We start from the raw sequence: 576,716 nt of genomic DNA, 5'->3' as shown, positions 1-576,716 counted from the left end.
CCATTTTTACTTAATACCAAGAATTAATTTGCATGAGTCCGTGTCAAACTTGTATAGTTTTTCAATTATATTTGCGGTTGTGTGTGTGTGTGTGTGTGTGTGTGTGTGTGTGTGTGTGTGTGTGTGTGTGTGTGTGTGTGTGTGTGTGTGTGTGTTGTGTGGGTATTTTGATCAGGGTTATTATTTTCCATCTGCACCTTCACTTACTTTTCAGATTCTTCAGAAAGTTTAAGAAAAAGGCCTGGAGATGGTGCCAGCCCCTGTATATGGGGGGGGGGGGGGGGGGGGGGGGGGAGTCCACAGATGAAAGTTTATTAGGATCTGTAAAAATGCATCCCATATGTGACTGCCTCAAGAATCTGGCATTGGTCTAGAGATCCTTCTTTTCCTGATATGATCAGTTGGGAGAATTATCCTGCTTCATCAAATTCAGAGCACACACGCAGTGTGCACAGGCTGTGAGCTGCACGTGTGTGTTCCAGTATTTCTGAAGAGAAGGGGCAGCAAATTGCATATCCTCATTATTAGATCACCTCTGGAAGATATTACTCATCAAACCAAGTTGCATCCTTCAGTCAGATTTTGGCCTGACTGCTGCAGTGTCTGCTTTGCCAGTCTGAACTATTGCCATAATTACCTGTGGTTGGATGTGAGAAGTCAGAAATACACAAAACATCCTGACAGATGTCCATGCAATGAAGCTACTTGGGTGAGAAAAATATGGGTGCCCGATGTTTGGCTGCTTACAGGCTGCTAATTGTTGAGGTTAAACCATGACTTTACTGTAAGGGCACGCTGAATTATTTCATTTGTTTCGACACTGAGACAAACAGACATTTTCTGCATCTTGAGAAAGTCTCTCTGCAGGAAAAACAGAAATAATCTTATTATGAAACCAAATACAATGGCTTGTTTTGCACATATTTTTTTTAAATAATAATGACCCAGCACAATATCACTCTGGACCGGATAGGGCCACTTGTTTGCCAGGGTGACATGGCACCACCACATGTTCCCAGACCTGACTTTTTTGTGTCCCCATAATATACAAATATTGTGAATATAATGTCTCTATTGTGAACCATTTTCACCTTATTTCAGTCTTTTAAAAAACACCTTCATCCTCATTAATATGCAGGTAAAGACACCAAGTGACTCTAAAATGTAATCATCTGTTCCACAGGCAATACCTTTGGTCTACTGTAAGTATGAATGAATGCGTTTATTCGGCACACAATTCAACAAAAAATAAACTCATAACAGACGAACTTTACAAAGATCCCGTGTGGCCAAAAGGGTGAGGGCAGAAGCAAAGCTTATAAATACCCACCCCTTATACTAAAAAAATAAGAAATATATACACACAAACAAAATTTCATAAATACATGTCTACATAATCACATATACACACAGATATATACACTCAACAAAAATATAAACGCAACACTTTTGGTTTTGCTCCCATTTTGTATGAGATGAACTCAAAGATCTAAAACTTTTTCCACATACACAATATCACCATTTCCCTCAAATATTGTTCACAAACCAGTCTAAATCTGTGATAGTGAGCACTTCTCCTTTGCTGAGATAATCCATCCCACCTCACAGGTGTGCCATATCAAGATGCTGATTAGACACCATGATTAGTGCACAGGTGTGCCTTAGACTGCCCACAATAACAGATTTAGACTGGTTTGTGAACAATATTTGAGGGAAATGGTGATATTGTGTATGTGGAAAAAGTTTTAGATCTTTGAGTTCATCTCATACGAAATGGGAGCAAAACCAAAAGTGTTGCCTTTATATTTTTGTTGAGTGTACATGTATACATACCTACACGTACATACATACATACATACATACGCACACACATGATGACAATACCAAAAAGGAAAAAAAAAAGGTGCAAACTTAGTCAATGAACTCAAATGTACAAAATACAACCAGACAAACACTGGCACACAACACACAAACCCGAAAGTAATAACAAATCAATAGACCTAAGTCTTCAACTATAGAAGCAATTTTGTTATTCTTGTAATGTCTTTTAAAGCCTACTAAAGTACCAAGTACTTTAATATTATCAGGACAGTTGTTCCAGATGTTAACACCTTTGACAGAAACACAATGACTTTTTGCAGTAGTCTTTATCCTTGATTTCTCAAAAAATAAAATTCCTCTCAAATTATAACTGGAGTCCCTCAGTTTAAATAGATCCTGGACATAAAGTGGCAGCAGTTACTTTTTAACTTTATACATAATTTGTATTGTAATGTAATACCAAGTCCCAGAATTTTAGAATATGTAAACAAGTAAACAATGGATTCGTTGGCTTGCAATGTGAATTGTTACAAATAATTCTTACAGCTTTCTTTTGCAACAGAAATATTGGATTAGTATTGGTTTTATATGTATTTCCCTCTACCTCAATACAGTAGGTCATGTATGGAACGAGCAATGAATAAATATAAAATAGTTAAAGTTAAATCTTGTGCTTTATGCAGAATTGCAATGGCTTTTGACATTTTGGACTCAACAAAATGAATATGCGTTTTACAGCTCAGTTTATCATCAATAACAACCAAGAAATTTTGTATCAGTTTCAATTTCAATATCATTTAATAATAAATTTTTAGCAGGAACTCCTGGCCTTGTTTCCAAATATGATACACTTTGTCTTACCAAAGTGGAGCGATAATTAGTTTGAATCAAACCATTGTTTAAACTTCTGTAGTTCCTTCTCCATCATGTCCAAAGTCTGTCCCAAGTGATCCCCACTACAAAACACAGTTGTATCATCAGTAAACAAAATACTACTGACGGACATGGAAACCAAACATATGTCATTACTATACAGAATAAACAACAACAGCCCCAGAACTGAACCCTGGGGCACCCCACAAGTAATTTTCATGAGTTCAGAATTTGTCCCACCAATATGTACACACTGATATCTACTGTATAAATAGCTAACTATCCAATCATATGCCAATCCCCTGATACCCCTGTATCCCCTGTATCACGTGTGTACCATGCATTGCTAATGGGTTATAATCACAACACAAACAGCATGAGGGACATAAAAAGTAATAAAAGTAATGTTTAATTATATTTCTTCAATGAACCCTCTGGGGCCAACGCCGTCATATACGACGGCTGGGACCAAGCTTTACTAAATTATAAATGACTTTTTAATGATATGAGATAGAAACATACTTTTTTTGCTGAAAAGCTAACTCCACAGACTTTTGATCCACCGTCGGCCATCTTTGTACTCCTCATAGAAGCTGTGTAATGACGTGTGGAATGTGAGTGTCCAATTGGAATTGGTTCACCATCACATGGTTTTCTAAAATCAAATTGTAGGGCAGATTTACCACACGTGATAAACCAAAGATCATTTTCAGGAGTGATATCTTTCTAGTTGGCCCGTTTGAATAGCCCCCTACCTCCTCCAATGCGCCCTGCACCATTACGCACAGCGAACGTGAAAGCAGATGGAGAGCCTCGCATGACAATCTCACATGCTCAAACAAAGAGTGTAACTATCAGGATTGCTCCACTAGTTTGCATTTGAATGTTACTGGATTACTCTGTGGCTCTGGCGTAAAGCACTGTTCACCATATCAGTGAGGTGAGGGAGAGGGGCCGCTCCTCAGACTGGAGCATAAACGCATAGACCATTTTGTATATATTGTTCAAAATGTGCATTTGTGTTTATTGTTTGAACTTTTTTGTTGTACAGTCTTTCACACAAGACCTCAAATTACCTTTATAAAGTGTCAAAACAGTTTATTATAGTTTGCTGTGTGTTTTGAATAAATGTGTGTGGAAAATTATTTTCCGCTTTACTTTTTTCTTTGTTATTTGTGATTGTAAACCTTTATTACACTTATAAAATACAACAAAAGCATATATATTGTGAAAGAACAGGTTGTCCTGAAAAAAAGAGCCATAAAACTTGATTGTGAGATGCAGGGAGAGCTGTTAATAGCAATAATAAAACATTTATGCCAGGCAAGTGAACTGTCCAAAAAATGCCCTCGAACCCCAGAGGGTTAATCAAGTAATCAGGTCAGGACATGCTTGCAGCTTTGTGCCACAAAAAGTTAGTTGAGGTGTAGAAAGATAGCAAAAATGATCATTTCACATCTTATATTTCAATGAAAGAGATAAACAATCATTGTCAGGAAAGCTTGAGATGAAAATGACACCATCACTTAAGTTATTTTCATGCTTGTTTGGTCCACATTTACCTTTCTTTGGACAACCATGCTGATTTGAAGTCACACTATGACCTCTGAAAACCTGCACAACAGCCCCAATAAGAAACTAGAGTGCCAAGGGCCCAGTGGGTTACCAGCTCAATTAAGGTCCAAGGCAAAATGGCCATTTTTGGCATAAAAATTGCCGCTATTTCCAAACAAACAAATCTACACAAATAATTTTGGGATGGGAACAATGTTAATGGCAAATATTCTGCACTTGTTAAATTTGAAGAAAGGTTATCTGACAGTTTTTAAGAAAATTGGGTCCACATGCCCAAATTGGCTGTTTTTAGCATAAAAATGGCCACCATTTCCAAACTAACAAATCTATGACTATCATTTCTATGAATATTATTTTTAGATGGGAACAATGCCAATGACTCATATTATGCCCTTGCCAAATTAGAAAAAAACATTATCAGACAGTTTTTGAGAAAGTTGCCTTTAAGTGCTCAAAATGGCTTTTTCAGCATAAAAATGGCCGCCATTTCCAAATGAATGAGTTTACAAATATGATTTTTAGACAGGAACAATGCCAATGACCCATATTATGGCCTTGCCAAATTATAAAGAAAGTTATCAGGCAGTTTTTGAGATATTGCAATAACGGCGGTCGCCGCGTCATGACATAGGGTTAGGGGCCTCTGGGCTGGTAACCCCCCTCCCCCCCCCCAAAAAAACCTGAATCCTAACCTGTGATTTAACCCCTCTGTTTTCTTGGGCTCACAGAATAAATGTCATACAGCTAAAGTCCAGCTCATGCTGTCTTACTAGCAATTTGTAAAAACAAATGCAAATTTGTCAGAAAGTTATAACTTAACTATTTCATAATTCCGCGTTGCATTTTAAAACAGTGATTGCAATTTACAGCTGCTCACTGGAAATCTTCTTTGGAAAGTCTGTTCTCATCATTTTTGATTGAAGAACAACTGCAGTGATTCAGTGTGGCAGAAAGATTTTCACAAGGTTTTCAGTCAGCTTTACAGTCTGCAAATCACAAATATGTCTGCAGGGCTTCATGCTGAATAATGACACTTGCACACTGCGACTGCTGAAGATAAGCGCAAATACGAGAGTCTTTCAGACTCAGAGCTTGTGGACATAAATTTTACTGGCCATAAAGACTGCAGGTTTCCATAAAAAAAAAAATACAACTGTTCATGAACTGAGATCAGCTGTCACTTGAGGAGGAACTCTGGGGAATAATGTTACTGAAACATGTTTTTTTTTTTTATATACTTTGGTTACGCTGTTTCTTTATCATGTGTGGATGACAATTAGGAGTTCAGTGCTTTCTAGTATCTAATAAAATGGTACACCTCTAAGTAACACTGTATACTGTGTGGTAAGTTAAAAACAAGCAGAGATATGTGATACTAATGTGTACCAGAATGAAGGGACTTCAGAAAAACCGTCCTGGCACCTCACCCAATTCCGACCACTTCTAAGAGATAATGATGTGCAAATAGGTTGCAGGCTGCAATTTAGATGGCATTCTATTCTGAATAAATTAAACAAATGTTGAGCAATTTGTTGTCTCCCATTATACTCCCCCATCCTTTACAAATATCCAGATGCTGAAGTTGTGGCTCATGTTGTTGGCTTTTGATTCCACCAGCCCTGCAACTTGTCAGATGTTTTCTAGCTTTTAAATATTCTCTCATAAATACTAAATTAGGACTATTTGACATCCAAGGAAACTGAATATGTAGAAAGCTGACAGTTTACTGTACTGTGGAAAACATACTGAAGGGCAGTTTTTGCAGAAAACCAAGTATATATTTACTGTTACCCTATTTACCAGAGAATAATTCAAAGTTTTTTTAAATCTAGACTCCGTCAGTTTCATGAGTGGGTGCCTGCATTCTGAAGTCAACTCCTCTCACAATTTTAGGAGGAATTTTGTGAAACTTGGAACAAGTTCTTGTTATATGTTAGTAATAGCACAGTTGGTAGAGCGAGCCATCTTATGACCGAATGATCGGCGGTTCGAATTCGGCTCCCAAGAAAAGGCACTTAACCCACCTTGCCTGTGTATGAATGAGGTGGTGGTCAGAGGGGCCGTAGGTGCAGAATGGCAGCCACACTTCCGTCAGTTTTCTTTTGGTGTGTGAGTTGTGAGTACACAGCGGTCAGCTGTTCTACGTAGCCGCACATTACAGCCGTCAAGTTGCACGCTGCACTGGACAGTGATCGCACTCCGGCCACCACAGCTGCACCTGACAACGTTGGATCATGGTGTGTGTGTGGGGGGGAGCACTTGCACACCACATGTAAATGGACTGCATTTATATAGCGCTTTTAATTTTTACAAATAATGCCTCACATTCACCACAATGTGAGGGTGCTGCCATACAAGGTACTCACTACACACCAGGAGCAACTAGGGGCTTAAGGACCTTGCCCAAGAGCAAGGTCCTTGATCCTCTGGTGTCAAGCCCAACGTTTTCACCACTACACCATCACCTCCACCTCCATTTGTTGTGGGGGGCAAGCACACTGTAGCAAGCATTTGTACCAAAGCAGCATTTGCCAGCAGGAGATATTGTGCTCTCAGAGCACTCTTGCTATCGAGGCTGGGAGGTCCTGTGAATTACTTCGGTGTGACTTACACACATCGAATGAATGAACGAATGAATGAACGAGTGAATGACTTGAAATAATCTATCTGAACAAAAGAAAATAATTTATTTTTCAAGCTGCTCACATTTTTTGCTCATTGATGCCATAACAGATCCTGTATGGATACTAATGTTTATAAGGAACAAGTTTTATGCCAGACGTTTGACACATCTCCAGATGTCCAGTAGATGCAGATGTGCTCTTGTATGGGGGACCTTGTTGTTAGGACAGAAGAACACTTCCACTGCCATGATGCAATATATACAAAAACTCATGTATTTAAATTCAATTCAATTCAATTAGTGCCATATTTCCTGATATATGTATTTTTAATGCAAATATAATATGCATATGTTGCGGACATGAATGAGCGAAGCTCGTCAGCATCTCACCATGTCATTTAGGTCCTTCAGTAAAATGGTTCTTGGGAGCATGAGCATGACTAAAACCTTTCAGCTTCTGGAGGGGCTCTGCCCCCCATACTCCCCATCTTTTTAAGCATTTTTCTTTTTTTTTTGCTTTTCAGCTGACCCCCCCCCCCCCCCCCCCCCCCCCATTAAAGCCCTCTTAACCCCCTGCAACTTTAAACATTTTTTAAATGTAGATGTAAATTAATATTCAAAGTTTCCAGCTAGTTGACAGTAGGGCTGTACAATATGGCCAAATAATCATATCTCAATATTATCATATAAATTGTCACGTAAATGTCACTTATATACATGCTGTGCATATTCCTGAGCCGCTTAGGTGGGTGGGGAGAGTTCCCAAGGGATAAAAAAGCTTTTCAACTGACCATCCCTGGTTCTCAAGACCAGGCACCTCAGTGGCTCTACTCTCGCTCTCTTTTTTTTAAAGATATTTCGGTGTACTTTAGTAAACACTAGTAGAGTTCCACCTTAGATTTGGAATGTATAATAGAAGATATACCTTACTGAATTTTCATATCAATATGATTTACAATATGACTATGATTTGACACAAAGTGCAGCAACAGTGAAAATTAAACATTCTTAAACAAAACAGTAATAATACCACACTCATTCTGCACTCATCATAAGGTTAGGATAGTGTGCCCTCCAAAAGTATTGGAACACTTGGAATTTCACGCATTTTAATTTGTTTATGCCATTTTAAATACAAGAAATACAAAAAAAAAAAAAAAAGAATAAACATTTCTAAAATTGTCTGCCTCAAACTCAAACTGAAAGCAAATCTCTAAAACTGGATAAAAACCTGTAAATAATAATCAGTTTTATTACATGAACATTTCCACATCACTGAATATGTCTTGGACTTTATTTACATCAATTATGAAGAAATACAGAAGTTTATTTCACCATCAAATCGAGGCTTTCATCTCAAATGTACTTTCTGTCAAACTGTAGCTGAACTTTCAGGTCTTCTTTTTAAGAAAATCCTCCTCTACACCACTTCATCAGGAAGCTAAATTTATAATTTTAATTAAATTAGATCAAGTTGTAGAAATTTGCTTTCAGTTTGAGTTAAGAAAGATAATTTTAGGGAAAAAAAACGTATTTGAAGTGAAATAAACAAATTAAAATGTGTGAAATATCAAGTGTTCCAATACTTTTGAGGGCAATTGAGAAACACTGAGAAGCAGCATCTTACTTCTTATATATAGTGCAGCAGATAAGAGATTATTTAGAGTGGAATCCTGCAAATGATGATACAAGCATCAAATTTGGCACAAATAATCAATAGACATGAACTATTTAAAAAAAAAACTGATTGGCCACTTGAATTTTCAATAGGCAGCCAGGTAGCGGTCAATTGAAGAATTATGCCTGAATGCCTGATCATAAAGATTCCAAAAAGGTATAGTTTGGACAATCTGTGACTGAATGTTATAGAGTTATGAGGTAAAAGCAGCAAGAATGGTGACAAAGGTCAGTTTCAGTTTGTTCAAGGTCAAAAGATAAAGTTACTCCATTAATTTTGCTCCAGCTGTATTTGTGCTGAATTTGATGTTGGTATCACCATTTGAATGATTGTTTCAGTTATCTGCTGCACTAATAAGCCAACAGAGCATGAACCAGCTGCTGTCTGTTAGCTTAAATGTGTACATAAGGCAACCCGAATTAAAGGAGAAATGCTGCTTTTAACAACCTGGACCTCGTTTCTGATGTAAAAAAAATGGTTGATTAGAAGTCTATAGTTCAAACGAGGTGTTCAGCTCAAATCTGAAGCAAACATTTTTCTTCTACTACTAAGGTGGATTAGAACTTTTTGTGGTACACAGCACTAACTACTGGACAAGAGGAACCTAGCCATCAATGTGACTCACTAATTTCAAAATGCAGGTCTTTCAACCAGACATGTGGTGCCGTGACATGTCAATCATCTGTGTCCAATCAGGTTTCAGGGGAGTCCAGCCATGCCAGGAAGTGTTCAACATTGGACATTTCCTGTTTCACTGTGATAGAGAATTCAGCACTTCCTGTTTGAGTCTGAGCTTGCCACTGAGTTCCCACAAGATTCCATGGGATCTCGTCTGTCAGTCCAGGAAGTGTTTGACATTTGAACATTTCCTGTTTTACTGTGGATTTGAATTTTGGCACTTCCTGTTTAGGACGCCCTGTACCATGAGTGAGCTTTGCGCCGCTGCGCGACGCTTCACAACACTTTGCTCATATTAGTGTTCAGCTAAGAAAAATTAAGGGCCCTATCTTTCACCTGACGCAAAGCATAACTCAAATGTCAATCATGGTTTTGACGTGATGCAGTTGTGGTTTTCATGACCAGTAGACACTTCAGTTCAATTGGGCTCTTTTGTGAGCAGATGGGCGTGTTGGTATTAAAATGAGGTATGGTCAGGTGCAGTGCTGGTGAATTCATACTATTTGACATAAGAAAGTGTTTACACCATAGTCTTAAGCCCGCACAGTAAAATCACCAGTGTTAAATTAACACTGAGAGTGTACATATATACGTAGGAACATACGTATATATGTACACTCTCAGTGTTAATTTAACACTGTCATTGTTAGTTTTTCACTGGCGATTTTACTGTGCAGTGCCTTTTTTGTATTTAACAACCCACCTCATGTAAGCAGACACATGATGCACATATGCTCTGTTTGTACACACAGTGAAAGTGAATTTACAACAATTTTAAGAAAAATGAAAGTTAACACTCATGAAATATACAAAAATTCAATAACTCTGGTTTTGACGGAAGATGTGTCTGCTCACCACCAGCCAGTTCCTGCCACTTCCTCCCTGGATTTCACAAAACGGTCTTCCTCCTTCCCCTTCCATCATTTCACCCATGGTTTACCCGTCACTGTCTTCCTCTTCTTCACCTCCAACACCATCCTACAAGCAAACATCCAATACTGTCTAGCCATCATCTTACAGTTGCCAGTGTCTTACAGATTATATCTCCTTCATAGGAAATAGTCCACCTGTGTGCACCTTCATCCACTTCTACACAACATCCTGTTCCTCTTTTTTTTTTTTCAAAATGCACTACCTAGCCCTTCCACATTCATCTCCTTGACACCACATCTGCCCATCACCTCTGTTCCCTTCACATGCCTCATTTAACTCGGTCCAGACATAATCTTTCTCCTTCATCACACAACCCACATGTGGGGCATATGCACTGATGACATTCATCATTACCTCTTTGGTTTCTAATTTCACACTCATCAACCCTGATCATTATCCCACATCATGACACCATCACTGGCTTGACCTCCAACACACCGTTAATACTTTCTTCCATTAGAATGACCCAACACCATTTCTCCTCCCATCCACGTCATGGAACAACCCTTTGAACTTAGCTGTAATGCTCCTCACTTGACTTCCCCTCCACTTGGTCTCTTGCGCACACAGCCTTTCCATCATATCAGCCAACTCCCTCCTTTACCAGTCATCCAACGTTCAAATTTTTGACTCTTCTGTCAACACTTCTAAAAGGCCCCCTGTCCTGCTGCTCTCCCCTTTGTCATCTTCTTCTTCACCCAAGAGTTGCACAGTTTCTGCTGGCATCCTGCAGCACAACAGTACAAGTGGCAGACATTGTTACCTTGGACATCTACTTATCCAAACTGGTAATTTGACTGGGACTTGCACTACAATAAGAATAGGAGTTGAGAGTTTTGCTCTTGGTCTCATTTTAAAATATACCTGCCATTAAATGATCCACGCAGGCTTTTAAATGTTTCATCTTTCAGTTTTTCTAAGTGGTAAAAAACAGCCAAAGTTGCTACCACTGTTAAGACATTTATATGGTTCCTGGCCCTGCTGGATAATAACTTTTAAACTTTAAAATTTTTGAGTTTTAATTCCACCTGATATCAACTTATTTCTGCAACCAACAACTGTACAAACATTAACCTCGACCTTTATTTATTTGGCAGTCCATGCAGGCTTATGCCCTTGTCCTCCACCCAAGTGGTAGAATTCAAGTATCTTGGGGTCTTGATCATGAGTGGGAGTTAGATGGAGTGAGAGATCAATAGACACATTGAGGCTGCTTCTGAGGTCCCGTGGACACTGCACCGGACTGTCATGATGTAAAAAGAGCTGAGCCAGAAGGCAAAACTCTCAATTTACTAGTTGATTTATGCGCCTGTCCTCACCTATGGTCATGAAATACAAGCGGTGGAAATGTGATTCCTCTATCGGGTATCTAGGCTTCTACTGAAGGACAGGATGAGAAGTTCAAATATCCGGGAAGAACTTGGAGTAAAGCCACTGCTTCTTCACATTGAAAGGAGCCAGCTGAGGTAGTTTGGGCATCTGGTGAGGATGCCCCCTGGTTGTTTCCCTAGGGAGGTCTTCCAGGCATATCCAACTGGGAAGAGACCCCAGGGAAGACCTAGGACATACTGGAAGGATTTGTTGTGTGGGCCGCCAGAAGAGGAGGTACTGCTGGCCCACCACCACAGGGCGCCCTGCCTGAAGTGCGGGCTTCAGGCACGAGAGGGCGCTGCCGCCACGGACACAGCCGGGGGTGACAGCTGTCACTCATTATCTCATGACAGCTGTCACCCATCTACGCTTCATCATACTACTCCATAAAACCCGGACGTCATCTCCACCTCATTGCCGAGATATCATCTACCTGTGAAGGTAATTCTCTGCTAAACTGAAAACACTGACTAATAGTCTGAACTTCTTTGCAGCTGTTTTCCTGTAAGTGTTTCCTTATCTGTGGGATTGGCGTTTGGTGTGATCAGCGACGGCTTTGCTTCACACTCCAACCAGATAAGTGGTTAACAGGAGCTGCACGAGTGTGTGATTAGAAGTGGAGGTGACTTTCCACCTTCTGACTGTTTTTGTTACTGGGTGTGCACACACCCACATCTCACTGTTTGTGCTTCTCACCAGCAGTACCAGATCCGACAGTCGGGGACGGTGATCACCTGGGAATTCGGGGTGGCTCCAGTATTCACCAGGTTCGGTGGCGGCAGAAATCGTGTGGTTCCGGCTCTTCTCAGGACAGACGTCTTCTATCCTCGAGCCTGCCCACACGTCACCTTTGTGTATTGACTGCTATCATATTCTGAGATTGTCTGTATAGTCGTTGTGCACATTCACAACATTAAATTGTTACCTTTTGGCTCATCTATTGACCGTTCATTTGCGCCCCCTGTTGTGGGTCCGTGTCACTACACTTTCCCCAACAGGATATCTCGGCCAATGTCATGGATCCCGAGGGGCGTCAACCATCTGTTGGACAGCCAATGGAAGAGCAGGGTGCACAGGCGTCGGCTGGAGGCGTGATTGGTGAGTTGCAGCATATCCTCACTGCCTTTACCGCTTGGATGGACCTGATGACCGAGCAAAACGTCATCCTTAATCGCAGGATGGAGGCTCTCACCGCGTAGGTGGAAGCGCGCGCTCAGAGCGCTGCTGCAGCTCCTCCTCCTGCCGACCCGGTGCCGAATACAGACATTCCACTGGTCATTCCACGACCCCCCCCCCACCATCCCCTGAAGCATACATAAGCCCCCCAGAGCCGTACGGAGGTTGTGTGGAGACGTGCACGGACTTTCTTATGCAGTGTTCGCTCGTCTTTGCACAACGTCCCGTGATGTACACGTCTGATGCCAGCAAGGTGGCTTACGTGATTAATTTGCTTCGGGGTGAGGCACGCGCTTGGGCTACAGCGCTTTGGGAGCAAGGTTCACGGCTCCTTACCACTTATACTGGGTTTGTGAGGGAGCTCAGGACTGTTTTTGATCACCCTAACAGAGGCGAAACCGCGTCTAGCGTGCTGCTGTCAATGAGACAGGGGCGTCGGAGCGCAGCCGAATATGCAGTCGACTTCTGCATCACGGCTGCGAGGTCCGGCTGGAATATGACTGCGCTCCGCGCCGCCTTCATAAACGAACTGTCGTCATTCCTGAAGGAGCACCTGGTGGCTAAGGAGGAACCGCGGGATTTGGCTGAGCTTATCGATTTGGTTATACGGTTGGACAACCGGTTAGAAGAACGCCGACGGGAGCGAGGCGAAGGGCGTGGTCAGGCACAAGCCGTCCCTCTTCCTCCCGGGTCCGAAAGAGCGCTCCACAGCCACAGCGCTCCATGTGGCTACAGCTCCCCCTGCTGACGGTGCTAGGGACACGAGCAGGGCCGCATTCAGACAGAGGAGGCTGGTCCGTGGGGAGTGCTTTGTCTGTGGCTCGAGTGAGCATCAGCAGAGAGACTGCCCCAAACGGTCAAAACACAAATGCCCGCCCTTAGAGACTGGGCTGAGGGGGGGTCAAAACATTCACGTGGGTCATACACATCTGTCTACACGACTCCCAGTTAAAATCCTGAGCGGGGATTTAACCCTTCAAGCCCCAGCACTGGTGCACACGGGGTCAGAAGGGAATCTGCTGGATAGCAGATGGGCAAGGGAGGTAGGGCTCCCTCTGGTGGCGCTTTCTTCGCCAGTGAAGGTGCGAGCACTAGATGGCACTCTTCTCCCTTTTATCACACACAAGACACTACCTGTAACCCTGGTAGTGTCTGGGAATCACCGGGAGGAGATTTAGTTTTTTGTAACTCCTTCTACCTCCCGTGTGATTTTAGGCTTCCCATGGATGATTAAACACAATCCCCGGATTGATTGGCCGTCTGGGGTTGTGATTCAGTGGAGCGAAACCTGCCACCGGAATTGTTTAGGATCCTCGGTTCCTCCCGGTGTAAATGCTAATGAGGAGGTTAAAGTCCCTCCCAATCTGATGGCGGTGCCGGTTGAGTACCACGACCTTGCTGACGTCTTCAGCAAGGATCTGGCGCTCACCCTTCCCCCGCACCGTCCGTACGATTGTGCCATTGATTTGGTCCCGGGCGCTGAGTACCTGTCCAGCAGGCTGTACAACCTCTCACATCCTGAGCGTGAATCAATGGAGATCCGGGACTCATTAGCTGCCGGGCTGATCCGGAATTCCACCTCCCCGATGGGTGCAGGTTTCTTTTTTGTGGGCAAGAAAGACGGCGGACTCCGTCCATGCATTGATTACAGGGGGCTGAACGACATAACGGTTCGCAATCGATACCCTTTACCCCTGTTGGATTCAGAGTTCACGCCCCTGCATGGAGCCCAAATTTTCACCAAACTGGACCTTAGGAATGCGTATCACCTGGTTCGGATCCGGAAGAGAGACGAATGGAAGACGGCATTTAACACCCCATTAGGTCATTTTGAGTACCTGGTCATGCCGTTCGGCCTCACCAACGCCCCCGCGACGTTCCAAGCTTTGGTAAATGACGTCTTGTGGGACTTCCTGCACCGATTCGTCTTCGTGTATCTGGATGACATACTCATCTTTTCCCCGGATCCTGAGACTCATGTCCAGCATGTACGTCAGGTCCTGCAGCGGTTGTTGGAGAACCGGCTGTTGGTGAAGGGCGAGAAGTGTGAGTTTCACCGCACCTCTTTGTCCTTCCTGGGGTTCATCATCTCCTCCAACTCCGCCCCTGATCCGGCCAAGGTTGCGGCAGTGAGAGATTGGCCCCAACCAACAAGCTGTAGGAAGCTGCAACAGTTCCTCGGCTTTGCAAATATCTACAGGAGGTTCATTAAGGGCTACAGTCAGGTAGTTAGCCCCCTGACAGCCCTGACCTCTCCAAAGTCCCCTTCACCTGGTTGGATCGGTGCGAAGCCGCGTTCAAGGAGTTGAAACGCCGGTTCTCGTCTGCACCAGTTCTGCACGAGTGTGTGATTAGAGGTGGAGGTGACTTTCCACCTTCTGACTGTTTTTGTTACTGGGTGTGCACACACCCACATCTCACTGTTTGTGCTCCTCACCAGCAGTACCAGATCCGACAGTCGGGGACGGTGATCACCTGGGAATTCAGGACTTGGCGGCTCCAGTATTCACCAGGTTCAGTGGCAGTGGAAATCGTGTGGTTCCGGCTCTTCTCAGGACAGACGTCTTCTATCCTCGAGCCTGCCCACACGTCACCTTTGTGTATTGACTGCTATCATATTCTGAGATTGTCTGTATAGTCGTTGTGCACATTCACAACATTAAATTGTTACCTTTTGGCTCATCTATTGACCGTTCATTTGCGCCCCCTGTTGTGGGTCCATGTCACTACACTTTCCCCAACAGGATTATGTTTCCCAGGACTTGGCTGAGTATAGTGAAGTGTGGGATGAGTTGCCTAGTTTGCTGCCGCTGTGACCTGGACCTGGATAAGCAGCAGAAAATGAATGAATAAATTTATTTGTATAAATGCGATCACTACTTTTCCAAACCTGGTTATTACAATTAAGGGTGGTAAATATATAAATAAAACCTCTGTTATGGTTAGGGGTTCTGATGGTCCCGAACCGTTTCAGGGTATGGATCCACACACAGGGAGCAGGACACAGGACTGAGTTAAAAAGGAAAAATATTATTTAATATAACAATAAATGAGAGGTGCTACGATGGGGTTTTGCAGTATGGAGCGTGGCCCGCCTCCTAACAGTGAAAATAAGGAGCTGCAGTTTCCCGAGCAAGGCTTGAAGGAATAAAGACACACAAAGCTGCTTCAGTAACCAGGAAGTACAGAAGAAGACACACAGGGTAAGTGGAATGCACTTAGTAACGCTGAGCACAAATAGTCTGTATTCACAAACGGGTTGAAGCACAGCTCCCATCAAGCAAGATTTGATACAGCTGGGTAGCGTTCTCAATTGTTTGATATCACAGTTCATGCAGTTTATAAACAGAGTTCTTGAATGGTTCTTTTTTGAAGCACAGTCACAATCTGAGGAACCCACAGAGAAGGAGCAGAACTTAACTGGCATTCAGGTCTAGGAGCCGACGAGTTTCTACAGTGACGTGTGGAACCAATAGCCAGTACCAGGGTCCAGGTCCGCACGGAGGCAGTACCGGGTAGTTCTGGAACACGAGGAGAAGACAGATTGTTCTAATGCAGAGACAGGGGGCCAGGCCAGTGTTACCTCAGAATAAGCTGCAGGGCGCTTTGGCATCTGAGCGCACAGCTGGAGATGCGTTCAGGGTCAGAGTGCAGCAATCAGGTAAAACCCTCTGATCTCCGTCTGGAGCATGGGCGAGGCTTGAAGGCTGGCAAGGTAAACAGAAAAGCACAGCACAGAAAATAGACGTGCAAGTCTACAGTAGTATCTCGCCTAGGCTGGCAAGACAAAACCAAGTATCTAGCAATCAATGAACATAAACTCTGGGTTTAAATAGACTTTGGATAACTAGTCATAACCCAAACCTGGTATGCAGTACAGCATAAGGGTGCTATCTAGTGGAGAACAGAATGTATTACCAGAACAGAACAAATGGCGCCATCAAGTTGGGGGAAAGAAAGTCATTACACAAGTCCAGGCGGTGGAAAACCTGACATTACCCCCCCAATGGGAGCCTCCTGGCGCCTTCCCCGGCTTGCCCAGATTACACCAGTAAAAGTCCCCGAGCAGAGCAGGACCAGGATCACTGGAGTGGACAGGCTGAGGTCGGGACCCATGAAATTGACTCCGTAGGGACGGAAGCACGCGGTCTTCAGCTACAGGGACTGAGAGTTCCTCTTCTCGCTCCGGGATTTTGGGGGTCATGGAGGTCATGGGCAGGAACATCCGGGACAGGGCGTGGGGAACACCATATTTATTGCCTGAACGGAAGGTAATGGTGAATCTGAACTGAGCGAAAAACAACTCCCACCTGGCCTGGCGGGGTTGTAAATGTTTCGTTGTTCTGATGAACTCCAGGTCCCTATGGTTACTCGATACCACAAACAGGACTGCAGCTCCCTCCATCCAGTGTCTTCATACTGCAAGCGCATCCTTAACTGCTAACAACTCTTTATTACTCACATCATAATTCCTTTCTGTGGGCATAAGACGATGAGAGAAAAAGACACAAGGATGCATGCGGTTGTCATAAGATGTCTTTTGTGATAGCACTGCATCCACCCATAACTCAGAAGCATCTACTTCCACAAAGAACTGCCTGTCAGGATCTGGCTGTGTGAGTAGGGGCGCGGTGGAAAAGAGATGTTTCAGTGTATGGAAGGAGTGGTCCGTAGCGGGAGGCCAACTGAAGGTGACCTCTGTAGAGGTCAAAGCGGTAAAGAGGGGCTGCGACCTGACTGTACCCATGGATGAATCGCCGGTAAAAATTTGTGAAACCCAAAAACTGTTGGAATTGTTTACAGGTGGACGGAACAGGCCACTCTGAGACAGCAGTTACCGTGGAGGTGACCGGATCACTATGGCTAGGAGCTGCTAAGAACCCGCGTGAGTCATGGGGCTCAGGAGGAGCTAGGAACTGCTCAGGAGGACGGGTTATTGATCTTGGAATGGTCACACCAGGAGGATTCACGGAACTCGGGCACCCGCGGTGACAAACCTTTCTCCAACAATTAACTGCCCCAGACAGCCAGTCAAATTGGGGGTTGTGCTTTAATACCCAGGGGTGCCCAAGAACTAAAGGAAACGTGGACGGAACTACGAAGAACTGGATTAGCTCCCAATGATTACCAGAAATCACCAACGTGACAGGTTCAATCTGAAGTGTGATGGACGGAAGCGGAGTTCCATCTAGAGATGCAATCAGAAGAGGCTCAGAAAGAGGAACTGTGGGGATGCAAGCTTCAGCAACCAATTGCTTAGGAAGTTGCCCTCAGCCCCAGTGTCCACCAGTGCAGGAAAAGAAATGGATGAATCACGGAACACAATTATGGCCAGGATTTGCATTCACTCCGATGACCCACCTGTGACTTTAGCACGTCTCACTCGCAACCCGGACATGATGAGTGAGCCGATTCTACAAGGCCAAACGGGGCAGTTAAGGCAGACGTGGCCCTGAGATCCGCAATAAAGGCAAGCTCCCAAATTCCAGTCTCCATTTTCTCTCCATTAGAGACAATCTAGCCCTGCCGAGTTCCATAGGTGCGTCAGCAGGGGGAGCTGGTGAATCGAAGTGAGAGATCTCAGAAAGCAGCGGAACTGACGGAGTCAGGCAAGAATGGGGAGGCACCTGCACGGAGGCGGACCTCTCCGGCCCACTGCTCTTCTCTCGGCTCCTCTCTTTTAAACATGTATCTACAAGGATTACCAAAGAAATTAATTCATCAAGATCCTCTGGATCATCCCAGACGGCTAATTCATCTCTGAGAGGCCCCTAACAAAAATACTCCTAAGAGCAGCCGAATCCCAGCCCACCTCCACGGTGAGGACACGTAAGTTGACTGCAAACGCAACTGCGCTCCAGCATTCCTAGTGAAGAGATAACAGACGCTGAGCGGCAGTATATACTTTAGTGGGGTGATCAAATATGAGACAGAGAGAATTCAGAGAAATTTTCAAAAACTGGAGATTTGCTGCTCCAGAGAGCAGTGGCCCAGGTGCGTGCGTCAGGTTAGTTACGTAAGCAACGCGGCTGCAGTCAGAGGTATACTGCGAGGGTCGCTGAGAAAGCACTAGCAAACACTACATCAAAAAGGCGACACAAGTTTCAACACAGCCCGAGCATGGTTCTGGATGACAAATCATCGGTCTGGGAGTTTCAGCTACAGCCACAGAGGGAGAAATTGCCTGAACGCGAGGAGGCGGGGCTGACACAGAGGAGGCATTGAAATCAGTGAGTCGAACAATTATCTGTGTGAGTTGATCTGAGAGCTAAGTGATACGGGTGTCTAAGTGTGTGACCTGAGCAGCTAGCTGAGAAAACAGAGAGTCAAAATGATTACCCTGGGCTGAGAGGCTCCGGACCTGAGCATCAATGGAGACTAAGTGTGTGACCTGAGCTGCAAGCTGAGAAATCTGAGTGTCAGAGTGCGTGACCTGAACTGAGAGGTTCTGGACTTCGGTCCCCAAGGCATCTGCAGTCTGTTGGATCTTTACCAGGAATTGTCTTGGATGAATGAGTGCTTGCTGGACAGGGTCTCCCGCTGGGTCCTTGTTATGGCCAGATACGTCTGTTATGGATAGGGGTTCGGATGGTACCGAACCATTTCAGGCTATGGAACCACACGCAGGGAGCAAGACACAGGACTGAGTTCAAAAGGAAAAATATTATTTATTATAACAATAAATGAGAGGTGCTGTGTTGGGGTTCTGCAGTATGGAGAGTGGCCCGCCTCCTAGCGGTGAAAATAAGGAGCTGCAGTTTCCTGAGCCAGGCTTGAAGGAATAAAGGCACACAAAGAGGTCAAGGACCAGGGCCAGGTGGGACGCTGTTTCAGTAACCAAGAAGTACGGAAGAAGACACACAGGGTAAGTGGAATGCACTTAGTAACGCTGAGCACAAATAGCCTCTGTTCATAAATGGGTTGAAGTGCAGCATCAATCAAGCAGGACTTGATACAGCTGGGCAGCATTCTCAATTGTTTGATATTACAGTTCATGCAGTTTATAAACAGAGTTCTTGAATGGTTCTTTTTTGAAGCACAGTCACAATTTGAGGAATGTGAGAACAGAATCCCACAGAGAAGGAGCAGAACTTAACAGAACATGGGGTGTCATCAAGTTGGGGAGAGAAAGTCATTACACAGGTCCAGGCTGGGGAAAACCTGACAACCTCTGTCTGACAAAATACTGTCAACCTTTTGGACCATGTGGGTAGTGATGCTGAATAAAAACTATATGTAATGACAAATGTCTTTAGTGGAGCTGAGGGATACACACTGATGGGGCTTTTCACTCCACCTGTATGAATACATCAAGAATATACAAAGATTTCAGTATGTCCAGAACAGCGCCGCCAGGGTCATGATAAGAGTGGATGAGCACATCACTCCCATCCTCCGTTCACTTCACTGGCTTCCCATTTCTGTGCAGATCATATACAAAATTTCACTGCTTACTTTTCAGTGTTTATACAGTAACGCCCCATCATACCTCAAAGAACTCCTCACTCCTCACTGTCCTCCACCTTCTCTTCGCTCCTCCAACACCCACCTTCTTCTCACTCCTAGGACTTGATCCCGCACCATGGGCGACCGTGCCTTCTTTCACACAGCCCCTCAACTGTGGAATGCCCTGCCTCCTCATTTGAGGGCACCACAGATCGTGGGATCTTTTAAAAAGAGCCTTAAAACTTTTCTTTTTACCAGATGTTTTAATTGATTTTTGAATTTTTGCTTCCCCTATTGTTTTAATGATTGTTTTAATAATCTGCATACTTTTGTTTCTGTTTTTATCAATCTTTCCTTTTAATTGCTGTAGCACTTTGAGATTTATTGTAAATGTAAAGTGCATTATAAATTTAATTTATTATTATTATTTTTTATTTTTTCAAGTAAAAAAAAAAAACAGAATAGCCTAAATCCTTCTTCAGTTTTTGAATTTACACAGCAGACTAATGTTTTCTGTGATGCTTCATCTTTGCAAAGTTTCCAGTGTGCAGTAGCATGCCAGGAGTGAAGAATGCAGAGAGGAGAGCAAAGTTGTCTTTCCTACTTCTCCTTACAGCACCCCCATCTTGCTGCTGGATATGACTGCCATATGGAAGCACTCATAAAGAAAATTAGGTACAAATCAAATGACTTGACAGCACTATTTATAGCCAGAACAGGAAAGATTGTGTATCTGCCAGGCAGTTTTCATCTCGAGGTTATTGCTCAGGTGTCCTTCATGGAAGTTTGGCTCTGTCCTTCAGTAGTATTACACCTCTGACAGATTAATCTTGTTAAAGACCCTCTGTTTTTGCAAAGTATGCAATTTCACATTTTTATGTGACATGTATCTGTTTGCAGCTTTTTGCTGCAGATGGCTGCCTGATGGACTGAGATATAAAAAAGCACCAAAAGCGCTGACAGAAGTGATAAGAGTTATAGATTGTGTACAAATCAAAATCTGCTCCTTCCTATTAAACCAAGTGACACGATACACATTATCAATTTTTCAATGTGTTTGCAATGAGTAAGAATATTTTACAGCAACACAAGTAAAACCCACCCAGGTTTTTAGTAATTTTGTGTTATATGAATAAAACTGTATGGAACATGATTTTAATCCTTATACTGTAAACAGCATTATGTTTGTGGCTCTATATATGTGTCCGCAGTGAAGGCGGCACTCTCGGCATAGCGGATTTCTGTGTGCGGAACCAGTCGCCAAACCCGAAGCACACGCTTCTTATATGATCAGTTATGCCAACAAAACAAATTAATACTTTGTGCGTGTGCGTGTGTGCATGCACATTTTTGTTTTGTTTTTTTTCCACTGGTTTGTTCAGCTAATACAGCTGCCACTTGACAGCACCTCCCTGAAAGCACACCTAATGTTGACAGTTTTTTCTTTTTTGGAGCGTGAGTGATTTCACTGGACATAGAGATGTTCCAATCAGGTTTTTTTTTGTCCGAGATTCTGATCTGAGTCATTTAATATTGAGTATCTGCTGATACCAAGTCTCAATACAATATCTGTATTTTCCGCGATATTACTCGTACACTTGTGCAAAGCAGAATGCAAGCACATTAAAGTCAAATTTTATTTAGTTCTGTCTAGTTATTGATGTATTCATTGGTTGTTTTTTTTTTCACTTGTTTATCTTCCACTGGTTTGTTAGGGGTGGGCGCCAGAGTCTGGTTGGGGAGGGGGGTATTGTTGTTGCTTGTTGACTTTGTATTTAAATTTGAGGCAGTTGCCACTTATATACTCATGTTTGTGAAAGCGTCTTGAGAACTATACAAACCAACACTAACCAAAACATTTAAAAAAGAAAAAAAATGGAGGAGGGCGGTCAACGTGAAGAACAGTGTCTGGCTTTAAGAATCACAGCTAAATCTGATCTTCTTAGATGGTGTCTTTAGAGACATCTTAAATAATCATTACACCTGGAGGTATTGAATTTACAACAAACTACCAGCCACGAAGAGAGAGCACATACTTGTTCCAAGGCCCAGCACTACATTGTTCATCTGGTCTTTTCCAAGTTGAAGTGGAGCAATGGGGCAGCGCAGTTTCGTTTGAACCCCTGTATGATATTGCAGGATTTGACCACTTCCAGTGATAGCCTGCACAAACAAAGCATCACTTCTAACAGAAAATGGTGTACTGTTTGATGTACTGTTTTGTTTTTGGCTGCAATCACAGAAGCAGTTGCGAAAAGTGTGGGGTTTTTTTCCAGTACAAAGTGGAGAAGGGAAGACAAGGCAAATGGGAGAGGCTGTGTCAGTAAGTTTTAATGACATTTAATGTGAATAACGATACTGGGGCTGTCCCCAGAAGTACGTCATATGCTGTTTCATTTAACCCCTTTATCGCCCATGCTCAAACGAGACTACAGCGCCCAATTACAGCCTCAAGTTGTGTTGAATATGATGCCACAAGCTTCGCATACCTATCTTTGGGCGGTTTTGCCCGTTCCTCTTCGTACCACCTCTCAAGCTGCATCAGGTTGGATGGGGAGCGTCGGTGACCAATCATTTTCAGATCTCTCCAGAGATGTTTAATCAGATTCAGGTCTGGATTCCGGCTGGGCCACTCAAGGACATTCACCGAGTTGTCCTGGAACAACTCCTTTGATATCTTGGCTGTGTGCTTAGGATCATTGTCCTGCTGAAAGATGAACTGTCTGAGGTCAAGAGTGCTCTGGAGCAGGTTTTCACTCAGAATGTCTCTGTACATTGCTGCATTCATCTTCACCTCAATCCTGATAAGTGTCCCATTTTCTACCACTAACAAACATCCCCACAGCATGATGCTGCCACCACCATGTTTCACTGTAGGAATGATGCCTGGTTTCCTCCAAACATGACGCCTGGCATTCATGCCAAAGAGTTCAATCTTTGTCTCATCAGACCAGAGAATTTTGTTTCTTATGGTCTGAGAGTCCTTCAGGTGCCTTTTGTCAACCTCCAGATGGGCTGCCATGTGCCTTTCACTAAGGAGTGGTATCTGTCTGTCCACTCTACCATAGATTCCTGATTGGTGGATTGCTGCAGACAGGCTCGGACTGATAATCTGTGATTTTGGGCATTTGTCCGGTGGGCCGCTGCACGTTTAGACATGCATGGGCCGGCCCACCCATATTTATAGAGATTATGGAAATACAGTGTTCTCGAACCGTGTGCTGCTGTCAACATGAGGAAAGTCCGTGATCTGTGAAGCTACAGCATTTAATCGGCGCAGCTGCAGAACCACTTCCTGAATTTGTGTCAAAATAAAAGTTCATTAGTGTTTCATACACGGCACAGTCTTATTCTAGGTTTCAGTTTTGTTTCAGTTTGATCACACAACGGTGACTTACATCGAGCACAATGATTGACATGACCAACAACCAATGACAATTGGAGAAGCATACAGGGTGGCCAATCAGATTGCAGGAAGAGCAGGTTGCCGCTGTGAATGAATTGAGTCCTCAGCGCCTGGACTTCTCTCCGCTCTTTTACTGATTACAAGGTTGGAATCATTTCTTTTATCTTAATTAACTGTGCTTTACTTTTGTTAATCATTAAATGCAACAGCTACGGACTTCAGCTCCTGCTGTGTGAATCCTAGCAGTGGTTACACATTACCTCTCTCTCTCTCTCTCTCTCTCTCTCTCTCTCTCTCTCTCTCTCTCTCTCTCTCACACACACTTTGGAGACACAAAAGCTTTTTTCCCGCTTGTGTGCTTTTGCTTCCGTTTTGTCAGACCGGGCGCCAGAAAAAAAAATATTAAGGAGGCGATGAGTTTATCACAGGGGGCGGGGTCCTCCCCCCCCCAAAAAAAGTGTGCACCGGAGGAGACGTGCGCTCCTGGAAAGCTCGTGTATTTACGCTACACCGTTGTGTAGACTAAGAGTGAAGAGTGATAACAGTATTTTTTTTAATTATTATTTGAACGTATAGACGCTCGGTCAAGTGATCTCCTGCATCCCACACAGAGCCGGTGTTCTGTCGAGATGAGGTGCACCAACTTTCGACACTCTGAGCTGTGACGTACCTTCGCATTGTCCAATAGGAACGACGCGTTGGGCCAAAACACGGAAGACTCATGGCAGAAACCACTGATCTCTACAAAATGGATTGGACCAATGCGATTGGTGCAGAAACCACTGCTCTGTACAAAACATTAACGTGTGACATGACTGCTCATTTAGAGAGCAGTTTTCTGAAGAAAAATCATTGGAAATGTTTTTTTGTTGTTGTTACCTCAAAATTTCTGATTACTGTTAAAAAAAAAAAGTTTAGAACACTTGTATTTAAAATAGCTAAATAAATCAATAAATGGTTCTTTAGAAACCTTTCATCTGTAAATTAAAACCACCTGTTATTTCAGATTAGATAATTTCTTGTTTAACATAAGGAATCTCAGACATTTATTTTTAGACAAAATAACATGGAAACTTGTATTTTTTTTTTTTAAGTCTGGTAGATTATTTATCTTATTTCAACCAGAAAAACAAACACTAAATAAATACAAATGTTTGTTATAAATGCAAAAGGAAATAATTTAACAATGACTGCAGTGTGATTGTAAAGTAGGATTTCTGTGACATAAACCTCATCATAATTTATATATATATATATATAGAGAGAGAGAGAGAGAGAGAGAGAGAGAGAGAGAGAGAGAGAGAGAGAGAGAGAGAGAGAGAGAGAGAGAGAGAGAGAGAGTCATTTAAACTTGTAATTTCATCAAAATATGTAATTGCCTTTAATGTTATCAGGACAGAGTCATTTCTAAAATATGAATTGGAGCACAATAAGTGGAGAGCTTCTACCTGTGCAAATGTCTTTTGACTTTGATTCGTGGACATTTTTAATGATCCGTTCATTTATTGTTAAAATATAAAATGAAACAGCTTTTTTAAAAATAATAAAATAGTTGCTGTTTAAAGAGCCTTTTATTTAGAAGCAGGTGATGTTCTGCTGGATGTTAAATACGTGATATTATTGAATAACTAATATTTTGCTATATTTTCCAGTATTTCTTTTTCTTTTTTCTTTTTTTGATAACTCTAACATCCGAGGGGGTGAGGTTGATGACGTGAGGGGCGTCGCTCCCAAATGCCCACTCGTGGCGCCGGGTCCACGTTTTGTACTATGATCAAGGTGAAATGACAGTGAAAGTGTGTGTTTAGGTGTGTGTTCATGGTGTTTAGGTGTATAGTATTTGTTCATTGGGGGTTCGGTATGGATGGGTGGGTGTGCGTATTTGGGGGTGGATTCGTCCGGCCAATAGTGGGCTGGTCCAGAGGAAAAATGCCAGGGCCGAAATTTGTTCCCAGTCCGGCCCTGGCTGCAGAGATGGTTGTCCTTCTGGAAGGTTCTCTTCTCTCCACAGAGGAATGCTGTAGCTCTGACAGAGTGACCATCAGGTTCTTGGTCACCTCCCAAACTACGGCCTTTCTCCCTCAGTCACTTAGGTTAGACGGCCAGCCAGCTCTAGGAAGGCTACTGATGGATCAGAACCTCTTCCATTTATGGATGATGGAGGCCACTGTGCTCATTGGGCTCGTCAAAGCAGCAGAAATATTTCTGTACCCTTCCCCAGATTTGTGTCTCGAGACAATCCTGTCTCGGAGGTGTACAGACAATTCCTTTGACTTCATGTTTGGTTTGTGCTCTGACATGCACTGTCAGCTGTGGGACCTTATATGTAGACAGGTGTGTGTCTTTCCAAATCATGTCCAATCAACTGAATTTACTCCTAACTATTGATCTGAAGAAACATCTCAAGGATGATCAGTGGAAACAGGATGCACCCGAGTTCAACTTTGAGCTCCATGGCAAAGGCTGTGAATACTTACGTACATGTGATTTCATAGTTCTTTTTTTTAATTTGTAAAAATCTCAAAACTTTTTGTTGCATTGTCATTATGGGGTATTTTGTGTAGAATTGTGAGGGAAAAAATTTAATCCATTTTGGAATAAGGCTGAAACAAAAAAATATGTGTAAAAAGTGCAGTGGTATGAATACAGTTTCTGGATGCACTGTAGGTGGTAAAAACATGCTCAAACAGAAGTCTAGTAAAAGAAATCAGACACTCTCTCCACAAAGAGTAAAGACTTACAAAGTAAAGAGTAAAGACCTAGGTCAACCTTTGACCTTAACAGTATTTTGATTGACCTTTGAGTATTTTGATAAGAATCCTTTACGTCTTCAGTGTTTTGTCTCAGAGATTCAGTTAGACTTGGACAGGAGGTGTCGTGGGAGGGCTGGACCAGACCATTTTGGTGTTTATTTTGGTAGGAAGATAGGAGGCTCAGCAAGGTGCATGCTGTCATCACTCTGACCTACGAACTTGGGCTGCTGGACATCAACCAACCTCCAAAGAAAAGGGCCACAGAAGTCTGTGGGACATTTGGTCAGAGGTCAAAGGACAAGACTGCTGCTAAACATGAGCATTATTACAACAAAAAGACTCAAATCAGTTTTCTTTCATATGCTACACAGCATTTTCAGAACCTGTCTTTTTAGTTAACAGCTAATATTGTAAGATGACACATCTTCTCATACAACACCAACATGTACATGGGTTTTTTCCCCGATGATCAGGGAGACACAGTGCTTCTGGAAGCAGCCAAGGGAATCCAGCAGTCACAACTCAACAGCCAACCCGTGTGCACTCGACATTGATGAAAGTTACCCGTGCGCCATTTAAGTGGCACCCATGCTATATGTATCCAGACATCTGCGCCGTGAGTCAGTGCGATATTCGTCCGACATTCAGGTGACATGCACTAACGTGTCATTAGTACCAATTCACTGAGACGCCAACTGTAATTTGTCACTCATTCGTGTTTTTGGTCACAAATTCAGTTATCCAGCTACTCTCTGACAGTTGCAGCCCAGTGAGATCGAACCCTTCCTGTGTGGCTCTGAGACTGGGATGCTAACCGGTTACCTTCAGCGATGACTAGATGTCTTTAATACTCTGACTTTTTGGAGGATCCTTGGGTAGAGCTGAAATGAGTTTGTGTCAAACGAGTGGCTACTTGGGGCAACTCAGATGAGGTACTACCACTTGTATTATGAGGGTGCATCAGTTTCGATATTTTGGCCATGACATTTCTCTGGGCATGATCCAGCATGTAAGCGCCTCATTGTTGAGGACTCCACCCAACAATTTGATGGAAGAATAAAATTTTCTAAAACCGTTTATCTGATATGGGGTGGGATGTATGGCATGATACGAAAAGATTCACTGTTGAGGCACTTTTGTGAACAACCTTGATGGCTGCCCCGATGTGGAACAATGCTTTGAATCAGTTATAAATTACTTTGACAATCTTCTATTATCATTATTCTAATATTATTGTAGCGGGATGAAAGTCCCGGGTCCCAATTGAAAAGATGTTCCCGCTAGCTTGGCTAACGGGGAGTTCCCCTTTGGCTGACATGGTAGAGGAACGGTCTTTTGGTGCGAGCCGCGTGGGTTCGATCCCCACCGTCGTCCCGGCCACGAAGGTCCTGCTGCTTCAGTCTGGCATCACGAACAGGATGTGGGTCACAGAGTATGCTAACATGCACCTGTGACTTCGGGACGAAGTCAAAAATGGTGGGGAGATGTATAGCGGGATGAAAGTCCCGGGTCCCAATTGAAAAGACGTTCCCGCTAGCTTGGCTAACGGGGAGTTCCCCTTTGGCTGACATGGTAGAGGAACGGTCTTTTGGTGCGAGCCGCGTGGGTTCGATCCCCACTGTCGTCCCGGCCACGAAGGTCCTGCTGCTTCATTATAATAGCCAAGTGGCCTCTGTGTGTGTGTGTGTGTGTGTGTGTGTGTGTGTGTGTGTGTGTGTGTGTGTGTGTGTGTGTGTGTGTGTGTGTGTGTGTGTGTGTGTGTGTTTAGAGAATCTACAGATATTAGCTAGCAACACTGAACAATAGACATTGATATCTACATTCTGGACACACACACTAATCCAGCAGGAGGCGGTAAATCATCTATATATTAAAAGGGTGCCTGGGTGCATGATTTTATTTAGTAAGTTCAATGTAAGTACATAATATAATTGTAAATACATTACAAGAAGGTGAAAACATCTTTTCCACTGTGGTCCATTTAAAATTTTTAAAATACATGGATGAGACAAGAATATGAAAACACTTATCTCCATTGTGGCCCATTTAAAATCAAATGAACTAATAAGAAAATAATAATAATAATAATAATAATAATAATAATAATAATAATAATAATAATAATAATAATAATAATAATAGATAACAATAACAAGAACCTAAACAATTTATAAATACATTAATACCCCTGTCACACATAGCTGGAATCACACAGAGTGGCGGTGGACTTATTAATTGGTGCACATCTGAAAAGTGTCGGATTTCAGTTCCAAAATGTTCTGACAGCCATCTGCGGAAGTTGACACAGTTGGTCAAAATCGGCTGGTGGCCTCGAGTGTGATGCACATGTTCAAAACTCTCCGGGCACCGTCGAGATGGGACATCTATCCGACAGCAGTCCATGTGTAATCTGAGGACTATCTGACCAAAATTTACATATTCTGATGGCATCAAAACAGTATTTGAAACAATATGATTGCAGTTGATTGAGCTCTGAGATCGATCGGTCACAGCAAAGTCTGCTGACATGTTGTGCCATGTTTGTCCACCTCCACTGGACCCCGGACAGGGACAGCGAAGGAAATGTTGTTATGTAATAACATACACAGTGAGGAAAATAAGTATTTGAACACCCTGCGGTTTTGCAAGTTCTCCCACTTAGAAATCATGGAGGGGTCTGAAATGTTCATCTTAGGGGCATGTCCACTGTGAGAGACATAATCTAAAAAGAAAAAAAAAAAAAATCCGGAAATCACAATGTATGATTTTTTAAATAATTTATTTGTATGTTACTGCTACAAATAAGTATTTGAACACCTGCCAGTCAGCAAGAATTCTGGCTCACGCATACCTGTTAATTTTTCGTTAAGAAGCCCTCTTATTCTGCACTCTTTACCTGTATTAATTGCACCTGTTTGAAATTGTAACCTGTATAAAAGACACCTGTTCACGCACTCAGTCAATCACACTCCAACCTGTCCACCATAGCCAAGACCAAAGAACTGTCTAAGGACATCAGGGATCAAACTGTAGACCTGCACAAGGCTGGGATGGACTACAGGACAACAGGCAAGCAGCTTGGTAGAAGCCAACAACTGTTACGATTATTTATTAGAAAGTGGAAGAAACACAAAATGACTGTCAATCTCCCTCAGTCTGGGATTCCATGCAAGATCCTACTTTGTGGGGTAAGGATGATTCTGAGAAAGCTCAGAACTACACAGGAGGACCTGGTCAATGACCTGAAGAGAGCTGGGACCACAGTCACAAAGATTACATTAGTAACACATGATGCTGTCATGGTTTAAAATCCTGCAGGGCAGCAAGGTCCCCCTGCTCAAGCCAGCACATGTCCAAGCCCATTTGAAGTTCACCAGTGACCATCTGGATGATCCAGAGGAGGCATGGGAGAAGGTCATGTGGTCAGATGAGACCAGAATAGAGCTTTTTGGAATCAACTCCACTTACCATGTTTAGAGGATGAGAACAACCCCAAGAAAACATCCCAAGGGGTCATGGGGTCATGTATTGCAAGATTTTGGCAAACAACCTCCTTCCCTCAGTAAGAGCATTGAAGATGGGTCATGGCTGGGTCTTCCAGCATGACAATGACCCCAAACACACAGCCAGGGCAACTAAGGAGGGGCTCCGTAAGAAGCATTTCAAGGTGCTGGAATGGCCTGGCCAGTCTCCAGACCTGAACTCAATAGAAAATCTTTGGAGGGAGCTGAAACTCCAAACCTGAAAGATCTAGAGAAGATCTGTATGGAGGAGTGGACCAAAATCCCTGCTGCAGTGTGTGCAAACCTGGTGAAAACTACAGGAAACGTTTGACCTCTGTAATTGCAAACAAAAGCTACTGTACCAAATATTAACATTTGCAGCACTAACATACAAATAAATTATTAAAAAAATCATACATTGTGATTTCCGGATTTTTTTTTATTTTTTAGATTATGTCTCTCACAGTGGACATGCACCTAAGATGAAAATTTCAGACCCCTCCATGATTTCTAAGTGGGAGAACTTGCAAAATCGCAGGGTGTTCAAATACTTATTTTCCTCACTGTATGTGGCACTATGCATGCATCAGGGGCTTGGCACAGCCCCGCAGTGCAGCTGAACGGGATGTCACTGCTGTAACGCATGTATTATTACTCGTACACCTCCTAAGTCTGTAGCAGGTATGATGTGGAAATGTTTGCCCAGCACATGATGACATAAATAAACATGTAACTCGCCTCTGGTACCCCGTGTTCCACAGCACAGCGCAGACAGCTGGTCAAATCCCTTTCACCGGGCTGCGCTGTGTGCTGGCAACGTCGATCAGCTGACAAATACGTAAGCCATGTCGGGTATGAATAAATTCCATGTGAAGTGCCGTCCCGCACTGATATTCCAAATGTAGTTGTGTTAAGATGCGTATCAAGTAAAATGACAACAAAAAACAGTTAAAAAAAAGAAAGTCCACTGGCTGCATCTGAAAGTTGTGCACATGTGGAAATTTGGCACACTGCCAGCACAGTACAACAACAGTTATGGAGTCCAGCCGGACAAATAAAATCTAGCAGTGCAAGTACATACTGATCAAACACCTAAAGGGATTTTTCACCGGACAAACAGCAGGTGATCACTGACAGCTGTCACCCTTTTTGTGCGTTCTCTGGATGGACAGCTCCTGTGGTCAAGTGCGCACGTGCGCCCCACGTACGCACGCGGAGTGGCTGGTGCAGCGTTTATGGATACAAAAACATGCAGCTGAGCGAACATTTCAGCCACACACTCGCACCCTGATTTGATCACCTGTTCTACACACGCAGGCACACGCGGCTCGTTCAGCCATTGTGAACACACGCACGCGGCTGAGTGGAGACACACTCATCACTCGGATCACCTATTCTACGCACGTACACACGCACACTCCGTCATGTGAGACACACACTGATGAGAGGTGAGCTTAGCGCAGGGAATGTGAGGACAAGCGGCAATTGCGTGGGTGAGCGACAGCTCCAATGTTGGTGCAGTCTGAAAGCAGTCTGTGTCATCTGGCTGAAATATGTTTGGGCTGCATCCTGCAGGTGTGCACGAGGCAGTCCGAATCCAGACCACGGCTGATCACACCTCTTTTCCTCTTGACTACGTCGGATTATGGCAATATTTGCCGCGTCGGAATGGTTCCTCCACATTCTTGCTGTGTTGGACAGGGGCTTAAGACAGTAAATTAACATTTTAAAAAATTACTTAAAAGGAAATAAAAAAGGTTGAGTTCTTCTTCTAAAAACTGTTGAGGTCTAAGATCTAAGGTTCTAAAAACATTCTGAACTCACTCACCAATCACGCATTATAGAAACTTTGCATAATTACTACCCTTGAAAAATGTCAGCTACCTATTTTATAAACACTACCCAATCTAGAGCCCATAGATCTCCACAGGCAACACGCCAGTCTGTTTGACCTGCGGTAGTGGATTCAAAAGATGGTTCTACATCAATAGCATTTTGGCTGGTTACAAAATTGTGTTAATGGTAGTAACAGCAGTAAAAATATACTCAACAAAAATATAAACGCAACACTTTTGGTTTTGCTCCCATTTTGTATGAGATGAACTCAAAGATCTAAAACTTTTTCCACATACACAATATCACCATTTCCCTCAAATATTGTTCACAAACCAGTCTAAATCTGTGATAGTGAGCACTTCTCCTTTGCTGTGATAATCCATCCCACCTCACAGGTGTGCCATACCAAGATGCTGATTAGACACCATGATTAGTGCACAGGTGTGCCTTAGACTGCCCACAATAAAAGGCCACTCTGAAAGGTGCAGTTTTGTTTTATTGGGGGGGATACCAGTCAGTATCCGGTGTGACCACCATTTGCCTCATGCAGTGCAACACATCTCCTTTGCATCATCCGTGAAGAGAACACCTCTCCAGTGTGCCAAACGCCAGCGAATGTGAGCATTTGCCCACTCAAGTCGGTTACGACGACGAACTGGAGTCAGGTCGAGACCCCGATGAGGACGACGAGCATGCAGATGAGCTTCCCTGAGACGGTTTCTGACAGTTTGTGCAGATATTCTTTGGTTATGCAAACCAATTGTTTCAGCAGCTGTCCGAGTGGCTGGTCTCAGACGATCTTGGAGGTGAACGTGCTGGATGTGGAGGTCCTGGGCTGGTGTGGTTACACGTGGTCTGCGGTTGTGAGGCTGGTTGGATGTACTGCCAAATTCTCTGAAACGACTTTGGAGACGGCTTATGGTAGAGAAATGAACATTCAATACACGAGCAACAGCTCTGGTTGACATTCCTGCTGTCAGCATGCCAATTGCACACTCCCTCAAATCTTGCGACATCTGTGAGATTGTGCTGTGTGATAAAACTGCACCTTTCAGAGTGGCCTTTTATTGTGGGCAGTCTAAGGCACACCTGTGCACTAATCATGGTGTCTAATCAGCATCTTGATATGGCACACCTGTGAGGTGGGATGGATTATCTCAGCAAAGGAGAAGTGCTCACTATCACAGATTTAGACTGGTTTGTGAACAATATTTGAGGGAAATGGTGATATTGTGTATGTGGAAAAAGTTTTAGATCTTTGAGTTCATCTCATACAAAATGGGAGCAAAACCAAAAGTGTTGCGTTTATATTTTTGTTGAGTGTAGTAAATTACTATTAGTATGGGTTGGAGTATTAGAGTTGTAGAACACTCATGCTTTCTGGGAGCTGTCATGCTGGTGACAAAGCTGTGTTCATCCTGCTTCAGGGTGACCAAGTGATTCCAATTAGTGCTTTATTTGTTGTATGTAAGGCTGGGGTCATGCAAGTCAAACATACAGAAGCCTAATCAATCAATCAATCAACTTTTTTCTTGTATAGCGCCAAATCACAACAAACAGTTGCCCCAAGGCGCTCCACATTGCAAGGCAAGGCCATACAATATAATCTTCCAAGTGAGGAGAAGGGAACCTTCATTCACTGTGTCCAGAGTTCCTTCAGACTGATTGTCATACACCAAACTGCCAGCTGCAACCTTAGACTTTTTATGGCCACTTTTCTCATTCATTTCCAAACAAACTTCATCTTGAATAACACAAATTACAACACAAGTGAGTGCAAAATAACAAAAAATTCATTGTGAAATTGAGCACACAAGCATTTCTGCAATTTTTAATGTGACAAATTTGCATGGTCGCAATTTGGTGGGGGACATGTTCCCCCCACCTTTTCAACCTGGGGGGACAGAATATGGTATGTCCCCCCCACCTTCTGACATATATGTGTGTACTTGAAACATGCTATGCCAGTCTTATGTGTAAACCATGTCAGTCTTATGTGCAAAACCATGTCATAATAGTATCTTTGTTTCTGCAAGTTTGTATTTTTAACACCATTGACTTCTATAGTGCTCACCCACCTGGAGACCGGCGGGAGCGCTGTGAGAGTCATGTTCTTTGATTTCTCCAGCCCTTTCAACACCATCAGGCTGGCGCTGCTGCGGGGGAAGCTGGAGGACGCAGGTGTGGATGGACACCTTGCTACCTGGACCATCGACTACCTCACTGACCGCCTGCAGTACGTGTGGCTGCGCGGCTGTCAGTCTGAGGTGGTAAGGTGCAGCACCGGGGCCCCCCAGGGCACCATCCTCTCGCCTTTCCTCTTCACCCTCTACACCTCAGACGTCACATACAACACAGACAGCTGCCACCTCCAGAAGTTCTCTGATGACTCCGCCATTGTGGGTCACGTGTCTGAGAGGAACAAGCTGGAGTACCGGTCAGTCATCACAGACTTCGTGGACTGGTGTGAGCGCAACCACTTGTGTCTCAACACCAGTAAGACGAAGGAGATGGTGATCGACTTCAGGAGGAAACCACCACCTCACCCACTGGTGAACATCCAGGAGGAGGACATAAAGACTGTGGGCAGTTTCAAATACCTGGGTATTCACCTCAACAGCAAACTGGACTGGACGCCCTGTACAAAAAAGGTCAGAGACGCCTCCACCTCCTGAGGAGACAGATCCTTTGGAGTGAGTAGGCCTCTGCTTAAGACCTTCTATGACTCTGTTGTAGCCTCAGCTCTCCTCTATGCTGTCGTCTGTTGGGCAGCACAGAGCGGGAGAGAAAGAGACTGAACAAGCTGGTTAGGAAGTCCAGCTCTGTCCTGGCCTGTCCTCTGGAGGAGGTGGCTGAGAGGAGGGTTTTAATCAAGTTCAAATCCATCATGAACAACTCCTCTCACCCTCTGCACCGGACTGTAGTGGAGCTGACCAGCTCATTCAGTGACAGGCTGAGACACACTCAGTGCAAGAAGGAACGATACCGCAGGTCGTTCCTCCCTGCTGCTGTCAGACTGTACAATAACACTGTGAAATAACCACATACAATAATATGTCCACAAATCACGTGCAATATTATTAATATGTTCACAAATCATGTGCAATAACAACTCGTTTACAAATCCCTGCACTAATATCACCTTATCACATCTAATCTCCACTTCACATATTGTAAATAAGATGCCCCTATCTCCTTTTCAATCCCAATCAAGTTTATATATATATATATATATATATATATATATATATATATATATATATATATATATATATATATATATATATATATATATATGCATATGTATATGTGTATGTGTATAGGTGTGTGCGTGCATATGTGTGTGCGTGTATGTGTGTGTATGTATATGTGTATATGCATATATGTGTATATGTATGCATGTGCACATGTACATGCACACCCACGTACATACTTATATATATGTATGTGTGTGTGGGTATGTATGTGTATGTATATATATATATATATATATATATATATATATATATATATATATACATACATATTCTATTTCTACCTCATTTCCTGTCTTGTACTGTTACAAGTATTATTATTATTGCTTATCCTTGCACACGCTGTTTGATGAACATTTTCCTCTACTTGCACCCACCTTGTGTGTTTTTTTAAAAGAGCTGACGTAACATGTGAATTTCTCCTCTGTGAGATCAATAAAGTTTATCTTTATCTTTACCTTTAATTTACCATTATGTGGTTACACCTGAAATTTATCCACTGCATGTACATATATATATGGATTGCTTAGCTGCAAGATTTATGTCCTTGCATGTTTGACATTTCTTTGTTATTTATTTATTATTCTGTTATTGGTAGTATGGCCAAAACAGATGGTCACCGCACTGAGTTTGATCTGCTTGAGGTTTCTTCCTGTCATCATCAGAAATATGCCCAAGGACATTTTTCCTTACGACTGTTACCATTGTGCTTAGTCAGGGGATGGGTGGGTAAGGTTAGAACTTACCTTTGTGCAGCAGGTTGGGGTGACTTACATTGTGATGTGGTGCTGTACAAATGAATTGAATTGAGGAATCAGCATTAACCTTGAATTTGCACAGTCTGTAGCTCCAAATATTTCGTTGGTGATGACATTTCGGGTAAGAAACGTTTTGGATACACACCAGGAAAAAAAATAATAAACCCTGCATTACATATGAAATACAGAACATGAAAGGCAGAAGGGGTAACTTGATTATGAGTATACAGTTTGGCTTGATTTCACTGTTTGGACTGCTGGCTGAGTGTCCACATCAGCTTGTGACTTACTGACCATCAAAGGAGTAATGATTGTAAAACAAGAACTCGTCGAACAAACAACCCCTTTTTATTTCATGATTTACATTCATACACTCAGCTGCTGGTAATTCACTTGCAGCTAATTCCTCGATCAAAATCATGTGTGTGCTCGTAAATGGCTCATTAAAGGAATTCTGCACAATAACCATTTTTCTCCCTCAAGAATGGAGTAGCTTCTGATTCACATTATCCCACATTTAACACTCATATGATAAAAGTTATTTTGTCATGTTAGGACTATTCTGTAATATTAAATTTATTGTTCAGCTCCACGCATACAGTACATATGTACTGCCTCACCAAAACTTTTGTGTCACTGTCACTTGATGGAACAGTTGCTTATGAGGAAAAAAGTGAAGAAAGGAAACAGGGTTTGGCATGCTGACTCAAGACTAAATTTCCCTGGAGCCCTAAATGGTCAGCTATTAAAGTTTAATTGCTTTCTTTGCCTTTTTTTTGGGGGGGGGGGGGGGGGTAAAAAGTGAGAGTAAATTTTCGAGCTACTGTGAAATGAAAGCTGTTGAATCACACTGGAAGTTGATCCGTGTTTACGTCTCACCTGGTACCAAAAGGTAAAGATGCGTATTAATGATATATTTTCAAGAAATGATATATCAAAAGCAAAAGGAAAAAAATATAGGGACATGCTCCAGAGGAAAATTGCGGATGACAACACTTAAAATTTCCAAAGGCAAGCCCAATTTTCTCTTCATCCCATCAAAACAGACCACAAAAACAGAGCGTATCTGAGCTTTGTTTCTCAATTATTTGCATAATACACTTTGATGGGTGGATTCTCCTCTCAATCCCTGCCTCTTTTGTATCTGCAGATTACAAAAGGGCTGTTTCCAGCGCCGTGCAGGCTACCAAGAAGAGACTATCAAAGGGAAGGAATGGACTTTCAAGTCGGGACCCTTCGATTGTGTTACAGATTGGTTCCAGGTGAGGCAGCTTTGGGAAGTTCAGCCTGAGGAAAATTGCTCTTCCATGCAGTGCTTGTGAGAGGCAGAGAGGCTTCACGGTTGGCATGGTGCTCCGGAATTCCAATACTACTCACGTTTGGTGGGATTTCTAAAAGATGAACGCTGGCCCTCAAAATTCTTGTTGTGGTTGATTGTAGTTACATTTAAAGCTGCGCCCTGTATACAGTGACTGGCTCCTCCAAAAAAAGAGAAAAAATAAAACACAACGAATGATTGAATAACACCACAGTTCATAATTATTGCCAAAATACTGTTCAAAGCATCCCTTTGATTCCCTCGTGATTCCGAGAGTTATTTCTAAAAGACATTTTCCAGTTCCACTCTGGTGTTAACGTCACTTGCAAAATGAGAGCTTCGTGTTCTTCACATTCACACGATTATGGCAGGAAGCTATCTCAAGGCCTTCTGGAACAATGTACATCCATATTTCACCATACAGAAAATGTAATGTATATCATTGCATAGCCATATTTAGTAATTATTCTATTTCCCTGCACACAGTCTGCTCTGCTGCCTCTCGCATACCACCCTCACTGGATAAAACATGTTTATTCTGTGGGGACATATGGATTAACCACTGTAACCGCTGAGTAACTCATCATTTTGTAGACAATCAGATGGGTTCTTCAACTTCTCAGAAGGTTGGACAAACTGTGTATTGATCTACAAAGTAGCCTGACAATTTCCTTGCTTTAATTCAGAATATATCACAATCCATCATTATTGCATTTTGCCAGCAGATTCATCTCCTACCTTGACAACTACAGATGAGGCTCCATCCCCCCTGTAACCATCATCACCAGTATCTTCTTCAGGCATACTAATACTCTCCTTGTCTCAGATCCAGGACCGTCTGTCCAGTTAAAGAGTCCTTAGGAAAACTCCAGAGAGATCTGAAAGTGGTTTTCACACACTGAGAAAAAGTTTGTGAATGTCTACTGCACACATTGACTCAGATCTGTCCTGAACCAGCTCACTATGTGGAAAGGATAAGTAGGCAGGGACTGAAACAAGGCATGCACATTCATTCCACACACCATGGCATGATGCAACACTTCCCAAACAGACAAGTGTTGTTAAACCAGCCAAAAATGCCATAATTTAATCAAGAGGAATTTTATCCGATTTTGAAAAAGTTTCAAAGCCTTTGTTTTGACAAAGTACATCAAAATTTGTAACACCAATATTTCAACAGTTACACCTGTCTCGCTGATCAATGTGATTAAGAACATGAGAAAACTGCATCATTTTAATAACTGCATTATCTTACTTCCAGTGGTGATGATGATGAAGAAGAAGAAGAAGAAACTTTATTTATAAAGCACCTTTCACAGATCAAAATTACAAAGTGCTTCAGAAAACGTAAACAAAATAAACAACCATGTTAAAAAGCAGTGTTTAAGAGAGTAATCAACTAAAAGCTGTGGTGGGCACAGTTCAGCTAATCAGCTAACAGCTAATTACTGAAGGTAACTTTTGGTTGGAGGATTAGCTTTTCAGCTAACTTTGAATACTAAATGTAGTTCCATTAACCTCAAGTCTAAGTGAATAAAGTTTAAGAGATTAAAAACAAACAAAAAATAGTTGTAAACACTAAAATCATACGTTTGTTCCTGTTTGAGCTTATACACAATTCAAATACATGAAACTGACATGTGAAGGTCTTGTGAAGGCAACAAGCATCAGAGATGGAGGAACAGGAGGTCAAGTCAGAGTAAATGCATTAAATAGATTACTAGTGCGTTGCCTGTGGAGATCCGCGGGCTCTAAATGGGTTAGTATTTATTAAATACGTAGCTGACATTTTTCAAGGGTGGCAATAAATTATGCAAAGTTTCTATAATGAGTTGGAATAGCTTGTGAGTCCAGAATGTTTTTAGACCCCTAGACCTAGAGTTTTTAAGAGGAAGAACTCAGCACTTTTATTTCCTTTTAATTATGTAATTGTTTAATGTTAATTTACTGTCTTAATGTATTCATAAATTGTTTAGGTTCTTGTTATCATATACACGCTATTATTATTATTATTATTATTATTATATTATCATCATCATCATCATCATCATCAGTATTATCGTTATTATTTATTATGACTGTCATTTGATTTTTAAATGGACCACAATGGAGATAAGTGTTTTCATTTTCTTGTGTCATCCATGTATTTTTAATATATTTACAATTATATTATGTACTTAAATTGAACTTACTAAATACAATCACACACGTATACACTACACAGATGCCACTAACAGATGATTTATCGCCCCTTGCTGGAATGGTGTGAGTCCAGAATTTAATGATCAATGTCCATTGTTCACTGTTGAAGTTTTAAGAGTGGCCATAATAAATATTTAAGAAACTTAAAAGTTTATGAGCATTGTAAACATTGATACGATGGAGTTTGATGCGGAAGAGTTCAGAAAGATAGGATTGGAATGGTTTGATTACCATTTACAGTTGGCGATGAGAGACTTCAAGTCAAGTCACGTTTATTTGAAATGGGACAATGCATGTTAATGAACATAGTTACATGTAAATATGCCAGATTATATCAGGATGCTAATTTCCATCCCTAGTCCCAGTAACATAGAAACAGACTAAGAACACACAGCATACCAAACAAATCAATCATGACAGAAAACAATTAAAACCGAATATACATACAAATATTTACAAATTCAAAGTAGCAACAATTGATCGTTAATAAGCAGCCGACAGGTGGAGGAACCAAAAGAGTTTTATGATGATGGGTGATTGAAGTGCAAAAGTACTGCATTAAAGTGACAAGTGCTACCTGCAAAGTGCTTCAGTGCCTGGTTGAATTGCGTATTACAGTACTGGACTGTACTGCACGTTGCCCAATTAACTCATTTGCATGTGCACAAGTGTAAATATTGCACAGGGTGTCCTACACAAGTTTATTGTGTAAAGACTACTAAAGCATTTATTAACATAAAGTACACAAGGGCATTGTGTACATATAACTGGAAAAAAAGAAAAAAAAAAAAACTTGAGTGGTGCCTCCACAGTTAGGCTACAGATGGTTGCATGTCTGATTTGCCAGTAACCAAACTTTCAACTGTCCTTTGACTTGGGTGTTAACTTTGTGTTAAAGTCAGAACAAGAAGCTGCACTGAAAGAGATCTATCTGGGAAGACACACATTCTGTGTGTTGTCGCTCCAACGAAAGCAGCACGCTGAGCAGTTTCACGAAAGTAGTCTGGTGAGCTCAATCTGTGGGCGCGAGCTATCCCACAATGCTAAAATAGCAGAGATGTCGGTCCAGTGAGAGCGGCACTCTGAGCAGGGTGGGACAACACCTCCCACCTCCTGCATGCCACACTGAAGTCCAGTCAGAGCACCTTCAGCCATAGACTGAGACCACCGAGGTGCACCACAGAACACCCCAGCAGGTCTTTCCTACCTGTAGCAATCCGATTGTACAACCCCTGGAAAAAATTATGGAATCACCGGCCTCGGAGGATGTTCATTCAGTTGTTTAATTTTGTAGAAAAAAAGCAGATCACAGACATGACACAAAACTAAAGTCATTTCAAATGGCAACTTTCTGGCTTTAAGAAACACTATAAGAAATCAAGAAAAAAAATTGTGGCAGTCAGTAACGGTTACTTTTTTAGACCAAGCAGAGGGAAAAAAAATATGGACTCACTCAATTCTGAGGAATAAATTATGTAAATTTTCATCCCCAAAACTAAAAAGGAGTGATCACACCTTGGAGAGCTGTTGCACCAAGTGGACTGACATGAATCAAGGCTCCAACACGAGAGATGTCAATTGCAACAAAGGAGAGGATTATCAAACTCTTAAAAGAGGGTAAATCATCACGCAATGTTGCAAAAGATGTTGGTTGTTCACAGTCAGCTGTGTCTAAACTCTGGACCAAATTCAAACAACATGGGAAGGTTGTTAAAGGCAAACATACTGGTAGACCAAGGAAGACATCAACGCGTCAAGACAGAAAACTTAAAGCAATATGTCTCAAAAATTGAAAATGCACAACAAAACAAATGAGGAACGAATGGGAGGAAACTGGAGTCAACGTCTGTGACCGAACTGTAAGAAACCGCCTAAAGGAAATGGGATTTACATACAGAAAAGCTAAACGAAAGCCATCATTAACACCTAAACAGAAAAAAACAAGGTTACAATGGGCTAAGGAAAAGCAATCGTGGACTGTGGATGACTGGATGAAAGTCATATTCAGTGATGAATCTCGAATCTGCATTGGGCAAGGTGATGATGCTGGAACTTTTGTTTGGTGCCGTTCCAGTGAGATTTATAAAGATGACTGCCTGAAGAGAACATGTAAATTTCCACAGTCATTGATGATATGGGGCTGCATGTCAGGTAAAGGCACTGGGGAGATGGCTGTCATTACATCATCAATAAATGCACAAGTTTACGTTGATATTTTGGACACTTTTCTTATCCCATCAATTGAAAGGATGTTTGGGGATGATTAAATCATTTTTCAAGATGATAATGCATCTTGCCATAGAGCAAAAACTGTGAAAACATTCCTTGCAAAAAGACACATAGGGTCAATGTCATGGCCTGCAAATAGTCCGGATCTTAATCCAATTGAAAATCTTTGGTGGAAGTTGAACAAAATGGTTTCTTATAGCGTTTCTTAAAGCCAGAAAGTTGCCATTTGAAATGACTTTAGTTTTGTGTCATGTCTGTGATCTGCTTTTTTTCTACAAAATTAAACAACTGAATAAACATCCTCCGAGGCCGGTGATTCCATAATTTTTGCCAGGGGTTGTATAATTCCTCCCCCTTCTGCAGGAGAAATACATAACGAGTTATTCAGTGTTATTTGGTTATTCAGGGTTGTGTGTAATGTTGTCAAACATCATGTGCAAATGTCTTCCAGTAATTTTGTATGAATCTGTTGTACTTATTGTGAAGGGAAAAAACATTGTTCACAGTTTACTGTTTCTGAACTCTGGTAAAATAATTTCCTTCAGGATACATAAAGTTGATCTTATCTAAAATACATAAGCATACCAAACCGCAAATGTCAGCTTTCCCCAGTTTCTCTTGGCTATTAATATATAGATAAAAATTCGTTTCTATGTGTATTTTTTATTTCTTAATATTTCTTATTCATTTAATACTTTCTGTACTGTAAATAAACTATATGTTGAATGGAATCTACTGTTTAATTTTATTTGTTCTTTAAAAATTTGTAGTATGCATGCTGATTGTTGTTGGTTTTAACGCGGAAGGTTTCCAGTTCAAACCCCACCCCTGCCACATTTCTCCATGTAATGTGGAGTTGCGTCAGAAAGGGCATTCAGTGCAAAACTTGAGTCAGTTCAGCGTGCAGACCCACCTCTGATCTACTGTGGCGACACGGAGTAAAAACAAGGGAGCAGGCAAAGGGACTTACTTTTTACATCCTGAATGTCATCTGATCTTGGCATGCTAAATCTTGTATTTATGTATTTATGTTTCAACATATTAAAATTTCTGCTCTTTCAGTTGGTTTTTCAAGGCTTCATCACCAAAACAAAGCCCAAACTAAATTCAGAATTAGCAGTTAACGATCACATCAGCTAAATGTTTTAGTGGCGTATCAGTTAGTGCTATCAGTGTTAACTTATCTAAACTATCCTATATGTTAGTTTGGTCCATAATTGGTTCCTGACCTCAGTATGACCAAGTGAAGTAAAACTTTTCAATATTTTCCTGTGGTTTCACAGTTCTCGGTATTCGCCTTCTTTAGTCAAAAAACAAGATCAGCACATCATACATTGGAGTTGCCTGCAAATTAGATTATGTTTTTTTTTTTTTCATTCACAGTAACATGCAAGCTTATTTATATTCCTTGGGCAAAATCATTCCATAAGTATTTGGTGAAAGACAAATTAGAAGGCCAACCTGATGATGTTTAGGGAAAATTCAGTTTTACAGTTACAGAAAAGGTTGTTTTTTCACATTTCTACTAACAACAAAGACATTCCTGTGGATGTCCACACAGATTTAAATTAGTATATCTTCCATCTCGGTCTCACAGATCAAATAATCTGCTATTCCACTGTCATTTGTAAGGACTGTAAAGTCATTTGCCTTCTAATGAAAAGCAAATAGAAGTGACGTTCCTGTGACAGACTTGGTAATCCAAAATTGTGTGTGTGTGTGTGTGTGTGTGTGTGTGTGTGTGTGTGTGTGTGTGTGTGTGTGTGTGTGTGTGTGTGTGTGTGTGTGTGTGTGTGTGTGTGTGTGTGTGTGTGTGTCGGCTCCGTGTTCACACTTCTGGTCCCGTACTGCACCTGGCCCCTCTTTCCAGTCAGCCTTCTTCCTCTAACCTCATTGACTCACCCTTTCCAAAGAAACCGATCCGGCCTGGAGGCCCATGTGCTCATGTCCTGTCGAGGATTTGTTGATTTCTCTAATCACTGTTCCAGCTCTGCTTGTCTTTGTTTGTTTTGTAGAACAAGCAGCAAACACAAGTGCTTAAGATGTCCCTGTGGAACAAAGAGAGAAGACAACTGCTGGAGGACACTGAGCTCTTGATTGCATCTGTAAGGTCACTGTAATTACTCCGTCCCACATGCTTTTGTCCTGAAGTACACTGATGTCAGCTGTGATTAAAGTTTAGATTTTTATGCGAGTGTGAAAACACTGTGTGAAAAATGTTAATTTCTGCTCATTTAGTTTTGTTGACTTCAACTTCATGGACTCAGTGTGCGCAGAAATGAAGTTTCAAAGGTGTTGAATCTGGATGAGAAGGAGAAATCTTCAGAGAATAAAAACCATCAGGAGTAGAAAGTTGTGTATTTATGCTGTTCTTAGTCTTTTCTCTTTGCTGACAGGAGAAACAAGCCCTGCTGGCTATCTGCAGTGCTTGGCCTTATTTCATTGACAGAAGAGTCTGCATTTTCTGAGTCTCTCTCTATTCCTCCTGTGGCAGTTACATTATGTTTAAAAACCAGAACCACAACTCTGTCCCAATTCTCAGGAAACCATTCATGCACCCTCTGACCTCCAAAAATACTTTATGATACGAAGGGGAGGAACACGGCACAGGCCAAGTCATATATATATATATATATATAGATATAGATATATAGATATATATATATATAGATATATAGATATATATAGATAGATAGATAGATAGATAGATAGATAGATAGATAGATAGATAGATGTATTAAAAATTTAAAAACTAAGAAATCACGTGTACATAAGTATTCACAGGCTTTGCTCAATAGAATAGAACAGAAAATCTGTATATTGTCATTGTACAACTGGGCATACAGTGAAATTACAGAGGGCATCTCCTCTCAAGTACAAGAATAGAACACTTCTAGAATAGAATAAATAAAATAAAATAGAATAAGAATTATGTAAATATATGAACCATGTCAGTGAAATAGGTATAAAAAGGTATAAATATTGCACTTGGTGGGATAGTTCTTTGGATTTGGAACCTGCGTGGGTCACACCTGTGCATTCAGGAGTCTGAACGCCCACGGGTAAAAATTGTCTTTGAGGCTATTTGTCCAGCACCTGAGGCTTCTGAAGCTTTTGCCAGAGGTTAAGAGGCAGAAGAAACCCTGGCCTGGACATGACAGAACCGAGCAAATTTTCTGTGCTCTGCTAAGGCCACAGCAAGTGGCAATGTCTTACAGGGCGGGCATGGGGCAGGATGATATTCTGGGGTGCTTTAATCACTTGCTGCAGTGCTCTCCTGTCCCCAGCTGCGCAGCTTGCAAACCACACCATGCTACAGTATGACAAGATGCTTTCCACTATGGTTCAATAGAAGGTTCTCAGCAGGCCAGCCTCCAGATGGTACTTCCTCAGCAGTCTTAAGAAGTGCAGCCGCTGCTGGGCTTTTTTGTTCACTGCCAACGTGTTGGTGGACCATGATAGGTCGTTGGAATGGTGCAGCCCCAAGAACCTGAAGGACCCACTGATCTGAAGTGGGGCATGGTTTCCTCCCTCATTCCTGAGGTCTATGACCATTTCCTTGGTTTTGTTGGTGTCCAACATGTGTTGTTTGTGAAACATCATGCCTCAAGCCTCTGGACCTCCTCGGTGTATGCTGTTTCATCTCCTACTGTGATCAATACATTGTTGATGCACCTTTGGCGGCAATTACAGCCTCAGTTCTTCCTGAATATGATGCCACAAGCTTGGTGCACCTATCTTTGGGCAGTTTTGCCCGTTCCTCTCTGCAGCACCTCTCAAGATCCATGAGGTTGGATGGGGAGCATTAGTGCACAGCCATTTTCAGATCTCTCCAGAGATGTTCAATCAGATTCAGGTCTGGGCTCTGGCTGGGCCACTCAAGGACATTCACAGAGTTGTCCTGAAGCCACTCCTTTGATATCTTAGCTGTGTGCTTAGGGTCATTGTCCTGCTAAAAAATGAACCATCGCCCCAGTTTTAGGTCAAGAGCACTCTGGAGCAGGATTTCATCCAGGATGTCTCTGTACATTACTGCACTCATCTTGCCCTCAATCAAGACTAGTCTCCCAGTTCCCGCTGCTGAAAAACATCCCCACAACATGAGCTGCAACCACTATGCTTCACTGTAGGGATGGTGCCTGGTTTCCTCCAAACATGATGCCTGGCATTCACGCCAAAGAGTTCAATCTTTGTCGCATCAGACCAGAGAACTCTATTTCTCATGGTCTGAGAGTCCTTCAGGTGCCTTTTGACAAACTCCAGGCATGTGCCTTTTACTATGGAGTGGCTTCCGTCTGGCCACTCTGCCATACACGGCTGATTGGTGGATTGCTGCAAAGATGGTTGTCCTACTGGAAGGTTTTCCTCTCTCCACAGGGGAATGGTGGAGCTCTGACAGAATAATCTTTGGGTTCTTGGTCACCTCCCTGATTAAGGCCCCTCTCTCCCAATCACTCAGTTTAGATGGGTGGCCAGCTCTAAGAAGAATCCTGGTGGATCCAAACTTTTTCCATTTATAAATGATGGAGGCCACTATGTTCATTGGGACCTTCAAAGCAGCAGAAATGTTTCTGTACCCTTCCCCAGATTTGTGCTTCGAGACAATCTTGTCTCGGAGGTCTAAAGACAGTTTTTTTGACTTCATGCTTGGTTTGTGCTCTGACATACATTGTCAACTGTGAGACTTTATATGCAGACAGGAGTGTGCCTTTCCAAATCATGTCCAATCAACTGAATTTTCCCCAGGTGGACTCCAATTAAACTGTAGAAACATCTCAGGGATGATCAGTGGAAACAGGATGCACCTGAGCTCAATTTTGAGCTTCATGGCAAAGGCTGTGAATACTTATGTACACGTGATTTCTTAGGGCCCCTTCACACACAATACGATGGAAGCCATCTGGCGCACAAAGGAGGAATCGTATGCCACTTGTGAAAAATCGGTGCCGCCTCGAACACCTCATACAGCAGTCGCCACAACCATTCGGGCATAGCACATGCACTCTATATTCACCTGTCCCTCACGGCGGAAACCTATTCAAACGGCATGCAAGATGAGGTCGCACTGCCATCTGATCGTGTTTGCAGCATTTGCACGGTATGTTGAATACAAGTCAGAGATATCGAGACGTGGCCGAGGAGCTAAACAAAATCATCAGCCATGTCGAACCATGGCCAAATGGTGCGATCAAGGCAGCCTTCACACCTGCGGTCAAATGTTGCCAAATCCCGGACGGCTGGCCATTCAACCCACTCTCGGCTGGTGTCGGCCAAAGTCCAGGTGTCACCCATGAACATCCAACACCACTCGTGGGGCACTTAGAAAAGGCAGGGCTATTCGCACAGCCTGCACGAGAGTAGAGTACAGGTAACCACTTTCGACCTGGCTGTGCGAATGGCCCCACAATTTCTAAGTGCCCCACGAGTGTGCCGTTACCAAGCAACACATGTCATGCAAGGGTGCCCCCCACAATACATGTGGCATGCGAGTGTGTCACGACCCCCCCCACCCCCCCCTGCAACACAAATGGCATGAGGAGTGTTTCCCCACCATGATTCAACATTGTCAGGTGCAGCTGAGGAAGCCAGAGTGCGATCACTATCCAGCGCAGCATGCATCTGGACAGCTGTAATGTCCAGGTGGAACAGCTGATCGTTGTGTACTAGCAACTCAGCTGGAGAACACATGTCGTGCTATGAACAACATGAACAACATTCCAGGCAGTGCACATGTGTGGGTGGGCTCTCATGCTCTCATGACATGCTGATAATTACGTACAGACAAGATCACATGGGGACCAGCTAGCCACATCTGAGCGCGCATGGCACAGTGTGAACTTTGTTATCAGCCAGCTGGCCAGACTAATGAACCTTCCACCATGTAAATTGTAGTCCACATAACAGACAGAAAGAGTGGAAAATAAATAAAACATGGGGAGAGGTGTGAACTCATTCATGTGTGATCGCTTTGCTCATAGCGCTGTGGACACAGGGCGCCTCTCAGCTGATCACCGGCCAGCGACTCACTATCAGCTGGAACTGACAGTGCACACAACTTGTTAAATTAAAACACAGACATCAGACAGATGCAGCACAACTAATAAATACAACAATAAGTACATATATATTTTCATAAGAAATACATAAAAATAAATAATCACAGAACAAAGGAACAGAGAGAGACATTTTTTGTGTGTGCTGTGAGTTCGTTCGGCGAGGTGGGTGTGTCGGCTGCAAGCAGCAGCTGTTGAGACCTATGTCATCGCAAGTCACAGCTGGGGAACGCCTATCATGCCATGTAGAATATAACCTCAACACTCCACCAAGAGGCACGTACATTGGCATGCTGCCCTCATGTGGAAATAAGTTAAAACACATTGTATCACAACGCAGGCAGCGGCGTGTGCATCAGCATGCATATCACTAGCCAGGCTGCCCCATGTGAAAAGATCCATGTGATCATGTGAACACTCAGCTGGCAATCTGACTGTCACGTCCACCACATGAGTTATGGGCCACATGATGTAGTGTCCTATGGCACACCGCTCACTGGACACCTGGAAACGCGGCGCCGGCTGATGTGTCCACGATATGGGTGCACAGCTTCATTTATGTCAGTCCATTAGCTTGTGTACGTCCATGACCATGGGCCATGTACAGAGGAACAGGAGGATGATACTTGTATTGTTTGCTCTTTATATCAGGAATTTAATATTAGAAACTGCTATGTTTTCTTTTTCTTTTTTACAGTGACAACAGATTCGTGACCATTAACATGACTGTTATATTTAAACAGTACATTCATTGTTCCTATAATGTTCTGAATCTGTGCTCTTATATTATTATGGGCTTCCATATTTTGTTGATTTATATACATATGTCCAGCATCTAATTGCTCTGCTGCTGTGGGAGCGCAATGTGGTGTCATTCGTTCCACGTGCTTGCACTGTGTTCGTGCACACGCACGAGCGTACACAAAACTGTCGCCGCGGTATCGTTCACGCATGTCCTACCGTGTCTCCCTCCCGACAGCTGGGGGAATTTTTCATGGTTCCCCAATTCATTTTTTTTCCTCACGGTTTTTGACCAGTTCTTGCTTCTTTCGCCCAACTTCGTGTTATTTGTGAAGGGGCCATTAGTTTTTTATTTAATTTGCAAAAATCTCAAAAAACATTTTTCACATTGTCATTATGGGGTATCGTGTGTAGAATTTTAAGGAAACAAAATGAATTTCATACATTTTGGTATAAGGCTGTAACACAACAAAATATGGACAAAGTGAAGCGCTGTGAATACTTTTGGATCCAAGTAATGATGCATTTATTTTCAGGAAACAGAGTCCAAAATGATAAAGTATCTTAAAGCAACACGAGCAAGAACAACATTTTTAGAATACGATCAGCATGTATGTTGCAGTTTGCACCCGATTGATCTGGTTATTACAAGGCAACATGCTGGCTATATCATTTGTTCCCACTAGAGTTTCAACAATTATCAATTAGCAATGAATTATTAAATTATTTCACAACTTTTTTGATTATTGATTAATCATTAAGAGGCTTTAGTTAAAAGAAAAGTACATAGAGAATTTCCAAATTCTCTTATTTCAGATTCTTAAATGTGAATACGTTCTGGTATATTTTTTCATGACACAAAACTAAAGTCATTTCAAATGGCAACTTTCTGGCTTTAAGAAACACTATAAGAAATCAGGAAAAAAAAAATTGTGGCAGTCAGTAACGGTTACTTTTTTAGACCAAGCAGAGGAAAAAATTATGGAATCACCCTGTAAATTTTCATCCCCCAAATTAACACCTGCATCAAATCAGATCTGCTCATTGACATTGACCCTATGTGTCTTTTTGCAAGGAATGTTTTTGCAGTTTTTGCTCTATGGCAAGATGCATTATCATCTTGAAAAATGATTTCATCATCCCCAAACATCCTTTCAATTGTCCAAAATATCAACATAAGCTTGTGCATTTATTGATGATGTAATGACAGCCATCTCCCCAGTGCCTTTACCTGACATGCAGCCCCATATCATCAATGACTGTGGAAATTTACATGTTCTCTTCAGGCAGTCATCTTTATAAATCTCACTGGAAAGGCACCAAACAAAAGTTCCAGCATCATCACCTTGCCCAATGCAGATTCGAGATTCATCACTGAATATGACTTTCATCCAGTCATCCACAGTCCACAATTGCTTTTCCTTAGCCCATTGTAACCTTGTTTTTTTCTGTTTAGGTGTTAATGATGCCTTTCGTTTAGCTTTTCTGTATGTAAATCCCATTTCCTTTAGGCGGTTTCTTACAGTTTTGTCACAGACGTTGACTCCAGTTTCCTCCCATTCGTTCATCATTTGTTTTGTTGTACATTTTTCGATTTTTGAGACATATTGCTTTAAGTTTTCTGTCTTGACGCTTTGATGTCTTCCTTGGTCTACCAGTATGTTTGCCTTTAACAGCCTACCCATGTTGTTTGTATTTGGTCCAGAGTTTAGACACAGCTGACTGTGAACAACCAACATCTTTTGCAACATTGCGTGATGATTTACTCTCTTTTAAGAGTTTGATAATCCTCTCCTTTGTTTCAATTGACATCTCTCGTGTTGGAGCCATGATTCATGTCAGTCCACTTGGTGCAACAGCTCTCCAAGGTGTGTTCACTCCTTTTTAGATGCAGACTAACGAGCAGATCTGATATGATGCAGGTGTTAGTTTTGGGGATGAAAATTTACAGGGTGATTCCACAATTTTTTCCTCAGAATTGAGTGACTCCATATTTTTTTCCTCTGCTTGGTCTAAAAAAGTAACCGTTACTGACTGCCACAATCTTAAAGCCAGAAAGTTGCCATTTGAAATGACTTTAGTTTTGTGTCATGTCTGTGATCTGCTTTTTTTCTACAAAATTAAACAACTGAATGAACATCCTCTGAGGCCGGTGATTCCATAATTTTTGCCAGGGGTTGTAGTTTCTTTCTTCCTTCACAGCAGTAAACTGAATATGTTTCAGTTTACTGCTGAAACTTATTCAGATGTCTTGTTTGCTTCAAATGTCTCCTTGAAATGTTTTGTTTTGTGGACAAAACAAGGCATTTGAAGGCATCATCTTGGGCTTGAGAAAACATTGATTGACATTTTATGGACCTATTCACTAATTAGTTAATTGATTGATTATTTTCTTGATTAATCTATTAATAAAATAATAGTTGCAGCACTAATTCCTGCTTTTAAATACTGTGTTCTTTAATTTTCTGTGGGAGAAACATATGCAGATCTCATCGAGCTTTCCTTTCTTTCTTTAGAAAGATCACAACCCTCATAATAATAATGATGATAATGATGAATTTTCTTTGCTTTTTGAAGTCACAAGAAGAAATTTTTTCAGTACATCTAACTATCTAACTTTGATGCAGAAAACTGTGTATTTGTGTTTGCTTGAAAGTTTTGTGTGTGTGTGTGTGTGTGTGTGTGTGTGTGTGTGTGTGTGTGTGTGTGTGTGTGTGTGTGTGTGTGTGTGTGTGTGTGTGTGTGTGTGTGTGTAAAGTCAGCTGTTATCAATTTGAAATTAAAGTGCAGATTTAATAATGCACCATCATTTAATAGTTAAAGATGGGAGAGATGCCAAGCTTCATTTTCCATGGTCAGGATTTTATTTTTTTTTTAAGCTGGTGTAATACATGGCTGGTTCACAATGAATGCACAGTCACACCACCACCATTACTGCTTGTTGTGCTGCTTTAACTACATAATGAAGTGTTGTGCCTCAGACGGCGGTTTGTCTATGCATGTCTTTCCCTGTCTCTCTGTACTTGGGCAGGAAACTCTTGACATACTTTAAAAACAAAACAAAACAAAACAAAAAACTACTTTGTTCTCTTTAGAAAATAATAATAAAAAAGTTGTGGTACCTCTATTTTCTTTTGATCCACAAAACTCCTTTTGTGTTCCATTAACAAGAACCTGATTATATGATCTGAAGTTTATTACTGAAACAATAATTTTCCATTGGAATCACAGAGGTATGGGTCATTTTGCAACTATTGATTATTTTGATATGAAAAGGTAAAACATTAAGAAAAATCCCTATTAAATTCTAAAACCTACTTCCTTTTTTCAAATTTGTTTTGGAAATACGCTACAAACTCAAAACTATTATGTTCAAACTGCTTTTTAAGCAATGCTGTGAATCACTAAACTAGTATTTAGTTGTACATAACCACAGTGTTTCATGATTTCTTCACATCTGCGAGGCATGGAGTCAACCAACTTGTGACACCTTTCAGCTGTTATTCCACTCCAAGATTCTTTAACAACATTCCACAATTCATTCATATTTCTTGGTTTTGCTTCATAAACAGCTTTTTTGATGTCACCCCACAAGTTCTCAATAGGATTTAGGTCCGGGGATTGGGCAGGCCACTCCAAAACATTAATTTTGTTGGTTTGGAACCAAGATTTTGCTCGTTTACTAGTGTGCTTGGGTCATTGTCTTGTTGAAACACATGACCTCTTCAAGTATTTAGACATATCCAAACTGAACCATGATACCTGGTATGCAATATACAGGCCCAACACCATAGTAGGATAAACATGGCCATATCATGATGCTTGCACCACCATGCTTCACTGTCTTCACTGTGAACTGTGGCTTGAATTCAGAGTTTGGGGGTCATCTCACAAACTGTCTGTGGCCCTTGGACCAAAAAAGAACAATTTTACTCTCATCAGTCCACAAAGTATTCCTCCATTTCTCTTTCGGTCAGTTGATGTGTTCTTTGGCAAATTGTAACCTCTTCTGCACATGTCTTTTATTTAACAGAGGGACTTTGCGGGGGATTCTTGCAAATAAATTAGCTTCACACAAGCATCTTCTGTCACAGCACTTACAGGTAACTCCAGACTGTCTTTGATCATCCTGGAGCTGATCAATGGGTGAGCCTTTGCCATTCTGGTTATTCTTCTATCCATTTTGATGGTTGTTTTCCGTTTTCTTCCATGCGTCTCTGTTTTTTTTTTTGTCCATTTTAAAGCATTGGAGATCACTGTAGATGAACAGCCTATAATTTTTTACACCTGCGTATAAGTTTTCCCCTCTCCAATCAACTTTTTAATCAAACTACGCTGTTCTTCTGAGCAATGTCTTGAACATCCCATTTTCCTCAGGCTTTCAAAGAGAAATGCATGTTCAACAGGTGCTGGCTTCATCCTTAAATAGGGGACACCTGATTCACACCTGTTTGTTCCACAAAATTGACAAATTCACTGACTGTATGCCACACTACTATTATTGTGAACACCCCCTTTTCTACTTTTTTTTACTAATAGCCCAATTTCATAGCCTTAAGAGTGTGCATATCATGAATGCTTGGTCTTGTTGGATTTGAACTGATGAACTGTGGATGAGTGACAGCTAGTGCTGATGATGAGTGACAGCTGTCACTCCCGGTTGCTCCGATGCCCTCTCGTGCTTGAAGCCCGCACTTCAAGCAGGGCGCCATCTGGTGGTGGTGGGCCAGCAGTACCTCCTCATCAGCGGCCCACACAACAGGACCCCCCCTCAACGGGCGCCTCCTGGTGCACGACCAGGCTTGTCCGGTTGACGGGTGTAGAAGTCGGCCAGGAGGCCGGGGTCCAGGATGAAGCTCCTCTTCACCCAGGAGCGCTTTTCGGGTCCATAACCCTCCCAGTCCACCAGATACTGAAACCCCCGGCCCTTTCGACGGATGTCCAGGAGCCTGCGCACGGTCCAGGCAGGCTCTCCATCTATGATCCGGGCAGGAGGTGGCGCCGGTCCGGGGGTGCAGAGAGTTGATGTGTGGTAGGGTTTGATTCGTGAAACATGGAACACTGGATGAATCCACAGTGAAGCTGGTAGCTTCAGCTTCACTGCGGCCGGACGGAGGACTTTAAGTATGGAAAATGGTCCAATGAACCTGTCCTTTAGTTTTTGGGATTCTACCTGTAGTGGAATGTCCTTCATGGATAGCCAAACCGCCTGCCCGGGCTGATACGTAGGGGCCGGGGCACGCTGGCAGTCTGCATGGGCCTTAGCCCTCGTCCGGGCCTTGAGCAGGGCAGAGCGGGCGGTACGCCACACCCGACGGCACCTCCTTAGATGGGCCTGGACCGAGGGCACCCCAACCTCTCCCTCCACTAGCAGGAACAATGGGGGCTGGTACCCCAAACACACCTCAAACGGGGAGAGGCCGGTAGCCGATGATACCTGGCTATTATGAGCATACTCGATCCAGGCCAGATGGTCACTCCAGGCCGTCGGGTGCACGGACGTCACGCAGCGGAGGGCCTGCTCCAGTTCCTGATTTGTCCTCTCTGCCTGCCTGTTCGTCTGGGGATGGTACCCGGACGAGAGACTTACGGTGGCCCCCAGTTCCCTGCAGAAGCTCCTCCAGACCTGGGAGGAGAACTGAGGACCACGATCCGAGACAATGTCCGATGGAATCCCATGCAGACGCACGACATGGTGGACAAGGAGGTCTGCCGTCTCCTGGGCCGTCGGGAGCTTCGGGAGGGCCACGAAGTGGGCCGCCTTGGAGAACCGGTCCACTATCGTGAGGATGGTGGTCTTGTCCTGGGACGGCGGGAGGCCCGTGATGAAGTCCAGGCCGATATGAGACCAGGGGCAATGAGGCACGGGCAAAGGCTGGAGGAGGCCCTGGGTCTTTTGATGGTCCGCTTTGCCCCTGGCGCAGGTGGTGCAGGCCTGGACGTACTCCCGGACGTCGGCTTCCAGAGACGCCCACCAGAAGTGCTGCTGGACAACTTCCATGGTTCTTCGCACCCCTGGGTGGCAGGAGAGCTTGGAACCGTGACAGAAGTCCAGGACGGCAGCTCTTGCTTCTGGTGGGATGTATAGTCTGTTCTTTGGGCCGGTCCCCGGGTCCGGGTTCTGTGTCAGGGCCTCCCAGACGGTCTTCTCCACATCCCAGGTGAGGGTGGCCACGACAGTGGACTCGGGGATGATGGTTTCGGTTGGGTCTGACAGCTCGGTCCTGACCTCCTCTTCGTGCAGCTGGGACAGGGCGTCAGATTGTTGGTTCTTCGTCCCGGGGCGGTATGTGATCCGAAAGTCAAAACACCCGAAGAACAGTGACCAGCGGGCTTGCCTGGGGTTCAGACGCTTGGCGGTCCGAATGTACTCCAGGTTTCGATGGTCAGTGAAAACCGTGAACGGTACCGAAGCTCCCTCCAACAGGTGTCTCCACTCCTCCAGAGCCTCCTTCACTGCAAGAAGTTCCCAATTGCCGACATCATAATTCCTTTCAGCCGGGGTCAACCTGCGGGAAAAATAGGCACGGCTCCTATCCCTGAGTCAGAGGTGTCCACTTCGACTATAAACTGGCGACTTGGATCGGGCTGCACCAGAACTGGTGCAGTCGAGAATCGGTGTTTCAACTCCCTAAACGCGGCTTTGCACTGATCCGACCAGGCGAAGGGGACTTTTGTGGAGGTCAGGACTGTCAGGGGACTAACCACCTGACTGTAGCCCTTGATGAACCTCCGGTAAAAATTAGCAAAACCGAGGAACTGTTGTAGTTTCCTACGGTTTGTTGGTTGGGGCCAATCTCTCACCGCCGCTACCTTGGCCGGATCAGGGGTGACGGAGTTGGAGGAGATTATGAACCCCAGGAAGGACAAAGAAGTACGGTGGAACTCGCACTTCTCGCCCTTCACAAACAGCTGGTTCTCCAACAACCGCTGCAGGACCTGACGTACATGCGTAACATGAGTCTCAGGATCCGGGGAAAAGATGAGTATATTGTCCAGATATACGAAGACAAACCGATGCAGGAAGTCCCGCAAGACATCGTTTACCAAAGCTTGGAACGTCGCGGGGGCGTTAGTGAGGCCGAACGGCATGACCAGGTACTCAAAGTGACCTAACGGGGTGTTAAATGCCGTCTTCCATTCGTCTCCCTTCTGGATCCGAACCAGGTGGTATGCATTCCTAAGATCCAGTTTTGTGAATATTTGGGCTCCATGCAGGGGCGTGAACACTGAATCTAACAGGGGCAGAGGGTATCGGTTGCGAACCGTGATTTCGTTCAGCCCCCTGTAATCAATGCATGGATGGAGTCCGCCGTCTTTCTTGCCCACAAAAAAGAAACCAGCACCCATCGGGGAGGTGGAATTCCGGATCAGCCCGGCAGCTAATGAGTCCCGGATGTAGGTCTCCATTGATTCTCGCTCAGGACATGAGAGGTTGTACAGCCTGCTGGACGGGTACTCAACGCCCGGGATCAAATCAATGGCACAATTATACGGACGGTGCAGGGGAAGGGTGAGCGCCAGATCTTTGCTGAAAACATCAGCAAGATCGTGGTACTCACTTGGCATCGCCGTCAGATTGGGGGGACTTTAACCTCCTCACTAACTGTCACACCAGGCGGAACCGAGGATCCGAGACATTCCCGGTGGCAGGTTTCGCTCCACTGAGCCACAACCCCAGACGGCCAATCAATCCGGGGATTGTGTTTTATCATCCAAGGATAACCCAATATCACACGGGAGGTAGAAGGTGTTACATAAAACACAATCTCCTCCCTGTGATTACTAGACACCACCAATGTCACTGGCTGTGTCTGGTGTGTGATTAATGGAAGAAGGGTGCCATCTAGTGCCCGTACCTTCAAAGGTGAAGGTAGAGCCACTAGAGGGAGCCCGACTTCCCTTGCCCATCTGCTGTCCAGCAGATTCCCCTCCGACCCCATGTCCACCAGTGCTGGGGCGTGAAGGGTTAGATCCCCACTCAGGATCGTGACTGGGATGCGTGCAGATTTTCGGGGTCTCCCCGCGTGGGTATTGTGACCCACCCTTAGCCCAGTCTCTAAGGACAAGTGCTGCTGTATTGACCGTTTGGGGCATTTTTTCTGTGTGTGCTCGGTTGAGCTGCAGAGAAAACACTCCCCACGGACCAGCCTCCTTTGTCTCTGATCTGATCGCCTTTTGGCCCTGCTCATTTCCATAGCAACGTCAGCAGGGGGAGCTGTCATCACATGGAGTGCCCTGGCTGTGGAGCGTGCGGAAGTCGGCTCCCTTTTGGACCCGGGAGGAAGAGGGATGGCTTGTGCCTGACCACGCCCTTCGTCTCGCTCCCGTCGGTGTTCTGTTAATCGGTTGTCTAACCGTATAACCAGGTCGATAAGCCCATCTAAATTCCGCGGCTCGTCCTTCGCCACCAGGTGCTCCTTAAGGACCAGAGACAGTCCATTTACAAAGGCGGCGCGGAGCGCAACAGCATTCCAGCCGGCTCGCGCTGCCATAATGCGGAAGTCGACTGCATACTTAGCTGCGCTCCGACACCCCTGTCTTATCGACAGCAGCAAGTTCGAAGCAGATTCGCCTCTATGGGGGTGATCAAAAACCTGCTTGAACTCCCTCACAAACCCAGTATACGTCGTTAGGAGCTGTGAATTCTGCTCCCAGAGCGCCGTAGCCCAGGCGCTTGCCTCTCCTCGAAGCAGATTTATTAGGTAAGCCATCCGGCTGGCGTCTGACGCGTACATGACGGGACGCTGTGAAAAGACAAGCGAGCACTGCATTAAGAAGTCCGCGCACGTCTCGACACAGCCTCCGTATGGCTCCGGAGGGCTTATGTAAGCTTCAGGGGATGGTGGGGGGGGTTCGCTGAACGACCAGCGGAATGTCTGTTTCAGGCCTCCGGTCAGCAGGGGGAGGTGCTGCAGCAGCGCCCTGAGCCTGCGCTTCCACCTTGGCGGTGAGAGCCTCCATCCTCCGATTGAGAATCACATTCTGCTCGGTGACTAAGTCCAGCCGAGCAGTGAAAGTGGTTAAGATTTGCTGCAGCTCACCTAACATGCCTCCTGCTGATGCCTGTGCACCTCGCTCTTCCATTGGCTGTTCAAGCGATGGTTGACGCCCCTCGGGATCCATGACGCTGGCCGAGAAATCCTGTTGTGAAGGTGTAGGAACACGGACCCACAACAAGGGGCGTTAAATGAACGGACAATGGATAAGCCAAACAGTAACAATTTAATGTTGTGAAGTGCACAACGGAATACAGACAAACAGTTTTGGTACCACAGACAATTATATGTAGCGTGACGTGTGGGCAGGCTTGAGGATAGGAGACGTCCGTCCCGAACCGAGCCGGATCCCACACGGCCTTCACCGCCAACGGATCTGAAGAACACCGGAGCTGCCAAGTCCTGGATCCCCAGGTGGCCACCGTCTCCAGCTGTCAGACCTGGTACTGCTGGCAGAGAACAGAAACAGTATTGATGAGTGTGAGTTCGCACACTCAGTAATCCCACAGTCTGTGTTCTTTTGGGAGGGAGCACCTCCACCTCCAATCACACACTCGTGCAGCTCCTGTCTAACCACTTATCTGGTTGGAGTGTGAAGCGAAGCCGTCGCTGATCACACCAAACGCCAATCCCAATAAGCCACACCACAGGAAAACAGCTGCAAAGAAGTTCAGACTCTAAGTCAGAGTTAAGTGTAGCAGGGAAATTACCTCTCTAGTGGCTGATTTCTCGGCGGGGAGGTGGAGTTGTAGTCCGGCCTTTATGGTGGTGGTGATGAACTGTGGATGAGTGACAGCTGGTGCTGATGATGAGTGACAGCTGTCACTCCCGGTTGCGCCGATGCCCTCTCGTGCTTGAAGCCCGCACTTCAAGCAGGGTGCCATCTGGTGGTGGTGGGCCAGCAGTACCTCCTCTTCAGCGGCCCACACAACACAGGTACTATTTTTGAAAGGCATTTATGCAGAAGTTAGCCTTTAATGAAAAGCATTCAGTTAGGTTGCATTAATTTTGTAGGGACACAAACTTAGAATGGGGTCAAAGACTAATTGATCTCTAACCATCAGGCTACCTAACAAACATGTCAACCTCCAACACTGAAAAAAGAACCTTAAACTTAAAAAACTTTAAAAAGTGTTGCAGTTGGTAAAACGTGAATGAATTAAGTTGTTTGAACTTAAGTTTGTAAGTTGGAGTTAATCTAGAGTTGATCTAACTTACAAACTTAAGTTCAAACAACTTAATTCATTCAGGTTTATCCAGTTGTAATGCTTTTATGAGTTGGTTCAACTATTCTTTTTTTTCTGTGAACATTTGTGCTCATCTGTGGCATACTGTTGTTTTATTAACCAAAGTGTTAAATTGTGTCATATTGAAGAATAAATATTTGAATATTTTCAACATGTTTACTAGTTTAAAGTAAATATTGTTATTGGTCTGTATTTTTTCTGTTATGTCTGTGGAGATCCTCAGTCTTCCATGTCACATTTTCCAAATTGGCTGATTCAGGGCAAAAGTGATTAAGCTTAAGTGAAATGTCTTCAAGGAGTTAAACAAGTCCAGTTGACCTGACTTGGTATACTTGGTTACTGTTTTATATTTGTTGACTTTTTATGTTTACCCTTGTGAACTGCCTTGGGCCAACATATGTTGTGGTTTGGCACTATACAAATAAATTGAACTGAATTATGCATTCTTTCCAGGAATTACAGAAGAAAATTAGCCTGTTGGTTAACTCTGGCATGTTCATTAATGTTTCAACAAACAAATCTGTTTATTTCTATTTGACAGCCAAACTCATTCACATAAAACAGTTATGCTGCACTCACATGTTGTTTGTAAGGGTCCTGTCTCACTGGACTGTGACAGCATGCAAACGGCAATTGAGAGGGAAAACATATCAAATAAATCATATCAAATATGCTCGACATCACCGCGTCATGGAAAAGAGACTGGTTGAGCATGCGGATGAGCACTGCACTGATCTCAGCGCCGAGGGCAAAAGGATTGTAAAAGCAGGGGTTTGTACCCAGGACATTCACAGGAGGAGAGGACAGTGGATCCAGCAGGGACATCATTCTGCAAATCGTGACTCTGCTGTCCACACTTTCATTTCTGTCCCCCCCTCCCCCCTCCTACGTAGCCAGCTCATATCTGATTTTTATCACATTTGCATTATATTTAGATTTTTTTATAGTCTGAAAAAGCAATAAATAAGTAAATAAATGAATAAATAACACAAACCAAACAAACAAATGAAATGGGATTTTTCCCAATCTGATTCCAGCCACATACAGAGATGGTTTCAATCCCAATTCCTATCGGATTTCTACAGATGCGTCTCAGCCTGACCGCTTGAAAATGTTTTTTGCTTCACTCACAACTTTCAAGGCCTCTCGCAGCCACTGTCACTTTGTTCTGTCCATTTTCATCCTGCTCCAATAAAGTCAATCATTGCTTGCTCAAAAAAAAAAACCCAAAACAAATGTTCGGCATGAGGTGTGTTTACAAGGACATGCTGACAGGTGACAGTGGTGCTTCAGTTAAACAAGCCAGTGGCGAGGATGTGTGTATACACATACATACACATGCACAAACACACACACAGCCATCACCAGACAGTGGCACAGGGTATCCAGCATAAAACTAAAAAACGACCTCGGTAACAGCAGTACCGATATGATCTCGAAGCGACTACACTGTCAGAAACGCAACAAAGCATAGCGTGTTTTCTGCAGCAGACTTTAAGACAGGTTGAAAAGTACATGCTGCTCAGTGTCAGAAATGACTTTAGAAAGGAAAAAGAAAAAGAAAAACAGGAGATTTTTCATAAGTTTTGTGTAGTGGTTCCAAGATCGTAGTGGTTCTGAGATCGCTGGTCCTGGAGTCGCGCAGTTCTGAGGTCTCTAGAAACCCATGCAGATCCACTCCAGATCTGCTGTGGCAACTCCGAGTGAAACAAGCGAGAAGCCGAAGGGTCTTACTTATAAACTCACCTGAGATTGTGATCCAGATCACTCAGAGCTTGTGAGTTTAGCTGCAGCTTATGAACTGCAGAGTGACACTGTCAGAAGTCATGACTGTTTCCACGTGTGTGACTGCATTACTATAGCAACCGGCATGGATAAGAAGCAAATGTGGATTGTGACATGGACACACAGATCAGATTTGATCACTTACTATATGTAATGTGGATAGTCAAACAGGGAGATCAGATTTGATTCAGATATGCAATAAATCAGAACTGGATTGGGAGTTTGAACAAAGCTGTCTGTGCACCTGCTGGTGGACATGTCTGTCCACCAGCAGGTGCACAGACCCTTTATGTGGACCCTTTATGTGGTGTAGAGCACTTTTTTCATGCTATGGAGCAAGTTGTTTTTTTTTCTGAACTATGTCTCCCTCAGCAGAAATGTGTATTTCAACCATTTATGACTGACAGAAAATGATGTGACAGTGTCAGAAGACTACAGTCTCAGTCCTGTGAGGTAAGAACAGACATGAGGCTACAGAAGCACCAAATTTGGACAATAAATGAGGCCCCGGGGAAGACCCAGGACACGCTGGAGGGACTACGTCTCTCGGCTGGCTTGGGAACGCCTTGGGGTTCCCCCAGAGGAGCTGGGGGAGGTGTGTGTGGATCGGGAGGTCTGGGCGGCTTTGCTTGAACTGCTGCCCCCGCGACCCGACTCCGGATAAAGCGCAAGAAAATGGATGGATGAATGCAATAAATGGCACCTGGTGTACTGAGTCTTGATTTCTACTGCAGCATTCAGATTATAGGGTCAGATTTTGATGTAAACAACAAGAAAGCATGGATCCATCCTGCATTACAGTAAAAGGTCCACAGATCTGGAACACCATACCTGCCGAATTGAAATCTCTTACAGATCTGAATGACTTTAAGCACAAAATAAGACAATGGCTTAACCTAAATAAAATCTGCAGACATTAGCCATATTTTATTGTGTTTTCTTGTACTGTTTTATTGCTACTATTATGTGCTGTTTTATGATTGTGTAAGTGTCCTTTTTATGTTCTAGGGACCAGGTATGTGAATTAGCTATTAGCTATATGACCTATGAACATTGCATCGGTTATTGTAACAATGCTTTTTGTTCTGTCCCTATCAAATAAACATATAATAAATTGTATCTACACTTCAGGCTGGTAGTGTAATGGTGCGACAAATACATGATGGCATTATGTCAAAATGGACCAAAATATCTGAGGAATGTTTCTGACATCTTGTTGAATGAATGCTTTGAAAACGTAATAGTTCAGGTAATTCTGAAGGCAACAGGAGTCTGAGTATAAGCAAGGTATACCTAATAAAGTGGCTGTGAACACACCTGCTATAAATAGACACAGAACGCACAAACATCCTACCAGCATGCACACACAAATACAAATGGAGACCTGTTGTGGGACACTAGATGACTACACCCTTTGCAGGTCACTGTGGCACTCATCTGCTGGATGTCACTCTTTGCATGGCAGCATTTGTGTGTCTTATAAAGTCTAAAAACGGTTTCTCTATAGAAATCCCGCATGCTGTGACAGATGCCGGGTGTGTAATGTCAAAAGTCCGCTTTCGCTAAAAAGCTCTTCAGGCTCAATCTAAATCCTAACCCCAGATCATCTGCAGAGCACCTGCCACGTCAGCCGTTCATCACCATCACAACACCCACTGTCTCATCCGCTCCAGACAGGACAGACACAGAACTGGACAAGGTTGTCCACAAAACAGCATGACGGAGTGGGACGGGTGGAGATGACAAACACACAGCTTCCCGTCATTTGAAATAGCAATCAAAGCTGATCTAATTAGGCCGGTCTGCATAATTGAGGTCTTTAGGGAAACATTGACAGGGTCCAGACACTGTTTCTGTGCAAACCTCTCACTAGAAGCACAGGGAATTGTGGGATACAAGGCAGTCATGACAGAGACTTTTTCCAAGGATGTAAACCAGACTTCAACAGCTTGTGTGTCCTGATGTGGCATGAATATGCTGATGAGAAAGAATCATGCATATACGAGGTTCTGTGCACACTGATTTTGAACAGTCGTGCGTTTGTCACTGCCCAGGTCGGCACTTGTTTGTTTAAAGCTGGAAGTTGGTATATGTTGAATGCATGTAACAGCTCTGCTTTAGCCCAGACATTCTGTGGACTGTTTTATACAAACTCTTCTGGTCTGTCAGCCTTTTCATTTATACCGACATTAAACTGAAGCTGGCTCTTTTTAAGTTCACTTCATTGGACCTTTCACGGGTCGTGATCGGGTCTATTTTAGTAAAGTAACAAGTACAACAGGTCCTGCTGAGCGTCTCTGTGTTTCTACACTCAGACAGTCTGGCTCTGTATGGCAAGTCACATCGATTATGACACATATGCTTCTGCCTACAGAAATAATCCAGATTCAATCTGAATCATTTCATAAAAAATCAGTAAACACTGTCTTTTCTTTCTTCAGGATGAGGTCAGTGGAGAAAGGAGAATAAAATACAGAGCACAACCCTTTCTTTGAATGTTAAACAATTTTAGGATGTAAGTTTGACTAAACCTGGAGCCACAGTGACATCCTATCTGTGTACTACTGTCATAAAAAAAAATTCAGTTTCAGTGTGTTAACTTGTTTTCAGAGCAGAAGGTTCCCAATTGAAGGCTATGCTTTCATTGCTATGCTGATGATACTCAGTTATCCATGCCGATAACTTTGGGTAATCTCATCCACATACAATCCTTAGAAGATTGCCTTGCATCAGTGAAAACCTGGATGTCTAGCAATTTCCTGCTTTTAAACTCTGATAAGAATGAAATGATGGTTCTTGGTCCAGTGAGACATCGGCATCGATTTGACCAGCTAACGCTTAGCCTAGGCTCGTGTTTTCATACATCACACTGACAAAGTGAGGAACCTTGGGGTAATTTTTGATCCTATGTTGTCCTTTGACCTCCACAATAGCGATATTACGAGGACTGCTTTCTTCTACCTGCAAAATATAGCATCCCATCCTGGCTATGGCTGATGCTGAGACCCTGATTCATGCGTTTATCTCTTCTAGATTGGACGACTGCAATGTTCTATTTTCTGATTTACTGCAGTCCAGCATTAGTGGTCTCCAATTGGTTCAAAATGCTGCTCAATTCAATTTCACTTTCAATTTTCAATTTGTTTTCATTTATATAGCGTCAAATCACAACAAAGTTGCCTCAAGGAGCTTCACACAAGTAAGGTCTATCCTAACCAACCCCAGAGCAAGCACACAGATGACAATGGTAAGGAAAAACTCCCTCTCAAGAAGAAACCTCAAGCAGACCAGACTCAAAGGGGTGACCCTCTGCTTGGGCCATGCTACTGACACAAATACAAAACAATTCACAAAACAAATATACAGGAAATGTTGCCAGTGCACAGGAGAGGAGGGTCTCCGGAACAGATACCACACCCATCTCTGGAAGGAGCTGCACCTCAAACACAGAGAAAAGAAAAAAAAACAATCAGGCATCAGAAAGACAACAAATACAGTGTAATTTGTCAGCATTAAGCAACAAGAAAAACAGACGAAATACTTAGGTGATCGCCTGCCACTAGCCCTAAGCTTCACTAAGAGACCCAGAATTTAGCTAAAGTTGAAGCCGTGGCCCACTCCGTTTCCTAATAAAAATGAATTAAAATACTAAAAAGCATAGTAACATACTATGCCAGTATGCTAGCCATATGAAAGGGAAAACAAGTGCGTCTTAATTCTGAACTTGAAAGTCTACAGAATCTGATTGTTTTATTGATGCAGGGAGATCATTCCACAGAACAGGGACACAATAAGAGAAAGCTCTGTGACCCGCAGACTGTTTATTCACCCTAGGGACACAAAGTAGTCCTGCACCCTGAGAACGCAAAGCCCAGGCTGGTATGTGGGGTTTAAATAGGTCAGCTAGGTAGGGAGGTGCCAGTCCGTGAACAATTTTATAGGCTAGTAGCAGAACTTTAAAATCTAATATCACAGGGTCAGGAAGCCATTGAAGAGATGCCAAATTGGGTGTAATGTGGTGAAACTTTCTGCTTCATGTCAAAAGTATGGCCGCAGCATTTTGAACCAATTTGAGAGCCCTAATGCTGCCAGACGCCACACACATGGGGCTGTAATTATCACTCAGCCGTGTGTGTGTGTGTGTGTGTGTGTGTGTATAACGCTGCATGGGCCACTAAGCGCGTGTGTGCGCCTGCCACTGCACAGCTTCGCTCCAAAGTTTACTGGCAGTTGGCCATGCTGTCCTTCAGACGTCGCCTTTCCAGGGAACTTTCTTTTTTCTTTTTTGCTTACTTCAGCAGCACAACGCAACTCTGGACAACACGATGGTTGGGCTATCACATGGAATTAATTTTTTTCTTTTGGGTGAGAGGATTCTAACTGCAGGCTGCTGTCCCGGCTTCATGTCCTCGTCTGCGCTGTGAAACACTCCTGGACCGCTGTTAGAGGTAAGATGCATGTTTATTAATGGTGTAATGGCCTGGCACAAGTTCCAAGTTATATCTCCTCCAGAGTTAGAAGGTAAACATTTATTACAACGTAAGATCCGTCCAGCCCCAACAGCAATGACACGTTACTGCACAGCACAGAGAGGCAGCTGTCTGTGTTATGATGGAGACAATAGTTCACAATATTTACATCACCCATGGTAAGGAATGGACAAAAATCTGTACTGTAAGGTCTACTGTGGATATAACAGCCTGTTCAGATTTGCGGCACCATGTGCGCAGCAGTGCACGGCGCTTTCAGTTTGATAGCCGCTGTTCACATTCACTGCACATGATAATAATTCATAATTACGTGGCACTGCAGATCATACTGGTAGGCATACCGTGCCAGATCAATCTTGAGGTTCCCTCATATGCACTCAAATCATTTCAGATCCCGTTTTACCGCCATTGGAATATGTAAATTGAGGTTAGATGGTCCTCAGATAACACATGGACCACTGTCGGATAGGTGTCCCATCTCGATGGCGCCCGGAGAATTATGAACATGTGCATCACACTCAGGGCCACCAGCCAATTTTGACCAACTGTGTGGACTGCCGCAGATGGCTGTCAGAACGTTTTGGAACTGAAATCTGACACCTATCGGATGTGCGTTGATTCATAAGTCCGACCCCACTCTGCGTGATTCCGGCTATGTGTGACGGGGGTATAATAAAATGAATTGAAAGAGTAAAAAGCATAGTAACATACTATGCCAGTATGATAGCCATACAAAACGGAAAATTGGGTTTAAGGCATTTAATTAGGTCAGCTAGGTAGGGAGGTGCCAGTCTGTGAACAATTTTATAGGCTAGTAGCAGAACCTTAAAATCTGATCTCACAGGGACAGGAAGCCAGTAAAGAGATGCCAAAATGTGTGTAATGTGGTCAAACTTACTGCTTCGTGTCAAAAGTCTGACAGTAGCATTTTGAACCAACTGGGGGCAGTCAGCTAGCTATGGTTCGCTATCCCTGCCACTATAGTGGTCATACTTGCCATGTTTGTTATTCCTCTACTCATCATAAACAAAAACTAAACTAAACAAACTAAGGTTACTAGATGGCACACTTAATTTCCCTGATCTACATGTGATTTTACAGCCTTTCGGTGGGGAAAATACATGTTGCCCACTCGTGATCAAACTCCACTGACTGCCCGTCACTGCCCGCATCAAATTCAAATCATTAATGTTTGTCTGCAAAGTGACTACTGGCTCTGCACCCATTCTGTATAAGCTAGTAGGCTACATTTTTGTCCATGTGGGTGTGTTGGTCCAAAAATTGTGAAATGGTAAATGGACTGCATTTATATAGCGTTTTTCCATCTGTATCAGACGCTCAAAGCGCTTTACAATAATGCCTCACATTCACCCCGATGTCAGGGTGCTGCCATACAAGGCGCTCACTACACACCGGGAGCAATAGGGGATTAAAGGCCTTGCCCAAGGGCCCTTAGTGATTTTCCAGTCAGGAATTTGAACCCATGATCTTCTGGACTCAAGCCCAACACCTTAACCACTACCATCAGCTCCCCTGTGTGATCAGATACAGAGCCGGTGCATTCTTATCGTCTGTCCCTATACATTGTTTGATCCTTAGACAAAAATGGGGTCTCACATTCAGCGCTGTCCAGCATTGTGTTTAAAAGTGTAACACTCAGATGCATTTTACACAAGCAAATTCACAAATCACATACACTGTGTTTGCATCTATGTACATAATTCTCACTAGTTACATGCAGGGTTATATTGGTGTGACAGCATATTATGACCACGGTAGGACAAAAATGGAGCAGGAGGAGGAGGGAGAAAAAAACTCCTTCACTTGTGCCTATTTCTTCAATGCCACAGCACTATATACCTGACACACTCTGGTTTAAAGGGAATGACAGGTTCCACTTGATTGGTTGCTTGGACTACAACACACCCATACATAATGAACACAGTACATATAACTTGTTTGTGCACAGCGCCCTGGTTGGCACTGATATTTCCCACGGCTTAAATAGCAGTGTGTATATAGACCTGCCCCAAATGGCTTTGCATCCTACTTATTCATTAATTTGTTTATTTCAAATAGAGATTTGTCATATTACGAGGCTTTGTCTTTGACCACTGAACATTTTACCATCATTGTACCAATTTTTTAGCTGTGCCCAGAGAGTGACCCTAACTATTAGTGACAGATGTTTTGTTTTTTTTCCCAAACTTGATTTCAGAGGTGGGTAAAAGACTAATGACCTCTCTTGTGTTCAGGCTGAGAGTTCCCATGATGCTATATGGAAGACTCTTTGGGAGAGGAGTACTTGGTGTGCTCCAGTTTCATGCAGTTAGATAAGATCAGTGTGTGTGTAGGGTTACGCTCACTGAGCAGACTGGGTTAGTTGCCATCCCACTAAGGCGGCAGCACTCAGGTCTGTACTTCAGGAGCCAACACAATTCACTCAATTCAAGAACAGGAAGTCAAAGGTCATAGTTTATCATTTCTCCACCATCTCAATTACTTGATTCTACACTGTGATTGACAAATAACTCACAATCAAAAAAAATGTACTTGATGTTCCATTTTTCTGTCCATGTGCTATGGACTCAGTATTTATTACATAACATACACAGGCCCCGAGGCCCATCAGTGCCTGTGCTTATTCTGTAGCATGAAGATGGAAGATACTCTACAACTCACACTGCAAGAAACACAAGTCCAGTGCAGGTTACTTCCCTAGCCAAGACTGGTACCATTTACAGCTGAACTGGGACAATGCAGATGAAATGTCTTCTCCAAGGACACAGACATATAGTGTGACTGGGAATCAAACTTAGGTCTACATAAAGACAGCCCAACTCTTACTCCACAAAGCTACTTGCTCTGTGTCTGTCTCTGGCTGAACAAAATAACTCAAAGAGTTTTTATCTAATTTTTACCTAACTTGATGGCATAACTGAGGGTCTGCCAAGGACAAATAGATATAATTTGGAGAAAAATCGGTTGGAAGTTAAAGTCGTAGGCCAAGGTGAAAATTTTGGCCAAATATATATATATATATATATATATTGAATACTTCATGTGGACAAGGAATTGGTCAAAGCTATGCCTGTTGTTACTAGTAAACACTAATATGAATCGATATATCACCTTTCTATTGGCCACATGACCTTGAAACACTAAGAAAGGTGGTTTAGTGGCTTAGTAGTTAGTGATGTTGCCTCACAGCAAGACAGTCCTGGGATTCCCTTCCCACCTGATCCTGTCTGTGTGGAGTTTGCATGTTCTCAATATGGATTAAATATAGTGGAAGAGTTGTGATTGATACTCATGACTAAGTAGCTGAATTTTGTACAAAACTGATTAAATATCATGGGCACACAGAATCATTTATTATGGTATCACTCAATCAAAGAAAAATTTTTTATGAATCCTGGCAAGCGTACCCACAGTGCCCATTCCTGTTATGATATTGTGTTTTATCGGAAAAAGGAGATAAATATAATGAAAGTCATTCGGGTTACAATAAAATTTGGAGTGAGGGGTTCAGATTAATAAAATGAAACAGTGAGAGCCCATCTTGCAGTAAGGGCATGTGTGTGTGTGTGTGTGTGTGTGTGTGTGTGTGTGTGTGTGTGTGTGTGTGTGTGTGTGTGTGTGTGTGTGTGTGTGTGTGTGTGTGGTGGGCGGGGGGGCTTGGAAAATAAATAATGTGTGAGCTATAGATTCCTGGTTGTAAAATAAAACAAAAAAAATGTAAACAAGAGAATGAGAAGCCAAAGGATCTGCCTGCTGGTTTAGGCTACTCTACAAGTTGTCTGAGGCCGTAACTGTTTGTGGGCCTCTGGTGGTTTATCAGCCAATAAATCCTCTGCACAGATGTAATCCAGTCAGATGTGCTGCAGGAGAGAAGAACTGAAGGATGTATGGCTATTAGGCAGCAGCCCACATCAGAGGGAGAAACTGCAGATTCATTCATCCACCACCTCCGTACAGAGAACACAGGGCCCAACAGAAGGGGTGTGAAAAGGTCAACAACTCTGACACCCCAATAATGCTGAAGCTCATACATGTGTTAAAGCTACAGTGTGTCAGATTTAGTTTTTTTTTTTTTAAACAAAAATGGAATATAGCATGAATAGCCATCTGTTCATTAGTGTATGAGGTCTGTTAGAAAATTATCCAACCTTTTTATTTTTTGCAAAAACCATATGGATTTGAATCACGTGTGATTGCATCAGCCAAGCTTGAACCTTCGTGCGCATGCGTGAGTTTTTTCACGCCTGTCGGTTGCGTCATTTGCCTGTGAGCAGGCTTGTGTGAGCAGTGGTCCACCCCTCTTATCGGATTTTTATTGCGAATAAAATGTCTGAACGATTTGAAGCTTTGCTGCATCAAATTTTTCCAGAAACTGTGAGAGAGCTCCAGGTGGACACCATTCGGAAAATTCAGATGGCTTTCAGGGACGATTTTATGGGGATTACACAGATTAAGGAGTGCTCCAGCCGGTTTAAAGACCGCCCACAGCTGCTGAGAGCGTGCTGCGCTCCGAGCGTCGATCGACAGGCTCAAACCCCGCTGAAACAACCAGATCATTTCCAACGTGAAGGCTTTGTTGATCCGGGACATCGTCTGACTTACACAAAAATGGCAGGAGACGTGGACATCAGTACTTTTTCGGCACATTCCTCTGTTACAGGAGTTTTTGTCATGGAAAGAGAAGCAGAGGGATGCGCCACGGAGCCGCTCATGGCACGGACAAAAGCACCTCCATGTTGGTCTCACAGGACAGCTTTGAGATGGCTTTCAGACGGCTTTCGGTGGTTTTTCAGTCGTGTGACTATCCGAGAAATTGTGGATGAGCTGGACATGCCAGAACATGTCCTGTGAGGCTTCATCACAGCGTTGCTTTGCGCCATGTGGCTCCGTCCCGAGGCGAGAATTTCTCCGCTCCTCTTTCCATGACAAAAACTCCTGTAACAGTGGAATGTGCCGTTCATTTCCAAACTGAAGGCTGTGTTGATCCGGGACATCGTCTGACTACCACAGAAATTGCAGAAGACGTGGACATCAGCACTTTTTCGGCACATTGAGACAGACGTGCGGAGAAATTCGCGCGTCGGGACGGAGCCGCATGGCGCAAAGCAATGCCGTGATGAAGCCTCACAGGACATGTTCTGGCATGTCCAGCTCATCCATAATTTCTCAGATAGTCACACGACTGAAAAGCCACCGACAGCCGTCTGAAAGCCATCTCAAAGCTGTCCTGTGAGACCAACATGGAGGTGCTTTTGTCCGCGCCATGAGCGGCTCCATGGCACATCCCTCCGATTCTCTTTCCATGACAAAAACTCCTGTAACAGTGGAATGTGCTGAAAAAGTACTGATGTCCAGGTCTTCTGCCATTTCTGTGTAAGTCAGAAGACGTCCCGGATCAACAAAGCCTTCACTTTGGAAATGATCTGGTTGTTTCAGCCTGTCGATCGGCACTCGGAGTGCGCCGCGCTCTCAGACGCTGTGGCCGGTCTTTAAACCGGCTGGAGCACTCCTTAATCTGTGTAATCCTCATAAAATCGTCCCTGAAAGCCATCTGAATTTTCCGAATGGTGTCCACCTGGAGGTCTCTCACAGTTTCTGGAAAAATTTGATGCAGCAAAGCTCCAAATCGTTCAGACATTTTATTCGCAATAAAAATCCGACGAGAGGGGTGGACCACTGCTCACACAAAGCCTGCTCACGGGCGATTGACGCAACCGACAGGCGTGAAAAAACTCACGCATGCGCACGAAGGTTCAAGCTTGGCTGATGCAATCACACGTGATTCAAATCCATATGGTTTTTGCAAAAAATAAAAAGGTCGGATACTTTTCTAACAGACCTCGTTTACAGGTGCATCTAAAAAAAATTTAAATATCGTAAAACGTCCTGAAAGGCTCTCATGCTTCCAGTTGATTTCCTCAGCAATGGTCAGGAACTTTGGGTAATGAAAAAAAGAATAAGGTCAAGGATACAATGAAATTCCACGGTCTGGTATCTGGGCTTACACTCCTGGATAGGGTGAGAACCTTGAGTATCTGGGAGGGATTCAGAGTAGAGCTGCAGCTTCTTTGCATCAAAAGTAGCCAATTGAGGTGGTTTTGGAGCATCTTGTAAGGATGTCCCCTCGTTGTCTCCCTAGGGAGGTGTTCCAGGCATGTCCAACTTGGGGGAGGCCCCTGGGAAGACCCAGGACACACTGGAGGGATTATATTTTGCAGCCTGTGGCCTCTCTGTGTGGAGTGTGTTTTCCCCATGTCTGCGTGGGTTCCCTCTGGGTGCTCCGGCTTCCTCCCACATCCAAAGACACACAGATTAGGTGAGTTGGAAACTTTATATTGTATGTAGGTGTGCGTGCAGGTGTGAATGTGTATGTTTGTCTATATGTGGCCCTGTGACAGACTGGGGTCCTGTCCAGGGTGTGCCCCGTCTAGCGTCTTATGACTGCTGGGACAGGCTCCAGCCCCCCGCGACCCTTCATTGGGAGTAAGCAGCTGAAGATGAGCGAGTGAGCTGGCTTGGGAACACCTTGAGTACAAGTACAGGACTTGGCTGAGGACAGGGAAGTGTGGGAGGAGCAGTTTAGTCTGCTCCCAGACCCACTGCAACCCAGACCTGGATAAGCAGCAGAAAAATGAATGAATGAATGAATAAAAAAGTTCAATATTTTTTCAGGTATTTCAAAAAGTGAACATTTTACATATTCTAGACTCATTACCTATGAACTAAAATATTTCAAGCAGTTTTATTTTTATTTTATTTCAATAATTATAGCCCCCAGCTCCAAAAAAGAAGAAAATCCGTATATCAAAAAATGAGAATGTTTCTTTTCAAGTGATTATTTCTGCTGCATGAATACCATGAATCTCTCAGTGCGGTTCAATACATACAAACACAATCATGGGGGAATACTGCTGAATTGCCAGCTGTCTAGAAGACACTCATTGACACCATCCACAGGGACGGTAAGCCAAAAAAGGTCATTGCTGATAGGGCTGACTGTTCACAGAGTGCTGTATCAAAGCATACTCATGGACAGTTGACAAAAACAAACAAAAAACTCCATGCTCTCTTTGGTTTGGTTCTTTCCCATGTGTGACATGTGCACCATCTACTGTTTATTCTTTGCAATTATTACAAATGGCTTTTTGACTTTCCCCATGTTGGCTGCTTACTTTGATTACATCACTCAATGGTTGTTCCAACCCCCCCCAAGCTCTACCACACACATTGCCCCCCCCCCCCCACACACACAACAAATAGAACTAACAATAGGTAAAACAGTTGTTTGAAAATGACCAACAATTACCCTTCTGACAGAACATGAGTAGAAATTTGTGAAAACAAACCAAGTGTTCAGATGTAGCTTAGTAACTATTTTTCAAGGAGGAAACTGTAGTTTAAAATGGGAATTTAAAGGAAAGTGCACTTGAAAATGCACAGATTTCCATTCCATGAATAAAATGGAAATGGTTCCTTCAATTCTTGGAAATTTTACACGAGAGTTACCTAAACAGTCAAGTGATTGTTGGCCTCAACTAAAATTTTTGTTATTTTGTAGAGAGGGTTTTGCATCTGAACCCTTCAAATTAACAGAAAAAAAACTAACAACATCACAGTCTTTTTTGACTTGCTGTGCTGTTATCCTCCTGTTTACCCTTTTTTACAGGTTGTGATTGAGAGTTTTGTGACAAAGAAGCGAATACAGATACAAATAGTTTATTTCTCATTGTAACCAGTAGAATGAAAGGTAAGGTGCAAGCCTTTCGGTGCAAATATAAACCTGAGTAAAACCACACACCGACTATAAAGGTCTGGAGAAGAAAAGAAAAATAAACATAAAATTTAATGGAATGAAAGAAGTATGTTCAGAGCCCAAACTAAAAAAGAAAAAGAAAAAAATATAAGAATGTAGTAGCAAAAAAGAGATTGCATATAAAAAGAGAAAAGTATATACAAAACTGTGGATATTGCGCAAAAACAAATATTGCACTCAAGTGTGGCAGTTGACCTGGCTAGTTGGTTCCAGTGGCATTCATAGCTCCAACCTCAGTTGGGTAAAAACTGTTTTTCAATCTATTTGTACTTGTTTTAATGGCCCTGTACCCACTGCCATCATTAAGTATTAATCATGCTAGTATACCAAAATAAATGGCATAATGGGAAAAAAATGAATTAATCTTACATTCTATGAGTGGTGCAAATTTGCTTTGCTGATCAAAACCAGGTTGCATTATAGAACCACATCAGCCACAGGATGATGGTCATGAGAAACTGAGGCAGAAAACACAGTTATCTAGTCAATTCAATTTAATTTCATTCAATTTATTTCATTTATATAGTGCCAATTCACAACAAAGCTGCCTCAAGGCGGTTCACACAAGTAAGATCTAACCCCAGAGCAAGCACACAGGTGACAGTGGTAAGGATAAACTCCCTCTGATGATTTGAGGAAGAAACCTCAAGCAGACCAGACACGCGATTACAGTCTATGAGATTTGTCAGCGTGACCCACCAGAAATTGCAACAGAATTTTTTTTTTTCTTTGCAGTGCATTTTAGAAAGGTCCCCATCACAACATAATGAATTAATTTTTTGAATGAATGAATGAATGTATTAATTTATTCGGCACACAGAATAACAACACAGACAATAACACACTCATATATCAAACAACATATTAAAAATGCATAAATTCAATATGGCTGCCAGAATGTCTGAAAACACCTATTTTAGCTATACCACAAGCATAAGGCCACATATTTTATACTCATTTTAAAATGTAGCAAACTTTATATGAACATTTTAATTGTTAATAAAATCCAATATGCCTTCCCAAATCTTTGGGAATATTTAAGGATTTGCCTTAGTTTACAATACAGAACCCAAATTTAGAGGCAAGTCCTTTCACAAAACTGTATCACTGATCTGTATGCTGATGAAAACGTAAAGTCCTAATCATCACAGGTAAGTCAGAATATCCACAGGTAAGAGTCTTAATCACCACAGGTACTAAGTTGCAATCACGACAGATAAGTCATCATGATCAAGCACAGGATAATGAGCCCATAGCAGCACATACAGGTAATACAAATATAAAATAGAATGGTCTTCTTTATTTCAGAATACACACAACACCATCACCACTGCTGAATACATTGAAACTGGACTTGAAAGCGAAAACATCCAATTCAACCCTGTGAATTACCTGAAAATAATTATGTTAGTCAGTGTGATAATCAACAGATAGGTCTTCTTGATCAACATCTGATGTGTTGGCACACACACCACGACATTCTCCACATGCAGAACAGTCAAGATCTGCCTTGCGACAGGAGCAACAAACCCCCCTAACAAAAGGTAAATGACTGGATTTATACAACCCCTGGCAATAATTATGGAATCACCGGCCTCGGAGGATGTTCATTCAGTTGTTTAATTTTGTAGGAAAAAAGCAGATCACAGACATGACACAAAACTAAAGTCATTTCAAACAACTTTCTGGCTTTAAGAAACACTATAAGAAATCAAGAAAAAAAAAATTGTGGCAGTCAGTAACGGTTACTTTTTTAGACCAAGCAGAGGGAAAAAAATATGGACTCACTCAATTCTGAGGAAAAAATTATGGAATCACACTGTAAATTTTCATCCCCAAAACTAACACCTGCATCAAATCAGATCTGCTTGTTAGTCTGCATCTAAAAAGGAGTGATCACACCTTGGAGAGCTGTTGCACCAAGTGGACTGACATGAATCATGGCTCCAACACGAGAGATGTCAATTGAAACAAAGGAGAGGATTATCAAACTCTTAAAAGAGGGTAAATCATCACGCAATGTTGCAAAAGATGTTGGTTAGACACAGTCAGCTGTGTCTAAACTCTGGACCAAATGCAAACAACATGGGAAGGTTGTTAAAGGCAAACATACTGGTAGACCAAGGAAGACATCAAAGCGTCAAGACAGAAAACTTAAAGCAATATGTCTCAAAAATCAAAAATGCACAACAAAACAAATGAGGAACGAATGGGAGGAAACTGGAGTCAACGTCTGTGACCGAACTGTAAGAAACCGCCTAAAGGAAATTGTATTTACATACAGAAAAGCTAAACAAAAGCCATCATTAACAGCTAAACAGAAAAAAACAAGGTTACAATGGGCTAAGGAAAAGCAATCGTGGACTGTGGATGACTGGATGAAAGTCATATTCAGTGATGAATCTTGAATCTGCATTGGGCAAGGTGATGATGCTGGAACTTTTGTTTGGTGCCATTCCAATGAGATTTACAAAGATGACTGCCTGAAGAGAACATGTAAATTTCCACAGTCATTGATGATATGGGGCTGCATGTCAGGTAAAGGCACTGGGGAGATGGCTGTCATTACATCATCAATGAATGCACAAGTTTACGTTGATATTTTGGACACTTTTCTTATCCCATCAATTGAAAGGATGTTTGGGGATGATGAAATCATTTTTCAAGATGATAATGCATCTTGCCATAGAGCAAAAACTGTGAAAACATTCCTTGCAAAAAGATACATAGGGTCAATGTCAACGAGCAGATCTGATTTGATGCATGTGTTAGTTTTGGGGAATTGAGTGATTCCATATTTTTCCTCTGCTTGGTCTAAAAAAAGTAACCGTTACTGACTGCCACAATCTTTTTTTCTTGATTTCTTATAGTGTTTCTTAAAGCCAGAAAGTTGCCATTTGAAATGACTTTAGTTTTGTGTCATGTCTGTGATCTGCTTTTTTTCTACAAAATTAAACAACTGAATGAACATCCTCCGAGGCCGGTGATTCCATAATTTTTGCCAGGGGTTGTATAGCGCTTTTCCATCCCTTTAATCCTCAATAGGGGATTAAAGACCGTGCCCAAGGGCCCTTAGTGATTTTCCAGTCAGGTGGGGATTTGAACCGAGGATCTTCTGGTCTCAAGCCCAACACCTTAACCACTAGACCATCACCTCCCCTGGAAAGAAAATGGAAAGAAAAAGCTCAATCCGGATGGAACATTTCAGTTTACCCCAGTAAACTGTGTAGTTTCTGATGAAAGATCACTCGAATCAGTTGCAAACACACCTATTCTTGATATAAAAACGTCCCTATCGGTAACTGATGCATGGTTTTCTGTTACTGAAATCTCCATACTGGAGACAACTAGAACTATTACGGTAACAACAAGCTCACTCGCAGACAAAACATCGGCAGTTTCTGTGTTTGCCGATTCTGGACAAAACAGCCTCATTTACGGAGAACAAAGAGGAAATGTCTTGACAATTTTGATGTTTTGATGCTGCATGTTATGAGTGACAGGGATGAATTACGAATGGTTGTTTTAAACATTTTGATATGGCACAGTATTTTAGAAATGAATGACGTAAGAATGAATTTAATATTATACATTTTATGAATTTAGTATTATATATTTTGTAGGTTTGTTTGTGATGTATTTAATAGCCCTATGTGTATCCCCCTGACCCTCAAGGACTACAGATGGAAATTAGCTGTTGCAGCTACAATCTGGTACAAACATCTCTGCTTGATGAGCATAATGTAATTGTATGCTGTCCTTGTACAAATAAATGGAAATGAAATGAAATGAAAAAACATGGCAAGACATGGAGATTCAAACACTGGTGGTGAGGTATTATTGCTTCAATATGGTGCACAAGAATTGCTAAAACTGTGAAAAAAAATGGCAACCTTATGATCATGTCTTCCGTTCTTTGTCCGCCATGTTTTTGTCTGCTTTGGTTTCCGGAAACGAGGCTGTTTTGTCCAGAACAGCTGAACTGTCAGGGAAACTGTCAGTGTTCTGTCTGCAAGTGAGCTTGTTGTTACCGTAATCATTCTAGTCGTCTACAGTACAGAGATTTCAGTAACGGAAAACGGTGCGTCAGTTACTGATAGGGACGTTTTTATTTCAAGAATAGGTGTGTTTGCGACCGAAGCCATCTTTCATCAGAAACTGCACATTTTACAGGGAGAACGGGAAATGTTCCATCCAGATTAAGCTTTTCTTTCCATTTGTTAGGGGGACCTGTCATTGTTGAGCAGCCAGTCTTGCAGGAGCATCTGATGACTTTCAGTAAAGGCTTTGGTGCAACATCTCTGTCTGTCATTATTGGAATTAGGTTTGACCCAGACACATTCCAGCTACAGTCAGTAGGTGGTAGATCAATTCCTTTCCACGCCCGCACTTGATGGTAAACTCTGAAACTATGGTAACGGCCTGTCACTGATGTTGGGGGCAATGACTGAGGCTGAACGCTGGATGTAGTAGAGCCTACTTTCTGACAGAATTTTTGGAGTCGTAATTGGTCCAATGTGTCTGTTTGGGCTTCCACTGTACAGACTTACCAGTTCACTTTCCCCATCAGTAGCAATCTCCTCAGGTGTAACCAGTCTGTTATTGAATGTTTGTGCATGCAGATTAAAGTCAACACTGTTTCTAAATTGTTTTAAAGCAACACCTTTACCTTTGCCAAACACTCTCGAGGTTGTGTCACATCCTAACAAGGCAGGGGCAAAAAGTATATCCTCACAGAGCACTTAGAATCTGTTTTGTGAGCTTTATGTTCCAGCATCGTGGTAACTTGTGTGTACCTACTTTGGCATCAGGCCTGAAATTAATTTCAGAGAAAGGGTCAATTGGTGCATAATGGCAAAGGAGGATTAGCAGATCAGTATCATCACCAACAAGGACTGTAATGGAATTTGATGGTGTTTCAATTGTTGTTCGAACAATAACCACATCAGCATCACCACTGCCATCAGATATTGCATCATTTGACCTCTTTAAACTCTGTTCAATTCTCCTTTTGTTACAATGCCAATGGCGGCATTCAACATGCACTCGTTGGCCAAGTATGGTAGTGATGGTGTTACCATGTGCTTGACATCCATTGACTCCAGGTGTGACCACTTCTCGCCCATCATCCAGGGAACATTCACAAAATACACACTCATCCATCACCTGTGATAATTATCACCAGTGTGCTGGTTCCTATTTTCAATATATATATTCAATAATATTTTCCCATAACTTCATGCTGTGGCTGATCAGCTTTAGGCCTCTGTAGCTACTGCAGCTCTGCACATTACCCTTATTCTTTTCTTTTATTATCCTTATTCTTTTTTTGCATTTACGTAATATCTCTAAAATTAGAAAGGTCTTGTCTCAGAGTGATGCTGAAAAACTAATTCATGCATTTATTTCCTCTAGGCTGGACTATTGTAATTCATTATTATCAGGTTGTCCTAAAAGTTCCCTGAAAAGCCTTCAGTTAATTCAAAATGCTGCAGCTAGAGTACTAACGGGGACTAGAAGGAGAGAGCATATCTCTCCCATATTGTCCTCTCTTCATTGGCTTCCTGTTAATTCTAGAATAGAATTTAAAATTCTTCTTCTTACTTATAAGGTTTTGAATAATCAGGTCCCATCTTATCTTAGGGACCTCATAGTACCATATCACCCCAATAGAGCGCTTCGCTCTCAGACTGCAGGCTTACTTGTAGTTCCTAGGGTTTGTAAGAGTAGAATGGGAGGCAGAGCCTTCAGCTTTCAGGCTCCTCTCCTGTGGAACCAGCTCCCAGTTCGGATCAGGGAGACAGACACCCTCTCTACTTTTAAGATTAGGCTTAAAAGTAGGGCTGATCAGGTGACCCTGAACCATCCCTTAGTTATGCTGCTATAGACTGCTGGGGGGTTCCCATGATGCACTGAGTGTTTCTTTCTCTTTTTGCTCTGTATGCACCACTCTGCATTTAATCATTAGTGATTGATATCTGCTCCCCTCCACAGCATGTCTTTTTCCTGGTTCTCTCCCTCAGCCCCAACCAGTCCCAGCAGAAGACTGCCCCTCCCTGAGCCTGGTTCTGCTGGAGGTTTCTTCCTGTTAAAAGGGAGTTTTTCCTTCCCACTGTCGCCAAGTGCTTGCTCACAGGGGGTTGTTTTGACCGTTGGGGTTTTTACGTAATTATTGTATGGCCTTGCCTTACAATATAAAGCGCCTTGGGGCAACTGTTTGTTGTGATTTGGCGCTATATAAATAAAATTGATTGATTGATTGATTATTCTTGAAAATAGGAACCAGCACACTTTGTCTCCACTCCTCAGGCATCCTCTCACTTTCCAAGATTTTATTAAACAATCTGGTTAGAAACTCTACTGCCATCTCTCCTAGACATTTCCATGCCTGCACTGGAATGTCATCTGGACCAACTGCCTTTCCACTCTTCATCCTCTTCATAGCAGCCCTCACTTCTTCCTTACTAATCTCTTGTACTTCCTGATTTACTCTCACCACATCATCCAGCCTTTTCTCTCGCTCATTTTCTTTATTCATCAGCTCTTCAAACTATTCCCTCCACCTTCTCAGCACACACTCCTCACTTGTCAGCACATTACCATGTGCACCTTTTACCACCCTAACCTGCTGCACATCCTTTCCAGCTCTGTCCCTTTGTCTGGCCAATCGGTACAAGTCCTTTTCTCCTTCCTTACTATTCAACTTCTTGTACAGCTCGCAATATGCCTTTTCCTTTGCTTTTGCCACTTCTCTTTTCACCTTATGCCGCATCTCCCTGTACTCCTGTCTACTTTCTTCATCTCTCCGACTATCCCAAAACTTTTTCGCCAACCTCTTTCTCCTTATGCTTTCCTGTACCTCTTAATTCCACCACCAAGTCTCCTTGTCTTCCTTCCACTGTCCAGATGTCATACCCAGTAATGTCCTAGCTGTCTCCCTCACCACATCTGCAGTACTTTTCCAGTTGTCCAAAACTGCTTCCCCTCCAACCAGTGCTTCTCTCACCTGCTCGCTAAATTTCACACAACAGTCTTCCTCCTTCAGCTTCCACCATCTGATCCTTTGTTGAGCTCTCACTCTCTTCTTCTTCTTTACCTCTAAAGTCATCCTACAAACAACCATCCTATGCTGTCTAACGACACTCTCTCCTGCCACCATCTTACACTCTCTGATTTCTTTTAGCTTGCATCTCCTATAAAGAATGTAGTCCACCTGTGTGCACCTTCCTCCACTCTTATATGTTACCCTGTGCTCCTTCATTTTCTTAAAGTAGGTATTCACCACAGCCATTTCCATCCTTTTTGCAAAATCAACTACCATCTGTCCTTCCCCATTCCTATCCTTGATACCATATCTACCCATTACTTCCTCATCACCTCTGTTCCCTTCACCAACATGCCCATTGAAGTCTGCTCCTATCACCACTCTTTCATGCTTGGGCACACTCTCCACCACCTCATCTAACACACTCCAGAAATCTTCTTTCTCCTTCATCTCACAACCTACCTGTGGGGCATATGCACTGATGATATTCATCATCACCCCTTCAATTTCCAACTTCACACTCATCACCCTGTCAGACACTCGCTTAACCTCCAGCACACTCTTAACATACTCTTCCTTTAAAATGACCCCAACACCATTTCTCTTCCTGTCCTCACCATGGTACAGCAACTTACCCACCGCCGATGCTCCTGCTCTTACTTCCCTTCTACTTGGTCTCTTGCACACACAATATGTCTACCTTTCTCCTCTCCATCATATCAGCCAGCTCTCTCCCTTTACCAGTCATACTACCAACATTCAAAGTCCCCACTCTCATTTCCACCCTTCCAGTTTTCTTCTTCTCCCGCTGTTTGTGGAAATGTTCTCCTCCTCTTTCTCGCCATCTTCGCCCAGCAGTAGCCCAATTTCCACCGGCGCCCTGTTGGGCAACAGCACCGGTGGCAGACGTTGTTAACCCGGGCCGTGACCGATCCGGTATGGAAATTCGATTCTTAGTCTGCATAGTTGGGCTGGCTTGTTTTACGCCGGGTGCCCTTCATGGCGCAACCCTCCTCATTTATCCAGGCTTGGGACCGGCACTCAGAATGTACTGGCTGCACACCCCATGTGGCTGAGTTATTTGTAAGATATTGCCAAACATGTAGTATTTCTTGTAATATACAGATCACATAATCATGATAATACTGTTGTTTTACAGTAATTCAATTTCTTAAAAAAAAAAAATCAAACAATTACACCACAACAAGCAGGCACAAGTAGTGGACATGCATGCAATATGGTCTTCAGAACTTTGGCATTAATTCACAGGTACCAACAAACGCCATTAAAGGTTCAAGATGGCAGAAATGTATATATTATAGCTTTAAGGGCACTCTACAATCTCATTTAGAACTAATTACTTATCAAATTATGATTCAGCATTGTAATTTGACAGCCATGATGGATTTATGTAAATTAGGCATATTTCCCTGAAGGCACATTGGGGTACATTTTTTTTTATATATGTTGTTCAGGAAACCTCTACAAAATGTATTGTATAAAAAAGCTCTGAAAGAATTATAGGTGACTGTGGATGTGAGAGCCTGTTGTTTCCGCCATCCACAGCTTCATGTCGAGGTGGAATAAAGGACTGTCAAACAGGAAAACACATCAAATCTAGGCTGTGGTTTCCCATGTGCCTTCTGGCAAACTGCAGATGAACTTTCGCTTGTTTTTAAGAAAATCCTCCACTATACCACTTCATCGTGAAGGTGTATAACTGGTGATGTAACAGAATAAAGTGTATCAAAAGTCTGACTAAAACGACTTTTCTTCCTCTCCGGTGTCTCTGGCTTTAAGTAGCTTCTTCCTCCAGAGGGCGGAGTTAAGAAACAGGAGTTGGAAGATCAAGAATAGGCTCCGTTCAATCTCAAAACGTTGTTCTACGTTTATAAAGCTGTAGACATATAGATCAGTGGGCTGAATGCAGCTTATGTTACCATTTGGTGCCATCGTCTCTTCTACACACGCTTCGAACTTCCGGTAGCGAATGTGGGCATCCTTCTAGAAAAATACAAGAAACGCAGCTAACGTTACGTCCAACAGAGGAAATCTTTTTGAGACAAAGAGCGTCAAGGTATGTGGAAGTCATGTGACATATTTTAAGATTTATTTAACCATAACAGTCGTCTTCACGTCAGTTTTACTCGATGTGTTTGCATAAAATGAGTAGTCACTTGTTAGCCTTCGGTCCCAAGTTAGTCTCGTGGTTTGTTTCCCTGTCGAATTCAACGCAGCACAATATTTATGTAATTTACATCCACGGTCATTTACTTTTATGTAGTCATTAGCGGTCGTCATTCGACTAACAAACATGTAGCAGCACGCCAAGTTAGCCTGTCAGCTAACAATGCGACTGCTGTTTAAATGGTAGTGGTCTTTAGCTAGCTGGTGAGCGTAGCACCACTAAAACACAGCCTGCTATCGAAACCGAAAAGAGCACTTTAATATAAATGGTTTTCGTCTTTGTGGTTTATTTATCTTTTAACTGCAAGGTAAACTTAATCTAAAATAAGGGCGACATTTTAGTTTGCGTACTTCAGGAAAATACAAAGTCAGTGTCGTCATTATATCATCAACTTACATGTGGCTAATCTATTCACTAACAATTTTTTTTATAAATAAATGCTCCTCAGTGTTGCCAGATTAACCTATAAAACAAGACAGAATGCCTGAGTGGGTTTTGAGAGTCAAACTATTTTTATTTTACATTTAACAGTATATTTAAAATATATTTCACTCACTCATCTTCAGCTGCATACTCCAACCAAGGGTTGTGGGGGGGCTGGACTTTATCCCAGCAGTCATAGAGCGTGAGGTGGGGTACACCCTGGACAGGACACCATACCTGTCGCAGGCCCATATAGAGGGTTTTCAATCACGTGACCGATTTGCTGCAGGAGAGGTGCCGTCTCCATTCTGGATTACAAGGAGGCTGGCGCGTGATAGAAAAATGGAGAGAATGTACGGTTATTACGATGCTTTAAATCCTCGAGATAAAGCTATTTATCGTGATAGACGTGTAGCAGTTGGTTTAGTGGATCCGTATCTTATACCAGATAGTGAATTTAGTTTTGATGTAACGAACTGGCCGACAGTGTCACACTGCGATATTGTGAACTAGGAAGCTGCCGACCAGGTCAGCCTCGCCGGCCTCCTGCAGAGCATCACAGCGGAGCTCTTAAAGCGGAGGTCGTCTTGAAGTCCTGAGCGATTTCTCTCACCAGGCGCTAGAAGGGCAGCTTGCGGATCAGCAGCTCGGTGCTCGAGGACCACAATGTAAATAAGCATCCGTATTGGAAGCGTTCTTGTGTTATCCTCTGCAGTATTTTTATGTATTCTTATATAATTTTATGGCCGAATAAAATAAAATTCTGTTAGCGGCAGATCTCTCTCAGCGCCATGGTGCCGTGAGGCTTCTTCACACCGATGTTGAAGCTTCTGCAATTGTTTGCCAAATGCACGTAGCGTAACACAGCAGCCACCGCGTGGTAATCCAGAATGGGCGCGGGACACAAAATGACGTGACCGATATGTCACATGAAAACCCTCTATATAGACAAACAAACACATTTACACCTGTACGCACACCTATGGACAATTTAAAGTTTCCAGTCGACCTAACCTGCATGTCTTTGGATGTGGAAGGAAGCCGGAACACTCGGAGGGAATCCGTGCAAACACAGGAAGAACATGCGGGCTCCACGCAGAAAGGACACAGGTGGGAATCGATCCCGTGATCTTCTTACTAGGAGGAAACTGCTAACCACTAAGCCTAAATTATGTTTCACTTATCCAAACTCATACATGTAACAAAGGTAAAACAGCAGTATTATAACTAGAGCCCGATCGATATGGATTTTTTGAGGCTGATGCAGATAACGATATTTTGATGGAAAAAAAAATGCTGCTAATCGATAAATCGGCTGATTTGCCGATAGCCAAAAAATCAGCCGACATTATTATTATTATTATTATTTTTTATTTTTTTTTAATGAATAAAATGTTCTTTTTTGACCCTTAACAAATAAAGTATGAGCTAAAAGCTGAAGCTTTGTCCTCATATTGATTAACTTTATAACAGAGAAGAATTTTCAAGTTCAAAAAATGCAATCAACAACATCCTTATGAACTTATTTGTATGCTTTTGTCAGCCGATCAGTGCAGTGTGACGGCGAACTACGGGGGCCGGTGATGAACACATTTAAGCAGGAGTGTAAGCAGGTCTCAGTTGAATGGAGTCAGAGCTCCATCTACTGGATAAACGGTGCAAGGACATTTTACATTGCCAACACAAACATTATTTCAGTAACTGTTCTCTTTATGAGTGATTCTTAGACTACGGGCACTTATTAAAACTAAAACAATGTCGGACTCTGTAGTTTTCTCTGGGCCCCTCCCCAATCGGACCGGGAGTGACATGTTTAGCCGCATGTTCTCCCTGAATTGCTGGCTGAGTGGTGTCCAAAAAATGAGGTGGGCTTCATAGATAATTGGCAAAGCTTCTGGGGAAAACCTGGTCTTGTTAGGAGAGACGGCATCCATCCCACTTTGGATGGAGCAGCTCTCATTTCTAGAAATCTGGCCAATTTTCTTAAATCTTCCAAACCGTGACTATCCAGGGTTGGGACCAGGAAGCAGAGTTGTAGTCTTACACACCTCTCTGCAGCTTCTCTCCCCCTGCCATCCCCTCATTACCCCATCCCCGTAGAGATGGTGCCTGCTCCCAGACCACCAATAACCAGCAAAAATCTATTTAAGCATAAAAATTCAAAAAGAAAAAAATAATATAGCACCTTCAACTGCACCACAGACTAAAACAGTTAAATGTGGTCTATTAAACATTAGTTCTCTCTCTTCTAAGTCCCTGTTAGTAAATGATATAATAATTGATCAACATATTGATTATTCTGCCTTACAGAAACCTGGTTACAGCAGGATGAATATGTTAGTTTAAATGAGTCAACACCCCCGAGTCACACTGCCAGAACGCTCGTAGCACGGGCCGAGGCGGAGGATTAGCAGCAATCTTCCATTCCAGCTTATTAATTAATCAAAAACCCAGACAGAGCTTTAATTCATTTGAAAGCTTGACTCTTAGTCTTGTCCATCCAAATTGGAAGTCCCAAAAACCAGTTTTATTTGTTGTTATCTATCGTCCTGCTGGTCGTTACTGTGAGTTTCTCTGTGAATTTTCAGAACTTTTGTCTGACTTAGTGCTTAGCTCAGATAAGATAATTATAGTGGGCGATTTTAACATCCACACAGATGCTGAGAATGACAGCCTCAACACTGCATTTATTCTATTATTAGACTCAATTGGCTTTGCTCAAAATGTAAATGAGTCCACCCACCACTTTAATCATATCTTAGATCTTGTTCTGACTTATGGTATGGAAATTGAAGACTTAACAGTATTCCCTGAAAACTCCCTTCTGTCTGATCATTTCTTAATAACATTTACATTTACTCTGATGGACTACCCAGCAGTGGGGAATAAGTTTCATTACACTAGAAGTCTTTCAGAAAGCGCTGTAACTAGGTTTAAGGATATGATTCCTTCTTTATGTTCTCTAATGCCATATACCAACACAGTGCAGAGTAGCTACCTAAACTCTGTAAGTAAGATAGAGTATCTCGTCAATAGTTTTACATCTCATTGAAGACAACTTTGGATGCTGTAGCTCCTCTGAAAAAGAGAGCTTTAAGTCAGAAGTGCCTGACTCTGTGGTATAACTCACAAACTCGCAGCTTAAAGCAGATAACCCGTAAGTTGGAGAGGAAATGGCGTCTCACTAATTTAGAAGATCTTCACTTAGCCTGGAAAAAGAGTCTGTTGCTCTATAAAAAAAAAAGCCCTCCGTAAAGCTAGGACATCTTACTACTCATCACTAATTGAAGAATATAAGAACAACCCCAGGTTTCTTTTCAGCACTGTAGCCAGGCTGACAGAGTCAGAGCTCTATTGAGCCGAGTATTCTTTTAACTTTAACTAGTAATGACTTCATGACTTTCTTTGCTAATAAAATTTTAACTATTAGAGAAAAAATTACTCATAACCATCCCAAAGACGTATCGTTATCTTTGGCTGCTTTCAGTGATGCCGGTATTTGGTTAGACTTTTTCTCTCAGATTGTTCTGTCTGAGTTATTTTCATTAGTTACTTCATCCAAACCATCAACATGTCTATTAGACCCCATTCCTGCCAGGCTGCTCAAGGAAGCCCTACCATTATTTAATGCTTCGATCTTAAATATGATCAATCTATCTTTATTAGTTGGCTATGTACCACAGGCTTTTAAGGTGGCAGTAATTAAACCATTACTTAAAAAGCCATCACTTGACCCAGCTATCTTAGCTAATTATAGGCCAATCTCCAACCTTCCTTTTCTCTCAAAAATTCTTGAAAGGGTAGTTGTAAAACAGTTAACTGATCATCTGCAGAGGAATGGTCTATTTGAAGAGTTTCAGTCAGGTTTTAGAATTCATCATAGTACAGAAACAGCATTAGTGAAGGTTACAAATGATCTTCTTATGGCCTCAGACAGTGGACTCATCTCTGTGCTTGTTCTGTTAGACCTCAGTTTATTACAGAGATTAGAGCATGCCATAGGTATTAAAGGCACTGCGCTGGTTTGAATCATATTTATCTAATGGATTACAATTTGTTCATGTAAATGGGGAATCTTCTTCACAGACTAAGGTTAATTATGGAGTTCCACAAGGTTCTGTGCTAGGACCAATTTTATTCACATTATACATGCTTCCCTTAGGCAGTATTATTAGACGGCATTGCTTAAATTTTCATTGTTACGCAGATGATACCCAGCTTTATCTATCCATGAAGCCAGAGGACACACACCAATTAGCTAAACTGCAGGATTGTCTTACAGACATAAGGACATGGATGACCTCTAATTTCCTGCTTTTAAACTCAGATAAAACTGAAGTTATTGTACTTGGCCCCACAAATCTTAGAAACATGGTGTCTAACCAGATCCTTACTCTGGATGGCATTACCCTGACCTCTAGTAATACTGTGAGAAATCTTGGAGTCATTTTTGATCAGGATATGTCATTCAAAGCGCATATTAAACAAATATGTAAGACTGCTTTTTTGCATTTACGCAATATCTCTAAAATTAGAAAGGTCTTGTCTCAGAGTGATGCTGAAAAACTAATTCATGCATTTATTTCCTCTAGGCTGGACTATTGTAATTCATTATTATCAGGTTGTCCTAAAAGTTCCCTGAAAAGCCTTCAGTTAATTCAAAATGCTGCAGCTAGAGTACTGATGGGGACTAGAAGGAGAGAGCATATCTCACCCATATTGGCCTCTCTTCATTGGCTTCCTGTTAATTCTAGAATAGAATTTAAAATTCTTCTTCTTACTTATAAGGTTTTGAATAATCAGGTCCCATCTTATCTTAGGGACCTCATAGTACCATATCACCCCAATAGAGCGCTTCGCTCTCAGACTGCAGGCTTACTTGTAGTTCCTAGGGTTTGTAAGAGTAGAATGGGAGGCAGAGCCTTCAGCTTTCAGGCTCCTCTCCTGTGGAACCAGCTCCCAATTCGGATCAGGGAGACAGACACCCTCTCTACTTTTAAGATTAGGCTTAAAACTTTCCTTTTTGCTAAAGCTTATAGTTAGGGCTGGATCGGGTGACCCTGAACCATCCCTTAGTTATGCTGCTATAGACTTAGACTGCTGGGGGGTTCCCATGATGCACTGAGTGTTTCTTTCTCTTTTTGCTCTGTATGCACCACTCTGCATTTAATCATTAGTGATTGATCTCTGCTCCCCTCCACAGCATGTCTTTTTCCTGGTTCTCTCCCTCAGCCCCAACCAGTCCCAGCAGAAGACTGCCCCTCCCTGAGCCTGGTTCTGCTGGAGGTTTCTTCCTGTTAAAAGGGAGTTTTTCCTTCCCACTGTCGCCAAGTGCTTGCTTACAGGGGGTCGTTTTGACCATTGGGGTTTTTACGTAATTGTTGTATGGCCTTGCCTTACAATGTGAAGCGCCTTGGGGCAACTGTTTGTTGTGATTTGGCGCTGTATAAATAAAATTGATTGATTGATTGATTGATTATTATGTCCTTTGATCATACTGTATGAAAAACAGAAAAAAGGGGAAATTTCACACTTTTATAGTTATCTTTACAATGAAAGTGTGTTAAGAAATTTGTTCTAGTAGTCTATGATGACTTTTTCACCTTTTTTCAGCATCATTATATGCAAATATTTCCGTTTTGTGCTTGTCCCACACCCAGACTTTTGATCTTCAATGATAAAAATGAATGGTAAAGAAACGTTTTTTCTAATGTTTTAAAATATCTCTGAATAAAATATCAGTAAAATAATCAAAACATAATTGGGGTATTCAGTGTCATACAACTGTTGTGATTTTTTTTTTTAAACAAAATATAGTTGTCCCACACTATTGCCGTAATTTCCACCACAACACTGTAATGTCCCTAAACAGTTTGTATGAAAGATTGTTTGGGTAGTTTCTATGGAGATAAACAGTGACATCAGATCACATTTATATAGCGCCAAATCACAACAGTTGCCCCAAGGCGCTTTATATTGTAAGGCAATGGTGTGGTGGAAATTACATTTACAAGGCCAATAGTGCCCGTAGTTAAAGAATCACCCTTATGAGAAATTACCGGTGTTCTATCGGCAAAATTTCGGCCGATAGTGAGTACTTTGAAAAGGGCTTATATCGGCCGATAATATCGGTCGGGCTCTAATTACAACCCCTGGCGATAATTATGGAATCACCGGCCTCGGAGGATGTTCATTCAGTTGTTTAATTTTGTAGAAAAAAAAGCAGATCACAGACATGACACAAAACTAAAGTCATTTCAAATGGCAACTTTCTGGCTTTAAGAAACACTATAAGAAATCAGGAAAAAAAATTGTGGCAGTCAGTAACGGTTACTTTTTTAGACCAAGCAGAGGGAAAAAAATATGGAATCACTCAATTCTGAGGAATAAATTATGGAATCACCCTGTAAATTTTCATCCCCAAAACTAACACCTGCATCAAATCAGATCTGCTCGTTAGTCTGCATCTAAAAAGGAGTGATCACACCTTGGAGAGCTGTTGCACCAAGTGGACTGACGTGAATCATGGCTCCAACACGAGAGATGTCAATTGAAACAAAGGAGATGATTATCAAACTCTGAAAAGAGGGTAAATCATCACGCAAAGTTGCAAAAGATGTTGGTTGTTCACAGTCAGCTGTGTCTAAACTCTGGACCAAATACAAACAACATGGGAAGGTTGTTAAAGGCAAACATACTGGTAGACCAAGGAAGACATCAAAGCGTCAAGACAGAAAACTTAAAGCAATATGTCTCAAAAATCGAAAATGCACAACAAAACAAATGAGGAACGAATGGGAGGAAACTGGAGTCAACGTCTGTGACCCAACTGTAAGAAACCGTCTAAAAGGAAATGGGATTTACATACAGAAAAGCTAAACGAAAGCCATCATTAACACCTAAACAGAAAAAAACAAGGTTACAATGGGCTAAGGAAAAGCAATCGTGGACTGTGGATGACTGGATGAAAGCCATATTCAGTGATGAATCTCGAATCTGCATTGGGCAAGGTGATGATGCTGGAACCTTTGTTTGGTGCCGTTCCAATGAGATTTATAAAGATGACTGCCTGAAGAGAACATGTAAATTTCCACAGTCATTGATGATACGGGCCTGCATGTCAGGTAAAGGCACTGGGGAGATGGCTGTCAATACATCATCAATGAATGCACAAGTTGGAGCCATGATTCATGTCAGTCCACTTGGCGCAACAGCTCTCCAAGGTGTGATCACTCCTTTTTAGATGCAGACTCACGAGCAGATCTGATTTGATGCTGGTGTTAGTTTTGGGGATGAAAATTTACAGGGTGATTCCATAATTTATTCCTCAGAATTGAGTGAGTCCATATTTTTCTCCCTCTGCTTGGTCTGAAAAAAGTAACCGTTACTGACTGCCAGAATTTTTTTTTCCTGATTTCTTATAGTGTTTCTTAAAGCCAGAAAGTTGCCATTTGAAATGACTTTAGTTTTGGGTCATGTCTGTGATCTGCTTTTTTTCTACAAAATTAAACAACTGAATGAACATCCTCCGAGGCTGGTGATTACATAATTATTGCCAGGGGTTGTAAAATGTTAATCCACAGCTTTGACCTGGCCATTTGTGCAGTTTATAGCTGCACATGACGGCATTTTTTAGCAAAACCACAAAGAATAAAGTTGCGTGCGCCTCGTTAAAGATCGGTAGAAAAGACTGTTCTGGAGCAGTACATGCGAGTGGTAATGTGACAGCCGATTTGCTTCAAAAATATTGGCCAATGAGCTGTCCAGTGTTATATACAGATCAGTGGAAGCTGCATCTGACTACCGATGAAGAGATGCAAAAGTCGGAGGACGCTTCAATACGCCACAGGCCTGGCACAAACGCTTCACAGAATACCCCATGGCCACCCAGCACCCGCACCATTGTGGGGGCTGTGTGCCATGATTTTTATGAATAAATCATTTTATTAGTTCCTTGTCAGCTTCATCAGAAAGTGTAGCTGGGACATTTTCCTCAAAAAAACAACAACAAAAAAAAACGCTGTCAGAAACATTTGGAAATGTTATGATTTTAGTGCAACATGTCAATTAAAACAAAGAATATTGGAAATAATGGATGCCTCCATGCAGCACCAAAATCTCAAAGAATGACAGCATGTCTCTGTACGTGAAGAATTTCAAATTCCATTCTGCCGTTTTCTTCATAAAAGCCTCCCTGTTCACTGGCACAGGGGCTGCAGCATCGTTCTTAGCCTCCGATCTGATTGATCTCGCAGCAGACAGTGTAGAATGAGTCGGCTGTGCACTGGCCTCGAGCTCCACGGCGGCTCGATCCTAGTGTGCCCCCTCCACAGACGGACTGGCTATCGCAGCGCCCCGTGTGGGCTGTGGTGCCCATCCAAATGAAACAAAAAATACAGAGATCATCCTCTGGTCATCGGGCTTTGTGTAACGCATGCGTTTTGTCATGGTTTGTGTTGTCTGGATATAAACAGAATAAAAAATATAACGCAGTGCTAAAATGCCCTCGGCTGTATGAGCATTGTGTTCTTTATAATTTGTACTTTTTAATTATGAAGATCCTATTTTCTTACATACAATTTATACATGTTCAATAAAGCCCCTCTATCAATCAGTCGATCATAAGCAATATTTGTATTTTAAGAGTGGAAGTTGTACAAATCAAGGAATATTTGTAGATGGCCCTCTCTGCATTTGCATGTATTAATGAGACAAATTTAACGCCATAGGATGTTAACTTTGAGTTAGTGGAAGTTAGCATGCACGCTAACATCTGCAAAATGTCTTTTACATGACTGCAGAGGTGTTATCAGGTTACAGAAACAGTGTTTTCAGTTTTAGAAGTGTTTATTTCTCGCTAGCTTTTACATAATATATGACAAAGAGGATATATTTACACATAAACAAAATGAAGTTCTGCAGCTAGCTATCAGCCTGTGATGTCACCATGCTAATGTCTGCAAAATGTCATAAGTTCAGAGGTGTTATTAGGTTCCAAAAATGCTGTTTTCAGTTTTAGAAGTGTTTATTTCTCGCTAGCTTTTACATAATATATGAGAAACATATATATAAACACACAAAATGAAGCGATTTTGGAGAGGCCAGCCACTGATGTCACAGTGCAGTTCTACTCTGATGGACTGTTAGGCCCGTCATTCAAAAACAAAACTAAACAGATTGAAACAGAATGTGACTTTTTAATCCTCTGCCTCCCAACTCTTCTGTATTTTGCTGCACGGTGAATTTCTCCATTGTGAGATCAATAAATTCTTATCTTAACCGTCTGATAAGACCGATGATTAAGTTGTGCACGTCATTCATCGCAGAACCTACTGTGGACAAACTGTATCTGCATGAATTACCGACCAATTCCCATTTAAGTCAAAATGGGAGCTTTGCTACTGTCAAGACATGAAGTTTATAAAATGTGTAAAAAAAAAAAATATAATTTTGCCAGGGTGAAGAGGATTAACCTCTTAAAATAGGTCAAGGTTAGCCATCTTTGAACTTGTCCAAGGTCTGTGTCCCAAGAATGTTTCCTGTAAATTTGAAGACACTGGTTTTAATAGGACTGGACGTATGCTGAGCACAGACAGACGGACACAAAGCCTTCGCAAAATTTGATGGCCTTGGGTAATAAAGAGCTCAAATTGTTTATGTGAAATTTGCCCACAAAAATGGGTTTGCATGCATTCAGAGCCCCCTTTTCCATGTTTCTTTACAGTGCACATTCGTTTTGGATTATGTGTACATTTTCCCCCACTGCCGTGCATCTGACGGCATGTTCATGTAACCATCTTACGTGGAACGTTTTAATATACAAGTAGGCACATTACGTTTATGTGGACACGCCATCAGTTTTGTTCTTTTTTCCATGAATTGTATAATCTGAAGTTTGAGCTCTGGTCAAAAGAGGACAAATTGAGTTTTCTGAACAGGACAATAATCATGTGGCTTTTTTCAGTTGTGTGTTTTTTTTTTGTTTTTTTTTTCACTTTCATTTTAGATCTCTGTGGAAATGTGATGTCATCTGTAGCACACCAACTGCACGGGAGACAACAGCATCGCACAGTGGCTGCTGAAGCAGTTACACAGGTGTTTTTGTGTCCCCTCTGGACCGGGTGCATTTTAAGCTGCAGCACTGCTGCCATCCTATGTAGTGGACCCCTTAGGGAGACTTTTTGAGCGGTATGACTTTTTCATTTTGAGCAACGTTAGCTATGATATTTTGGACATATGGGAGCATTTCGCTTGCTGTTAGTGTTAAACTGACATACATGCTGTTTCAAGTGGCTGACATTGTAGTCCATCAGACACAATAAAATATCTGAGCCATTTTTTTGTTCCCCTTATTTGAGCTATCACACTGGCTCATATTCAAAGAACACAATATCCCAAATTTTCTGTTAGTTTTATGAGACAGTCTGTTTTGTTGTGTATATAAGTCTGTGTTTAGCTTAGGGTATCACAGTATTGATAGGTCTGTGGTTCATATTTTTGTGTTTGCATGCCTGAGGACAAAGCAAGGGACAGTACTTAACATGTAACTATGGACATTGTGACAAGCTGACAGCAGGTCTGACCAGAATCCTTTGCATCCTGCAGAACATGTTTAAATTCAGGTGTGGGCCATTCTAGACAAGTGGACAGTTGGGATCCATATTTGACTTGAACACTGTTTGAGATGTTGAACTTCAAGTGCTTGCTCACAGGGGGTCGTTTTGACCGTTGGGGTTTTTCTGTAATTATTGTATGGCTTTTGCCTTACAATATAAAGCGCCTTGGGGCAACTGTTTGTTATGATTTGGCGCTATATAAATAAAATTGATTTGATTTGATTCTCATTTACTGGTAAATTGTGCTGATGGTTTCAGTTTTGTTTTCCCAGGTTTTGTTACAAAGAAGAGCTTGAAATAGCTCTTCCACCTCAATACAGTGGAACGCAAAGAGATTGTACTTGAGTTGCTCAAAAGGTGCAATTAAGGTCTTGTTCAGACAGACGCGAGTTTAGGTGTATCTGCAAAAACTTTGTAGTGTGTCAGTGTTTTGTTCACACACAACCAGTAATTTTGCTACCCGAAAACATTACTTTTAGAAAACTGGTTCTGGAGTGTATCAATCTCAAAACCCCGTCATCATGTTTTTTGTGTGTACCACCGATACGCAGTTTTTGTGAAGCAACGATGTCATAGCCTCACCTCAGTTTTAACCCTGGCTGCAATAGAGGGTTTTTATGTGACGTATCGGTCACGTCATTTTATGTCCCGCGCCCATTCTGGATTATGACGTGGTGGCCGCTGTGATACGCTACGTGCATTTGGCGAACAATTGCAGAAGCGTCAACGTCGGTGTGAAGAAGCCTCACGGCACAGTGGCGCTGAGAGAGATCTGCCGCTACCAGAAATCCACTGCTCCCAGAATTTTATTTTATTTTATTCGGCAATAAAATTATATAAGAATACATAAAATACTGCTGAGGATAACACAAGAATGCTTCCAATACGGATGCTTATTTGCATTATGGTCCTCGAGCACCGAGCTGCTGATCCACAAGCTGCACTTCTAGCGCCTGGTGAGAGAAATCAGTCAGGACTTCAAGATGACCTCCGCTTTCAGAGCTCCACCGTGATGCTCTGCAGGAGGCTGGAGAGGCTGACCTAGTCGGAAGCTTCCTAGTTCACAATATCGCAGTGTGACACTGTCGGCCAGTTCGTTACATCAACACTAAATTGACTATCTGGTATAAGATACGGATCCACTGAACCAACTGCTACACATCTGTCACGATAATTAGCTTTATCTCGAGGATTTAAAGCATCGTAATAACGGACATTCTCTCCATTTTTCTATCACGCGCCAGCCTCCTTGTAATCCAGAATGGAGACGGCACCTATCCTGCAGCAAATTGGTCATGTGATTGAAAACCCTCTATATGTCAACGTAGCAACAACGGCAGATTGCAGGTTTGTGTTCATGGTGCAGAAGCTACTGAGCTCATTGGGGCTACTACAGCAAAATCGTCTGCTACAACGAGCGTCTCCCATCATCTACAGTGAGGAGCAAACTGTCATCTTTTAGTCGACTTATCCAGTGTTACTTGAAGCAAAACTTTGACTTTGTCTTCGGGCCACACCAATGTCTCAGCTTTTGCGCCTGCTTTAGCATTCATGTTTGCAATCAAGCTTTATGCGAATGCTTCATATCATCTGTTTTTTTGTGGGAGCATTAGAGCACCACATACAGGCCTGGCATATATACTGCAGCATTTTCATTTGCTTTCAGTGGTTTTTTGTGTATGTAGATATTTATTGAAATGGTGTCATGTTTACAGAACACTTTTTGAAAATGACAAAAAAAAAAAATTGGGAAAGTTCTGTTTCTGTGTGAACAATGCATAAAACTCAATCATTTTCTTTCAAAAGCAGTGAGCCACTTACTTAGGATCACACACAGACCTGCCTTTATAATGTTCGTAGTAGGGGCTATGGTATAAATATGTGATTTTTTTTTTTCCCTCTTTTTAATAGGGCAGCGCAGTCTCGTTTGAAACCCTGCGTGATATTGCAGTATTTGACCACTTCCGGGGACAGCCTGCCATTCCACGATACAAAGCAGCATTACGTCTAACAGAAAAATAGTGTACTGTTTTGATTTCGTCTGCAATTACGAAGCAGTCGTGAAAAGTGCAGTTTTTTTTGGGGGGGGGGGGGGTTCCCGGTGGATAAGGGAAGACGAGGCAAGTTTTAGCCTACACACTTTGACAGAGTAGCTGTGGTTTCTCGCTTGCACAACCGCCTTGACATGTCTGAGCGCCAGGTCATAAACAAACCGCAACACATTTCCGCTTTCCACCTCATCGTCACTTTTTCTTTACATTTTCACTTTGTTTGCTGTGTAATTTGCCCAAAAACTCGGAGAAAGTGCCGTGTTTGTGATGGGGACATACGAGGGCTGTTCCTGAACGTAGTATTATTGTATTATATGTATCATATTTTAACCCTTTAGTACCCACCCTCAAACGAGACTGCGCTCCCCAATTGCTCAACATGTTTTCTGTTCATAGTCAGCCAATTAACGCTCTGGAGTCGTTTGATGAATGAAGCAGTTGTACCATCTAATCTGAGTTTCTGTTTGAATGTGTGTTGAAAGTGCAGACTTCAACCTATATACCAGTTTTTAAATTTTGGTGATAGACCCAGTAAAACTTGAATAATTTATATTTTTTGCAAGGCTTTCCCTGACTATTCTGATAATGTGTGGAGCGGCTCATCATGCTGTGCTTCGTCGAGCACGAATGGGTCTTCTCTCCCTCTTTCCTCCTCTCTGCCCAGAGCAATTACAAGGGGGGGGACTTCCCCTTTATTATTGGAAATGCATTTCTGTTGTGCTTTTCCATCTAAAACGTATGCTTATCACGCTTTACAATGATGATTTATGGTCACCCATTCCTGCACACATTTACAGTGTCATGTCTTACTGGAGATGTAAGACATCACAGATCAACTTGGGGATAAAAGGCCTTGTCCAACGACTCGTAGTGACTTATTTCATTTATTTTATTTTTTTTTTCCAGGTCTTGCAGGGATTTAAAACAAGGATCTTGTGGTCTCAAGCCCACTGCGTGGCCCTCTACTTAGACCAGAGGTGGGTAGCTTGTTCCAAAAAGGGCCAAGAGGGCGCAGATTTTCTTTACAGCCACTGACTCCACCAGGTGATTTCACTGATTAATGTCACTTTGAGCAGAGAGAATCAGTTAATCAGTGAAATCACCTGGTAGAGTCAGTGGTTGCAAAGAAAACCTGCACCCTCTTGGCCCTTTCTGGAACAAGTTGCCCACCCTTGATGTAGACCAAATGATAAAGGTGCACTTTCTATGTTTATTAGTAAACCTCTTAACCTGTGAGTTGTTCGTGTGCCTGTGTTTATACAGAAAACAAAACTGAGCCTAATGTTGTTATCCTTCTTGGGTGGCATACCATAACCTTTTAAATTAACAGTGGCTTTGTGTAACATGTTTGAATTAACAGATGCCTTCTGCAGCACTTGGCAACAATGCGGTGCAGTCTGCCATTCCAGACATGGGAAGTGGGAGCCAATCTGAGGCCATGAAGCAGATTCTGGGAGTAATTGACAAGAAGGTTCGCAACATGGAAAAGAAAAAGGTGTGTGTAGTTCATTTAGCATGAAGTGTATCTTCATCTTGTCTTATGGTAAACCATGAATGAAAATGAATGAAAACTGTTTATTTCGAACATTTGATACAACAACAATTACAAGATAGATCAGTAAAGACAACAACAAAAAAGTTCCTACTGTGTACCCAACATGTCCGAAAAGGGGTAGGGTGAAGCATCAGCTTATTTATCCCTACCCCTTCTTCCCCACAACCAGTAATACCCTTTGCCACATATACACATAGATTCCTACACACCTAAACCGATATCAATATATATATACTCAACAAAAATATAAACGCAACACTTTTGGTTTTGCTCCCATTTTGTATGAGATGAACTCAAAGATCTAAAACTTTTTCCACGTACACAATATCACCATTTCCCTCAAATATTGTTCACAAACCAGTCTAAATCTGTGATAGTGAGCACTTCTCCTTTGCTGAGATAATCCATCCCACCTCACAAGTGTGCCATATCAAGATGCTGATTAGACACCATGATTAGTGCACAGGTGTGCCTTAGACTGCCCACAATAAAAGGCCACTCTGAAAGGTGCAGTTTTGTTTTACTCGGGGGGAATACCAGTCAGTATCTGGTGTGACCACCATATGCCTCATGCAGTGCAACACATCTCCTTCGCATCATCTGTGAAGAGAACACCTCTCCAACGTGCCAAACGCCAGCGAATGTGAGCATTTGCCCACTCAAGTCGGTTACGACGACGAACTGGAGTCAGGTCGAGACCCCGATGAGGACGACGAGCATGCAGATGAGCTTCCCTGAGACGGTTTCTGACAGTTTGTGCAGAAATTCTTTGGTTATGCAAACCGATTGTTTCAGCAGCTGTCCGAGTGGCTGGTCTCAGACGATCTTGGAGGTGAACATGCTGGATGTGGAGGTCCTGGGCTGGTGTGGTTACACGTGGTCTGCGGTTGTGAAGCTGGTTGGATGTACTGCCAAATTCTCTGAAACGCCTTTGGAGATGGCTTATGGTAGAGAAATGAACATTCAATACACGAGCAACAGCTCTGGTTGACATTCCTGCTGTCAGCATGCCAATTGCACGCTCCCTCAAATCTTGCGACATCTGTGGCATTGTGCTGTGTGATAAAACTGCTCCTTTCAGAGTGGCCTTTTATTGTGGACAGTCTAAGGCACACCTGTGCACTAATCATGGTGTCTAATCAGCATCTTGATATGGCACACCTGTGAGGTGGGATGGATTATCTCAGCAAAGGAGAAGTGCTCACTATCACAGATTTAGACTGGTTTGTGAACAATATTTGAGGGAAATGGTGATATTGTGTATGTGGAAAAAGTTTTAGATCTTTGAGTTCATCTCATACAAAATGGGAGCAAAACCAAAAGTGTTGCGTTTATATTTTTGTTGAGTATATATATACATATATACATACACACATCAACATACATACACATATATATACATATAATATACACATATATATATACACAAACATAAATATACACCTACACATACCTACTTACATACAAAATACTATATATTTACAAGCCGAAGCAAAAAACAAAAACACCCTAACCCTCATTACCCTTCCTCCTCCCTATACCTAGAAAAAACCATATTTTTGTACCGCTGTTTGAACTGGTTCATGCTTGGACATTGCTTGAGCCCCACTCCCAATCTATTCCACATCCTCACCTCACAGACAGAAATACAGAAACCTTTTAATGTTGTTCGTGCCCACTGATGCTTTAAATTAAATTTCCCCCTCAGACTGTAATCCCCTGATCTGTTAAAAAACATATTTTTAATATTTGCTGGAAGTAAATTGTTTATTGCTTTATACACAATTTGTACTGTTTGAAAATGAACCAAGTCTGTGAATTTTAAGAATTTGGATTGTAAAAATAGTGGATTTGTATGATCTCTATAGCCAGTATTATGAATAATTCTTATAGCTCTTTTCTGCATTACTGATAGTGATTGTGTTGTACCTTTATAAGTATTACCCCATACCTCTGCACAGTACTGTAAATATGGTAAAACCAGTGAGCAGTAAAGAATGCGGAGTGAGTTGTGGTCCAGAATATGTTTCGCTTTGTTTAGAACTGAAATGCTTCTTGACAGTTTACTTTGTATATGTTTTATATGAGTCTTCCAGTTTATCTTATCATCTATTATCACCCCCAGAAACTTATTTTCATGTACCCTTTCAATATCTACCCCCTCGACTTGTAACTGAACCTGTATGTCTGTATTACAATAGCCAAATAACATGTATTTTGTTTTACTTAAGTTTAATGATAATTTGTTTCTGTCAAACCATATTTTCAATTTTCCCATTTCTATACTGATCCTCCTCAGTAACTCCTGCAAATCCCCCCCTGAACAAAAAATGCTTGTGTCATCTGCAAATAATACTAATTTTAATATTTTGGAAACATTGACAATATAATTTATATAAATTAGAAACAGTTTTGGACCCAATACTGACCCCTGTGGGACGCCACAAGCATTGTCCAAGCATGATGATGTATATTCCCCCAACTTCACAAACTTTTTTTCTGTTACTTAAGTAGCTTCTCACCCAGTGCAACACCAACCCCCTAATCCCATACTGTTCAAGTTTATTGATTAATATGTCATGATTGATTGTATCAAAAGCCTTTTTAAGGTCTATAAATATTCCAACTGAATGTAATTTGTGGTCTATGGCGTTTGTAATCTCCTCAACTGATTCTATTAATGCAAGTGATGTTGAACTATGTGCTCTGAATCCATATTGACTATCAGTAAGTAATTTATGTTTATTTATGAATTTGTCTAATCTATTATTGAATAACTTTTCTAATAATTTGGAAAATTGTGGAAGCAAAGAAACAGGTCTATAATTTGTGAAGTGGTGTCTATCCCCAGTCTTATACAGCGGCACAACCTTAGCTATTTTCATTTGATTGGGAAATTTACCGGTTTGAAATGATAAGTTACAGATGTATGTTAATAGTTCTACAATCCATTCAATGACCTGTTTTACCACCACCATATCAATTTCATTTAAATCGGTAGATGTTTTATATTTACAATTATTCACAATGTCTATAATTTCTTTTCCATCCACTGCTGTGAGGAACATTGAACAGGGATTTCTTTCTATGAGATTATTATCCCAATCCTCAGGTTGGGAATCGGGATTTTTTTCTGCCAAGCTTGGTCCAATATTTACAAAAAAATTATTAAAACCGTTGACTACCTCATCCTTATTTTCCTTCTTGACATTATTATCAATGAAATACTGAGGGTAACTCTGTTTTTTATTACCATTTTTGATAATGCTATTTAATATATCCCATATTCCTTTAATATTGTTTTTGTTATTATATAATATGTTACTATAATATTCCTTCCTACATACCCGTATAATATTAGTTAATCTATTTTTGTATTTCTTATATCTATTTTCTGCCTCTTTAGTCTTTAGTTTTATGAATTCTCTATACAGTGTATTTTTTTTTTTATTACATGCATTTCGTAACCCTTTCGTCATCCATGGTTGAGCTTGGATTTTTTGTTTTCTGTAGTCTTGTTTAATTGGACAATTTTTATCATATAATGATGTAAATATTTGTAAAAAAGTTTCATATGCACTATCAACATCACTTTCACTATATACCTTTTCCCAGTTTTGCTCCTGTAAATCCTTCTTTAGTGTGTTCATGTTTTCCTCTGTCCGCACTCGCCTGTATTTTATTTTCTCCTCTGGCTGATTCCGCCGATGGTTTCTATTATAAACGATGAAAACTGGTAGATGATCACTAATGTCATTGATTAATAATCCACTCACAGTGTTATTCTCAATATCATTGCTGAACATATTATCAATTAAGGTAGCACTATGGGATGCAATTCTGCTTGGCCTGGTGATTTTTGGATATGAACTCATACTGTACATTATACTGATAAATTCATCTGTTATTTTATGCTTATTTGGATTGAGCAGATCAATATTTAAGTCACCACAAATGAACACAGTTTTTTGATTAGTTTTTGAGAACATTTTTCCCATACAGTCAGTGAATGTTTCAATACAAGATCCTGGTGCTCTATATATACAGCTGACTAATACATTTTTGCTTTTTTCTTCACATATTTCAATAGTTATACATTCTAATAAGTTATCAATCACAGTTGTCATATTGTCTACTATTTTATAATCCATGTTCTTATCCACATACACAGCCACTCCTCCTCCACTCTTATTCTTTCTGTTTACACAATTAAATTCATATCCATCCAGTTCAAAATCCATTCCTTTATCTTCATTGATCCATGTTTCTGATATAGCAATTATGCTAAATATTTTTTTAAACTGACTTAAATATTCTTTAATGTTAAAGTTTGCATATAGACTTCTGCTGTTGAAATGGATTATTGATAATTTGTTGTCCGTTCTAATGATCCAATTAAACTGTTCATCTGTATAATAGCAACAACTGTCATTGATATTTGAGAAGAAATTATTGTCCGGGTCTATATCGTGCTCCAAGTCCAGTACATTGTGGTCTGTGTATTTAAATGTTCTCAGTTCTACTTTTCCATGATCAGCAATCCTTTGAGTTATATCCTTCTTGTCTCCAGATGTAGATGAATAGGTAGTAGATGAATAGGTTCCTCTGGTCTGTGTCATGGTGTTGTGATGTGTTTGTGTCCTCATACCTTATTGGTCATATTTGTCCAGATCCTCGATGTTCCTAATTACCATAACCTTCGCTTGTTCTGGTGTTCCATTCAATTTGATAAATGTTTTGCAGTTGGATGTCCATGTCTGTTGAATTTTTCCCTGCTTTTTTAAGAAACGAGCTTTCCTGGCGATGTCTGCGTTTCTTTTGGTCAGATGTTCATTGATGAATACGTTTGTTCCTTTGAGTTTCCGTCCCTGTTTTAACAATGCCATTTTATGTTTTCTGTTGACAAACCTCATTATAACTGCTCGCTTGTCTCCATCCTCTCTCCTGGGCAGGGGGTGGCACGCTTCAATGTTATTACAGTCCATTTGAATACCTTTAGATTGCAGGAAGTCAGCCACCTGTTGTTCCACTGAGCTGGCCTCCTGCTCGTTGGCCTCCCCTCCGCTGTCTTCTGACACCGCCCGTGCGTAGGATCGAGGTTTAATATGAATTCCTGTAATAATAACGTCGTTCATCCTTGTGTACTGTTCCAACTCCGCATCACGGTTCTCCAGGTACACCAGACGCCGGTCTTTCTCGGCATTCTGGATCCAGAGAGCCTTCACTTCTTCCACCAGCTCCATAATGGATTTCTGCTGCATTTTAACCACAGAGATTTCCTCAGACAAAAAGTCCAGGGACTTCTTGATATCATCTCCCTCCTCCGCCGTCAGTGCCTTCTTCGGACCCATGGTCAGATAACTCCGCGCTGGCGCCTCGGGCCTTGGTAAAGCCGCGCCGGTGGAACTGCGCTGACGCCTCGGGCTTCAGGTGGAGCCGCGCCGGTGGAACTGCGCTGACACCTCGGGAGACAGTCCAGGGTCCGGTACACAGAAAGGCAGGCCGCGTAGTAAAGGTACAGATGAGGGCAAGGCAAAATACGTGGTCAGGAACAGGCTGAGGTCGAAGGCACCAAGGCACAGCGACGCAAAGCTTACGCCGTTGGAACGAATATAGATTTTATTTGGGAAACTGCCACAAAAAAAAAAAAAAATCTAAGCTCCGCTTGAATCGAGCTTCCAACACTCGCTCCTCGCTGCCGTGGTGCGCACCAACCAACCATAATTTGAAAATATTCGTTTTCCTAGGTTTTGAAAATGCCAATACATTTACACTATAAAATTAAGCAAATGAATAAATGTGTCTATTCCCCCTCTGGGTTTTTGAGACATTGGTACACTCCTCATTCTCTTAATTTTTCCCTGCTAAACCTTAAAGAGCATATGTCTGTGAGTAATACTTACCTTTTTACATTAAACTGACCTGTCATGGTCTCCTGAAACAGTTGATAGTTTTTGTTATAAATTAAAAAAGGGAACGATATGTATTTTAATCATAACATAATAAAAAGTAAAACAGACAATATAAAGTTTGTTCAAAAAGGAGTGGGAAGAAGTCTAAACTTATTGAATCCCACCCCTTCCCTGCTTCCTTAAAAGTACTGCGGTTAACAGTCATGATAATCATAATAACAGCAGCAACAGCGATAATAATAATAATAATGCTACAAGGCAATTTTAGAAAAAGACAAAAAACCTGATAAAACCAACTAACAGTGAACATAAATATAGAAATAAGTAATAATGGTTTCCTGTGAACACCTAGCGACTCTCACACATCCACTTCATCCCTGTATCCTGTCAAAACACATTCTTTATATTTTGTTTTAAACTGTTGAATGTTTGGACACTGCTTTAACTCCTCACCCACACCGTTCCACAGTCTCACCCCACATAATGCAATGCAGAATTTTTTTCTTAATTGTATGGATTTTATTCATTTTAAAGTTGTTTTCCTTTCTTAACTAATATCCCTCCTTTCGATCCCTGAGCAATTTCTTTGTTTGTTTTTTTTGTTTGTTTTGTTTTCAGTAAAAGGTTATTTTTTGCATTATACAAGATCTGTGCTGTTTGGAATTTTACTATGTCTGTTACTTTTTATATTTTTGACTTTAAGACTGAGTGAGTATGGTCTTGATAGCCAACGTTATGAATGACCCGTATTGCCCTTTTTTGAAGAATACGCGTAGTTAGTGATTTCATCAAACTCATGTAGTTATTGCCTCAGATCTCTACACAGTAATTAAAATCCGGTAAGACAATGGAACAGTATACAACCCCAATTCCAATGAAATTGGGACATTGTGTGAAATGTAAATAAAAAGAATACAATAATTGCAAATCCTCTTCAACCTATATTCAGTTGAATACACCACAAAGGCAAGATATTTAATGTTCAAACTGATAGACTTTTTTGTTTTTGTGCAAATATTTGCTCATTTTGAAATGGATGCCTGCCACACATTGGGGCAGGGGCAACAAAAGACTGGGGAAAGTTGATGAATGCTCAAAGAATACCTGTTTGGAACATTCCTCTGGTGAACACTTTAATTGGAAACAGGTGAGTGTCATGATTGGGTATTAAAGGAGCATCCCCAAAAGGCTCAGCCATTCACAAGCAGACATGGGGGGAGGATCACCACTTTACAAATAAATTATTAAAAAAAATCATACATTGTGATTTGTGGATTTTTTTTAAGATTATGTCTCTCACAGTGGACATACACCTAAGATGCAAATTTCAGACCCCTCCATGATTTCTAAGTGGGAGAACTTGCAAAATTGCAGGGTGTTCAAATACTTATTTTCCTCACTGTATATGGGAATAAAAAACTAGACTATCATCAATCTTATGGTCATACAGTCATCCAGTCGAACATTTGTCAGAAAAATATTGCACATTCAGAAAATAATCCTCATCTTGCACATGGTAATGATGTATTGCATGTGGTACATTATTTAGCAGCACATTTAGTGATGTAAGGGCTGATGGGGAGAAGCTATTTCTTAGTCTGTCTTTGATTTTATGGATCTGAAGCGTCTGCCCAGAGGCAGACATTCAAACAGTCCATGTCCGGGGTGTGAGGGGTCCCGAAGGATCCTTACAGCACCCTTGAGGCGACAGGAGTTGTGCAGCACTTCAAATGAGACGGCCTCTCACTCTTTCCTCTGTGCAACTAGAGAATCATGCACAGAGACAGTAGGTTAGGATGCTCTCTACTGTGCAGTAGGACACCAGAGGTTTCTCCGAGATGTTGTACTTCCTGAGAACCCTCAGAAAGTAGTCTTCTTTTCTTGGGCCTTCTTCCACAGTGCACAGTCCCCAGATCAGGTCATCGCTTACGTTTACCCCCAGAAATTGGAAGTCAGAAACCCTCTCCACATGGACCCCGGTGATGTATGGTGGTATTGCGTATGAATGGGTTAATGGTAAACATTATTATAAAGGGCTATGAGCAAGTCTTCTTATAAGGAAATGCACTATTGAAGGCAGTTCAGTTAAAGCTCTGTTTGTGTTATCAAAATTTCACTGTCCTTTTTTTAAATTGTCATAGGTAAAGCTGGACGACTATCAGTCAAGGAAGGATAAAGGAGAGCGGCTGAACCAGGATCAGCTGGTATGTGTTATGGGTGTAACTGATCACAAAACTCACTGTTTGGAATGGATCACTGCGATTTATTTGTTTAATCCTCTTTTGGCCACAGTGTAGTTAACTCACTCGATGCCATTGACTCTAAAACGCGTCTTTTCCGATAGTAGCGCCCCGCGCCAAAGATGCGTCATCGAGCCAATTTCTTTTCTTCTCTTTTCTTGTGATATGTTTGTTGTTGACATGGACAGAACCCAGTTTTCTATGGGTCTTGAAAAAACACTCAAATGCTGAAGAAATCCTGGCACTGGGATGTTCTGAACTTTGAAAATGGCTGGTACTCAATGAGTTAAGTGGTTTTTCCGCAGTAACCCAATCTACCATGTCAGTTACAAATAACTGCTAAATACTGAAGTGCCAGGCACAACTTGTTATACTTCATCAGATTGCCTCATGCATCTGCAGCCCGGCAGCAGTGAATACTCGTGATCAGAAGCACCACTTGGCAAGGGGTGGGGGAAGGATATCTTTATTAAACCCCCCAACTCCCTCCCCCTTGCATGATGCACAATTTTTCCTATCGTAGCTACAGAAGCCTGTTATTCCTAGTAGTCAAGGGTATCTAGGTGGCTTTCCTCACTTGTGTCCTTGCATGAGCACTCTCTTTTTGAGAACCGCCTCCTCCAGACAAATCTACTATACAGTACCATAATGTTTGTACTTCTTAAATAGTGATATAAATGAAGTCCAAGGCATATTCACTGACATTGAAATGTTCATGTTCACTTGTCTAAAGACACTTTGCTCTAAAAGCGATTTAGTTATGTTTAAGTGTGTATATACTTATGTATACCATTGTTTTACATTTATATATTTTGTTTATGTAATGTTGTAGAGATTAGTTTTCACTCAGTTTAAAAGACATCATTTTAGAAATTTTAATATAAAGAAGTCTGAATGATTTTCTTATTTATTTTGTGTTATTTCAAAATTAAGATGCATAACAGTCTAATGGTTTACAAATGTTTGACCACTGCTGTAGCTTATGAAGTACTTCTATTATGTATTGCTATAAGACAAAAGTTGCTGTTTATGCAGGTTCTGTGCTGTCATCCAAATCCTTGCTTATTGGCAAACCTACTCATATTTCTTCATTGGGACTTTCTCTTGTGATGCACACATGATCAGAGCTTAATAGGTGTCTGCTCTGATATGCTCAGTCTCTTGATTACTTCATCTTAAAACAAACAAAATGCCAAAGCTTTTCATATTACTGAAAATGATTTAAATGAGTCTTTATATTTGAGAAGCTGTAACTGCTTAATTTCACAGGAGTTTTTTTTTTTTGTTGTGTGTTTGTTTGTTTTTTGTTGTTGTCACTGTGTATGGAAGTGTAGCCAGAGTGTGAAGGACCCAGACTCAAACATTGACTTCCTGTTGTGGACAAATTGAATATTCCGACATAACCACAAAATCAACAAGTATTAAATTAATTCAATACATACTAATTGAAAACTCTCAAAGTTTGTCTCCCACATTGGTTTTTGTTTCTCCCCATCAGCCTTGCTGGTTTCTCGATGCACTGGTTTCCTGTTGACCGCTTTGATTAAATCCAGACTCGTTGGGCTTTATATTGGTCTGTGTAATTTGTCTTTAAGTGGAAATTGTTCATGTATGGATGTATCAGAATTATTTTTTATTTTTTAAGTTGAACTGGGCAGGAGTTTTACACTATATTCCGTTTGAACTTTCCATTTGTGTTGTAGGAGGCCTTGTCCAAGTACCAGGAAATTGTCAACAACCTTGAGTTTGCTCGAGAATTGCAGAAGAGCTTCCTGGCACTGGGCCAAGAAGTAAGTCCTGAGTTATTATAGTTCTATTAAACTACATAGCAATAAAAGCCTCTCACTCACTTGGCAGTGGTAGGTCTTTACTGTGAAACTACTAAAACCATTAATTTAAATGTTATAATACTTTAAGTAATATTATCAAGATTGATTCTCTACCTTTTAAAATAGATTTGAATGTTAATAGAATGTTTTGCCGTGAACATGCACCTGTTGCTCTGTGGGATGGGAGTTAGTTTATACACACACACGTATGTATATATACAGTGCTTAATTTGTAAAGTGGGAGGTCCCGGAGCGCAGAGGATGGGTGGCTCCAGTGCAGAAAAAAAAAAAAAGAAGGGGGGGGGCTTGCGAACAACGCTGTGCGCCACACCGAAAATAAACTAGGCATGTATTGTAGGCCTAGTCACACCAAATCCGGATAGAGTACAAATTCCTCAGTGGTCCCTCGTTTATCACGGGAGTTACGTTCTCCGCGTTCACACCGGGTGCGACGCGAGCGACTGCAGCCACAGGTTGCCATGTAAGGACGCGTTTTGGCGCCAAACCGCGCAGCGCGATGCGAGTGAAGCGATTTTGAGCGTTTTGCGCGTTTGTGGCGCGATATTGCGTCACGTCGTGTTGCCCTCCTCCCCAAGTTTAAAAATCTGAACTTTTTCATCTCGTCGCGCCGCGATGACCAATCAGGGACTGAATATGTAGTGATGTGGAGATGTCTGGAGTTTGACTGAAGATGTGAACATGTCCTGTCTCTGGTAGCAGCCTGTGAGCAGGACTTATGTCTGTTTTGTCCTTTATTTCACAATCATGACAGAGTTTTTGGAGCGAGCAGCAGCCCCACAGCAGCGGGAGCGGAGTTTCTTTTTCTTTTTTCTTTTTTTTTTTTACGTGCGTGCGAGGGAATCATCCATGGAGATTATTTTACTTATTAACTACACAGATGTATAATAAAGCAAATGGTGACTGGTTTCTAAAGACAATCATGACAGTTTTTGGAGCGAGCAGCAGCCCAGCAGCAGCGGGAGCGGAGTTTCTTTTTCTTTTTTACGTGCGTGCGCGAGGGTCCATGGAGATTATTTTACTTATTAACTACACAGATGTATAATAAAGCAAATGGTGACTGGTTTGTAAAGACAATTATGACAGAGTTTTTTTTGGGAAAGAGCGAGGAGCAGCCTCAGCAATCCGCGGAGTTTCCTTCTTTCTCTATCTACGTGCGCGCGAGCGAATCGTCTGTGTGGATAATATTTTATTAATTAACTACAGAGATGTATAATAAAACAAATGGTGACTGGTTTCTAAACACAATTATGACAGAGTTTTTTGGGGGAGGAGCGAGCTGCAGCAAGCAGCAGAGTTTCTTTTTTTATTACTTACATGTGCGCGCATGAACGGGACAGTTGGTCCTAAAACTGGGTCCCGCAGAGGCGGAAGGACCGCTGAAAGCGGCCGTCATCCAGACGCAGCTCCTGCAGCAAATAATGATTCTCTCTGTATTGGGAGCTTTTCACAACAACTCGCTCCGTGTGATCAAGGTCCGTCATGATGACTTGACGCCGAGCGGAATGGAAGCTCCTCCTATTTGATGATGCACCGGGGCGAATTTTCACAGCGAAAGTCCACCCAAGCAGAGCGACACACCGGGCAAAGGAGGCGTGTCCGTTGCCACGTGACCCCCACGAATTTGTAGCGTCTGATCGCGCCCGGTGTGAACGTGGCGGAAATCCGCGAAGTAGCGCTATTTTTTTTTTTTTTACACTTATAGATGTTTTAAGGCTGTAAAACCCCTCACTACACACTACTCACTACTCACTTTTCTCTCTTGTGTAAACACTCTCTTTTTTTCTTCTGTGCGAGAAGATTATAAACAGACACACGCAGAACACAATGCGCGGCTCTCCCTTCGCTCACTGCCTCCGGAGGTACGGATGCGGGACCCGCAAAGAATCCAAGTCCTCTCTCGGTGGCCACGGAGCTCTGCGGGTACGGTCAACATCCGGATCAAAACAGCGAGCGTAGCCTCTGGACCTGTTGCCAGATTTGGTGCAATTCCGCACAGCAGACAGGAGGGCAGCAGTGTGATTGGCAGTGAGAGCAATTGCGGTGATTTTTTTTTAAATTTTTTATATATATATATTTTGTTAGTCAAGAGAGGTTCCGGATCCAGTATAAATAGCTGGCGGAGCCAACGTCAGAGGTTCCGGAGCGCGCTCCGGCTTGCTCCCCCTCAAATTAAGCCCTGTGTGTGTACTGGACTAGTGTCCTGTCTGTTGGTCATCAGACGCCAATGTATTTCACGAGCCGGTATCTAGTAAAGTACTGGATAAGTACCGGGCCTGTATACGACTTAAAAAAAAAAAAAAAAGTAAAATTGTTGCAAAGTTGTTTTGAAATATTACCTCCATATCACATTTTACTACATGTGAGAAAGAATGATAAATAGGACTGATTCACTTAGTGGTTCTGAATGTATAGAAACTCTAAACCTCAACTGCATACATTTCTATCGATCTTCATTTCATGTGTGTCAGTCTTGTTTAAAGCTCTATTATGGGTTAAATTAGTAGTCTGACAAGACAATAGTTTGTCTTGTCAGACTACTAATTTATCCCATTAAAAATTGTGATTCAGGGTTTTTGTCAAAACCAACTTGTACTATGTCTTTGATGGAATATCTCATCACATGCTCTTTGTGTTTAGGTTCAAAAAGCAGTGAAGAAGACTGCAAGACGAGAACAGCTGCAGCGGGAGGAGCTAGAACAACGGCGGCTAAAGACGCTTCTGGAGCTGAGGTTTGCACTGGACCAGTTAGGAGATGACAACATCAGGCAGGACTTGAAACAGCCTGATGCCACTGGTTCTCCCTTACTCACTGATGCTGACCTCACATCCCTTGATGAGTTTTACAAATTGGTGGGGCCTGACAGGAACTACAGTATGAGGTAGGTTCTTCTTCTGATTTTTTTTTTTTTTTTTTCCACAGCTCTAGCTAATTGTTACAAATATATTTCAAAGATGTCTGTAGATCTTCATCACCATCTTTACCACCTGCATGAATTAAGATGGAGAAACAGATGACCAATATGCTACCAAATTGTATATTTACCCTCTTTGTGATTTGCAGGTTTAGTGACCAGTGTGAAGAGGCCTCACTACACTTATGGGACCTTCTGGAGGGGCGAGACAAGGCTGTAGCAGGAACTACATGTAGGTATTTTTTTATGTGATCTCTGGGAAATCATGTGCTAATAATGTAGAAATTCTTGGTTTGTAATATTGATGCCTGCTACAAACTGTGAAACCACTCACTTGTAAAAATATCTGTACTCCAGATAAGTCACTGAAGGACACTCTGGACAAGGTGCTACTTAGTGGTTACTTTGACAGGGCACAAACCCATCAGAATGGCACGTGTGCACAGGAAGAGGAACAGCAGGAGCAGAATGTCATAGCTGAATCTGACTGTGGACAGCAGTCGTCTGAACTTGGTAACAATTTTGTTAATATGATCAGATTTGTGTTGAAGATCATGAATATTCCAGTACAAATCTTGTTTCCCTTGCTTTCTTTTTCAGAAGGAACAGGTGCTGATACCTACACGGAGCCAGTTAAAGTGGAAACTACAGAGGTGATAATGTGTTAACAGTTAGAGATATACGCTATTAAAAACAAGAACGCACACTTGTGCACCAGTGGTCCCCCACCAGAAATTTGTACCATGGAGTTCAATTGGCTAAGTTTTGGCTTGATCACTTAGACACAGTGCATCTGGAAAGTATTCACGGTGCTTCACTTTTTCCACATTTTGTTATTACAAAATGGAGTAAATTTATTTTTCCCCTCAAAATTCTACTCGCAACACCCCAGTTTTCTTTTTTTTTTTCCAAATTTATTAAAAAAAAAAAACTAAGAAATCACATGTATAAAGTATTCACACCCTTTGCTCAATACTTTGTCGATGCATGTTTTGCAGCAATTACAGCCTCAAGTCTTGTTAAATATGATGCTTCAAGCTTGGTGCACCTACAGTAGTGTTCAGAATAATAGTAGTGCTATGTGACTAAAAAGATTAATCCAGGTTTTGAGTATATTTCTTATTTTTACATGGGAAACAAGGTACCAGTAGAGTCACACAAATCCAACAAGACCAAGCATTCATGATATGCACACTCTTAAGGCTATGAAATTGGGCTGTTAGTAAAAAAAAAAAAGTAGAAAAGGGTGTGTTCACAATAATAGTAGCATCTGCTGTTGACGCTACAAACTCAAAACTATTATGTTCAAACTGCTTTTTTTTAGCAATCCTGTGCAAAAACTCAGGTCTGGGAGGAGTTTGGGGAGGCCATGGCGGAGGACTATCGGTCGGCCTCGAAAAAATTCTGGCAAACCGTCCGACACCTCCGGAGGCGGAAGCAACTCTCCACCAACACTGTCTACAGTGCAGGTGGGGAGCTATTGACCCTGACTGGGGATGTTGTTGTGCGGTGGAAGGAATACTTCGAGGATCTCCTCAGTCCCATCATCACGTCTTCCGAGGAGGAAGCAGAGACTGCGGACTCATCCATTACCCAGGCCGAAGTCACCGAGGTGGTCAGAAAGCTCCTCGGTGGCAAGGCTCCTGGGGTGGATGAAATCCGTCCGGAGTACCTTAAGTCTCTGGATGTTGTGGGACTGACCCCCGCCCCCATCTGCATATATAATAATGGTAAATGCCACACTGGCAGAAACATTAATACACATATATGCAATTTATTCTTGCAGGACAGAAGGTATGTAGTGCATGAGTGAATGTGGTGTGCGTGTGTGACCCCCATCTGCCCTTTCCGATTAGCCTACAACATCCTACTCAAAGCCAACTAACAACTTCTATCAGGAGGGACTGACCACCAAAACAACACGAAGATAGACTAAAACAAAAGACAGGTGGTGAAAGCAATAACTGTGAAGTTATGGGACTGACTTGGTTGACACGTCTCTGCAACATCACATGGTGGTTGGGGACAGTGCCTCTGGATTGGTAGATCGGGGTGGTGGTCCCTCTGTTTAAGAAGGGGGACCGGAGGGTGTGTTCCAACTACAGGGGGATCACACTCCTCAGCCTCCCCAATAAGGTCTATTCCAGAGTACTGGAGAGGAGAATTTGACCGATTCAGGAGGAGCAGTGTGGTTTTCATCCTGGTCGTGGCACACTGGACCAGCTCTACACCCTCCATCGAGGGTTCATGGGAGTTCGCCCAACCAGTCCACATGTGTTTTGTGGATCTGGAGAAGGCGTTCGACCGTGTCCCTCGAGGTGCCCTGTGGGGGGGTGCTCCAGGAGTACAGGGTCCGGGGTCCTTTGTTAAGGGCTGTCCGGTCCCTGTACGATCGCAGCAGGAGCTTGGTTCGCATTGCCGGTAGTAAGTCAAGCCTGTTTCCAGTGCACGTCGGCCTCCGCCAGGGCTGCCCTTTGTCACCAGTTCTGTTCATTACAGACAGAATGGACAGAATTTCTAGGCGTAGTCGGTGTAGAGGGGGTCCGGTTTGGGAACCACAGAATCTCGTCTTTGCTGTTTGCGGACGATGTGGTTCTGTTGGCTTCGTCAAATCAGGATCTTCATCGTGCACTGGAGCGGTTTGCAGCTGAGTGTGAAGTGTCCGGGATGAAAATCAGCACCTCCAAATCCGAGGCCATGGTTCTCGACCGGAAAAAGGTGCCTTGCCCTCTTCAGGTCGATGGAGTGTCCTTGCCTCAAATGGAGGAGTTTAAGTATCTCGGGGTGTTGCTCACGAGAGAGAGACGGTTGGAGTGTGAGATCGACAGACGGATCGTGCAGCATCCGCAGTAATGCGGTCGCTGTATCGGACCGTCGTGAAGAGAGAGCTTAGTAGTGGGGCAAAGCTCTCGATTTACTGATCATTCTACGTTCCGACCATCACCTGTGGTCATGAGATTTGGCTCATGACCGAAAGAGCAAGATCGTGAGTACAAGCGGCCAAGATGAGTTTCCTCTGCAGGGTGGCTGGGTGCTCCCTTAGAGATAGGGTGAGGAGCTCAGTCACTCGGGAGGAGCTCGGAGTCGAGCCGCTGCTCCTCCACATTGAAAGGAGCCCGCTGAGGTGGCTCAGGCATCTTTTTCAGATGCCCCTGGACACCTCACTGGAGAGTTGTTCCGGGCACGTCCCATCGGGAGGAGGCCCCGGGGAAGACCCAGGACACGCTGGAGGTACTATGTCTCGCAGCTGGCTTGGGAACAACCTCGGGGTTCCCCCGGAGTTGCTCGGGAAGGTGTGTGTGGATCGGAAGGTCTGGGCGGCTTTGCTTGAGCTGCTGCCCCCACGACCTGACCTCAGATGAAGCGGAAGAAAATGGATGGATGATGGAATATTGGCTGTTCTACTCTTGAAATTTGAAGGCACAATATGTTGTTTTATGGTTTTAAAAAAGCCAGTTGATACTGAACATGTTCAACTATCATGTTCAGTTCCAAACCTGTCCGAGAAGTTAACATGATAACAAGAAAGTGTAATTGCACCCATACTGATGGTGTGTATTTTTAAAACCACCTTTATGACCAGTGGGGGTTTAATTTTTTTTTTTTTTAACAATTGAAAACTCATCAGTTTTGTTGTAGTACATTATCAGTATATGATCTCTTTGTTATAGTTTGTAAACAGACAGTTCCTTCTAGAAACCACGTACAGCAGTGCAGACAAAGACCCAGTGGAGGAGTGGACAGTGGATGCTCAGGTATGCTGTCTGCAGTCTCACCACAATTCTTAATGCCAGCAAGTACTTGTATTTCACTGTAGTACTTCAGATCTAGTGGCGTGTTCATCATGTGTGTCTATGCTGGACAGGTTATGAATTGTCTCCAGCAGCAGTCTCCTACCCAGCTGGCTCCAGAACCAACTGTTACTGGAAACCATGTTACTACTTGTCCTACCAGCGACCCGGTGATCAGAAAGCAAGCTGTGCAAGACCTAATGGCTCAGATGCAGGGGACGTACAACTTTATGCAGGTGAGAAGTTCCAGGATGCAATGTAGGATCTAGTTCATTGCTTGTGTGAACACTCTGCTTTTATAATAGGTGTAGATGTTGCATCTGCGTATATTGTGGTCCAAAGTCTAATAAGAGTGTCTTTTCCTGTCAAACAATCCAGTACTCATCCAGGTGCACGGTTCACAAGACAATCTGATATAAAATAATGGCCGTGTTTGTGTAAGTGCAGTGTGGTAGCTCATGTCATATGCTGATGTGTCATGAGCCACAAATGTCTTAATTGAATTTACATTGACAAAACAATCACAATGACCTATCCCAGTGTAAATGCATCCGGAAAGTATTCTTTTTTTGAAATGGAGTTCAGCTCCGCTGTCATTGCAGCTATAATGTCCTCTCTTTTCTCAAATCTCGTTCCTTTCAATGGCATCTTGAGTTTGGGGAACAGCCAGAAGTCGCAAGGGGTCATATCAGGAGAGTAAGGAGCCTGTTGAACCACCGGAGTCTGGTTTTTCGTCAAAAAAGTCTGAATTAAGTGCGAGGAATGTCGAATATCATTGTATGTCTGTCAATTTATCAAAACAAATGTGACACCAAAGAGGTTATATGTGAGACCCACCTTCATTGTAGTCATTATGAAGCCGGTGGAGTAGCGATTTCTCATTCCTGCTTAGCAAATATTCTGCAGTATCCACAGTTTCAGACCCTGGACTTTGTCTAACCATCCGTTAACTGCATTCAAGGGGTCAGAAATTTGTCTCCAACTATCAACAAGGACTGGTAGTCATTTTCGACAGCAGCTCTCTCTTCCTCCTTTGTCGGCACCAATGGTAGTTTCTGTAATGATGCAGCATACGCAAGGGCAGCCAGCTCTTCTTTCCGTTTCTGTCCACTGCCGTACGCAGTCCTGGTTGTAACAGGCAATCCGTGGAGCTTACAAAAACGCTTTAAGTTGTCAACTTTCCAGCGGTTGAAATGGTCCAAATCATAGCGCTCCTCGCTGCTTTCCGCAGTCTTTGAATGTGGATTGGTAGCCGAAAAATTTAGCGTACCCATAATGCACCGCGTGGTCCAAGATGCACGCTTTGCTTATCGTAAAACGTGATGCAAATTATTGTAGGTCCTCAAGACCCCCCACTAGGTGTGGCAACCCCAGTGTGATGAAAAAAATGTCAGTTTTTTTTTTTTTCTTCCCTTTTTCAAGGGCCACTCGCATCAGGTTTGCACAAAATTATGAATTGAATTGAGAATTCCAAACTAACAACTAACTCACTCATCTTCAACCACTTACATTCAGGGTCACAAGGGCTGGAGTCTATCCCAGCAGTCTTAGGGCCATGAGGCGGGGTACACCCTGGACAGGATGCTAGTCTGTCGCAGGGCCAAACCTTTAGACAAACACATTCACATTCAATTTAAAGTTTCCAATCCACCTTACCTGCATGTCTTTGGATGTGGGAGGAAGCCGGAGCACATGGAGGGAACCCTTGCAAAAACTGTGAGAACATTAAACTCCACACAGAAAGACCACAGGTGGAAATTGATCCCGTGACCTTCTTGCTGTGAGGCAACAGTGCTAACCGCTAAGCCACTGTGCTGCCCTCAATTCCATGAATTTGAATTGAATTGGAATTGAGGTTCCAAACAGGAAGTAGAATTGCAATTCAAATTGAAGGAAGTAGAATTGAAAGTCCATGAAATTCCAATTGATTATTTTTGGAGTATTCCATAATCATACTTTACAGTATATTCTGTACATAACTGTTTTACATATTTCATACAGATAATACTATGAACTTCGTGTACACATTATTTTTTAATTACAGCAAATGTATCTCATCAATGATAAAGAATAAAAGCATCATCTATAAAAAAATATATAATTTCATTTGATGTCTTCTAACTTTCACATTTTGGAAAATGGTGGAAATGTAAATTATTTCCCAGAATGCTTTACTTTATCCAAGTATTCAAAATGGTTGCCAAGCCATTCCAGGACATTTGTTTGAAAACCTCTCTTTTGACAAATTTGATGGTCAGAGCTAGTTGCCAGAAAAAAGCTCCAAAGTTTGTGATAATGGCAACATGGTAAAGGATAATCGACCTAAAAGGCCACCTGTAAAAGATCATTTTGGTAAGCTAATTCCCACAAAGACACCAGGAAACCACAGAACCATCTGCAAGTACTGCAGTACTCCAATCTGTAGCTCCATGAAGGCAACTTCAAATTTCAAACAGCATCTACAAGTGAGTTAAGAGATTTGTTGTTTGACTTTTATTTTGATGGGCATTGGTGTCAGCATTGGGATCATGATTTGAAAACTAATGTATTCAAAATTACTCACTTATCGAAACGTATTGTAACTTATTTCCTTATGCATTAGAACTCTCTCTCTCTCTCTCTCTCAAACGTTCTTTTTCAACCTCAGGATAGCTCTTGAAAGCAAAGCACTCTTGTAGACAGGAGACTGCGCATAGCGCTGTGGTTGAATTTCAACTTTTATTGATTCTGTAACACGTCAGTGTGACAGTCTCAGTTAAAAGCTCTATATACATAAAATTTGATTGAATTTATATTTATTACTCAAACACTTTCCACATTCAAATCACCATTTGGTGACATTGGGTATAATTAAGCAACTGGGAAGACTAAGGCAGACACCCAGACAGCTTCTGCAACAATCGGTTTGCAGAACCAAAGAATTTCTGCACACTGTCAGAAACCATCTCAGGGAAGCTCATCTGCCCGCTCATCATCCTCATCGGAGTCTCGACCTGACTACAGTTCGTCATTGTAACTGATTATAGTGGGCAAATGCCACATTCGGTGGCGTTTGGCTGCTGATCAACTCTATGCGAAGGAGATGTCTTGCACTGCTTGAGGCAAATAGTGGTCACGCCAGATACTGACTGGTTTTCTGACCCACCCCCTCCCCCCAATAAAGCAAAGTTGCACATTTTAGAGTGGCCTTTTATTGTGGCCAGCCTAAGGCATACCTGTGCAATAATTATGCTGTCTAATCTGTCAGGTGGTATGGATTATCTCAGCAAAGGAGAAGTGCTCACTAACACAGATTTGTGAACAATATCTGAGAGAAATAAGTCTTTTGTGTATATAGAAAATGTTTTAGAGCTTTGAGTTCAGCTCATAAATAATGGGAGCAAAAACAAAAGTGTTGCGTTTATATATTTGTTGAGTGTGTTTTAGCTTATGAAAAGCCACTTCTAAAAGGACTTTGACCTTGAAATTTTTTTTCTGAGGTTAAAATTTGTACAATTGGAAACTAGTGTTGGTGGAGATGTGCACTCTACAGGTCAAGTTTTGGAACAAGTGCTGATGCTGCGCCGCATCCACACCACAAAACTGACTAGGGCCCTGGATGGCAACCACCAAGGTAGACAACCAGTCCATTCCTACATCTTCAAAATAACCATCTATCTGCCACAGCCAGGTGAAACATTGAAGTCTCCTTTGCCTTCTCCAACTACTGGGGTTCTCAGTACTTAGGCACCTGCATTTTGGCTCATGCACAGAGAAACACGCCACATGGCCAAAATGTCGAAGCTGATGCACTTTCATAATGCAGGTGACATTCCTCATTTTAGTCTCTAATTGCATCATTTAGAGCAACTGGCCAAAAAAAAGCTATGTGGACACAAAGCTGTCGTCTTTTATGCTGTTGGACTGCTGTCATGGCTAAGTCATGATTTAGACGTAATTGACTTTTATTTTCTTCCCCCAGGATTCCGTACTTGAGTTTGACGGACAAGCTCTGGACCCAGCTATTGTTTCTGCTCAGCCAATGAAGCCAGTGCAGACTGTTGACCTGCAGCAGATGACTTGCACTTCAGGTTAGCAATACTTAATTTGGACTGCAGTTAATGTTTTTGCCCCCTTCCTGATACAGTTGAGGCCATTAATTTAGTTATACACATTTCTAAACAAAGTAAGTTGAATAGAATCTCCATATAAAGTAAGTAAGCCCCTTCGGCTCCCTTGTTTGCACTTGGGGTCACCACAGGAAATCCAAGGTGGATCTGCATGTTGAATTGGCACAAGTTTTATGCTGGATGCCCTTCCACAACTCCACCTTACATGGAGAAATGTGGCACTAATGGAATTTGAACGGGGTACCTTCCACACTGAAACCAAGTGCATTAACCACTTAGCCACCACCCCTGCTCAATCTCCATATAAAGTAATAATAAGGAAAACTAATAAATAATTTTAAAAAATCACAGTTCACTCTTTTTGTTTGTTTGTTTTATTCATGAGCCCATTTTTTTTTTAAATCAATGAAATGCCCCTTTAAACAATATTAATGATGCCAGACTCCGGCTAAAACACCTAAGGTAATTTTTCTTTTTGTTCTAACAAATAATGTTTTGGTAGCTTTGGATGCATTAATATCTAAGGCCCATGAAAATACAATTTTGTGACGTTACTTTTTTTGGAGACCACTGTAAACAAATTTTGACTGTTGCAAACTCTACACAAAACATAGCACACAACACTTTCAAAAGCAAGATTCTTTACTGTACCTTTAGTTCATACATTTCTGTACAATAACCCTGTCAATCTACTGAACACAAACGTTATCACAATTAACAGATATACAGGATGTGCTTATGGTAGGATTTTGGCTGCTCGTTGCAGACTCTGAATCTGTTGTGGACTTGTTTCATGCCATAAGTAACAATACTTTTGTTCTTATTTTACTCTAATTCTTTGTACATAAAGACGTAATTAATATAATAATCCATTAACATGGACATCTTTAGCAAACAAGTGTAACGTTGCAGATTCTACATGATTGTCAAATTTTCTCCTATTGCATTTGTTAGAAGTAATATAGTAGTTGTTTCAATGATAAAGGTAAACAGTTCCATACTGTTTTTATTCATCACTTTAATATTTAGAAAATAATGTAAATTTATAGATATGTCAGTGCTGTGTGGAGTGGTGGCAGAGATGCAGTTTTTCCTCAATGTATGTAATCTGTTGTTTATCAGGGATGTGTTCTGACTCCTACACTGTTCAGTGCTTGTTTGGGCTGGGTTTTGGGTAGACTTGCGGAAACCAGTGACTTTGGTGCTTTTGTTGGTGACCTTGATTTCTCGGACGTTGCTGTGATCTTTGCAGAATCAATGGATACTCTGATTGCAGCACTTGAAATGATGATCCAGGACAATCTCAAACTCAGACACTCCAATCCCTCAATCAAGACCTAAGAGTCAGGCTTTTAATGGCTTCCTGAACTCAGCCATCAGAACTGTGTCTATATGTGATGAAATGGTTGACGTTGTAGAGATACTCACTTATCTCAGTAGGCATTCATGTCCCTGGGTCCTCTGCTTTTGAGATCGAGACACCTGGGATGAGTTTATGGAGTCATAACTTTGTTGGACAGATGTGTTTGGCAGTGCCAATATCTTTACAGAAGAATGCAACTCCAAGTCTTTGGGGGCTTGATGCTACCTGTCTAGCTGTACAGTTGTGAGTTGGATGTTCACCAGTGATCTAAGGTGATGACTGGATCCTTCAGTACAACTTGAATGACTTTGTATCAGCTAAGCGGTTAGAGAGAGACTAAGATGAGGAGTATCATTTGCACTGTGAGGGAACATTAGCTTCGACATTTTGGCCATGTGGCACATCTCTCTGTCTGTGATCCAGCATGCAGGTGCCTGAGTGTTCAAGATCCCAGTAGCTGGAGAAGGCCAAGGTGATGCCCATGTTTCACATGGCTGCGGCAATGGTTATTTTAGAGACATGGGATTGGACTGGTTGTTTTTCTGGGTGGTTGCCATCCAGGATCCGAGGCTGTTCGTGATGTCATGGATGCGGCAAAGCGCAGCACCAGCTTGTGCTCCCAGACTTGGTGCAACTTGACCACCAATCTAGGTAAACATTTGACTCTTTAAAAAAAAAAAAAAAAAAAAAAAAACTAATGCAGTGTGTGTTGAAATTAATAGTCATTATTTTGAGTGCAAAATCTAACGGAAATAAAATGGACACTCAAATTGACTTCAGTTGAATTTATGAACTTGAAATGTGTGGATCTTGGCAAAATTGAGTTTGAATGTTTTTAGCTGTGGGGTGTAATTTAAGGTATCAACTGTATCCTCTCTTCTTACATCTTTGCTTGTCATTGGTGGAGGTGAATTGTGACCTGCAGAACTCTGCATAACCCAGTCTCATTCCTTGTGAAAACATCTGTGAAACCTGCGAGTGAACTCTAGGAGCATGTACTGGTACTGTGCTTTGCCACGTCCTTGACACCACAAAACCACCTTGGGTCCTAGGCGGCGATCACCCGGACAGACAGCCTGTTTCTTAGCATTTCAACATCATTACCTCCATCCATCCATTTTCTATCCCCACTTACTCCAATGCCATCATTGTCTACCATCGCATAACTGAGCGCCCCCCCCCCCCCAACCAAAAAAATATTAAATTCCCATAACTAACTAGGTCAACACAGAACTGTGCATGTGCAACAAAGATGAGAAGGCAGTGACATGTTTCATTCCTCAGCACTTGGAACTGGCACACCGTGACACAGCCGATTTATTTATTTATTTTTCTTCTATCAGTACAGTAGCTGGATTTTAGAAGTTGGTTCATTTAATTTATTATCTTGCAATAACTCGTTACTTGCCCCAGGCACTTTATTGTCCAACTTAGAGGTGCTGAAAGTAGAGCCCTTAGAGTGTAACTTGCAAGGGCTATGAAAAGCAGCTATTAATCTGAGCCTCTGTTATCCTTCAAAACAGAGGAAATTGTTGACACAGAAGGTTGCACTGATGCTTGCAGCAGGATTACAAAGTAAAGACACAGAGGCTCCATTGTGTGAACGGACGATTTTAGGCTCAAAGTCTGTTTGGAAAGATCTCTGCTGAAGTGGCTTGGACGTGGGCAGAATGGAGGCTGGTAGAATCCCAAAGATAGCCTTCAACTTTAAACCAGAAGGCCCACCATGAAGACCTAGGAAGAGGTGTAGGGATAACACCCAGTAAATACTCATAAAATACAGAAGTAGCAGACTTGAGGGTCTTCCTGGACCATGGAGAATGGAGGACAAAATGCTCTCGGCTGACAGGCCAAATGGCCTAACTGGGGAAGATGTAAGAAGAATGAACCCTGTAGTTTCTTCTGGTTTCAGTAGTTATCAGCATACTCTTCAAACTGGTGGCATATGTTATGATAAATATCTGTTGCCCACCCCGAAGTGTCAACAGTACAACAAAAATAGCAGCGATAACTCAGAAAGAAACAGGAAAGTACGATGAGGTTGTTTGGATTAAATCGGGTTATTGTCTTAAGGGGTGTGTGTGTGTGAGTGAGAGAACATCTAGGGTAATAAGTGTTCCATATTTTTCAAATGAGAGAACACGTTATGCTAAAATTTACATTTTTTTTTCTGCATAATGCTTTGATGCAAGCACATTTTTTGACTAATCTGGTCAACATTTAAAAATTTCTTAAGTGGGTATGTTATCCTATCTCATTGGTAAGATAATTGGTTTAGCATTTCTCTCTTTGTATTTTTGCACTCACAGCTCATTCAGAGTCGAGACTTCTTCAGACAAGTGCGGTTTCTGGGCCACTGCAGTCCTCACAAGTAAGTAAAATAGAAGCAGGAAGCATTTGGTCAAACCTGGCTGCTTTAACTGCTTAAGACTGAGGTGAAACATTGGCACAAAAACATGCAAACGTTTTGGTCTTACATGGCAGGTGGCTACCCTACCCACTATTAAAGTCGACCGTATTTCCTTGATTAAAGACCTGGCCTTGAATAAGGGGCTTGCCTCATTTAATGGCCGGATCAAAAAAAGTTTTATCCTGCCTTTAATAAGCACCGGGCCTGATTTATGCTTGTACAACTCCGTAACTCCATGGCCACGCAATGACATAGACTTGGGCGTAACCCTTTTGAATTTCTCCGTTGTGTTGGTGTGTGTCATAATGCAATTTACCACCCGAATAGTAGGGGGACGACGTGGAGAACAGGGCAGGACTTCCTTTCCACCTGCACTGCCACTGTTCCTGGTGTGTTGTGAGTCATTTGAGTGTCTTTGTTGTTTTTAGATGCCCTGTTGTAATGTTGGTCATATTTTCTGACTTTTCTGCCAAACGTTCCTCTATTTGATCCATGATTGAAATGTAATCGGCATGCACACTGCAAAAACTTTTAAAATATGACGGGAGAGAAAGGAGTGAAATCGAAAAGTGACCAATCCATGGGTTAAAGTTCTCCGTCACCACGACAGATTTCTGTCATTTGGAAAATTTAACTACACATATGCGTGCACACGTGGTGTCATGCATGTTTTGGGGCCGAAATATGATACTGTCATTGTCAAAGCAACATCCCATTCTGCGCTAATCAAAGCAGCAGCAATGTCAGCGTGGATGGTGCCGCACTGCGGAGGGGACTGTATGAATTTTCACTCCTCTCCGCACTGTTTCCTGCTTGCCATGAGCCGCAGTCACTGAACTCTACCGCGGTCCTTCTCCTCTCTGTCTTCGTGGGACACATTGGCAGATCTTCCCCAAGTAGAGCAAGGTGTGGCTTTGCTTTGAACCAGTGAAGCAATGCTTTGATCTGCTGCTTCGGTTCTTTGTTTTATTTCGCTTTATCTTAATTTTTCCCCGCTAAAACCCTAAAGACCATGTGTCTGTGAGTAATATTTACCTTTACCTACCTGTTATGATCTTCTGAAACAGTTGGTAGATGTATTTTAGAACTTAAAAACGGGACCGATGCTAACGTGTTAGCATGTCTATGGCGTTTTCAATGTTAAAGTTAGCATTAAGCTGTAAAAGTCGAACGTATTACAAATTGTAATATTTGATTTAGTTTTATTTATATATTAATAATAGCAACAATAACAATAATAGTGATAATAACTGATAATGCTACAATACAATTTTTAGAGAAACAGACAAAAAGAAACAACACAAGATAAATCCATAACAGTGAACATAAATAAATATAGAAATAAATAGCTGTTTGCTGTGAACACCTAGTAACTCTTACACCTCCACTTCATCCCTGTTTTATTTAAATTTAATGACAATTTGTTTTGGTCAAACCACATCTAAGACACATTTGTGTCTTTTCTCATGAAAATATCTTATTAAAGATAACATCTTACACTTTAGTCAGGCCTTTAAAAAACTTTTGTGGACTCTTGCTGTAATATGTTGTCAGTGGTTGAGATAGTTTCTGTAGGCATCTAAAAATGCCTTTTAATAATAACTCCAAGAAATTCAAGAAAACTCACATGTAAGTAAAAAACAAAAAATTAAAAACGAATAATTGAAAAAAATAATCAACCGATTAATTGATTACTAAAATAATCGTTAGTTGCAAGCCCTAGTTTGTTTTACGAGTGAGCATTTTACTGATTAAATGTGAATAAGCCAGTTTTGAGTTTCTCAGTGCGCATGCGTTTTCAAAACGGGTGACAGTGTTACTTTGTGCACAGCAGAACAATGTTGTCAATTGCTTTACACCCTAATTTTGTATTTTATTGACTGTACAACCAGCGACACAGCACCCGTTTGATGCCTTTACCGGAATGGAATCGATCAAAATACTACAGAAGACAAAGAATTTTTACTTGACAGTTTGAAGTGAGTTTTCTTTGTTTCAGAGGGCTTCATACTCATTAAAATTCACCAGAATATACAAATTTTGACTTGCTCTTTTAAAATTTTCCTGGGGGAGATCCCCCAGACCCCCATAATCAATACTGTATTTTTACTTCACAGTTTGAAGTGAGTTTTCTTTATTTCAGAGGGCTTCATACATATTAAAATTCACCAGAATACACAAAATTTGACTTGCTCTTTTAAAACTGTTCTGGGGGAGATCCCCCAGAATCAAGACTACACCCTACCCCCCCCCCACCACCCTTTCATGTACCTTTAAGTTCAAGTTTTGCATTCTTTTTATGCTTTGTCTCTGTTTGTCTCCTTAGAGGCTATTTAGAATAGATTTGTATACTCTATAATGTGTTTATTGTATTTATTGAGGGGAAAAAAAGAGTGTGTGCCCCCACTATGCCACATTTTAGGAAATTGCTGGCATTGATTTTTGCCAGGAAAAAATTTCAGTCAGATGAAAATTTATTGCTTTAACCCATGCCAATCACACTCCTTGTGGTCTCCGTTGTTTTGACTGGGGATATGTGTGAAACAGCACCATATTACAGTGCAGGCAGCAAGCAAAGTTTTCTTAATTGCTGGCCTTGAATAAAGCCCTGCCTCATTTAGGTGCCAAGTCTGAACACAGGTGTAAAAACAAATTAACGCCCAGGCGTTTAATTAAGGAAATACGGTATCTTATATACGAGTATAATAGTGCTTTTTGCAGGAATATCTTTGGTGTGCATGTGAATGTGGTCTCTCTGTACACTGCTGTGGAATGCTGTGGAATTGTTTTCTTTCCCTCCCACTTCCATTCTTAACTGCTCTCCAGGCTTCGATGTCTCTGTCCTCTAAGCAGCCCTCTACCCCATGTTCCTTGTCCTCTGCTTTCCCACCTGTCTCCAAAACCACCCACAGCGGAGGCATCAATGTCAACGCAGCACCATTCCAGTCGGTGCAAGTGGTATGCTTTGTGTCTAATTCAGTAGTGCAACAGTTCGCTTTTGCAAAACCTGGTTGGTGGATGTCATTTTGAGGTTGGAATTAGTACGGGAACTGTCAGTGTCTAAAGTACATAAATAATTAGAGGAATCTGTTTTTTTTTTGTTTTGTTTTTTGTTTTTTTTCCCCCTCCCTTTAGGTATATAACATGAATGTACCTGTACAGTCAGTTTCTGATGGTCATGCTGAGCCTCTGAAGCAGCCCAGTCAATTCTCCAGCGGCTTTGGACAGAGCTTCATCAGCCAAACTGAGAATGCTGTTGACCAGCCTGACATCTCACAGGAAACACTACAGTCAGGTGAGGAGACAGACCGGTGTCGCCAGCTGAACGCCTCCCCCCCCCTTTTTTTCCCCTTTATATAGTGCCAAATCAGTGCAGAGTTGCCTCAAAGCGCTTCACACAGGTAAGGTCTAACCTTACCAACCCCCAGAGCAACATTGGTAAGGAAAAACTCCCTCTGAGGAAGAAACCTCAAGCAGACCAGACTCAAAGGGGTGACCCTCTGCTTGGCCATGCTACAAATATAAATTACAGAACAATTCATAGACTAATATACAGGAATTGCTGTTGGTGCACAGGACAGGAGGGTCGCCAACACAAACACAACTCCCATCTCTGGATGGAGCTGCACCTTAAACAGAGAAAAAACAGAATCAGGCATCAGAAAGACAAAAAAAAACTGTATAATTTGCCAGTATTAATCAACAAGAAAAACAGAGAAATACTAAGGTGATCGTCGGTCACTAGCCCTAAGATTCACTAAAAGACCCAGAATTTAGGTGAAGTTGAGGCCACGGCCCGCTCCAATTACTAATAACATGAATTAAGAGTAAAAAGCGTAAAGCAAAACTGTACCAGTATGCTAGCCATATGAAAGGGAAAATACAACCCCTGGCAAAAATTATGGAATCACCGGCCTCGGAGGATGTTCATTCAGTTGTTTAATTTTGTAAGAAAAAAAGCAGATCACAGACATGACACATAACTAAAGTCATTTCAAATGGCAACTTTCTGGCTTTAAGAAACACTATAAGAAATCAGGAAAACAAAATTGTGGCAGTCAGTAACAGTTACTTTTTTAGACCAAGCAGAGGGAAAAAAATATGGAATCACTCAATTCTGAGGAAAAAATTATGGAATCGTGAAAAACAAAAGAACGCTCCAACACATCACTAGTATTTTGTTGCACCACCTCTTTTCACCACCTGGCTTTTATAACAGCTTGCAGTCTCTGAGGCATGGACTTAATGAGTGACAAACAGTACTCTTCATCAATCTGGCTCCAACTTTCTCTGATTGCTGTTGCCAGATCAGCTTTGCAGGTTGGAGCCTTGTCAAGGTCCATTTTCTTCAACTTCCACCAAAGATTTTCAATTGGATTAAGATCCGGACTATTTGCAGGCCATGACATTGACCCTATGTGTCTTTTTGCAAGGAATGTTTTCACAGTTTTTGCTCTATGGCAAGATGCATTATCATCTTGAAAAATGATTTCATCATCCCCAAACATCCTTTCAATTGATGGGATAAGAAAAGTGTCCAAAATATCAACGTAAACTTGTGCATTTATTGATGATGTAATGACAGCCATCTCCCCAGTGCCTTTACCTGACATGCAGCCCCATATCATCAATGACTGTGGAAATTTACATGTTCTCTTCAGGCAGTCATCTTTATAAATCTCATTGGAACGACATCAAACAAAAGTTCCAGCATCATCACCTTGCCCAATGCAGATTCAAGATTCATCACTGAATATGACTTTCATCCAGTCATCCACAGTCCACGATTGCTTTTCCTTAGCCCATTGTAACCTTGTTTTTTTCTGTTTAGGTGTTAATGATGGATTTCGTTTAGCTTTTCTGTATGTAAATCCCATTTCCTTTAGGCGGTTTCTTACAGTTTGGTCACAGACGTTGACTCCAGTTTCCTTCCATTCATTCCTCATTTGTTGTGCATTTTCGATTTTTGAGACATATTGCTTTAAGTTTTCTGTCTTGACGCTTTGATGTCTTCCTTGGTCTACCAGTATGTTTGCCTTTAACAACCTTCCCATGTTGTTTGTATTTGGTCCAGAGTTTAGACACAGCTGACTGTGAACAACCAACATCTTTTGCAACATTGCATGATGATTTACCCCTTTTTAAGAGTTTGATCATCCTCTCCATCCATCATTTATTCCTCAGAATTGAGTGATTCCATATTTTTTTTTTCCCCTCTGCTTGGTCTAAAAAAGTAACTGTTACTGACTGCCACATTTTTTTTCCTGATTTCTTATAGTGTTTCTTAAAGCCAGAAAGTTTCCATTTGAAATTGCAAGCTTACTTGTAGTTCCTAGGGTTTGTAAGAGTAGAATGGGAGGCAGAGCCTTCAGCTTTCAGGCTCCTCTCCTGTAGAACCAGCTCCCAATTCAGATCAGGGAGACAGACACCCTCTCTACTTTTAAGATTAGGCTTAAAACTTTCCTTTTTGCTTATAGTTAGGGCTGGATCAGGTGACCCTGAACCATCCCTTAGTTATGCTGCTATAGACTTAGACTGCTGGGGGGTTCCCATGATGCACTGAGTGTTTCTTTCTCTTTTTACTCTGTATGCACCACTCTACATTTAATCATTAGTGATTGATCTCTGCTCCCCTCCACAGCATGTCTTTTTCCTGGTTCTCTCCCTCAGCCCCAACCAGTCCCAGCAGAAGACTGCCCCTCCCTGAGCCTGGTTCTGCTGGAGGTTTCTTCCTGTTAAAAGGGAGTTTTTCCTTCCCACTGTCGCCAAGTGCTTGCTCACAGGGGGTCGTTTTGACCGTTGGGGTTTTTACGTAATTATTGTATGGCCTTGCCTTACAATATAAAGCGCCTTGGGGCAACTGTTTATTGTGATTTGGCGCTATATAAATAAAATTGATTGATTGATTGAAATTACTTTAGTTTTATGTCATGTCTGTGATCTGCTTTTTTTCTACAAAATTAAACAACTGAATGAACATCCGCCGAGGCCGGTGATTCCATAATTATTGCCAGGGGTTGTAAGTGCGTCTTAAGTCTGGACTTGAAAGTCTCCACAGAATCTGATTGTTTTATTGACGCAGGGAGATCATTCCACAGAACAGGGGCACGATAAGAGAAAGCTCTGTGACCTGCAGACTTCTTATTGACCCTAGGAACACAAAGTAGGCCTGCACCCTGAGAACATAAAGCTGGGGCCGGTACGTAAGGTTTAATTAGGTCAGCTAGGTAGGGAGGTGCCAGCAGTCCTCCCTGCCTTCACTGTGCATGCGTCTGAGTCTGATTCTCTACACCCAAAACAATCAAAGGGAATAATGCGATTATTAACCATCAGATGGCAAATTAAAACCTCTTAAATTATTCTAAAGAAACAAGGCCGTTTTGGGATCAAGGCCGTTTTGAGAAACGAGGCGATAAGACGCATGTGCAGTGAAGGCAGGGCAGACCGATTTTTTTTTGGGGGGGGGGAGCGTTCAGGCGGTGACACCAGGTGCATTTGTCTGAGTGGATTCAAAACAGAACATAAAACGTGTAGTTTGATGAAGTGGGGGGGAACTGATGGAAATCGAGCTGATCTAAAATCAGCATGATACGAGAAATTGCTGCCTATTCAATCTACAGAAAATTGTTTCAGTTAAAGGGCATGTCACACTCCAATAAACACGCTCTTAAAAAATTATATACCAGATTATGGCTCATTGCTTCTAACTTTTTATCTTGTGCGTGTCTTGATATAGCTGATAAAAATAAAATTAGCCATACAGCGTCTGAAAAATGCACACAGATTCAGAGCTATTTTAGCCATAAAAGTGACATAACCTCAGGTCCTGAGCATTGGCTGTCTGAAGGTCACGCCACCTGTGCTAACTTCATTATTTACTCCAGGACACACAGCCGATTTGGGCTGTTTTTTTTTTTGTTTTGTTTTTTTGTCTCCAAATAAGTAATATGGCTTTAATTTGGCTTTCAAATTAAATTATTGTATTTTGCGATCAACATAAGTACGTTGCGCCGCTTCGTAACCCGCAGTGTATTCAGTAAAAATGCTGATGTTCCAATAAAACTGAATATAATCATTTGAATGAAGCCCAAGACATAGATTCATAAAGAAAACTGGCTGTACAAGTCATGAAAAACCTGGCTGTACATGTTGTTTTTATGTATTCCTAAATAAGAGGTCAGTGGTCCTTTTTATTTAGTTTGTCCAATTACTTATGGCCTTTGGAAAAGAAGGGACTGTATAAAAATGGGAGTAATTCTTAAATGTTTAATGCAATAACTGTGTCATATCCCTTGAATTAAAGCAGAAATCTACTGGCATAGAATAGTTGTGACTTTTGAATGCTTGGTCTTCAAAGTAACGTCCAAACAAGGTCAGCATTCATTTTATTCAATTTTAGGGCATGTGCAATGGTGGGCACAGCTAACCAAAATGTTAGCTTCGATAACAGATAATCAGCTAACTGAAAAGTTATCTTTTATAAAGCTAAACCGACAAACCACCCAAAAATTTATCGGAAGCTACAGCTAACCGATAACTGATAACTTTCAGTATTGTCTCTGGTACCCTTGCAGCTACTAACAAGCTGATTTTGAGTTTTAACACCACGATAGCTTCTGTTAGCATCAAAGGCGACCACTCACAAAGGCGACAGACCCAAACAATGAGTCAGCACTTCTGTCTTTGTGCCTCCTGCCCATTGCTGGAAACTCCTGTTTACTACATAGCTTGTAGAAGCAGTTGAGAGGAACAGCGAAGCTCAACTCTCTACTCAATAACAGCGTTGCCGTGAGGTGGAGGTCTTGGAAAATAAAGCAGTGCTGACAAAATAAAGCAGTGCCTCTACTGGTGGTTGGCTCTCACTGCGGTATTGTATCACTTACTGTTCCGGAGCACAGCGGTGTTTTTCTGTATCTGTTAGCTGTTTAATCTGCGCAGTTAGATTGATCTAGTTATCTAGATTACGATTTGTTTCCCAGTGTAATCTTTACGTGCCTTAACTAAAGCACTCCTTCTGCTGAATCACCTCTAAATTATTTACACATTATTCACTTTGCGTGTTTTTAGGAATCCGCTAGGTTAGCGTAGCTACTAGCTCTTAGCCGATTAACATGGCGGCTTCTCCTGTCTCTCCCGCACTTTTCTGCTCTGGGTGTGAAATGTTTAGTTATTCCTCGGCCTCCTTTAGCAGTAACGGTACTTGTAATAAGTGTAGCTTATTCGTAGCTTTGGAGGCCAGGCTGGGCGAATTGTAGACTCGGCTCCGCACCGTGGAAAATTCTACAGCTAGCCAGGCCCCTGTAGTCGGTGCGGACCAAGGTAGCTTAGCCGCCGTTAGTTTCCCCCTGGCAGATCCCGAGCAGCCGGGAAAGCAGGCCGACTGGGTGACTGTGAGGAGGAAGCGTAGCCCTAAACAGAAGCCCCGTGTACACCGCCAACCCGTTCACATCTCTAACCGTTTTTCCCCACTCGACGACACACCCGCCGAGGATCAAACTCTGGTTATTGGTGACTCTGTTTTGAGAAATGTGAAGTTAGCGACACCAGCAACCATAGTCAATTGTCTTCCGGGGGCCAGAGCAGGCGACATTGAAGGAAATTTGAAACTGCTGGCTAAGGCTAAGCGTAAATTTGTTAAGATTGTAATTCACGTCGGCAGTAATGACACCCGGTTACGCCAATCGGAGGTCACTAAAATTAACATTAAATCGGTGTGTAACTTTGCAAAAACAATGTCGGACTCTGTAGTTTTCTCTGGGCCCCTCCCCAATCGGACCGGGAGTGACATGTTTAGCCGCATGTTCTCCTTGAATTGCTGGCTGTCTGAGTGGTGTCCAAAAAATGAGGTGGGCTTCATAGATAATTGGCAAAGCTTCTGGGGAAAACATGGTCTTGTTAGGAGAGACGGCATGCATCCCACTTTGGATGGAGCAGCTCTCATTTCTAGAAATCTGGCCAATTTTCTTAAATCTTCCAAACCGTGACTATCCAGGGTTGGGACCAGGAAGCAGAGTTGTAGTCTTACACACCTCTCTGCAGCTTCTCTCCCCCTGCCATCCCCTCATTACCCCATCCCCGTAGAGACGGTGCCTGCTCCCAGACCACCAATAGCCAGCAAAAATCTGTTTAAGCATAAAAATTCAAAAAGAAAAAATAATATAGCACCTTCAACTGCACCACAGACTAAAACAGTTAAATGTGGTCTATTAAACATTAGGTCTCTCTCTTCTAAGTCCCTGTTGGTAAATGATATAATTGATCAACATATTGATTTATTCTGCCTAACAGAAACCTGGTTACAGCAGGATGAATATGTTAGTTTAAATGAGTCAACACCCCCGAGTCACACTAACTGTCAGAATGCTCGTAGCACGGGCCGGGGCGGAGGATTAGCAGCAATCTTCCATTCCAGCTTATTAATTAATCAAAAACCCAGACAGAGCTTTAATTCATTTGAAAGCTTGTCTCTTAGTCTTGTCCATCCAAATTGGAAGTCCCAAAAACCAGTTTTATTTGTTATTATCTATCGTCCACCTGGTCGTTACTGTGAGTTTCTCTGTGAATTTTCAGACCTTTTGTCTGATTTAGTGCTTAGCTCAGATAAGATAATTATAGTGGGCGATTTTAACATCCACACAGATGCTGAGAATGACAGCCTCAACACTGCATTTAATCTATTATTAGACTCTATTGGCTTTGCTCAAAAAGTAAATGAGTCCACCCACCACTTTAATCATATCTTAGATCTTGTTCTGACTTATGGTATGGAAATAGAAGACTTAACAGTATTCCCTGAAAACTCCCTTCTGTCTGATCATTTCTTAATAACATTTACATTTACTCTGATGGACTACCCAGCAGTGGGGAATAAGTTTCATTACACTAGAAGTCTTTCAGAAAGCGCTGTAACTAGGTTTAAGGATATGATTCCTTCTTTATGTTCTCTAATGCTATATACCAACACAGTGCAGAGTAGCTACCTAAACTCTGTAAGGGAGATAGAGTATCTCGTCAATAGTTTTACATCCTCATTGAAGACAACTTTGGATGCTGTAGCTCCTCTGAAAAAGAGAGCTTTAAATCAGAAGTGCCTGACTCCGTGGTATAACTCACAAACTCGTAGCTTAAAGCAGATAACCCGTAAGTTGGAGAGGAAATGGCGTCTCACTAATTTAGAAGATCTTCACTTAGCCTGGAAAAAGAGTCTGTTGCTCTATAAAAAAAGCCCTCCGTAAAGCTAGGACATCTTTCTACTCATCACTAATTGAAGAAAATAAGAACAACCCCAGGTTTCTTTTCAGCACTGTAGCCAGGCTGACAAAGAGTCAGAGCTCTATTGAGCTGAGTATTCCATTAACTTTAACTAGTAATGACTTCATGACTTTCTTTGCTAACAAAATTTTAACTATTAGAGAAAAAAATTACTCATAACCATCCCAAAGACGTATCGTTATCTTTGGCTGCTTTCAGTGATGCCGGTATTTGGTTAGACTCTTTCTCTCCGATTGTTCTGTCTGAGTTATTTTCATTAGTTACTTCATCCAAACCATCAACATGTTTATTAGACCCCATTCCTACCAGGCTGCTCAAGGAAGCCCTACCATTATTTAATGCTTCAATCTTAAATATGATCAATCTATCTTTGTTAGTTGGCTATGTACCACAGGCTTTTAAGGTGGCAGTAATTAAACCATTACTTAAAAAGCCATCACTTGACCCAGCTATCTTAGCTAATTATAGGCCAATCTCCAACCTTCCTTTTCTCTCAAAAATTCTTGAAAGGGTAGTTGTAAAACAGCTAACTGATCATCTGCAGAGGAATGGTCTATTTGAAGAGTTTCAGTCAGGTTTTAGAATTCATCATAGTACAGAAACAGCATTAGTGAAGGTTACAAATGATCTTCTTATGGCCTCAGACAGTGGACTCATCTCTGTGCTTGTTCTGTTAGACCTCAGTGCTGCTTTTGATACTGTTGACCATAAAATTTTATTACAGAGATTAGAGCATGCCATAGGTATTAAAGGCACTGCGCTGCGGTGGTTTGAATCATATTTGTCTAATAGATTACAGTTTGTTCATGTAAATGGGGAATCTTCTTCACAGACTAAAGTTAATTATGGAGTTCCACAAGGTTCTGTGCTAGGACCAATTTTATTCACTTTATACATGCTTCCCTTAGGCAGTATTATTAGACGGTATTGCTTAAATTTTCATTGTTACGCAGATGATACCCAGCTTTATCTATCCATGAAGCCAGAGGACACACACCAATTAGCTAAACTGCAGGATTGTCTTACAGACATAAAGACATGGATGACCTCTAATTTCCTGCTTTTAAACTCAGATAAAACTGAAGTTATTGTACTTGGCCCCACAAATCTTAGAAACATGGTGTCTAACCAGATCCTTACTCTGGATGGCATTACCCTGACCTCTAGTAATACTGTGAGAAATCTTGGAGTCATTTTTGATCAGGATATGTCATTCAAAGCGCATATTAAACAAATATGTAGTACTGCTTTTTTGCATTTACGCAATATCTCTAAAATCAGAAAGGTCTTGTCTCAGAGTGATGCTGAAAAACTAATTCATGCATTTATTTCCTCTAGGCTGGACTATTGTAATTCATTATTATCAGGTTGTCATAAAAGTTCCCTAAAAAGCCTTCAGTTAATTCAAAATGCTGCAGCTAGAGTACTGACGGGGACTAGAAGGAGAGAGCATATCTCACCCATATTGGCCTCTCTTCATTGGCTTCCTGTTAATTCTAGAATAGAATTTAAAATTCTTCTTCTTACTTATAAGGTTTTGAATAATCAGGTCCCATCTTATCTTAGGGACCTCGTAGTACCATATCACCCCAATAGAGCGCTTCGCTCTCAGACTGCAGGCTTACTTGTAGTTCCTAGGGTTTGTAAGAGTAGAATGGGAGGCAGAGCCTTCAGCTTTCAGGCTCCTCTCCTGTGGAACCAGCTCCCAATTCAGATCAGGGAGACAGACACCCTCTCTACTTTTAAGATTAGGCTTAAAACTTTCCTTTTGCTAAAGCTTATAGTTAGGGCTGGATCAGGTGACCCTGAACCATCCCTTAGTTATGCTGCTATAGACGTAGACTGCTGGGGGGTTCCCATGATGCACTGTTTCTTTCTCTTTTTGCTCTGTATGCACCACTCTGCATTTAATCATTAGCAATCGATCTCTGCTCCCCTCCACAGCATGTCTTTTTCCCGGTTCTCTCCCTCAGCCCCAACCAGTCCCAGCAGAAGACTGCCCCTCCCTGAGCCTGGTTCTGCTGGAGGTTTCTTCCTGTTAAAAGGGAGTTTTTCCTTCCCACTGTAGCCAAGTGCTTGCTCACAGGGGGTTGTTTTGACCGTTGGGGTTTTACATAATTATTGTATGGCCTTGCCTTACAATATAAAGCGCCTTGGGGCAACTGTTTGTTGTGATTTGGCGCTATATAAAAAAAATTGATTGATTGATTGATTGACTTGTGGTTTGATTTATAAATAAAATTAATACGGATAGAATAACTCCATTAATGTCAATTCTGTCATTTGTACAAAGTTAAAATATAACACATATGTTTTAATGTTGAATAATGCAATAATTCTGAAGTTTTGTAACAGACAGATGCCGAAGGGATTATGGGTAAATGAGCCTCCACTAACACTGATTGGTTGACTCATTCATTCTGTGTAAAAACCAACACAATGTGACGTGGCGTGTGTGTTGGTATTCAAATGTGCTTTTATAAAATATGCCATTTTAATTATATGTAAAAAAAAAAAAAAAGCTATTTGTAAAATCCATAACTAAGTCAAGTAGTGATTTGACAACCGTCTGATGTAACCGGGCTCAAAATGCATAGAACACTGCCATCTACTTGCACCCAAAAGCTCAGACCCTTACCCATAATCCTTTGCATACAGTTTATTTTTTTTATTTTTTATTAGTGCCAGAGAGTTCTGTGGTTTAAACGACAGAATCCATGACAATTGTAAATGAACATTATGCAACCAAAATGTGTGTGTGTGTGTGTGTGTGTGTGTGTGTGTGTGTATATATATATATATATATATATATATATATATATATATATATATATAATATACACACACACACACAACCCCTGGCAATAATTATGTAATCACCGGCCTTGGAGGAAGTTCATTCAGTTGTTTAATTTTGTAGAAAAAAGCAGATCACAGACATGCCACAAAACTAAAGTAATTTCAAATGGCAACTTTCTGGCTTTAAGAAACACTATAAGAAATCAGGAAAAATAATTGTGGCAGTCAGTAACGGTTACTTTTTTAGACCAAGCAGAGGGAAAAAAATATGGACTCACTCAATTCTGAGGAATAAATTATGGAATCACCCTGTAAATTTTCATCCCCAAAACTAACACCTGCATCAAATCAATCTGCTCGTTAGTCTGCATCTAAAAAGGAATGATCACACCTTGGAGAGCTGTTGCACCAAGTGGACTGACATGAATCATGGCTCCAACACGAGAGATGTCAATTGAAACAAAGGAGAGGATTATTAAACTCTTAAAAGAGGGTAAATCATCACGCAATGTTGCAAAAGATGTTGGTTGTTCACAGTCAGCTGTGTCTAAACTCTGGACCAAATACAAACATGGGAAGGTTGTTAAAGGCAAACATACTGGTAGACCAAGGAAGACATCAAAGCGTCAAGACAGAAAACTTAAAGCAATATGTCTCAAAAATCAAAAATGCACAACAAAACAAATGAGGAACGAATGGGAGGAAACTGGAGTCAACGTCTGTGACCGAACTGTAAGAAACCGCCAAAAGGAAATGGGATTTACATACAGAAAAGCTAAACGAAAGCCATCATTAACACCTAAACAGAAAAAAAACAAGGTTACAATGGGCTAAGGAAAAGCAATCGTGGACTGTGGATGACTGGATGAAAGTCATATTCAGTGATGAATCTCGAATCTGCATTGGGCAAGGTGATGATGCTGGAACTTTTGTTTGGTGCCGTTCCAGTGAGATTTATAAAGATGACTGCCTGAAGAGAACATGTAAATTTCCACAGTCATTGATGATATGGGGCTGCATGTCAGGTAAAGGCACTGGGGAGATGGCTCTCATTACATCATCAATAAATGCACAAGTTTACGTTGATATTTTGGACACTTTTCTTATCCCATCAATTGAAAGGATGTTTGGGGATGATGAAATCATTTCTCAAAATGATAATGCATCTTGCCATAGAGCAAAAACTGTGAAAACATTCCTTGCAAAAAGACACATAGGGTCAATGTCATGGCCTGCAAATAGTCCGGGTCTTAATCCAATTGAAAATCTTTCGAAGTTGAAGAAAATGGTCCATGACAAGGCTCCAACCTGCAAAGCTGATCTGGCAACAGCAATCAGAGAAAGTTGGAGCCAGATTGATGAAGAGTACTGTTTGTCACTCATTAAGTCCATGCCTCAGAGACTGCAAGCTGTTATAAAAGCCAGAGGTGGTGCACCAAAATACTAGTGATGTGTTGGAGCATTCTTTTGTTATTATGATTCCATAATTTTTTCCTCAGAATTGAGTGATGCCATATTTTTTTCCCTCTGCTTGGTCTAAAAAAGTAACAGTTACTGACTGCCACAATTTTTTTTCCTGATTTCTTATAGTGTTTCTTAAAGCCAGAAAGTTGCCATTTGAAATGACTTTAGTTTTGTATCATGTCTGTGATCTGCTTTTTTTTTTCTACAAAATTAAACTGAATGAACATCCTCCGAGGCCGATGATTCCATAATTTTTGCCAAGGTTTTTTTTTTTTTTCTGTAGCTGCAGCAAGACGCTGCAACAACTATCATGTGCACAAAGAATTATAATTTATGGGATACTGGCATGAACACTACTGGCCAGTAGATGGCAGTAGAGACCGTAGTGCAAACAGGAAAATATTGGAGAAGCAACCTGAGCTGCTTCTGACATTTAAAACAAACACAATAACAAGTAACGTTTATAAACCAAGAGAATATATTCATGAGAGTTTTAGGCACAATATACAAAGGGCTTAATGCTGTTGTCCGTTTGGAGCCTGATCAGAGCATCTCAAATGCACTTCTCCTGTTGTGACTGTACCGGGATTAGCCATAATGCACCTGCACACAGCATCTCCACACTAAAACCTTCAAAATTAGTGCACTTTAAAACTAAAACATATAGCTGATGTTTTCACTTTGTAAAACTTCAGAAGTGATGTTAATTTAAATAACATGTCCAAAATTAGTTTTGTTAAAATTTTAACCACAAGTTAAAACTGTATGCCTCTGGATGACTTGGGTGATATTGCCAGTGAGTTGGTATGGTGTCAAGAGGAATTATCTTGTGACCAGTTCTTCTCTGACTGCAGAGGATAGAACAGTTTTTCCTGAAACCAGCTCTCCTCTGTTTACAGAGGATAGAGCGGTTTTTCTGCTACAAAACCTTTAAGAGGTAAGCGCTAAAATCCTTGATATCAGACTTAACAAAGGTTTTTAATTGTTAATGCTTTATTCACGTCACTGCAAAAACGTATTAGTGATCTAAAAATTATCGGACCAAAATTTATTGGAAGATAATTGGTCCGATAATGCTTTTCAAAGTTATCTGAAAAGTTAATCCGATACTGAAAACATTAGCTTTGATAATTAGCAGTTAGTGGATTAGTGGAACTGGACCCACCACTGGGCATGTGTTACCACAAAATATGGTAACTAAGTATATCAGATGGTGCAAAATATTCCTTTTTTTCTTATTGGCTCAACTAATAATTTCCAGCACTGTCAAAGTTGGAACAACTTGTACAAACTGAAATTGGCCTTTGTCACCATTTATTTTGGTTTTACCCCATAACTCCATAACATTTGGCCATAGATGGTACAAGCTATGGCTTTTTGGAGTCCTTATGACTATTTGTGATGTACCTTTTAAATATGATTGGTGCATTTATCAATTTTTGAACCTTGTTTAGTCTTTCTTTGATCCCTACCTGGTTATGGCTACTGCCCTGGGATGGCCATCATACATTTTTGTGTAGGCCATGGTGTGCTGAGACTGTATTGTAATTATTGTTTTGCCACTTTAGGTGGTATCATTATGCTGCTTGGCACTTGAAGTAATGACAAGAAAAATAAAATTTCTTCCTAAAAATAATCAAATGCACAGGGCTCGCCTTACTGACAGATACCCTGGTCACTGTGAGCCTGTCTCACCAACTGTTAACTGTAATCTAATTTGAGGCAGTGAATTTATTCTTTGGGAGGTTACTGAAGCCATTGCATTTGCTCCATTTATGGTCAAAATATTCTGGCAATACATTCTTCAGCACTTGTTTGGTTTGTTATTTTGTAAAGGTGAGATGTAAACTCTGCATAAACACATTGCTGACCTCCACATTTACTCACAAACATTATTTCTCTTCAGTTGTTTCTGGGTTCCAGTCCCAAGACCACACCATGCCCTCAGCAGGGGATCGTGAAGACTCGTCAGCAGGTACTGGTTATGGACAGTCTGGCCAGTCCTTTTACAACAGCAGGACGGTGCCCAGGGGTGGGTCCAGGAATGCTCGTGGAATGACAAACGGCTACCGGGGAGCCTCCAGTGGCTTTAGAGGTATGACATGATATAATGATAGGCCGGGTGTGAGAGCATACACTGGTGCTGTATGTCATCGCATCCACAGTATTACAGAACTGTCCTGGGTCCTAGATAGCAACCATCCAGGCAGACATCTTGCCCATCTTAATGCTGACTGTTCTGTTTTTGGAAAATGATTTACGGTCAGGCATGTTTCTGTTAAAACGTGTTTTATGCAAAAAAAATCATCCAGTGAAAATACCTAAAGTGTGATATATTGATTCTGGGTTTTTCCCTCAGGTGGATATAATGGGTACCGCCCTCCTTTCTCAAGCACGGCTGGCAGCGGTTATGCTCAAACCCAATTCAACACATCACGGGATTATTCAAGCACTACCTACCAGAGGGTAAGAAGGTGTTGATCTTTTTTTTTTTCTTTTTTTTTTTTTTTGTTTGTTTTTCCTCCATTTCACTTTATAAATTTATCAAATATCCTATATTCTGTTCACAAGAATGATTGATCTTTTTATTTATTTTACAGCCATTTTCCAATTTGGAGTAATTTTTTCCCTCAAAATTGTACTTGCAACACCCCATAATGACAACATAAAAAGTTTTTTGTTTGTTTTGCAAATTTATTAAAAATAAAAAACTAAGAAATCACATATGCTGTACGTACGTATTCACACCCTTTGCTCAGTACTTTGACGATGCATCTTTGGCAGCAATTACAGCATCATGTCTTCTTGAATATGATCCCACAAGCTTGGGGCACCTATCTTTGGGCAGGTATGCCCATTCCTCTTTGCTTCACCTCTCAAGCTCCATCAGGTTGGATGGGACCGTCGGTGCACAGCTATTTTCATATTGCTACAGAGATGTTCAATTTGATTCAGGTGTGGCCTCTGGCTGGACCACTCAAGGACATTCACAGAGTTGTCCTGAAGCCACTCCTTTGATATCTTGGCTGTGTGTATACTAAAACGTTCTGGGGAGAACCCTGTTTTCCATTTACAGATGAAGTTAAGGGGAGGTGATGGTCTAGTGGTTAAGTGTTGGGCTTGAGACGACAGGATCCTTGGTTCAAATCCCAGCCTGTCCTGAAAATCACTAAGGGCCCTTGGGCAAGGTCCTTTATCCCCTAGTTGCTCCCGGTGTGTAGTGAGTATCTTGTATGGCAACACCCTGAGATTGGGGTAAATGTGAGGCATTATTGTAATCGCTTTGAGCATCCGATGCAGATGGAAAAGTGCTATATAAATGCAGTCCATTTACTGTTTCAAAGCAGCAGAAGTGTTTCTATACCAGGGGTGGGCAATCATGTGCCAAGACAGTGCAGGTTTCTCTTTATACCAATCACCTCAGCAGGTGATTTTATTGATGATCAGGTGTTTATGTTCAGGGGAGACACTCATCAGCAAACCCACCTGCTGAGGTGATTGGTTGCAAAGAAAGCCTGCACTGTCTTGGCCCTCGTTGCCCGTCCCTGTTTTTTACCCTTCCCCAGATTTGTGCCTTGAGACAATCCTGTCTCTGAGGTCTTTAGATGATTCCTTTGACTTCATGCTCGGTTTGTGCTCTGACATGCACTGTCTGCTGTGGGACCTTATATGCAGACAGGTGTGTGCCTTTCCAGATCATGTCCAATCAACTGAATTTACCCCAGGTGGACTCCAATTAAGCTGTAGAAACATCTCCAGGATGATCAGTGAAAACAGGGTGCACCTGAGGTCAACTTTTTGCTCCATGGCAAATGCTGTGCATACTTATGTACATGTGAGTTCTTAGTTTTATTTTTAATAAATTTGCAGAAATCTAAAAAAAACAACTTTATTTCACATTGTCATTCATGGGGAGTTGTGTGGAGAATTTTGAGGGGAAATAATGAATTTCACCCATTTTGGAATAAGACTGTAACATAACAAAATGTGGAAAATGTGAAGCGCTGTGAGTACTTTCCGGACACACTATTTACTAGTACAAAAAACAGATAATTGTGCTGAATCCTTTTCTTTAAGGAGGGCTATCAGCAAGGGTACAAACGGGGAACTGCTCAAGGACCTCGAGGATGTTCTCGAGGGAACGCTCAAACACAGAGACCATAAAAGATCCGATCCTAAGGACCATCAAGTTACGCCACGTTGAACATTCAGGATTTTTTAATGTTTGCCCCAGCTCACTTTTATAACAAAGTTTTATTTGTCAATGGTATTTTTTTTTAACTCCCTGCCTACTTGGTCTGTGTTGTCTCAGTGGTCTTAATGTTTTAAACACACAGTGCTGAACTTCAAGGTATTTAGGTTTATCAGCAAGTCTGTGTTAGAACAGCAAATAGATATTCCTGTAAACTTGAAAAGATTTCTTTAATTTATTTTTTTTGTATTAAATGCAAAAAAAATCTGATGATTATTTTCTTTTCCTGCCCAATGATTTTTCCCACTCTTTATTCAAACCTTTTTTCTTTTTCACATTTTTGGTATTCATGAATTTTTTTTTTTTTTTAAAGATCCACTGTCACATCTTGCACCAGTTCCTCTTTGTACACTGACGATATTGGTTGAGACTGTTTCAATAAAGCTGTGCTCGATTACTAGTTGTACCATTTTTGTAACTTAGCTACATTGTGGATTAAATTGAGATTTTTCAGTAACGCATGCTGATTTTTATCTGTGGCCATGGAGATTTATTCTGTGCAGCTAACAGCCAGGCTTGGCTAATCCTGGTTGTCAGCCATCACCGAAAACGAACAGCATCATGTTTGCGTCTTGTCATATTTGCTTTTAGTCCACATTAAAAGGCTTCATTCCAACTAGATGAATTTAGCTATAAAGAGGCAAAATATTAACTGTAACCCTAAAGGCACAAGCGCTGTATATTTTCGACAAAATGTCATAAGTTTCACAAAATAATTACATATTTTAGTGAGTATGACCGTAAATTCCAGTAAATAAGGCACTTTAATCAACGGCCAGTTTTCCCCATATGCCTATGCACTGTTGGAAATTGGTCCATATTTAAAAAAAAACAAACAAACTGGAATTTGTCTGTCGAGAATGACACCATAGTATATGGTTCTGTGTGTCCTTGGCATGTGACCAATTCTGTCAAACTGAGCCACTTTATTCTTGACTAACCACCTTCCGCCCTATTTAATCCACATTGGCTCCAACCCGAGTGAGTTAAACAGTTTTAACCGGGTTTTGATGTTTCATGATCACCAAAGGTCATGTGACCAATAGGTGATATTTTACTAAATATTGGTGCTAAAGGGTAAACCATTCTTTGAAGTGACTATTTTAAAGATCGCCTTTGTGTGCTGGGCCAAATGTTTGACCTCTGCTTATTTAACTCATTTTTCTCAAAATGGAATAATTTTGTCTTGAACAGACCCGCAACCATTCCACAATGTTTGGTTCACATCAGATGAAAACTGTAAAAGTTATTTTTCACATATGGATGGGCACAAGGACTGAAAACAAAACTCACATGTCCGACTGCACACAGGTGTAAACCACCTCCAGTCAAATTAACACATTTCAGGAATAAATCTTCTGAGTGTTCTTCTCAATGCTGACAGTTACATTGTCTAAATTAAAACAGAAATGAGTGACTACTTTTACATAGCCAATAACTCTCTCATAACCGGAATATTAGCAATAACCCGGTTGGGCACGGCCATGTAAACACCCGCAAAAACCCAAATATGCTCATATTCCGGTTGTTAAAAACCCGAATATGACCCCTGGGTTACTCCATTTGTAACCCAAATATCAGGTCATATAAACGCACATCGGAATATCCCCATAGAAAGGAACATTATTTTGTGTTCTGTACATGTCCTATCCGCAAGGAAGCTTGGTCTTTTGAGTACGGCAACTACTTGTATGCAGTGCGCAACCCACTGGACACCACAGAAGCAGAGGTAAACAAGCATGGGGAAATCCAGACACGGCAGCACAGCACCACACTTTTGGAGTGAGGAGGAAAGCGAGTACTGTACTTAATTAGTATCGTGAAAGACATGAATATGTCTTTTATTGACGGTAGAAAGTACCGAGATAGCAACATTTACAAGAAGGTGGCCGAAAAGTTAGGCGAAGCAGGATTTGCACAAACGCCAGACCAAATCAAGCACCGGTGGAAGATGTGCATCGCTGTTTAGATGGGATATTCTGATACCAATGACCATGTATACAGGAGTAACTGCTTAAGCATGTAAACGGGTTATTCCTAATGATTCAGAAACCGGAATATTGAACGTATCCCCAATATTAACGGCATGTAACCATAGCCAGTGTCTACAGAAGAAATCTAACTGAACTCAAAACCATACAATTGTGCTGATGTTTACCTGGTGGTTTTTTTTTTTTGGCAATTTCTCAGACTGAATAACACAAACCTTTTTTTCACTCATGTTTAGTGGTTATGTGAAACCATTTGTTGTGAAACAACTGTGTTCACCTTTTTAAAATTAGTGACAACAGAAACTAATCAAATGACCCTGATCAAAGGTTTACATACATTCATGCTTGATAACATGCACACAGGTTGACACAAACCAGTTTGAAAGGCTACTAAATACAACCATCCTCACCTGTGATCTGTTTGCTTGTAATCAGTGTGTGTATTTGTCAGTGAGTTTCTGGGCTCCTGACAGACCCCTGTGTCGGAGTCATAGGGAAAACCAACTGTCAGAGGATCTGTGGGAAAAGGTAATTGAACTCTATGAAACAGGAAAGGGGTATAAAAAGATATTGAAGGGACTGAGAATGCCAGTCAGCAATGTTCAAACTAAGAAGTGGAAAATGAGGGATTCTGTTGGAACCAAACCACGGTCAGCTAGACCAACAAAAATGTCAGTGACAACTGCCAGGCAAATTGTTTGGGATGCAAAGAAAAACCCACAAATAACTTCAGCTGAAATACAGGACTCTGAAAAAAGTGGTGTGGCTGTTTGAAGATGCACAATCAGGAGGCACATGAAGAAAAATGGGCTGCATGGTCGGATTGCCAGAAGAAAGCCTTTACTATGCAAACGCCACAAAGTATCCCATTTGCAACACGCCAAACAGCGTAGTGACAAGCCTCAGAATTTCTGGAACAAAGTTATTTGGAGTGATGAGACCAAAATGGAACTTCTTGGCCACAACCATAAATGTTACATTTGGAGATTAGTCAGCAAGACCTATGATGAAAGATACACCATTCCTACTATGAAACATGGAGGTGGATCATTGATGTTTTGGGGATGTGTAAGCTACAGAGGCACAGGACACTTGGTCAAAATTGATGGCAGGATGAATGCAGCATGTTCTCAGTAAATACTAGAGGAAAATTTGCACTTATCAGCCTGGAAGCTGCACACGGGACGTACTTGTACGTTCCACCATGACGACAATCCAAAACACAAGGCCAAGTCGACCTGTCATTGGTTACAGCAGAATAAAATGATGGTTCTGGAGTGGCCATCTCAGTCTTCTGACCTCAGTATCATTGAGCCACTTTGGAGAGATCTCAAATGTGCAGGAATTTACAGAAAGTGGAGGCTGTTTGCCAGTAAGAATCATCCACAACTACCACAAAGGATTCCAAGCTGTCAATGATGTTAAAGGGGGGCAATACATGGTATTAAGAACTGGGGCATGTAAACCAATGATCAGGGTCATTTGGGTAGTTTCTGTTGCCATTATTTTAACAAATGGCTTCACCCAACCACTTACTGTGAGTGAAAAAACAGTTTTTGTGCTATCATTCATATCTGAAAAATGGCCAAAAAAATAAAAATCAAACATTCCTCCTGGGTATGTAAACCTATGAGCAAAACTGTATGTAGACAGGTGTGTGTCTTTCCAAATCATGTCCAGTCAACTGCATTTACCCCAGGTGGACTCCAGTTAAGGTGTAGAAACATTGATCAGTGGAAACAGGACACACCTGCAAAGAGGAATGGGCAAAACTGCCCAAAGATAGGTGTGCCAAGCTTGTGGCATCATATTCAAGAAGACCTGAGGCTGCCAAAGGTGCATCAAAGTATTGAGCAAAAGGTGTGGAATACTTATGTACATGTGATTTCTTAGTTTTTATTTTAATAAATTGGCAAACTTTTTTTTTTATATCTGTAGTCATTATGGGGTGTTGGAGTAGAATTTTGAGGGGGGAAAAAAAATTCATTTCCTCTATTTTGGAATGAGGCTGTAACATAAGATGGGGAAAAAGTGAAGCACTGAATACTTACCAGATACACGGTATAAAGTCATGCAATTTGAGAGGAGAGTCAAATTCCATCACACCAACTTTTTGTCATGGTCCTTCTGATAAAAGGGTGTGTGTGTGTCTAGCAATAGCTTCAAACGCTAATGCAGACATGAAAAATGGTAGAATGAAGGTCTATACTTTCACTGTAAAACGTTTATTAAATTTTACATAAACTCAAACATGTAACTTACACATTTGTGTATAATTTAAATCCTCATCCTTGTGTAGGTGCAACAAGTGGAATCCAGTCCCATGTGTGCAAAATTTGCTTTTAATCTGGTAAGCAACAAACTGCTTATCTGCAGAAGGATGCTCCCAGATCAGCATCTGCAAAACCTTCAGATGCAGGGAAATTACATTTGAAGAGCAAGAGAGAAACACTGCAAAGACTAAGTGCTTGTATGACTCATCAAAAGAAATTTACATGAAAAGTTCATGGGGAGCAGCATTGTGTCTTATTCTTTTCTACAGCTGAGATAACAGGATCTGACTAGATGGAAAAGAGCAAAGCTGCTGGTGACTTCATGAGATGACAGCAGTACAGAAGGAGGAAGTGTTAGTTAACCATGTGCCAATAGTATGGAAGTTTCCACTTATCACCTCAGGAGATAAGGAGCTCATCACTATAAAAACCTCCTGAGACATCACTTCAAACATTCACCGTCTTGGTACAACAACATTTACTTACCACTGGTTTTAGTTAGTTATTTGAATAAAGTGGCAACCGGACATATGGAAAGTCTGCACATACCCTTGATTACAAAAATGTACCGATGAGTAACAAAGGGAAAACCAAACATTCTGCCATGTGTTGGAGACACTGATGACTAAGAAAATGCTATGGCTTTCGCACACACCCAATCCCAACTGCACACCTATGGATTTTGGCCAACTATGTTAGCTGTTACTGCCACCATCAGGAAAATACCAACTAAGAGCATATGAATGTGTTCCAACCCTCCAGTCAAGGCCTAGAGACCTGCTAAATCAGTGCCAAGGCACAATTAAGATGTTCTGGTGGCCTATCACCTTGTTGGCATTTCATTTGTCACCTATGTGTTGATAACCACAAAACTATCCACATCATGTGGTTTTTACTGTCTTTTTGAGCAAAACATCTCAATGTTTTAAGGGTAAAAAAAAAATAATTTAAAAATTACCTCTGGCAATTTCACTTCTTGATTCCATAATATTTCTTAAAAGGGATCTTGCACTGAACTTTGGTGGTGGGGGCTACGCTTGAAATGTTGACAGCACCTTGTTGGTTAAAAAACAAACAAAAAAACCTCATCAAAATATTTTTTTTAAAATATATGACAGCTTTACAGATAGTCTCAAGTTTTTAAACATAATGCACTTCAACACCAGCATTTTTGTTAAAACAAACAAACAAAAAAAAATGACTAAATACTGTGACAGTCTCAATATTTGGGAGCAAACAACTCCTTGAAAAGTTTGCAGATTTTAAGATGCGTGTCCCAGGTTGTAAACAGATTATACAGTATGCATTCCAAAGATAACCGTTTTTATGTCACATTGATATCACTGCAGAGAGAATTCTTCTTGTGCTCTTCACTTGTGGCCTCCCAACGCCCCCCACTGAGTCGCACTGGTTAGAAAGGTCTGCCAAGCACTGCTCCTCTGCAGTGGTCCTGCACAAGTCTTGAAACTAAAGTTCTCACAGGACTGCATTGGACGGTTCCTGGTGGCCCTGTGGGGGTTGGTGGTGGCCTGGTGGTAGTTCCTGGTTTGTGTGGGACACACTTTGTTGAGCTGTGTCTGTATGATGTTGCTTGTGTGGTTCTTGAGCAATTTCTTGAGGAGCATGTGGTGCAGGGTGATGCTGAGCTTCTTGATGTGGATGAACCTGACCATCAACTCCATGTAACGCTTGAATCTCATTCCCTTCAACTGAGGTGGAAGAGACAAGCAGGGTTTTTTTTTCTATTTTCAGTGATCACTGTGTATGAAAGGTTCAAAAGAAAAGCCAAAGCCAATGGCACAATCAAAACTCACCATGAGCCCCGGGAGGTTCTACATTCTCTAGTTTTAGCCGTTCCATATGCTCTACAGCCTGCAACAGAAAACTATGTAAGAAGAAAACTACACCACTTTCAAACAATGTAACATAAATTTTTTTTATTTTGGGAGGGGGTATTTAGAAACCACAAATGCTGTTTGCTGCCATCTGTAAATGGCTGTGCATACATTAACAGTGACCTATTTATTCACAACTGTAATTTGTGCTTCTCAAGAGAAAATACTGTCCTGAACACCAAAACCTTCTGCAATCTTAAAACTGTAATGCTCTCAAAATTGAAATTTGTATACATCAATACTGGGAGTCAAAAGCTCTGCCTGCCAGAAAATCGTGCATTTATGACATTTATAATTGCCTTTAACTGAATTTTGAGTTTCAAGTAGGAAATGTAACAGAAGCCCTGAAATGCTCACATCACCCACTAGATAAGTGACAAAAGCTGTTCAAATGTGTGTCAAATATGTTTATTCATTTGAGAAGTTAACTTTAGGTAAAATTAAGAAGGGCTGACACCCCCCACCCCAATAAATAAAATCAACTTAGAGTACAGTTTTTTCCATTGCCCTTATGGGCAATTTACTTTTTACTTACCACATACAAGATGAGCAGTTTTTCCTTTCAACATTACTTTTAAAAGTCAGGAGCAATTAAATTTACTATTATTATTATTTAAGTGTCACAAAATGACCCAAGACTGTAGTGAACTTGTTGCATATACAAGCAAACAAAAACACTAAATGTTAATCAGTAACCCCGTTTGAAACCGTTCCCAGTACTTTTATTGTGCTCTCTACCTGCTGTAGCTCCATTTTCTGTGCATTCAGCTCCTCCTGCTGCCTCTCCAGCTCCTCTCTCTGCCTCTGAAGGTCAACAGCCTTCTGGTTGAGGTCCTGCTCCTGCTGGGCAAGGTGCTCTTCAAACTCCCTCATCTCCACATCTGTGTAAGCTTGGTTCTGCTCTAGCGTCTGAGGAATATTAAATCCACAGACATCACTTATCTCAGTCTTCCATCATTTAGCAAAGTTACGAGTATCAATCAATCAATTTTATTTATATAGCGCCAAATCACAACAAACAGTTGCCCCAAGGCGCTTTATATTGTAAGGCAAGGCCATACAATAATTATGTAAAACCCCAACGGTCAAAACGACCCCCTGTGAGCAAGCACTTGGCTACAGTGGGAAGGAAAAACTCCCTTTTAACAGGAAGAAACCTCCAGCAGAACCAGGCTCAGGGAGGGGCAGTCTTCTGCTGGGACTGGTTGGGGCTGAGGGAGAGAACCAGGAAAAAGACATGCACCTGTGGAGGGGAGCAGAGATCGATCACTAATGATTAAATGCAGAGTGGTGCATACAGAGCAAAAAGAGAAAGAAACACTCAGTGCATCATGGGAACCCCCCAGCAGTCTAAGTCTATAGCAGCATAACTAAGGGATGGTTCAGGGTCACCTGATCCAGCCCTAACTATAAGCTTTAGCAAAAAGGAAAGTTTAAGCCTAATCTTAAAAGTAGAGAGGGTGTCTGTCTCCCTGATCCGAATTGGGAGCTGGTTCCACAGGAGAGGAGCCTGAAAGCTGAAGGCTCTGCCTCCCATTCTACTCTTACAAACCCTAGGAACTACAAGTAAGCCTGCAGTCTGAGAGCGCAGCGCTCTATTGGGGTGATATGGTACTATGAGGTCCCTAAGATAAGATGGGACCTGATTATTCAAAACCTTATAAGTAAGAAGAATTTTAAATTCTATTCTAGAATTAACAGGAAGCCAATGAAGAGAGGCCAATATGGGTGAGATATGCTCTCTCCTTCTAGTCCACGTTAGTACTCTAGCTGCAGCATTTTGAATTAACTGAAGGCTTTTCAGGGAACTTTTAGGACAACCTGATAATAATGAATTACGATAGTCCAGCCTAGAGGAAATAAATGCATGAATTAGTTTTTCAGCATCACTCTGAGACAAGACCTTTCTAATTTTAGAGATATTGCGTAAATGCAAAAAGGCAGTCCTACATATTTGTTTAATATGCGCATTGAATGATATATCCTGATCAAAAATGACTCCAAGATTTCTCACAGTATTACTAGAGGTCAGGGTAATGCCATCCAGAGTAAGGATCTGGTTAGACACCATGTTTCTAAGATTTGTGGGGCCAAGTACAATAACTTCAGTTTTATCTGAGTGTAAAAGCAGGAAATTAGAGGTCATCCATGTCTTTATGTCTGTAAGACAATCCTGCAGTTTAGCTAATTGGTGTGTGTCCTCTGGCTTCATGGATAGATAAAGCTGGGTATAATCTGCGTAACAATGAAAATTTAAGCAATGCCGTCTAATAATACTGCCTAAGGGAAGCATGTATAAAGTGAATAAAATTGGTCCTAGCACAGAACCGTGTGGAACTCCATAATTAACCTTAGTCTGTGAAGAAGATTCCCCATTTACATGAACAAATTGTAATCTATTAGATAAATATGATTCAAACCACCGCAGCGCAGTGCCTTTAATACCTATGGCATGCTCTAATCTCTGTAATAAAATTTTATGGTCAACAGTATCAAAAGCAGCACTGAGGTCTAACAGAACAAGCACAGAGATGAGTCCACTGTCTGAGGCCATAAGATCATTTGTAACCTTCACTAATGCTGTTTCTGTACTATGATGAATTCTAAAACCTGACTGAGACTCTTCAAATAGACCATTCCTCTGCAGATGATCAGTTAGCTGTTTTACAACTACCCTTTCAAGAATTTTTGAGAGAAAAGGAAGGTTGGAGATTGGCCTATAATTAGCTAAGATAGCTGGGTCAAGTGATGGCTTTTTAAGTAATGGTTTAATTACTGCCACCTTAAAAGCCTGTGGTACATAGCCAACTAATAAAGATAGATTGATCATATTTAAGATCGAAGCATTAAATAATGGTAGGGCTTCCTTGAGCAGCCTGGTAGACATGTTGATGGTTTGGATGAAGTAACTAATGAAAATAACTCAGACAGAACAATCAGAGAGAAAGAGTCTAACCAAATACCGGCATCACTGAAAGCAGCCAAAGATAACGATACGTCTTTGGGATGGTTATGAGTAATTTTTTCTCTAATAGTTAAAATTTTATTAGCAAAGAAAGTCATGAAGTCATTACTATTTAAAGTTAAAGGAATACTCGGCTCAATAGAGCTCTGACTCTTTGTCAGCCTGGCTACAGTGCTGAAAAGAAACCTGGGGTTGTTATTTTCTTCAATTAGTGATGAGTAGTAAGATGTCCTAGCTTTACGGAGGGCTTTTTTATAGAGCAACAGACTCTTTTTCCAGGCTAAGTGAAGATCTTCTAAATTAGTGAGACGCCATTTCCTCTACAACTTACGGGTTATCTGCTTTAAGCTGCAAGTTTGTGAGTTATACCATGGAGCACTTCTGATTTAAAGCTCTCTTTTTCAGAGGAGCTACAGCATCCAAAGTTGTCTTCAATGAGGATGTAAAACTACTGACGAGATACTCTCTCTCACTTACAGAGTTTAGGTAGCTACTCTGCACTGTGTTGGTATATGGCATTAGAGAACATAAAGAAGAAATCATATCCTTAAACCTAGTTACAGCGCTTTCTGAAAGACTTCTAGTGTAATGAAACTTATTCCCCATTGCTGGGTAGTCCATCAGAGTAAATGTAAATGTAATTAAGAAATGATCAGACAGAAGGGAGTTTTCAGGGTTCAATTTCCATACCATAAGTCAGAACAAGATCTAAGATATGATTAAAATGGTGGGTGGACTCATTTACATTTTGAGCAAAGCCAATTGAGTCTAATAATAGATTAAATGCAGTGTTGAGGCTGTCATTCTCAGCATGTGTGTGGATGTTAAAATCGCCCACTATAATTATCTTATCTGAGCTAAGCACTAAGTCAGACAAAAGGTCTGAAAATTCAGAGAAACTCACAGTAACGACCAGGTGGACGATAGATAACAAATAAAACTGGTTTTTGGGACTTCCAATTTGGATGGACAAGACTAAGAGTCAAGCTTTCAAATGAATTAAAGCTCTGTCTGGGTTTTTGATTAATTAATAAGCTGGAATGGAAGATTGCTGCTAATCCTCTGCCTCAGCCCATGCTACGAGCATTCTGGCAGTTAGTGTGACCCGGGGGTGTTGACTCATTTAAACTAACATATTCATCCTGCTGTAACCAGGATTCTGTAAGGCAGAATAGATCAATATGTTGATCAATTATTATATCATTTACTAACAGGGACTTAGAAGAGAGAGACCTAATGTTTAATAGACCACATTTAACTGTTTTAGTCTGTGGTGCAGTTGAAGGTGCTATATTATTTTTTCTTTTTGAATTTTTATGCTTAAATAGATTTTTGCTGGTTATTGGTGGTCTGGGAGCAGGCACCGTCTCTACGGGGATGGCAGGGGGAGAGAAGCTGCAGAGAGGTGTGTAAGACTACAACTCTGCTTCCTGGTCCCAACCCTGGATCGTCACGGTTTGGAGGATTTAAGAAAATTGGCCAGATTTCTAGAAATGAGAGCTGCTCCATCCAAAGTGGGATGGATGCCGTCTCTCCTAACAAGACCAGGTTTTCCCCAGAAGCTTTGCCAATTATCTATGAAGCACACCTAATTTTTTGGACACCACTCAGACAGCCAGCAATTCAAGGAGAACATGCGGCTAAACATGTCACTCCCGGTCCGATTGGGGAGGGGCCCAGAGAAAACTACAGAGTCCGACATTGTTTTTGCAAAGTTACACACCGATTCAATGTTAATTTTAGTGACCTCCGATTGGCGTAACCGGGTGTCATTACTGCCGACGTGAATTACAATCTTACCAAATTTACGCTTAGCCTTAGCCAGCAGTTTCAAATTTCCTTCAATGTCGCCTGCTCTGGCCCCCGGAAGACAATGACTATGGTTGGTGGTGTCGCTAACTTCACATTTCTCAAAACAGAGTCGCCAATAACCAGAGTTTGATCCTCGGCGGGTGTGTCGTCGAGTGGGGAAAAACGGTTAGAAATGTCAACGGGTTGGCGGTGTACACGGGGCTTCTGTTTAGGGCTACACTTCCTCCTCACAGTCACCCAGTCGGCCTGCTTTCCCGGCTGCTCGGGATCTGCCAGAGGGAAACTAACGGCGGCTAAGCTACCTTGGTCCGCACCGACTACAGGGGCCTGGCTAGCTGTAGAATTTTCCAAGGTGCGGAGCCGAGTCTCCAATTCGCCCAGCCTGGACTCCAAAGCTACACTTATTACAAGTACCATTACTGCTAAAGGAGGCCGAGGAATAACTAAACATTTCACACCCAGAGCAGAAAAGTGCAGGAGAGACAGGAGAAGCCGCCATGCTAAACCAGTTAAGAGCTAGTAGCTGCGATAAGCTAGCGGATTCCTAAAAACACACAAAGTGAATAATGTGTAAATAATTTAGAGGTGATTCAGCAGAGGGAGTGCTTTAGTTAAGGCACGTGAAGATTACACTGTGAAACAAATCGTTATCTAGGTAACTAGATCAATCTAACTGCACAGATTAAACAGCTAACAGATACAGCAAAACACCGCTGTGCTCCGGAACAGGAAGTGATACAATACAGTGAGAGCCAACCACCAGTAGATAGGAGAGCCAAATGAGAGGAGTCTGACCTCCCAGCTGTCTGGCTCCAAAAACTCCTTTTTCTTTGTAGCTACCAGAAACTCCTTTAATGAGACCAGTCTGTCTTTGTTGGTGTCCACCTATGAGGAAGACAACATGAAAACATAGCAGCACTGAAAAAAGGAAAAACCTCAGAATCAAAGTGCAGTAGGTAGATATTATCTAACAGTTGAGTGGATCCTTGTCATTTGATTGGTGCTTTGTATGTCACGACATGGATTATTCGTCCCATTTGTGTTGCGTTGCATTTACAGTGCAAATTTGGTTCCATAAGTTTTGTACCATTGCACGCTGTGACCACCGCCCACTAGTGGGGGCAGCATTTAGCTAAACATGGTGGAGTTTGGTTTGCTGACGGATGATGATATGAAGGAGCTAACTGACTAGGGATGGGTATTGATAAGATTTTATCGATATCGATGCCATTATCGATTCTGCTTATCGATCCGATTCCTTATCGATACCTCGTGAACTTTGTACTAAAGGTAGGCTTTACAGGTTTTCTATGTATTTCATTGAGTCTTAAAGTAAATAAATATGAAATTGGTCACTGTACCCTTGATCTCTAGACATAAATAAAAACAAACAAACGGTGTTTCACTTGAAGTTATTAATTCAGACTGGATTATCACTCTAACTTGACTCAGAGAGCTGTGCAACGTTTGGAGCTGTGTGAACAGAACGGAGGACGAAAAAACAAAACTTTCCTTATTCAAATTCATTCCAGTAGTATTCTGCTCTTACTAGGATGCAGCAGTTTTCTAGTTTGGCAGATAGTTCTGGTGGAAATCACTGAAGAAATTAACACACTGAAAATATGGTTTGACCGAAACAAACTTATTAAACTTAAATAAGACAGGGATGAAATGGAGGTGTAAGAGTCACTCGGTGTTCACAGGAAACAGTTATTTATTTCTATATGTATTTATTTATTTATGTATGTTCATTGTTTGTTTTTATATTTTCTGTTGTGTTTCTATTCAGGTTCTTTTTGTCTCTTTCTCTAAAATTGTATATAATAAGCATTAGATTATTAATATATAAGCAAAAATAAATTTAAGAAATATTACAATTCGAAAACAAATGCACCCGAACGTGATGACAGCTGCAAATGCGTAATGCTAACTTTTAACATTGAAAATGCCATAGACATGCTAACGCGTTAGCATCGCTCCCGTTTTTAAGTTATAAAATACATCTATCAACTGTTTCAGAAGACCATAACAGGTCGGTTTAACATAGAAAAGGTAAATAATACTCAGACGTATGCTCTTTAGGGTTTTAGCGGGGGAAAATTAAGCGAAAGAAAGAAAGTATAAACGAAGCAACAGGTCGAAGCATTGCTTCAATCTGCGAACCATGCTTCGATTGGTTCATGGTTCAGAGCAAAGCCGCGCTGCAGAAAAGTTGATCACGGACCCGCTGCAGGGTCTGTAATCAATGTAGAGAAATTATCATTTTTCTGACAAACACCCCCCCAAAACAACGGCCACTCTGAAGGACTGATAACAGAATCGTTAAGCACAAAGCTTATTGATGTCGGTGGATCGAATCATTTCTTAACGATACCCGAAAGGAACAAGTTCTCGATACCCATCCCTATAACTGACGGTGCTATTTCTTCAAACATACACACACTACACTGTAGGCCATCTGGAGGCATGAAGAACTGTTAGGATGAAGAGGATGAATTTAGGACGAAAACCTGGACAAATTTCTGACGCGATTTTTTTGTTGGAGTGAGGAAAGCAGATGACAGCGACCTGTGCACGGCATCACGGACTACAGCGACAATTGTTTTTTGCAAGTTGACCGAGAACAATGTTGGACTCCTATTTTAAGTTTGTGCTGATGTCAAAGCACAAGTGGCGAACACTAAAATGCAAGTCCCTTTTCTGTTGTTTATAAATTAATAAAATATCAAATGACAAGGATCTATTTTAGCTGTTATATAAAACAAATAACTAATGTTTTTTCATTCTTTCAATGGAACAAATATTTCAGGCCATTCAACTCTGCTTCGCCTCGTTGAATGGTACGTTCAACCTTTCACCTCATGAAATATTCGTACTATTGAACTCATTATTTGTATGCTAACAATTTTTTAAACCTGCTGCTACATACAGTGCATCTAGAAAGTCTTCATAATGCTTCACTTTTGTCACATGTTCAGCCTTATTCCAAAATGGAACAAATTAATTTTATCCTCAAAATTCTACTCACAAAACCCCAACACAAAACACAAAAAAAACTAAGAAATCACCTGTACATAAGTATTCACACGCTTTGCTCAATACATTGTTGATGTACTTGTGGCAGTAATTACAGCCTTGAGTATTCTTGAATATGATGCCACAAACTTGGTGCACCTATCTTTGGGCAGCTTTGCCCATTCTTCTTTGCAGCATTCTCAAGCTCCATCAGGTTGGATGGGGAGAGTCAGTGCACAGCCATTTTCAGATCTGTCCAGAGATGTTCAGTCTGATTCAGGGCTGAGCCTTGGCTGCACCACTCAAGGACATTCAGAGAGTTGTCCTGAAGCCACTCCTTTGACATCTTGGCTGTGTGCTTAGGGTCACTGTCCTGCTTAAAGATGAACCATCGCCCCAGTCTGCAGGGATGGTCGCCCTTCTGGAAGATTCTCCTCTCTCCACAGAGGAATGCTGGAGCTGACAGAGTGACCATCAGGTTCTTGGTCACCTCACTGACTAAGGCCCTTCTCCCCAGATCACTCAGTTTAGACGGGCGACCAGCTCTAGGAAGAGTCCTGGTGGGTCTGAACGTCTTCCATTTACAGATGATGGAGGCCACTGTGCTCATTGGGGCCTTCAAAGCAGCAGAAATGTGTCTGTACCCTTCCCCAGATTTGTGTCTTGAGACAATCCTGTCTCTGAGGTCTACACACAATTCCTTTGACTTCATGTTTGGTTTGTGCGCTGACATGCACTGTCAACTGTGGGACCTTATATGTAGACAGGTGTGTGCCTTTCTAAATGAGATGAGATTTATTGTCACTGTCAATTACATGAGTGCAACAACAATGAAATTATTTTAATATTAATTAAATATTATTTTAATATTTTAATTACCTCAGACAAAATACAGCAATTAATCCACAATTATTACTAGTTGAACGTAATAATGGCACACATCAGAATTAAAGACAACACATATACATTTGACATTGTTCATGTGCACTAAACTTGAAGCAGTCTGTCATCCAATTTGAGGCAAAGTGGGTGAAGGCCGCAGCAGGAGGGCCTGCGCCACCCAGCTTGGGGAGTTGAAGGCTGCAGCAGTAAAAACCGCGCTGCCGTTGAGGTGGCAGGGAGGAAACCAGGGTGAGGGGAGTGGAGACACACAAGGGGTAATAGGGATGGAGACATGCGTCGTGTGCAGATGCCGTAGATCCTTCTGGGGTAAGAGCAGGGCATTTGACTTTCAGGAGCCGATAAGGCTGCCATGTTGATGTTAGGCGGAGAGATACAGAATTCCATTTACTTCACTTCTACAGTCCAAATTTATTAAGAATACTCTCCGGTCCTCAGCAGCACATTCCTTTGCAATGCAGCGATATGCTCCAAGATGGTATCCATTTTGCGTTTGAGTTCAAGAGTTAATGCAGTCTGAGATTACACGGCATTGCCCAACTCATTAATCATGATGGACAGATGAGATGATTCTGGTAGCAGCCGTCTTGCTAATATTCCTGTATGTCAGGGCAGTGCACAAACCAATCAGCGCCATACCTCCCACCATAAAAGCGAATAGAAATGAATCCTCAACGTCTTCCACAGAGAGTGGAGCCAAGCATGCCGCGCTCCATTTCTCTGAGGCGTCAAGAGCATAGCCCGCTGGGTAGATTCCATCAGGGCATGCAGGGTCCCCCAGCCCAGATTTCCTTGTCGAAAAAATGGTGTCAATAGCGTTGAGAGAGCAGCGATCAATTCCATGGTTAATCCAAATCTTAATTCGAAGAATTCACAGCCTGGTGAAGCTGAGATTTTGAAGGTCGGAGCAGAGATAGAGAACAGAAAGGAGGAGAGGGGAGGAATGCGACCGTCCTTGCCGGAGTCCCAAGCTGAATGAAATCATGTCTAATCAACTGAAGTTACCCCAGGTGGACTCCAATTAAGCTGTAGAAACATCTCAGGGATGATCAGTGGAAACAGGCTGCACCTGAGCTCAATGTTGAGCTTCATGGCAAAGGCTGTGAATACGTATGTAAATGTGACTTTAGCTTTTTTTTTTTTTTTAAATATAAATTTGGGGAAAAAAAAAAACTCAAAATAACTGTTTTTCCACATTGTCATTATTAAGCTAATTTAACTTTTATTTTACCAGGTTAGTCCCACTGAGATCAAGATCTCTTTTGTAAGGGAGACCTGAGCAATTATATAGGTTACAATTCACCTAAGCTGCATGTTTTTACATGTGGGAGGAAACCGGAGCACCTGGAGGAAACCCACGCAAACACGAGGAGAACATGCAAGCTCCACACAAAGGCCACAGGTGGCAATCCATCCCATGATCTTCTTGCTGTGAGGCAACAGTGCTAACCACTAATCCACTGTGCTGCCATAATAACCCTCTGGAGATGCCGACGATTGAACCTGAGGCTTCATACATGCAAAGCATGCACTCTACCACTGGGCTACATCCCCTTAGGCATTGTGTGTACATAGTCATAGGATATGTTTACAATCTGTCTGAACACAGTGACCACATCACCAGTTCTTACTAATAGACATATGACCTTTTTCTTGAAACTGAAAAAAAAAAGTTTATGCAGTTTGGAGTTGGTCTCATTTCCTGTGGAAAATAAGTGTGTTTGTGTACCTCATTCATAACATGCTCCCTCATACGTAGCCTCTCTTCTTCCATCTCCACCATGTCATCCTCTTCATTAGTTGGATCATAAATTTTTTCCAGCTAAAAAAAATAAATAAAATCAGACAGACAATCAGCTCAAAAACATTCACTAAGTCGTAAACAGCATTAGCAGGTCTCAATATTAAGCTTTGTGTGCCATATTCTCTGTGGTGGCTTCAGCCATCCTGTACGGTGTGGTCTGCTGGAGCAGCAGCGTCACAGAGAGGGACAGGAAAAACTGGATAATCAATCAATCAATCAATTTTATTTATATAGCGCCAAATCACAACAGTTGCCCCAAGGTGCTTTATATTGTAAGGCAAGGCCATACAATAATTATGTTAAAAACCCCAACGGTCAAAACGTCAAGAAAAACGATCATCAGGAAATCCTGCTCTGTCCTGGGCTGTCCTCTGGACTCTGTGCAGGAGGTGGGGGACAGGAGGGTCCTGGCTAAACTTAAATCTATGCTGGACCATGAGTGTCACCCCCTGCAGGACGTTCTGTCTGCTCTGGAGAGCAGTTTCAGTGACAGACTCATCCACCCTTACTGTGTGAGGGAGAGATTCCGCAGATCGTTTCTCCCGGCTGCTGTCAGACTGTACAATGAACAATGCTAGTACTGTGGTAACCATAGCAACCAGGACAATAACCATGTCAATTTATTAGTGCAATAATTTAACTTATGGTGCAAACTTAAGTCACTTTACCTACTATATTTTAACCTGTCCATATTGTAAATATCAGAGTAACTTATCGTACATTTCACGCTGAAGTCACTTTATCTGATCACTTTTACATCCCGACAGTGTATATCATCCCAGCAGTGCAGTACTGAACAATGGTAGCCTTAGCGTTACCTGGCACTCAGTGCTTTTTTTTTAGTTCTTGTTATTTTTTTTAAGAGATACTTAGCTGTTTTATTGCATGCCCTTCTATTCCTACTGTTCTATGCTGCGATGTGACACTGAAATTTCCCCATTGAGGGATGAATAAAGGCTTTTCTTATCTTATTCTACTATTTTTGCGTTGTGCACCCATTGAAAATTTGGAAAAAAGAAGTAAAGATTTTTTATATGGCTCTTCAATTCCAATTAGTGCAGAACTGCAGGAGTAAAGAAAGGACACTCAGTGCAACAGTGATTAAATGTTTCAGTTGTTAAATCTAAACTATAATTCACCAAATGTCCGTCTGATCCTCCATCACACCAGTGATTTTCGTTTTGTGTCATCTATGTAGCCTCTAGAGTAACATGGGGGGGGGGATTCTGTGTTGGCCTCAGGTATATATATAATTAGGTACCATCACCTCAGACAAAAGTATTAGCAGGCTAACTAGCCACAATGCTTCTTCTATGACATTTCATGGTGGTTGCCAGACAGACAACTGCGTTACCGCCACCATCTGGCTGGGAGTGTGAAATGTCCATCTGTTCCTGCATCATACCAAAATGGCTTATCTGATTGCTTCATTCTGTGTTGTCCATCTAGATACTGGGTAACATGGGTGGGAGAGTAATTTTTGCATGCCACTCACACATATTTGGCATTCAGTACTATCATCTCAGACTAAAGCATTAGCATACCAACTAGCCACAATGCTTCTGTGAAGTTTTATCAGGATTGGCAGAGCAACAGCTGCATTACCGCCACCATCTGATTCAGATTCAATTTATTATACCCTTGGGTAAAACTGGTTTACAGTGAGTGCGCAATCTCGTTTGGTAGACACAGCGAAACACAGAACAAGACAAAGCAACGACAGTGCTAAAAAGCTAAAATAACAAAAAAGATGGTCCCAAGATAAAATAAAAGCAAGATGAGTTAAAACATCAATAGATAAAAAGTCTATAAACATGTCATACCAAGCCAAATGATTAAAAACTCAAATAAATAAAAATGTGCTGTTCATAAAAACAAGGTAAAAGAAACTATACAAAAAATAAATATATAAATAAAATTTCTGTTACTTGTTAACAGCACTGATGGCTGCTGGTACAAAACTGTTTTTGTAGCATTTGGTTTTACAAGCTGGTACCCTAAACCTCTGACCTGAAGGGAGCAGCTGAAACTCACTATGAAGAGGGTGGAGTCATCTCAGAATCAAACCAGCTATCCTCTGTACCTGTTTAGTAAAGAGGGATTCTGGCTGAAGCTGAGACTCTCCAATCAGCGTGCTCAACCCTTTCACAATTTGGTTTAAACAATTTTTGTTTTTGAGGTACTCGCTTTCAAACCATGAAACAAGACAGAAGGATAAAACTGATTCTATAAAAGCATGATAAAACAAGGTCAGCATGGTTCTGTCAATGTTAAAAGTGGACAGTTTTCTCAGACAACAAATGCGCTGGTGTCCCTTTTTGTACAGCATCACAGTTTGGCTCAAAGTTCAGTTTGTCATCAATGGCAGTTCCAAGATATTTATATGTGCTGACACACTCCACTGTCTGACCTTTTAAAACTGTTGCCTCTTGACTGTAAGAACAGTTTTTTACGAAAGTTAATCATGTCTTTTGTTTTAGAAATGTTCATCTCAAGAAAATACTTACTTCACCAGTCAAGGAAATCAGTAACAACTGGGCCGTGACTCCTATCATTGTTGTTCAGCAGGCTGACAATAACTGTCTCATCTGCATACCTTAAAACAGTTCTATCCTCTCTGCTGCTACAGCACGTTTGTATAGAGGATGAACAAAAAAGGAGAGAGAGAGAGAACACATCCTTGTGGGGAACCAGTGGAGGATGTAACCTGATCCAAAACGGTTCCGTTCACTCTCACTCTGTGTTCTGTCAGTTAAAAAATTCAAAATCCAGCCCACAGAATTGTTACTTACTTTAAAATGTTCTAAAAGCCTCAAGGCTAACACATGGGGCTGGACTGTGTTAAAAGCAGATGAAAAGTCAATAAATAAAAGTCTTGCATGTGTTCCTTTCCCCTCCAGATGTTTAAAAAGCAAATTCAATAAAGTGACTGTAGCATCTTCTACTCCTCTGTTGGGCCTATAAATGAATTGCATGGGATCAATGTCATGCGCCGCTGTCTTCAAAATTTCCAATCTTACAAGTTTCTCATAACATTTCATTCTAATCAATGTTAGTGCGATTGGTCTGAAATCACTGAGGGTCTTGGGAGAACTGATTTTTGGCACAGGGATAACAACGGCATCCAGACTCTTGATACATGCTGCATCTTTAAAGACTGATTCAAAATATAGCTCACCTCTTTCCCACATGATTTCAGCAAACGGCCACAAATATCAGAACCACAGCTTTTGCTTGGTTTGAGGGAACAGAAGGATTTTTCAACATCCTTCTGGGAAATAAAAAAGTGCTGATTGTCACACACTTTATGACTCACTTCCTGTATTTCCTGGCTAAAATCAAAAGCACCAAAACGTGTATAAAAACAGTTAAGAGCATTTGCAAATTCAAAATTAGAGTGAAAGCCATCAAAAGAGATGATACTACTGGCTTCAGAGTGCTGCAATGGCTTTCATGCTTGACCAAGCAGATCCAAGGTTATTCATCACCATCTTGTTCTCCAGCTTCATTTTATAGACCTGTTTTGCTTTTAAAATTCCAATTTTCACCTCCTTAGTGTCTGAGTGCTGTTCAGAGGCTGATCCATGTTTAAAAAAAAAAAAAAAAAATCAAGTTTCTCGGCCTATATACAAGCCTTAACCAGGGCTGTGAAATGAAAATTGTGAAATCTGAGGAAAATCTGCAAGGGGGGGGGCTGGGGTCTAGGGCTCTGTGGAGCCCCAGAATTAAATTTTTATCTAATGATACTTTTTCAGCATCTCCTGGAAGAACAAATCTCAAAATTAGTGCATATTTAAACTAGAAGCACTCAGAGTGCAAACTTCCGCCAAGGCCATGGGGTCACTGACGCCATAACATCTACACGCCATGGAATCATTGAACCTAAAAAAGTCTAACAATGATGTTTGCTCAAAAAGTTTCATCTGCTGTGACTGGATAGCATGTATCCTTAGCGCTTGGCATCACAGTTTATTGCAACTTGCACCTTTCCCAGAAGCTACTGTCATCTGAGCACTGATATTGATATTGCATGTGCTTAGACAAAAACAAATAGACAAAATTCAGTTTATTATTCAACTAAACTGCAAATATATGAATTTTTTAACATTTATGAAACACTTCTATAAACAAGGACATAGGGTCACTGACCCTAAAGAGATTCCCTCCTTGGCACAGTGATCTATTCAACAATTCAGTGTTACAACCAAAACTATGATACATACACTTTTCTTTCCTTTTTCCTTTATATTTGACATCCTTGACCATAAAAACATACCACTAGAACTTGGAATCACTTTTATGTCTTTATTAGTTCAAAGGTTATTGTATAAAAACGATTTTTCGGTAATGGCGGTTTTCTTCTGGATCTAGCTCCATAACATTTGAAGCTACATCAAATCTGATGACACCTTACTGAATCAGTACAGATTCAGCTACAATTTGGTGTTAGTTGCGCATCTCTAGCTTCATTTGTCACCTCACACTGACATTTTCTATTTTCCCTATATTTTCGCATATTCTGGATCACCAGATCCGGAATCCGGATCCGATCATCACCAAACTTTGTTGTTTGATAGAACATTTGACTATGTTACACCCTAATTTTTTTCAAGCCTTTCTGCCTTGTTTTTGTGGAGTTAGAAACCAGAATGTCAAAATTCCCCCATCCTGCAATGGCAAAGAACCCTTTAAAAAAATTCCTGGATCCGGATCACCACTAAAATTTAATCACTTGTTCCTCTTGTCATTTCCAACCACTCCACAAAATTTCATCAAAATCCGTTCAAAACGTTTTGAGTTATCCTGCTGACAAACAGACAGACAAACAAACAAACAAACTCGACCGAAAACATAACCTCCTTGGTGGAGGTAAAGATCCTACATTCAACCTTTTATTTGACCTGTCGATGATGTTGAAATAACAGAATATGACATGGAAGTAGGACCTGGAATGATTTTCCTTTTAATTGTATACCAAATTATGCATTAACTCAGAACAATTAAACTACATGAAATTCATGAAGACTAAAAAGAATAGAAAAAGCTTAGTAGAATATTTGGAAAATCATGGTAAAATATCAATAACATACCTTATAGTAAAAAGTCACTTATATTCTTGTGTAAATTCATGCAGCCTAAATCCATTCAAAGCCACAATGTCTTTTTTTTTTTTTTTTTTTTTTTTTTTACAATGAAAGAAAGTCTAGATTAGTGAAAAAAAGTCACATAATCTTGTCTAAAATCTTGTTTGAACAGCAGAATGTTTATTTTCCAGGGAGATAAAAATTCTTACCATGTTTCCTGAGAAAACACAGTTCATTTTTCCCGTTGCTGCACAAATCTTATTTTAAAACTTGACAGCTCTAAAAGTTTGGGATGTCCACATGCTAAGTTTAGCTTAAGCGCCACACAGGAGCAACACAGTGTCACCGCAGCAACCAACCAGTCCTGCTTTACGACAACTGTCGTAACAGCTACACTTTGAGTGTTGTGATTTGGCATTATATAAATGAAAATAAATTGAAAATTGAATGATTTACATAAAAAAAAACCCTTCCATGTCCCGGACAGTCTGGGATTGCCCAGTCGCAACAGAGGAACGAAATGAAGTTCAGCACTGAAACTTGCCGATTTGAGGAAAGTGGGTACTGTATTTCCTTAATTAAAAGTCCAGGCTTTTATTTTTTTCAAACCATGCTCAGACCCGGGGCCTAAACGATGCAGGCCATAATTCTAGACCAACGATTATTAACAAAATGCTGCTTGCTGCCTGCACTGTAGTACAGTGTTAAGTTTCACACATATCTCTGGGTGTGATGAACCAAAGACAACTGCTTCAGATCAGAACCCTCTGCCTGGCTGCAAACCCTCTCTGGAGCCTGACGTGCACCTGCTAAATGACAGAGGGACTGTGACTGGTCACTTTTTTGCTTTCACTCCTTCCTCTCCCATCATATTTTAAAAGTTTTTGCGGCACGCATGCCGATTACATTCCGATCATGTATCAAATAGAGGAACAGTTGGCAGACATGTCTGCAAATAAACACTACAAAGACGCTCAAATGACTTGCAATTCATGGAGGGAAATTGCATGTACCATACCACTAGTTTGGAGGTTGATGATTGTACAATGAAGTGGAGCTCATTGAGGGACAAACTGATACATTCAGCCAGGAATGAAACAACATTGTGTACCCAGAAGTTCTGTGGCAGGAGAGTGGAGTGTAGTAGTGGTGATTACTGGTGTGCAATACTGCAAGATTTGGTATTGATCCAATACCAAGTAAATGCAGGGCCACTATTGATAATTTTTAATAATTAAGGTGGATGCATCATCAAATTGCTAAATTTGTGTTTTTGGGCAAAGTTTATAGGTAAACAGATGCTTTATTATCACAATGAAAGTTTTTGTTCAGAAACAATTGAACAGTAACAAAAATTTTTGCCATACGTTGTCATGTCTGGATTTTTAAATATTATCAAACCAAATTACCATTCAAGAACAAATTCTCTTTTTTCCCCAGATAGGGTTCAAAAATTAAAAGACAAAAATTAAATAAAACGTCCTCCCTAATTGCACTTCTTATCTAGATTTTTTTTCTTGAATAAACAAAATGATCAATCCACAATAAAAGTTATAAAACAAGTAGAATTTCAAGTAGACTGCGTGTTCAGGAGATAAAACACAAAAAATAAAAACAAAATGTATCCCCATCAGTGCACTTACTGAAAATAAAGTATCAATCTCATTACACCAGTATCAATCAATATCGATACCAACTTTGGTATTGATATTAACAATATTTGGATCCGGTCACCCACCACCGCTGGTGATACTGAGGCGGAAATAGTTGTGTCAAAATGTATAACCAGTGATTCCATATTGCTTTTAATTCCATTCCAGGATATATGATTTCAGCATTCAAAATCTTCACCTGGCAAGGTTCCCACCCATAGGGCGGGTAGTTTGCTAGTATATATTATGTACAAAAAAGTGTCATCAAAAGTAGACCTCGACTCAAATGTGGCTCCATGGGCTATTCAGACCCCTTGCACCTCTGGCTATGCACCAGTATAGTCTCCGAGCGGGAGGAACACAAACATGTCAAAAACGAAAACCTAATTCATGTGGAAAGCGTTAGATGATTGACTGCATCATCTGTCAGAAACAGGCTTGGTGCATACAGAGCATCTGGAAAATATTCACAGTGCTTCACTTTTTCCACATTTTATGTTACACCCTTATTCCAAAATGGATGAAATTAATTTTTTTCCCCTCAAAATTCTACTCACAACATCCCATAATGACAATGTGAAAAAAGCTCTTTTTGGAGATTTTTGCACATTTATTAAAAAGATACAATAAACCCCTAAGAAATCACACGTACACAAGTATTTACAGCCTTTGCCATGAAGCTAAAAATTGAGCTTGTGTACATCCTGGTTCCATGATCCTCCACAAGATGTTTCTATAGCTTAATTGGAGTCCACCTGGGGTAAATTCAGTTGATTTGGAAAGGCACACACCCGTCTACATATAAGGAATTTTTTGCAGACCTCTGAGACAGAATTGTCTCGAGGCACAAATTTGTGGAAGTGTAAAGAAGCATTTCTGCAGCTTTGAAGGTTCCAATGAGCACAATGGCCTCCATCATCTGTAAATGGAAGAAGTTCAGATCCACCAGGACCCTTCCTAGAGCTGACCGCCCATCTAAACTGAGCAATTGGGGCAGAAGTGCCTTAATCAGGAAGGCGACCAAGAACCCAATGGTCACTCTGTCAGATCTCCAGCATTCCTCTGTGGAGAGAGGAGAACCTTCCAGAAGGACAACCATCTCTCCAGCAATCCACCAATCAGGACTGCATGGTAGAGTGGCCATGCAGGATGGAAGCCACTCCTTAGTAAAAGGCACATGGCAGCCCACCTGAAGTTTGCCAAAAGGCACCTGAAGGACTCTCAGACCATGAGAAACAAAATTCTCTGGTCTGATGAGACAAAGATTGAACTCTTTGGTGTGAATACCAGGCATCAGGATTGGAGGAAACCAGGCACCATCCCTGCAGTGAAGCATGGTGGTGGCAGCATCATGCTGTGGGGATGTTTTTCAGCCGCAGGACCTGGGAGACTAGTCAGGACTGAGGGAAAGATGAATGCAACAATGTACAGAGACATCCTGGATGAAAACCTGCTCCAGAGTGCTCTTGACCTCAGACTGGATTCATCTTTCAGCAGGTCAATGACCCTAACCACGCAGTCAAGATATCAAAGGAGAGGCTTCAGGACAACTCTGTGAATGTCCTTGAGTGGCCCAGACAGAGCCCAAACCTGAACCAGATTGAGCATCTCTGGAGAGATCTGAAAATGGCTGTGCACGGACGCTCCCCAGCCAACCTTTTTTTTCCATTTTAATTTCATTTTTATAGTGCCAAATCACAACAAAGTTGCCTCAAGGTGCTTCACACAAGTTCCCAAAACTGTTCTGGCTAAAGGCCCCTTTCCACATAGTGCGAAGTTTGGTCGAATACGGTGAAACAGTTCGAATTAGCGCACCACGAAACATCATGCTGACGGGCAGGCGTGCACAATCCAGGTGCAAGGGTTCATGCACGTGACTGTGTCTTTCGAGCAGGAACACAGTGCCAGGTGCACCATATCGTGCCAAAGATGTGGAATAAATAAAACAAAAACCAGCTGGTACCTGTGGAACCACTTGTGTCGCTTATGTGGAATAAACACTTCCTGTCAGTTCAGCACACACACCAAAGCCACACTCGTGGGGAATTTAGACAAATTTCACTGCCAGTACGACAGTGATTGTGTGCAGACTGTTGTCGTGCCAAGAATGTGAATGGCCACACATTTTCTAAGTGCCAAATGAGCGGTGTTAGGTGTGTGTCAGCTGGAATTTGGCCAACACCTGCCGCGAGAGGGATCGATGGGTTCGCACAGCGCACACACACTGTCTTTCAGCCGCTGTTGTGCACAAATAGTTGTAGCAACAGGTGTACGAGACGTTGGAGGCAGGGACAATTTTATAGGTTTTGCACACAATTCCTGCTTCATGCGCACTTGACCAAACATCGCACCATGTGTGAAGGGGCCCTAACACACCACATTCCCTCATTTTGTAAAGAAAAGAATAAAGGAAAATTCACATTAAATTTTTCAACCATTTCTGCGTGTGTGTGGTCTGCACCCCCCCCCCCTCCAAAAAAAAAATGGTGGAACCCCTTTTCTTTTCCCACACATCTATAGCTGAAGCAACCTGATGGAGCTCGAGAGGTGCTGCAAAGAGAAACGGGCAAAACTGCCCAAAGACTGGTGCACCACATTTGGGTATCATATTCAAGAAGACTTAGTTGTTGCCAAAGGTGCATCAATATAGTGCTGAGCAAAGGGTGTGAATACATATGTACATGCAAGTTCTTAGTTTTAATTTTAAATAAATTTGCAACCACGCACCCCCCCCCAAAAAAAATTCCAGTGATTACGGAGTGCAGTGAGTACAAAATTTTTTTTTTTTTTTTTTTTTTTTGGAGGGGGGGGGGGGGGGGTGTGACAATTCACTTCCGTTTCGAATAAGGCTGCCAAATAATAAGATGTGGAAAAAGTGAAGCGCTGGGAATACTTTTTGGATGCACTGCATTTGAACCAAACAAAATCATACATGGTTTTTAAAACTTTTACAACGTGGGCATGCTGGCCATTATCACTGTACACCGCACTATGAAACAGAGACTGATGTGCAGTGTTGATGATTTGTAAATAACTCAGGCTTGTTGCCTAATTAAACTAAAACCAGAATCTTAATGTGTTATTAAAACGTGCACTGGCGAGCTCAGCAGGGCGCCGACTGCCTATTAGTTTCAGACACAGTGCATATGAAATGAGGCGAGAGAAAACGAGCACTGTTTTAGTGAATCTGATTAAATTTATCCAACATTAACAATAAGAAAACACCTTTATCAGGCCAATTCAGATGGTCTTTGAGCAAATCGGGGCATTCCTAGATTTAATATACTTTTAGACCACTATGATTTTGTGCTTGTCCAGACAGACAGCTCATACAAAGTGTTAACATGCCTCCAGAAAATTTCTATTTGCTTCAGACAAGGGGACAACTGTTATGTCAAACCCTGATTAGGTACCATGACTTTACCTCCTTTGTGAATAATGCCTCTAGTTCCTGTTCATCAAAGAAGCCATCTCCATTTGCATCTGCAATATGATTGGAGGGGGAGAAGAAGAAAAAAAAGATTAGCAATAAGATGGTTATCTGTAACAAAAACAATTTATATATATATAGCTCAAATGGTCACTGATCTTGTTTACAAAAAGAGGAATTACCATGCAGGCTGAAAAAAGTCTTTGGGTCGAAATCTTCAGGATCTAAGCCATCAGCTTCCTCCCACACTTCCTTCAGTTGGTTCTCACTGCCCTAAGATGTCACAGCAAATTATGTGTTTGACTACAGCTGCATAAATCATGCATCATTTCAAGCTGCATCAGTAAAGTATTGAGCAAAGGGTGTGAATATTTATGTACATGTGATTCTTAATTTTTTATTTTTAATGAATTTGCAAAAATCAAAAACATTTTTTCATGTCGTTATGGGGTGTTGTGAGTAGAACTTTGATATTATATTTTCTTACTCCATTTTGGAATAAGGCTGTAACATAAAATGTGGAAGAAGTAAAGCGCTGTGAATACTTCTCAGATGCACTGTTACTGTGGAAATGAGTATGTGTTTGTTTGTGCCATTAAAAAAAAAAAAAAAAAAAAAAACACCACACACGGTCATTAGACAGCACTCTTTGCTGTTTGAGAAACGCATTATTTGCTTGAAATGAACATGACTGTTAATTGTATTTTATCTGGAACCTGACATGAGGAAAAGCTTAAAATAACGCCATCACAATCGCTCACATAAAAAAAAAAAAAAAAAATGCTTTAAATGGCACCCAGCTGTTTCAAAACGTGCTGAAGGCAACTGACCCGTTAGGAAGTTTATACCGCTCTCATTTATAAAACAAAAAAGGCAGTTTCATGGTGTTTCTCATTTCAACTGTAAAGAAAAGTTGTAGTCGTGAACTGTGATTTTTGTTTCATATATTAAGTCGCAGGATCTGTCAAACCAATAAAAAACACAAAACTGTGGCTTATACTCACGAAAGTACAGTATGCATTACTTTATGGGTTGAAACATCATACATTTTTAAACATTTTCAACTAAAAGAAGTTGGGTGGGGGGAGGAATCACTCCCCGTAAACTTGCGCAAGAGGAGAAATTCAGTACATTATAGTGAGGAAAATAAGTATTTGAACACCCTACAATTTTGCAAGTTCTCCCACTTAGAAATCATGGAGGGATCTGAAATTTTCATCTTAGGTGCATGTCTACTGTGAGACATACCGTATTTTCCGGACTATAAGTCGCACTTTTTTACATGTTTTGGCCGGGGGTGCGACCTATACTCCGGTGCGACTTATAAATGAAAAATATACCGGTAGGATCTCAATTAATTTACTGTAACAAAACAATTTTACGTGACAGAGTCGATCTATGTATTAAAATGGCCACCGGAAAAGGAAATGCAATGCTTCATGGGCACTGTAGTATGACGGCCATCCTATAGTTCACGCTGGTCGCGATAACCAATCAGAGAACAGAACTTTGGATGCGTATTCCTCACCTCACCCACAGCGTGTGAAGCTGACGAACACGGTGCTTGCTGTTATTCCGGCATGGCGAACAGAACAGCTTCAACCCTTGGATATCAATGTGAGCAGAGTGTTTAAGTTGACGCTGAGAGCTGCGTGGGAGCACCGGGTGAGCGACGGTGGAGGATTAGCGTGTGCACTTGGAAGGAGCTGGCGTCGATGATTGTGAAAAGCGTTTGAAGCAGACGAACATGGTGTTTATTCCGGGACGGCTAACAAGACAGCTTCAACCCTTGGATATCAGTGTGAGCAGAGTTGACGCTGAGAGCTGCATGGGAGCACTGAGCGACGGCGGAGGATTAGCGTCTGCACTTGGAAGGAGCTGGATCGACACCGCTGGGCGGTCATGAGCTGCGCAGGTAGGCGCTGCATGGTTCGGCTCGCAATGTGGTCCGCAAAATACAAACATATCCGTAGGTAAAATGCAGCTCACGAGAGGGCACTCGAGGCTTGTGTGACTGTTCCTGCGACTTCTGACTACCATAGAAAAATAAAAATTTTAACGTTACTGATAACATAACAAGACAACGGAGAAGGCCCGAAAAAATGCCACCAAAAAGAAAATCATACTCTGCAGATTACAAGTTGCGACTGGTGAAATATGCATCCGAAAACGGTAGCCGTCACAATATTATCATCTGAACTTTTCATGTTAACATACCTGTATGTCCATGGGACTTATAGTCCAGTGGACCTTATTTATGGTTTATTTTTCTTTATAATGGATAAAGTGGCTGGTGCGACTTATACTCCGGTGCGACTTATTTATGGTTTATTTTTCTTTATAATGGATAAAGTGGCTGGTGCGACTTATACTCCGGTGCGACTTATTTATGGTTTATTTTTCTTTATAATGGATAAAGTGGCTGGTGCGACTTATACTCCGGTGCGACTTATTTATGGTTTATTTTTCTTTATAATGGATAAAGTGGCTGGTGCGACTTATACTCCGGTGCGACTTATTTATGGTTTATTTTTCTTTATAATGGATAAAGTGGCTGGTGCGACTTATACTCCGGTGCGACTTATAGTCCGGAAAATACGGTAATCCAAAAAAAAAAACAAAAACCTGGAAATCACAATGTATGATTTTTTTTTTAAATAATTTATTTGTATGTTACTGCTGCAAATAAGTATTTCAACACCTGTCAATCAGCAGAAATTCTGGCCCGCAAAGACCTGTTAGTCTGCCTCTAAAGAGTCCACCTCCACTCCACTTATTATTCCAAATTAGAAACACCTATTTGAGGTCGTTAGCTGCATAAAGACACCTGTCTACCCCACACAATCAGTAAGACTTCAACTACTAACATGGCTAAGACCAAAGAGCTGTCCAAAGATACCAGAGACAAAACTGTAGACCTCCAAAAGGCTGGAAAGGGCTACGAGGCAACCGCCAAGCAGCTTGTTGAAAAAAGATCAACTGCTGGAGCAATTATTAAAAAATGGAAGAAGCTAAACATGACTGTCAATCTCCCTCGGACTGGGGCTCCATGCAAGATCCCACCTTGTGGCGTATCAATGATCCTAAGAAAGGTGAGGAATCAGCCCAGAACTGCACGGGAGGAGCTGGTCAATGACCTGAAGAGAACTGGCACCACTGTTTCCAAGGTTACTGTGGGTAATACACTAAGATGTCATTGGTTAAAATCATGCCATGGCATGGAAGGTTCCCCAGCTTAAATCAGCGCACGTCCAGGCCCTTCTTAAGTTTGCCCTGGACCATTTGGATGATCCAGAGGAGTCATGGGAGAAAGTTATGTGGTCAGATGAGACCAAAATAGAACTTTTTGGTCTTAATTCCACTCGCTGTTTGGAGGAAGAAAAATGCTGAGTACCATCCCAAAAACACCATCCCTACTGTGAAGCATGGGGGTGGAAGCATCATGCTTTGGGTGTGTTTTTCTGCACATGGGACAGGACGACCGCACTGTATTAAGGAGAGGATGACTGGGGCCATGTATTGCGAGATTTTGGGGAACAACCTCCTTCCCTCAGTTAGAACATTGAAGATGGGTTGTGGATGGGTCTTCCAACATGACAATGATCCAAAGCACACAGCCAGGATAACCAAGGAGTGGCTCCGTAAGAAGCATATCAAGGTTCTGGAGTGGCCTAGCCAGTCTGCAGTGACACGTGCTAATTCAAGGAAAGCGTAGGTACCATATTTCTTGGATTAAAAGATCAGGCATTTTTCAAACTGTGCTGCACCTAATCAAAGCAGGCCTTTATTCAAGACCAACGATTAGTAACAAAATGCTTAACACCATATGGTGTTAAGTTTCACACATATCCCTGGGTGTGACGAACCAAATAACTTTAGATCAGAACCCTCTGTGTGTTTTTGCAGTGCACACGCCAGTTACATTTTGATCATTAAACAAATATGTTTGGCATAGAGTCTGCAAATATGACCAACTTTACAACACAGAGACAGAAAAAGGCTTACACAGAGTTTTTTCTGACTGTGACCTGCAATTCATGAAAGGAAACTACAGAAAGAAATTGACTGTAAAAAGCAGTGAAGCTCATTGAGGGACAAATTAATCCAGAAAAAGCCACCGTTTTGCAATTTGCCCTGCAGCAAATTGCATAGAGACGTGGTGGAGAACTTTAAAAGGGTCACACGCATGTCAACGTCATTGCATGGCCATGGAGTTGCAGAGCTGGAAAAATCCTAAATCAGGCTTTAGGATCTTAAGTTACCACTACGCAGCAGACTTGGGGAAAAAAAAGTAACTCGACCAAATGTAATCTTTTTAATGCACATTTTTTCAGATGAAGTCTTGACCTGGTCATTAAATGAGGCAAGTCCTGATTCAAGGTCAGGCCTTTAATCAAGGAAATATGTAAACCTAATTGGTGCTGGGGATTCCCTGTAGATCGTTCGGCACCTCCAGATTTTGCTCATTTTATACATACAGCAAATTTTGTCCGTTTTATACATATAACGGCTTTTGATTATAACAGACAAAATTCAATGGTCCACCTCAATCCATTATATGCGGGTTTTACTGAATACCAACAGCAGACTTACTGGGTGGTTGACTTTTGGATGATCGGCGTGCTTCTTCTTCATCTCCTCATAGTGCTCCTCTTCTCTCTTCCGTTCTTCCTCATCCAGTGTCTTCAGGTGTTCTCGTCTGTCGTGCTCTTTCATCATTTCATAACGCTTGAATTCCTCATGTCGCTCTTTGTCAAAGTTCTCCAGATCATTAGTGGCCTTGACAAAACAAAATATAAAAGGTTTGCAATAAATGCATCCATGTGACATTAAAATAAACTGGGGGGAAATCTACTTTGCAACGTCATGGCCATTTGATAAATAAGCTAGTTCAAACACGATACATCTGAACACTTTTCTGCAGGCATTCATTTTATCCAGTCATTCTGGCATAAAAATCAATTTATAGAGAAAAACAGCTGACAGACTTTATCAAGTCCCTGAATTAATGTGCGCATAAATTTCATTTCATTATTTAGAAACACTTAAAAAAAAATCCCATGTAAATTAGACACCATAATCATGTATACTGTATCCAGCTCAACTATTTAATTTGAAATTTAAGATTTTACACCAGGTGCCCATCCTCATTTATCTGGGCTTGGGACTGATGCACAATGTACTGGCTGCACACCCCATGTGCTGGCATTTAAAATACATGTATAATCTCATATTTAAAAGGCAACAGTATGCATGTCTATGAAAAACTTTCACATTGTCCAACATAGGCCAACCAAAAGGTATCATGACATTAATTTTATCATTCAGAATACCTTATGTACATTAGTTGACTAATTTAAACAAAAAAAAAAATCTTTTGCATGATATGGATGCCCCCTAGTGGCAATTTCGTGAATCATCTAACACGAGATTTACCGATTTGATGAGACGATCCAGATCATCCACTTCAAAGGTATGTGGGTTCATGTGGTTTAAGTACTCAAACTGTTTCAACAGAGCCTGGTGATCCACTGCTATGTCTTCCCAGGGCAGAGAAATAAAAGAAAACCATACGTAGCATAGGCTATTTAAAAAAATAAATGTTAAATCAATATATTGAAAAAGTCTTAAAAACTGCATGTTAAACACAATTCAATGACAGAGCCTACTGTACCATTTCCTCCTTCGAGGTCTTGCTTGGCTTTAATCAGGGTGCGTAGTCGGCTGACCTCCTGCCTCTTTAACTCATCCAATTTTGTTCTGACATGATGGCTGACAAAGTCCAACTCTTTAGCCAGTTTACCTTGCTGCATGATGATGCAAAGATTAATTCACACTGCAGTTGTACTGACACATGCAATTAATTCTTGAACTAGTCACTGTGACATCTTTGTTGTTTACTTCTTCAATTTACTGTCTTTATCAACAGACAGCGATTGTAAAATAAATTAGTTTAAGCCAGACAGTAAGTGTGTGTATACAGTGACACGATCAAGTACGTATTTGTATCACATTTACACAACACACTGAGTTAAACTATGAAAACAAATGCTTTGATATATCAAGATATTAGCATTTTTATTTGGTATTGGAAGAAAACAGAAATAGTGACCAAGATTAATAAACAGTATTGAAACAAAATCAAATGTATTAATTTTTCCCACATCAGCTTTCCTTTAAGGCAAACAACCAACACAAGTCAGTAATGCTTTAAAAACCCAAATATATACATCTTCTGCCAGCTGTTTTCACTGAAGAAAAAAAAAAAAAAATCTGTTGTGTTCCACCAACCACCACCATTTAAATTAACTTGTCTGACTTGTTTAGCAGCCATTAAGAGCCTTTTCAGGTAGATTATTATCAGAGGGTAATATATGACTGCCTCGCTATTTGCCTGAAATTGCTTTTGGTGGGAAGTCTATGGGTAGATTGAAAAAAAATACTAAAATTCTAAGTCCCTAAACCTAACGGTGTTGTTTTCTAGGACCTCTAGAATAGTCAGTATCTCGAAGGCCTAAAAAAAATTATGTTTTAAAGTTGAAACGTCTGATTGATGAGTTCCAGAAAATTGGGATGCTGCAAAATGCTACTTTTTGCTGAAGTTGCACCTGTTTTTGAGGCATTTCTGGACTGCGTCCTCAACATCCTAAGCTAGTTTATGCATTATTTGAATCTATTCACAGGCCCAATATTATGCCACTTGAAATTAATGTTGGATAAAGAAAAGCGCAAGAGTATAGGTGGCGCTCGGCCAGGCAAATTAGGTGTTTTTGGGGGTTGCAGATCTCCATGCCCCTTCATTAGAGCTGAATGAAATATATTTAAACAGGCAGCCCTGTATGTCAACTAACTGTCATATGAAGATTGTAGTGGGGTTCAGCTATATAAACACTTTTCTGACCATTATTCTACAAGAACACATGCACAGTCATCTTTATGTACGTAGTCATGACTAATTACAGAATTCAATAAGATGTCAATGTTTACAGGCACAGTAGCCATCTTGATCACTGAAGCAAATTTCAAGAAAATAATTTCCAATTATCTGTCACCCCAACTGGGTTCAAGGAAACTGAGGTAGGAATATGGAGCTGTGCAGATGTCTACTGCATTGAGATTATCAGGATGGAAATAAATGCCAGTAGAACAACATGGGCTAAAAAACAATCTTGTTACATGTGTGTCCCACATTAATAAAGCATTTCTATTCAAATTCACATTTGTAAACTTACCACATTATAATGGTCAGAAAAGAGTTAATACAGCTGAATCTCACTATAATCTTTATATGATAGTGAGTAGAAATACAGGGCTGCCTGTTTAAAATTCAAATCTGATGAGGGCGCATGGAGATGTGCAACCCCCAAAAACACTATATTTGACTTTTTGACAGACTTGAGCGCCACCCATACTCTCACACCTTCATTAACCCACATTACTTTCAAGTGACACAGCACTGGGCTTGCTAATGTAATCACACCATACTTAAAATAGCTTGGGATGTTGAGGGAACAGTCCAGAAATGGCTCAAATATGAGTCACTTCAGCAAAACGTAGTCTTTTGCAGCACCCCCTATAGGCGGGGCCATCGACTGCCCACCGAAATTTTCCGGAACTCCTCCCATCACAGATCAACACCAGTAAAAATGAAGCTGGGCAGTCAGAAAACCTAATTTTTTAGGAAGCCCAACTTTGGCCCTCAGGAAATTGACCCTTCTTCCAGAGACCCTAGGAAAAAAACAAAAACAACCACCACCAATTGGTTTAGGGACTTAGAAAAATCCTAAAATTCTATCCACCTTCCGCCAAGAGGCAAATCTGAGATGGTCATATATCATGCACTGCCCGATTCTTAAAAATCCTGCCTCTTAATTAACCAAGCACAGACAAGGAGCTGGCAAAAGTTCTCATCATGCTGATACAAATAACAGATGATGGGGGGGGGGGGGGGGAGAAATACCTTGATGTCTTCCATGTCTGTGTTGTGGAGCTTTTCTCTAAAATGCTGATCTTTCTCGAGAAAATCAATTACTTCTCTGAGGTAGCGATCATAATGGAGTCCAGTGTCCTAAAACATGTATGAAAGGGGGGGGGGGGGGGTCAGCTCTTAAATAGCACACTAAAGTTTAATCCCACAATAATCCATCAGTAACATATTGTTACATTTCATCAAATCATGTTGAGGCCTTTGTAAGTTAATAAAACATTTAGCCACGACATCATATACAAGTACAACTCTGTTGGACCACTAAACGTCTTTACAACCATCCCCAGATTGAAGACAATTTACTTATCCCAAAACATAAAATGTTGTATGCACTTGCATTTCCAGACAGTTTTCATGGGATGGATTTTGCTCATTTAAGACAACTTTCATTACTTTAAAATAGATCACATCTTCCAGTTTTTGGTCAAAGGCTTTTAAAGCTCAAATACTCCTTTTCAACAAGTTTACATCAATCTCAGAAAGACCCAATACATGAAAATATAGTTTCCACTGCCAAACAATTAATTAATGAGTTTTAACTACAGTGCATCCAGCGAGTTTTTATTTTTTATTTTTAATAAATTTGAAAAAAAAAATGTCATTATGGTGTGTTTTGAGTAGAACTTTGAGGGGGAAAAATAATTTTCTCCATTTTGGAATAAGGCTGTAACGTAACAAAATGTTGAAAAAGTGAAGTGCTGTGAATACTTTCTGAAACCACCGTAACTAAATCATCTTATAATGAAAAATGCTCACTGGCAATGCCACACCTTGTAGTGACATCTATATATGCCACATTTGGTGAAAGTAACAGGTGACAGCCAAAACATTTTGAATTTGTAATTCAAAGAAGGCAACAACAACAACAACAAAAGAATAATTTGGTAAGAAGTATAGGGAAAAAGAAAAATGGAAAGAGTGCAGCAAAGGCAAAGCAGTAGAGTAAATCAAACAGAACAAGAGGGAAGGAGGTGTAGAATCAGGCTCTATTTATTAAAATACACACACACACACACACACACTTTATTAGATAACCATGTGCCCACAAACACATATGAGGAGGCTTTAAAATGCAGAAGTACACTCAGCTACTTCATTACAAACACGTGTTCAACTGCTCATGAAAGAAAGAAGAAGAAGAAGAGAAAAAAAAAGATATCTTGCAGAAGCCCAATTCCTTTAGGCATGGACACAAAGTCAAGATGATCAAGCTGTGATCTTTTGTTTAGTGAATATATTTAAACCTCAAGGCTTTGCAAAAAATTAGGTTTGCAAATAACCCTCAGGGTGTAGCCTAGATGGAACTAGTGAAACAGGGTGTGACTGAAGAAGCGAGAGAAGGGTTAAAGAAGGGTTAAAGATGGTAAGACAGTGGTAAGACTAGCAATAATGTATGTGGCTGAGATGAAAACAGGTGCTGAAGGGAGTATAAGAGAAGTTGGATGTGCATTAAAAATACTAAGACTTGTAGCATCACAAAACAAAAAAAAACATAATTGTTAGAATTGGTTAAAGTAGATCATGTCAGAGATCATGCTCTGGTGCACCACAATGTTGCATTCAAAACTTTACAGAACCACCTTGGGACATGATGGTAACCACTCAGGCTGACAACCACCCCATCATCCCTCCTCCCTTTAAAAGTAACCATCTACAGTGAGGAAAATAAGTATTTGAACACCCTGCGATTTTGCAAGTTCTCCCACTTAGAAATCATGGAGGGGTCTGAAATTTTCATCTTAGGTGCATGTCCACTGTGAGAAACATAATCTAAAAAAAAAAATCCAGAAATCACAATGTATGATTTTAAACAATTTATTTGTATGTTACTGCTGCAAATAAGTATTTGAACACCTGTGAAAATCAATGTTAATATTTGGTACAGTAGCCTTTGTTTGCAATTACAGAGGTCAAACGTTTCCTGTAGTTTTTCACCAGGTTTGCACACACTGCTGCAAATAAGTATTTGAACACCTGTGAAAATCAATGTTAATATTTGGTACAGTAGCCTTTGTTTGCAATTACAGAGGTCAAACGTTTCCTGTAGTTTTTCACCAGGTTTGCACACACTGCAGCAGGGATTTTGGTCCACTCCTCCATACAGATCTTCTCTAGATCTTTCAGGTTTGGAGTTTTAGCTCCTTCCAAAGATTTTCTATTGAATTCAGGTCTGGAGACTGGCCAGGCCACTCCAGGACCTTGAAAGGCTTCTTACAGAGCCCCTCCTTAGTTGCCCTGGCTGTGTGTTTGGGGTCACTGTCATGCTGGAAGACCCAGCCATGACCCATCTTCAATGCTCTTACTGAGGGAAGGAGGTTGTTTGCCAAAATCTTGCAATACATGACCCCATCCATCCTCCCTTCAATACGGTACAGTCGTCCTGTCCCCTTTGCAGAAGAGCACCCCCAGAGTATGATGTTTCCACCCCCATGTTTCACCGTTGGGATGGTTTTCTTGGGGTTGTTCTCATCCTCTAAACATGGTAAGTGGAGTTGATTCCAAAAAGTTCTATTCTGGTCTCATCTGACCACATGACCTTCTCCCATGCCTCCTCTGGATCATCCAGATGGTCACTGGTGAGCTTCAAACGGGCCTGGACATGTGCTGGCTTGAGCAGGGGGACCTTGCTGACCTGCAGGATTTTAAACCATGACAGCATCATGTGTTACTAATGTAATCTTTGTGACTGTGGTCCCAGCTCTCTTCAGGTCATTGACCAGGTCCTCCTGTGTAGTTCTGAGCTGTCTCAGAATCATCCTTACCCCACAAAGTGAGATCTTGCATGGAATCCCAGACCGTGGGAGATTGACAGTCATCTTGTGTTTCTTTCACTTTCTAATAAATAATCATAACAGTTGTTGTCTTCTACCAAGCTGCTTGCCTGTTGTCCTGTAGTCCATCCCAGCCTTGTGCAGGTCTACAGTTTTGTCCCTTGTGTCCTTAGACAGCTCTTTGGTCTTGGCTATGGTGGACAGGTTGGAGTGTGATTGAGTGTGTGAACAGGTGTCTTTTATACAGGTAACAAATTCAAACAGGTGCAATTAATACAGGTAAAGAGTGCAGAATAAGAGGGCTTCTTAAAGAAAAATTAACAGGTCTGTGAGAGCCAGAATTCTTGCTGGTTGGTAGGGGGTCAAATACTTATTTGCAGCAGTAACCTACAAATAAATTATTTAAAAAATAAAAAAAATAAATAAAAAAATCATACATTGTGATTTCCGGATTTTTTTTTTTAGATTATGTCTCTCACAGTGGACATGCACCTAAGATGAAAATTTTAGATCCCTCCATGATTTCTAAGTGGGAGAACTTGCAAAATCACAGGGTGTTCAAATACTTATTTTCCTCACTGTATGTTCCATAATTCAGTGAAATGTTTTGGCCTTCTCCATCTGCTGGGGTGGTTCTATACAGTGAAGCACTTGAATGCTGGCTCATGCACGGTGAAAAGAGTCACATGGCTAAAATGTCATAGTTGACATTCCCCACACAATGCAAGTGATTCTCCTCATTCAAGTCTCTCTAAATAACTGTTTAACACAAAAGGCATACCAACAGTACTGATGATTCTCCAAAGACACCTTGCACCAAAAACATAAAGCGGTCACTTTTACATCACTGGTTAGCATCCACATGTGCCTTGCTCCAGTACTTATGGTACCTGTGCATAGGCTGACTATAATACCCACCAATGGAGATCCTGTCAATTATCAGGATGTTCCAGAGAGCAGTCCAGTCAACTGAATGAAACACTTTGTGACAATCTATATACAACCCCAACTGCAATGAAGTTGGGACATTGTCTGAAATGTGAATAAAAACAGACTACAATGATTTGCAAATCCTCTTCAACCTATATTAAATTGAATACCCCACAAAGACAAGATATTTAATGTTCAAACTGATTACTTTTTTGTTTTTGTGCAAATATCTGCTCATTTTGAAATTAATGCCTGCAACACATTTCAAAAAAGCTGGGACAGAGGCAACAAGACTGGGAAAGTTGATGAATGCTCAAAGAACACCCGTTTGGAACATTCCACAGGTGAACAGGTTAATTAGAAACAGGTGAGTGTCATAATTGGGTATAAAAGGAGCATCCCCAAAAGGCTCAGCCATTCACAATCAAAGATGAGGCGAGGATGACCACTTTGTGAACAACTGTGTGAAAAAAATAGCCCAACAGTTTAAGAACAATGTTTCTCAACATTCAATTGCAAGGCCAAAAACCAACATTGAATGCCCGTGACCTTCGATCCCTCAGGCAGCACTGCATTAAAAACCGACATCACTGTGTAAAGGATCTTACTGCATGGGCTCAGGAACAGTGATGCCGGTAACGAGTTACTCTAATCTGACCACTTTTTTCAGTAATCAGTTTAAAGTTACTTCTCCAAGTCACTGTGCGTTACTATTATTTTTGCATTGTGGGTTGATAGCAGCATTAATCTTGGTCCGTTGGCAGGAGGTCGGGGTTCGACTGAACTACCCACTTTAAGCGAGCTGTGAGTTTTTCATTTGTGGTTTTCTGCAGCAGCTACGACTCGTCTTCACCTCTTAAAGCGCGGTGACAACAGCACACCTGCACTGAGCTTTACAAAGACATTTTTATGCTTTTTTTTCTCCTTTATTTAGAATTCTGAGCTGAGCTCAGCTGTTTTTAATCTATGTGCTAAAAACAGCTGATCCTCCGTGACGCGTCAACAACTAACACTATTTTCCACTCAAATGCACCTAAACTCTCTGAGGACCACATGATGTGAAAATGCAATAAAACTTTCTTACCTGTAAATCTGGGCGTGGGGCTGGGATGTGCCCCCCTCCCCCACAACACCCCTAGATTAAAAGGTCCAGTTTTGAAGCTTTTTTTTACTACAACTACTAATACTACTTATAATAATAATAATTTCGACAAGTAAAATGTTTAGAGAGAATTTAAATGTTAGAAAAAATTTAATAGTTACATTTATAAACAATGTAGGTTCGAAATTGCAAGTTTTACTGTTACAGTGCTATCAACAGTTAAATATTTGGTCAAGAAAGAGGTCTTTATTTTACTTTTTATAAAACAAGTATTTATTTTCACTGAAGTCAAGAAAGGGTGACTATAAAGTGAGTTTTGGCAAAACGAGAATTGTTATGTTGAGGTGGCAGAGGGTTGTTGTCGGCAGCTGGGGAAAGTAACTAGTAATCTAACGTAGTTACTTTTACAATTGAGTAATCAGTAAAGTAACTAAGTTACTTTTTCAAGGAGTAATCAGTAACTGGATTACTTTTTCAAAGTAACTGTGGCAACACTGCTCAGGAACACTTCAGAAAACCGTTGTCAGTTAACACAGTTCGTTGCTACACTTACAAGTGCAAGATAAAACTCTACCATGCAAAGAAAAAGCCATACAGCAACAACATCCTGAAATACTGCCAACTTCTCTGGGCCCGAGCTCATTTGAAATGGACAGATCATATGCAAAGTGGAAAAGTGTGCTGTGGTCTGATGAGTCCACATTTCAAATTGTTTTTGGAAATCATGGACGTCATGTCCTCCGGACAAAAGAGGAAAAAGTCCATTCAGACTGTTACCAGCGCAAAGTTCAAAAGCCAGCATCTGTGATGGTATGGGGGTGTGTTAGTGCCCATGGCATGGGCAACATACACATGTGATGGCACCATCAATGCACATCCAGGTTTTGGAGCAACACATGCTGCCATCCAAGAGTCTTTTTCAGAGACATCCCTGCTTAGTTTAGCAAGACAATGACAAGCCACATTCTGCACGTGTTACAACGGCGTGGCTTTGTAGTAAAAGAGTGAGGGTACTAGACTGGGCTGTCTGCAATCCAGACCTGTCACCCACTGAAAATGTGTGGCGCATTATGAAGCGCAAAATACGACAACAGAAACCCCAGACTGTTGAACAACTGAAGTCATACATCAAGCAAGAATGGGAAACAATTCCACCTACAAAGCTTCAACAATTAGTGTCCTCAGTTCCCAAACTCTTACTGAGTGTTGTTAGAAGGAAAAGTGATGAAAGACAGTGGTAAACATACCACTGTCCCAGCTTTTTTGAAACATGTTGCAGGCATCCATTTCAAAATGAGCAAATATTTGCACAAAAACAATAAAGTTTATCAGTTTGAACATTAAATATCTTGTCTTTGTGGTGTATTTAATTGAATATAGGTTGAAGAGGATTTGCAAATCATTGTATTCTGTTTTTATTTACATTTTACACAACGTCCCAAGTTCATTGGAATTGTGGTTGTAGCTTGCAAAGAAGCACTGCTGATCGTAGAAGTAGAGGTATTCAATACCCCTTTCACACAAGACAAATTTGATATGTGTCACCTAAAATAGATTGAACATATGATGAACTTGTTCAGATTAAAGTGTTGGGTGCTCGCACCCAACAGTGTTCTGCTTTCCTCTAATAAAGTTCTAAAAAAAAAAACCAAAAAAAAAAAAAACTTCAGACACAGTGGGACACGCAGTTAAGAGCACCGAGATTCACCTTCGAGCTTTTTAACTACAGAAATTTGAAGATATGCTGCTGCTGGCAACAGAGACACAAAATACCGATAAACAAAGAGAAATGACTTGGATTTAAACAGCACCGCACACACACGTTGACTGTGTTTGGGTCAGATGACCTATCACCTCTCCCACAATGCAGTGCGTCACCTGAAAGTGTGAGATGGCTTATACCAGCACACTTCTTACCTGCATTCCCAAATTGTTAAATGGGAAAAATCTTGAGTCTTCAGTTTCCTATGACTGCAGCATTAGCTTCAAACTTGACAATGCACTTCCTCCTTTACGCCATCTATCTACAGCACCGTACTTTGAAAAACTACGTGCATGAGCTCAGCATGTGACTCCAGGACCTCAAAATACTGGTGGCAAAGCCATGTAATCAAAGGATAATTATCCTCCTGTGTCTTCTTACCACACTAGGTGGAGGTTCTTCAGCTTTTGTCTCCGGCACGGTGATTTTGGTTTTGTCCACGCTGATGGGCACTGGTTCCACACACAGCAGCTGGATCAGCAGCAGCAGCCAACTGGTGACAAGAACACGGCTCCACCACATCTGCACGTGACAACCACAGAGGGCTTCCACGTTTAATAACACAACCAGGGTGTACCTGTGTTGGCAGATAACTTCTATTAAGTACGCGCTAAATTCATTTTATGATTTCCTTATATGGCTCTTCTACAGTACACAGGGTGCTTATTGGGCAGCTGTAACATGAAGCACCAACGTTAGCTTGAGCACTGATGAAGTTAACGACGAAAAACACAACATTAAAACTGCTGTCAGTCATAGCAGGCCAACAACAGCACGGCTATGACACGAACCATTACATTACTAAGCTTCAATAACAGCGGTGCAGACGTGACACGTATATACTCACTTTATTATGACTCCCAAACGTTTCCTCACGTTACTCCTTGACGGCTGGACTTCTTAATCAGCGAGCTAGGAAGCGGTGTCGCTGTCCGTATGTCTTCTTGTGAAATACAGTGGTCAGTTCATCTGTCAATCAAACGAACTAGCAAGTTGCGTTGCATTGAATCGTACGTGGCGAGCACTCTCATTCTGCTGGACTCGGTGACGTAAGGCACATGGGCGGTACCTTCTTCGAAAGCAATGTCTATGGTTAAGGGAACCTGACGCGGAAGTGCAGTACCTTGACTGGCTGCTTGAGGCTGGCTTCAAAACAGAGCACTTTCTCATTTACTCCAAAAATATTGTTGAAATTGTTTTTAAATAACTTTCGACTGACACCGTTTGACTGATTGAGATAGACTGATTGTGGCTGCTTAGACACATTAACTGCTAATAAAACTAAAACACATCGTATTTATGAAGAGAATTGTTTTAGTGTGTTGCTCCGCCCCATTAAAAACATAAGTTCCCTTTTTTTTTAAATTATTTTTTTTGTATTTTTTTCAGACAGAAATACATATAAACACATACAAACAGATACAACGGCAGGGCTTACAAGCAAAATACAAATTAAATAAGAATGGAGTACACAACATAAAAAATAAATAAAATTATAAGAATATATTCAATTTGGAGCACAGTTGCATTGTTTTCAAAGCTTTTCAATTGCAGGAGGTAGATAATGTCTTAATGAAGGACCCTGTTTCTTTTTTGAAAGGAATAAAAAGGGGATTTATTTTTTTTATATCTTGCATTTGTGGATATAAAACTTGACCAGAAATAAAATGAGATTACACAGAAAATAAACATCAGTCAAATCTCTACTATTATCAGTAAAACCAAACAATACATCCTTCAAACAAAGTACAAAGGCTTCATAGACATAGTCCAAAATAAAATGACACACGCCTTGCCATAAACTGTGTGTGCACATGTCAAAAATAAATCGAAGAAAGTCTCTGGGTGCAAAAAAAATACAACATTGATGTATCTTGCCAAAAAAAAAAAAAAAAAAAAAAGCAAGATACATCAACGTCCTTCATGAATTTTGCTAGAAAAGATTTGACAGGATAATAGCGATGAATGATTTTAATTACGATTATTTTAACTACATTAATCAATAGATATCTATTAGGAAGAGGCCATATTTTTTCCCAGCATAAGTCTTGAACTGGTTGAGATTACATATGGGAAAGATATACATTCAGTTTGGGATAAGGTATGGATTTCATTTTATTTTTTTATTTTATTCTTTTACAGGATCCTGGGTGAAAAAAACACACATGTTCCCAATTGGTGTGTCAACTGGATCAAGGAAAAGTGTTGTAAAAGGAGGAAAAGTACAACAATAATTAATAATAATTAACAATAATAGCCCATTCTTTAGGTGTCACAGCGATCTTATAATGGCAGAGGAATTCTTGGTAATTAAACAGTTTTTCTTATTGAAAGGTTGCCTCAGCTGTTCAATACCATTTTTAAACCAATTGTCAAAAAATAAGGACTTATTTTTGTAACAAACATATTGCTCCATATAAAATATCTGTTAGGGGAAAAATTGTGGTATAAATAAGAGACCAGGCCAAAAACATTTGCCAATGAAAATTAGAAACAGTAATTACAATTTTTACAATAAATAATACAATAATTACAATTAATTTGTAATTACAAAGTAGAAGAAACGTCAGACCAACCAAATTAGAAAATATACAATGAGAAGTAATATTCCAAATAGAAGTAGGCTCTTCTAAATAATGCTTAATGCAATTAATCTTGAATGTGTTATTTAGTATATTAAAATCAAGAAAATTGAGGCTACCATTATTATAATCATTCATGACAGCAGGCTTTTTGATGTACTGAGGCTTGTTCTTCCAAACAAAGTTAAAAAAAAAAACTACTTAATCAATCAATCAATCAATTTTTTTATATAGCGCCAAATCACAACAAACAGTTGCCCCAAGGCGCTTTATATTGTAAGGCAAGGCCATACAATAATTATGTAAAACCCCAACGGTCAAAACGACCCCCTGTGAGCAAGCACTTGGCTACAGTGGGAAGGAAAAACTCCCTTTTAACAGGAAGAAACCTCCAGCAGAACCAGGCTCAGGGAGGGGCAGTCTTCTGCTGGGACTGGTTGGGGCTGAGGGAGAGAACCAGGAAAAAGACATGCTGTGGAGGGGAGCAGAGATCGATCACTAATGATTAAATGCAGAGTGGTGCATACAGAGCAAAAAGAGAAAGAAACAGTGCATCATGGGAACCCCCCAGCAGTCTACGTCTATAGCAGCATAACTAAGGGATGGTTCAGGGTCACCTGATCCAGCCCTAACTATAAGCTTTAGCAAAAAGGAAAATTTTAAGCCTAATCTTAAAAGTAGAGAGGGTGTCTGTCTCCCTGATCTGAATTGGGAGCTGGTTCCACAGGAGAGGAGCCTGAAAGCTGAAGGCTCTGCCTCCCATTCTACTCTTACAAACCCTAGGAACTACAAGTAAGCCTGCAGTCTGAGAACGAAGCGCTCTATTGGGGTGATATGGTACTACGAGGTCCCTAAGATAAGATGGGACCTGATTATTCAAAACCTTATAAGTAAGAAGAAGAATTTTAAATTCTATTCTAGAATTAACAGGAAGCCAATGAAGAGAGGCCAATATGGGTGAGATATGCTCTCTCCTTCTAGTCCCCGTCAGTACTCTAGCTGCAGCATTTTGAATTAACTGAAGGCTTTTTAGGGAACTTTTAGGACAACCTGATAATAATGAATTACAATAGCCCAGCCTAGAGGAAATAAATGCATGAATTAGTTTTTCAGCATCACTCTGAGACAAGACCTTTCTGATTTTAGAGATATTGCGTAAATGCAAAAAAGCAGTCCTACATATTTGTTTAATATGCGCTTTGAATGACATATCCTGATCAAAAATGACTCCAAGATTTCTCACAGTATTACTAGAGGTCAGGGTAATGCCATCCAGAGTAAGGATCTGGTTAGACACCATGTTTCTAAGATTTGTGGGGCCAAGTACAATAACTTCAGTTTTATCTGAGTTTAAAAGCAGGAAATTAGAGGTCATCCATGTCTTTATGTCTGTAAGACAATCCTGCAGTTTAGCTAATTGGTGTGTGTCCTCTGGCTTCATGGATAGATAAAGCTGGGTATCATCTGCGTAACAATGAAAATTTAAGCAATACCGTCTAATAATACTGCCTAAGGGAAGCATGTATAAAGTGAATAAAATTGGTCCTAGCACAGAACCTTGTGGAACTCCATAATTAACTTTAGTCTGTGAAGAAGATTCCCCATTTACATGAACAAATTGTAATCTATTAGACAAATATGATTCAAACCACCGCAGCGCAGTGCCTTTAATACCTATGGCATGCTCTAATCTCTGTAATAAAATTTTATGGTCAACAGTATCAAAAGCAGCACTGAGGTCCAACAGAACAAGCACAGAGACGAGTCCACTGTCCGAGGCCATAAGAAGATCATTTGTAACCTTCACTAATGCTGTTTCTGTACTATGATGAATTCTAAAACCTGACTGAAACTCTTCAAATAGACCATTCCTCTGCAGATGATCAGTTAGCTGTTTTACAACTACCCTTTCAAGAATTTTTGAGAGAAAAGGAAGGTTGGAGATTGGCCTATAATTAGCTAAGATAGCTGGGTCAAGTGATGGCTTTTTAAGTAATGGTTTAATTACTGCCACCTTAAAAGCCTGTGGTACATAGCCAACTAACAAAGATAGATTGATCATATTTAAGATCGAAGCATTAAATAATGGTAGGGCTTCCTTGAGCAGCCTGGTAGGAATGGGGTCTAATAAACATGTTGATGGTTTGGATGAAGTAACAGAACAATCGGAGAGAAAGAGTCTAACCAAATACCGGCATCACTGAAAGCAGCCAAAGATAACGATACGTCTTTGGGATGGTTATGAGTAATTTTTTCTCTAATAGTTAAAATTTTGTTAGCAAAGAAAGTCATGAAGTCATTACTAGTTAAAGTTAATGGAATACTCAGCTCAATAGAGCTCTGACTCTTTGTCAGCCTGGCTACAGTGCTGAAAAGAAACCTGGGGTTGTTCTTATTTTCTTCAATTAGTGATGAGTAGAAAGATGTCCTAGCTTTACGGAGGGCTTTTTTATAGAGCAACAGACTCTTTTTCCAGGCTAAGTGAAGATCTTCTAAATTAGTGAGACGCCATTTCCTCTCCAACTTACGGGTTATCTGCTTTAAGCTGCGAGTTTGTGAGTTATACCACGGAGTCAGGCACTTCTGATTTAAAGCTCTCTTTTTCAGAGGAGCTACAGTCTCTTTGCTCATTTTTTTAAATCAACATCTAAGGAAATAGCAGCTTTGGTAAGCCTGTATATGCCTTCTGCCTTAGAGAGTAGTATTCTGCCTTTTAATGATAGGTCTCTTTGAAGCCATGGATTAAGTTTTTGGTGGTTCTTCCTAAAATCGGGCTAAAATTCAAGTTACATCTGTCTTTCTGGTTTTTGTTATCATTATCGCTTGGTAGGTGACTCTTTCCTTTATTGAAATATTACAGATAGATGGCAACAGTTTTTGACTGCCAAAAGTTCACATTTATTCACATTCAATGTAAGTCGTGAAGCATGACAAAACACCTGAATTACATCAGAAGCGACAGAAACCTGAGAGGAATCCTATAAAAAAAACATTGTGTCATCAGCCATTTGGCTGATAATGATTTCCTTATGTGTGACTGAGATGCCTTTTGGACCATTAGCTTTGATGTGACTAGCTAATAAATGGGTGTATAGCAAGAATAAAAAAGGACTAGAACATCCTTGATGTATCCCAAACTTTAACTCAAATCTAGGAAAAGTGCCATTTTTTTAGTTTAATTGAGCTATTCCCATTAGTGTATAATGCTGTAATTGTTCTGCAAAAACAAAACAAAAAGTTGCAGAAACCAAATTTGTTAAGTGTTGCAAATATAAATTCATGTTCAATTTAATCAAAGGCTTTGTAAAAGTCCAGGAAGAGGATGAAATTTTCATTACTATTTATTAACTCTGGATAATCTAATATATCAAGTATGAGTTGAATATTATTGGAAATATGCCCATTCCTCATAAAGCTAGACTGGGTTTCATCTGTGATATACAGTAATCAAAAACATTTTTAAGCGCTTGGCAAATACAATAGCTAAAACCTTGTAATCATTATTCAGTAGTCTAACTGGGTGCCAATTATTAATAAGTAATAGATCTTTCTTAGATTTGGGAATGAGGGTTATTAGGCCCTGTGTTAGAGTAGGAGGCAGATCACCTATGGCAATACTTTCACAAAATACCTCTATAAAAAAGGGACCTAGTTCTTTGGAAAATAATTTACAAATTTCTGACATAAATCCATCCACTCCAGATTTATTATGCTTTAGACTGAGTCAACTGCTTCCTTAAAAGAGATTGGACGATCACAGAATTATTGATCAGCAATGTTGATTGGGTTAGTATCAAGAGTCCATAAATGAGACAGTATTGTCCTCACAGTCGTGAGAAGTATATAAATTTTTATAAACCGTGGAGCAGAAGTTTGCAATCTCCTTAACATCATCACAAGTTGATGAATGGTGTTATTTTTAGATGGGGATTTTTCTAAGCTAAAGAAATACACTCAGTTCTGTTCACCCTCTTCTCGCCATTGCCTCCTGGACCTCACGAAGGCCCCCTTAACTTTGAATTGACAGAGCTCATCTAGTTTGCTCTGATATTCAAAAGTGTTTCTGTTTCTTCAGAGGATAAATTATCAGGACATATGGAAGATAAGGCAGTTTTTTTTTAGAGATCACCTGTTCTTCATATCATTTAACTTTTACAAGATTACTACAGTGCTTCCTGAAAAATTTTCCAACTTTGAATTTCAGGAGTTCCCATTTACTCCATGATGCACACCCAAATGTCCTCATATCACTTAATGTTACAAAGTGGATTTAACCTGTCTGCTTTGCATTTAAAACTGCTTTGAGTCTAAAACTTGTGAAAACAAGTGCTTCATATCTGTCTGGGACAAACATGGGGACACCTGATGGAACATTCCGTTATTGCTTATTAAGCTGACACAAGTTGTCACAAGTTTTGGTATGACACATGCTACTTGAACAAACAACGTGATCACGTCACCCTCTTACCATGTCGATGCATCCATTTGCAGCCAATCACACAGTCCCACCAATACACGACAGGTCAAGACCGCCCACCTGGAGCCAGCCGACTGCAAGAATAAGAACAGCTCAGCCCAAAGATGGTTCTTATGTTGCGGACGGTGCATGTGGCATTCCACTCCTGGAAGACCCCAGCACTGCCTTAGATGACTCTGTTCTGCAGGCATCTCTCAATAAAACATCTGTTTATTTGAACTCCGTCTCCTGTCAGTTATTGAGATAATTCACCATGTAAAACTGCCAGATGGGGTTCAGGCAGGCAGAAAAACGCCAACACACTCCTTCAGCTTGTGCTTCATTCCAGAAGATTTGTATAACTGCTTCATCATGACACAAAACAGAACTATTAAGTTTCCAATATGAATTTTATGGACAGTCAGTATATGAGGAAGTAGAGAAATGTGAATCTGGACAGCCTTGTGATCAGTCAATGGGGTGGAGAGAATACCAGTATTTACACAGTCTTTAAGATTACTTGAAATTAACCAAAATTCTATTCTGGATTGTCTAGACGGACTGTCTTTGACCTTCTTTTATTACACCAAGTAAAATTTCTATCATTAGGACATTTCTGTCTTCAGGGATCTATTAACCCAAATCCTTGCATTAGCATTTTTAAGCTTCCACTGGCAGTACTTTATTGATTGTGTTGTCCCATGTAACATGTCACCACCAATAATTAGATAAGCACTTGGAAATCTGGTCAGCCAGTAATTTATTGTTTTATTCACATTAATAAGCAAATTGTTGTTATCGGACAATGTATTGTATCCATAAATATTAACGATATTTGGGTTGGTGCTATGAGTGTCAAAAACCTGACACATATAGCAACCATTCCTATTACAGTCTGTATGCTGTATATCCCATGTAAACCTATTTTTAAGAGTACAAACTTCAGCAGAACGTTGCGAAGCATGTGAAAACAAAAAGACTCAGTTCCCCATTGGGATCTGCAAAACCGCACATCATCATTGACAGTGTGTGTTTCCTGAGGAAAAAAAAATCAGATTTGCATTGTTTTGCAAATAAAAATAGAACTTTTGCTTGAAATGATCCCTTACGCCGCTGGCATTGAGATAAACTATAGCCAAAGACAAATTGTATTAGAAAGATGAACTTGAAAATATTAACCACACAGTTTATACCCTGAAAAATATATGGTGGAATGAGAGAACAGCATCATCATAACACTAAGCAAAATGTAAAAACAGCTTAGATTTAACAATCAGACTACTGCAGAAAAAAAAAACAAAAAACTGAACAGAAGTCAAAGGCAAAATGAGGTGCAATTGTGATCATTTGTGGTTGCCATGCCCCTAATCTAAACTCAGGCTGGAAGAGGAATCTCTTTTTTCTCAATGAAGGCATGACCACCGACAAAGTAGGTAGCTTTCCCATCCTCGTATGCTTTACTCACATTTGTACTCGCACGCAAAGTTTGGGTACAATGGAATTCTTATGGAGATCTCTTGAGTAGATAAAGGTTTAAGTCCCTTCGGCTGCTCCCTTGTTTTACACTTGGAATTTTTCACTTCACATCAGAGATTAAGCACCGCCGTCACTTCTGAGTAAATTCAAAGGCAATCACAAACCCAACATGAACGAGTCAGAGTTTCTGTCTTTGTGCACTCTGTCCACTGCTGTAAGAAAGTATCATTTATTTTCAACATGGAATAGCACAGACATGTGGCAGAAGATATCAAAAGCAAGGCAGTTTTCACTTATGGTTTGATTTATAAACAAGACTAATTTCGGACAGTTTATCAGCATTAATGACAACTCTATAATTTTTAAAGTGAAACTAATCACACATATCTTTTAGTTTTAAAGTAAACTGCGAACTCTGAAGGTGTAAGCATGAACACACACAATGCCAAAAGACATTATAGGAAAATGAGCCTCCTCTCATCACTGATTGGTTTGTTTATTTGTAAAAACCAACATACAAGTTACTGTAACATGTGTGTTGGTTTTCACAAATAAATGTGTATTTGTAAATATGTCTTTTTTTTCATTTGTCAAAAAAGGCATTTGCAAAACTGGAAATTCTGTTTGTTAAGTTTGATTCTGCACAAAGGGACCGTGTGATCGTTGGTTGCTATTCACACTCCCATCGAAGATGGCAGTGTTCTATGCAGTTTGACTTAATTTTGACGCAAAAGTCATAGAACACTGCCCTCTATTGGTTGGGAGTGTGAATAGCAGGCTTTGATCATTTTTGACATGAATTTTTGAAAATTTGTTCAATGTTAAAGATAGGGATTTTTCCAATTTTCCAAGATTTTCTGACTTTGACCTTTGACCTAGAAAACTGAATCACTTCTTGCCTATCAGGATATGAATCTTCAGTAAAAATTTAATATGAAAAATTGTGAGCTCCAGGCTGTTCACAAACACACAAACAAACAGAGGTGAAAACATAACTGCCTCCAACTTTGTTGGCGGCGGTAATAAGGTTGTAACATAACAATATGTGGAAAAAGTGAAGCGCTGTAAATAGTTTCTGGATGTACTGTAGTATTATCTAATAACTGCAGTAACAGACAAGAAATATCTGCCCATTTTAAATTTTTCACAGAAATACAGCATTTACAGAAATACTGCATTTATAAAAATTTGCAAAAATATTGTATTTATAAAAATGACTAGTTGAAACAATGGTGGTATGTATGAATATTGAAATTCCATGTATTTAATATCTTGTAACATACACTCCTTGGAGCCCAGTTATATAGCTGATTGATGGGGATTTTATGAGTTGTTACCATTTATTGAATTAATCATTGCCTGCTTACATGATATTCAGTGTAATCAAAAGTAGTCTGAGTTAAGTTTCTGCTTCTTGTGAAATTAACTGTATCAACTATCTGTTATCTGTGTGATGTGGGAGTGAAACCAGCCACAAGACTGAAAGAATATGTGTCTTAGCTGACTTGTTAAAGGATTATACATTTATTATTGTCTGAATTATATTCTTTTATACTTCATTTACTCATTCAATCATAATAATTATGTACCAATTCATATATGCTGCATTTAAGCTAAATGACTGCTCAGCCACAGTGATGAACTAAAGGTTGTTTCAGGACTCTGTTGACATCGAAACTTAACAGCTTACTCCCTTCTTTCGGTAAAAGAAACGAGTATGTTTCACAGGAAACCAGAACTCACAAGCAACCGTTCACCCCTCCCTTCCCCAAACGCAATGTACCCTAATGCTACGTTGTATTGTTTATGATTTTTTTCTTTTCTAATAAAAGGGCAAGCGCCGGGGGGGGGGCGGAGAGCAGGGAAAGCAAGGTTGGTCTTAGGTTTGTACGCTCTCTCCGAAGCTTCTCCCCTTTGCGCAAAGCTCACAAAAGAGATCTCTGTCTAATGTTGTCTCTTTTTATGTGATTGTGCTTTGAGAAACTGTGTTTTGCAGGATACGATCTCAGGCACAGTTTAAGTGCCAGGTCCAGTTAGGGCAACGGACCTGACATTTTCCTGGCGCCCAACGTGGGGCGTCGACACATCCTCCCTTCGTAACCAGAAGATGACGCGCCGCAACCCTGTTAGATGGAGGAAAAGACCACCACTTCAAGCGTGGCCGGCGTTTTAGACTGAAGTCGACTTGTGGCTCGGAGGAGGGATTGACGACGCTCTACGAAGCCACTAGAATCACAATTTTGACGTAAGTAAGGAGTCTTTTGTGTGGGATTGTGAACTTTAAGTTAATCACTGCAGTGTAACTAAAATACAGGAAGACCGTTCAACACGTGACCTGTGATTAAAACAGGAAGACCGTTTAATACGTGACCTGTGACTAAAATACAGGAAGACCGTTTAACACGTGACCTGTGACGGGAAGACAGATTTATTCTTGACCCGATGTGATGTTTGCCACAGGAAGACAGTTAACACTTGACCTGGAGGGCAATTCTAAGACTATTATTTACATCAAAGAGAGACTACTGTGACAATGTGTAGGATTGTTTTTTTTCTCCAAATAATTTCACCAATTCTAATTGGACATTTTACAAAGTACTGAAAACCCAAGTTTATCTGAAGGGGTAATGAATGATGAATGAATGGAATGTATGACTGGGAACGATCGTAAGCGAATTCCTGTAACTCCGGTTACAGTGTAGCTTGCGTGACATTCCATACGCACAAAAACTCAACAGCAACCGCAAGGAAGCAGAGGCAAGGTCGACCTGCCCAATCTAAGGATTTGGTAGAAGCTTGGTCGGCACCTCGCGGACGCGCCAGAGTCATCAAAGGGGTCTTGAAATACCACTGATTTAGATGGCCCTAGGCCTAACCCCCTCAGTGGTCTAAAATGGGAAACACACAGGGTACATTAAAACTCGAGGGCGACCCCAAATATATGGAAAGGGTCTCCCCGGGATCCACACAGTACTGTAAAGACTGGAAAAAGAAATATGGTTTCACAAATAAACTTGTGGTGGGAAATGGTCAAAAGGTTGTAAGTGACGTCACACTTCAAGTAGCCACAAAGACAGGAAAGAGTAAGTTAAAAAAGGAGGAAGAATTGAAAGTAGCGAAGAGATGGTTAGATGAGGCATAGAAGAGACAGAAAGCAATCAATGACAGGAAGAGTCAGAAAGGAAAGGACAAGATAATGTATGTAAGACCTGAAGATAATGAGACAGTGACCGGACGACAACAGCCACCATTACAGCCGAGACCACAACCTGGACAACAAATTGTACAACAACCATCACAGCAGAAGTCACAAGTACAACAACAACAATCACAACTTACAGACTCTGGAAGTACACCCTGGAGATTGGATCTACATTAAAGTAATCAAAAGGAAATCCTGGTCCAGCCCAAAGTGGGAAGGGCCATTCCAAGTGTTACTAACAACACCAACTGCAGTTAAAATCGCTGAGAGGTCGAGTTGGATCCACCTAAGTCACGGTAAGCTGGTAAAACTCCTGGACAACCCAGAGGAAAAGGCATCCAGCCCAGAGGAAAAGATCATCTTGGGTGCATCTATCCCACTACAAAGACAAAAACCAAAGGTTGAAGCAGAAGAGTAACCAGCTGTGACCAAGAAGAGGCCTGTCAACTCAGACCAGGATCAGAAGCAGACATACTACAAGCTTGAAATAAGAGCACTGAAGCTGACGTGACCAGACCAGGAGACAGAAGCAGACGAAACTGCATCTTTGAAAACAGGAGACAAGACAATCCTGTTCTAATCCTGTGCACCTGTGTTTAAAAGAAACGTCAAGAACAGGGCACAGGACAGAGTACATGACACATTATCTTAAGTCCACTTGCAACATGCCTTACACACACTGATAATAGTACAGATTTATGCACTACAACTGAAGGGAAATAACAGAAAAAAAAAAAAAAGGTTCCAGATTCCCTCAGTCCCTTGCTGAACTGAACTGAGATTGTGAACTGTCACCTTCAGTCCCTAAGCCCACATAAACTGCACCTTTTGAACTGTCACTAAAGATGACGCCTGTACCAGTCAACATGAAGGAACGAAGAGCTCCTGCTGAGGAGAGAAAGAGTTAGACGACGTAAGGGAGAAATCCGAGAGGTTCATAGCAGAAAGAAATGCTCGTTTTTGTTGTTGTATGATAATGTTGCTTCTGTTAGCAGGGGTAATATATTTACTTCATCATTTCCGGTTACAAGGGACGGCTAGACAAAGCGAAGCGTTCGCAAAAATCAATAAAAGATACATACCTAAACAGATGCTAGCACTACTCGATGAGATAAAAAACGATACCACAGACAATCCATTACAGCAAAACTCTTGGTACAATTATGCAACAATCATAGCTCAATCAGTTAATGAGACAGACTGTTATGTCTGTTCATACATCCCAATATCCAGCACACAACCAACTTTATGGGCACGACCATTTAGTTATGGTGTCACTGACTGTATTGTTCAAGCTATGTACGTAACAATGACTGGTGAGGATCACGTACACTCAACAAAAATATAAATGCAACACTTTTGGTTTTGCTCCCATTTTGTATGAGATGAACTCAAAGATCTAAAACTTTTTCCACATACACAATATCACCATTTCCCTCAAATATTGTTCACAAACCAGTCTAAATCTGTGATAGTGAGCACTTCTCCTTTGCTGAGATAATCCATCCCACCTCACAGGTGTGCCATATCAAGATGCTGATTAGACACCATGATTAGTGCACAGGTGTGCCTTAGACTGCCCACAATAAAAGGCCACTCTGAAAGGTGCAGTTTTGTTTTATTGGGGGGGATACCAGTCAGTATCTGGTGTGACCACCATTTGCCTCATGCAGTACAACACATCTCCTTCGCATAGAGTTGATCAGGTTGTCAATTGTGGCCTGTGGAATGTTGGTCCACTCCTCTTCAATGGCTGTACATGCTGTCGTATACGCTGATCCAGAGCATCCCAAACATGCTCAATGGGTGACATGTCCGGTGAGTATGCCGGCCATGCAAGAACTGGGACATTTTCAGCTTCCAAGAATTGTGTACAGATCCTTGCAACATGGGGCCGTGCATTATCCTGCTGCAACATGAGGTGATGTTCTTGGATGTGGCACAACAATGGGCCTCAGGATCTCGTCACGGTATCTCTGTGCATTCAAAATGCCATCAATAAAATGCACCTGTGTTCTTCATCCGTAACAGACACCTGCCCATACCATAACCCCACCGCCACCATGGGCCACTCGATCCACAACACTGACATCAGAAAACCGCTCACCCACACGACGCCACACACGCGGTCTGCCATCTGCCCTGAACAGTGTGAACCGGGATTCATCTGTGAAGAGAACACCTCTCCAATGTGCCAAACGCCAGCGAATGTGAGCATTTGCCCACTCAAGTCGGTTACGACGACGAACTGGAGTCAGGTCTAGACCCCGATGAGGACGACGAGCATGCAGATGAGCTTCCCTGAGACGGTTTCTGACAGTTTGTGCAGAAATTCTTTGGTTATGCAAACCGATTGTTTCAGCAGCTGTCCGAGTGGCTGGTCTCAGACAATCTTGGAGGTGAACATGCAGGATGTGGAGGTCCTGGGCTGGTGTGGTTACACGTGGTCTGCGGTTGTGAGGCTGGTTGGATGTACTGCCAAACTCTGTGAAACACCTTTGGAGACGGCTTATGGTAGAGAAATGAACATTCAATACACGAGCAACAGCTCTGGTTGACATTCCTGCTGTCAGCATGCCAATTGCATACTCCCTCAAATCTTGCGACATCTGTGGCATTGTGCTGTGTGATAAAACTGCACCTTTCAGAGTGGCCTTTTATTGTGGGCAGTCTAAGGCACACCTGTGCACTAATCATGGTGTCTAATCAGCATCTTGATATGGCACACCTGTGAGGTGGGATGGATTATCTCAGCAAAGGAGAAGTGCTCACTATCACAGATTTAGACTGGTTTGTGAACAATATTTGAGGGAAATGGTGATATTGTGTATGTGGAAAAAGTTTTAGATCTTTGAGTTCATCTCATACAAAATGGGAGCGAAACCAAAAGTGTTGCATTTATATTTTTGTTGACTGTATATATGTCCAAAGCATACAGCGGATGGAATGGATCTCATTGGGGGAAGATTTATGACCCGTGTAGTCAATTAGTAACCTTGACTAGGATTAAGGCATCTGCACTTGTGGCCAAAACTGTTATAATACCCCACGGAATTAAATTTCCAATTTGTTATTATCAGGAAGGGAATGTATCAGTGGGACGGTTGACTGCTAAGAGATGTGTAGAGACTCGCCTAAATGTTGGAGAGTGTATTCAAGTTAACACAACCAAATCTGAACCCCTATATTGTGGAAAGTGGGACAGACCCTCCTGTCCAACAGATCACAATTGCTTCAGGATAGCAAAATTATGGTTACCAGCCCGGAACGGAACATGGCCAGTGGATGATGTGTTCTGGGTTTGTGGTACACACTTGTACCTGAATCTCCCACCGGTATGGGATGGAATTTGCGCCCCTACCCAGGTGTCAGATCACACCTTTGTCATCGCGGCCGAGCCCAAAAGGCCAGAAAGGGTGAGGCGGAACTTAGACGACGTGGAGATTCACCAGGTAAAACACATCTGGCAGAGCGATGATGTGCCCGAGGAGTTTAAGATCTGGAAAGATTGGGAGAGGGGTGGTCTGTCCGTGTTGCCCTGGTTGGGTATTCCAAACTTACAGTTTCGATTAGAAACAGTAAATTATTGATTGGCTGTATTCCTAAACGCGTCTCTCGTAGTCAACAAAGCCCAAAACAAAATGTTGACCGAAATCCGTACGATGGTCCTCCAAAATCGATTAGTGTTAGATTTGTTAACAGCGGCACAAGGCGGAGTATGTGGAATGATAAATGTCACGTGCTGTACATATATATCTGATGAGATAAATTCTGATTCGGCACAACAGGCGATGAGGGTCCTGGAAAAAATGCAAAGTACTATGACCACCGAGTTTCAGGAAACAGCAGCACGATGGAGCCTGTGGGGGTGGTTTACCTCTGGCTCCTGGTGGCAAATATTGCTAAAATTCTTTACACCGGTTGATTTTGTTTGGAGTTTTGATTGTTTTCTCCTGCTGTGCCATACCCTGTATTAAGGCAATGGTTACCAGGCTGGCAACCAAGCTGTTTGTGCAATTACAATTGGCTCACACACCAACCTATACACTTTTGAACCTCGAGGAGCCCCAGGAAGGATGTGATAATGTGGACTAAGGACAAGACACTTATGATGATAATTGAAAGTGTAAAGTAATGAAGTTATGAGTGAAAATGTGTAAACAAGTGCTCATGATGGATGAGTGAAATCATGCTGAATTATTGTCATACACTGTAAATACATTTATTTTTACACTAGCTAACTACAAATAAATGGTAAAAGAGGAGGGAAATGATGGGGATTTTATGAGATGTTACCATGTATTGAATTAATCATTGCCTGCTTACATGATATTCAATGTAATCAAAAGTAGTCTGAGTTAAGTTTCTGCTTCTTGTGAAATTAACTGTATCAACTATCTGTTATCTGTGTGATGTGGGAGTGAAACCAGCCACAAGACTGAAAGAATATGTGTCTTAGCTGACTTGTTAAAGGATTCTACATTTATTATTGTCTGAATTATATTCTTTTATACTTCATTTACTCATTCAATCATAATAATTATGTACCCATTCATATATGCTGCATTTAAGCTAAATGACTGCTCAGCCACAGTGATGAACTAAAGGTTGTTTCAGGACTCTGTTGACATCAAAACTTAACAGCTTACTCCCTTCTTTCGGTAAAAGAAACGAGCATGTTTCACAGGAAACCGGAACTCACAAGCAACCGTTCACCCTTCTCTTCCCCAAACGCAATGTACCCTGATGCTACGTTGTACTGTTTATTTTTTTCTTTTCTAATAAAAGGGCAAGTGCCGGGGGGGGGGGGGAGAGGAGCAGGGAAAGCAAGGTTGGTCTTAGGTTTGTACGCTCTCTCCGAAGCTTCTCCCCTTTGCGCAAAGCTCACAAAAGAGATCTCTGTCTAATGTTCTTTTTATGTGATTGTGCTTTGAGAAACTGTGTTTTGCAGGATACGATCTCAGGCACAGTTTAAGTGCCAGGTCTAGTTAGGGCAACGATCTCAAACATTTCAAGATAGCTACCAGGTCTTCTAGATCTTCCAGCCAAGGTCTCCATGTTCCATGGACCCAGCTTAAACACAAAGGTGATAGAGCTTTTGCGGTTGTTAGTCCTCAGCTGTGGAACCTTTTGCCACCAGACATTAGAAATGACCCCTCAGTCAGTTTTTAAATTCAGGCTCAAAACACATCTTTTTACTCTGACTTTCCCCACATTTTAATTCTGTTACCTTGTTATGTCTGTAATTTATTGTCATCTCTCGATGTCAGTTGAGTTCAGATTGTTGATTTGTAAGTGTACTTTTGGTTATTAATTTCTTACTTAATGGACTATGTACAACCCTTTGGTCAGTGTGAGCTGTGTTTACATGTGCTATACAAATAAATTTTACTTACTCACGTACTCTGGAATGAGGATTCTAAGACATATTGAAATGTTTATGGAAAAGGAAGATTGTGGCCAATCCCTCTCACCCAGGACACAAACTTTTTGTCACCCTTTTTGTCCTGATTGTGTTTTGGGGTCATCTAAGGAACCTAAAAAATTTGGTTTGGTTTGGTTCGGGGGAGTGGGGGGTTGTAAAGGCAGTGGTCGTAGCTCCCCTAGTAATGTGATTAATTATTATACTTTTACTTCTGTTTTGTCAATTGCTTTTTAAATGGACCACAATGGAAATAAGTGTTTTCACTTTCTTATGTCATCCATTTTAATGGTTTACAAAATTATGTACTTATATTGCACTTACTAAATAAAATCACACACTCATGTTTTTAATATATAGTTGTGTAACCCAAGTCCCATGTAGCTATAGTTATCTAGAGTGGGTAGTACAAGGGGACCGGGCCTGAATTCGTTGATGAACTGTTTTATGTTTTATTACCCTTTAATTTACCTCTTTTGAGTTTTACCAAATCTTGATTTCTGAGTTTCCGTAATAAAATTAATAAGGACACCACACAACTGTACTTTAAATGCAATAATCCTTGTACAGGTATTTATTTACAGAATTGAAGAAAAATTAAATATGGTCAAATAAAAAGAATATAAACAATACTGAAAATGTTATAAATAAAAATGTGCAAGATGACATGAGGTTTCTTCTGCTTTCAAGCTTTTCCCTTTAAATAAACAAAACAAAAAATATTTTACATTAAATAAAAATCTTTATGTTTTTGAGCTACATCAAAACAAAAATGAGCTTTTCTTTTACTAAAAAATAAGTATCTTGCAACTTTCTTTAAATAAAATAAGTACCCTTTAACTTTGGTTTGATCCCTGAAAAAAAATAAAATAAAATAAAATATATATATATAAAAAAAACCTCAATAACAAAATCATCTGTGGACCCACACATACACTCAATTTGGACTCCTTAATCAAAAGATTCCGGGCCTGATTTGAAGCTAGGGTGCGATGGGGGCCTAAAACTTTAATGGCCGCTTCACTCTGACATGAGCAGAAACAAAAAGCATATGCAAGTTCAGTGGATTCAATTAGTACTCACAAATCCAAAACAAAGTGATAGGAGGGCTAACAGTCATCAGGGCAATGGCAGTAAGATCTGAGCAGCTAGTACAGTCATTTGCCCAGTTCTGGATCACTTTTTTGAAAGTCCCACTATATGGAGCCATAATGCAACTGAATATCTTTTATTGCGTATTGTTGCATTGGCTATTTGGATGTTATCTAGCTGAAAAAGTCAGGATGGGGTAGCCCTTCTACTTAAAGTGTGAAGCCACATTATGTGTGGTGCAAATATTAGCCGGAAATGGATCACTTTGCCCGGTTCTGGATCACGACACTCTGTCACTTTGGGGACAATCCTGGCATATGGCTGAAGCCCTTCTAATGCAGAATGATACACACTGGACCCGAGAATGTGTTTTGAACACAAAATGATATAAATTATACTTATTAAATGAGAATTTACTTAGTTTCGAAAGACACTGTTATACGTTTTTACGAGCAAAAAATGAAGAGTGGAGGTGAGATTTCTCCCAAATTAAAAAGTAAAAGCCCCCGCATTCATGCCCATTCGTGATGTTGAGATGACCCCCAAAGTACACATGACTCACAAGTACTGACACGAGGCTGCTGCTTCACTGATGTTGTGTGGGCCGCTGAAGAGGAGGTACTGCTGGCCCACCACCACAAGATGGCGCCCTGCTTGAAGTGCGGGCTTCAAGCACGAGAGGGTGTCGGAGCGACCAGGAGTGACAGCTGTCACTCATCATCCGTACCAGCTGTCACTCATCCACTACTCATCACCACCACCATAAAGGCCGGACTGCAACTCCACCTCCCCGCCGAGAAATCAACTACCAATCAGGTAATTTTCTCTGCTGACTTAAAATTCGAGTATTAGTCTGATCTCTTTTTGCAGCCGTTTTCCTGGGACGGATACCCTGTCTGTGGAGTTGGCGTTTGTGTTGTGTGTTGGGGGGGCGTGGCTGGATGTTTTGGTGTTCTTTTCTTTGCTCTCCAGGTGGCATGAGGGCTGATTTGTCTGTGAAGAAGGTGCTGGCTGAAGAGTCTTCACCCTCATCAACATCATGGAAAGCACCTGTGATTGGTGCTCACGTGCAACCTGGACGACTTGCAGCTGAAGCAGATAATTGGATGGCGTTCTGCATTTAAGTCATGTGTGATTTGAGCAGAACTGCCGGGAACTCGACCTTGTGACGTTCGTTTGTGAGACGCTGAGGACCGCGCCTGGGTTTTGACACATCGAGCCCGTGAAGCAGGGAGGGGTGAGGACACATGCTGTCAGCACACACTAAAGGTAATTAAGTGTTTAAGTAATTGTTGATAGTAACTTGGTGTTTTGTTACACAGTATACTGGAATTGTGAAGAGAATTGTGCAGTTTGCTTCTCACTGCTGTGGCGTGAAGGATAAGTGATCCTCCACTTGTTGTGAGAAGCTGCTCATTTGCATAAAGTAAAAAAAGGACACTGACCTGAGTGTGTTGCTGATCGTGTGTTTATTGGAAGATATAGTTGTATCTGTTGACTTACCTCACCTTCTCTTTGCTTCACAGAGAATCAGTTTGTCGTGTCCACCTGGGGGGTGTTTGGCGGTGGTAGGAAGTCCAGCAGCGCCGGCTTTAATCCTTGCGGGCGCTGGAGAGCAAGCCACGAATCACTCCACCAGAGGGACGTTGTTTTTATGTTTTTACACTTTTAAGCACAGGTGAATAATAAATAGTTTCTGTTTGGAACCGCTTTCTGGTTATTTTTAGCGCTGGGTCCTGTCTGACGCAGGTCCGCTCCTCAACCCGCGTCGACACATAACAGTTTGGTGTGGACTGCGACGGCTTCGCCTCACACCCCACCCAGATAAGTGGTTATCTCAGGAGCTGCACGAGTGTGTGATTGGAGGTGGAGGTTCTCCCTCCTTTACTGAATACAGACTGTTGTGTGTGGGCCGCCAGAAGAGGAGGTACTGCTGGCCCACCATCAGAGGGCGCCCTGCCTGAAGTGCGGGCTTCAGGCACGAGAGGGCGCTGCCGCCATGGACACAGCCGGGGGTGACAGCTGTCACTCATTACCTCTTGACAGCTGTCACCCATCTACTCAATGTCCTCTCACTCCATAAAGACCAGACATCATCTCCACCTCGTTGCCGAGATATCATACTTCATTGGAGGCAATATCCTCAGCCATTTGTTTTACAATATATCTGTATATTGTGAGTGTTTGCAGGAGTACCGGTACCTCTGTCAGTGGAGCTGAGTGAGTGCAGGACGGCCCTCTTTTTCCCTGAGGAATTACTGCGGTACTCTGCTACATATTGAGTGAGAGGTGGAGGTGGCATTCCCACCGCTGTTGTTACTGGGTGTACACACACCCACACTTGACTGTCTTTGTTCTTCGCCAGCAGTACCAGATCCGACAGTCGGGGACGGTGATCACCTGGGAATTCGGGACTTGGCGGCTCCAGTATTCACCAGGTTCTGTGGCTGGCGGAAATCGTATGGTTCCGGCTCTTCTCAGGACAGACGTCTTCTATCCTCGAGCCTGCCCACACGTCACCTTTGTAGATTGACTGTAATGATATTCTGAGATTGTCTGTATGTTCGTTGTGCACAATTCACATTAAATTGTTATATTTTGGCTCATCTATTGACCGTTCATTTGCGCCCCGTTGTGGGTCCGTATCACTACACTTTCCCAACAACAGACTGTGGGATTACTGAGGGTGCAACCTCACACTCATCTGGACTGTCTCTGTTCTCTGCCAGCAGTACCGGGTCTGACTGCTGAAGACAGCGGCCACCTTGGGCGCAGGGCTTGGCGGCTCCGGTGTTCTTCAGCTCCGTTGGCGGTGGAAGCTGTGTGGATCTGGCTTTTCTCTCGCCAGGCGTCTTCTATCGTCGAGCCTGCCCACACGTCACCTGGTGTATGATTGACAGTCACTGTATTGTTATTGTCTGTACATCGTTGTGTGATTCACAACATTAAATTGTTACTTTTTGGCTTATCCATTGTCCGTTCATTAACGCCCCCTGTTGTGGGTCCGTGTCACGACACTTTCACAACAACTGATCCACAACCGGCAAATTTTCACGTCAGAGATAAATGCGTGCAGCAATTAAACAGCAAGACATAACACACTGACATTTTCTACCCAAGTCAGTAAGTATTTTCCCACTCTAGAACCAATGACACTCAATGGCTAACTCTAGTGATGTCAGTCTGACACCAAAGCTCCGATCCTTGCTTCAAACTCGAAGTTGCAAAAACTGGCATTAAATACATTTTTGTGTTGCATGTCATTAATGTCCATACAATTCATGTTGTAAAAGAATGTAATTAGAATGAATGTATAAATGTTGCAAAACATAATTTTGCTCTAACAATAATGTTGAAAGATCTCTGAGGGCCCTCCCACCCCTGCACAGTTGTACAATGGTGTAGTCCAGGTGCACAGGCGCCCCCCCCCCCCCCCCCCCCCCATACACACGCAACCCAAACGGGATATCACAGATAGAGGAGGTGTTTAGTAGAGCTGAAACAACTAATCAATTTAATCGATTATCAAAACAGTTGTCAACTAATTTAGTCATCAATTAGTTGTTAGATAACTTTCTTTTACCGCAAATGTTTCGTTTCTTCCATATAAATCAACCGTTTCTGCAGCGCAGCTTTGTTTTGAACCTTGAACCAATCAAAGCAGTGATTCGCAGATCGAAGCTTAGGCTGAAATAAAATATGTCTTTCCTAAAAAATCAAAAGTCCAGATTTCAAAAAAGAAGAGAAAAAAGGACAAGAAAAAAAAACTAAATGAGGGAAAGCAGCTGCTAACCAAATTCTTTGAAACGAGTGGTGAGCTTGAAAGCTAGCTATATTGAGTTGGACCAAATTGCACCATTTTCTAGAAAAATGGTGCAATTTGGTCCCCCAGACCCCCCAACTCAATATTGCTCCCCCAACTTTAAAAAGGGTTCTGACTCCCAGGTGTGATCTAAGGTATACGAGGTCTGTGATAAAACTAACATACCTTTTTATTTTTTTCAAAAACTATATGGATTTGAATCACGTGCGATTACATCAGACAACCTTGAACCCTTGTGCGCATGCGTGAGTTTTTTCACGCCTGTCGGTTACATCATTCGCCTGTGGGCTGGCTTTGAGTGAGGAGTGGTCTACCCCTCCCGTCAGAATCTCTTTGTCTGACAACTTCCTGAGAGACTGGCGCTTTGCTTGATCAAAATTTTTTCAAAAACTGTGAGACACATCGAAGTGGACACCATTCGAGAAATTCAGCTGGTTTTCTGTGAAAATTTTAACGGCTGATGAGAGATTATGGACTGTTGCTGTCGCTTTAAGGACTGCCCACGGAGCGGGACGTCGCAACGCACCCTGAGCCGCCCTCGTCAGCCTGATTCGAGCTGAAAGCTTCCAAATTTAAGCCTCTGTTGACCCAGGACGTCGTGAGAGAACAGAGAACTTTCAGAAGAGGTCGGGATCAGCAGTTTATCCGGACATTCCACTGTTAAAGGAGATTTTATTAATGAAAGACGTGCAGATGGGTCCGCGCGTCGGGACGCAGCCGGCGTGGTGCGGTGGCACAGGAAAAACACCTCCGTGTTGATAACCATTTGTAAAATCCGGGCGGCTTTTGATGGCTTTCAGTTGAGTGAGTATCTGAGAAATTGTTTAACAGCTGGACATGTTCCAACTTGTCCTTAAGGCTTCCAACAGAGATGTTTTTCCTGTGGCGGCGCACGGCGCTGGCTGCGTCCCGATGCGCGGACCTGTCCGCACTTTCTTTCATTACAAAATTTCCTTTAACAGTGGAATGTCTGGATAAACTGCTGATCCCGACCTCTTCTGAAAGTTCTCTGTTCTGTCACGACATCCTGGGTCAACAGAGGCTTACGAGGCCCACGAGGGTTCAAGCTTGTCTGATGTAATCGCACGTGATTCAAATCCATATAGTTTTTGAAAAAAATGAAAAGGTCCGATACTTTTCTAACAGACCTCGTACGTGATGTAGACCTGGTTTGACTACACATTAGAAATTTGGTGTTTGCATTAATAACAAAGAACGGGGGGTCTTCAATATGGCTAGTACCTAGGACCCCAGAATATGGTGCTACGCCCCTGCTCTTAAGTCTATGAAATTGGGCTATTAGTAAAAAAAAGTAGAAAAGGGGGTGTTCACAATAATAGCAGATGCTACTATTATTGTGTTTGATTATTGCTGTTTATGCTACAAACTCAAAACTATTATGTTCAAACTGCTTTTTTAGCAATCCTGTGAATCACTAAAGTAGTATTTAGTTGTATAACCACAGTTTTACATGATTTCTTCACATCTGCGAGGCATTAATTTTGTTGGTTTGGAACCAAGATTTTGCTTGTTTACTAGTGTGCTTGGGGTCATTATCTTGTTGAAACACCCATTTCAAGGGCATGTCCTCTTCAGCATAAGGCAACATGACCTCTTCAAGTATTTTGACATATCCAAACTGATTCATGATACCTGGTATGCGATATATAGGCCCAACACCATAGTAGGAGAAACATGCCCATATCATGATGCTTGCACCACCATGCTTCACTGTCTTCACTGTGAACTGTGGCTTGAATTCAGTGTTTGTGGGTCATCTCACAAACTGTCTGTGGCCCTTGGACCAAAAAAGAACAATTTTACTCTCATCAGTCCACAAAGTATTCCTCCATTTCTCTTTAGGCCAGTTGATGTGTTCTTTGGCAAATTGTAACCTCTTCTGCACATGTCTTTTATTTAACAGAGGGACTTTGCGGGGGATTCTTGCAAATAAATTAGCTTCACACAGGCATCTTCTAACTGTCACAGCAGTTAGAGGTAACTCCAGACTGTCTTTGATCATCCTGGAGCTGATCAATGGGTGAGCCTTTGCCATTCTGGTTATTCTTCTATCAATTTTGATGGTTGTTTTCCGTTGTCTTCCACACGTCTCCGGTTTTTTGTCCATTTTAAAGCACTGGAGATCATTGTAGATGAACAGCCTATAATTTTTTGCACCTGCATATAAGTTTTCCCCTCTCCAATCAATTTTTTAATCAAACTACGCTGTTCTTCTGAACAATGTTTTGAACGTCCCATTTTCCTCAGGCTTTCAAAGAGAAAAGCATGTTCAACAGGTGCTGGCTTCATCCTTAAATAGGGGACAGCTGATTCACACCTGTTTGTTCCACAAAACTGACGAACTCACTGACTGAATGCCACACTACTATTATTGTGAACACCCCCTTTTCTTTTTTTTTTACTAATAGCCCAATTTCATAGCCTTAAGAGTGTGCATATCATGAATGCTTGGTCTTGTTGGATTTGTGAGAATCTACTGAATCTACTGGTACCTTGTTTACCATGTAACAAAAAGAAATATACTCAAAACGTGGATTAATCTTTTTAGCCACATAGCACTACTATTATTCTGAACACTACTGTACTTGCATGTACTACTTTTTGGTAAGGGTTATTACTAAACAAGCAACTTAAAAGGTAGTAATGTAGCAGTTTGTAAGTTAGGTACAGCGGCATAAATATTGTTTAGCCAACAAGAATAAATGTGGGTAAACATTCTGTGGTCATTCCAGTACACCAGAGGATCCTCCTATCTTTGCAAGGGAGGATCAGTTATGTATCTCTGAACTTCAATCAGCATCCGATGGATAATTCCTGTGAGCTCTTGTTTTTTTTCAAAAGCTGGAGAAGTTGTCAGCAAAAAAGAAATCGCCTGAGTCCAAAAACAGTGGAAAAACACTTATTCCTCAATAAAAACCTCTGAATTCCCATCCCCAAATTTCATGACTGTCTTAAGTTACACAAGCACAGCCCACCTTCCCTGCACATACTTTGTTTCCTAAAGCACACCTTCTCTCAATCCCAGATACTAGTCAACATATACTGAATCAGCTGAACATATTTTGACAGTGTTGTCTAGTATTTCACCACTAGACGTCACTGAAATGAAACTTTGAATGAATGAACCCATGTTCAATACAATTGGCAAAGTGGTTCAATACTGCTTTATTGCTTCATTTGAGCATCACTAGCTTACTCGCCTTTGCTACTTAATAGAGATTGTCACTTTCACACTTGCACGAATAAGTGAGTCAGAAAATGCGCGCACACCACGGAGACCGGATGTTTTGATTCCTCTTGCTCACAATGATGGCTGAATCCGGTCGAGCTTGTGGTCGTTTGTAGACTAAACATCAGTCTTTCCATTGGTACCAAGTATTAGCTTATTCGCGCTGATTACGAGAAACGGCAGCGCAAATACTACAGCAGTGATCCGGAACCGGCAATGATCCAGAACTGGGCAAGTGACTGTACCAGGAACCACAGGAACTGACTGGACCACAGGAACCACCAGGAAGAAGAAACACAAAACAGCACCAGAAAACAGCAGAGTCCATCCACTGGGAAGACTGGGAACTGCTCCGAACCTCTCTCTCTCCTCTCCACGTCTCCTTTAAGCATAGTAACTCAGTTGAGCCACGATACCAACACTATTTCTTGATGAAATAACGTGAAATCTGTTTCACCTACGAAGCATTACAATGCTACAGGAACAGTATGGTATCAAGGCACATGTTCATGGTATGCTACGCCAATTAGCAGGCCACTAACTAACACCACACATCAAGAATCATCACTATAACTTCGTTACAGCACAGAATGGATGGCACACGTTTTTACCTTTTAGGCTACAAACAAGTTATTATCAGGACCATGAGTAGTCGACCTTGCAGATAAAACATGAAGAACACTCCGTCACACACTGATTGACTCTTTTCTCTCAGGACCTCAGCACATCTGCTCTACAAAAAAAAAAAAAAGAAAAAAAAAGACAACACTCTGGCTCACGCCACTTGTTCTTCCCCTTTTTAGGGAAAGGCTTGGCTTGGCTGTTAATTTCGTAAAACCCAATAGCAATGCTTAAACAAATTGACTGACATTAAATTGGTAATAGGTTAGATTGCACAGCTGATTAGACAGACTTTTAGATCAAACAAACTCATATTCTCCTAAGTTCTGGATTTTAAAGGACCATTACGCATTTGTACAAATATGTAACCATTACTTAAAAAGCCATCACTTGACCCAGCTATCTTAGCTAATTATAGGCCAATCTCCAACCTTCCTTTTCTCTCAACAATTCTTGAAAGGGTAGTTGTAAAACAGCTAACTGAGCATCTGCAGAGGAATGGTCTATTTGAAGAGTTTCAGTCAGGTTTTAGAATTCATCATAGTACAGAAACAGCATTAGTGAAGGTTACAAATTATCTTCTTATGGCCTCAGACAGTGGACTCATCTCTGTGCTTGTCCTGTTAGACCTCAGTTCTGCTTTTGATACTGTTGACCATCAAATTTTGTTACAGAGATTAGAGCATGCCATAGGTATTAAAGGCACTGCGCTGCGGTGGTTTGAATCATATTTATCTAACAGATTACAATTTGTCATGTAAATGGGGAGTCTTCTTCACAGACTAAGGTTAATTATGGAGTTCCACAAGGTTGTGCTAGGACCAATTTTATTCACTTTATACATGCTTCCCTTTGGCAGTATTATTAGAAAGCATTGCTTAAATTTTCATTGTTACGCAGATGATACCCAGCTTTATCTATCCATGAAGCCAGAGGACACACACCGATTAGTTAAACTGCAGGAATGTCTTACAGAAGTAAAGACATGGATGACCTCTAATTTCCTGCTTTTAAATTCAGATAAAACTGAAGTTATTGTTCTTGGCCCCACAAATCTTGAAACATGGTGTCTAACCAGATCCTTACTCTGGATGGCATTACCCTGACCTCTAGTAGTACTGTGAGAAATCTTGGAGTCATTTTTGATCAGGATATGTCCTTCAATGTGCATATTAAGCAAATATGTAGGACTGCTTTTTTGCATTTGCACAATATCTCTAAAATTAGAAAGGTCTTGTCTCAGAGTGATGCTGAAAAACTAATTCATGCATTTATTTCCTCTAGGCTGGACTATTGTAATTCATTATTATCAGGTTGTCCTAAAAGTTCCCTGAAAAGCCTTCAGTTAATTCAAAATGCTGCAGCTAGAGTACTGACGGGGACTAGAAGGAGAGAGCATATTTCACCCATATTGGCCTCTCTTCATTGGCTTCCTGTTAATTCTAGAATAGAATTTAAAATTCTTCTTCTTACTTATAAGGTTTTGAATAATCAGGTCCCATCTTATCTTAGGGACCTCATAGTACCATATCACCCCAATAGAGCGCTTCGCTCTCAGACTGCAGGCTTACTTGTAGTTCCTAGGGTTTTTAAGAGTAGAATGGGAGGCAGAGCCTTCAGCTTTCAGGCTCCTCTCCTGTGGAACCAGCTCCCAATTCAGATCAGGGAGACAGACACCATCTCTACTTTTAAGATTAGGCTTAAAACTTTCCTTTTTGCTAAAGCTTATAGTTAGGGCTGGATCAGGTGACCCTGAACCATCCCTTAGTTATGCTGCTATAGACTTAACTGCTGGGGGGTTCCCATGATGCACTGAGTGTTTCTCTTTTTTCTCTGTATGCACCACTCTGCATTTAATCATTAGTGATTGATCTCTGCTCTCTTCCACAGCATGTCTTTTTCCTGATTCTCTCCCCTCAGCCCCAACCAGTCCCAGCAGAAGACTGCCCCTCCCTGAGCCTGGTTCTGCTGGAGGTTTCTTCCTGTTAAAAGGGAGTTTTTCCTTCCCACTGTCGCCAAGTGCTTGCTCACAGGGGGTCGTTTTGACCGTTGGGGTTTTTCTGTATTTATTGTATGGCTTTTGCCTTACAATATCAAGTGCCTTGGGGCAACTGTTTGTTGTGATTTGGCGCTATATAAATATAATTGATTTGATTTGATGTAACTTAACTTTTAAACGGTACATATGCTATTTATGCAATTTTATCCAATACACCTTTTAACCAGTTTTATTATTATGAACTTTTGGTGTGCCCTACAACTATTTACATGTTGTGTTACTGATTTTATGCACTGTAGTCTGAGTGATTTAAAACAAGGCTACAGATCACTTACCACCCCCTGCTAGATTGGCGTGTGAGTCCAGAATGTAAATATCAATGTCTATTGTTCAATGTTGTTAGCTAATATATGCAGCGACTCTAAAAATATTAGTCCTGTCTATGTTACTTTTTGGAGCTGTTCATCCTTGATCCAAATTATAGAAGCATACCAAATAGCAAATCTTCATAGGCTGTGCATGATCAAAATTACACGCACGCATGCACAGCGACTGTAAGCAGGTGCTTTTAATTTGACAAATAAAGACTGTGATGGGCATTAAAAGCACTATACATTTCACTGATGGTACCAACATGACACTTAACTCACTCATGGTAACAGTAACATGACACTTAACTAAACTGACTAAACCAATTGAACTACAAAACACAACAAATCAATAACACTGACAACACTGATAAACTAACTTGAGCCACAATAACATTTAAAACCTCAAAACCCCAAACTCCCATGGTGCAGTGCAGCACAACGGCCATTGTTTAGCTATAATCGCTAATTTCTCAAAAAATATTAATCGTATTAACTTTCCGTTTTTGCAGCATTCATCCTTGACCCAAAACACATAAGCATAACAAATGTCAAATGTGAGCTCTCCCTGGTTTCGCTGTGATCAAAGCCATACACACACACTTTTTCTGATTTGGGGTTGTATATACAATACCTGTTATTTTATATGTGAAAACAAAACTGAATTGTTGTAAATGAACTCAACACTTGTGCCATTGTTTCACTACACTATTAGTTTGTGCAGTATGTGTCAGTGTTTGTATTGACCGTGAATGTGCTGGGCCAGTGCCAGGTCAGAATGTGACCTCAAAAGTTTCAACTTGATGTTTACTACGCAGGTGCACTTCTCTGTTTGTTCCCTTTCTTAGTAGTTTCACTGTACTTTTTGTACTTCAAAATCCCTCTAAGGTACAGGATGTTTCTACTCAGGGAAGCAGTGTGTGATTAATGTGTCCATGTCTTTTACCAACACCTCAGACCTACTCACTGGCTCAAGGACATCTTACAGGGGATCTCTTTGTTGTCCAGGTTTGCTGATTAACCTGATCTCAGTGCAATTTGAATTCTTAACTGCTTTATGTAAGAAAAAATTATAGAAAAATATAAAGAAATATAAAAACAAAAAACAAAAACAAAAAAACAAACAAAAACATGGTGACAGTTGTTCCTGTCCATTTTTAAAAAAAAATCTGATTGAGAGACACCTTGGAAGAGCTTATGGAGTCATGAGGTTGCTGGACAGAGGTGTTTAACAATGACAATATCTTTGCAGAATGACTTGAATGCTGATAGTAATTTATGGTCTTTATAGTCCTGGTGCTTCCAGTAACCTAAGGGTTCAACGGGATGTCTTTTGGATTAAGTCTCTTCAGAGGATCCTTGGGTATTACTGGAATGATTTTGTGTCAAGCGAGTCGTTGCTGAGGCGAACTAAGATGAGGAGTATCATTTGTATTGTGAGGGAATGTTATCATCAACATTTTTACTATATGGCATGTTTCTCTGTGCATGATGCAGCACTCAGGTGCCTGAGTGCTGCATATATATATATATATATATATATATATGTCCTCAGCAAGGGGGTTAATTACAACAGAGATGAAGGGTAACCACTTCTCCAGCAGAGGGTGCTGTTTGCAATGAAATTCAGAGACATACATGAAATTATCTGAGCCAATCAAATATGGAAGATAATGGTTTAATTTTTTTAAGTGAATTTGAGACAAGCACAGTTTTTCTGTTGGCCTTTGTTATACACATTCAATCACATTTACATATTACATGTGTCAAACACATTTTTTAACCCAAAGTGACTTGCAAACAATCACCTGCCAAAGCCTTTGATATGCAAAGCAGTGATCTGCCAAACAGAAAATTGGGCTTCAGACTAGCCCAAAAAGTACCAAAAAAGGGTGGGAGTAGATGGGTTGAATCCAACACATCATGATTGGGCAACATGCTCTACCAACCCAGCTGTACTGAAATGATGTTGAAATTAACTTCCTTCTTGTTGCTGTGAAATGGCAATGAGCAGCTTGGACTGACTTTAGAAAAAGCTCTTGCTTGATTCAATTTGTTTATGAAACTAGTTTTGGCAGTTATGGCACAGGTGTTTTATCTTGAATTATGCTTGTGACTAAAATGTCATCTCATGCTGCTGTCAGCATAATAATTCACTAAACATTAAGGCAATTAATCATTATTTTAATGTAGACAGTAAAAGGTCACAGAAATAAAGGTCAGCAATTTTTCATCATCAACTATATGATGATTAATTATCATGAAACTAAAAAAAATAGCTAGGCGTATATTGCACTTAAGCATTACCTGTGTGGTATGTTCTTAATAATAAATGTGCTTTAAGATGCCTGCATGTGAATTTATATACTTTTAACCCAGCTGAGTTTTCTACAACATTTTAACCAGTGTATTTCAGATTTAAATGATTTATTCCGTGAACATCTGCATCATAGATGTCGATCCTGGAGAGAAAAATCTAAAATGAGAAAAAAGAACAAGAGAATGTTTATTAGATTTTTTGTGCTGCACCTTGAGTGATTCAGCGTGAAGACGATCTCTGAGGAGGGGATGATAACATTGAGTCACCTTGCTGCATTGTGATTCTGTGGCAGAGGCAGAAAGCAGCAGCAGCAGCAGAGTCTGTGCTGCAGACCTGCGCTGGACTGCGGATTGACTGTGCATGTGTTGGTGTGGAAATGAGCGTGTGTCTGTGTGTGTCAGGGGGGATAAAAATAAATCTGAAGCAAGGTCACATAACACTGAATGGTTGATGTCAGGTTATGGTGTTTCATTTTGTGGAATTGATGAGGAATGTGGCATTTAGGGTTATGGGGTGTAGTAAAAGTGTCAAACCTGCAGAGACATTGAGCAGTGACATTTATGTCTCTGACGTATTGGCCCATGAGATCAAGAGATGCCTGGGAAGAGCTGATGGAGTCATCATGTCACTGGACAGAGGTATTTGGTGATGCAGATAATCTTTGCAGGAGAACAAAGGTCAAGAAAGTCTTTCGTGTCTTAGTGAAAGTTGGACACAAACTAATCATCTAAGGTGACAATATATTTGGTACCAGCTCTCTTCGGGTGAAACTTGTGTCCTGCTAGAATGACTTTTGCCATAAAAAATGTTGCTTAGGTAGATTCCAATTCTGAGAAAAAAATGTAACATCTGTCCTGTGCACAGTAGTGCATGCAGATGCATTGTTTTTGGTCCTGTGTGTCTACTCATGTGTCAAGACTTTTGGTGCAATTTGGACAAAACATGGTGTATAATCATGTCAGATTGAAAAAAAAAAAAAAAAAACTGGTTAAATGTCAAGGTCAGAGGTCAAGGTCAAAATTTTGGCCCAATGCTTACAGGGGAATATGTTGTGTGGGCCGCTGAAGAGGAGGTACTGCTGGCCCACCACCACCAGATGGCGCCCTGCTTGGAGTGCGGGCTTCAAGCAGAGAGGGCACCGGAGCCAGTGGGAGTGACAGCTGTCACTCATCATCAGCACCAGCTGTCACTCATTCAACTCATCACCATCACCATAAAGGCCGGACTGCAACTCCACCTCCTCGCCGAGAAATCAGCTACCTTGGAGGTAATTTTCCTCTGCTAAACCGAAAACACTGACTAATAGTCTGAACTTCTTTGCAGCCATTTTCCTGTGGGTGTTGCCTTATCTGTGGGATTGGCATTTGGTGTGATCAGCGACGGCTTCGCTTCACACCCCAACCAGATAAGTGGTTAGACAGGAGCTGCACAAGTGTGTGACTGGAGGTGGAGGTGCTCCCTCCCAAAAGAACACAGACTGTGGGATTACTGAGTGTGCGTACTCACACTCACCTGTACTGTTTCTGTTCTCTGCCAGCAGTACCAGGTCTGACAGCTGGAAACGGTGACCACCTGGGGACCCAGGACTTGGCGGCTCCGGTGTTCTTCAGATCCGTTGGCGGTGAGGGCCGTGTGGGATCCGGCTCGGTTCTGGACGGGCGTCTCCTATCCTCAAGCCTGCCCACACGTCACCCAAGGTAACTGACTGTAGTTCCAAACTGGTTGTTGTCTGTATTCCATTGTGCACAATTTACAACATTAAATTGTTAATGTTTGGCTTATCTTTTACGTTCTTTTACGCCCCCTGTTGTGGGTCCGTGTTCCTACACTTTCACAACAGAATATTTATTTTGATGAATTGATACAGCTATTGTTACCATTAAAAAATAAGTATAGTCATATCTAGCATTTATAGTGGCCACATAACCTTTGACTTTGAGTGACCTTGAAAAGGCAAATTCAGAGTGAGAACTGTTTGAAAGCTTGATCAAACATTAAGCTCACGCAATATAACCATATAAGACAGGGGTGGGCATCGAGGGCTGAGACACTGCAGGTTTTCCATGTAACCAATCACCTCAGCAGGTGGGTTGCTGATGAGCTTCTGCTCTGAACATAAACACCTGGTTGTCAATGAAATCACCTGCTGAGACACGTGATCATTAATTAAATCACCTGCTGAGGCGATTGGTTGCACGGAAAACCTGCAGTGTCTCGGCCCTTTATGGCACATGATTGCCCACCCCTGATATAAGACATAACACTGAATCAAAAATCAGTCTCACTCTGAGTGCTCCAGCTAGGCTTTTTACATCCGCCAAGGAGGTAATAAAATCATCTGCGTTTATTAGCAAGATTACATCAAAATTACTGCATGGATTTTGATGACATTTTCACCACAGATACAACGTACATATTAGGCCACGGAAGACTCCATTCAATTTTGGAGGTGATCTGGATTCTCGACCAAGTTTCACTTTTTATAAGCTTTGAAAGATTACGTCAAAACTACTTCATGGATTGTCACCAAATTTGCACCATAGATGCATAATATGTATATGTCACAGACATGAAATTGTGGATGCATTAGGATTTCGGCAATGCATTCGAGATTCAACGCACATTAGTGGAAATACCCTGGATCTGTTTCTCGCACGTGGTACTGCTGTCACAAATATTGACATCATGCCTCTTACATCAGTGGTGTCTGATCACTCACTTAAGTTTACAGTTTCGCTGCCGTGTTTAGTGGAACAACAACCTTATACGAGGGCTGTCAATAAAGTATAGGTCCTTTTTATTTTTTTCAAAAACTATATGGATTTCATTCATGTTTTTACGTCAGACATGCTTGAACCCTCGTGCGCATGCGTGAGTTTTTCCACGCCTGTCGGTGACGTCATTCGCCTGTGAGCACTCCTTGTGGGAGGAGTCGTCCAGCCCCTCGTCGGAATTCCTTTGTCTGAGAAGTTGCTGAGAGACTGAACCTTTGTTTGATCAAAATTTTTTCTAAACCTGTGAGACACATCGAAGTGGACACGGTTCGAAAAATTAAGCTGGTTTTCAGTGAAAATTTTTTTTTTAAATTTTCATTAAAAAAATCTCCTTTAACAGTGGAATATCCGGATAAAATGCTGAAACCGACTTCTTCTGAAACTTCTGTTCTCACGACGTCCTGGATCAATAGAGCCTGAAATGTGGAGGTTTTCAGCTTGAAACAGGCTGACGACAGCGCCTGAGAGCACTGCGCGACGTCTCGCACCGTGGGAAGTCCTTAAAGCGACAGTGTCACCTCAAAATCTCTCATCAGCCGTTAAAATTTTCACTGAAAACCAGCTTAATTTTTCGAACCGTGTCCACTTCGATGTGTCTCACAGGTTTAGAAAAAATTTTGATCAAACAAAGCGCCAGTCTCTCAGCAACTTCTCAGAAAAAGGAATTCCGACGAAGGGCTGGACGACTCCTCCCACAAGGAGTGCTCACAGGCGAATGACGTCACCGACAAGCGTGGAAAAACTCACGCATGCGCACGAGGGTTCAAGCATGTCTGACGTAAAAACATATGAATGAAATCCATATAGTTTTTGAAAAAAATAAAAAGGACCTATACTTTATTGACAGACCTCGTATATCTTTACGGCGATGCATCAACTAAGACTGAACTCGAAGCTAGACTGCCTGATGTCTTAGCTTCACATTTGACAAATACCCAGTCAGTAGACAGACTTGTGGATAGTTTAAACTCAATGCTCAAAACTACACTCGACATGATTGCACCACCTGTGTTAAAACCGCGCTCCCCCAAATCACAGTCACCTTGGTTCAATGATTATCCGCGTGACCTCAAGCATAAAGCAAGTGGTCTAGAACGGAAATGGCGTCGTTCAAAATTAGAAGTATTTCACATTGCGTAGCGTGATGCTATCTCAGACTATAAGCATGCATTATTGGCTACAAAGCGGACTTACTACTCTGATTTGATCAACAAAAACAAGCATAACTCAAAGTTCCTTTTCGACACGAAGGCAACACTTATGCATGGACAACCACCTGTAGTTCGCTCTCCTTTTACAGCACAAGATTTCCTGGATTACTTTGGGAAGAAAATAGAAGACATCAGGTTAAACATATCCCGGCATGCCTTAATCCAGCCACTACATCCTGCTATTGATGTGGGTGCCACTACTGAGGTATTACCTAGATTTACAGAATTTGACAGTATCTCACTAGGCATGCTGACAAAACTCGTAATGTCAACAAAAAGCACAACCTGTTTATCTGATCCTATACCAACAAAACTGTTTAAGGACCTGTGGCCCACTCTTGGGCCGACTGTGCTGGAAATTATTAATCTTTAACTTCTGGATCTGTTCCTAAATGTTTCAAATCTGCAGTGATTAAATCATTACTTAAGAAAGCTAATCTTGACCCTAGTGTATTGACAAACAATCGGCCGATATCAAATCTATCATTTTTCTCAAATTCTGGAAAAAGTGGTGTCACGGCAGCTCGTAGACTATCTTATTGAGAATAATCTCTTTGAGCCACTGCAGTCTGCTTTTAGAAAATATCATTCCACAGAGATGGCTCTCACTAAAGTGGTGAATGATCTTCTGCTTACAATGATGGATTCAGACACCACTATGGTTCTGTTGCTGTTAGATCCCAGTGCTGCATTTGATACAGTGGATCATCATATTCTACTTGATAGGCTGGAAAATCATTTTGGGATTACTGGGAGTGCCCTTGCATGGCTGATGTCATACTTGACCAGTCGTTCTCACTGTGTTTTGTACAGCAACACTACCTCTAACCTTAGTGACATGAAATCTGGGGTTCCACAGGGGTCTGTCTTAGGCCCCCTGCTTTTCTCCCTTTATATAGCACCCCTTGGGCACATATTGCGGCGTTTTGGGATTACCTTTCACTGCTATGCAGATGATACTCAGTTATACATGCCAATAACTGCTGGTAATCTCATTCACATAAAATCCTTAGAAGATTGCCTTGCAGCAGTGACAAGTTGGATGTCTAGAAACTTCCTACTTTTAAACTCTGATAAGACTGAAATGATGGTTCTTGGTCCAGTGAGACATCGGCATAAATTTGACCAGTTAACGCTCAGCCTCGGCTCATGTGTCATACGTCACACTGACAAAGTGAGGAACCTTGGGGTAATTTTTGATCCTTTGTTGTCCTTTGGCCTCCACATTAGAAATATTACTAGGACTGCTTTCTTCCACCTGCGAAATATAGCGAAGATTCGTCCCATCCTGTCTATGGCTGATGCTGAGACCCTGATCCATGCATTTATCTCTTCCAGATTGGACTACTGCAATGTTCTATTTTCTGGTTTACTGCAGTCTAGCATTAGGGGTCTCCAATTGGTTCAAAATGCTGCAGCCAGATTTTTTGACATGAAGCAGAAAGTACGACCACATTACACCCATTTTGGCATCCCTTCACTGGCTTCCTGTCCCAGTGAGATCAGATTTTAAGGTTCTGCTACTACCCTATAAAATTATTCATCGACTGGCATCCTCCTACCTAGCTGACCTAATTAAACCTTACATACCGACCCGGGCTTTACGTTCTCAGGGTGCAGGACTACTTTGTGTCCCTAAGGTGAATAAGAAGTCTGCGGGTCAGAGCTTTCTCTTATCGTGCCCCTGTTCTGTGGAATGATCTCCCTGCGTCAATAAAACAGTCAGATTCTGTGGAGACTTTCAAGTCCAGACTTAAGACGCACTTATTTTCCCTTTCATATGGCTAGCATACTGGTACAGTTTTGTTTTATGCTTTTTACTCTTTTAATTCATTTTATTAGGATTGGAGCGGGCCGTGGCCTCAACTTTACCTAAATTCTGGGTCTTTTAGTGAAGTTTAGGGCTAGTGGCCAGCGATCACCTTAGTATTTCTCTGTTTTTCTTGTTGTTTAATGCTGACAAATTATACAGTATTTCTTGTCTTTCTGATGCCTGATTCTGCTTTTTCTCTGTTTAAGGTGCAGCTCCATCCAGAGATGGGAGTTGTGTTCGTGCTGGCGATCCTCCTGTCCTGTGCGCCAATAGCATTTCTTGTATATTCGTCTGTGAATTGTTCTGTAATTTGTTTTGTAGCATGGCCGAAGTAGAGGGTCACCCCTTTGAGTCTGGTCTGCTTGAGGTTTCTTCCTCAGAGGGAGTTTTTCCTTACCACTGTTGCTCTGGGGGTTGGTAAGGTTAGACCTTACCTGTGTGAAGCGCTTTGAGGCAACTCTGTTGTGATTTGGCGCTATATAAATGAAAATAAATTGAAAATGAACAAGCGAAGCTCTTCAGCATCTCACCATGTCATTGAGGTCCTTCAGACTTTTTTCAGTAAATGCTTCTGGAGAGCATGGCTAAAAATCTTCAGCTTCTGGGGCCCTCCCCCCTCAGACCCCCCAACTATGGTCCTCTTAACCCCCTGCCACTTTAAGCATTTTCTTTATTTGAAATCTCACATGCCTGGAAAAAGTCCTCACTATCTCATTTAGGTCTATCACACTTTATTCTCAGTAAAATATGCTAGGAGCATAATCATGGTAAGTCTTCTGCTTCTGGGGGGCTTCCCACACCAGACACCCTAACTACTGCCATTTTAAGCATTTCCTTTATTTGCATCTTACATGTCTGGAAAAGAGTCCTCAACAGCTAACGTTAGCTTATCTAGCCGGCCTTAGCAACATTCATCGTAGCTTGCAAAATAGTTGGTTCCTTTGTGTTTGATAACAATCTCCTGTGATGTCTTATCCTTCTTATGTCTTCTTACTTATTATATTATATATACCTTTTTCTTGAGCTGCTTTGGTGGGTAGGGAGAGTTCCCATGGAATAAAAAAGCTTTTTAACCTACCATCCCTGGTTCTCAAGACCAGGTACCTAAGTGGCTCTACTCTCCTATTTTACTCTTCCTTTTTAGATATTTAGATATACCTTTGTATACTGGCATAGTTCCACCTTTGATTTTGAATATAAGATATACCTTACTGAATTTTCATGTAATTTAGGTCCTTCAAACTTTTTTGCAGTAAATGCTTCTGAGGAGCAACTGCAGCCCTCTTAACCTCCTGCCACTTTAAGCATTTTGTTTATGTTGATGTAAATTCAGATTGTAAGTTTTCAGCTACTTCACAGTAGAGCTGCACAATATGGCCAAATTACCTGAACTTTCAGTTTTTCTTTTTAAGAAAAACCCCCAGGAAGCTGTATTTTATATTTTTAATTAAATTTATACCAAGTTGTAAAGATTAGCTATCAATTTGAGTTTAATGAAGATAATTTTAGAGATTAGAAAATGGCTGTTTACTCACTAATATAATTAGGAGTCTGTGGATCAGACGATGTGTTCAAATCTGAAACTGGCTCAAACGTTTTTCTTCTTCTACTATGGTGGATTAGAACTTTTTGTGGAACACAGCACCAACTACTGTACAGCATGGACCTAGCAGTCAATATGTCTCACCAATTTCAAAATGGCTCTTTTCAACCAGATGTATGGTGCCGTGACATGTCAATCATCTGGGTGATCCATTCTGGATCAAGTTTCACTTTAAACAGGCTTTGAAGGATTACATCAAAACTACTTCACGGATTCTCAACAAATTTGCACCAGAGAGAGACATTGGGAATTCAGCCTATTGAGATATCCCATAATCCCTTGCACGCCAGAGAGTCACTGTAGTCTAAACAGAGAAACCACATGACAACAATTGCAAATGAACATTATCCTACCAAAATGTAATTTTTTTTATGCTTTTCATCACGTTAATAAGAGACTGCATGCATGAGACCCTGAAAACTTGCTAAAACAAATTTTCCAAAAATTCCGTGTCTGCTGTGTTTAACCTGCGTGGAATTTAATAAATGCAAACTGAATTTCAGACTCTGGAACAAACTGGACAAACAGTGCTGTAAAGGACAATAAGCAGGACGTTAAAGAGCAAACTTTACTTTCCCGCAGAACGATATCAACAGGAAGCGATCGCGGCTCACAGCGATTCCCAATGAAAATAACTGAGGAACAAGCTGAGCTTCTTGCATGTTTACATACAGTGAGGAAAATAAGTATTTGAACACCCTGCGATTTTGCAAGTTCTCCCACTTAGAAATCATGGAGGGGTCTGAAATTTTCATCTTAGGTGCATGTCCACTGTGAGAGACATAATATATATAAAAAAAAAAAAACATCCGGAAATCACAATGTATGATTTTTTTAATAATTCATTTGTATGTTACTGCTGCAAATAAGTATTTGAACACCTGTGAAAATCAATGTTAATATTTGGTACAGTAGCCTTTGTTTGCAATTACAGATGTCAAACGTTTCCTGTAGTTTTTCACCAGGTTTGCACACACTGCAGCAGGGATTTTGGTCCACTCCACCATACAGATCTTCTCCAAATCTTTCAGGTTTGGAGTTTCAGCTCCCTCCAAAGATTTTCTATTGAGTTCAGGTCTTGGAAACTGACCAGGCCACTCCAGGACCTTGACATGCTTCTTACGGAGCCCCTCCTTAGTTGCCCTGGCTGTGTGTTTGGGGTCATTGTCATGCTGGAAGACCCAGCCATGACCCATCTTCAATGCTCTTACTGAGAGGAGCACCCACAGAGTATGATGTTTCCACCCCCATGCTTCACGGTTGGGATGGTTTTCTTGGGGTTGTTCTCAGCCTCTAAACATGGTTGATTCCGAAAAGCTCTACGTATTCTGGTCTCATCTGACCACATGACCTTTTCCCATGCCTCCTCTGGATCATCCAGATGGTCACTGGTGAACTTCAAACGGGCCTGGACATGTGCTGGCTTGAGCAGGGGGACCTTATCGCCCTGCAGGATTTTAAACCATGGCAGCATCATGTTACTAATGTAATCTTTGTGACTGTGGTCCCAGCTCTCTTCTGGTCATTGACCAGGTCCTCCTGTGTGGTTCTGAGCTTTCTCAGAATCATCTTTACCCCACAAAGTGAGATCTTGCATGGAATCCCAGACCGAGGGAGATTGACAATCATCTTGTGTTTCTAACATTTTCTAATAAATAATCATAACAGTTGTCTTCTCACCAAGCTGCTTGCCTGTTGTCCTGTAGTCCATCCCAGCCTTGTGCAGGTCTACAGTTTTGTTCCTGGTGTCCTTAGACAGCTCTTTGGTCTTGGCTATGGTGGACAGGTTGGAGTGTGATTGATTGAGTGTGTGAACAGGTGTCTTTTATACAGGTAACACGTTCAAACAAGTGCAATTAATACAGGTAAGAGTGCAGAATAAGCGGGCTTCTTAAAGAAAAATTAACAGGTCTGTGAGAGCCAGAATTCTTGCTGGTTGGTAGGGGTTCAAATACTTATTTGCAGCAGTAACATACAAATGAATTATTAAAAAAAATCATACATTGTGATTTCCGGATGTTTTTTTAATATATATATTATGTCTCTCACAGTGGACATGCACCAAAGATGAAAATTTCAGACCCCTCCATGATTTCTAAGTGGGAGAACTTGCAAAACCGCAGGGTGTTCAAATATTTATTTTCCTCACTGTAAAACAAACACAATAGCAATGTCTAAAAACCCAGATAATATATTTACAAGAGTTATAGGCACAATATACAAAGAGTTTTATGTTGTGATGTTAATGCTGTTGTCCGTGTGCAGCAGTTAAAGTGCAGCCTGATCAGAGCGTCTCAATGTTACTGACATCTCGCAGTGCGGCGACCTCTTGAAGTTTTGTGAGATTTTGCGGGATTTGAAACCTCAAAAGGGTGAATGGAAGACTCCAATAAATTTTGGAGTTGGAGTCTTCCATACTCAGATCCAGATTGGCAGACGTCAGAAATCTCACATTGATCATGTTTTATTATTATTATAAAAATATTGAATGAATAATAAATGTTTGAGTGCAATGGTAAGAAAATTTTACGAGGTGAAGATGAATAGAACATTTCATCTTTCACCGAATGAAATATTGTTTCTATTGTGCAAATGAAAAAAAAAAAACATTCATTATTTGTTTTATATAACACCTACCTAGAAAAGGGATTTACATTTTGGTGTGTGTCACTGGTCCTTTGAGGTCAAGAGGTTCCAGCAGGTGATTTCACTGATGAACTCATCCCATCTGTTCAAAGTAATCAGTGAAATCATCTGCTGGAGTCAGTGGCTGCAAACAAAACCTGCACCCTCTTGGCCCTTTCTGGAATATTTTGGACACCACTGCCTTACAGCGTACTGGATTTGTTTGTTTTTTTGTGTTAGAAGAATGAGCACTGTCAATAAGCTTGTTCAAAATGTTGTCTGTCACCAAAACAAACCCCCGCCATGTTTGTTTATAAACTAAGCGCTGTTGCCATGTTTTTGCATTAAGGAGGTGTAATGGTACAAAACGTATGGAATCAAAATTGCACAGTAAATGGAACGAAAATTGCAAATGGGATGATTGATTAATACTACGTGTCATACAAACCACCAATCAAATGACAAGGATCTATTTAGGCATTATATAATATTCATTAACAGTTGCTGGTATGATTTCCAAATATTTCAATAACGACATCAGCAAACATGTTTGAAAATGCATACTTCAAACCAAAATGTACCAAAAACATCTCCAGACGGGAGTTACATATTAAATATTTTGAATATGAACAAATGCTTTCTGCGAGGATGCACCCCGTAGAACTCTCCATGTCCACCCCTCAACCCCCCCCCCCCCCCCCCCCCATGCTGACACAACTTTCACTCTGAACACTGCCTGTTCTCAGAGTCTCACTTATATTTATGAGCAGCAAAGGTAAACTGAACATGTTTGTTTGGTCCAGTGCAAGCAGTATTGCAATGTGTCCTGGTCAGGGATGCATTCTGTCCTCAAAGTGTGACTGCAGTAAAAGTGATGCTTGCCTGATGAACCCATACAGATTCCAATACAATTCTGCACAGCCTCATTCACTTACACAGGTGCAGTGTACGAGTATTCCATTCCGTTTTATATCCTAGCAGATATAAAACGGCAGCTTTTAAAATGGTCATATTATACAGCTTTCCAGCTTGGTAATATCCAGTGGTGGGCACAGCTAACCAAAAAGTTAGCTTTGATAACAGTTAATCAGCTAACTGAAAAGTTATCTTTTATGTGAAGCTAAACCGATAAACCACCCAAAAAAATTATCAGAAGCTACAGCTAACCGATAACTGATTTCAGTGTTGTCTCCGGTACACTTGCAACTACTAACAAGCTGATTTTGAGTTTTAACACTACAATCGCTTCTGGTAGCGCCAAAGGCAACCACAAAACCAAACAATGAGTCAGCACTTCTGTCTTTGTGCGCCCTGCCCACTGCTGGAAGTCCCTGTTTACTACATATCTTGCAGCAGTGAAGCAGTTGAGAGGAACTAAGCTCAACTCTACACACACACAAAAAATACGTCATTATTCCATAACAGCATATAGCAGTGTCGCCGTGAGGCAGCGGTCTTGGAAAATAAAGCAGTTTTGACTCATGGTTTTGATTTATAAATCAAATTAATCTGGATAGAATAACTCAATGTCAATTCAAACATTAGCTTCGATAATTAGTGGTTAGCGGGTTAGCGGAACTGTGCCCACCACTGGTAATATCTACTAATATAAGCGACAGGTTGGTCATTGTTGGTGGTGTCCCACAGTAGCCTATGCTCAAGGTTATTCAAATGGAGCAGTATCTCCACCTGGTGGACATTTGCCATTAATGCACGGACAATAGAACTTCACCAAGAGCTCTATTGCAAGTATATCACGAGGTATCTTAAAACAGACTACTGAGCTTGGCAAATCTGGAAGGAGAAACCAGTTAATAGAATTACTACCACTCATCTCATCTTTTGGGATATTAAATGATGCATTCAAAGTACGATGATAAAATTCTGCAAAAAGTAAAGCATATGCAAAATGTGACATCTCTCAGTAACTGGAATGTTTTTCTAGAGATATATAATTGCTTAGGGCCCCTTCACACATACTACAAATCAGGACGAATCAGGGCAGAACACCTCGTATGAGCAAACCACGAAAACATCGAGCTGACGGGCAGGCGTGAACAATCCCGCTGCGACGGTTTTGTGCACGCAACGATGATGTGCACGACTGTGCGCAAAACCGTCACAGCAGGAACACAATGCGAGCAGCTGGAGCATGTGTAACCACATTGCGCAGCTGCTATGAAAAAAAAAAAAAGATTCCACCCACAGGATTCGTACCTACAATTTACAAAAGCTCTTGATTGCCAGCTAGAAACTTTACCACTGCGCAGTGGTGGGCAGAGCTAACCAAAAAGTTAGCTTTGATAACTGCTTTTTAGTTAGCTTTTTTTCAGCTAACTGAAAAGTTAGTGTTAGTTTGGTGGTTTATCAGTTTTAATAATGCTAAACCAATAAACCACTAAAAAATTTAGCAGAAGCTACAGCTAACCGATAACTTTCAGTATTGTCTCCAGTACACTCAGCTACTGACAGGCCGGTTTAGAGTTTAAACACCGGCAATGCTTCTGATTAGAATCATAGACGATCACAAACCCAACACAACCAACGAGGCAGCCCTTCAATCTTTGTGCGCCCTGTACACTGCTGTGAGGAACAGTCATTTCCATTTCCGGTTGCACAAAACAATCGCAGCAGGATCGTTCACGCCTGCCCGTCGGCTCAATGTTTTCGTGGTTCGCTCATACAAGCTGTTCTGCCGTGATTCGCCCTGATTTGTACTTATTTGTACTATGTGTGAAGGGGCCCTAAGCAATGATAGATCTCTAGAAAAACATTCCAGTTACTGAGACATGTCACATTTTGCATATGCTTTGCTTTTTGCAGAATTTCATCACTGTACTTTGAATGCATTATTTAATATCCCAAAAGATGAGTTGAGCCTCAATTTCAATTCAATTTATTCACTTTATATAGCGCCAAACAAAATTCAGAAAACAAAATAAAATGATTTAAAGATTAAAAAGCATAGTAAAAGAGTAAAAAAAAGTACAAAGCATAGTAACGTAATATGCCATCCAGCAGATGCATCTACTGGATGGCAGTGTGAATGACGCCCGGTTATATCAGACTGTTGTTGCTGCCTGGCTGAACCACAACTTAACAAACAGAATTTTCAGTTTTGCAAATGCCTTTTTTTAACAAATGAAAAATGACATTTTATGAATACACGTTGTGTATTGGTTTCTACATATAATGAAATCAACCCATCACTGATTGCAGACTCAGTTTACCCATAATGCAGTTTGGCATCTGTGTGCATTCATGTTTAAAAGTTCAGAATTAGTGAATTATTTTAAAATGAAAAGATGTTACATTTTCACTTTGTACAAATGACAGACTTGACATTAATGTAGTTAAACTATCCAGATTAATTTGGTTTATAAGTCAAAACCATAAGTCAAACCTGCTTTCCTTTTGAGGACTTCGGCCTCACGGCTGGACCGCGGTATGCTGTGGTAGAGTTGTGCTCAGCTTCTCTTAGCTGTCTCACTACTGCAAAATACATGGCAGACAGGAGCCAACAGGGTTTATAAATCTTTTTCACCATTACTAACTATGTAAAAAAACGTTAGCAGTCTAAAAGTTATCAGAACTAAATTTATTGGAAGTTAATTGGTCCGCTGATGGATTTTGAAGTTAGCATTGGCGTTTTATATCTGCTAGAACTATCAGTATAGTGTTTCAGTTTAAAGAGACACCAGACTCAACTGTTAAAGCTTTTTGATTTAAAATCCATGTACAGAGACAGAAAAATGCACAACCACAGATAGGCTTGGGGAAGATTCAGAAGCTGGGGTGGTTGTAGGTAAAGTGCCAATGCAACAGACTGAGCTGTGAGTGAGAGGTTTTTCTTAAGTTTAACACACACACGTGGGGTTGTGAATGGAATACGAGGGCTGTCAATAAAGTATAGGTCCTTTTTTATTTTTTTCAAAAACTATATGGATTTCATTCATATGTTTTTACGTCAGACATGCTTGAACCCTCGTGCGCATGCGTGAGTTTTTCCACGCCTGTCGGTGACGTCATTCGCCTGTGAGCACGCCTTGGGAAGGAGTGGACCCGCCCCCTCGTCGGATTTTCATTGTCTGGAAATGGCGGAATCGCTTCCAAAGCGAATCGGTCGTGACGCCATGACAAAATCTCTTGTTAAAAGTGAAATCTGCCGGAAAATGGCTGATGTCCTGCTCTTGTGATAACCAGAGAAAGAGCACACGACGGTCTCGTATCCACAGAGCCATCCGTTTAGAAATGGTCCGGTGGCTTGTGCCGCGTCGTCGCAGCTCGGAGCACGACACGCCGAGCGTCCTTAAAGGGGTCCTTAAAGCTGTAGTAACAGACCTTATTCTCTGTGAAGCTCGTAAAATTTTCACCGAAAGCCAGATAAATTTTTCGAATGGTTTCCAGGTGCCAGTCTCTAACAGCTTATGGAAAAAGTCCTTTTCATTCCGCCATTTCCAGACAATAAAAATCCGACGAGGGGGCGGGACCACTCCTTCCCAAGGCGTGCTCACAGGCGAATGACGTCACTGACAGGCGTGGAAAAACTCACGCATGCGCACGAGGGTTCAAGCATATCTGACGTAAAAACATATGAATGAAATCCATATAGTTTTAGAAAAAATAAAAAGGACCGTTACTTTATTGACAGACCTCGTACAAGTATGAGCCATTTGTTCCTCTGTAGATGACCCATAGTCACAGACGTACAGTCATAAAATGACATGAATGAGAAGCAGGGCACTCTTATCATGTCCACATCTGCAGAACCTGGTGTGTCCAGCCAGCCCCTTGCGCATGTCCGGCCCGACACACGTCTTGTGAACAGCGCGCTGCAGGACAGACACCGCATCATGTGGAAAAAGAGCTCACGTGGGTGACGTGCTACGCGTTACGTGGCATAGAGACGATCAGCCTGTGGGACACCTGAGGTGCAGTGAAAGCTCAGGTTGGTTTCATAGTGGCCTTCAGCTCATCTGTACAGTTGGGTCTGGTGTCTCTGATCTTCCCCTTAGTAATATCCAATCTATAGTGTCATATCAGGGAAGTAGGTGAGCCAGTCAAGGACAGTAATAGCCAGCAAAGCAGTTACTAGTAACTCCTGGTTCAGAAGTGGCTTGACACTAGGAATGCGACACTTGCAGCCTATACCTGGACACGTCTGTGCGTGGTAGGTCTTGATACACTGACTTCAGCCTCAGTCCACTGCTTGTGAAGCTCCAGCAAGTCCTTGAATCCACTTTGCTTGACAGTCTTCTCAAGGCTGCAGTCATCCCTGTTGCTTGTGCATCTCTTCCACACTTTTCCCTTACTCTCAACTTTGATGAATATGCTTTGATACGGTACTCTGAGAACAGTCAGCCCTTTCAGCAATGAGCATCTGTGGCTTACCATCATTGTGGAGGGTATCAATGAGTGTCTTCTGGACAACTGTCAAGTCTGCAGTCTTCCCCATGATTGTGTTTCTGTGTACTAAACCAGACTGAGAAATTCATGATATTTATACTGCATTAACTGAGTTACTCAGATTGGAAACTAAATATTCAAATATTTTGAGATACTTTTTATATTTTCTGAATTGTGGGCTGTAATGATCAAAATTAAAATGAAATTTAAAAAATGCTTGAAACATTTTAGTTTATATGTAATAAGTCTAGAATATATGTATCATTTTAACTTCATGAAAAGACTAACAAATATTAAACTTTTCACTGTATTATTTTTTTCGTGACGCACCTGTAATAAAAGTGAGTGAGTAGTAAGGATACAATTCAGCTGTACTGCCCACGTATGCAATGAAAATTTCAGTATTGCGACAGACATTTTGTAAACAGTTCCTGATGTACATTTGTACAATCACAGCCTCTTGGATGCCTTTGACATTTTCACGTATATCCGCCATTTTCTTCTCAATGTTCCCTGGAAGTTCTTGTTAGGTTACGAGGCTTCAGCTGCCTCATGGGATAATAATGCTCAACTTCTACTAAATGCATACCGAGTATTCAGATACCCTTGCTTATGATCTACTGTTTTCTGCCTATATACTATACTATATAATAAGCTAGTATAAGTATTCTGATCGTCTCAGCAGTAATCCATTATCACAATTAAGATACGGAAGTGTAGATGCAACACTGATGCAGATGTATCTGTGAGAAATCTACATTACAACATGTGCTTGGAAAAACAGACAGATGAAAAAGAATCATCTGACCATTTTTGTTTACTATCACCGAATACCTGTAAATAAATTGAAATGACAGTTAATGTTAAACACATTAAAGAAAAACCATGACATCATAATGTTCTGCTAAGTGTAAACATCAAAATAGTCAGGTCAATAAAAAGAGACACTATTTTTTTTTTTTTTTTGTATTTGTGCCTCTATATGCCACTACAGTGGAGTTGATTTTCAGAGCCCATAAGTAATTGAATCAAATTGTAAAGATTAATTTAAATACAAATATCATTTTTACAGCCGGTTTTCTTTAGACAAGTCAGGAGTGGATACATGGACATTTCCAAATCAATGAATATGTCTTGGACTTATTTTACATGAGTCATTACCAAATGCAAACAGTGCATTTGTCTGTGTATAACTGATCCGAACAGATTTCAGAAGAGATTAGTACCTGGCTGGGAGACTGCTTGGGAACACCAAGGGCTCAGTTTGTATTTGCAGAACTGGAACTGTGTCAGAAAGGACATCCAGTGTAAAAACTGTGCCAAATCCCAATGCAGATCTACACAGCTCTGCTGTGGCAAACCTGAAAGACAAAGAGTAACATTAGCAAATACTTGATTGGGGTAAATACTAACTCAGCAAGTCACTATAGAATGATGCTTTTTCACAGCGACAGGTGTGAAGAGTGGGATAGCACATGGAAGTGTCTCAGGTCCACTCTTGTTTGTGGAGTTTCTTGATGACTGCCAGCAGTCGTTCACTCTCATATAGAAATATTTGCAGATTACACTAAGATATCCCCTGCCATCCAGGACAAAAAAGATGCAAGCAATCTCCAAGCTGATCTGGACCAACTGGACAAGTAGAACAGGAAATGGCAACTACGCTTCAACACTGGTAAATGCAAAGGTTTACATTTGGGTGCAAGAAAGACAACCTGATTAAAAGACAGTGAAGGACCAACAGTACTACTGGATGAGACATACCTGGAGAAAAACCTAGAAATCCTGATGGGCCCATGCTATCTTTCAGACACAAATTAGAAAAGCAAATAGAACTCTTGGTGTGATACGCAAGACTTATAGCCATTTAGACAGTGACATTATATTGTCTTTATTTTTGCACTAGTGAGACCCAGACTTGGATATGGACAATTAACATCTGTCTCTCTCCAAAACTGTCATTGTTGGTCATGTTGTGCTGCAAGTGGTGCAGAGGACACTCTGGAAAAAAAAAAAGACTGCATCGTAGTGTAACATGAGTTACTTTAGATAGATACCAGTACACTCATAGCTTCTGTTTGTATAATACGAGGTATCTTATAAAACTAACCGGCAGTTTTATAAAAAAAACAAAACTATATGGATTTGAATGACATGCGATTACACCAATCATGCTTGAACCCTCGTGCACATGCGTGAGTTTTTTCACTCGTCGGTGACGTCATTTCCCTGTGGGCAGACTTTGAGTGAGCACTGGTCCAGCCCTCTCAGCTAAATTCCTTTGTTTGAGACGCTGCTCGAGACGGCGCGCGTTGCTTTATCAAACTTTTTCCGGACCTGTGAGGGATATCCGAGTGGACACTATTCGAGAAATTCAGCTGGTTTTCGGTGAAAAGTTTAACGGCTGAGAGATTATGGGGTGTTTCTGTCGCTTTAAGGACTTCCCACGGAGCGGGACGTCGCGCAGCGCTCCCAGGCGACGTCGTCTGGCTGTTTCGAGCTGAAATCATCCTAATTTAAGCCTCTGTTGACCCAGGACGTCGTGAGAGAACAGAGAAGATTAGAAGAGGCCGGCATGAGGAGTTTATGTGGACATTCCACTGTTAAAGGTCATTTTGTAATGAAAGAACATGCGCGCAAATTCGCCGAGTCGTTTCCGTGACGATGCCGCAAATCTGTGTGCGCCGCGACAGGAAAAACACCTCCGTGTTGAAAACCATTTGTAAAATTCAGGCGGCTTTTGATGGCTTTCAACAAGTGAGTAACTGAGAAATTGTTTAACAGCTTGGGCATGTTCCAACTTGCCCATTAAGGTTTCCAACGGAGGTGTTTTTCCTGTCGCGACCCCCCCGCGGTCGGGTGCGGCCCGACATGCGACTCTGCCCGCATGTTCTTTCATTACAAAATGACCTTTAACAGTGGAATGTCCACATAAACTCCTCATGCCGACTTCTTCTGAAACTTCTATGTTCTCTGACGACTTACTGGGTGAACAGAGCCTGAAATGTGGAAGTTTTCAACTTGAAACAGCGAGATGACGTCGCCTCAGAGCGCAAATCGCCATCAGGCACCGTGGGCCGTCCTTAAAGCGACACTACCAGACCAAAATCTCTCATCAGCCGTTTCAATTTTCAACGAAAACCAGATGAATTTATCGAATGGTGTCCACTCAGTTGTGCCTTACAGTTTTGAGAAAATTTTTATCAAATAAAGCAGCAGTCTCTGAGCCATTCCTAAACAATGAATAAATCGACGAGAGGGTGGGCGACTCCTCACTCAAAGCCTGCCCACAGGCGAATGACGTAACCGACAAGCATGAAAAAACTCTCGTATGCCCACAAGGGTTCAAGCATGTCTGATGTAATCACACGTGACTCAAATCCATATGGTTTTTGAAAAAAAAATAAGGTCGGATACTTTTCTAATAGACCTCGTAAAATACCAGATTTATAGCATAGCCTACTAACTATATTTAATTTTACTACTAGTCTACATACTAAATTACCTATACTACATTCTTCTCCTGTGATGTCTTATCCTTCTTATGTCTTATTACTTATTATATTATATATACCTTTTCTTGAGCCACTTGGGTGAGTAGGGAGAGTTCCCATGGAATAAAAAGGCTTTTCAACCTACCATCCCTGGTTCTCAAGACCAGGCACCTAAGTGGCTCTACTCTATTTTACTCTTCCTTTTAGATATTTAGATATACCTTTGTATACTAGCATAGTTCCACCTTAGAACTGGAATATAATATATAAGATATACCTTACTGAATTTTCATGTACATGCCAGGTCACAAAGTTAGATTTACTGTCTGAGCAGAGTCTAGCAATGCTCAAACTACCAAGTTTTCTTTGTTCTATAGACATACCAGAGGCGACCTCTTTAAGATATTCAAGCATATGACATAACAGGCAAATACAGAATAGATGCAAATTACATCAAGAGAGATCTCTCCCACATTTGTACCAGAGGACACAAAGTGACATGGGACAAAGGATGACCCATGAAACAACGAAGGAGAAATTTCCTCCCCGAATGAGCACCAATACTTGTTTGGCGACCACAACATATTGTCACAGCATCCAACCTTAACTATTTCAAGGCCAGACTTGATATATATCTTGGACAATACAAATATGGCTGTCCTCATTACATAACTAATATAGTTAGAAAAGCACATATATTGATTGGCTGAATCTGCTAAGAGGCACAACTGCCTAATTATTTCCAAGCAGAAAGTAAGAAAGTAATACAAACAGTAAGGTACTGAGTGGCTTTGTAAGAAGACTAGTGAAGGAAGTCACAGTACACCACTCTGAAAGAGTTACAGGCTTCTGTGGCTGTGATTGGAGGTCCTGTGCATAGCTACCTTCAGTTAGCTATTGAATGGTTTAAAGCTCCTCACTGGATTTTATTTGTTCTCCTATCATATCATCATCCATCAATCCATCTTCCACCGCTTAATCCAATCAAGGGTCGTGGGGGGCTGGAGCCTATCCCAGCAGTCATAGGGCGTGAGGCGGGGTACACCCAGGACAGGACACCAGTCTGTCACAGGGCCACAAACAAACACAGACACACCCACACGCAGACCCAAGGACAATTTCTAAAGATTCCAATCCACCTAACCCGCATGTCTTTGGATGTGGGAGGAAACCGGAGCACCCGGAGGAAACCCACGCAAACACGGGGAGAACATGCAAACTCCACACAGAAAGGCCACGGGAATTGAACCCACGACCTTCTCGCTGTGAGGCAACAGTGCTAACCACTAACCCACCATGCCGCCCTATCATATCATCATATTTGAGCTTTTTATGATTAGGGACAAAATTAATTCAGTTACTTCAAGGCTGCATGTTCCATAGTTCTTCGCACACAAACTACGTTGGACAAACGTGTGGAAATGTAACACTACAAGAGAAAAAGAAGACACTGATTTGGTTTGGCGGCACGATGGTTAGCACTGTTGCCTCATAGCAAGAAAATCATAGGATCGCTTCCTACCTGGTCCCTTCTGTGTGGAGTTTGCATCTTCTCCCTGTGTTTGCGTGGGTTCCCTTCATGTGCTCTGCCTTTCTCCCACTTGCAAAGAGATGCAGTTTAGGTGAATTGGTGACTGAATTGACTGTAGGCGTGAATGTGTTTTTCTGTCTATATGTGGCCCTGTGATAGACTGGCATCCTGTCCAGGGTGTAATCCCACCTCACACCCTGTGACTACAAGGATAGGCTCCAGCCCCCCGTGACCCTGGACTGCAGCGAGTATAGTGAATGAATGAAATTAATTGGTTTGTCCTCCTTGATACTGTAGATGGCTGAACAGACTGAACACGTCTGCATAAACTAAATGCAGCTGCCTGTGTTTGAACTCCAGAAACGTCCTCCAAATTCCAAACTTCAGTTTGGTGTTTTGTTCAAGGGAAGTGTGGAAGGAACTGCTCACATTAGCATTTTCCCTCATGACACCTGCATTGTACTACTTTTGTCTGCTGCACCACCAGTCACAGCTTCATAGCGAAGTGAAACAGTGATAAAGACTGTTACAGAAAAACAGATCAAATGTAGGCTTGAGTCTCCAAAGTGCTTTCTGGCACCAAGTTGAAATTTCACATCTTTTTAGGAAAAGTCTAAGGTCTTGTTTACACTGCTAGTTTAACTCGGATTTATTGCAAATCTGATTCAAATCAGATCTCACTAATTTAATGTCCACATTATATATAGTAAGTGACCAGATCAGATGTGTGTGTCCACAATGACAGTCTTATCCATACTGATGGTAACAAGCTACGCCCAGAAAAACACGGACAACGGCAAACTGTGCCCATTTCTGTCCGCAATGGTTATGTGGAGCAGCACAAACTTTCTTGTAAATGCAAGGAAGGGACAGAAACTAAACAGACTGCTGAGTTGTGCCAACACGCTCAGCTGTTTTTAACTGTTTTCTTAGACTTTTTTCCAGTTATTCCAACTCCACAGGTAAAGCACCTTACTTCTGTCTCTTTCCAAAGCTAGGTCATTGTTGTAATCCTATTTGAGTGACCGAGATGTTCATGTTGAAATGGATTTGCAAAAATGCGATTTGAATCACCCTTCAAACCTCAGCTGTATATGGTTTGAATATTCTTTGGTAAAAAGGGATGTCATGTGGTTTTTCAGACTGACAAAAAAAAAAACAATCAAGCTATTTTTACGGAAGCACATTGCATTCACTAGATAAAAAAATAGACAACTTATTTTATAATTAAGAGATCTTTTCCCATAATTATGAGATCAGGAAAGGTGTGACATTGACCGCTGCTTCGCTCAGAACTGCACATGCATTTCAAATGCATGAATTTGCATCCATGAAGCATCACATATTGGTTGAACTGCTCCTGCAAAAAGAGTGACATGCAGCACGTTGTTCTGGGCTATTCACCTGAACAATCCCATCAACTTGAGGTGCCTGCACAGTGTTGATATATGTTACATAATACCATCTTCATTTTTAAGAAACATCAGAAATTCCCAGTGTCTCAAACCAAGATGACAATAATAGCAGAGTAACTGCAATAGCACGATCACTGCTCGCTGATTACCCAAGATTTACATGCAACAAGAACTTTTTCTTTTTATTACGAGATACTGATCTTGTGAATCCAGTGAATGCAATGCACTTCTGTTCAATCTGGATATGCTGAAAATCCAATTTTGAGTGGTAATGTGAACAAAGCTTAAAGCTAGAGTGCCAGGAAGCATATTGAAATTGAGACGATTGTTAGAATTTTGATGGGGACCAAAGTAATTTTGTTCGTTATTGTGAATATATAGGATTCGAAAGCCAGGACGCCATAGGGGTGACGTCACAGGTCACGTGGGGGAGGTTTCACTTCTAGCTGCAGCGACAGAAGACTGGCGATCAAACTCACGAGGATTTTGCAGCGCTGCTTTTGGACAGGTGAGTTGCCTGGTGACTGGTGTCTGATGGTGTACAGTTATGGTTATTATCTGAGTCTGTTATTATCTGATTATCTGAGTTATTAAGTGCATCTGCACAAGCGCAGAGGCATTTCTGTCTTGAATTCGTCTGCAGGTTTTGACGTTCGCTGGGGTGAAATACGCTATGGATTTCCCTCAAATTATGTATGTTCCCACAAATTAAAAATTCCCCAAAAATTTTAATGGGTTCTAAATATGATGCAGTTTATATATATTAAACTTCAGACTATATTTTATCTACTGAAGATTGCAGGTGTCCCGTCGAGATGAGGTGAACGTCGAGATGAGGTGCATCTCGCTACTGCACATGCGTACACATGCGCACATCGCTCTACCATGGACTTGAAGACGTCATCCGTCGAGATGAGGTGCCTCGCGCAACTGCACATGGGGAGATGATGCAACTCGCTTGACGTGCAACTGTTTTTTTTGTTTTTTTCCGTCAAAGTTTTTTTTTATTAATTGTATTCAGTGTATTTATAGCCTAGTAAGTAAAACATTTTCTCTATTTTACGTTAGGAGCATAAATGTATGTATATGTATATGTTGCCTGTCGAAATTAGCTAACTCCAGGTTAAAAATACTTAGCGTTTTATAGTGAGTCGATTTTATACATTACTATGTTTGGATGAACAATTTATACATTTACTTGCCCATCAAAATAAGCGAACTTTGTCAAGTAATTTTTTTCAGTACACACATATGCAGTTGCGCGAGGAACCTCATCTCGACGACGCACCTCATCTCGACAGAACACAGGCATTCTAGCTTTAAAAGAGGTTAAATCTGGCGGGGGTGGGGTGGGCTGCACCCCCGACCCCCCCATTCCACCGCCTATGGGAAGTCGGCGCTCCTATCAAACTTGTAAGAAAAAAGTAAAATTCTGTTTTCTGTTTTTTTTTTTCACTTCCAGTTTGTGGAAGTAGAAAGGGGTTTTCTTCCCCTTTAAAGCGCGGTAGGCAGCCGTAGCGGTGCAGTGTGGAGCTGTGGGCTCCGGCGGGCGGACGGAGGGGACACACGGAGGAGCTCACAGAATCATGGCGGCGCCTCTCAGACGGGACACTCTACCTGACCACTGGTCTTACGGAGTTTGTCGGGACGGCAGGGTCTTCTTTATTAAGTCAGTCGTTTGAATGAATCAGCCTTTATATATGCGTATTATTCTGAAGCGTGGTGTTTTTGCGGTTTAGTTACCGTTCAGTAACAGGTGTCTTTCTTTTTGCCAGTGATAAAACTCGCAGCACCACTTGGCTCCATCCGCGCACCGCTGAACCTGTTAACTCCGGACACATGATACGTTCAGGTACGTGTCGTATTGACTGATTTTTGGATGCTGACGGGTGTGACTTTTTTCTTTTTTTTTTTGCTGCAGTGCTCTCTTTCATTCACTGTTTTTTTTTTTTTTTATCCATTTTATAGATTTACCGCGAGGCTGGGAAGAAGGCTTCACGGACGAAGGGGCGAGCTACTTCATTAAGTAAGTGGCTTTCATGTGCTGCATTGTCTCACCGTGGGAAATGTGGGCTCCTTCTTTCATGTGCAGGGAGGCAGACTCACCGCGCACTTCTGGCGCACAACTTATTGCAGTGACCTGCTGCTGCTGCACAGACATTTAATTTTAAAGCAAATATGCCTTTAAAAAAATGCAAATATGTGTATTTAAAGCAGTAGTGGAATGTAGTGCCAAGCAAGGCAAGAGGAAAGCATTGAAATTCCCCCCTCACATTCTGCATGCAAGACCTCTGCTCTCTATTAGAAAGGTGTGCAACCTTGGTATGAATGGCACTGAGAGAGAGAGGGAGTACTGGGGACAGGAAAGGTTGCAGGAGAGGGGTGTGACCCATGGTGACAGAGGCGTTATTGAAGCATAGAGGTCAGCCTAGCCAAAGTCACGGACTAGCTAAAGAGGTCCTGTTATACACTGTTTCACAAGTTAATGTGTGTCAAGGGTGCGTTCGCACCTTTAAGTCTGGTTAAAACGGACACTGGTTTGTTTTCCCTGTTGGTGTGATTCGTTTGGACAGGTGTGAACACACTCGGGTGCGGGACAAAAGAACGGGGCTGAGACGCTTAAGAGTAGGTGGTCTCTAGAGGTGGGCGGATCAATCTTAATATCGATAATATCGATACCAATGCTGGTATTGATATTGAACGATCCTTGTGTAAAAAGATCGATACTCAAGCTTTTTTCTCTCCCGCACGCAGTGACTGTTGCTCACGCAGATTCATCAAAGTCTACTCTCTGTCTGTAAGAGCAGCGCTGCGCTGTGTCACACAACACAGAGCAGCGCACCCTTGTATTGTGGTTTGTCAGCCCTCTACTTCAGGAGATTTTGTTTTAAGTTGTGTTGAGTGATATGTTTTTAAACAAAAATGTTGATTGTGATAATAAAGTATTTTGTTGTCACGCACAATGTTTGGCGAAATTCTATCCTAGGTCTTTTGGATCCTTTGGCTCTATGAAGCTTAAATATGAAAAAGTAACGGTATCGTAAAAATATCAGCGATACTGGGCCTGTATTTACTTGGTATTGAATCAGTACAAAAATTCCCGGTATCGCCCACCGCTAGTGTTCTCTGTCCGGTCCCAAATGAACTCTGCAGCTCTTCATTTGTGGTCAGAAGGCAAACCAAAATAACACAACTATCTGAACAAACCACAACCACATTTTCACCTGGCTGCTGCAGATGGATGGTTACCCCCATGGTGCGGTGGGTGGGGGGGTGATATATGCCTGAGAGGTTGTCATTCATGACCTAAGGCAGTTCTGGGATGTGTGTGTCAGCCCAGTCTCACGTTTTTTTTGTTTTTTTTTTGTGCCCCCGTCATGAAAGCGCCCCATTTTTGTGACATGTTTTTTTTAGTTTGGTATTCATAATCCTTCCCTTCTCCTAACCATAACCATAGCGTTAGTGTTTGCCCTTCCCTAACCCTAACCCCCCTAGCTCCCCCGTCACCCCTCATTTCATGTCCCATCACAAAATGAATTTGTGCCCTGTCATGAAAAATGCCCCATTTTCATGACCCCGTCACAAACCAGTAGATTAATTAGATTAATGTACTTTCTGTAATGCCGACACAAACTACCGTGAGACTGGGTTGGTGCATGGAGAAACTGGGGAGAGCTGACATTTGCTGTTTTGCAGAGGTGTAAAACTCTGGCTTCAGAAAGTAAAAACCCTCCCATGTGTTACTTCTACCTGTGCATCTAAAACAGGTGATCTCAATAATTAGCTCATTCACCTGCCTGAAGACCTGAACTAATTCTAATCAGATGGTTTATTAGGAAGATGGAACAAATATGTGGATGGACTTTTACTTTCTGAAGCTAGAGTTTTACACCTCTGCTGTTTTGATATGTTTATGTATTTTCAGTGGTGTCAAAAGTACACACATTTGTTACTTAAGTAGAAGTATAGATCCTGCGGGTTTAAAAACACTCTGGTAAAAGTTGAAGTATCAACTTGACCTCTTTACTCAAGTAAAAGTGAAAAAGTATGTGCTCGAAAACCTACTTAAAGTATAAAAGTATAAAGTAACCTTTAAAAAAAAAAGAAAAAAAAAAGGTAGATGCCACTATATGAATTGAAAGCTTAATTTAAAAACTGATTCGTTCTACATGTGGCCCAAGACCCAAAACCCAAAATTACACCACCTGCACAAAAATGTTTCAATTCTAGAAGCTCTGAAATGCAATCTGGGACTAGTCCAGACAATAACTGCAGTGTGGCAGCATCCATTTAGTGAAGGAAAAAACAAACAAGCACAACTTTCCTTATTTAAATTCTTCCAGTAGTATTCTGCTCTTACTGGGATGCAGCAGTTTTCTAGTTTGACAGATAGTTCTGGGGAAATCACTGAAGAAATTAACAAATTGAAAATATGGGTTTGACCAAAACAACTGTCATTAAATAAGACAGGGATGAAGTGGGGGTGTAAGAGTCACTAGGTGTTCACAGGAAAAACTTATTTATGTTTGTATGTATTTATGTATGGGTGATTCTTAGACTACGGGCACTTATTATGTCCTTTGATCATACTGTATGAAAAACAGAAAAAAGGGGAAATTTCACACTTTTATAGTTATCTTTACAATGAAAGTGTGTTAAGAAATTTGTTCTAGTAGTCTGTGATGACTTTTTCACCTTTTTTCAGCATCATTATATGCAAATATTGCCGTTTTGTGCTTGTGCCACACCCAGACTTTTGCTCTTCAATGATAAAAATGAATGGTAAAAAACGTTTTTTCTAATGTTTTAAAATATCTCTGAATAAAATATCAGTACAATAATCAAAACATAATTAGGGTATTCAATGTCATACAACTGTTGTGATTTTTTTTTAAACAAAATGTAGTTGTCCCACACTATTGCGGTAATTTCCACCACAACACTGTAATGTCCCTTTAAACAGTTTGTATGAAAGATTGTTTGGGTAGTTTCTATGGAGATAAACAGTGACATCAGAGCACATGTATATAGCGCCAAATCACAACAAACAGTTGCCCCAAGGCGCTTTATATTGTAAGGCAATGGTGTGGTGGAAATTACATTTACAAGGCCAATACTGCCTGTAGTTAAAGAATCGCCCGTATGTTCATTGTTAGTTGCTTTTATATTTTCTGTTGTGTTTCAATTCAGGTTCTTTTTGCCTTTTTCTCTAAAATTGTATATAATAATCATTAGATTATTAATATATAAACAAAAATAAATTTAAGAAATATTACAATTTGAAAACAAATGCACCCAAACGTGATGACAGCTGCAATTGCTTAATGCTAAGTTTTAACATTGATAATGCCATAGACATGCTAACGCGTTAGCGTCGCTCCCGTTTTTAAGTTATAAAATACATCTATCAACTGTTTCAGAAGACCATAACAGGTTGGTTTAACATATAAAAGGTAAATAATACTCACAGAAGTATGCTCTTTAGGGTTTTAGCGGGGGAAGATTAAGCGAAAGAAAGAAAGCGAAGCAACAGGTCGAAGCATTGCTTCAGTCTGCGAACCACTGCTTCGATTGGTTCATGGTTCAAAGCAAAGCCGTGCCGCAGAAAAGTTGATTACAGGCGCACATGACGTGAAATATATATAAACATTAAACTGAAGCCAAGAGTAACGAGGCTGTTTGTTTTAAAATGTAAGGAATAGAAAGTACAGATACTTGTGTGAAAATGTAATGAGTAGAAGTCAGAAGTAGGCAGAAAAATAAGTAATGGAGTAAAGTATAGATACCTAAAAAGTGTACTTAAGTACAGTAACGAAGTATTTGTACTTCGTTACTTGACACCTCTGTGTATTTTGGATCCCCACAGCCAATGCACTAGTATGTTTTGCTATTTAACGTGCAGTACAGATATGCATGAGTGATTTTTTTTTTTTTTTTTTCCTAGATGAACTCAGTTCTTCCAACTGCATATTGTCAGCAGTGGAAGTCATCCTTGCTGAGTGGAAGGATGTTATGTCATGAGGTCACTGGATAGAGGTGTTTGGTAATGCTGATGTTTTTGCATGCAAATGAAGGTCCAAGTCCTTGGCCTAGGCCTTGCTGCTGCCTTTCTTGCTATATGGTTGTGAGACTTGGACCCTAACCAGTGACCTAAGGGCGAATACTGGATGCCTTAGGTAATAGGTGACTTTGAAGAATCCTTGGGTATTGCTGAAATGACTATGGATCAGACAGGCTGATGAGGACTAACACTTGCATTGTGAGGGGGCAGCAGCTCTGACACTTTGGCCATGTGGCTCATTTCCCTGCATGGTCCAGTGCGCAAGTGTCTGAGTGTTGAGAACCCCAGTAGTTGGAAAAGGCCAAGAGGATGTCCACATTTTGCCTGGCTGCGGCAGATAGATGGTTATTTTATTGATGTGGGAATGGACCGGTTGTCTGCCTGGGTGGTTGCCATCCAGGACCCGGGGTGGTTCTGTGGTGTTGTGGATGCAACAAAGTGCAGCACCAGTACATGCTCTCACATTTGACTTGCATATAGTGACATCCAAACCACTATAGGGTGCACACAATTATTTTTGCCTTATTTTGGTGAGATTTATAGTCCGGTTGTGTTGCGATGTAGTGTTCATAAAGGAAACATTAAAAAAAAATCCAATAAGTTTAAATCAAACTGGGCAAACTAAGTACATATCCTTCAACACAATCGCATCCTGTGGATTTTATTTCTCCTCAGGTGGCCCTCAGCAGCCATGGAGAATACTGAGCTGCTGTCAGATACGGTTTCTCGCTTCACATGGCTTTGTAAGCTTCAATATTTCCAAGTTCCACAAGTTCAGCATCTTTTTTGCCATTGTCACATTTGTATTTCTTGATGCTTTCTTTTGTCCAAAAAGTCTATAAGCTGTAAGCTTAGACACCACTAACATCAAGTGGTGCTCCTAACTGCTTCATTGTCACGTGTCCACACCACAGCTGTCTCTCCCTCGCCAAGCCTTCCTGGTCATATTCTTGCAAAATCGGATAAATGTGTGTGGCCTTCTTATAGACACATGTAAAAATAAAACAGAATTGCCAGGCGCTGAGTGAATGAGAGCGAAGCTTCGGCTGCTGGGGGAAAAACAAAACTCCACCGGATATTGACAACACATTGCATTTTGGGTTGATTTTTCCTCCATGCAATTGGAAAAATTCTGCACAGCATGCGAAAAGCCACAAACATGTAAAGCAATGCATCAAGTGATCGATATACAGAGAGCAGATGAAGAGTTTTCACCTGTTTGTAGTACAGTGACATGTTAAAAAAATAAAAAAAAATCTTGTCTTTATCTCCTCGGACTCCTGAAGCTACAGCTATTATGTAAACCCCAGAACATAAAGACAACATCTTGGACCAATAATGGAACCACATGCTGACAAATACAGTCGCAGAAAGTGAAAGTAGAATAGAAGAATCCTAGAAGAAGGTATGAAAGTACACAGCAAAATTACCAGTGTTAAATTAACACAAGAAAGTGTCCATATGTGTCCACTCTTTTCACTATTAAATCAACACTTGTGTTAACAGTGTTAAAGTTTACACTGACAAGAGTGGGCACATATGGACATGTTCCAGTGTTAATTTAACACTGGTGATTTGCTGTGTAATAATAAATTGTGAACTAAACGTAAAGTTCATACAGATACATTTATCCTTACTGTTGAGTCTGATAGTTGATTTTGTTTTTACCTATCAGGCAAAGATAACATACCCGTGTTCAGTTGCTCGAGAGTCTTGCACCAACCTTTGAAGTGTTTTGAGAGTTTCAAGATGCGGAAGTAGCAGTGAAACAAGATTAACCGATTTATGTTGAAATCGCCCCATATTATGTTAATATTACACTGAAATAGAACCCCAGATGCAGGCAGCCAGAACACAGAGGTGAGGGCAAAAACCAAGGTGCTTTAAAATTATAAAGTGACAGTGATATGACAGGGCAATCCCATCCCAATCCAGACTAACAATCCAAAGCATCAAAGACTTGGTGAGAAACTGAACAAGGGAATAACCAAAAATGATTGTCAAAAAACCCAGCGGAGTTTCAAAACACTTACAGACAGGAGCATGAGGTGAGATTGACAGGACGCAAGATGGAAACAATCGACCGGGAAATGACAAATGTACAGGTGCAAACTCAACTAATTAACAACAGGTGTAATATAAGTGAGAACGAAAAAGCCGGGACTTGAGGGAAAACAAAGGAACACACAAAGACAATGATACAAAATAAAATGGAATAACATGAGGTGAGTGTAAATAAAACTTTATCACGAGATAACAGGTAAAACGGACAACACATGGAGATAAAACCAGATCATGGCAAGAAAAACCAAAACCTAAAGTGCACAAAACAGCAACACCACACGTGGAACAACATGATAACAGATAATAAACTCAAACCAAGATTACCGACAAACTGTAACCAAATACAAACAATGAATAACAACCTCAAAGTAGAACAGAGTGAAAGCACGAAATCATATAAAGAATTGATCAAAACTTGACGAGTATACTGTTGATGGGGACACACACAAGACCTGCATACACAGGAGAGAACCATGCACACACACACACACACACACACACACAGACCAGGCACAACCATGAAAAAGGGAAACACACTACACACGCACTCATACATAAGGCACAAAAACTTAGCCCAGACCGACCCACAACAGGACACCCCTACAGCAATAATCAATGTAGTTTTAGTATCCTAGTGTTGAAAGAGATCATGCAAATCAGGGTTTGAATAACATTTACGAGTTGAACATGGGTCCGGTCCAGTGCACCAGGTTCCTTGCTGGTCCAAGTAGTCATTCTTCTTCTTCTTTGCCTTTCGGCTGTTCCCGTTAGGGGTCGCCACAGCAGATCAATCGTTTCCATCTCACCCTGTCCTCTGTATCTTCCTCTGTCACACCAACCATCTGCATGTCGTCTCTCAGCACATCCATGAACCTCCTCTTTGGTCTCCCTCTTCTCCTCCTGCCTGGTGGCTCCATCCTCAGCATCCTTCTCCCTATATACCCTGGGTCCCTCCTCTGCACATGTCCAAACCATCTCAATCTCGCCTCTCTGACTTTGTCTCCAAATCGTCCCACCTGAGCTGTCCCTCTGATATGTTCATTCCTAATTTTGTCCATTCTTGTCACTCCCAAAGAGAATCTCAACATCTTCAGCTCTGCCACCTCCAGCTCTGCCTCCTGTCTTTTTGTTAGTGCCACTGTCTCTAAACCATACAACATAGCTGGTCTCACTACTATTTTGTAAACTTTCCCCTTCACTCTTGCTGATATTCTTTGGTCACAAATCACTCCTGCCACCTTTTTCCACCCACTCCACCCTGCCTGCACTCTCTTCTTCACCTCTGTACCACACTCTCCATTACTTTGAACAGTTGACCCCAAATATTTAAACTCATCTACTTTCACCACTTCTACTCCTTGTAACTGCACTATTCCACTGGATTCCCTCTCGTTCACACACATGTACTCAGTCTTGCTTCTACTGACTTTCATTCCCCTTCTCTCCAAAGCATATCTCCACCTCTCCAGACTAGACTCAACTTGCTCTCTACTCTCACTACAGATCACAGTGTCATCTGCAAACATCATAGTCCATGGGGACTCCTGTCTGATCTCATCTGTCAACCTGTCCATCACCACTGCAAACAAGAAAGGAGTCAGAGCTGATCCTTGGTGTAATCCAGCCTCCACCTTGAATGAGTCTGTCATTCCGACTGCGCATCTCACCGCTGTCACACTATTCTTGTACATGTCCTGCACTACCCTAACATACTTCTCTGCCACTCCTCTCCTTGTCTTCCTTCCACTGTCCAGATGTCATACCCAGTACTGCCCTAGCTGTCTCCCTCACCACATCTGCAGTACTTTTCCAGTTGTCCAAAATTGCTTCCCCTCCAACTAGTGCTTCTCTCACCTCCTCGCTAAATTTCACACAACAGTCTTCCTCCTTCAGCTTCCACCATCTGATCCTTTGTTGAGCTCTCACTCTCTTCTTCTTCTTTACCTCTAAAGTCATCCTACAAACAACCATCCTATGATGTCTAGTGACACTCTCTCCTGCTACCACCTTACAGTCTGTGATTTCTTTTAGCTTGCATCTCCTATAAAGAATGTAGTCCACCTGTGTGCACCTTCCTCCACTCTTATATGTTACCCTGTGCTCCTCCCTTTTCTTAAAGTAGGTATTCACCACAGCCATTTCCATCCTTTTTGCAAAATCAACTACCATCTGTCCTTCCCCATTCCTATCCTTGATACCATATCTACCCATTACTTCCTCATCACCTCTGTTCCCTTCACCAACATGCCCATTGAAGTCTGCTCCTATCACCACTCTTTCATGCTTGGGCACACTCTCCACCACCTCATCTAACACACTTCAGAAATCTTCTTTCTCCTTCATCTCACAACCTACCTGTGGGGCATATCAATCAATCAATCAATCAATTTTTTTATATAGCGCCAAATCACAACAAACAGTTGCCCCAAGGCGCTTTATATTGTAAGGCAAGGCCATACAATAATTATGTAAAACCCCAACGGTCAAAACGACCCCCTGTGAGCAAGCACTTGGCGACAGTGGGAAGGAAAAACTCCCTTTTAACAGGAAGAAACCTCCAGCAGAACCAGGCTCAGGGGGCAGAAGACTGTTTTGGAACAGTGTTTTGAGTTTGCCATGAGTAATTTGCATTACAGATGAAAAATTATACAATCTCCATTCCCATGTCTGTCTCATATTTGGTGACACGGTGGGGATCATATTTCTCACCGTGACTTATGTGAAGTTGGACACTGCATCCAGCAGTTGGAAGACATGTCCATAGAATCCTATGTATGTGAAATAAAACTGCTTTTTAAAATTGATTTTGTGTATCAAAGTTCACAAGATTTTAATCAGTTCGTTCTCATTATATGCCATTTTAAGTTGGAGACGCAGAAGTCCATATAATTTATTGGTTTTTGAGTTATTGTTAATATGTCAGGGTATGGTACAGGTTGGAACGGTTAAGTCTGGCTTGGTTTGCATGTCCACCACGGGCAGAACCCTTTTGTCTGGTATGTGGATGGATGGATAGCTTTATTATCATTGTCATTACAACAACAAGATTGCCACACTCACATTCCACAGACAAACAGCAATTAATCCACAATTATTACTTGTTTACCGTAATAATGGCACACATCAGAATTAAGGCAACACATATACATTTTACATTGTTTATGTGCACTAAACTTGAAACAGTCCATTTTCCAAATTGAGGCAATGTGAGTGTGTGGTAGCTGCTGCAACTGGAGTCGCGGCGCCTGCCAGCTTGGGAAGAATGGGGCCTACCGTGGGGGGGGGGGGGGGGGGGGGAGCTGGAAGGAAGGTGAAATGGAAAAACTGAAGCATGCTTCAGTCCATGTGTAAGTCTATCAGTTTATTGTCTTTGTGGGTTGAGATAAGGATGGAGCCGAATAATCTCACCAAGGCCTGAATAAATTCCTCTGGAGGTAAACAGTGGGCAATTTTTCCTTGAGGGTAGATAGCCTGGAGTGTTGTAGCTGAGCAGTGAAAAACGTTTAACAGTTCCACTTGAAGAGCCAAATTATGAATTTAGAATATTTCCAATTATGAATTAAGAATATTCACGGCACATGTAAATGTTGACAAGCACGCCATGGATTGCGCATCCACTTTCATGTGGCCTCTCTCCTCCACATGGAGGCCAAACAGAGTAATTTAACATTTTTTTTAAATTTTATTATATTTTTGTCTTGGTGCCTCATGGGATTTATTTATGTGTAGAATGCTAAACTGACTAAACCAAGTGAACTACAAAAACACAAATTAATAACACTGGCAACACTGTTAAACAAACACAATAAAGCAATAACACAAACAACACTGTTAAACGAACATGAACCGCAATAACAACATTTAAAGCCCCAAAACACCAAACTCTCATGGTGCATTGCAACACAATGCCCATTGTTTACTAGTTAGCTAAAATTGCTAATTTCTTTAAAAATATTAGTCTGGAGAGATCTGAAAATGGCTGTGCACAGACACTCCAACCAATTGATGGTTCTTGAGAGGTGCTGCAAAGAGAAACTGCCCAAAGATAGGTGCACCAAGCTTGTGGCATCATATTCAAGAAGGCTTGAGGCTGTAATTGCTGCCAAAGATGCATCAAAAAAGCATTGAGGAAAGGTTGTGAATACTTATGTTCATGTGGTTTCTTAGTTTTTTTTATTTTTATTAAATTTGCAAAAAAAAACTTTCATGTTGTCATTATGGGGTGTTGTGAGTAGAATTGGGAGAGAAAAACTTAATTTACTCCATTTTGGAATAAGGCTGTAACAACAAAATGTGGAAAAAGTGAAGTACTATGAATACATTCCAGATGCACTATATTTACTGCATTGTTAATTTTTCTTTCTAATTCAGTTTCATAGTCCTATGATGTGCAAACATAATCCCTGTGTGTGGAGTGCATATACATCATTAATTCACCATGTGAAACTTTCCGACTACTACATTCTTTAAATACCACAAATACACTGAACTCAAGAGCAGGTTTTTGCTTGTCTTTAGTGGAATCACTTTCTGTTTCCAGACGATATCAGTTCTAGCAGGGGCCTTGACCCACTGGCGCACAAGCTGTCACTCAAAATAACCACACCCCTAATTATTCATGTTCGATTGTTAATTGTCTGCCTACATGAACAAAATATGAAATTGCAGACAAACACATCCACGTGTTCTGTGGATAGTAACAATAAACACACTTAAAAGAAAAATTAAATTCTTCACTGTTCATTCACTGCAAACTGGGTGTTGAAAAAGTAGATGTACGTTTCTCTGCACTGCCATGCTCTCCTCTCCTGCAGCAGACACAGGATCAGCTGATCAGCCATGGCAGAGTATGCTTAGATCAGTCAGATGCATTTGGGGATTACACACGCACAGATCCAAGACCTGAGGCAACAGAACAATTCGTCACTCTGACACTCCCCCGCACCTTGGCTGGTCTAAGAGAAAAAAATTTAACCTTTGACTCATCCCTGGACTCATAAATGTTGGAAAATTCCCGAGCTAGTGATTTAGACGATAGAAAGTTAAAAAGTTGATTTGACAATGGTTACCTAGAAGGGCACTAAATAACACGTTCCTCTGCCAAGAATGCCTTAACCACTACCCCACGTAATTTTTTTGAAATTCAGTTAAGTGCTGGTGTTAGTGTTTCCTTTTTTACTGTGCACTTTGAGACCTGGACGTTAACCAGCTTCCTAACAAGACAGACTAGATATTATAGCTAACAAGGCGACTTCTTATTTTATGATGACACAAAAATATTTTTTGGGAAAAACGCCTCAGAATCTATATACAAGGTCTGTGAGAAAACTATCTGACCTTTTTATTTTTTTCAAAAACTATATGATTTGAATCATGTGCGCTTGCATCAGACAAGCTTGAACCTCGTGCGCATGCGTGAGTTTTTTCATGCCTGTCAGTTGCGTCATTCGCCTGTGGGCAGGCTTTGAGTGAGCACTGGTCCACCCCCCTCGTCGGATTTTCATTGTCAGGGAAATGGCAGAGTGACTGCCGCTTTGCTCCATGAAATTTTTTTCAGAAACTGTTAGAGACAGCCAGTTGGAAACCATTCAAAGATTCAGATGGATTTCGGTGGAGATTCTGTCAGCGTCACACGGATTAAGGAGTGTTAAAACCTTTTTAAAGACGGCCCACAGTGGCGGAGGGCGCGCAGCGCACCAAGCGGCCATCGACAGGCTGGAACGACTAGATCATTTCTAAACTGAACGCTGTGTTGATCCAGGACATCGTGTGACTACCACAGAAATGGCAAGAGAGCTGGACATAGCACTTTTGCGGCACATTCCACTGTTACAGGAGATTTTGTAATGAAAGAAGTGCAGAGGATTTCGCGCGTCGGCAACCTCCGTATTGGAAACCATTCGTAAGATTCAGACAGCTTTCTTTGGCTTTTCAGTCGAGTGAGTATCCGAGAAATTGTTTAACAGCTGGGCATGTTCCAACTTGTCCTGTGAGACTTCCAGCACGGAGGTGTTGTTTGTCCCACGCCATGAGCGGCTGCGTCTCGACACGCGAATCTGTCCGCATGTCTTTCATTACAAAATCTCCTTTAACAGTGGAATGTGCTGATCCCGACCTCTTCTGAAACTTCTATGCTAGTCACACGACGTCCTGCATCAACAGAGCCTTAAATTTGGAAGTGATCTGCTCGTTCCAGCCTGTCAATGGCTGCTCGGGGCCCGGTGCGCCCTCCGCCACCGTGGGCCGTTTTTAATCCAGTTTTAATGGTCCTTAATCCGTGTGATACCGATAGAATCTTCACCGAAAGCCATCTGAATCTTCCAAATGGTTTCCATCTGGCTGTCTGGCAGAGTTTCTGAAACAATTTCCATGGAACAAAGCGGCAGTCACTCCGCCATTCCTAAACAATAAAAATCTGACAAGGGGGGTGGACCAGTGCTCACTCAAAGCCTGCTCACAGGCGAATGACGCAACCGACAAAAAACTCACGCATGCGCACGAAGGTTCAAGCTTGTCTGATGCGCACATGATTCAAATCCATATAGTTTTTGAAAAAATAAAAAGGTCGGATACGTTTCTCACAGACCTCGTACAGTAATAATAGCCAAGTGGCCTCTGTGTACGTGCATGAGTATGGCTTCGATCACGCAAAAACCGGGGACAGCTGGCATTTTCCATTTGGTATGCATATGTATTTTGGGTCAAGGATGAATGCTGCGACAATAGAAAGTTGGTAGGACTAATATTTTTGGAGAAATCAGCAATTTTAGCTAACCAGTAAACAATGGACATTGTGCTGCAATGCACCATGTGAGTTTGGGGTTTTAAATGTTGTTATTGTGGTTCATGTTAGTTTAACAGTGTTGTTAGTGTTATTGATTTATTGTGTTTTTGTAGTCCAATTGGTTTTATCACTTTAGTTAAGTGTTATGTTGTTGTCACCATGAGTCTAAAGAGTATTGCTTTTGATGTCTTCTGCCACCATCTCTGGTTGTGCGTGTGTAAAAATGAAAAGCGCATGGTTGCAGCAGAATGCAGATAAAACAAAAAGCTCTGTGTGCATGTAACTGGTGACAGCTGATATTTGCCGTTTGGTGTGCTTAGGTATTTTGGGTCAAGGATGAATGGTGCCAAAACGGAATGTTGGAAGGACCAATATTTTTGGAGAAATTAGAAATTATATCTAAATCAAATGAAATCAATTTTATTTATATAGCGCCAAATCACAACAAACAGTTGCCCCAAGGCGCTTTATATTGTAAGGCAAAGCCATACAATAATTACGGAAAAACACCAACAGTCAAAACGACCCCCTGTGAGCATGCACTTGGCGACAGTGGGAAGAAACCTCCAGCAGAACCAGGCTCAGGGAGGGGCAGTCTTCTGCTGGGACTGGTTGGGGCTGAGAGAGAGAACCAGGAAAAAGACATGCTGTGGAGGGGAGCAGAAATCAATCACTAATGATTAAATGCAGAGTGGTGCATACAGAGCAAAAAGAGAAAGAAACACTCAGTGCATCATGGGAACCCCCAGCAGTCTAAGTCTATAGCAGCATAACTAAGGGATGGTTCAGGGTCACCTGATGCAGCCCTAACTATAAGCTTTAGCAAAAAGGAAAGTTTTAAGTCTAATCTTAAAAGTAGAGAGGGTGTCTGTCTCCCTGATCCGAATTGGGAGCTGGTTCCAGAGGAGAGGAGCCTGAAAGCTGAAGGCTCTGCCTCCCATTCTATTCTTACAAACCCTAGGAACTACAAGTAAGCCTGCAGTCTGAGAGCGAAGCGCTCTATTGGGGTGATATGGTACTGTGAGGTCCCTAAGATAAGATGGGACCTGATTATTCAAAACCTTATAAGAAGAAGAATTTTAAATTCTATTCTAGAATTAACAGGAAGCCAATGAAGAGAGGCCAATATGGGTGAGATATGCTCTCCTTCTAGTCCCCATCAGTACTCTAGCTGCAGCATTTTGAATTAACTGAAGGCTTTCCAGGAAACATTTAGGACAACCTGATAATAATGAATTACAATAGTCCAACCTAGAGGAAATAAATGCATGAATTAGTTTTTCAGCATCACTCTGAGACAAGACCTTTCTAATTTTAGAGATATTGCGCAAATGCAAAAAAGCAGTCCTACATATTTGTTTAATATGAGCATTGAATGACATATCCTGATCAAAAATGACTCCAAGATTTCTCACAGTATTACTAGAGGTCAGGGTAATGCCATCCAGAGTAAGGATCTGGTTAGACACCATGTTTCTAAGATTTGTGGGGCCAAGTACAATAACTTCAGTTTTATCTGAGTTTAAAAGCAGGAAATTAGAGGTCATCCATGTCTTTATGTCTGTAAGACAATCCTGCAGTTTAGCTCATTGGTGTGTGTCCTCTGGCTTCATGGATAGATAAAGCTGGGTATCATCTGCGTAACAATGAAAATTTAAGCAATACCGTCTAATAATACTGCCTAAGGGAAGCATGTATAAAGTGAATAAAATTGGTCCTAGCACAGAACCTTGTGGATATAATTAACCTTAGTCTGTGAAGAAGATTCCCCATTTACATGAACAAATTGTAATCTATTAGATAAATATGATTCAAACCACCGCAGCGCAGTGCCTTTAATACCTATGGCATGCTCTAATCTCTGTAATCAAATTTGATGGTCAACAGTATCAAAAGCAGCACTGAGGTCTAACAGAACAAGCACAGAGATGAGTCCACTGTCTGAGGCTATAAGAAGATCATTTGTAACCTTCACTAATGCTGTTTCTGTACTATAATGAATTCTAAACCCTGACTGAAACTCTTCAAATAGACCATTCCTCTGCAGATGATCAGTTAGCTGTTTTACGACTACCCTTTCAAGAATTTTTGAGAGAAAAGGAAGGTTGGAGATTGGCCTATAATTAGCTAAGATAGCTGGGCCAAGTGATGGCTTTTAAGTAATGGTGTTGTGTGGGCCGCTGAAGAGGAGGTACTGCTGGCCCACCACCAGAAGGCGCCCTGCCTGAAGTGCGGGCTTCAGGCACGAGAGGGCGCTGCCGCCTCAGGAACAAGCCGTGGTGACAGCTGTCACCCATCATCCGTGACAGCTGTCACTAATCAACACATCTGGTATAAAAGCAGGAAGACACCTCCACCAAACTGCCGAGATATCATCTTCATCTGGAGGTAATACACTCAGCCCTTTTTGTGAGATTTATAAATCTGTTATTGTGAGTGTTTGCAGGAGAACCGGTCGTTTTTGCGGAGGCTGTGCAAGACGGCGCTCCTTTCATCTGAGACCGCTGCAACGTGTTGAGTGAGAGGTGGAGGTGGCATTCCCACCATTGTTACTGGGTGTTCACACACCCACCCTTTGACTGTCTTTTGCTTTCTGCCAGCAGTACCAGATCCGACACGCCGGGAAGGTGGCCACCTGGGGACTCCGGGACTTGGCGGCTCCAGTATTCCTCGGGTTCAGGTGGCGGTGGAAATCGTGTGGTCCGGTTCGTTTCCAGACGGGCGTCTCCTATCGTCGAGCCTGCCCACACGACACCTTTATTAATTGACTGTTGCACATTCTGAATCTGCTGTGTTTGGTTGTGACATTCACAACAGTAAAGTGTTATAATTTGACTCCTTCCATTGTCCATTCATTTACGCCCCCTGTTGTGGGTCCGTGTCACTACACTTTCCCAACAAATGGTTTAATTACTGCCACCTTAAAAGCCTGTGGTACATAGCCAACTAATAAAGATAGATTGATCATATTTAAGATCGAAGCATTAATTAATGGTAGGGCTTCCTTGAGCAGCCTGGTAGGAATGGGGTCTAATAGACATGTTGATGGTTTGGAGGAAGTAACTAATGAAAATAACTCAGACAGAACAATCGGAGAGAAAGAGTCTAACCAAATACCAGCATCACTGAAAGCAGCCAAAGAGAATGATATGTCTTTGGGATGGTTATGAGTATTTTTTTTTCTCTAATAGTTAAAATTTTATTAGCAAAGAAAGTCATGAAGTCATTACTAGTTAAAGTTAAAGGAATACTCGGCTCAATAGAGCTCTGACTCTTTGTCAGCCTGGCTACAGTGCTGAAAAGAAACCTGGGGTTGTTCTTATTTTCTTCAATTAGTGATGAGATGTCCTAGCTTTACGGAGGGCTTTTTTATAGAGCAACAGACTCTTTTTCCAGGCTAAGTGAAGATCTTCTAAATTAGTGAGACACCATTTCCTCTCCAACTTACGGGTTATCTGCTTTAAGCTGTGAGTTTGTGAGTTATACCATGGAGTCAGGCACTTCTGATTTAAAGCTCTCTTTTTCAGAGGAGCTACAGCATCCAAAGTTGTCCTCAATGAGGATATAAAACTATTGACGAGATAGAAGGGGGTTTTCAGGGAATACTGTTAAGTCTTCAATTTCCATACCATAATTCAGAACAAGATCTAAGGTATGATTAAAGTGGTGGGTGGACTCATTTACATTTTGAGCAATGCCAATCGAGTCTAACAATAGATTAAATGCAGTGTTGAGGCTGTCATTCTCAGCACCTGTGTGGATGTTAAAATCGCCCACTATAATTATCTGAGCTAAGCACTAAGTCAGACAAAAGGTCCAAAAATTCACAGAGAAACTCACAGTAACGACCAGGTGGACGATAGATAACAACAAATAAAACTGGTTTTTGGGACTTCCAATTTGGATGGACAAGACTAAGAGTCAAGCTTTCAATTAAAGCTCTGTCTGGGTTTTTGATTAATTAATAAGCTGGAGTGGAAGATTGCTGCTAATCCTCCGCCTCTGCCCGTGCTATGAGCGTTCTGGCAGTTAGTGTGACTTGGGGGTGTTGACTCATTTAAACTAACATATTCATCCTGCTGTAACCAGGTTTCTGTAAGGCAGAATAAATCAATATGTTGATCAATTATTATATCATTCACTAACAGGGACTTAGAAGAGAGAGATCTAATGTTTAATAGATCACATTTAACTGTTTTAGTCTGTGGTGCAGTTGAAGGTGCTATATTATTTTTTCTTTTTGAATTTTTATGCTTAAATAGATTTTTGCTGGTTATTGGTGGTCTGGGAGCAGGCACTGTCTCTACGGGGATGGGGTAATGAGGGGATGGCAGGGGGAGAGAAGCTGCAGAGAGGTGTGTAAGACTACAACTCTGTTTCCTGGTCCTAATCCTGGATAGTCACGGTTTGGAGGATTTAAGAAAATTGGCCAGATTTCTAGAAATGAGAGCTGCTCCATCCAAAGTGGGATGGATGCCATCTCTCCTAACAAGACCAGGTTTTCCCCAGAAGCTTTGCCAATTACCTGTGAAGCCCACCTCATTTTTTGGACACCACTCTGACAGCCAGCAATTCAAGGAGAACATGCGGCTAAACATGTCACTCCCGGTCCGACTGGGGAGGGGCCCAGAGAAAACTACAGAGTCCGACATTGTTTTTGCAAAGTTACACACCGATTCAATGTTAATTTTAGTGACCGCCGATTGGCGTAACCGGGTGTCATTACTGCCGACGTGAATTACAATCTTACCAAATTTACGCTTAGCCTTAGCCAGCAGTTTCAAATTTCCTTCAATGTCACCTTCTCTGGCCCCTGGAAGACATTTGACTATGGTTGCTGGTGTCACTAACTTCACATTTCTCAAAACAGAGTCGCCAATAACCAGAGTTTGTTCCTCGGCGGGTGTGTCGTTGAGTGGGGAAAAACAGTTAGACATGTGAACGTGTTGGCGGTGTACACGGGGCTTCTGTTTAGGACTCCGCTTCCTCCTCAGAGTCACCCAGTCAGCCTGCTTTCCCGGCTGCTCGGGATCTGCCAGAGGGGAACTAACGGCGGCTAAGCTACCTTGGTCCGCACCGACTACAGGGGTCTGGCTAGCTGTAGGATTTTCCAAGGTGCGGAGCCGAGTCTCCAATTCGCCCAGCCTGGCCTCCAAAGCTACGAATAAACTACACTTATTACAAGTACCATTACTGCTAAAGGAGGCCGAGGAATAACTAAACATTTCACACCCAGAGCAGAAAAATGCGGGAGAGACAGGAGAAGCCGCCATGCTAAACCGGCTAAGAGCTAGTAGCTGCGCTAAGCTAGCGGATTCCTAAAAACACACAAAGTGAATAATGTGTAAATAATTTAGAGGTGATTCAGCAGAGGGAGTGCTTTAGTTAAGGCACGTGAAGATTACACTGTGAAACAAATCGTTATCTGGTTAACTAGATCAAACTAACTGCGCAGATTAAATAGCTAACAGATACAGCAAAACACAGCTGTGCTCCCGAACAGGAAGTGATACAATACCGCAGTGAGAGCCAACCACCAATAGAGGATCTATCCAGTTAATAATGGATACTGTGCTGCAATGCACCATGGGAGCTTGGGGTTTTAAATGTTCTTATTGTGGTTCATGTTAGTTTAACATTGTTGCCAACCTTATTGATTTATTGTGTTTGTTAGTTTTGTTCATTTTTTGTGTTTTGTAGTTCAATTGGTTTAGTCAGTATAGTTAAGTGTCATATTGTCATTACCATGAGTGAAAAGAGTTTTGCTTTTGATGTCTTCTGCCAGTGTCTGTCTGTGTATTTGTAAAAATTAACAGTACCTGCTTACAGCAGCAACCATCTCTGTTTGTGTGTGAGTAAAAATTAAAAGTGTCTGCTTGCAGCAGAATGCAGAAAAAACAAAAAGCTCTGCATGCCTGTGACTGGAGACAGCTGATGTTTGCCATTTGGTATGCTTATGTATTTTGGGTCAAGGATAAACTCTGTGAAAATGGAAAGTTTTTTGGATAAATTAGGAATTTTAGCAATGGACATTGTGCTGCAATGCACCATGGGAGTTTGGGGTTTTGGAGTTGTAAATGTTGTTATTGTGGTTTATGTTATTGTTATTGATTTGTGTTTTTGTAGTTCAGTTGGTTTTGTCAGTTTTTAGTTAAGTGTCATGTTGTCGTTACCATGAGTGAAAAGAGTATTGCTTTTGATGTCTTACGCCACTATGTCTGTTTATGGGTGTGTAAAAATTAAAAGCACCTGGTTGCAGCAGAATGCAGGAAAAAACAAAAAAACTCTGCTTGCGTGCGTGCATGCGACTGGGAACAGCTGACATTTGCCTTTTGGTATACTTATGTACTTTGGGTCAAGGCAGCTGGTCTGCTTTGTGTCAGCCTGATCCTGTTAGATCTCAGAAGGTAAGCAGTGCAGGATCTGGTTAGTACTTGGATGGGAGACCTCTTTGGAACACCAGCGGCTGTGTGTTTCTCTCCGGGTGACACTGGAATTGCGTCAGGAAGGGCATTGGCGTAAAACTTGTGCCAAATACCAGTACGGATCTGGCTGTATCCGCTGGGGCGACCCTGAACAAAACGGGAGCAGCCAAATGGACAACAACAACATGTACTTTGAGTCAAGGATGAACAGCACCAAAACGGAACTTTGATAGGACTAATATTATTGGAGAAACTATGGATATTAGGTAACGTTGTTAATTACATTCTTGACTAACATGCCATAACATGCCACATTCCAGCAGGGGGCGGTAAATCATCTTTATATTAAAAGCGTGAGTGCGTGCCTGCGTAATTTTATTTAGTAAGATCATTGTAAGTACATAATATAATTGTAAATACGTTAAAAATACATGGATGACACAAGAAAGTGAAAACACCTATTTCCATTGTAGTCCATTTAAAAATCAAATGACAAAATAGAAGTAATAATAAAATCTAATCATAATAATACTGATAATAATAATAATAATAATAGTGTGTATATGATAACAAGAACCTAAACAATTTATAAATACATTAATACAGTAAATTAGCATTACAAAATTCTATAATTAACAGGAAATAAAAGGGTCGAGTTCCTCTTCTAAAAATTGTTGAGGTCTAAGGTTCTAAAAACATTCTGGACTCACACACCATTCCAACTCATCAAACAAACTTTCCTTAATTTATTACTACCCTTGAAAAATGCCAGCCCAGGGATCCCCACGGGCAACACGCTAGTTTTTATTTAATGTTAGGTGAGTTTAGTTCCAACAACATCACTTGTGTTCACTCATCTTAGAGCATGTTCAATTCTGTAGACCCTCAAGGAAAAATGACAAGATTGAGGTACAGTGGTGTAATGTTGAGGACACAGTCCATATTGTTTAATGACTTTACAATTCTACAAGACAGTCCAAGAAGAAGAAAAAACAAAAACAACAACAACAAAGCAGCTTGTGACCTTGGCTTTGTAAATGAAAGTGACAAATAAGACTATTTGTTTGTTACATATTTATTCTTGTGTATTGATGTATTAATGCATTATGTACTTACTACGTTGTGCATGTCAGATGTAATAGCTTAAACACTTACGTACGGTCTTTAATGGACCTTTTAACAAATCCACCAAAAAACAAACAAGAAAAAAAAAAAAAAAAAAAAAACCTTTTTGCATATGAGTTTTTATTTGTATGGTATTTGCTACATTGGGCGCTCTAGCATAAAAAACATCCATTTTAAATCCAGAGCAAACATAATATTTCAAACCAATAGAATGCTGGAGTTTTTTAGGGAAATTGCTGTGGATGGCTTGTTGCAGGCAGCCATTTTGAATGTCTCATCTGAAGGCCCTCTGATGCATAAGATAGTGACATCTGGTGGTTTGCCTGTGCACTACAAGTATCTCATTGTATACAATGTTTTTTTTTTGGGGGGGGGGGGGGGAGATATCACACTGATGATGTAGACATCTCAGAAAATCCTGTATCAAATATGATACACTTGGCCTTATAGGGTTAAAACTTGTGCCAAATCAACATGCTCCATTTTGGATCTGCTGTGGCTACCCTGACTGAAAAAAGGGAGAAGCTGAAGGGACTTATTTTGTTGGGAAAGTTAATGTTAATTAGTTGTTGGGGATTTTAGACTTTTTGAAGGACTTCATTTGTATTAAAAAGTTGTTTTGTGTCCCTTAAGGCTATCATAATGAGGATTTATTTCTTTAAAGTAATTTTTTTTTGTAATTGCTAAGTTCAGTCTCCCTTTTGGGTGGTACAGTGGCATATTGATTAGCCCCGTTGCTTCACAGAAAGAAGGTTGTGGGATCATTTCCTATCTAGTCCTTTCTGTGTGGAGTTGGCATGTTCTCCGTGTTCATGTGTTTTTCCCTCTGAGTGCTCCGGTTTTCTCCCACTTCCAAAGACAAGCAGGTTAAGTGAATTGGACACTTTAACTCGACCGGAGGCATGCATGTGAATGAGTTTGTTGATATGTTGGTCTGCAATAGGCCAGCATCCTATCCAGGGTGTACACCGACTCTCAAACTGTGACTGCTGGGATAGGCTCCAGCCCTCCCGTGACTCTTGATTGGTGTAAGCAGGTACAGCTGCAATAAGGCCATCTATTCTGCTAATCCTTCAAACTGTTATATTTGAGCACTTTTGTGCTTTTTGAAAATTTTGTCTGCAAGTAAATAGTTTGCAGGCATCCCAGACCATCTTCAGGTGCCCTTTCTTGAGTAAACATAGGCTCACCTGGGTAGTTTTGGAAAACTAGTTTTGCAAGCAAACTGGTTCAGTGTCCAATAAGTACTTTGCAATTAAAAATGACAAAAAGCAGCTTGAAACCGTCTAAGGCTACAGCATCCATTTTAAAATGCACAACAGAAACAGTAAACAGAACCAGAGGCTGATACATAATGCTAACAAGCAGCTGTCTGACATGACAGTGAGTTGACGTCATAATTAAATCAACCTTAGAAAATATAGTAGAGAAAGAACAAATGATCACAGAGCATTACTTAAAATTAGAATCAGTGACACAAGTAGCAAGCAGGTGCCTCAGTTTTGAGGACCCCAGTGGCTGAAGAAGGCCAAGGGGATGTCCAAGGTTTCACCTGGTGGCAGTAGATAGATGGTTGCAGTGGGGATGGATCGATTGTCTGCCTGGATGGCTGCTATGCAGGATGTGGTGTCGTCCAGCTTGCTCTCAGACTTGATGATGTAAGTAATAGTGACATGAGTGGCCACCAGGACCCTTCAAACAGCAACAAGGCTTCACACACAACTTTATTGGCCTATTTGTGTATGCCATATGTTCATAGTGCATGCTAAAAGATGGCACCATGGCCCAAAATAGGAGGTTCACTGGTCCTCATCTGTATCAGCCAGCACCAAAAATTCCAGAGCTAGCCCATAATTTTTAGAGTTACATATGGAAACTTTGCAGACCAACCGATTCACTGTCTAACTCCATTATTTCTATGTTTTCCCTGCTAACTGCAGGGAATAAATAGTGCGCGCTTTCTCTGTGCACACAGGATTTAACAGACACACACACCCACACCCAGTGGTGTCCTGCAGAATCACCTGAGTTGTAAAAATCCTCCTTTCTAACCTTTTCTGAATTATCTGATGCTCACTGTGCAACAATACCAGACACACATACAGGTGCACATGCCGCCCTCTTTTTAACAAATACAGTCCCATAAAAAAGGCAAACATGTACTTACAGTGACGGTAGCAGCAAGCTCAGATATGCTGAGATTGATATCAGGACAGATGCCTGAGGAGATATAAAATGAGCCACTTGTGCAACGGTCGGCTATTCCACTGTTGTAAGGTGATTTATGTTAGCAATTTGTCATTATCTGAAAATCCTTGTATCCTGTATAAATTGTGACCAGCCATTATATTTTGCATCTATCTTGTGTCTTTGCTTGCATGAGGGCGTGACCCTCCATTTGGGGCAGGAGCATTTTATAAACTGAACTGTCCTGTGGTGTCCGCTCCCGTGACTGATTAGACCAGGCTTGTGCCGGTTAAACCGTGCATACTGCTCAGCGCTATTAGTGCCTACAAAGAGAGTTTGAGATTAAAACAGTAAACTGAATTAACTCCAACGAAACAAAGATCACTGTCGCAGACCAAACGGCACCCCCCTAAAAATTGGTCAGCTTGTCTGAGACAGTCTGTTCACCCAAAGCGATCAAATGGATTAATGGGATTATTAACCATCAGATCATAAAGATAAAAACTCTTAAATCATTCTAAAGTCAGTTCTAAGCAAAAACGAGGCTGTTTTAAGCAGAAACGAGGCAATACTCGGTGACGCTTTGAAATGACGGACACCCAGTGAACGCATCAGCTAGCAGCCCGTGTAGCTGCGGCGCTCTGATTGCTTCCTTCATCTTTTATGATGAAATAATGCTGAATTTATGTTGAAAAGATTGTCTCCCCTAAAAATCGGTCCGCCCTGCCTTCACTGCGCATGCGTCATTAGCCGCAGTTCACGGATTATCACCTCTTCTGCTTAAAACTGTACACCGGTCATCATCTGTCTCAGCGACAGATAACTAAAGCTTGTGTACAACAGTCATTTCCAGCCCGTGTGCCGCACTGTGCGTTGGTCATTTCAAAGCGTCACAGAGTTTCACCTCATTTCTGCCTAAAACTGACTTTAGAATGATGTAAGAGGTTTTACCTTGTCATCTGATGGTTTAAATAATCCCATGAATCCATTTGATCGCTTTGGGTCAAGACACTCTGTCTAAGGCCGTGTTCACACGGCAGGATAATTAGGCCGATATCGGGCCCAATCTTTCCCTTTCGACAATCTTAAGGACGCCCCGACAATCGTGATGACGCTAAAGATAATCTTATCAGATATTCCTGCCGTGTGTGGTGTGTTAAGAGCGCTCTGATCTGCTCGGAAGGGCGTCAGGAGCGCACCGATCACAAATCGGGGATATTCAACATGTTGGATTTTTTTGGCCCGATATCGCAGCGTGTTGTGTCCTCCAACCAAAATGAGCACGCAGCCTGCTGAATGTGATGTGCAGCCAATCAGAAAGCGAGGTGACAGACATACGGAGCGGAAAATAAAATCAAAACAGCTGTTCTGACTTACCAGAAAGTCCGGTGGTCACGCTGTATCCACTCTTTTAAAGAACACTTTTCTTTTTGTATTGTTTTTCCCTCTGTTTTAAATAGTCCACAAAGTATCTCCATTTGTTTACTCTGAAGTCACGTTTAATCTCGAGAGATTTTGCGAGATTTCCTTTGTGACCTGAGAATGTTGGTGTGTGAAATCTGTTTGTGTGTGGTGTTGTTATTACCGTGTGGCTGAACACCACACACTGTACCACCAAACCTGCTAGATCCATGATTTTTTATCTTCACGTGTGTGGTCTCTCAGGTTTTGGAAACCTAAAGATAATTTTAAAATCCTGTCATGTGAACCAGGATTTAGACGAGCGGCTGAGCTCCAAAATGATGCATGCACAGTGGAGGCAGGGCAGATCAATTTTTAGGGGGGGGGGACCATTCAGTCTGTGACACCAGATTGAGAGCTGGCCAGAGAAGATGTCTGCACTGCAGAATGGCCAATAACTTTTCAATATGCTGTTGTCCAGCCTTGTAATATTTAACCCTGCAACCTGCAATGGCAGAATGCTGCTGCCATCTGCCCTTTGGCCAGCAGACTGACTCAGCTGAATGTGAAACAGCGCCAGATACTGAGCCCTCCAGTTTAGAGGAAGAACAGACTGAGACAAGGTAACACTTTGAATCTTCAGCTTGTTCTGTGTTATGATCAGTTTTTGTTTTGGTTTTTTTAATACACACCTTGTTGTGTGGGCCGCTGAAGAGGAGGTACTGCTGGCCCACCACCACAAGATGGCGCCCTGCTTGAAGTGCGGGCTTCAAGCACGAGAGGGCGTCGGCTTTGCTGGAGGTGACAGCTGTCATCAATCAACACAAGCTGTCACCCATCACCACCACTACAAAGACCGGACTGCAACTCCACCTCCTTGCCGAGAAATCAACTACCATTCAGGTAATTTCTCTGCTGACTGACACGTTGTGTAACAATCTAATCTCATTTGCAGCCGTTGTCCTGTGGTTGTTCCCTTATCTGGGATTTTGGCGTTTGGTGTGACTGCGACGACTGCGCCTCACACTCCAAACAGATAAGTGGTTAATCAGGAGCTGCACGAGTGTGTAATTTGGAGGTGGAGGTTCTCCCTCCTAACTGTGTACAGCTCGTGGATCACTGAGTGTGTGAACTCACACTCATCTGGACTGTCTCTGTTCTCTGCCAGCAGTACCGGGTCTGACTGCTGAAGACAGCGGCCACCTGGGGCGCAGGGCTTGGCGGCTCCGGTGTTCTTCAGCTCCATTGGTGTTGGAAGCTGTGTGGGAATCCGGCTCTTCTCTCTCCAGGCGTCTTCTATCGTCGAGCCTGCCCACACGTCACCTGGTGTATGATTGACAGTCCACCATATTGTTATTGTCTGTACGTTGTTGTGCGATTCACAACATTAAATTGTTACTTTTTGGCTTATCCATTGTCCGTTCATTAACGCCCCCTGTTGTGGGTCCGTGTCACGCCACTTTCTCAACAGGATTTCTCGGCCAGCGTCATGGATCCCGAGGGGCGTCAACCATCGCTTGAACAGCCAATGGGAGAGCGAGGTGCACAGGCAGGAGGCGTGTTGGGCGAGCTGCAGCACATCTTAACCGCCTTTGCCGCTCGGTTGGACTTAGTTACCGAGCAGAGCAGTGTTCTCAATCGCAGGATAGAGGCTCTCACCGCCCAGGTGGAGGCGCATGATCAGGGCGCTGCTGCAGCACCTCCTCCTGCTGACCGTGTGCCAGAAACAGACATTCCGCTGGTCGTTCAATGACCCCCCCCACCTTCCCCTGAAGCATAGATAAGCCCTCCGGAGCCGTACGGAGGCTGTGTGGAGACGTGCGCGGACTTCTTGATGCAGTGCTCGCTCGTCTTTTCACAGCGTCCCGTCATGTACGCGTCAGACGCCAGCCGGGTGGCTTACGTTATAAACTTGCTTCGAGGAGATGCACGCGCCTGGGCTACGGCGCTTTGGGAGCAGAATTCACGACTCCTAACGGTTTATACTGAGTTTGTGAGGGAGTTCCGACAGGTGTTCGACCACCCTCATAGAGGCGAGACCGCTTCAAGTGTGCTGCTGTCGATAAGACAGGGGCGTCGGAGCGCAGCAAAGTATGCAGTCGACTTCCGCATCGTGGCAGCGCGAGCCGGCTGGAATGCTGTTGCGCTCCGCGCCGCCTTTGTAAACGGACTGTCTCTGGTCCTCAAGGAGCACCTGGTGGCGAAGGACGAGCCGCGGGATTTAGATGGGCTTATCGACCTGGTTATACGGTTAGACAACCGATTAACAGAACAGCGACGGGAGCGAGATGAAGGGCGTGGTCAAGCACAAGCCGTCCCTCTTCCTCCCGGGTCTGAAAGGGAGCCGACTTTCCCACGCTCCACTGCCAGGGCTCTCCACGTGACAACAGCTCCCCCTGCTGACGTTGCTATGGAAACGAGCAGGGCCAAAAAACGATCAGATCAGAGACAAAGGAGGCTGATCCGTGGAGAGTGTTTTCTCTGCAGCTCTACTGAGCACACACAGAGAGAATGCCCCAAACGATCAAAACAGCAGTACTCGTCCTTAGAGACTGGGCTAAGGGTGGGTCACAATACCCACGCGGGGAGACCCCGTAAATCTGCACGAATCCCAGTCACGATCCTGAGCGAGGATTTAACCCTTCACGCCCCAGCACTGGTGGACACGGGGTCGGAGGGAAATCTGCTGGATAGCAGATGGGCAAAGGAGGTTGGGCTCCCTCTAGTGGCCTTACCGTCACCATTGTCGGTGCGGGCACTAGATGGCACCCTTCTTCCACTAATCACACACCAGACTCAGCCAGTGACATTGGTGGTGTCTGGGAATCACAGGGAGGAGATTGTGTTTTATGTAACACCTTCTACCTCCCGAGTGATATTGGGTTTTCCATGGGTGTTAAAACACAATCCCCGGATTGATTGGCCGTCTGGGGCTGTGGTATAGTGGAGCGAAACCTGCCACCGGGAGTGTTTAGGATCCTCGGTTCCACCCGGTGTGACAGTTAAGGAGGAGGTTTTAGTCCCCCCCAATCTGGCGGTGGTGCCAGCCGAGTACCACGACCTCGCTGACGTCTTCAGCAAGGATCTGGCACTCACGCTGCCCCCGCACCGTCCGTACGATTGTGCCATTGATTTGATACCGGCGCTGAGTACCCGTCCAGCAGGCTGTACAACCACTCACGTCCGGAACGCGAATCAATGGAGACCTACATCCGGGACTCGTTAGCTGCCGGGTTGATCCGGAACTCCACCTCCCCGATGGGTGCTGGTTTCTTTTTTGTGGGCAAGAAGGACGGCGGACTCCGTCCATGCATTGATTACAGAGGGCTGAACGAGATCACGGTCCGTAATCGATACCCGTTACCTCTGTTGGATTCAGTGTTCACGCCCCTGCATGGAGCCCAAATTTTCACGAAATTGGATCTTAGGAATGCTTATCACCTGGTTCGGATCCGGGAGGGAGACGAGTGGAAGACAGCATTTAACACCCCGTTAGGTCACTTTGAGTACCTGGTCATGCCGTTCGGCCTCACCAATGCACCCGCGACGTTCCAAGCATTGGTTAATGACATCTTGCGGGACTTCCTGCATCGGTTTGTCTTCGTATATCTAGACGATATACTCATTTTTTCTCCGGATCCTGAGACCCATGTTAAGCATGTACGTCAGGTCCTACAGCGGTTGTTGGAGAACCGGCTGTTTGTGAAGGGCGAGAAGTGTGAGTTCCACCGCACTTCTTTGTCCTTCTTGGGGTTCATAATCTCCTCCAACTCCGTCGCCCCTGATCCGGCCAAGGTTGCGGCGGTGAGAGATTGGCCCCAACCAACGAACCGTAGGAAACTACAACAGTTCCTCGGTTTTGCAAATTTCTACCGGAGGTTCATCAAGGGCTACAGTCAGGTAGTTAGCCCCCTGACAGCCCTGACCTCCACAAAAGTCCCCTTCACCTGGTCGGATTGGTGCGAAGCCGCGTTTAGGGAGTTGAAACGCCGGTTCTCAACTGCACCAGTTCTGGTGCAGCCCGATCCCAAGCGCCAGTTTGTTGTTGAAGTGGATGCCTCTGACTCAGGGATAGGAGCCGTGCTATCCCAGAGCGGGGAGTCCGACAAGGTTCTCCATCCATGTGCCTACTTTTCCCGTAGGTTGACCCCAGCTGAACGGAACTATGACGTCGGCAATCGGGAACTTCTTGCGGTGAAGGAGGCTCTTGAAGAGTGGAGACACCTGTTGGAGGGAGCATCGGTACCATTTACAGTTTTCACGGACCATCGGAACCTGGAGTACATCCGGACCGCGAAGCGTCTGAACCCCAGGCAAGCCCGCTGGTCGCTGTTCTTCGGGCGTTTTGACTTCCGGATCACCTACCGCCCCGGGACAAAGAACCAACGATCTGATGCCCTGTCCCGGGTGCACGAAGAGGAGGTCAAGACTGAGCTGTCAGACCCCCCTGACACCATCATCCCCGAGTCCACTGTCATGGCCTCCCTTACCTGGGACGTGGAGAAGACCGTCCGGGAGGCCCTGACACGGAGCCCGGACCCGGGGACCGGTCCGAAGAACAAACTGTACGTCCCACCAGAGGCCAGGGCTGCGGTCCTTGACTTCTGTCACGGTTCCAAGCTCTCCTGTCACCCAGGGGTGCGAAGAACCGTGGCAGTGGTCCGGCAGCGCTTCTGGTGGGCGTCTATGGAAGCCGACGTCCGGGAGTATGTCCAGGCCTGCACCACCTGCGCCAGGGGCAAAGCTGACCATCATAAGGCCCAAGGCCTCCTCCAGCCTCTGCCAGTGCCTCGTCGCCCCTGGTCTCATATCGGCCTGGACTTTGTCACGGGCCTCCCGCCGTCCCAGGGAAACACCACCATCCTAACGATAGTGGACCGGTTTTCCAAGGCGGCCCACTTCGTGGCCCTCCCGAAGCTCCCGACGGCCCAGGAGACTGCAGACCTCCTGGTCCACCACGTCGTGCGTCTGCATGGGATTCCATCAGACATTGTCTCGGATCGTGGTCCTCAGTTCTCCTCCCAGGTCTGGAGGAGTTTCTGTGGGGAACTGGGGGCCACCATCAGTCTCTCGTCTGGGTACCACCTCCAGACGAACGGGCAGGCAGAGCGGACAAACCAGGAACTGGAGCAGGCCCTCCGTTGCGTGACCTCCGCGCACCCGACGGCCTGGAGTGACCATCTGGCCTGGATTGAGTACGCTCATAACAGCCAAGTCTCGTCTGCCACCGGCCTCTCCCCATTTGAAGTGTGTTTGGGGTACCAGCCCCCATTGTTCCCGCTAGTGGAGGGAGAGGTCGGGGTGCCCTCGGTCCAGGCCCATCTGAGAAGGTGCCGTCGGGTGTGGCGTACCGCCCGCTCTGCCCTGCTCAAAGCCCGGACGAGGGCCAAGAACCATGCAGACCGCCGGCGTGCCCCGGCCCCTGCGTACCAGCCTGGGCAGGAGGTTTGGCTTTCCACGAAGGACATTCCCCTGCAAGTGGAATCCCAAAAGTTGAAGGACAGATACATCGGACCTTTCCCTATCCTCAAGGTCCTCAGTCCAGCCGCAGTGAAGCTGAGGCTGCCAGCTTCACTGCGGATCCACCCGGTTTTCCATGTGTCCCACATCAAACCTCACCACGTGTCACCCCTCTGTGCCCCCGGACCGGCGCCGCCTCCTGCCCGGATCATCGACGGGGAGCCGGCTTGGACCATGCGCCGGCTCCTGGACGTCCGTCGGAAGGGCCGGGGGTTCCAGTATTTGGTGGACTGGGAGGGGTATGGACCCGAAGAACGCTCCTGGGTGAAGAGGAGCTTCATCCTGGACCCGGCCCTCCTGGCCGACTTTTACCGGTGGCACCCGGACAAGCCTGGTCGGGCGCCAGGGACCATTCAGTCTGTGACACCAGATTGAGAGCTGGCCAGAGAAGATGTCTGCACTGCAGAATGGCCAATAACTTTTCAATATGCTGTTGTCCAGCCTTGTAATATTTAACCCTGCAACCTGCAATGGCAGAATGCTGCTGCCATCTGCCCTTTGGCCAGCAGACTGACTCAGCTGAATGTGAAACAGCGCCAGATACTGAGCCCTCCAGTTTAGAGGAAGAACAGACTGAGACAAGGTAACACTTTGAATCTTCAGCTTGTTCTGTGTTATGATCAGTTTTTGTTTTGGTTTTTTTAATACACACCTTGTTGTGTGGGCCGCTGAAGAGGAGGTACTGCTGGCCCACCACCACAAGATGGCGCCCTGCTTGAAGTGCGGGCTTCAAGCACGAGAGGGCGTCGGCTTTGCTGGAGGTGACAGCTGTCATCAATCAACACAAGCTGTCACCCATCACCACCACTACAAAGACCGGACTGCAACTCCACCTCCTTGCCGAGAAATCAACTACCATTCAGGTAATTTCTCTGCTGACTGACACGTTGTGTAACAATCTAATCTCATTTGCAGCCGTTGTCCTGTGGTTGTTCCCTTATCTGGGATTTTGGCGTTTGGTGTGACTGCGACGACTGCGCCTCACACTCCAAACAGATAAGTGGTTAATCAGGAGCTGCACGAGTGTGTAATTTGGAGGTGGAGGTTCTCCCTCCTAACTGTGTACAGCTCGTGGATCACTGAGTGTGTGAACTCACACTCATCTGGACTGTCTCTGTTCTCTGCCAGCAGTACCGGGTCTGACTGCTGAAGACAGCGGCCACCTGGGGCGCAGGGCTTGGCGGCTCCGGTGTTCTTCAGCTCCATTGGTGTTGGAAGCTGTGTGGGAATCCGGCTCTTCTCTCTCCAGGCGTCTTCTATCGTCGAGCCTGCCCACACGTCACCTGGTGTATGATTGACAGTCCACCATATTGTTATTGTCTGTACGTTGTTGTGCGATTCACAACATTAAATTGTTACTTTTTGGCTTATCCATTGTCCGTTCATTAACGCCCCCTGTTGTGGGTCCGTGTCACGCCACTTTCTCAACACACCTCCTATAATTGCCATATGTAACTGTAATATTCTGTGTAACTATGCAGCAGATGTTAAAGGATCAGAACGTTCAAATGAAGGGAAATCAGTGATGGTGGCTTTTTGGTCTGCTGCCTTTTATCAGTCATTTTGTGTCCTTTTTTAAAAAGGAAGTTCTGCAGCTGTGTAATTTCAGCAGAGTTTGCACCATCCCTCTGATTGAATTCTGATGACATTTCCTAATGTTGTATTCTTGGCGTGAGTGGAGCCACTGCAGAGAGAAGCAGGTCCCACGCTGTGCTCGTCTCACCAGAGTGGTGCGAGGAGACGTGATTAGTTAGCAGCCACAGCGGTGGACAATGGATGTTGAATGTTAAAGTCTTTGTAGATTGTATGCCTGAGACCAGGGTTTTGTTGTTATTTTTATTGATGTATTTTTTGTTTTAGGTCCAGAAGATTTCAGTGTTTGATGTGAGCAGGTGGTGAACAATGTATAGGGACTTTAAATATGAGTACCTGTATCACTACTGGATAATCTACAGTCGTTTAGCTTCATGACACTGAATGACAACAAAAGCCTTCTGACAGTGAAGCCATCAACACCTACAAAACTGCAAACTGTATTATCAGCTATGTGCATTGCTGTCAGGTAGTTTTTATTAGTGCCATTTCTTATTTTTTATTTGTTTATTTTGTATACTGCTTTGATTCCTGGGAAAGTATTAATAATAATAAAGAAGTGATGTTTCGGTATATAAGTTGCACCAAAGTATAAAGACCTTTTTATGCGTCTACTACTCTATAACTCTGTGGCCATGTAGTTGGTTTGACGCAGTCATGAACTTTGCAAAGTTCTCAGTCTGGCTTGGTGGGTGTCACGATGCAATTCACTGCCAGAACAGTAGGGGGTGCAACGTTTTTCGTGAAGGCTGGCCTACTATCCCATGAAAGGCGTTGATTGTGAAACCAGAAACGTGAGATTCCAGTCCATCATCTTAATGTGTAGTTGCAATGACTGGAAAAACGTGTGAAGCTGCAGAAAAGGGCCTGAAGGGGGTTTGCAACAATGCAGAAATTGGGTTTAAGTTGCAGGACCACCCAAATGAATTAAAACAAACAAAAAACAAAAGGACTTTTATTCTGGACTACATGCGACATCAACAGTTAGTGTTGTCACTCAATACTTTCAATATCAAATTGACACTTAAACCCCCCGCAATAAAGTACCATATTTTGGTAGTAAAGAATGTGCTGATAGCTGCTGTGTATGTTTGACTGCTTTATATACAGTAGTGTTCAGAATAATAGTAGTGCTATGTGACTAAAAAGATTAATCCAGGTTTTGAGTATATTTCGTATTGTTACATGGGAAACAAGGTACCAGTAGATTCAGTAGATTCTCACAAATCCAACAAGACCAAGCATTCATGATATGCACACTCTTAAGGCTATGAAATTGGGCTATTAGTAAAAAAAAAGTAGAAAAGGGGGTGTTCACAATAATAGTAGTGTGGCATTCAGTCAGTGAGTTTGTCAGTTTTGTGGAACAAACAGGTGTGAATCGGGTGTCCCCTATGTAAGGATGAAGCCAGCACCTGTTGAACATGCTTTTCTCTTTGAAAGCCTGAGGAAAATGGGACGTTCAAGACATTGTTCAGAAGAACAACGTAGTTTGATTAAAAAGTTCATTGGAGAGGGGAAAACTTATATGCAGGTGCAAAAAATCATAGGCTGTTCATCACAGTGAAGACAGTGAAGCATGGTGGTGCAAGCATCATGATATGGGCATGTTTCTCCTACTATGGTGTTGGGCCTATATATCGCATACCAGGTATCATGGATCAGTTTGGATATGTCAAAATACTTGAAGAGGTCATGTTGCCTTATTGCTGAAGAGGACATGCCCTTGAAATGGGTGTTTCAACAAGACAAGGACCCCAAGCACACTAAATAAACCAGCAAAATCTTGGTTCCAAACCAACAAAATTAATGCCTCGCAGATGTGAAGAAATCATGAAAAACTGTGGTTATACAACTAAATACTAGTTTAGTGATTCACAGGATTGCTAAAAAAGCAGTTTGAACATAATAGTTTTGAGTTTGTAGCGTCAACAGCAGATGCTACTATTATTGTGAACACCCCCTTTTCTACTTTTTTTACTAATAGCCCAATTTCATAGCCTTAAGAGTGTGCATATCATGAATGCTTGGTCTTGTTGGATTTGTGAGAATCTACTGGTACCTTGTTTCCCATGTAACAATAAGAAATATACTCAAAACCTGGATTAATCTTTTTAGTCACATAGCACTACTATTATTCTGAACACTACTGTAGTAACAAAATATAATAATAAATACTATCATAACAGCAGGTTTGGTTCAGGTCTCGGAGCATGAGTAGATACCATGTGTTGACCAAAACCACTGAACTGCACTGTGTCTTGGATAGCAACCACCCAGCCTGACCACAGGTCCAACCTCACTTCTCAAAAGTAGCAATGTACTGTATCTGCTCGTGCCAGGTGATACGTGGATGTTCCCTTGGCCTTCTTCAACTACTGGGGTCCTCACATGTTGGATCATGTCAAACAAAACATTTATTTATATGTCACTGGAGTACAAACATACAAAGTTTTTCTCAAAATAGAATAAATACAGGGTGGCAGTTTGGCTTAGTGGTTTGCACTGTTGCCTCACAGCAAGAAGGTTGTGGGATCACTTCCCACCTGGTCCTTTCTGTGTGGAGTTTGCATGTTCTCCCTGTGTATGCGTGGGTTCCATCCGGGTGTTCCAGTGTCCTCCCACTTCCAAGGACATGCAGGTTTGTTGACTCTAAATTGACCGTAGGTGCGGGTGCGATTGTCTGTCTACATATACATGACCCTGTGACAGACATGCTGTCTAGGGCGTACCCCACCTCATGCCCTATGACTGCGTGAGATAGGTTCCAGCAGCCCCCCCCGACTCTTGACTGGGTATAAGAAATGAATAAATTGGATTGGTAGAAAATAGTAAAGTGTTATTACTGTAAGTGTACTTTTGAAAACTTCAGTAAATTGTTGCATAATGTCAGTGTGTTAAATATGAGCTGCTGTTTTTTTTCTTAAGCTTTGGGACACATTATAATGCTACTGCTGATAACCCACATTTTATTTAATGTTTCATAACAAAAGCTTTTTTTTTTTTACATCAAATGAGGCTCTATAGTGCTGAGGTTTGCTATGAAGATTAGTGTAATTTTAGTTGCCAATTTTGGAAACAAATGGAGTTTAGGTGATGTTTGGTTTTCCTACAGAATTAAACATTATCTATATGTTTTGTTAGGATTTTGTTTCCAATCACTGTATATCCAAAATGAAAATGACTATATGCGTGACAAGGTATGACCAAGAAGATTAGCTCAAACATCAGGGAGTGACAGTGTTTTTGAGTTCACAGATATTTTTGAGAAATATTCATTATCTGCACTATAATTATTGTTTCAATGTTTAATGTTTATTATTATCATTATTATAAGAAAGTTATGTTTCATACATTAATATTTTTAATTATACTTTAAAGCTACTTATATATATATATATATATATATATATATATATATATATATATATATATATATATATATATATATATATATATATATATATATATATATATATATATATATATATATATATATATATATATATATATATATTGTGTGTGTGTGTATTATGTATGCAGTCACTCATCTTTAACTGCTTACTCCAGTGAGGAATCGCGGCGAGCTGGAGCCTGTCCCAGCAGTCATAGAGTGTAATTTAATGAGTTTAATTGAATTTCAGCATGCTTTGGTGTAGAAACTGTTACTGAATGTTGTGATTGTGACTTTATTTGAAAATGTATGCTATTGAAACACTGCTGATAGCACAGTTTAAACCCCCTTTAAAATTACAGCTGTTGCCATTTGAAAATCACGATCACGCTCTTTAAATTTTAAAAAGGCAGCTCTGGTGTTCCTGTGATGCCAACAAATGTTGGAATTCTGAATTAAAACAACATTAATGATAGAGTTTAAGTTTTCCACCGCAAATTAACTTTTAAAAATGCTAACACCATCCATCCATCCATTTTCTTCCGCTTTATCCGGAGTCGGGTCACGGGGGCAGCAGCTCAAGCAAAGCTGCCCAGACCTCCCGATTCACACACACCTCCCCCAGCTCCTCCGGGGGAACCCCAAGGCGTTCCCAGGCCAGCCGAGAGATGTTGTCCCTCCAGCGTGTCCTGGGTCTTCCCCGGGGCCTCCTCCCAATGGGACCTGTCCGGAACACCTCTCCAGCGAGGCGTCCAGGGGACATCCGGAAAAGATGCCCAAGCCACCTCAACTGACTCTTTTCGATATGGAGGAGCAGCGGCTCGACTCCAAGCTCCTCCCAAGTGACCGAGCTCCTCACCCTATCTCTAAGGTAGCGCCCAGCCACCCTGCGGAGGAAACTCATCTTGGCCGCTTGTACTCGTGATCTTGTTCTTTCGGTCATGAGCCAAATCTCATGACCATAGGTGAGGATCGGAACGTAGATCGAACGGTAAATCGGGAGCTTTGCCCCCCTGCTCAGCTCTCTCTTCACCACAACGGTCTGATACAGCGACCGCATCACTGCAGATGCTGCACCGATCCGTCTATCGATCTCATGCTCCATACGTCCCTCACTCGTGAACAAGACCCCGAGATACTTAAACTCCTCCACTTGAGGCAAGGACACTCCACCGACCTGAAGAGGGCAAAGCACCTTTTTCCGGTCGAGAGCCATGGCCTCGGATTTGGAGGTGCTGATCTTCTTCCCGGATGCTTCACACTCGGCTGCAAACCGTCCCAGTGCACGCTGAAGGTCCTGATTTGACGAAGCCAACAGAACCACATCGTCCGCAAACAGCAGAGACGAGATTCTGTGGTACCCAACTCCTGGAGAGGGGCTGGATGCTAAATGCTAACACATTATATATTTAATGTGATGTGTATGTGCTCATAATGGGATTGGTAACATTGGAGTATTTTTGTTTATATCGAGCCATCATGTGTGCCATCTGAACTTTGAATAACATGCTCAAAAGCTTCAACCTTGTTTCGGATGACTTCAGTGAATATTGCTTTTTCCATTAATAGAACACAGACTCTGAAAAATGAAAAGCATGATCTAGCCTTTGTTTATTGCAGCACTTTTTTGCAATACGTTGACCCACAGCTGTGCAAGTTATCACAACAAGTCCAATTCAGTTTTTTTTTTTTTTTTTGTGCTTATTCAAGCTATGTCAAAACTGCTGCACGGATTTTGATGAAAATTTCAACACAAATATATGTTAGGCCATGGAAGATTCCATTAAATTTTGGATGTGATCTGGATTCTGGATCAAGATTTCACTTTATATAGGCTTTGAAAGGATTACGACAAAACTACTTCACAGATTCTCAACAGATTTGCAACACAGATAGATATTAGGTCATGGAAGACTCCACTTAATTTTGGAAGTGATCCAGATTCTAGATCAAGATTTCACTTTATATAGGCTTTGAAGGATTACGTCAAAACTACTTCACGGATTGTCATCAGATCATGGAAGACTCCACTTAATTTTGGAGGTGATCCAGAGCAGGAGTCTAGCTCAGGATTTGTTAGGAGTGATCCGGATCAATATGCAGGTTCTGCAGCAGACAGATACAACATCAGTATGTAAAACCAAGATCAGGAAGACACTATTTTGTCATCTTGTAAATTAAATATCAGATTGATCAGATTGTTCTTGATCATTTGGACCATTCTGGATCAGTATACAATTATTGCATTGTGTTGTGGAAACTGGATCCAGGTAAAATCCGGGTCACGATGTGACTCACATGTTTTATTTTGAGTCCTTGTCAGCCCTTGGTGGATGTCAGAGATCTCTGATTGCTCTTTGTTTTTTTTTTCATTTTCAACAGGGGTGTGGTTGCCATGGGTTAAGAGAATCCCCCTCCCACCGCCTGCTCACCCAGCAGTAAATGGGGTACCTGGCTGGTTTTAACTGGGGATGTTTAAGGTGGTGAGGAAAGGAATTGGCCGCACTACCTTATCGTACTGTGGCTAAAGATGTGCACTACTCTGCCTAGTGCATCCCTGAAGCTCAGGATTCTTTTGTTGTTGTTTTTCTGTGTGTTGTGTGTGCATTGTGCACCTATATTAGCTTTTGGTGTGCAGTGTTGTTCTATATGCAACCACTAGATATTGCTGTTGAGTCTCAGTCAGTGTACTCCTCACAATTCAGTCAGTTGAGAAAGCACTGATGCAAAAGGTCTGTATTTTGAAAGATGTTTAATTACTTAAACAAAAATAATAATAATTTGTCAGTATACAAAAACTTGTGCCAGATTGGCATGCAGATCCACACTGGATGATTGTACTCTTTTGGAACTCAGTTGTTCCTCTGTGTGCAGGCTTGCAGGTGTATCCTGAGTATTATGTTAAAAAGGGAATTTATTAAAATGTAATATTAGCATGATTTCCACAGATTTTGTTCAGGTACAGTGCCTTGTAAAAGTATTCACCCCCTTGTGCTTTTACAAAGTTTAATTTGTTTGTGCCATTTCAAACACAAAAACTAATTCAGGCTTCTCTAAATTGAAATTTCTAAAGTTATCCTCCTTCAACTCAAGCTGAAACTTGAATAAACTTGAATAAAATATTAACACCAAGATGATGGGTTGCATATGTAATGGCACCCTTTAGTCTAGCAAAAGTAAATCATTGCTTTTACCGTGAATTTACTTTAGACACGTCAGGGAATGGCAACATGTACATTTCCAAGTTACTGAATATGTCTTGGACTTTATTTACATCAATTATTAAAAAATATAGAAAGTATGGTAGGGTATAGACAGTTCTCAAAAACTGAGCGATTGTGCAAAAAGGAGACTATAGGGAAGCCACCATGACACACTAAGAGGTTATATATGAGAACTAGGGTCCGCACTCCCAGTGCTGTCTACTAAATGCGAACGTCTCTTCATGGACAGCGACATGGCACCTCCTAACCGGGCAAAATATTGACAAAGTTCCCGGATGTTAATGCATTTTCAATGGGGATTTGTGACTGAACACACTCAGAAAAACTCTCGCAAAATACGTGTTAAAATCAGAGGTGTGTTGCTTCTACCTGTGCACCTAAAACAGGTGATCTCAATAATTAGCTCATCCACCTGCCTGAAGAGCTGAAATAATTACAATCTGCTGGTTTATTGGGAAAATGGAACAAATATGTGACTGGACTTTTACTTTCTGAAGCTGGATTTGACACCTCTGGTTAAAATGCCATTCTGACCTTCATATGGAGCCAGTAAAATTAATTAACATTAAATTATGGAAGGAAAGTATTAAACTTATTCTGAGACACACATTCTGAAATATTAGTGTTGAAAGCTACAAGGATCTGCACTGCTCAAGCTACTGAGTTGAGCTGCTGCTGCTTCTGAATTGTGCCAGGGATGCTGGGAAGAACACAGAGACAGCCAATTAGAGTACAGAAAGGCACGGCAACATCATCTGATTGTTTGCTTGAACAAACGCCAAGACAAAATAGCTTATTTCTGTATAAATCTAACATGCTTCTCATATATTATGTAAAAGCTAGGGGGAAATAAAGACTTCTAAATGTAACCAGTTAACACCTCTGAACTGATTTATAAGACATCTCATGTGCTACGTGTGTGCACATCGCCCAAGATCAAAGGTAGCTTCTGGTCATTTCAAAAGCTCATGTATGCACATAGTGTGATAAGGAAAATAAAATATTCTTTATGGACTTGCCCCCAGGTAAATATGTTCTCTTCATTAAAACTGAACTTGAACTGTAATTTCGAAACATGTTTCAAAAAGAAGTTGACATTATAATGCTTGGATTTCAGTAAAAACTAAATTTTGTCAGTTTTGTGAAATTTGAATGGCTGTGTAGTAGTGATGGATCAAACAATACCAAAACATTGGCGCATGTATCAAGCACAAAGAGTGATACCCCGTGTGTGATATTGGTGTGTGTATCGCTTTAAGAAAAATTACGTGACCAATACAGTTGCTGTATCGTTTGACGGCGAGCTGTCAAACTGCGATCATAAGGAAGTGAAACTTCCCACTCATTTGACTTCATGCTGACAGGAGATGAGACTTTGTTTTGTCTATCCACACCTCTACAAACTAGCTCTAAGACTTTCAGGTACTCCAGCCTCATCTGTACCTTGTGAAAGATTTTTTATTTTCCAAAAGCAGGAGAACGGGTCTCAAAGAGATGCAATGGCCTTGACCCCAACAAGCTGCAAAAACTTCTGTTTCTCAATACAAATGTGTAAACCCTGATTTCTCCCCTCACATGTTATGTAAACAGGACCATTCATCACTCATTTTGTGTCCACATGTCAGAATGAATGAACCTAGTTCAGTTTCACTACACACTTTTTATCCTGCAATGATTTTTGAAATCCATCAGATGTCGCTATGAAGCGATACACCAACAGTGTCAACACAATAAGGGTAATGTGCCACAGACATCATGAGGCAGCATCTACTCATCACTACTGTGTAGCTTTAAAGTGTAGGTGACACGTAATGCCATGTTTTCATGAATACTTTATGCTGCGTTTACACATAGGCAGGACACGTTATGAATGTCATATTTGTGTCATTCTTGGCACATTCCTGACATTCTTAACGTGACTTAACGCATTTGAATAGGTTCAATTTAAATTTATTTTCAATTATATAGCACCAAATCACAGCAAGGTTGCCTCAAGGTGCTTCACACAAGTATGGTCTAACCTTACTAACCCCCAGAGCAACAGTGGTAAGGAAAAACACCCTCTGAGGAAGAAACCTCAAGCAGACCAGACTCAAAGGGGTGACCCTCTGCTTGGGCCATGCTACAGACACAAATTACAGAAACAATTCAAAAAACGAATATACAGGAAATGCTGTTGGTACACAGGACAGGAGGGTCCAGCACAAATACAGCTCCCATCTCTGGATGGAGCTGCACCTTAAGTTAAACAGAGAGAAAAAAAAACAGAATTAGGCATCAGAAAGACAAGAAATACTGTATAATTTGTCAGCATTAAACAACAAGAAAAATAGGAAATGCTAAGGTGATCGCCGGCCACTAGCCTTAAGCTTCACTAAAAGATCCAGAATTTAGGTAAAGTTGAGGCCGCGGCATGCTCTGTTTCGTAATAAAATGAATTAAAAGAGTAAAAAGCGTAAAACAAAACTATACCAGTATGCTAGCCATACAAAAGGGAAAATAAGTGTGTCTTAAGTCTGGACTTGAAAGTCTCCACAGAATCTGACTGTTTTATTGAAGCAGGGAGACCATTCCACAGAACAGAGGCACAATAAGAGAAAGCTCTGTGACCCGCAGACTTCTTATTCACACTAGGGACACAAAGTAGTCCTGCACCCTGAGAACGCAAAACCCGGGCCGGTACGTAAGGTTTAATTAGGTCAGCTAGGTAGGGAGGTGTCAGTCCGTGAACAATTTTATAGACTAGGTTTCTTAATAGTGTGTGTTGACGTGTGATATTTGTGATTTTTCTGGAGCATGTTTTTAGCTGTCAAAAAATCTTCCACCAATGTCACACACCATGCTCATTTCGCCTCATGTCGTGGAGGTCGCAACTGAGCGTGTTGATCCGTCTTGATTAGTGGTGATCCTTAATAGAGCATGACAGCGTTCTTCTCTGACGTGCGCACAATTAAATCCTACTACACCGCATTCAGTTTCATTACTGCAGTATGCTGAAGAAGAACAATGATGCCAAGTCGGCTAAAAGTTTCATTCCAGTGCTCCTCAGCGAGTTTCTGCATGTGTTCCACTTGCTGTTGCTGCTGTGACTGATGTTTGGGAAAACGCGTGAGACGAGAGCCGCATGGAGCCACACATCTGGCTCTCTCTGCCTTCTCCTCCTCTCTGTGACACTCCATGGCACAGAGCCCAACTAAGCATGCAATCACAAAGTTCTTCTGCTGTGGATTTTGAGGTGCAAACTGGAGCTATCTGAATTGTTCAGCAGCTGATGGATGAATATGGGGGTGTCTGTGTGGAGACAGTTTGCCTCATTCACAATAGTGCGCAACAGTATGGAACATTATTCTTGACTGTGCATAATGGTTCCTGATAATTTGTCAGCAACGCATGCCATTAATCGTAATGTGTGGTAACAGGTTGCAGCAGTTCTTGAGGAGACCTGACAAATCATCACATTCGTGATCAGCAGCCAAGAATGTATACTTCGTGGCATTCGTCGTCTTCGTGGGGAGTCTTCTTCACAGACTAAGGTTAATTATGGAGTTTCACAAGGTTCTGTGCTAGGACCAGTTTCATTCACTTTATACATGCTTCCCTTAGGCAGTATTATTAGAAAGCATTGCTTAAATTTTCATTGTTACGCAGATGATACACAGCTTTATATATCCATGAAGCCAGAGGACACACACCAATTAGTTAAACTGCAGGAATGTCTTACAGACATAAAGACATGGGTGACCTCTAATTTCCTGCTTTTAAATTCAGATAAAACTGAAGTTATTGTACTTGGCCCCACAAATCTTAGAAACATGGTGTCTAACCAGATCCTTACTCTGGATGGCATTACCCTGACCTCTAGTAATACTGTGAGAAATCTTGGAGTCATTTTTGATCAGGATATGTCCTTCAATGCGCATATTAAGCAAATATGTAGGACTGCTTTTTTGCATTTGCGCAATTTCTCTAAAATTAGAAAGGTCTTGTCTCAGAGTGATGCTGAAAAACTAATTCATGCATTTATTTCTTCTAGGCTGGACTATTGTAATTCATTATTATCAGGTTGTCCTAAAAGTTCCCTGAAAAGCCTTCAGTTAATTCAAAATGCTGCAGCTAGAGTACTGACGGGGACTAGAAGGAGAGAGCATATTTCACCCATATTGGCCTCTCTTCATTGGCTTCCTGTTAATTCTAGAATAGAATTTAAAATTCTTCTTCTTACTTATAAGGTTTTGAATAATCAGGTCCTATCTTATCTTAGGGACCTCATAGTACCATATCACCCCAATAGAGCGCTTCGCTCTCAGACTGCAGGCTTACTTGTAGTTCCTAGGGTTTGTAAGAGTAGAATGGGAGGCAGAGCCTTCAGCTTTCAGGCTCCTCTCCTGTGGAACCAGCTCCCAATTCAGATCAGGGAGACAGACACCCTCTCTACTTTTAAGATTAGGCTTAAAACTTTTCTTTTTGCTAAAGCTTATAGTTAGGGCTGGATCAGGTGACCCTGAACCATCCCTTAGTTATGCTGCTATAGACTTAGACTGCTGGGGGGTTCCCATGATGCACTGAGTGTTTCTTTCTCTTTTTGCTCTGTATGCACCACTCTGCATTTAATCATTAGTGATTGATCTCTGCTCTCTTCCACAGCATGTCTTTTTCCTGATTCTCTCCCCTCAGCCCCAACCAGTCCCAGCAGAAGACTGCCCCTCCCTGAGCCTGGTTCTGCTGGAGGTTTCTTCCTGATAAAAGGGAGTTTTTCCTTCCCACTGTCGCCAAGTGCTTGCTCACAGGGGGTCGTTTTGACCGTTGGGGTTTTTCTGTAATTATTGTATGGCTTTTACCTTACAATATAAAGCGCCTTGGGGCAACTGTTTGTTGTGATTTGGCGCTATATAAATAAAATTGATTTGATTTGATTCGTGACTTGTCGTCGTTATGTGTAAACGCAGCGTAAGACTAAAATTAAACAACAGTTTGAAATTTATCCTTTCCTGGTGCGCAGTCCTTGAAGAGATAAATATTCAGATTTTGAACTGCGCGCCACTAAAAAACCAGGAACTTCCCAGCGAGTGCTGACATCAGAGAAGAAGAAGGAAGTGGCGTCAGCACGAGAACCATTATCTTAATAGCCCCATTAATTTATGGATTTTTACAGGCTACTGACAACCCCGATTCCACCGAGTGGTTCGGGTCAGAGCTGCACCATTTTTTCAGCCTCAGAATGGTTAATTTTCACTGGCAGACTGGCAGGTGGAACACTTATTTTGACGTACGCGCACTTGCACAGTGTCTGCGGCTTCTCCACTTGACACGGAGATAAAACAGTATTTTCAGATTATTTTATTGTACTCTGGATCATGGAATAATGTCGTCGCGTGCAGAGGGAGATGTTATGAACACATGAGGCACTCCAAGTTTCTTTCTTACAGCGCAAAGCCGCTTGTTTTAATGAGCAGTTTTTGCTTGTTAACAACAGCTGCAATAATGGATTACAGCTGTGCTGGAACCTGGCACCAAAGTCAACAAATTCACAAATGGAGTTTTCTTCAACCAGGAAAGAAGGAATTAAATTATTTTCAGATGTGTCTTTTTGTAATGGTGGATAAGTTTAAAGATGATCTCACTGAAACGTACAGGTAAGACTATATATTTTCTTCTTGTGTGAATGGTTTTAATATTTAATAATGTATTATGCTACTAACGTACAGTACTGTATTCAAGAAGGAAACAATATTTATTTTAAAAATAGTTGATATTTTCAGTCTCCTGTGTAATTTTTCAGATTTGAAATTGGTTCTATGGAAAAAAAAAAACAAATGAAAAAAATCCACACTTCCTCGTCATTTTTTTCTGATATCACAGATAGTAAAACAATTTTTTTTTTTTTTATCAGTTGGTTGCGACCAAAGAGCTGGGGGGGGGTGGGGGGACAGTTTATTACCTCCACCCGTGCCGAAATTGGCTGCATTATTTAGTTATTTATTTATTTTATAAGGACCATGCGGTGTGTTCTGAACTGAAGGCTTGAACAACAACAATGTCCCTCGGGACATTCTCACTATCAGAGAGCTTGGCTTGTTCCGCCGACGTCGCTGTGTCCACAGAGGCTCCCGGAGAAAGTTTGTGTTCCATCGAACTGGGTCGTCCGTGCCGGTCATCTGGTCAGCTGAGCGCATCGGTGCTCGGCGCCCACGTCATCAGAGCGCTGCAGCTTCTGGGAATTGTAGTCCTGATGTGACGACAGCGGTTCCTGACACTCTCCGGGCGCTGGATGGAAAACGTGGAGTGGATTTTAAGATACTCAGGCCTATTCAAAGATGTCAGTCTGTCAAACCGACAGAAGTCTTCAGTTTGGGTCTTATTAACATCAGATCTTTGTCCTCAAAATCCCTGTTGATTAATGATCTAATTATGGATCATCATTTGGACATGATTGGGTTATGTGAAACCTGGCTCAAACCCACAGCTGTTCTTCCTCTGAATGAGGCCTGCCCACCAGGGTACACATTCAGTCACATGTCTCACTGTGCGAAGCAAGGCGGGGATGTTGCTTTTATCTATAAATCCAAGTTTACCTTCTTGACTGTCGGGAGGCATAAATATAATTCGTTTGAGCATCTGACTCTCCACTCTGCCCATGATGCTACATATTGTCAGGGTCAGAAGTACGGAAATCAGTCATGCTATGTTGTCACTGTTTATAGGCCTCCTGGCCCATATTCTGAATTTTTAGATGAATTTGGTGCATTCATCTCTGGCCTGTCAGCTAGTGTGGACAACATTTTGATTACTGGTGATTTTAATATTCACATAAATAAGCCCTCTGATCCCCTTTGTAAGTCATTTATGGAACTTGTGGATGCGCTGGGATTCCAGCAATGTATTCAGGATTCAACACATATTAGTGGAAATACCCTTGATCTGGTACTCACACGTGGCCTTGCTGTCACAAACATTGACATTTTGCCTCTTGCCTCGGTGATCTCTGACCACTCATTTGTTAAGTGTGCATTTATGTTGCCGTGCCTAGTGGATCGAAAGCCTTATCTTTCTTTGCGGCGACGCATTACTCCTTTAATTATGATAGAACTCGAGGCCAGACTGCCTGAAATTTTGGCCTCAGGGTTAGAGAATATTCAATCAGTAGATAGTCTTGCGGATGGCTTGAACTCAGCGCTCAAGGCCACACTGGACAAGGTTGCGCCTCCTCTCTTGAGGACACGCCTTCCCAAGGCATGCTCACCTTGGTTTAATGGTTACCTGCGTGACCCTAGGCAGAAGGATTGAGGTTTTGAATGGAAATGGCGTAGTTCTAAGTTAGAGGTGTTCCATCTTGCATGGCGAGATGCTGTCTTGGATTATAAGCAGGCACTACTGGCTACAAAGCGTGCCTATTATTCTGAATTGATTAATAAAAATAAGCATAATTCCAAGTTTTTGTTTGAAACTGTAGCATTTCTTATTCATGGACAGCCACCTGTTATTCACTCTCCTTTCTCAACACAGGATTTCTTGGATTACTTCGAGAAGAAAATTGAGGATATTAGGTTGAGTATATCTCAGCAGGCTTTGGCCCAACCACTGCATACTGCTGTGGAGGTGGATGCGCCCACTGAGGTGGTATCCAGATTTACAGATTTTGACGGTATCTCGTTAGGCGCACTGACGAAGCTCGTGACGTCTACTAAAAGCACAACCTGTTTAATTGATCCTATACCAACGAAATTGTTTAAGGACTTGTGGCCCATTCTTGGACCAACTGTGCTGGAAATTGTAAATCTCTCATTGACTTCTGGATCTGTTCCTAGGTGTTTTAAGTCTGTAGTGATCAAACCATTACTTAAAAAATCTAGTCTCGACCCTAGTGTATTGAAGAATTATAGACCGATATCAAATCTGTCATTTTGTTCTAAAATCCTGGAAAAAGTGGTCTCGCGACAGCTCGTGGACTATCTCACTGAGAATAATCTTTTTGAGCCACTGCAGTCTGCTTTTAGAAGATTTCACTCCACAGAGACAGCACTTACTAAAGTAGTGAATGACCTTTTGCGAGCAGTGGACTTGGATATCACTACGGTCCTGGTGCTGCTGGATCTTAGTGCTGCATTTCTGTGGATTACCATATTCTACTCAATAGGCTGGAGAATCACTTTGGGATTACTGGAACTGCTCTTGCATGGTTGACATCGTACCTGTCTAGTCGTTCCTACGTGTATTGTGTAATGGAACCTCCTCCGATCGTAGAGACATGAAGTTTGGGGTTCCTCAGGGATCCGTTTTGGGCCCCTTGCTTTTTTCTCTTTATGTAGCACCCCTCGGGAATATATTGCGGCGTTTTGGGATTCCCTTTCATCGCTATGCTGATGACACTCAATTGTATATGCCAATAACTGCTGGTAATCTTACTCACATAAAGTCCTTGGAGGATTGTCTTGCATCAGTGAGAAGTTGGATGTCTAGTAACTTCCTACTTTTAAATTCTGATAAGGCTGAGGTTATGGTTTTTGGTCCAGCGAGATATCGGCATCAATTTGATCAGCTAGCATTTAGCTTAGGTCCGTGTGTTATACATCATATGGATAAAGTGAGGAACCTTGGAGTAATTTTTGATCCTGCATTGTCCTTTGATCTCCACATTAGAGACATTACAAGGACTGCCTTTTTTCATTTGCGAAATATAGCGAGGATTCGTCCTATTCTGTCTATGGCTGATGCTGAGACTTTGATTCATGCGTTTGTCTCTTCTAGATTGGACTATTGTAATGCTCTATTCTCTGGCTTACCGCAGTCCAGGATCAGGGGTCTTCAATTGGTTCAGAATGCTGCTGCCAGACTTTTGACACGGAGCAGAAAGTTTGACCACATTACGCCAATCTTGGCGTCCCTGCACTGGCTTCCTGTTTCTGCAAGATCGGATTTTAAAGTATTGATTTTAGTTTATAAAATTGTTTATGGACTTGCACCTCCCTATCTGACTTGATAAGCCCCTATGTACCAGCTCGGGCCCTGCGTTCTCAGGGTGCAGGACTTCTGTGTGTTCCCAGGGTGAATAAGAAGTCTGCCGGTCACAGAGCTTTCTCCTATCGTGCCCCCAGCTCTGTGCAATTCATTTTAATTGGTAAAAATATCTAGAGAAGTGTTAGAATGGAAGATAATCTTGCCTATTGTTGGCCCATGTGAGGAGTCAGGTATACATGTAGAACTGCCAATCCACGGCTATATTGATCTGATCCACCCTCTTCCGGCCCTCTGCTCTTTTCTATATGTCTGTGTGGTTATTGAGCCAGCAATACTGCAGTCTGAGCCTCACAGCTGTCTCTTGTAGCCTGCCCTCCATCCTCCATCCCTTGCTCCCTGTCTGGCTGGATGTGATCTGATAAAAAGGGTCCAGGGAGAGACAGGAGGCTCTGGTTGCAATCAGAGATCAAGGTCAACAGTTTGACTGGACAACACAGAGGTGATTACAGCTCACATGTGATAGCCAGAGAGAATGATGGCTCTGCAAGTACAGGGGATGTTTCTATACGAGTCAGACCTTTTCTTCTTCCTTCATCTGTTGGTCAGGTCTGTAGCAATCCTGTGCCGAGGCTCAAATGCCACACTCTGTAGGTACTGTAACTGGGAGTATTATGTGTAGCAGAGAGAGGGGGCTGAAACAGCAAGAATGGCGCTATCTATCTAATACTGCTTTTGGAGCTCTGTGCAGCACACCCACTTATCCCTCTGCACACAATTAAAACAGGCACAGTTGCCACGCGTCAATAGAAACTGTATTCCCTTAGCTGGTTCCCTCCAAGATTAAGACAGTATTTTACAGTGGAGGCTTTCCAGTTTGACTTGCTGCTGTTGATGAATAATAATCTATCTTCATGTGAGGCCTAGACAATTTTGTGCTCAAACTTACTTCCCTTGACCCATTCGTGAGTCACGATACCATCGGGAGTTTTACCTGAAAATGAAAGCCCTGTTTGTGCTTCACTCCACCATATGCAAGTGTTCAAAAAATCAGCAACCACAAAAATAATGACCATTTTAATGTGCAGTCATGTTCAAAGCTGTTGCTCGTCACTGATGTATGCACTTGCACTGCGATGTGAGGCTGCAAAATGAAGTGATGTTTTAGGTGACAGAAAAAAAAAACTCACAACCAACGTCCATCAACACAGGCATTATTATTTGCCATAAAATACACCACATAAATAAATTTACAACAACCATGAAACAAAGTAAAACCAAACACTCATGGAAAAATACAAAACCTCGGTTTGTTCCTGCACTGCTTCACCACAGGGAGCTTTGGTGGCTACTGTATGCTGTGTTCTCAGTCAGGTTGCTGCTAACTCACCAGAAATCCTTTCACTTGTGTCTGCTTGCTCTGCACCACAGCCTGTGTGCCTGGCACACTCCTCTTAAAGGGCAGGACAGGTGCCACTCTTAATAGGTGGTATCACGTTTGGACCAGAAGTATTAAACCCCAGCTTCAGTGGGTAGAAGCCCTACCATGTATTATTTCTACCTGTGCACCAAAAATAGGTAATTTATTGAATTAGCTCATCTACCTGCCTAAAGACTAATTCATCATCTTAAGTGGGTGGATGGAACTAATATGTGGTAAGGCTTTTACTTTCTGAAGCCCGGATTTTCCATCTCTGGTTTTGATTACAGTGTGTCTCTGCCAAATGCTACAATATCTGCAGTGTTAAAAATGTGTTTACTGGCAGTGTGGCTGCCTCTGTTCTTTAAGTATGTCAATGAGATGAGTAGAACTATGAAAATGGATGAGAAAGCGCAGCGGAGGATGGAATTTGGAGATGAGGGCAACAGTTGCTAATGCATTACCTGCATGTGGTGTGTGTTTGTGTACTTGCAGTTATTTTCAGATGAATCCTTGTATTCCCTTCCTGTGTCAGCCTCTTCAGTTTCTGGTTCCCAGCCAACCTCTCGCTTCCATTTTTCAGGCCTTGAATGAAGTCTCTCCATCTCACACCCATCATTTAATGTAGTAACTCTTTTTGAATCCTTGTACTCAGTTTGAGAACAAAAACATATCTTGTGGGGGGAGCTGTGTACATCCATACGTTGTTTTTAGTCATTTAAATTAGAAAGTCACGTTGTTTATAAAATTACATTATAATGCAGTGTTTCCCAATGGTGGTGCTTGGGACTCAAAGAACTGCACATTTGCCGTTTGTCCCTGATCTACTGTGGCCTGATCAGCTCAGTCAAGTGTGTTCAGCCAATCAGCATTGGTTTGAACAATGGAACACACCTGGTTTGGCTCATTACATGTACTTAGAACAGGGAAAAATGTAAAATGTGCAGTACTTTTGGGTCCCAAGCACCAGCATTGGGAAAAACTGGTATAATGCATTAATGCGACAGTTTTTTATATGTACAAATCATATTTATATCATTGCAAACAGCATTTTGCAGGTGTTATCAAATCAAATCAATTTCATTTATATAGCGCCAAATCAATCAATCAATCAATCAATTTTTTTTTTTATATAGCGCCAAATCACAACAGTCGCCCCAAGGCGCTTTATATTGTAAGGCAAAAGCCATACAATAATTACAGGAAAACCCCAACGGTCAAAACGACCCCCTATGAGCAAGCACTTGGCGACAGTGGGAAGGAAAACTCCCTTTTAACAGGAAGAAACCTCCAGCAGAACCAGGCTCAGGGAGGGGCAGTCTTCTGCTGGGACTGGTTGGGGCTGAGGGGAGAGAATCAGGAAAAAGACATGCTGTGGAAGAGAGCAGAGATCAATCACTAATGATTAAAAGCAGAGTGGTGCATACAGAGCAAAAAGAGGTGAATAAAAAGAAACACTGGGTGCATCATGGGAACCCCCCAGCAGTCTAAGTCTATAGCAGCATAACTAAGGGATGGTTCAGGGTCACCTGATCCAACCCTAACTATAAGCTTTTTCAACAAGGAAAGTTTTAAGCTTAATCTTAAAAGTAGAGAGGGTGGCTGTCTCCCTAATCCGAATTGGGAGCTGGTTCCACAGGAGAGGAGCCTGAAAGCTGAAGGCTCTGCCACCCATCCTAGTCTTGCAAACCCTAGGAACTACAAGTAAGCCTGCAGTCTGAGAGCGAAGCGCTCTATTGGGGTGATATGGTACTATGAGGTCCCTAAGATAAGATGGGACCTGATTATTCAAAACCTTATAAGCAGTGTTGCCACAGTTACTTTGAAAAAGTAATCCAATTACTGATTACTGATTACTCCTTGAAAAAGTAACTTAGTTACTTTACTGATTACTCAATTGTAAAAGTAACTAAGTTAGATTACTAGTTACTTTTTTAGTTACTTTCCCCAGCTGTCGACAACAACCCTCTGCCACCTCAACATGACAATACTTGTTTTGCCAAAACTCACTTTATAGTCACCCTTTCTTTACTTCAATGAAAATAAATACTTGTTTTATAAAAAGTAAAGTAAAGACCTCTTTCTTGACCTCATATTTAACTGTTGACAGCACTGTAATGATACAACTTACAATTTCTAACCTACATTGTTTATGAATGTAACTGTTAAATTCTTTCTAACATTTTTTCTAACTTTTAAATTCTCTCTAAACATTTTACTTTTTTACATTTTACTGAAATTATTATTATTATTATTATTATTATAAGTAGTATTAGTAGTTGTAGTAAAAAAAGGCTTCAAAACTGGACCTTTAATCTAGGGGTGTTGTGGGTGGGGGGCACATCCTTGCCCCATGCTCCTATTCCATCTGGATTCGCCCCTGCTTTGGCGTTTGAGCACAAAGAATGGATAACATTTATTTATGCAGAAGCATCACTTATAAGCATCACTGCTTATAAGTAAGAAGAAGAATTTTAAATTCTATTCTGGAATTAACAGGGAGCCAGTGAAGAGAAGCCAATATGGGTGAAATATGCTCTCTCCTTCTAGTCTCTGTCAGTACTCTAGCTGCAGCATTTTGAATTAACTGAAGGCTTTTCAGGGAACTTTTAGGACAACCTGATAATAATGAATTACAATAGTCCAGCCTAGAAGAAATAAATGCATGAATTAGCTTTTCAGTATCACTCTGAGACAAGACCTTTCTAATTTTAGAGATATTGCGCAAATGCAAAAAAGCAGTCCTACATATTTGCTTAATATGCGCATTGAAGGACATACCCTGATCAAAAATGACTCCAAGATTTCTCACAGTATTACTGGAGGTCAGGGTAATGCCATCCAGAGTAAGGATCTGGTTAGACACCATGTTTCTAAGATTTGTGGGGCCAAGTACAATAACTTCAGTTTTATCTGAATTTAAAAGCAGGAAATTAGAGGTCATCCATGTCTTTATGTCTGAAAGACATTCCTGCAGTTTCACTAATTGGTGTGTGTCCTCTGGCTTCATGGATAGATAAAGCTGGGTATCATCTGCGTAACAATGAAACTTTAAGCAATGCTTTCTAATAATACTGCCTAAGGGAAGCATGTATAAAGTGAATAAAATCGGTCCTAGCACAGAACCTTGTGGAACGCCATAATTAACCTTAGTCCGTGAAGAAGACTCCCCATTTACATGAACAAATTGTAATCTATTAGATAAATATGATTCAAACCACTGCAGCACAGTGCTTTTAATACCTATGGCATGCTCTAATCTCTGTAATAAAATTTTATGGTCAACAGTATCAAAAGCTGCACTGAGGTCTAACAGGACGAGCACAGAGATGAGTCCACTGTCTGAGGCCATAAGAAGATCATTTGTAACCTTCACTAATGCTGTTTCTGTACTATGATGAATTCTGAAACCTGACTGAAACTCTTCAAATAAACCATTCCTCTGCAGATGCTCAGTTAGCTGTTTTACGACTACCCTTTCAAGAATTTTTGAGAGAAAAGGAAGGTTGGAGATTGGCCTATAATTAACTAAGATAGTTGGGTCAAGTGATGGCTTTTTAAGTAATGGTTTAATTACTGACACCTTAAAAGCCTGTGGTACATAGCCAACTAATAAAGATAGATTGATCATATTTAAGATCGAAGCATTAATTAATGGTAGGGCTTCCTTGAGCAGCCTGGTAGGAATGGGGTCTAATAGACATGTTGATGGTTTGGAGGAAGTGACTAATGAAAATAACTCAGACAGAACAATCGGCGATACCAGCATTACTGAAAGCAGTCGAACATAAAGATGTCTTTGGGATGGTTTTGAATAATTCTTTCTCTAATAGTTAAAATTTTATTTGCAAAGAAAGTCATGAAGTCATTACTAGTTAAAGTTAAAGGAATACTCGGCTCAATAGAGCTCTGACTCTGTCAGCCTGGCTACAGTGCTGAAAAGAAACCTGGGGTTGTTCTTATGTTCTTCAATTAGTGATGAATAGTAAGATGTCCTAGCTTTACGGAGGGCTTTTTTATAGAGCAACAGACTCTTTTTCCAGGCTAAATGAAGATCTTATAAATTAGTGAGACGCCATTTCCTCTCCAGCTTACGGGTTATCTGCTTTAAGCTGCAAGTTTGTGAGTTATACCACGGAGTCTGGCACTTCTGATTTAAGGCTCTCTTTTTCAGAGGAGCTACAGCATCCAAAGTTGTGCTCAATGATGATGTAAAGCTATTGACGAGATAATCTATCTCGTTTAATAGACCATATTTAACTGTTTTAGTCTGTAGTGCAGTTGAAGGTGCTATATTATTTTTCTTTTTGAATTTTTATGCTTAAATAGATTTTTGCTGGTTATTGGTGGTCTGGGAGCAGGCACAGTCTGTACGGGGATGGGGTATTGGGGGGATGGCATATCAGGTGTTATATCAGGATTCTGTCTGGTGTTCAAAAACTGTTAACCACTGTGGCTTATTGGTGACCATTTTAATTAGCTTCATGGAAAGTTGATTAGCTGCATAATGATTTGAAAGAAAAAAAAAATGCAGATATGCACTAGTCGTCTTCTTCTTTCGCCTGCTCTTGTTAGGGGTCATCACACTCATCTTAACCTTACCCTGACCTCTATATCTTCCTCTGTCACGCCAGCCACCTGCATGTCCTCCCTCAGCACATCCATAAACCTTCTCTTTGGCCTCCCTCTTTTCCATCCTCAGCATCCTTCTCCCTATATGCTCTGTGTTCCTCCTTGGTACATGTCCAAACCGTCCTACCTGTGCTGTCCCTCTGATATGTTCATTCCTAATCATGGGCACAATTTGGTGGGGGATAGGGGGGACATGTCCCCCCCCACCTTTTCAACCAGGGGGGACAGAATATGGTATGCCCCCCCACCTTCTGACATATATGTGTGTACTTGACACATGCTATGCCAGTCTTATGTGCAAACCATGTCAGTCTTATGTGCAAAACCATGTCAGAATAGTATCTTTGTTTCTGCAAGTTTGTATTTTTAGCAGCATTGACTTGTTTACAACACCTGTTTCTTGTTTGTCACATTAGGAATTTTGAAACCAAAAATAGTTGCCTCTAGGGACTAGTGTCTACACATAAGTATCAATGGACCATATGCTAATTTACTAAATTCTGAAAGTTAGAAAAGGAAATCAGAAAAGCTATCTGGGACCTCAGAAAGCCCACCTGCAATTATTGCTTGATCTCCAAAATCAGTCTATTCAAGTGAAATTATGTTCAGTATGAGTGTTGTCATTAGTGCCACTTTGAAAATTAGTGTTAAGTAATTTATCCTAAACTTATGATCTGTTGTTTTTTCAAATGTATGCAAAAACAAATCTTGAGAAAAAAAATACAGTATGCGATAGTTAATAATTATTAAGAGCCTGTTCTTTCATATTCATGAATACATATGACCACATTGCAGTTGTTTTTTTTAATGAGAGCTCAACCTATCATTCTTTTTGAGTTCTACACATGTCTCTGGAGATGTGGGTGCCCAGAAACCTAAAGGTGGTGGCAGTTTCCACCCATTCTCCATTTATGAGGGGGTGGGTGGTGGGGAGGTGGGGGAGTCCTGTCTGTTCTTTCTGAAGTCTATGATCAGTTCTTTTGTCTTATGAACGTTCAGGGTCAGGTTGTTTTCTGAGCACCAGAGTGACAGTTCCTCCACCTCGGCCCTGTACGCCGTCTCATCCCCATCACAGATGAGTCCAACCACTGTGGTATCATTCACATATTTTATAATGCGGTTGGTTGATTGGGTTGGAGAGCAGTCGCAGGTGTACAGGGCATAAAATTGAGGGCTTAGAATGCAGTCTTGAGGGGAACCAGTGCTGAGTGTAAGTGTGGGGGAGTGGTGGGGGCTGAGCTCACAGACTGTGGATGACTCATCAGAATGTTTTTAATCCAGTTACAGGTGGGGAGGGGGATCTGTAATTTCAGCAGTTTGGTAATGAGAATGTCCGGTATGATGATGATAAATGATGAGCTGTAGTCCACATAGAGCATCCTCACATAGCTCTTCTTTTTCTCCAGAAGGCTCAGCTCTGTGTAGAGAATGAGGGTGGTGGTGTCCTCTGTAGACCGGTTTTCCCTGTAAGCAAACTGGTGGGGGTCAAGGGAGGGAGGGAGGCAGTCTCTGATGTGCTGGAAGACTGATTGCTCCAGGCACTTCATGATTATAGACATGAGGGCGATGGGTCTGTAATCATTCAGGCTGTCATGGTAGGGTTTTTGGGGATGGGGACGATGGTGGTGGCCTCCAGGTGGAACCTAGAGGCAGACAAAATTACCAACACTGCCTCCAGGTGGACAACACGATCAGTGACACTCTTGTGGGTGAGGCCTGTGTCCAATCTGTCTTGTTTTGGACAGGAATTGTTTTTCTGTTTGGCACAAATAATTTGTGTGGCATCTTATTGTTTTGAAATAGTTGTACAAAAAAATGCCCAAATCATTTCCTGCATTTTAATATAAATAGTTGTATATAACTTTGGTTTTTGCTACATTTGTACATATTTTTTTGAAATTTACCATTTATATTGGCATTCTAAGTTAAAAAAAAAATGGTTTGTTCAACATGTTTTCGCAGTAAAAAAAAGAATCTTGCCCATATAAAAACCTTAGAAGATTGCCTTATATCTGTGAGAAGTTGGTTGTCTAGTAATTTCCTACTCTTGAATTCTGATAAGACTGAAATGATGGTTCTTGGTCCAGCCAGACATCGGCATCATTTTGACCAGTTGGCGCTTAATTTTGGTTTGTGTGTTGTGCATCATACGGACAAAGTGAGGAATCTTGGAGTACTTTTCGAACCTACATTGTCTTTTGGTCCCCACATTAGAGACATTATGAGGACTGCCTTCTTTCATCTGCGAAATGTGGCGAGGATTCGTCCCATCCTGTCTATAGCTGATGCTGAGACTTTGATACATGCGTTTATTTCTTCTATTGGATTATTGTAATGTTTTATTTTCTGGCCTGCTGCAGTCTAGCATTCGAGTACTTCAGTTGGTACAGAATGCTGCTGCCAGACTTTTGACACAAAGTAGAAGGTTTGACCACATTACTCCCATTCTGGCATCCCTTCATTGACTACCGGTTTCTGCCAGATCGGATTTTAAAGTTTTATTGTTGGTTTATAAAATTGACCCTTGCGTTCGCAGGGCTTCTTTGTGTTCCGAGGATGAACAAGAAGTCTGTGGGGTATAGAGCCTTCTCCTACCGTGGTCCGACTCTTTGGAACGATCTACCTGCTGTTATTCGGCAGTCTGACATGGTGGAGACTTTTAAATCAAGACTGATGACCCACTTTTTTAGACTATCTTATCATTAATTTAATTTGTGTTTGCTTTGTAATTTCCTTTTATTCTTCGGTGTTTTATCTTTTTATTGTGCTTTTCTTGCTTTTAATTTTGATTTTAGATTAATTTGTGTTGTTGTGAATTGTGTGAAGTGCCTTGGGGCGACTTTGTCGTGAGCTGGCGCTATATAAATTAATAAATTAATAATAATAAGTTGAAACTTTTTTTCTGTTCGGATTTTATGTTTTTGTGCAATCTTATACTGTATTTACACAATGAACTTGTCAGAATGAAAGAAAAGCTGTAACGTCACACAGGTGAGGAAGTCACCAAGTACGGCAAAGCAAAAAGTTTTTTTTAAGGTAAATTATTAAGGTAAAACCAAAAGTAGTCAAAAATGGCCATTTATACCCTGGACTCCAGAGGGTTAAAGTAGACCTGCATTGAAATAAATGTGGTCAGATCTCAGAAAGAAATAGCTGATATGTATTTATAAGACCCTTATGAATGCAGTAAAGTAAATCTGCAAGCCCAAATTTGTAATTCAGCAGAGAAATCGTCATTTAAAAATGACAAATTTGCAGCTAAAATTTGGCCCTCAGCGAAAACTCTTTGTACATCTGGGTCATTGCAGTGACGTCCGGCAGAAGACGGAGCGCTCCCGCCTTCAGTCCGATCCCGCATTGAAATTGATTTTATCTGTTAGTTATCCGTCCTCATTCCCTTCTTCCTTCTCGCCCTGCCCACTGTGTGCATTGGCTGTGTGACTGCAGTGGGAATGGAGCAGAAAGGATGTCTAGTTCAGGAAAGTGCTATGACGCCACAGCTCTGCTGAGGACTGCACATTAGTAAAGCTCAGAGAGAGAGTGAGTGAGAGAGAGAGAGAGAGAGAGAGAGAGAGAGACTTTAACTACATAGAGGAATTTCTGAGACAAATGAGGAGCATAAGTGATTACTTAGGATATGATAAAGGCTTTCTTTACTTGCTTTCCCTCTTACATGATGCGTTGTTAGGGTTGAGTGATCACAGTGACATGCATCATAAGCGAGTTGCTGAGGAGAGGCGGGAAAGAGGTTTTTTGAATGAGTCAGCGTCACCGTGTTCAGCAGAGGACGTAAGTAAGAGCAGTGCTGCCAGCTGAGAGGGGTGCACACAGGCACCACTGAGCACAACGAGGAGCTGCAGTGAACATGTTGGGCCAACCTGGACACTCAACCTCAGGCAAGAGGCATCCAGTGTATCGTGTGACTCACAGGTGTGTATAACAGACACGTATGATTGTATAGTTAGCCGCTCGGCAGGTATTTTTGCTGAAGCTTTCCAGCAGCTGCAGGACGAGTGCTTTGCACTGAATATCACTAAGTGGTTTTATAAAGGACAGTATATGTGCTTGCTTGCTCATTTATGTGCATGCATGTATGCTGAGAACTGCCAGTTATCTATTTTTTGTAACAGAAAAGCAGGTGCTCCTTTAAAAAAAAGCCAGTTTGTCATCATTAATACTGATTTTGGGAAGACTATCTGTCAGTGTGTACTAATGGAGCTCTTTTTACAGGCATAGGGAGAGAAAGATGAGATGCTCACTGCGGTGTTTTATATTCACAGGTCGTTGGCCACTCTCACAGGCTGATAATAATGATGTTCCTGTATGTACATGGTCAATATAATGTTGTTTGTCTCTTTCACAAGGCTAGTGGAGGTCTAGTGCCGTGCTTCACCTCTGGTGTGTATAGTTTGGTGTGCCGTAATTCAGTTGAGCAGTGAAACGATTCAACTTCTGTTCATTAGAATATTTTGAAGCATAATCTTGTCTGACATTATCATCAAAATTCCATTGAAATCCGTTAGTTTGAATCAGGCTTTATACCTCCAAAAAGAGATAGCACGTAAGAAAAATTTGCATAATTTTCAATAGTACTGACATTGCAGGAGGGACTTGAAGTTTCAAACCAAATGGGTCAGCCCTTAGTACTAGGTCCTTAGTAGTAGCAGTAGTAGTAGTAGTAGTAGTAGTAGGTAAATGCATCTAGTTGTTCTCTGTGGCTCAGTAGTTGGCACTCTTGCCTCACAGCAAGAAGGTTTGACGTTTGATTCCCCTCATGTCCAGTTCTCAGAGACTGTGACAGAAGAGGTCCAAAGCACTGCACTTTTCACTTATGGTACCAGCAGGATGACACTTGAGTCGCTCATGGTAACAGGAATACTTAACTAATCTGACTAAACCAGTTGAACTACAAAAACACAGTAAACCAATCACCCTAACACTGTTAAACATGAACCACAATAACAACATTGAAAACCCCAAACTCCCATGGTGCACTGCAGTGCAATGTCCATTATTTACTGGTTAGCTATCATCGCTAATTTCTCAAAAAATATGAGCCCTATCACCTTTCCTTTTTTGCAATGTTCATCCTTGACTCAAAATACATAAGCATATCAAACAGCAAATGTCAGCTCTCCCTGGTTTCACTGTGATTGAAGCCATACCCACGCACGCACACAGAGGCCACTTGGCTATTATAATATACTGTAGATTGATGTTACTGCCTGAGCATTCTTTAGTCAAATCTATGATAGAAATGTACATGTAACTGTTTTAGTTTTAATAAATGTTCTTATGAGCTCATGATTTGGATGTTATTGTGTGCTTAAGTACCTGATTGTCCAATATCTTGGAAACATGGTATATAAAAAGTAAAAAATACCATGATCTAATTCAGTTAATTCCAGAGCTATTTGGTATATTTAGATGGACAAAGAAGGCCCTTTATAAGTCCATAATGCAAAAGCACCCCCAAAAGTCCTGGCTTTTTAAAAGTTTTTTAAGAAACAAATCATCCATCTGCAGTTTTCCAGAAAACCACCGAGCAAATTCAAGTCTCCTTGCCATTTGCTGGGGAGTTAGTTCACTCTGAGACTGAATTTTGTATGGAAAGAGTTGCAAGTCAGCCCTTTGGATGCATTGCACAGAACGTTCGCTGAATTAGGGTCAACTGCGACATCATTCCTGGACTTTAAAGTCTTGCAGAACAAACATTAGGGTTCCTGAAATGAGAAAAGCCATTATTTTCCAGTAAAACCATTTCCTGGTATTCATATTTCAAAGTACTTTGGGTACATTTTTGGGACACCCTGTGTGTGTGTGTGTGTGTGTGTGTGTGTGTGTGTGTGTGTGTGTGTGTGTGTGTGTGTGTGTATTTTTAAGAGAATATGAATGACAACACAAAAACTTTTTTTTCACTCATGGTTAGTAGTTGGGTGAAGCCATTTATTGTGTGTCCTCTTTTTAAATCAAAATGACAAGAGAACTACCCAAATGACCCTGATCCAAAGTTTACATACCCCTGTTCTTAATACTGTGTATTGCGCCCTTTAACATCAGTGACAGCTTGGAGTCTTTTGTGGTAGTTATGGACGAGGCTCTCTGATGGTAAAGCTACCACTGAATATGCTTTGGACTTTATTTACATCAATTATGAAGAAATACAAATAATATGGCACTCTATGGTAAATCTGCATGGAGTAGACAGTTCTCAAAAACTGACTGTGCAAGAAGTAGAAGAGTGAGGAAAGCCACCAAGACACCCAGAAAATCCAGACGTTATAGGCTTACTTGGCTGTGATTGGAGAAATTATGCACAGTGCAAGAATTATTTCACAATGTCTATTTGGGCAGCGCAGTCTCGTTTGAGGGTGGGCTCTAAAGGGGTAAAATATGATGCATATGAAGTAATTTCTCTACTTCCGGGAACAGAAACATGGCATTTTCTCTGAGATTTTGGGCAAATTGCACACAAACAAATTGAAAATACAAAGAAAAAGTAACAATGCTGTGGAAAGTGGACATGTGTTGCGGTTTAGGACCCAGAGCTCAAACGTGTCGAGGCAGTTGTGCAGGCAAGAGAACATACCTACTCTGGGTCGCTGTGTAGGCTAACACTTATCGACATGGCCAGTCCCATTCGCCTCGTCTTCTCTTCTCCTCTGGGAACTGAAAAACTGCACTTTTTGTGATTGCTTTGGTGATTGCAGCCGAAAACAAAACAGTACACCATTTTTCCGTGTGAAGTTATGGTGTGTATATATTGTGCAATGGGAGTGGCTGTCCCTATAAGTGGTCAAATCCCACGATATCACACAGGGTTCAAATAAGACTGCGGTGCCCTATTGAGTTCCATGTTTTTATACATTGGCGAAACAGTTTTTCCACCTGCACTTTCATTTAGTAAATGACAGCAAAGTGAAGAACTGTTCAGCCTACGTACAGTAGATAGTAGATTCTCTCTGATTTCTCTCTTGTTTTCAATGTATCTTTTAACTGTGCTTGTTTCAGCCTCCAGGTGGTGGTCATGAAGCATAGTGTAGGAGTCTTTAATGCTCCAGGGTCAAATATGCTAAAACCTTTGGGGTTAACTGCCTTGACTTCGATCATCCATGATCATTCTGGCTTTTTGTTCAATTTACTGTATTGTCCCTGGATCACGGATAGCTACTTTGCCTTTTGCGAGTAACTGTGGAGTACTTTATGAGACGACCTAATAGTCCTTACGATCATCACTGAGTAGCAACCCTTCAGATTGTGGCAGTTAAATTTCAAACCACTAAGCAGTACATCATAAGGCTTATTTTGTTTTATTTTTACTTTTAGTTTGCATGAGTCAGAGTGCTCTGTGCAATGTACTTATTTGTGTTGGTCTGTTCTTCAAGACTTCCCACAGCTGCTTCTGGAGCTCAGCCCACACACCCTGAGAACCTTAGCTATACCATATGTACAGCCTAATACACATATTACATGTGCTGTATCTCATTTTTCCTTTTTTTTGTTTTTGAAAGGGTCAGTTCTTTGCATTGGTGACTTAAAGTGGATATGACACTTAAAGACAACATAGTCTTATTACATGTAACAAAGGTTATATAATTCGGTCAACCTAAGCATTTTGGGAAGATGGATGCGGTTCTCCCGTTATATACAACATTGAACGTCCCGCCACTGAAAAATGTGCACGCCCCGTGACCAGCTTCCCGCTGACCACCAAGCCTGAAATACGTCACTACGTGTAGACCGTATCGGCTTGCGCGCCTGGTGGCTGTTGATTACACTTTTTTTAGCGGCAGAAACTTTGATTAAACACAGCTCTCAGGGACTTGTTTGTCGATATGCCTGACCAGTGTGTCGCAACATATTGCACAAACACAAGGGCAAAAGGTTTTAGCCTTTTCAAGTCCAGGCAGATTGATCGAAAGCTGCGGTGTTGTGTGATGCACGAAATGTCAGGTTGCCGCTCGCTCCGCTCTCACACACGCACACGCATTTGCTCCCGACAGCTGACACTTTCCTCTACCGTCTCCATGTTCTCGCACCGCTCACAGGAACACATAAAATGTCAACCCCAAATAATATGTTCACAATAATCTTGAAATGGTCAAGGAACTTGTAAAAATATCAGTGCAATATGGAGTAAACACGACAGCGGCATGTTCACTGTTGTTTTCAGCGATCTTTTTCAAAACTTTCGGAGTTTATTTCCTATTCTTTCATGAAAATAACGTAACTAAACATGGATGAATGCAATGCCAGGCACTCGAAAACGGCAAAAACCCGCAGGTAATGACGGTGGTCCGCAAGTAATAACTACACTGTTGCGGCTCCGGAACAATAACAAAGGCAGTAAACAGACGCTAGAATCAAAAATGCTATAATTATAGTGTTATAAACAGCAGCAACAAAAATCAAAGCCTCCCTTACCATCCATTGTTCTGCAGCATTTCAAAATCCATCGGAATTGGCACGTCTCTTGCCTCTGCTTCGGCTCCGCCATAAGCTCCGTCGGCATTATTTTCCAGAATGCTCCTGGTTTGAATGTTCGTCTGAAAGATACGGCTCCAGTCTGTAGGATCTAATCACTGCTGCGACATCCTCAGGATCCGAGTCAGTCTCGATTTCCTTACAGAAATAATCCACACTTGAAGAGTCAGAAAAGTTCTTGATCTTGTCACTGTCCATGCTGAGGTCTGTCTGTTCCTGTTGTTACTTGAACAGACAAAGACGGGACTCTCCACGCTGTGACATCACTGCATCACGTGACCGCTGATGGAACGCGCTTTCCAAGAAACACACTTTTGAGAAGCTGTACAAACTTTATTTCTCAGTGATAATGATTAAAACCACTTTCAACTTACTATACTGTATGTATATTTTGATATTTTAGATGTCATATCCACTTTAAATAACACTGCACTGGAACATAACACAGTACGTCCATTTCTTGATCTCATTGCAGCGTCTTTGTTCAGGAAAGTGATCAAAGCGTGTGCCCTGTTTTCCCAGTAGTGACTTGCTCAAATTCACATGGCTTCAAAGTAACCAATACAATTAAGTTCTCCTGTTTGCACATTCCTGTGTTTCCCATATCACCCAGGGGTCACAGCTCCTATTCTTAAAATGATTCATATTGCCAATTTTAGTGGGGTGATCTGATGACCACTCACTGATCCTTATATATGATATCATGCTTTTTACCCAACGCCATCAAATATGACCATTGGATATTGAAGAAGGTTTTGCGTCCGTCCGTCCATCCGTCCGTCCGTCCTTCTGTCTGTGCTCAGCATAGGTCCAGTCCTATTGCTCCCAGAGTCTTGAAATTTACAGGAAATATTCTTGGGACACCGAACTTGGACCAGATTCAAAGAGAGCTAACCTTGACCTATTTTAAGAAGTATTTTAAGAGGTTAAAAAGTCACAATGTGTTTGAATCTGTTCAGTTTTGTTTTTGAGTGTTGGGTGTGACAGCCAATGCACTGTGACGTCAGCGGTTGGTCTCTGCAAAATCGCATAGTTTTGAGTGTTTATATGCATGTTTCTCATATCTTATGTCAAAGCTAGCGAGAAACAAACACTTCTAAAACTGAAAACGCTGTTTATGTAACCTGATAACACCTCTGGAGTAATTTCCAAGACATTTAGCAGACGTTAGCGTGCATGATGTCTGCTCATATATTATGTAAAAGCTAGCGAGAAAAAAACACGTCTAAAACTGAAAACGCTGTTTATGTAACCCAATAATACGTCTGGAGTCATTTACAAGACATTATCAGACGTTAGCGTGCATGCTAACTTCCCCAAACTCAAAGCTACCTTTCTATTGGAATTACATTTATCTCAATAATACCGGCAATTTCACAGGGGGTGACCTACAAATATTCCTTGATTTGCACAATTTCCGCTCTTAAAACGTCAATATTGTTTTTGATTGATTGATTGATAGAGGGGCTTTATTGAACATGTACAAATTGTACACAAGACAGTAGGATCTTAATAATTAATTAAACACCTGCAAATTATAAAGAACACAATACTCATATTGCTGAGGGTATTTTAGCATTGTGTTCCATTTATTCTTTATTCTTGATAAAGTTACTGAACATATTTATCATTAAAGTTGGTGCGCTGCCCTCATTGGCCAGATGTCCTGCTGTGCTCTCAGATACAGAAGCAGAGGGTCTTAATGCCAGCCTGCAAAAATTCACCTATGAGCAGCAGTTCATTGAGACTGAGAATTCAGGCCAGATGTGATTCAGTATTTGAAGCTCATTTCATTCCAGCATCAATGAGTCTCATCTAGGTGTGTCCAGTTTGTTCTGGTGGTTTGTTTTTAAATGGAATTTTCATCTGTTTTAGACGGTCACGCCTTGTGTGCTCTGCAAGATAAGCGACATTTGACTTGACATTTAGATCAATGGTTTAGTCACTTCCAGCTGAGTCTTTCAGCTCGCTCAGACCCAAGCATAGCTTATTCAAGTTCATCCTAGCCCTGTTTTCCCTCACCCTCACTGAAAATGTATTTGAGAGTAACAGAGTGCCATTTGTATGCTAAGCTGGCACAGAGGTCATCTTAAAATGTCTCATCCACTTCACCTACATTGGTGCAGGGGACAGTACACCAATAGCTAGCGGTGAAACTATACCAAAGAAGGGATATGACCTCTCCTTAACCACACATTTTTCTGTGCGTGTGACAGAACATTTCCAAAGGAGCTATTACCTCTAAGAATAGACATAATGATGATGCATAACAGAAGGTTGAGGTATTTGAAAAGGGAGTATTCTCTGTGTGAAGACCGTGACCTTTTAAGTTCCTTAGCTTGTGATTTAGCCGAGCCTCTGTGTAGGATTGAAATTCCAGGGAAGGGATTGTTCTCTAAAATCTCTGTGCTGCTGGGTACTCTGAGTTTTGGAACACCAGATGTGGACCACCTCTCTTTACCGATGTCTGACATAATAAGCCTTTTAAGTCTCAACACACTGTCGATGCTATCAGGACACCATGATCTAAAAATAGATTTTAAATTCTATTCCCATTTGCCAGTCAAGTGGAACCTCTGTTCCATTTGTTTATTTTCTCAGATAAAATGATGAATGATGCAGTGAAAAATTATGTGCTGAACAGTGGCAGGAAAACAGACTTGTGCAAAGGGCTCAAGGTCATTTGAGATTTATCCCTACTCATTTTGCTAGTTATGCAGCAGGAAATATCTGGACAAACCCAGGTACTATGAGCAAAAACATTGGGTTTTACATGTTCATTGTTCCTGGGCCTTGTTTAGTGAAAATATTACATCAGCCAGATAGTGCAGCAGATAAGAGAATATTTGGAGCGTAATCCTGCAAATGGTGATACAAGCATCAAATTTGGCACAAATACTCCTTAGACATTACTCTTTTGACATAACCAATTAGCTACCTGAATTTTCAATATGCAGCCAGGTAGTGGTCAATTGAAGAATTATACAGGGGTCAAAATTAAAAGATGCACTAATCATATTGAAAACTATATCACATTATTCGCTTCATCATAACAATTTCAATAATGTATAGTTTGGACTATCTGTGACTGAATATTACGGAGTTATGGGTTAAAAACAGCAAGAATGGTGACAAAGGTCAGTTTCAGTTTGTACAGGGGTCAAAAGTTAAAGCCCCAATTTTGGTAAAGTGTTATGCAAATTATTAGTTGAGTTAACAGAGTTTTAAAAAGGAATAGTTTGGACTATGTGTCATGCTTAGTTATGTTACGGGTTGACATATGTGACATGCTATAGAATCCAATGGACACTGAGCTTGTTTGACCTTTACTTTGGAGACCAAGCATTCAACATTGTTAAAACTGTTCCATTTATTCATCCTATTAGGGCACTCAATAAAGACCTGACAAACTACACAGGTATGTGTCAAGAATGATCGGTACGGGAGGCTGACATCCCAAAAAATATACAAAATTATTAACAACTAATTTCTGTCTCAAGGTGTTAACCGGTTTAAAGTAAACTGGGATTTTGTGCTGTCTGAAGATCCTCTGTAGTTTTTCCCCTACTCCTGCTAAATAAGGGAGAGACACTCCTCTTCTTCTTGTCTCCGTCTCCTGTCTATCTGGTCTCTTTGTTCTCTGGGACTTCTGCACTTTATCCAGGGACCATCGTGGGTACCCACATACTGTGGCCAGTCATACTGTGAAGTCAGACTACCAGAGCAAGAATTTTAGCTGAGGAAGCTTCTGCAAATTGAAGCGAAACGTCCTTGCGTCAAGCAACCCAGTCAAGTCGAAGATTCAAGCTTCTCTACTATGGAAACCACCTGGACAACTGAGAGCCTACACAGAAACAAAGGGCTTGCAGCATAAAACTTGTGCCAAATCATTATGTGAATCATAAAAATTACAAATCCGTGTTGTTCCATATGGGATTGAGTGACGTAGAGATGAATGATCTGTTGCAGTGACCCCAGATGAATGGTAGCAGTTGAAAGAAATTTGTTTCAAACATGGTCTCCAACCTGTATTCTCAGCCAACGCTGGTACCCATGTACAACTGTGTGTACAGGAATTGAATCCAGGTCTGCATTATAGTTATCCAACTTCTATACAACAGACCTAAATTGGAGAGGCTCTGTATTGTTTTAGTTGAAAGGATAGTTATTTTAATATCATTTCTATTAAAAATGTTATTTTTGAGATAAACAGCATGTTCACTTTTTACCCGAGGCCGTCAAATATGGCCATTGGGTATTGTGAAGGCTTTGCGTCCGTCCATCCATCTGTCTGTGTTCAGCATAGGTCCAGTCCTATTACTGCCATAGTGTTCAAATTCACAGGGAATTCTTGGAAAACAGCCCTTGGACAAATTGAAAGATGGCTAACCTTTACCTCTTTTAAAAGGTGTTTTAAGAGGGGGTGACAGCCAATCAGAGCAGAGCAGCACCATAATGTCAGTGGCTGGTCTAGCTAGCTGGACGGGACCACTCCTTCCACAAGGCGTGCTCACAGGCGAATGACGTCACCGACAGGCGTGGAAAAACTCACGCACAAGGTTTCAAGCTTGTCTGACGTGAAAACATATGAATCAAATCCATATAGTTTAAAAAAATAAATAAAAAGGTACGATACTTTATGGACAGACCTCGTATGCAGCATATCTTTTTATGCAAAAACTTTGTGAAACCATTTATGTTGTTAATTTTCTGTTATTTTGCAAGACAGTAGCATGCTTTAAAAATCATGCATGCCAATATACTCTGTACCTCTCTTGTAGTAGCTGTATTACTGCTCAGTGGGACTGTGTTCAGTGGCTGATTTGCTCTGACGTATGTGTTTGTAATGAACACTGCACGGGAGAACACACACACACACACACACACACACACACACACACACACACACACACACACACACACACACACACACACACACACACACACACACACACACACACACACACACACAAACCTAATTAAGAAATAGTTATAATGGTAAGATGGTTCTATAGATATTAATGCTCTGCTGCAGTGAACTGTGCTGCATACAAGCTCACACACTGTCTTGGCCAAGATTCTCTGCAGCAAAATTTACCAGAGTAATCAAATTTCCCCTATGCAGCAGCAGCATTGGTATTTCTATCAGGTTTGTTACTTGCCATTTGAACCTTAAAAATTCTAAGAAAGATGTGTAATCAGTGGTTTAATGCAAGATCTGTTGCCTCTTTTTGGTGTTCATATATTTCTACACCAACATAATACACGTGCGCACGCACGCGCGCACACACACACACATACATTGTGTTGTGTGGAGGACTGTTCAGTGAGATGACATAATCGTGACTCTGGCATGATGACATTAGGGGATTACACATTTCTCAAAATAAGCACGAACTGAATGCGATTGTTGGAGAATGCAGTGATGTGGTAGCCCCCCTAACCTAAGCCCCACACAAAAGCTTTGGTAAATGATTTGTATGGATAAAAGGGATTTCTTTGGATACAGATTAATGTACGCTGTCAGGGTAAAACTATGCCAAACCCTGGCCTTCTGTTTCCTTACATTGATAGGTTTGTGCTTTTGTTGGACCCCTTGGCACTGTTTTTCCTTGGCTTTGGAAAAGCCTAAGTATGTACCTTATCAAATGCAATTAGTGTGTGAGTGAGTGAGTGTGAGAGAGAGAGAGAGAGTTTCTGTATGTGTATATGTAGGTGTATGGGTTAGAGCTGGTGTGTGGGTGTAAGAGAATGTGTGTAAGAGAGGGAAAACACAATTGCATTTATTTAAAGGGGAGCTATGCAACATTTCTACCTCAGTTTTACAGAGAGTAACCATGATCATTAAATGACTTGATTTGGGGAGAATGGGACCCTCCCCCACCACCACCACCAAGGGTCTCGTAGCAAAAAAACAACCTTGCAACTTCAGGGAGGCCGACCCGGTGTCCTTTGAACGAGAGTCTCAGGTCTCTTAAGAAACACAAACTGCTTTATGGCATTACAGCAACACACACACTGGCTTGCAAAAGTATTCAGCCCCTTGGTATTTCACACAATACAAAAAGTAAATCAGGCTTCTCAATATAAAAATTTCTACAATTATCTTCCTTAGACTCAAACTGAAATAAATCTCGACAATGTTGTGTGGGCCGCCCGAAGAGGAGGTACTGCTGGCCAACGCCAGAGGTGATTTTGGGCTATCCATGGAGACTGCAGACCTCCTGGTCCACCACGTCGTACGTCTGCATGGTATCCCAACAAACATAGTCTCGGATCATGGTCCCCAGTTCTCCTCGCAAGTCTGGAGGAGTTTCTGTGGGGAACTGGGGGCCACCGTGAGCCTTTCGTCCGGGTACCACCCTCAGACCAACGGACAGGCAGAGCGGGCCAACCAGGAGCTGGAACAGGCCTTACGATGTGTGACATCCGCACACCCGACGGCCTGGAGTCAGCATCTGGCCTGGATCGAGTACGCTCATAACAGCCAAGTCTCATCTGCTACCGGCCTCTCCCCGTTCGAAGTGTGTTTGGGGTACCAGCCCCCATTGTTTCCGGCTGTGGAGGGAGAGGTCGGGGTTCCCTCGGTCCAGGCCCACCTCAGGAGGTGCCGTCGGGTGTGGCGAACAGCCCGCTCTGCCCTGCTGAAAGCCCGGACGCGGGCGAAGAACCATGCAGACCACCGACGCGCCCCGGCCCCTGAATACCAGCCCGGGCAGGAGGTCTGGCTGTCAACCAAGAACATCCCGCTTAACACGGAGTCACCAAAACTGATGGACAGATATATCGGACCATTCAAGATTGCCAAAATCATCAGTCCAGCCGCAGTGAAGCTGAAACTCCCTGCTTCACTGCGGATCCATCCAGTTTTTCATGTCTCCAAGCTTAAACCATATCACACCTCAGACCTTTGCACCCCCGGACCAGCACTGCCTCCTGCCCGCATCATCGACGGCGAGCCTGCATGGACAGTCCGCAGGCTTCTACATGATCATTAAATGACTTGATTTGGGGAGAATGGGACCCCCACCCCACCCCCTCCACCAAGGGTCTTGTAGCAAAAAAACAACCTTGCAACTTCAGGGAGGCTGACCCGGTGTCCTTTGAACGAAAGTCTCAGGTCTCTTAAGAAACACAAACTGCTTTATGGCATTACAGCAACACACACACTGGCTTGCAAAAGTATTCAGCCCCTTGGTATTTCACACAATTTAATTTGTTTATGGCATTTCAAATACAAAAAGTAAATCAGGCTTCTCAATATAAAAATTTCTACAATTATCTTCCTTAGACTCAAACTGAAATAAATCTCTACAATGTTGTATGGGCCGCCAGAAGAGGAGGTACTGCTGGCCAACGCCAGAGGTGATTTTGGTTTATCTATTGACCGTTCATTTACACCCCCTGTTGTGGGTCCGTGCATTACACTTTCCCCAACATACAACTTGATATAAATTAATTAAAAATATAAAAGCCAAGATGATGGGTTGCATAAGTAATCAGCCGCCTTAGTATAATACCTGTAAATAATCAGTTTAATTGCCAGTTTTCTTCAGACAAGTCAGGGGATGGATACATGAACATTTTCCATTTTCCTGAATATGTCTTGAACTTTATTTACATCAGTTATGAAGAAATACAAACAGTATGACACTCTACGGTAAATCTGTGTGGAGTAGACAGTTCTCAAAAACTGAGTGACTGTGCAAGAAGAAGAGTGAGGAAAGCCACCAAGGCAACCAGACAACCCAGAAGAATTTACAGGCTTCTGTGACTGGAGAAATTGTGCACAATGCAAGTTTTGCATTGTGTATCCCTAGTTATTAGGGCTGCAGCTATTGATTATTTTTGTAATCGAGTATTCTATCGATTATTCTGGTAATTAATCGAGTAATCGGATTAAAAAGTACGTTTTGCTGAAATGAGGATGGGATGCGGCTTTCTGTTCTGCTTTTTTTTTTTTCCCTAACTTGTAAAATGTAACCATTTGGAGTTGTTTTTTTTTTTTTTTTGTAAGGTTGTTCGACTGGATCCCTACGTGATTTTTTTTTTATTTTTTTTATCCCTGTTTCTCTGCGATTCAGCAGATGCATTTCAGCAGGAGGTTGAACATGCAAGCCTCGCAGTTTTTTTTTAAGTTACCGTGTCTGTGAAGCATTGTGTGTTGCCCAGAAAAAGCGAAACACTTAGTGCAAGTCTGAACAGCAGCCGGCTTCTACTGTGGGTACCCAGCCGTCGGGTCAATAGTCACTCACCACGTCGAGCAGACCATGTGTTTTTTAATAATAGACAAACACACTGCTTCGCTTTAAATGTGCAGTAAGTCTATTTCAGATGATCAGTGTGGACCCTCTCGTGTCGCATTGTAAAGCGGTAGCTTTAAGGGCTAAATTATTAGCTGTTACACGGCCTGAGCGCATGCTCTAGTCTTCTTCTGTTGTTTTTCTGGGGACATTACGGCACCACACACAGGCCTGGCATATGTACTACAATGTTTAAAGGAAGCATCGAGGCGCAGAATTTGCCTCGATCATTTTTTGTAATCGAATTATTCAAGTAATCGTTTCAGCCCTACTGGTTATACAGCTTCATGATGAAGTGAAGGATTTTCTTAAAATGAAGACCTGAAAGTTCAGCTACAATTTGCCAGAAGGTACATCTGAGATACAAGCCTAGATTTAATGTTTTGCTGAAAGAAACCCCTCCTCTGTACCACTTCATTGTGTGTTTGTGTAAGGTCTACATGGTTATGACAAAAGATGTAGAGAAAGTGTGAAAGGAGTGTTCATAAACTTTTTGCGATTGAATATTTTACATTTTCTTGGGTTCCTACTTCTTATGTGTTTTTCACAATTCATACTTTAATTCATGATTTATTTACCAAGATTTATTTCTGGTTTTGTTGATCAGTTTCTTAAACTGTGTTTTAACTGAACAGTTATTTGTTTTGTCAGGTTTGAATGACTTCAGTTCTGAACAGTAACAGAGTAGCATTGCAAGTTTAACACTATAATGTCGTACGTATCATTTTTTGATACATACGTTTCTTGGGACAGGCATTATAGGGTTACGTATTGCTGAATAAAATGCTGTGCATTGAACTTGTCTGTGTTCGGTTTTAATTGAATAAATTTAATTAAAATTAAATAATTTACTTCAGTGGGGCAGCACGGTGGCTTAGTGGTTAGCACTGTTGCCTCACAGCACGAAGGTCGTGGGTTCAATTCCCGTGGCCTTTCTGTTTTGAGTTTGCTACATATTTTATAAACAGTACCCAATCTAGAGCCTGTGGGTCCTCACGGCAGCACACTAGTTAACTATTATTACACTAATTAAATACAATGCCAATTTTGAACATTGATAATTGAAAATTCTCTGATTTTAGTTTCTTAAATGTCTTCTTTTTTTTTCTTTCTTTACTCTTCTGTGATGATAAACTGAATACCTTTAGGTTGTGGACAAATAGGGGTGGGAATGGAGAATTGTTCTAATTAAGAACCAGTTCAAAATTTTTCAGTGTATCATGATTGTGTACCTCAGATGTTATCAGTTACTATCTTGATGTCAAACTGCTTTGGGTAACAAAGATAACAACTATACTGAGACTGAAATTGTGTGTAGGCCTGCATATTTCCACACAGAAAATGCATGAGGAATCAATAACAGTTTCTGTAACCCGAAATGGCTTGAAACAAATGCTGAACTCTGACACAGGCTTTCAAAAGGTTTTACTGAAAATACTTGCAGGGTTCAACACACAAGAAGGCAGTCAATTATCAGCAACAGTAACCAAAACATGAGGCAAAAGGCGGGGTCCAGAAAACAGGCTGAGAGTCAAAAAACACGGCAGGGCTAAGAAAAAAACACAAGACAAAAACTCAGAGGACAGCCTGGAAGCGAAGGCGGTGAAGCACAACAATCTGGTGGAGAGAAGAGGGAAAAGAATAAATACAGGACGTGATGAGCAGGAGATGAGACAGGTGTGAGAGAAAGATCTAGAGCAGGACGTGGATAACAACCCGTCCAACACCAAGCTCCCAAGTGAAAGACGAGAACGCATTGACACAAACACCAAAAATAAAATAAAAGACACTTCACAAAACAATCCAAAAATACCAATCCTGACAACAACAGGATCAATAAAGAATCACATTGTATTGCTGTAGATAAAGTCTCATCCATTCCCATCTTTATGGACATAAGACTTTTGAGGATATTATCTTGGGCTTTGGGAAATGCTTATCAACATTTTCACTATTTTATGGCATTTTATGGACCAAGCAGTTAATGGATTAATGGAACAAATAATCATCAGATTAATCCAGTAGGAAAATAGTCATTACCTACAGTCCTAGTTTTCTTGATGGTTCGAATTTTGTGAAGATACATTTTGTCAACACTTTTTTGGTGCTGAGCTGCTGTTGAGTTGCTGCTTTACTGAGGTTTCTTGGGAATAGAGACAGTGAGCCATATGTTACATAGACTATAAGTTTCCACTCTATGCAGTTGTCATTTTTACACGCCTACATCCTCTGAAATGTGTGTGTGATTGTCTAAATCTGAGGTGTGATCAAGCACAGCACTGGCCCATTTATATTGTCTGGCACCAGAAAGTGTTTGCATGGCGGGTCTACAGCACATACATTCTGCACACAGGGATACGCAATTGGGCATCATAGGAATGTCACATGAATTGAATACAAAAAGTAACAATGAAATTAAAGTAATAACTAATGGGAAAAACTTCAGTAACTGGTTTGTACCGTATTTTAATGCCTCCTCCGTATGGTTAGAGTGGAGAGGAAACGGGGGATTCAGTTTACACATGGGGCCTGGACTTTCAAGGTAGGTTGAAACAGAAATGTATAATACCAAATCAGAATACATTTGAACGGTCTGGAATAATTCTTTGAGGGATGTCTTAGAGGCTTCTCTCACTATTCTCCTTCCAGCACAGTCACTCACTTTTTGAGAACTTTCTACTTGACACAGATTTACCTTACAGAACCATATCATTTTCTGTTTGTTAATGAATTATGTAAATGAAGTTTAAGATACAGTTGTGCTCAAACGTTTACATACCCTGGCAGAATGTTTGCTGCTTTGGCCATTTTTAAGAGAATATGAATGACAACACAAAAACTTTTTTTTCACTCACGGTTAGTGGTTGGCTGAAGCCATTTATTGTCAAACAACTGTGTTTCCTCTTTTTAAATCAAAATGACAAGAGAACTACACAAATGACCCTGATCCAAACCCAGAAGAAGTTATAGGCTTATGTGGCTGTGATTGGAGAAATTATACAGTGCAAGCTTTGCATTTTGTATCACCAGTTGTCCATCTTCATGATGAAGTGATATAGAGGAGGATTTTCTTAAAAAGACCTGAAGGTTTAGCTACAAATTGCCAGAAGGTACATCTGAGATGCAAGCCTGGATTTGATCTGTTTCGGTGAAAGAAAATCCTTCTCTGCTCTACTCCACTATGAAGCTAAGAGTAGTGATGCAAAATGCAAAGCCTGCACTGTGCACAATTTCTCCAATCACAGCCACATAAGCCCATAACTTCTCCTGGGTTGTCAGGGTGTCTTGGTGGCTTTCCAAGACATATTCAGTGGCAGCTTTACCATCAGAGATCCTCATCCAAAACTACCACTAAAGACTCCAAGCTGTCGTTGATGTTAAAGGGGCAATACACAGTATTAAGAACAGGGGTATGTAAACTTTGGATCCGGATCATTTGGGTAGTTCTCTTGTCATTTTGAGTTAAAAAGAGGAAACACAGTTGCATGACAATAACTGGCTTCACCCAACCACTAACCATGAGTGAAAAAAAGTTTTTGTGTTGTCATTCATATTCTCTTAAAAATGGCCAAAAAAGCAAAAATTCTGCCAGGGTATGTAAACTTTTGAGCACAACTGTATATCCAGTGATTTGGAAATGTTCATGTTTCCATCCCCTGACTTGTCTCAAGAACACTCACTGGAAAAGTGATGAAGTGATGATGCTTACATTTAGAACAAGAGCAATCAGAGATTTCTGACGTCTGCCAGTCCGGATCTGGATCACCTCCATAATCTAATGGAGTCTTCCATGCACTAATGCCTATCTGTGGTGCAAATTTAATAAGAATCTGTGAAGTAGTTTTGAAGAAATCCTTCAAAGCCTATATAAAGTGAAATAATGATCCAGAATCCGGATCCAGATCCACACCACCTCCAAAATTCAGTGGAGTCTTCTATGCCCAAATATATATCTGTGGTGCAAATTTGGTGAGAATCCATGAAGTATGTTGGGAAAGTGTAGTGACACGGACCCACAACAGGGGGCGTAAATGAACGGACAATTAAAGAGTCGAATATGAACACTTTACTGTTGTGAATGAGCACAACCACAATATAGAGGAATGTGAAATTTTGCAAACAGTCAATCACAAGGGTGACGTGTGGGCAGGCTCGAGGATAGAAGACGTCTGTCCTGAGAAGAACCGGAACCACACGATTTCCTCCGCCACCGAACCCGGAGAATACTGGAGCCGCCAAGTCCCGACTCCCCAGGTGGCCACCGTCTCCGAATGTCGGATCTGGTACTGCTGGCAAGGAGCAGAAACAATAAGATGTGGGTGTGTGCACACCCAGTAACAACAATGGTGGAGATTCCACCTCCACCTCTCATCCACACTCGTGCAGCTCCTGTCACACAGCACTTATCTGGTGGGGTGTAAAGCGAAGCTGTCGCCGGTCACGCCAATCTCCAGATAATGCACTCCACAGGAAAAACAGCTGCAAAAATGAGTTTACTAAACACAGTTAGTTATACGGCTGAGATTATTACCTTCACAGGTCGATGATATCTCGGCAATGAGGTGGAGATGACGTCCGGGTTTTATGGAGTGAGATGATGTAGTGTAGATGGGTGACAGCTGTCAAGAGATAATGAGTGACAGCTGTCACCCCCGGCTGTTTCCGTGGCGGCAGCGCCCTCTCGTGCCTGAAGCCCGCACTTCAGGCAGGGCGCCCTCTGGTGGTGGGCCAGCAGTACCTCCTCTTCTGGCGGCCCACACAACAAAGTAGAGTTGACGTAATCCTTTGAAGTATATATAAAGTGAAATCTTGATCTAGAATCTAAATCTGGATCTCGATCTGGATCACCTCCAAAATACAGTGGAGTCTTCTGTGCCTTAATATCTATCTCTGTTGAAATTTGGTGAGAATCCATGAGGTAGTTTTGAGATAATCCTTTAAAGCGTATATAAAGTGAAATCTTGATCCAGACTCTGGATTCAGATCTGGATAACCTCCAAAATTTAATGGAGTCTTCCATGGCCTAATATCTGTCCGTGGTGAAAATTTGGTGAGAATCCGTGAAGTAGTTTTGACGTAATCCTTCAAAGATTAAATAGAGTGAAATCTGATCCAGAATGTGGATCCGGATCTGCCTAACCTCAAAATTCAGTGGAGTCTTCCATGCCCTAATATCTATCTGTGGTGCACATTTGGTGAGAATCTGTGAAGTAGTTTTGACGTAATTCTTCAAAGCGTATATAAAGAGAAATCTTGATCCAGAATCCGGATTATGATCCAGATCACCTCCAAAATTTAATGGAGTCTTTCATGGCCTAATATGTATCTGTGTTAAAAATTTTGTCAAAATCCATGCAGTAGTTTTGATGTAATCCTGCTAACAGTAATCCTTCAAGAGTATATTAAGTGAAACTTGACCAGAATGCGGATCCGGATCAACTCCAAAATTTAATGGGTAGTTCTGACGTAATCCAGGCTAACAGTCAGACAGACAGACAGACAGACAATTAAAAGCAGGTGATTTTATTACGTCCTTGGTGGACAAAATAAATTGCCCCATGCCCCATCTTTTTTTGAGTTGCAGGACGTAAATGCAGGAATGGATGTATATTAACAAATTAAGTAAGGGTGGAGCTATCGAATATTTTGGAATTGAGTGTTCCATCGATTATTTGGACAAAAAGTACTTTTGCATTTTTAAACAAGAATATCAGTAGTGCCAGAGGCAGCCAGTCTGCTCTGTACAAGCTTGATCCTGTCATATCTCAGAAGCTAAGCAGAGTGGGTCTTGGTTGTATTTGGATGGGAGATCTCTTGGGAACACCAGAGACTGTGTGTTTCTGCAGGTAAAACTGGATTTGCGTCAGGAACAGCATCCGGTGTAAAACCTGTGCCAAATCCCAATGTGGATCTGTGCTGCATCCACTGTGGTTTCTCTTTCTCTATCAAATCAAATCAATTTCATTTATATAGCGCCAAATCACAACAAACAGTTGCCCCAAGGTGCTTCATATTGCAAGGCAAAGCCATACAATAATTACAGAAAAACCCCAACTGTCAAAATGACCCCCTGTGAGCAAGCACTTGGCGACAGTGAGAAGGAAAAACTCACTTTTAACAGGAAGAAACCTCCAGCAGAACCAGGCTCAGGGAGGGGCAGTCTTCTGCTGGGACTGGTTGGGGCTGAGGGAGAGAACCAGGAAAAAGACATGCTGTGGAGGGGAGCAGAGATCAATCACTAATGATTAAATGCAGAGTGGTGCATACAGAGCAAAAAGAGAAAGAAACACTCAGTGCATCATGGGAACCACCCAGCAGTCTAAGTCTATAGCAGCATAACTAAGGGATGGTTCAGGGTCACCTGATCCAGCCCTAACTATAAGCTTTAGCAAAAAGGAAAGTTTTAAGCCTAATCTTAAAAGTAGAGAGGGTGTCTGTCTCCCTGATCTGAATTGGGAGCTGGTTCCAGAGGAGAGGAGCCTGAAAGCTGAAGGCTCTGCCTCCCATTCTACTCTTACAAACCCTAGGAACTACAAGTAAGCCTGCAGTCTGAGAGCGAAGCGCTCTATTGGGGTAATATGGTACTATGAGGTCCCTAAGATAAGATGGGACCTGATTATTCAAAACCTTATAAGTAAGAAGAAGAATTTTAAATTCTATTCTAGAATTAACAGGAAGCGAATGAAGAGAAGCCAATATGGGTGAGATATGCTCTCTCCTTCTAGTCCCTGTCAGTACTCTAGCTGCAGCATTTTGAATTAACTGAAGGCTTTTCAGGGAACTTATAGGACAACCTGATAATAATGAATTACAATAGTCCAGCCTAGAGGAAATAAATGCATGAATTAGTTTTTCAGCATCACTCTGAGACAAGACCTTTCTAATTTTAGAGATATTGCGCAAATGCAAAAAAGCAGTCCTACATACTTGTTTAATATGCGCATTGAATGACATATCCTGATCAAAAATGACTCCAAGATTTCTCACAGTATTAATAGAGGTCACGGTAATGCCATCCAAAGTAAGGATCTGGTTAGACACCATGTTTCTAAGATTTGTGGGGCCAAGTACAATAACTTCAGTTTTTTCTGAATTTAAAAGCAGGAAATTAGAGGTCATCCATGTCTTTATGTCTGTAAGACAATCCTGCAGTTTAGCTAATTGGTGTGTGTCCTCTAGCTTCATGGATAGATAAAGCTGAGTATCATCTGCGTAACAATGAAAATTTAAGCAATGCTTTCTAATAATACTGCCTAAGGGAAGCATGTATAAAGTGAATAAAATTGGTCCTAGCACAGAACCTTGTGGAACTCCATAATTAACCTTAGTCTGTGAAGAAGATTCCCCATTTACATGAACAAATTGTAATCTATTAGATAAATATGATTCAAACCACCGCAGCGCAGTGCCTTTAATACCTATGGCATGCTCTAATCTCTGTAATAAAATTTTATGGTCAACAGTATCAAAAGCAGCACTGAGGTCTAACAGAACAAGCACAGAGATGAGTCCACTGTCTGAGGCCATAAGAAGATCATTTGTAACCTTCACTAATGCTGTTTCTGTACTATGATGAATTCTAAACCCTGACTGAAACTCTTCAAATAGACCATTCCTCTGCAGATGATCAGTTAGCTGTTTTACAACTACCCTTTCAAGAATTTTTGAGAGAAAAGGAAGGTTGGAGATTGGCCTATAATTAGCTAAGATAGCTGGGTCAAGTGATGGCTTTTTAAGTAATGGTTTAATTACTGCCACCTTAAAAACCTGTGGTACATAGCCAACTAATAAAGACAGATTGATCATATTTAAGATCGAAGCATTAATTAATCGTAGGGCTTCCTTGAGCAGCCTGGTAAGAATGTGGTCTAATATACATGTTGATGGTTTGGAGGAAGTAACTAATGAAAATAACTCAGACAGAACAATCGGAGAGAAAGCGTCTAACCAAATACCGGCATCACTGAAAGCAGCCAAAGAGAATGATATGTCTTTGGGATGGTTATGAGTAATTTTTTCTCTAATAGTTAAAATTGTATTAGCAAAGAAAGTCATGAAGTCAATACTAGTTAAAGTTAAAGGAATACTTGGCTCAATAGAGCTCTGACTCTTTGTCAGCCTGGCTACAGTGCTGAAAAGAACCCTGGGGTTGTTCTTATTTTCTTCAATTAGTGATGAGTAGTAAGATGTCCTAGCTTTACGGAGGGCTTTTTTATAGAGCAACAGACTCTTTTTCCAGGCTAAGTGAAGATCTTCTAAATTAGTGAGACACCATTTCCTCTACAACTTATGGGTTATCTGCTTTAAGCTGCGAGTTTGTGAGTTATACCACGGAGTCAGGCACTTCTGATTTAAGGCTCTCTTTTTTAGAGGAGCTACAGCATCCAAAGTTGTCCTCAATGAGGATATAAAACTACTGACGAGATAATCTATCTCACTCACAGAGTTTAGGTAGCTACTCTGCCCTGTGTTGGTATATGGCATTGGAGAACATAAAGAAGGAATCATATCCTTAAACGTAGTTACAGCGCTTTCTGAAAGACTTCTACTGTAATGAAACTTATTCCCCACTGCTGGGTAGTCCATCAGAGTAAATGTAAATGTCATTAAGAAATGATCAGACAGAAGGGGGTTTTCAGGGAATACTGTTAAGTCTTCAATTTCCATACCATAAGTCAGAACAAGATCTAAGGTATGATTAAAGTGGTGGGTGGACTCATTTTAATTTTGAGCAAAGCCAGTTGAGTCTAACAATAGATTAAATGCAGTGCTGAGGCTGTCATTCTCAGCATCTGTGTGGATGTTAAAATCGCCCACTATAATTATCTTATCTGAGCTAAGCACTAAATCAGACAAAAGGTCCGAAAATTCACAGAGAAACTCACAGTAACAACCAGGAGGACGATAGATAACAACATATAAAACTGGTTTTTGGGACTTCCAATTTGGATGGACAAGACTAAGAGACAAGCTTTCAAATTAATTAAAGCTCTGTCTGGGTTTTTGATTAATTAATAAGCTGGAGTGGAAGATTGCTGCTAATCCTCCGCCTCGGCCCGTGCTACGAGCATTCTGGCAGTTAGTGTGACTCGGGGGTGTTGACTCATTTAAACTAACCTTCATCCTGCTGTAACCAGGTTTCTGTAAGGCAGAATAAATCAATATGTTGATCAATTATTATATCATTTACTAACAGGGACTTAGAAGAGAGAGATCTAATGTTTAATAGACCACATTTAACTGTTTTGCAGTTAAATGTGGTGTCTGTGGTGCAGTTGAAGGTGCTATATTATTTTTTCTTTTTGAATTTTTATACTTAAATAGATTTTTACTGGTTGTTGGTGGTCTGGGAGCAGGCACTGTCTCTGCGGGGATGGGGTAATGAGGGGATGGCAGGGATAGAGAAGCTGCAGAGAGACTACAACTCTGCTTCCTGGTCCCAACCCTGGATAGTCACGGTTTGGAGGATTTAAGAAAATTGGCCAGATTTCTAGAAATGAGAGCTGCTCCATCCAAAGTGGGATGGATGCCGTCTCTCCTAACAAGACCAGGTTTTCCCCAGAAGCTTTGCCAATTATCTATGAAGCCCACCTCATTGTTTGGACACCACTCAGACAGCCAGCGATTCAAGGAGAACATGCGGCTAAACATGTCACTCCCGGTCTGACTGGGGAGGGGCCCAGAGAAAACTACAGAGTCCGACATTGTTTTTGCAAAGTTACACACCAATTCAATGTTAATTTTAATGACCTCCGATTGGCGTAACCGGGTGTCATTACTGCCGACGTGAATTACAATCTTACCAAATTTACGCTTAGCCTTAGCCAGCAGTTTCAAATTTCCTTCAATGTCGCCTGCTCTGGCCCCCGGAAGACAATTGACTATGGTTGCTGGTGTCGCTAACTTCACATTTCTCAAAACAGAGTCGCCAATAACCAGAGTTTGATCCTCGGTGGGTGTGTCGCCGAGTGGGGAAAAACGGTTAGAGATGTGAACGGGTTGGCAGTGTACACGGGGCTTCTGTTTAGGACTACGCTTCCTCCTCACAGTCACCCAGTCGGCCTGCTTTCCCGGCTGCTCGGGATCTGCCTGAATGGAACTAACGGCAACTAAGCTACCTTGGTCCGCACCGACTACAGGGGCCTGGCTAGCTGTAGAATTTTCCAAGGTGCGGAGCCGAGTCTCCAATTCGCCCAGCCTGGCCTCCAAAGCTATGAATAAGCTACACTTATTACAAGTACCATTACTGCTAAAGGAGGCTGAGGAATAACTAAATATTTCACACCCAGAGCAGTAAAGTGTGGGAGAGACAGGAGAAGCCTCCATGCTAAACCGGCTAAGAGCTAGTGGCTGCGCTAAGCTAGCGGATTCCTAAAAACACGCAAAGTGAATAATGTGTAAATAATTTAGAGATGATTCAGCAGAGGGAGTGCTTTAGTTAAGGCATGTGAAGATTACACTGTGAAACAAATCGTTGTCTAGTTAACTAGATGAATCTAACTGCGCAGATTAAACAGCTAACAGATATAGCAAAACACTGCTGTGCTCCGGAACAGGAAGTGATACAATACCGCAGTGAGAGCCAACCACCATCTATACAAAAAAAAAAAAAACAGGAGCAGCTACCAACATCAATCGTGCCAGGGCTGCCCCTAAGGGCCCTTTCACACATAGTAACAAATGTGGTCAAATTACGCATGAATTGCGCATGAAGCAGGAACTGTATGCAATACGTGTACAATCAGAGCTGTCTCTAATGCCTTGTACACCTGTTGCTACAACTATTTGCTCACTCCAGTGGCTGAAAGACAGAGTGTGCCCTGTGAGAGCCCATTTGATTCCTCTCGCGGCAGGTGTCGGCCAAATTCCAGGTGACACACACAAACATCTACACTGTTCGCTTGGCACTTAGAAGATGTGTGGCCATTCACGCTGTTAGCACGTAAACAATCAGCAGACCATCACTTTCGAGCTGGCAGTGAAATTTGTTTAAGTGCCCCCACAACTGTGAAGTTGGCAAGTACGCATGTGGTGTGCCAGAGTGTTGGCTCCCCCCCACAACATGTGTGCATGTGTTTCGCACACTCCCCCCAACACGTGCATGCAGGTGGTTCGCACGCCCCCTGCAGACGAGGCGCCTCTCATACCTTGGTCTGGATGGGGGTGTAGCTGGCTGCCAACAGCTGTTGAGACATCGCTGGTCCTGGACGTCACAACTGCAGAACACGTACCGTGTTTTGATGGACACGAACGTATGTGTGCTTGCTGTCTTCACAAAGAAATATGCCGTAACAAACGCTGTTTGGTCAGTTATCACGGCTCTTTTTATAAAAAAAATACATTTATCTGCTTGTTGATTTTAGCCATTGTTAGAAGACAGTGATTGTAGGGCAGTGGTAAAGTTTCCATCTGGTAACCAGAGGTTTTGTAAATTGCAGTTTCGAATCCTGTGAGTGGCATTTAATTTTTAATTAACCAGGGTTGTTTAACAACGGGGTTCTGTATTGCGTCCCCTTTTATTTATTATTTATATCAACCCAGTGATATTCACTGATTGGTTTTTATTTTTTGTTCTCCACATCAGCTGCGTGATGTGGTGCACCACGTCCCAGCTGCTCGCACTATGTTCCTGCCCACATGAGACTGTCGCGTGCATGACACCGTCGCAGCGAGTTCGTTCACGCCTGCCCGTCGGCTTGATGTTTTCGTGGTTCGCTCATGCAGGCTGTTCCTCCGTGATTCGCTCTGATTTGTACTTATTCGTGCTATGTGTGAAGGGGCCCTAAGCAGTGGCACAATGGAGCTTCACTGGAATTAGAACTGGAACTATAACTTCATATACTCAAGTTTAAATTAAATGATAGGCTGTGATTGGTTGAATTTGTGGCTGCCTATGACATACCCATGAATAATCTGGACATGTAATCCAGTTTCTTTATAGAACTCTAGTTTGCTAGTTTGTGCTGAGATTTACACACTCACACACTCATCTTCAGCCACTGATCCAAAGATTAGATCGCAGGAGGCTGGAGCCTATTCCAGCAGTCACTGAGCATGAGGCAGGGTCCACCCCCCTAGATAGTACGCCAGTCTGTCGCATATAGACAACACATGCACACCCACACGCGCACCTACAAACAATTTAAACTTTCCAGTTCACCTAACCTGCATGTCTTTGAATGTGGGAGGAAGCTGGAGCACCCAGAGGGAACCCACGCAAACATGGGGAGAACATGTAAACTCCAGACAGAAAGGCCACAGGTGGGAATTGATCCCATGACCTTCTCATTGTGAGGCAACAGTGCTAACCACTAAACCATTGAGATTTAGTGCCGCCTAAATTGCAGTATGATCGTGTACACACCTCAAATGCATTTTGCACCACACGTTATTGTCTTACCTTTTCTTCTCCCTTCTTCATTATGTTCCCACCATTAAATTGAAGCAGTGGAGATTCCCTTCATCTTGTTTGAACTTTGTTATTCTTCTTTCCCTCTACAGCTCTGTAGCAGTCATAATTTCAGTTCTTCTGAGAATACAGCGATTGTTTTGTTACTTAATCCTCCTACACATGGGTGGACATGATTGAAGGAATTTAAGGCAGGGTTCTGGGTCAGTCAGATTCATTTGCAACTTGAGTGTCTCAAGGGAAGTGAAATACAAATTTAATCAAACAGCCTTTGGGAAAAGAAAAAAAATTGGAAATTTGCAGCTGTTCTTATGCAGGTTTCTGTGTGTCATAATGAATGTGCTTGATCTTGCTGCAGCACCCTGTTTTTAATCAAAAGGTCATCGAGTCTCAGCCCTCCCTGCTTCTCCTGCACTGAGATTTGCAGTTTGAACATTTCTCAGTACTTTGCATTTACGTCTGTTCAACATTACTCAGCAAAGCGATTCATTGTTTGTGGCTTTTTGATATTGTCTGAAATTTGTTTAGGTGATGAGACACAGTGTCTGTTATCTAGTGATAGGTTTTTATAGTGGGCAGTGTGGTGGCTTAGTGGTTAGCACAGTTGCCTCCCCAGCAAGAAGGTCATGGGATTGATTCTCACCTGTGGCCTGTCTGTATGGAGTTTGCATGTTCTCCCCACATTTGCATGCAGGTTAGGTGGATTGGAAACTTTAAATTGTCCATAGGTGTGTGTGCGGGTGTGAATAGGTTTGTGTTTGTCTATATGTGTACCCGGCCTCATGCCCTATGACTGCTGGGATAGGCTCCAGTCCACCGTGACTCTTAATTAGAGTAAGCAGTTTAAGTTAGTGTTAGCATTTGTAAAATAATGTCCAGTATGCTCCATTTGATACTGGCTGAGTAACTCTACTAGTCACAAACTAAATTGAACACTCAATTTATGAAATAAAAATGAATAATTCAGATGAAAAATCCAATATTTGCATTTTGTTAAATGGAGAAAAATGCAGTTTAAAATGGGGATTTAAGGGAAAAGACATTAGATAATGCACAGCCATCCATTTTCTGTACCCGCTTACTCCAAATGGGGGTTATTGGGGGTGGGGAGCACTGGAGCCTATCCCAGTGGTCATGGGGTGTGAGGTGGGGAACACCCTGGTCAGGATGCTTGTCTCTCGCAGGGTCACATACAGACAAACAAACACATTCACACCTGCATGCACACCTACGGGTCAATTTAAAGTTTCCATTTCACCTAACCTGCATGTCTTTGGATGTGGGAGGAAGCCGGAGCACCCGAATGGATCCCACACAGACATGGGAGAACATGCAAACTCCAGACAGAAAGACCTGGGATTCGATCCCATGACTTTTTTGATTACAAGTACGAGTAAATGAATACGGGATCAGGCCAATACCAATACTGGTTTCGGGATCGGTGCATCCCTACTTTGAAGTTATTGATTCCGGAAGGCTGAATTTTTTAATATCGTTCCAATTTTACATGTAAAAGGTGAAACTATCATGGTCTAATTAAGTTAATTCCAGAGCTATTTGGTATGTTTACAGTGTTGCTTGCTATGTATTATGCAATAAATAACATTCTATCATAAGAAGAACTTGGTGTTGGAGATTTTCTTATGTCTCTTAAGTTGTGTATTTAAAGAAGGCTGAAGTTGCAGGAAATGGCCTCCATTTGTACTTGAAACAGTCAATATGCAAGATCTTCCTCCTCTGGAGGACCTACTCCCCTGGCGCGTTGCACTTTGAACGCTGCCTCGGGTGATAATTGCCAACAGCACTGCTATACTAAAAATTTCTTTGGAGTCTCCTGGTTCGGGTACCCTGGGCGATGCTGTGGAGGTGCTGTGGGAGTATGGAATGTGGGGGACCCTTCTCAGGGCCATCCAATTTCTGAACTCACAAAGTAAGAGCTGTGTTCTGGTGTAACTGTTACACCGGCCCTCTGCAGTAAGTTGGACTCATTTTTGGTGGGGGTTGGCCTCCGCCAGGGCTGCTCCTTGTCACCAGTCCTGCTTGTGATTATCATGGACATGATATTGAGGCGTAATCGGGGGGAGGGGCTCTTCAGTTTGGTTGGCTCAGGGTCTCATCACTGCTTTTTGCAGATGACGTGGCCCTGTTGGTTTCATCAGCCTGTGATCTCCAGCACTCACTGGGTCGGTTCACAGTCTAGTGTGGAGCGGCAGTGATGAGGATCAGCACCTCTAAATCTGAGGCCATGGTTCTCAGCAGGAACCCGATGGACTGTCTGCTCCGGGTAGAGAATGAAGTCTTGCCCCAAGTGAAGGAGTTCAGGTACCTTGGGATCTCATTCACGAGTGAGGGGACAATGGAGCATGAAATTGACCGAAGAATTGGTGCAGCAGGGACAGTTTGCATTCGCTCTACCGTACGAAAACAAAGCTGAGCCAAAAGGCAAAGCTCTCGATCTACCGGTCAATCTTCATTCCTACTCTCACCTATAGTCATGAAGGTTGGGTCATGACCAAAAGAACTAGATCGTGTGTATATGCGGCTGAAATGGGTTTCCTCAGGAGGGTGCCTGGTGTCTCCCTTAGAGATAGGGTGAGAAGCTTGGTCATCTGTGGGAAGCTCAGAGTAGAGCCACTGCTCTTTCGCGTTGAAAGGAGCCAGCTGAGGTGGTTCGGGCATCTGGTAAGGATGCCTCCTGGGCACTTCTCTAGGGAGGTGTTCCAGGTATGTCCAGCTGGGAGAAAACTCAGGAAAGATCCAGAACTAGGTACAGAGATGATATCTCCACACTGGCCTGGGAACACCTCGGGCTCCCCCAGTAAGAGGTGGTTAATGTGGCCCGGGAAAGAGAAGTTTGGGATCCCCTGCTGGAGCTGTTGCCCTGTGACCCGATCCCTGATAAGTGGTTGAAGATGTATGTATGTATGTATGTATATAAATAAAACTGATGAGTGACTCTATCAAAAATGTCACCAAATGATGCCAAGACTGCTGCAGTGGTGTCCTATGAGAATGATAAAGGTCAGTCAGTGAATGCTGCAGGAAGCTTTTCTTTTTAATGGCTTCAGCTCCCTGGGTCAGTATTGCAGCCTAATTAATTTTGCTGGGCTCATGATATTTGTGACTGTGCTGTGACACAGAAAAATAACTATCAGGGCTCATGATATTTGTGACTGTGCTGTGACACAGAAAAATAACTATCATTGCAGAACTAAGTATGACATTGTCACACCTCTTTTGACAGTCATGTGTGTCAGTCTGTTGGAGTCTTTTGGATTTATTTGCTCAATAACAGTTTCTGACATCCATATTAAATTTGTTACAACCAATTCAGTTTGTTAACCATATATATATATATATATATATATATATATATATATATATATATATATATATATATATATATATACACACACACACACACAAATATGCTTAATTACTGTCGCTGTGCATAGCGAAAGGCTGACCGTGTGTGTGCATGTGTGTTCACATACTTGTATACAAATTTCACTTGTGGTTCATATATGCGTTGTGCAAGTTGCTTAAAAATGAACATACATTTTTGTTTTTGATAGATGAAAACCTAGTTTAAATATAATTTCAGAGCTTGCAAATTTTGTGGTTAATGTTTTCTGTTGTGTGTGGGTGTGTAGGCTACTTGTGTATTTTTTTTATCTTCATAAAAAAATCTCTGTGATTCACCAGAGGTCTCTGGTGCCTGCCGCGGTGGCAATCCCTGAACCCGGTGGTGGATGCCGGAAGTAAGGGATGCCATCAAGCTGAAGAAGGAGTCCTACTTATCTTTGTTGGTAGGTGGGACCCCGGAGGCAGCTGACAGGTACCGGCAGGCCAAGCGTGCCGCAGCCCATGCGGTCGCAGAGGCAAAAACTCGGATCTGGGAGGAGTTCGGGGAGGCCATGGAGGAGGACTATCGGTCGGCCTCGAAGAGGTTCTGGCAAACCGTCCGACGCCTCAGGAGGCGGAAGCAGTTCTCCACCAGCACTGTTTATGGTGTGGGTGGGGAGCTGTTGACCCTGACTGGGGATGTTGTCGGGCGGTGGAAGGAATGCTTCGAGGATCTCCTCAATCACATCGTCATGTCTTCCGAGGAGAAAGCAGAGACTGGGGACTCATAGGCGGACTTGTCCATTACCCACGCCGAAGTCACCGAGGTGGTTAGAAAGCTCCTCGGTGGCAAGGCTCCTGGGTTGGATGAAATCCGTCCTGAGTACCTTAAGTCTCTGGATGTTGTGGGACTGTCTTGGCTGACACGCCTCTGCAACATCGCGTGGCGATCAGGGACAGTGCCTCTGGATTGGCAGACCGGGGTGGTGGTCCCTCTGTTTAAGAAGGGGGACCGGAGGGTGTGTTCCAACTATAGGGGGATCACACTCCTCAGCCTCCCCGGTAAGGTCTATTCCAGAGTACTGGAGAGGAGAATTCGACCGATGGTCGAACCTCGGATTCAGGAGGAGCAGTGTGGTTTTTGTCCTGGTCGCGGCACACTGGACCAGCTCTACACGCTCCATCGGGTGCTCGAGGGTTCATGGGAGTTCGCGCCCAACCAGTCCACATGTGTTTTTTGGATCTGGAGAAGGCGTTCAACCATGTCCCTCGGGGCACCCTGTGGGAGGTGCTCCGGGAGTACGGGGTCCGGGGTCCTTTGCTAAGGGCTATCCGGTCCCTGTACGACCGCAGCAGGAGCTTGGTTCACATTGCCGGTAGTAAGTCAAACCTGTTTCCAGTGCACGTAGGCCTCTGCCAGGGCTGCCCTTTGTCACCGGTTCTGTTCATTATTTTTATGGACAGAATTTCTAGGCGCAGCCAGGGTGTAGAGGGGGTCTGGTTTGGGAACCACAGAATCTCGTCTCTGCTGTTTGCGGACGATGTGGTTCTGTTTGCTTCATCAAATCAGGACCTTCAGCGTGCACTGGGGTGGTTTGCAGCCGAGTGTGAAGCATCCGGAATGAGAATCAGCACCTCCAAATCCAAGGCCATGGTTCTCGACCGGAAAAGGTGCTTAGCCCCATTCAGGTTGATGGAGTGTCCTTGCCTCAAGTGGAGGAGTTTAAGTATCTCGGGGTCTTGTTCATGAGTGAGGGACAGATGGAGCGTGAGATCGATAGACGGTTCGGTGCAGCATCTGCAGTGATGTGGTCGCTGTATCGGACTGTCGTGGTGAAGAGGGAGCTGAGTAGGGGGGCAAAGCTCTCGATTTACCGATTGATCTATTTTCCGATCCTCACCTATGATCATGATATTTGGCTCATGACTGAAAGAACAAGATCGCGAGTACAAGCGGCTGAGATGAGTTTCCTCCGCAGGGTGGCTGGGTGCTCCCTTAGAGATAGGGTGAGGAGCTCGGTCACTTGGGAGGAGCTTGGAGTCGAGCCGCTGCTCTTCCATGTCGAATGGAGTCAGCTGAGGTGGCTCGGGTATCTTTTCCGGATGCCCCCTGGACGCCTCGCTGGAGAGGTGTTCCGGCCACGTCCCATTGGGAGGAGGCCCTGGGGAAGACCCAGGACACGCTGGAGGGACTACATCTCTCGACTGGCTTGGGAACACCTTGGGGTTCCCCCGGAGGAGCTGGGGGAGGTGTGTGTGGATCGGGAGGTCTGGGCGGCTTTGCTTGAGCTGCTGCCCCCGCGACCCGACTCCGGATAAAGCGGAAGAAAATGGCTGGATGTTTTCTGTTGTGTGTGGGTGTGTAGGCTATTTGTGTTTTTTTTTTTATCTTTATAAAAAAATCTTGGTGATTCAGCATACCACTAGAGGGAGCTCATGTACCACCAGTGGTATGCATACCATAGTTTGAGAATGATACACAAGGTAGATAGAACAAACACTGATGCCAAGCTTTTGCTTTGCAAAGTTTTAAGCAAAGACTCATCCAAATCAGGGCCATGTCAGTTATTTTGTGCCAGTGGTATATTCAAGACACAATACACAGCAGCAGACCTTACAAGCTGGTCAAATGTGCTGAATACAGATCACAGGACACTGAGTAGACAAAGGTTATCCAGGAAAGTAGAGATAATTGTAGATGGACAACAGCATCAGGTGGATCTCTGTGTTCCTGCAAGGGAAACTGCCAGTCAAATAGGTGCGGGTGCAAGAAGGCTGGGCTCGTGTTCAACCAAGTGCCATGCTACTGATGGGGCATGTAAAAACAGACTGTGAGACATAAGATGCATTATTATCATTGCGTTTGAATAGTATAGTATACACATAATGAATGCAATGGTGCGAATATTTCGTGAGGTGAAAGCTGGAACATACTGTTCAACAAGGCGAAGCCGAGTTCCATTGAATTAATGTAAAAACATTCATTATTTGTTTTATATAATGGCTAAAACAGATCTTTGTCATTTAATATTTTATTAATTTCTAAACAACACAAAAAGGGACTTACATTTTGGTGTCCCACTGCTGCTAAAGTCCAACATGAACTTTAAATGTGACGTACTTCCCAAAAAAAGGTTTTGTGTAGTTTCTCAGTCCAGCGAAAAATCATGTCAGCTTTACAAACTCCATGTTTGTTTTAAAGCTATAGTGCGTGTATTTCCCCCTAAAAAAGACTGTGTACATCATGTCAGAATTTAGTTCAGCTTTTCAATATAACTTCCTCCTAACAGCTCTTCATGCCTCCAGACGGCTTACAGTACAGTGGATTTGTTTTGTGTATGTCCGTTCACATACGCTGTGTGTGTGTGCACAGAGTGCAATGTACCAAACGTATAGAACCGAATTTGCACACAAAATGTAACCAAATTGCACATTAAATGCAATGCAACACAAATGGGACAAATAATCCATGTCATATGACATACAAAGCACCAATCAAATGACAAGGAGCCACTCAGCTGTTATATAAACTGCTATACATTATTACCTCTGCTAATGAAGTTGGGACTAGGTTAGGTTTTAACTCCAGTTTGTTTGTCTGTGAACAGCCTGGAACCCAAATTTCCTCATATATCATTATGATATTTTTTACAGAGGATTCATAACCTGATGGGCAAGAACTGATTCAATTTTCAAGGTTAATGGTCAAAGTCAGGAAAAATCTTGGAAATTTGGAAAACATCTCTATCCTTTAGGGCCCTTTCACACATTGTGCAAAGTTTGGACGAAATGTACACCTAGTGCGCATGATCCAGGAATCATGTGCAAACCGTGTAATGTCGTCCCTGGCGCCAACGCCTCGTACACCTGTTGCTACAACTATTTGTGCACACAAGTACCTGAAAGACAAAGTGTGCCTTGTGCGAACCCATCGCACCCTCTTGCGGCAGGTGCCGGCCAAATTCCAGGTGACACACAGGAACATCTAACACCGCTCGCATGGCTGAGAAAATGTGTGGCCAGTCGCAGTCTTGGCACAACAACAGATTGCAGACAATCACTGTCGTACTGCTGTGAAATTTGTCTAAGTTGCCCACGAGTGTGAGTTTGCAATCACACACACTGACACGTGTGTCTTAGTCACTCATGACTTAGTCAGCACTAATGACTGTCCACTGTGAGGTGCGTGTATCTGTTTTTCTGAACTGGCTGCCTCTACTGGTGGTTGGCTCTCACTGCGGTATTGTATCACTTCCTGTTCGGGAGCACAGCTGTGTTTTGCTGTATCTGTTAGCTGTTTAATCTGCGCAGTTAGTTTGATCTAGTTAACTAGATAACAATTTGTTTCACAGTGTAATCTTCACGTGCCTTAACTAAAGCACTCCCTCTGCTGAATCACCTCTAAATTATTTACACATTATTCACTTTGTGTGTTTTTAGGAATCCGCTAGCTTAGCGCAGCTATTAGCTCTTAGCCGGTTTAGCATGGCGGCTTCTCCTGTCTCTCCCGCACTTTTCTGCTCTGGGTGTGAAATGTTTAGTTATTCCTCGGACTTCTTTAGCAGTAATGGTACTTGTAATAAGTGTAGCTTATTCGTAGCTTTGGAGGTCAGGCTGGGTGAACTGGAGACTTGGCTCCGCACCTTGGAAAATCCTACAGCTAGCCAGGCCCCTGTAGTCGGTGTGGACCATGGTAGCTTAGCCGCCGTTAGTTCCCCTCTAGCAGATCCCGAGTAGCCAGGAAAGCAGGCCGACTGGGTGACTGTGAGGAGGAAGCGTCGTCCTAAACAGAAGCCCCGTGTACACTTCCAACCCGTTCACATCTCTAACCATTTTTCCCCACTCGGCGACACACCCGCCGAGGAACAAACTCTGGTTATTGGCGACTCTGTTTTGAGAAATGTGAAGTTAGCGACACCAGCAACCATAGTCAATTGTCTTCCGGGGGCCAGAGCAGGCGACATTGAAGGAAATTTGAAACTGCTGGCTAAGGCTAAGCGTAAATTTGATAAGATTGTAATTCACGTCGGCAGTAATGACACCCGGTTACGCCAATCGGAGGTCACTAAAATTAATATTGAATCAGTGTGTAACTTTGCAGAAACAATGTCGGACTCTGTAGTTTTCTCTGGGCCCCTCCCCAATCGGACCGGGAGTGACATGTTTAGCCGCATGTTCTCCTTGAATTGCTGGCTGTCTGAGTGGTGTCCAAAAAATGAGGTGGGCTTCATAGATAATTGGCAAAGCTTCTGGGGAAAACCTGGTCTTGTTAGGAGAGATGGCATCCATCCCACTTTGGATGGAGCAGCTCTCATTTCTAGAAATCTGGCCAATTTTCTTAAATCCTCCAAACCGTGACTATCCAGGGTTGGGACCAGGAAGCAGAGTTGTAGTCTTACACACCTCTCTGCAGCTTCTCTCTCTCTGCCATCCCTTCATTACCCCATCCCCGTAGAGACGGTGCCTGCTCCCAGACCACCAATAACCAGCAAAAAAACTCAAAAAGAAAAAATAATATAGCACCTTCAACTGCACCACAGACTAAAACAGTTAAATGTGGTCTATTAAACATTAGATCTCTCTCTTCTAAGTCCCTGTTAGTAAATGATATAATAATTGATCAACATATTGATTTATCCTGCCTTACAGAAACGTGGTTACAGCAGGATGAATATGTTAGTTTAAATGAGTCAACACCCCTGAGTCACACTAACTGCCAGAACACTCGTAGCACGGGCCGAGGCGGAGGATTAGCAGCAATCTTCCACTCCAGCTTATTAATTAATCAAAAACCCAGACAGAGCTTTAATTAATTTGAAAGCTTGACTCTTAGTCTTGTCCATCCAAATTGGAAGTCCCAAAAACCAGTTTTATTTGTTGTTATCTATCGTCCACCTGGTCGTTACTGTGAGTTTCTCTGTGAATTTTTGGACCTTTTGTCTGATTTAGTGCTTAGCTCAGATAAGATAATTATAGTGGGCGATTTTAACATCCACACAGATGCTGAGAATGACAGCCTCAACACTGCATTTAATCTATTGTTAGACTTGATTGGCTTTGCTCAAAATGTAAATGAGTCCACCCACCACTTTAATCATACCTTAGATCTTGTTCTGACTTATGGAAATTGAAGACTTAACAGTATTCCCTGAAAACCCCTTTCTGTCTGATCATTTCTTAATAACATTTACATTTACTCTGATGGACAACCCAGCAGTGGGGAATAAGTTTCATTACAGTAGAAGTCTTTCAGAAAGCGCTGTAACTAGGTTTAAGGATATGATTCCTTCTTTATGTTCTCCAATGCCATATACCAACACAGGGCAGAGTAGCTACCTAAACTCTGTGAGTGAGATAGATTATCTCGTCAATAATTTTATATCCTCATTGAGGACAACTTTGGATGCTGTAGCTCCTCTGAAAAAGAGAGCCTTAAATCAGAAGTGCCTGACTCCGTGGTATAACTCACAAACTCACAGCTTAAAGCAGATAACCCATAAGTTGGAGAGGAAATGGTGTCTCACTAATTTAGAAGATCTTCACTTAGCCTGGAAAAAGAGTCTGTTGTTCTATAAAAAAGCCCTCCGTAAAGCTAGGACATCTTACTACTCATCACTAATTGAAGAAAATAAGAACAACCCCAGGTTTCTTTTCAGCACTGTAGCCAGGCTGACAAAGAGTCAGAGCTCTATTGAGCCGAGTATTCCTTTAACTTTAACTAGTAATGACTTCATGACTTTCTTTGCTAATAAAATTTTAACTATTAGAGAAAAAATTACTCATAACCATCCCAAAGACATATCGTTCTCTTTGGCTGCTTTCTGTGATGCCGGTATTTGGTTAGACTCTTTCTCTCCGATTGTTCTGTCTGAGTTATTTTCATTAGTTACTTCCTCCAAACCATCAACATGTCTATTAGACCCCATTCCTACCAGGCTGCTCAAGAAGCCCTACCATTATTTAATGCTTCGATCTTAAATATGATCAGTCTATCTTTATTAGTTGGCTATGTACCACAGGCTTTTAAGGTGGCAGTAATTAAACCATTACTTAAAAAGCCATCACTTGACCCAGCTATCTTAGCTAATTATAGGCCAATCTCCAACCTTCCTTTTCTCTCAAAAATTCTTGAAAGGGTAGTTGTAAAACAGCTAACTGATCATCTGCAGAGGAATGGTCTATTTGAAGAGTTTCAGTCAGGGTTTAGAATTCATCATAGTACAGAAACAGCATTAGTGAAGGTTACAAATGATCTTCTTATGGCCTCAGACAGTGGACTCATCTCTGTGCTTGTTCTGTTAGACCTCAGTGCTGCTTTTGATACTGTTGACCATAAAATTTTATTACAGAGATTAGAGCATGCCATAGGTATTAAAGGCACTGCGCTGCGGTGGTTTGAATCATATTTATCTAATAGATTACAATTTGTTCATGTAAATGGGGAAGCTTCTTCACAGAAAAAGGTTAATTATGGAGTTCCACAAGGTTCTGTGCTAGGACCAATTTTATTCACTTTATACATGCTTCCCTTAGGCAGTATTATTAGACAGCATTGCTTAAATTTTCATTGTTACGCAGATGATACCCAGCGTTATCTATCCATGAAGCCAGAGGACACACACCAATTAGCTAAACTGCAGGATTGTCTTACAGACATAAAGACATGGATGACCTCTAATTTCCTGCTTTTAAAAAAAGAAATCTTGGAGTCATTTTTGATCAGGATATGTCATTCAATGCGCATATTAAACAAATATGTAGGACTGCTTTTTTGCATTTGCTCAGTATCTCTAAAATTAGAAAGGTCTTTTCTCAGAGTGATGCTGAAAAACTAATTCATGCATTTATTTCCTCTAGGCTGGACTATTGTAATTCATTATTATCAGGTTGCCCTAAAAGTTCCCTGAAAAGCCTTCAGTTAATTCAAAATGCTGCAGCTAGAGTACTGACGGGGACTAGAAGGAGAGAGCATATCTCACCCATATTGGCTTCTATTCATTGGCTTCCTGTTAATTCTAGAATAGAATTTAAAATTCTTCTTCTTACTTATAAGGTTTTGAATAATCAGGTCCCATCTTATCTTAGGGACCTCATAGTACCATATCACCCCAATAGAGTGCTTCGCTGTCAGACTGCAGGCTTACTTGTAGTTCCTAGGGTTTGTAAGAGTAGAATGGGAGGCAGAGCCTTCAGCTTTCAGGCTCCTCTCCCCTGGAACCAGCTCCCAATTCGGATCAGGGAGACAGACACCCTCTCTACTTTTAAGATTAGGCTTAAAACTTTCCTTTTTGCTAAAGCTTATAGTTAGGGCTGGATCAGGTGACCCTGAACCATTCCTTAGTTATGCTGCTATAGACTTAGACTGCTGGGTGGTTCCCATGATGCACTGAGTGTTTCTTTCTCTTTTTGTTCTGTATGCACCACTCTGCATTTAATCATTAGTGACTGATCTCTGCTCCCCTCCACAGCATGTCTTTTTCCTGGTTCTCTCTCTCAGCCCCAACCAGTCCCAGCAGAAGACTGCCCCTCCCTGAGCCTGGTTCTGCTGGAGGTTTCTTCCTGTTAAAAGGGACTTTATCCTTCCCACTGTCGCCAAGTGCTTGCTCACAGGGGGTCATTTTGACTGTTGGGGATTTTCCGTAATTATTGTATGGCTTTTGCCTTACAATATAAAGCGCCTTGGGGCAACTGTTTGTTGTGATTTGGCGCTATATAAATAAAATTGATTTGCTTTGATTTGATTTGATCTGTTTGCTGTATTTACGTGGATATAAATAAAAACATATATTGCTGTGGTGGTGACAAGCTGCAGCAAGCAAACGCACGTACGGAGTGGACACTGACAGCCTCCCAGATTGAAATGAACCATCAGATCAGAACCTGCAGCGGGCGATCTGACTGTCACATCACCCACGTGAGCTCTGTTCCACATGACGCGGTGTCTGTGCTGTGGTGTGCCATCCACGTGGGCAGAACACGTGCAAGGCCGACTGGACGCACCTGACCAGTAGATGTGGACATCAGAGCACACTTCTTCTCATTCATGTCGTTTCATGACTGTATGTCTGTGACCATGGGTCATCACCATAGGAACAGACGGATCATATTTGTATTGCTCGCTTGATAAATACTGTGTCTTTATATGGTGTGGGATTTTAATTTTGGGGGGGGGATACTTCCATGTCCTTCCTGATATGAGGCGGCTTCCTACAGCTTTCAAAGAACAGCTCTGTATCTCAGTGGTAAAGTCTGTGACTGGGAATCAGAGGATTTGAAAGGCGCAAGTTTGTGTCCCGGGTGGTGTGTTTTTTTTTTTTTGTTTTTTTTTTTGGTTTCTGTTTTCTTTTTTTTTAATTATTCCACATGAGCGGCTCGATGTGGTCCCACAGGCACTGGCTGTTTTTTATTTTTTATTTATTCCACATAAGCGCTGCAATGTGGTTCCACACGTACCAGCTGGTTTTTATTTCTTCCATCCACATAAACGGCACCATGTGGTGCACCTGGCACTGTTCCTGCTCTACGGATACAGTGCACAAACTCTTACAACGGGTTTGTGCACGTCTGCCCATTGGAGCAATGTTTCGTGCACTAATTTTGAACTGTTTTGCCATTTTCATCCAAACGCTGTTCAAACTTCGCACTATGTGTGAAGGGGCCATTAACATTGAATACATTTTCAAAAATTCATAACTGTCATAAAAGATGACATTTCTTTTGTATTTGAGAGTTTTATGTATAGGATGGCATCCCTTTTTGACTGACAAATTTTGATCCAAATCTAATCCAGATTACAGATTTTGTGGGCATTTACATTTAACATTGAAAACCAATTTCCATTTTCATTTCTTGCTGTTTTCACCCCACAACACCGTAACAGTCAGTCATAGATAGTACAAACTGTACCTTTTTGAAATATTTTTGATCAGACAAATAATGTGGTATAGTTTTCAATATGATTGGAACATCTTTTAATTTTGATGACCTGTGTAATTCTTCAATTGACCCTTACCTTGCAACCCACTGAAAATTCAAGTGGCGAGTCGTTTTTTTTTTTTAAAGTAACGTCTAAAGGCCTGACACTTGCACGACTTTGATCTGATCACTCACACGCATTCTGCCGTGCACTAGAGTAAACTCGTCTTAAACTTATTGTAAACCATTGTAAACTGTGTGCAGCTTCTTGCAAGTGCACAAAGAAAATTTTGAAATGTTCAAAATCTCCATCACATATTAATTATGTGAACTTCACATGAACATTATGCAAACAATTCAAAAACACTGCATGAGTGTGAGTGATTGCATCAGCGTACCGCATCAGAGCACAGCTCGTCTGAATGATTATAACGAGATGTTAAATCTATCATAAACATAATTTCTAGCTGCACACAAGAAGGAAAGAACATACAACTGTTTTACCAAGCCATTACAATATAAACATGACAAATAATTACCTTTTTAGATGGCTCCAAATGCTTTCTCCACCTTGTTCAGCACGTGCAAGAGAGACAAAAGCTGCAGCTGGAACAGCCCTCTGTGATTCCGAAAGTGATTAGAGGCATTTTCAACAGCCAACTCGAAGAGAAAATGATTAATCCACAACAAAATATTTATTTTATATACCCAGTGTCCAGCGCACAACACGTGGCATCCAGTGGAACAAAGCACGGTGTCCAGCTGGGAACACAGCGGGTTGGATTGTCACGACGATGTTCGTGCAAGTGCGCAGCTCGAAGTCGTGCAAGTGCCAAGGGCCTTATTTGTGCTGAACTTGGTGCTTGTATCACCATTTGAAGGATTGTTTCAGTTATCTGCTGCAGTTTTGGTCCTGCAATAGACTGACAGCCTGTCCAGGGTGTACCCCGCTTCTTGTGCATTGACTGTTGGTATAATGAGAACCCCACCCCCCACCCAGATCCTTACCTTAACTAGAGTAAGCGGGCTTCGAAAATGGATGGATAGACATCTGACATGTTCAAGGCCCTATGTTACATATAGAGCTGAAACTATTAATCAAGTAATTCGAATAATTCGATTACAAAAAATGTTCGAGGCAAATTCTTTGCCTCTAAGCTTCGTTTAAAGCTGTAGTACATATGCCAGGCCTGTAGGTGGCACTGTAACGCTCACCACAAAAAAACGAGAAGAAGTGTTGTGAAAAGTGTGAGGACACAGACCCACAACAGGGGGCGTAAATGAACAGTCAATGAGAATGCAAGAATAACAATTTAATGTTGTGAAATGTGCACAACGAATACAGATACAATCAATACTACAGTCAATCTCAAGTTGGTGTAGTGTGGGCAGGCTCGAGGATAGGAGACGCCCATCCAGAGAGGAGTCGGAACCCACACGATTTCCACCGCCAACGGATCTGGAACACCCCGGAGCCGCCAATCCTGAGTCCCCAGGTGGCCACCGTCTCCAGCTGTCAGATCGGGTACTGCTGGCAGGAAACCGAAACAGTTAGGAGTGAGTGTGAGTGAACACACCCAGCAAACAGTCAGCAACTGACTCCTTTTTGGGAGAAGAACGCCTCCACCTCCTACTTTCACAAGTCCTTTGACTTACCGTGCAGACCAAGTATACACTTGTAGAGTGCTGGAGTGCAGAGCGGAAATGCCGGCTCCAACCAACTCCCTCAGACTCAGACACAAGTGGCATAAACTGCAAACGCAATGGGTGCGTCATGATGAGTGGATGAGTGACAGCTGTCAATCTGAGTTCCGGATGCTCCAGGCGGCGACTGCGCCCTCTGGTGCCTGAAGCCCGCCTTCAGGCAGGGCGCCCTCTGGTGTTGGCCAGCAATACCTCCTCTTCGGGCAGCCCACACAACAAGAAGACCATAGAGCATGCCCATAACTAAAGTAAGCGCTAATCAGTGTAGCAGGCGATGCTACAAGTTTACAAAGCCACATGCTAAGTAAAATAAAGCCTTTTAAGAGAAAGGGTCTGTACTGATCGTCTGAAACGGACTTATTATGCATTTAAAGTGAAGCAGTGTGTTTATATATATATATATATATATATATATATATATATATATATATTTTTTTTTTTTTTAAACGTGGTTTGCTCCACTGGCTGCTCTCCACCTCCGTAGATGAAGCGAAAGGAAGCACACTTTAAATTAATCATGTTTAACAATTTTTAAAAAAAATGCCTATATTCAGATTTGATAAGAGTTTTTATCAACAGGCTGTAGAGTTAATTTATCAGTGCAGCTGTTGCGTAATTGTTGCACTCCACAGCTGTTTTTTCAAAGGCTTTTTTATTCGCCAAGTATCCACAGAAAACAAAGAATTTGACTTCAGTTTGAGCTGCACTCTGTACGGCATGTAGAAATATACACTAAACACTGAATAAATCACAGCAATAAAAAGTGCAAATGAAATGTGCAATAAGAAAAAAAAAAGAATGTCCTGTCTGCAGACTGAAGATTTCACAGAGCGCCTGGACTTATTTGGCAAAGCTCCAAAATTCTTAATAATGTGAAAAAATAAATAATTACTTGGGGAAAGAGAGAGAGGGAACATCCTAAACTTAAAAATCTGCATGATGGCACAGCGACATTGTGCCATTGCTCAGGGAGAGCCCTGCCACTACTGATATTGTTTTAAAAATACTTTTTTATCCAATTACTCGATTAATCGATAAAATAATCGATAGAATACTTGATTCCAAAAATATTCGATAGCTGCAGCCCTCGTTACGTACATAAGTCACAAAGCTGTGCAAGTGTCATTGCTAGTTTACAAGTGATACATTTATTTTCACCCTCACAGCTCGCACCGTGTATGTCTTAAGATTATTTACATTCACCTGTGCACCCATGGGCATGTTGCTATTAAAATGAGGCATGGTCAGGCACAGTGTAGCTGCATTTCTGTCTTGAGGCCACAGAAAGTTATTGTGAGGTAGACCAACAAAAACCTGGTGTAAATTCGAGTGCAGGGTTTTCTGCTTTTTCTACAGTGCGATATTGCAATGTACGTTATTTAATCAGGTTCATGAGACATGTACACTGTTCTTATCCACTCAGGGGTACACATTAGTGCATCAGACTACAATGAAGTTAAATTGAAAACAGCAAATACAATAAAAAAATAAAAGACCGAAACAATAATGAAAAAATTCTAAACTTAAACTTACTGTTTGATTGCTTTACCCCAAGGAGCAATGGTGGCTGCTATCATAAACACTTTGACACTTTTCACATAAATCTGTTTCCTCAACAGAAAACTGCATACCCCATTGTTAAAGGGACTGACTGATTGGATTAATTAATGTTGTGTGACAAAATTCAACCCCATTATATAATTTGTGCTGTGTAAATAGCAAAGTGGACTACTGCATTTGCACTGTACGCTTTAGGCTATGTACTGTATATCATCAAGATAGGGCTATAATTTTTTTATGTTAAACATTTGCATAATTGCTCCCTTTTGTGTTATCAAATTTGTGAAGTAGATTTGAATAAATAATTAACATATTGTAGCTTTTTTCACTACAGTGTGACACTGGATCTAAAGCATGTGTTCATTAGATAATAATCAGTACATTTGCACATTTAAATATAATTATGTATTTAAATAATGCAGTTCAAAAAGCATTTTTCTTCTGCAGGCCTCCCATCTTGTGCACCAGCTTGGACTTCCAAAATCTCCCAAAACTGGCTATAAAATTTTCTGTATTGTTTATTGTGTTGGTAGTATGGCCCAACCAGAGGGTCACCCCTTTGAGTCTGGTCTGCTTGAGGTTTCTTCCTCAAATCATCAGAGGGAGTTTTTCCTTACCACTCGCCTGTGTGCTTGCTCTAGGGGTTGGTAAGGTTAGACCTTACTTGTGTTAACCGCCTTGAGGCAATGTTTTGTTGTGATTTGGTGCTATATAAATTGAAAAAAAAAAAAAAAAATCAAAAACAGTTGATTGTATTATTCTGACTTTTTAGTTTATTTGAACTTATTTATATACTGTCAATCCATCTTGTTGTGCCTCTGTTTTGTGCTTTATTATTTTGGGGTTTCACTGTGATCACACTTGTTCGAGTATAAATAATCCAGCCGTTATGATACGTTAAAAACCAATGTTGCGGATTCAAAGTACCAGCTCAGGGAACAGAATTGGCACACGAGATGATTCCAGCTGCATGTTTATAATGTACACAACGCTGTATATACTCTGACCCTGCAAAAAAACTGTTTTGTCCAGAATGTACCCCACCTCACGCTCTACAATTGCTGGGATGGGCCCAAGCTAGTGTTAATTTCATTAGATGAGACGAGACGAAATATATTTGTCAATGACCATTTTTTTAAAAGCAGGGGGTGGTGGCCAAGTGGTTAATGCGCTTGGTTTCACTGCAGAAGGTTCCAGGTTCAAATCCCACCCCTGCCACATTTCTCCATGTAATGTGGAGTTGCGTCAGGAAGGGCATCCAGCGTAAAACCTGTACCAATTCAACATGCAGAGCCCTCTTGGATTTGCTGTGGCGACCCCGAGTGCAAACAAGGGAGCAGCTGAAGGGACTTTACTTTTACCATTTTTTAATGATGAAAATGAGACAAGGACAATACTCTGTCAGTATTCTAAGCCATTGACTAAGATGAAATTAACATGCATTATTGGTAATGAAAAAAAAAATGACACTGAAATGTTTTGCATGACATAAAAACTGACATAAAATCTCTTTCCATTTTCCCCCACAAGTTCTTACGCTTTGAAAATCCTTCCAAAATGTGTCGCATTCAGCAGAGTTCGCACTGACGCCGTCCTGACACAAAATCAGCAAGGCTGGACGCAACATATAAGATGTACTGTGGCTGCATTTGAGAATGCGCAGGACGTCTGCACATTCAGAACATTAAAAAAAAAATTTTTTTTTTAAAATAATGTCTCGGTTTTGTCCTCCGTCTCCTGTCCTTAGGAGGAGGGTGCCGGGTTATCCTGCTGTGTGTTTGAGCATAGCTAGATAAAGACCACAAGAGTGGACACCAGCCTGCAGAAAGTTAACTTACATTTTTCTTAAAAACTAACAGCCAAAACGTTTGTGTTTAATAACTGAGCGTTTAAGAAGACAACAGTACTAATTACATTACACATCATGCAACTAGCAAAAAAATAATAAATAAATAATAATAATAATAATAAATGTGCAGTAAATACATCTGATGCAAAAAACAAACATTTAATGAAAAAAGTTTACATTTACATTTAGTGTTAGAGTGTCTAATTAGCTCTCTGAGGCTCAGATTAAAGTTACTGTATGTAGTTTTTGTGCAGCTGGTCAACATAAACATGCTCATTGTTATCATTACTCCATCATAACCTCAACCAACCTCTTGACCATAAACAGTCGGATTTATTTTTTCTTTCGTGTAATATGACTGCTCATTCTCATCCTTTATCTTTGCAGATGTCTTGACGAATTAGCTTTTCTTGAATAAGCTCAAATGATGTTACTATTTATTTATTTATTGAAATTTGCATATCTAGGAGAGAACAGCCAGGACAATCTCTCTTAGTCAATTTGAATTTGAGACCACCGCTGTAACAGGAGCTCTCTGATTATCTGTGGACTCACAGAGGAAGAGACACTCTTGTCTGTTTTGAGTTTTCATAAACCATGTTAACGATGTGTAACTGTCGTGAAGGATAACGGTGCACAAAGATAGAATACAGGAAACAATTTCCTTGCTAAAGCTCACAGTGTGGTAAATAATGGCTGGTGTTACTCCGCATTGTTACTGGGGCAGCTCATTGTCTGAATGTCCTGGAAAAGTAACTTTTACTTCAACAAACACCTTTAAATTGAAACAGAAACAGTAAAAGGAGAGAAATAAAGCAATCACTGAAGCAGGCACTGTGGAGGAACAGCCCCCCCAACCCCCTTATGCTGGGCTTACACTGTGCGAGTTTTGTCCCTTTTCACCCAATTTTTCACACGTGTGAGAATTTTTTGGATCGCGCCAAGTTTTAGCTTAATCACATATCCTGCATCGTGTAGTATACATGAAGTAACGAGCTGCGTTTAACCTCTCACGACCACCTCCCGATCGGCAGTCGTATGGTCGGATAAAAATCGAACCTGTTTGATTTTCTGGTCGGCCCTCGTGAGGGTATCCCGCTGCTGAAGCAGCACTACAAGCATCTACGAGCTGATTTACCCCAACCTCTCGCACTGCGCACATGCAAACACCGGAGAGAGCATAAACAGTGATCATCTCTTTGGGAGAGCAGCTTCTGTTTCTTTTTCCCCCTTAGTCTTCAACTCATGTAAAGTCTTGTATTGTTTTTTTGTTGTTGTTAAAACTTTGATGTCTCCCATCGAGAGTTTTTTTTTTTAAATAAGAAGGGTAAATAAAGTTTGATTTAAAAAAAAAAAGAACAAACTTCTGTTTACGTGTGGTTTTTGAATGTACAATGTAAGTAGTCAGATCAGATCAGAGCATCGGGCCGTACAGTATGAGAACATACTCAACAAAAATATAAACGCAACACTTTTGGTTTTGCTCCCATTTTGTATGAGATGAACTCAAAGATCTAAAACTTTTTCCACATACACAATATCACCATTTCCCTCAAATATTGTTCACAAACCAGTCTAAATCTGTGATAGTGAGCACTTCTCCTTTGCTGAGATAATCCATCCCACCTCACAGGTGTGCCATATCAAGATGCTGATTAGACACCATGATTAGTGCACAGGTGTGCCTTAGACTGTCCACAATAAAAGGCCACTCTGAAAGGTGCAGTTTTGTTTTATTGGGGGGGATACCAGTCAGTATCTGGTGTGACCACCATTTGCCTCATGCAGTGCAACACATCTCCTTCGCATAGAGTTGATCAGGTTGTCAATTGTGGCCTGTGGAATGTTGGTCCACTCCTCTTCAATGGCTGTGCGAAGTTGCTGGATATTGGCAGGAACTGGTACACGCTATCGTATACGCTGGCCCAGAGCATCCCAAACATGCTCAATGGGTGACATGTCCGGTGAGTATGCCGGCCATGCAAGAACTGGGACATTTTCAGCTTCCAAGAATTGTGTACAGATCTTTGCAACATAGGGCCGTGCATTATCCTGCTGCAACATGAGGTGATGTTCTTGGATGTATGGCACAACAATGGGCCTCAGGATCTCGTCACGGTATCTCTGTGCATTCAATATGCCATCAATAAAATGCACCTGTGTTCTTCGTCCATAACAGACGCCTGCCCATACCATAACCCCACCGCCACCATGGGCCACTCGATCCACAACATTGACATCAGACAACCACTCACCCACACGACGCCACACACGCTGTCTGCCATCTGCCCTGAACAGTGTGAACCGGGATTCATCCGTGAAGAGAACACCTCTCCAACGTGCCAAACACCAGTGAATGTGAGCATTTGCCCACTTAAGTCGGTTACGACGACGAACTGGATTCAGGTCGAGACCCCGATGAGGACGACGAGCATGCAGATGAGCTTCCCTGAGACGGTTTCTGACAGTTTGTGCAGAAATTCTTTGGTTATGCAAACTGATTGTTTCAGCAGCTGTCCGAGTGGCTGGTCTCAGACGATCTTGGAGGTGAACATGCTGGATGTGGAGGTCCTGGGCTGGTGTGGTTACACGTGGTCTGCGGTTGTGAGGCTGGTTGGATGTACTGCCAAATTCTCTGAAACGCCTTTGGAGACGGCTTATGGTAGAGAAATGAACATTCAATACACGAGCAACAGCTCTCGTTGACATTCCTGCTGTCAGCATGCCAATTGCACGCTCCCTCAAATCTTGCGACATCTGTGGCATCGTGCTGTGTGATAAAACTGCACCTTTCAGAGTGGCCTTTTATTGTGGGCAGTGTAAGGCACACCTGTGCACTAATCATGGTGTCTAATCAGCATCTTGATATGACACACCTGTGAGGTGGGATGGATTATCTCAGCAAAGGAGAAGTGCTCACTATTACAGATTTAGACTGGTTTGTGAACAATATTTGAGGGAAATGGTGATGTTGTGTATGTGGAAAAAGTTTTAGATCTTTGAGTTCATCTCATACAAAATGGTAGCAAAACCAAAAGTGTTGCGTTTATATTTTTGTTGAGTATAAATCGTGTGCTCTGAACTTTTACACCCTGCGGTTTTGTCGTACAGTTTGAGCTGGAGCTGAGTACAATGATTGAAAATATCGTACAGTGTCTGCCCAGCTTTAGAGAGATCATACCACAACTTTCCATTACGTTTTGAAAAGATTTTGTACATACTACAAAAACAACTATTACTACTACTACTACTAATGATAACAATAAAAATATATATTGAAGTTTAACAACTAAAACATTCAATCATTATTACGCCGAGCTTTACTCCTACAATACCATGCTAAGTGAAATTGAGGAACAGTAATAAAAAAAGTTAGTTGACTTAACTTTCAATGGACTGCAACTATGGAAAAAAATCTGGAAGGAGTAGCTTTATATAATCTTATTTTTATATTTTTCCCCTCAATGCATGGCAGAGTTTTTAACTGATAAACCATGCACACTAGATAGATTTTTAATGTGCTTGCAAAATGTTTTTTTGTGCAACTGCAATCCCTTGGAAAATATAAGTATCAGATTTGGACTCTATCGACAGATACTCAATATGAGATATATATATATATATATATATATATATATATATATATATATATACGAGGGCTGTCAATAAAGTAATGGTCCTTTTTATTTTTTTCAAAAACTATATGGATTTCATTCATATGTTTTTACGTCAGACATGCTTGAACCCTCGTGCGCATGCGTGAGTTTTTCCACGCCTGTCGGTGACGTCATTCGCCTGTGAGCACTCCTTGTGGGAGGAGTCGTCCAGCCCCTCGTCGGAATTCCTTTGTCTGAGAAGTTGCTGAGAGACTGGCACTTTGTTTGATCAAAATTTTTTCTAAACCTGTAAGACACATCGAAGTGGACACGGTTCGAAAAATTAAGCTGGTTTTCAGTGAAAATTTTAACGGCTGATGAGAGATTTTGAGGTGATACTGTCGCTTTAAGGCCTTCCCACGGTGCGAGACGTCACGCAGCGCTCTCAGGCGGCGTCGTCAGCCTGTTCAAGCAGCCGCCGCGACGCTCCGCCACAGGAAAAACACCTCCATTGGAAGCCTTAAGGGCAAGTTGGAACATGTCCTGCTGTTAAACAATTTCTCATATACTCACTCCACTGAAAGCCATCAAAAGCCACCTGGATTTTACAAATGGTTATCAACACGGAGGTGTTTTTCCTGTGCCGCCGCACCGCGTCGGCTGCGTCCCGACGCGCGGACCCGTCCACACGTCTTTCATTAAAAAAATCTCCTTTAACAGTGGAATATCCGGATAAAATGCTGAAACCGACTTCTTCTGAAACTTCTCTGTTCTCTCACGACGTCCTGGATCAATAGAGCCTGAAATGTGGAGGTGTTCAGCTTGAACAGGCTGACGACGGCGGCTGAGAGCGCTGAGCGACGTCTCGCACCGTGAAAAGTCCTTAAAGCGACAGAGGGTTCAAGCATGTCTGACGTAAAAACATATGAATGAAATCCATATAGTTTTTGAAAAAAATAAAAAGGACCGTTACTTTATTGACAGCCCTCGTATATATATATATATGTATATGTATATATATATGTATATATATATATGTATACGTATATATGTATACGGATTATTTGGTTAAATTGCCATGTGGCAAGTAGCTCTGGCCCCAACTTGCCCAGCATGGCAAGTGACCCCTAGGGCTGAGCATAGAGCACTGTAAGTGTCCATCCTCTATGCAGCAACTGTGAAAAAGGGAAGAGGGGGTGTGCATGTGCCTATGCACAATTCAGTTTTACAAGTCACAGCAAGTAGAGGATTTCCCACGCTACAGACACAATACACTGCAGTGCACTGAAAGGGATCTGCATGGAAAACTGCAATAAATCAGTTTTTTAGCAATAGATATTAAAGATTGACTTGGCATTTGACAGTAAAATTTATATTTCTAAAGATTGCAATTTTAACAGATGTTTTCACAGAGCAGCATAATAACTTTATTTCCATGGAAGCCGGACTTCTTCCAAAATAATTGTCGAGGGGAGACACAGAGAGGTGAGGAATGGGATGGGAGGAGAACATGATAACCACGTGAGGTATTGTTCTGATGGGAGGGGTTTGGATCCCCACATCAGTCCCTGTAACACTGTGGTGAAACGCTCAGGCAGCACGTGTGAGTAGGAGAAATAAAGAGCTCCCCCTCCTGTTCTCATCTTCCTCCCTCCACTTCATTCTGTTTGCGGACTCCAGCTGCTGTGACAAACTCTGTATGCATTTTCCACCTTCTCTAATAATGTCAAGAGGATCACGGAGACCTTCAGCCTGCAGCATCATCACAAGACCAGTAGCATGTTCACAATGATTGTCTCTGTCACAGCAGGTGAGCTTGAACCCTCTTTTCTGGCACAATCGATGTAAACTAACTAAACTAACTAATCAAGAAGTTAAACACGAGTAGCCAGGAGTAATAAGCTGTTAGCTGCTTACTTCATGCTTCTGTGCACCAGTTCATTCAGGTACAGAGCCAGCGAATGAGTAAGCTTTAGAGAATGGACCAGTGTATCAAAAAAGTAAGTGAAGGATCTAGTTTAGGAGATTGGAGGAACAACTGAAAAGAGATACTTAAGAGTCTTAATTGTTGTTCTGCCTGCCCAGAATGGTGAAAATGAGCCAAATTCCATGCCAGGACATAGTGGTGACTAGGCTGACTGTGGTGGGGTACACATAAATATGTCAGTAATATCTATTGATGAATAAATGTATGAAATTATTATTATTATTATTTTGTGATTTTGGTGAAAAACCAGTTCTGCGATTTGAATGATTTTCACCAACATGTTGTTTAAATGAGTATCAAACCACCAAGAATAATTTAACATGATTAAACTTTGTAATGCATGTCACATCTTGGCAAATATGTGAAAAACCCAGTGTAATGTGCTCACATTTTTGTACAGTTCAGCCATCTTGTAGGGCCATATTTGCCATAGTGAGTACCAGAAAGTGACCCCAGTGCAGAGAGCTGACCAGATGTTTAGAGCCCAGTGTTCTTTATTTAAACAAAACAGGCGACCATAAACAAAAAGGCAAATGTCCATGACATGGCAGGTTAAACAGTAATACAGAAATCAAAACAGAGTTCAGAACAAAAGACAGGTGTCCGTGACGTGGCTGACTGAATAGTAAGTCTAAGGGACGTGGATAATTAGCCCAAACAGCAGCACCTCTGGTAACCCTCTGCTGCTAGTTAGCAGAGGGTATTCAGAAAACAGACACAGTTCAGCAACATGATGTTTTGATACCATGCATTGAGCACAAAAAAACAGACGACAAAAATCAGTAATCCGGCATTGCCTCAAAAGTGTGGTAACAAGAAGGCAGTAATGTGGAACTAGACAATGAAAGCTAGAAATAATGTGGAGGACGTGTAATGATCGAGCAAAGATTGTGTCAAAGGACATGACTCAAATACTGTGACAGAAGATTGACAATAGGCAGTTGTGGAATTAATGATTGAACCCACATGAAAACAGTTGATGACAGCTGAAGACAAAAGAGGGATAGTGCGGGGGGGGGCAGAGACCATGTCAGGGAGTACTGAAAGCCAGAAATGATGACATTCCATCCATCCTATCTTAGTGATCACTGGGTGAGAGGCAGGGTACAACCTGGACAGGACAGCAAGCAGAGTGTACGTGCATCGTAAAATCTGCTTATGTAAGGTGCATCTGAATAATGTGGCATATTTGTACTACAGCTATGTGCTGGACTTTAGACCAGATATTTGCTGGTCTATGACACAGTCACATTCTGCTTCAACAGTGCACAGCCACTGTGCCTGTCCACACCTCATTTTTAAGGAACCACACCCATTGATGCACAAACAAGGAGAGTTATACTTGGTCTTTAGACGCTGTAGGTGCTTGGCATGAAAATGTCAAGTGTCTTAGTTGCAAAATACCAATTGCATTTCTGTTGCGCTGTGCATTGCTTTGTGCTGAAAAAAATACAGAGGGACTCTGTGTACAAATGTCTTGTTTCTAAATGGTTAATGTGATATTTTTGTAAAGCTGCTTGAATTAAAGCTGAAGGTCTACACTTCAGGGGAACACAGTGGCTTAGTGGTTAGCACTGTTGCTTCACAGCAAAAAGGTCATGGATTGATTCCCCCCTGTGGCCTTTCTGTGTGGAGTTTGCATGTTCTCCCTGTGTTTGTGTGGGTTCCCTCTGAGTGTTCTGGCTTCCTCCCACAACCAAAGACATGCACGTTAAGTGGATTGGAAACTTCCGTGCAAGTGAGTGTGTTTGTTTATAATATGTGGCCCTGTGATGTAAGCACTGCTATGCTTAGAAATGCTGCTTTCAGATTCTCTACAAGACAAGATGCGTGTCAGTCCTGCTCTTCTTTATCAGGCATGATGGTGTAAAAGAGGGTTTCTCCTGCCCAATGAAAAACAAGTCTTTTGCTTCCAAACTCCATGATATATTTCAAACATTGTAATTTATACAAAACTACAAATTCTTACTGAACAAAACAAAATAAAAAGTGACAAATCACCTTTACAGTGCAATTATTAAAAGTGATATGAATAATATAGCTTAATTTTTTTTAACAATCTTGTCAGTGTTTAACTGGGTATATTCTCTTGCTGTAGCACATAAGTAAATGTTATTCACTTGTCATGAGTACGATCTGCTTTAAAATTGTTCCAAGTCTAATGAAGGAAAGGTGGTTGAAGAGTGGTTTCTGCAGGAAGGTCTCTGAATGTGAGGCGTCACATTCACTACCTCCTTTTTACTGATGGACAGTCATGTACACAGACAGAATTTGAACCACGGACTCTTTAATTCATGGATCCCTGGTTCTTCCATCTGAGTATCATTCACACAGGATATTTACTCCATGAAATTTGAGTTTGGCATTAACTCTCTGCTTTTGTCAAGCAAGACTGGTTGGCTTCAGTTGACTGTGGGTCTGTTGGTAGAGTCAGTTATATGGCATCAGATTACTGTCAAAAGCACTTGCGTGATCAAACATGCATTCATGCATATTATATTATGTCACATGCATACTTTTATTTAACCAGGTTAGTCCCATTAAGGTCAAGATCTCTTTTGCAAGAGAAACCTGGACAATGGTAAAGTTTCCAATTCACCTAACCTGCATGTCTTTAAATGTAAGAGGAAACCCATGCAAACATAGGGAGAACATGCAAACTCCACACAGAAAGGCCACAGGTGGGAATCAAACCCATGACGTCTTTTCCTGTGAGACAACAGTGCTAACCACTAATTCACAGTGCTGCCCAGTAACTGCGTGCATGCAAATTATCTCTGTGCGTGCACACTCAGAGGAAACTGCTCCCCGAGCGAAAAAAAGTGCTACAAGCGAGGAGGAATATGTGACCAGCACGCCAAGCAACCACAAACCACTGTTTTTATTCATCACAAATGCCCGAATTCAGCCAAGGGTTTCTTACCTGATGAACCTGTGCCCAGATGCTGTTGTTTTCTTCGTTTCAGCAGACTTCTGTGTCTGGGAGGGGGATTGTCAATCAAATCTCACTCTTCAGAAATGACAAATCACAGCAGAGCCAGTACCGATCCCTGGTTTCTGCCCCCATTGTGCCAAAAGTTTCTAGGGAGAGAGGAGAAATCCACTTCACGCGAGCAGAAAGCCACTTTGCGTGAGCAGGAATCAATTTCCAGAGACCTGGTTACATATTCCTCCTCACTCGCAGCAGTTTTTTTCCTCGCTCAGGAAGCAGATTCCTCTGAGTGCGCAGAGATAATTTGTGCACTCGCAGTTAATATCTAAGTGTGTGATATAATATAATATGCCCAAATGCATGTTTTATCATGCGAGTGCATTTGGCACTAATATGACGGCATACAGTTACTCATGACTTGAAAGGTTGGTGGTTTGATTCCCACTGTACAGTGGTTTGAGCATATGCTGTAGGATGAAAGGGACTTCCACAAACATTTTTATATTAGACCTGATACAACTTTGAAGTACAATTTTCTAGAGGTATGTGAGTAAGATTTACATGAGAATAGATCAAGATAAATTTAATTATAATTTCTCTGTGGAAATTGAAATTGGGGAGGTGATGGTCTAGTGGTTAAGTGTTGGATTTGAGACCAGAGGATCCTGTTTAAAACCCAGCCAGACCAAACAATGACAATGGGCCCTTGAGCAAGATCCTTTATCCCAGAGTTGCTTCAGGTGTGTAGTGAATACCTTACATGGCAGCACCTTGGCATCGGTGTGAATGGGTGAATGTGAGGCATCATTGTAAAGCGCTTCTGATTCAGATGGGAAAAGCGCTATGTAAATGCAGTGGATTTTTTTTTTTTTTTTACCAAGATTTTTAAAAGTAATTTTATTTCACATTTTTTAGTGTCAAAATCCTACAGCAACACTGTGTTTGCAGCTAATCATATAAATTTGTTTTGCCACACTCCTCCTCCCCCACTGCCCCCCACTTTGGAAACCTCTGCCTTAGCGGTTTATGCTGTAGTGTACTACACGTCTATTATCTGTGTATAGCACAAGTTTACAAGCTAAAAAAAAATCCATGATTTACGCATCTTGTTTGTGACATAAAATTCCACCATCTGCATCTAATCAAGCAGGTGCTCTACTCCAGAAAGGTGCGAGCTCATCTGCTGCAGGACTACACGCTCCCATTTGCTTTCTTTTTGTTGCACAAGTTGGTGAAAACTCTTGTTCTGCAAGCAAATACGTCGAATGTGCTGCAGTCATTGTGCTCTGTTTGCCGAAACTGCAGATTCCTTGACAAATAGATCATAAGTAATGCGGCTGAAACAAAAGCTTGAAAGAATGCAGATTACTGATTAACAGGGGGGTGCTGGTGCAATGCTGTGTGCACCCAGTGCAATTTAGCATATTGTGCATTGTTGCCAGGAAGCTCCCATATGTAAGGATACTAAACTGTTTATGACTGTGATCCAGAACCATTTGTAAAGATGTTATTGCAGATGTATATAATTAGTTATTCAGTATATTGTATGTATGGGCGGAGCCACTAGTTATCCATCTTTTTGGATATACAGTCTAAACCTTTCAGAAATGTCAACTCATTAATCTTTCTGCGTTGCTGAGGTTGTCTTCTCTGTTTGTACCGCATGTTGGTGCAGCAGTCAGCCATAATATTCTTGTGTGTGTGTGTGTGTGTGTGTGTGTGTGTGTGTGTGTGTGTGTGTGTGTGTGTGTGTGTGTGTGTGTGTGTGTGTGTGTGTGTGTGTGTGTGTGTGTGTGTGTGTGTGTGTGTGTGTGATGCTGCACTTTTTCATTCTGAAAATTCTGCTGCGACCTTCAGAGGACTAATTCCTTACTGCTGGATAGATATTGAGTGATGTTTAAAAGCTGGTCATGTAAACATGTCTGTCTCAGCAAATTTGATCCCCACAGTATCTGCATGTGTTTCTGAAAAATCACGCTTTTTGTGAATGTAGTTTTCTTTAATTGTATGCATTTGCACAGTATTTCACATCACATCACACAGCAACTGCAGACTTTGTGGAGAGATAATGTTAATAGAAGAAAATGAGTCAAGGGAATAAAATCCAACATTATGTCCAAGACACGCTAGAAAGTATATAGTGGTATCTCAGTTCAGGACATATTTGTAGCTAGTCTTCTGTATGCTCCCATTATTTTCAATCAGTCTGAATGGGAAAAGAATTTTTGTATTCAGTGACCCTTTTTACACCTGTTGTTAAAATGTGTTTTTGGTGATTGGATTGCGATAGGATCATGTGTGGACACATGAAAGGACAGGTGTAAATGAACCTAAAGCACACCAAGGACAGATCGCGATCTGAGTTTGGCTACACCACCACCAGAGTTGGTCAGGGATGTGTTACCACTTTCAACAGCAGTGTAAATACAAATGCTCTTTCATTTCACATACATCAACTACATGGGTGGTATCATAAAGTCACTGCTTCTCTGACTTTATGCTCATGTGCAGGCACATGTGTCTTCTAGATAACACTGGTCATAGTCTTCTGAAAATTAAGTTTTTTTGGGGGGCGTATAGGTGTAGAGCTCCAAGAAAAAGAAGATTTATTGTCATTGTAGAAGAAATACAACAAAATTCCATATTGCAACATCTCTTTTAGCAGCTACAATGTCACAGGCATAGAGAAAAAAAAATTAAAAGGTAACATAAGTAATAAATATTAAGTGTAGAATATGAAAATTCAGTAAGGTGTGTCTTCTGTAATACGAGGTCTATTAGAAAAGTATCCGACCTTATTATTTTTTTCAAAAACCATATGGATTTGAATCACGTGTGATTACATCAGACATGCTTGAACCCTCGTGGGCATGCGAGAGTTTTTTCACGCCTGTCGGTTACGTCATTCGCCTGTGGGCAGTCTTTGAGTGAGGAGTCGCCCACCCTCTCGTCGATTTTTTCATTGTTTAGGAATGGCTCAGAGACTGCTGCTTTGTTTGATCAAATTTTTTTCAAAACTGTAAGGCACAACTGAGTGGACACCATTCGATAAATTCAGCTGGTTTTCGTTAAAAATTTTAACGGCTGATGAGAGATTTTGGTCTGGTAGTGTCGCCGTAAGGACGGCCCACGGTGCCTGACGGCGATCTGCGCTTCGAGGCGGCAGCGTCTCGCCGTTTCAAGTTGAAAACTTCCACATTTCAGGCTCTGTTGACCCAGGAAGTCATCAGAGAACAGAGAACTTTCAGAAGAAGTCGGCATGAGGAGTTTATTCGGACATTCCATTGTTCCCGCTGCGTGGGAAACAAACACCCCATAATCTCTCATCAGCCGGACCTTTGTATGGTTTGTTAAAAAAATGTAGGCTGCAAGTAATACATACACACACACACACACACACACACACACACACACACACACACACACACACACACACACACACACACACACACACACACACACACACACACACACACACACACACACACACACACACACACGTGCCATGCAAACTGCATAACAGCACAGAAGGACCAATCTGGGAATAAGGGTCTAGCTCAAGGGTACCTTATTGGCAGTAATGACAAGTGTTGTTCTTTATGTTCCCAATCATTTACTTTTCCAACTGTGGGATTTGAACCTACAACCCCCCTGTAGGCTGGTGTTCCAGCTTGCACTCGGCCGAGACGGACGCATTTTTCTCTTCTCCCTCCCTCCTTATCTTTCCTGCTTCTGTGGCGTGTTGTCTGTGAGGCTGCAGCTTTGCTCTTCTGGAAAATGACAAAAATGGATCTGTTAAAGTGGTCTCTGAATGCAATTGACACTATTTTTTCCACAAGACATTCGGGGGCGGAGGACCCGACCTGTCCTGCCGGGACGCATGTGATGGGTTATGTTATGGACTCGTGGAGGAGATGGCAGGTCATGTGCCTTACACGCTTTCTGTGGAGGACGTCGAAGATGTGTATATATTTGGCTTGGTGGTGACCGGCTTTCTGCTGTGTGGGCATTGATTCGATTGGGAAGGCAGTGGCTGCGCAGTTGGCGGGTGTTAACCGCACGCTGGAAAACATCTCGGGCAGGATTGCAGCTCTGGAAAACCGCTTTGACCGTCAGTAAAGACCACATCCTACATTCAAATGTATTGAGAGCCACTCTGTTCTCAGAACTGTGGAATCTTTCAGGCGTCTGCTAATCTGGATATTCATTTGGCTTCCCCAAACACAGCTGCACTTCAAGGCCGCTGCGATAAAAAACCTCCTCAAGAAGATCAACACTTAAGCCTCGCTTCCTGGTCATCCCCCTCCCCTCAGCTTCTCCAGCTCTGACGTTGACTGTGGACAGTGGACTGCTCAGGGCTGAGCCCCTCCCCATTCCAGGATTGTCGGACAAGGCCGTTGATGGCACCTAATAGGCTGCCTCCGGAGTGTTCTGATAAACTGGACTTTCAAATCTCGGTTGTCGTCCTGCGTCTTTGTCTGTGTGATTATTGTTTTTCTGTGCTGATGGGGTTTTTGTTCCTCATTGCTGCTGTGTAACGCAGCGGCTATGAGGGTTTTTTTTCTCTTCCTTACCTCGTGTGTGCTTTTTATATGTGTTTATGTACTGGGCCGGCTTATGTGTGTGTGTCGTTTGTTATGGGTCGGTCTTGGTTTGCTCAGCCCTGCTGTTGGCCAAGGCAGGGATGTACATCTGGAGCTGGTCCCCGGGCGCCTAATGGCGACTTCTGCTCCTAACTGGCAATTAGGATGGGTTAAATGCAGTAGACACATTTCATTGTGCAGGGAACATGTTCCTTTGTGCATATGACAATAAAATTCTTTTGAATCTTTGAATCTTTTTTGAATCTGTCTGCAAAATAGCCCAAATGAAACACTTGCCTATTCATGTATATGCAAATTATGCAAGACCAGGGGTTTTCAAAGTGTGGGAGAGTGAGCTCCCCTCAGAGAACAAATGAATAGCTGTGCCCCCCTCCCCCACCAACACACATACACATAATTTCAATATCTTCGTGTGTTTCTTTTTATTATTTTACACATCTTAAACACATTGTTAAAGTATTTGTGTGTTTTTAAGGAACTGTCTATGCCTTTACATGTTGTACAGCCTTTGTAAACATTTTAAACATGTTTTTAAAGAACTTTGTATTCTTTCACACATTTTACACCCTTTTCAGACATTTTAAATGTGTTTTTAAATAACTTTCTATTCTTCTATTTTTACATTTTGTCATATTTTAAACATTGTTTTTTAAACATTTAAACATCTCTGTGTTTTTAAATGTCTTACGAATAACACACATTTAATCATAAATAATATTTATTCAACTTCAGGGATGGGTATTGATAAGATTTTATCAATATTGATGCCATTATCGATTCCCATCATCAATCTGATTCCTTATCAATACCTCCCGTAAATTTTCTGTATACTAAAAGTAGGATTTACAGGTTTTCTATGTCAGTAACATTTTATTAAGTCTTTAAGTAAATGAATATGAAATTGGAAATTGTTTTTTCTCAAAAGCATTTCCTTTCAGACATAAATGGCATGAATGTCACTCCATACCTCTGAGCTGAGCTCCTGCAGCCAGCTGTGCTGCAAGTCAACATCAATGTAATTCATAAAGAATGCAGGACACCTCATTTTGGGAGGAAAACTATGTTTTAGTCTGTTGTAGTTTGTTGTCTGTGTTACAACGTTTGGAAAGAGGTGTCATTGATTGAAAACGGTGATTCCCTTTGAAATTATGAATTCCGGCTGGACTCTAACTTGACTCGGCAGAGACCGGTGCAGTGTTTGGAGCTGTGCGAAAGGAACGGAGGACGAGTCTCATTTCTTTCTTGCAACAACACAAGAGTCCCAGTTATTGACTTTAATCTGCACAAAAGTGACTCACGATTGACATTTTTAAATAGCTATGAGAGGGGTTAAGAAGTGGACTTGTCGCTTCTGAAAAGCAGTGAAGCAATGAATCAATGAAGCAGTGGGTTGGAGCACTGCTTCGTTGCTTTAAGCATCAAGATCAGCCGCTGCAGAAGCAGTTGATTACAGACCTTCTGCAGGGTCTGCAAACAATGTTAAGAAATGATCATTTTCCCGATAAAACACCCTCAAAAAGAATGGCCTCTCTGACGGACCGATAAGGGACTCGTTAAGCAAAAAAGGCTATTGATGTCGGTGGATCGAATCATTTCTTAATGATTCTCGATATGCATCCATTGCGCCCCCTGAAGAACTCTGCTCCCCCCCCTCCAGGGGGCACCTCACAGTTTGAAAACCACCGTACTAGACAAAGAGTAGAAGGTAATCATGGGGGCCAGTTCTTGTTTGCCATGGTGCCATTACTGCGCACTTGTGTGTTTTATTTAATCCAACATTCTGACAATAACATGGCTTAATAACCTGTTTAAAGCAATGCAAATCAATAAAGCCTGCTGATCTTGTTAGAATGGTGCTGAGCTGTACAGTTTACTGCAAAGAGAATGAGCTGTGGCTTCAGTACCATCAGTAGATTTATTTAACAGCTGACTGGTGTTCATTGTAATTCTGAATGCTGATGTGCTTTTGTAGTTACTGTTTGAAGAGCCAACAACCCCACAGGCACACTGGAACATACTGGCAGGAATGTGATTAATAAGTTGGTATTAATTCAGTTTTGTCCCTTGGTGTTTTTTTCTCCATCTTTCATCTTTTCCATCTCTTCTGTCCTGCAGCCACAACATTAGGTCTACATCATTTCGACACCCTGTGACTGGACAAATTTCCCCTGAAAACATTGAATACACACTACAAGATAGGTGAGTGTGTCCTTTTTCTAATGGGGTGATGTGCTGGCCAGAGTGGGTCCATATGTACTCTGTTTAGTTTTACACTGGTGATTTTACTGTGTAAGAATAGAGTGGGCAATCATTGGGGTTGGGGGTGGTGGAGGTGTTGTTTGTTCTATACTCACCAAGAAAATGAACGGTGGTCACAGTCATAACACTAAGACATGATCATCATTAGGGGTGTCACAGTATAAAGTAAAATCACCAGTGTAAAACTAACACTGACAGTGTTAAATTAACACTGCCAGTGTACATATGGTCCTACTATGGTCAGAGTGGCACCATATGTTCATTGTCAGTGTTAACACTGGTGATTTTACTGTGTACATAGAAGTCACACTTCAGTTCACACCGAGCTGTGAACATCACGGTTTGGTAACGAGTTCAGATTTGGAAAATTTTTCAAATCTTCATATAGTAGCTTTATTCTGCGAACAGCAGAGAGGTGCTGTCAGCCACTTTAACCCTGTGAGACAAAGTGCAAATGTGTATGAACTGGATAATATCTTGTCATTGGTATTGGGATGAATTTACTGTGCAGTGTGTTGTGTTTTTTTTATGTCACGCAACATTTCAAGCCAGACCGCTTTCAGTGTTTTCATTTTAAGTTCATTTAACTATTGTGCAAATGACGGCATCTCATAAAACTTCAATCTGTGCAGATTTGAAGTCATTGTACACAGTGTCGCTATTTGGCCATAAAAGTTTACACTAATAGGGTACCACAGTCTCATCTGAACCCCCGAGTGATATCACGGGATTAGACCACTTCCGGGGGACATCCTGCACAAACATAGCATCACTTCTAATGGGAAAATGGTGTACAGTGGTCCCTCGTTTATCGCGGGAGTTACGTTCTAAAAATAACCTACGATAAGCAAAATCCGCGAAGTAGTCAGCGCTATTGTTTGCAATTATTATAGATGTTTTAAGGCTGTAAAACCCCTCACTACACACTTTATACACTTTTCTCAAACAGGCATTAACATTTTCTCACTTTTCTCTCCTGTGTAAACACTCTCTTTTTTTTTCTGGGCGAAAAGATTATAAACAGACACATGCAGAACTCTCCCTTTGCTCACTGCCTCCGGAGGTACGGATGCGGGACCTGCAAAGAATCCAAGTCCTCTCTTGGTGGCCACGGAGCTCTGCGGCTGCGGTCAACATCCACATCAAAACAGCGAGCGTAGTCTCTGGACCTGTTGCCAGATTTGGTGCAGCTCTGCACAGCAGAGAGGAGGGCGGTGTGAGTGGCCCGCTGCTGCGTTTACCGAGCCCGCAGACTCAGTAAGCGCATCGGAGGCAGTGAGAGCAATTGCGGTGGTGCCACGACCGGCCCGCCTGATAAGAACACAATGCGCTGTTAAAAAAAAAAAAGGCATTAAAAATTGCACAAAAAAAATCTGCGAAACTGCGAGGCCGCGAAAGGTGAACCGCATTATAGCGAGGGACCACTGTACTGTTTTGTTTTCAGCTGCAATCACCGAAGCAGTTGTGAAAAGTTTCTTTTTGGTTCCCAGGGGAGAAGGGAAGACAATGCAAATGGGAGAGGTCGTGTCGGTAAGTTTTAGCCTGCACACCTTGACAGAGTAGCTGCGTTCTCTCGCTTGCGCAACTGCCTCAACATGTTTGAGCTCCGGGTCATAAACAGACTGCACCACATGTCCACTTTCCACCGCATCGTCACTTTTTCTTTGCATTTTCACTTAGTTTGCCATGTAATTTTCCCAAAACTCAGAGAAAGTGCCGTGTTTCTGATCGGGATAGATGAGGGCTGTCCTTGGAAGTAGAGTTATGCTTTTTCATTGAACCCCTTTAGCGCCTGCCCTCAAACGAGACTACGGTACTCTATAGGGCAGCGCAGTCTCATTTGAACCCTGCGTGATATCGCAGGATTTGACCACTTTGACCACAGTTCTCCCATGCAGAACTGCCTCGACACGTTTGAGTTCTGGGTCATAAATAAACTGCAGCACATGCACTTTCTGCCGCATCGTCACTTTTTCTTTGCGTTTTCACTTTGTATGTGTGCAGTTTGCCCAAAATCTCACAGAACGTGCAGTGTTTCTGTCCCCAGAAGTAGAGAAATTACGTTATATGCATTATATAATATTTTACCCCTTTAGCGCCCGCTCTCAAATGAGACTGCGTTGCCTAATTCATATAAAATGCCAGCTTTTTTTATAAGTTGGTGGCGTTGTCTGTAAACTTGAATGATTGGACAGATCTTATACAGGGCAGTGATTCAACACAAATGCAAATCAGTACACTTTCGCTTTTAGGCTCATATTTCAAAATAAAGAGGTAAATTAACCAATTCCATTGAATTCCAAGCTGATTCCAAATTTTCTGTGTGGAATAATGCCATCGCTTCCTTCAGCTGGATGGCTCGCTGATTCCTCTGTTCCCTTCAAACACAGAGAACAGGCTGAGGGGACTGACCCTGTGTCAGGATATGTGGTCGCGTGGCACAGAAGGAGAGTGGACACAAATGCAAACTCTCAGACAATACATAAGATGTAATAGCTTTTAGTTTTATCTCAAAACAGTCCAGGTCTGGTACACAGAAAGGCAGGCGGCGTAGCAAAGGTACAGATGAGGGCAAGGCAAAAATACGTGATCAGGAACAGGCTGAGGTCAAAGGGTCCCACTGAATAATGAAGGATGAATAATGAGCCAGGCAGCATGTTTTCTTTGCTACGATAGGGTTTCTTCAAGTATTGTGTGAGAATGGTGGCTCTTAGAGGCATAACTTCAGTTAACGAGGCTCCTCTCTGAGCGTGGCGCTAATTTCAAGATGTTCAAAATTTAGCAACAACAGCGTGGGGCAGTTTGTGTACGAGTTACTACAATGACTTAAGCCCCTTTCACACTGGTGTATTCATAGAACTATTGTAATTCATTATTATCAGGTTGTCCTAAAAGTTCCCTAAAAAGCCTTCAGTTGGTTCAGAATGCTGCAGCTAGAGTACTGACGGGGACTAGCAGGAGAGAGCATATCTCACCCGTGTTGGCCTCCCTTCATTGGCTTCCTGTTAATGCTAGAATAGAATTTAAAATTCTTCTTCTTACTTATAAGGTTTTGAATAATCAGGTCCCATCTTATCTTAGGGACCTCATAGTACCATATTACCCCATTAGAGCGCTTCGCTCTCAGACTGCGGGCTTACTTGTAGTTCCTAGGGTTTGTAAGAGTAGAATGGGAGGCAGAGCCTTCAGCTTTCAGGCTCCTCTCCTGTGGAACCAGCTCCCAATTCAGATCAGGGAGACAGATACCCTCTCTACTTTAAGATTAGGCTTAAAACTTTCCTTTTCGCTAAGGCTTATAGTTAGGGCTGGATCGGGTGACCCTGGACCATCCCTTGGTTATGTTGCTTTAGACGTAGACTGTGTTTCATAATTATTGTATGGCCTTGCCTTGCAATGTGGAGCGCCTTGGGGCAACTGTTTGTTGTGATTTGGCGCTATACAAGAAAAAAGTTGATTGAAGTTGATTGATAGAGCTGCTTATTGTGGCGTATCGTCTATGGTGAGTTGAGCAGCTCTACGCCCACTTTTAGCAGCTCTACGTCGGGTTTTTGCTCCCTACGCAGCAGTATGTTGAGGGCTATGCGTGTGGGATGGAAGAAATTAAATATGTTTAATTTCCTTTGGCGTAGAGCACTGGACACAGTTTTAAGCAGGTCTGCGCAGCTTCAGCGTTACTGCATGCAAGTCTGTGCAACACGGCGCTCCTGTACACAACCAAAAACTGAGTGTGTGTATCCGGAAGAATCAGCTGAGAACATGACAACAGGATCACACAGCCCACAGTGCCACTGTGTGCTCAGAACAGGGAATCGAACCTCAACTCAGAAATCCAGAAACAGCATGTCGGTTGGTCGCTCTCTCTCTCTCTCTCTCTCTCTCTCTCTCTCTCTCACTCTCATCAAATGCCCTGATTGATCAGGTCTTATCAAACCTGAAAAGAGCTATGACTCTTCAAAATAAAAGCCTTGTCGCTGCATGTCAGTGCACTCATCAGATGTCCTGATCGATCAGGTCTGATCATATCAGCGGACCTGATCGGAGCAGCTGTGTTGGGAAATGTAGGGACATGGACCCACAACAGGGGGCGTAAAGGAACCGGACAATGGATGAGCCAATAAATAACAATTTACTGTTGTAAATGTGCACAACGGAATACAGACAGAACCAGAATTTGGATTACAGACAATTACACGAAGATGACGTGTGGGCAGGCTCGAGGATAGGAGAGCACCGTCCAGAGAAGAGCCGGACCCCACACGATTTCCACTGCCACCAGATCTGGACGCCAAGTCCTGAGTCCCCAGGTGGCCACCGTCTTCAGCTGCCGGATCTGGTACTGCTGGCAGGAAGTAGAAGAACAGATGTAATGAGTGTGTGAAAACACACCCAGTAAACAGTCAGCAAGTTCTTCTTTTAATAGTCGGGTGGGAAGAACACCTCCACCTTAATCACAGAAACAACAAACGTGCAGCGCCTGACTACTTATCCGGTTTGGTGTAAGGAGAGAAGAACATCGTCTCCTCCACGATCCACAACCCCAGCCTCCAGCTGCGGATAGGTATCAGGTACGCCTGCAAAGTATTCAGAATAATTGTTTGGCACCAAAAACGGCTGAGAGTTTTACCTTAGAGGTAGACGATATCTCGGCAGTGAGGTGGAGATGTTGTCTGGCTTTTATGGGATGGTTGATGATGATGAGTGGTGATGAGTGGCAGCTGGTAAGGGTGATGAGTGACAGCTGTCACTCCAGTGGCTCCTGCGTGGCGGCAGCGCCCTCTCGTGCCCGAAGCCCGCACTTCAGGCAGGGCGCCCTCTGGTGGTGGGCCAGCAGTACCTCCTCTTCTGGCGGGCCACACAACAAGCTGGAGCTATAAAAGTTTAGAGTCACAGCGCTTCTTTCACAGCAGCCTTTACGACAGCCAGACTCAGCAGCATCTGTACACAATGAAAATGATCCACCAAGACAAAAAATTGAATAATAATAATAATAATAATAATAATGTTAAATGACTCTGTTTCTGAGCTGCACCACACCGTGCAGGAGAGAACAGAGTGCACTTCCACAGAGGCAGAAAATAGCAGCTTTGGCTACATACGTGGCAGTAATGACACTGTAAAACCTTCATGATTCAGTCCACTGTTTTCCAAGTGCAACAATGTGTTCTGCACAGCCGGCAGGAGGGAACTGGTTTTAAATTAGGTAAAAAAGGTACACACGACTGTGTGCACACATTAAAAAGCGAACACACGCAGCTGCAAGCAGATCTATTAACACGGAAAAACGCTGAGTATGCGTGCATTTCGGGCGTGCTTAAATTAAACTCAATGCCGCAATACACAGCTCTACGAATACACCAGTGTGAAAGGGGCTTTAGAGGCATGTGCGTGGTGCTTACGAGGCTGCTAAAAGCCCATTATCCCAGAGCCTGGCAGCTATGCAGGACCTGAGAGGCTATTTTTGGAGCGGCTGCCCTCTTGTGCACACAATTCCACCTGCTCTGTGCGCTGGACGCTGTATATAAAATAATTATTTTGTAGCAGATTAATTATTTTCTGCCAAACCTTGGATCCTGAAAACACCTCTAATTGTTTCTGGAATCACAGAGGACTCTTTCATCTGGACACTTTTTTCCTCTCTTTCCTGCTCCATGTAAAGTATATTTTGAGCAACTTAAGGTAACTATTTTTAATGTTTTTATAGCTTGATAAAACAGTTTCTAGCTGTAAAAGTATGTCTATGGTTGATTTAATATCTTGTTAATGGATCACATGAGCTGCACTGTGTGTGCGCACTGCGCACTGAGGCAGTGACTCATCACACTCCAAATGAGCATTTAGGCAGAATGCCAGCTCACAAAAGAGTGATTTTTCAGTAAATAATGGGCGAACACAGTTAATATTTGGATGATTGTGTGAAAGTGGCTGTGTGTTTAAAGCTGCGGCAGAAATAACTCCAGTGAAGCCGCTAAAAGCAGTGCAGAGCTGTGCAGCAACACAGAAGGAGAGCGTGCAAAAGACTGATTTTGAAGACATAACGCAAAGTTAAAAGTTGTATCACGGTGACTTGTAAGCTGCAGAAGAAATAAAGAAATTTATTTATTTATTTATTTTGAAGTGATCCACATGATTTGCGGCAGCAGGTGTATATAATTACAGTAGCCACCTCATTGTGTATGCAGAATAGCGAAAAGAGTGATTTTGCAGAAATAAACGGACGAACACAAAGTTAAAAGTGGGATCACGGTGTGAAAATGATTGTGTTTAAAGCCAGGGAAAAAATAAAGCCAACAAGCCACGGATGGAAAGGAAGCCATTGAGAAGGAGCACAGAGGTGGCTGTCCATGAATGTAAAACAGCAGCACGCGCGAAAAAGAGCGATTTTGCAGAAATGAACAGACAAACACAAAGTTAAAAGTGGGATCACGGTGTGAAAATGATTGTGTTTAAAGCCAGGGAAAAAAATAAAGCTAACAAGCCACGGATGGAAAGGAAGCCATTGAGAAGGAGCACAGAGGTGGCTGTCCATGAATGTAGAACAGCAGCACGTGCGCAAAAGAGCGATTTTGCAGAAATGAACGGACGAACACAAAGTTAAAAGTGGGATCATGATGTGTGTGTTTAAAGTTGCAGAAGAAATAAAGCCAGCGAGCCGCGGAGCCAGCGAGGAGCACAGAGGCGGCTGTCCAGGAACCCTTGGTTCGGTTCTAGCTGGTCTGGTGCATTACAGGTGGACAGCAACCTTGTGCACAGCGCACAACCGTGGGACTGTACTGGAGCGTCTATTTAAAAAATAGACGCTCCAGTACGATGCAGTGCGTCTGCACAAAATGTGACATCTTTAAATGCTTCTGTGAATTGAAAACCCACACTTTAAAGGGACCAGGTGTGGGAGGGCTGGAGGTTTGGCCCAAACCCATGCCTATATGTGCACCAATATCGCGTTATCATGGCGCAATCACGGCACTACTTGGCTTAGTGTGGCTGATGCGAGCCATTTGAGGCTCTAATGACAGGTTGGTCGTGGCTCACTAGAGGCTGCTACATGGCACATGCGGGGTACAGAGAGGCACATAGAGGCACCTTCGTAGCGGATACGTGATAGATGAAAACAAGAGTCATTCTTCAAATTAATCGCTGACACAATAAATGCTATCCTCTTGTTTGTCTCCAACTCAAAAGGGCAAAATAATTCAAAACAGGTGAACTTGGATGCACCACATAATTTGAAAAAACAAAACAAAACAACAACTTTATTTTGCCAATGTAATATCCCATAGATGTGTCTGCCACCATTCATGTGAGGTAACACCTTAAGATAGTAACTGTGATAGTAACACCTCCGTTGGTGGTGGAAGCTGTGTGGGGATCCGGCTCTTCTCTCGCCAGGTGTCTTCTATCGTCGAGCCTGCCCACACGTCACCTGGTGTATGATTGACAGTCCACCATATTGTTATTGTCTGTACGTCGTTGTGCGATTCACAACATTAAATTGTTACTTTTGGCTTATCCATTGTCCGTTCATTACCGCCCCCTGTTGTGGGTCCGTGTCACGACACTTTCACAACAAACTGTTTGGTGCAACATGAGGCCCATTTCATCACCAGAAAATATACAACAGAACAGGAAAGTCAAATCTGAATGAAATGATGAATAGAACATGTGAATGGGGATAAGATCAATTCTTTGCACTGGTGTTGTAAATTACTGATGGGGAAACATGTCATGCTGTGATGAGTTTGACAGCTTTCCTGTTCTCCACTAGTGGCATCATGAGAAGGAGAGAAAAGTGGAGCAGTTTTTTTTTGTTATCTACTTTGCAATGTGAAATATTGCTTCTTTACAACACATGCCGCAGCAAATCTCCTGGGGAACTGTTCCAGTGACACTGGCAGTAAACAGAAAGAAAGCTCCACATAAAACAGCAGTGTTCTACTGATATGACAGGAACATCCTGTTACGACACTGACTACAGTACAGGTAGTGAAACCGAGTACAGCTATTGTGTGTTTTTCCCCACTGTGGTCTTTTTCCTTTTGTCCGAGCGCTATTTATGATTTTGCCCCTGACACACACATCTAACTCTCCTGCTTTTTGTTTGCCTCAGAAGTGTCAAAGAAAACAGGAAAAACAGCTGAGTTTGCGCTCCTAACTTCTTTGCAAAAACTCCTTCTTTTAACTCCTTTGCACACTCAGTCAGCAAAGAAGGGCTTCTGCCAGGTGCTGAATGACGAATATTAACTTGTCTACACGCGCTGTTCCTGCTAGATATAAACCTGCTGCGGTAAAACATATTCTCAGAAATCCAGTCTGGAGCCAGAGGTGTTGGACAACTATAGAACTGTATCTTGTCCCATTTATTGAAAATATTTGAAAGAGTAGCCTGTAAACATCTTTTTACCTACTGAATTTTCCAGAGTATGTCACTTTTTTTTAAATTTGGAAGGTTTTGCAACTTATACTGCAGTGCACCTTATACAAATGTCCAAGAAAAAAACAAAAAAAAGAGCATATAATGTTCTGGACATTGCAGGCAGCAATGCAAATGACAAGAGCTGTAGTCCAATTCAAAAAAGAAAGATTACATTTATTCTTTGTCATACTGTGCTCCAGTGCCTGACTGCAGCTCTCTGCCTCACTCCATTAAAGCTACTGTATGTAAGGACCCCTTCACACATAACACGATTGAAGCCGACTAGCGCATGAAGGAGAAATTGCATGCCATTCGTGTAAAATCGGGGCTGGCTCTAGCACCTCATAAACCTGTTGCTACAACTATTTGCGCACACCAGCGGCCGAAAAACAGCGAGTGCCCTGTGAGATCATGTTCGATCCCTCTTGCGGCAGGTGTCGGCCAAATTCCAGGTGCTGCACACGAACATCCGACACCGCTCGCTCGACACAGAAAATGTGTGGCCATTCGTGCTGTCAGCACAAAAATAGTGAGCAAACAACCACTTTCGAGCTAGATGTGAAATTTGTCGAAGTGCCCCCACGAGTGTGGCGTTGCAAAGCAACACATATGTGGCATTGAGTGTCGGCTCCCCCTCAACACATGTGCTGTGTCCCCCCTCCCTCCCCCCAACACATGTGGAGTGCTGGGAGTGGGGGGGCACACTTGCATGGAATGCTGATAGATGGGGACTGGCCAGACATGTCAGAGCGCACAGAGCACAGCGAGCCGCTTCCCAGCTGATCACTGACCAGAGAAGCTGCAAATGACAGCTCAGTGCACACGACGTGTTGCATTAAATACACAGAGACCACAGCCAGGACAGGTATATCAATAAGTACTACAATAACTACATACCCAATTACATAACAAATAACAAAAAAAAGGATCACATAACATAGAAACAGTGACACATTGGTCTTTGAACTGAATGGACAGGGGGCGTGGCCGCGGACAGCAGCAGCTGTTGAGATCTCTGGTTCTGAACGTCACAGCTGGGGAACACGTACCGTGTTTTGACGGATATGGCCTTACAACTGTCCACTGTGACGTGCGTGTGTCTGCTTGCTGTCCTCACGTGGAAATACATAAAACCATATATCGCTGTTGCGACGGGCTGCAGCGAGCAAGCGCACAACAAGGGTGATCTAAATGTCATGTCTGTCTGACAGGACACACGTGTCCTGTGTGTGGTGCACCACAGGACTATGCCAAGCCAACAGTGCCACAAATACGCCACTTTCAGTCACGTATCACCAAAAATACGCCATAACAAACACCGTTTTGTCAGTTATTACAGCACCTTTTTCACTGTAATTAAAGACGACGAAAACTTCGTCTTCATCTACATCATCTAATTTCTCTTTTTTTAAATATGTTTATCTCTTTGTTGATTTTAGGCATTTTACGCTCCTGATCTCACAGAATTATTTACCTGACTTATAAGATTTATGTCATTTTATTACATGACTAATTCCCATTTACTTTTTTTAGACTTTTTAGAGGCCGAATACTCCAAAATGCTGTTCGGTGCATACGCACAAACAACAGTCAGAGTTTTCCCCCCGACCATCCGAAGATGCAGGGAGGCGACCCTCTCATCTACTGGAGTAAACTCCAATGTAGCGGCTTCATCCCCTGGGCAACTCCAGAGAAAAATAAGGTCCAACCCCTATCAAGGAGAGTGTTTCTGGAGCTGAGGCTGTGCGTGGAGGCAAGGCTCACCAGATCTAACTGGTATTGCTCCACCTTCCGCACAAGCTGTGGCTCCTTCCCTCACAGTTAGGTGACGTTCCACACCCCCAGAACTAGCCCCTGCAGCCCGGGTCTAGTCCGTCGAGGCCCTTGACTTTCACTCCGCCCAAGGGACAGCGCAATCAACACCATCGTTTCCCCCTGTGGGTGGTGAGCCCACAGGGTGGAGATGGAAGGTCCATGTCGCCTTAGGTATGGCTCCAGATGAGGGCCCCGGGCTTTCTCCGGGCCGGGTCACATTTCCTCTACCTTGTTTTATCATAGTGTCTTGTGAACCATTCTTAGTCTGGCCTCTCGCCTGAGACCAATTTGCCATGGGAGCCCCTACCAGGAGCACAAAGGCTCCAGACAACACAGCTCTCAGGTTCACAAACCTCTCCACCACGATAAGGTGATGGTTCCCGGAGAGGAGAGAATATTGATAATCAATCAAATACAATCATCTTTGTCATTGTAAATTGTAATGATGTATAGGATAAACAAGTTAGAATTTAGAACACAGGCACTGGAAGGTATTGAGCAAAGGCACACCTGTGCAATAATCATTGGTGCGCACAGTTCTGCTAATCTGCTAACCACTAATTAGCAAAGCTAACTTTTTTGATAGCGGATTAGCTTTTCAGCAAACTTCGAAAGCCATCAATGGACCAACTTGCTTCCGCTAAATTTAGTTCTGCTAACTTTTAAAGTGCTAACGTTTCTTTGCTGGCGTAGTTAGTAAAGCTGAACGGTCAAAAACATTTGTAAACCCTAACATTTTATATGTTGGTTACTGTCTGTTACCTGTTTTACAGCAGTCAGGCATCTGTGAGGAGCTGCAACCCTGTCCCAGCAGAAAGGACTGGGCTGCCAGGCTGCTACAAAAAAGAAAAATCATTTGCATTCAACATACAGTGCCCCAGACATGTGGCAGAAGATATCAGACTTAAAACAGATTTCAATTGTGGTTTTGATTTACAAACAAAACAAATTCTGGACAGTTTATCTACATTAATGTCAAATCTGTCATTTTTACAAAGTGAAAATATAACATATATCTTTGAGTTTTAAAGAAATGCACTAATTCTGAAGGTTTGAACATTAACACACGCAGATGCCAAAGGCATTATGGGAAAATGAGCCTCTGCTCATCACTGGTTGGCTGGTTTATTTATTTGTAAAAACCAAGAAGTTACAAATAACGACCATGTGATATTGGGCACTATTCACACTGCCATCAAGTAGATGGGTCAAAATGCATAGAACACTGCCATCTACTGCAGTGTGATTTTATGTGATTTTGAGAGCCAGATACCCCTTGATTGTAATGTTTTAAGCACAACTCAGGACCCCTTTACAGGGAAAAACACAGGTTCTTTAATTGAGAACTGCATCAGTACAGTGGGTAATGCACACAGTGTGCCACACGACAAACAGACGTGTTGAGGATGCAGGGGACAGTCCAGAAAACAGGAAGGGGTTCAAAATCAAGGAGCCAGTCCAGTGTCCAGAGGGGCAGGCCAAAACTCCAAGTCCATGAGGCTAAGCAGGGTTCGGTAACCAGGGAGTACATTAACACAAAGAACGCAAGAAAGCTTCACATACTACACAAGACATCTAGCGAGGAGCACAGGAGGAGAGGGAGATTAAATAGAAACAGAAATATTACACTGATGAGACACACCTGGGGCGACACAGGAAGAAAGCCATGATAATGCTCAAAAAACATACAGGGATACCAAAATAGCACAGCATCTGCAGTAGACAGGACAGATATATGATATTGACCAGGGTCTATTTTGATTAAGATGCTCTGAAATGGTAGGTGGCCCAGAGGCTGAAGAAGTAGTCTAGCATCAAAAGAATGCATCAAACTGAGTAAAACAGCAGAATCTCTTCCACATCTCTGCTTTCTTGAGAAAAGTGCTGATTCAGTCGCGACTCAAATCATTCAGTTTAGTAAAATTATCTGCTAGATATGCAAGGTTTGTCTTCAGCCAAAATGGCAACAAGAGATGCATTGTCTTACAAAAAGCAACATACCGTATTTGTGTGTCTGAGTACCCTGGCTGTTCCATGTGAAATTCTGCTTGAAGTGGGAGTGGTCATTTGCACAAACTCTGCCAAAAATTTTGTTTGTCGAACCGCCTATTTAAAAAAAAAGTTTTATTTCCTCACAAATAAAGAATGAATCACCTGTCTGTGTCTGTTTTTCCCCTATTCTTTCATCATTTATTAAGGGCCCCTTTCACACATAACATGATTGAGACAGAATGGCACACGAAGAAAGAGTCAAATGGCACTCGTGGGAAATCGGAGCCACACTCGAACGCCTCGTACAGCAGTCACCACATTCATTCAGGCATGGCACATGCACTCTATATCCACGTGCCACTCGTGCCGGAGACCCATTCAGACAGTTGGCAAGATGAGATTACACTGCCATCTGATTGTGTTTGGAGCATTTGAACGGCATGTCGTACGCAGGTCGGATATATTGTGCTGCGACCAAGCAGCTGCACGAAATTATTGGCCATGTCAAACCGTGGCTGAATGATGCGATCGAGGCAGCCTTCACACCAGCAGCCAAAAGTTGTCGAATGCTGTGTGAGTGGCCAGTCGACCCATTCTCGACCGGAGTCGGCTGGAGTCCAGATGCCATCCATGAACATCCAACACCACTTGCGGGGCACTTAGAAAAGGCGGGGCCATTCGCACTGCCAGCATGAGAGCAGAGAGCAGGTGACCACTTTCGACCTGGCTGTGCAAATGACTTCAGTGTTTTGTGTAAAACACATTAGTGTGCTATTGTTGATTTGAAAGTGTTTCAAAAATGGTGCATGTGTGTATCAGTTTGTTGCTAGAATGTCATTTTTAGAAGAGATTGTTAGGTTTTGATTGTAGGGTTTCATTTTGACAGAGCTGTGAGGGGTTTTGCAGAAAGTGTTGTGTCTTATCTTGCTTGTGTGTAGAGTTTTTACACAGCTAGCCAAATTTTGCAAAATGTGTGTAAGCAGTCGGCAAAAACTGTAAAAATGTTCCCCCAATGATAACAAGGTATTTTATCTTTGCGTTTAGTGTCTACTGTAGGAAACTGTGTGTAATGTTCTGCAAAAACTGTGTTGAAGAATTGCAAGCAAAGTGCAAAGCAGAAATGTGTTTAAGGTATTGTCACATCGTGTTTTAGCTATTGTTACAAGAAGTTTGGGATTTGAAGTTTTAGCCTAAGCATTTGCTTTTGGGTGTAAGCAGTTGGCAAAAACTGTAAAGCAGAAAACTCTGGCATAACATCACAAAACATTGTGAAAACTCATTGTTTTTTGCTTTTTACAATATGCTTAGGGTCATGGAATTAAATTGTTAGGTGGGCGTTTTATAAAATACGAGGTCTGTCCAAAAAGTATCGTACCTTTTTATTTTTTTCAAAAACTATATGGATTTGAATCACGTGTGATTAGATCAGCCAAGCTTGAACCTTCGTGCGCATGCGTGAGTTTTTCCACGCCTGTCGGTTGCGTCATTCGCCTGTGGGCAGGCTTTGAGTGAGCACTGGTCCACCCCTCCCGTCGGATTTCTTTTGTCTGAGAACTGGCAAAGCGACTGCCGCTTTGCTCCATGAAATTTTTTTCAGAAACTGTTAGAGACAGGCAGTTGGAAACCATTCGATAGATTCAGTTGGATATCGGTGAAGATTCTGTTGGCGTCACATGGATTAAGGAGTGTTAAAACCTTTTTAAAGACGGCCCACAGCGGCGGAGGGCGTGCGGCGGAGGGCGTGCGGCGCGCCGAGCGGCCATTCAACAGACTGGAACGACCAGATCATTTCTAAACTGAAGGCTGTGTTGATCCGGGACATCATGTGACTACCACAGAAATGGCAACAGAGCTGGACATAGCACTTTTGCAGCACATTCCACTGTTACAGGAGATTTTGTAATGAAAGACGTGCGGAGGATTTCGCATGTTGGCACGAAGCAGCTCAGGACGCGCAGCAAAAAAACACCTCCATCTTGGAAGTCTCACAGGACATTTTGTGGCATGTCCAGCTGTTACACAATTTCTCGGATACTCACTCGACTGAAAGCCATCGAAAGCCGTCTGAGTCTTCTGAATGGTTTCCAACACGGAGGTTGTTTTTTTTTTGCTGCGCGTCCTGAGCTGCAACCGACAGGCATGGAAAAACTCACGCATGCGCACGAAGGTTCAAGCTTGGCTGATGCAATCACACATGATTCAAATCCATATAGTTTTTGAAAAAAATAAAAAGGTCCGTTACTTTTTGGACAGACCTCGTAATTTAATTTTGTGTGGACATTTAAACAACTTTCTGTAAAGTGCATCATTTGATTTTTTTTTTTTGTTCTCCCCCCCCTTTTTTTTTTTTTTTTTTTTTTAAAAGCATTTTCAGTTTATGGTTTTGGGGTTGTACAACATGAGGGACAGCACCTTTCCCAACCTAGACTGGTAATACGTGTCATTTTTTTCCCCTTTGGTGAGCACCATGACTTAGAGCGAAGTGGTAAACAAATATGGTTGATCTATTTCTGACAGTTGTTAATTATAATATGATGAAATCCCAAATCTGATTGAAACTTTAGGTATACAGCAAACAATTAGCGTAGCTTCATGTAGCTTCATGTGGCGTCATCCTGTCAGTGATCTATAAAAATGTTATATGGTCAGGAAAATATGATTTAATACTTTATCCTTTAATGCTATATTCCTACTTATTCTGAGCAAGCACATTGGAAGGATATCCTGGAATGGAAAACTATATCAGTAATTAGATATGCATGTTCAGGAAATACTAACTTGACTCTTGCTGTCACTGAAACCAAAACGGCCCACCCGTATTTAGTTCTATCTTGATTTTCCTCGATCAGAACATTATAGTGAGCTCTCGATGAAATGTGAGGTAGAACATGTAACTCTGAGAAATTTGGTCTTGAAAAGTAGAAGTTCAGTGAACACTGGCTTTGAGGCCTTTTAGTGCCTGTGTTTATCTCCAGATTCTGTAGTGTGAAGCGGATGACAATCTACAAATCCTTGGACAGGACAGCAGTCCAATGTAGGTTACTTCCTCAGCTAAGGCTGGGACTTATTTACAACTGAGAGGACCGAGACAATGCAGCCAAAGTGTTTTCTCCAAGGACACAGACAGGTAAAGTGAGCGGGATTCAAGCAAGGTCTACATATTGGCAGGCCAGCTCCTTATCCATAGAGCTATAGATTACATGTTACTAAACTGTACAGTTGTTAACACATCCACTGTACACGCATTGGCTGTGACAGCCTGCGTGGCAGAGTCAGGAAATAGTCATATCCTTTGTATCTGACAGATCAGCACAGGGCATTGCTTTTCACTGTGTCTTTGCAGTTTGGCAGAGGAACTGAAAAGGAATACTGTTTTTCTTCCTGTTTGATATACTTTGATGTTGCTTTTTCATCTGTAGGATAGACTTCCGTATGTCAATGTCCACAGCCAATCAGAGGTCCCCCAACATGGTCACTGAGTCCACCACAGCTGTGACCTCAACAACAGTGGATAGTGTGCCCGGGTCAAAAGTGAGTATATCTCTTCATTTGCAGTTAAACTTTCTTAAGTATGTTGTACTTGTGGATTTTCTTAGTTTTACTGTGGAATCTGAACTTTGAGGGCCTATCTTCCACCCATAGCAAAGCTGTGCACAGCACTGCACAAGTGTCATTGCTGGTTTCCTTAAATACCCTTTCTCATGATTGGATTCACCTGTGTAAGGAGGTCAAGGGTCACTGAGCTTATCAAACCAATTTTGTGTTCCAATAATTAGTGCTGAATGTATTCAAATCAATAAAATGACAAGGGTGCCCAAATTTATGCACGTGCCTAATTTTGTTTCAATAATTATTGCACATTTTCTGTAAATATTAGAAACATCATTTCACTTCTCAGTGTGTTCTTCTGCTATATGATACATTTAACTGAAGTTTCTGATTCAGACAACCAATGATTTATAAAGGAAAATCACAAAAATTATCAGGGGTACCCAAACTTTTGAATACAACTGTATTCCCACCAGCATTCAGCCATCTGACGTATCTTCAGTGTTCTGCACGCGATGACAATAAATCCCATTTGATCCACCAAAACAGAAAACAAGCATAATAATGACCTGAATAAATGCAGTGTTTTTTAAAGAAGTATGTCAATGTTTAACTAATCCGGGTGCGTTTCTCAGCATGAGACATGGGACGCATTTTGTCCTGCCAACAACCTCCAGTATAAATGACAGGCGGAAGTGAACCTCACCGGGTCTTCTTGTTCTTCTTCTGTCGAGTTTATTGGCGATTTGCAAACTGACGCAGTGCATTACCGCCACCAACTCTTTGGGTGTGGAGCATTAATGGTGTCTGACGTCCTCACCGGGTCACTTTAAATGGAAGTCTTTTCAAGAACGAAAAAAATAACAGTATTAACCGGTTACCATGACGAGTATTTTAAATAAACAGTTCTGATCTGGAACATAAAAAATATAAAGGTTGTGGTTTTTGTTTTTGTTCCATGAACTGGTTCAAAGCATTTGTTTCAAACTTTTTAGTTTATGTGTAATGAATCTAGAATATCTAAAATGTTCACTTTCTGAAATACTTGACAAAAAGTCTAGTCACAAGAAAAATTTCGGGTGAAACATATGAAAAAGAATCTTACATATTCCACATATTCCATCACCGACAACAAGATGGTGGATGGTGGAATTTATTATTATCGTTATGCTAACCCTAACCAAAATGCAAACGTGTTTTTGAACATTAAATTTGAAACATGTTGTGCATGTGTGTGGATATTTGTAGGAATATGCCCAAAATCTGGTACTTAACTTTTCTTATCATACGTATATTCCAAACATGTCATGAGAATAAGTGTCAGAGGTAAGGCCATGATGAGCATATACTTGTCTTAGAAACGCAATGAATTGAAAAGAACAATGAAGGAAGTAAATGTAAACACAAAAGCAAAAATGCAAAACTTCATCTTACTGGTCCACTGCTTCACCTCACGGAGCTTTGGTCGCTGCTGCTTGCTCGTGCACTTTGCCATGCTGTGGTCAGATCTGTCAGTAAACATCGCATTTGACTCTGCAATCTGAATAGCAGTGGTCTGAATTCCATCACACTCTGGTTACTGAAGAAGACAACAGATGAAAATTTGAATGGTTTATTTCATATTGCACTCATAACACACCCATGATGAATTAAGTAACTAAATATAACCTTATTGCTCCCTGCACCTTATTTTGCCATCATATTATATGTCCTGTAAATAACAAAGTACAGCTGGAAATGCCCCAAATGCTCTTGTGCTATGCACTTTAGATTGCACAAAGCATCCACCAAACACCAAGACAGGTCCCTTAAAGTTTAAAGACCTTTTAAACAGAAAATCACATTAAAACAATATTACTAACATTTTTTGTTGATATTGTATTTTTTGTTAGTATGTGTAATTGCTTTTAGAGCTCTCTGGATTACTGAAATTATTCATGTTGATGTGGTTGAATCCACTCTTTTTGTCATTGTGCTAAGTGACCCCTGAGAGCAATGTTTTTATGCACTTGAAAGCAAAAAAATAAAAGCTTTCTGGGGCTGCAGAGGGGTGTGGTGTACTCATCTGTCAGATTTTTCCACAGTAAAGAGGTCATGGAATTTGGAGAACATGTTTTGCCCCTGATAGTGGGTCACACAGAGGAAACAGGATAATGAAATCATGTGGAGGCCTGAAATGAGTAATGCTGCCTGTGGGTGCAACTAAAGGAAGCCTGAACTTTTCAACAAATCCCAGTTTAACTTTAAAAAACAATCCCTGTCATAAAATACAGTATCAAACTTTTGGTTTGGTCTATGGAATACATATGCTGTTGAAATAAATTTAAGGACATTTTAAAATAGTCAGTGTCAGTGATAGTTTTGCCTTTGTTGGTCATGATTGTTTTGTGTAACTGAACCCATTTTTTATGTCACACCATGATGCACACACTGTGCTGGACATCACAGTAACACTACAACGATACATTGTACAACCTAGATGCTTACACCATAGGTACCCCATGGAGGGGAGATGATAATTGTTTATTTCATATTTTGCATGTTTGTTAATATGAAGTTAGCTCTGCATTGATTTAGCTTTTCACATAACTTTATATTCTATGAGCTTTAGATTAAATACTGTTATTTTTGTTTAGATTTATATTGTGGTAACTCTGTACTGTATTCTGTTACTTGTAGATTCACTTAGCTTCATGTGTAGTTATAGTCATATTAATTCATCAGCTGATTAGATTTTATGGTTCTTTATTGCATATATTTGCATGTGGACAATAAAGCTATTCATTCAGAATGCTTCATGACAGACCCGTATATGGTAAACAAATAATACATCGGAAGTATATCACAGTTTATTAAGTACATGCTGAATTTTCAATTTATTTTCATTTATATAGCGCCAAATCACAACAGAGTTTCTCCAGGTGCTTCACACAAGTAAGGTCTAACCTTACTAACCCCCAGAGCAGCAGTGGTAAGGAAAAACCATCATAACCATTGTAAAATCCCTGGATTGGCCACAGTATGGTGACTCAGCATCCAATTAGGACATCTCTTCTTCAGAGACCATGTAAAAGTGCAGTTCTTCAGCAATGCCACCACAGAATCAAGTCTTTTGGTTTTTGTTTGCTTGCTGCAGACTGCCAGAGGTACGAGAAAAGTACACAGCTTTGGCAAAAGGGATCATGCTATAAAGAGAAACCTCAGCATCCCAGTGGTGGTCAGAGGCTGGCTCTACAAACAGGTGAGCTGATGTTCTGCAAGTTGGAAAGACTTGGTTACTCTTAAGATTGAGTAAACAGCAAAGTAACTAATCAGCAAAGTAACTAATAGTTACTTTTCTGAGAACTTCATTATAAAAATAACCAACTTAGATTACTAGTTACATTCAGCAGCTGCCATCAAGTTGACTGCAACTGCTAATGAAGTAACTGTATAAAGTAAATGAAAAATAGTAGAGAAGCTTGAATCTTCGACTGGACTGGGTTGCTTGACGAGAGGACGTTTCGCTTCAAATCGCAGAAGCTTCCTCACCTAAAATTCTTGCTCTGGTAGTCTGACTTCTGTCTGAACTGTTGTAGAGAAGAACAACAGAATCCCCAAAAGCTGGAGTTTTAAACCAAACCAGACCCCTCCTGCCGAGAGGCAGACTGCTATAGGCTAGTGACTAAACAATTGCTCTAGTTAGCACCTGTGCTCTAGTAGCACCCTCCTAATGACAGGGCAGCTGTCCCTCCTAACTGATGCCTCTCCTGATGGCTCCCCTGACGGCTCCCCTGACGACGTAAATGAAAACTGTAACTATAAAGTTACTAATAAAGTGACTTTTCAAAGTTACTTTGGCAACACTGCTACTCAGTTTTTGCGGATGCCTGTTCCAGACAGAGTAACCATTGAGAGGATTTTGCACCAATGTGGTAGGTCAACTGGTGTGGATTATGTCTGTTATAGTGAGTATAAAGCCTTTTGTAACCACACGTTCCCACTCAGTGTTCATATTGCTCAAACACAAATAGTGTTTGAGCACACAAACATTCTGTCATTTTATAAAACATTAGAGGTGAAATAAAACGGGTGATGGCCAAGTGGTTTGTGTACTTGGTTTCATTGCGGAAGGTTCCAGGTTCAAATCCCACACCTGCCACATTTCTCCATGTAATATGGAGTTGTGTCAGAAAGGGAATCGGGGGTAAAACGTGTGCCAAAATCAACATGCAAATCCTGGATGTGTTGTGGCGACCCTGAGTGAAAACAAAGGTGCAGCCAAAGGGACTTAAAAGAAGTGAAATAAATGGATTGCAGCTGTGAAGAGTCAAAATGTCTTTATCTAGTGCTTGTAGTCAAGACTCTGTATCACAGAAGAGTTTAGTTCTAAGTAGAGCTGGGACATGAATGTATTGATAGCAATATTAGTTCTTAATTTTTTGCTTTAATTGTCCCAGCATTAATGCGTGACAGAAAATGACCATATCCATACCACATTGGAATGCCCCCCCCTCCCCCCCCCCGACAGGCGCCCTACCCCCTTTTTTAGTGAAAATTGGTTAAATGCCCACTCTAAATTAAATACATTTTATTAACGTCGATTAAATGCCCAACCTAAAATAAAATAAAAATAAATTTCATGACCCCAACACACTGCAAAAAACAAAAAATGAGTTTTCATGATGCTTTTCTCCTCATTTCCATGTCTTACCTGTGACCAGCCCAGTCTCACGCTTTTTTCGTGGCCCCATCATGAAAAGCGTCCCATTTTTGTGGCACGTTTTTTTTTTATTTTGCTATATTTAATCTTCCCCTGCTACTAACTCTAACCATAACCATAACGTGTCTCCCCTCCCCTAACCATAACCCCCATCACCCAACATCTCATGCCCCCATCATGAAATGAATTTGTGCCCCCATCATGAAAAGCACCCCATTTTCATGCCCCCGTCATGAACCAATAGATTAATGTACTTTTCGTATTGCCATTACGAACTGCCGTGAGACTGGGCTGTGATGTCATTAGCGTGTGCTGGTAGTTGTCCTATGACCATGGAAATAGAGACCTGGAATGGACGTCACGTGACTAGCGGCATGCCGCACGGCGGCCATTACAAAGGGCGGAGAGCCAGTTAAGGCTCCTGTTAAACAGAAGCGAAATGAGGGGAAAAAAGGCAGCCAGTGCGTCACCATCAACTCCACCAACTACAAAAACAAATTCTTGAATACTAAAATGAACTGTACAAGAGCCTTAATGTAATTATGTAAAATAAATGTCTATTTTAAAGTCGTTATGTCGCAATTTAATATTGATATACTGAGACTATAACTCGACGCCATACGTATCATTATAAAAATATAATATAAATATATCATTAATAAAAATCCATCGAGAATTATGATGACAGGAAAAAGCCATCAAAGTAAATGAACAGAATGGCATATTTTTCCCCAAATTTCCACACTTTACATAAAACATTTTTTTCTACCCAGGCATGTATGGGTTCATTAGAAAGATCAATTAAAGGGCTTTAAAACAAGCCAACTTGTATTAAAATCTGTTAACAAATAGCAACAATAGAGTGAGAAAAGCAGCACAGTTTGTCAATTTCCCCAAATTTCTATATTTTACATAAAAGTTTTTTTTCACCCACCCACCCCTTTCTTTGGAAAGAGCTTTCAAGGGGCTTTAAAACAAGCCTACATTTATTAAAATCCGTTAAGAAATAGCGAGGCTAGTGCAAAAAAAGCAGTCAGTTTATTATTGATGAGCTGCACATCTCCACCCTTAGTAATGGCGCCTTCCTGTCCTGAGCGACGCTAATAGATTGAAGCGTGCACGTCCATTCCAGGTCTATATTCCATGCTTATGACAATGGCATCACTTTGAGAGTTTGAAGTACGAGCGTTGCACACAAGGCTTAACAGATCTGGCACTGAGTTTTTTGATGAAATCAGACATTTTATTGAAATAATTAGAGGGGGGGCATTCTGACAAACGTAATATTGTAAACATAATAATTGCTTGTGCTTCCACCCACCCCTTCTTCAGGCAGAATTTTGCGACATGTGAGTACAGTACAGTAGTGTTCAGAATAATAGTAGTGCTATGTGACTAAAAAGATTAATCCAGGATTTGAGTATATTTCTTATTGTTACATGGGAAACAAGGTACCAGTAGATTCAGTAGATTCTCACAAATCCAACAAGACCAAGCATTCATGATATGTACACTCTTAAGGCTATGAAATTGGGCTATTAGTAAAAAAGTAGAAAAGGGGGGTGTTCACAATAATAGTAGCGTGGCATTCAGTCAGTGAGTTCGTCAACTTTGTGGAACAAACAGGTGTGACTCAGGTGTCCCCTATTTAAGGATGAAGGCAGCACCTGTTGAACATGCTTTTCTCTTTGAAAGCCTGAGGAAAATGGGACGTTCAAGACATTGTTCAGAAGAACAGCGTAGTTTGATTAAAAAGTTGATTGGAGAGGGGAAAACTTATACACAGGTGCAAAAAATTATAGGCTGTTCATCTACAATGATCTCCAATGCTTTAAAATGGACAAAAAAAAACCAGAGACGCATGGAAGAAAACAGAAAACAATCATCAAAATGGATAGAAGAATAACCAGAATGGCAAAGGCTCACCCATTGATCAGCTCCAGGATGATCAAAGACAGTCTGGAGTTACCTGTAAGTGCTGTGACAGTTAGAAGACACCTGTGTGAAGCTAATTTATTTGCAAGAATCTCCCGCAAAGTCCCTCTGTTAAATAAAAGACGTGCAGAAGAGGTTACAATTTGCCAAAGAACATATCAACTGGCCTAAAGAGAAATGGAGGAATATTTTGTGGGCTGATGAGAGTAAAATTGTTCTTTTTTGGTCCAAGGGCCACAGACAGTTTGTGAGACGACCCCCAAACTCTGAATTCAAGCCACAGTTCACAGTAAGATAGTGAAGCATGGTGGTGCAAGCATCATGATATGGGCATGTTTCTCCTACTATGGTGTTGGGCCTATATATCGCATACAGATATCATGGGTCAGTTTGGATATGTCAAAATACTTGAAGAGGTCATGTTGGCTTATGCTGAAGAGGACATGCCCTTGAAATGGGTGTTTCAACAAGACAATGACCCCAAGCACACTAGTAAACGAGCAAAATCTTGGTTCCAAACCAACAAAATGAATGCCTCGCAGATGTGAAGAAATCATGAAAAACTCGTTATACAACTAAATACTAGTTTAGTGATTCACAGGATTGCTAAAAAAGCAGTTTAAACATAATAGTTTTGAGTTTGTAGCGTCAACAGCAGATGCTACTATTATTGTGAACACCCCCTTTTCTACTTTTTTTTACTAATAGCCCAATTTCATAGCCTTAAGAGTGTGCATATCATGAATGCTTGGTCTTGTTGGATTTGTGAGAATCTACTGAATCGACTGGTACCTTGTTTCCCATGTAACAATAAGAAATATACTCAGAACCTGGATTAATCTTTGTCACATAGCACTACATTTATTCTAAACACTACTGTATGTATTATTCGGGAATATTAGAGCATAAACACCAACACAGCTATTTCTAAGGGTGATAACAACTGGTCATTAACACGTTAATTTTCTCAACATTCTAAAGGTGCCCTGACACAAGCATGTTTTTGATTCAAGCAACAACATGACCTGTGTCGTGACGATCCCACCCGCTGTGTTCATAGCTGGGTGCCATTCTTTGTTCTACCGGCTGCCACGTGCTCTGCGCTGGATTCTGCATATATAAAATAATTATTTTGTGGCGGATGAATCCTTTTTTCTGCAAATTGGCCATTGAACACGGCTCTAATCATTTCCTGAATCACAGAGGAGGCCGCAGCCAGAGCCGTTCACGCGTGCGCATGCGCTCACCTAACAAGCCGCAGAAAGCATTTTGAGCCATCTAAAAATGTAATTATTTGACTTGTTTACATTGTCATGGCTTGATCACACAGTTGCGTGTTTTTTTCCTTCTTGTGTACAGCTGTTAAAGTATGTTTATAACAGATTTAACTTCTTGTTATAATCCTTCAGATGAGCTGTGCTCTGATGTGATCCCCTGACGTCACCACTCGCTCTATTCACCGCTTGTTTACTCCACTTGACGAGCTGCACGTGGTGTTGGAGATTAGATCGCGCCACATAGCACAACATTTGTGCGTAAAAGATTTTTGGAACATTTCAAAATTCTCTGTGCACAATAGCTCACACCTGCGCCCCTCTGGATTCCTGTCTGCACCAGTTAAAGACGAGTTTAAGCCCCGTTTACACATAGACGGTTTTGTCGGCGGGTAGTACGTAGACCAGATTTCGCGGTAGTTCCGGCTGTTTTTGCAGTGGAAAGGGGCGGAGAATTTCGCTGGTGTTTTGACCGCCGTACTATCCGCAAATACACGGATAAAACGCCGCTAAATCCGCCGAATAAAGCGGCTTTTTGACGCCGTAGCATCTGGCACATGTCAGGCAATGAGGGTTAATACCCAGTTCTATCCTTTACAATCACAGGTTAAGACGCGCGTGAGAACAGCGGTGTTCTGCTGCCGCCGATAATGCCCTGTGTACCGCTGGTTAATACCCAGGTTTTTATCCAGGCAAATCCTGCGTTACTCCAGGATCATTTGCATATGGGCACCGCCCCCAGAATTATAATAGGCTGAAGCAGCAGGAATATATGCCTCTGTCACTGCAGGGGGAGGGAGATCATCCTCAGCCTTTTCTTCTCCTTCCTTTCCCCCTCTTCAACGTGTTGCTCCGTCTCCACCACAGGCCTCCCCTCTGCTTCTGAACCAGACCTCTTGGTTTCCTTCTTCTTGTCCTTGCCGCTGCCAACTTTCTTTTAGGAGGCATACTGGAGCTTCTCTGCAAAAATATCTGGAGCTGGCCGCGAGTGAGAGGCCTGCATGCAGCGCGCTAGCGTTTTTATACTGACCGCCGCCTATCGGCCGTTTGGAACATGGTGGCGTTTAGAACGGCGTACTGTCCGCTAGCGCCGCCATTTTGTCTGCCTCTGTCGCCGTTTTACACGCCATTGGTTAGGGATACAACGCCGGCCGCCAATTACAGTGGTGTAAACTGCGGCACTACAGGAAGGGGCAGGATGAAACGGCGATTAAAAAGTATCAAACCCCGTTGTTCGCGTTGTCTCTGTCGTCACGCAAATTCTCCAGGAGCGCTCCTGGAATTATTCGACATGTTGAATAATTTTTTCGACGATTCCCGGTAAAGCCGGAACTAAGCCACGCCCCCTAGCAACGGCGTTTGATCCTTAAGATGGCCAAAAACTCTTCCGGGACGCTTCCGGGAGCTCTTATCGTCTATGTGTAAATGGGGCTTTACTCTCCAGCACAACACAGCACGACACAGGTCGTGCTGTGTCGTGAAGCAAAAACATGCTCGTGTCAGGGCACCTTAAGGATAATTCATGTTGGTCATTGTAAGAAGTGAAACCAATTGTACTCTATACAACAATTAAAGCAAATAAAAAAATGTTCTGGAGTCTCATTGAATCTTCTGTGTTGATCAAAGAGGCATTTGTCTTGTTATATGTCATGTAGGTTATTGACCCACTGAAAATCTGACATAGTGAATGAAGAACTGAAATCAGTCCAACTTCTAAATATGAATATAAAATCATTTAGGTTCCCGGTGTAACAGTATATCTTCCCCCCTGGATGGAGAAATTATAGATGTGAATTGAGAGATTTTACACAAAAAAGGGGTCAGACAACTCAGAATGGAAGATGAAATGTGTGATAGGACTGCAGCAGACTTGCTATGCAGGTGGTGGGGAGATATCCAGGAGGGAAGATATACTGTTACACCGGTTCAGACCCCACCCCTGACACATTTCTCCATGTAATGTGGAGTTGTGTCAAAAAGGGCATCCACCGTAAAACCTGTGCCAATTCAACATGCAGATCCACCTTGGATCTGCAGTAGCGACCCCAAGTAAAAACAAGGGATCAGAAAAAGGGACTTACTACGAAATACACCTAAATATATCTCGTAGTAGAGTGAAAAGACATTCATAACAAAATAAAAAATCTGAGCAAATGTTTTAGCAGCCTCACTGTGAAGACAAATATCAAACTCAGTGCATACGCCTGACAATAAATGCAGCAGCTTTGTGTTAAATACCGCAAGATGAAAGCTTTAAATTATTGCTCTAAATGTCAACATGAACCTGTTCATCTACTTCTGCTTGATTTTTGATTTCCTAACTATGTTTTTTAATGAAACTTTGAAAAAGGATGTGTGTTGTGTTTCCCCTGTCACTACCAGGACAGCTCTGGAATGCGACTGTGGAAACGGAAGTGGTTTGTTTTGTCAGACTACTGCTTGTTTTATTACAAAGGTGAGTCTGTCAAAAGTGCACTTGGTCATTGTTTAACAACAGAAAATTAGCATGGTTTTGATGGTAAATTGAGGCCAGGTGGGAAGATGTAATTGTAGATTAATAACAATGTGTAAAGAAATGAGCAACTCAGCCACATGGGGTGTGCAGCCAGTACATTCTGAGTGCCGGTCCCAAGCCCGGATAAATGAGGAGGGTTGCGTCAGGAAGGGCATCCGGCGTAAAACAAGCCAGCCCAACTATGCAGATTCAGAATCGAATTCCCATACCGGATCGGTCGCGGCCCGGGTTAACAACGTCCGCCACCGGTGCTATTGCCCAACAGGGTGCTGGTGGAAATTGGGCTACTGCTGGGCGAAGACGACGAAGAAGAGGAGGAAAACATTGCCATGAACAGCGGGAGAAGAAGAAAACTAGAAGGGTGGAAATGAGAGTGGGGACTTTGAATGTTGGTAGTATGACTGGTAAAGGGAGAGAGCTGGCTGATATGATGGAGAGGAGAAAGGTAGACATATTGTGTGTGCAAGAGACCAAGTAGAAGGGAAGTAAGAGCAGGAGCATCGGCGGTGGGTACAAGTTGTTGTACCATGGTGAGGACAGGAAGAGAAATGGTGTTGGGGTCATTTTAAAGGAAGAGTATGTTAAAAGTGTGTTGGAGGTTAAGCGAGTGTCTGACAGGGTGATGAGTGTGAAGTTGGAAATTGAAGGGGTGATGATGAATATCATCAGTGCATATGCCCCACAGGTAGGTTGTGAGATGAAGGAGAAAGAAGATTTCTGGAGTGTGTTAGATGAGGTGGTGGAGAGTGTGCCCAAGCATGAAAGAGTGGTGATAGGAGCAGACTTCAATGTGCATGTTGGTGAAGGGAACAGAGGTGATGAGGAAGTAATGGGTAGATATGGTATCAAGGATAGGAATGGGGAAGGACAGATGGTAGTTGATTTTGCAAAAAGGATGGAAATGGCTGTGGTGAATACCTACTTTAAGAAAAGGGAGGAGCACGGGATAACATATAAGAGTGGAGGAAGGTGCACAGAGGTGGACTACATTCTTTATAGGAGATGCAAGCTAAAAGAAATCACAGACTGTAAGGTGGTAGCAGGAGAGAGTGTCACTAGACAGCATAGGGTAGTTGTTTGTAGGATGACTTTAGAGGTAAAGAAGAAGAAGAGAGTGAGAGCTCAACAAAGGATCAGATGGTGGAAGCTGAAGGAGGAAGACTGTTGTGTGAAATTTAGCGAGCAGGTGAGAGAAGCACTAGTTGGAGGGGAAGCAATTTTGGACAACTGGAAAAGTACTGCAGATGTGGTGAGGGAGACAGCTAGGGCAGTACTGGGTATGACATCTGGACAGTGGAAGGAAGACAAGGAGACTTGGTGGTGGAATGAAGAGGTCCAGGAAAGCATAAGGAGAAAGAGGTTGGCGAAAACGTTTTGGGATAGTCGGAGAGATGAAGAAAGTAGACAGGAGTACAAGGAGATGCGGCGTAAGGCGAGAAGAGAAGTGGCAAAAGCAAAGGAAAAGGCATATTGTGAGCTGTACAAGAAGTTGAATAGTAAGGAAGGAGAAAAGGACTTCTACCGATTGGCCAGACAAAGGGACAGAGCTGGAAAGGATGTGCAGCAGGTTAGGGTGGTAAAAGATGCACATGGTAATGTGCTGACAAGTGAGGAGTGTGTGCTGAGAAGGTGGAGGGAATATTTTGAAGACTTGATGAATAAAGAAAATGAGTGAGAGAAAAGGCTGGATGATGTGGTGAGAGTAAATCAGGAAGTAAAAGAGATTAGCAAGGAGGAAGTGAGGGCTGCTATGAAGAGGATGAAGAGTGGAAAGGCAGTTGGTCCAGATGACATTCCAGTGGAGGCATGGAAATGTCTAGGAGAGATGGCAGTAGAGTTTCTAACCAGATTGTTTAATAAAATCTTGGAAAGTGAGAGGATGCCTGAGGAGTGGAGATGAAGTGTGCTGGTTCCTATTTTCAAGAACAAGGGTGATGTGCAGAGCTGCAGTAACTACAGAGGCATAAAACTGATCAGCCACAGCATGAAGTTATGGGAAAGAGTAGTAGAAGCTAGGCTTAGAAAACAGGTGAAGATCTGTGAGCAGCAATATGGTTTCATGCCGAGAAAGAGCACTACAGATGCAATGTTTGCTCTGAGAATACTGTTGGAAAAGTACAGAGAAGGACAGAAAGAGTTACATTGTGTGTTTGTGGACTTAGAAAAAGCTTATGATAGGGTGCCAAGAGAAGAGTTGTGGCATTGTATGAGGAAGTCTGGAGTGGCAGAGAAGTATGTTTGGGTAGTGCAGGACATGTACAAGAATAGTGTGATAGCGGTGAGATGCGCAGTCGGAATGACAGAATCATTCAAGGTGGAGGTGGGATTACACCAAGGATCAGCTCTGAGTCCTTTCTTGTTTGCAGTGGTGATGGACAGGTTGACAGATGAGATCAGACAGGAGTCCCCATGGACTATGATGTCTGCAGATGACATTATGATCTGTAGTGAGAGTAGAGAGCAAGTTGAGTCTAGTCTGGAGAAGTGGAGATATGCTTTGGAGAGAAGGGGAATGAAAGGCAGTAGAAGCAAGACTGAGTACATGTGTGTGAATGAGAGGGAGCCCAGTGGAATAGTGCAGTTACAAGGAGTAGAAGTGGTGAAAGTAGATGAGTTTAAATATTTGGGGTCAACTGTTCAAAGTAATGGAGAGTGTGGTAGAGAGGTGAAGAAGAGAGTGCAGGCAGGGTGGAGTGGGTGGAGAAAGGTGGCAGGAGTGATTTGTGACCCACGAATATCAGCAAGAGTGAAGGGGAAAGTTTACAAAACAGTAGTGTAACCAGCTATGTTGTATGGTTTAGAGACAGTGGCACTAACAAAAAGACAGGAGGCAGAGCTGGAGGTGGCAGAGCTGAAGATGTTGAGATTCTCTTTGGGAGTGACAAGAATGGACAAGATTAGGAATGAACATATCAGAGGGACAGCTCAGGTGGGACAGTTTGGAGACAAAGTCAGAGAGGCGAGATTGAGATGGTTTGGACATGTGCAGAGGAGGGACCCAGGGTATATCGGGAGAAGGATGCTGAGGATGTAGCCACCAGGCAGGAGGAGAAGAGGGAGACCAAAGAGGAGGTTCATGGATGTGCTGAGAGAGGACATGCAGGTGGTTGGTGTGACAGAGGAAGATACAGAGGACAGGGTGAGATGGAAACGATTGATTTGCTGTGGCGACCCCTAACGGGAACAGCCGAAAGACAAAGAAGAAGTGTAATTACACATTGCAGTAGTTTTTTTTGTTAGCAGGAGTGTTTTGTGATCTGAGGCTGTGCTTCTGCAGCATCTAGCTCCTCTCCTCCATCAGTTCAATAAATAATTGATAAGCCACGTTGTACTTCGTACCACACGCTGCCACATGGCCTCTTCCAGACGTGTTCATTCATGAATTATGACTTAGTAAATGTCCTGCTGTTTGTAATTCTGCACTCAGTTGTAAACATCTTAAAGACTTGGCAGAATTAGAGACTGTGTTGTTTAGACTAGAGAAGCCACATTGTGACTCAAAGGTTATAGGTTCAATTCGCCGACCAGCCAGGAAATGAAACTCATGGCAGCAGTCTATCAGTGTGTAAGTGTTTGCGAGAATCTGACATATCATGGTAAAGTGCTTTAAGCGTCTCCATCAGATGGAAAAGAGTGATATAAATACATTCCATTTGCCATTATAACAGTGTCCTGTGTATATGTGTGTGTGTGTGTGTGTTGTGTTTGTGTTTGTTTCACAGACAGCCGGGAAGAGAGTGTGCTGGGCAGCATCCCTTTGCCCAGTTATGTCATTGCACCAGTTGAGCCTGATGACCACATAAATCGCAAATTTGCTTTCAAGGTAACAGTGAGGCTGGAATGATACCGATCTATAAAAGATGTCATTATGTGCCTGTGAAACCAGGAAACTCCCTTCACTGTTTAGAATATTTATTACTTTTATCCTGTGGTCTGTGCATCAAAGGAATGCTGCTTGTGTCTCATTTTCAAGATATTTGTTGGGTTGTCTTTCTCAAAGGGAACATATATCTCAAACATGATCTAATTCAAATGAAATCTAAAATGCTAAATAATGGACAGAAAAAGAATTCACCATTTTAATAAAACATTACTAAATCGTCAGTTACAGATAGTTGGCTTCAGAAGTAGCCTATTTAATGAAATGGAGACCAGCTGTGCTCAGTTCAGGTGAATGCAGCATTAAGGTATACCAAGTAGGGCAAAACCAGCACAGCCATGATAACGCTGAAGGAGTTATAGGCTTCTGTAGTTGTGATTGGACAAACTGTGCACAGCAGTTTCTGTTGTATCACCGGTCATAGTTTCATAGTGGAGTGGAGGGCCTCGTCGCCCTTAGCACAAATGAGCACGAATAAGGCCGAATCAGAGCGAATGCAAAAAAAGCCAAACTTCGAGGCGCAGTCAGAAGGGACAGGCATTCGGACAGCTGTGTACGAATGTTGTTCGAATACCCAGAATGTGTGTCAAAGCTGCCTTGAATGATTTGTGCACATTCAGCATGCAGCGGCTCCCGAATCCAGGTTGACGGCAGCCAGAACACAAAAGGAATCCCCACAATGCCGCCAGAATGCAGCAATAATATGCAGAATGCACCTCAAATGATGTATATGTGCAGTTCGATTGCCACCCCAGGTCTTGGTGGAAGGCAAGCAAGGGGAGGAACTTGGCAGAGTGAGCACTGTGGTCCACTTTTTTGAAGACCAGCCATGTCTCACTGCTGGATTTTGAATGACATCCGACTGATAACATGTCAACCAGGGTCCCCTGACTATCACATCACTGCAGTGCATGTGATGCATATGATCAGATTATTACAGACATCAGATCACTGATGTACATACCCACAGCCGTTATTACCGGTACCAGTATGCGGTACATTGCCGTAAACCCATGATCAGAGAATGCTGTATTACATACATCAATCCTTACAACCCCAATTTCAGTGAAGTTGGGACGTTGTGTAAAATGTAAATAAAAACAGAAGACAATGATTTGCAAATCCTCTTCAACCTATATTCAATTGAATACACCACAAAGTCAAGATATTTAATGTTCAAACTGCTAAACTTTATTGTTTTTGTGCAGATATTTACTCATTTTGAAATGGATGCCTGCAACACGTTTCAAAAAAGCTGGGACAGTGCTATGATTACCACTGTGTTACATCACCTTCTAACAATACTCAATAAGCGTTTGGGAACTGAGGACACTAATTGTTGAAGCTTTGTAGGTGGAATTCTTTCCCATTTTTGCTTGATGTACGACTTGTTCAATAGTCCGGGGTCTCCGTTGTCATATTTTGCACTTCATAATGCACCACACATTTTCAATGGGCAACAGGTCTGGACTGCAGGCAGGCCAGTCCAGTACCCGCACTCTTTTACTATGAAGCCACGCTGTTGTATCACGTGCAGAATGTGGCTTGGCATTGTCTTGCTGAAATAAGCAGGGACGTCCCTGAAAAAGACGTTGCTTGGATGGCAGCATGTGTTGCTCCAAAACTTGGGTGTACTTTTCAGCATTGCCTGTGCCATCACAGACGGGTAAGTTGCCCATGCCATGGGCACTAACACACCCCCATACCATCATAGATGCTGGCTTTTGAACTTAGCGCTGGTAACAATCTGGATGGTATTTTTCCTCTTTTGTCTGGAGGACACAACATCCATGATTTCCAAAAACAATTTGAAATGTGGACTCATCAGACCACAGCACACTTTTCCACTTTGCGTCTGTCCATTTCAAATGGGCTTGGGCCCAGAGAAGGCGGCGGCGTTTCTGGATGTTGTTAATGTATGGCTTTCGCTTTGCATGGTAGAGTTTTAACTTACAATTGTAGATGTAGCGACAAACTGTGTTAACTGACAATGTTTTTCTGAAGTGTTCCTGAGCCCACGCGGTAAGATCCTTTACACAATGATGTCAGTTTTAAATGCAGTGACGCCTGAGGGATCGGGCATTCAATGTTGGTTTTCGGCCTCCCACTAACATGTAGAAAGTTCTCCAAATTCTCTGAATTTTCTGCTTATATTATGGACTGTAGATGATGCAATCCCTAAATTCCTTGCAATGGAACATTGAAAAACATTGTTCTTAAACTGTTGGACTATTTTTTCATGCAGTTGTTTACTAAATGGTGATCCACGCCCTATCTTTGCTTGTGAACGGCTGAGACTTTTGGGGATGCTCCTTTTATACCAAATCATGAGTGTCCTCAGTTCCCACACACTTATTGAGTGTTGTTAGAAGAAAAGGTGATGTAACACAGCAGGGCTTGACATAAACCAATTTGCCCCACTGGCCCACAGGGCCAGAAGAATTTAGAAGTTAGTGGCCCACAGTGTCATGGTTTTGCACGCAAGAGGTCCTGATATTCCACCTTGAAATCCTGCAAATAAAACTGCCTATATAATATAAACTATCCAGAAAAAACATAAAATAGTCTATGGACCATGGAGTTAAAAAAAATAGAATTTATCAGAGGGCATTCTCAAGTGTAAAAAAATAAAGTGACTCCCATAAAATTTAGAGGGCATTTTTAAGCAACCCTCAGAGTTGGCTTACTCACAGTCAGAAATGTAAAATACCGATGTATGTCCATATCAAAACTAAAAAGTATGCCTTGACTGGATTGGAGTTATAGATCTAAAAATTAAAAAAAAAATGCTTGTGTTGTGTGGGCCGCCAGAAGAGGAGGTACTGCTGGCCCACCACCAGAGGGCGCCCTGCCTGAAGTGCGGGCTTCAGGCACGAGAGGGCGCTGCCGCCACGGACACAGCCGGGAGTGACAGCTGTCACTCATTAATTCCTGACAGCTGTCACTCATTAATTCCTGACAGCTGTCACTCATTCTTCATCATCTCACTCCATAAAACCCAGACGTCATCTTCACCTCATCGCCGAGATATCGTACTTCTTTGGAGGTAACTTTCTCTGCCTATATTAATTGATTCTAAGAGCTATTGTTTTGCAGCTGTCAACCAGAGGACCGGCGTGGGTCGCGACTGTTTCGTCCTACGTCCGTCAGATAAGTGGTTAAACAGACGCTGCACGAGTGTGTGTTAGAGGTGGAGGTGGCATTCCCACCGTTGTTGTTACGGGGTGTACACACACCCACACTTGACTGTCTTTGTTCTTCGCCAGCAGTACAAGATCCGACAGTCGGGGACGGTGATCACCTGGGAATTCGGGACTTGGCGGCTCCAGTATTCACCAGGTTCGGTGGCGGCGGAAATCGTGTGGTTCCGGCTCTTCTCAGGACAGACGTCTTCTATCCTCGAGCCTGCCCACACGTCACCTTTGTGGATTGCTGTAATCATATTCTGAGATTGTCTGTGTATTCGTTGTGCACATTCACAACATTAAATTGTTAGTTTTTGGCTCATCTATTGACCGTTCATTTGCACCCCCTGTTGTGGGTCCGTGTCACTACACTTTCACAACAGGATATCTCGGCCAGCGTCATGGACTCCGAGGGGCATCACCCGGCTGTTGAACGACCAATGGGAGAGCAGGGAGCGCAGGCGTCTGCAGGAGGCGTGATTGGTGAGCTGCAGCACATTCTCACCGCCTTTACGGCTTGGTTGGATCAAATGACCGAGCGAAACATCCTCCTGAACCGCAGGGTGGAGGCTCTCTCCGCGCAGGTGGCGGCGAGCGCTCTGGGCGCTGCTGCAGCTCCTCCTCCTGCTGACCCTGTGCAGGATATGAACGTTCCAGTGGTGGTTCAACAACCCCTCCCACCATCCCCTGAAGCATACATAAGCCCTCCTGAGCCGTACGGAGGTTGTGTGGAGACGTGCGCGGACTTTCTCATGCAGTGTTCGCTCGTCTTCGCACAACGTCCCGTCATGTATGCGTCAGATGCTAGTAAAATAGCTTATGTGATTACTCTGCTTCGGGGTAAGGCACGCGCCTGGGCTACGGCGCTCTGGGAACAGAACTCACGGTTGTTATCAGCATACACTGGGTTTGTGAGGGAGTTCAGAACAGTGTTTGATCACCCTAGCAGAGGAGAGACCGCTTCAACAATGCTGCTGTCAATGCGACAGGGGCGCCGGTGCGCAGCCAAATATGCAGTTGACTTCCGCATCGCGGCTGCGAGGTCCGGCTGGAATAACGTTGCGCTCCGCGCCGCCTTCATAAACGGACTGTCATCGGTGCTGAAGGAGCATCTGGTAGCTAAGGAGGAACCGCGGGATTTAGATGGGCTTATCGATCTCGTTATACGGTTAGACAATCTGTTGGAGCAACGCCGTCGGGAGCGAGGCGAAGGACGTGGCCGGATACGCGCCGTCCCTCTCCCTTCCGGGTTCGAAAAGGGGCCGCCCTCCCCACGCTCCACAGCCGCAGCGCTCCGTGGGGCAACAGCTCCCCCTGCTGACGTTGTTAGGGAAATGCACAGGGCCAAAATGAGGAGGCTGGTCCGCGGGGAGTGTTTTCTCTGCAGCTCAAAGGAGCACACACAGAAAAACTGCCCCAAACGGCCACAACAACAACCGCCCTCAGAGACTGGGCTAAGGGGGGGGGGTCAAAACATTCACGTGGGACACACACAGATTGCCACACGACTCCCAGTTACAATCCTGAGCGGGGATTTAACCCTTCAAGCCCCAGCACTGGTGGACACGGGGTCAGAAGGGAATTTGCTAGACAGCAGATGGGCAAGGGAAGTAGGGCTCCCTCTGGTGGCGCTTCCTTCGCCATTGCAGGTGCGGGCACTAGATGGCACCCTCCTCCCTTTAATCACACACAAGACACCACCAGTAACTCTGGTGGTGTCAGGAAATCACCGGGAGGAGATCGAGTTTTTTGTGACTCCTACTACCTCCCGCGTGATTTTGGGCTTCCCATGGATGTTGAAGCACAATCCCCGGATTGATTGGCCGTCTGGGGTGGTGGTTCAGTGGAGCGAACCCTGCCATCGGGTGTGTTTAGGATCCTCGGTTCCTCCCGGTTTACAGGCTAAGGAGGAGATCAAAGTCCCTCCCAATCTGACAGCAGTGCCGGTTGAGTACCACAATCTTGCTGACGTCTTCAGCAAGGATCTGGCACTCACCCTTCCCCCGCACCGTCCGTACGATTGTGCCATTGATTTGGTTCCAGGCGCTGAGTTCCCGTCCAGCAGGCTGTACAACCTCTCACGACCTGAGCGCGAATCAATGGAGACCTACATCCGGGACTCATTAGCTACCGGGCTGATCCGGAACTCCACCTCCCCGATGGGGGCAGGTTTCTTTTTTGTGGGCAAGAAAGATGGCGGACTCCGTCCATGCATTGATTACAGGGGGCTGAATGAGATTACGGTTCACAACCGATACCCGTTGCCATTGTTGGATTCCGTGTTCACCCCCCCTGCATGGAGCCAAAATCTTTACTAAGCTGGATCTTAGAAATGCGTATCACCTGGTTTGGATCCGGAAGGGAGACAATGGAAGACGGCATTTAACACCCTGTTGGGTCACTTTGAGTACCTGGTCATGCCGTTCGGCCTCACCAACACCCCCGCGACGTTCCAAGCCTTGGTTAACGACGTCTTGCGGGACTTCCTGCACCGATTCGTCTTCGTAAATCTGGACGATATTCTCATCTTTTCTCCGGATCCTGAGAACCATATCCAGCATGTACGTCAGGTCCTGCAGTGGTTGTTAGAGAACCGACTGTTTGTGAAGGGCGAGAAGTGCGAGTTTCACCCCACGTCTTTGTCCTTCCTGGGGTTTATCATCTCCTCTAACTCCGTCGCCCCTGATCCGGCCAAGGTTGCGGCGGTGAGAGATTGGCCCCAACCAACAAGCCGTAGGAAGCTGCAACAGTTCTTCTGCTTCGCTAACTTCTATAGGAGGTTCATTAAGGGCTACAGTCAGGTAGTTAGCCCCCTGACAGCCCTGACCTCTCCAAAAGTCCCCTTCACCTGGTCGGATCGGTGCGAAGCCGCGTTCAAGGAGTTGAAACGTCGGTTCTCTACTGCGCCAGTTTTGGTGCAGCCCGACCCTAGCCGCCAGTTCGTGGTTGAAGTGGACGCCTCTGACTCAGGGATAGGAGCCGTGCTATCCCAGAGCGGAGAGACTGATAAGGTTCTTCACCCGTGTGCCTACTTTTCACGCAGGTTGACCCCGGCTGAACGGAACTATGACTTCGGCAATCGAGAACTCCTTGCGGTGAAAGAGGCTCTTGAGGAGTGGAGACACCTGTTGGAGGGAGTGTCTGTGCTGTTCACGGTTTTCACTGACCATCGGAACCTGGAGTATATCAGGACCGCCAAGCGGCTGAACCCTAGGCAAGCCCGCTGGTCACTGTTCTTCGGGCGTTTTGACTTCCGGATCACCTATCGCCCCGGGACCAAGAACCAGAGGTCGGATGCCTTGTCCCGGGTACACGAAGAGGAGGTCAAAACTGCACTGTCGGATCCACCGGAGCCCATCCTGCCTGAGTCCACTATCGTGGCCACCCTCACCTGGGACGTGGAGAAGATTGTCCGGGAGGCACTGGCACGGAGCCCGGACCCAGGAACTGGTCCGAAGAACCGTTTGTACGTCCCACCAGAGGCCAGAGCTGCAGTCTTGGACTTCTGTCACGGTTCCAAGCTCTCCTGTCATCCAGGGGTGCGAAGGACCGTGGCAGTTGTCCGGCAGCGCTTCTGGTGGGCGTCTATGGAGGCCGACGTCCGGGAGTACATCCAGGCCTGCACCACCTGTGCCAGGGGCAAGGCAGACCATAAAAGGTCCCAAGGACTTCTCCAGCCGCTACCTGTGCCTCATCGCCCCTGGTCCCACATCGGCCTGGATTTCGTCACGGGCCTCCCGCTGTCCCAGGGCAACACCACCATCTTCACGATAGTGGACCGATTCTCCAAGGCGGCCCACTTCGTGGCCCTCCCGAAGCTCCCAACAGTCCAGGAGACAGCAGACCTCCTGGTCCACCATGTCGTCCGTCTGCATGGGATACCCATCGACATCGTCTCTGATCGTGGTCCCCAGTTCTCCTCACACGTCTGGAGGAGCTTCTGCCGGGAACTGGGGGCCATTGTGAGCCTCTCGTCCGGGTATCACCCGCAGACCAATGGACAGGCAGAACGGGCCAATCAGGAATTGGAGCAAGCCCTGCGCTGTGTAACGTCCGCACACCCGACGGCCTGGAGTGAACATCTGGCCTGGATCGAGTATGCACATAACAGCCAGGTGTCCTCTGCCACCGGCCTCTCCCCGTTTGAGGTGTGTTTGGGGTATCAGCCCCCATTGTTTCCCATGGTGGAGGGAGAGGTCGGTGTGCCCTCGGTCCAGGCCCACCTGCGGAAGTGCCGTCGGGTGTGGCGCTCCGCTCGTTCTGCCTTGTTGAAGGCCCAGACGAGGGCGAAGACCCATGCGGACCGCCGGCGATCCCCGGCCCCTGCTTACCAGCCCGGGCAGGAGGTGCGGCTGTCCACGAAGGACATCCCCCTCAAAGTGGACTCCCCTAAGTTAAAGGACCGATACATTGGACCATTCAAGATCCTCAAAATCCTCAGTCCTGGGTGGATCCGCAGTGAAGCCGGGAGTTGGAGCTTCACTGCGGATCCACCCAGTCTTTCATGTGTCCAGAATCAAGCCTCACCACACCTCACCCCTCTGTGCTCCCGGTCCGGCACCGCCTCCTGCCCGGATCATTGACGGGGAGCCGGCTTGGACAGTGCGCCGGCTCCTGGACGTCCGTCGAATGGGCCGGGGGTTCCAGTATTTGGTGGACTGGGAGGGGTATGGACCCGAAGAACGCTCCTGGGTGAAGAGGAGCTTCATCCTGGATCCGGCCCTCCTGGCTGATTTCTACCGTCGACACCCCGATAAGCCTGGTCGGGCGCCAGGAGGCGCCCGTTGAGGGGGGAGTCCTGTTGTGTGGGCCGCCAGAAGAGGAGGTACTGCTGGCCCACCACCAGAGGGCGCCCTGCCTGAAGTGCGGGCTTCAGGCACGAGAGGGCGCTGCCGCCACTGACAGCTGTCACTCATTCTTCATCATCTCACTCCATAAAACCCAGACGTCATCTCTACGTCATCACCGAGATATCGTACTTCTTTGGAGGTAACTTTCTCTGCCTATATTAATTGATTCTAAGAGCTATTGTTTTGCAGCTGTTAACCAGAGGACCGGCGTGGGTTGCGACTGTTTCGTCCTACGTCCGTCAGATAAGTGGTTAAACAGACGCTGCACGAGTGTGTGTTAGAGGTGGAGGTGGCATTCCCACCGTTGTTGTTACGGGGTGTACACACACCCACACTTGACTGTCTTTGTTCTTCGCCAGCAGTACCAGATCCGACAGTCGGGGACGGTGATCACCTGGGAATTCGGGACTTGGCGGCTCCAGTATTCACCAGGTTCAGTGGCGGCGGAAATCGTGTGGTTCCGGCTCTTCTCAGGACAGACGTCTTCTATCCTCGAGCCTGCCCACACGTCACCTTTGTGGATTGACTGTAATCATATTCTGAGATTGTCTGTGTATTCGTTGTGCACATTCACAACATTAAATTGTTACTTTTTGGCTCATCTATTGACCATTCATTTGCGCCCCCTGTTGTGGGTCCGTGTCACTACACTTTCACAACAGCTTGGCTTCTTTGCTAATGTTGTCACCATGGGGTTTCCATAAAGGCAAGCTGGTTAGACTTTTAAACTAGCTTCTAAACAGCCAGGGTCTACCAGGACCAAGCATATACTTTACTTGTCAACATACGACGGATAGGCCCTGCAGATTTGGCAGAAAACCTCATTCTTTTCTTGGTCATGACCAAGCCACGGCCATTTCTGTGGCCAGGTCGGGACAAAACCTCTTTTCCTCTTGTTTCTTTCATATAACCTGTCTTTCTCCCTTAAGTCATCATCACTAAGCTTCTTCTTCTGGCCAATTCCTTTAGCAAAACTCTTTCCTGGTTGTTGTCCGGGTTTGGGTGGATGTAGTTTAAACATATTTCAATTCAAATTTCAAAGACTTCTAGATTTGCATCTTGTTCGTCTTCGTTTCTTGCAGCTTCCCGCACATTTAAAGATGCTAACGAACATTTTTGAAGATCGGTGACGGAAACGGCCAAATGCACGCTCCACGCATCGACAACATACATTTCAATATGTACGAGATTCTGCGGGAGCATAGAGCGCGGTTAGGGATGGGTATTGATAAGATTTTATCAATATCAATATCATTATTGATTCTGCTTATCGATCCGGTTCTTTATTGATTCCCTTATCGATACCGCTTGTGAATTTTCTGTGTTGTAAAAGTAGGCTTTAAAGGTTTTCTATGTCAACAACATTTTATTGAGTCTTAAAGTAAATAAATATGAAATTGGTCACTGAATCCTTAAACTCTGGACCTAAATAAACTCTACATGGTGGCTCCTTGATCTCTGAATATAAATGGAAATAAACAAAATCTGTAGTTTTTGTCAAAGGCATTTCCTTTCAGACATTATTGGCATGAATGTCTTTCCATACATCTGAGCTGAGCTCTTACAGCTGGCTGTGCTTCACATCAGCATCAGTGTAATTCATAAAGAATGCAGGATGTCTCATTTTGGGAAGAAAAAAATGTTTTAGTTGATTGTAGTTTATTTTCTGTATTACAGTGTTTGGAAACAGGTGTCATTTTATTTAAAGCGGCAATTCGTTTTGAAGTTATTAATTCCGACCGGACTCTTCCCGGCAGAGAGCCGCGCAGCGTTTGGAGCTATGCCAATGGAACGGAGGACAATTCTCATTTCTTGACTGCCACAAGACAAGATCCCACTTAGTGACTTTAATCTGCACAAAAGTGACTCACAGTCACGATTGACATATTTTAATGGCTTTGAGAGGAGTTAAGAAGCAGACTTGCTGCTTCTGAAGAGTTATTATTACTATTATTGCTGTTGTTGTTGCTATTATTATTAATATATAAATTTATAAAAATTACAATTTTTAATACATTTGACTCTTTTACGACAACAAGCGCTGAGCCATTAATTATTATACGGGAAAAAAAATGCACACAAACGTGCTGAAATGCCAACAGCTAATACTAACTTCAACATTGAAAACACCGTAGACATGCTAATGCGTTAACATCGGTCCTATTTTTAAGTTATAAAATACATCCATCAACTGTTTCAGAAGACCATAACAGGTCGGTTTAACATAAAAGGGTATATATTACTCACAGGCATATGCTCTTTAGAGTTTTAGCGTGGAAAAATTAAGAAAAAGTCCAATGACCCAGCGGATCGAACCATTGCTTCTGTTTCATTGGTTCATGCTTCAAAGTGCAGTCGCTCGGCAGAAGCGGTTGATTACAGACCTGCTGCAGGGTCTGCAATCAACGTAGAGAAATGATCATTTTCCCGACAAAGACCCTCAAAAACAACAGCCGCTCTGAAGGACTGATAAAGGAATCGTTAAGCAAAAAGACTATTGATATTGGTGGATCGAGTCATTTCTTAACAATACCCAACCCGAGATGCGAGATGTGGTCCGTGGTGCAAGACCAAAACAAACAAGAAGAAGAAGAAGAAGACCAAAACAAACATGGCAGACTCAGTGAAGTTTTATGACACAGAGATGTGAAGAAATCTGACTTTGCTGCTGGAAAATATGGTAAAATAAATAGAATTTTGCGTATTTTTGTAGTGGCCCGAGCGGGCCATCATTTGATAAATTGTACTGGCCCGTAGTGGCTTGAAAGTGGGCCAAAGTGGTCAAATGGCTATGTCGAGCCCTGCACAGTGGTAAACATACCACTGTCCCAGCTTTTTTGAAATGTGTTGCGGGTATCCATTTCAAAATGAACAAATATTTCCACAAAGACAATAAAGTTTATCAGCAAAACAGCATACTTCGTATGACCGACGCACGACCATCACACAAATAGAATAAAGAATAAAGAAACAACCTGGCGGCGACAGCATGGTAACTAGCCATGCACACCATATGCACAGGTTACATTGCTAGCCTAGGTTACGTGACTGGCAGAGTTAGCACGAAAATGATATCCAACCTTAATTCATATCTGAGTGACCCAGTTAGACAGCACTTTACCTTCGGACCAGAAGATCAGAATGTCTCTCTCACACACAGATGTCTGATTTATGAACAAGTTAGGTTGCTGTTCATCAGTTAATAGCTGAAGTTAACCTTCACTTACCGTCATGGCCGTAGTGGTCCTCGCCTCACTTTATAGACACCCTTTCTTGACTTCAATGAAAATACGAGGGCTGTCCGTAAAGTATAGGTCCTTTTTATTTTTTTCAAAAACTATATGTATTTCATTCATATGTTTTTACGTCAGACATGCTTGAACCCTCGTGCGCATGCGTGAGTTTTTCCACGCCTGTCGGTGACGTCATTCGCCTGTGAGCACTCCTTGTGGGAGGAGTCGTCCAGCCCCTCGTCGGAATTCCTTTGTCTGAGAAGTTGCTGAGAGACTGGCGCTTTGTTTGATCAAACTTTTTTCTAAACCTGTGAGACACATCGAAGTGGACATGGTTCGAAAAAATTAAGCTGGTTTTCAGTGAAAATTTTAACAGCTGATGAGAGATTTTGAGGTGATTCTGTCACTTTAAGGACTTTTCACGGTGCGAGACGTCATGCAGCGCTCTCAGGCAGCATCATCAGCCTGTTTCAAGCTTAAAACCTCCACATTTAAGGCTTTATTGATCCAGGATGTCGTGAGAGAACAGAGAAGTTTCAGAAGAAGTCGGTTTCAGCATTTTATCCGGATATTCCACTGTTAAAGGAGATTTTTTTAATGAAAGACGTGCGGGCGGATTGCAGCATCGGCTCGCAGCCGCCGCGACGCTCCGCCACAGGAAAAACACCTCTGTTGGAAGCCTTGAGAACAAGTTGGAACATCTCCAGCTGATAAACAATTTCTCATATACTCACTCCACTGAAAGCCATCAAAAGCCGTCTGGATTTTACAAATGGTTATCAACACGGAGGTGTTTTTCCTGTGCCGCCGCGCCGCGTCGGCTGCGTCCCGACGTGCGGACCCGTCCGCACGTCTTTCATTAAAACAATCTCCTTTAACAGTGGAATATCCGGATAAAATGCTGAAACCGACTTCTTCTGAAACTTCTCTGTTCTCTCACGACGTCCTGGATCAACAGAGCCTGAAATGTGGAGGTTTTAAGCTTGAAACAGGCTGATGACGCTGCCTGAGGGCGCTGCACGACGTCTCGCACCGTGAAAAGTCCTTAAAGCGACAGAATCACCTCAAAATCTCTCATCAGCTGTTAAAATTTTCACTGAAGCTTAATTTTTCGAACCATGTCCACTTTGATGTGTCTCACAGGTTTAGAAAAAATTTTGATCAAACAAAGCGCCAGTCTCTCAGCAACTTCTCAGACAAAGGAATTCCGACGAGGGGCTGGACGACTCCTCCCACAAGGAGTGCTCACAGGCGAATGACGTCACCGATAGGCATGGAAAAACTCACGCATGCGCACGAGGGTGCAAGCATGTCTGACGTAAAAACATATGAATGAAATCCATATAGTTTTTGAAAAAAATAAAAAGGACCTATACTTTACGGACAGCCCTCGTATATACTTGTTTTATAAAAAGTAAAATAAAGACCTCTTTCTTGACCTCATATTTAACTGTTGACAGCACTGTAACAGTAAAACTTGTAATTTCTAACCTACATTGTTAATAAATGTAACTATGAAATTCTTTCTAACATTTTTCTAACATTTAAATTTTCTCTAAACATTTTACTTGTCGAAAGTATTATTATTTTAAGTAGTATTAGTAGTTGTAGTAAAAAAAGGTTTCAAAACTGGACCTTTAATCTAGGGGTGTTGTGAGGGGGGACATCCTTGCCCCACGCCCCCATTCCAACTGGATTCGCTCCTGCTTTGGCGTTTGAGCACAAAGAATGGATAACATTTATTTATGCAGAAAACATGACCAGATTTACAGGTCAGAAAGTTTTATTGCGTTTTCACATCATGTGGTCCTCAGAAAGAGAGTTTAGGTGCATTTGAGTGGAAAATAGTGTTAGTTGTTGACGCGTTACAGAGGATCAGCTGTTTTAACATGTAGATACAGAGCAGCTCAGCTCTAAATAAAGGAGGAAAAAAGCATAAAAATGTCTTTGTAAAGCTCAGTGCAGGTGTGCTGTTATCACCGCGCTTTAAGAGGTGACGACGAGTCGTAGCTGCTACAAAAAAAAAAAAAAAAAAAAAAAACGCTTTACTTTTCTCGCTTTACTTCGTAAAAAAAAATAAAAAAAAATCTGCGGGCCAGTAGGCCATCAGGCCAGCGGGCAAATGCCTGGTGTGCAATACTATCAGACCAGCGGTGTCTGTAATCAATGTAGAGAAATTAGCATTTTCCTGACAAACACCCCCCAAAACAACGGCCACTCTGAAGGACCAATAACAGAATCGTTAAGCAAAAAGCTTATTGATGTCGGTGGATCGAATCATTTCTTAACGATACCCGAAATGAACCGGTTCTCGATACCCATCCCTAGCCTTGACGCACAGCTGGGCATCACGCCATATGGGATTTATATTTTGTGGTAGAGTAGGCATTTGTGAGCTGATGTTGGCAGCTCATAGAGCTGCCAGGATGAGAGGGTGTTCATCATAGGCTGCAGCTCCTGCTGGTGTTAACCCTGCACTGTGACATGCACCTGGAGCTGTTCCATAGGTGAGCTTTTATTTTTATTTATGCACCATCATTCCTACAGAGGTACATGAAGTTTATGTAATGATAGGTGTATTAGAGCTGTCACATCCTGTTCACATGCGTTGTGGTGCACCTGCACGTCGTGTTACAGCTATGATGATCATATTATTTCACATACATTATCTAACCCATGGGAGAAAATGACAATGTTGGGGAAGCCGGGGCACAGTGGATCAGAAATGTTGTTTTGTGGCAGCATAAACACATTATGCATAGGTTAGGTCATTCTATTCTGGATTTAATACAGCAAGTTATTGTTTATAAGGCTGTGTTATTTATGTCTCCCCAAGTGTAATTTACAGGTGTTTAAAATTTAAAATTTTTGATTCACTGTGCCCCGGACACTGGGCACAGTGAATCAATCAGTGTCCGGGGCACAGTGAATCAACTTAGAATATAATGAAAAAACACTATTCTAAACATTCTTCAAAATGATTATGCTGATGCACAAACTATAATCCAGCAAACCAGCTATGTAATGTGTGAGTGTCTTATATAGTAATATAAGTCCTTTAGAAACTATTATAAATACAACTGTCGTCATTTCTGTTCAAACATGAAAACAGTTATCTATATACACAAATTATAGAAATAATTCATGGAAAAATAAATGTATAAGCTTCAACAAGTAATATTTGTCATCCACTTGCTACTGGGGCTTAATAAATCACTTTCTAGACTGATTAACTGGGTCCCGATTCACTGTGCCCCGGGTGGATGTGACACACATGAGTCATGTTATCAAATAGCTGATAGCCTGGAGAAGACATAACACATGCTCATCAGTTGGATGGGGTAGTCTTCTAACTAATAACAATTTTTTGGGCCACCTTTCCTCCATTGTGAGAAATAAATTCAAAGACACTGACATCCACAAAATTTACTTTTGATAGGAAAAAAAACAACTTTACTTACCACTTAGTTTTATCCTTAACGTGTCCAGTAACAAAACACTAATTTCTAAGGGGGATGTCTTTATGCATAAAAGTATGGCATAACTGCTACAAATATATATATATAGTTTTGCAGATACAGCTACTGATTCACTCTGCCCCGTGATTCACCATGCCCTGGTTTCCCCTTTCTGTAACATAAGGTTTGTTATAGGTATAACAGTCCATTCAGATGTACGCGCTGCACTGTGGCTCTGAGACGCATTGACTCGCAGTGGTGACACACTTTGACTCCACACACTTTGACTCACAGTCTATAGAAGCAGAGGACTACCATAGCTGAAAGGACCCAAATTGCAGGCTGCGCAAATGTGCCCCACACACAGTCCAGCCCATAGTGGCAGGATGCAAGGTGGGAATCGTGCACAGGAATGTCTGTTAAAATACCCTCAGCTGTATGCGTATGTACCCTTTAACGGCATCTGCAGAAGGGCACACGTGTGCGCATACATGAGCTTTTGAAAAAAAACAGAAGTTACCCTTGACTGTGTGTGATGCGTGCAGTGGTGGACACAGATAACCAAAAAATTAACTTTGATAACATAATCAGATAACTGAAAAGTTATCTTTGATAAAGATAAAACGATAAACCACCCAAAAATGTATCACCTGCTGGAAGCTCTTGTTTACTACATGGCTTCCAGCACAGAAGCAAGCTGAGCGCAGCCACAAAGCCCAGCTCTGTACCCAATCACAACGCTCCAGTCAGGCGGAGGTCTTGGAAAATAAAGCCATGCTGACTTATGGTTTGGTGTATAAATAAAATGAATACTGATAGAATAACTCCATTAATGTAAATTCTGTCATTTGTACAAAGTTAAAATATACATATATCTTTTAATGTTGAATAATGCACTAATTCTGAAGTTTTGTAAAAAACACAGACAGATCGCAAAGGATTCTGGTAAAATGTGCCTCTTCTGCTAAACACTGATTAGTTGAGTCATTCATTATGTAAACCAACACGTTAATGTGATGTGTGTCGTGTGTTGGTGTTTACAGATAAATGTGCTTTTGTAAAATATTTCATTTTTTATTTGTAAAAACAGGCATTTTTACGGAGCCCTGGAAGTGTCATTGCAAAATGTTTTGCATGTGGAGAGAATGTGCGCTCATTTTATTATATTGTGCGCACGTTTTATGATGTTGTGCACACTTTTTATTATATTGTAAAACATGCACTCAATATTGTCTTGACACATAAATGCTGGCTATGTGCCTTATTGACAATTCAAATCTCGCACAACTTCAAAGAGGTCGCCGCGCTGCGAGATCTCAGTAACATTGAGAACTGCATTGAGTACTCCTTTGCCTACAGAGAATAGAGCGGTTTCTTCTTAAAATAGCTCTTCTCTGTTTTGCAGAGGGTAGAACTACACAACATTTAACAGGTAGGTGCTCAATTGATTTTAAGTTTTATAAATATTTGTAGCTGTTCAGCTTTATTTATAATGTTATCGTTCTAAAAATTATCAGACAAAAATTTATCGCAAGATAATTAGTCCGATAATGGTTTTTAAAGTTATCTAAAAAGATAATCCGATAATGAAAACATTATCTTCGATAATTATCGGTTATCGGATTATCGGAACTGTGCCCACCACTGGATGTGTGCACACGAGATGTCTTGTAACTCACTCCAGAGGTGTTATCGGGTTACAAAAATAGCATTTTCAGTTTTAGAAGTGTTTATTTCTCGCTAGATTTTACATAATATATGACAGACATGTTAGATTTATACAGAAATGCAGCGGTTTGGGAGCGGATTCTGCCATGTTTAATTAGCAACCACAGAGAGACCAGCCAGTGAAGTCACGGTGCCTCTCTGATAACATAAAAATAGCAAAGAGAATGTGACCTTTTGACTTCTTAAAGTAGGTCAAGGTGACCCATCTTTTAACATGTTAAAAGAAATATAAATACAATATTCCACAAGTCATCCATGTAGATCTTAGACAACCTAATGAAAATATTGCCATACGTATTTAGAATTAGGTCAATATTTGGATCATTGGTCTCCATGTAAATGTAGAGTAGCATGTATAGTGGAATATACACTGAGGTTTGAGCTGTCATCATGTGTAAATATTAGCAGCGCAACAGTGTAATCACGATACATAATTTAGTGCAATATTTTAGTGTCTAAGAGGTGGTATGGTGTGTTTTTTGGTATTCTGTAACAATACATGTCTGCCTGTAAAATATTTGAGCGTGTCTGATGTTCACAGTGTTCCTTATTCCTGTTTCTGTGAAAACACAGCTTCTGTTCTTTGTCACTGAGGCAGCATTGATCCTGTCATTTCTCTTCTCCTATTTTTGCTCATCTCTCTTGTGTTTCTCATTCCTCGTTGGTCATTGGCCTCCCATGTGTTCGGTCGGAGTGAGTACTGTTGTCTGCCGGTAGCCATCCTGGAACAAACACGCTTCCTGTCTTGCATGAATAGGTATTTTAATTTTACTTTAGCCTCATGAGTGAACAACCATTCCTCTGTTCAATTTTTTTCATCTTGTTAACATAGCTCCTGAATGCACATTTCTAATGTGCATCGAAGTCTGACGTACAGACAGCAGCCATGAATAGACCAATACCATGAATGTACACACACACTCTGTGTGTGTGTGTGTGTGTGTGTGTGTGTGTGTGTGTGTGTGTGTGTGTGTGTGTGTGTGTGTGTGTGTGTGTGTGTGTGTGTGTGTGTGTGTGTGTGTGTGTGTGTGTGTGTAAAATTGACTTGTATAAGGTCAAGTTCATCCGTTTTTGACTAGGGTCCACAGTGCATTTTCTATTGTCTTGGCTTTCATTCTCCAGCACATTTATTTTAAAGTTGTTACATACATCCAGTGTAGGGACAGTATTCATTTTTTACACACATGCCCTCAAAGTAGTGGAACAACTGGAGCAGTCAGAGTGTGCACCCCTGCATCAAGGCCCAGTATCCCTTTGCTTTAAAGATACAGGTGGATAGTCTACCTGCTGGGCATTGCTGCCTGACACACCTCCACCGGTACCTTTGTGTAAGTGTAACACCTCTCTGGGCGTAAACGGGTCATCAGCTGGGGACCACCAGTCATGGATGTTTCACTGCTTTAACCCCAGTACATCTCCTGGTGGTAGAGCAATAGCAGAGATGTCTCCCTGCCACCCCCTGCTGATGCCCTAGGTGTCATCCAGCTCCTAACTCCTCTGTTTCATCCTTAGCCATTGCCAGAAGATGCCCTTCTCTGCCTCCTCAGCCAGTTCTTTGATGGCTTTCCGGTACCCCGCTCCTGTGCGTCTCATGCTGTGATATGAACGGGCACTTTGTTTGTTGTGTGTACTAAAAGAACACCTTATTACAAATAACATGGACCCTAATGGGAGGCATTAACCCTTTTCCCACCCTTATTCTGGCTTCATCTAGCAAGCAGCAGCAGATGAAGCATATAACATTTACATATGGAGCAGTTCTTTATTAGTGCATTACCAAACATCACTTCATTTAAGTTTTTCTATGTCCACGCTATGCATGGGCATGGTATGAGACTTTATGACAGCCTTACACAAAAAAAATATGGCAATGGCTACACATCGTATGAACGGTATTACACAACTACACATTAATTCACATTATTTGACATTGTTTATTCTCCTTTCTCTCTTTTCACCTACATCTTCCTTTTTTATGTTTTCTCCCACAATTTTGCTCTCTCCTTCCGCAATCACATTTTATGACACTCATGGAAACCATAATTCTCATTTCATATTATTGTGATTGATGATTACACAGACTCATTGAGTTAACCACCAACATTTGTTGGAAATAATTTACTCAGCCACATGGGGTGTGCAGCCAGTGCATTCTGAGTTCCGGTCGCAAGTCCAGATACAGTAAATGAGTAGGATTGTGTCAAGAAGGGCATACGGTGTAAAACAACCCAACCATGCAGAGTACAAATTGATATCCATACCGGATTGGTCGAAGTCCGGGTTAACAACGACCACCAACGGTGCTGTTGCCCATCAGAGTGCTGGCAGAAATTGGGCTACTGCTGGGTAAAGAAGAAGAGGAGGAGGAGAACATGTCCACAGCAGGAACAGAGAAAAAGTCAGAGAGTCAAGATTGAGATGATTTGGGCATGTGCAGAGGAGGGACCCAGGGTATATAGGGAGAAGGATGCTGAGGATGGAGCCATCAGGCAGTAGGAGAGGGAGAAGAGGGAGGCCAAAGAGGAGGTTTATGGATGTTCTGAGGGAAAATGTAGGTGGTTGGTGTGACAGAGGAAGATGCAGGGTGAGATCGAAATTTTTTTTTGTTGTGGCGACCCGTAATGGGAGCAGCCGAAAGAAGAAAATTTGTTGGAAATTATTAAAAGCAAACCATATGCATTGTGGTGTTTAATTGTGAAGTGCATTTGATAACAAAAAGCTTCACTTCCTGTATACTGAGGTATGTACTGTGCATCCGCAAAGTATTCACAACATTTCATTTTTTCCACATTTTATGTTACAGCTTTATTCCAAAATGGATGAAATATTTTTTTTTGTCAAACTTCTACACACAGTACCCCATAATGACAATGTGAAAAAGCTGTTTTTTTTTATTTTTGCAAATTTAACTAAGAAAAAAAAAACGTAAGTACGTAAGTATTCACAGCCTTTGCCATGAAGCTCAAAATTGAGCTCAGGTGCATCCTGTTTCCACTGATCATCCTTGAGATGTTTCTGCACCTTAACTGGAGTCCACATGGGGTAAATTCAGTTGATTGGACATAATTTAAAAAGACACACACCTGTCTACATATAAGGTCCCACAGTTGTCAGTGCATGTCAGAGCACAAACCAAGCATGAAGTCAAAGGAATTGTCTGCAAACCTCAGAGGCAGGATGGTCTCAAAGCACAAAGGGTACAGAAATATTTCTGCTGCTTTGAAGGTCCCCATGAGCACAGTGGCCTTCCATCCGTAAATGGAAGAAGTTTGGATCCACTAGGACTCATCCTGGAGCTGACCGCTCATCTAAACTGAGTGATCAGGGGAGAAGGGCCTTAGTTACCAGGAACCTGATGGTTACTATGTCAGAGCTCCAGCATTCCTCTGTGTGCAGCAATCCACCAATCAGGCCTGCACGGTAGAGTTGCCAGCCACTCCTTAGTAAAAGGCACATGTTTTCCAAAAGGCACCTGAAGGACTCTTAGACCATGAGAAACAAAATTCTCTGGTCTGATGAGACAAAGATTGAATACTTTGGTGTGAATGCAGGTGTTGTGTTTGGAGGAACCAGGCACCATCCCTACAGTGAAGCATGGTGGTGGCAGCATCATGCTGTGGGGATGTTTTTCAGCGGGAGGAACTGGGAGACCAGTCAGGATTGAGGGAAAGATGAATGCAGCAATGTACAGAGACAACCTGGATTAAAACCTGCTCCAGCATGCTCTTGACCTCAGATTGAGGCAACTGTTCTTTTTTCAGCAGGACAGTGACTTTAAGCACACACCTAAGATATCAAAGGAGTGGCTTCAGGGCAACTCTGTGAATGTCCTTGAGTGGCCCAGCCAGAGTCCAGACCTGAACCTGATTGAACATCTCTTGAGAGATCTGAAAATGGCTGTGCACCAACACTCCCCATCAGATAGAACTTGAGAGTTGCTGCAAAGAGGAATGGGAAAAACTGCCCAAAGATAGGTGCACCAAGGTTGTGGCATCATATTAAAGAAGATTTGAGGCTGTAATTACTGCCAAAAGTGCATCAACAAAGTATTCAGAAAAGGGTGTGAATACTTATGTACACGTAATTTCTTAGTTTTTATTTTGCTAATTTACAAATATTTTAAAAATGTTTTTTCATGTTGTCATTATGTGGAGTTGTAAGTAGAATTTTGAGGGGAAAATGAATTTACTCCATTTTGGAATAAGGCTGTGACATAACACACACTCACTCATCTTCAACCGCTTAGTCCAGTTAAGGGTCGCGGGGGCTGGAGCCTATCCCAGCAGTCGTAGAGCACGAGGCGGGGTACACCAAGGACAGGACGCCAGTCTGTCACAGGCTGTGAGATAACAAAATGTGGAAAAGTGAAGAGCTGTGAATACTTTCAGATGCACTGTAAGTATTTGAACAGTAATAAAGTATTTGTTAATTTTAATGTACACCACCACAGTGAATTTGAAATAGCCATCAAGATGTAATTAAAATATTGACTTATAGCTTTAAGTCACAAAGTTTAACAAAAATATTACATTAACTATTTATGAACTACAGCCATTTTTATACCTAGCCCTTCAATTTTCAGAGGCCATAAGTAATTGGATAGTTGGCCAACAAAAAGGTTCTTCGTCACGTGGGGTCTATTTCTTATAAGCAGATGGGCCTGGAATGGATTCAAAGTGTTGAATTTCCATTTTGTAGCTGCTGTTTTGAATGCAGTATCAATGAAAGTGATGGGTGTGTCCAGTCTCGCCCGCACCTGCGAAACGCTGAGCGCACAATAATAGAGATACATTGATTGTGGAAGGTGATGGTCTAGTGCTTAAGCGTTGGGCTTCAGACCAGCGGATCCTCTGTTCAAATCCCAGCCTGACCGGAAAATCACTGGGCAAGGTCCTTAATCCCCAAGTTGCTCCCGGTGTGTAGTGAGCACCTTGCATGGCAGCACCCTGGCATCAGTGTGTGAGTTTGTTTGTGTGAATGGGTGAATGTGAGGCATAATTGTAAAGCGCTTTGAGCATCTGATACAGATGGAAAAGCGCTATACGAGGTCTATTAGAAAAGTATCCGACCTTATTATTTTTTTCAAAAACCATATGGATTTGAATCACGTGTGATTACATCAGACATGCTTGAACCCTCGTGGGCATGCGAGAGTTTTTCAAGCCTGTCGGTTACGCCATTCGCCTGTGGGCAGTCTTTGAGTGAGGAGTGGCCCACCCTCTCATCGATTTTTTCATTGTTTAGGAATGGCTCAGAGACTGCTGCTTTGTTTGATAAAATTTTTTTCAAAAACTGTAAGGCACAACTGAGTGGACACCATTCAATAAATTCAGCTGGTTTTCGGTAAAAATTTTAACGGCTGATGAGAGATTTTGGTCCGGTAGTGTCGCCGTAAGGACGGCCCACGGTGCCTGACGGCGACCTGCGCTGGAGGCGGCAGCGTCTCACCGTTTCAAGTTGAAAACTTCCACGTTCAGCTCTGTTGACCCAGTAAGTCGTCAGAGAACAGAGAACTTTCAGAAGAAGTCGGCATGAGGAGTTTATTCGGACATTCCATTGTTAACGGACATTTTGTAATGAAAGAACTGCTTGGGCCGAGTTCGCATGTCGGGCTGGACCCGACGCGGTGGGGGGTCGCGACCAGGAAAACACCTCCGTGTTGGAAACCTAATGGACAAGTTGGAACATGCCCAAGATGTAAACAATTTCTCAGTTACTCACTTGTTGAAAGCCATCAAAAGAGCTCTGAATTTTACAAATGTTTCAACACGGAGGTGTTTTTTCCTGTCGCGGTGCACGCCGAGTCGTTTCCGGGACGACTCGGCGAATTTTGCGCGCGCGTCTTCTTACAAAATGTCCTTAAACAGTGGAAGTCTGCATAAAGTCCTCATGCCGGCCTCTTCTGAATCTTTCTCTGTTCTCTCACGACGTGCCTGGTGAATTAAGCTTAAATTAGGATGTTTTCAGGTCGAAAAGGCCGACGACGGCGCCTGGAAGCGCTGCGCGACGTCCCGCTCCGTGGGAAGTCCTTACACCGACAGAAACACCCCAATAATCTCTCATCAAGCCGTTAAACTTTTCACCGAAAACCAGCTTAATTTCTCGAATAGTGTCCACTCGGATATTCCTCACAGGTCCAGAAAAAATTCTGATAAAGCAACACGCACCGTCTCGAGCAGCGTGTGAAACAAAGGAATTCAGCCGAGTGAGGGCGGGATCACATCTCACTCAATGCCTGCCCACAGGAAATGACGTCACCGACACGCGTGAAAAAACTCACGCATGCGCACGAGGGTTCAAGCATGATTGGTGTACTACGCACGTCAATTCAACATCCTATAGTTAAAAAAAAATAATAAAGTGTCGGTTTCTTATCTAATAGACCTCGTAAAATGCAGTCCATTTACCATTTTGTGTATTCTCCTTGGCCTGCGGGAGGAAACACGTTATTTAGGATATTAATAAAGAAATTGATGGGATTGTTTGTTTTGTTGAATCCCTGGCCTGTATGTCTTTTGCGCACCGATTAGGAATAGCATACTATTTGGTTGTTTTCAGTTTAAAGACAGTTCATGTGACAGTTCGTTACTGCATGCTGCGCTGTGACACAGAGAGACACAGACTCGCTTGCACTGCGCTGTCTCTGTCTCCTTCTGTTCACTCCTGTAATGTTCGCTGCTCCTGTTAAATTATTTAAGATGAAAGTAGCGTGTGGACCTTGCCCTGATGGTACAGCCAAGAAATCATATTACTAATTGTTCAAATACAATAATACATGTAGGCACGTCATAGAGCATATTTTATGGCCTTATAACAACTGTGTAGCAATGCTGCATGTGTTCAGTGACTCTAGTATTTGTATTATTGTGTTTTATCACTTTTTCCATGCTCATTGTATCCGTTTATCCATCTGGCACTGATCCGCATCAGTTTGGCATCTGCGTGTATATACGATTTTATGTTGTTTTACAATATAAAATGTTGTAGAAATGTTAAAGTGCTTCTGTACATCTGTTTGTAGGTGTTACATTATCTTTTATTTGCACCAAATATCTCCTCACCTGCCTCCATAAATGTTGTCAAACAGTTTATCATTCAGAAGTTTGTAAACTCATGATCTGAACACTTTTCTGTGGTAAGCGCACTGCACACTGATTGCACTTCTCCACAGAGTATATTTTTTATGGGTTCCTGTTTTTGGTTACTACATTGTAAATTAGGTTTGCATAGTACCATATTTATTGCATTTATTGATGTCTGTGAGTGCAGATTTGCAGACCTGTGTTTACTCAGCAAATTGTGCAAGATCACGCTCTTTTCCCTCATGGCCCATGTGTGTTACTACAAATTAATTTTCTTAAACAAGATGCAATCACAATCATTATTGTGTTGTCATACACTGAAACTCAGTGCTGTGTCGTGTATGCCCTTGACACTGTAATAGCCATAACTGACAGCATATGTAAGACATCTCACATAAAACACAATGAAACCATTATATTACTAATTAGTTTAATATTTATTCCTTTGATATGAAATACAAAAGAGGAAATTGTACTGCATTTTGAAACATGAGGGAATTCGAAACGAAGTACCTGGAGATGTGCAAATGTGCAGAGTGCTTCTTTTGCAGCATCCAAAACTACATGTTTAGCAGACCTGGTAGCCATATCATCAAGCTACTGTAGCTGATTAATATCACAATTAAAAGAAAAAAAAATTGCCTTTGTTTGTACATATCCTGAGGACAGATGGTGTTACTTGCTTTTTCTTTTGCTGTAGTGCGGTTATTTAACACAGTTGTGTAACCACAACACCACCAACATGTATGCTGAAGTAATGCAGTGTATTTTTTCTTTTATATCAAGTTTTCTTAAAATATAACTCATGGTGTTATTTTGCTTGTCAGAAATAGTACAATGCTCAGTTTCTGTTTAGGATGCAGGCCTCTGCACCAACTGTAATATTTAGTCATGTTTTGTCATAATTACCCTCACTGACTTAACAGTTTTTACAGTTTTGCTGTTCATTTATAAGCCTTCCTCCCTCCTCTCTCTCTCTCTCTCTTTCCTTGTCCATCCTGTCTCTCTAATAGGCGAGCCATACAGGAATGCGCTCCTACATTTACAATAAGAACTCTGTGATTGGCTCGCAGGCTGAACACAGTGGGATGCGGACATATTTCTTCAGTGCGGACACACAGGAGGACATGAATGGCTGGATCCGGGCCATGAACCAGGCTGCGCTAATGCAGCAGAGTCACACCATAAAGAGGTTGGTCTTGCTCTATCGAGCATGATGCTTACCTCCTATTGGCTGTTCTTCTTCTTGCTGGACACCTCATCTCTCCTATTAAACATGACACCCTGCGGCCACTGTACATGTTTGAAGGTGGAGGCTGTGTGCTAACAACATTGTCAGTCAACTCCTATAGTATACACAGCTGAATTTTTTTGTCGAATAAGCCATCCGCTTTATCATGAGTTTCATAATTGAATGCTTTTTCTTGCAGGATGCCTTCTTGCATGTTACTTAGTGTAACGTTGTGAGTGGTCGTCCGCATCAAGTCCAGCCCTGATCATCTGTTTTGGAACAATAAGATCTACCAGTGGACCTGCCATAGATGACAGTTTTCCACACACTGCCAGCTAAATTCAGGCCACAAACATAAAATTTATGGTGTTGTCGTACATCATAAAGTCCCAACATAAAAAAAAAATAAAAATCAGGGGAAACAAAGACACATTTAAAAAACATGCTTATTTTTTTTTTAATAAATGCATTCATTCATTCAAATGCATAATCACATTCTATATTACAAATATTGAAATATTCTGAAATACAGTCCCAGTCTTACCTGACAACATGCTGTTTAGAAATCATCTACAAATATTACTTGGCTTGTCAGCTCTGTACAGTACTGCCACCTAGAGGCTAATATAACCCACTGCGCTTTAAAAATGTGCTTTGGAAATCATCCAACATCAAATTTAATAGGGGCCCTCGTGCAATCACTTGAAATGTAATACAAAGCATCTGCATTAACACGGCATTATTAAATAATAATGCAGGCCTCTGTTAGCCAATCTTATTACGGAGCATGTGCCATAATAATTTGAAATGCATTTTTAAACTTCATATTGTAATTTTTTTTTCTGCAGAAGTAACCAGTAAGATTTAAGGGCTGTGCAAATTATAATTATCAACAACAATCGTAACAAATGCTTATGTTATATAGTGTCATTTTTTTCAGCTGCTCCCATTAGGGGATCACCTCATCAGATTATGTGTTTCCAGCTCACCGTGTCCTGTGCATATTTATCCGTTACAACAACCTCATAACTCTGTTCGTTCTTCCTAGGTGTCTTGTCCTTTTCAAAGGTTAAGGACCCTGGGACATAAATGCCACTGTCAAGACAAGTAAATGTCTTTACAAGTTTGATACTTTCACCACATACAATTCTAATGCCTCTATACATGAAGTCATTACCTGGATCTTAGTCTTAATCCAGGACAATGGGGCAGCACAGTCTCGTTGAGCCCTGCGTGATATCACGGGATTTTACCACTTCCGGGGACAGCCTGCCAGTGCGTAACACAAATACAGCATCACTTCATACACAAAGATGGTGTTGTGTGTTGGGGGGTTTGACTGGATGTTTTTGTGTTGTTTTCTTTTCTTTGCTCTCCAGGTGGTATGCAAACTGGTTTTTGTCTGTGGAGAAGGTGCTGGCAGAAGAGTCCTTCACCCTCATCAGCATTATTAGCTGCACCTGTGGAGGATGTTCACGTGCAGGTCTACTGACTCGCAGCACCTGGGGATGATGCTCACGTGCAAACTTAAAGACTTTCAGCTGAAGCAGATAATGAGATGGCGTTCTGCATTAAGCCATGAGTGGTTCAAGCAGAATTGCCGTGTGACGTTGTGACGTTCGTTTGTGAGACGCTGAGGACCGCGCCAGGGTTTGACACATCGTGCCTGTGAAGGAGGACGGGTGAGGGACACATGCTGTCAGCACACATCAGAGGTGATTATTGTCTGAATGATAGTTAATAGTAAGTTGGCATTCTGTTACGCAGTATATTTGAACATTGATGAGAATTGTGCAGTTTGCTTATCACTGCCGTGGCGTACAGACTGATGATCCTCCACCTGTTGTGAGAAGCTGCTCATTTACATAAAGCTTAAATTCAGACCTGAATGTGCTTGCTGATAGTGTTGCCTCTGAAGGATATTTTGCTGTAGCTCTGTTGACTTACCTCACCTTTTCCATCCTTACACAGAGTCAGTTTGTCGTGTCCACCTGGGGGGTGTTTGGCAGTGAATCTGAGTCCAGAAAGCGCCGAGGCTCGATCCTTTTGGGCGCTGGAGAGCGCGCCGTCCTTCACTCCGCCAGACAAACCAAATATTTATGTTGTACACTAATTATTGCACTGGAGGGGAAATAAAATCGTTTTGTTTGTGGAACCGCTTTCTGGTTATTTAGCGCTGGGTTCGGTCAGACGTTGGTCCGCTCCTCAACCTGCGTCTGCACATAACAGATGGTGTACTATTTTGTTTTCGGCTGCAATCACCGAAGCAGTTGCGAAAAGTGCAGTTTTTTCGGTTCCCAGTGGAGAAGGGAAGACAAGGCAAATGGGAGAGATTGTGTCTATATGTTTTTAGCGAGATTTAATACGAATAATAATAATGGGGCTGTCCCCATTATGCAGCATATGTTTTTGCGTCATATGGTCTTTCATTTAATCTGTTTATCGCTCACCATCAAACAAGACTCTGGTGCCCAATTGCAAACCTGGACAATAACTTCTCACCTAGCTTCTCATGTAGTGCAATCAGGGCAATCTGTTAATTCTGCAACGATCACGGCATTGTCTGCAAAATTAAGGTCATTAAACTGCTGGAGTCCACCACTCTATCCATTATCTACTCCATGCATGCACTGAAAAGAGTAGGAGTCAGAACACATCCCTGGTGAACACCAAAATTCAGAGAAGTCACACAGACTCTCCCTTTACAGCACCCACAGTGCCTGTGTAAAGGCCAACTATGATGTTCGGCAACTTACTGGTGACCCCATGATTTCTCAGGAAGTTGCCAAAGTAGTCCAGTCAACCAAATTAAATGCTTTGTGAAAATCAGCACAAGCTGCAAAGAAGCACTGGTGACATTCATGCTTGTATTGAGTACTTGCAGAGCTAGGATGTGACTGACAGTGGCATTCTTGGGCGTGAAGGCAAAGTGGTCTGAACGATTTACAGCAAGTAACTGGAACTGTATCCAGTTGAGAATATTCCTTGCAGGTGCCTTTCCCAGCACAGAGAGCAGTGTAATACCCCTGTAATTGCTGCTATGCAAGAGATCACCTTTTGTGTTTCAGAGAAGAAGAACTTCTTTGTTCCAGTTAGTAGGTATAATACCTATGTTCTGGATTGAAAAATAAAGTTGTTTGGAACATCAAGAGAACAACATATCCACCCGCCTGGAGGAGTTCAGCTCCAATAATGCAGATACGTAATGGCATGTTAATGAATTTAAATGTTGAGATAGATAGCTGCAGGTTCCTAAAAGCTATTTGTTAAGAAAAAGTGGTGTCTTTGCTTTTCTCTTAGGATTCATTTTATCAAGATCTCAGAAGCAAATTTAGAGTCCAATTTCATGCATTATATCTATACTCTGCCAGTGGAGTAGGATATTGCAATCAGCCTCTGTTTTTATTTAATTACCATTTTGTTTAATGATTCTTTCATGAATAGTTGTACACTTCTTCAGAAAATGCACTTAACTTTGCAAATGCTATATTTTAATCCATTTCCAGTGTGTTTAAATTATTATTATTTTTTCTTTAGTCATATTTAGTTTCCTCTGTGTATCCATAAATGATACCAATGGCATTAGTAACCAAATTCACATACCAAAGGTTTAATCAAAAATATCTGACTAGATGGTTAGTGCACAATCCCGGTGCGAGAGTTTGTGCATGCGACGGTGTCTTTTGAGCAGGAACAGTGCGAGGTGCACGACATTGTGCCACTTTTGTGGAATAAATGAAAAATAAAACCAGCTGGTACCTGTGAGATCAAATCGCGCCGCTTATGTGGAATAAAAAAAAAAAACAATCCCATGGGACTCGAACCCGCACTTTCCAAAAGCTCTGATTGCCATTCAGAAACTTTACCACTGAGTTACAGAGCTATCCTTTGAAAGCTGCGGGAATCTGCCGCATATCAGGAAGGACATGGACATATTACAAAAAAAATAAATTAATTAAATTGCTCTGTGTCAGCTTGATCCCGTCAGATCTCAGAAGCTAAGCAGTGCAGTATCTGGTTAGTACTTGGATGGGAGACCTCTTCAGAACACCAGCGGCTATGTGTGTGTTTCTCCAGGTGAAACTGGAGTTGCGTCAGGAAAGGCATCTGGCGTAAATGCGGAGCTGGCTGTATTGGCTGTGGTGACCCCTGAGACGGGAGCTGCCGAAATGACAACACACACACACACACACCATATAAAAAACACCGCATTTATCAAGCGAGCAATACAAATATGATCTGCCTCTTCCTTTGGTGATGACACATGGTCACAGACACACAGTCATGAAATGACATAAATAAGAAGCAGTGGGCTCTGTTCATGTCCACATGTACTGGTCTGGCGTGTCCAGTTGCCCCACGCGTGTTCTACCCGACACACATGTCTTATGGACGGCGCACCGCAGCACAGACACCATGTCATGTGGAACAGAGCACACATTGGTGGGGTGACGTGACGGTCAGATGCCTGCACTCACTCACTGCAGCTTGTTGCCACGGCGATATATGTTTTTATTTATGTCCACCTAAGTACAGCAATCAGACACACGCTCCTCACAGTAGACAGTTGTTTGTCCATGTCTGTCCAAACATAGTAGGTGTTGTCCAGCTGGGATGTCCAGAACAACAGATCCCCACAGCTGCTTCTGTCGGAAACCATACCTCCTGTGAGTGGAGCGCACACACCCATGTGTCAGTGTGTGTGTGTTTGCAAAGTCACACTTGTGGGGCTCTTAGACAAATTTCACTGCGAGTATGACAGTGATTGTTAGCAATCTCTTGTCATGCCAAGACTGCTACTGGTCACACATGTTCTAAGTGCCATGCGAGCAGTGTTAGATGTTCATGCGTGTCACCTGGAATTTGGTCAACACCTGCCGCGAGAGGGTGCGATGGGCTTGCACAGCACACACTTTGTCTTTGTTTTTGTGCGCAAATAGTTGTAGCAACAGGTGTACGAGGCGGTAGGGGTAGATACGATTCTACAGATTTTGCATACAATTACTGTTTCGTGTGCACATTGACCAAACTTCACTATGTGTGAAGGGGCCCTTAGCAGGGAGTATTCAGTGTAAACAAATTCTCACAGACAACTTGTCACATTTTGACACAAAGCCTTATGACTGAACTTCAAGATTTGAGTAGTTTGGTAGTCCAGAGAAAATGCAAAACCTAACTTTAACCATAACCCAAACTTGGACAATTGTTTTCTGCTGTGTTGACGGATGACGTGGGAGTCAAGCAGTAGTTCTGGATGTTATCAGGCTACTATTTTATGTTAAAGTGAGAATGTGTAGTCACTATAGTTTAGTAGTAGAATAGGATTTCAGTGATACCACTTCTGTAATAATAATTAATATGTAATATTTCACTATTCACTCTCATTTATTCACAGAGAGGTGGAGAAGACAGACAAGGCTGTACCACAGGCAGTCCCACAGACCAACCATGTCAACGTAAACCAGACCTCATCTCAGTCAGAAAGACTTCACAGGGCAGAGAAAGCAGAATCTCAGGATAATGGTGTTCGGCTGGAAATTCAGGGGAGACCCAGTCAATCCACCACAGAGGAACAAGTAGAGAGACTTTCTCCACAAACGTTTGATGGCCACATGCACAAAAATGGCCAGCAGACTGTCGTCCAAGTGGTTCTGCCACCAGAACAGAACGGCAATCACATCTACAAAAGAGTCCCGTCTTCCCGCACAGACACAGAGAAACAAGTTCAGAGGAAGAATACACTGGCTCAGGTGGAACAATGGGTGAAAGTTCAAAAAGGAGACCCACATAAGAGGTAAGCTTTTCACACAGTCATTTCGTGAGAGTCAGGACACAGATTATAGGGGTTTTAGGTAATGGATGGATTGTTATAAAGAAAGAATTGTTGCAGTTGACAGATGATGTAAAATGTTAGATAGGAAACTCATATGACTGTGATTTTTGTGTTAGTGTGTCCTCTGCGGAGTATCACCTCCCATGTCGGACTCCTCCATTGAAGCCCAAAGCAAGAACAGAAGATGTCGCCTATCAGTCATTGCCAAAATCTCCACGTCTCCCGTCTGACAGCAGCTCTCCTCCTATGCCCAGTGACTACAAGTATGCCCACGACCGACTCAGCCACTTCCGCATGTCCACAGATGAGCGCATGGCCAGCAAGGAGGGAATGGTGTGGCAGCTGTATGAGTGGCAACAGCGCCAGCAGTTTCGCCATGGCAGTCCCACCGCGTCTACTTACATTGGCCCTAATTTCACTGACGCTTCATCTTTTAAAGTTACTGTGGAGATGCCTCGTTCCATATCTGTGCCTCCGTCACCCTGTGAAGTCCCACCGTCACTCCCCGCCTCCTTCAAACCTCTGTCCCCTCGTAGGCCCAACACTCCTTCAGACAGACGCACAGTCAGGCCCTTGGACGAAGGACCACCCGAGGACAGCACAGGATCCAGCTCCCCGCGCCACATTTGTACTCATCTTTCTAAGGTAGTACACTTACTTTGTGGCATAAGTGCAATTTATAATGGTTGATTATTGTGGTTTGTAACTCAGAGTAGAAAAAAATGAAGAGTTCAGATGCAAAACCCAGTAAGTATTTTTTTTTAATGGAGAAAAATGCAGTTGAAAATGGAGATTTAAAGGAAACCATATTCAGAAATGCACAGACTTTCATCAATAAAATGAAAACAGTTTGTTCAAATTCTTTTATATTTTGGACACTGATGGTCCCCTTGACAGCCAAGTACATGTTGGCCTCAACCAAAAATGTATGGTTTTGGAGATACTGGGTTTTGCATCTGAACTCTTCAAATATACTCATCATATTTCAAGTGCGCTATGTGCTCCTTGAAAGCAAAATCAGATAATTAAATTCTAAAATACTCACAAATCACCACAATAATTTACTCTATACAACTTTCATATGAAATATAATGCTACCTTTGCTGCGTTCATAGTCAAATGTAGAGAGAGAATTTATAAACTGCTATTAGATTCAGACCGCGTAATGTAGAACTGTGGACAGGATAGACTTTTCAGCATGTTGTAAATTAATTGCAAAACATTATGTATTATAGCCAAGGTTAGAAAACATACATCCTGGTCTTGAATGGATTTCTTGTAGTTAAATAATTCAGTGTTACTAGACCTTTTTAAATAAAAAAGCTACTTGCTGCTGGATTCTATGTGGATCATTATGTTCTATCCCGACTGGGGTCATCTGAGTATAATATATGATGAGGTCGGCTCAAGCGTCAGATTGACAAGTGGATCTGTGTGACTTTGGTAGTAGTTCTGCTACACTCCTTTGTGCTTTTTCCTAGCTCAGCTGAGCCATCTTATCTTTTTCTGTATTGTGAGATTTATAAATTCACAAAAATCACACAGCCATTTGAACTTTGCACTCAAGTGACACTGAGGGGAATTTTGACACTCTGACACTTGCTTTGTGTTGTATGGCTTATTGTTGGGGGTTTTTTCAGTGTAACTTGCTCTCCATCTGTCAACAGAAATGCAAAAAAGAAAGAGTGAGTTCCCCTTCTGGGTATTCCCAGAATGTTAAAGTTTTGGAAACCTCAGCACCACCCCTCTTGGTTCATTTCCTTCCCTTGCCAGTAGTTTACCCATATTCTAATTTTTTCCAAATACCCATTGCAGTGTGCAACATGCACTCTGTTACAGCATATTGTGGTGAAGAACGTGCTGACCTTGAACACAGAATGATCAGTTTACCATTGAAGAGACATCTCAAACCCAACCAGTCACAAATTCTGCATACTGACTGAAGTAGTAAGACTGCACATACAGCTGGGTGAAATATGAATAACTGCAACATGTCTGGACTCACTTGAGGAACGAAGTGAGGATCTTGGATGCTTAAAATGGCAAACTTTTTGGATTGAAGAGTAACTTTAGGTAGTTGAGAGATCTAATCATGCTGTCTCATGGACACCTCCCTTCTGAGGTTTGTACATCCAGCTGGGAGGAGATCATGGTTCAAGCCCACAACATATTTAATGGATTTATATACTCACATATCTGATCTGGTGTAGAAGTACCCCAGGCTCCCCCAGGAGGAGCTAGAGGATATGATTTGGGAGATGGATTTTTGGCCTACCTTGCTTAGAATGCTGTCCCGACAACCAGTGGAAAATGAATGGTGCTAATGTGGTACACCTGAGCAGGGTTTCTTGTAAAAAAAAAAAACTGAGGGATAATGTCATAATGTCAACAAATGTCACAAAACCCCCGCATAAACAATGAATTAACCCAAACAATTACAGCATATAGTCACTGTTGTGGTCTGTTGTCCCCTGTCTGTGTCTTATGTCCTTATGTTAGTTGTCATAGTGGTCTGTCCCATCTGTGTCTTATGTCCTTATGTTAGTTGTCATTGTGGTCTGTCCGCTGTCTATGTCTTATCTGTTATTTGTGTTGTTTTGTACATAAACAACAAATCCAGTTTTTAAAGTTGGCTGCAGATCTTATTGCTGAGCCTCTAACTTGTATTTTTGAGCCTGAGCACAAACAAACTCCCTAAACTTTGGAAATCTGCTTTTTTTTGTCCCACTGTTAAAAGGAGGCAAATCTTCAAATGTGAATAATTACAGACCAAGAGTGCAACTGGCCACACGTTTTCTTGAGCCAAAATTATGCATTTTGGCAAAAGTATTTGAAAAGTTGGTCTGTGATCAATTGAAGGACTTCCTAGACTCAAACAATATTTTAAACCCTTTTCTGTCTGATTTTAGGAAGCAACATAGCACTGTTACTGCTAGTCTAAATGTTTTAAATTATGTGTTTGAAGCATTGGATTCAAAAATTTTGTGTTGCACTGTTTCTTGATCTTTCAAAGGCATTTGATAGTATGACTCACATTCTCTTGTTAGAAACACTTTACAAACATGGTGTTTCCACCCGTGCTGTCTCTTAGTTTGGCGATTATAGTTTTCTGCGGTCCTTGACCCAGCTGTATCGTTGTGCCTTGAGATTCATCACTGGTTGTAGCTGCCTCACCCACAGCTGTGAGTTGTATGCCAATGCTGGTATGCTTTTTTTTTTTACTGTAAGGCGATACACATTGGATGACTCTGGTTTACAATGCCCTTATTGGGCTGCTTCCATCCTTTATATCCAGTTTACGTCAGAGATCTGAAAGCTATTATGCTCTGTGTTGGAATGAAATGCTGTGTTTCCATGTACCTTGTGTCTGAAATGGGAAAGAAAGCATTTAATTTTTTGCTTCCCCTGATTGGAATGTCCTCCAATCTGAACTGAAACTGTCGTGGTTGATTACTTTGAACACCTTCCATCTTAAGAGGCCATGAACAGAATTATTTTCCACAGTGCCGATGTTACTACAGCCTAGTTTATTTGATCCTATTTATCATTGCAATGACCAAGATGATTATTTTTTCTGTATATTGCATATATTTTATTTGCTATTATGATGATGGAAGACTGCATTAAAGTTTTGAGATGATCCCAATCCAGCAGTGGTGGGCACAGATAACCAAAAAATTAACTTCGATTACAGATAATCAGATAACTGAAAAGTTATCTTCGATAAAGATAAAACAATAAACCACCCAAAAATGTATCGGAAGTTACAGATAACCGAAAAATTCCAATATTGTCTCATTTACAACTACTAATAAAACAAATTTAAGTTTTAATGCCACAATAGCTTCTTGTAATATTTAAAGTAACAACAGACCCAAACAATGAGACCACACTTTCGTCTTTGAACATTCTGCCCCTGCTGGAAGCGCTTGTTTACTACAGAGCTCCCACCACAGAGGCACTCTGAGAGCAGCCATAAAGCCAACTCTCTATCAATCACAACGCTCAGGTCAGGCGGAGGTCTTGAAAAATAAAGTCATGCTGACTTATGGTTTTGATTTATAAATAACATTAATACCGATAGAATAACTCCATTAATGTCAATTCTGTCATTTGTACAAAGTTAAAATATAGCATATATCATTTAATGTTGAATAATGCACTAATTCTGAGGTTTTGTAACAAACACAGACAGATCGCAAAGGATTCTGGGTAAAAGTGCCTCTGCTAAACACTGATTGGTTCAGTCATTCATTATGTAAACCAACACATTAATGTGATGTCTGTCATGTGTTGGTGTTTACACATAAATGTACTTTTGTAAAATATTCAATTTTTTTTATTTGTAAAAACAGGCATTTTTAAGGAGCCCCGGAAGTGTCATCGCAAAATATTTTGCATGTGGAGAGAATGTGCGCACGTTTTATGATGTTGTAAAACGTGCTTTACACTGTGCGAGATGATTTTTCATGCAGGAATTTTTTGGACCGAGTTTCAGGTTAATTGCGCGTGTAGTGTACATGGAGTAACAAGCTGCGTTTAACATCTCAGGACCACCTCCTGATCGCCGATCATATGGTCCAGTGAAAATCAAACTGTTACAAGCATCTAACCACTCGCACTATGCCTGTGCAAACACCACAGAGCTGTCTTGTAATGTTATTTTATTAATTTTTTTTGCTGTTGTTTTGTTTTGTTTTTAAACTTCATTTGTAAAAAAAAAGCCATTTGCAAAGCCAAAAAGTTGATTTGTTGCCCAGACGCTTAGTACTTAGGGCGAATACTGCCATGACCACTACTGGCCAGTAGATGGCAGTAGAGGCCTTGAAAACAAAATTCCAGATAATCCCTGTCTGATACATTTAGAATGCGTGGAATTTAACAAACACAAATACAGTAACAACGTCTATAAACCCAGAGAATATATTCACGAGAGTTAATGCTGTTGTTGTCCGTGGAGCCTGAACAGAGTGTCTGAAATGCAATTGTCCTGTCGTGAACGTACTGAGATTACATCATCCTACCCATAATGCACTGCTGGGCACAGCATGTGCTCACAAAACCTTAAAAATTAGCACATTACTTTAAAACTAAAACATATATCTGATATTTTCACTTTATAAAACTTCAGACATAACAGTAATTTTAAATAACCTGTCCAAAAGTAGTTTGGTTAAAATTTGAACCATAAGTTAAAAATGTATGCTTCTGGATGACTTTGGTGATATTGCCAGCATATCGGTATAGTATTAAAGGAAATTATTATTATTATTTTTTTTGGACATTTCTCCTTTGTCTACAGAGGATAGAGACGCTTTTCATAGAAGCAGCTCTTTTCTGTTAGCAGAGGGTATAACTGTCCATCTGTTACACAACTTTTAACAGGTAGGTGCTGAACTGATTTTAAATTTTAAAAATGCTTGTCGCTGTTCAGCTTTGTTTTTCGGTCTAAAAGTTATCGGACAAAAATTAATCGGAAGATAATTGGTCCGATAATAGTTTTTAAAGTTATCTAAAAAGAAAATCCGATAATGAAAACATTATCTACGATAATTATCTGTTATCAGATTATCAGAAGTGCGCCCACCACTGCGATCCAGATTCTTGATCAAGATTCCACTCACTTTATATAGGCTTTGATGGATTATGTCAAATTTTACTTAACGGATTCTCACCAAATTTGCACCACAGATAGATGTCAGGGCCTGGAAGACTCCACTGAATTCTGGAGGTGATCTGGATATGGATTTTGCATCAAGATTTCACTTTATATAGGCTTGGAAGGGTTACATCAAAACTACTTCACAGATTCTCACCAAAGTTGCACCACCGATTGCGCTTTCATTTAGAAATAAAGACTCACCGCCATCTTTCATTTGTTTACAGTTCTTGTCCAACCAGGACTGTGTGCCAGACTAAGACTTTGCACCATTACCTCACTAACAACCTGTAGGTGACCAAGGCCATCAAGGCGACATTGAACAAGAAGAAGGCTGCATTCAGAAGTGAAAACAAGGAGGAACTCAAGAGGGTGCAGCAAGAACTGAGGAAGAAGATCACCGAGGGGAATGACAGTTATAGGAGGAAGCTGGAAAACAAGCTCCAGCAGAACAACTTGAGAGAGGTGTGGAAGGGGATGAGAACATCACTGGTCATGGTAAGAAGGTGGACCAGATGATGGAAGGAGACCTTCATGAGGCCAATGAGTTAAACGTGTTCTTCAACAGGTTTGACAACACGTCTGCCCACCCTTCCCCCAGCTCCTCTCAGTGCTCCATCTCACACTGTGTTTCCCTCCACCACTCCCTCATCCTCCTCAACGTCTCCCATCACCATCACTGCAGAGGAGGTGAGAAGAGAATTTAGTCACCTATGTCCAGGAAATGCTGCAACTTGAGCCTGAGCCAGTTCCTGAGCGGTGGAAAAACTGATGTCTGGTCCCTGTGCCCAAGAAGAAGAATCCCAACACACTGAATGACTACAGACATGTGGCCCTAACATCCCATGTTATGAAGTCACTTGAGAGGCTCATCCTGAAGCACCTCTGCACAGTCACTGAATCATCACTGGATCCCCTGCAGTTTGCGTACCAGCCCAACAGGGGAGTGGAGGATCATCTTCATGCTGAACAGAGCTTATTCTCAACTGGAGGAGGCAGGCAGCACTGTCAGAGTCATGTTCTTTGATTCCTCCAGTGTGTCCAACAACATCTCGCCTGACCTGCTCAATGATAAGCTACTTGACATGAAGGTGGAGGCTCCACTGGTGGCCTGGATTACCAACTACCTCACAGTATGTGAGGCTTCAGGACATTCCATCCAACACCATCAAGGAGCAGCACAGGGGCACCACAGGGGATGGTCCTGTCTCCCTTCCTGTTCACGCTCTACACCTCAGATTTCAGGTTCTGGTCACAGTCCTGCCACCTGCCGAAGTTCCCAGATGACTCTGCTGTTGTTGGCTGCATCGGCAGTGATGAGGAGACTGAGTATAGGAGTGTGATGGACAGGGTTGTGTAGTGGTGTGGACTCAACCACCTGCAGCTCAACGTATCTAAGATGAAGGAGCAGGTGGTGCACTTCAGAAGATGAAAGACTCATCTGAACCCAGTTAACATTAATGGAACTGAGGTGGACATTGTGGACTAATACAAGTACCTGGGTGTCCACATTGACAACAAACTGGACTGGACTGTAAACACAGATGCTGTGTATAAGAAAGGTCAGAGCTGACTGTAGTTCCTCCGGAGGCTCATATCTATCAATATCTGCAGAAATATGTTGCAGATGTTTTATCACTCAGTGGTCTCCAGTGTCATCTTCTACGCTGTAGTGTGCTGGGGTAGCAGGCTGAAGGCAGCTGACATGAACAAACTCAACAAGCTCATCAGGAGAGCTGGCTCTGTCCTGGGGGTGGAGCTGGAGTCTGTGATGGAGGTGTCGGTGAGGAGGATGTTGAGAAAACTGCTTCCCATCCAGGACAACACCTCCCACCCCTTTAATGCCACACGGATGTCCTGTCAGAGCACCTTCAGCCAAAGATTGAGGCCACCGAGGTGCACCACAAAATGCCACAGGAGGCCCTTCCTACCTGTGGCAATCAGACTGCATAACTCCTCCCCTTTCTGCCGGATGAATACATGACGATCAGAGTTTTTCAGTTACTCAGAGCTATGTGCAATACTGTCAAACATCTTGTGCAAGTGTCTTTCTGTCATTTTGCGTAAACATGTACTCATTTTTCTCACTGTTAAAAAAAGAAGCTATATTTACTGTTTCTGCCCTCTGGCAAAACAATTTTCTTCATTATCAATAAATTTCTTTCTTATTCTTAGCCTCAGCGAACAAATATATATTTACATTATAGTAGGGACAATGGACAATTTTTTCATGTTACTGAGTGTAAGTGTTGAAGCAGTTTAGTTTAGTATAGCACTAATGCCTTACAGAAAGAAAGTCTTCAGTTCCTTTACGCACCATTAAAGTTCTTTCCTCTTTTTCTCCTTCTCTAGTTGTGGCGTGCTTTTACTTTTCCTTAACATGGTGTCAAACCAGATTCACACACAGTCAGCTAAATAAAATAGATATTCTCATGGTTGCTTTGGAACTTGCGCACGAAATGTCGACTCCAATGACGTGAACCAGCTAAAAAAGGACATGGGAAGAGGAACAGGTGAAGCATGACATTGGTCTGACCTCTGAGAACTCGCTTTGACGCTCATGTGAATCGCTTGTTTGATTTATACAGTCCACACCAAGGCCTAGTAAACAGGTGGTGTGAGCATAAGCGAGTAAAGGTTGCCACACCGTTGTTCCTCAACCGAGCTCGCTCTCAGACAGCACCATCTCCACAGGAGATGTGTGAGGGGCCGACTCGCTGTCCACACCCTGCGCTGTCTCCTGACTGCACACTCCACATGTGAGATGTTCTCCCTTCAAATCATCACCACGTCTGCCTCCACACAGAAGCTGCATAACCAAGCTGTTGGCCTTACACAAGTAAACAAAGTGTCACACTTGCAGTTTCCTCATCTTTTACCCCAGTGTCAAGACACAAATTATAGCCATTAGAGCGATGCACAATTATAGAAAACATAGTTGAGGAAGACACATTTTTTTGAACAAAGGGAGCAACACTGACTGCTCAGACAGCAGTGCATGTGGGAACTACAGATGAACTTTTTGTTGCCAGTTTCTTTGAAGATGATAGTGCTCTCTGGCTGGAGTGTGCATCAGGAAAAAGCAGTCTGTTTATTAAAAAGTGTGTTTTATTCGCAACTAATCCTGTTTGCCCTGGGCTTCTTTGCACCCTATAAACATCACCATATCTCAAAAATCAGCAGTGGTCGCTTTCTTCTGATACTGCATTTAAATAAAAAACCTATTATGCAGCAAAAAAATGGTGGCATGGGAATCTCAAAGGGAACAGCTTACAGTGCTTCTGTTGCTGATAGCAAACAAATGTTATTTTAAGAAAGCAGGTTTAGTATAATTTATGTGTAGTTAATTAAATCTCTTGTTGTTTGTGTCCTTTTAAGGTTCTGTAGTGGGCCTGGTTTTTGCTAATTCTGTATGTTAAGCAAAAATGTCAAATTTTCCGAGCCCTGTAGCACCTCAAACGCTGGGCCCACCTTGTTTTGAGTAAGAGTGATGAAACGGAGAAAAGGATAGATGAAAAAACAAATCTGCCATGTCGTCAGATTTGTTTGTGCACTTGGAGGCAATTGGCTTAACTTCAGTACAGTGTGAAGGAGCAGTCGGCAGCAGGGCTAACAATTGTGTTTACAGTGGGGATTTTTCATCACTGTTGAAGATTCATTAGCAATTACGAATTACACATTCTGTTTGATTTGCTTCTGTAAGATGTGGAATAACATGTTGATGAATTTTGTTCCTCTGCAGACTTCCCAGTCAGAGAGAAGGTCCATGCCAACTATGGGCTACATCACACACACTGTCAGTGCACCCAGCTTGCATGGCAAAACGGTATGGGCCTCTTTAGTAACGTCTCTGTGTGTGTTTTTACTATATTTGACATGCGTATGACATTAACTGAGTCTCAAGAGTCGTGCACATAAAAACCTTGAAATACGAGCCTGCAGAACAGTATCCATGAGTAGAAAAGCATCATCACGAGGGCACATACTAATATAATACCTTGTGTTCATTTGTTGTCTCGTGCACAGATAAGTGTTCACTATACTCACGCACCTGTGAAGAGCAAGGGAGCAATTGTGCTACAGCTACAATGCTGCACAAAGCAACCATGCTTTCCCATTCCCAGATACTCTCCTGGGCACTTGTATTTCATGGTGTTCATGTGTGTGACTTGTGAGAGTAAAAAATTTTTCCAAAGGAATATGAAACCAAACTGTAGTTTTGAAGCAGAATAAGCCAAACTCATCTTGGTGGGAGTATCTTACTGTAGACTATAGAGCTGCAGCAACCTTTGCTTGGAGACTGATATGGGACCACTCAGTTTATTTTAACTTTTATTTGATATATGTATCATCTTTCTGTTCACCTCTAACTTTTACATGAGTATCTCCCCTCTAATAAACAATAACTGAAGCAGCCACTGTACTGCCCAAATGGTTCTTAAGTATTTTCCTCTCATCCTTTTGTGCCTCCGGCTTTTAAACCTGGGCTCGGTCACAGCCAGAGGAGCTGACACTGCTCCTCATTCAGCTCCGGAGGCATCAGGCCAAGATAGCTGGTGTGCATAATCCCAGCGATGCTTTCACTCATCTGCAGCATCACCAGTACAGCGGCCTTCTAGGCCCCAGCGTACAGGTCAGGGCCCCTTGCACCTCCCTTTTCCTCCTCTTTAGTAAGCCCTGCAAGTGCATTGTGGTCCTCTGTTTTCTTAGCCCGTCCTGCACATCTCACTCCCTGTCATTCATAAGACTGTGCAGTCTGTTGCTGTTGTTAGGTTGTCTTATTTTGTGCAGCCATGTCGACATGGGTTGCACTGTCCTGTATACAGACTGTGCAGATCACCTGTTTGAGTCCACACTGTACATTGTAAACTTACTATCACTCATCTACATAGTGGAACAGATGAAAAAGCTTTCAGGTGCTCCTGTTTGCAAAAAAAAAAAGTGATATGCCACATTTGAAGCATGTTGCTTGTTGATTGTGCATTGTGCCTTGCATTTTACACTAATACTTATTTACCTGTATAACCTTGTACAGCCATAATAAGAAATAATATTTGATTTTATTTATTTTTAAATTTCTGCACTGACACACCTTTTCCTAATACTGTGTTTTGGGGGGAATCCAAAAATCAAACTAAAGTGAAGCTGCAACGGTGTTCAGTATTGACAGTTCCACCCAATTTCTACATGTAACCACTGGTTGCTGTCAAAAACAAGACGAAGAAAAAACAAAGCTAATAAACCCCAAACCTGGTTGTTCATGTTTGTGTAGTCATTTGCCATTTGACCACATGTACAAGAGCTTTAATGGGTCAAATATATACCATACAACTTGCAGTTTGGCTATAGATAACAGCAAATACTTATACAGCATGTGCAGAATTAAGTTGTGATTAGAATCAAGATGAGGTTTTGTTACTAAGATCTGAGATGCAAACACATGCAGAAGTGCTTAAGATTTATCTGGTCACCAGTTATCCTTTGCAGCTTCATTTCATTTTATTTATCTCTCCACTGCTCATTCAAAGGCTGATGATACTTACATACAACTGAAGAAGGACCTGGAGTATCTAGATCTGAAGGTGGGCCCTAAGGAACAAAATACCACTTTACTCTTCTCGTTCTCTTCTGCACCTCTGAACTCTGCTCTCTTGCTGCTGCCTTGTTTCTTGTTTCTTATCTTATTTCTCCACTGTGCTTTCTATTGTGTCTTTATGATGGGAGCAAGAAATCTGCATTATCTATAGTTTTATTGTGATTTATGGACAATGTTTGGCAAATCTAATGTGACTGAGATTAGGTGACAGTAATGACTGTGGTTTTCTTTGTTTTTGATTTTGTTGGCATGTTCCAAATTTGTCAGTAGTATTGTACTTTTAGACTTAACATTTACAGAGCCTCTAAAGGGATTTATTTAGCGCACATGTAGTGTTCTTTAAATCCTAGATAATATATGTAATATCTGGTTCCCACTGCATAATATCTATTTCTCACTAAAAATATTAAATGAGAATGAGAAATTTATGAAAAATTATTTTTTCTTTATGTCCTTATAGGGGCTGTGTAAATGTTTTTGTGTAATCCTGTAGGAATTCATGTTTTCTATAAACATATGATTGAAATTGCAAATGAAATTTCATGTAGTCTTCTACATGAACGTGGAACAGCTGCAATGGCTTCTGTAATCAAAGTTTATTTTACACTTTGTTATATGCATGGCAAAATATTTGAGTCCACGTCTTCAAAATACTTTAAATGCAGTTGCTTCAAATGCAGTCCCAAAACAGCAGCATTGTGGGTCAGTTTGTGACTGTGTTTGTTGGGAAGGTGTCGTAGCACGGACCCACAACAGGGGGCGCAAATGAACGGACAATGAGAAAACCAAAAGGTAACAATTTAATGTTGTGACAACACACAACGTAACACACAGAATTTGTAAAGTCAATTAACACCAGGTGACGTGTGGGCAGACTCAAAGATAGAAGACCCCGACGAGAGAGAGGCCGCGTCCCACACGGCCTCCACCACCAACGGTCTGAAGAACACCGGAGCCGCCAAGTCCCGAGTCCCCAGGTGACCTCTGTCTTCGGCTGTCGACCCTGGTACTGCTGGCAAAAAGCAGAGACAAGTGGTCCACAGTCTGTACACAGTCAGGAGGAGAACCTCCACCTCCGAATCACACACTCGTGCAGCTCTTGTCTAACCACTTATCTGTTCAGAGAGTGTGGCGCGGTCGTCGTCGTCACGCCACACGCCGAAGTCCCGGATAAGGCAACGTCCACAAGAATAAGGCTGCAGGAGAGATCTGGTTTAGTACACACACAGTGTCAGATAGCAGAGAAAATACCTCTCGGTAGTCGATTTCTCGGCGGGGAGGTGGAGTCGCATTCCGGCTTAAGTACTGGTGTAGATGAGTGACAGCTGGTGTGATGAGTGACAGCTGTCACTTCCTCTGGGTCTGGCGCCCTCTCGTGCTTGGAGCCCGCACTCCAAGCAGGGCGCCCTCTGGTGGTGGTGGGCCAGCAGTACCTCCTCTTCAGCGGCCCACACAACAGGACCCCCCCCTCAACGGGCGCCTCTTGGCGCCCGACCGGGCTTGTTCGGGTGTCGTCTGTAGAAATCGGCCAGGAGGGCCGGGTCCAGGATGAAGCTCCTCTTCACCCAGGAGCGTTCTTCAGGGCCATACCCCTCCCAGTCCACCAGATATTGGAACCCCCGGCCCTTCCGACGGACGTCCAGGAGCCTGCGGACCGTCCAGGCAGGCTCCCCGTCGATGAGCCGGGCAGGAGGCGGCGTGGGTCCAGGTGTACAGAGGGGCGAGGTGTGGTGCGGTTTGATACGGGACACGTGGAAGACAGGGTGGATCCGCAGCGAAGCCGGGAGACGGAGCTTCACTGCGGCCGGGTTGATGATCTTGAGGATAGGGAATGGTCCGATGTATCTGTCCTTTAATTTGGGCGAGTCCACACAGAGGGGGATGTCCTTTGTTGACAGCCACACCTCCTGCCCGGGCTGGTACGTGGGGGCCGGGGACCGTCGGCGGTCCGCATGGGACTTGGCCCTCGTCCGGGCCTTTAACAGGGCAGAGCGGGCGGTCCGCCACACCCGGCGACATCCCCTGAGGTGGGCCTGGACCGAGGGCACACCGACCTCTCCCTCCACCAGCGGGAACAATGGGGGCTGGTACCCCAAACACACCGCAAAAGGGGAGAGGCCGGTAGCAGACGAAACTTGGCTGTTGTGGGCATACTCGATCCAGGCCAGATGGTGACTCCAGGCCGCCGGATGTGCGGAGGTGACACACTGAAGGGCCTGCTCCAACTCCTGGTTGGCCCGCTCTGCCTGGCCGTTGGTCTGGGGGTGGTACCCGGACGAGAGACTCATGGTGGCCCCCAGCTCCTTGCAGAAACTCCTCCACACCTGTGAAGAGAACTGGGGACCACGATCAGAGACGATGTCCGATGGTATCCCATGCAGCCGCAAGACGTGTTGGACCAGGAGGTCTGCTGTCTCCTGGGCCGTCGGGAGCTTCGGGAGGGCCACGAAGTGGGCCGCCTTGGAGAACCGGTCCACTATCGTAAGGATTACGGTGTTGCCCTGGGACGGCGGGAGGCCCGTGATGAAATCCAGGCCGATGTGAGACCAGGGGCGATGAGGCACTGGCAGGGGTTGGAGGAGGCCCGTCGTCCTCCGATGGTCTGCCTTGCCCCTGGCGCAGATGGTACAGGCCTGGATGTAGTCCCGGACGTCGGTTTCCAGGGACGCCCACCAGAAGCGCTGCTGGACTACTGCCACGGTCCTACGCACTCCGGGATGACAGGAGAGCTTGGACCCGTGACAGAAGTCCAATACGGCAGCTCTTGCCTCTGGTGGGACGTACAGTCTGTCCTTGGGGCCAGTCCCCGGGTCCGGGCTTCTGGTCAGGGCCTCCCGGATGGTCTTCTCCACGTCCCAGGTAAGGGTGGCCACGACAGTGGACTCGGGGATGATGGTCTCGGTGGGGTTCGACAGCCCCGCTTTGGCTTCTTCTTCGTGCACCCGGGACAATGCATCTGATTTTTGGTTCTTGGTCCCGGGGCGATATGTGATCCGGAAGTCAAAGCGCCCGAAGAACAGAGACCAGCGGGCTTGCCTGGGGTTCAGCCGCTTGGCGGTCCGGATGTACTCCAGGTTCCGATGGTCAGTGAAAACCGTGAAGGGCAACGACGCCCCCTCCAGCAGGTGTCTCCACTCTTCAAGAGCCTCCTTCACCGCAAGAAGTTCCCGATTGCCAACGTCATAGTTCCGTTCAGCTGGGGTCAACCTGCGGGAATAAAAGGCACAAGGATGGAGAACTTTATCAGCCTCTACGCTCTGGGACAGCACGGCTCCTATCCCTGAGTCAGAGGCGTTCACTTCTACTACGTACTGGCGATCAGGATCAGGCTGCACCAGGACTGGTGCAGTCGAGAACCGACGTTTCAACTCCTTGAACGCGGCTTCGCACCGATCTGACCAGGTGAAGGGGACCTTGGTGGAGGTCAGGGCAGTCAGGGGGCTAACTACCTGACTGTAACCTTTAATGAACCTCCTGTAAAAATTTGCAAAGCCGAGGAACTGCTGTAGTTTCCTGCGGCTTGTTGGTTGGGGCCAATCTCTCACCGCCGCAACCTTGGCCGGATTAGGGGCGACGGAGTTGGAGGAGATGATGAACCCCAGGAAGGACAAAGAAGTGCGGTGGAACTCGCACTTCTTGCCCTTCACAAACAGCCGGTTCTCCAACAACCGCTGTAGGACCTGACGTACATGCTGGACATGGGTCTCAGGGTCCGGGGAAAAGATGAGTATATCGTCCAGATATACGAAGACGAACCGATGCAGGAAGTCCCGCAAGACATCATTTACCAAAGCTTGGAACGTCGCGGGGGCGTTAGTGAGGCCGAACGGCATGACCAGGTACTCAAAATGACCTAATGGGGTGTTGAATGCCGTCTTCCATTCGTCTCCCTTCCGGATCCGAACCAGGTGGTACGCGTTTCTAAGATCCAATTTCGTAAAGATTTGGGCTCCATGCAGGGGCGTGAACACTGAATCCAACAGAGGTAACGGGTATCGGTTGCGAACCGTGATCTCGTTTAGCCCTCTGTAATCAATGCATGGACGGAGTCCGCCGTCTTTTTTACCCACAAAAAAGAAACCAGCACCCATCGGGGAGGTGGAGTTCCGGATCAGCCCGGCAGCTAAGGAGTCCCGGATGTAGGTCTCCATTGATTCGCGTTCCGGACGTGAGAGGTTGTACAACCTACTGGACGGGTACTCAGCGCCCGGGACCAAATCGATGGCGCAATCATACGGTCGGTGCGGAGGAAGAGTGAGCGCCAGATCTTTGCTGAAAACGTCAGCAAGATCATGGTACTCCTTTGGCACCGCCGATAGATTGGGGGGACTTTGACCTCCTCATTAGCTGTAGTGCCGGGGGGAACCAAGGATCCTAAACACTCCCGGTGGCAGGTTTCGCTCCACTGCGTCACAACCCCGGACGGCCAATCTATCCGGGGATTGTGCTTCACCATCCATGGAAAGCCCAAAATCACTCGGGAGGTAGATGGTGTTACATGGAACACCATCTCCTCCCTGTGATTCCCAGACACAACCAAAGTCACTGGTTGTGTCTGATGTGTGATTAATGGAAGCAGGGTGCCATCTAGTGCTCGCACCTGCAATGGTGCCGGCAGAGCCACCAGGGGGAGCCCTACTTCCTTTGCCCATCTGCTGTCCAGCGGATTCCCTTCTGACCCCGTGTCTACCAGTGCTGGGGCGTGAAGGGTTAAATCCCCACAAAGGATTGTTACTGGGATTCGTGCAGATCTGCGGGGTCTTTCCGCGTGTGTGTTATGGCCCACCCTTAGCCCAGTTTCTAAGGACGGGCGTTGTAGTTTGACCGTTCAGGGCAGTCCTTCTGCATGTGCTCACAAGAGCCGCAGACAAAGCACTCCCCGCGGGACAGCCTCCTTTGTCTGACATTTGTTTTCACTTTGGCCCTGCTCGTGTCCATAGCCTCCTCAGCAGGGGGAGCTGTAGCCACACGGAGCTCTCTGGCAGTGAAGCGTGGGGACGACGTCACCTTGTCGGAACCGGAAGGGGGAGGGACGACTCGTGCCCGGTCACGCCCCCCGGCCTGCTCCCGACGATGCTCATTCAAACGGTTGTCTAAGCGTATAACCAAATCGACAAACCCGTCAAAATCCCGCGGTTCCTCCTTAGCCAGTAGGTGCTCCTTAAGGACCGGGGACAGCCCACTTATAAAGGCAGCGCGGAGCGCAACGTTATTCCAGCCGGACCTCGCTGCCGCGATGCGGAACTCGACTGCATACTTGGCTGCGCTACGGCGCCCCTGTCTCATCGACAGCAGCACGTTTGAAGCGGTCTCGCCTCTGTTGGGATGATCAAACACTTGTTTGAACTCCCGTACAAACCCAGTATAAGACGTTAGGAGCCGTGAGTTCTGCTCCCAAAGCGCTGTAGCCCATGCGCGTGCCTCTCCTCGAAGCAGATTAATAACATAAGCTACCCGGCTAGCGTCTGATGCGTACATGACAGGGCGCTGTGAAAAGACGAGCGAACACTGCATGAGGAAGTCCGCGCACGTCTCGACACAGCCCCCGTACGGTTCCGGAGGGCTTATGTATGCTTCAGGGGACGGTGGGGGGGTTTGTTGAACGACAAGTGGTACATCTGATACAGGCCCAGGACCAGCCAGAGGAGGAGCTGCAGCAGCGCCCTGATCGTGCGCTTCCACCCTGGCGGCGAGAGCCTCCACTCTCCGATTAAGGAGGACATTCTGCTCGGTCACTAAATCCAACCGAGCCGTGAAGGCGGTTAAGATCTGCTGCAGCTCACTTAACACGCCTCCTGCTGACGCCTGCGCTCCTGGCTCTTCCATTGGCCGTTCACGCTCGAGCTGACGCCCCTCGGAATCCATGACGAGTGGCCGAGAAATCCTGTTGGGAAGGTGTCGTAGCACGGACCCACAACAGGGGGCGCAAATGAACGGACAATGAGAAAACCAAAAGGTAACAATTTAATGTTGTGACAACACACAACGTAACACACAGAATTTGTAAAGTCAATTAACACCAGGTGACGTGTGGGCAGGCTCGAAGATAGAAGACCCCGACGAGAGAGAGGCCGCGTCCCACACGGCCTCCACCACCAATGGTCTGAAGAACACCGGAGCCGCCAAGTCCCGAGTCCCCAGGTGACCTCTGTCTTCGGCTGTCGACCCTGGTACTGCTGGCAAAAAGCAGAGACAAGTGGTCCACAGTCTGTACACAGTCAGGAGGAGAACCTCCACCTCCGAATCACACACTCGTGCAGCTCTTGTCTAACCACTTATCTGTTCAGAGAGTGTGGCGCGGTCGTCGTCATCACGCCACACGCCGAAGTCCCGGATAAGGCAACGTCCACAAGAATAAGGCTGCAGGAGAGATCTGGTTTAGTACACACACAGTGTCAGATAGCAGAGAAAATACCTCTCGGTAGTCGATTTCTCGGCGGGGAGGTGGAGTCGCATTCCGGCTTAAGTACTGGTGTAGATGAGTGACAGCTGGTGTGATGAGTGACAGCTGTCACTTCCTCTGGGTCTGGCGCCCTCTCGTGCTTGGAGCCCGCACTCCAAGCAGGGCGCCCTCTGGTGGTGGTGGGCCAGCAGTACCTCCTCTTCAGCGGCCCACACAACAGTGTTTCTATTGCTGTCATACAATGTCTATTCAGCAACCCCCAAAATTTATAGTAAAATGCAAAAAAAAAAGCAATGCAGTAAAATTCTGTTTAAAGCTGACAGGTGATGCTGATACCACTGAAAATAAGATAGTAGATTTTTCATCTGAAGAAAAGGTTGGAATTCATCTTTTTATTCTAACTCTAATTCTGACTCTAATGTGCATTTCTGAATGTGCATGTCTTTACCGTGTATTATCATACGAAACGTGTCATGAAAATACATTGCATGTGTACATGCACCAAAGTTGAGCAATTTGGATTTTATTGTCTTGTTCAGTGACACATAGGCACACAGCTGCAACCAGGCATTGAACCTGCATTCACAGTCGATGCTTGCTGACAGAACTACAGTCACCAAATGAACTGAATCATTTTGTCTTTCAGATAAAACCAACCAACAAATCTGTGTATCAGGAGACAATTTTGCCAATGTTTGCATGAGCTATTTAAAGCTTTTTAAAGCAGCTATTTTTGTATTTATATGGACAGCAATTTGCCAAATCACAAAACCCACACGAAAATTCAGCTATGCTCCCACCTCCCCCAAGCAAGCAAGCAAATAAAGGTAAGAACAATACGTTTACAAAAAGTAAGTCAGATATTGGCTCTGAGGCCATTCGGTGCTGGCCTCTGTCCTTAGTTACTGTAGCAGACAAGAGAGGTCAGTCCACCTCTGGTAACATCTGTAGCCAAAGCTGGTACCCATTTCCAGCTGTGTAGACAGTGTAGATGTGTCTTGTTCAAGGACACAGACAGGTAGTGTGATCAAGAATTAAAGCCAGTTCTACCAAATGCATAGAGTAATTTACAGGCTGCTTTCCAACTTCAAAAATAATCTGTGTCTTTACTTTTACTGCTGAAACTGAGATAATGAGCTAAGATCGACTATACTCTGTCCTTGAATGTACTCTCGCCCCATCGCCCCTAATTCATGTTAGCTACAAGAGACAGAGGCAAAGCGAGCAGTTGCCATTCATTTTCAATCAGAGTGGCGTTTTACAGTGACAAAAGACAAGCAGTCACTTGCTGCCAGATAGATGGTGCCAAAATGTTAAACAATGCAACACGCAATAAAGACGAGCAGCATGACGTACTGTGCGTTGGTTGGTTGTTGGTTAGATTAAAGTTCTTTATAATAAAGTTCATGTGTAACCGTATATCAGTATTGTATTGCACCCCAAAAATATCAGTGTCAGTCAGGCTCCAGTTTGAGCCATTGGCTTTCTGCTTATGAGGTGACAACACAAACCGATCCATTAATAAAAACTCACTGCATGTTTCATGAGAATGCTTTTTTCCTTGTTTATTACGCCACGCATGAACAGGGTTAAAATGACACCTGAGAGTTAAGTCACACTTGTAGGGCTGAGTCAACACTAATGGCCCCTTCACACATAGTGCGAATTTGGTCGATTTGCACATTAAGTGCGCATGAAGCAGGAATCGTATGCAAAACATGTAGAATTTGCACACACCAGTGGCTGAAAGACAGAGTGTGCGCTGTGAGAGCCCATCAAACCCTCTCGCGGCAGGTGTCAGCCAAATTCTAACTGACACGCACAAACATCTAACACCGCTCACATGGCGCTTAGAAAATGTGTGGCCATCCATACTATCATCACAAAAACAGTCTGCAGACAATCACTGTTGAGGTGGATATGATATCTGTCTAAATGCCCCACAACTGTGAATTTGCCCGCTCCCCCCAACACATCTGTGCATGTGGTTCACCCCCCTTCCCACACCACAGGCGAGGCATCTCTCATCAGATCACAGACTGACATTTTGGTCTGTGTGCTGACAGGACATGGGGGCGTGGCTGGCTGACCACAGCTGTTGGGACAACTCCGGTCCTGAACATCACAGCTGGAGCACACTTCCCGTGTTTTGACGGACGCGAGCATGTGTGTGTGCTTGTCTGGAAATACATCAAAACATATATCACTTTTGCGATGGGAGGAGAACGTTTGGACACACAGTAGGCGATCTGAATGTCACGTCTGACAGGACACGTGTGTCGGGCCGTGAGGCCTGTGAGTGGTGCGCCACAGTACCAGGACAAACCAACAGTGGTACAAATACGCCACTTTCAGTCACGTATCAGCGGAAATACGCCGTACCAAGTGCCATTTGGTCAGTTATCACAGCGCTTTTTTCTTTTTTTAGAAAATACATTTATCTGCTTGTTGATTTTAGCCATTTCACGCTCCTGTTACAAGACAGTGATTGTAGCGCAGTGGTAAAGTTTCTGTCTAGTAATCAGAGCATTTGGGTTCGAATCCCGTGGCATTTTTTTTTTTATTTAACCGTGGGCTTCTGTATTCTGTCCCCTTTTATGTATTATTTATGTCATTCCAGTGATATTCACTAATTATACAGCTGGTTTTTATTTTCCTCCACATCAGTGGCGCGATGTGGTGCACCTCGTCCCATGGAACACAGTGCGAGCAGCTACAGCTCGCATGTTTCCTGCTCGAAAGACACAGTTGCATGCACGAACCGTCGCACCGGCATCATGCACGAATGCCCGTCGGAGCGATGTTTTGTGATGCGCTCATACGAGCTCTTCTGCCTTGAGTCACCCTGAGTTGTACGTATTTGCACTATGTGTGAAGGGGCCCTAATATTTTCACCTCCTAAAATCACCTCTAGCACAGTGAAATGTTAAAATCAGCTCTGAAATATTTGACTGAGATTTTAACAATTTTGCTGTGGCTTGTTTTAAAATGACACTCAAACTCTCACTGAAAGATGGTCTGCATACAGTGAGTGAGACTTCATTTGCTACAATAGAATGGGATGCATTCATGGCAATGTTTGATGAAAACAATGTAAGAGTTTGCACTGAAATATTTTTTTTCTGATAATTCACTATGCAACATATTGGCACTGTTTTGAGATTTGGGACGCTAGTTTCGCATGCCAAAGGTCTGCCTGCACGTGTTTGGATGGTGTTTTGGACTTTGTTTTATTTTTGCTTGTGAAATTTATGACCTACCTAATGATGCTCTTTGAGAAACATGGTTACTTACATTTTGTTTATTGTTACATTGACAATTCAATATATTAAAGTAGAAATATTTTTTTTCCAATCCTGAAGTCTTTCTGCTGTTATCCAGGCTGCTTTGGTTGATCTGAGGGACTTGCTTGCGAGATTCACTACAGTAATAAGCAGCTTGGAAAAAAGCAGCTTTGGGGGTTTTGTGGCTTTCCTCAGACTCAACGTATATTTATGTTTTCTGTACAATTTTACTGAGCTTCTCCACAAAGTTTTGTTCCACAAGTTCAAGCAATTCTGTTTCTGTTTGTGGCATAGCGTTTTGATTTTGTTTGAATCCATCCAGCTTAACTTGACTAGAAGCTTCACTGTACAAATTCACACCTTAAAGGCATGCAAATAACAGTGTTCCTGTTATAAGAATGTAATGATCCTTATTCCAACATGTTTTCTATGCCAGTTCTACTGTATAGACTACATATCCCAGGCAACAGAATACACGCCTCCATTTTATGGTCAAATATCTCAGTAAATTTCAGAATGTCAATGTATTAAACTGACTAAGAACAAAGTTAGGTTAAATAGATAACCTGTTTTTTTTTTAATAACGTAACCTAAGTGTAACAGAATTGTTCAAATATCCCATTCCTTTAAATATTAATGGAATAGTTGTTACCTTATACCATAGTTTTGGGCACAATTTATGGGCCTACAACTTAAAAAAAATTAAATAAAATAAGTGTCTAGTATTTATATTGAATTGCAAGCTACATAATTTGTTTAAGGTAGTCTCTCCTGTAATTGGTAAGAAAATGTACTTAAATTTAATAAAGATTTTTACACTCTACAATTAATTTTGTGGTTGAGTGACCATCAGCATCTTTCTTTATTTTATGTCTTCTTCTTTGTCTTTCGGCTGTTCCCATTAGGGGTCGCCACAGCAGATCAATTGTTTCCATCTCACCCTGTCCTCTGTATCTTCCTCTGTCACACCAACCACCTGCATGTCCTCTCTCAACACATCCATGAACCTCCTCTTTGGTCTCCCTCTTCTCCTCCTGCCTGGTGGCTCCATCCTCAGCATCCTTCTCCCTATATACCCTGGGTCCCTCCTCTGCACATGTCCAAACCATCTCAATCTCGCCTCTCTGACTTTGTCTCCAAACCATCCCACCTGAGCTGTCCCTCTGATATGTTCATTCCAAATCTTGTCCATTCTTGTCACTCCCAAAGAGAATCTCAACATCTTCAGCTCTGCCACCTCCAGCTCTGCCTCCTGTCTTTTCGTTAGTACCACTGTCTCTAAACCATACAACATTGCTGGTCTCACTACTGTTTTGTAAACTTTCCCCTTCACTCTTGCTGATATTCTTCGGTCACAAATCACTCCTGCCACCTTTCTCCACCCACTCCACCCTGCCTGCACTCTGTTCTTCACCTCTCTACCACACACTCCATTACTTTGAACAGTTGACCCCAAATATTTAAACTCATCTACTTTCACCACTTCTACTCCTTGTAACTGCACTATTCCACTGGGCTCCCTCTCATTCACACACATGTACTCAGTCTTGCTTCTACTGACTTTCATTCCCCTTCTCTCCAAAGCATATCTCCACTTCTCCAGACTAGACTCAACTTGCTCTCTACTCTCACTACAGCTCACAATGTCATCTGCAAACATCATAGTCCATGGGGACTCCTGTCTGATCTCATCTGTCAACCTGTCCATCACCACTGCAAACAAGAAAGGACTCAGAGCTGATCCTTGGTGTAATCCCACCTCCACCTTGAATGAGTCTGTCATTCCGACTGCGCATCTCACCGCTGTCACACTATTCTTGTACATCTCCTGTACTACCCTAACATACTTCTCTGCCACTCCAGACTTCCTCATACAATGCCACAACTCTTGTCTTGGCACCCTATCATAAGCTTTTTCTAAGTCCACAAACACACAATGTAACTCTTTCTGTCCTTCTCTGTACTTTTCCAACAGTATTCTCAGAGCAAACATTGCATCTGTAGTGCTCTTTCTCAGCATGAAACCATATTGCTGCTCACAGATCTTCACCTGTTTTCTAAGCCTAGCTTCTACTACTCTTTCCCATAACTTCATGCTGTGGCTGATCAGCTTTATGCCTCTGTAGTTACTGCAGCTCTGCACATCACCCTTGTTCTTGAAAATAGGAACCAGCACACTTTGTCTCCACTCCTCAGGCATCCTCTCACTTTCCAAGATTTTATTAAATAATCTGGTTAGAAACTCTAGTGCCATCTCTCCTAGACATTTCCATGCCTCCATTGGAATGTCATCTGGACCAACTGCCTTTCCACTCTTCATCCTTTTCATAGCAGCCCTCACTTCTTCCTTGCTAATCTCTTTTAATTCCTGATTTACTCTCACCACATCATCCAGCCTTTTCTCTCGCTCATTTTCTTTATTCATCAACTCTTCGAAATATTCCCTCCACCTTCTCAGCACACACTCCTCACTTGTCAGCACATTACCATGTGCATCTTTTACCACCCTAACCTGCTGCACATCCTTTCCAGCTCTGTCCCTTTGTCTGGCCAATCGGTACAAGTCCTTTTCTCCTTCCTTACTATTCAACTTCTTGTACAGCTCGCAATATGCCTTTTCCTTTGCTTTTGCCACTTCTCTTCTCGAATTACGCCGCATCTCCTTGTACTCCTGTCTACTTTCTTCATCTCTCCGACTATCCCAAAACGTTTTCGCCAACCTCTTTCTCCTTATGCTTTCCTGGACCTCTTCATTCCACCACCAAGTCTCCTTGTCTTCCTTCCACTGTCCAGATGTCATACCCAGTACTGCCCTAGCTGTCTCCCTCACCACATCTGCAGTACTTTTCCAGTTGTCCAAAATTGCTTCCCCTCCAACTAGTGCTTCTCTCACCTGCTCGCTAAATTTCACACAACAGTCTTCCTCCTTCAGCTTCCACCATCTGATCCTTTGTTGAGCTCTCACTCTCTTCTTCTTCTTTACCTCTAAAGTCATCCTACAAACAACCATCCTATGCTGTCTAGTGACACTCTCTCCTGCTACCACCTTACAGTCTGTGATTTCTTTTAGCTTGCATCTCCTATAAAGAATGTAGTCCACCTGTGTGCACCTTCCTCCACTTTTATATGTTACTCTGTGCTCCTCCCTTTTCTTAAAGTAGGTAATCACCACAGCCATTTCCATCCTTTTTGCAAAATCAACTACCATCTGTCCTTCCCCATTCCTATCCTTGATACCATATCTACCCATTACTTCCTCATCACCTCTGTTCCCTTCACCAACATGCCCATTGAAGTCTGTTCCTATCACCACTCTTTCATGCTTGGGCACACTCTCCACCACCTCATCTAACACACTCCAGAAATCGTCTTTCTCCTTCATCTCACAACCTACCTGTGGGGCATATGCACTGATGATATTCATCATCACCCCTTCAATTTCCAACTTCACACTCATCACCCTGTCAGACACTCGCTTAACCTCCAACACACTTTTAACATACTCTTCCTTTAAAATGACCCCAACACCATTTCTCTTTCTGCCCTCACCATGGTACAACAACTTGTACCCACCGCCGATGCTCCTGCTCTTACTTCCCTTCCACTTGGTCTCTTGCACACACAATATGTCTACCTTTCTCCTCTCCATCATATCAGCCAGCTCTCTCCCTTTACCAGTCATACTACCAACATTCAGAGTCCCCAGTCTCATTTCCACCCTTCTAGTTTTCTTCTTCTCCCGCTGTTCGTGGCATCGTTTTCCTCCTCTTCTTCGTCATCGTCGTCTTCGCCCAGCAGTAGCCCAATTTCCACCGGCACCCTGTTGGGCAATAGCACCAGTGGCGAACGTTGTTAACCCGGGCCGCGACCGATCCGGTATGGGAATTCGATTCTGAGTCTGCATAGTTGGGCTGGCTTGTTTTACGCCAGATGCCCTTCCTGACGCAACCCTCCTCATTTATCCGGGCTTGGGACCAGCACTCAGAATGTACTGGCTGCACACCGCATGTGGCTGAGTTATCTTTCTTTATTTTATGTGTTGTGCTGAAAATAATAGGAGTGTGTTTAAAAAGGTGACTTTACTCAAAATCCGTATAGCTTTTATTTCCATACACTCAAATGCATTGGGAACACTGCACATTATATTCCAAATCAATACATGAAGAAAAAATTTCAATTTAGTTATTACCGTACTTTACAGAAAGTGAAGAAAAAGGACTACCAGGCTGTTCAAAAAATAGCATTTTCTGCATTTTCTTTCCAGACTCAGACATTTACTGTATAAACTGAAAAAGTCTTGTAGATTTAGCTTTCCTGTGAATCACTGAACTAATATTTGTATAACCACTTTTTCTGAGAATGTCACATTTATGTCACATGGAGTCGTTACCATTGAACAGGTATTCCAGCCCAGGAAGATTGGACAACATTCCACAATTCCTCTGCATTTCTTGGTTTTGCCTCAGAAACAGCATTTTTGATGTCACCTCACAAATTCTCTTTTGGATTAAGGTCCCAGGATTGGGCTGGCCACTCCATAATGTTAATCTTGTTGGTCTGGAACCAAGATGCTGCTCACTTGCTGATGTGTTTGGGGTCGTTGTCTTGTTGAAACACCCGTTTCATGGGCATTTCCTTTTTGGCATAATGCAACATGACCTCTTCAAGTATTTTGATGTATTCAAACTGATCCATGATCCCTGATTTGTGATAAACAGGCCCAGCACCATCAAATCAAATCAAATCAAATCAAACTTTATTATAGAGCACTTTTCATACAATTAAATGCAACACAAAGTGCTTCACAGAGCAAAAACAGTACCTTTAAACTTTCTACTACTAAACTACCATCCACCCATGTAAAAACCTCAACCAACAAGAACCCTCCCGTGATCCACGTCATACACACCACCGCTCTCCACACACACGCATATTAGAAGAATAAGGCAGTAACAATTTAAGCAAGATAATAATGATAAATAAACATTCATTAAAAGCTAAACTAAAAAGATGAGTCTTGAGCCTATTCTTAAAAACCTGAACATTCTCTGCAGCCCTGAGCCCCTCCGGCAGACTATTCCAGAGATGAGGACCGTAAAACTGAAAGGACGCCTCACCGTGAGTGTGTGTTCTGACTTTGGGAATGACTGATAGTCTGCTGCCGGAGGAGCACAGAGAGCGTGAGGGTTCATATGGTGAAAGCAATTCTGAAAGATAAGAAGGGCCAAGACCAATAAGACATTTAAAAACCATTAAAATAACCTTAAAATCGATCCTGAAACACATGGGGAGCCAATACAGTGATATTAAAACTGGTATAATATGTTCCCGCTTTGTAGTCCTTGTCAGGACACGAGCTGCAGAATTTTGCAAAAGTTGGAGGCCGGATATATTCGTTTTAGGAAGACCAGAAAGCAGGGCATTACAATAGTCGATACAACTAGTGACAAAAGCATGCATCAGCGTCTCCGTGTTGGCTCGAGAGAGAATGGGGCGGACTCTGGCGATGTTCTTAAGATGGTAAAAACCTATCTTAGTGATATGTTTAACATGTGGAATAAAGGTCAGCTCAGAGTCTAAAATTACGCCCAAGTTTCTCACTTGTGGAGATGAATTAAAAGAAAGTGAAGTTTTGGTAAAAGTTTCTTTCTCTGGGCCTCAGGACCAATAATTAAAACTTCAGTTTTGTCCTGGTTGAGCTGGAGAAAGTTTTTGGCCATCCAGGATTTGATATCTGAGATGCAGTTAAAAAGTGAGTCCACTGGTCTTGTGTCATCAGGAGACACAGAGATGTACAGCTTCTCATAGTATGAGAAACATCCCCATATCATGGTGGTTGCTCCACCATGCTTCACAGTGTACTGTGATTTGAATTCAGTTTTGGGGGGTTGATCTGACAAACTGTCTGCAGCCTCTAGTCCCAAAAAGAATAATCTTGCTTTCATCAGTCCATGAAATATTGCACCATTTCTCTTTATGCCAGTCAGTGTCTTGTTTGGTCAATTGTAACCTCTTCAGTATGTTGTTTTCTCAACAGTGGGACTTTGCGGGGGTTTCTTGCCCAAAGCTTGCCTTCACATGGGCATCTTGTAATTGTTACAGTACTGATACATAACTTTCAACTTTCTTTGATCACCCTGGAGATGATCATTTGGCTGTGTTTGCCATTCTGGCTGTACTTCGATCCATTCGAATGGTGGTTTTCCATTTTCTTCCACGTCTTTTTGGTTTGTTGCTATTTTAGAGCATTTCAGATCACTGTAGCTGAGCAGCCTGTCATTTTCTGCACTTCTTTTTATGTTCCCCCATCTCCAATCAACTTTTTTAATCAAAGTACACTATTCTTCTGAACAATGTCTGGAATGACCCATTTTACTGAGATTTTTTTTAGAGAGAAATGCACGACAGACAACATGTACAACATTTGCTGCCACCATTCTTAAATGTTTTTTCACAGAAAGAAAATTGCAGACACTGCTATTTTTTGAACAGCTTGATAATCCCTTTTTCACTTTCTGTCAAGGAATAACAGATTCATTTTTCTTCGTGTTTTGATTTGGAATAGAATGTGCAGCATTCCCAGTGCATTTGTGTTTATGGAAATAAAAGCTATTATAAGGATTTTGAGATTTACTCTTTATTTTGAACACACCTATGACACAATACATCTATAGCATAATCAATTTTTCTAATTTGAATAAGTATCTTGATTATTGATTAGTTTCTTTAATCTTAAACATGCTGTTTTGGAGAACAGGAATTTATAGAGTTTTCAAATTATTTTTTTCTGTTCACCCAGATATTAGTGACAATGTCATCCTCATTATATCAAACTTTTTTGTTGAGGGTCTAAAATATTTACATAGTGCCATATCCCACAGTGTTACAATAAATAAACAGTATCAGATAGTTTTTGTTTGTTTGTTTGTTTGTTTTTTAGAATTAAGTGTTGTTTTTATTTGTGACATTTGGGCGTTTCAGGTTACTGGATGTGAAAACCTAAAAAAAGAAAGACCGTCAAGACCAGTGAAAATTGCCGAAAGTGATGCTGATGTAAGTGAATTATTGTTTTCCCCTTTCGCCACCCAGTTTAACTGTTTCTTGCTTTTCCTTAAGATCTTCCTTTCCAGCTGTTTTAAATCCACCACTGAGAAGGAGCTGACTTTAGTGCATGCTTTGTGTGTTTATTTTTAACTTGTGGAAAACAGACTGTGTAGGGATGAGAATGTATCTACACTGCAACACTGCAGGGACACCCATCCACACTGCACAGTGCGGGCCTGAGACGATCGACCGCAGCTTTTATTTTCCTCCTTGCAATTTAAAGAGAAAAATACATGTAATGGGATGTCAAGATGTTGAGCTGCTAAATTTTTCAGTTTGATTTTCCTGATCCTGCTCTTCTCACTCTTTGTTTTGCTCTGAATGGAGGTAAATAAGATGGATGACCTGGCTTTTCATCATTAGCATTGTTCCACTTTAACAATTTATAAGAAATTGCCAATGAATTTGAACAATGAATATTTCATGTAATTAAAAAAACAACATGTGGCAGCAAAATAAAAACAGCTTAATTATTAATTGAACAGAATGATAAATAGATCTGATGGGAGGAATGCACTGTGTTTGAAAGACTGTGAGCCAGGCAGTCTTATGTTGTTTTCATAAACACATAACCCATTTCTGGGGAAACAAATCTGTCACTCTCAATGAGGACAGTTTTTTACAAAAGTGAATTTGAAAATATGGATTTTTGATTATGATTACTCATAATGGGTATTACCAGATCTCAGCCCCAGACGAGACAGGGTCGAACCTTTTGATATTTCTGACTGTGCTGATGAGAGGAATTCCTCGGGGCTTTTCACGTAGATGAGCCTTATTGACATATTTACAGGCAGCAAAGACGATCAATTCGTCTTCTCTGGTTGTGTTGTTAGAATGCAGCTGAACAAAGCGAAGCAGCGAGCTTTCAAATTCTGATGTAAACAGACAGTATGTCTCATCACACAATCTGAATCTTCTTCTTGTCGAATAATCTATGGCCTTGAACACACACATATATATATATACGAGGTCTCTTAGAAAAGTTTCTGACCTTTTTATTTTTTTCAAAAACTATATGGATTTGAATCATGTGCGCTTGCATCAGCCAAGCTTGAACCTTCGTGCGCATGCGTGAGTTTTTTCACGCCTGTCGGTTGCGTCGTTCGCCTGTGGGCAGGCATTGAGTGAGCACTGGTCCACCCCCCCGTCAGATTTTCATTGTCAAGGAAATGGCTGAGCGACTGCCGCTTTGCTCCATGAAAATTTTTTCAGAAACTGTGTGAGACAGCCAGGTGGAAACCATTCGGAAAATTCAGATGGCTTTCGGTGAAGATTCTATCGGTGTCACACAGATTAAGGAGGATTACAACCGGATTAAAGACGGCCCACACCTGCGGAGGGCGCGCCGCGCTCCGAGCGGCCATCGACAGGCTGAAACGATCAGATCATTTCCAAAGTGAAGGCTGTGTTGATCCGGGACGTTGTGTGACTACCAGAGAAATCACAGAAAATGTGGACATCAGCTCTTTTGCGGCACATTCCACTGTTACAGGAAATTTTGTAATGAAAGACGTGTGGAGGAATTCACACATCGGGACGGAGCCGCTCATGGCGCACAACAAAAAACACCTCCGTGTTGGAAACCATTCGGAAGATTCAGACGGCTTTCGGTGGCTTTTCAGTCGAATGAGTATCCGAGAAATTGTGTAACAGCTGGGCATGTCACAACTTGTCCTGTGAGACTTCCAACACGGAGGTGTTTTTTGTTGTGCGCCATGAGCGGCTCCGTCCCGATGCACGAATTCCTCCGCACGTCTTTCATTACAAAATCTCCTGTAACAGTGGAATGTTTTCAGCCTGTCGATGGCCGCTTGAAGCGCGGCGCGCTCTCCGCCGCTGTGGGCCATCTTTAATCCGGTTGTAATCCTCCTTAATCTGTGTGACGCTGATAGAATCTTCACCGAAAGCCATCTGAATTTTCCGAATGGTTTCCACCTGGCTGTCTCACACAGTTTCAGAAAAAATTTTCATGGAGCAAAGCGGCAGTCGCTCAGCCATTTCCCTGACAATGAAAATCCGACGGGGGGGGGGGGGGGGTGGACCAGTGCTCACTCAAAGCCTGCCCACAGGCGAATGACGCAACTGACAGGCGTGAAAAAACTCATGCATGCGCACGAAGGTTCAAGCTTGGCTGATGCAAACGCACATGATTCAAATCCATATAGTTTTTGAAAAAAATTAAAAGGTCTGATACTTTTCTAACAGACCTCGTATATATATATATACACATACATTCACACACACACTTCTCAAAATAATTCGGGGAACACTGTGTTCCTGTAATTATTTTGAGCAGTATATCTATCTATCTACCTTTCTATCTACACAAGGATCCTGGAGGGTGCCTGGGAGTATGCCCATCCAGTCTCCATGTGTTTTCTGGACTTGGAGATGGCGTATGGTCTTTTATTGTGGCCAGTCTAAGGCACATCTGTGCAATAATCATGCTGTCTAATCACCATCTTGATATGCCACATCTGTGAGGTGGGCTGGATTATCTGGGCAAAGAAGTGTTCACTGACGCAGATTAGACAAATTTCTGAGAAATATTTGAGAGAAATAGGTCTTTTGTGCGTATCGAAAATGTTTTAGATCTCTGAGTTCAGGCCATGAAAAATGGGAGCAAAAACAAGTGTTGCATTTCTATTTTTGTTCAGTGTATTTTCATTCACACCTGTGTTTCTCAGGACAAACTGCTGTCCGTCCTTCCATTCATCTGCATGGCAAAACCTTGCGTGTCCTAAAACTCAACAACCACTAAAGCCTGACATTAAAATTGTTGCATGAGGAATATTGTGTGCTGAAAGACCCGAGTGTTAAATGTTTATTAATTTGTGATTATTCTCAGTCATATTTTTTGCTGTTTTCAATTTACAGCCGTGTCCTTTGCCTTTAGGGGCAACTTATAAATATTATGTATTGGGTTTTCACCTTTACAAAAAAGCATAAATGCGTCCACTCTGACATTCATTAAAGAAAACAAATAAACACACTTTAAAACAGAGAAACATTGGCTCAGTTTTACACATACGACACCTAAAGTTACAATAATAATGTGCAGTTAGCTTTATCTCATCAGTACCTTTCAGAAAATCCCTGCAGCATGATGGTAGCTACATCAAGCTCCAAACAGTTCAAATAGAGTTCACAAACTTTATAAAATTGGTCCGACTTTGAAAGTAATATGTATGTAAGGTATTATAATGGTGCAAAGTCAGACAGCACGCTTGGACATTAGTTCATATACACTACAATGTATTATTTGTTCAGGGTACACATCTAGTAGGGAGGTCTAGAATGAGGAACATCAGATCCGTTTTGAGTTCCAAATCTGATATCTTTTCAGTTTCTAATAATAGACCAGCATCTTTGCAGTTTATGGCATGACGAAAGACAATAAGTTAGAGTGCCTATATCTACCTTGCACTTAAAGCACATTGGTGAAAGTAGTATCTGCACCAAGTCTGAATGCCTTCAAATCACGATTGGACAAGCACTGATTGGATAAGCAATCACAAAATATCTTATCAGCTTCTAATTTTAAAGTTAAAGGTACCCATATAGACGTGCCAAACTTTCCAACAGGCTTCTAAGCCTAACCATTGAAAAAGAGGATAACTATGTATATATGTATGCATGTATGAAAGAATGGGATTAAAATTATGCAGTTGGTGGTTCCATGTATTCTGTGTATAATCTTAAATTGTATTGCTTTAGTATGATTGCAAACCAAAATTGATTTAGCATATTTACATACACCTACGTTCTTAGATATTAGCAGAATGTAACAAGAGGATTCACCACACACACACACACACACACACACACACACACACACACACACACACACACACACACACACACACCTATGTGTGTGTGTGTTTATACCTTATAAAGTATAAAATATATCTAATCTACGTCTATCTATCTATATAAATTTGAAAATATTTTGTCATGGTTCAGAATATTTTATTTTACCTTTAGGTGAAATTAAGCCGGCTGTGTGAGCAAGACAAGATTCTACAGGAGCTGGAGGCCAGGATAGGCACCTTGAAGGATGACAAGGTTTTTCTTTTACATATAAGTTATTGTGTGTGTGTTTATATGTGCGTTAGTATGTACAGGTATAGTCTGTAAATGTCATTTGTGTTGTGACACTGTCTGTCATATCCCTGTCTAGGACAAGTTGGAGTCTGTGCTGGATGTATCGCACCAGCAGATGGAGCAGTACCGAAATCAGCCAACACACGCTGAAAAGATTGCCTATCAGCAGAAATTACTCCAGGAGGATGTGGTGCATATCAGGGCTGAAATATCTCAAGTGTCCACGGTAACACTCACCCTGCACACACAGGCTGTTATACTCAATACAAAGCAGCTGATCTCTGCACTGCTGCAGTCACACTACCAAGTGGATTCCAGGACAGCTGGTGTCTTCTGAGAACACCTTTCAGTGCACATGTCTATTTTTGGTTGTTCCATTTTGGTAGTTTCTGAAACCTCCACTGTGTTTCAGGATGACTCTAACTACTAAAATGAATAATGGGGCAGCCCTGCTGGCTGGAAGGAAGGATAGAACAAACTTATAATTGCACATCTCTCTGTTGACGAGATCTCTTTGTTTATAAAATTTCTGATATTCAAACTACTCAGTGATGAAATGAGAAATATATGAGGTGTGCTATGGAGAAGCAGTAGTTATCAAAATGAAATGATAAAGTTTAGTTTTCAGTGTCAGTATTTGTTTGAGTCACTTTGGTTTTGTTTATAAAATCTTTGCCATTTGATGCTCGGCCTGGGCAATATCACAATATTTTCTTTCTATATTGACCTTTAACAATATTTATTACAACATACAGTGGGTAAAATATGGATTGAACATGTCACCGTTTTCCTCAGTAGATATATTTCTGAAGGTGCTGTTGACATGAAATTTTAACCAGATGTCGATAACAACACAAACAATCCACACATGCAAAGAAACCAAAACAAATAAACCACATAACATAAATGAAATTACGAGTGATAAAATGGAATAACACAAGGAATAGTACTGAACACACACTCACTCATCTTCACCCAAGATGGGGTTGCAGGGAGCAGGAGCCTATCCCAGCAGTCATAAGGCATGAGGCAGGGTACAACTCAGACAGGATGCCAGTCTGTTGCAGGGCCACATACAGACAAACCAACATGCACAACTACAGACAATTTAAAGTGTACTATTCACCTAACCTGCATGTCTTTGTATGTGTGAGAAAACCGGATAAACGGAGAGAACCCACGCAGACATGGGGAGAACATGCAAACTCCACACAGAAAGGGCACAGGTGGGAATCTATCCCATGACCTTCTCACTGTGAGGCAACAGTGCTAAAGACTAAGCCACCATGCTGCAAAGTATTGAACATGCTTACCGAAATTAATTTAATACTTTGTACAAAAGCCTTTGTTGGTAATGACGGCTTGAAGACACCTCCTGTATGGTGAAACTAGTTGCATGCATTGTTCAGGTGTGATTTTGGCACATTCTTTCACACAAACAGTTTTTAAATCTGTAAGGTTAAATGGACCTCTTCTATGAACTCTGATCTTTAATTCTTTCCATAGATTTTCTGTTGGATTCAAGTCAGGTGATTGGCTGGGACATTTTAGCAGCTTGTTTTCATTCTTGGAAACCAGTTGAGAGTTTTCTTGTCTGTGTGTTTGGGATCACTATCTTGCTCAAATGTCCAAATGTTTCATCTTCATCATTCTGTTGGGAAAGGGAGCGCAAATGAACGGTCAATAGATGAGCCAAAATATAACAATTTAATGTTGTGAATGTGCACAACGAACATACAGACAATCTCAGAATATCATAACAGTTAATACACAAAGGTGACGTGTGGGCAGGCTCGAGGATAGAAGACGTCTGTCCTAAGAAGAGCCGGAACCACACGATTTCCGCCGCCCCAGAACCTGGTGAATACTGGAGCCGCCAAGTCCCGAATTCCCAGGTGATCACCGTCCCCGACTGTCAGATCTGGTACTGCTGGCGAAGAACAAAGACAGTCAAGTGTGGGTGTGTGTACACCCAGTAACAACAACGGTGGGAATGCCACCTCCACCTCTCACTCAGAATGCTGAGGTATTTACAGTGATCCCTCAGAGGAAAAGAGTGCCGTCCTGCACTCACTCAGCCTCCACAAGAAGAGGGACCAGTACTCCTGCAAACACTCACAATATACAGCTTATTAGAAACACAAATGGCTGAGGATATTACCTCCAATGAAGTATGATATCTCGGCAACGAGGTGGAGATGACGTCTGGTCTTTATGGAGTGAGATGATGTTGAGTAGATGGGTGACAGCTGTCAAGAGGTAATAAGCGACAGCTGTCACCCCCGGCTGTGTCCATGGCGGCAGCGCCCTCTCGTGCCTGAAGCCCGCACTTCAGGCAGGGCGCCCTCTGGTGGTGGGCCAGCAGTACCTCCTCTTCTGGCGGCCCACACAACACATTCTGGTAGATGGCAGCAGATTTTGATCAAGAATGTCTCAGTACATTTTTCCATTCATCCTTCACTCAATTATATGAAGTTTGTCAGTGCTGTATGCTGAAAAACAGCCCCACACCATGATGTTCCCACCTTCAAACTTCACTGTTGGTATGGTGTTTTGGGGGCTGATGTGTAGATTTGAGTTCCAAACATGGTATGTATTATGGCGTGCAAAAAGTTCCAGTTTTGGTCTCTTCTGACCAGACTATACTCTCCCAATATCTGACAGGCTTGTCTAAATGTTGTTCAGCGTACTTTAAAGGAGTTTCAACATGCTTTTTCTTCAGCAATGGAGTCTTGCATGGCTGTTGCATGCATTACTTATTGTTTTCTTTTAAGCAATTGTACCTGCTAATTCCACATCTTTCTGAAGCTCTCCACAAGTTGTCCTTGCCTCTTGGACAAATCTTATGATAATTCTTTTCACACCTCTGTCAAAAATCTTGCGAGAAGTACCTGCTTATGGCCGGTTTATGGACTGCATTTATATAGCGCTTTTCCATCTGCATCAGAAGCTCAAAACGCTTTACAGTTATGCCTCACATTCACACAGACACTCAAACACTGATGTCAAGGTGCTGCCATGCAAGGTGCTCACTACACACTGGGAGCAACTATGGGATTAAGGACCCTGCCCAAGGGCCCTTAGTGATTTTCCGGTCTTGCTGGGTTTTGAACTGAGGATTCTCTGGTCTGGAACTCAACGCTTAACAGCTAGACCATCAACTCCCTCCCTGGTTTATGGAGGAATGACGTTGTTTCCACTTCCAGATTATTGCCCCAACAGTGCTCAGTGGAACATTCAGAAGTTTAGAAATTCTTCTGTAACCAGTTCCATCAGTATGTTTTGCAACAATAAGGTTGTGAAGATCTTGGGAGAGCTCTTTACTTTTATCCATCAAGAGATGTTTCTTGTGTGACACCTTCATAATGAGACACCTTTTTATATGCCATCAGTTGGGATGGAACCATCTGAAATTAATTTGCACTGACAAGGGGCAGGATTGCTTTCTAATTACTGATAGATTTCAGTTGGTGTCTTGTCTTTCTATGCCTTTTTGCACCTCCCTTTCTTCAGGTGTTCAATACTTTTTTCCTGTAGCATTTCACATTATTATTCATAACTTAATTTATGGACATCTATGGTTTAATTTCTTTGTATGTGTAGGTTACTTGGGTTGTTACTAATATTTGGTGAAAGTTTCATGTCAGTAGCAACTTCAGAAATATATTTACTGAGAAAAATGGTGACATGTTCAATACTTATTTTACCTGCTGTACAAAGTTCGTTTGATCAAGACCTGAATTTTTTTTTTAAGTGCATCAAATCATAGTCGTGGAGGTTTTTTTTGGGGGGGTGGGGGGGGGGGTGGGGGGGTTTACAAACTTTTATATTGCTTTTTAAGATGCCTTGTAACCAATATTTGTTTGCTCAAAATGTGAACTTTTAAAATATCTGACTCATGCCTGAAGCATTGCATTTGCATTTCTGAACTGCTATGGCTCACATGTTTGCATCTATTCAGTGTTTCTGTTGCAGCTTTGCTGCATATAATTTGTCTTTGATAATGGCTTTTCCCCACATTTTCTGTCTGCTTCAGATAAACTAGTTTTGGAACTGATTTTACAGGGTGCTAAATTGCTTGTTGTTTTGTTTTGTTTAGTTTACTGTATTTTCCGGAGTATAAGTCACACCGGCAGGGGGGCAGATTTTGGGCCACAAGAAAAGAAATCTTACTGGACCACCCCCATATTATTTTGTCAGTATTATAATTGTATTAGGGGCCAAGCAATACACGTGACTTGTCAGTGAAAATGTTTATAACCAATATCTGTTTATAACTGCATATACTTCTCCAAAATAGACAGTCTAACTGGTGAATTATGCAAACCCATTAGTACTAACGACTTTGATCCCTCAGGTCATAAGCGTATGGATTTTTCAGGAGATTTGATGTCTAAAATGTGGATCTTGCCTTATAATGTTGAATATCTTTTGCTGTGTTTTGCAGGAGATGGAGAATGCATGGAAAGAGTACAGCCAGCTGGAAAGGGACGTGGACTGGTTGAAGACAGCTCTGCAGGAACAGATGAACCGCAGTGATCTTTCTCAGGTCTGTGGATCATTAAGAGCTGTCAAATAGGTCATTCACTGTCATACATGAGTAACTATTTTGTGCTGTGCATCCGAAAAGTATTCACAGCGCTTCATTTTTTCCACATTTTGTTACGTTACAGACTTGTTGCAAATGGAGTAAATGAATTTTTTTCCCCTCAAAATTCTACTCACAACATCCCATACTGATAACATGAAAAAGCTTTTTTCTTTTGAGCAAATTTATTTAAAAAAAATCTTTTTTGATATTGTCAGTATCGGGTATTGTGTGTAGAATTTTGTAAATTAAATAAATTTCATCAATTTTGGAATAAGGCTGTAACATAACAAAATGTGGAAAAAGTGATGTGCTGTGAATATTATCCGGATGCACCATATGCGTTAAACTTTATGTAGTGGATAGTGCATATGTATTGTGTTAGAAGTGGATATAATCTAATTGGGTTTTCGTCACTTATGTGGTGCCCGGTGCTGATGTGTCTATCTATCCATGGAAATTATTTATTTGTTGTGAGCAGCAGGAAAAAGCCCAAATAAAGAAGGAGCTGTGGAGGATTGAGGATGTTATTGCCGGACTCAGCACCAGTAAAGCCAACTACAAAGTCACCATCTCCTCTGTGACCAACCCAGGTGAGACAAGCTGAGTATCTGAAAATGGAACTAGGCTGCTTTATGTGTACAAATTAAATACTATGGGTGATTCTTACTTCTTTATAAATAAACATATACATCCCTGTGTTGCTGTGCATTGCTGGGAAATATGCACCACGTGCGGTTGCACAGACACTTAAAAAAGCATGCCAGTGTTCAGTCTTCTGAAATCCCAGCAGTTTTCCCTGTAGAATGTGTTGAAATGAGATGATACTGGGAAGTGTTCAACTGCCCTCTCCATCTCTGCTGAAAAAAACAATTCTTGTTACCTTTCCTCTCAGCCTGGGCATCACATGGTGCTCTCTGTAGACACATTCACAACAAAACAATCAGGCAGAATATCAATAAAATACAGCAGTGATCATCTTTCGGTTCAGACAGGTATTAGCTGCTTATTTCCTCACCATTTGAAACCTTTTTGAGACATTTTCTAGAAACATCTGTACATTAATGCCAAAACTGCCAACCAATCAAAACATTGGTGCCTTTACTGCTCAGACAAGCAGATGACCATCAGAAATGAAACATCACCTGTGCAGATGGTGCTAGAGAAGTTTGTAAAGTTCTTTACTTGCGACTTCAGCCATATTTTAACATTAAAAAGTCTAAACCAGATACTTTTTAATATTCTGAAGATTTTGCATGGGAAAACAAGGCAGTGATATCACAGTGTGCATCAATTTCCACAGACAGGAAGTTTGTGCCTTCTGTATCGATGTCATCAGTGCCTTCTGGGTCTGGAAGCCCATCTATGGTGGAGATGAGATTGTCCCAGCAACAGCACAGCCCTCACCTCAGCCCCAGTAGCTACACCCACATCCTTTCCAGCAGCCCCAGCCAGCAGCATTCGCTTCACTCTACAACTCCCATTACCACCGAGTACAAATGGGTGAGTGTGCACATGTTCCGAAATAATCAGCAACAGCAGAAATTGAATAACTGTCTTCTGAAGAAAAAATAATCTCAGTGTGTTCTTTGGTTTTCATTGATGTTTTGAGCTGAACTGAAATAAATTAATAAAGTTTAGAATCGGTCATCACTGACAAACATTTCAGGTTTGTCAATGTGACATAAATATGTGACCTTTAGTAAAAGTATTTGTGTTTGTGTTTGTAGAGTGAGGAAAATGTGCCTCCTCGACCTCCCCTACCTCAGCTGTACAGTCCTGAAGAGAATCCTCCTGCTGTGCCTCCCTTACCCAGGGAGACGACAGTCATCAGACACACTTCTGTACGTGGCCTCAAACGACAGTCAGACGAACGCAAGAGGGACAGAGAGATTGGCCAGTTCACTAATGGAGACAATAAGGTGCATATGTGTGCAGTAAGGTGCCCTGACACAAGCATGTTTTTGATTCACGCAACATCACGACCTGAATCGTGAAGATCCCACACGCAGTGTTCACAGCTGGACGCCGTTCTTTGTTTAACCGGCTGCCCCGTGCTCTGCTTCGGATGCTGTGTATATAAAATAATTATTTTGTGGCAGATTAATAATTTTTTCCTGCAAATTGGCCGTTGAAAACGGCTCTAATCACTTCCTGAATCACAGAGGAGGCTGCAGCCGGAGCCATTCGAGCGCGCACGCATGCGTGCACCTAACAAGCTGCAGAAAGCATTTTGAGCTGTCTGAAAAGGTAATTATTTGACTTGTTTACATTGTCGGGGCTTAATAAAACAGTTGTGTGTTTTTTCCTTCTTGTGTGCAGCTGTTAAAAGTATTTATTTTTATGTTTATAACAGATTTAACTTCTTGTTATAATCCTTCAGACGAGCTGCGCTCTGATGCGATCTGCTGACGTCACCACTTGCCCTGTTCACTTCTTGTTTACTCCACTTGACGAGCTGCACATTGTGTTGGAGATTAGATTGCGCCACATAGCACGACATTTGTGCGTGAAACATTTTTTTGAACATTTCAAAATTCTCTGTGCGCATTCTCTGTGCGCATGCACCAGCGCCCCTCTGGAGTCCTGTCTGCACCCGTTAAAGACGAGTTTATTCGCCAGAATCAAAAACATGCTCGTGTCAGGGCACCTTTAGTGTGCCAACATTTCAGTTATATCTCTGTTTCTGATGTCTGCTTGTTTATTTTAGGTGGAACTCAGGCCTTTCTGGAGTGATCCTGAGCTTCTGGGAGCTGGTGACATCTCCAATCATATCAGCCTGGCAGTGTCAGGACATGAAGGAGGTTATCAGACTTTACCCAGCCGAGGTGAGCTGATGGTGGTTTCAGTAGTAGAGATGAGCAGTGGCATGATTTTTATGTAAAAATTTCTTTCAAATTTGCCAACACAAATTGGGCTTTTTAAAGCTGTATGGCCTCTGGGTTTTTTTTTTTAAAGATTTAAGTCATGAAAAGAATTTTCTTGGGCACCACTATAATTTTACTCCTGAGCATTTAAATAAGGGATTCATGATATGATATTGCCAATATGATCAAAATTTGCGCTGTCTGGAAACAATGTAGAATTTCTTCCCCTGAAGGGAAGAAATACAAGCGATTTGACCATTTGGTAGTGACGTCATAGATGACATGGGGGCTTCCCCTGATCTGCGTGAGGGATGCTAGGAAGGATCTGGCGACTGCCAGTTGGAGTAAAGAAAGGCAGCATGACACCAGCGCGCTCCTTGCTCAAGCAAAATAAACCAAGGTGGCAGAAAACGCTCCGAAACATATTATTTCTGTATAAATCTAATATGTTTCTCATATATTTTGTGATTGTTAGTGAGAAATAAACACTTTTAAATCTAAATGCTGTTTTTGAAATCAGATAACACCTCTGAAGTGATTCACAAGACATCTTCCATATATTAGAATGCACGCCCTGGAAACGTGCATCAAGCAAGTGGGTCAGGTCACAGGTAATCTCAGAAGCTCATGGATGCGCATATGAGCTTCCTCTTGCAGTACATCTGCATGATGTAGCCAAAGGAAAAGAAAACATTCTCTATGGAATGCCCCCAAGTTAAATATGTTCTCTTCATTAAAATGAGCTGTAATTTTGCAGCATGTTACAAAAATAAACCTACATTATAATACTTAGATTTCTGTAGAAACTAAATTTAGTCAGTTTTGTGAAATTTGAACAGTTTGTACAGCTTTAAATGCATTCTGCCTTTATGACCTTGGTGTTAGATGGTGGAATTTGTGTGATCACATTTGTGTGTCTGTTCAAATTAGCCTCATAAAAATTCTGCCGTACAAAAAAAGCAATGCACAAAAACGTGTACATATCCCACGTATTCTTCAGACGGCAAACAAGATGGCAGATTTTCTATCTCAACACCTCCCCCATCTTATACTTGTAGTCAGGGCTGGACTGGCATCTGAAAAGGGCCCGGGCACTTTTTGATCACCTGAGGGCCCAGCGCCGTTATATATACAATATATATATATAGGCCTATATATGATGTCTGGAAGCATATGCTAAAGAAGAATGTATGTGAAGTTCTGTGTATGTATGTTTTTGAGGGTGAGAGATAGAGAGAGAGGAGGATAAGGTCACTAACTTTTTTTTTTCCTGATTATGAGCCCTGATATGAGCCCTGCCAGTGAATCTCCGTCTCCTCCTCCTCCTGCTCACTCTCCACCACCTGTGCTCTCGACGCCGGTCCCGGGCTAGTTTGAAATGACGGGCCGTCGGCCCCTCTACCCGAACCCGAGGTCGAGCTTGTGGTTTTAAACATATCTGTGATTTTGGCACATTTTGCTGTGTCGTCTTTTAATTTCTGTTTTCTTTTTTCCTTTTGCTTCTCAGCTCCACTCTTTTGCTTCTCCATTTTGCGCACAACTCTCCGTTCGCCACTCGAGCTCGGACCGAATAGCCAAAACTTTGAATGATGACTTGGGTCAGGTGGGGGCCTGTAGGGAGGGGCGGGCCTTCGAGAACCAAGGAATTTCATTGGACTAGCCCAATGTGCCTCAGGAGAAGCATCCAATGGGCCTCTATGTGTCATTTTTTTTACCATTGCAATCAATAAAAAATATAATTATATACATATATTTTTTAATGACAGACCTGAGGAGGCCCAAAATGCGCGAGGGCCCGGCGGGATTTGCCCGGTACGCCAGATAACCAGTCTAGCTGTGCTTGTAGTATTATTATTGACATTATTGTAACCCTAACCTCAACCAAAACGCACATTCCAAGTGTTTAATGGGAAATGTCTGTTGTGCATGTGCATGGAAAGTCATAAGAATGTGCAGAAAATATCACACTTTACTTCTTGTTTGATATTATTTGAAAAACATTATGAGAATGTGTTGCTTTGTTTGGGGCAAAAATGCACAGACTGAGTTTTTAAATTGTTTCTTGAGAACTGATTCCCTTTTATGTAATTTAACCTTATGAAATCACATATTGTGCTGTATCGAAAAATGTTCAGCGTCCTCTGTCGGAAGGCATTAACACTTCATTGGTGGAGGAATACACTCAATGAGTGCCCTTATTTATGAGGGACAAAGTTGTGCTGTATGATAATGTGACAAAGTTAAATGTTTTTTTTTCCATCATATTTCAGAAAGTGAAAATTTTGTATCTTCTTCTTATCTTCTTAACTCATTACATATAAATGTTTCAAACATTTTCTTTTTATTTTAATTTTCATAATTGTTGCCTACAGCTCCAAAAAACAACAACAACAAAAAAAACATGTGGTTATTCCTTAGGAGTGAGTGGATCCTTGCTGAAGATAAATAAGTCCGCAAGCATCGCCTCATATGTGACCCTCCGAAGAGCAGCTTCAGCTGCAGGATTAAAGGTATGACTCCAAATCAACATAAATACAATTATCATATATAGCACCTATAAATGTTAAACTTGACATTTGAGAGGTGAGCATGTGACCAGAGGATCCTTTGCTTGATTCCCCATCAGAAAGAACCCTCATTAAAAAGTACCTATCACAAAGATGCTTAATTCCCATGTTGCTTCCGCTGTGCATTCAAGCACCCTGATGTTGGTGTACATGTTTGCGTGGATGGGTGTATGTGAGGCATCACTGTAAAGGATTTTGAACATCTGTGCCACATTGAAAAGCACTATATAAATGCAGTTCATTTAACTAAAATATCACAACTTAAGTTAGTAGAGAAATAACAGAAAAAAATGTTACCACAGTGTCCTCAGTCTTAATTAATGAATTAAATTTTACATCACATCTGAACTGTTGCAGTGTTAATGGCTTGTTAACTTGCCATTTCAGAGAGAGATAGAGAGCATGAGTAAGCCATGCAATATTTAAGTGCAATAACTGAATCTATAGTGCAACAAAAATATTCCTACATGAAAAAAACTTCCTTAGGGCCCCTTCACACATAGTTACGAATTTGGTCAAATTGCACATGAAGCATGAATTGTATGCAATACGTGTAAAATCATAGCTGCCTCTAACGCCTTGTACAGTTGTTGCTACAACTATTTGTGCACACCAGCGGCTGAAAGACAGAATGTGCGCTGTGACAGCCCATCGACCCCTCTCGCAGCAGGTGTCAGCCAAATTGCAGATGACACGCACAAACATCTAACACCGCTCGCTTGGCACTTAGAAAATGTGTAGTCTTTCGCACTATTACCACGACAGCAGTCAGCAGACGATCACTGTCAAGCTGGATGTGAAATTTGTCTAAGTGCCCCACAAGTGTGGCTTTGCAAACAGACACAGTGACATGTTGGTGTGTGTGCTGAACTGATAGGGGGTCTGGCCGCCGACAGGAGCGGCTGTGAAGATCTGTGGTTCTGGACGTCACAGCTGGGGAACACGTACTGTGTTTGGACGGACATGAACTAACAACTGTCCACTGTGACGCGCGTGTGTCTGCTTGCTATCATAACGTGGACATACATAAAAACATATATCACTGTTGCAATGGGCTGCAGCGAGCGAGCGCATGCCACACACATTGACAGGCTACCCCAGGTGAAACAGAGCATCAGATCGTAACACGCTGCAGGTGATGTGAATGTCACGCCACCCACGTGAGCTCTGTTCCACATGACACGTGCCAGTCCTGCAGCGCGCCATCCACAAGACACATGTTTCGGCAAGACACGCCGCCAGTAGATCTGGAATTGATAAGAGCGCACTGCTTCTCCTTCATGTCATTTTATGACTGTACATCTGTGACCATCGGTCATCTACAGAGGAACAGACGGATCATACTTGTATTGCCTGCTTGATAAGAGGGATTCAGTAAAATGCGGTGTTTTTATATGGTGTGTGTGGTTTTATTTTTTCTTAAATACGTCCATGTCCTTGTTGATATCAGGCATTTTCCCGCACCTTTTACAGGACAGCGATGGTAGCTCAGTGGTAAAATCTCTGACTGGCAATCAGAGCTTTGGAAAGTGCAGGTTTGATTCCCGTGGGTGGCAGGTAATTTTTATTTTGTTTATTTTCACAGCAGCTGTGCGATGTGGTTACATCGCACAGCTCCTCACACTGTGTTCCTACGTGCATGAACCGTCATAGCTGCATCTTGCATGCCTGCCCATCACCTCGATGTTTTCGTGGTTCGCTCATACGAGCTGTTTTGCCATGAGAGGTCCTGAGTTGTACTTATTCGTACTATGTGTGAAGTGGCCCTTAACAGTGTTGTTTAATCAAATCAGTGTGATGTGTCACACCATTAGCCATGGCAGCAGTAAGTGTTTTTTAAAGTTATTAACAAAAGTGGCCCAAGTCCTTTAGACGTTTACTCAACAGCAGTTGAACTTCTTTTGCCACTTCACAGTTTCAAAAAGTCAGATGGCAGTATACCTTGAGGGGAAGAGAGTGTCTGTTGTAAAACAACCAAAGTCAATCTGTTCAACAATAAAAGATTCTTAGAACAGTTTTTATTGTGAATCATTGAAATTGTTGAGTTTGCTCTCCATGGCGGGTACATTTTCTTTCTTTCTTTATTGTTTATTTGATGAGGACAATGCACATTAATGAACACTTTGTACATTTTCATGCCTTAGTGTAAATATTTCAGATTTAGCTAAAAGCTACTTTCCATCTGTAGTCCTCAGACACACAACAAACAATTACAATAAATAAATTAAAACACAACATGGTAAATGGACTGCATTTATATAGAATGAATGAGTTTTATTCAGCACGCACATAAAAAAATACCAAAATAAAAATCTCTAACATAAATCAAAAAAACGAAAGAAAAAACAATAACAAAGGCATGGGCTGCAAAAGCTTATAAACGCCCACTCTGTACACCAGCTACTATACACTTTTAAATACACTCAAAACAAGGTAACAATCAGAACATAACGTAACTGAACAGAACAGATCAATAATATTATGTGCAAATAAACAAACAACAAAAAAAAAAACCCACAAAAACAATTAGCCTAATATAACACACTATAGTAAGAAATTGCATTGTTTTTATAAAGCCTTTTAATGCCTACCAAAGTACCACATGATTTAATACTATCAGAACAATTATTCCAAATTCTAACACCTTTTACATAAATTCAATGACTTTTAACAGTAGATCGAATCTTTCTTCTTTCAAATATCAATATTCCTCGCAAATGGACTCCCTCATTTCAAACAACTGCTGAACGTGTAGAGGCAAAAGATTATTTTTAACTTTGTACATGTGTTGGGAAAGTGTAGGTACACGGACCCACAACAGGGGGCGCAAATGAACGGACAATGGAGTAGGTCAAATAACAACACTTTACTGTTGTGAATGCGCACAACAAATACAACAGATTACAACAATGGTCAAAAAGTCAATTCACAAAGATGTCATGTGGGCAGGCTCGAAGATAAGAGACGTCTGTCCAAAGCAGAACCGGAACCACACGATTTCCTCCGCCACCAGACCCCGGGAATACTGGAGCCGCCAAGTCCCGAACTCCCAGGTGGCCACTGCCTCCGCGTGTCGGACCTGGTACTGCTGGCGAGGAACAACAAACAATTAAATGTGGGCGCGTTTGCACCCAGCAATCCACACGGCAGGAAAACTACCTCCACCTCTCGTTGGAAAAAGAAACAGAATATCCGCTGTCCAACACACACAAGCAACAGATATTCACAGTCAGAAACACAGTCAGCTGAGAACGTTACCTTCCAGGTAGAACGATATCTCGGCAAAGAGGTGGAGACGTCGTCCTGCTGATGTACCCCTGCTGATCAGATGATTGGTAACAGCTGTTGCAGGTGATGCGTGACAGCTGTCACCCTGGCTGCTCCTGTGCGGCGGCTGCGCCCTCTGGTGCCTGGAGCCCGCACTCCAGACAGGGCGCCTTCTGGTGGTGGGCCAGCAGTACCTCCTCTTCTGGCGGCCCACACAACAACATGATCTGTATCGTAAAATAATCCACCAAATCTTGAAATTTCAAAATACACAGACAACCAAACAGTTGGTGTGTTGGTTCGTAATATGTTTTTTTTACTTACAACTCTTATTGCTTTCTTTGTAACAGAAAAACTGAATTTGTTTTTGTTTTATACGTGTTTCCCCAAACCTCAATACAGTAGGTCATATATGGGACAAGTAATGAATGATACCGCATAACCAATGAATGAGGGGGAGAAAATAATGTGCTTTATACAAAATTGAAATAACTTTCAAAATTTTAGATTTGACATATTTTATGTGAGTTTTCCAACTTAATTTATCATCAATAAAAATGTTAAGAAATTTAGTTTCAGATACAATTTCAGTATTGTTCAATGATAAGTTTCTATTTAAATTCCTAGGCTTATTTCCAAATATAATACACTTAGTCTTACCAAAATGAAGTGACAATTTATTAGAATCAAACCAATATTTAAAATGTAATAATTCCTTCTCCATCCATTCCAAAAGTTGTCCCAAATTGTCCCCACTACCAAACACCGTCGCGTCATCGGCAAACAAAATACAGCGCACAGACTTTGTCACCAAACTTATGTCATTAACATACAACAAAAATAGCAATGGCCCAAGGACTGACCCTTGGGGCACCCCACATGTGATCCTCAGTAATTCTGAATTTTCCCTCCAAAATGAACATACTAATACATATTTGACAAATAACTAGCTAACCAATCAAGGGCTAATACTCTAATGCTGTACTTCTGTAATTTGTCCAATAATAAAGAATGATCTATGGTGTCAAATGCTTTCTGTAAATCAAAGAAAACCCCTGCAGTGTATTTCTTCATCTCTATTGCATTTGTAACTTGTTCAACAAAATCAATTATGTAGCACTTTTCCATCTATATCAGACGCTCAAAGCGCTTCATAATTGGGTGATTCTTTAACTACGGGCACTATTGGCCTTGTAAATGTAATTTCCACCACACCATTGCCTTACAATATAAAGTGCCTTGGGGCAACTGTTTGTTGTGATTTGGCGCTATATACATGTGCTCTGATGTTACTGTTTATCTCCATAGAAACTACCCACACAATCTTTCATACAAACCTTTTAAAGGGACATTATTGTTGTGGTGGAAATTACGGCAGTAGTGTGGGACAACTACATTTTGTTTAAAAAAAATCACAACAGTTGTATGACATTGAATACCCCAATTATGTTTTGATTATTTTACTGATATTTTATTCAGAGATATTTTAAAACATTAGAAAAAACGTTTGTTTACTATTCATTTTTATCATTGAAGATCATAAGTCTGGGTGTGGGACAAGCAGAAAACGGCAATATTTGCATATAATGATGCTGAAAAAAGGTGAAAAAGTCATCATAGACTACTAGGACAAATTTCTTCAAACACTTTCATTGTAAAGATAACTATAAAAGTGTGAAATTTCCCCTTTTTTCTTTTTTTCATAAAATATGATCAAGGGACATAAAAGTGCCCGTAGTCTAAGAATCACCCAGTTATGCCTCACATTCACCCATTCACACAAACACACTCACACACTGATCTCAGGGTGCTGCCATGCAAGGCGCTCACTACACACCAGGTGCATCTAGGGGATTAAGGACCGCACCCAAGGGTCCGTAGTGATTGTCCAGCCAGACTGGGGTGGAATCTGAGGATTCCCTGGTCTCAAGCCCATTGTTTAACCACTAGACCATCACCTCTCGAGAATGTGTGAGGTTTTGACTCACAGGCTGCAATTTTGAGAAATCTTGGTTTCTTAGAAGGCGAAAGATGGAGAAGCACACCCTACTTTTTCTGGCTCATGCTCAAAACTTCTCAATCGCCCCTTGTAACATTTGCCAGTTGCTGATAAATCACCTTATAATCATCCATGTATGCAAATATCTTTAGTGATGAAATGCAAATATATTAAATAATAAAATTGGATGGGTGCTTACCCATGATAATGTTCAACTGCATGTATTCACATTGTTACAACCACAATTCTGGAAAAATCTTGGTAATGTCAGCTTCAGGTTTAATTTCTTTCTTCATTCTCATTTATTTATTTATTTGTTATTGCCTCCTGCTGCACTTTTTTTTCTCTCCTGTTATGTACTTTCCTTCCTCCCACTCCTCTCAGGAGAGACCAAAAAGTGCCTTGGAGCGTCTGTACTCTGGAGACACAGTGCAGCAACAGCAGCAGAGGAGAAAGATGAGTGCTGACGAGCAGCTGGAGAGGATGAAGAGGCACCAGAAGGCCCTCGTCCGCCAGCGCAAACGCGCCCTGAGTCATGGAGACCGCCACACTTCTTCGTCTTCATCATCTCGCACCTCATCCTCATCCTCACGGCCACTTTCAGCGGATTTGGGATCAGTATGTTGCTAAAGCAGTATCACATATCACACTCTCATGCATGACGACAGCCAAACTGAGAGTGGTGAGCCAGTAATGCATGGATGCCTTTTTCATACAACCTGAAGACAGCGTGTAGATTCTCCTATACTTACTTCAAGCATGTTGTTTGCATTCTTAAAACACAAAAAGCGATCAGCTGCTTTACAGCCCAGTATCACAATTTCTGAATATATATAAAAGATTCATAATAATTATTGGCAAATATGTTTATTATGAAATGAACGGGATTAAAAATTAAATATTGTATGAAAGTGTTCAGAGCAGAAAATCACAAATACATTTTTGTGTCCCCATGAGCATGAACATGTCATAAGGTTTTTGTTCTACTGTTTCTTTTTCATATTCTTTGTTTAATCCTTCCCTCTCACTTGTTGCTGTTCTTGTCATTTAATCTACTTTTTGCAGTAATTACTTTCAGCTTGACTGTATGCTCTGAACCTCCTCTCACGCTGATTTATTCTGCCATTGCTGCCCACGCTTTCAGAGCACCACCCAGGTTTCTGTTCACCACAGTCCCTCCAGTGTTGCCAGATTGGGTGGATTCCCACCCATGTGGGCTGCTTTTGATTCTGTCGGGTGGGGCAAAATTGCACTGGGTGGATTGATGAAGTTTGGCCTACTTTTGTCAACAATTTGGCAGATTTTCTAACTGCATTCTTTGTATCTGTAGGTATTTGACTATTTGGGTGTGGCTGTAAGGCTGTAAGTTGTTTTTTTGGTGTGCCAGTAGATGGCAGCTTTGCTCTGCAAGCGGCAGCAGTATACAGACAAGAGTTTGGCCAAAACAGTGTGAGTTACTATGAGGCAGGGGTAGGCAACCTGTTCCAGAAAGAGCCATGAGGGTGCAGGTTTTCTTTGCAGCCACTGACTCCACCAGGTGATTTCACTGATTAACTTCCATCTGCTCAAAGTGATATTAATCAGTAAAATCACCTGGTGGAGTCAGTGGCTGCAAAGAAAACCTGCACCCTCATGGCTCTTTCTGGAACAGGTTGCCTACCCCTGCTATGAGGGATCAAAATATTGTTACATGATTTATAGGCATCATCATGTTCCTCAGCCTATGTCCAAATGTATGTTCATCTGCTACATGTACACGGAGGAGCGTAACTTGTAAATCCAACACCTTTGGGTTTAGTTTGGTGGTTTTTGTGAATCACATTTCTGTTTCGGGAAAGGTAAACTCAGAGTCAAAGTTCAAGCGTTATACTTGAAAGCAAGAATTCTGCAGAAGAAGCAACAGGTAAGAAATTTAAATTGTTTTTGAAAATGGTGAATACCTGCATCTATGGGACACAGCTGACATATTACTGCAATCGTCCACATTTTTTTTTTTTTTACATTGCAATAGTCTGTTCCACAAGCAGCTTTTATTTATTTAGTTAGTGGTGTGTGTATGTCATTTTTCAAACCAGCCTGATTTGAAAAATGACATAAACATGACAATAAAATGTTTTGCTGTAAAGAATTCAAGTGGATTGAGGTAGAACTCAGAACTCAGAAGAAGTTTATTGCCATTGCCAATGAACAGGATTCACAGACTAGGAATTTGCTTTGGTATAATGGTGCAACATTAAATAGAGAGCAATATAAAAAGCTAAGATAAAATATGTGCTAAAATAAGATAAAATATAAGATAAAATATGAAATATGAAAGGCTATGTGCAACGACACAAACAGAACAACAGTGCAGTGGGAGGAGTGCAATTAAAAACCAAAGTACATTTGTCTAAAGTGACCCGTGATAAAATGATAAAGTGACAGAGTTAAGGTTAAGGTGACTGAGTTATGAAGTGTTCATGAGTCTAACAACAGAGGGGAAGAAACTGTTCTTATGGCGGGAGGTTCTGGTCAGGATGGACCGTAGCCTCCTGCCCGAGGGGAGTGGTTCGAATAGACCGTGTGCAGGGTGAGAAGGGTCAGCTGTGATCCGACCTGCTCGGCCCAGAGTCCTGGAGACGTGCAGGTCGTGAAGAGATGGAAGGCTACAGCCGATCACCTTCTCAGCAGAGGCGACAATGCACTGCAGTCTGTGTCTGTCCCTGGCTGTGGCCCCGGCGTACCACACCGTGATGGAGGAGCAGAGGATGGACTCGATGATGGCTGTGTAGAACTGCACCATCAGCTGGGCAGGCAGCTTGGCCTTCTTCAGCTGCCGCAGGAAGTACATCCTCTGCTGGGCCTTCTTGATGAGGGAGCTGATGGTTGACTCCCACTTGAGGTCCTGGGTGATGGTGGTGCCGAGGAAGCGGTGACAGACCACAGTGGTGATGGGGCTGTTGGTGAGGGTGAGGGAAGGCGGGGGGGCTGTTGCTTTTCTGAAGTCCACGATCATCGCCACTGTTTTCTGGGCATTGAGCTCCAAGTTGTTGCTGCTGCACCAGGTCACCAGCCGGTCCACCTCCCTCCTGTAGGCAGACTCATCCCCATCCGAAATGAGTCCGATGAGGGTGGTGTTGTCCACAAACTTGATGAGCTTTACGGAGTTGTGGCTGGAGGTGCAGCAGTTAGTGTACAGGGAGAAGAGCAGAGGGGAAAGGACACAGCCCTGTGGAGATCCTGTGCTGAGAGCCTGAGTGTTCGAGACGTTCTTTCCCAGCCTCACACGCTGACTCCGGTCCGTCAGGAAGTCTGTGATCCACCTGCAGGTGGAGTCGGGCACGTGGAGCAGAAAAAGCTTGTCCTGGAGCAAAGCCGGAAGGATGGTGTTGAATGCAGAACTGAAGTCCACAAACAGGATCCTAGCGTAGGTTCCTGGGGAGTCTAGGTGCTGCAGGATGGAGTGCAGGGCCAGGTTTATGGCGTCATCTACAGACCTGTTGGCTCTGTAGGCAAACTGCAGGGGGTCCAGGAGGGGGTCGGTGATGGACTTCAGGTGGGATAAAACCAGGCGTTCGAAGGTCTTCATGACTACAGACGTGAGAGCCACAGGCCTGTAGTCATTAAGTCCAGTGAGGCGTGGTTTCTTGGGGACTGGAACTATGATGGAGGACTTGAAACAGACTGGAACATGGTATGACTCCAGGGAGGTGTTGAAGATCCCCGTGAAGACTGCGGCCAGCTCATCAGCACAGTGTCTAAGGGTGGCAGGAGAGACACAGTCTGGGCCCGGGGCCTTACGTGGATTCAGCCTTTTGAAATGTCTTCTCACATCCTCCTCTTGGACCGAGAGGGCAGCGGGGGGAGGGGGGGCAGTGGTGAGAGGGGGGAGGTCCAGAGTGTTTGAATATCCAGTGGTGATATTAGAAGAAGGTGATATTACACCTGTATTAAAAGATCACACAGTGCCCCTGTCAGACTTACAGAAATTAAATGGCTGCCCTAATAAATGTAATTTTAAAAAGCACAAATTTAGAGTTGGTCTATTTTGCCATGAAAAGACTGGAAATAAAATGATTTTTTTTTTTTTTTTATTTAATAAACCTGGAGATTAATATATTCTGTCACATTTACAAAAAGCTGTGCAATTAAACCTGTCACAATCATCCAAGTAGAGATTTGTCAGCATGTTGGTAAATTAGTGTGGGTTGAAATGGAAAAGTGGAGAGTTTTTAATGTTGGAAAATTCTGGGCACTGGAAGGCAAAGGAAATAGAAGAAAAAAAAAAAGAGAATGATTGGCGAGAAAGTTGCTGATTTGCTAGGGATTTGTCTTAGTTATGGCAGTTTTAATTTACAACATCTTTCAAAACAAGCTTTAAGTGTCCCAAAAATATTAAAGCTTGAAGGTGATGTTTGGAGCAATCTTTCATTTCTCCTCTTGCAATATACGTAACTGCATTTATATAGCAAAGACTGGATTATGGTTGAGCAGGTGTTCTGTTGTAATGCTCCAGTGATAACATGCCTCTGAGTGACAACATGATGCCCAATGTGGATTTGCAGTATTTAGGGCTGTGGCATATCTGTTGCCATAAACAGCTTTTAACCCACGGAGGATGCTGTAGTGCACAGGTAAAGACTCCTCTGAAGAGACGCCAATTCTCCCACAAAGCACCAGGACCTTAAAAATGGGACCTTTGTTATTCTGCTCGAACATAGATACCGGCATCGTCAAACATCTTTGTCCAGTGCACTCATGACTCCATATGCTCTTCCCAGGCGTTGTTTCATTTTGAGATCCCAAAGGCATGAATGTCACTACAGGCAAACTTCTGGTTGCTGAATCCAGGAAATCACTGAAACCCTAAATCTTAAGCCCCGGTCACATGACACTAATGAAGGACACCAAAGCCAAAACAAAACAAGAAATCTGGACTTACGTTGACTTTCGGAGACATCGTTTCACCGTCGTCCAGGTTCGTTTCTGTAGCTGGCGCTTCGTCAGAATTTTAAAACTGTTGAAAAATGTGAACATATCCTGACGACACCCTCAATTCGTCCGTATTCCATTTTGCTTTCTATCTTGACGGTTCCTCATTGATTGCATAGTTCCTGTACCGTCAGCGTTCCGTTTGATTGTCGTCCATCTTCATCCAACCTCCAGCCTCTCTCTCGCTCTCTCTCCAGCCTCTCAACATCTCTGGCTAAGATGTGCGTGTGCATGCACACTTTGTCTGTGGATAGCACAGACTCGCTGCAGAAATTATTACGCACTGGCGCTTTGTTTTGATTTTGTTTATAAGCGTCAAGGTCACCATTCGCTTCATTTTTCTTTTGTTAGTTTCGGTTTAGTTTCGGTCTTTTAGGCGCTCTGCACTCGCAGGCTTTTCCGTGATGGGACTCATTCGTCCACTTTTTCTCGACCATTTGTGACTTTTAGGACTTTATTCCTTTGTTCAGCTAACGCCATGTGCCGTGTGACCGGGCCCTTAGTCTTGATCCAGGACAATTCCAAAACAAGGCTCGCATACTCCTCAATCAGCTACTCAAGTGCTGTAACCAGGGTATCCAGCAAAGACCACATCATTGACTGCAAAGTCAAGGTCAGTAAATGGTTGTATACCAACAAAGGCACCTAAGCCACTAGTTTCCACAACCCCATCCAACACCCATGAAGTACTGAACAGTGTAGGAGCCACAACACATCTGTGATGACTGTCAGTTTTCACTGGGAAAAGTCAGAGCTCCCACTGCACACAGCACTCACAGTACCTGTGTATACACACTATGATGATCAGCAACTTTCTGGCCATCCTGCAAATTGTCAGGATGCCCCAGAGAGCAGACCAGTTAACAGAATCTAAGAATTTGTGAAATTGAAGGCAAGAACACAGGCTGCAAAGAACCACTGTCAGTACGAGGTCTGTCCAAAAAGTAACAGACCTTTTTATTTTTTTCAAAAACTATATGGATTTGAATCATGTGCGCTTGCATCAGCCAAGCTTGAACCTTCGTGCGCATGCGTGAGTTTTTTCACGCCTGTCGGTTGCGTCATTCGCCTGTGGGCAGGCTTTGAGTGAGCACTGATCCAGCCCCCTCGGCGGATTTTCATTGTCAAGGAAATGGCTGAGCGACTGCCGCTTTGCTCCATGAAACTTTTTTCAGAAACTGTGACAGACAGCCAGGTGGAAACCATTCGCAAAATTCAGATGGCTTTCGGTGAAGTTTCTATCGGCGTCACACACATTAAGGCCCATTACAACCGGATTACATTCCACTGTTACAGGAGATTTTGTAATGAAAGACGAGTGGAGGAATTCGATCGTCGGGACGGAACCGCTCATGGCGCACAACAAACACCTCCATGTTGGAAACCATTCGGAAGATTCAGACGGCTTTCAGTCGAGTGAGTATCCGAGAAATTGTGTAACAGCTGGGCATGCCACAACATGTCCTGGGAGACTTCCAACACGGAGGTGTTTGTTGTGCACCATGAGCAGCTCCGTCCCGACGCACGAATTCCTCCGCACGTCTTTCATTGCAAAATCTCCTGTAACAGTGGAATGTGCCACAAAAGTGCTCATGTCCACATTTTCTGAGATTTCTCTGGTAGTCACATGACGTCCCGACGTCATGATGTGCCGGATCAACACAGCCTTCACTTTGGAAATGATCTGGTCGTTTCAGCCTGTCGATGGCCGCTCGGAGCGTGGCGCGCCCTCCGCCGGTGTGGGCCGCCTTTAATTCGGTTGTAATGGTCCTTAATCTGTGTGACGCCGAAAGAATCTTCACTGAAAGCCATCTGAATTTTGCGAATGGTTTCCACCTGGCTGTCTGTCACAGTTTTTGAAAAAATTTTCATGGAGCAAAGGGGCAGTCGCACAGCCATTTCCCTGACAATGAAAATCCGACAAGGGGGCTGGACAAGTGCTCACTCAAAGCCTGCCCACAGGCGAATAACGCAACCGACAGGCGTGAAAAAACTCATGCATGCGCACGAAGGTTCAAGCTTAGCTGATGCAAGCTCACATGATTCAAATCCATATAGTTTTTGAAAAAAATAAAAAGGTCCGTTACGTTTTGGACAGACCTCGTATTTGTGCTTGCATTCACTGAGTACATTCACAGTCCGGGTTTGGACAATAGTTGACTATGGGCCTGGAGCTTTCCATGTCCTCAGATGTTTCAGAAGTTTTGTGATCTCACCAACATTTGGGGGTTCGCAGTAGAGTGGAGAATCAGCCACAAGAACTGAGGGATGAAGGTGTAGGGTTGAAGAAAAGAAATGCTTTGATTCCTGCTTTTGTTCTTTGAAGTCATGATTCAGGTGACTTTTTATTCAATTGGATGGGTTTAAAACTAACTTGGGAAGCATACTAAGTCTAATGCTTCCTCTTGCTGTGTGTGTGTGTGTGTGTGTGTGTGTGTGTGTGTGTGTGTGTGTGTGTGTGTGTGTGTGTGTGTGTGTGTGTGTGTGTGTGTGTGTGTGGTCCTATCCTTAACATTTTTTACTGACATCCATTAGCATACACTGAGCACTGCTTGACTGCTTAGGGTCCTATCTCACTGTGCACGCCTGTTGGAGAGCAGTTGAAGATGTGAATTAGTGACAATGTTTCAGTTGGTAATTCACTGAAGTGGCCACTCGCAGCTGAAGACAAATGATACATTTGCACACAAAGTGTTCAGGTCTTATTATCCTGCTATTATCCATGTGAATAGACTGTGGAAATTCTCCACTGTTCCCAATAATGGCAAAATAATAAAAAAATAATAATAGTACTAAAAATAATAATAATAATAAAGCCTACAGTGCACTCACTGATTTGCAGAATGATGTGCCTGCTGGATATAATGTCCTGTCTTCCATGTCCAGCCATGGAAGATAGGAATCCATCCATCCATTTTCTATACCTGCTTACTCCAATTAAGAGTCACATTAGCTCAGAGATACGCACACAGCGATTGTACATACCGAACAGCCTTTTCTTTGTGACGCAGTGATGTCACTAGCTCTTCAGGGGTGTGCGTCCTCTTATTTAATATGATTTATTCGGAAATAACATTGTAAGTCCCTTTGGCTGTTCTCTTGTGTTTTTTTTTTGTACTTGGGGTGTCCACAGCAGATCAGAGGTGGATCTGCACCTTGATTTGGCACAGATACATCTTCCTATATTTTTGGCTTTGATTGACATATGATGTCACAATTCCACAGCGTGGCATTTAGCAGAAAGATTTGGGCATATGTGCACTGTTGGAGTTGGAACTGAGCAGTGTGTGCTTTTAACGAAAGCATGTCATCATATTTCCTCACTCACAATGAGCACATTAAAGAACTTCCAGCGCACATCCTCAGAGAGAGAGAGAGACAGAGACAGAAAGGGGAGAGAGAGAGACAGAGGGAGAGAGCAGGACAGGGACAGAGAGAGAACAGGAGAGAGGGGGGAGAGAGAGCTCTCCAGATAAAGAAAGATTTGAGTGCTGTGTGCTCCATTCCTGCAGAATTGTGGACTTTAATTAAAAAAAAAAAAAGAAAAAAAGCAAAACATTAAATGCATGAGTCCAGAAGTCCTGATGTTCACTGCACCTGTGACCAGGCTGGCAGCAGCTCGGCCACTTCCAGAACTGACTGTTCTTCTCCGATCATCTCACCTCCCACAGTTCTCTCATGAATCTCTCATCTTAGGAGTCACAGCAAGTACATTCAGAGGTTGGCACGACACTAGTGATGGCTCTCAGCACATACTGGGAGGACCCTTGTCGCCTCACCAACTTTGAAAAATTCAAAAACCTGGCGCGACACTAGTGATGCCCTGCTACTGAAGTGAGGGAAGAGTGCCACCCAGCAAATGTCGTGTGAAACCAAGCAATTTCCCTCACAATTGCGGTTCTCAGGCTGTTGTAACCCACTGAGATAGTACCCCATAGAGTTATATATGCGACAGCCGCCATTACTGCAGAGGGCAGGAAGTAGTGTTGGCCGCACAGTTCGATGCTACATGTTACACGGTTTGATCTTGCTGCTATCATGTTTTCAGATGGATTTTACTTGAATTTGGACTTTTACTTGGATGCATATTACTTGGATGGATTGGAGTTTACCAGGATGGTTTTTATTTTGAATGGAGTTTTCTTAAATGCATGTTTGCATTCACACTGTTTAATCCCTCGGTCAACTCCAGTGTGCAGTGAGCATTATTTTGTGCCAAGCTGGAAATTTCATCTCATTAAGATCTTGGGACAATGAATTTATCCATAGATTTATTTACATTGCATGATGCACCATGCTGTGTATAGATGATCGAGTGGCGAGTGTGTTTCCACGTCAGTGTTCAGCGTAATTGTTTTCACCCCGAAGCCCCTATTTCTGCCAGGAAGGTAAGAAATTGAACTATTTTTATTCTAATTTAGTTAATAATATTCATTTAATTAAAAAGTGAACCAAAAACAGGTAGATACAGCATTTAAGGTCCTTGTAAGCCCATTGTTTTTTATTTTTTAAATAAAATATATACAATCAAAACACAGCACAAAATCTTGAAATAGCTGCACACATAAAATTAAAAAGTAAAAGAACATAAATGTATATATTGTACACAAATACATAAGTGTACAATATATACACACAAATACATAAATGTGTATTGGATATTTTTTTACATATAATAAAAGAAAATATAAAATAAGACAAACATTTAAAGATCAAATTTGTCTATAAACAAAACTAGTTTTGAAGCATTATTGGATTCAATCAATGATAAAGACTTATAATAAAGTTTTCACTCATTTCTCCGATGAGTAATGTTTAGTTTGTCTTGAAAAAAACATTTATATATGTAGTTGGATAAATATTGTTCACTCAACATGCATGCTGTATTGCTCATACAGGGTACTTTGTGTCCTTTTTGCCCTCTTTAGTAGTGGAAGCCACGCCTCCATGTAGGCACAGCAGCATTACATTAGCGGTATAGAGAGTCTGAACTCTAGCTTTCTTACATGTAACTATGTAGTACCCTGATTTATCTCAACCACATCATAGTGTTTTTTCCTAAATTTTGATCTTGTTTTTACATAATTATTGCAGGGATTCATGGTGCCTGTGTATTTGAGTGCTTTTGCACTCTTTGCCTTTTATGTCACTAATGTGAATCGGTATATATTACTGTTTCATATATGATCACACACAGAGTGACTTCAGTGTTTGGAGAATTAACCATTCATTTTATGAACCCTTCCATTTTCACATGTGAATGTCTGCAAATAAATAAACATTTTTCTAATAAATACATATTGCCATGTTTTTTTCTTTATGTGTTCCAAACTGTAAATGCATTTGGTGTTATTTGGTTTCTTGTGAGAAAAACAATACGGTCTTCTCTGCTGGATGCTATAGTATAAAAACCGCCACTTTTCTTGAAGCATGCAACCTCGTCTATGCATGCTCCTTGTCTATTTTTTTTTTTTTACAGACACCCTCTAGATTTTACCAACATGTTAAGATATATCTGATGTGATACAATAGCCGAGTTGAGTGTTGCTCCAAAGGGACGCACACTTCTTATACAGAATGATGACAAAGATGTTTTTATTGAAGCATCTTTTACCTTATGTCACAGTCTGGATTTGTTGTTTGTCTGTCTGCTTTGTGTGTCATCCAGTGGAAAAGAGAGCAGGAGTTTGACCTGCAGTTGCTGGAGCGGGCCGTCCAGGGGGAGGAGTCGCAGGTGGATCGGAATGTCCAGGGAGAGGAAAGACCCCCTGAGCACATCGAGAGACCTCGTTCCCAATCTGAAGAATGGCTGACTTTTCACTCCACGGACACAACCCAAAAGGTTGACCTGGAGCCTTTAGAGTATGACCTGGACCTCAGTAAAGAGGTACACATTTGTCTCACGGAAGACCTACAGCAGCATCTTCATGTGTTTGTCAGAAAAACAAATAATTAAAGATGAAAAAATAAAGCACAAATAAGTTAAAACCCCTGACCCCCTCAGATCTCAGAAGTGAAACAAATTAGATTAGATAGAACTTTATTAATCCCTTGGGAAGACTCCCTCAGGGAAATTGAGGTTCCAGCAGCATTGTATAGCAGCACACAGGGTAAGAAGCACACAGAGTATCTAAAGTGAAAGTAAAAAAAAAAAAAAATTGTAAAATTAATTATAAATACTAGAAATACTGCTCGCTACGACCTACTACTTTTCCTCTCCTTCCCGTCCCCTGTCTTCCTGTTACTGAAACAGAGTAGGTCCTGATTAGTACTTGGCCAGGAGATTGTTAAGGAACACCAGAAGCTGTGGGCAGGTTTCTCCATGTAACAATGGGGTTGCATTAAGAGTTCAGTTGTGGTTGAGGAGTTGATGTGTCACCGCGATGATAAATAAGGTTGTTGTTCCATTAAAAAACCGCAGCGAAACTGTAAACCAAATAAGTGGGCGATCAGAGACCACTGATGCAAGAGGCATGATGTCAATATTCGTGACAGCAATGTGCATCGTAATGTGCTTCGAATCATGAATGTATTGCTGGAATCCTAATACATATGTTATTTGCACTAGTTGACAACTTAGAGATGAACTCACCAAATTCATCTGAGAATTCAAAATATGGGCCAGGGAGCCTATATACAGTGACAAAGTAATAAGGCTGATTTTTATTCTTCTGACCTTGGCAATATGTAACATCGTGGGCAGAGCGAAGAATCAGATGTTCAAACAAATTATATTTGTGACCCCAACAGCTAATAAACTAAACCTAGATTTCAAAATAAGAGCAACACCCCCGCCTTGCTTCACATCACGAGGGACGTGACTAAATGTGTACACTGGTGGGCAGGCCTCATTTAAGGGGACGACAGCTGTAGGTTTCAGCCAGGTTTCACATTACCCAATCATATCTAAGTGATGATCCATAATTAGATCATTAATCAGCAATGATTTTGAGGACAGTGATCTTATGTTAATGAGACCCAGACTAAGGAGCTCAGTGGGGTTGTCAGTTGGACTGTTTGGATATGGGGGTGTTTCTAGAGTAGTATACAGTAGTGTTCAGAATAATAGTAGTGCTATGTGACTAAAAAGATTAATCCAGGTTTTGAGTATATTTCTTATTGTTACATGGGAAACAAGGTACCAGTAGATTCAGTAGATTCTCACAAATCCAACAAGACCAAGCATTCATGATATGCACACTCTTAAGGCTATGAAATTGGGCTATTAGTAAAAACAAAAGTAGAAAAGGGGGTGTTCACAATAATAGTAGTGTGGCATTCAGTCAGTGAGTTCGTCAATTTTGTGGAACAAACAGGTGTGAATCAGGTGTCCCCTATTTAAGGATGAAGACAGCACCTGTTGAACATGCTTTTCTCTTTGAAAGCCTGAGGAAAATGGGACGTTCAAGACATTGTTCAGAAGAACAGCGTAGTTTGATTAAAAAGTTGATTGAGAGGGGAAAACTTATACGCAGGTGCAAAAAAATTATAGGCTGTTCATCTACAATGATCTCCAGTGCTTTAAAATGGACAAAAAAAACAGAGACGCATGGAAGAAAATGGAAAACAGCCATCAAAATGGATAGAAGAATAACCAGAATGGCAAAGGCTCACCCATTGATCAGCTCCGGGATGATCAAAGACAGTCTGGAGTTACCTGTAAGTGCTGTGACAATTAGAAGACGCCTGTGTAAAGCTAATTTATTTGCAAGAATCCCCCGCAAAGTCCCTCTGTTAAATAAAAGACATGCAGAAGGTTGCAATTTGCCAAAGAACACATCAACTAACTGGCCTAAAGAGAAATGGAGGAATATTTTGTGGACTGATGTGAGTAAAATTGTTCTTTTTGGGTCCAAGGGCTGCAGACAGTTTGTGAGACGACCCCCAAACTCTGAATTCAAGCCACAGTTCACAGTGAAGACAGTGAAGCATGGTGGTGCAAGCATCATGATATGGGCATGTTTCGCCTACTATGATGTTGGGCCTATATATCGCATACCAGGTATCATGGATCAGTTTGGATATGTCAAAATACTTGAAGAGGTCATGTTGCCTTATGCTGAAGAGGACATGCCCTTAAAATGGGTGTTTCAACAAGACAATGACCCCAAGCACACTAGTAAACGAGCAAAATCTTGGTTCCAAACCAACAAAATTAATGCCTTGCAGATGTGAAGAAAACATGTAAAACTGTGGTTATACAACTAAATACTACTTTAGTGATTCACAGGATTGCTAAAAAAGCAGTTTGAACATGGAGGAAGGAGGAAGACGTTGCATCAGAATTTTGGCTCTCTGTTGGAACTGTTTACACAGAGACTGCTACCTGCTGCTTTGGACTTTGAACTAACAGTCTTTTTCAAGACTTTTTTACTTTTTTTTTTTACTTTTTCACCGTGCTCCAACGCCTAAAGAAGACCTTTAACGGTCGAAACATCGCGACGGAGCACTTTTATCAGCTAACTTTCATCAGCGTTGGCAAGCTAACTAGCTTGCTAACGCTTTCATTTTTATTTTATTTTTTAGCACTGTTGTCGTGCGTTACCTGTGCTGCTCCACAGCCTGTCTAGTGGATTTTTATTTTATTTTAGCACTGTTGTCGTGCGTTACCTGTGCTGCTCCACAGCCTGTCCAGTGGATTTTTATTTTATTTTTTTTGGCACTGTTGTCGTGCGTTACCTGTGCTGCTCCACAGCCTGTCTAGTGGATTTTTATTTTATTTTAGCACCGTTGTCGTGCGTTACCTGTGCTGCTCCACAGCCTGTCCAGTGGATTTTTATTTTATTTTAGCACCGTTGTCGTGCGTTACCTGTGCTGCTCCACAGCCTGTCCAGTGGATTTTTATTTTATTTTTTTTGGCACTGTTGTCGTGCGTTACCTGTGCTGCTCCACAGCCTGTCTAGTGGATTTTTATTTTATTTTAGCACCGTTGTCGTGCGTTACCTGTGCTGCTCCACAGCCTGTCCAGTGGATTTTTATTTTATTTTTTTTGGCACCGTTGTCGTGCGTTACCTGTGCTGCTCCACAGCCTGTCTAGTGGATTTTTATTTTATTTTAGCACCGTTGTCGTGCGTTACCTGTGCTGCTCCACAGCCTGTCTAGTGGATTTTTATTTTATTTTAGCACCGTTGTCGTGCGTTACCTGTGCTGCTCCACAGCCTGTCTAGTGGATTTTTATTTTATTTTAGCACCGTTGTCGTGCGTTACCTGTGCTGCTCCACAGCCTGTCTAGTGGATTTTTATTTTATTTTAGCACCGTTGTCGTGCGTTACCTGTGCTGCTCCACAGCCTGTCTAGTGGATTTTTATTTTATTTTAGCACCGTTGTCGTGCGTTACCTGTGCTGCTCCACAGCCTGTCTAGTGGATTTTTATTTTATTTTAGCACCGTTGTCGTGCGTTACCTGTGCTGCTCCACAGCCTGTCTAGTGGATTTTTATTTTATTTTAGCACCGTTGTCGTGCGTTACCTGTGCTGCTCCACAGCCTGTCTAGTGGATTTTTATTTTATTTTAGCACCGTTGTCGTGCGTTACCTGTGCTGCTCCACAGCCTGTCTAGTGGATTTTTATTTTATTTTAGCACCGTTGTCGTGCGTTACCTGTGCTGCTCCACAGCCTGTCTAGTGGATTTTTATTTTATTTTAGCACCGTTGTCGTGCGTTACCTGTGCTGCTCCACAGCCTGTCTAGTGGATTTTTATTTTATTTTAGCACCGTTGTCGTGCGTTACCTGTGCTGCTCCACAGCCTGTCTAGTGGATTTTTATTTTATTTTAGCACCGTTGTCGTGCGTTACCTGTGCTGCTCCACAGCCTGTCTAGTGGATTTTTATTTTATTTTAGCACCGTTGTCGTGCGTTACCTGTGCTGCTCCACAGCCTGTCTAGTGGATTTTTATTTTATTTTAGCACCGTTGTCGTGCGTTACCTGTGCTGCTCCACAGCCTGTCTAGTGGATTTTTATTTATTTTAGCACCGTTGTCGTGCGTTACCTGTGCTGCTCCACAGCCTGTCTAGTGGATTTTTATTTTATTTTAGCACCGTTGTCGTGCGTTACCTGTGCTGCTCCACAGCCTGTCTAGTGGATTTTTATTTTATTTTAGCACCGTTGTCGTGCGTTACCTGTGCTGCTCCACAGCCTGTCTAGTGGATTTTTATTTTATTTTAGCACCGTTGTCGTGCGTTACCTGTGCTGCTCCACAGCCTGTCTAGTGGATTTTTATTTTATTTTAGCACCGTTGTCGTGCGTTACCTGTGCTGCTCCACAGCCTGTCTAGTGGATTTTTATTTTATTTTAGCACCGTTGTCGTGCGTTACCTGTGCTGCTCCACAGCCTGTCCAGTGGATTTTTATTTTATTTTTTTTTGGCACTGTTGTCGTGCGTTACCTGTGCTGCTCCACAGCCTGCCTAGTGGATTTTTATTTTATTTTAGCACTGTTGTCGTGCGTTACCTGTGCTGCTCCACAGCCTGTCTAGTGGATTTTTATTTTAATTTAGCACCGTTGTCGTGCATTACCTGTGCTGCTCCACAGCCTGTCTAGTGGATTTTTATTTTATTTTAGCACTGTTGTCGTGCGTTACCTGTGCTGCTCCACAGCCTGTCCAGTGGATTTTTATTTTATTTTTTTTACCACTGTTGTCGTGTGTTACCTGTGCTGCTCCACAGCCTGTCCAGTGGATTTTTATTTTATTTTTTAGCACTGTTGTCGTGCGTTATCTGTGCTGCTCCACAGCCTGTCTAGTGGATTTTTATTTTATTTTTGCACCGTTGTCGTGCGTTCGCTGTTGCCGTGCATAACTTGTGCTGCTTCATGGCCTGTCTGGTGCCTTAACTAAAGCACTCCTTCTGCTGAATCACCTCTAAATTATTTACACATTATTCACTTTGCGTGTTTTTAGGAATCCGCTAGGTTGCGTAGCTACTAGCTCTTAGCCGATTTAGCATGGCGGCTTCTCCTGTCTCTCCCGCACTTTTCTGCTCTGGCTGTGAAATGTTTAGTTGTTCCTCGGCCTCCTTTAGCAGTAACGGTACTTGTAATAAGTGCAGCTTATTCGTAGCTTTGGAGGCCAGGCTGGGCGAATTGGAGACTCGGCTCCGCACCGTGGAAAATTCTACAGCTAGCCAGGCCCCTGTAGTCGGTGCGGACCAAGGTGGCTTAGCCGCCGTTAGTTCCCCCCTGGCAGATCCCGGGCAGTCGGGAAAGCAGGCTGACTGGGTGACTGTGAGGAGGAAGCGTAGCCCTAAACAGAAGCCCCGTGTACACCGTCAACCCGTTCACATCTCTAACCGTTTTTCCCCACTCGACGATACACTCGCCGAGGATCAAACTCTGGTTATTGGCGACTCTATTTTGAGAAATGTGAGGTTAGCGACACCAGCAACCATTGTCAGTTGTCTTCCGGGGGCCAGAGCAGGCGACATTGAAGGAAATTTAAAATTGCTGGCTAAGGCTAAGCGTAAATTTGGTAAGATTGTAATTCACGTCGGCAGTAATGACACTCGGTTACGCCAATCGGAGGTCACTAAAATTAACATTAAATCGGTGTGTAACTTTGCAAAAACAATGTCGGACTCTGTCGTTTTCTCTGGGCCCCTCCCCAATCAGACCGGGAGTGACATGTTTAGCCGCATGTTCTCCTTGAATTGCTGGCTGTCTGAGTGGTGTCCAAAAAATGAGGTGGGCTTCATAGATAATTGGCAAAGCTTCTGGGGAAAACCTGGTCTTGTTAGGAGAGACGGCATCCATCCCACTTTAGATGGAGCAGCTCTCATTTCTAGAAATCTGGCCAATTTTCTTGGATCCTCCAAACTGTGACTGTCTAGCGTTGGGACCAGGAGGCAGAGCTGTGGTCTTATACACCTCTCTGCAGCTTCTCTCCCCTGCCATCCCCTCATTACCCCATCCCCGTAGAGACGGTGCCTGCTCCCAGACCACCAATAACCAGCAAAAATCTATTTAAGCAAAAAAATTCAAAAAGAAAAAATAATATAGCACCTTCAACTGCACCACAGACTAAAACAGTTAAATGTGGTCTATTAAACATTAGGTCTCTCTCTTCTAAGTCCCTGTTGGTAAATGATATAATAATTGATCAACGTATTGATTTATTCTGCCTAACAGAAACCTGGTTACAGCAGGATGAATATGTTAGTTTAAATGAGTCAACACCCCCGAGTCACACTAACTGTCAGAATGCTCGTAGTACGGGCCGGGGCGGAGGATTAGCAGCAATCTTCCATTCCAGCTTATTAATTAATCAAAAACCTAGACAGAGCTTTAATTCATTTGAAAGCTTGTCTCTTAGTCTTTTCCATCCAAATTGGAAGTCCCAAAAACCAGTTTTATTTGTTATTATCTATCGTCCACCTGGTCGTTACTGTGAGTTTCTCTGTGAATTTTCAGACCTTCTGTCTGACTTAGTGCTTAGCTCAGATAAGATACTTATAGTGGGCGATTTTAACATCCACACAGATGCTGAGAATGACAGCCTCAACACTGCATTTAATCTATTATTAGACTCTATTGGCTTTGCTCAAATAGTAAATGAGTCCACCCACCACTTTAATCATATCTTAGATCTTGTTTTGACTTATGGTATGGAAATAGAAGACTTAACAGTACTCCCTGAAAACTCCCTTCTGTCTGATCATTTTTTAATTACATTTACATTTACCCTGATGGACTACCCTGCAGTGGGGAATAAGTTTCATTACACTAGAAGTCTTTCAGAAAGCGCTGTAACTAGGTTTAAGGATATGATTCCTTCTTTATGTTCTCTAATGTCATATACCAACACAGAGCAGAGTAGCTACCTAAACTCTGTAAGGGAGTTAGAGTATCTCGTCAATAGTTTTACATCCTCATTGAAGACAACTTTGGATGCTGTAGCTCCTCTGAAAAAGAGAGCTTTAAATCAGAAGTGTCTGACTCCGTGGTATAACTCACAAACTCGTAGCTTAAAGCAGATAACCCGTAAGTTGGAGAGGAAATGGCGTTTCACTAATTTAGAAGATCTTCACTTAGCCTGGAAAAAGAGTTTGTTGCTCTATAAAAAAGCCCTCCGTAAAGCTAGGACATCTTTCTACTCATCACTAATTGAAGAAAATAAGAACAACCCCAGGTTTCTTTTCAGCACTGTAGCCAGGCTGACAAAGAGTCAGAGCTCTATTGAGCCGAGTATTCCATTAACTTTAACTAGTAATGACTTCATGACTTTCTTTGCTAACAAAATTTTGACTATTAGAGAAAAAATTACTCATAACCATCCCAAAGATGTATCGTTATCTTTGGCTGCTTTCAGTGATGCCGGTATTTGGTTAGACTCTTTCTCTCTGATTGTTCTCTCTGAGTTATTTTCATTAGTTACTTCATCCAAACCATCAACATGTTTATTAGACCCCATTCCTGCCAGGCTGCTCAAGGAAGTCCTACCATTATTTAATGCTTCAATCTTAAATATGATCAACTTATCTTTGTTAGTTGGCTATGTACCACAGGCTTTTAAGGTGGCAGTAATTAAACCATTACTTAAAAAGCCATCACTTGACCCAGCTATCTTAGCTAATTATAGGCCAATCTCCAACCTTCCTTTTTTCTCAAAGATTCTTGAGAGGGTAGTTGTAAAACAGCTAACTGATCACCTGCAGAGGAATGGTCTATTTGAAGAGGTTCAGTCAGGTTTTAGAATTCATCATAGTACAGAAACAGCATTAGTGAAGGTTACAAATGATCTTCTTATGGCTTCGGACAGTGGACTTATCTCTGTGCTTGTTCTGTTGGACCTCAGTGCTGCTTTTGATACTGTTGACCATAAAATTTTACTACAGAGATTAGAGCATGTCATAGGTATTAAAGGCACTGCGCTGCGGTGGTTTGAATCATATTTGTCTAATAGATTACAGTTTGTTCATGTAAATGGGGAATCTTCTTCACAGACTAAAGTTAACTATGGAGTTCCACAAGGTTCTGTGCTAGGACCAATTTTATTCACTTTATACATGCTTCCCTTAGGCAGTATTATTAGACGGTATTGCTTAAATTTTCATTGTTACGCAGATGATACCCAGCTTTATCTATCCATGAAGCCAGAGGACACACACCAATTAGCTAAACTGCAGGATTGTCTTACAGACATAAAGACATGGATGACCTCTAATTTCCTGCTTTTAAACTCAGATAAAACTGAAGTTATTGTACTTGGGCCCCACAAATCTTAGAAGCATGGTGTCTAACCAGATCTTTACTCTGGATGGCATTTCCCTGACCTCTAGTGATACTGTGAGAAATCTTGGAGTCATTTTTGATCAGGATATGTCATTCAAAGCGCATATTAAACAAATATGTAGGACTGCCTTTTTGCATTTATGCAATATCTCTAAAATCAGAAAGGTCTTGTCTCAGAGTGATGCTGAAAAACTAATTCATGCATTTATTTCCTCTAGGCTGGACTATTGTAATTCATTATTATCAGGTTGTCCTAAAAGTTCCCTAAAAAGCCTTCAGTTAATTCAAAATGCTGCAGCTAGAGTACTGACGGGGACTAGCAGGAGAGAGCATATCTCACCCGTGTTGGCCTCTCTTCATTGGCTTCCTGTTAATTCTAGAATAGAATTTAAAATTCTTCTTCTTACTTATAAGGTTTTGAATAATCAGGTCCCATCTTATCTTAGGGACCTCGTAGTACCATATTACCCCATTAGAGCGCTTCGCTCTCAGACTGCAGGCTTACTTGTAGTTCCTAGGGTTTGTAAGAGTAGAATGGGAGGCAGAGCCTTCAGCTTTCAGGCTCCTCTCCTGTGGAACCAGCTCCCAATTCAGATCAGGGAGACAGATACCCTCTCTGCTTTTAAGATTAGGCTTAAACTTTCCTTTTCGCTAAGGCTTATGGTTAGGGCTGGATCAGGTGACCCTGGACTATCCCTTGGTTATGCTGCTTTAGACGTAGACTGTGGGGGGGTTCCCATGGTGCACTGTTTCTTTCCCTTTTTGCTCCGTATGCATCACTCCGCATTTAATCATTAGTGATCGATCTCTGCCCCCCTCCACAGCATGTCTTTTTCCTGGTTCTTTCCCTCAGCCCCAACCAGTCTCAGCAGAAGACTGCCCCTCCCTGAGCCTGGTTCTGCTGGAGGTTTCTTCCTGTTAAAAGGGAGTTTTTCCTTCCCACTGTAGCCAAGTGCTTGCTCACAGGGGGTCGTTTTGACCGTTGGGGTTTTTCATAATTATTGTATGGCCTTGCCTTACAATATAAAGCGCCTTGGGGCAACTGTTTGTTGTGATTTGGCGCTATATAAAAAAAAAGTTGATTGATTGATTGATAATAGTTTTGAGTTTGTAGCATCAACAGCAGATGCTACTATTATTGTGAACACCCCCCTTTTCTACTTTTTTTTTTTACTAATAGCCCAATTTCATAGCCTTAAGAGTGTGCATATCATGAATGCTTGGTCTTGTTGGATTTGTGAGAATCTACTGAATCTACTGGTACCTTGTTTCCCATGTAACAATAAGAAATATACTCAAAACCTGGATTAATCTTTTTAGTCGCATAGCACTGCTATTATTCTGAACACTACTGTATATAAGATGCCTGGAAGTAGGTTTAGGTTTGAGACATTCCACGCGGGTTGTAGGTAGCAGACACAAAATATGTGATATTGTTGGAACAGCCAGTGGGCCATCCTCACTTTCAGTGTCATCCCCAATGTAGTAATGGGTATTAAGTTTGCAAAGCATGTCCTTCTATAATTTTTACAGGCCACAGTATCAACTGGACGAATTTCCCTCCCTACTACATAAACTGCACTATCACCATAGTGGATATTCTGCACTAATTTCCCCGCTAAGCTAATGGATTCCACAACCACATTTGCCATAATCCTTGCAGGGTCTCGAATCACCTAATCACCTTTAAGATTAAGATAAAGAATTTAAGATTAAGATTAGAATTTAATCTTAATTAAGATTAAGAATTTGTAATCCATCCATCCATTTTCTTCCGCTTTATCCGGAGTCGGGTCGCGGGGGCAGCAGCTCAAGCAAAGCCGCCCAGACCTCCCGATCCACACACACCTCCCCCAGCTCCTCCGGGGGGACCCCAAGGCGTTCCCAAGCCAGCCGAGAGATGTAGTCCCTCCAGAGTGTCCTGGGTCTTCCCCGGGGCCTCCTCCCAATGGGACGTGCCCGGAACACCTCTCCAGGGAGGTGTCCAGGGGGCATCTGGAAAAGATGCCCGAGCCACCTCAACTGACTCCTTTCGACGTGGAGGAGCAGCAGCTCGACTCCGAGCTCCTCCCGAGTGACCGAGCTCCTCACCCTATCTCTAAGGGAGCGCCCAGCCACCCTGCAGAGGAAACTCATCTCGGCCGCTTGTACTCGCGATCTCGTTCTTTCGGTCATGAGCCAAATCTCATGACCATAGGTGAGGATCGGAACGTAGATCGATCAGTAAATCGAGAGCTTTGCCCCCCTACTCTGCTCTCTCTTCACCACGACGGTCCAATACAGCGACCGCATCACTGCAGATGCTGCACCGATCCGTCTATCGATCTCACGCTCCATCCGTCCCTCACTCGTGAACAAGACCCCGAGATACTTAAACTCCTCCACTTGAGGCAAGGACACGCCACCGACCTGAAGAGGGCAAAGCACCTTTTTCCAGTCGAGAACCATGGCCTCGGATTTGGAGGTGCTGATTTTCATCCCGGACGCTTCACACTCGGCTGCAAACCACCCCAGTGCACGCTGAAGGTCCTGATTTGACGAAGCCAACAGAACCACATCGTCCGCAAACAGCAGAGACGAGATTCTGTGGTTCCCAAACCAGACCCCCTCTAAACCCTGGCTGCGCCTAGAAATTCTGTCCATAAAAAGAGCTCCCCCTCTAGCTGCCACCTTATTGTGGTGGGGGAGTTTGCATACCCGGATGATCCTAGGAGCTATGTTGTCAGGGGCTTTGTGCCCCTTGTAGGGTCTCCCAAGGCAAACAGGTCCTAGGTGACGGGTTAGACTAAGGGCAGTTCAGAACCTCCATGACCAGTAAAAAAATCAAGGACCGAGACATCGCCCGGTATGGCGGAGCCGGGGCCTCACCCTGGATCCAGGCCTGGGGTTGGGGCTCGCGCGCGAGCGCCTGGTGGTCGGGCCTTAGCCCATGGGGCCCGGCCGGGCTCAGCCCGAAAGAGCGACCTGGACCCGCCCTCCTGTGGGTTCACCACCTGCAGAGGGGGCCATGAGGGTTGGGTGCAGAGAGGATTGGGCGGCAGTCGAGGGCGGGTGGCCCGGCGGCCCGGTCCATGCTCACAGCCCCTGGCTTTTGGGACGTGGAATGTCACCTCATTGGGGGGGAAGGAGCCTCAGCTTGTGCGTGAGGTTGAGAGATAGTCGGGCTCACCTCCACGCACAGCTTGGGCTCTGGTACCCAACTCCTGGAGAGGGGCTGGATGCTTCATTTTTCTGGCGTTGCCCACGGGGAGAGGTGGAGAGCTCGGGTCGCATTGCTTGTTGCTCCCCAGCTCAGTCGCCATGTGTTGGAATTCACTCCAGTGAACGAGAGGGTCGCGTCCCTACACCTTCGGGTCGGGGACAGGTCTCTCACCGTTGTCTCGGCCTACGGGCCGAGTGGCAGTGCAGAGTACTCGACCTTCCTGGAGTCCCTGGGAGGGGTACTAGATAGCGCTCCGACTGGGGACTCCATTGTTCTCCTGGGGGATTTCAACGCCCACGTGGGTGGCGACAGTAAGACCTGGAGGGGGGTGATCAGGAAGCACGGCCTCCCCGATCTGAACCCGAGTGGTGTTCAGTTGTTGGACTTCTGTGCTAGTCACAGTTTGTCCATCACGAACACCATGTTCGAGCACAAGGGTGTCCATAAGTGCACGTGGCACCAGGACACCCTGAGCCGGAGGTCGATGATCAACTTTGTATTCATATCATCTGACCTTCGGCCACGTGTCTCGGACACTCGAGTGAAGAGAGGGAAGAGCTGTCGACCGATCACCACCTGGTGGTGAGTTGGATCCGCTGGGAGGGGAGGAAGCCAGTCAGACCTGGCAGGCCCAAACGTTTCATGAGGGTCTGCTGGGAACGACTGGCGGAACCCTCTGTCAGCGGGGTCTTCAACTCCCACCTCCGGGAGAGCTTCTCCCAGATCCCCGAGGAGGTTGGAGACATGGAGTCCGAGTGGACCATGTTCTCCACCTCCATTGTCGATGCGGCCACTCTTAGCTGTGGTCACAAGGTCTCTGGTGCCTATCACGGTGGCAATCCCCGAACCCGGTTGTGGACACCGGAAGTAAGGGATGCCGTCAAGCTGAAGAAGGAGTCCTACTTATTTTTGTTGGTAGGTGGGACCCCGGAGGCAGCTGACAGGTACCAGCAGGCCAAGCATGCCGCAGCCCGTGCGGTCGCAGAGGCAAAAACTCGGGTCTGGGAGGAGTTCGTGGAGGCCATGGAGGAGGACTATCGGTCGGCCTCGACGAGATTCTGGCAAACCGTCCGACGCCTCAGGAGACGGAAGCAGCTCTCCACCAGCACTGTTTACGGTGCGGGTGTGGAGCTGTTGACCCTGACTGGGGATGTTGTCGGGCAGTGGAAGGAGTACTTCAAGGATCTCCTCAATCCCATCGTCACGTCTTCCGAAGAGGAAGGAGAGACTGGGCACTCAGAGGCGGACTCATCCATTACCCAGGCCAAAGTCACCGAGGTGGTTAGAAAGCTCCTCGGTGGCAAGGCTCCTGGGGTGGATGAAATCTGTCCTGAGTACTTTAAGTCTCTGGATGTTGTGGGACTGTCTTGGCTGACACGCCTCTGCAACATCGCGTTGCGATCGGGGACAGTGCCTCTGGATTGGCAGACCGGGGTGGTGGTCCCTCTGTTCAAGAAGGGGGACCGGAGGGTGTGTTCCAACTATAGGGGGATCACACTCCTCAGCCTCCCTGGTAAGGTCTATTCCAGAGTACTGGAGAGGAGAATTCAACCGATGGTCGAACCTCAGATTCAGGAGGAGCAGTGTGGTTTTCGTCCTGGTCACGGCACACTGGACCAGCTCTACACGCTCCATCGGGTGCTCGAGGGTTCATGGGAGTTCGCCCAACCAGTCCACATGTGTTTTGTGGATCTGGAGAAGGCGTTCGACTGTGTCCCTCGGGGCACCCTGTGGGGGGTGCTCCGGGAGTACGGAGTCCGGGGTTCTTTGCTAAGGGCTATCAGGTCCCTGTACGACCGCAGCAGGAGCTTGGTTCGCATTGCCGGTAGTAAGTCAAACCTGTTTCCAGTGCACGTTGGCCTCCGCCAGGGCTGCCCTTTGTCACTGGTTCTGTTCATTATTTTTATGGACAGAATTTCTAGGCGCTGCCAGGGTGTAGAGGGGTTCTGGTTTGGGAACCACAGAATTTGTAATCAAGATAGCATAAAGTCACATTTGAATAACATTAGATTTTTTCACTTAACATAGAATTTTAAGGCAGGCCCTTCACTTGTATTTGTAGTTGAACATGTTTGATTTTACAGTGCAGAGATTCATAAGCATGATTTGAAAAGGGTGCATTGATATATTTTGTAAAATAGAGAATGGTACTATTGTTCCTTACCATATGACCCTAAGTTTGAGGCACATATTACTTCATCCAAATAAGCATTTTTAAAGCAGTTTTATGCTTTATGTTGGGCAAAAATCCAAAATACTATTAAAAAAATAATTCATGTGCAGTTTAGTCTTAAAACTCACCTGGGACAGATTTATTATGCACTTGTATGTGTTTTATTGTGTCAATTTATTGTGCATTACATTTATGCAAACATTCACAAGGCCTTTCCCCAACAAAACGCATCACAGCAACATGAATCCAACAGCAACAGCAGCAACATGATCTAATGTGCAGCAGGCCGCGGCATGTTGACTGTGCACCAGATAATTATTTTGTTAAGCATGTGAAAATCACAAGGATTAATGTCTTCCAACAGACGATCTGTTTTTATGGAGTGCTGTGTTGTGCAGTAGTAAATGATGTAAGCGTAAGATCTGGCAATAACTGCAGTAACAGTAACTGTGGAATCAGAGCTCAGCACTTAAAATTTAATTATCACATGAAGAATAGCAGCACAAGCTGTCACATAAACCCACTGGATGAGGTGAAGCCTTTCTCTAACACACAAACACACCTCTTTGTTTTGTGTAGCTTTCCGTGCCTCAGAAAGTGTTGATACCAGAGCGTTATGTGGATTCAGAGCCTGAGGAGCCCATCAGCTCTCAGGAGGTGGAGGAGTGCCATTGTAAGGTAGAACGCATCAAGAGCATCTTGGCAAAGTCCAGGTAAATTAAAAAAACTGAATGCACTTAAGAGGTCTATTAGAAAAGAAACCGACACATTTTATTTTTTCAAAAACTATATGGATTTGAATCACGTGTGATTGCGTCAGACAAGCTTGAACCCTCGACTCGCGAAGCCTCCGCTCCTCTTTCCATGACAAAAACTCCTGTAACAGTGGAATGTGCCGTTCATTTCCAAACTGTTCGCTGTGTTTTATTCGGGACATCGTCTGACTAGCACAGGAATTGTGAAAAGACGTGGACATCAGCACTTTTTCAGCACATTGAGACAGATGTGCGGAGGTGCGGTGCCGCATGGCGCAAAGCAACGCTGTGATGAAGCCTCACGGGACATGTTCTGGCATGTCCAGGCACATCCACAATTTCTCGGATAATCACTCGATGGAAAAACCACCGACAGCTGTCTGAACGCCATCTCAAAGCCGTCCTGTGAGACCAAAACGGAGGTGTTCCTTTGTCTTGCTCCATCAGCAAATCGGTCGTGACGCGCGAAGCCTCCGCTCGGCTTTCCATGACAAAATCTCTTAAAAGTGAAATCTGCCGGAAAATGGCTGATGTCCAGCTCTTGTGATAACCAGAGAAAGTGCACACGACGGTCTCGGATCCACAGAGCCATCCGTTTAGAAATGATCTGGTGGTTTGTGGCTCTCGATGGCGGCACGGAGCGCGGCGCACCGAGCATCTTTAAAGCCGTCCTTAAAGCTGTAGTAACAGTCCTTATTCTCTGTGAAGCCCGTAAAATTTTCACCGAAAGCCAGATAAATTTTTCTAATGGTTTCCAGCTGCCAGTCTCTAATAGTTAATGAAAAAATTCTGATGGAAAAAAAAGCCCAAATCATTCCGCCATTTCCTGACAATGAAAATCCACCGAGGGGGTGGACCACTCCTCACTCAAAGCCTGCTGACAGGCGAATGATGCAACCGACAGGCATGGAAAAACTCACGCATGCGCACGAGGGTTCAAGCTTGTCTGACGCAATCACACGTGATTCAAATCCATATGGTTTTTGAAAAAAATAAAAAGGTCAGATACTTTTCTAATAGACCTTGTATTTTAATGTTGCTGGCATTTTGGAAACCAGTTGCCTTGAACTGCTTAAGTTTTGTTAATGCAAATAATTCAAGCTTACAAATTATTTAAATTAAGAGTTTTTTGTTGTTGTTAATTCCTGTGAACTAATAATCTAAAGTATTTTTCCTTCATTCACAATATTCCTCAAATTATCTGAAACATTTTCAAATTATGTGAACTTATTAACACTACTATACAACCCCAGTTCCAATGAAGTCGGGACGTTGTGTGAAATGTAAATAAAAACAGAATACAATGATTTACAAATCCTCTTCAACCTATATTCAATTGAATACACCACAGAGACAAGATATTTAATGTTCAAACTGATAAACTTTATTGTTTTTGTGCAAATATTTGCTCATTTTGAAATGGATGCCTGCAACACATGAATCATTCACTTGAATGTCATTCAGGAATTTATGTGTGAGATCCATCTCAAAGGCGGAAATAACTGTACAGCCATGCACGGTGGTCACTTGCTTCACACATAGTGAATGCTTTTAAACAATGCAATACTGACTTACATATTAATCCAACTGTCATAGCAACTCCCAGCATTTCCATGTGTGGTTACACCCGCTGTCAGCACAGGTCTATTTTATCACCAGACGTTCTCTGACACCTCTCACTTTTGTTGGCGTAATACCACAGGCACCCAACAGTTCTGACAAGCTGCACAATTTGAAGTCGCAAAGTGAAATTCGCTTAGTGAAACTACATGTATTTTGGGGGTTCAGAACGGCCTTATTTTACATAACACTGAATGGAAACAATTTTTCCGCTATTACAGGTGGCATCTAATCTCATCTGTTTGTCATGGCATCACGAATTGTGAGTTAATCTATGAGCTTGTAATACCATCACGAAAAAGTGCCACATTTCGTGATGGTATCATGAAATTAATTTGTGATGGTATCATGAAATTCGGGTTAACGTTGGGGGGGGGGGGTATGATTAGCTTTATGGTTAAGGGTAGGGGTAGAGTTAAAAGCAGTGCTCTGAGTCAGAATTTTTTCCGAACTGGTTCGTTCCGAACAGCAACAATATCTTAACGTTTCTGGTTTTGGGTTTCACCCCAAAATTTAAATTCCAGAACCGATTACAACAAAAAATATTGTTCCCCAACCAATTAATAACGTTCCCTGTCAGCTGTGGGACAACAAAACACTGTATATGCCAGGGCTGTATGTGGCGCAGTAACATGAAAAATGAAAAAAAGACAAGAGAGCATGTGCATAACTAGCAAATCAGTGTAGCAGCAGAAGCTACTATTTTCCAAAGTGGCACAATGAGTAAAATAAAGAGAATGAGGGGCCACACTGATTATCAGAAATAAACTAATTGTGTATTTAAAGCAATGTAGTGTATTTTGTGTATTAAACAAAACCACGGTGCTGTGTATTGCTCTCCGCCTCTCAAATTAAGTGAATGGACATGCACTTTCATTGAATCAAGTTTAACTATTCAAAAAATGCCTTTATTCTTATTATGTCAGTTTTCACTGAAAGGGTGCACAATGGCTTTATCAATGCACAACCACTTTTTCACAGGTTGCAGTCACTCTCACGTGTAGCCACTCCACTGATGATTTTTCTGCCTGCCTGAACTTATGGTCCGGCTAAGCTCCGAAACTTGCAACAACATGAAAAATAAATAATTACCAGGGAAAACAGAGTGGGAACACCCTAAATCTGACAATCTGCTTGATGGATGTTAATGCCTGCTGTTTCCAACATTTGCTTTAATGTCCGTCACAGCCCAGCAAAGTGAGCAAACAGATATTGTCGAAAACTAACATTTTTAGCATTTACCTCTTATGATAACTGAAACTGCAAAATGGCAAAGGCTTCTTGAGTGCCTGTTGGTCATATTTGTAAGCTTCTCTTTGCTCTCTCCACACGCTAAGTGAATGATAGGAAGAAATGAACCTCACCAGGTCATTTGTAAACAAAGTACCGGTGCATCCAGAAAGCATTCACGGCACTTCACTTTTTACACATTTTGTTATGTTGTAGCCTCATTCCAAAATGGATAAAATTATTTTTTTCTTTTTTTTTTTTACACAATACCCCATGATGGCAATGTGAAAAAAATGTTTTTTTGTTTTTTTAGATTTTTGCAAATTTTATTAAAAAAAAAAAAATCACGTATATAAGTATTCACAGCCTTTACCATGAAGCTTAAAATTGAGCTCAGGTGCATCCAGTTTCCACTGAACATCCTTGAGGTGTTTCTATAGCTTAATTGGAGTCTGCCTGAGGTAAATTCAGTTGACTGGACATGATTTGTAAAGAGGCACACCTGTCTACATATAAGGTCCCACAGTTGACAGTGGATGTCAGAGCACAAACCAAGCATGAAGTCAAAGGAACTGCCTGTAGATCTCTGAGACAGGATTGTCTTGAGTCACAAATCTGCGGAAGGGTACAGAATATTTTCTGCTGCTTTCAAAGTCCCAGTGAGCATAGTGGCCTCCATCATTTGTAAATGGAAGAAGTTCAGATCCACCAGGACTTTTCTAGAGCCGGCCGCCCATCTAAACTGAGCGATCAGGTGAGAAGGGCTTTAGTCAGGGAGGTGACCAAGAAACCGTTGGCCACTGTGTCAGAGCTCCAGCATTCCTCTGTGGAGAGAGGAGAACCTTCCAGAAGGACAACCATCTCTGCAGCAATCCACCATTCAGGTATGGTAGAGTGGCCAGACCGAAGCCACTCCTTAGTAAAAGGCACATGGCAGCCAACCTGGAGTTTGCCAAAACGCACCTGAAGGACTTTCAGACTATGAGAAACAAAATTCTCTGGTCTGAAGAGACAAAGATTGAACTCTTTGGTGTGAATGCCAGGTGTCATGTTTGGAGGAAACCAGGCAACATCCCTACAGTGAAGCATGGTGGTGTCAGCATCATGCTGTGGGGATGTTTTTCAGTGGCAGGAACTGGGAGACTTGTAAGGACTGAGGGAAAGATGAAGAGACATCATGGATGAAAACCTGCTACAGAGCTCTTTTGACCTCAGACTGGGGCGACGGTTCATCTTTCAGCAGGACAATGTACCCTACACAGCAAAATCACCAGTGTTAACTGTGTTAGGGAGGAAAGCCTGATAAACAGCAGGCTTTTCTATCAGGAAGTGTTGTCAGGGAGATTGGAGAAGGCTATAAAAATGCAACATTCCATTCATTAATCAAAAACATTAAAGTGCACTGCTTCAGTCATCATAAAAAAACACCAACTCAAGAGACAGTAAAATGTGCACTGATAGCAGCTGAACTTCTGGCTGAGTGTGCAATTTACGTTTGTTTTGAGGTAATTGCCAGGTCTGCACTTTATAAACCAGCCTGTTAGGAGGCAAGCAAGATTAAGCCATTTCATCCTGTTTTAGCACTTTTTAAAATTGTGGGCGATCATAGTACAACAGCACTCTGTAGAATAAATTCCGAGAGCTGCTATTCGTGTTGTGGATGAATAGGCAATCCACGCCCCCCATGCCGACAGCGGAGGTGGAAGCTCATGCTTAGGGCCCCTTCACACATAGTGCAAATTTGGTCGATTTGGACATAAAGTGCACATGAAGCAGGAAACGTGTGCAAAATGTGTAAAATCGTAGCTGCCTCGCACACCTGTTGCTACAAGAATTTGCTCAGACCAGCGGCTGAAAATCCATCAAACCCTCTTGCGACAGGTGTCGACCAAATTCCAGGTGACCCACACGAACATCTAACACTTAGAAAATGTGTGGCCATTCGCACTAATTAACATAACAGTCAGCAGACAATCATTGTCGAGCAGGTAGTGAAATTTGTCTAAGTGCCCCATGACTGTGAAGTTGCACATGTGGCGTGCCAGAGTGTCGGCTCCCGCAACAACACGTGTGCGTGTGTTTTGCCCCCCCCCCCCTCCACACACACACACACACACACACACACACACACAGACGAGGCATCTCTCATCTGATCACAGAGTGACATCTTGGTCTGTGCGCTGACAGGACAAGGGGCATGGCTGGATGCCCACAGCTGTTGACATCACAGCTGCAGTGCACATCCCGTGTTTTGATGGACAAGCGCATGTGTGTGCTTGTGTGGAAATACATAAAAACATAAAGACAGACTGTCAGTCCCTTTGGACACACAACAGGCGATCTGAATGTCACGTCTGACAGGACTCGCGTGTCGGGCCGTGAGGGCTGTGAGTGGCGCGCCGCAGGACCAGGACAAGCCAACAGTATGACAAATATGCCACTTTCAGTCACGTATCAACAGAAATACGCTGTACCAAACGCTGTTTGGTCAGTTATCAAAGTGCTTTTTTTTCTTTTTTTAGAAAATAAGTTTATCTTGTTGATTTTAGCCATTTCACACTCCTGTTACAAGACAGTGATTGTAGTGCAGTGGTAAAGTTTCCATCTGGTAATCAGAGTGTGCGGATTCAAATCCCATGTGTGGCATTTTTTTTATTTAACCAGGGCTATTTAATTGCGGGGTTCTGTATTGTTTCCCCTTTTATGTATTATTTATATCAACCCAGTGATATTCACTAATTATACAGCTGGTTTTTATTTTATTTTCCTCCTCACCAGTGGCGTGATGTGGTGCACTTCGTCCCCTGGAACACAGTGCGAGCAGTTACAGCAACTCCGGGATTGTGCACGCCTGTTCGTCGGCGCACTGTTTCATGATCTGCTCATACGAGCTCTACCGCTGTGAGTCGCCCTGAGTTGTACATATTCGCACTATGTGTGAAGGGGCCCTTAGTCACGTGAGATTTACACACTACTGAGCATGAGCACTGAGAATGTAACAACGGTCTATTAAGTTCTTGTGAGAGCCTCACTAAAATGACAGCACAAGAGGACAAAACCCAGTAGTGGGATTCAATCACTCAATGGAAATGCAGTCAGTTTACAATTGTTTTTTTGTGGACATTCTGAAAATATCACTTAACATTTCCACAGATCTCTCATGGTAGCCCAGCTACTTATGGACTAAATTTATGGCTTACAAGTTGATCTTGAAGGTTCATTCTTCTTCTTCTTCAACTTGTATGAACTTAGTGGAGAGCAGCATCTCCAAACCTGAAAAATCTTACATACAGTAGTGTTCAGAATAATAGTAGTGCTGTGTGACTAAAAAGATTAATCCAGGTTTTGAGTATATTTCTTATTGTTACATGGGAAACAAGGTACCAGTAGATTCAGTAGATTCTCACAAATCCAACAAGATCAAACATTCATGATATGCACACTCTTAAGGCTATGAAATTGGATCAATTTGGATATGTCAAAATACTTGAAGAGGTCATGCTGCCTTATGCTGAAGAGGACATGCCCTTGAAATGGGTGTTTCAACAAGACAGTGACCCCAAGCACACTAGTAAACGAGCAAAATCTTCCAAACCAACAAAATTAATGCCTCGCAGATGTGAAGAAATCATGAAAAACTGTGGTTATACAACTAAATACTTGTTTAGTGATTCACAGGATTGCTAAAAAAGCAGTTTGAACATAATAGTTTTGAGTTTGTAGCATCAACAGCAGATGCTACTATTACTGTGAACACCCCCTTTTCTACTTTTTTTTACTAATAGCCCAATTTCATAGCCTTAAGAGTGTACATATCATGAATGCTTGGTCTTGTTGGATTTGTGAGAATCTACTGAATCTACTGGTACCTTGTTTCCCATGTAACAATAAGAAATATACTCAAAACCTGGATTAATCTTTTTAGTCACATAGCACTACTATTATTCTGAACACTACTGTAAATAAGTTGGTAAGGTAAGTCGCTGCCTGTATAATCAGTTATTTTAAAAGGTTCCTTTACAGTCACTGAGGTAAAAATGTATGTGTGTACCTTAGTAGAGGTCCTCTCCATGCTGACAGATTCTAATGACATTTTCATTATATGGCAACTTGAGACCCATTATTATTGTTTGTGAAAAACATCTAAACATAACACAATGCTGAAATACCCTCGGCCATATGAGCATTGTCTTCTTTATAATTTGCAGTTGTTTAATTGGTATCCCAGTGCAAAGTGTGTGTTTATATATATATATATATATATATATATATATATAATTAATTAGAGGTTTATTGTCATTTAAATTCATTATTAAGATGCTGTTGTCTCACATACAATTTGTACATGTTCAATAAAGGCCCTCTATCAGTCAGTCATAAACAGTATTTACGTTTTAACAGCATCTGCAGCAGGGCGTGCGTGTGCGCATTCATGAGCTTTTGGTAAGAGCAGAAGTTAGCTTTGTGTTACCAGAAGTTAGCATGCAGGCTGACGTCCGCGAAATGTATTGTAAATCACTCCAGGGGTGTTATCAGGTTACAAAAACAGTGTATTCAGTTTTAGATGTGTTTATTTCTCACTAGCCTTTACATATTATATGAAAAAGAGGTTATATTTACACACAAACGAAATGGAGTTTGCAGCTAGCTACACCAGCCATTGACATCACAGTGCTGCTCTGCTCTGATTGGCTGTCACCCCCGGCCCTCAAAAAAAAAAAGTAACAGAATGAAACAGAATGTGACCGTTTAACCACATAAAATACCTCTTAAAATAGGTCAAGGTTTGCCATCTTTGAACTTGTCCAAGGTCTGTGTCCCAAGAATGTTCCCTGTGAATTTGAAGACTCTGGCAGTAATAGGACTGGACTTATGTTGAGCACAGACAGATGGACAGACGGACGGATGGACACAAAGTCTTTGCCAAACCCGATGGCCATATTTGATGGCCTCTGGTAAAAATAAGTCTCAGGTATAAAAATCTCAGACATCCCCTTTAGGTTCCAATATTGAACTAAGTTAATTAAACTCCACCACGTTTTACTTCAAATAATTTTTGGAATTACTTGTATGAACTAAACTTAAACAGTTTTGGGCAGTTTCCTCAAACTGTTTGCATTGAACTAGCTCATGAGGATTTACGGTCCGGCACATTGTGTATCATAAGTGTGATGATTTGTTTTTGTGTGTGTGGACAGTGTGCAAAACCTCACACCAACGGTGTCTGTGGACATGCCAGAGGAGGCGCTGGTGCAGGAGCAGGAGAGAATCATCACCATGTCCTACACTCTCGCCTCAGAGGCCTCCGTCAAAAGCAAAATGGTTGCAGGTTTGTCATCGTGTTGAAAATCCTTTTCTGTAATTCTAGCCCTGAACGTGCTGCAGATGTCTTACATCTTTGAGGTGTAAAATGTAGTCTGACAATCATCAGTTCACAGGAACACTTTGAGAAATGATTACAGCATCTGTCGAAAACAGAATGACATTAACCGTATCAGTAAAATGTCTCACGGCATCAAATTGACCTCCTTTGGTTGAAGAAGTAATAAAGAGAAGGAAGCACCCTTTACAGAACACTCGATTGATGGTGAGAAGCGCAAAGGGTATAAGGTGCAGAGCTGAGCAATAGGACCGTTCATTCCTAATAACTTAACATTATTGCTTATTAGGAGCTCAGATAGTCACTAATTGCAATCTGTGTAGAATCTTTGAGTCAGGGGAGGAATCGCTTGATGAGGCCATTTTGTGTGCTGATCAATGATCCCGTCAAACTCTACCCTCACTCTGCACGTCACTGCTGCCTCTTTGAACGTAGCTCTGAAGCTGCATAAAAGACACTGCGCTCACTTTTCATTTCTTTCATACTTTCCAGCAGGCAAGCGAGTTCATTTTGTGTAGGAGCAGCAGATTGTCAGTGTCTGTCTGCCTCTCCTGTGCGCACACACACACGCACGCGTATATCTGTCACACAGAGGAACACTCGAGATGTCAGCATGTGTGGAAGCTAAATATGCGCAGCGAGGCAAAGTCAACAATTATAACATTATTTCCAGCATAGAAAAATGTCAGAGAATATAACTGGTGGCACCTTGTCAGTGGAGACTGAATCAGTGATGTTCTCTCTCCCTTTGGTGTGAAAGTAAGGTACGCTGTGCACTTTCAAATCTCAGAAATAAAAAAGCATCTTTTTTCCATATTATTATGCATGAGAGACTTCAATATTGCCAGAATAACATCAAAATTACTGTATGCTGTACTGAAATCACACTGAGTATATATATTAAAGCCTTTTGTTTCTTGAATTTCCAATGTTTTAAATCCAAATACAATTTCTACTAAATGTACTTTGTTCCTTTCCCCCCTCTCTTTTAGATTAATGAAATGTTAAAATTAATCTGAATTAACATGCATGTTGCAATAACATGATCATCAAACATATAAAACTGTCACATGAAATAACATGCTGGATGTATATGTTAATGCAGATAATTATAATACCATATTGGCCTGAATATATAACACTGCCCCCTTTTCAAAACATGTTTTTGAATAAATATTTTCTGGAGACCAAATCTTAAAAAATAAATACATACGAGGTCTATTAGAAAAGAAACCGACCATTTTATTTTTTAAAAAACTATATGGATTTGATTCATATGTTTACGTCAGCTAAGCTTGAACCTCCGTGCGCATGCATGAGTTTTTCCATGCCTGTCGGTGACATCATTTGCCTGTGAGCACGCCTTGTGGGAGGAGTGGTCCAGCCCCCTCATCGGATTTTCATTGTCTGAGAAGTTGCTGAGAGACTGGCGCCGTGCTTCATCAAAATTTTTCAGAAACTGAGGCACATCCGAGTGGATACCATTCGAGAAATTAAGCTGGTTTTCGGTGAAAATTTTAACGGCTGATGAGAGATTTTGGATTGTTTTCTATCTCTGTAAGGACTTCCCACAGAGCGGGACGTCGCGCAGCGCTCCGAGGCGACGCCGTCATCCTGTTTCAAGCTGAAAACCTCCAAATTTAAGCCTCTGTTGACCCAGGACGTCGTGAGAGAACAGAGAACTTTCAGAAGAGGTCGGAATCAGCAGTTTATCCGGACATTCCACTGTTAAAGGAGATTTTTTTTAATGAAAGACGTGCGGACGGATTGGCGCGTCGGCTCGCAGCCGGCGCGGTGCGCCTGCCACAGGAAAAACACCTCCGTGTTGATAACCATTTGTAAAATCCAGGTGGCTTTTGGTGGCTTTCAGTTGAGTGAGTATCTGAGAAATTGTTTAACAGCAGGGCATGTTCCAACTTGTCCTTAAGGCTTCCAACGGAGGTGTTTTTCCTGTGGTGGGCACGCCGTGCAGGCTGCGAGCCAACACACCAATCTGTCCGCATGTCTTTCATTAAAAAAAATCTCCTTTAACAGTGGAATGTCCAGATGAACTGCTGATTCCGACCTCTTCTGAAAGTTCTCTGTTCTCTCACGACGTCCTGGGTCAACAGAGGCTTAAATTTGGAGGTTTTCAGCTTGAAACAGGATGACGACGTCGCCTCGGAGCTCTGTGCGACGTCTCGCTCCGTGGGAAGTACTTACAGCGATAGAAACAATCCAAAATCTCTCATCAGCCGTTAAAATTTTCACCGAAAACCAGCTTAATTTGTCGAATGGTGTCCACTCGGATGTGCCTCACAGTTTCTGAAAAAATTCTGATGAAGCACAGCGCCAGTCTCTCAGCAAATTCTCAGACAAAGGAATTCTGACGAGGGGGCTGGACCACTCCTCCCACAAGGCGTGCTCACAGCCGAATGACGTCACCGACAGGCGTGAAAAAACTCTCGCATGCCCACGAGGGTTCAAGCTTGGCTGATGTAATCACACGTGATTCAAATCCATATGGTTTTTTAAAAAAATAATAAGGTTGGATACTTTTCTAATAGACCTCGTACTTAAAGAAAGAAACAAAAAAATGCTTTTATTTGAAAATAATGCAAATAATAAAGCACACTGGTGGAGGAAAAACAGGTATGTTTTAATAAAGCAATAGTACAACAGTGGTGCAAACTGGCCTACCTTTGGTCCTTAGATCATAGCCAGTCTATTCTCCACAGGCAGAACTTTCTGCCCAAAAGCTCCTCAGGAATTGTCATGATGGGATAAGTGAGATGGCTGTAGATTTTAAAAGTAAAACTAACCGTTTTATTCACATAATCACATAGAAAAATTAGAAAAACTAGAATAGGGTCCTCCCAACCCAACTGCAGGATGTTTGGACCATAATGAAGAGTTGTTACATAACGTGCAGGAACTCTGCTGAGTCTGTTCTGAGGACAGTCAAGGCGAAGGTAAACATTGCGTGGTGTGGTGTGATTCTGCTGTTCTCTTTATTAAGATAAACTCTTTCCGGATACAGTTTGAGTATTGAAACATGGGTTCATTGTTGAATTAAAACTAACAACTGCATCCTGCAGCACCAGCAGTCATTTGTTGACTCTGACATGGGAACAGGAGTGCAAGAGCTGCTGGGGAAAATGAAAATAATAAATAATTGTGATTTATTGTGTTGTGAATGTTTATGCTGGTTCTTGTGGTGATCTTGTTAAAGTAGATAAGTGACTGCAGTGTTAAATGTGGAGGAGCAACATTTGGCACAAATGTATATTGTACCTCTCAGAATGACTTTTGCCTTTTGGTTGCCTGTTGGGTGGTTCATAAGTAGTACAAGAAAAACACTGTTTTCAAGAGTTTTCTTGCTCCACTGACTATTACAGTAGATAAATATATGACGTGTAAATCTAGTCCAAGGTTATAAGATGGCGCGATATTTTTCGGCTATGTTTCCTGTATTTTAGTCAGTATGTTAATAATCATTTTACATTCATCTCCACTCAAAACAATGTATGCACGTGTAACAAAATACATGTATACACATACATGTGCATACATGTGCATACATGCCAACAAAGCACAAATGAATTTGATGCAGAAGAAAGATACAGATGCTTTACTGTCACTGTAACAAAGTACAACAAAAGGTAAGGTGCAAGCTTTTCAGTGCAGATGTAAACCATGCGCAGACTTGAAAGATCTAGAGAAGAAAAGAAAAATAAACATAAAATTTAACCAAATGAAAGAAGTATGTCCAGAGCACAAATTAAAAAATTTATAAGAACATAAAAGATATAAGAGACATAAGAGACTGCACATAAAAACGTATGTACTAAACTGTGGATATTTCAGTGGCAGTGGATATTGCACATAAACAAATATGATACAAAAACAATGAAAAAGACTTTAGAATTTTGTATTTTATGGTTGTGAACTGGTTCATTGTGACTTAGAAGCCGTCCCTGAAGCCTGCGTGATATTTGACTAACAGCTAATGATATTTTCTCTTCTCTTCTTCCTGTCCACTGCTCTGTAGTTCCACCTCAGGCTAACCCTCCCGAACCTCCTTCCCTGTCTGCTTCTCTGCCTTCTCCTGTGCCACCTCCTCCTCCTCTGCCTCCTGTTTCGCTGGGGCCTCCTTCTCCTCTAAGCAACGGAATTCACTACACATTTGTCTAATCTGACAGACAAAGTAAGGCCTAAATGCATGTTTATGGTGCTCGTGGCCTCCTCGCTAATGCGAGCAGGATGCTTCTGTGCATTTTTCACCTCTCTGCATGCCTACAGCACTGCAACAAACACATTTTTTGGAGTTCAGAAGCTCCGCCTCTGCTCCCATTATCATCAAAACAAACATCAGCAGGCAGTCAGCTCATCATACTGTGATAATTGTGTGTAAATAGTTTTTTTTTTTCTTTTTTGTGTACCACTGCCAAAATATTTATGGAGGGTTGAGAAAAGAAAAGGCTCAAATGAACATGACTGTAGCATTGTGTGTAATTAACAAAAGACACTCCCTTTGATTTCACAACTTGACAGTTCAGTAGTCAGCACAGCTGCTTTTGCACAGCACCAATTAGCTCACCATCTGTAGCCTGGCAGCAATAAGTCAGAAAATATGCTGCTGTTACTGCAGAAGAATGCATCATCTTATCACCTTGATTAAAATCATACATCAGATATGATTATTGAAATTTATTTCTAAACTTTCTCATGCAACCGTAACCCCTGCTTTATGAAATAAGCACTGTGTTGTGCAGAGGCACACATTATAAATAGAAATGATATAGTGGCGGCACGGTGACTTAAGCCCCTTTCACACTGGGCCTGCGTAGAGTTGCATTGTGCTGTGTATCTAGTATGCAGGAATGGCTGCGTAAATTGCACGCAGAGGGGAAGCTTTGGCCCGCCTCTTCTTCTTCCGTGTTTTTGAAGCTTCATTGCCAGCAAAGTTCAGCAGTCCAACAGGATGAATAAAATCTAACAATACAGGTATAATGATAAAAAAACCTAAAAGGATTTTCGCCAGACTGGTGTAGGGTTGCGTACAATTGCAGAGGCATGGTGTACTGTACCGCAGTGTTGTGTAGACTTACTTACAGTAGCAGAATGTTGTGTAGACTTGTGTAGAGCACTACATCCAGTGCTCTACACTGAAAGTCAGCGGAAAAATGAAACATGTTGATTTTTTGCGTCCATTCCGCAGACCCCTTTGCGGCCCTTAGCGTATTGCCACGTAGGGCTGCATAAAGTCAGCGTAGGGCTACATAAACTCAGCGTAGTCGGTATGCCGCATTACGCAACTCTACATTGGCCCGGTGTGAAAGGGGCTTTAGTGGATAGCATTGTTGCCTCACAGTGAGAAAGTGCAGGTTCGCTTCCCACCTGTTCCTTCCTGGGTGGAGTTTGCGTGGGTTCCCTTTGAGTGCTCTGGCTTCTTCCCACCTCCAAAGACATGTGGGTTATGGCTCAGTCACACGGCACTTAAAGGGCAACAAAGCCCAAATGAAACAAGAAATCTGGACTTTCGTTGGCATCATTTAACCTTCGCTCAGCTTCGTTCCTGCAGCTGGCGCTTCGTCAGGATTTTTAAACTGTTGAAAAATTTGAACGAAGAGTAACAAAAACCTCAGTTTGTCCATGTTTTGTTTTGCTGTCGTTTTTGATGTTTTTTTAATCGTTTGTTTAGTTTTTGTAATGTTATTGTTTAGGTTGACTTCGTTTGACCAGCTGAATGTTTTAACACAGTGCAGAAGCTGGTTTGTGAGCGCTGCTGCTGTGTTCATGTACTGTTGGAAATTACAGGGGAAACTCAACCTGTTTGCTTGGAGTTTTTTATCTGGGTGGGGGGTCAGCTTCAATGGGCTCAGGCACCTTATATAGGGAAGAATTAATCTTTTGTGTGGATACAATTAATTATTTTGCCACAAGCAACTGCTGAATTTGAAACAACAAAAAAGTTGTGCAATTTCCAACAGTACTTGAAAGCAGCGGCAGCAGCAGCTCCTGCATGCGCTTATTATTTTTTATTAAATATAATAATACGAGTGTAGGAATGACAATCCAGCCCTTATGTACATGTGGCAACAGGTAGATAATTCAAATTATATAAAGAGCTGTTCTGGAAGGCAGAATTCACGTTGTGGATCAGCTGCAGCTGGTGGAAATAACCACACATGGGGAGTCAATGCACGTTCACACGGACTGATCAGTTTACTGCTCTGATATATTCAATCATCTTTACACTTATATTTATTCCCCCTTTTGACAGTTTTGTATTATAAATCAATATATATGGCTCTAAGGTAATACAGTGTTACCGCAGTGATCACGGCACACCAGAGTTTTTTTTTTTATTGGAGCAAGACGGAGCGCACAGTGTGTCAGTCAGTGAGGATTCTGATGATGAAAGAGATGATCCCTCTTTTGTTCTGGACGAGAAACCAGAGCAGGTGGTCCACCGACGTGCACACAGATCTCCACAGCTTCTGTTTGCAGTTTCTCCAGGACTCAGTCGCTATGAGCTCCGTCCCAGCGCCGAGTCCTGGAACTCAGAGATGCAGACACACTGCTCCAGCAGTGGCTCCAGGCGCGTTTCATTAGCTTCGGTTTTGTTAAGCTCCTCTTTCGTCCCTTTTGCGCTCTTGCTTCGCAGGCTATTCGGTGATAAAGCTCTTTCGTCCACCTTTTCTCAACGAATTGTGACTTTTTTTAAACTTTTTTTCTCAGCGTTCAGGAATCGTCGTGTGCCATGTGACTCGGCTATTAGGTGAACTTGTGACTTTAAATTCTGTCTGTGTTTATTTGTCTACATGTGGCTCTGCAATGTACTAGTGGCCTGTCCAGGGTGAACCCCGCCTCTTTAACAATGACTGCTGGGATCGGCTCCAGTTCCTTTGTGACACTTAATTGGGAAAGGCAGGTGTAGAAAATTAATGAATAATTATATAATTATGTACATATGCCTACACACAGATGTAGTAAATCTGCAGCTAGTGGTCTTTGACCTTTAATTATCAGGGCTCGAAATAGTACGTGCATGTGCTAGTTTGTGCACGTATGGTGCATGAGTGGTGCATGTAATTTTATACTGCACTTGCACTGGTGCAAGTAACTTTATCCAAGTTTTATCAGCTATAAGCACCAGTAAAATGAACCAATATAGGAATAAATAAGGAAAAAAACAGTGTGTTGTCTTCATCTTCCCTGCGTTTTATGACTCAGACACACGGAGCGAGTTGCTGTGCTCCATTTGTTGTGTTCACGCATGCACATGTAAACAAAGAAAAGAAAAAAACTGTCTGGCTGCGGTTTCCTCTCTCTCTCCCCCTCAAACTCTGTCATCATTGTGTTGTAAACCAGTCACCATTTGTTTTATTATACATCTGTGTAGTTAATAAAATTATCTTCACGGACGATTAGTTCGCGCGCACGTGAAAAAAAAAAGTGGCTGCCGCTGTGGTTCCTTTACGGAACCCAGGAGATGTTACTTAAAGTGATATTTTTTTCTGGCCATGAAAATTCACACGCACGTTTTCCTTTAATTGAGCACACAAATTAATAAAACGTGCTCTCAAATTAATAAAACGTGCACACATTTTCCTGGCCGTGATAATTCGTGCGCACATTTTCCTTTAATTGAGCCCTCGAATTAATAAAACATGCACGTTTTCCTTTAATTGAGCCCCTCAAATTAATAAAATGTGCGCACGTTTTCCTGACCGTGATCATTCGTGCGCACGTTTTCCTTTAATCGAGCCCTCAATTAATAAATGTGCACACGTTTTCCTTAATTGAGCCCTCAAATAATAATACGTGCTCACGTTTTCCTTTAATTGAGCCCTCAAATTAATAATACGTGCTCACGTTTTCCCTTTCGTTCAAATGAACTTCATAATATGACCTAAATTGTCATCCTCATGACGCTTCGCCCTCAGCATCCTTTTTAATGTGCTTAAACTCCAGATGATGTCATGCTGGGCAACTGGAGTTCTCTGTATGTCCTTGTGCGCCCAAACCATGATGATACACTCTGACCAGATCCATTTCTAATGGGGAAATGTATTACACTGTCTCCTGGTTTGTTGACTAATAGTCAGCATTTATGTGTCAAGACAATACTGAGTGCACGTTTTACAAATTGTGGCCACATTTATGTAAGTAGATCTTGCCCTTGTTTTACTCAAGCGATGCTTAAAACGAGCGCACAGTGCGCCCGATATAATAAAACGTGCGCACATTCTCTCCACATGCAAAACATTTTGCGATGACACTTCCAGGGCTCCGTAGTTCCTCGCTCTCTATCCCCTGAAACTCTGTCATAATTGTGTTATAAACCAGTCACCATTTGTTTTATTATACATCTGTGTAGTTAATAAATAAAATAAACTTCACAGACAATAAGTTCGCGCGCATGTGAAAAAAAACTGAGGGGAGAGCAGCAACAGCAGCGGCAAACTCTCCCCAGAGAGGAATTAAGTGACACATCAGAGGAGGAGTTTTAAGGTTGATATAAGACTGACTTTTGGTTGTGCAAGTAATTTTTTTGTTACTAGCACCAGTGCAAGTAGGTTAAAAAATGTATTTCGACCCCTGATTATAATTCACCATTCATATAAGGGATCTACTTATATTAGCTACGATCCTTATTTACCCTGTGTACGCTAGCTGTCATGTGTGGCACGCGGTTAGAACGCAGCTTCAACGATGTCTGCGATGTCTTCAACTCATAAGCGTAGGAGGTGGGGTCTATTTGGGGGGGGAGCGACACCAAATTTGCCTGAATTTCAGAAACCCCCAGTGGGTTTCTGAAATTCGTGGCTCCTAAAACCATTACAATACATTTATATACTTGTGTGTGTGTGTGTGTAAATATATATATATATATATATATATATATATATATATATATATATATATATAGTATAGTATATTTTTACACAATTATCCTTTTATTGACCAAGTTTCATTCATAAAGTCAGTGGTGTGTATAAGTGAAGAGTTAATGGTCCATGTCCTCGGACGACACAGGCATGGGCAGGAAACGTACACCTGTTTATCAACCAAATGTCACGGACAAAATGACAAGAATAACCAAAACCACATACTTATGGAAGGAAATATTATCTCCCTTGTTCCTCTGTTTGTGGGATTGCCAAAATGCACAGCTTTCCGGCATATTCCACTTGTTTCTTGATGAGACCAATTGAACTTCTATGTATGCTGCCTCTTGACTTGCCCGGAAATAAAATGGCAACCACGCCGCCTTGCCGGGACACGGCTCAGTGCAAGTGCGGCCTCGAGTACTCATACACAGTTGGGAAATAAGTATTTGACCCCTGTCAGTTTTGCAGGGTTTCCCACCTACAAAGAATGGAGAGGTCCTGTAATTTTTATCGTAGGTACACTTCAACTGTGACAGGATCTAAAAAAAAAAATCCAGTAAATCACATTGTATGATTTTTAAATAATTAATTTGCATTTTATTGCAAAAAAAAAGTATTTGACCCCCTAGAAAAACAGAGCTTAACAATTGTTACAAAAACATTTGTCTGCCATTACAGAGGTCAGATGTTTTCTGTAGTTCTTGACCAAGTTTTCACACGCTGCAACAGGGATTCTGGTCCACTTCTCCATACAGATCTTCTCCAAATCTTTCAGGTTTGGAGTTTCAGCTCCCTCCCAAGATTTTCTATTGAGTTCAGGTCTGGAGACTGGCCAGGCCACTCCAGGACCTTGAAATGCATCTTACGGAGCCCCTCCTTAATTGCCCTGGCTGTGTATTTGGGGTCATTGTCATGTTGGAAGACCCAGCCATGACCCATCTTCAATGCTCTTACTGAAGGAAGGAGGTTGTTTGCCAAAATCTCGCAATACATGACCCCATCCGTCCTCCCTTCAATACGGTGCAGTCGTCCTGTCCCCTTTGCAGAAGATCACCTCCAGAGTATGATATTTCCACCCCCATGCTTCATGGTTGGGATGGTTTTCTTGGGGTTGTTCTCATCCTCTAAACATGGTAAGTGGAGTTGATTCCAAAAAGCTCTATTTTGGTCTCATCTGACCACATGACCTTCTCCCATGCCTCCTCTGGATCATCCAGATGGTCACTGGTGAACTTCAAATGGGCCTGGACATGTGCTGGCTTGAGCAGGGGGACCTTGCTGCCCTGCAGGATTTTAAACCATGACAGCATCGTGTGTTACTAATGTAATCTTTGTGACTATGGTCCTAGCTCTCTTCAGGTCATTGACCAGGTCCTCCTGTGTAGTTCTGAGCTTTCTCAGAATCATCCTTACCCCACAAAGTGAGATCTTGCATGGAATCCCAGACCGAGGGAGATTGACAGTCATCTTGTGTTTCTTCCACTTTCTAATAAATAGTCATAACAGTTGTTGTCTTCTACCAAGCTGCTTGCCTGTTGTCCTGTAGTCCATCCCAGCCTTGTGCAGGTCTACAGTTTTGTCCCTGGTGTACTTAGACATCTGTTTGATCTTGGCTATGGTGGACAGGTTGGAGTGTGATTGATTGAGAACAGGTGTCTTTTATACAGATAACAAGTTCAAACAGGTGCAATTAATACAGATAAAGAGTGCAGAATAAGAGGGCTTCTTAAAGAAAAATTAACAGGTCTGTGAGAGCCAGAATTCTTGCTGGTTGGTAGGGGATCAAATACTTATTTTATGCAATAAAATGCAAATTAATTATTTAAAAATCATACAATGTGATTTTCTGGATTTTTTTTTTTTTTTTTTTTTTTAGTTTCTGTCTCTCAGTTGAAGTGTACCTATGATAAAAATTACAGACCTCTCTATTCTTTGTAGGTGGGAAAACCTGCGAAACTAACGGGGTCAAATACTTATTTTCCCCACTGTATATAACCTCTTTGGTTGGTCCACAGGTGGCCTTTAGTTCTCTTACTCTCCACCAGGAGGCAGCACTGCTTGAGCTTTGGACTGGAAGGAGTGGGCTTCATGCTGGCATTTACCGTATTTTCCGGACTATAAGTCGCACTTTTTTACATGTTTTGGCCGGGGGTGCGACCTATACTCCGGTGCGACTTATAAATGAAAAATATACCGGTAGGATCTCAATTAATTTACTGTAACAAAACAATTTTACGTGACAGAGTCGATCTATGTTTTAAAATGGCCACCGGAAAAGGAAATGCAATGCATCATGGGCACTGTAGTATGACGGCCATCCTATAGTTCACGCTGGTCGCGATAACCAATCAGAGAACAGAACTTTGGATGCGTATTCCTCACCTCACCCACAGCGTGTGAAGCTGACGAACTCGGTGCTTGCTGTTATTCCGGCTTGGCAAACAGAACAACTTCAACCCTTGGATATCAATGTGAGCAGAGTGTTTAAGTTGACGGCGGAGGATTAGCGTGTGCACTTGGAAGGAGCTGGCGTCGATGATTGTGAAAAGCGTTTGAAGCAGACGAACATGGTGTTTATTCCGGGATGGCTAACAAGACAGCTTCAACCCTTGGATATCAGTGTGAGCAGAGTTGACGCTGAGAGCTGCATGGGAGCACTGAGCGACGGCGGAGGATTAGCGTCTGCACTTGGAAGGAGCTGGATCGACACCGCTGGGCGGTCATGAGCTGCGCAGGTAGGCGCTGCATGGTTCGGCTCGCAATGTGGTCCGCAAAATACAAACATATCCGTAGGTAAAATGCAGCTCACGAGAGGGCACTCGAGGCTTGTGTGACTGTTCCTGCGACTTCTGACTACCATAGAAAAATAAAAATTTTAACGTTACTGATAACATAACAAGACAACGGAGAAGGCCCGAAAAAATGCCACCAAAAACAAAATCATACTCTGCAGATTACAAGTTGCGACTGGTGAAATATGCATCCGAAAACGGTAGCCGTCACAATATTATCATCTGAACTTTTCATGTTAACATACCTGTATGTCCATGGGACTTATAGTCCAGTGGACCTTATTTATGGTTTATTTTTCTTTATAATGGATAAAGTGGCTGGTGCGACTTATACTCCGGTGCGACTTATTTATGGTTTGTTTTTCTTTATAATGGATAAAGTGGCTGGTGCGACTTATACTCCGGTGCGACTTATAGTCCGGAAAATACGGTACAACCCGAGACCCTGGCACTAGACTCTATAGAGTTGAAGACATCTGTTCTACTTCTACACTGATGATGATCATCACAGTTTCGAGTAAAATTTCATCGTCAATTTTTTTTCTTGGCCTTTGGAATATTTTTTAGGCATAAACACATTTTCCTTAACATGGCCCATGCCCAAATTTCCAGCCCATCTGCCCGAATTTGAGCATTTTGCCGTGCCCCCCCACCTCCTATGCCTATGCTTCAACTAACAGACAGACAGACAGCATTTTATCCAGACCACGGATAACTTAGTGTCCATTTCTGCTGGATTCTCAGATTGCACTGCAGGTCAGAACACCATTTACATGTCAGTGTTAGACAGAAACACAATGGTGAAAACACAACACTCAGGCCATTTAAGTAAAAGTAATAAACTGTGTCCAAGTGGTTTGTGCACTTGCTTCCAAAACTGAAAGATCCTGGTTTGAAACCGCCCATGTTCCATCTAATACGGAGTTGTGAAGGAAGCAAATAACCATAGGAAGCAAGTAACCTAAATCTTATGCCATATCAACATGCAGATCCATATCCAAGCTGCTGTGGTAACCCCAAGTGAAAAAGGAGAAGCTGGAAGAAATTACTTTTAAAAATGATGTGGTACAAGTCCTGCATCGAAAATGTTTATTAATTAAAAGTATAAAGGTATTTGCATCAACGTAAAAGTACCCATTATGTAGAGTCCATTTCAGAATAATGTATATCTTCACTCACTCATCAACTGCTTACTCCAATTTAGGGTTATGGGGGTGGGGGTTTGCTGGAGCCTATCCCAGCAGTCATAGTGCAGGCGGGGTACCATACTATACCAACTTTATTTATAAAGCACCTTAGACAGCCAGGACAGGAGTCATATGCTCCCTCCTCTGAGCCCCTGTCAAAAGCCGCGCCGCAGCATTCTGTCACAGGGCCACATATAGACAAACACATTCACACCCAAACACACACCTACGGTCAATTTAAAGTCTCCAATCCACCTAACCTGCATGTCTTTGTCTGTGGGAGGAAACCGAAGCACCCGGAGGGAACCCACACAAACACGGGTGAGAACATGCAAACTCCACACAGAAAAGGCAGGAAGCGATCACACAACCTTCTTGTTGTGAGGCATCAGTGCTAAGCACTAATCCACCGTGCCGCCCTGATGTATATCTTATTGGATTATAGTTGTCAGATCAAAGTAGTTTAGTAAAAAGTACAATAACATGCCTCTGACACAAGTATAACATAGTCAACTAAAGTTCAAATACCTCAAATTTGTACTTGAGTGCAGTACATGTAACATAGGGGGTGGCCGGAAGGAGCAGGAAATTGATCAATATAATTTAGTTTAGTTTGTGAGAGTTTGAGAGTGAGTTAGTCTGAGACAGAAAGGGACAGAGAACAAATGATGAGTGACTGGCACAGGAACAGAATAAGAATTAGTGTATTTTGGCCCAAAACAACATGATCTGGACAAATCAAATTTGTGTTCTATCAGATGATAAAATGCATGTCAGGACTTTCTATCAGCATGGCGCCAACCTGTTCTCATCTCTCGAGGATTTGTGTGATTTGTGATTGCATGTTTTATTTCATGTGTTGGTGTTGTCTATGTTACTTATTTTGTCCCAAACTTTTATTTTTTGTTTGTTTTCTATAGCTCGCTCTCATCTTACATTCAGGTCTGCTGTAGTAAAGTAAAATAACTGAAGTTACAAAACTAAAGTAAATATCACAATCAATATTTTTATGGGTCAGTGTTTAAAATTGTAAAGGCCCCAATACAACAATATTTAAAAGTGCTCTGACAGTGGCACAAACGTAATTTAAGAACTTAGATGTCGTAGGCGTGTGTGAATGAATATTTATACGTACACAACAAATATGTACTGCTAACGTATTATTGTATGTATTATTGATGACATACAATCATCCATATTTGCAAGCTCTGATTGCCAGCCAGGAACTTTACCACTGTGCTACCATTGCTGACCCATAAAAGATGCAGAAAAATGCCTGAAATCAACAAGGCGATAGACATATTAAAAAAGAAGCACACACACACCATAAAACACCGCATTTTATTGAATCCCTCTTATCAAGTGAACAATACAAGTATGAACTGTCTGTTCCTCTGTAGATGACCCATGGTCACACACATACAGTCATGAAATGTCATGAATGAACCAGTAAGCTCTTATGTCCATATCTACTGCCCTGGCGTGTCCAGTCGGCCCTGCGTGCATTTCTGGCCCAACATGCATGTCCTGTGGATGGCGCGCCGCAGTACAGACACCACATCATGTGGAACAGAGCTCACGTAGGTGACGTGACATTCAGATTGCCCGCTGCATGTTATGATCTGACGGTCGGTTTCACTTGGGGCAGCCTGTCAATGTGTGTGCCGTGCGCTCACTCACTGCAGCTCATTGCAAAAGTGATATAAGTTTTTATATATGTCCACATGAGGACAGCAAGCAGACACACACGTGTCACAGTGGACAGTTGTAAGTTCATGTCCATCCAAACAGGGGTACGTGTTCCCCAGCTGTGACATCCAGAACCAGAGATCTCAACATCTGTAGCCTGTCGGGGGCCACACCCCCTGTCAGTTCAGTGCACACACCAACGTGTCGTGTTATGTGATCATTTCTTTTAGTTATTTTTGCTGCTATTTAGTTTATCCCCCCCATCTGCAACACATCCACCACGTGTTGCGAATGGGGGGAGTGCAACACACGTGTGATTCACACGCATGGAACGTGTTGCGGGGGGAGCCAGACACTCTGGCACGTCCCATGTGTGTTGCTGTTTTACAACGCCACACTTGTGGGGGCATTTAAGCAAATTTCACAGCCAGCTCGAAAGTGATCGTTTGCTCACTATTTTCATGCTAACAGTGCGAATGGCCACACATGTTCTAAGTGCCATGCCAGTGGTGTTAGATGTTCATGTGTGTCACCTGGAATTTGGCCGACACCTGCCGGGAGAGGAATCGATTGGGCTCTCACAGCACACACTCTGTCTTTCAGCCACTGGTGTGCACAAATAGTTGTAGCAACAGGTGTACAAATGTGTACGATTCCTGCTTCGTGCGCACTTCAGCCACATTCATACTATGTGTGAAAGGGCCCTTACCGAGTGCATCTGAACATAGAATTATATGTTGTTTAGTTTATATTTTTCTTCATTCTTTCTTTATTTAGATAATAAATACTAATGATGTTTTTTGTCACGGGCCAAGGTCTGAAAATACTGTCTTTGACTTTTTAAGACTGTTTATAATAATTTAAAGAAGCATGCTCTTGTGTTTCCTAACCCACAAAAAAGGAAACAGTGACATTATCTCCTTGATGTCTGCAGCTATGCAAGTTTTAGAATAGTTTTCTGATGTTTGTGCACTTACTGTGTCTTTTTTCATTTCTCAGCTCAAGCAATTTCTGGACAATGAGGTGCTATTCCACAATGAGAACAAACAGCTCCAACAAGTGAAGTTGTCTGTGTTGGGATGGTTATGACATAGTAATACAGTAGGGGGCGTAGAAGAAACAGTTAAACGTGCACTTTAAGGCACACACTCAGCAATGACTTGTTATTTTCTATAAAAAAGAGACTTTGCTATGTATGCTGCTGTGTTTATTAATTATGGACATGACTTATGAATGTTACTCTCATAACAATATTCATAAAAACATTTTCCACTTGCTGTTGCACTTACGAATGTATAAAGGATCGTAATGAAGAATTTAAATAGATATTTTCCAGGTTTTTTCTTTCAGTTATGAATTTATGTTTAATCAGGTAATGAACAAGGTGTACTAAATGTATCACATTGATAACACTTTTGTCAGGTGATATTCTTACAAGAAACCACTTGAAAGATTGTGTGTATATTTACTGTAGCAGTGCCAACCTCTTATTAGCTTGCCAAAATGGATTTTATTTTTGCTTACATCAGGATTAAAATAACCCTTAACATATTTCTGTGTGACTGAGGGAGTTCACACAATGGAAATTTATAAAATGTAAATATTAAAGATATTAACACAATTTTTTTTTTTATTTTGAATATGTTGAATAGGTTCAGATGTTCTACGACATTATCAGTAACTTGAATATGATAAAAGCTGGTAAGAATTTGACATTAGTTCAGGGGCAATGTGTCACTTATCACTCTGTATCTACAACTTACTTAAGGAAGATACTTTATTTTATTGATCACTAAATGTAGTACTTGCATTGGGATTGTATTTGTATTAAATACTTAATTTTTATAATCAATGCAAGTTTGCCTCTTGTAGATCAGAATTTATAGTCATTAAGCATGAATATAGAGCAAATCCTTTAAAGATAAAATGAAGAACCACTTTCCAAATTATAAAGGCAACTGTAATTTTTATTTTTTTTTTTATAAAAAAAAAGCAACAGCAGTGGAATCAGTTGCTGTTGTTTGAGCTTTGGTGCCCAAGGGATTGGTTTTGGTTTTTGTCTACCCCACCACCACTTTAATTAGACCTTATTATACACCTTTTCAACATCTTAATATTCAGTGCAGCCAAAAAGTATTCACAGTGCTTCACTGTTTCCACATTTTGTTGTTACAGTCTTATTCCAAAATGGATGAAACCATTTTTTTTCCTCAAAATTCTACACACAATACCCTATAATGACAATTTCACAAAAGTTTTTTTCTTCAGATTTTTGCAAATTTATTGAAAAAATAAATAAATAAAAATAATAAAACCTAAGAATCACTTGTACATAATACGATACAACACTTTATTGTCCCTTCTTGGAAATTTGCAGCTGCACAATAAAACTGCCATAACATAATTACATAACTCATGCATAGTGCACATAACTTGATACACACACCAATTATACATATTGCACATATCCCTAATACACATATCCAAATTGCACTTACCCCTTTTACACAGCAGTCTCACACAAATAATTCATGCATATTGCACATATCCCTAAAATACATACCCCTATTGCACAGCTGTCTCCCACTTATGGTTAAAAGGAAAATACTGACAATGAATAAATAACACTAAAATAGCAATGCCACCATTAATGCACAATCATATTACCTATCCCAGGAACCACTATTTAAGACTCTAATTGACGTGGGCACGAATGAGTTTTTAAAGCGATTCATTCTGCACTGAGGGACTCTGTATCACCTACCAGACGGTAGGAGTTCATACTCAGGATAGAGTATGTGGGAAGGATCCAACAAAGCTCACTGTGCTTGTTTGAGAACAGACTGTAAGTATTCACACCCTTTGCCATGAAGCTCAAAATTGAGCTCAGGTGCATCCTGTTTCCACTGATCATCCTTGAGATGTTTCTACAGCTTAATTAGAGTCTACCCGGGTAAATTCATTTGATTGGACATGATTGGAAAGGCACACACCTGTCTACATGTAAGGTCCCACAGTTGACAGTGCATGTCAGAGCACAAACCAAGCATGAAGTCAAAGGAACTGCCTGTAGATCTCTGAGACAGGATTGTCTTGAGTCACAAATCTGGGGAAGGGTACAGAAGCATTTCTATTGCTTTGAAGGTCCCAATGAGCACGGTGACCTCCATCATCCATAAACGGAAGAAGTTTGGATTCACCAGGACTCTTCCTAGAGCTGGCCGCCCATCTAAACTGAGCGATCGGGGGAGAAGGGGCCTTAGTCAGGGAGGTGACCAAGAACCCGATTGGTCACTCTGTCAGAGCTCCAGCATTCCTCTGTGGAGAGAGAAGATCCTTCCAGAAAGGCAACCATCTCTGCAGCAATCCACTAATCAGGCCTGTGTGGTAGAGTGGCCAGACGGAAGTCACTCCTTAGTAAAAGGCACATGGCAGCCCACCTGTGTTTGCTAAAAGGCACCTGAAGGACTCTCAGACCATGAGAAACAAAATTCTCAGGTCTGATGAGACAAAGATTGAACTCTTTGGAATGATGCCAGGCATCCTGTTTGGAGGAAACCAGGCACCATCCCTACAGTGAAGCATGGTGGTGGCAGCATCATACTGTGGGGATGTTTTTCAGTGGCAGAAACTGGGAGACCAGTCCAGGACTCAGGGAAAGATGAGTGCAGAGACATCATGAATGAACACCTGCTACAGAGTGCTCTTGACCTCAGACTGGGGCAACGGTCACCTTTCAGCAGGACAATGACCCTACACAGCAAAATCACCAGTGTTAAATTAACACTCACTCAGCCACATGGGGTGTGCAGCCAGTACGTTCTGAGTGCCGGTCCCAAGCCCGGATAAATGAGGAGGGTTGCGTCAGGAAGGGCATCCGGTGTAAAACAAGCCAACCCAACTATGCAGACTAAGAATTGAATTTCCATACCGGTTCGGTCGAGGCCTGGGTTAACAACGTCCACCACCAGTGCTGTTGCCCAACAGGGTGCCGGTGGAAATTGGGCTACTGCTGAACGAAGATGACAAAGCAGAGGAGAACGTTTCCACAAACGGCGGGAGAAGAAGAAAACTAGAAGGGTGGAAATGAGAGTGGGGTCTTTGAATGTTGGTAGTATGACTGGTACAGGGAGAGAACTGGCTGATATGGAGAGGAGAAAAGTAGACATATTGTGTGCGCAAGAGACCAAGTGGAAGGGAAGTACGACGGTGGGTACAACTTGTTGTACCATGGTGAGGACAGGAAGAGAAATGGTGTTGGGGTCATTTTAAAGGAAGAGTATGTTAAATGTGTTGGAGGTTAAGCGAGTGTCCGACAGATGAGTGTGAAGTTGGAAATTGAAGGGGTGATGATGAATATCATCAGTGCATATGGCCCACAGGTAGGTTGTGAGATGGAGAAAGAAGATTTCTGGAGTGTGTTAGATGAGGTGGTGGAGAGTGTGCCCAAGCATGAAAGAGTAGTGATAGGAGCAGACTTCAGTGGGCATGTTGGTGAAGGGAACAAAGGTGATGAGGAAGTAATGGGTGGATATGGTATCAAGGGTAGGAATGTGGAAGGATAGATGGTAGTTGATTTTGCAAAAAGGATGGAAATGGGTGTGGTGAATAACTACTTGAAGAAAAGGGAGGAGCACAGGGTAACATATAAGAGTGGAGGAAGGTTCACACAGGTGGACTACATTCTTTATAGGATGCAAGGTAAAAGTAACCAGAGACTGTAAGCTGGTGGCAGGAGAGAATGTTGTTAAACAGCATAGGATGATGGTTGTTTGTAGGATGACTTTAGAGGTAAAGAAGGAGAAGAGAGTGAGAGTTCAACAAAGGATCAGATGGTGGAAGCTGAAGGAGGAAGACTGCTGTGTGAAATTTAGCAAGCAGGTGAGAGAAGCACTGGTTGGAGGGGAAGCACTTTTGGACAACTGGAAAAGTACTTACTGCAGATGTGGTATGGGAGTCAGCTAGGACAGTACTGGGTATGACATCTGGACAGTGGAAGGAAGACAAGGAGACTTGTGTGGAATGAAGAGGCCCAGGAAAGCATAAGGAGAAAGAGGTTGGCGAAAACATTTTGGGATAGTTGGAGAGATGAAGTAGACCGGAGTACAAGGAGATGTGGCGCAAGGCGAAAAGAGAAGTGGCAAAAGCGAAAGAAAAGGCATATTGTGAGCTGTACAAGAAGTTGAATAGTAAGGAAGGAGAAAAGGACTTCTACCGATTGGCCAGACAAAGGGACAGAGCTGGAAAGGATGTGCAGCAGGTTAGGGTGGGCAAAGATGCACATGGTAATGTGCTGACCAGTGAGGAGTGTGTGCTGAGAAGGTGGAGGGAATATTTTGAAGAGCTGATGAATGAAGAAAATGAGCGAGAGAAAAGGCTGGATGATGTGGTGAGAGTAAATCAGGAAGTACAAGAGATTAGTAAGGAAGAAGTGAGGACTGCTATGAAGAGGATTAAGAGTGGAAAGGCAGTTGGTCCAGATGGCATTCCAGTGGAGGCATGGAAATGTCTAGGAGAGATGGCAGTAGAGTTTCTAACCAGATTGTTTAATAAAGCGTGGAAAGTGAGAGGATGCCTGAGGAGTGGAGACGAAGTGTGCTGGTTCCTATTTTCAAGAACAAGGGTGATGTGCAGAGCTGCAGTAACTACAGAGGCATAAAGTTGATCAGCCACAGCATGAAGTTATGGGAAAGAGTAGTAGAAGCAGAATATGGTTTCATGCTGAGAAAGAGCGCTACAGATGCCATGTTTGCTCTGAGAATACTGTTGGAGAAGTACAGAGAGGCCAGAAAGAGTTACATTGTGTGTTGTGGACTTAAAAAAAGCTTATGATAGGGTGCCAAGAGAAGAGCTGTGGTATTGTATGAGGAAGTCTGGAGTGGCAGAGAAGTATGTTAGGGTAGTGCAGGACATGTACAAGAATAGTGTGACAGCGGTGAGATATGCAGTCGGAATGACAGACTCATTCAAGGTGGAGGTGGGATTACACCAAGGATCAGCTCTGAGTCCTTTCTTGTTTGCAGTGGTGATGGACAGGTTGACGGATGAGATCAGACAGGAGTCTCCATGGACTATGATGTTGCAGATGACATTGTGATCTGTAGTGAGAGTCGAGAGCAAGTTGAGTCTAGTCTGGAGAGGTGGAGATATGCTTTGAGAGAAGGGAATGAAAGGCAGTAGAAGCAAGACTGAGTACATGTGTGTGAATGGGAGGAAGCCCAGTGGAATAGTGCAGTTACAAGGAGTAGAAGTGGTGAAAGTAGATGAGTAGAGAAGCTTGAATCTTTGACTGGACTGGGTTGCTTGACGTGAGGACGTTTCGCTTCAAATCACAGAAGCTTCCTCAGCTAAAATTCTTGCTCTGGTAGTCTGACTTCTGTCTTGACTCTTGTAGAGAACAATAAACCAGAAGCCAACAAAAGCTGGAGTTTTTAACCTAACCAGACCCTCCTACCGAGAGGCCGACTGCTGTAGGCTAGTGACTAAACATAGCTCTAATTAGCACCTATTGTGCTCTAGTTAGCACTCTCCTAATGATGGGATGGAAGCCTTCCCTGATGGCTCCCTTGATGACTCTCTGATAACGTGAATGACTCATTACCATGAACAAAGACTGAAACTGCTTTGACCTGAGTACCCATTGTAAACAGGGGACAAAGCGTGTCTGAGACCCGCCCCCGGGTTAAGGCTGGGATTCAATTGTTTTACAAAGAATGCTTCCTTGACACCTCTCTCAAACCATTTCTTCTCTCTGGCTAAGATTTTAACTTCGTTGTCCTCAAACGTGTGGTTAGTGTTTTTCAGGTGGAGATGAACTGCAGACTGAGGTCCACTGGCGACCTCTCTGCAGTGCTGGTATAGCCTCTTGTTTAAGGTTTGCTTAGTCTCATCTATGTAGTGTTCATTACAGTTTTCCTGACATCTGATATAATACACCACATTGCTCTGTTTGTAACTAGGGATCCTGTCCTTAGGGTGAACTCATTTCTGTCTCAAGGTGTTAACCGGTTTAAAGTAAACTGGGATTTTGTGCCGTCTGAAGATCCTCTGTAGTTTTTCCCCTACTCCTGCTAAATAAGGGAGAGACACTCCTCTTCTTCTTGTCTCCGTCTCCTGTCTATCGGTCTCTTTGTTTCTGGGACTTCTGCACTTTCTCCAGGGACCATCGGCAAAGTGAAATTGCTTAGTGAAACTACATGTATTTTGGGGGTTCAGAACGGCCTTATTTTACATAACACTGAATGGAAACAATTTTTCCGCTATTACAGGTGGCATCTAATCTCATCTGTTTGTCATGGCATCACGAATTGTGAGTTAATCTATGAGCTTGTAATACCATCACGAAAAAGTGCCACATTTCGTGATGGTATCATGAATTAATTTGTGATGGTATCATGAAATTCGGGTTAACGTTGGGGGGGGGGGTATGATTAGCTTTATGGTTAAGGGTAGGGGTAGAGTTAAAAGCAGTGCTCTGAGTCAGAATTTTTTCCGAACTGGTTCGTTCCGAACAGCAACAATATCTTAACGTTTCTGGTTTTGGGTTTCACCCCAAAATTTAAATTCCAGAACCGATTACAACAAAAATATTGTTCCCCAACCAATTAATAACGTTCCCTGTCAGCTGTGGGACAACAAAACACTGTATATGCCAGGGCTGTATGTGGCGCAGTAACATGAAAAATGAAAAAAAGACAAGAGGCATGTGCATAACTAGCAATCAGTGTAGCAGCAGAAGCTACTATTTTCCAAAGTGGCACAATGAGAAATAAAGAGAATGAGGGGCCACACTGATTATCAGAAATAAACTAATTGTGTATTTAAAGCAATGTAGTGTATTTTGTGTATTAAACAAACCACGGTGCTGTGTATGCTCTCCGCCTCTCAAATGAAGTGAATGGACATGCACTTTCATTGAATCAAGTTTAACTATTCAAAAAATGCCTTTATTCTTATTATGTCAGTTTTCACTGAAAGGGTGCACAATGGCTTTATCAATGCACAACCACTTTTTCACAGGTTGCAGTCACTCTCACGTGTAGCCACTCCACTGATGATTTTTCTGCCTGCCTGAACTTATGGTCCGGCTAAGCTCCGAAACTTGCAACAACATGAAAAATAAATAATTACCAGGGAAAACAGAGTGGGAACGTCCTAAATCTGACAATCTGCTTGATGGATGTTAATGCCTGCTGTTTCCAACATTTGCTTTAATGTCCGTCACAGCCCAGCAAAGTGAGCAAACAGATATTGTCGAAAACTAACATTTTTAGCATTTACCTCTTATGATAATTGAAACTGCAAAATGGCAAAGGCTTCTTGAGTGCCTGTTGGTCATATTTGTAAGCTTCTCTTTGCTCTCTCCACACGCTAAGTGAATGATAGGAAGAAATGAACCTCACCAGGTCATTTGTAAACAAAGTACCGGTGCATCCAGAAAGCATTCACGGCACTTCACTTTTTACACATTTTGTTATGTTGTAGCCTCATTCCAAAATGGATAAAATTATTTTTTTCTTTTTTTTTTTACACAATACCCCATGATGGCAATGTGAAAAAAATGTTTTTTTGTTTTTTTAGATTTTTGCAAATTTTATTAAAAAAAAAAAAATCACGTATATAAGTATTCACAGCCTTTACCATGAAGCTTAAAATTGAGCTCAGGTGCATCCAGTTTCCACTGAACATCCTTGAGGTGTTCTATAGCTTAATTGGAGTCTGCCTGAGGTAAATTCAGTTGACTGGACATGATTTGTAAAGAGGCACACCTGTCTACATATAAGGTCCCACAGTTGACAGTGGATGTCAGAGCACAAACCAAGCATGAAGTCAAAGGAACTGCCTGTAGATCTCTGAGACAGGATTGTCTTGAGTCACAAATCTGCGGAAGGGTACAGAATATTTTCTGCTGCTTTCAAGTCCCAGTGAGCATAGTGGCCTCCATCATTTGTAAATGGAAGAAGTTCAGATCCACCAGGACTTTTCTAGAGCCGGCCGCCCATCTAAACTGAGCGATCAGGTGAGAAGGGCTTTAGTCAGGGAGGTGACCAAGAAACCGTTGGCCACTGTGTCAGAGCTCCAGCATTCCTCTGTGGAGAGAGGAGAACCTTCCAGAAGGACAACCATCTCTGCAGCAATCCACCATTCAGGTATGGTAGAGTGGCCAGACCGCCACTCCTTAGTAAAAGGCACATGGCAGCCAACCTGGAGTTTGCCAAAACGCACCTGAAGGACTTTCAGACTATGAGAAACAAATTCTCTGGTCTGAAGAGACAAAGATTGAACTCTTTGGTGTGAATGCCAGGTGTCATGTTTGGAGGAAACCAGGCAACATCCCTACAGTGAAGCATGGTGGTGTCAGCATCATGCTGTGGGGATGTTTTTCAGTGGCAGGAACTGGGAGACTTGTAAGGACTGAGGGAAAGATGAAGAGACATCATGGATGAAAACCTGCTACAGAGCTCTTTTGACCTCAGACTGGGGCGACGGTTCATCTTTCAGCAGGACAATGTACCCTACACAGCAAAATCACCAGTGTTAACTGTGTTAGGGAGGAAAGCCTGATAAACAGCAGGCTTTTCTATCAGGAAGTGTTGTCAGGGAGATTGGAGAAGGCTATAAAAATGCAACATTCCATTCATTAATCAAAAACATTAAAGTGCACTGCTTCAGTCATCATAAAAAAAACACCAACTCAAGAGACAGTAAAATGTGCACTGATAGCAGCTGAACTTCTGGCTGAGTGTGCAATTTACGTTTGTTTTGAGGTAATTGCCAGGTCTGCACTTTATAAACCAGCCTGTTAGGAGGCAAGCAAGATTAAGCCATTTCATCCTGTTTTAGCACTTTTTAAAATTGTGGGCGATCATAGTACAACAGCACTCTGTAGAATAAATTCCGAGAGCTGCTATTCGTGTTGTGGATGAATAGGCAATCCACGCCCCCCATGCCGACAGCGGAGGTGGAAGCTCATGCTTAGGGCCCCTTCACACATAGTGCAAATTTGGTCGATTTGGACATAAAGTGCACATGAAGCAGGAAACGTGTGCAAAATGTGTAAAATCGTAGCTGCCTCGCACACCTGTTGCTACAAGAATTTGCTCAGACCAGCGGCTGAAAATCCATCAAACCCTCTTGCGACAGGTGTCGACCAAATTCCAGGTGACCCACACGAACATCTAACACTTAGAAAATGTGTGGCCATTCGCACTAATTAACATAACAGTCAGCAGACAATCATTGTCGAGCAGGTAGTGAAATTTGTCTAAGTGCCCCATGACTGTGAAGTTGCACATGTGGCGTGCCAGAGTGTCGGCTCCCGCAACAACACGTGTGCGTGTGTTTTGCCCCCCCCCCTCCACACACACACACACACACACACACACACACAGACGAGGCATCTCTCATGATCACAGAGTGACATCTTGGTCTGTGCGCTGACAGGACAAGGGGCATGGCTGGATGCCCACAGCTGTTGACATCACAGCTGCAGTGCACATCCCGTGTTTTGATGGACAAGCGCATGTGGTGCTTGTGTGGAAATACATAAAAACATAAAGACAGACTGTCAGTCCCTTTGGACACACAACAGGCGATCTGAATGTCACGTCTGACAGGACTCGCGTGTCGGGCCGTGAGGGCTGTGAGTGGCGCGCCGCAGGACCAGGACAAGCCAACAGTATGACAAATATGCCACTTTCAGTCACGTATCAACAGAAATACGCTGTACCAAACGCTGTTTGGTCAGTTATCAAAGTGCTTTTTTTTCTTTTTTTAGAAAATAAGTTTATCTTGTTGATTTTAGCCATTTCACACTCCTGTTACAAGACAGTGATTGTAGTGCAGTGGTAAAGTTTCCATCTGGTAATCAGAGTGTGCGGATTCAAATCCCATGTGTGGCATTTTTTTTATTTAACCAGGGCTATTTAATTGCGGGGTTCTGTATTGTTTCCCCTTTTATGTATTATTTATATCAACCCAGTGATATTCACTAATTATACAGCTGGTTTTTATTTTATTTTCCTCCTCACCAGTGGCGTGATGTGGTGCACTTCGTCCCCTGGAACACAGTGCGAGCAGTTACAGCAACTCCGGGATTGTGCACGCCTGTTCGTCGGCGCACTGTTTCATGATCTGCTCATACGAGCTCTACCGCTGTGAGTCGCCCTGAGTTGTACATATTCGCACTATGTGTGAAGGGGCCCTTAGTCACGTGAGATTTACACACTACTGAGCATGAGCACTGAGAATGTAACAACGGTCTATTAAGTTCTTGTGAGAGCCTCACTAAAATGACAGCACAAGAGGACAAAACCCAGTAGTGGGATTCAATCACTCAATGGAAATGCAGTCAGTTTACAATTGTTTTTTTGTGGACATTCTGAAAATATCACTTAACATTTCCACAGATCTCTCATGGTAGCCCAGCTACTTATGGACTAAATTTATGGCTTACAAGTTGATCTTGAAGGTTCATTCTTCTTTCTTCAACTTGTATGAACTTAGTGGAGAGCAGCATCTCCAAACCTGAAAAATCTTACATACAGTAGTGTTCAGAATAATAGTAGTGCTGTGTGACTAAAAAGATTAATCCAGGTTTTGAGTATATTTCTTATTGTTACATGGGAAACAAGGTACCAGTAGATTCAGTAGATTCTCACAAATCCAACAAGATCAAACATTCATGATATGCACACTCTTAAGGCTATGAAATTGGATCAATTTGGATATGTCAAAATACTTGAAGAGGTCATGCTGCCTTATGCTGAAGAGGACATGCCCTTGAAATGGGTGTTTCAACAAGACAGTGACCCCAAGCACACTAGTAAACGAGCAAAATCTTCCAAACCAACAAAATAATGCCTCGCAGATGTGAAGAAATCATGAAAAACTGTGGTTATACAACTAAATACTTGTTTAGTGATTCACAGGATTGCTAAAAAGCAGTTTGAACATAATAGTTTTGAGTTTGTAGCATCAACAGCAGATGCTACTATTACTGTGAACACCCCCTTTTCTACTTTTTTTACTAATAGCCCAATTTCATAGCCTTAAGAGTGTACATATCATGAATGCTTGGTCTTGTTGGATTTGTGAGAATCTACTGAATCTACTGGTACCTTGTTTCCCATGTAACAATAAGAAATATACTCAAAACCTGGATTAATCTTTTTAGTCACATAGCACTACTATTATTCTGAACACTACTGTAAATAAGTTGGTAAGGTAAGTCGCTGCCTGTATAATCAGTTATTTTAAAAGGTTCCTTTACAGTCACTGAGGTAAAAATGTATGTGTGTACCTTAGTAGAGGTCCTCTCCATGCTGACAGATTCTAATGACATTTTCATTATATGGCAACTTGAGACCCATTATTATTGTTTGTGAAAAACATCTAAACATAACACAATGCTGAAATACCCTCGGCCATATGAGCATTGTCTTCTTTATAATTTGCAGTTGTTTAATTGGTATCCCAGTGCAAAGTGTGTGTTTATATATATATATATATATATATATATTATATATAATTAATTAGAGGTTTATTGTCATTTAAATTCATTATTAAGATGCTGTTGTCTCACATACAATTTGTACATGTTCAATAAAGGCCCTCTATCAGTCAGTCATAAACAGTATTTACGTTTTAACAGCATCTGCAGCAGGGCGTGCGTGTGCGCATTCATGAGCTTTTGGTAAGAGCAGAAGTTAGCTTTGTGTTACCAGAAGTTAGCATGCAGGCTGACGTCCGCGAAATATTGTAAATCACTCCAGGGGTGTTATCAGGTTACAAAAACAGTGTATTCAGTTTTAGATGTGTTTATTTCTCACTAGCCTTTACATATTATATGAAAAAGAGGTTATATTTACACACAAACGAAATGGAGTTTGCAGCTAGCTACACCAGCCATTGACATCACAGTGCTGCTCTGCTCTGATTGGCTGTCACCCCCGGCCCTCAAAAAAAAAAAGTAACAGAATGAAACAGAATGTGACCGTTTAACCACATAAAATACCTCTTAAAATAGGTCAAGGTTTGCCATCTTTGAACTTGTCCAAGGTCTGTGTCCCAAGAATGTTCCCTGTGAATTTGAAGACTCTGGCAGTAATAGGACTGGACTTATGTTGAGCACAGACAGATGGACAGACGGACGGATGGACACAAAGTCTTTGCCAAACCCGATGGCCATATTTGATGGCCTCTGGTAAAAATAAGTCTCAGGTATAAAAATCTCAGACATCCCCTTTAGGTTCCAATATTGAACTAAGTTAATTAAACTCCACCACGTTTTACTTCAAATAATTTTTGGAATTACTTGTATGAACTAAACTTAAACAGTTTTGGGCAGTTTCCTCAAACTGTTTGCATTGAACTAGCTCATGAGGATTTACGGTCCGGCACATTGTGTATCATAAGTGTGATGATTTGTTTTGTGTGTGTGGACAGTGTGCAAAACCTCACACCAACGGTGTCTGTGGACATGCCAGAGGAGGCGCTGGTGCAGGAGCAGGAGAGAATCATCACCATGTCCTACACTCTCGCCTCAGAGGCCTCCGTCAAAAGCAAAATGGTTGCAGGTTTGTCATCGTGTTGAAAATCCTTTTCTGTAATTCTAGCCCTGAACGTGCTGCAGATGTCTTACATCTTTGAGGTGTAAAATGTAGTCTGACAATCATCAGTTCACAGGAACACTGAGAAATGATTACAGCATCTGTCGAAAACAGAATGACATTAACCGTATCAGTAAAATGTCTCACGGCATCAAATTGACCTCCTTTGGTTGAAGAAGTATAAAGAGAAGGAAGCACCCTTTACAGAACACTCGATTGATGGTGAGAAGCGCAAAGGGTATAAGGTGCAGAGCTGAGCAATAGGACCGTTCATTCCTAATAACTTAACATTATTGCTTATTAGGAGCTCAGATAGTCACTAATTGCAATCTGTGTAGAATCTTTGAGTCAGGGGAGGAATCGCTTGATGAGGCCATTTTGTGTGCTGATCAATGATCCCGTCAAACTTACCCTCACTCTGCACGTCACTGCTGCCTCTTTGAACGTAGCTCTGAAGCTGCATAAAAGACACTGCGCTCACTTTTCATTTCTTTCATACTTTCCAGCAGGCAAGCGAGTTCATTTTGTGTAGGAGCAGCAGATTGTCAGTGTCTGTCTGCCTCTCCTGTGCGCACACACACACGCACGCGTATATCTGTCACACAGAGGAACACTCGAGATGTCAGCATGTGTGGAAGCTAAATATGCGCAGCGAGGCAAAGTCAACAATTATAACATTATTTCCAGCATAGAAAAATGTCAGAGAATATAACTGGTGGCACCTTGTCAGTGGAGACTGAATCAGTGATGTTCTCTCTCCCTTTGGTGTGAAAGTAAGGTACGCTGTGCACTTTCAAATCTCAGAAATAAAAAAGCATCTTTTTTCCATATTATTATGCATGAGAGACTTCAATATTGCCAGAATAACATCAAAATTACTGTATGCTGTACTGAAATCACACTGAGTATATATTAAAGCCTTTTGTTTCTTGAATTTCCAATGTTTTAAATCCAAATACAATTTCTACTAAATGTACTTTGTTCCTTTCCCCCCCTCTTTTAGATTAATGAAATGTTAAAATTAATCTGAATTAACATGCATGTTGCAATAACATGATCATCAAACATATAAAACTGTCACATGAAATAACATGCTGGATGTATATGTTAATGCAGATAATTATAATACCATATTGGCCTGAATATATAACACTGCCCCCTTTTCAAAACATGTTTTTGAATAAATATTTTCTGGAGACCAAATCTTAAAAAATAAATACATACGAGGTCTATTAGAAAAGAAACCGACCATTTTATTTTTTAAAAAACTATATGGATTTGATTCATATGTTTACGTCAGCTAAGCTTGAACCTCCGTGCGCATGCATGAGTTTTTCCATGCCTGTCGGTGACATCATTTGCCTGTGAGCACGCCTTGTGGGAGGAGTGGTCCAGCCCCCTCATCGGATTTTCATTGTCTGAGAAGTTGCTGAGAGACTGGCGCCGTGCTTCATCAAAATTTTTCAGAAACTGAGGCACATCCGAGTGGATACCATTCGAGAAATTAAGCTGGTTTTCGGTGAAAATTTTAACGGCTGATGAGAGATTTTGGATTGTTTCTATCTCTGTAAGGACTTCCCACAGAGCGGGACGTCGCGCAGCGCTCCGAGGCGACGCCGTCATCCTGTTTCAAGCTGAAAACCTCCAAATTTAAGCCTCTGTTGACCCAGGACGTCGTGAGAGAACAGAGAACTTTCAGAAGAGGTCGGAATCAGCAGTTTATCCGGACATTCCACTGTTAAAGGAGATTTTTTTTAATGAAAGACGTGCGGACGGATTGGCGCGTCGGCTCGCAGCCGGCGCGGTGCGCCTGCCACAGGAAAAACACCTCCGTGTTGATAACCATTTGTAAAATCCAGGTGGCTTTTGGTGGCTTTCAGTTGAGTGAGTATCTGAGAAATTGTTTAACAGCAGGGCATGTTCCAACTTGTCCTTAAGGCTTCCAACGGAGGTGTTTTTCCTGTGGTGGGCACGCCGTGCAGGCTGCGAGCCAACACACCAATCTGTCCGCATGTCTTTCATTAAAAAAAATCTCCTTTAACAGTGGAATGTCCAGATGAACTGCTGATTCCGACCTCTTCTGAAAGTTCTCTGTTCTCTCACGACGTCCTGGGTCAACAGAGGCTTAAATTTGGAGGTTTTCAGCTTGAAACAGGATGACGACGTCGCCTCGGAGCTCTGTGCGACGTCTCGCTCCGTGGGAAGTACTTACAGCGATAGAAACAATCCAAAATCTCTCATCAGCCGTTAAAATTTTCACCGAAAACCAGCTTAATTTGTCGAATGGTGTCCACTCGGATGTGCCTCACAGTTTCTGAAAAAATTCTGATGAAGCACAGCGCCAGTCTCTCAGCAAATTCTCAGACAAAGGAATTCTGACGAGGGGGCTGGACCACTCCTCCCACAAGGCGTGCTCACAGCCGAATGACGTCACCGACAGGCGTGAAAAAACTCTCGCATGCCCACGAGGGTTCAAGCTTGGCTGATGTAATCACACGTGATTCAAATCCATATGGTTTTTAAAAAATAATAAGGTTGGATACTTTTCTAATAGACCTCGTACTTAAAGAAAGAAAAAAAAAATGCTTTTATTTGAAAATAATGCAAATAATAAAGCACACTGGTGGAGGAAAAACAGGTATGTTTTAATAAAGCAATAGTACAACAGTGGTGCAAACTGGCCTACCTTTGGTCCTTAGATCATAGCCAGTCTATTCTCCACAGGCAGAACTTTCTGCCCAAAAGCTCTCAGGAATTGTCATGATGGGATAAGTGAGATGGCTGTAGATTTTAAAAGTAAAACTAACCGTTTTATTCACATAATCACATAGAAAAATTAGAAAAACTAGAATAGGGTCCTCCCAACCCAACTGCAGGATGTTTGGACCATAATGAAGAGTTGTTACATAACGTGCAGGAACTCTGCTGAGTCTGTTCTGAGGACAGTCAAGGCGAAGGTAAACATTGCGTGGTGTGGTGTGATTCTGCTGTTCTCTTTATTAAGATAAACTCTTTCCGGATACAGTTTGAGTATTGAAACATGGGTTCATTGTTGAATTAAAACTAACAACTGCATCCTGCCAGCACCAGCAGTCATTTGTTGACTCTGACATGGGAACAGGAGTGCAAGAGCTGCTGGGGAAAATGAAAATAATAAATAATTGTGATTTATTGTGTTGTGAATGTTTATGCTGGTTCTTGTGGTGATCTTGTTAAAGTAGATAAGTGACTGCAGTGTTAAAATGTGGAGGAGCAACATTTGGCACAAATGTATATTGTACCTCTCAGAATGACTTTTGCCTTTTGGTTGCCTGTTGGGTGGTTCATAAGTAGTACAAGAAAAACACTGTTTTCAAGAGTTTTCTTGCTCCACTGACTATTACAGTAGATAAATATATGACGTGTAAATCTAGTCCAAGGTTATAAGATGGCGCGATATTTTTCGGCTATGTTTCCTGTATTTTAGTCAGTATGTTAATAATCATTTTACATTCATCTCCACTCAAAAACAATGTATGCACGTGTAACAAAATACATGTATACACATACATGTGCATACATGTGCATACATGCCAACAAAGCACAAATGAATTTGATGCAGAAGAAAGATACAGATGCTTTACTGTCACTGTAACAAAGTACAACAAAAGGTAAGGTGCAAGCTTTTCAGTGCAGATGTAAACCATGCGCAGACTTGAAAGATCTAGAGAAGAAAAGAAAAATAAACATAAAATTTAACCAAATGAAAGAAGTATGTCCAGAGCACAAATTAAAAAATTTATAAGAACATAAAAGATATAAGAGACATAAGAGACTGCACATAAAAACGTATGTACTAAACTGTGGATATTTCAGTGGCAGTGGATATTGCACATAAACAAATATGATACAAAAACAATGAAAAAGACTTTAGAATTTTGTATTTTATGGTTGTGAACTGGTTCATTGTGACTTAGAAGCCGTCCCTGAAGCCTGCGTGATATTTGACTAACAGCTAATGATATTTTTCTCTTTCTCTTCTTCCTGTCCACTGCTCTGTAGTTCCACCTCAGGCTAACCCTCCCGAACCTCCTTCCCTGTCTGCTTCTCTGCCTTCTCCTGTGCCACCTCCTCCTCCTCTGCCTCCTGTTTCGCTGGGGCCTCCTTCTCCTCTAAGCAACGGAATTCACTACACATTTGTCTAATCTGACAGACAAAGTAAGGCCTAAATGCATGTTTATGGTGCTCGTGGCCTCCTCGCTAATGCGAGCAGGATGCTTCTGTGCATTTTTCACCTCTCTGCATGCCTACAGCACTGCAACAAACACATTTTTTGGAGTTCAGAAGCTCCGCCTCTGCTCCCATTATCATCAAAACAAACATCAGCAGGCAGTCAGCTCATCATACTGTGATAATTGTGTGTAAATAGTTTTTTTTTTTCTTTTTTGTGTACCACTGCCAAAATATTTATGGAGGGTTGAGAAAAGAAAAGGCTCAAATGAACATGACTGTAGCATTGTGTGTAATTAACAAAAGACACTCCCTTTGATTTCACAACTTGACAGTTCAGTAGTCAGCACAGCTGCTTTTGCACAGCACCAATTAGCTCACCATCTGTAGCCTGGCAGCAATAAGTCAGAAAATATGCTGCTGTTACTGCAGAAGAATGCATCATCTTATCACCTTGATTAAAATCATACATCAGATATGATTATTGAAATTTATTTCTAAACTTTCTCATGCAACCGTAACCCCTGCTTTATGAAATAAGCACTGTGTTGTGCAGAGGCACACATATATAAAATAGAAATGATATAGTGGCGGCACGGTGACTTAAGCCCCTTTCACACTGGGCCTGCGTAGAGTTGCATTGTGCTGTGTATCTAGTATGCAGGAATGGCTGCGTAAATTGCACGCAGAGGGGAAGCTTTGGCCCGCCTCTTCTTCTTCCGTGTTTTTGAAGCTTCATTGCCAGCAAAGTTCAGCAGTCCAACAGGATGAATAAAATCTAACAATACAGGTATAATGATAAAAAAACCTAAAAGGATTTTTCGCCAGACTGGTGTAGGGTTGCGTACAATTGCAGAGGCATGGTGTACTGTACCGCAGTGTTGTGTAGACTTACTTACAGTAGCAGAATGTTGTGTAGACTTGTGTAGAGCACTACATCCAGTGCTCTACACTGAAAGTCAGCGGAAAAATGAAACATGTTGATTTTTTGCGTCCATTCCGCAGACCCCTTTGCGGCCCTTAGCGTATTGCCACGTAGGGCTGCATAAAGTCAGCGTAGGGCTACATAAACTCAGCGTAGTCGGTATGCCGCATTACGCAACTCTATTGGCCCGGTGTGAAAGGGGCTTTAGTGGATAGCATTGTTGCCTCACAGTGAGAAAGTGCAGGTTCGCTTCCCACCTGTTCCTTCCTGGGTGGAGTTTGCGTGGGTTCCCTTTGAGTGCTCTGGCTTCTTCCCACCTCCAAAGACATGTGGGTTATGGCTCAGTCACACGGCACTTAACAAGGGCACAAAGCCCAAATGAAACAAGAAATCTGGACTTTCGTTGCATCATTTAACCTTCGCTCAGCTTCGTTCCTGCAGCTGGCGCTTCGTCAAGGATTTTTAAACTGTTGAAAAATTTGAACGAAGAGTAACAAAACCTCAGTTTGTCCATGTTTTGTTTTGCTGTCGTTTTTGATGTTTTTTTAATCGTTTGTTTAGTTTTGTAATGTTATTGTTAGGTTGACTTCGTTTGACCAGCTGAATGTTTTAACACAGTGCAGAAGCTGGTTTGTGAGCGCTGCTGCTGTGTTCATGTACTGTTGGAAATTACAGGGAAACGCAACCTGTTTGCTTGGAGTTTTTTATCTGGGTGGGGGGTCAGCTTCAATGGGCTCAGGCACCTTATATAGGGAAGAATTAATCTTTTGTGTGGATACAATTAATTATTTTGCCACAAGCAACTGCTGAATTTGAAAACAACAAAAAAGTTGTGCAATTTCCAACAGTACTTGAAAGCAGCGGCAGCAGCAGCTCCTGCATGCGCTTATTATTTTTTATTAAATATAATAATACGAGTGTAGGAATGACAATCCAGCCCTTATGTACATGTGGCAACAGGTAGATAATTCAAATTATATAAAGAGCTGTTCTGGAAGGCAGAATTCACGTTGTGGATCAGCTGCAGCTGGTGGAAATAACCACACATGGGGAGTCAATGCACGTTCACACACGGACTGATCAGTTACTGCTCTGATATATTCAATCATCTTTACACTTATATTTATTCCCCCTTTTGACAGTTTTGTATATAAATCAATATATATGGCTCTAAGGTAATACAGTGTTACCGCAGTGATCACGGCACACCAGAGTTTTTTTTTTATTGGAGCAAGACGAGCGCACAGTGTGTCAGTCAGTGAGGATTCTGATGATGAAAGAGATGATCCCTCTTTTGTTCTGGACGAGAAACCAGAGCAGGTGGTCCACCGACGTGCACACAGATCTCCACAGCTTCTGTTTGCAGTTTCTCCAGGACTCAGTCGCTATGAGCTCCGTCCCAGCGCCGAGTCCTGGAACTCAGAGATGCAGACACACTGCTCCAGCAGTGGCTCCAGGCGCGTTTCATTAGCTTCGGTTTTGTTAAGCTCCTCTTTCGTCCCTTTGCGCTCTTGCTTCGCAGGCTATCGGTGATAAAGCTCTTTCGTCCACCTTTTCTCAACGAATTGTGACTTTTTTTAAACTTTTTTTCTCAGCGTCAGGAATCGTCGTGTGCCATGTGACTCGGCTATTAGGTGAACTTGTGACTTTAAATTCTGTCTGTGTTTATTTGTCTACATGTGGCTCTGCAATGTACTAGTGGCCTGTCCAGGGTGAACCCCGCCTCTTTAACAATGACTGCTGGGATCGGCTCAGTTCCTTTGTGACACTTAATTGGGAAAGGCAGGTGTAGAAAATTAATGAATAATTATATAATTATGTACATATGCCTACACACAGATGTAGTAAATCTGCAGCTAGTGGTCTTTGACCTTTAATATCAGGCTCGAAATAGTACGTGCATGTGCTAGTTTGTGCACGTATGGTGCATGAGTGGTGCATGTAATTTTATACTGCACTTGCACTGGTGCAAGTAACTTTATCCAAGTTTTATCAGCTATAAGCACCAGTAAAAGAACCAATATAGGAATAAATAAGGAAAAAAAACAGTGGTGTTGTCTTCATCTTCCCTGCGTTTTATGACTCAGACACACGGAGCGAGTTGCTGTGCTCCATTTGTTGTGTTCACGCATGCACATGTAAACAAAGAAAAGAAAAAAAACTGTCTGGCTGCGGTTTCCTCCTCTCTCTCCCCCTCAAACTCTGTCATCATTGTGTTGTAAACCAGTCACCATTTGTGTTATTATACATCTGTGTAGTTAATAAAATTATCTTCACGGACGATTAGTTCGCGCGCACAGGTGAAAAAAAAAGTGGCTGCCGCTGTGGTTCCTTTACGGAACCCAGGAGAATGTTACTTAAAAGTGATATTTTTTTCTGGCCATGAAAATTCACACGCACGTTTTCCTTTAATTGAGCACACAAATTAATAAAACGTGCTCTCAAATTAATAAAACGTGCACACATTTTCCTGGCCGTGATAATTCGTGCGCACATTTTCCTTTAATTGAGCCCTCGAATTAATAAAACATGCACGTTTTCCTTTAATTGAGCCCTCAAATTAATAAAATGTGCGCACGTTTTCCTGACCGTGATCATTCGTGCGCACGTTTTCCTTTAATCGAGCCCTCAAATTAATAAAATGTGCACACGTTTTCCTTTAATTGAGCCCTCAAATTAATAATACGTGCTCACGTTTTCCTTTAATTGAGCCCTCAAATTAATAATACGTGCTCACGTTTTCCTTTCGTTCAAAATGAACTTCATAATATGACCTAAATTGTCATCCTCATGACGCTTCGCCCTCAGCATCCTTTTTAATGTGCTTAAACTCCAGATGATGTCATGCTGGGCAACTGGAGTTCTCTGTATGTCCTTGTGCGCCCAAACCATGATGATACACTCTGACCAGATCCATTTCTAATGGGGAAATGTATTACACTGTCTCCTGGTTTGTTGACTAATAGTCAGCATTTATGTGTCAAGACAATACTGAGTGCACGTTTTACAAATTGTGGCCACATTTATGTAAGTAGATCTTGCCCTTGTTTTACTCAAGCGATGCTTAAAACGAGCGCACAGTGCGCCCGATATAATAAAACGTGCGCACATTCTCTCCACATGCAAAACATTTGCGATGACACTTCCCAGGGCTCCGTAGTTCCTCGCTCTCTATCCCCTGAAACTCTGTCATAATTGTGTTATAAACCAGTCACCATTTGTTTTATTATACATCTGTGTAGTTAATAAATAAAATAAACTTCACAGACAATAAGTTCGCGCGCATGTGAAAAAAAAACTGAGGGGAGAGCAGCACCGCAGCGGCAAACTCTCCCCAGAGAGGAATTAAGTGACACATCAGAGGAGGAGTTTTAAGGTTGATATAAGACTGACTTTGGTTGTGCAAGTAATTTTTTTGTTACTAGCACCAGTGCAAGTAGGTTAAAAAATGTATTTCGACCCCTGATTATAATTCACCATTCATATAAGGGATCTACTTATATTAGCTACGATCCTTATTTACCCTGTGTACGCTAGCTGTCATGTGTGGCACGCGGTTAGAACGCAGCTTCAACGATGTCTGCGATGTCTTCAACTCATAAGCGTAGGAGGTGGGGTCTATTGGGGGGGGGAGCGACACCAAATTTGCCTGAATTTCAGAAACCCCCAGTGGGTTTCTGAAATTCGTGGCTCCTAAAACCATTACAATACATTTATATACTTTGTGTGTGTGTGTGTAATATATATATATATATATATATAATATATATATATATATATATATATAGTATAGTATATTTTTACACAATTATCCTTTATTGACCAAGTTTCATTCATAAAGTCAGTGGTGTGTATAAGTGAAGAGTTAATGGTCCATGTCCTCGGACGACACAGGCATGGGCAGGAAACGTACACCTGTTTATCAACCAAATGTCACGGACAAAATGACAAGAATAACCAAAACCACATACTTATGGAAGGAAATATTATCTCCCTTGTTCCTCTGTTTGTGGGATTGCCAAAATGCACAGCTTTCCGCATATTCCACTTGTTTCTTGATGAGACCAATTGAACTTCTATGTATGCTGCCTCTTGACTTGCCCGGAAATAAAATGGCAACCACGCCGCCTTGCCGGGACACGGCTCAGTGCAAGTGCGGCCTCGAGTACTCATACACAGTTGGGAAAATAAGTATTTGACCCCTGTCAGTTTTGCAGGGTTTCCCACCTACAAAGAATGGAGAGGTCTGTAATTTTTATCGTAGGTACACTTCAACTGTGACAGGATCTAAAAAAAAAAAATCCAGTAAATCACATTGTATGATTTTTAAATAATTAATTTGCATTTTATTGCAAAAAAAAAGTATTTGACCCCCTAGAAAAACAGAGCTTAACAATTGTTACAAAAACATTGTCTGCCATTACAGAGGTCAGATGTTTTCTGTAGTTCTTGACCAAGTTTTCACACGCTGCAACAGGGATTCTGGTCCACTTCTCCATACAGATCTTCTCCAAATCTTTCAGGTTGGAGTTTTCAGCTCCCTCCCAAGATTTTCTATTGAGTTCAGGTCTGGAGACTGGCCAGGCCACTCCAGGACCTTGAAATGCATCTTACGGAGCCCCTCCTTAATTGCCCTGGCTGTGTATTTGGGGTCATTGTCATGTTGGAAGACCCAGCCATGACCCATCTTCAATGCTCTTACTGAAGGAAGGAGGTTGTTTGCCAAAATCTCGCAATACATGACCCCATCCGTCCTCCCTTCAATACGGTGCAGTCGTCCTGTCCCCTTTGCAGAAGATCACCTCCAGAGTATGATATTTCCACCCCCATGCTTCATGGTTTGGGATGGTTTCTTGGGGTTGTTCTCATCCTCTAAACATGGTAAGTGGAGTTGATTCCAAAAAGCTCTATTTTGGTCTCATCTGACCACATGACCTTCTCCCATGCCTCCTCTGGATCATCCAGATGGTCACTGGTGAACTTCAAATGGGCCTGGACATGTGCTGGCTGAGCAGGGGGACCTTGCTGCCCTGCAGGATTTTAAACCATGACAGCATCATGTGTTACTAATGTAATCTTTGTGACTATGGTCCTAGCTCTCTTCAGGTCATTGACCAGGTCCTCCTGTGTAGTTCTGAGCTTTCTCAGAATCATCCTTACCCCACAAAGTGAGATCTTGCATGGAATCCCAGACCGAGGGAGATTGACAGTCATCTTGTGTTTCTTCCACTTTCTAATAATAGTCATAACAGTTGTTGTCTTCTACCAAGCTGCTTGCCTGTTGTCCTGTAGTCCATCCCAGCCTTGTGCAGGTCTACAGTTTTGTCCCTGGTGTACTTAGACATCTGTTTGATCTTGGCTATGGTGGACAGGTTGGAGTGTGATTGATTGAGAACAGGTGTCTTTATACAGATAACAAGTTCAAACAGGTGCAATTAATACAGATAAAGAGTGCAGAATAAGAGGGCTTCTAAAGAAAAATTAACAGGTCTGTGAGAGCCAGAATTCTTGCTGGTTGGTAGGGGATCAAATACTTATTTTATGCAATAAAATGCAATTAATTATTTAAAAATCATACAATGTGATTTTCTGGATTTTTTTTTTTTTTTTTTTTTTTTTAGTTTCTGTCTCTCAGTTGAAGTGTACCTATGATAAAAATTACAGACCTCTCTATTCTTTGTAGGTGGGAAAACCTGCGAAACTACGGGGTCAAATACTTATTTTCCCCACTGTATATAACCTCTTTGGTTGGTCCACAGGTGGCCTTTAGTTCTCTTACTCTCCACCAGGAGGCAGCACTGCTTGAGCTTTGGACTGGAAGGAGGTGGGCTTCATGCTGGCATTACCGTATTTTCCGGACTATAAGTCGCACTTTTTACATGTTTTGGCCGGGGGTGCGACCTATACTCCGGTGCGACTTATAAATGAAAAATTATACCGGTAGGATCTCAATTAATTTACTGTAACAAACAATTTTACGTGACAGAGTCGATCTATGTTTTAAAATGGCCACCGGAAAAGGAAATGCAATGCATCATGGGCACTGTAGTATGACGGCCATCCTATAGTTCACGCTGGTCGCGATAACCAATCAGAGAACAGAACTTTGGATGCGTATTCCTCACCTCACCCACAGCGTGTGAAGCTGCGAACTCGGTGCTTGCTGTTATTCCGGCTTGGCAAAACAGAACAACTTCAACCCTTGGATATCAATGTGAGCAGAGTGTTTAAGTTGACGGCGGAGGATTAGCGTGTGCACTTGGAAGGAGCTGGCGTCGATTGATTGTGAAAAGCGTTTTGAAGCAGACGAACATGGTGTTTATTCCGGGATGGGCTAACAAGACAGCTTCAACCCTTGGATATCAGTGTGAGCAGAGTTGACGCTGAGAGCTGCATGGGAGCACTGAGCGACGGCGGAGGATTAGCGTCTGCACTTGGAAGGAGCTGGATCGACACCGCTGGGCGGTCATGAGCTGCGCAGGTAGGCGCTGCATGGTTCGGCTCGCAATGTGGTCCGCAAAATACAAACATATCCGTAGGTAAATGCAGCTCACGAGAGGGCACTCGAGGCTTGTGTGACTGTTCCTGCGACTTCTGACTACCATAGAAAAATAAAATTTAAACGTTACTGATAACATAACAAGACAACGGAGAAGGCCCGAAAAAATGCCACCAAAAACAAAATCATACTCTGCAGATTACAAGTTGCGACTGGTGAAATATGCATCCGAAAACGGTAGCCGTCACAATATTATCATCTGAACTTTTCATGTTAACATACCTGTATGTCCATGGGACTTATAGTCCAGTGGACCTTATTTATGGTTTATTTTTCTTTATAATGGATAAAGTGGCTGGTGCGACTTATACTCCGGTGCGACTTATTTATGGTTTGTTTTTCTTTATAATGGATAAAGTGGCTGGTGCGACTTATACTCCGGTGCGACTTATAGTCCGGAAAATACGGTACAACCCGAGACCCTGGCACTAGACTCTATAGAGTTGAAGACATCTGTTCTACTTCTACACTGATGATGATCATCACAGTTTCGAGTAAAATTTCATCGTCAATTTTTTTTCTTGGCCTTTGGAATATTTTTTAGGCATAAACACATTTTCCTTAACATGGCCCATGCCCAAATTTCCCAGCCCATCTGCCCGAATTGAGCATTTTGCCGTGCCCCCCCACCTCCTATGCCTATGCTTCAACTAACAGACAGACAGACAGCATTTTATCCAGACACGGATAACTTAGTGTCCATTTCTGCTGGATTCTCAGATTGCACTGCAGGTCAGAACACCATTTACATGTCAGTGTTAGACAGAAACACAATGGTTGAAAACACACACCTCAGGCCATTTAAGTAAAAGTAATAAACTGTGTCCAAGTGGTTTGTGCACTTGCTTCCAAAACTGAAAGATCCTGGTTTGAAACCGCCCATGTTCCATCTAATACGGAGTTGTGAAGGAAGCAAATAACCATAGGAAGCAAGTAACCTAAATCTTATGCCATATCAACATGCAGATCCATATCCAAGCTGCTGTGGTAACCCCAAGTGAAAAAGGAGAAGCTGGAAGAAATTACTTTTAAAAATGATGTGGTACAAGTCCTGCATCGAAAATGTTATTAATTAAAAGTATAAAGGTATTTGCATCAACGTAAAAGTACCCATTATGTAGAGTCCATTTCAGAATAATGTATATCTTCACTCACTCATCAACTGCTTACTCCAATTTAGGGTTATGGGGGTGGGGGTTTGCTGGAGCCTATCCCAGCAGTCATAGTGCAGGCGGGGTACCATACTATACCAACTTTATTTATAAAGCACCTTAGACAGCCAGGACAGGAGTCATATGCTCCCTCCTCTGAGCCCCTGTCAAAAGCCGCGCCGCAGCATTCTGTCACAGGGCCACATATAGACAAACACATTCACACCCAAACACACACCTACGGTCAATTTAAAGTCTCCAATCCACCTAACCTGCATGTCTTTGTCTGTGGGAGGAAACCGAAGCACCCGGAGGGAACCCACACAAACACGGGGAGAACATGCAAACTCCACACAGAAAAGGCAGGAAGCGATCACACAACCTTCTTGTTGTGAGGCATCAGTGCTAAGCACTAATCCACCGTGCCGCCCTGATGTATATCTTATTGGATTATAGTTGTCAGATCAAAGTAGTTTAGTAAAAAGTACAATAACATGCCTCTGACACAAGTATAACATAGTCAACTAAAGTTCAAATACCTCAAATTTGTACTTGAGTGCAGTACATGTAACATAGGGGGTGGCCGGAAGGAGCAGGAAATTGATCAATATAATTTAGTTTATGTTTGTGAGAGTTTGAGAGTGAGTTAGTCTGAGACAGAAAGGGACAGAGAAACAAATGATGAGTGACTGGCACAGGAACAGAATAAGAATTAGTGTATTTTGGCCCAAAACAACATGATCTGGACAAATCAAATTTGTGTTCTATCAGATGATAAAATGCATGTCAGGACTTTCTATCAGCATGGCGCCAACCTGTTCTCATCTCTCGAGGATTTGTGTGATTGTGATTGCATGTTTTATTTCATGTGTTGGTGTTGTCTATGTTACTTATTTTGTCCCAAACTTTTATTTTTTGTTTGTTTTCTATAGCTCGCTCTCATCTTACATTCAGGTCTGCTGTAGTAAAGTAAAATAACTGAAGTTACAAAACTAAAGTAAATATCACAATCAATATTTTTATGGGTCAGTGTTTAAAATTGTAAAGGCCCCAAATACAACAATATTTAAAAGTGCTCTGACAGTGGCACAAACGTAATTTAAGAACTTAGATGTCGTAGGCGTGTGTGAATGAATATTTATACGTACACAACAAATATGTACTGCTAACGTATTATTGTATGTATTATTTGATGACATACAAATCATCCATATTTGCAAGCTCTGATTGCCAGCCAGGAACTTTACCACTGTGCTACCATTGCTGACCCATAAAAGATGCAGAAAAATGCCTGAAATCAACAAGGCGATAGACATATTAAAAAAGAAGCACACACACACCATAAAAACACCGCATTTTATTGAATCCCTCTTATCAAGTGAACAATACAAGTATGAACTGTCTGTTCCTCTGTAGATGACCCATGGTCACACACATACAGTCATGAAATGTCATGAATGAACCAGTAAGCTCTTATGTCCATATCTACTGCCCTGGCGTGTCCAGTCGGCCCTGCGTGCATTTCTGGCCCAACATGCATGTCCTGTGGATGGCGCGCCGCAGTACAGACACCACATCATGTGGAACAGAGCTCACGTAGGTGACGTGACATTCAGATTGCCCGCTGCATGTTATGATCTGACGGTCGGTTTCACTTGGGGCAGCCTGTCAATGTGTGTGCCGTGCGCTCACTCACTGCAGCTCATTGCAAAAGTGATATAAGTTTTTATATATGTCCACATGAGGACAGCAAGCAGACACACACGTGTCACAGTGGACAGTTGTAAGTTCATGTCCATCCAAACAGGGTACGTGTTCCCCAGCTGTGACATCCAGAACCAGAGATCTCAACATCTGTAGCTGTCGGGGGCCACACCCCCTGTCAGTTCAGTGCACACACCAACGTGTCTGTGTTATGTGATCATTTCTTTTTAGTTATTTTTGCTGCTATTTAGTTATCCCCCCCATCTGCAACACATCCACCACGTGTTGCGAATGGGGGGAGTGCAACACACGTGTGATTCACACGCATGGAACGTGTTGCGGGGGGAGCCGACACTCTGGCACGTCCCATGTGTGTTGCTGTTTTACAACGCCACACTTGTGGGGGCATTTAAGCAAATTTCACAGCCAGCTCGAAAGTGATCGTTTGCTCACTATTTTCATGCTAACAGTGCGAATGGCCACACATGTTCTAAGTGCCATGCCAGTGGTGTTAGATGTTCATGTGTGTCACCTGGAATTTGGCCGACACCTGCCGGGAGAGGAATCGATTGGGCTCTCACAGCACACACTCTGTCTTTCAGCCACTGGTGTGCACAAATAGTTGTAGCAACAGGTGTACAAATGTGTACGATTCCTGCTTCGTGCGCACTTCAGCCACATTCATACTATGTGTGAAAGGGCCCTTACCGAGTGCATCTGAACATAGAATTATATGTTGTTTAGTTTATATTTTTCTTCATTCTTTCTTTATTTAGATAATAAATACTAATGATGTTTTTTGTCACGGGCCAAGGTCTGAAAATACTGTCTTTGACTTTTTAAGACTGTTTATGAATAATTTAAAGAAGCATGCTCTTGTGTTTCCTAACCCACAAAAAAGGAAACAGTGACATTATCTCCTTGATGTCTGCAGCTATGCAAGTTTTAGAATAGTTTTCTGATGTTTGTGCACTTACTGTGTCTTTTTTCATTTCTCAGCTCAAGCAATTTCTGGACAATGAGGTGCTATTCCACAATGAGAACAAACAGCTCCAACAAGTGAAGTTGTCTGTGTTGGGGATGGTTATGACATAGTAATACAGTAGGGGGCGTAGAAGAAACAGTTTAAACGTGCACTTTAAGGCACACACTCAGCAATGACTTGTTATTTTCTATAAAAAAGAGACTTTGCTATGTATGCTGCTGTGTTTATTAATTATGGACATGACTTATGAATGTTACTCTCATAACAATATTCATAAAAACATTTTCCACTTGCTGTTGCACTTACGAATGTATAAAGGATCGTAATGAAGAATTTAATAGATATTTTCCAGGTTTTTTCTTTCAGTTATGAATTTATGTTTAATCAGGTAATGAACAAGGTGTACTAAATGTATCACATTGATAACACTTTTGTCAGGTGATATTCTTACAAGAAACCACTTGAAAGATTGTGTGTGTATATTTACTGTAGCAGTGCCAACCTCTTATTAGCTTGCCAAAATGGATTTTATTTTTGCTTACATCAGGATTAAAATAACCCTTAACATATTTTCTGTGTGACTGAGGGAGTTCACACAATGGAAATTTATAAAATGTAAATATTAAAGATATTAACACAATTTTTTTTTTTATTTTGAATATGTTGAATAGGTTCAGATGTTCTACGACATTATCAGTAACTTGAATATGATAAAAGCTGGTAAGAATTTTCGACATTAGTTCAGGGGCAATGTGTCACTTATCACTCTGTATCTACAACTTACTTAAGGAAGATACTTTATTTTATTGATCACTAAATGTAGTACTTGCATTGGGATTGTATTTGTATTAAATACTTAATTTTTATAATCAATGCAAGTTTGCCTCTTGTAGATCAGAATTTATAGTCATTAAGCATGAATATAGAGCAAATCCTTTAAAGATAAAATGAAGAACCACTTTCCAAATTATAAAGGCAACTGTAATTTTTATTTTTTTTTTTTATAAAAAAAAAAGCAACAGCAGTGGAATCAGTTGCTGTTGTTTGAGCTTTGGTGCCCAAGGGATTGGTTTTGGTTTTTGTCTACCCCACCACCACTTTAATTAGACCTTATTATACACCTTTTCAACATCTTAATATTCAGTGCAGCCAAAAAGTATTCACAGTGCTTCACTGTTTCCACATTTTGTTGTTACAGTCTTATTCCAAAATGGATGAAACCATTTTTTTTTCCTCAAAATTCTACACACAATACCCTATAATGACAATTTCACAAAAGTTTTTTTTCTTCAGATTTTTGCAAATTTATTGAAAAAATAAATAAATAAAAATAATAAAACCTAAGAATCACTTGTACATAATACGATACAATACACTTTATTGTCCCTTCTTGGAAATTTGCAGCTGCACAATAAAACTGCCATAACATAATTACATAACTCATGCATAGTGCACATAACTTGATACACACACCAATTATACATATTGCACATATCCCTAATACACATATCCAAATTGCACTTACCCCTTTTACACAGCAGTCTCACACAAATAATTCATGCATATTGCACATATCCCTAAAATACATACCCCTATTGCACAGCTGTCTCCCACTTATGGTTAAAAGGAAAATACTGACAATGAATAAATAACACTAAAATAGCAATGCCACCATTAATGCACAATCATATTACCTATCCCAGGAACCACTATTTAAGACTCTAATTGACGTGGGCACGAATGAGTTTTTAAAGCGATTCATTCTGCACTGAGGGACTCTGTATCACCTACCAGACGGTAGGAGTTCATACTCAGGATAGAGTATGTGGGAAGGATCCAACAAAGCTCACTGTGCTTGTTTGAGAACAGACTGTAAGTATTCACACCCTTTGCCATGAAGCTCAAAATTGAGCTCAGGTGCATCCTGTTTCCACTGATCATCCTTGAGATGTTTCTACAGCTTAATTAGAGTCTACCCGGGGTAAATTCATTTGATTGGACATGATTTGGAAAGGCACACACCTGTCTACATGTAAGGTCCCACAGTTGACAGTGCATGTCAGAGCACAAACCAAGCATGAAGTCAAAGGAACTGCCTGTAGATCTCTGAGACAGGATTGTCTTGAGTCACAAATCTGGGGAAGGGTACAGAAGCATTTCTATTGCTTTGAAGGTCCCAATGAGCACGGTGACCTCCATCATCCATAAACGGAAGAAGTTTGGATTCACCAGGACTCTTCCTAGAGCTGGCCGCCCATCTAAACTGAGCGATCGGGGGAGAAGGGCCTTAGTCAGGGAGGTGACCAAGAACCCGATTGGTCACTCTGTCAGAGCTCCAGCATTCCTCTGTGGAGAGAGAAGATCCTTCCAGAAAGGCAACCATCTCTGCAGCAATCCACTAATCAGGCCTGTGTGGTAGAGTGGCCAGACGGAAGTCACTCCTTAGTAAAAGGCACATGGCAGCCCACCTGGTGTTTGCTAAAAGGCACCTGAAGGACTCTCAGACCATGAGAAACAAAATTCTCAGGTCTGATGAGACAAAGATTGAACTCTTTGGAATGAATGCCAGGCATCCTGTTTGGAGGAAACCAGGCACCATCCCTACAGTGAAGCATGGTGGTGGCAGCATCATACTGTGGGGATGTTTTTCAGTGGCAGAAACTGGGAGACCAGTCAGGACTCAGGGAAAGATGAGTGCAGAGACATCATGAATGAACACCTGCTACAGAGTGCTCTTGACCTCAGACTGGGGCAACGGTTCACCTTTCAGCAGGACAATGACCCTACACAGCAAAATCACCAGTGTTAAATTAACACTCACTCAGCCACATGGGGTGTGCAGCCAGTACGTTCTGAGTGCCGGTCCCAAGCCCGGATAAATGAGGAGGGTTGCGTCAGGAAGGGCATCCGGTGTAAAACAAGCCAACCCAACTATGCAGACTAAGAATTGAATTTCCATACCGGTTCGGTCGAGGCCTGGGTTAACAACGTCCACCACCAGTGCTGTTGCCCAACAGGGTGCCGGTGGAAATTGGGCTACTGCTGAACGAAGATGACAAAGCAGAGGAGAACGTTTCCACAAACGGCGGGAGAAGAAGAAAACTAGAAGGGTGGAAATGAGAGTGGGGTCTTTGAATGTTGGTAGTATGACTGGTACAGGGAGAGAACTGGCTGATATGATGGAGAGGAGAAAAGTAGACATATTGTGTGCGCAAGAGACCAAGTGGAAGGGAAGTACGACGGTGGGTACAACTTGTTGTACCATGGTGAGGACAGGAAGAGAAATGGTGTTGGGGTCATTTTAAAGGAAGAGTATGTTAAAAGTGTGTTGGAGGTTAAGCGAGTGTCCGACAGGATGATGAGTGTGAAGTTGGAAATTGAAGGGGTGATGATGAATATCATCAGTGCATATGGCCCACAGGTAGGTTGTGAGATGGAGAAAGAAGATTTCTGGAGTGTGTTAGATGAGGTGGTGGAGAGTGTGCCCAAGCATGAAAGAGTAGTGATAGGAGCAGACTTCAGTGGGCATGTTGGTGAAGGGAACAAAGGTGATGAGGAAGTAATGGGTGGATATGGTATCAAGGATAGGAATGTGGAAGGATAGATGGTAGTTGATTTTGCAAAAAGGATGGAAATGGGTGTGGTGAATAACTACTTGAAGAAAAGGGAGGAGCACAGGGTAACATATAAGAGTGGAGGAAGGTTCACACAGGTGGACTACATTCTTTATAGGAGATGCAAGGTAAAAGTAACCAGAGACTGTAAGCTGGTGGCAGGAGAGAATGTTGTTAAACAGCATAGGATGATGGTTGTTTGTAGGATGACTTTAGAGGTAAAGAAGGAGAAGAGAGTGAGAGTTCAACAAAGGATCAGATGGTGGAAGCTGAAGGAGGAAGACTGCTGTGTGAAATTTAGCAAGCAGGTGAGAGAAGCACTGGTTGGAGGGGAAGCACTTTTGGACAACTGGAAAAGTACTTACTGCAGATGTGGTATGGGAGTCAGCTAGGACAGTACTGGGTATGACATCTGGACAGTGGAAGGAAGACAAGGAGACTTGGTGGTGGAATGAAGAGGCCCAGGAAAGCATAAGGAGAAAGAGGTTGGCGAAAACATTTTGGGATAGTTGGAGAGATGAAGTAGACCGGAGTACAAGGAGATGTGGCGCAAGGCGAAAAGAGAAGTGGCAAAAGCGAAAGAAAAGGCATATTGTGAGCTGTACAAGAAGTTGAATAGTAAGGAAGGAGAAAAGGACTTCTACCGATTGGCCAGACAAAGGGACAGAGCTGGAAAGGATGTGCAGCAGGTTAGGGTGGGCAAAGATGCACATGGTAATGTGCTGACCAGTGAGGAGTGTGTGCTGAGAAGGTGGAGGGAATATTTTGAAGAGCTGATGAATGAAGAAAATGAGCGAGAGAAAAGGCTGGATGATGTGGTGAGAGTAAATCAGGAAGTACAAGAGATTAGTAAGGAAGAAGTGAGGACTGCTATGAAGAGGATTAAGAGTGGAAAGGCAGTTGGTCCAGATGGCATTCCAGTGGAGGCATGGAAATGTCTAGGAGAGATGGCAGTAGAGTTTCTAACCAGATTGTTTAATAAAAGCGTGGAAAGTGAGAGGATGCCTGAGGAGTGGAGACGAAGTGTGCTGGTTCCTATTTTCAAGAACAAGGGTGATGTGCAGAGCTGCAGTAACTACAGAGGCATAAAGTTGATCAGCCACAGCATGAAGTTATGGGAAAGAGTAGTAGAAGCAGAATATGGTTTCATGCTGAGAAAGAGCGCTACAGATGCCATGTTTGCTCTGAGAATACTGTTGGAGAAGTACAGAGAAGGCCAGAAAGAGTTACATTGTGTGTTTGTGGACTTAAAAAAAGCTTATGATAGGGTGCCAAGAGAAGAGCTGTGGTATTGTATGAGGAAGTCTGGAGTGGCAGAGAAGTATGTTAGGGTAGTGCAGGACATGTACAAGAATAGTGTGACAGCGGTGAGATATGCAGTCGGAATGACAGACTCATTCAAGGTGGAGGTGGGATTACACCAAGGATCAGCTCTGAGTCCTTTCTTGTTTGCAGTGGTGATGGACAGGTTGACGGATGAGATCAGACAGGAGTCTCCATGGACTATGATGTTTGCAGATGACATTGTGATCTGTAGTGAGAGTCGAGAGCAAGTTGAGTCTAGTCTGGAGAGGTGGAGATATGCTTTGGAGAGAAGGGGAATGAAAGGCAGTAGAAGCAAGACTGAGTACATGTGTGTGAATGGGAGGAAGCCCAGTGGAATAGTGCAGTTACAAGGAGTAGAAGTGGTGAAAGTAGATGAGTAGAGAAGCTTGAATCTTTGACTGGACTGGGTTGCTTGACGTGAGGACGTTTCGCTTCAAATCACAGAAGCTTCCTCAGCTAAAATTCTTGCTCTGGTAGTCTGACTTCTGTCTTGACTCTTGTAGAGAACAATAAACCAGAAGCCAACAAAAGCTGGAGTTTTTAACCTAACCAGACCCCTCCTACCGAGAGGCCGACTGCTGTAGGCTAGTGACTAAACAATAGCTCTAATTAGCACCTATTGTGCTCTAGTTAGCACTCTCCTAATGATGGGATGGAAGCCTTCCCTGATGGCTCCCTTGATGACTCTCCTGATAACGTGAATGACTCATTACCATGAACAAAAGACTGAAACTGCTTTGACCTGAGTACCCCATTGTAAACAGGGGACAAAGCGTGTCTGAGACCCGCCCCCGGGTTAAGGCTGGGATTCAATTGTTTTACAAAGAATGCTTCCTTGACACCTCTCTCAAACCATTTCTTCTCTCTGGCTAAGATTTTAACTTCGTTGTCCTCAAACGTGTGGTTAGTGTTTTTCAGGTGGAGATGAACTGCAGACTGAGGTCCACTGGCGACCTCTCTGCAGTGCTGGTATAGCCTCTTGTTTAAGGTTTGCTTAGTCTCATCTATGTAGTGTTCATTACAGTTTTCCTGACATCTGATATAATACACCACATTGCTCTGTTTGTAACTAGGGATCCTGTCCTTAGGGTGAACTCATTTCTGTCTCAAGGTGTTAACCGGTTTAAAGTAAACTGGGATTTTGTGCCGTCTGAAGATCCTCTGTAGTTTTTCCCCTACTCCTGCTAAATAAGGGAGAGACACTCCTCTTCTTCTTGTCTCCGTCTCCTGTCTATCTGGTCTCTTTGTTTTCTGGGACTTCTGCACTTTCTCCAGGGACCATCGTGGGTACCCACATACTGTAAGGGCTTTCCGTACAAGTTGTTGTTCTTTAGCCCTTCCCTCTGCAGTTGTGGGCACATGTAGGGCTCTGTGCTGAAGAGTCCTGATCACCCCGAGCTTGTGTTCAAGGGGGTGGTTTGAGCCAAAGAGCAGATATTGGTCAGTGTGAGTGGGTTTTCTGTAAACCTCTGTCTGGAGCTGCCTGTTCTCTCCAATTGTAACATCACAGTACAAGAAGGCTAAATGGTTGTTTCTGGCATCCTCATGTGTGAACTTGATATTGGAATCCACTGAATTGATGTGTTCTGTAAAGTCCTCGACCTCCTGTTGCTTGATTTTAACCCATGTGTCTGAACCAGTGACTGGGAGAGATGCCCGTGAATGACGTCAAGGCTGTCTTCTCCACTCGCTCCATGTACAGATTGGCCACAATGGGGGATACCGGAGACCCCATCGCACAACCATGGATCTGCCTGTAGTAATTCCCCCTAAACAGGAAATACGTGGTGTTAAGACAGATCTCCAAGAGTTGGCAGATGTGGTCTGGTGTGAGTTTGGTCCTTTCAGGTAGAGACACATCCTCCAGCAGTCTCTGCCTCACAGCTGAGATGGCCTCAGCGGTGGGGATGCAGGTGAACAACGAAGTCACATCAAATGACACCATAGTTTCATCTGCCTCCAGCTGCAGGTCCTTGATCTTGTTCACAAAATCTTGTGTGTTCTCCACATGATGCTCTGAGTTACCCACTAGAGGAGCCAAAATCCACTTGAGGTGCTTGGCCAAATTGTATGTGATGGAATCTGTGCTACTTACAATAGGCCTGAGTGGCACGTCCTGTTTGTGGATTTTGGGCAGTCCATAGATGCATGGAGTGGTGTCCCCTGGGTACAGTCTGTAGTATGTCTGCCTGTCGATGAGTCCCTCTTTCTCCAGGTTTTGGAGGTAGCTAATGATTTTCTTCTTATAGCCACTCGTGGGGTCTCTCTTCAGACGTTCGTATGTACTGGAGTCACTGAGCAAGTTGTTGATCTTGGCCTCGTAGTCCGATGTGTTCAGTACCACCGTGCATCTGCCTTTATCTGCTGGCAGGATAAGGATGCTTTGGTCCTTCTGCAGTGCTGCCATAGCTTTCTGTTCTTCTCCTGTGATGTTGGACGGAGGAGGCTTAGCACTGTTAAGCACTGCTGTGACTCTTAGTCGGAGGTCCCCAGCTTCTGACTCTGACAAACGGTTATGTTTAATGGCTGACTCTACTGCAGTGATGTAATCTACTGTCGGTATATGTTTAGGGGTCACTGAGAAATTTAGTCCTTTGGTGAGCACATCCTTTTCTGTCTGTGTAAGAACCCTGTCGGACAGATTCTTTACCCAATTTTCCCTGTTGTCACTAATTTGTCTGGTTGTATCTTTAAAACTACTCTCTCTGAAAGTACGCCTTTTCTGCACTAAAAGGTTGTGAAACTTCCTGATTTGCCACTTCTTACTTTTTAAATGCTCAGCCATTTGAATTTTAACTATGAACTTTGTGATCTTATTATGGGCCTCTTCCCCCACTAAGGTTTCCAACCTTTTGTAAAGACTATCAAGATTATTTTGGAGGTCTAATATTTTAAAATGAAGCCTTCTAATTCTAAGACCCAAAATCCTCCTAAGGTAACTGTGCTGGATCTTTTCTGCTGTGTGTCCTGCTTCTAGGGCCTTTTGCTTCATGCATTTGGGAATAACATTGTTTTGTTTGCATCTTAGGTTAAATCTTAAGTGGTTTCTAAAGTTAGCTATCTTTTTAGCAGTCCTTTCCAGCTTACGTACCAGTGCCAGGGCATCATGCCCACAGTTGGTCGCAATGTTTCTGTGTAGGCTCTCAGTTGTCCAGGTGGTTTCCATAGTAGAGAAGCTTGAATCTTCGACTGGACTGGGTTGCTTGACGTGAGGACATTTCGCTTCAAATCACAGAAGCTTCCTCAGCTAAAATTCTTGCTCTGGTAGTCTGACTTCTGTCTTGACTCTTGTAGAGAAGAATAAACCAGAAGCCAACAAAAGCTGGAGTTTTTAACCTAACCAGACCCCTCCTACCGAGAGGCCGACTGCTGTAGACTAGTGACTAAACAATACTCTAATTAGCACCTATTGTGCTCTAGTTAGCACTCTCCTAATGATGGGATGGAAGCCTCCCCTGATGGCTCCCTTGACGACTCTCCTGATAACATGAATGACTCATTACCATGAACAAAAGACTGAAACTGCTTTGACCTGAGTACCCCATTGTAAACAGGGGACAAAGCATGTCTGAGACCCACCCCAACAACAACTTGTACGGAAAGCCCTCACAGTATGTGGCTACCCACGATGGTCCCTGGAGAAAGTGCAGAAGTCCCAGAAAACAAAGAGACCAGATAGACAGGAGACAGAGACAAGAAGAAGAGGAGTGTGTCTCCCTTATTTAGCAGGAGTAGGGGAAAAACTACAGAGGATCTTCAGACAGCACAAAATCCCAGTTTACTTTAAACCGGTTAACACCTTGAGACAGAAATGAGTTCACCCTAAGGACAGGATCCCTAGTTACAAACAGAGCAATGTAGTGTATTATATCAGATGTCAGGAAAACTGTAATGAACACTACATAGGTGAGACTAAGCAACCTTTAAACAAGAGGCTATACCAGCACCGCAGAGAGATCGCCAGTGGACCTCATTCTGCAGTTCATCTCCACCTGAAAGACACTAACCACACGTTTGAGGACAAGGAAGTTAAAATCTTAGCCAGAGAGAAGAAATGGTTTGAGAGAGGTGTCAAGGAAGCATTCTTTGTAAAACAGTTGAAACCCAGCCTTAACCGGGGGGCGGGTCTCAGACACGCTTTGTCCCCTGTTTACAATGGGGTACTCAGGTCAAAGCAGTTTCAGTCTTTTGTTCATGGTAATGAGTCATTCACGTCATCAGCAGAGTCGTCAAGGGAGCCATCATGAGAGGGTCCGTCCCATCATTAGGAGGGACAGCTGCCCTGTCATTAGGAGGGTGCTAACTAGAGCACAATAGGTGCTAATTAGGGCTATTGTTTAGTCACTAGCCTACAGCAGTCGGCCTCTCGGTAGGAGGGGTCTGGTTAGGTTAAAGACTCCAGCTTTTGTTGGCTTCTGGTTTATTCTTCTCTACAAGAGTCAAGACAGAAGTCAGACTACCAGAGCAAGAATCTTAGCTGAGGAAGCTTCTGTGATTTGAAGCGAAACGTCCTCACGTCAAGCAACCCAGTCCAGTCGAAGATTCAAGCTTCTCTACTATGGAAACCACCTGGACAACTGAGAGCCTACACTGAAAGTAGATGAGTTTAAATATTTGGGGTCAAATGTTCAAAGTAATGGAGGGTGTGGTAAAGAGGTGAAGAAGAGAGTGCAGGCAGGGTGGAGTGGATGGAGAAAGGTGGCAGGAGTGATTTGTGCCGAAGAATATCAGCAAGAGTGAAGGGGAAAGTTTACAAGACAGTAGTGAGACGAGCTATGTTGTACAGCTTAGAGACGGTGGCACTAACAAAAAGACAGGAGGCAGAGCTGGAGGTGGCAGAGCTGAAGATGTTGAGATTCTCTTTGGGAGTGATGAGAATGGACAAGCTTAGGAATGAACATATCAGAGGGGCAGCTCAGGTGGGACGGTTTGGAGACAAAGTCAGAGAGGCGAGATTGAAATGGTTTGGACATGTGCAGAGGAGGGAGCCAGGGTATATAGGGAGAAGGATGCCTAGGATGGAGCCACCAGGCAGGAGGAGAAGAGGGAGGCCAAAGAGGAGGTTTATGGATGTGCTGAGGGAGGACATGCAGGTGGTTGGTGTTACAGAGGAAGATACAGAGGACAGGGTGAGATGGAAACGATTGATCTGCTGTGGCGACCCCTAACGGGAGCAGCCGAAAGACAAAGAAGAAGAAGAAGAAGGGTACATATGGTCCCACTCTGGGTCAGAGTTAATTTAACACTGTCAGGATTCATATGGAAAAAATTGCCCAAAGACGGGTGCACCAAGCTTGTGGCATCATATTCAAGACTAGAGTATTGAGCAAAGGGTGTGAATACTTATGTACATGTGATTTCATTGTTTTTATTTTTAATAAATTTGCACAAATTCCAAACAAAAATTGTTCATGTTGTCATTATGGGGTGTTGTGAGTAGACTTTTGAGTGAAAAAATTCATTTACTCAATTTTAGAATAAGGCTCTAACACAACAAAATGTGGGAATAAACATTATGCACTGTGAATACTTTCCTGATGCATTGTACGCTACCTGGTTTCTTTAAAAAAAAATAAATAAATAAAATTTGAACCAAAAATAACAGAGCTGTTATGGATGTGCTTTTAAATTAAATTTGAACTAAATATTAACTGCTTTCAGAAATGCCTTTTCTCATGCAGGCTGATTAACACAAGCACAGCTGCACAAGCATAGCGACTGGGCTGGGTTTAGGGTTCAAACCCCTCTTGAAAAATTTCACACAGTGATGAAGGGAAGAGACCAAATCCAACTGTTTCAGATTTTGAATTCCTTTTTTAACAAACAAAACAAAACTAGAAAAACCTCATGGTGCAAACGTCCAACTAACAGATGATACATCCTTTAAAAAAGTCTCAGGTTATTTTCACAACTAGCTCATTTGAAGCATTTTATTGTTTCTCTGGTGTGTTTTTCACCAAAATTCAGTTCATTTGTTTATACTGGAACACAATAATTGCACATGAATCTGCGCCAAAACAATTGGACAGGGACGACTTGCAGGGGGTGGGCTTGATACAGATTCAAGTGAATTCTGGTGTGGTTCATTTATGATGGAAATGCAATTCAAAGAATTAAATATTTGACCCTGTTTTGAATTATGGGAGTTGGTTTGTTTAATAACAGGCAGTGTGCACCATGTGCATGTCAGTATTGTGGCCAAATCATTATTTCTACACATATTTTGCAAGTCCAAACCATATACATATGAAACAAAAGAAAATGTGTAAATTTACTATAATAAACTTCACAGAAATTAAATGTGAAGCTGCCAGGAGCACATTATTCCCCACTGCGACATATTCAGAATGTACCTGAAGAAGTTGTCAAGTGCTCAGAAAAGAAGACTGAAACATGTGCATCAGTGAATGTTGTTATTGTTCTTTCAGCTGCTCCCCTTTTTGTTCATCTTAAGCCTAGTGTCCACATGTTCCTGTCAGTTTCCAGGTGGGCTCCAGACAGAAATCAGGACGCAAATGCCATCTGAAGCCACAAAAAGGGGCGGAGCTGAAGCTGGCATTGACCATGCCACTGGTGACACCTTTTCAAGGGAAGGAATATTTTGCTGCCTGCTTTCCATGCTTGGTTTCTTTTGCTACAAATCTAATGCTGTCAGCTTGCAGCAGGGTTCCTGGGATATTGCAGACTAGCTGTCAGAAGCTTGCTGGTAACCTGGTCGGGTTCCTGATGATTTCTATCGACATCCAAAATTTTGTTCCCTATTATCTTGATGAGTTTGCTGTTTATAATTTTTTTCTATCGGGAAGTCAACCGCAACCTAACAGGATACATGTGGACAGAAGGTTTTAGTGGAGCAGCTGGATGGGGCCCATGGCTGGGTCAATCGTGGACACAACACCATGCGCCTGCAGGATAGAGTGTGGTAGAAGTTGAAGACGATAATTTAAAATAAAAGAGTGCACCTCAAAGAAAGTAAGGTCTGGGAAATATTTGGACAGGTTGTTGATCAAGAGGTTGTTCATGAAGATGACTACATTTTACAACACCATCATCCAGTCCATTCTCTGCCCATCCAGTGTCCAGTCCATTCTCTGCACATTCACCATCCAGTCCATTCTCTGCCCATCCACCGTCCAGTCCATTCTCTGCCCATCCACCGTCCAGTCCATTCTCTGCCCATCCACCGTCCAGTCCATTCTCTGCCCATCCACCGTCCAGTCCATTCTCTGCCCTCCGCCGTCCAGTCCATTCTCTGCCCTCCGCCGTCCAGTCCATTCTCTGCTCATCTACTGTTCGGTCCATTCTCTGCTCATCCATCATCTTCAGGTTTGTGTCAGCCACTAAAGACAGGAGCAGACTCAAAAACACTTCAGTACTGCATAAACGACAACAAAAAATCATTGGTGCCCACCTGTCCTCCATCCAGGACTTATACACCTCCAGACTGAGAAATCAAGCAAGAAGCATCACTGCCGATCCCACACATCCCAGACACAGCCTGTTTCAGTGTCTCCCCTCTGGGAGGCGCTACAGATCACCGAGTACAAGCACAACCAGACATAAGAACAGTTTCTTCCCACAGTCCATCACCCCGATGAACACCTTACCAATGAAAATATCTGCAAATAATACAAAAAGCACATGTACATATCACTAAATATCTATACCTTTGTAACACAAACATGCAGAACAGCTGACTTACATGCAGATAATACAAACACACAACTCATGTTTACCATGTAAGTACTATGTGAGCTATGCTATACCAGAGTCAAGTTCCCTGTATATGCAAACTTAATTGGCCAATAAAGCTGATCTGATCACAAAACCATGTTTAACTTTAAAGGGCTTATAAAAAAAATGTATTATTTTGCACAATGTTGTCAAAGCCACGTTCAGAGGGATGGTGCCTATATTTTAAAGGTTTGTTGATGCACATAATTCTCAAATATAATTAAAAATAAGAAGCTGGTGTTTTTAGTTCCATTAAATCTGTATTAGAGAGAGAAACACTGCTTAAATGATCAGCCTCTACAAAAAAAACCTTTTGCGCTTCATTATATTTCACTGTTGCATTTATTGACTGTATCTATATTCTAATCATGTACAAAAAAAGTACAAAATGTGCACTCATCATAGCTCCGAGATTCTCTTTGAACATCCACATTGATTGCCTCGACCTATTAAACTTTATTCTATTATTTGAAAAGAGAAGCCAACCACAGCATGCTCAAAGGAGGTGAACTTTCAATACAAAAAAGCTCCTAGAAATGTTTTTTTATGTTCAAAGCTTTTTCCAACTAAAAGGGCATTTTTAATTCCGTCTATTTTCACCCAAGAAGGTGGATACTAATAACTCTGGATTCTGAAGTACAGAATTCATATCTTTAAATCATGAACTATGTCTCCATTGCAATTGTAAAAGAAACACTGAATTTATGATGTTCAAATAAAAAAGGAAAATGTATTTAGATATAATGTGTAGTGGTGCTCTTGTTAACCAAATTAGAAATACATTTACTGTTAAGGTGAAGGTGGCGTCACCTCGACAGGATGTGATACATACATTTCTAGAAAGGCTTGGCCTCCTTCGTCTCCCCCTCCCTGGTGACATGTTCAGCTTTAATTGGGGAGTAATTACTTTCCCTGATCTGCGGTGTGATGTGCTATGAAAATGCCTGAGACAGTGGGTGCGCCACGCTCAGCTCCACAGCCTCCATCTCCAGGGTCAGGGCCCCTCGGCATCTGGTGGCCCGAAGACGCATCACATCCTCTGTTCTGCTTATTTTGCAATAAAACAGGTTGATTTCCCCTCCTACTGCAGAAATCCACCCAAGACTCTCCACCGAGGATCATGGCATTTCCATGTATTGACGTTTGGCTGGTGGTTCGTATACATTTGTTATTCTATGCTCTGGACTTCAAAGAGAAAGAAGCGGAGCCTATTATGCTAATCGCGTCCTGTTCGGTTAAATGTAATCAAGACCTCTTACATTAATTCTTTACTAAATATTAACTGCTTTCAGAAATGCCTTTTCTCATGTGGGCTGATTAACACAAGCACAGCTGCACAAGCGGAGCGACTGGGCTGGGTTTAGGGTTCAAACCCCTCTTGAAAAATTTCACACAGTGATGAAGGGAAGAGACCAAATCCAACTGTTTCAGATTTTGAATTCCTTTTTTAAAAAACAAAACAAAACTAGAAAAACCTAATGGTGTAAATGTCTAACACTTGTTTCCAATTTGACAAATTTGTACCTTGGAAAAAAAATTTCAAGGTCTAATTCTTATTAGAAGTGGCTTTTCATGAGCAACAATATAATACAGGATATAGATCAAAAGCACTTTTCAGTGTTAATATCAAATATCTGTTAAATTTGCAATACGGCTCAGATGCGCATCAAACTTAGCCTATTCATTGAGAGTGCCAGTTTGCACCTCATTCTCACAAATGAGAGTGATTGAGACACTTTTGATTGAGATATAATGCAAAATGTACACCAAATGGGCTTTTGAATATTAAATTCAAAATTAATATTAAATTAAGCGCCTTGGGGCAACTGTTTGTTGTGATTTGGCGCTATATAAATAAAATTGATTTTGATTTTTTTTTTATTTTGAAATTCAAATGTCCACAAAAGCCACAATATCGGTGAGATCTGGATAAAACTTAGACAGGTGACAGTGAGCGCCAGTCTGTACCTCCCTTTCTTTATGAGAGTGATTAGGGCACATTTGATTAAGATATAATGTAAAATATACTTGTACATTAAATGGGGTTTTGAATGTTAAATTTAAATGGCCACAAAATCTGTAATCTGGATCAGGTCTGGAGCAAACTTTGACAGTCAATAAAGGATACCATCCTACACAACGCTCTCAAATATAAAAGAAATTTGATATTTTTTGACAGAGTTATGAATTTTTGAAAATTCGTCCCATGTTAAAGATAGGGATTTTCCAATTTTCCAAGATTTTTCCTGACTTTGACCTTTGACCCTGAAAACTGAATCACGCCTATGACGCTATGAATCTTCAGTAAAAATTTCATAATGATATATGAAAAAATGTGGGTTCCAGGCAGTTCACAAACAAACATGGGTGAAAACATAACCTCCTCCAACTTCGTTAGCAAAGGTAATTATGAAACTGTCATTTCATAAAACTTCAGTTTTTAAAGGACTGAAACAGTAAAACACCCATTTTCTGAATCAGCTTAATCCAGTTTTCACATGCACAGGGATCTGGAGCCTATTCCAGTGGTTACTGTGCAAGATGCGGGGTACACCTCGGATAGGCCGCCAGTCTATCACAGGACTGAACAATCAAACATTTTTTTGTAAATGATTGTTTTAAAATACTCATTTTTTTTCTTTAGATGTTTTCCACATATTCATGCATGTTTGATGTGCCAGAAGGGTGACCAGTTATGGAGTTCAGTGTCTTGTTTTACCAACTCAGCTCTCAGCCATGACTATTAATACTGAAACACGAAAATAAATACTTGTTTTGCTTCTTGTTTATCCCAAATTTGGGTGGCTTAATCCAAACTTAATCCATTCTGGAATAAGGTTGTAACATAAAATGTGAATAAAGTGAAGCGCTGTGACTACTTGCCAGATGCACTGTATGTCCAGCTGTTTTTGACTAATCTTTTCCACACACACATCAGTGAAAGCAATAGCCTGCTTCGCCAGCACGCCGGATAATAAAACAATCGGGAAAAAATTAATTGTTTTAAACTCAGCATAAAAACTATATTGCTTCAAAAATTGTTTATGATTTTGAAGTACTTAATGAGCTAATTGATTCAGATGATAAATAATCCAATCTTTGAAAACTTTCCAAACACTATGATAGCGACACCTACTAGACAGTGCCACAATCCCAAATCTTAACTCGCCCATGTTCTCTCACGTTTTAGCTGTAAATAAACGGTGACAGCAGCAGAAAGTAAAATGTCTTGAATGATTTCAGGTTTTATGACAGGCTTAAAGTGAATTGGAACAGATTTAGTAACTTCTTCCAGCTACATTCCCCTTTTGCCAGATCTGTAGTTGAAAGCAGACACCCACTGAGAACACGCTGAGGATTCTGACCTTGCTCTCTGCTCTTGTATTGTTCAGCATTTGTAAGATATTCACAGATTTCCCCTGACGGGCCAGAGGATGAGGAAAAAGCCAACACTGATTCCCAGTCATGTGTGATTTCCATCACATAAATATTATTGTTACTCTGGGATGCTGTGAGGGTTACTGGCTTCCTTTCCACACACTGAAAACTCATATTGTAAATGTATGGATACAAAACAAAGGGAAAATGCAAAAGGTGCTTTGATTTTAAAATAGTATTTTATGCTGTTTTATCATTTCCAAGCTCCACATACGGTACAGTTTTTAATATGTAAGAAATGGAGTGATGATTTGTTGAATAATTGAAGAAGCTCGGAATAACTGAATATTCTTCCCAACATACGTGCATGTTAAAAGAACAGAGCTGGAGTTCAGTCACGCTGCACGCTGATTCTCTCTGTTTGCTGAGACAATGCCTTGTTATATATAGTTATATTTCCTATGAAGTCAGTGCATTTCACATGAAGTGATGATTCAGTTGATATGAAGTATATTTTATACTGAACTAACATGAAACCTGCAAGACAAAACAATTCCTCTAACAGGTATGACTAAGTGCTGTGTTCCATTAAACAACGAATTCATCTTGTGTTTCTTAAACGGAAGGCTTTTGTAATACCTACAGTGAATTGGGCTTTTTGTACATAAATGCAATTGCTTTGTAAATGAACCAAATGCCCCTGGGCCTCCTCTTTAATCTAGCAGCTCCGTGCACACACACATACCCACTCACACATGCATACTGAGCTGAGATCATTCCTCTGCAAAGCCTGCAAATGCAAAAATGTATCTACTGCAAAATAGCAAGATTCTGCAGGAAAATGTTGCAGCAGTCAGATTAGGACAATAATTTCAAAAGATCATCACAGCAAAAAGTGCCAAAATCATGAAAATCTTTCTTTTGTTAGCTTCACTTATTCAGTAGAAAAATAATGTTACGATATTTTAAAAATGTTCTCCACACCGAGTACTACAGAGCTGGTATTTGTAAGTATTGTAAGCTTAGAAGGTAAAAATGTGTTAAACTTTAAATGAATTGAAAATAATGGAATGCCATTGATGCAATTGTTAGCACCTAACTATATTCTAATGTAGATATAAAATGTAAATGTAAAATGTAAATATGAAATTGTTCTATTCTGTTTAGTTATGTTATTTTCTGATTTCTATCTTATTTGAGTGTATTTAACTGTGGATAGTAACGGGTGTACGGGGTGGGCGTTTATAAGCTTTTGCTTCAGCCCATGCCCTTTCGGCCGCACCTAATTTGAGAAACTGAGTTATTGTTGTATTTTTCTTTTTTTTGTTTTTTTAATTTATGTTAGTAAGAGTTTATGTTGGTATTTTGTTTTGTTTTGTTTATGTGCGTGCTGAATAAACTCATTCATTCATTCATTGTTGGCACAGGCCGTGTGACCACGTCCCCGATAAGTATATAATTAGAAGTGGCATGTTGCACTCCTTATTTTAACATGATTAATCCCTGGTTCTCTCTTAACTTGAAAAGAAATATTAGATCCTGACTAAACTTTGATGAAATCCAGAGTTACAAGAGATGTGGGTCAACTAATGAGAACACAGCGTCCCACTTTGCAAGTCCAAATGGGAGACACATGATTTGCATGTATGCAAATAGTGCTAGACTTACTTACATTACTTGGCATTCAGTAATGACTTTTTAATTTTTTTATTTGATGGACCCATGTCAGTGTGACCGGGAGCTCCATCTCATGGTCACATGAGGTGGAGAGGATGTTCTCCAACTTTTGTGCACATACAATTTCCAAACATGAAACATTAATGTAAAAACATGGGCGTAAGAAGCAGGGGTGAAAAGGGGCACAAACCCATCTGCACACACTTTTTAAGCTTTACTCATTAAAATAATATTTTCATAATTCACTATATTTTGTCACTCAAAAGGCTTTCCAACTACACTAAAGAGAGGCAGAGTCACATCAGAAAACAAGAGCAATCTGAGATTTCTGACGTCTGGCAACAGTTGATGAGGACTCAAAATAGAAGATATGCGAATCACATTGTGACCCGGACTTTACCTGGATCCGAATTTCACAATACAATGCAATAATTGCATACTGATCCAGAATGGTCCGACTAATGAAGATGTTGCAATGTGACATTTAATTCACAAGCTGAAACAAAAGAGTGTCTTCCTGATCTTGGTTTTACGTTGTGATGTCATATGCATGAAATAGTTTTGACGTAATCCTTAAAAGTCTACAAAGTGAAATCCTGATCTAGAATCCAGATCCAGATCACCTCCAAAATTTAATGAAGTCTTCCAAGGCTTCACTCCAATGTGTGGTGAAAATCTGGTGAAAATCCGTTAAATAGTTTTGGCGTAATCCTCAAAATGCAACAAAGTGAACCGCACAAATTGAAATTCTGATCCAGAATCCAAATCATCTCCAAAATTTAACGAAGTCTTCCAAGGCATAATATCTATCTGTGGTGAAAATTTCGTCAAAATCTGTGCAGTACTTTTGACGGAATCCTGCTAACAGACAGACAAATAAATTAATAAATGCCAATGATTTTATGACGTCCTTGGCGGACATAAAAAGCTAATGCTCAGTTGACAAAGTGTTTATTTGTATGATCTGTAAATATCTGATTGTCGTCAGTTTGACAGTTATTTAGTCACACTGCACACTGCCTTGATGTGAACCTTACATTCCAAAAAGTAGTCCCACTGTAGTTTTTAATAACTTTTAAAATAAGCTGAAGGAGCGGCAACTTTTATCAACTACATTTAAAAATACAACAGTAAATAACGTCATTAACAAATAAAACTCCCAAATTGTTTTAATATGACCTTTTTTATACCCTGTTTGTGGGGGAGGGTCAGCTCAAACTGAAATGCTTCTGCAGAAACATGAACATGAGGCAGCTTTCTGCAGTGGAATTTGCAGTTGATGTTTACTATAGATGCATACATGCAGTTTGGATTCTATAGAACCAGGCTGCCCAATTTGGGGCACGCGGGCCAGCTTTGGCCTGCTCTCCCTTTCATTTGGCCCTTCAAATTGCCCAACATGACACTGACAACAGAAGAGGTATTCTGCGCTAATGGCAGTCTTTTATCCCGAACAGCAAATTAGGCATGTTTTGATGGATCAGAGTATCTTCTTGATCCATCTTTGTCAATCTTGAACAAACCTGGCATATGTAGTATTTACGGCCCTCATTGGCACCAGTTTTGAAACTGTTTAAAAATTTCATCCTGATTCTTGAAATCATTGATAGTATGTGGTAATTTCTAGGTATTATGGTCTCAACGGCTTCAATCGTGTTCAAACTTCTTTAAACAGGGTATTTGGCTTGAAACTTGTTTGATCATGCTCCATCTGGGTAAACCTTTGAAGCTGAAGCAACATTTGTTGCAGTTTTTGTTTAACGTTGAACAGCTCAAGCTCATGTCTTTCGTTTTCAGGTGGGTTGCACTTTATTGCCAGTTGCCAGGTCTGCACTTTATAAGCCAGCCTGTTAGGAGGCAAGCCCAATTAAGCCATTTCATCCCATTTTTTGGATCATCAGCGATCGTAGTGGAACGGTGCCCTGTGGAATAGCCCTGTTACCAGTGGTGGGCACAGTTCTGATAATCCGATAACATAATTATCGAAGATAATGTTTTCATTATCAGATTTTTTTAGATAACTTTAAAAACCATTATCAGACTAATTATCTTCCGATAATTTTTAGACCGAAAACATAGTAAACAAAGCTGAACAGCAGCAAGCACTTTTAAAATTTAATATCAGTTAAGCACCTACTTGTTAAAAGTTTCCTAACAAATGTATAGTTCTAACCTCTGCAAACAGAAAAGAGCTGCTTCCAGAAGAAACCACGCTATCCTCTGCAGGCAAAGGAGAACTGATCACAAAAAAAGAAAAATCATTTTCTTTAACACCATACTCAGTGATGCCGGTAACGCGTTAGGCGTTACTCTAATCTGACCACTTTTTTTAGTAACGAGTAATCTAACGCGTTAATCTTTCCAAATCAGTAATCAGATTAAAGTTACTTCTCCATGTCACTGTGCGTTACTATTATTTTTCATTGTGGGTCGATAGCAGCATTAAACTTGGTCTGTGGGCAGGAGGTCGGGGTTCAACTGAACTGCCCACTTTAAGCGAGCTGTGAGCTTTTCATCCGCGTTTTTTTTTTTGCAGCTGCTCGACTCGTCCTCACCTCTTAAAGCGCGGTGATCAGCACACCTGCACTGAGCTTTACAAAGACATTTTTATACTTTTTTTCCTCCTTTATTTAGAGCTGAGCCGCTCTGTATCGTCTCGTTAAAAACAGCTGATCCTCCGCGACGCGTCAACAACTAACACAGTTTTCCACTCAAATGCACCTAAACTCTCTTTCTGAGGACCGCATGATGTGAAAACGCAATAAAACTTTCTTACCTGTAAATCTGGTCATGTTTTCTGTATAAATAAATGTTATCCATTCTTTGTACTCAAACGCCAAAGCAGGGGCGAATCCAGATGGAATGGGGGCGTGGGGCAAGGATGTGCCCCCCTCACAACACCCCTAGATTAAAGGTCCAGTTTTGAAGCCGTTTTTTACTACAACTACTAATACTGCTTAAAATAATAATAATTTCGACAAGTAAAATGTTTAGAGAATTTAAATGTTAGAAAAATGTTGGAATTTAATAGTTACATTTATAAACAATGTAGGTTTGAAATTGCAAGTTTTACTGTTACAGTGCTGTCAACAGTTAAATATGAGGTCAAGAAAGAGGTCTTTATTTTACTTTTTATAAAACAAGTATTTGTTTTCATTGAAGTCAAGAAAGGGTGACTATAAAGTGAGTTTTGGCAAAACAGGTATCATTGTCATGTTGACGTGGGTTGTTGTCGGCAGCTGGGGAAAGTAACTAAAAAAGTAACTAGTAATCTAACTTAGTTACTTTTTCAAGGAGTAATCAGTAATCAGTAATTGGATTACTTTTTCAAAGTAACTGTGGCAACACTGACCATACTGATATGCTGGCAATATCGCCCAAGTCATCCAGAGGCATACATTTTTAAGTTATGGTTCAAATTTTAACCAAACTAATTTTGGACAAGTTATTTATAATTACTGTCATGTCTGAAGTATTATAAATTGAAAATATCAGATATATGTTTTAGTTTTAAAATAATGTGCTAATTTTTAAGGTTTTAGTGAGCACATGCTGTGCCCAGCAGTGCATTATGGGTAGGATAGGGTAATCTCAGTACGTTCACGACAGGACAAATGCATTTCAGACACTCTGTTCAGGCTCCACGGACAACAGCATTAAAGTCTAGTGCCTAAAACTCTCGTGAATATATTCTCTGGGTTTATAGACATTGTTATTGTATTTGCGTTTGTTAAATTCCACGCATTTTAAATGTAGCAGACACGGATTATCTGGAATTTTGTTTTGGCAAGTTTTCAAGGCCTCTACTTCCATCTACTGGCCAGTAGTGTTCATGGCAGTTCATGGCAGTATTGGTCCTAAAGCTGAGCAGACACTGTATGATATTTTTAATCACTGTACTCGGTTTCAGTTCAAACTGTACAACTGTAAAAGTTCAGAGCGCACGATTTATGTTCTCACACACATTGTACGTTCAAAAACTACACATCAAACTCGTGTTTCCAGAAGCAAAATGTAAGCTTTTTTCAAACTTAATTTACAAAAACTCTCGATGGGAGACATCAAAGTTTACGCTTGTTGGATGCTTGTTGCTCTTCAGCAGCAGGATACCCTCACGACAGAATAATATCAAACAGGTTTGATTTTCATCTGACCATACGATCGGCGATCAGGAGGTGGTTGTGAGATGTTAAACGCAGTTGTTACTCCATGTACACTACACAATGCAGGACGTGCGATTAACCTGAAACTCGGCCCACAAAATTCTCGCACAAATGAAAAATCATCTGAAAAAGGGCCAAAACCCGCACAGTGTAAAGCCAACATTTATGTGTCAAGACAATATTGAGTGCACATTTTACAACATCATAAAACGTGCGCACATCATAAAACGTGTGCACGGCACTAATAAAATGAGTGCACATTCTCTCCACATGCAAAACATTTTGCGATGACACTTCCAGGGCTCCGTAAAAATGCCTGTTTTTACAAATAAAAATTGGAATATTTTACAAAAGCACATTTATCTGTAAACACCAACACATGACACACACGTCACATTAACGTGTTGGTTTACATAATGAATGACTGAACCAATCAGTGTTTAGCAGAGGCACTTTTACTAAGAATCCTTTGCAATCTGTCTGTTTGTTACAAAACCTCAGAATTAGTGCATTATTCAACATTAAAAGATATATGCTATATTTTACCTTTGTACAAATGACAGAATTGACATTAATGGAGTTATTCTATCAGTATTCACACCAAACCATAAGTCAGCATGACTTTATTTTCCAAGACCTCCACCTGACCGGAGCATTGTGATTGATGCAGAGCTGGCTTTGTGGCTGCTCTCAGCTTGCTTGTGCTGGAAGCTGTGTTGTAAACAAGAGCTTCCAACAGGGGGCAGGATGTTCAAAGACAGCAGTGTGGGCTCATTGTTTGGGTCTGTTGTTTTAATGCTACTAGAAGCGATTGTGGTGTTAAAAGTCAAATTCAGTTTATTAGTAGTTACAAATGTACCAGAGACAATACTGGAATTTATCGGTTATCTGTAATTTCTGATACATTTTTGGGTGGTTTATCGTTTTATCTTTATCAAAGATAACTTTTCAGTTATCTGATTATGTGTTATCAAAGTTAATTTTTTGGTTATCTGTGCCCACCACTCACTGCCTGTTACTGCAGTTCCATATTTGAGCATAATTTTGCATGCTGAAATTGTGTGGCACTGTGAAATTTCCAGCCCAGTCTCACACTATTTTTTTTCTTGCTCTCATCAGGAAATGAGTCACATTTTTGTGACATGTTTTTTTTTTTTTATTTGACTACTTCTAACCAACTCCTTCCCCTAAGCCTAACCATAACCTAACCTTCTCCGTTCCCCTAACCATAACCCCCACAGATCCCCCCCCACCCCACGCATCACACTGCATTCTGTGATACCATCACGAAAAGCGCCACATTTTTGTGGCAGTATCATGAACCATAGATCAATTTGCTGTTCTTGATACCATCACAAAATGGCGTGAGATTAGGTAGGACGTTTCTGTGATGTCAGCCTGTTTTTGAATGAACACTGCCATCTAGTGGGCTCAGAAAAAAACACTGGCATTTTAATGAGGCTTTGCCATCACTACTTCATTGAAAAATGTTCGGCAAAGTCTAGCAGACATTTAAATTACACAAATATTTCAATTATACTTCACAAAATACCCCCATACAGTCTGGAAACATTCGATCATATTTATTTTAAATGTTGTAAACATAGTATTATCATGTACTGAATTGTTACTGAGTGTTGTCATTTTTGTTAGCTTTTCATTTAGGTGAAAGTTTTCATTGCATTACAAAAGTGGACAATACAGCTGATTTTAACTTAATTTTCCAAAGCACCTTGCAGCATGTTCTGTCAGGAAGGTGTCTTTCCGTTGAAATAGGTTATGCAGAAAAAAGTATGGAATTTTAATTATCTTTGTTAGAAGATCATTTTTTGTTAGAGCCATCTCCACATTGATAAAATACTCCAAGGTGATAGCAGTGAATTATTATTATTATATTGGAATTCATTTTCACATTTCAAATGTTAATTTTTAACATACTTTCATATAACATTAAAACTTAATTTTTGCCCATGGTCCTCCACCCTGATTCATTTTTGGCCCTTCATAGGACAGAATGTGGGCACCCTTGCAATCGAATGTATCTTATTAAGAATTTGGGGGCGTGGTTTTGCAGTGTCACACTTTTACATCTGTGCACAGCTGTTTTAAATTAAACCCAAACAACAATGGATCTTTTCTAAGATCAGTGACTGTTTCCATGCTACGATTAAGATGCACACCTTAGAAAACCGCTGTGTGCGCGCGAGCGCGCGTGCACGGTAATCTCAGGAATGCCCACTGGTTGAATGGTGTTCTGTAATTAAACACGCAAACAGGAGGAGAACACATGTTAATTTAATGTAACAAAAATGTTGATTTTCATGCACTCTCCTTTTCAAATATTTATGGGCTAGACTTGAATTTTAAGATGCATCAAAGACTCACAGGATATGCAAATACGTCTGCCTTTTTATCCCCCAACAAGTTGCACTGCATTTTGCTGGATTTTGCTACATTTTCTTGGTGCACGAACGTCTGCGCTGGGAAGAGGAAGCCGGGACTGGGTTGTACAGTCACCTCTGTACAAACTAAACAAAAAAACAAATCTCCGGCACCTGCACACACACAAACTTGTCGTTGAAGGAGACGATTTCTGCGCGCGCGTTTGTCTTGTTTGCTGTTTAAACAAGGATTTTAAAAATCCTGCAGATGAAGACAGTCAGAGGTTTTTGCACGTCTTACCTGGACGTGTGTGTATGTCTGGAACAAATTTAAACACGGGGAAGAGCTTTTATCCTCTTCCGGATTTTTCCTTCTGTCATTTATAGGAGCGGAGCACGTGCGGGTGAGGTTCCAGCGGCGTCCAAAAGGTGGCGCATGAACCACGTGTAAAACAAATGCAAGAACAGATACAAAAAAAAAAAAAAAAAAAACTCAATCAATCAATCAATCAGTACTCCGTAACTGATCTATTATTATCTTATATTCGGAGGGGAGGTTAAGTTGAATGTTGGCGCGGAATTATAGAAAAAAGTTTGTTTAAAATGTGAAAATTTCTCTCCAAAGAAAACATTTTTGCGCTCTGATGGAGGTGTGACGCTTTGGTCTTCACCTTGATCCCTGAATAACGAAGAAAAATGAAGCTATTTCTCTCTCTCTCTCTCTCTCTCTCTGACTTTGCAGTAGTTAACAAAAGTATTTTGCTTCCGCTGTCTCCTCTCTTTGTAAGTAACTTTCTTCTTTGTATTGTGTGATGATGCTGACTGACGGACTCACAGCCGCTGAGTTTCCTACAAAAAAGATTTGAACTTTACCATCAGCTGCTTCTTTTCTGACATTCGCGTGGTCTAAATGCGTTTTTATTTTTATTATTTGTGGGCCTCCTCTAATCAGTTCATAATTTAAAACAGACTTTCATAAATATCTGTTTAAAATATAAATTTTCTCTCGTGGTCACGACCCGCGGTTTCTGAATGCACTTCTCTTTGTGATAATGTTCCAACACCCAACATTTAAATGATTGAATTGCTGATGCGCATCAATTGTTTTTGATTAAAGATTGGACGTTAAAAATATGTAACATTTTACGCACCAAATAAAATCAATAAAACCCTTCAGTCTGATTATGTTTAACAATAATATTGTGATAAATTAAAGAAATATTAAATGTCAGTGGTAATTTAGTCTTTTATGATACTATTATTATTTTTATTTGTGAACGCAGTTATATTGTTAAAAGGTTTGTCTGAAAGAAATGATCTATATAATCGAAAAGTGCGTGTTATTTGAATGTCTGTTTATTTTTTTCCTTTCTTTTTTATTTTGCTAAATATGATTTTAAAAAGACAGGATGCAAATATTTAACGTTAAATATCCAGAATGTTTTTTTGTCATACGCGATATTGAAAATGTGAGGTGCGTTATGCGGATTAGTCTGAAGAGAAATTGGTCCAGATGAACGAAAAGTAAACATTTACTGTGCGATTGTCTTAAAAATAAGAGAAAACACACACACACACACACACACACACACACACACACACACACACACACACACACACACACACACACACACACACACACACACACACACACACACACACACACACACACACAATGCAAAGCCAAGTGTTGCCTAAACTCTTCTCTCACCTGCCCTGTTTTCTTTCATCAGCTGAATATATATATAATTTTCCTTTCAGGTAAAAGTCGCTTTTGCTGTCACAGAAAGTGAAGACGTCAGTGCGCCCGAAACAAAAAAAAAAAATGCAACTTCAACTTTGCGCTCGAAAGTGATGATGATTTGAGACTAAAAGTGCGACCAACTGCCAACATCCTCACTCTCTGCACTTTTATTTTGCGTAAAATCTCTCTCTCTCTCTCTCTCTCTCTCTCTCTCTCTCTCTCTCTCTCTCTCTCTCTCTCTCTCTCTCTCTCTCTCTCTCTCTCTCTCTCTCTCTCATCGCATCTTTCGTGCGTGTGAGAGGAGGAGGAGGAGGAGGAGGCGGACGGGGGGGGGGGGGGGGGGGGGGGGAGTCCTTCCTCTGCCTTCCTCAGATCAATGCCCTGGCCACTCACTTTCTGATGTTGCACGACGGGAAATGCTTTGAATACTTGCGACATGGCTGCGCGCATTGATTGCCAAGATTGACAGCAGCTCCACGCAACGTCTTCTCTTGTGTGGGGGGGGAGAGAGAGAGAAAGAGAGAGAGAGAGAAGGAGGGAGGGAGAGAGGGAGAGCGAGGGAGGGAGATAAAGAACAAATAGGCGAACAACAAAAGGTACTTGTAGTTTTGGACAGCTGAAGTTCACAGAGTAAACGGGATCCCCTCGCGTGGCCCCGCACTCAAGTTTGTCACCGTTTTCTACAAAGTAATCCGCTGTAGTGTTTTTACGCACGGGGAAGGACGCGCAATTATCTCCTGCACGGCTTGGACCGTCAAGGTAAACGACACGCTTTGCTCTGCTCTCCCACACGCTACACTCACACTTTCACTTTTTTTTTTTTTCTCGCCGTTGTCGAAAAGTCAGCGGAACATTTCTGTGCGCAAAACGGCACTTTTCAAAAAAGTAACTTTACGCGTGTCTGCGCTTTTTTTTTAAGTAAGGGGCGACGTGTTCAACTTTTATTGGGCTTTTTTTTATTATTATTTTAAATCTGATTCATTAACAAGCGCGGTACACGCGGCGCGTTAACTGTCGGATCGGAGACGCGTTCGAATCCGTTAAAACAGACCTCAAAGTGAAAAACCTACAACAACGTGCGCGTCCTTCTAAAGATTTTTACTCTGTCACGAGTTCTTTTCATTTATTCAACTGCGTGGAAGACAAACACGCGTGTTGTGTTTTTATGTGCGACTGCCGCGTAATAAAAGCGCCGCCGCGCTGCTGTCACCGCGCACACAAACACGCGCAGAGAGAGAGATGGTGAGATATTAAAAAAAAACCCGAGATAAACAAAAGACCCTAAACTCTGACAGTTGTTCAGTGTTGTTGTTTTTTGTTTACATGCGCCGCAACTTTGATCCGCTGGTGGCAGTTTCGCTGGTGCGCACAGAGCGGTACCGCGCGCTCCGTGCGCCTGTGCGCGCCGCGGACTACTTTGCCGCTCTGCCCGCGAGGTCAACAAGTTTGTACTTTATCTCAGTAAAATAAATACAAATAAAACAAACTCTCAGGACTCTTGTGTAAAATCGTTCCCCTCTGCGGCTGCTTTTTTTGTTGTTGTTTGTTTGTTTGTTTTGTTTCTCTGTGGAACATTTTAAACGCCAGGCTCTTCAGCTCTTCAGCTCTTCTTTAGCCTGGGAATATTCTCTTCCACGACGTTCTCGGGAGGTCAAGCGAGCTGACCTGTAAAGAATGTTTAAGCCATAAATTAAATTCAACAATCGCTAGGCTTGTCCGCGCACTTCAACACTCACTTTTCCATTTAAGACGAGAAATCTGCGCGAGGGCGCATGTGCGCGCGCGGCAAACGAAGGGTACACGTTCACGCGCGTGCACACGTGCGCACACACGGAGAGGGTTAACAAGGATTAAATTGTTGCTTTTGAACCCCGGTGGTTTCTGGGAGACTAAACGATCACCAAAGACGGCGGGTTAATAAACACACACACACACACACACACACACACACACACACACACACACACACACACACACACACACACACACACACACACACACACACACACACACACACACACACACACACACACACACACACACACATTTGTTCAGATTTATATCAAATCTGTGCATTTGCAAATAACTTTTTTTTTTTGAAAGTTAGCCAAACATTTAAGAGCGCGGATTTAAAATAAGCGCCGTATGAGGATGCTTGTAAAGTTTGTGTCCCAATATTAAAAAAAAAATGTTTTCTAGGAACATTAATAGAATATTTCTAATTATCTATTAAACAAAATGCGCATCCTCACTAAGCTTTTTAAATTAGGCAGTTTCCCCTCATATTTATGTGAGATTTGTGATTATTTTTAGGTCATTATCCCTTTGGAATTTCCCTCCTTCTTGATGCAATAACGCATTAAAAAGGTCTAATTGTTAAAAAGCGGAGGTGCGCCGTCAGAGCGCAGATATTCCGCTTTGCGCCGTAACTCTGCAGGTTTCCTCATAAGGTAAGGTGGCTCTGCGGTCTAAATGACACATTTATAATTAGACTGTCCGTTCAGCACATTGTCCTGATAGCTGTGCGCGGCCACGCTGTCTCCAAAGGACACTTTGTGTGCGTCGCTCTGCAAAAAAAAAAAAGTCCCGACAGAAGGGAGAAAGATGCAACAGAATAACACCTCGAACTGAGTTTTCCCCGCTTTCTGTGCACGTCACTTTATGCACAATATGCAAGCATCAGTAATATTATACTTGAACAACTTTATCCGCTCACTGTTTGCCTTATTGACGCACTAACTGCACCTGAAACACAAAAAAGTTAAACAGCCAGTTTACAAGTTTCCAGCAGCAGGATGTCGTTTTATTATTTGACCAGCGCTTTGCCCTTTTTTACTGTATTTTAAGAACAAATCTGAGAGGATATAGAACATGTAAAATTTATTATTATTATTGCAATAATGTAAAAAGAAGCATTTTACACCTGGAGTCAGCAGACACTCTGACACTGATGTGCCAGTAAGTTTGAAGATTTTAGAGCTTTCAACTTAACATGAATGTTTAAAAAAAATGGTTTCATGTATCCACGTCCGGTGTGTCTCAAAAGGGCACCTGGGGTGGTATTTATTTATTTATTTACAATTTAAATTTGTGCCAGTAAAGTGTAACAGAAAGGCTGAGGCCAAAATGAATGTAATACTTTGTGCCACACACTGAATTTAATCCAGTTTAACTATGTGTGGAGCTGATGATCCATTTTTATCATGTTTCATGGTACTAATGTCTGCTGGTGTTTATCTGTAAGACAATAAAAGTTATTTGGTTTCTTTCTGTGGCCTCTATTAAGATAACTGTAAGTTGGTTTCACAGAAATGTATTTGTATTATTTATATTTGGGTGTCATTTGTAGCTTTAAGCAGTGTGTGTTAAGCGCCTTGATATTCAAAGTTCTTAAGTGTACAAGTACCATTTGTATATTTCCTGTGAGACACAGTGTGTGTGTGTGTGTGTGTGTGTGTGTGTGTGTGGTACTTTTCTCTTTTGACACTCTGGCATCAGAATCCCCCTAAAGATGCGTAACAAGGCCCACGCATGTCACATTATCTGTGTGTGTGTGTGCAGCATTTTGCAGAAAGACGGCACATTTGTTCCAGCTCTTTGTCAGGGAGAGAGACGGCTTTCTGGAGGGTGCATACATAGTCCTCCTCTGTTTGGGGGCAGAGGAGAGCTGACGATAAACAAGATGAGATGAGGTAAACAACAGCAGGTCTGGTAAAGGTGGAGGCAGCGGTGGGGGTGGGGGGGCGCAGAAGGGTGGAAGACGATGGGAGATAATAAATATGGCAGCACATGTTGTGACATCTGTCTTTCTAAGTGTTATCTAATTTCCAGTAGAACATTTCAACAATCATCACGTGTTGGGAAGATGTCCTTTTTTTGGGTGGGAGGGTGGGGGGGTCCATTGCAACGTGAGGTTTCTGACAAGTCACCCTGACGATGTCATAAGTGACATGTCGCATGATGACTTTAGAGCTTTTTTTTTGCATATTCTGTTGCAACAATTTTGTAATTGTTGCTGGAAAAACTGAAGCCAATTTGTGCTTATGGAGGCAGAAATTCCTCAGGACCACACATAGGACATCATCTTGAAATATTGGCTGAAATCAACGGTCAGCTGAAGAGCAGAAGGCGAGGATTTGTGTACACGCACTCATCGTTTCTGTTGAAAAGTCAGGAGCTGTGAGATAATTTGATATACCAACTGCTTGTAAATACATTACATTTTGAAATTCCTACAGTTTTTGTTGAGAATTAATGGGATTTACAAGGGTATTATTTTGAAATTCCTGCAGTTTTTGTTCGGAATTTAGGACGGTATTATTCATTTTATCTTAAAAAAAAATGACATTTTGGATTATTTGAATTAAGTTAAATAATGCTTTTTTTTGGTATTGAGAAAGAAGCCTCAGCTGCATTTGTGGTCTATTATTTGTCCTCTGCTTGCAGTAAGTTATTAGGAACTTTAAAAGATTGAACATGAAACCGACCCCCCACCCCACCCCCCAAATTCTAAATATATGCATCTTCACTGCAACACTATAATTGCACAAGTAACCTAAGTGGCCCGTTTTGATCTGTATCATTCACTCTCCCACTGAATATGTTTTTCTCAAAATAATTGGGCATTTTCTGTTCGGCCGTAGCGTAGTTGTGCATAATTAACTTTGGCTTCAACATGCAGCAGTGTTTGGTAAGTAGCCTCTGTTGATTTATTTATTTATTTATTTTGACTCGTGCATTAATATGTAGAATTAATTGGGAGGGCCTCGATGTCCGGGCAGTTCTGTCTCAGGTCTGGTGACTGTAATCAGGTGCAGGAATTAGTCGGCCTTATTGTTTTTTATGAGTCACATGAAGATTTGTACAGTGGCTATGTGAAGACATGGGTGGACTTATTTCCATATCAAAGAGATGCACAGTGAATTCGGGCAGTAATTAAAATGTGCTGGATTTTGGAGTCCCGCACACACAAATGCACATGCACGAGCACGCACATTTACATGTGCACACACACGTGCACAGCACAGCAAGGCTGAGAGAATTGTCAGGTTGTATGAAGAGTGCAGCTGGTTGAAACGGAATTTTAAACAAACAGTGGCGTCAGTCTGTAGACGTTTGGATATCAAGAAAAACACATTGTTTTTCTTTTTTTGGCAAACTTCTTTTTTTTTAGCCACTGAGATAATTACAGTAAGCCCTCGACTTTGTTGCTCTTATTATGATACGGTGCTTGGATTTATAGGCTGCATGCACTAGTGGAGTTGTTGGTGGAAAAACGAAGCCGGAGTGTGGCGCACTGGCAGATGGCCCTGATGGACCTTCATCCTTGTAGAATTGGAAGAGCACTAAGACTTCAGATTGTGTTTTGTGAGTGAACAAGGGAAAAGAGATTAGTGTAATGTGGATTGTTGGCTCCGCTCTCTCTCCCTCACACACACACATGTGCACACACACACAAAAACCTTTTTTTCCATGTGATCACCTCCCATTGTATTTGGATCAGACCTTCCCATGGGTGAGCTCATGCTGCAGGATTTAAAGGACTGAAAATATCACTTCAAGTCGCAAGAGCAGCTGCGACAATGACACGACTCGCGGCAAATGAAGGAGACATTAGGCTAAAGCAGCAGCACAGAATACAGGGTAAAATGGTCATTTTTAATTCAAAGTAAGGCACTAAATGCTTCATGCACTGCTGATGCGTGGGTCTGAAAGTGGCAGACTAGGGGCTGAATAAGGTTCATGAAACAGTGGCTTATGGCCCTTGGCACATCATGTCAGTAAATACTACCTGCATGATGATTTGGTATGAAACTCAAAAGGGTGTGACCGTACGTACACAACATCACAATAAACTCATGTGTATGATGAGTGTGGATATATATATATATATATATATATATATATATATATATATATATATATATATATATATATATATATTTCCTGGTTCAAATCCCACCCCTGCCACATTTCCCCATGTAATGTGGAGTTGCATCAGGAAGGGCATCCGGTGTAAAACCTGTGCCAATTCAACGTGCAGATCCACCTTGGATTTGCTGTTGCAACCCCGAGTGCAAAAAGGGAGCAGCCAAAAGGACTTATACGAGGTCTGTCCGTAAAGTATAGGTCCTTTTTATTTTTTTCAAAAACTATATGGATTTAATTCATATGTTTTTACGTCAGACATGCTTGAACCCTCGTGCGCATGCGTGAGTTTTTCCACGCCTGTCGGTGACGTCATTCGCCTGTGAGCACTCCTTGTGGGAGGAGTCGTCCAGCCCCTCGTCGGAATTCCTTTGTCTGAGAAGTTGCTGAGAGACTGGCGCTTTGTTTGATCAAAATTTTTTCTAAACCTGTGAGACACATCGAAGTGGACACGGTTCAAAAAATTAAGCTGGTCTTCAGTGAAAATTTTAACAGCTGATGAGAGATTTTGAGGTGATTCTGTCGCTTTAAGGACTTTTCACGGTGCGAGACGTCGCGCAGCGCTCTCAGGCAGCGTCATCAGCCTGTTTCAAGCTTAAAACCTCCACATTTCAGGCTCTGTTGATCCAGGACGTCGTGAGAGAACAGAGAAGTTTCAGAAGAAGTCGGTTTCAGCATTTTATCCGGATATTCCACTGTTAAAGGAAATTTTTTTAATGAAAGACGTGCGGGCGGATTGCAGCGTCGGCTCGCAGCCGCCGCGACGCTCCGCCACAGGAAAAACACCTCTGTTGGAAGCCTTGAGGACAAGTTGGAACATCTCCAGCTGATAAACAATTTCTCATATACTCACTCCACTGAAAGCCATCAAAAGCCAACTGGATTTTAACAAATGGTTATCAACACGGAGGTGTTTTTCCTGTGCCGCCGCGCCGCGTCGGCTGCGTCCTGACGCGCGGACCCGTCCGCACGTCTTTCATTAAAAAAAATCTCCTTTAACAGTGGAATATCCGGATAAAATGCTGAAACCGACTTCTTCTGAAACTTCTCTGTTCTCTCACGACGTCCTGGATCAATAGAGCCTGAAATGTGGAGGTTTAAGCTTGAAACAGGCTGATGACGCTGCCTGAGAGCGCTGCACGACGTCTCGCACCGTGAAAAGTCCTTAAAGCGACAGAATCACCTCAAAATCTCTCATCAGCTGTTAAAATTTTCACTGAAAACCAGCTTAATTTTTCGAACCATGTCCACTTCGATGTGTCTCACAGGTTTAGAAAAAATTTTGATCAAACAAAGTGCCAGTCTCTCAGCAACTTCTCAGACAAAGGAATTCCGACGAGGGGCTGGACGACTCCTCCCACAAGGAGTGCTCACAGGTGAATGACGTCACCGACAGGCGTGGAAAAACTCACGCATGCGCACGAGGGTGCAAGCATGTCTGACGTAAAAACATATGAATGAAATCCATATAGTTTTTGAAAAAAATAAAAAGGACCTATACTTTACGGACAGCCCTCGTATATATATATATATATATATATATATATATATATATATATATATATATATATATATATATATATAAACACAGAGGTTTTAAATGTAATTAATACTATTATTTTCAATATACTTGCAATTGTTAATTTTAGGGATTTAAGTAATAATGTTTCATTTGATTTAATTAATTTCAACTACAATTGTTTTGCACTTAATTGACAATATTATGTGGAAAAGTTACCTTAACTTTATCAATTAAATTCAGTGTTTTAGTTCTTAGAGTGACACAGTTGCAGGGGTGGTGGCCAAGTGGTTAATGCGCTTGGTTTCAGTTCAGAAGGATCCAGGTTCAAATCCCATCCCTGCCACATTTCTCCATGTAATGTGGAGTTGCATCAGGAAGGGCATCCGGTGTAAAACCTGGGCCAATTCAACATGCAGATCCACCTTGGATTTGCTGTTGCAACCCCGAGTGCAAAAAGGGAGCAGCCAAAAGGACTTTTATATATATATATATATATATATATATATATATATATATATATATATATATATATATATATATAAAAAAGGGAGGGTAGACACGATATGGTTAGACTCTTACAAGAGGGGGACGATTACAAAGAAAATGAAAAAAAAAACAAAACCCAAAACCGTGAGACTGGGCTGATATATATATATATATATATATATATATATATATATATATATATATATATATATATATATATATACATACGAGGGTAGGCTGAAAAGTTCTAAGGCTCACTATGATGCAGTTAATGCATTAACTGTATCATATATATATATATATATATATGTATGTATTGCATGTGTGTGTGTGTGTGTGTGTACAGAACAGTATTGTAATATTGTCTGACAACTGAAAGATTGCAATAAGAAATAGTATTCTTCATTCTTGTTTCCTTCCTTCTTTGGAGATACATCTCAGCTTCAGAGTGTATTGGAAGCCGATACATTCCATCATAAAAAAATCTCAGATGTATCCGGTTACTAATAATTTGGAAGGACTCAGAATGTCCAGAGTTGTTACCAAGTATGTTTTCACCATTGTTAGTCTGTCTGTCATTAGAATGAGTAAAAACTGTGTGTGAGAATTTTCACGAAGTTTCTTCATATGGTGGGACACCGGTGATGGAAGAAACCATTAGAGTGATTGATTGGTACAGACTCAGACCCAGGGGCATTTCCATAATGGTTTTCAATCTGTTGTCAACACATACATTTTTTTGTTGTTGTTTTGGCACTGTCATCAGTTTCCAGTAAATAAAATGTAGACTTTAGTAGTAGTAGTAGTAGTAGTAATAATAATATTAATATTATTTGGCCCTCAAATAATTAGCATTTTCATTTTAATTTGTACTGCTGTATCACAAGGTCGTCAAGACCTCAGTTACCTGATGCCTCTTCTAATCTTTGATCATGAAGATCTCTTGATTTTGAGACTCTTAACTGACCCGGTGTCCCCACGGCTGTGTGAGTCACATTTGTACCAGGCGGAAGTCACTTTTTATATTCTTACACTGGTCTCCAAAGCTGAACGATTAGACATTATCCAGCTGGTGGAGCTTGACAGCGTGTCTGCTCTCTGCCAGCTCGATCTGACATGAGATGTAAAATATGCTCCACGGTTTGTGACTAAGCCACCCTATCCGCTTCACTCGCCAATTCAGCCCTCAGGATGCTGGGAGCTCTTTTGTTAGGATGCTTGTATATGTTGGCATCTTTTTGCGTGATATGCCTTTTGGAGATTTTGGTTGTAAAGTTCTTGCCACAGAGACATCTTTGCTGAATTTCAGGCTGTTTGGATAGAAGTCTTTAGCCCTTACCGATGGAAACAAACAATGACTGTGCGCATGCATCATGGAGCAGCTACTGTGACATTGAAAAAAGGCGAGGAACTAATAGAAAGGAAAGGACGTATTGGGCCAGAATTCAGATTCCCAACAGTTTTTCCTATGGAAAACCCTGACGCATGATGCCAAATGTAAATCAAAGTGACAAAGCAGGAGGGCGGGGGAATGGGTGGAAATGGTCTTGTGGCAAAAGTTATGATGAAGTAAACCATAGCATCTCCTTTTGCCCAGCTCCTTTGTTTCCTTTCTGAATAATTTCTTTTTACACTGACTTGGATGTGTGACAAGCTTTTGGCCTTAATGCGCATTATGAGAAAATGGCTTCAGCAGACCAAACCACAAGCTTTCTCTCGCTCTGTGCCTGTTTGTTATTCTCTCTCTGTCTCTCTCTCTCTCTCTCGGAGAGTGAATGGAGGTGGTGTTTACATTGTCTTGCTGAAAAGATAGGCAAAGAGTACAAATTGTGAGCCTAAAGTGTCTGCAAATAATGATGTTTGTGTTCATGTTGCCTCAGACGGTTTTTATGATGTGTAATAGATCAAAATCAGCCTCTTTTAGTTCAGAATTTTTTTTTTTTCTCCAAACAAAAGGGTGACTTCTTTTTCCTGGGGCAAGACACCATCCATTCAAATAACAACAAACAAACAAACAAACAAACAAACTGACGTGTAGTTCATCATTTAGTCATTTTATGCGCTGCTGGAACTATTCTGTTATATGTCATGAACCACTGATCCAAAATTTTTAACTTTGGAGTCAAATTATTTGGAAAATGCAAGTTTTTATGAGCTCCAATGGAACACTTTTTCAGACATAGAAGCGTTACCTCAGAGACTGTCAAAAACAACAAAAAAAATTCACATACTGCTCAGATCTCAGTAACCACTGATGCTAGAGAGTAGATTTTAGGTTTAAATTACACAGAGAACCCACATTTTAATCCACTCACTCATCTTCAATCGCTTACTCCAATCAAGAGCTGCAGAGGGCTGGAGCTTTTCCCAGCAGTCACAGGGCGTGAGGCGAGGTTCACCCTGGACAGGACGCCAGTCTGTCACTGGGCCACATATTGACAAACAAACATATGACCACCCACACACCCCTAAGGACAGTTTTAAAGTTTCTAATCCACCTAACCCGCATGTGTTTTGATGTGGGAGGAAACTGGTGCAAACACGGGGAGAACATGCAAACTCCACACAGAAAGGCCACAGGTGGGAATTGATCCCATGACCTTCTTGCTGTGAGACAACAGTGCTAACCACTAACCCACGGTGCTGCATAATTTAATCCAACTGAATGTTTTTCTGAAAATTACCAAAATGACCGACTGTGGTCTTTGACTCACATGAAGTTGGCTCATGCTGTATATTAGTGACCATTGAAGCTGGAGAGCAGATTTTGGCCTTACTTAATGGGACCCCAAGTTGTATGTGATCCAAATGATCAGGTAATTGATTGCTTTGATCTTTGACCCACATTAAATTGGGCCTTGCTGTATATTAGTGACCACTGAAGCTGGAGAGCAGATATTGGCCTTAATTAAGTCTGGGACCCCAAGTTTCTATTTGATCCAAATGAACAGTTTTCATGAAAATGATCAGAATCACTTGCTTTGATCTTTGACCCACATTAAGTTGGGCCTTGCTGTATATTAGTGACCACTGAAGCTGGAGAGCAGATATTGGCCTTAATTAACTCTGGGACCCCAAGTTTCTAACTGATCCAAATTAACAGTTTTCATGAAAATGATAATCATTTGCTTTGATCTTTGACTCACATGAAGTTGGCCCTTGCTCTATATTAGTGACCACTGAGGTTAGAGAGCAGATTTTAGCCCTAATTTCTATTTCATTCAACTGAGCCTTTTTTTTTTCCTGAAAATGAATAGAATTGAAGTGAACTGATCAAATTAAACTTTTTTGTTGAGGATATAAACTTAACAGAAAGTAAAGGATCATGTGGAATATCTGTCCTTCAAAATGTAATGACACAATGCAGAAAGGAAATGGTTTTGTATGTTGGAAATAACGTGACACCAAAATCAAGACAAAAATCTGGTGGGTTCAGATCATCCAGCATCAGAAAAATCAGTCCGTTTTAAAGGTGGTGGAGAATATTTAGTGCACTTGATCAGGAAAAAGCGATATGCAGTGACTGATTTCTTCCATATCCATATCTTTTTTAATATCTGGCTTTAGCTCTCATTTCACATCAGGGCTATTCTACAACAAGCAGGTCTGCTTACCAAAATGATTCAAACACATTTTCCAAACGGCACATCTCTCCACCGTCTCAGTAGTACCCATGCGTGGCAAGTGTGTGACCATAACCACAGCAGAGTTAGCAGGACTGGAAAATATAACTTTTCAGCTTCAAGCAAGTGTAATAGAAAATCAAACTGCAATTAGCAGTCATCTGCTCGATATTTGACAGTCAATGAATGAACGTGCGTGCTTTAGAAACAACCGTGTAACGCAGCAGAAACATTATGCACAGCACTTTTAAATGGTGCCTCAGAAGAATCTAAATGGTTCAGTTGCACATTTACAAGCACGGCGCTACCAGAGTGAGGGAAACCCAAAAAGCAGTGCACGGCTCGAAGAGTATAAGTTCGGCCTGCGATAATCACTTTCTTCAATGGGACTAAAAAAGAGAAGTCTGCTGAAATGATAGAGAAAGCTTGTGGCTTGGCCCCTGCAGCGACTTTCCCATGAGCCTCTTTGACGATCTGAGGGGACAGCCATTCTGGCACACGCCTTGACACACGTGCGCACACATACAGTACAAACAGAGCCCGGTGTTCTGCCAGGCGGTACCAGCGAATAAATCCCTGAGTGGAAGTTTGTCAGGCGGAGGATGATTGACAGGTGGCGGGGGAGGAATGTGGTACGGGGTGGAGGAGTTGTCCTGTTTGAGGAACAGCAGAATCAAGAAGTAAAATAACTGAAGACTGATTATATTTGAAAAGAGACAGCTTGTTTATTATTGCTAGGAATACTACAGTAAGGCTTTGAGAGTCTGACGTTCCATAAATGGAACATTAGTTGTATCTTTTAAAACATGTGACTTATTGTCGTGAAGTTGCACATACTGTGCACACAGTTAGGAGACACAGTTGGACTTACGTAGCAGGGTTATAGTTACGTTTTTATGTCAGCGGAGAGAAAAGCTTTATGTCCTTGGTTAGGGGCGGGGCTGAGGGTAAACTTGAGAAGTACAATGTTCCTCCTCATCCTCAGCAAAGCTAAATTTATTGGTTGCCATCTGCAGGGTGGAGGAGTTTGGGTTGCGGCCAGACCGAAGAAAGGCTTCTAATTAAACAGTCATCATTATCAACTTGTGGTCACTGATCATCATCCCCGACACTGGTTCTCAGAGATGAACGTAGAGCCGTCATGGTTTTACTTGAAGCCTGCACTGGACTGAATTAGAACAGAAGTAAAGAGGAGAAAAGTGCTGGAGAGAAGTTTCTCTCTCTCGCTCGCTCTTGGCAGAAGAGGCAGCGTGCGGCCTCGTGCCATATCCACTCAGGTTTAAACAATTACCCAACATCAGAGAACCCAGTAGAGCCTTAGTGCTGGCACAACCATCACGCTTTTGACTGCTCCGCTTCAAGCCACAGTTTCAGACATGGTCAAGTGTCACATGTAAGCAGAGCTTTCGATAATTTCAATTAGTGTAAGAGGGTGTGCCTGTAGTATCTGTATCACTGCTGCTGGAGCAGCTTTGCTTTGAGGCTGACAGCCCCTTAACACGGTATTTCATGGTTTGATATGTGAGTGACACTGAGGCACTCCAAGAAGATGGCAAAATGCTTTATTAGGACCTAATTACAGCCCTGTGATTAAAGGAGGAGGAGCTGTGATTAAGAGAACTGCAGATAATTTAGAATCATGGATGAATATTCAGGGGAAAAAGTATAGCCCATATTAGTATAGGTGGTTTTTTGTCTTAATTTGTATTTTCTAAACATAGGCGCCCTGCCCCATGTTTCGAATAATTTTGTCCAAAGCAAAATGCTTGTGGACCTGATGCATTTTATATATATATATATATATATATATATATATATATATATATATGTGTGTGTGTGTGTGTGTGTATGTGTGTGTGTATATGATGTAGAGGTGCTTTTGAGTGTTCCATCAAGTGGTGGTTTGAGGCAAGACACTGAAGTTTTGTTGACTAAAATAAGATTAGCTTCCTCTGTACCAGGCTAAAAACATTAGGGCCCCTTCACACACAGCATGAATAAGTAGGAATCAGGGCGAATCACGGCAAAACAGCCCGAATGAGCGAACCCCAAAAACTTCGACATCGAGAGGGACATACAGTCGGGCAAGCGTGAACGTTCCCAAATCAACAAGGAGATAAATGTATTTTAAAAACAAAGAGAAATTAGACGATGTAGATGAAGAGGAAGTTTTCGTCGTCTTTATTTACGATGAAGAAAGCACCATAATAACTGACAAATATTTATTACACATATTTTTTGTGATACATGACTGATAGTGCCATATTTGTCGCACTGTTGGCTTGTCATAGTCCTGTGGCGCACAGCTCACAGGACACACGTGTTCTGTCAGACAGATGTGACATTCAGATCGCCTGCTGCGTGTCC

At 42.0% G+C, this 576,716-nt stretch overlaps 5 protein-coding genes and 1 long non-coding RNA gene across 23 annotated transcripts in view; 5 read left to right on the top strand and 1 right to left on the bottom strand.

The window, feature by feature from the left end:
* Positions 1-36,844: 36,844 nt before the first annotated feature.
* caprin1a (cell cycle associated protein 1a) lies at positions 36,845-140,244 on the top strand. Of its 5 annotated transcripts, none has more exons than XM_034191310.1 (18): positions 36,845-36,946; positions 43,449-43,538; positions 96,266-96,400; positions 104,514-104,576; positions 106,316-106,402; positions 109,100-109,341; positions 109,524-109,606; positions 109,732-109,887; positions 109,975-110,027; positions 113,046-113,129; positions 113,240-113,401; positions 117,127-117,235; positions 120,947-121,008; positions 123,874-124,005; positions 124,183-124,342; positions 137,489-137,677; positions 137,942-138,048; positions 139,660-140,244. In XM_034191310.1, the coding sequence occupies exons 2-18, from the start codon at positions 43,476-43,478 to the stop codon at positions 139,744-139,746; spliced, it is 1,974 nt and encodes a 657-aa protein (XP_034047201.1). In that variant the 5' UTR covers positions 36,845-36,946; positions 43,449-43,475; the 3' UTR covers positions 139,747-140,244. The 5 variants fall into 5 exon arrangements, with proteins under 5 accessions (XP_034047201.1, XP_034047187.1, XP_034047217.1 ...); XM_034191296.1 differs by lacking the exon at positions 36,845-36,946 and adding an exon at positions 37,590-37,628; XM_034191326.1 differs by lacking the exons at positions 36,845-36,946; positions 123,874-124,005 and adding an exon at positions 37,590-37,628.
* A 3,790-nt stretch (positions 140,245-144,034) lies between these two features.
* nucb2a (nucleobindin 2a) lies at positions 144,035-182,155 on the bottom strand. 2 transcript variants are annotated; one of them, XM_034191337.1, is made up of 13 exons: positions 182,055-182,155; positions 181,589-181,729; positions 174,616-174,723; positions 172,330-172,462; positions 172,092-172,195; positions 171,249-171,434; positions 166,838-166,928; positions 166,650-166,708; positions 156,415-156,507; positions 151,566-151,655; positions 146,732-146,902; positions 145,913-145,970; positions 144,035-145,807 (listed from the first exon to the last, which is right to left on the bottom strand). In XM_034191337.1, exons 2-13 carry the CDS (start codon positions 181,727-181,729, stop codon positions 145,575-145,577), a joined length of 1,467 nt encoding a protein of 488 aa, XP_034047228.1. In that variant the 5' UTR covers positions 182,055-182,155; the 3' UTR covers positions 144,035-145,574. The 2 variants fall into 2 exon arrangements, with proteins under 2 accessions (XP_034047228.1, XP_034047233.1); XM_034191342.1 differs by lacking the exon at positions 182,055-182,155 and having other exon boundaries at positions 181,589-181,745.
* Positions 178,923-180,116, top strand: LOC117528709. Its single transcript, XR_004565859.1, has 3 exons — positions 178,923-178,969; positions 179,021-179,026; positions 179,959-180,116. It is a non-coding gene; the product is annotated as an uncharacterized LOC117528709 (long non-coding RNA).
* Positions 182,156-235,239: 53,084 nt separating the features above from the next.
* On the top strand, positions 235,240-509,181 carry plekha7b (pleckstrin homology domain containing, family A member 7b). Of its 8 annotated transcripts, XM_034191243.1 has the most exons (29): positions 235,240-235,359; positions 235,466-235,542; positions 235,659-235,716; positions 351,276-351,359; positions 367,056-367,167; positions 370,322-370,426; positions 377,479-377,551; positions 381,334-381,434; positions 406,041-406,219; positions 411,654-412,052; positions 412,208-412,736; positions 421,493-421,576; positions 422,249-422,383; positions 423,279-423,332; positions 440,015-440,086; positions 444,125-444,205; positions 444,321-444,470; positions 448,692-448,793; positions 449,314-449,425; positions 450,136-450,335; positions 450,563-450,754; positions 451,543-451,660; positions 454,118-454,209; positions 459,917-460,150; positions 470,172-470,390; positions 484,678-484,811; positions 492,902-493,032; positions 497,114-497,269; positions 508,630-509,181. In XM_034191243.1, the coding sequence occupies exons 1-28, from the start codon at positions 235,277-235,279 to the stop codon at positions 497,254-497,256; spliced, it is 4,053 nt and encodes a 1,350-aa protein (XP_034047134.1). In that variant the 5' UTR covers positions 235,240-235,276; the 3' UTR covers positions 497,257-497,269; positions 508,630-509,181. The 8 variants fall into 8 exon arrangements, with proteins under 8 accessions (XP_034047134.1, XP_034047156.1, XP_034047142.1 ...); XM_034191265.1 differs by lacking the exon at positions 422,249-422,383; XM_034191251.1 differs by lacking the exon at positions 423,279-423,332.
* Positions 509,182-520,908: 11,727 nt separating this feature from the next.
* On the top strand, positions 520,909-536,896 carry LOC117528603 (chitin-binding lectin 1-like). 2 transcript variants are annotated; one of them, XR_004565837.1, is made up of 3 exons: positions 520,909-521,207; positions 525,282-525,437; positions 536,788-536,896. XR_004565837.1 is itself a non-coding variant. In XM_034191231.1 (2 exons), exons 1-2 carry the CDS (start codon positions 521,051-521,053, stop codon positions 525,422-525,424), a joined length of 300 nt encoding a protein of 99 aa, XP_034047122.1. In that variant the 5' UTR covers positions 520,914-521,050; the 3' UTR covers positions 525,425-525,954. The 2 variants fall into 2 exon arrangements, 1 of the variants encoding a protein (XP_034047122.1); XM_034191231.1 differs by lacking the exon at positions 536,788-536,896 and having other exon boundaries at positions 520,914-521,207; positions 525,282-525,954.
* A 26,379-nt stretch (positions 536,897-563,275) lies between these two features.
* The window catches only part of sox6 (SRY-box transcription factor 6), a 419,745-nt gene continuing 406,304 nt past the window's right edge, over positions 563,276-576,716 (top strand). For 3 of the 5 annotated variants that reach the window (XM_034191205.1, XM_034191199.1, XM_034191191.1), the window contains exon 1: positions 563,276-563,549. The gene's annotated coding sequence lies outside the window, so the exon portion shown is untranslated. The remainder of the gene's footprint in view (positions 563,550-576,716) is intronic. The other 2 variants (XM_034191207.1, XM_034191206.1) reach the window with 1 other exon arrangement.

The sequence above is a fragment of the Thalassophryne amazonica genome, chromosome 2 (genome assembly GCF_902500255.1).
Source record: "Thalassophryne amazonica chromosome 2, fThaAma1.1, whole genome shotgun sequence".
Taxonomy (NCBI): Eukaryota; Metazoa; Chordata; class Actinopteri; order Batrachoidiformes; family Batrachoididae; genus Thalassophryne; species Thalassophryne amazonica.
Note: the sequence above shows the minus strand (reverse complement) of the source record. Positions and strands in the feature narration are given on the sequence as shown.

Excerpts from the sequence above, each read along its gene's own strand:
- LOC117528603 (XM_034191231.1), top strand. The coding sequence starts at position 521,051 with ATGATTTGTTTTGTGTGTGTGGACAGTGTGCAAAACCTCACACCAACG. Across the intron at positions 521,208-525,281 it reads CAAAAGCAAAATGGTTGCAG|TTCCACCTCAGGCTAACCCT; the intron begins GTTTGTCATCGT and ends ACTGCTCTGTAG.
- plekha7b (XM_034191243.1), top strand. The coding sequence starts at position 235,277 with ATGGCGGCGCCTCTCAGACGGGACACTCTACCTGACCACTGGTCTTAC. Across the intron at positions 381,435-406,040 it reads ATCGCAAATTTGCTTTCAAG|GCGAGCCATACAGGAATGCG; the intron begins GTAACAGTGAGG and ends TCTCTCTAATAG. Across the intron at positions 423,333-440,014 it reads TGGAGTATCTAGATCTGAAG|GTTACTGGATGTGAAAACCT; the intron begins GTGGGCCCTAAG and ends TGGGCGTTTCAG.
- caprin1a (XM_034191296.1), top strand. The coding sequence starts at position 37,605 with ATGGGTTCTTCAACTTCTCAGAAG. Across the intron at positions 43,539-96,265 it reads CTGAGCTCTTGATTGCATCT|ATGCCTTCTGCAGCACTTGG; the intron begins GTAAGGTCACTG and ends TTGAATTAACAG. Across the intron at positions 113,402-117,126 it reads GGACGTACAACTTTATGCAG|GATTCCGTACTTGAGTTTGA; the intron begins GTGAGAAGTTCC and ends TTCTTCCCCCAG.
- nucb2a (XM_034191337.1), bottom strand. The coding sequence starts at position 181,729 with ATGTGGTGGAGCCGTGTTCTTGTCACCAGTTGGCTGCTGCTGCTGATC. Across the intron at positions 172,196-172,329 it reads AGACCTCGAAGGAGGAAATG|ACATAGCAGTGGATCACCAG; the intron begins GTACAGTAGGCT and ends TGCCCTGGGAAG. Across the intron at positions 171,435-172,091 it reads TGGATCGTCTCATCAAATCG|GCCACTAATGATCTGGAGAA; the intron begins GTAAATCTCGTG and ends TGTTTTGTCAAG.